Source organism: Equus caballus, chromosome 9 (genome assembly GCF_041296265.1).
Source record: "Equus caballus isolate H_3958 breed thoroughbred chromosome 9, TB-T2T, whole genome shotgun sequence".
Taxonomy (NCBI): Eukaryota; Metazoa; Chordata; class Mammalia; order Perissodactyla; family Equidae; genus Equus; species Equus caballus.
In genome coordinates, this window is record NC_091692.1 from 24,885,723 (window position 1) to 25,462,438 (window position 576,716).

The window sequence follows — 576,716 nt, forward strand, 5'->3', positions numbered from 1 at the left end:
ATACCTCTAGAAAGGGAAGAAATGCAGACTGGGGCCCCATGAGTCTTGTCCAGGCTCAGGGCACCGTGTGGAGAGGGCACTGTGGGACACAGCTCATCCCAAGCAAGGGGACAGGGGCAGGGGGAGGATATAGAAATTGAAGTAAGAGGCTCCAATTTCAGACCTGGGGCAGGGCCCCACTTGCCTCAGTCTAACTGCCCGCTGGTCTGAAACAGGCAAAGAACAACCATAGAAATAAACTCCCAATAAACTCTTCAAGAAATAGTAGAAATAGCCATGAGGGCATTTAAAGTGCCCAAGAGTTTTCCTAAAGTGTTATTCACCAATCATCCTAATGAGTCTTTGAGAAACCGAGATACACCAGCTTGCATGGCCCAGCAAAATCAAATGACATCTTCAAATGAAGCTTCAGCGCACTAACCATACCCATGTGGGGAAAGTCATTCAGTCTTTACGTAGAGAAATTCCTTCTTAGTTTTCTCATGACCACTTCTAGTGACGTTTCTCTTGAATAATCTTGTGCTTTGAAGAGACGTAAACACAGTAACCTAAACAATGCTCCACATTTGTGAAGAAAGAAAAGAAAGAAAGTGCCCAAGGTACAAGGCCCTATGTGTTACTTTCACTGTGGAGTCACACATGCTGAGCAAAACCCCAACCGCAGTATTATAACTTCAAGCTGGAGCATCAGATGTTACTGACTAGAAACCTTAGCTGAAGTTTCGTATATTTCACCCTTAGTAAACCAAAGATATTGTGAGACTCATCTCTCAAACATAAGGCACGACACTCACGCAAAAGGAAAAGTCGACCTGAGACAATTGTCTGTGTAAATAGAAGGGAAGAAAGTGCTAGAGAAAACCAAGTGGAGATTGACTATTTACGCTGTTCAGATTCACCAAATGATTGCTCAGTTCTCAAAAGTGTTGCGAAAAAATACCGTGTTAAGTTAGGTATGGGTAGGGACTGAGGAAATAGCTTTACCAATCTAGCCTCTGCACATATCCTACTGGGCAGACATGACAAAATTGCACGTATTTGGGCCAGAGTTATAATACAGAAAACTAGCTGTTGCCCCAAAATAGATGCTGAGCATGCAGCTGTGTCGCTGTCAGAAACGGAGCGCGGTGTGATGGAGCTGAAAGGCCACTCACGGTGGACTCTGAAAGGAGTCTAGGAGCAACTGGACTCCAGACGTTTTTGTACTTTAATCAAGATCTCTTTACATTCCCTGTTTCTCATAGAAGGTCTTCTGGGAAAATAGTGGAATGCAAGCCCAGAATATTTCATCAGCTATTTTGTGCCAGACCAAATTTCTTCAGTTTATATTTAGAATACTTAGGTTGGCAAGAAGCACTGAAAAACAAGACTGAAGTAGTTCTTGTATAAATTACAGAACATCAGTGTCACACAAATCACCAAAACTAAGAAATTCTAAGAATTTTATTTATAAGTTAGACTTTTAAAAATCGAAAAATGGAAACACTGAGAACACAGAATTTTCATGGACGACATCTCCCCTCTTTAAATTGACAAGAGATTAAAAAGACATGTTTCCATTTTCCTTACTAATTAGAAAAAAATAAAATGGGTCCATCTGTTTTTGCTATATGAATGGATGGCATCATTTTCAGGATTTCTTTCTAGACTAGGAAAAAAAAAAACACCTTTGTTTTCTAAGTAGGAAGGTAGCCTTCTTAAACATATTTTTTTCATCACACACCATGAAAGGGAATATCATAGACTGCCTTATTTATTGGCAAATACTCTTGTATTTCATTTATGCTTTCAAGTGCTTCATTGGCAATCTGTGACAAACTGTAAAATTTGCCACCTCTCCCCAGAACAGCTTATGAAATCTGTCAGCAATCTGTGTAATTTACAAGAACCTTAATTATGAATCAGTGTTACGTTATGAATAGAGGTGCTCGTCGTTAATGCCTTCATTGCTCAGTAAGCAACATCACTGTCGCCGGAAACATTGGACCCAGCCCCCAGCACTTATTTCTGGATGACCACTTCTGCCAGTAGGTGCACACAGACTTTTTACTTGATTTGATGGCCAAGTTATAGGGAAATGATGCATGATCTAGGGACTTTTTACATGGCAAATAAGCAAGGATATTTTTACTGGAAAAATGAAAATCTCCTGAGATTGTTGGTGACTGACACTATATTTTATCTGCACGCTGAAACAACACACTTATCAAATGAAAGAGAAGAAGAAAAATTACAAGAGATTTGATCTCCTTTATAGCTTCTAATAGTAAAATACACTGTATGATTAATGAACCTGTCAGTTGTAATGGGAAGAATATGTAACAAGTAACTGTGCATTACTCGTTTGTGATTTTATCTTTTACAAATTCAGCCATGTGTAGTGTGATAAGATTAACTCTTTACAATTTTAAGGTAATACTATAAAGTCAGTTAAAAACTGAGTCTGTTCTATTTTTGCCTCTCTGCCGATTGTTAATGGGACTTTTAAGAACACATTTCCTGCAATCAATAATTACTCAATTAGCAGCTTATTAAGTTTATACGTCAATAAATTTCATTACCAGGTGTTGGAAGAAGGAAAAAAAATGCTCTGGCACTCTTAGTGTATGCAATATTTCTATGAGAAAATTTATTTTTTAAATGTGTTCTTTGCTGGATTTATTAGCCTATATAATATTCATAGAATTCAGGCCTAGACATGTAACCACCATTACTCAGAAATATATGCAAGGCTTAAGTTAGAAAGCATACATAATGAGAATCTCATTTCAGTATCAGATGTGTTAGAAAGGAAGGAAGAAGGGAAGGAAGGAAAGAAGGAAGGAAGGAAGTGAGAGAGGGAGACAGAGAAAGAGAAAGTAAAGGAGAGAAGGAAGGACCGAGGGGTTGGGGAGGAGAGGGAAAGAGAGGGAATTCGGGCCAGCTCTAAAGACAGCAGCAGAAAGCTCAGAGGAAAGGAGCAAAGAGAGGAACTAGATAAGGACCATGTTATTATTGAAAGCGCTTGCATTTCTGCCCCTTTCTCTAAACTTCCTGATAACGGAGTAAGGGGGGCTCAATTACATTCTTCATGCAAAATACAAAATCTACGTGAGGATCTCCACATTTAAGTCCTAAGGCTATGATACCAGTGGCCAGGGCTATGTGGTTTAATGGGCACCCAAAAATAAAAGAGCCCATGTGGCTTACTTATTATTAGTCTACTCAGGCACTCCCCCGGCCCCCCGAAACTTGCCTGAATTCCCACTGTTTAGTTTCTTTAGTAGACTACAAAGCTTGGTTGCAGAGAAGGAAAGGTCAAATTTAAAATAAATATGTTAAAATGAGGGACGGAGGAGGAGGAGGAGGGGATGGGAGAGAGGGAGGAGGAAGGGAAGAAGAAGAAAGAGAAGAACTCACTGAGCTTACTGTGTTCCAAGTTTTGCATTAATATCTTTACATGTATTGTCTTATTTAATATTTCCATAAAAATTATGTCATTTTATTCTCTTTTCACCCATGAGAAATGAAGCTTAGAACAGATATGTCACTTGTTCAACGTCACGGGACTAACAAGTAACAGTGATTAAAGCCTAGACAGCAAGAGGTCATGGGCCACAGGGAAGATGAAGAGAAAGGCCTGAGGAGAAAGCAGGGGAGGGGCAGCTGCAAGGTGCTGTGAAGAAACCTCACTTACCTCCCCTTCCCCAGGCCCCGCACTCAAGACATCTATACAAAGTCACAGCTTCTGTTCTGCCTCTGCCATAAAGGAGAATCTGTTCCATCTTGTTCCCAGAGTGCAACATACTAGAAAAGAGTTTGGACAGAAAGAAAAGACCTGAGTTGTATCCTGGTGGGGTGTCGAGTACCGTTGTGCAGGTTTTACCTCGCACAATTCTAGGCCACAGCCATTCTGCAAAACCATGTGTGGCAGCATTTAACTCTGGCACAGTTTCAAAGGGCGCTTTGCCAACTTGGGGGAATTTATGTAACTTCTCCGAACCCACTTCCTCAGATGCAAAAAAGGGGATGAAAATTTCTACCTTGTGGGATTTTTATGAAAATCAATGAGTATTACATCTGGCACAGAGTTGGTTACTCAATAAATGTTATCAATATGACTCTGTTGAGAAAGTCTAGTATCTTAGATTCAATTCAGCCATTGTTTTCAAAGATCTTCAAAATAGAGAAGTATAAATTAAGTTTAAAACTATGATATTCCTATATGTGTTGAATGCATTGGAAATGTAATTTGATATATATATGTAACTGACTAATCAATAGGTGTACCCACAATATTAGGAGAATTAGTTCAGGCTATATTTTGGCCAAGTATAAGGAGAAGGAATCTATCTGTGGGGTCAGGCCACATTTCTAGGATAAGACAGAATTTAACTATTGGCATGTTGCCAACTTATGGTAAAGTTAGTAGGAGAAGTTTAAATGAGAGGGTGAACAGATAGATAGGTTATAAAGGCCAAAATCAAACAAAAGAACAACGAATTCATTCAGCAAACACCTACATGAAGTAAGGAGTACCCAAGGGGATAAAAAACAAAAACAGCCTTTGGGGAGCCTCCTTGTAGCCCTAGATGAGACATTTTATGCAAAAAAAGCATGGATAGATCATCATTTGGATTCTGGTCTGAATATGGAGAAAGAAGTGACTCCCCAGCACAATATTTTTATTTAACAAATAATAATAACTTGATTTTTACCAAATTATCTACATTTATAAGTTATGTGTTCTATTTTTAGTACGTATCTTGTAAATCTACCTACTATGGTATCCCAAAACTAAAGAATTCGGCCTGCCAGAAAGAATTCTTTAAGCCAAACCCGTAGATGATGATGATAATAATAATAATGCTCTGTGGGCCATCGATTCATGATCTATCTCTAGTTTAATTTCAGCTGTCTGATTACTACACTATTTTTGATTTTAGTGCCAGAATTTTCTACATTTAAACAATCCATAGATTAAGATTTATTAGAGGTTATTATATGTGGCATATGGCTCCAAACTCAAACACGTCACCTATGACCTTATCATTTCCTACAAGTTTATATGGAGACAGCAGAAAGCATTGCCAGGCATAGTTGGTCAGCAATTATAGAATTCCTATGCCAAACGTATATGAGCGAGTAGGAACTTTGCATCTGCAGATAATTGGTCTACCTGAGATTTATTATTGCACCCTCCGCAGTACCTGGGGATACAGGTGAGGGGGGTACTGTATACATAGAGACCGTAACCTAACGCTCAGGAGAAATCTTGCCTCACAAAGTAACCGTGTTTGGAATCTTTGTTGCAGGCTAATGAGTAACATACGGACTACATGCAGTATCTTTTTCCCTTCAATTATCCCAGAAAAAAATGAAACCATAGTTACACAAAGAGCATCTTTTTATTAAAACCCAATGTTTTCAATTTGAGGTTGAACCTCCCTTTAGGACAATGCTAGAATCAAGTTTCTTTTTGACTCAATTTCCTTCTTTGTTCCCTCCTTGCTCCCCTTACCCCATGGCCAAAGATTCTATTTTATGGTCTTTACTTACCCCAGTTTTGTATATAAATCAAGGTAAGTAGTATGCTTGTTAATATCCATTAGTGGAGTATTGATAGCTATTGCTTTCCCTTATCACCTATATCATTTGATAAGAAAAAAATTATATTGGATGACAGTATCAGTTAATATTTTAATATTTAATATCTCATGATTTCTAGGTAGTTGTACTTTGTTTTAAATGACTAGCTATCTTTTACCCTTTTGAACTTAGGCTACAGGCCTTCAACTTCTACCGCTGGCCTTTCCCCCTTTTGAAAAGTCTTGTATCTTTCTCTTCATGAAAACTCTCTTCAGGTTTAGAAATGATAGTAGTGGTTTTGCAATAAGTGAAGACAATTTCTAAGTTCACTAAGAGATAAAGTATTTGTATGTCCATGGAAACATTCAGTTTCTCAATAATTTTGACTAATCGTTTTCTATTAACTGTAAAGTTGATTTTATGTCTATTTACAATTTGCATCTGTTCTGAACATGATTCACACTTGAATTGAGACAGAATTAAAGAAAATCAGAATCTTAGAATTTTAATATTATATATTAACAAATCCATTTGCATCTACTTGGGAAGCAGTATTTTTCATCATTGAAATCACACAAACTATAGGTTGTAGGTTTCTCTGAATGTACTGAGTTTTCAAAACAAAAGTGGTGAAAATTACTTCAGCTTTCCTCCCACAGAAACCTCCAAGCTCTTTTACACCAGGTGACGGTTAATAAACTCTTCACCTTTGGATCGGATTGACAAGCCCAGATGTAGAAACGAGTGTGCTTTTGTAAATGACAACCAATCCAGGGTTCCTAAAGAAAATTTCCAGAGCCATGAGCAGCAACACACAAGATGTGTTATTGTATGTCCACTTACCTATGATACGGAGTCTGGATGTCTGCCTTCTCTAGGCACTTAATTTGGGCTGATCCTCCTTATGGGAGACTGCTGTTATCAAGTTCCATCGGACTGTATTAACACAAGCTTTTCAGTTAGGACTCAAAATCTAATAGTTGTAGAATGTTTTTTCTTCTCTATTTTCTAAACTGTGTACAGTAACTATATATCTCTTTCGAAATATGTTTTTAAAGTTTCATTTTGTATGTATAAGCCCTATAACTACTTACACATAGATTTAGGAGGAACACTGGTCTCTCTCTGACATCTTTCACCACATATTGTCTATCAAATTAATCCTTCCCCATGACATACAATCAGCCTGATACAAGGGCTTACACTTTTAAATCTTAATTTTAAGATAATTGTTTACAGTCAACTTAAACATTGCTATCATTTTGATTATTATTTTTTGGCCAGCATTTAAATGCCACTTTTACTCAAACTGGATCTGTAGAATTTCTGGAAAAAAAAGCGCTGCAGGACCATCATTCTGCCATGGTTATCTTGATCACGACAGGACATGAAATGCACCTTGGCAGCTGGCACTGATCAAAGCGTGCCAGACGTGGACATAACCTGGTAACTAAAAGCAATCTGATAAAAATAGGAGTGAGAAGGAAAAATAAGGGCCAGGTAGATAGGGAACTACGACAAGTAGTATCCATTTCAAGGGAATACTTCTGTTGCCGAGAGAGAAATCAGACACACGATCAGACGCAGACCTCTTAAAGGCAGACGTTTCGAAACTAGCCTTCTCTTCCCTTCCTTCGGTGTTGCCCAGACCCACCATCCACCTTTCAGTCAGGTCTGACAGCTCTCCTGGCATCCCTCTCCCTTACTCACAGCAGTTAAAATCGTTTGCAATAGAATATGTATTGACCTAAAAAGATGTTCATAATATATTACTAGGTGGATTCCAAAACTTTATATGCACTGAAATATATATCTATAAAAAGCCATATTAACATAGACATATAAACAGAAAAAAATGAAAAAATACAAAAATACGTTTATACATATACATGTATGTATACATATGTACATAAATATACATATGTGCTTTATATTTATTTATATTTATATACACATACCTAGTAGAGGTGGTTAAATCTATGCGATGGAGTTACATTGATTTATATTGTCCCCTTTTTGCTTTTCTATAGCCACCCCAAAAAATATATTCCACTTATAAAATAGGGTGCCGAAGCTTGTAAGGTAGATAGCAGAGTGCCCAGGACATGGCAAGTGTTCACAGATGAGCAGCTCCCATTGTCGTCATCCATGTGCAACGCACTCTTCTCTCCTTTGCTTTGAGTGTTGGGTCTCTGCATTGTTCAACAACCTCCTTCAAGCCCAGCACATCACGATGTTCCACAGACCCAGGAATTCTGCTGAGTGCCCTGCGTATTGGGTCTTATTCTTCTACAGGCACAAGACAATCAGAGCAAGACAGCTGGAGGGCAGGGAAGATCTAAAAAGCTGATGATTAAAAAAAATTCAAAAGATTGAGGACCTGAGACTTTCATAATTGAACCATCAAGAGGCAGAACAAGAAGCAATTTCCTTAAAGCTACTAATTACTAATTAAAATTACTAAAAGTAATTTCCTCCTACCTGGGACTTCTATACCCTTCGTTCAGGAAGCATATTGCTCTTCTGACTACTCTTCCCATTCCTTTTGTCCTTTAAGGATATCTTCAATATTCAGTATGCTTGGGGGGTTGTGTATGCGATTTACATTATGATCCACCTCAGTATCCACTTGTCGTCTTTCAACCTAAGGCTGGGCCCATATAGAGGACCTGAAAATACCTAACAAATACTAACAATAATTACCTATTGAATCGAAAGAAAATTTTATAGGAAAAGTAAAGAGTAAAGATGTTAGAATTCAGCCTGTATAATGAGCTCTCTGCTGGGGAAAATGGAAAGTTGGCTAATGTGAACCCTCAAAAGCTTCTCTCTCTAAGAAAGCCATAGGCGGGGTGGTATTCCTCACTAAAAACCCAGAGATATGGTACCATTAGCATCATTTTGAAATAAGTACTAGCTAACCCATGATTATTTTTTAAAAAATATACTTTTCCAAGATTCTTTCTGTCTGTTGCAAGTCTTAAACTTCCATTTTTAAATATATATTTGCCTTTAGCCTTCCTATTTGCCGCTGACTTTGGTAGCAGTTTATTTGGGCTCAGTCCTAATACAATCCAATTCTTTAAAGTCCCTTATTTTAATATTTTTAGGTATAGGGATATTTTACATTTGTGAAAAGATAGCTTTTCTATAATGATTTTCTTAAAAGTTCACCTGTAATTCCTCTACTTTTATTAATTTAAATTTCATTTCCTTATTTTTTCTGGATCAGTGAGCATTCTGCAATACATACAACAAAAGGAATCTTTTATTTGACTTACCAGTCCACAATATAGAGTCTGAAAAGCAAAAATCTATAGGATATCTTGTATTATTTTTAATAACCCAATTTTAGAAAAAATGGCTTATATTAATCTGGAAAGATCGTCATTACATTCTTTATATGCTGTATCCCAGACATTGTTAGCACCTATGGGTGTTAGTGATTGTTTTATACAATTACTCATTTTGTGAAACTGCCCCATAGCATCACTCTAATTAAGATTCTGACAACACGTCCCTTTGGTTGTTGAAATGCTTATTGAACAATGTCAAGTGGTTGTTTTCCAGGCTAAATTCTAACATCAATAAAAATACCCAAGTCACACATCTGTTAAGCTGAGATTTTAGCTCCAAAAATGACTCTCCAGCTCCTATTAAAGGGCAAGAAAATAAAAGTCATGTGCATATAGAAAAAGGTGCCATCCTTTAGACTGATACACGAGTAGTTGTGTAAACAGGCATAATTTGAGAAGCACTGGACAAGACTCTCTCCTCGGAAATATCTGTACCTGGAATTTCTCTGTTAGAAATCAAATTGTTTATATTTCAGATTGCTTTGGGGTATTTAATGATCCATATTAAACCCTAAAATTATTGGAAAGTGTAGTCCCCACTGACCTCATCAACTACACCATATGGAAATTAACTGACAGATGGCAGAGCAACGGCCTTTCAAAATGGGATGCACATAGGTACCTGGTGGAGGGATCACCAGGAGGAAGGTAAGAATACTGAAAAAGGAGCTAAGAGGGCTCCAAAGCCAGCAGTACCTGCCATTGAAAATTATTTACTCTGAATAGATGGCAACAAAGTATCTTTGAGTCAGCCTGCTGTGCTGTAGGTAGTGGAAATTTACATTTGGAAATTTCGACCTAATCATTGAACACATACAAGGCCATGGTTTTAGAAGTTTTACATATGCTGAAAAATAACAATGCAAATCTATGTTTATGCAAATACATTCAAATATATCAATACCAACCAACCTTACCTTTTTTTTGTTTTTGTTAAAGGAAGAACTCACAGATTCCTGAAAATAGAACTGCAGAGAACAACTTGGAGACATGCTAGATTAAAAATTAATTAAATGTGTTGAACTGAATGATTAAGTAAATGGGTGGCAGCTGGTGGGAGCCAGGTTTCTCACTGTTGTAATGGGAGTTTACAGATAAGCAAGGGGGGAAGGCTAGAATGATCCATGTGGCAATTGATTAAAGTTGAAGACATCAGGATGAATTCATGTTTAGCTTAATATAGATACAGATGGTTACATATACATATGGGTGGAGTTACAGATATATGTATATATACAGGTTAGTATACACACACAATCTACACAGTCAAAGGCTTTACTATAGTCTGTAAAACATAGACTAGCTTCTTCTGAAATTCTTTGGAGCACTCCAGTAGCCAACGAACAACCCCAAGGAGATCTTGTGTGCCTCTTCTTTCAAAATCCAGCTTGGCTATCAGGCATTCTCGCTCCCCATAAGGTAAAAGCCTTTACTGTAGCACCTTGAGCATTTGCATGGGACATTAGAGCAAAGGTCCTATGGTCACTGCGCTCTTTGGCGTCTCCTTTTTTGGGGATTGGGATATATGTTGCACGTTTCCAGTCTATTGGTCATTTTTTTTTGTTTTCCATGTTTGTTGGCATGTTCTTGTTAGGATTTTGACAAATTCAGTCTCTGTGTCTTGAAATAATTCTATCAATATCTAACCTAACACTGGTGACTTTTTTCTTCCCAGTACTTTCAGGGCAGCTTCCACTTCACGATCTAAAATTACAGGTTCTTCCTCATAGGAATCGTCTACAAAGGCATCCATCATCCTTTTGTCTCTTCTGTGTAGATCTTCAGTGCACTGTTTCTACCTTCCCTTTGTCTTCTCCTGATCAGAGAGTGTGCTTCCCTGTTGGTCCTTCAGCATTCCTAATCTAGGTCTAAATTTCCCTTCGATTTCTCGAATCTTCAGGAAGAGACCTCTTGTTCTTCCTTTTTCTTTGTTCTCTTCCATCTCTTTGCATTGGCCATTATAGTAGTTCTCTTTATCTCTGTATGACACCACTGGGAGACTGCGCTCAGGATTCTAACCCTACTTTCATCACCTTTTACTGTTGCTTCTTGCCTGTCCTTAACAATTCTGTGTGTCTCTGCTGTCATCCTTGATTTTTCTTTTCTTTTTACTTCAGGCATTATCTTTTGGCATTCTTCCTTAATAATATTTCTGATTTCAGTCCATAGTTTTACTGGTTCTCAGTCAATTAAATTTAACAATGCAAATAAGTTTTTTATGTGGACTTTGAATTCACGGCAATGTTGTATTTGTCATATTTTGGCACTGTGACTCTTTCAGTGCTCTTCTTCAGCTCTCTCTGATATTTGATATGAACAGTTCATGGTCAGGAGCACAGTCTGCTCCTGCTACTGTTTTGGCAGACAGAATTCAGTCTCTCCATCGTGGATTTCACACGTGGATCATGAAAAGCTCTGGGCTGCTCTCAAAGAAATGGGCGTGCCTCAGAACTTGATTGTCCTGATGCATAAGCTGTATTGTGGACAAGAAGAGAGTGTCAGGACAGAATATGGAGAGACAGAATGGTTTCCTACAGGCAAGGGTGTCAGACAAGGATGTGTTTTATCTACCTATACGTTTAGCCTGTACACAGAACATATCACACAAAAGCTGGGCTAGACTCAGATGAAGGAGGAGTGAAAATGGATGGAAGAAATATTAATAATCTAAGACATGCAGATGACGCCGTCTTACAGAAAGCAGCAATGACTTGAAATAACTTCTGAGGAAAGTGAGAGAAGAAAGTGGCAAAGCAGGACTGCATTTGAAAGTCAAGAAGAGAAAAATCAGGACCACAGAAGCTCTACCCAACTTGAATGAAGACATTGAAATTGTTAAAGATTTCGTTTACCTTGGTTCAGTCACCAATTTAAATGGAAACTACTGCCAATAAGTCGAGAAAAGACTAAGACTTGAGGCGGGGGCAACAATGAAAGAATTAGGAAAGATCATCAAGTGTAAGGAAGTGTCATTAGAGTCTAGGGTCAAGATTATCTACTTCCTTATATTCCCAATTACTAGGTACAGGTGTGAAAGCTGGACAGTGAAGAAGGCTGACAGGAAAAAAAATTGATTGATTTGAAATATGATGCTGGAATAGAGCTCTACAGATACTCTGGACTGCCAGAAAGATGAACAAGTGGGTCCTAGAGCAAATTAAGGCTGAACTGTGACTGGAGGCAAAAATGATAAAACTTAGGCTGTCCTTCTTTGGACACATGATGAAAAGTCAGGATTGTTTGCAAAAGACAATGATGCTGGGAAAAGTAGAAGGCAGCAGGAAAACAGGAAGACCAAATATGAGGTGGATTGTGACACCATAGAGGAAGCCATAGGCATGAGTCTACGGAAGCTGAGTAGGGTCGTTGAGGACATCATTCATTCATTGGGTTGCCAGGAGTTGAAGCCGACTTGACAGCATGTGACGACAACATACACACATATTTTCTTTCTCTGTCAGCTGAGAGGGCCCAGAATCGATGACACCCCAGAAGCAAGGAGCACACCTGGAGCCTAGATCTTGGTTTCTTTTATCTTTGTCAACAAAACACTCCTTGGAGAAATGGCTGAGTCTAGGACTAGAGCAGGAAATACACAAGAAATGATTGGAATATTTCACAGTGCCAGGAAGTAAGGAGGTGCTAAAAAAACAAACAAAAAGCCCCACAAAGGTAGAGATATGTCAAAGGGACATAAGAGTCAACTGAAAGTTACCTGTGGTCAAATCTGGAACAATGTGAGCAACAAATAAATAAAGTAACATTGGATCATAATGAAACTATAAAATAAGTGTTTGCGCATCCATGTCAATGTAAATAAATAACTTAATAAATAAATAATTGAGGGAGAAGGAAGAGAAGATTTCCAAATAATTTATGTAGATACTCTGCTCTCAAGGGGGTGGAGCATAACTCTTCACACCTTAACTGCAGGCTGCACATAGAGATCACCTTCCAAAGAGTATATTCGCAAAAGGGGGGAAAATAGAATAACTTTACAGTAGAGAAAACTGACAAACAGCACCTGCACCTGCCGGTGATTAACGTCAACATCAACAGGGATTAGTCATTTGATAGAAGTTTCCCTTGATACGACGTGATAGAAATGATGCCTTACCTCTGTGATCTTCCTCCCTAGAACATATAACTCCAGTCTAGTCATAGGGAAAACACCAGACAAATCTCAATTGATGAACTTTCTATAAAATACTTGACCAATGCTTTGCAAACCTGTCACAGTCATCAAAAACAAGAAAAGCCTGAGAAACTGTCACAGTCAAGAGGGCCTAAGGAAACACAATGACAAAATGTAATGAGGTAACTGAATGGGTCCTAAAGGAGAAAAAGAACAGGTAAAAACTAAGAAAACCTGAATAAAATATGGGCTTCATAATGTATCGATATTGGCTCACTAATTGTAAAAGATGTACCATGCTGATATATGCTGTTAGTAATAGGGGGAACTGAGTGCAGAGTGTATGGGAGCTCTGCATTATCTTTACAACTTTTATGTAAATCTAAAGCTGTGCTTTAAAAAGTTTATTAAAAATTGAATATAGCTACTCTAAGTTTATCACTTGACGCTAATTTGATCATGAACACATGAGTGTTAAATCACAGTGCTACCCTCTAATACTTGTATTATAGATGATTCAGGATAGGCTATAACTAATGTTTAGATATTTACTGAAAGAGAAGCACAAAATATTTAGAACCCTCATCTTGGACTCTTAGATCACCAAAAAATATTCTATGATCTCCTGAGAACCACATCCTAGTTTCTAAAATTTCATTCAAGGACCTTTATATACTCAGCCCCTAATCACATACTAATGAAGGTAATAACAGTGACTCTGGAGTCTTCTGTTCCATCTTCACTGAGAGCAACTGGCTTTTCTCTTCTTAATCAACATACCAAAACTTATGGGATGCAGCAAAAGCAGTACTAAGAGGAAAGTTTATAGCAATAAATGACTACCTTAAAAAAGAAGAAAAATATTTTGTAACTATGTGTGGTGATGGATGGTAACTAAACTTCTTCTGATAATCATTTCATAATATATCAAATCCTTATATTGTACACCTAAAATTAATACAATGTTACATGTCAATTATATCTCAGTAAAATAAATAAACATTTTTTTAAAAAGAAGAAAAATAGCAAATAAACAGCCTAACTTTAAACCTCAAGAAGCTAGAAAAAGAAGGACAAACTAAGCTCTAAGGTAACAGAAGGAAGGAAATAAAGAATAGAGCAGAAATAAGTGAAATAGAAAATATAAAAACAATAGAAAAAAATCAACAAAACTAAGAGTTGGGTTTTTGAAAAGATACACAAAATTTACAAACCCTTAGCTAGATTAAGAAAAAAAGAGAGAATACTCAAACAAATAAGATCAAAAATGAAAAAAGAAATATTACAACTGATGCCACAGAAATAAAAAGGATTATACAAGATTGTTATGAACAATTATATACCAACAAATTGGGTAACCTAGAAGAAATGGATAAATTCCTAGAAATATACAACTTATCAAGACTAAATCATGAAATAATAGAAAGTCTGAACAGACCTGTAGCTAGTAAAAAGACTGAATTCATAATCAAAAACCTCCCAACAAACAAAGCCCCAGACCAGATGGATTCCTGGTGAATTCTATCAAACATTTAAAGAAAAATTAACACCAATCCTTCTCAAATTTTTCCAAAAAATTTAAGAGGACGATACATTTCCAAACTTGTTTTAGGAGGCCTGGATTACTCTGATACCAAAGCCAGAAAGACAGCACAAGAGAAGAATACCATAGGCCAATATGCCTGATGAATATACATGCAAAAATGGTCAACAAAATATTAGTAAATCAAACCCAACAGCACACTGAAAGGATCATACACCATGATCAAGTGGGATTTGTCCCTGGGATGCAAGGATGCTTCAACATATGCAAGTCAATTAATATGATGCACCACATTAACAGAATAAAGGATAAAAATCACATGATTGTATCAATATATGCAGAAAAAGTATCTGACAAAATTCAGCACCCTTTCATGATAAAAACTCTCAACAAACTAGGAATAAAAGGAAATTGCCTCACCCTAATTAAGGCCATATATGAAAAGCCCACAGCTAACATCACACTCAATGATGAAAAGCTGAAAGCTTTATCTCTAAGATGAGGAACAAGACCGGGACGCACATCTCACCACTTCTATTCAATGTAGTACCAGAAGTCCTAGTCAGAGCGATCAGGTAAGAAAAGAAATCAAAAGCATCCAAGTTGAAAAGAAGAAGTAAAATTTTCTCTGTTTGCAGATGATATACAATGCTATATATAGAAACCCTTAAGACTCCATTAAAAAAAGTTTAATTAATAAACAAATTCAGTACAGTTACAGGATGAAAAATCAATGTAAAAAAAATCAGTTGTGTTTCTATATACTAATACTGAACTACCTAAAAAGGAGATTAGGAAAACAATTCCATTTGCAACAGCACCAAAAATAAAAAAAAATACTTAGGGATAAACTTAACTAAGGAGGTAAAAGACTTGTGTACTGAAAACTACAAAACATTGATGAAAGAAATTAAAGACGACACAAAAACATCAATTATACCTCAATAAAGCTGAAAAAAAGACACAGAAAAATGAAAAAACATCCCACCTTCTTGGATTGGACAATTTCGTATTGTTTAGATGTCATATTACTCAAAGCAATCTACAAATTCAATGCAATCCCTATCAAAACCCCAAACAAATTATGATTGTTATTGACCAGTAGATGTGTTGACCGGTAGATGTGTAACATTTATGTGTATCAGAACTTTAGCGAAGGCCTGTTCTTTACAGATCAGTGATTGTTTGTTTTAATAACCAAGACTCAGCTTCCGTGCTCCAGTGCCTCTCAGATACAGCGAAAAATTGTATAGCCTTTGCAATCAGACAGACCTGAATTCAAATCTCAGCCTTGCGACTTAATAGTGTAAGTTACTTAAATTCCAAACCACATTTCCCCTTCTGTAAAAGGTGCATGATAACATGGCAAGCTTATCTGGTTTTTTATGAGAATCAGGTACACACACACACACACACAGACACACACATATGTATCCATCCATACATAGATAGATAGATTATATGGATGGACGGATGATACATAGATAGATAAATAGATAGATAGATAGATAGACAGATGGCTAGATGATAGATAGATGATAGACAGATAGAATTCAACTAGGACGTTGTAAATACTCAAGAAACAGGTTTTGATGCTGTTATTATTTATGAAATTTTTTCGTAGCTCTATTAATTACCCACTGACATACTTTAGCTCTAATACTTCCGAGGTTCTATCACAGAAGACAAGCCTTGTGGATATACAGAAAGCCAGGTTTTTCGTAAGTATTGTATTCTTCATCCACGCCTCCTATCAGGCAGCAGAGATTAAAATTTCCCAGGCAATTCAATGCACTAGTTTCCTTGATCAAAGTTCTTTGCAATCACTAGTGTAAGGTCACCTCCACTCTGAGGCACAGAACCACCAGCCAACGCCGAGCACCTCAGCTCCTTAGTAGGAAGGTTATACTAACAATAAAATGGTCACCCCAGGAGGGATGCTAGTTCTTAATATCAGGGGTACTTTGGGTACCTTTGGAGCCTGAAAGGCTAACAAATGGTAGGCATGATGTTGTAGGGTATCAGAATAAAACAAATTCTAGTGCATCTGTGCCCGTCATATTTCTTATGGTTGTAGTGGCCACAATTCAAGAAAGGTAAATTGGAACAGGAAAAATGTGCAAAAAACAGGAATTAAATGATCGAGCAAAAACAGAGATTTGAGGCCAGAACTCATTATCTACTGAAGTCAAAATAATTTTATTTTTAAGCATTCATCTCTGAGACATTCCCAGAGAAGAGATTCCAGGGACAATCACTACAGTGAGATGCCATTAGACATTCAAATAATAGAGTATAAATACATTTATTAATGACAGATATGTTAGGCTCTATGTATCAAGTTATTTCCAGATACACAAAAAAGACTTTATGGATTTTGTTATTGCTATGCTTCTTAATTCCAAATTAACTCTGTGGTCACATTGAAGCCACTTAATTAGTATGTTTCCACTTCACACATCTCTATCCCCTAACCCTACAAGTGGTATATTAATAGACTCTTATAAGCAGAATTTCTACTGACTTCCATTAATGTTGAATATTTATTTTCATTGTAACTAAATACTATAAAATATTAAAAGGAACATTGTGTAAGAAATGCAAAGACATTTCTTTCTTTGCAGACATAAGCATATATAACGAGTTGTACAAAAATAACTTCATCTCCAGAGAATTACGTTTGCTGCCTCACCCTTATGGTATGTAGAGAGGACAAAGCTGTGTGCTTTAGGGGAAGATTTCATTTTTCAGTATTATTTCACTCCTATACTCCCTACAGAATGCAAAAAAATACCTGCTTTCAGAGTGTATGATGTCAGCATCACAAATATGGGTACAATATCATTTAGGATTCTTTCTTTCGAAGGGCTTGTAAAATTATTTTAACAATTCTATTCGTGAAGGTCAGTTCTCTAAGGCAGATTTCTTAAATATGGAGCAGTTGAAGGATCCAGCTTTGCTGATGCCTGTTCCATGGTGAGAAGGTAAGGAGTGGAGCATATGGCTTTCCTGAAGAAGCTAAGTCCTGAGAAATAGCCCTTTCCTCTGTGGATCTCATTTCCTTAGAATATACTAGTCCTTTGATGTGGCTGGATATCTGTAGGACATACAATCCTACTAGAAGTGAGTTGCAGACCTGATAACTTAACAAATGTTGTTATCACACAACGGGCATGATCTGCTTGCTGTGAGACGAAAGCCAAGATGGTGGCAGAGAAAGGGCATTTTATTACAGCTTGCTAGCAAGAGGGAAGACAGCCGACTAATGTCCAAAAGAACCATCTTAAGGGGCACAGAATCTTGAAGCAGTTACATAGGCCACAGGGTTATGGGGAGGGGATTAGGAATGTGGACCCTCTGGTGTTACAGACTGGGAGTTGCCGCATCAGACCTTTCAGTTTTCACTGATGATGGCTAACAGCATAGACTTTCTGTTTAGGGGTCATGACATTCCTAAGGAACTCAAAAGAACGAAGTTATTGTCTTATCGCAGCTGGGAGGTATATGCACAAGCTGGGGTCATAAAATCTACAGAGTATGTGGATCTCCTGGAGGGTGAAAATCCAGCTGGGTTAGTTAGTCAGAGGTCATTCAGAGTTACAAACATGGTCTGTTTTCTACAATATGGCTTCCCTTATGTCAACTTTGTATTAGCTGGTTTCAGTGTCTCCCCACTAACAGGGTGCGTGGAAGAAGGGCAGTGGTGGGAAGAAAATACATTTCTATCTTAATGTTTATTCATTCTTGAAAATTTTCTTGAGTGCGTACCCTGCCAAGCACCTTTCTAGGCACTGGAAACACCATAATTTTTATTAGATTAATTTCCCCCACATTAACTATAATGAAATAATATTGACATTCTGCTTTGTAATGTTTAATTATTTTTTTTTGAGGAAGATTAGCCCTGAACTAATATCTGCTGCCAATCCTCCTCCTTTTGCTGAGGAAGACCGGCCTTGAGCTAACACTTGTGCTCATCTTCCTCTATTTTATATTTGGGACGCCTGTCACAGCATGGCTTGATAAATGGTGCATAGGTCCTCCCCTGGTTCCAAACCAGCGAACCCCAGGCCTCGGAACTGGAACGTGCGAACTTAACCATGATGCCACTGGGCCGGCCCCTGTAATGTTTCATTTTTAATTATTGGATTTCCCTACTTTGCGATGAAGACCCATTCTTAACTCTAGTCACCAAACTCACTCACTGTCCATAGACCCAGGGCCAGAGGTGCTCCCGATTCCTTTTCACAAGGCTGTCCTACCAGAGAATCACAACAGGGAGGAGCAGGATGTGAGTCTAAAGATCACTTGGCCTCATTGTACTGGGGACGCTTGTTAAGTGCACCCGCTTTGCAGTGAAATTCACCCTGTTTTGAATCCTGTCTTGGTGCCCATGAGCACCTCAGCTGCCTGATACAGGAAATAGAGGTAATAACAGAAGTTAGCTCTTAAAGTTACTGGGAAAATAAATAGGAGTGTCAGAAAAGTTACAGAGTGTAGCGTATGGTCACCTCATCAATGTTCTCTGGGACTATTATCATCATAGTCTTGTAGTACCACTATTTTTATATTTCTATCATATTATTATCATTATATTATTACTCTTATTGAGGAGCAGAATAAAGTAGAGTTCAAGAGGAGAGATTCTGGAGCCATATTGCCCAAATTATAATCCCAGCTCTGCCACTGTCAAGTTACTTAACCTCTCTGTGCCTCGGTTTCCTCACCATTAATACAGAAGTACAATTAACACCACTTTAGAGTTACATGAGGATTAATCTAATTAAGATTGTAAGAAAAAAAAAAGAATTGGAAGTGTGCGTGGCATAAACAAGCACTACACAGTGTTTGCATCAGGAGTAAATAATAGCTGTGATTGGCTGGAGATGAAGAAACTGAGGCTCAGTTGGGTGAAGTGACTTGGAAGAGCTCATAGAGTTGACACTCAAACCCGGTACTCAATCTTCACTCACTTTGAAGTCTTATTAAGTAATAGAAATGGAACCATTGGAACAAAGTAAGCAGCACCTTTCTATTAGTAATTTTCTGTCAAATTTACATTTCTATTTAAAATGCTTAAAAAAGTGAAGCTCAAAATGAGAAAAAGTCAAGGCACCCGGAGACACGATTTATTAAAAACTACAAAAAAAGACAATAGATGAATTTCACATAGCTCTCTGTTTCTCTGCTTTTACTTCCATCACCACATCAATTGTCTTCTCAAAAAGCCTAGACAGCTCCCTAAGACTTGTGAATAAAGTTTGAAATCCTTAGTATGACATTCAAGGCCTTTCACAGTCTGACACCATCCTAAACTTGCCGAATTCCCTGCCACGTCTCTGGACAGCTCCCGTACGTATGTCAAGCTGTTCTCATTTCCCCGAGCTCCGCATGCATTTTCCAACACCCCTGGCTTTTCACTCTGTGCCTCAGCCTGCTGCCTCCCCACGCAGTCCTGGTTTCTTCCCACAACCTGTGTGTTTATCAGAATCCCACAACTGTCTTGAGGTCAATCGAAATGTTGGTTTATTAAGAATTTTTACACAAAGACAGCAACACTTACTTCACCTCTCTCCCCCAGTAGATGACCTGTGTTCTGCTTTTCTCTGATGGTCACAGCAGAAGCACTCGTCCTGTGATTACAAGCTCTCTAAAACTCCTGGAAGGATGGTTGCATGACATTACATCCCGGCGGCATACTGTCATTTACTCCATTATTTCATTGACGTTGAACCCTCCGTTTTCCATGTTTTTTACTATTATAAGCAATGCTTCAATAACACTATAATCAATTGTCTATTTATGACTTTTGCGAATCTCTGGAAGAGTTTTTGAAAACTAATTTGCGTGCGCTATTTGTTGTATTTGCTGAGTCATTATCCCCGTCGGTGTCGGTGCCTCACCTCTCCAGGTAGCCATTTGTTTGACAGCCTTGTTTTGCCAACACAAAATACTTCATATAAAATAACCACTCTCTCAGTGCCTCAGACTAGCTGCTTCTCTTTCACACACATATGCAGAAAATGCTTTTATTTTGCATTTTTATGTTTTACTTTTTGTAATATCGTGGAATCTAATAAAATAATTGTATCATGCTTTGAAATGGCATAAAGAATTATGCCCCCAAAATGATAATGTTAATCATTGGAGATAGCATAACATTTTAATTCTCTTTCCTTTCTTTTTTTTTCAGTTTATTTCATTTTTAGCTATAGGGAAAGGACCATATGTCCTCCAATTTTTTTTCTCGTTGGCTTCTTAAATGAAACTTTTCTGGAAAAATAGGTCAAATGAATGGGAAACAAAAAGTTTGTCTTAGCAGTTAAGAAAATTATGCCAATTTTTTTAAAAAACTCAGATTTCCAAGTTATCTTTCTTAATATTTACTTAGCAATATTTTACTACTGTCATTTAATTGTAGCTTACAAAGTATCTAATACAAAATGGAAACTATTTGTTTAGGAGTCATTTATTCCTAGTCTTGCTGTTTGTCATGGAGCCTTTGAATCCAGGCCACATAATAGTTTTGTGGAGTAATCGCTTTGTATTTCTTAAGAAAAATGCTTTATTAAAGCCTATTCAGATGTGTTTTCAGAAACTAAATACTAGGAAAGTAAAAATAGTTTTTTCTAAAACTATAGTCTATGCCAGAGGCCAAGCTGCAAACCATCCAGAAAATTCTAGGCTTTTAGTAAATATTGCAGTGACATCTAGATTAATCAAGTTCCCAGAGAAAGGACGATAACAATGAAACGATACTCATATAGGGGGAAAAAGAGAAATAGAAACTAGCTTCTAAGAAACATCTAATAAGAAAAAAAAGTATCAAAAAGGTCAAGAAGCAAAAGAAAGCAGAAAGTCAAGAAACTTAAAGGCAAAAGGGTCTTTCCCTTAGTGGTTATACATAGAAAGTTCTCAGGTTTCTCTTGTTAGAGAGAAAAATAAAGTAAAATAGAAATTTAAAAAATCTTTAACAGAAAAAAAAATCCGAATAAATAGTTCGTGACCTAGACGTGCCAACTGGAAGGTTGGGAGCTTCATCTAAGTCAAGAAAGACATATGGCAAGCTAAGTTCATTCAATTCTTGTGGGAAAACAAACATAAATAAACCAGTATTTACAAGATTTAACCATTACTGAAAAGGGTATCTTATCGTACCTGGGTCCTTTCATTTCTTTATACCAAACTCCAATTTCAGTTTTCTCTCTTTTTTAAATACAATTACTTAGTAATTTTAGCAAAGGTAATGTTGCTATTGTAACAAAATACTATTTTACAGACAATCAACAATGATGAAAAATGCATGCCATAATTTTGACTCAAGTAATTGTGCTTTCTAAATAAGTCTGTCCGTTAGAATTTAATACTTAACCTGGCAGGACCATCCACAGGACGTTAGTTTGCTACATTGCCGACTTAGGAGCAAATATATACCAAATTGTTGGTCATGCCCATTTGAACCAATGAAAGAAATGGCAAATACTAAAAATTCCATAAATTGCTTGCTTCAGTGGGCCTTATTTGTGATCCATCTTCAGAAGAAAAGAAATCAGCTTCTTAAAGAACATGTGTGTATACATCTGCTGAAAGGTCGATCCTGGTCAGAGGGGAATACAACCAGTTCCAGGTTTCCAACCAGGAGATTTAAGAAATCAAGTAGGTGCCATCAGATGGTAATTTGGTAACCACACGAGTAGAATCTCTAGTGCCCACATTCTCTTAGACATATGTCACATGACACCAACTTGGCATTTAAGATATTATTATGCTTATTTATTTGATATGAAATGGGCTGATTTTACTACACCATATCTCTTCATACATGCAGAATTCCCATTGAAGTGAAGAACCCTTCTGTTTACCATTGAAGTTTATCATCATTCTGTTTATCATAATGAAGTCAATGGGAGCTCTGTGCACACAAGGAATGAAGCAGCCAGCAAAATCAAGCCCTAAATACTAGAAATCTGGAGAGAGGCCAATGATGAACTGGCATGAAAACGGAATTACCATCTTGCCTTTACAGCTGGTCTCTTGAAGTGGAATGGGAGAATATTGGAGGATGCACTGCAGAAATGGTAGCTTTGCACGGCATTCGGGCTCTGGGCAAACAGAGGACTAGAGCCATATAGCCATCAGTCTGCTGCTGGGTCCATGGGACCACTTTCATCAACCCTTTATGAAATTAATTAATTGAAGGAAAAATTAAAGTGGAGCAAAGCTGTCTTTGAAGCAAAAAAAAATGTGCATCTCGTAAAGAAATGGTAAGTTCAATAATTCAAAAGGAAATAGTGGCTGAAGTGATGATCTTAGCCACATTACATCATGACGTCCCCTCCAACCCACCCACACCCACCACAAACACTCATTTTCTGAAGGGCAAGATTGTCTCAAGGTCTTATCGGCACTAACTGCATTACCAAAGCACAGAGGATACAATCGGATCTCTCCCCTTCATAAAGTAGATGTTGTCTTTTTAAAGCAAGCTTGATTATATTCTGAATAGGTCAGTCTGTGTGCCTGACATTTCTTCGCAGTTTCCTGTGACCTTTTAATAAGAATGACTCGGTTTTGCACTGCAGAAAATGGAGCTGTCCCTTTTCAATCAGTGAATATGAGAAGCACAGTTTGAACAGATCACATTTTCTGTACTGTATTATTACTCAGATGACAACAAAGTAAATGAAACCCTACCTTCCTTTAAAAACATGTGTCCTATTTGGCTTTAATTTTACCTTCTGCTGCTCATTCACATACATTTGTAAATATTTAAACAAATGTGCAGTCACATTTGCTCAGGGAAAGTAACAAATTAATAAAGTCTCTGTTGAACAAATCTGACTTTTATAATGTATGCTTAAACAGATGTCATCTTTGAAGAGCATTGCAAAGTATTATTAACACGGACCTTCCATGGTTATAGAGAGACAATTATCAACAGTAATCCAATTTCTAAAATTTCAGATATGTTCCTTATTATTAGGTTTCAGTGACAGAGGATTCAACCAGATAGATCATCACTGCCCGCCAGAAGATGAGAATGGTCTCCACCCCACTGGAGAAAGGCTAAATAACTCCAGCTCCACATGGGCAGCCTCCAGGATTCCCACAGGATTACTGATAGGCTGTGAAACTCACAGGGGGCATCCATTATGCACAGCCCAGGAAACACAGGGTCAGATTCTGCACTGAATAAACATGTGCTGGAAGGGAATGGATGCGAGTTTTATTCCCACACCTGGACTGGGTTTCCTGATGTAGAAGTTGCATGGGTCTACTTAGAGGAAGATAAGCCCAGGGCCGATAAGTAACCCAGTGTGGTGTGAGCCATCAACAGGTATGTGCAAAGCTGAACTAGGAAGTGAAAGCTCCTGTCCTCTCAGAGGCAGAGGAAGCAGACGATCAGCAGACACCAGTAAAACTATAATTGAAAATCTGGGTACGTGATATAAAGAACATAACGAGAATAGGCTAGAGGAGAAAAAGGATCTACAGCAGGAGCTGGCAAACTTTTCCTGTAAAGGGCAAGATAGTAAATATTTTGAGCTTTGCAGACCACGTTGGATCTCTCCTGCATATTTTTTTTCATAACCCTTTAAAAACATAAAAACTCTCCCTACCTAGCTCAACGCTCTTACAAAAACGGGACAAAGGCCACAACCAGCCTGTCTGCTATAGTTTGCCAATCTCTGATTGCAAAAGAGGAAGGCAGAAGCTAGAGGACAATTCGAGATCAATGATCAAGGTGGAAAATCAAGGCCAGCAAAGGTGAAGCCATCTCCCAGAGAGAGGCTGGGAGGTGTGCTGGCTCGGCTGTCGAGGTCTCAGTGAGAAGTTGAAACCATAATCTACTGGCAGTAGGAAGGCACCGCCAGAAGAGTTTGGAGCAAGGGAGAAGATATGATCCAATTTACATTTTTAAAAGACCCCTGTGTAGAAAATTTGCATCGGTTTTTGTGGCAGAATGAAACCAGAGCCTGGTAAGAAGGAAAGAGGTGAGGGGAGGGAGGGAGGGAGCAGACAGGATGGGCAGTGATCGTAGAAAAGGTGAGGCAGAGAGAGCTCCTGTTCCTTTGTTCCTTCACGGGGCTCTTTAGGGACCAGAGAGCCTGCCGGCACAGAGGTGAAAGGCATCTTCCATGGGGCTGCTGCCAAGGCTTTGCTGGTCGGGCTGCTGCTCCTGGCCATCATTTTCCATCTTTTTAACATCCGAGAACCCAATTTTGAATTAAAAAATATTCACTCATTCTAATGTGGTATTTCAGCCCTCCATATCTCTTAAAGTATGTACACTTAGGGGTAGATCTGGATGGATATGTAGCCCAAATGAGTCATCGAGAAAGATTTAGGGGATAATTGGTCCTCCTTTTCTCCATCTTTTCCCCTCTTCTCCTTTAAAGGAGAGTAAACCTAATTAGACGTGCCTGGACAGAGAGGAAGCAGAAACCAAGTGTTTACTGTCTCCAGGATGTGACTCACCATTTCCACCCTCGAGGTCCCTGCCTTGCCTGGAGGACTTCTTAGCACGCTTCTGCCAAAGTCTCCTCTCCTATAAAATTGAGCTCAGGACTCACCTTTTCCGTGAAGCCTTTCCAGAAGACACGAAGCACTGGCTGGCTTTAATCAGTGATTGCAGATACGCACACCTGTGTTTTGAACCTTGGTCGTGGATTCAGCCTCTCTTCTCGGCTTCACCTTCTTGTTTGTATTTTCCCATCCCCACTTGCAGCCAGGGGCACTCACCTTTTCCAGGATGATGTTTGCTCTGTGACGTTTCCCCCAAAAGGACTACCCAATTTGACACTGAGGAAAGTATCAGAGATAGGGGCAGCCTTATGAACAGACACTACTAATTTGATACCAACTCAAATATTACAAAGGGAGAACCTTCCCAAAATACGTCACCTACTGACCACTCAAGGGCTGAGGAAATTCCCATCACTTCCTTAGTTTAAATCAACAATGTTCAAAGTGTCTTGCATGGGATACTATTTCCCTTAAAGGCTCTAGAAAAAGAAAAAGCTAGACGGGATCAAGTATGTCTAGGGCATCCTGCATCCTACGTTTCTCCCTTGGAAACTAATAAGGCAGATTACCGCATTAAAGACTCTGACTCTGTTAGACTTTATGTGACCAAGTGTTTCCACAATTCTTTGACCACAAGATCCACTATTGTTCTACAGCATATTCGTTCCTCAGAACACTTTGCGAAGTGAAAATTCAGGCAGGCCTGGGGCTGTCATATAGGGAGTTGGGGGAGAGGAAGCAGGAGTTACCTGGGTGATATGACCCATTAACATTTCATCCCATGTCAGATTAGCTCATAGCACTAAGAAGGTATCTTTTTTTTCTTTTGAGGAAGATTAGCCCTGAGCTAACTGCTGGCAAATCTCCTTTTTGCTGAGGAAGGCTGGCCCTGAGCTAACATCCATGCCCTTCTTCCTCTGCTTTATATGTGGGACGTCTACCACAGCATGGCTTGCCAAGCAGTGACATGTCCGCACCCAAGATCCGATCCAGCGAATCCTGGGCCACCGAAGCGGAACATGCTGCACCACTGGGCTGGTCCCATGAAGGTAACTTTCAGTTGGGCACGGGAGAAGGAAAACAGTATTCCCATCCTTGGGCTACTTCCCAGGAAGAACTGGCGGGGCGGATGGTGACTTGTGGCCCTGTGAGCATACAAGTAACACTTCGTAGATCATCCCTAAATTTAGCCAAAATTACCACTTTTCATCTCAGATTCAATTTTTCCCTAGTGAAAATTTAAATCAAGTATTAATTTCCTTCATTATGTTGTAATCTAAACATACATTTATCCCATTCATCTTATTTTTGTAACAATAGAAAAATATCTAATCACATATAATTCTTCAGAAATAAAAGGCAATTTCTGATGGAATTAAAAAAGATGAACTCCTGGCCCCAATGGTACATGGGTGGATATTGGCTTAAGTTAATTTCAAAATTATGTGTGCATTTCTTAAATATAAAGCTTTCTCACTGGACATATCTTCTATTTAGGCTTGTTTTGTTTTTATGTATTTATTTCATAAGTAGAAAAGGGATGATATTTTTTATATAAAGTTAGACTTAAGATAGAAAGTGACTCAGTTTGGGCAATGAAGAGATGAAATGCCTGGTGGATAGTCATCAGAATTCTGCAGCTGCCCAAAATACTCTGAAAAATCAGCTGTGCTTATACTCTCTAATTCTGATGGTGAAATGTTTTTGGCCCGGATAACATAGTATTTGCTACACAAAAGCAAATCAAAACACATCTCCCATGTAAATGCCACTAAAGAAGGCAAATTATATGGAGGTGTTTTGTTCATGTGTCTAGCTACAGGCAGCTTAAGTTGAAAAGAATCTCATTATCCAAGGTTTTACCATATGTACATGTGCACATAAGTTGAAGGAAAACAAACTCAAAATATGGTCTCAGCTTGTAGGATTGTGAGGGCCAATCTAAGCTCTTTAATTGAGGCACTACATGTTAGCATTAATACTTAAGACACACATAGTCCAAACACAGACCCTCAAGTCAAGAGAGGATGAGGCCACTTAAGTTTTTATGCTCAGAGTTTATTAAAAATTAAATAAAGAAATCTCAAAACAGAGTTATAAAAATTGTTGTAGAATTTAAATGTTTACATTTAACAAATTAACATTCTGACATAAAAATTCAATGCAATATAAATGTGCTTTTCACAGGATAGTCACAAAGTTAATTAAAAATATATCATAACTTACAAAGAGCGTGGCCTAGTAATGGCACAGAAGCATAAAGCTCTATGATTAGCATTTTCTTTCATTTCTGTCAGAGTTTCTCTGCAATCATGTGTTTAACACCACTTGCATTTAACATCAAATACCTAAATTTAAGACCTTAATGAATATGAGGGCCAGGTAAATGCCCCCTCATTATCACCTACCAGTGTTAGGCCAGGCTTTCCACAAAACTCTTGTGTGTATTCATAATGGCCTAAAAAAGAGACATAAATATGTATATCAAATTTCACAGTTGGAATTAATATTAGATATAATCTAATTCAATATAATTTAATAACAGATAAGAAAACTAAGGCTGAGAAAGACTTAATGACCTGCACATAAACATAGAGCTAATGAGAGCTTAAAAGGGCTTGACAAGCATAAAAGGGGCTTGCTAGGTCCCCCCAGGATCCGAACTTGTGAACTCCGGGCCACCAAAGCAGAGCGCAAGAAGTTAACCACTATGTCCCTCAAATATTTTTATTAGACCTAATTTTAAAACATGAATCAATAATTTGGATCTGTTTCAGCATCATGAAGGAAACAAGAAACATATGAATTTGATGATTAATAAATTCCCCAAAGAACTCAACAAATAATTAATATTGAATATAGACTAGCTTACACACATTTAATCATAAAAGAGAACTATATGTGCTACTATAATCAAAGAAACTAGATAAACAAATATAATATGATGAGATAAAAAGATATATCAAAACTTTCTAGTAAATACATGGAAGTCGTGCAAAAAAAGTAGTAATACTTAACTTTTTCTTCTTTCAAAGATTGGCCCCTGAGCTAACATCTGTTGCCAGTCTTTTCTTTTTTTTTTTTTCCTTCTTCTTCTCCCCAAAACCCTCAGTACATAGTTGTATATTCTAGTTGTGAGTACCTCTGGTTGTGCTATGTGGGAGGCCATGTCAGTGTGGCCTGATGAGCAGTGCCATGTCTGCACCCAGGATGTGAACTTGTAGGAACAAGCATAAAAATGTGGACTAAAATAAGAAAAAACAACTAATTATTCACAAACAACCAAAAAGCTACATAAATGTTAGAATTAGAACACAAGTACATTAAAAGTTAGTATAACTAGATTCCAAATATTCAAGAGATTAAGGAGAGACATTAAAGATTTAAAAATTAAAAATGAAAAGAAATTAAATTCCCAGAGAGGAAATAATAAGCTGTACGACAACTTCTAATGGCCTAATATGCATGTAATTGGAGTCCCAATAAAAAAGAGAAAGTGTGAATTACAAAAAGTTACTTGAAAAAAATACAGTCAAGAATTTTCTAAATTTGATGACAGCTATCAACCTGTAGATCTAAGAAGATCAATGAATCCAAGCACAAGAAATAGGAAGAAAACTACACCAAGTCACCTCATAATCAAATTACTCAAAATCATTGATAAAGAGAAAAATCTCAAAATCAGTAAGAAAAAGACAGATTACATACCAAAAAAGAAGAATTACAGCAGATTTCTCATCAGAAATGATGAAAGCAAGAAGACAGTGGGGCAACATCTTTAGAATAATAAAAGAACTTTCAATCTACAATTCTATATCCAGCAAAAACATTTTTCTGACTCAAAGGTAAAATAAAAACTTGTAGAGCAAACCTACATTACCAGAAATATTACAGTCCTTCAAAAAGAAAGAAAATTATATGAGGTGGAAGTATGGATCTACAGAAAAGAATGAAAACAACAGAAATGGTAACTACCTGGATAAATTTGTAAAAAATATTCTAAATAGTTAAACCAAATTTTAAAATAATGAGTTACTTAAACAAAATAATGACAATGTAGTGTGGGGTTTAAACATACAGAAAAGTATAAGATGACAATCATAGTGCAAAGGCTGCAAGGGAGAAATGGAAGTATAATATTGTAATACTCTTGTACTATATGTGATGTGTTAAATAATATTTGAAAGTAGAATGTAAGTTAAATATATGTATTAAACTCTAAAGCAGCTACTAAAATGACACACCAATAGTTATAGCTAAGAAGCCAACAAAAGAATAAAAGTGAAACCATAAAAATCATAAGCATACTTAGTCTAAAAGATAACAAAAATAAGGAAAAAGTGAGCAAAGAATAGATGGGATAAATAGAAAATAACTAACTTAATATTAGACGTGAACCTAACCATATCAATAATCATAGAAATTTAAATGATCTAAACAAGCCAATTCAAAGGCACATATCAGATTGGATAGAAAAAAGGAGACTCAATTATATGCCACCTTAGAAAAGCACATTTTAAATATAAAGATAAATAAATCAAAGAAATAAAAGGATGGACAAGGAAAGCATGGCAACACTAATCAAAAGGAAGCTAGAGGGGCTATATTAATATCAGATGATATTAATTTCATTTCAGAAGAAAGAATATTATCATGGATAAAGTTCATATCATAATAATAAAGGTGTCTACCCATCAAGATTGCATAACAAATCTAAACATTTATGCACCTAATAACAAAGCTTCAAAGTACACGAAGCAAAAAATTGATAGAACTGCAAGAATGAACAGACATATCCAAATTTTAATCACAGATTTCAATATCCCTATTTCAATATCTGATAGAATAAGTAGACAAAAATCTTTAAGATTATAGCAGACTTAACAACATTATCAAGAGATTTGATCTAATTGATACTTATAGAACTCTCCACTAAACAATAGCAGAATATACATTTATTTCAAGTGCATATGAAATATTTACCAAAATAAACAATATTTTGGACCGTAAAAAGTTTTAATATATTTAAAATATTGAAGTTGACGTGTATTCCCCAATCATGGTGTAATTGAATTAGAAATTCCAAACGGAAAGATCTCTGAAAAAATCTTTAAATTTTTGGAAACTAAATAACACTTTTAAATAACACAGCAAAGAAAAAATTAGAAAGAAAAAGAGAAAGTATTTTGACCTGAGTGAAAATGAAAGCACAATATTTCAAAGCACCACTTACAGGGAAACTTATGTTAGAAAAGAAGAAAACTTTCAAACCAATGACTTCAATTTCCTCTTGAAGAAATTTGAAAAAGAAAAGCAAGTTAAAGTAAGCAGAAAAAGGGAAAGAGTAAAGATGAAAACAAAAGTCAATGCAATAAAAAAATACAGAAAAATTCTAGAGAAAGTCAATAAAACCAAAAGCTCAGTTTCTGAGAAGACCAATAGAAGTGATAGATTTATTCAGATTAATCAGAAGATAAAAAGAGAGAAGACCAAAATTACCAATAACAGCAATGAAAGAAGTATCATCAGTATAGATTCTTCAGATATTAAAAGGATAACACGGGGGCATTGTGTGAACCACATTATGCAAGCTAGTTTGAAAACTGAGAGGAAATGGACAAATTCTTTGAAAGACACAAACTACCAAATCTCACTTACAAAATAGATAACCTAAATAGATTTATTTCTATTGAAGAAATTCAGTTTGCACTTAAAAACTATCCCATAAAGAAAACTCTAGATCAAAATGGCTGCACTGGTGAATTCTACCGAACTTTTAAGGAAGAAATAATGCCAATTTTACACAAAGTCTTCCACAAAACTGAAGAGCAGGGAATAATTCCCAGTTCATTCTATGATGCCAGCTTTACCCAAAACCAGACAAAAATGTTTAAAAAGAAGAAGACTATAGGCTAATATTCGTCATGAACATGGATGCAAGTATTCTAAACAAAATTTTAGTGAAATGGTTTCAAGAATACATAAAAAGATAATCATGACCAAGTACGATTAATCCTAGAATGTAAGAATTTATCAGTAAGTGTTTCATACTATTGATGTGGCAATAAAAGGTATGTTTTAAAATTTTTTAATTGTTCCTTTTTCTTTGATTGGGATTGCATTGAATCTATAGAATTTTTCATGAATATTTTTAGTTTTTAATGTACAGATTTGCACGTTCTGTTAAAAATGCAACTGATTTTTGTATATTGATTTTATATCCTGCAACCTTGCTAATCTCGCTCACTAGTTTTAGCAGCTTTTTGCAAATTCCATTGAATCTCAATTTCTACATAAACATCACATCATCTGTGAATAAAGACAGTTTTATTTCTTCTTTTGTAATATGGATGCATTTTATTTCTTTGTCTTTCCTTACTGTATTGACTAGAACCTCTCCTGTAATGTTGAATAATTCATTCTAATCCTAATTCTAATCCTATCTGATCTCAGGGAGAAATCATTCAGCCTTCTGCCAGTAAGTACACACTTAGTTTTATGGTTTTCATAGATGCCATTCATTAGGTTGAGAAATTTCTCTTCTATTTCTACTGTGCTGGGATTTTTATAAGGAATGGATGTTGGATTTTCTCAAATGGTTTTTCAGCATCAACTGATATGATCGTGTCAATAGGTACCAAAAACCCTACCATTTAATATCATATCAAAAATATTAAATATTTAGTGATAAATCTGACAAAATGAGTGTAAGACCTGTGCAGTAAAAACTACAAAACATCAATAAGAAATTAAAGAGGACCTAAGTAAATGGAGATATACTCTGGTCATGTGTCAGAAAAGTCAGTTTTTAAGATGTCACTTATTTCCAAATAGATCTTTGATTTCAATGCAATCCCAGGCAAAATTCCAGCAGGATTTTTTTTGTGGAAATTGGCAAGCTGATTCTACAATTCCTAGGGCAGGTGAAAGGACTTTAAAAGCCAGGAGAAAATACCTTCTAATTGATATAAAATGGTGAGAAAAGATGACATTAATATAAAATTCTTCTGAGCAGAGAGATAATGGAACTGAGAGAGCAAATCATTTGGAAGGCTCTCTTGGAGAAGGGGAGTTCCAGGCAGAGGGAAGTGCAGGAGCAAATGCCCTGAGACACAGTACATGTGCAAGGAACAAAAAAGAAGGTCATTATGATTAGAATGCAATAAGCAGAGGAAGAATTAATGGAGATGAGATTAGAGACTTAGCCAAATGCCAAATCATGTAAAGCTGAAGACGTAGAGTTGGGAACACATTGAGAAGTTATGAACAACGGAGTGTCGTGATCCAGCTTAGATTTTTGCTGCATTAACTGTAGACTGAAAGGAGGCAAAGCAGAAACACAAAGACCATAGAGAGACTATTGCAATAATCCAATGACAGTATGTAGCTCGAACCAGGCTGGTAAAGGTAGAAGGCATGAGAAGTGACTGGGTTTAGAATATATCATGAAACTAAGGTCAATATGATGAGCTGATGGATTGTACTGAGGTATGAAAGGAAGAGAGGAATCAAGGCAGATGCCAAGATTTTTCAGCTAGGCAACCTGGAAGAATGGATTGCCATTTGCCAAAATGAGAAACGTTACAGAAAGACGAAGTTGGAGGGGAGATGAAAACTTTTATGTGGTTCAAGTCAATATGCCTATCAAGAAAGCCAACTGGAAACGCGACTAGAGTGCTCAGAGAAGCAGTCCTAGCCAAAGATGTGAATTCAATATTTAGAGCCATGAGATGAGACGAGGTCCCACAAGAGAGTGAGAGTGGGAGCTGAGCTGTCCTGATGTTTAGATGTGGCAAAGATGAAGAAACAGATACATATTAAAGAGATTGAGCAGTCGAGGCTAGAAGGATGGGAGGAGATCAGAGAATGGAGACCCGGGAGCCAAGTGAAAATGATGTTTCAAGAAGGAAGTAATCAATGAATGTGTCCGTTCTTGCCTGGGGACGGGGCACTGGATTTAGACCCGAGATGTTCATCTGTGACCTGAACAAGAACAGTTCAGAGTGTGGGGTAAACATGATCAGATTGGGCTCATGAGAGAATGGGAATAGAGGATTTAGAAACAGAAAGGACAACTCATTTGAGGACATTTTCTGCAGAGGGAAGCAGAGAAATAGGTCAAGCTGGAGAGGGGATATGAGATAAAAGGAGAATTGAAAATAAATCAAAGCTTGCCTTTGGGCGATGGAATTAAAGGAGGGTTTTTTCTATCTTTGTTTGTATGTGTCTATATTTTCCAAATCCTTATAATGAACATGCGTTGCTTTTATAACCAGAAAACAAAAGAAGTATTAGAAAAAGAAAAATACGTGAGTAATTTCTCCTCCCTCTTATGTATCAGTCTCCTCACTACATATATAGATAGTATCTGTGAGCAAGATAGAGGATTATTAGAAAACAAGACTTTTCTTTTTTTAATATTCCAGGCCACAGAGGCAAGAGACAAGCTATATAGACTCCACAACATGCATTGAAATTCAGGTGTCTTGGCTCAGCCTTGCTGTGCCCTAAGTTATAACCAGAGGTGTGGCTGCCACCCAAGAAGCACTTTCAAAGTCTGGGAAGTCTTTCATTTTTGTATCCATCTGTTATGATGATTCAAGTTGCTCACAGTTATTTTGGAACAGAAAATGGCTTTAATACCAAGGAATTTTGCTTCTTTTTCTATATGTTGAGAACCTGTGGTCTTAGGTTTTTAACTACTTCTCTTATTAATACTACTTAGTTGTTACTAAGTGTCCAAAATCAAATGAATCAAGGGTCCAGGCATGCGTAAATGCATGCACAAACAGTGTCTAAATGATGAACCTTGCCGAGAATACAAACCCTTCAAAAATGAGCCATAACCACTGGATTCAGGCAGTGTCTGTCCTACAGGAATGCAGGCCCTGTGTTGTCATGCTTTCTAATAAACAAACAAAAAAGTAACAGTATTTTGTATTGATAAAACTATTTTTAAAAACTGGCTTAAGTTTAAGCCAGTTTGAACTGAATTTTATGTTGTTTGAACTGAAAGAATCCTAAAGAGTCCTTCATCCATTACCAACCTAATTCAGACTCTTGTCCAAGTGGCAGGTGATTGTAACAACACTAGCCATAGATACTGACAAAGTTGAGAATGGGGACTCAAGGAATTATAGGTCATATGTCCAAGACACAGCTGGATTTCTGTTACTTAGAGAAGAAATCAACACAAAACACCTCAATTTTTCCCAAATCTATAAAATTCAGTAGATTTTGGAGTTGAGTTATGTGAATTCAACAGAAAGAAGCTATTTGACTCATAAATTGTGTGAAGTAAATGAATGTGATAAATTGAAAAATATGGTCACAAATTCTTCCCATCCCAGTGTGCACACCCTTTTGCAATGTAACTTTGCCTTTCTTCCCGGGACACAGAGTCCACCTCTCACTCACCCTTGAATTCAGACTGATGTTCTGACTTGCCTTGACCAAGAGAATGCAAAGGAAATGATGCCAGCACTTTCTGAGGTTGGAAGGAGGCCTTAGGAGGCTAAGCAGCGTCTGGTTTTTCCTTGAGACCATGACACAAGGAAAGCATTTTAGCCTCCTGCAGGATGAGAAGCCATGTGGAGGAGAACGGAGGTACCTCAACCAAGGGTCAGCACTGACTGCCAGATGCATGAATGAAGCTCTTTCGGCCCTTCCTGCACACCCAAGGCCCCAGCTCGATGCAGCCGCATGAGTGAGCCAAGGAAAGCCAAAAAAGGATCAGCTCAGGCAAGCCAGAGAATCCTAACAAATAATAAATCACTGTTGTTTCAGTCCACTAAATTATGGGTTGGTTTGATCTTCAGCAAAATCTGAGTGATCCAAAGAAGTACATTAATAAAGACTCAAAGAATTCTCTAATGCATATCATAACTCCTAAAATCTTTGTCATAAGCTAAGAACTACTTCCCAAAGGGGAAAATAAAGGAATTTGGGCTCAGAGCAGGAAAGAGCACATCAGAAAAATGATAGGGAACAGATTCACATGACAACAGAGACCGAATCTTGCATTACCCGTTCAAGGACCTGTGCACACATTTTTAAAAGTGAGATAGAATATGTGAAAATTTCACTCAAGTGACAGCCACCTCTTTTTCTGAGATTACAAAACATATTTACTTTAAATATTTATAGTATATAGAGAGATTTGCCGAGAGAAGTAGGAAAATATCATTGAAAAGAAAAAACATATGATGTTGAATCAGTCAGCAGAGTAGGAAGATCAAATTCCTGTCTTCAGTTATTCTGAGAGTTTGGTGGTGTTATAGAAAAAAACATCACTGACAATGTAAAAACATTTTTTTCCTGAGCAATTGTTGGTGCTTGAATTTGTAAAGTGATTAATTTAAAAAATAAAGGACAGAGTGGTCAATTTTTCCCCCCAACAAGATTCTTAAGTATCTATTGAATGGTGTAAGTATGAGCATAGACTTGGGCAGACATACTTTCTGGGTCTGATGTGAATGTATTTCTGGGCAGGGAAAAAGTACCCAGGGCTTAGCCGACCTAGAAATGACAAGACACTTGTCTTAGTATATTGGAGCTTAGGATTTTCAGGAGAAAAATCAGTGCAAAATGATGATCCACATAATAAATAAGAGTTGCCTCTCCTTGTCTGCCTACCTGCAATCTGAATGGCCTTCTTGTAGATTACCTGATTCTTTTAAGACAGCTGGGTCACAGGTCCCGCCGACATGCTGGGCACATGGCAATAAACAAGGCCAACAGGAACCCCGCTCCCGTACAGTTTACACCGTGTATGAAGAGACGGACAGGGAAGGAAGCAAAGACCTATCCCATGAGGTATTTAAGCCACAGTAAGGAATGCATTCAATTTTATTCTCTGTGTAATGGGCAGCCGCTGGCTGATTTTAAGCAGGGCACTGGCATGATCTTATCTCCAGGTTTAGAAAACCACTCTGGCCACTGCATGGAGAAAGTAATGTTGACAGGCAGCAGTAGAAACAGCGAGATCAGGCAGGAGACTATGTGAGTCTCTGTGGTGTAGGGGGTTGAGAGCACAGACTCTGGAGCCTGTTTGAATCACGGCTTTTTCATGTATCAGCTCTGTGGCCTGTGGCTAGTAGCTTAACCTCTCTGAGTCTGTCTCATTTCTAAGGTGGAGATAGTGATAATGCTCATTTATAGAGTTACTGGGAGGATGTCTAGGACCTTGCCATGTCGTAAGTGCTCTATTTGTGTTGATTTTGCAGCACTGCAAGCATGGGCTAGAGATGTACTAGTGAAGAGAGAGAAAAAGGGTAGAATCTGGACAGGCTCTAGAGGTCGTGTCACTGGACGTGCTAGCATTTTGATATTAAAAGGATGGAAACTGATGAATCAAATGTATTTGCCTAATGACACCTTCACAGCTTGTTATAATTCTTTTGGGTAAGAGGTGAGTCATAAAAGAACAGGATTCGTCTGCCGTACGATTGCAGAATTTTAAATCTAAAAGAGAACTCAGAGCAAACTCAGTCCAGGGGTTTTCAAGAAGTGCTGCACAGAGTCCAAAGGTTCTGAAAGGCACTCAGCAGTGGAGCTCCCAAGGGGAGGTGCCTTGCCCATGACAAGTCCACCTGGGGATTGCACAATAGTTTCCTCCTAGTAGGCGTTTTTGGTAAGTATTATATCCTTTGGATTGAAAAAGATAGAAAACAGAAAGCCAAAACAAGAAACCAAACCATTGTAATATTTATTTACAGATCATGTAAAAATTCTTAAAATAAGTTAGTAAACTCTCTCCCAAGTGAGCAGTTGAATTCCTTCAAATTTATTTTCTATATTTTGTATATTATAGTAACCAACTTAAAATTTGATACTAGATACCCCTGTTCCTAAAATCCATTTTCCCATTTTTTGGATCACTCCTTTGAGTTAATTTCCAGGCTCCAGCAAAGCTTCTGAACTCTCTCCTCTTCAACCTCCTGCAAAACTTATTTACCCTCACAACTCATTTCTTATGAAAAAGAGTACAGCTCTTTGTCTCTCCTAGTCCGTACATTCAGGCTCTCAGTTTTATCTTTCCACATCTCAAATTTCTCATCAAGATTTTTGTAAACAAAGACATCCTTCTTTTAAGAGAAATTTTGGTTGCCTACATTAAAAAACCTAACATTTTGTACCTACTGTCTATACACGCAAGGGTGGGAACAAAGCTAACCAGATCCTAGGGGTAACTCCTAAAACAAGGATGAGACCTAATTAAGTTATGGCATCCATTATGGTGTGACCACCTCAGGTGCCATCCAGGTTGGCATTGTTATCCTGGATATTCACTCTGATGGGTCACGTTCACAGGCCGAAGGTGGACTCTCAATGTCAGCCACCAGGTGTGCTCCTTGTTGTGGGTGATTCAACCAACTGGTTTGGAACAAGACATTAGCTAGCAGCATGGTGGGTGTGAAAGGCAGATTTGATGCCTATGGAGAGCGTGTTGATGAGGTCCGAGACAAACAGAATTGGATTGCTTGCTGCTCTTGTAAACCTCTGGGAATTAGAAAACCAATTAGAAAATCAGCCCAGAAGGCCCATCCTCTGTGCTCTGCAACACAGCCATGGTCAGAGGAAGAGTTATTGGGATGCAGTCAGGGAGGGAAAAGCATTGTACTCTGCACAAGATTATCAGAATTATGGCAGCAAAATTTCTAGTTCCAGGCCCTGGGAGAACATCCTGAGACACAGTCTTCTTTGGCAATAACTGCTTCTAAATATGAGTCAAGTTGGTCCTGAAGGTTGAAGGTGTCAGCTTCTGTAGTGAGCAATGCTGGGGAAGGCCGAAACTGACACGCTGGAAGACTTTGCTGATACACAAAAAGCGAGGGAACTACTTACTTTATTTAGTGACAGCTTTGGAATTCAACTTAAAAAGTACAAAATAGTGATATGGAATGTCCAAGTTCTTTGCATCCATGAGGAATCTACTATTCCTGAAAGAGAATTTATTACAATTTTTAAATAGGTTCTGAATCCTGATAAGTAAATTATGATTAATTGAGGATTATGTGAGTGTATAGTCTTTATACTCTTGTTCATTTGTTTCATTAACATGCATTATATTTGTGGAGATTGCCTAGGAAATTTTCAACGATGGCAGAAGTTATCTTCGTATTTTCTGTTATGACAAGTCATCCTTATGAATGAGTATGCATGTTGGTCTATGCATATGAATCCATGCATGTAAAATAAACAAATGTGGATTGTACATCTTTGTTTCAGAATGTGACAGAGGCAAAAAAATACACATGTTGGTCTCGGTCCACATCCCCTGTAACCCAAGGCACTTGTGCTCTGCTTTGATGTGGCAAAGTCTAACCTTTGGACACATGCCAAGGCACAGACAAAGCTAAAGAAAGGTGGGCAGGGTGAGAAGAGGGAAGTGCAGAGTGAGGTTTGAATGGCAGGCCTGGAGACTGCCTTCACCATGACGCGCTAAGCACATAATCCTATTTTCAGGTAGAGTTACACCTTCTTCCAAAAGGGAAATAATTACACTACTCATATGAAACATCAGCAAAATTGGATGAGAAAGAAAGGAAAAGAAACAAAAGCAATAAATACTGCTATTTATTTATAGTTCTTCTAATAATAATTAGAATGAGTAGGCTAAACATGCCTCATTCTTAAATAAATTGTTGAATTACTTCCAATTATGTTCTTATATATTTTTATATTTTGCTCTCATACAGCACACATCAATGAAAGATGTAAACTTTCCTACTGTCTGACCAATGATATTGAAACCAACTAAGATGATTTACATTTCTTCCTTTTTCATTTGATCTCAAAAATCTATACCCTGTCTATTTAGGTTAAGCCATCTAGTTGTGCTTACAACAATTGATTGTCATGTTTATTATTACCATTAATATTTACGAATCTATGATTTACATTCACTGTTTTACGTCAACCAAAGTAGCCTATTTCCAGTCATGCTGCTCTTTCTAGAATTGCTCTGAGTCACGTTCACAACTCCTCCAAGTCTTAGTTTCCATGGAAGGTACTGCCTACACTGTGTCATTTGCGAAATGCCAAAAGAATTATCTAACAAATTCACATAAACCGTTATTATTCATGAAAATATTTTCCCCATAGACTTGCACATTGTTTAAAGTTCCTACTGTTAATGTCATTCTATAAGAGCTATCATTTGATACACATTATCTCAGTGGATTTATCTGTTTAATTAACTCATTATTAATTAGCAGAGCCTAAGACAAATAGGATTCAAGTAAAGGATGAATAAATTTTGGTGGAGATACAAAAAGGAAGGCCAAAAGGAGATACCAGATCCCTGAGAGCAGCTCACACATCCTGACCCCCACAGAGACTGGGTACCCCTGGGCAAGGGGAATAATGTGCTGAAAGAAACAGACCAGATGCTGACCTCATGGGACAGCTGAAAATAATTGGGAGATCACCAAGGAAAGGTTCAGAGAGAAATGAAGACAACTTGTTTTTCTTCTAAGCAATTTCATGAAAACCTCTGATCCAGTCTCCTAGAACAGAAGCACTCCTTCATCTGTTAAAGACTACAGTGAAAATTTTCCATCTAAATCAATTGCCTAATAATGATATTGGTCCTTCTAATAAGTAGAAAAAATGCCCTTACCACTAAAACATTACTTTCACTAATGTAACACTTGTCTTAGTACAATAATATGTACTAATGCATCATGTCAGGAGAACAAAATCTCAATTGTATCTCTCACATGGAGGAAAAATGGCATTCCATTGATTGTGCCTGGAAAGAATCAAGGGCTCCCTGTTCTAAATGGTTTTGAGCTTATATAGTAATTTACAGGAAACTAATGTTGTGTACTCAGGTTAGAGCTGAGAGCTAATTCTGTAACACTGAAGTGTTTTGTAAGATATCAGTGAGGTTGACTCATTTTAAGATAAACCACAGTCAAAGCAGCCAGTAGAGCAAATGTTTCTTAAAAGGAAATGTATTCCCAGCATCACATTCAAGCTGCTGCTGCTGAGACCAATTTAGGTAATTTTTTAAAGGCAGGTTCTACTTTGCAGTTCTTCGGCTCACTTTTCTTAGTTTTAAATCTTGCCCAAGCACTCAGAGAAAAGGAGCCCACCGGCTGGAGGCTGTGGAGTCCAGACCTGGAGAGGGGTTTTACAAACCGCTCTCCCATTCTCACTTTTCCCTTTTCATCATTTTCTTTGTTATGGCTGATCAAAAACTGCAACTGGCTGAGATCACAGAGGGCCTCGTGCCCCTGCGCTGAGGATCCTGATTGTTAGTTATCTCCATCCTGTATCCAAAGTCATTCTGATCATAAGAAAAATAAAAAAGGGAGCAAGAAGAAAGAGAAAGAAGAAAGATTACAGCAAACAAAGGCAACAAAATAGACAAAGACAAAGGAAATGAAATTTAAAGATGCCTGTCTTATTTTTCAATCATGTAACTAAGAAGGGGGAGAAATCGGATGTATTAAAAATATTTTCAAATGACGCGTCAAAAACTTCAAGGTAATCAAATTTGAAATTTGCCACTTGCTGATGATTCTAGCTTGGAAAGTACAAAATGGTTTGCATCTGAGTTTCCTTCTTTCAACTGAATAGTTACTTAGAATAATTAACATCAGCCAGGTTCCCTTTTATTTGTAGTACTCCAAGCCGTCTTTTCAGCCTCACCTACCATCCAACTTCTTGGGCAGCCCTCCCTTGCACTTGACTCCTGAACCCCCTCACACTTCATCTCTAGCATGCATTTGCAACTTATCATAGACTGCGTTGGTAGTTCGTGTCTATGTGTGTGTGTTTTTCTCCCCAACTATACTGACGTCTCTTTAACAGAGTACCTAACTTCTTCTGTACCATCCATTATCCTGTAACCATGGTTCCTTGTACAATCATCATCATCATTATAGTAATGAAATAAAGCCAACTGTCTTCATGAGTAATATCAACTCATCTTTGGAACAATCCTGTGAGGAAACTGATAGAGAAGTTAAGCAACTCACGCAAGGTTAAATATTAGTAAATAACATCTACTCCATTATTCAATTATCCACAAGGCAGTGATTCTTAATCTTTACCACAGCATGGCACACATAGAAAATGATATGCTTGGATGGCACACTGGGTAACATGGGCTGCTGGTGGCTGGTAGTAACTGACCCAGGCTGATGGAAAGCCATTTCTCAGTATACCTGTGGCCCATTTATGGCACTCCAGCATAGCATGGCAACTGTTTAGGAAGTTCTGCTGTGAAGAACCCAAATGTCATAAGACAGCAACTTACCTGTAGAAGTGGATACAAGAATTAATGAGACTTGATCCTTGTCATTACAGAGTAGGGATTGGGAGATGGTGGGTAAATAAGCACATAAGTACTTATAACCCAAGTCCAGGAAGGGGGCAATGGCCAGATAAGAACAGAAAAAGCTTACTGCAGAAGGTAGGATTACATTCATAAAGACTCTGAGAAGCACTGGGTACCTATTGTCCACTCGGCCCTGTGTTAGGCCCTGAGGATGCACTTCCAGTCCTCAAGGAACTAATTTGCAGACTAATGGGGAAATTGTACCTATAAAACACATTGTTATAAAAGAGGGAAGTGGTTGCAATAATGGAGGTATACACAGGGTCTTGTGGGAGCACAACTGAGTTAAGCATTAAAGGAGAAATTGAATTTTAATAAGCAGAAATCTGGGATATGAGAAAGTAGTTTGATCTACATGAAAGGCATAGCAGAAATAAATGAAATGGTGAGTCATGATGATTAGATAATGCCTGGAGGAATATAAAGAGAAATGCTTGCAGGAAGCAAAGTGGGAGGTAAGTGTGGTCCCAAGCATAGAGGAAAGCTGAGGCCTAAGCACATTTGTAGGCAGATGGCAATTTGCTGTTTCCTAAAAGCCATCAGAGATGAAAGAAGGAAGGTGATATAAAGCCTGAGATAGGGGAGGGAGTGAGGTCCCAGGTTTAGCAAACAAAACTATAGGATGTGCAATTAAATTTGAATTTGAGATAAAAAATAAATTACTTTTAGTGTATTTCTTACAATATTGGGAACATACTTACGCTCAAAAATTATTTGTTGTCTATCTGAAATTCAAATACAACTAGGTATCCTATCTTTTACCAGAAATTCTAGAGGAAGAGATGAGATTCAGAGGCCAAGAGAAAGTGCACCTTGGCTCTTAGGTAGTATTACTCAGAGCATGTCTGTAGTCCTTCTGCAATAGGGTCTCTTGGAGTGTTCACACAACTTCAGATTCCTGATCCCCACTACAGACCTATTTAATCATTATCCTTAAGGTAAATGCAGGAAACCCACATTTCTAAGTTCTTTAGATGGTTCTGTGATTTACTAAAGTCTGAGAACCACTGCGACAAGGAACTCTTTCTCGAATAGAGGAAATAAAGGAATGGGTGGGAGCAATCACGGAAAAGAGGGTGGAGTAACAGCCCATTAAATGACCCTACATCCTGATTAGTTTAGAAGGCATCTGTCAAGAGCTGAGGACCTGGGAGTCATGTTGGTAACCTGACAAGGGCTCAAAAGAATTGCAGCCTTCACTGCAGATACTGTGATAGAAGTCCCCAAGAAATTATTTTTTTAAAAAAATTCTTAGCAGTAGTGAGAGCCCCAATGAAGTTAAATAGCATATTTGTGTAACACATTTGCTCAACAGCATAACTTTATCAGCTCTTGACAGTTCAGGGGTAATAAGAATCACAACAGAAATTAGAATCTGGAGATTAATTGAAATTAAATTAATTAATCTAATAGAAGGCAGGAATGGCAGGAAGTCAAAGAGATAAAACACTCAACTGTAAGAAAGAGAGGCCATCGTAACCAAGAAAGTGACAACGACATAGAAAATGCAGAAGAACTAAATCAGGATTGGATGACACGAGGGACGTAAGGGATGGTTTCTCTAGAAGACAATGGAAGACACAGAATGATAGGAGAGAAATTTCTGTAACCCTGATATAAAAGTTGGAGCAAGTCGAAGAGATGCAGACAGCAAACGCATGGACAATGTTGGCTCTAGTGGATAGAGAAGTTCCTGGAAACAAGATGAGAAGCCAGAGATTTAAAAAGATTATCAAGATACATGATGAAGTTGCACGAGATGGTTGTTGGAAGTGGGATACAGAAGAAAGCTTAAAGTTACTGAGATTTTGATGGGTTTTTTTTTTTAAGTGGTTATTTATGTATGGGAAGTAAATCATAGATTCTAATGAATAAATGATTAGATTCTCACCTTTTGTGTGAAAATATTCTCCAAATGTCTCTGAGGGTTGTGACAGTTAGCTCAGTCTGCATAGCAACAACCAAAATTTACCCTTCTATTTACAGCTTCCCCATTCTGTTATGATGCAAATATGTTTGTTTCCTATTGAAGGAAAGCAGCATTTTCTTTCCAATGATAAAGAGGCTTAGTTTATGGCAATCTGTAAAATGCATTAGGTGAAATGAGATTTTTTTTTTGCTTTTTCTCGCCTTTTATGAAAAAATTCAATAGCTTCACATTATATGTGAACATCTTCTCACAACTTTCCTATTTAGAAGCTATTATAAAATAGTGAAATGGGAAGTAAATGTTCTCTTTATTTCACAAAGCACTTACAAGAAGGCAAAAATGTACAGATAACAGATTCGAGAAAGTGTGAGAAGAGATTCAGAGCATGCCAAGAACAGAAGAAGCATTAGTAATGAATGGTCTCATCAAGGTTTATACTACAGCATTTAATTCCATTTAAAATGTGGTTTCTAAGCTCACGTGTCCTTAGAAGATTATTATCTAGAGGAGTCACCTTCATTCTTGTATCTGTTGTCATCTGCACAGAAAAATATTGGCAAGCATTAGACCGCCTGGTAGAGTCATTAAAGAATGCAAGTTTTGTTAAGAGAAAGGTTTGAGATATTGCTGGAGAGATAGCTCACGATGAAATCCAGCCTGAAATGGAGTGTACCATTAAGAGACACAGTGATATTGTCGAAGGTATGGTACATATTTTACCACTTTTGGTTCTTGGCTGCTCAATCCAAAGGCTACCCTGCCTGATGAAATTTTATCAAAAGTAAGTTCATTTGTTATGTAACTAGGTGCAATTCAAAATATACACCAATATCCATCCCTCAATTTGCATAAAAATTATATATAATTGTAGTCTTAAATGCCCACCTACATGGAATTGTTGCACTGTGGTACATCCAGACAACTCAATACAATGAGGCTAATAAAAATAAAATCGCATTCTTGAAGCGTATTTGATAACATGAAATTGTTCACATTATATTAAGTAAAAGGAAAGGAGATTAGAAACCGGAATAATTGGTTTGATTCCAACTGATAAATAAAATACATGCATGTGCCTAAGAAATCGGACAGCAAGAGAATTCATAAAAATATTGATGGTTCTCTCAGCTGGTGGAATGAGAGAAGACTTTTATTCTATTTTTCGTGGTTTTCATTGTTTTCTGAATCTTCTTCAGTAAATGTTTATTAATAATCTTTAATAATCAATCCAATATAGTAAAATATTTAATCTCAATTTTAAAATACATTTGCTGAGCTCCGGTCTGGAGCTCAAATGAGTTTGGAAGCTGACAGCCAGGAGTGCGATAGTTGAAGCCACAGCACAGACAAGATTGATTGCATTGGGAACACACATTTCTAAAAATCCACTATTAAATTACGGCATCCAATTATCCTGGGTAAATCCCCATTAAAAATTGAATAAGGACAGCAAAGAAATGAATAATACAGTAAATGTACAACAATTAGATATATGTCAAACTCTGTACACCCCTGATAGGAATTACATCTCCTTGAAAGAAACTAATTTCATAAAAGGGGCATCAGGCTTTGGCATCACACACCCAACTCTTGAGTTCCAGGACCACATACTAAAGATGTGATCAGGGCAAGGCACTTAACTTTAAGTCTATTTTTCCACTGGAAAAGAAGTGTGGGTAATAATTCTTACATCACTGGGTTGTTATAGGGATTAGATGAAATAAATATTGAAAGTATTTCTATGTCACAGTTATTTAAAAATCATTAGCTGTCTCCTCCCCTACTATTCCCATTGTCGTGTCCACATAATACACAAACATTGAAAAATGAATAGATTTAAAGCATCAAAAAATTGTATAGATTTTCTCAAGATCAACACAATAAAATCAAGTACTGTACATGTCATAAAATAGAAGAACTCGTACACGCTTCCCATAATAGTAATTATTCGAAGAAAAATGTACATCACTTTTATAGGATAGTTAGAAATTAATATAGATGAAAACACTACTAATCTGATCATACGAGACATAGGCAGAAGGAATTTTAGAAATATATTTCTACAGAGTATGGTCTGAGTCTAGTAATTTTTTCAGAAGAAAGTCTTCCTAGCTAAAAAAAGCTAAAAAGCTTCTCTGTCCCTTTATATACCAATATTTGTGTGTAGTCGGCCAGAGTGAAGGTCTTTAAAATTTAGAAATTGAGGCTGACCCCTGAAGGATCATAAAATTTTTCGGCAATCTATATTGGGTGAGCACTATTATTTTTAGAAATACTCATGTTTATGTAAGGATAAAATGATTTAAAAGTAGAAAAATAATAAATCAAAGACAAACCTAAAAGCTGATTTTGCCAGTAAACCAGAAATATAAAATTTAAAATTCCTGGCAGATCTAATAATGGAAAAAAGACAAACCAAAATTAAAATAAGAATGCAGAAGGGAATGACATTTTTTAAAAGTGTTATGATATATTGGTTGTGCTTGATTTAATTTACTCAAGCAAACGGCTAAAATCCTATAAAATATTATAAATTATAATAGTTGACACAAGTTAAAATTTCTATACAGACCAATAAATATAGAAGAAATTGTGAAATATTTCTTAAAAACTACTCTCTAAAATACACCAAATATGATAGGTTTACAAATTAATTATTTGAAATATCACAGAATAAATTATTTCCATGTTAGATACTTTATTATGGAACATGAAAAAATAGTGGGAAGCTACTTACTTTATTCAATGAGGAAAATAAACACAAACCTTATGCCTGAAAAAGATATCAAAGAGAGAAATGTAGGCACGAACATTTAAAATTTTTTAATGTTACAGGCAATTTGTTCATAATCTATTTGGTTACTATAATTAATTGTTTGAAAATGAGTATTTCTAACACTTGGTAACTCTGGAGGGCTGGAGGAATTTTTGCATATTATTTTGAGTGTTTATCTTTTCCCCTTTTAAATTTTGGGAAGTTTTAATTTTGTTTCTTGTTTTTCAATTCAAAATGTATTTCATTCTTGTTTACCATCGATTTTTTAAAAAATCATTTTTGCTCTGTGCTGTTTATAATAATGAAAGGTTAGAAACAATGCAAACGTTCAATAATATGACTAAGCAAGTGACGATACAATGAAATACAATATATGAGTTGATTTGCATATAATCATTAATAGTGACCTTGGAGAAATGTACCCATTGCTATAGAAAGATATTCATGAAAACTGAATACATAGGACATATAATATTCATTCCATCTTTGCAATTTTTCTAAAATGTGATTTTATGTGTACTGGAAGAAGGGCGGGAAAAATATGCAAGAAAATATTAACAGTGCTAGGCTCTCAGTGGGTTGTATGATGGGTGTTCTTTTTTGTCCTCTTTTTGATCATAGCTTTTTTCTGCATTGAGAAAACAGATTAAAATCTATGAAAAGAAATCTTTTAAAATGCTACATTATTCCAAGCTCTAATATTTTAAAGCATTTTTAATTCAATTAATTTTTATTGAATTATGCCTCTTCCCCCTTGGAAATGTTTCCACTAATTTGTCAACAATTTCTTTTTAAAATCATTTTCAATGGAACACATGCTAAATATTTCATTACTTTGTGTCAACCAGTGTCATTTTTAAAAAAACAACTGAGTAAAACTGATTCAGAGTTGCCCACTGACAGTAGAGATAAATCTTGCTTAAAACAAGAGTAAGAGGGAATGTTTACTTTAGGGCCAATTTCATATTTATGAAAATTTCATTACAATCAATTTCTTTCTCTTCAAATTACTTTCAGCCAAACCCTCTAGCACATGATGATCAAGAAAGCTTTGGGGGCCAGCCTGTGGCGCAGCAGTTAAGTTTGCACGTTCCACTTCAGTGGCCTGGGGTTCACCCGTTCGTATCCCGGGTGTGGACATGGCACAGCTTGGCAAGCCATGCTGTGGTAGGCGTCCCACATATAAAGTAGAGGAAGATGGGCACAGATGTTAGCTCCGGGCCAGTCTTCCTCAGCAAGAAGAGGAGGATTGGCGGCAAATGTTAGCTCAGGGCTAATCATCCTCAAAAAAAAAGGCTTTATTCTGGGAATGTAAAGATGCTGCAATATTAAGAGAGCTATTAGAATGATTATGATAGGCATAATATAAACCAGAAAATTAACATTCTGATATTTTGATGGTAACTTCAATACATACTCCAAATTTCAAAAATTTTAATTTTTTTCTTAATAAAGAAAATCTATTTTAAACTGAGTTCAGCATTAAAAACTCTAAAGGCATTTTCGCCAAATTCCAAATCAGCAACAAAAAAGGTGCCCACTCTTCACAATGACATACATTATGAACAAATAAGAATTCTTAATTTTGAAAAAGAGACAGTATTAGATTTATTAGCAGATGAATGTATATCAATAGGAGCAATAGGAATTTGTTAATTTGTTAATAAGTTAATTAAGCTTTACACAAAACTACAGAGAGATTCTTATTAAGACAAAGGAGAACATTTCTAAAGTTCATGAGGAAGAACACGCAGGAAATACTATTTAAGAAATTCTTAAAGGAAAAAGGATGAGAGAAGAAATTGGACCATATATGAAATATATTTCAAGACCATAATAATTAAAGTATAATTTTTTAAAAATAAAAATTCACAAAAATTTTGATTGGTACTAGTTTTGCAAGTCTGTCATTAATTCTATGTCTTGTAAAAATTTTTATCCCAAAGAGTGTAGTTTTAAAGGATACCATTCGTCTGAAAATGGTGAGAAAGCTTTGAAGACTCTATCATTCTACTTGGGAATGTTTCCTAATGGATAAGAATAATACTGATCATTTTCCAAATATCCAAAACTAATATCTTTCTAAGCTGTAGATGGTATCACAAGCCATAGATGATATCACAAAGGAAAACATCTTGAAAATTTTTAACATATTAAAGACATTTGTTCGTAAAAACATTTTTAAAAAGTCATTGGAAACAATGGCCACATGGATAGCTGGTCCAAAATGCAATTTTCAGATATTTTTCACCACTGATCCTATTTATACTTTCATATTTGAGTTTTTATGCAGAAAGGAGGAAGGGAGGAAGGGAAAAAGGGAGGGAGAGAGGGAGGAATGGAAAGCCAACAAAGAGAAATCTGGACGTCACAGTCCCAGCAAAAGAAAGAGAACCCAACAAAAGTGATATGAAAGCCAAGAGCAAATGAGGAAGAATAAATCGTTACCTATTGCATGAAGGAGGGAAGTAAGATAGTTTAGCAGGCGTGAGAGCAGAGATAGAGGTATGACTTTATGTAGAAAACTTAGCCCTTGAGTTCTCTATGAACCCAATACAAATCTTAACCTCACTCGAAACTGAAGGGGTTGAAATAATCAGGATGGGTCTACAATCACATTTCATTTTGGTCCTGGACTCATTAATTAAGCTTAATTTACATACGTCTAAATATTCAAATTCTCACTTCATTTCTGGATTCGTTTGGCAATTTACAAATATGTAATGTCATCAAAATACAGAGTTATACAGAAATACATAGATTACCTAGTCAAACTTTTAAATATTACAGATTAGCATGCTAAACCTTTATCACTATTTAGACAGAAGACCCTATTTCAATCTCATCAATGTCTCACGCTTTTATTTGCAGTCTTGTGAGTAGTATTTTGAAACTCTTTTTTAAAAAGATCTGTCAAAATCTCCTGGAGGTAATATTATCTATTTTAATATGCTTCAGATTATTCTTAAGATTCTTAGTATTACAACAATGTGTCAAGTAGCCCTGAGGTGGTAAAATATGTCGAAAAAGTAAAAAATGTCCCCTGAAGTAGGGTCATATTTCCCTGTTTTTCCTCTCTGGTCAGTGTAGCTTATTCCGAACTACCTAATATTTCATCACAATTATGATTTGGAACTGCTTTCTTGGTATACGCAGAAAAACAACCATTGGACTCTGATTTTCTCTATTGTTTGTCTGCTTTCTATTTTACTGATTTTTGCCCTTATTATTGTTATTCCCTTTCTTCTACTTACTTTGGGTTTAATGTGACCTTTTTCTGGACTCTTTAAGTGGAAGCCTATATAACTAATTTATAGACTTCCTTCAATTCTAATACAAGCCTTTAAAGCTATAAATTCCACACTAAACATCGTTTTAGCAGCATCATAAAAACTAGAATATTGTGTGGTTTCATTTTTACTTGGTCAAAATATTTTCTGAACTCCCCTGTAATTCCTTCTTTGACCCATGATTTATTTAGAACTGTGTTGTTCAATTTGCAAATAGGTGGGAATTTTGCAGATATATGTGTTACTTGATTCCCATTTTAATTCCTTTGTGATCACAAAATGTATCTTTATTATTTCAATATTTTGAAATCTATTTAGACTAGTTTCATGGCCAAGAACATGGTCTCTCTGAGAGGGTTTTATGTGCATATTCTCTGCTCTTGCTGGAAGTGGTCTGTAAATATCAATTAGGTCAATTTCCTTAATAGCATTGTTCAAGTCTTCCATATCCTTACTAATGGTCTATCTAATCTATCAGTCGCTGAGAGAGGAGTGTAAAATATCAACTGTCTTTGTAGACTCAGCCATGGCTCTTTAACAACTGTCAATTTTTGCTTGAGACATTTTGGAGCTCTACTACTAAGTACTCACACATTTAAGATTGTTATATTTTATTGAAATGTCCCTATAGCTCTAGTAATATTCTTTGCTCTGAAGTATATTTTACCTGATATGTTATAGCTTACAGTTTTCTTAGAAGAAGTTTGTCGTGATACAGCTTATTCCATCTTTTACCTTTCACCTACTGTTTCCTGTATTAAAATGGATTTTATTTAGACAGCAAATAGTTAGGTCTTGATTTTCTTATCCAGCCTGACAATCTCTTTCTTTTCATTAGAATTTAATTGAACGTAATTTTCAATGTTTGCATTTAACCCTACCCTCTTGCCGTTGATCTCCTATCTGTCACATTTCTTCTTTGTTCTTTTTTCTCTGCCCTCTTTTGGATTAATCATTTGTTTACATTGTATTGTATCTCCATCATTGGCTTATTATCCAGATCTTGTTGTTTTATTTATTTCTTGTGTGGTGGCTCTAGGATTTACAACATGCATCTTCAGTGTACTTTAGTCTACCTTCAAATAATATTATATTTCACACAAAATATAAGAAGCCTAAAACTAGACTTCTATTTCCTTCCTCATTTTCTTTGTGCTTTTTGGTCATACATTTTACTTCTATATTATACATATTTTGTAGACCTCACAAAGTATTGCTACTATTTTTGTTTCAAATGATCATTACATATTTTTTTAAAAACTAAAAACTGAGAAAAATTATTTCAAATTCACCCACATCATTATAACTTCTGACCTTCTGATTCCTTTGTGTAGATACACATGTTCATCTGATAATTTCAGCTTGATGATCTTCATTTAAAATTTCTTGTAGTTCAAGTCTGATGGTAATGAATTTTCTCACTCATGCTTATCTGCAAAAAGTCTTTATTTTGCCTTCATATTTAGAAAGAAATGTTCACAGTCTATAAAATTCTATATTGGTAAATTGGTCTTTGTTGTTACAGCACTTTAAGGACATTGTTGAATGGCTTCTGGTTTGCATAATCTCTGACGGGAAGTCTGTTATTACTCTTTGTATATAAAGTCTATTTCTTCCAGTAATTTTAAGTCTTTGTCTTCATCATTTGCTTGCAATGATTAGTTATGATGTGCTTGGTGTGGAAACTCAAAATCTATTTGCTATTATTTCTTCACATTTTTTTCTTTGAATCCCTCTCATCCGTCTGGAACTCACAAAGCACGTACAGTAGATCACTCAACATTGTCAAACAGTTCACTGAGGATTTATCTATTTTATTAAGTTTTATTTTTCTTCTGTGCTTCATTTTAAGCCATTTCTATCACTATGTCTTCAAGTTCATTTATCTCTTTTTTGGAGTGTCTAATCTGCTATAAATGTCATCCGGTGTATTTTTCATTTCAGATATTATATTTCTTATCTCTAGTTCTATACGTTTCTTTTTAAAAATCTTCCATTTCTTTCCTGCTTATGTTAATATTTTCCTTTAAATCCCTACTTCACATAGAGAATATAATAGCTTTTTTGAAGTTCTTTTCTGCCAACTCTATCATCAATGTCATCTTGGGGACTGTTTCTCTTGGCTGATATTTCTCTTAGTCATAGATTGCATTTCCTGATTCTTGTCAGGTCTGATAATTTCTGATTGGATGATGAGTGTTATGTTGTTACATAGTTGAGTTCTGGATTTGCTTGTCCTTCTTTGAAAGAGCATTAGGCTTTGTTCTGGCAGTTCTGTTACTTGTAATAAGCTTGATCCTCATGAGGCTACTTTTTAGGCTTTCTCAGGACAGGTCTAGAGTAGCCTTTACTCTAATCATTGTTTAGCTCTACCACTAAGGTGAGAACATTTTAGGGTCTCTACTGAATTGCCAGGATGATCAGAAAGAATGCTCCACTCTAGCTGATCAAATCTCAAATATCTCTTTACCCTGTGTAAGCTTTGTGAATTATTCAGCTTACAGCTCTCTGGCATTTCTTCACCAAGCTTCACGTACTTTCACTCCAAAGGCACACTTCTTACAATTAAGCAAGGCCTCTAGGGGACCCTCGTATAGTTTCCCAAAGGTTATCTTTCTTTGTAGCACCCTCCCCTTTGGAACTCTATCCCACAACCTCCAGCCTCTTCAGCTTCCCGAAACTCTAATCTCTCCTCTACTTGGGATCCTTTTCCCTACACCATGAACTGAAATTTGCATCCAAGAAAAAGCTGGAGCAATTCTAAGGCCCATTTCATTTTTTTCCTTCTTCTCAGAGATCACAGTTCTGTGCTATCTCTTGCCTGATGTACAAAAAGTGATGTTACATATGTTTTATCCTGCTTTCTGGTTGTTCATAGTAGTAGGGAAAATCTGTCCCATATTACTCTACTGTCAGAATCCAGAAATATTATGGTGAAAACCCTTTAGAGAGATGTATAAAGAGGATTGGCTCATTAAAAACAAAGTGAAAATTTAGAATTAGGAAATTGCTCTAGCATTCATTAGATATATCAATATATAAATTTATCTGTACTCATTATTACTATTTTATTATTGTAATTTTATGTGTGTTTTGTAAGTGCCCTTTAAAGTACATAGAAACATTTAATAATCAATATTTGAAGTATACTTATATCCACTTTGTATAAATTGGGCTACAACATTTTATATCATTATAATTATTTTAATAATATTTACATTATAATTTAATGGATTTCACATTTCATTTTCTTAGTACACTGATATTTTGTGAATTAGGCTGAGGTGTCTCTCTGCTAAAAGCTAATGTTGATAGCTTGTTTCCAACTAAAAGCATACATGATGATGTGCATGTGTTTGCGTGTGTGTGTGTGTGTATATGTGTGTGTATTCAATAGATTCTCAGTAATAGATTTCTTCCATGTATTTTCCTTATAATTTGTTGCATGCTAGTTCGTCTGTGCATTCTAGCAGGTGACTAAACAGATCAATAAGTGACAGAATATAGATGGAAAAATAGAAATACTGTTTCTAAAAATAGTAATGATATAATATTAATTGAAAGACTATTGTATATAAATGTAATAATATTTTATGTTAATAAAATTACTCTTAGCTCATATGACAGTATTGCATGTTTATTGTAGCATGATTTCCACAGATTTTGTCTCACAAAAAAAGATGAGACTCACTGCTGAAATTGCTGTTAATTCCCTACGACAGGAATAGAGCTTCTGATTTAATAGAGTGTAAAGAGAAAAATGTGATCTTTCTATAACAATTTGGTTTATGATAAGGTTTATAGATAGGTAATGTTAAAGATAGGTAATGTTATTATGTTTAATGACACCTTTCTTTTTTATTTAACAGAAGATGGAAATTTGTTAAATTTAGAAAAAAACAATTTGACATGTTTTAAGTTCTTCCTAATACAAATTTGATCCTCTGCTGAAATATTTCAATGATGAGAATAACTCAAAGCCTATGGGTAATGAAATATCATTGCTGAAAAAGGAAAATGTATGTTTGCTCTTGTTGCAAGTAAAAGTTGGGGATGAAATGTGGAGGACACCCAGGAAAGAGAGACACAGTTATAGTCTCTTCTTCCCTTTTACCCAAGACTGTAAGCTTACAAAAGGCAGGGCTTAGCCATCTGGGTAACCCTGGTCACTTTGCAGAAAGAGTTAACTTTAAAAAAGGAAAAAATGGAGGGAAGATTTCTACTCTTAGAGTGGCATGGTAAGAAAAACCAGGAGATCCTGCAAGAGACTATTCAATAGCTGGACAGAAAAGGTAGAAAATTATTAATAATTGTTTGGGGCACATTATCCATTTGGCACATTGCCATTTGCTCATTTTTCAGGAATGTAAATTTGACATCCCAGGATAAAAGTACACTTCTTGTGGAAAAGCAGTGTGCCCTATTCTATTTTATACCCAGAGCTAGACATGTAACAGGACTTCAAATACTACTTTAATTCATCCTCTTAGCCTGCTGTTCTTTTCATTACAGTTATTTACTCTTGAATTTTGATCTTTTAGACCCTTGTCTTTCTCTCTTCCATTACCTATAGGGGAAAATGCCCAAGAGAACTTGAACAGGCCTCACGACTCAGACCCTTAAGAGAAAAGCTTAGTGAAAAGGTTGGGACTTTGTGCTCCAGGAGAAATATGTTTGTTTCTTTTCACCTTTCATCAGCTGCATATGGGAAAAGGAATGGCAGAACCAGGCGGCTTTCCCTGACAGCAGTGAATCAGGACTCACCCAATTGTTGTTGTTGTTCAGATCAGGAGCTATACCTTTATAATCCAGCCTTTTGAATGACCCTTAACAGCAAGGACAGAGCTGACTATATTTTCTGAGAAAATTAAAAATGAAATCTATTATCAGTAAGAGCAGTCAATCCCACGCAGATTCCCTGTTTCATCAAATGGTTAATAGTCGAGATTTATTACAGATAGAATTAAAACCACCTGCTTCTCCATCTTTTACCATTTTACTACTACTTATAACAACATAGAATTTGAAAGTGAGAATTACTAAAAGCTTCCTTTTGTTGAGAATAAATAGGTCCTACACCACAAATCTTTCAAATTTACCTCAAAAGTATTTCCTTCTTAAATCTTAACCAATTAACCCCAGCCTCCTCTGAAAAGACTTTTTTCTGCTGTATTTCTTCTGTACTTCTTGGGACCTGTTGTTATCAATTGACACTTTTTAATACAATACCTCTAATGTATTTAAGTCTCTTTCACATAAGGGTAATGAAAATCCATTCATTTATTCATATAAAAATATTTATTGAACCTCTCCTGTGAGCCAGGTACTGTTCAAGGTGCTGGGGACAGAGCCTTGACTAAAAACAGACAAGATGTTTTTTCTCATGGAGCTTACAGGAGTAAATGACTAATCAAATAAATAAAACAGATAATTTATATTATAATAAGTGCCACAAAAATAATAAAAGATGATAATATTATAATAATAGGAAGCCACTTTAGACTGAATAGGCAGAAAATGAGTCTTCTAATGAAGATCTGAATGAGATGCAGAAGGTAGCAACAAGAAGAGTTCAGGAGGAAGTGCCAGTAGAAAGGCACCCAATTGAGAACGAACTTGGCCAAAGCCAGGAACAGAACTAAGGCTCATTCTTAGAGGGTGGCAGAGGCCAGCTCACGTAAGAATTAAAGGCAGTGATAAAAAGTTTAGATTTTTTTCCAAATTCAGTGAAAAACAGGAGGTATGTAACCTGATATACATTTCTACAAGATCACTCTGGCTTCTAAATAGACCTCAGACTGTGTAAAAACAGGGATGAAAACTAGGGGAAATGTAAGGAAGTTATTGAATTGAGCTGGTAGGTCTTGTTGAAGCTTTGGACTGAGGTAGTAACAGTAGAGACAGAGAAAAGGGGACAGATATAGGGCATATTTTAGAGATAGAGATGAAGTACTGGATAATATGTTCGATGTGAGGTGTGTGAGTGCAAAAGCAGAACTGGGGATGACTCCCAAGGTTTTGGCTTGAACACCTAAGTGGCTAGCGGTACCATTTAGTTAGACACAGAAAACTTGGGTCAGAAAAGTTCGGGTACGGAATGTTGAGGAAATAGTGGTATCCCCATATGCGGAAATTAAAGACATCTGCATAGATATATACTGAATTCTCTGAAGATGGAAATGAAGCTTTCTCACTTTCGTCTGTACTAATGGTATTATAAAGAGAAGTGTATGGTGAAAGCTAGAGGAAAATCTGGAAATAGATTTCAAAATTTTGTCATTAACAACTTTGAAATCAAATCCCTATTTTATGCTCGTAAAGTGTGAAAAAATCTCTAGTGACAGGACAGTAGCTGTGTGTTTTTATGTTTGGATTCCAAGCATCTCGAAGAGTCCTTGGAACATAGAATTTCCCTACTTATTTACCGAATGGATGATCTGATTCTGCGTTAATCTGCCTAGAGACATCCCCACAAGCCCTCCTCACTCCCATGGCCCGTTTCCTCCAACTCTCTCTAAACAGGAACCAGGGTCCTTCCCTAGATCCCAGAGAAGAAATCATGTGAGTGACCCTACACCATGTCACCACCCAACCTGCCCAATGTAAGCTTGTGAACGCTGACTCCTTCCACCTTCAGAGAACATTAACATGTGGTCCGCGTTGCCCACCTGTCGGAGGAATTGGGCAGGCCAACTTGCACATTCACGCTCTATTTCAGGAAGCAACATGAGCCATCATGTAACCACCAACAGACCAATGGCCATCAGAGAAGCATGGAGTAGTAGGAAGTAAACTCTTCAGGCCTGTTATGGGACATTTTCACAGATATCAGGCTCTTTGTACATATAACCGAAAACAACCGAGTATTTATTTTCTCCAAAATAGCATCCACAGTTCAGAGGCTAATAAAAGAAACTTTTAAAATTACATCTTCCAAGTCTCTGCAGAAGACACCAAATTTGCCATGTGCCTCTAACGTTAAATAAATTCTTTTTACAAAGACAATCCTTTTAAGTGAAAAGTCTCTTGCTAAAAACTATATTGTGAAAAATAAAACAAATGCCAGAAAACTATTCACTGACAATATCTTTGTCTTCTGGGAGTGATTTTGGTGTGTGTGCAGGGGTGACAATGAGTTAGAAAGGAGGGCGATAGGAGAAAGAACGTGGGTAACTCTGCTGTGCTGGTTGAGCGTATTTCAGGCTGCTCTAGGGGGTCTAAAGAGGGAGCTCAACAAAGCAGCTTATTAGACCTGAAAATATCCACAGTCCTTTAATCACGAACTGTTTCTATGTCTGATCTTGACAAAAAATGATTATAAATAGATCTTTTGGAAGTTGAGACAAGAAATAAAATGAATTAAATTTCACCCTGCAAGAACCAGTTCTGAGGCCAGACAGTTAAAAAATTTTAACAGATGAACATCAGACTAGCCTGGTTTTACTACTGAAATTACAAATATTCTTATATGGTAAATGAGTAATTAAAAAATTACTTATTTGCATGTTATTGCAATTATATTCAAGAGACAAGAAATGATTTATTAACTGAATAAGTAGCTATAAAAAATATCATGCATTTAAAAGCAATTATTAGCAGTGGTTGGATTTATGTTGGGGTATAGAAAAGTTCGAAAAAGTAGTGAATGTAGTAAAAGTAAAAGTAACCAAAACTTCAAATGTATTAATGCAGTCTTGAGGAAGAATTATGCAGAGGGAGAATGAGTGCTGGCTGGGAGCAGGGTGGGGAGTTGTGTTGCCTCAGAGACTGGTCCTCATGTCATTTCCTTATGGATTCATTACTGAGTTATAGAAAAAGCTGTCTGCCAAAATAAACAAAAAGTATTTGTGATATTTTGTAAAAGAACAAAAAAAAAAATCAAGGCTCCTTATGTCTAAGCAGTCTTGCCTTTATTTACAAAATCTCCTTAGAGATAATCAAACTGGATTAAATAGAGATGGGGCTAATAGTAACAATCATTAGCAAGAAGCAAGAGCAATGGGAGAAGGTGAGGCGCAATGGTGAAGCCTTTTCATCTAGACATTGGGAAGACCTCTCTAAAGACATCACTACACCAACTGAGGGATGGAAAATGGTGGCTGAGAGAACAAGTATGAAAGCATTTATGATATACTGTCTAGAATTTGCCAGAAATAGTTAACAATGTATAAGTTGTAGAAGGGAGAAACTAAAAGACACAATAGAAGTAGCCAGAAAATTCTAGATTAGTTACTTATTTGTTATGGTAAGAATCTGTCAAAATGGTATCTTTAAGACTTTGCAGAGGTTTGCTTTCAAACAAGTGATTAAAAGTTACAAACCTGGGCCAGAATTTAACCTCAACCTCAATACAAGAAAATACTGCACTCTTAAGTAAATGATAAGCAATTGTTTGCATTAATAATGATTACATTATCTGCGATTTAGAGTTTGCCATAATATTTGCAATAATATCTATTCCAGAGTGGTCACCATGTACATGGAATTTGAAGCACACTAAAAACAACCTGGAAACTTTCCTAAATCATTTTCATTCAATTGTGATGCTGCCCTTTACATCCAAAGAAAAAATGCAAAGAGTAAGGGAAAGAAGTACAAGGTTACTATTTACCTATGAGAATTTGAAATGGGAAGAAAAAGTAGAAAATTATCAGCACAAAAGTTCTCAAGTAGATGAAAGAGGAGATGGGTGAGAGGTGAGTCCAAGAATCACCCAGGGACTTTTTTCAAGTGATACGACTCCTCAGTCCCCTCCGAGAAAGACTCTAATACAGACTGATATGCTCCAGTCCAAAGGTCCAGTCAAGCAAGGGCAAATCACCGTCCTCGACAAATCTGTGTCTAAATGTTATTATGAGCTTCTGGATGGATTTGAGTAGCTTGTGAAACAACAACCCTTCTACCAAGAACATCAAGAAAAAAACCTGAGTATGCTAGCAAATAATTTGTTTAAAGGTGTCGGAGACCTACCCAAGCAACGAGGATTAGCGAGATCAAGAACCAGAGGGGGAGCTATGACTTGCAGCTTCATTTTCCCTGAAGGCATTTGCCGATTCTCTGTGCAGAAGGAGGGGCTGATCATTTGAGCTTTGCTCTAGCAGGAGACCAACTCTGGGAAAAGAGAAATATCTGTGCTTCTGACAGTCTCCTGAGGCTAGAGACAAGCTGGAGACTGGAGAGACATCAAGCATATAGCCATTTTTGCCTTCAAGACATCTGCAAAATTGTGAAGAAGGACAGGGAGGAGACGAAAAAGCTAAGCAAGCTGAGGAATAGAATTCAATATTCGATCATTGAAGTCAATATTCCATCATGGGGGGGATTGTTGACTGCACCACTTTGCCAGTTGAATATCCTGGAGAGACACACTCTAGAGTCACAGGATGAGCCAGAAGTAGCCTGAGCCTTACCAAAACTTCAATCCTGGCCTGAATGGCACAGTCCCTGACTGGATTAAGATAATCATCTGAGCAAAGAAAGAGGTGTTCCACATCATCTGGAGCCTTTATAATTTTATGTCCCAAAAGACAAGGTTAAACTAGCCAAAACCAACAAGAACTATAAAAATGGCAATAGAAACAGACCTACAAGTGATCTAGAGAGTGAAGTTAGCAGACAAGAATGTTAAAATAACCATGTTTGACATAGTAAATAAAATATGGTAAAATGTGGAGAAAATAAATAATAAAGGGAAGAATTTCACCAGAAAATTGGAAGAAAAGAGAAATAAATGGAGATTAAGAAATTAAAATGCATAACATATAAAATGAATTTAATAGCAGGTTGAAGAGATTATGGCAAAGAATTTTTCCAAATTATTAAAGGATGTCAACCCCAGATTCAAGAATGCCTCAAACCTCAGCGGGACAAGTACAAAGAGCGCTACTTGGCATGTTATAATATAACTGCTGAGAGGTTGGTGTTGGAGAGGCAGAGACACAGAGAGAAGAACAGACAGAAAGAAAGAGCTATCTTAAAAGCATCAAGAGAAAAACAATAAACTACTCTCAAAGAAGAAACAATAAGACAGGGAGCTGAGTTCTCAATAGAAATATGGAAAGAAAGATGTTTTCAGATAAATAAAATACGAGAAGTTTTTGCTAAGAAAAAGAAGCAAAACCGTACTAAAAGGCGCAAAGTAATGATTCGGATTTTAAAAAATTTAAATTAAGATACTTTTAATTAAAATAAAAAGGAAATGCTGCTTACATGAGCATTGTATCCTAAATACAAGAAAGAAAATATTTAGAAGTAAAGGGAACAAAATATTTAGAAGTAAAGGGGTGGAAAATATCTACTGTGATAACTCTAACCCAAAGAAATCTACTATTTTACACCAATATGAAAGCATATTTTAATATAGAAAGCATTTCTAGAGATAAAAAAATATTTCATAATGATAAAAGCATCAATCCGCCAGGAAGTTATACAATTAAAAATCAATATACATTCAATAACATAACAAAAATGTATGCAACAAAATTGAAATATTAAAAAAAGAAGACACATTCACAGTGAAGGACAAAACATTCTTAGTATATGATAGAACAGAAAAATAAAAAGACATAAATGGACAAAAAACTTAATTAACAAATTTAGGTTAGTTGAAATATGCAGAACACTGCTTTCACCAACCACAAAATGCATTATTTTTCATCTATATATGGGACATTTACCAAATTAACCACATGCTGCATCATAGAAGAAGTCTCAAAAATTTCAAAGGATTGATTTCACTCATTTTCTGCCAATAGAGGAATTAAACTAGAAATTAATAAGAGAAGTTAACTAGAAAATCACCAACTGTTTGCAATTAAGCTGCTGATTTTCAAATAAGACACAAGTCAAGGAAGACACAGCAAAGTTAGAAAATGCTTTTAACTGAATGATAAGAACAATATCACATATTAACACTTGTGAAACACAGCTAGAGATCTAAGACTAAAATCTATAGCCTTAGATGAATATATCTAGAAAGAAAAAGGCTGAAAATCAATAATCTAAGATTCCATATTAATAAAAGAAAAGAAAAGAAATGCAAAAGAAAATAGAAAGAAGAAAATAATAAAGGGGGCCGGTCAAGTGGTTAAGATCATGCGCTCTGCTTCTGTGCCCCAGGGTTTCGCCAGTTCCATCCTGGGGGCAGACATGGCACGGCTCATTGGGCCATGCTGAGGCGGCGTCCCACATACCACAACTAGAAGGACTCACAACTAAAATATACAACTATGTACTTGGTGGATTTGGGAAGAAAAAGCAGGAAAAAAAAAGAAAAAAATCAATGTAATAGAAAAGCTGAAATATAATAAAAAATCCACAAAGCTAAAAGTTGATCTTTGAAAAGATTAACAAAGTTGATGAGTACTATTATATGTTCATTTAAATTCACATATTGTCAAGGCCCGGGACAATCTGGGTTGACAAGTAAACAACATAACTAATAAAAATTTAGTACAGTTTAGTATGATACAATTTAAAGGATATTTGTGCATGACATTGAAAAATAGTATTTTAGCATCTAGATTTGCACTCAAAATACGTCTTAGGGAAATGCATGTGTCATACCACTATATAAAGGAGCATAAGTTTCTCTTTTCTCGACTTCTTCTTCCTGAGCATCCAAGTACCAGTAGGAAAATTATCAATTATACTGATTGGATTCATTTTTCATCTCCTACTACTTAAATTCAACTGGACCTATGTTATTGCTCAGGAATACTGGCATTCATGTTGAGTAATATCTCAAAAGTACTGAGCTCCCTAATCCCTTATCCACACATTCCTAAAATGTCCTTGAATTCTAATTTCCTAAGATTTACACCATCTAACACTGATGTCTAAAATTTTCTCACTACTTTACGTTTTAAATTTTTGATCTTTGTTGATTACATATTAGCTGCTCGAAAATAGAGATTATTGTCTCATTCATTGCTGTCTCTCCAGCATCTACAACCATGTTGGGAACAAAATAAACACTTAAATATTTACTAAAAGAATATTTTGGGAATTTTTTTTCCTTTATCGTGGACCAGGTTATTCAAGCCATACTTCCCTCTGAAAATAAAGCACAAGATAAAATGCTAAAAATATCTTCTCCAAAACAAGACAGAGCTGACAAAAAAGTAAAGTATTCCCAGGCCCAAACATAAGGAGAGTAGAAAACACAAAGAGGAAAGCAGGTAATCAAAGCACTGAAGGCACTTTTGTTTTGAAGAATTCACTGATCCACGAAAACTTAGGCTTCAGTTTGCCAACCTCATCAGGTGAGACAGATAGAAGATAAGCCTCAGTGGCCACCCAAAATAAGAAGTTTAACAGGAGAACCTCTTTACATTCAGCAGGATTTTCAAAGTACTAAATGCCTAAGATAAAAGGTAAACCAGAAATTAATCTATCCAACTAAAGACACACAATGGATTACAAGGAAGATTATTTTGGTACTAAACAAAGCAGGGTGGAAAAGAAAACAAAATGATAATCTGAGATGTCATGGGTAGATTTGTAGCCTTGGTTCACCTTGTCTTTATGATACAGGCAAACTCAAATCATGAACTGGATAAAAATGTCCCGAAAGTAGTAAAATACATAAATAATCTTCTCTGAATGAAGGCATCTTAATTCTAGTTTTCAACAAATCCCTTCTGACAAATAATTTTTCAAGGACAACAAGCAGTAAGCTGTCGAAAAAACAAACACACAAAGAAATAAAGCATATCAAACAAAACTAGCAGAAACAATAGACAGCAGGAATAGATTCACACAAATATTAGCTATTAAAATTTTCAGAACATGTTATTAAATGAACTGATTTTAATAATAGTATCAATAATTTTGTCAATATCAATAATAATAAGCTTCAATATCCACAAGAAACTAAAAAAAAGAAGCAAAAGGAATTTCTAATAAAAGAAATACTAAAGCCAAAACTAGAAACTAATTGCAAGTTACACAGAGTTGAAGAGAGAATTATTGAATTGGAATGTAGATCATAAAAATTAGCCAGAATGCAACAGAGAAAAGAAAGAGAGAGAGGAAAACATGGAAAAGAGGTAAAGAGACCAAGAACATCTGTGAGAAAGTCTCATGTACTTCTTTTTCACTTTTTATTTTAGAAGAGTTTTAGTTTTGACACACAGACACACAAAATAGAACAGAGTTCCCGTTTAACCCACACTCAATTTCCCCTATTATTAACATCTTATAGTAATACGGTACATCTGTTACCATTAATGAATCAATACTGGTACATTATCATTAACTAACATCCCTATATTATTCAGATTTCCTCAATTTTACCTAATATCCTTTTTCACTTTCAGGATCTCATCTGGGATGCCACATTACATTTAGTAATCATGTCGCCTTAGGTTTCTCTTGGCCGTCACAGTTTCTCAGACTATTCTTGTTTTTGATGACCTTGACAGTTTTGAGGAATACTGGTCATGTATTTTATAGAATGTCCCTCTATGGGGATGTATCTGATGTTTTTACTATGACTGGACTAGGCTTACTTGTTGTGGGAAGAAAGACCACAGAAGTAAAGTGTCATTCATCATATCCTATCAAGGGTACACATTCAACACAACATATCACTGTTGATGCTGACCTTGATCACCCGGCTTGAGGAAGTGTTTTTCAGGTTTCTCCACTGTAAAGTCATCTTTTCCCCCTTCTCCAGATCACACTGTTTGGAAGGAAGTCACACTGCATAGCCCACACTCAGGGAGTGGGAAGTTATATTGAGCCTCCTTAAGAGTGGAGACTCTACATAAACTATTTGGAATTCTTCTACATGGGATATTTGGCTCTTCTTTCCTATTTACTTACTTATTAATTCATTCATTCATTCATCCGTTTATTCAATCAATCACTTCTTGATATCAGTATGGCCTCATGATGCTTGCTTTATACTTGAAGTTGTAAACTGATGCTACTTTATTTTATTCCTCAAGTTGTTCCAGATTTGGCCACTGGGGGCTCTTTCAGTTGGTTCCTTGACATTCTCTCATTGACGTAGGTTTTTAAAATTTTTTTAATACTTCTTTTTTTAGTTTCGTGTACTACAAGATGCTCCAAACTCATCTTGTGTGTTTCCTGATCCAGTCCTAGAATCACCCATTCCTCCAAGGAAATTGGAAAATGATATTAGAAACCAAGATCTGGGTACTAGTTATGCTCATTGCTAGTGGGGTGCCACTGCTTCCAAACTTTCTCAGCTGACAGAACAATGAAATACATGTGTGTAAACTAACCTGTGTATATACACATATCCATAAATATTCCTATATGTAACCATCTGTATCTATACTAACCTTAACATGAATTCATACAATGTCTCCAACTCCAATCCTTTGTCACATGGATATTTCTATCCCCTTCTCCTTCCTTATCTGTAAATTCTCACTCCAACATTGAGAAATCTGGTTCCTAGCATCCATGATCCATTTACTTGTTTAATTCCAGTATACGTGAATAGTGGTATCAGAAATATTAACCTACACCTCCATACAAAACAGCTTTGTCAAATAGAATATAGTGTTTATGTACAGTTTATTTTGCCTTTAGTCTTACAGACTCTGCTTATTTTTTTTCCTTCTTCTCCTTAAAGCCCCCCAGTACATAGTTGTATATTCTAGTTGTAGGTCCTTCTAGTTCTGCTATGCGGGACGCCGCCTCGGCATGGCCTGATGAGCAGTGCCATGTCCATGCCAAGGATCTGAACTGGAGAAACCCCAGGCTGCCGCAGGAACTTAAGCACTCGGCCAGGGGACTGGCCCCAGACTCTGCTTATTTTTTTAAAGTTACTTAGGTCAACACCTTTTGCCCTCAGTCTTTGGTGGCTTGTTTCATACATTTTTAATACAGTTAGATTGTTTTATTTTTGTCACATTCTGTATCCCATCTTGGGGTCCCCTGACTTCCTAAATATTTTTTTTCAATTTGCAGACATTAAGGTTCATTCTTTGTACCATAAAGTTCAACTGGTTTTGCCAAATGTATAGTGTCATTTATCCGACATTAGAGTATCATGCAGAGCAGTTTCCTCACCCTAAAAAATCCCCCGTGTTTCACCTTTTCAACTCTCCCCATCTCACCCAAAGTCCTGGACACTGCTGATCTTTTTATAATTGCTACAGTTTTACCTTTTCTAGAATCTCATGTAATTAAAAATCACACTATATGTAGCCTTTCAGACTGGCTTCTTTCATTTATCAATATGCATTTAAGATTCATCCATGTCTTTTTGTGGCTTGATAGCTCATTTCTTTTTATTTCTAAATAATATTTCATTTTTTGGATGCACAACAGTGTGTTTGCCCATTTACCTATTTGAGGACATGTTGGTTACTCCCAGTTTTTGGAGATTATGAATGAAAGAGAAACATTCACATGCAGATTTTTCGTATGGACATAAGTTTTAAAATTAGTTGGGTAAATAACGAGAAGTGCAATTGCTGGATCATATGCTCAGACTGTGGTTAGCTTTGTAACAACTGCCAAGCCATCTTCCAAAGTGGCTGTATTGTGTTGTAGTCCCAACGGCAATGAATGAGAGTACCTGTTGATTTGCATCCTTGCCAGCAATTGGTTTTGCTTGGGTTTTGGTTTTTTTTTGGAGGGGAGGGATTTTTACCATTCTAATAGGTGTACAGTGATTTCTTGTTTTAATTTGTAATTTCCTCATGACACATGATATTGAGCATCTTTTCATATGCTTAGTTGCAATCTATATATCTTCTTCGGTAAAGTGTCTGTTCAGATCTTTTTTCCATTTTTAAGTGGGTTTCTTATTTTCTTGCTGTGTTTTAAGAGTTCTTCATATATGTTCAATACAAGTCCTTTATCAGATATTTGTCTTGCAAATTCTGTCTTTCTCCCATTCTGTGGCTTATCTTTGAATTCTCTTAATTATGTCTTTAACTGAGATTTTTAAATTTTAATAAAGACCAACTTACCAAATTTAGTTTTCATGGACCATGATTTTGATGTTATATCTGAAAACTCATCACCAAAACTAGGATCACCTGGATTCTCTCCTACCTTTTTTTTCTAGAAGTTTTATAGTTTTCCATTTTACATTTTGATCTATGGTCTATTCTGAGTTAATTCTTGTGAAAGGCATCAGGCCTGTGTCTAGATTCATTGTCTTTGCAAATGGATATCCAATTGTTCCAACATCGTTTATTTAAAATAAAAACAAAATTACGCTTTCTCCATTAAACTGCCTTTGCTCCTTTGTCAAAGATGAGTTGCCCATATTTCTGTGGGTCTTTTTCTGGGCTCTTCATTCTGTTCCATTGATCTGTCTGTTGTTTTTCCAATAGAACCCTGCCTTGATTGCTGCAACTTGATAGTCTTACAATCAGGGTAGAGTAAGTCCTCCAAGTTTTTTATTCTTGAGTATTGTATTAGGTATTCCCAGTCTTCAGTATTTCTATAAAAATTTTAGAATCAATTTGTCAATATTTCAAAGTAACTTGGTATTTTGATTGAGATTGCATTGAATCTATAGATAAATTTGGAAAGAACTGACATTTTAACAATATTGAATCTTTCCATCATGAACATGGAATACTTTTCACTTAACATTGTTTTTTTTTAAAGATTGTCACCTGAGTTAACAACTGTTGCCAATCTTCTTCTTCTTCTTTTAATTCTTCTCCCCAAAGCCCCCCAGTACATAGTTGCAGATTCTAGTTGTGAGTGCCTCTGGTTGTGCTCACTTAACATATTTTTAATTACAATTCCATGAAGAGGTGACAGAAAGAGAGAGAGAGAGAAAAGGGAGAGAGAAAGGTTAAAGTAATATTTTAAGAGGCACGAGATTAGAATTTTTATAATTGATGGAAAATATCAATCCATAGATTCTTATACTAAACAAACCATAGCAAGGTTTAAAAAAAAAAAAAAAAGCTAATTTTAGAAGCATACTAGTAAAATTACCAAACACCACACACCATGCAAAATTCTTTAAACAACCAGATGAGACTTTTTAATTGCATTGAAAGTAGCGATAATTAAACTGATGGATGTCATTTCAAAGAGCACCAATAAAAACCACAAGTGAGTGGAGCCAAATCTTCAATGGAATGAAAGAATTCTAGACCCCCAGTGAAAATATTTTTAAAGAAGATATGTGTGATAAAGGCATTTTCTGATGGAATAAACTGAGATTGTCACTTGAAGAACGTCACTCAGGAAAATTCTAAAGGATGTACTGTAGGCAGAGGAAGGAAGGTGATAGCACATAGGAAGATTGAAATACAAAAAAGAGTAAACAGCAAAAAATTAGTAAATATGTCACTAAATTAGGAAAAAGATAATACTCAGTGTCCCTAATTTTTTATACTAGATTTAATAAAATGCTAAATGCCAAATAAATCTCACAAAGACCTATAAGACATACACAGAGAAAATTACAACACTTTCCTGAGAGTCATTAAAGATGATCTACATATTTAGAGAGATGCTTCATGTTTATGATTGGAAGGCTCAATATTTTTAAAATATCAATTTTCACCAAATTATCAATATCTTAAAACTGTATCAGTTTCCAAAAAGCATTTTTAGGGAACATAAAATTTGCTTCTAAAATGTATGTTAACATGAAGAGGGTCAAAATTACCAAGACATAAACAAATTAAATTAGACTTTTACCTTATTCCAATTACAAAAACAAACAAATTCTAAATGTATTAAACATAAACCTTAAAAAATATCTATAAGGTTATTAAAATCACGTAGGACAGTACCTTTAAGAAATCATTAAGAAATATGGGCATAAACCATTATAGAAAAAAATAATAAATTCTAAAACATTAAATTTAAAAATTTGTTCACCAAAATGACCTTATAGAAAATAAAAGACAAAAGATAGATGGGAAAGAGTTATTTACAATAAATAAAATTGGTGAAAAGAGCATGTCTAGAATATATAAAGAACTTCTATGAATAAATAAGAGGGGGAAAAGAAAATTGTCAAAAGACTTGAATAGGCGCTTCACAAAAGAAGATATCCAAATAGTCAATAAATATTTGAAAAAGTGTTCAATTTCATTAATAATCAGATCAACACAAATTAAAATCAAAGTCTGAAAATGGTCAAACATTGATGATACATGTGTACATCAGCATGATCACCTCAGAAAAGAGATCAGCATTTTCCACAGTTTAAAATTCACACTCCCCATGTCTCCTATTAATTCCTCACCTAGGGAGAGAACTCAAAGGAACAAAGGCAAATATGTGCCAAGAGGCAGGTACAAGAATTTTCATGGCAGTACTGCTTGTAATACCACATATTACAAATAACCCAAATATCAATCAACTATAGAACTCATAAATAAATTTCGGTATATTCAACAAAGGAATATTATGCATCAACGCAAAAAATGAACTACAGCTGCATTCAACAAAATGGATAAATCTCACAAGTACAATGTTGAATGAAAGAAATAAGAAAAAAGTGAAACATATGTTACGGTTCCATTCATACACAGTTCAAAAACAGTCAAAACTAAACCATATTGTTTCGGAATGCTGAAAGAGTTCTTAATAGTATTTTTAAAGGGAAAGAAATTATAATGACAAGAAAGGCAGTGGAAATCCCTGAAGGAATATAAGGATTTATAGTTGGGGAGGGGAACAGGGGGGCCCCTGAAGTGGCAAAGTTCTATTTCCTGAAGTGAATGGAAGTAACATGAGTAGTCAGCCACTTCATAATTATTTGTTAAACTATTCATATGTATTTTTTTATTTTATGTATATTTTGCAATTAAATAAGAGAAAGACTAAAAAGGAATTGGCTGTTCCATCCTTTTAAGTTAAAATATTTTGCTATTTTTCTGCACATCTTATAATGAAAGAAGAGTCTTTGAGGGGGAAGAAAAGTTGTTGACTCTACTTTTGTACTGAACTTTTCAATAGAAACTTCCAGAGCAAATAATTAACTTTCTTTCTTTATACCTTAAAGCTGTTTCCTCCTTTTTTGTATTCCTTTCTCCCAAGTGAACCTTACCTCGTCTAACTTTCCCTTCTTGGCTCTCATTTCCTTGTATACTCTCTTCTCTGGGGACGTCTCGTAACACCTTTCCTTTCTTCCTTTCTCTGATGTTTAAAATATAACCCACAAAGTCCACTTGCATTTCCTCACCATCTGGCCACTCATCAACCTCCATCATCTGGGTTCTGCCACTATCAATCAACTGAAAGTTGACAATTCTTCCAAAAGCCACGTTCAGGATGCTGGACACTCGAGGTTTCCGCTGGATTAGCACGGTTTCATTGTATTTAAAAAACAGAAAACAAACCTTGAAATGCAAACACAGGAAATGGGAGCAAAGAGATTGTGGTAGTGGACAGAAGAGTAATAACGCATGTGAATTAGATGCAAATAAGATTTAAAGTGAGACCAAATATGGAAGGGAAAGAAAGAAAACATGTAAGGAACTAGAGAGGCCCTGAGAAACAGATGGAGGGGAAGGAAAAGAGGGAGAGTCAATATTAAGGAGCAGATGCCAAGGACAGGGGTCTGGACTCGGCCCTTCACATATTTTGCCTCATATAATTCTCACGATAACCTAATGAATCAGTATCATTATTCCTATTCTACATAAAAATGAAACTCAGGCTCAGAGAGGTTAAATATCTTTCCCCAGAGGGATGGAAAAATAGGATGATCACCAAGCCCAGAACCTTACTGCCAGGGCTTCTCTAGAGGTGAGGAACGACAGGTCAGGAGAAAACCCAGAGAGAGCAGAGGGGCCTCCACAGCTTCAAATTTTTCATCTTTGCTTCACCTGAAACACTGAGCATAGTCTCCTTCACGTAATAAGCATCCGATGAAATACGAATATAATTTACCAAAGGTCACATAGATCAAAACATATTATTCATTATTTATTCAATCAGTCATTACTTACCAAACATTTATTAAATACCTACTAAGTGCCAGATTGTTAACTTTTTAAAGGATTTTATTTCGTGTGAAATGTGACTACTAGGAAAATACCACATCCTGTGAAAGGAGAAAATGATAACATTGGTCAAAAATGGGCTTTTGGTAAATACAGGGAGTGCTGATGCAAATTTTGCCACCTACTAGAAGTCCTTCTGAGCAAGTGATGGAAAAAGTTAAAATACTTCATTTTTCTATTTTATTTTATGACTTTAAGTAGTCTTGATTTGTATAACTTTAAACTCTTCTTCCCTATCTCTTAAAACAGCTTCCAGCAGAGTAGGTGAAGTGGGGCCATTAAATCCATAACAAAGGCAACAGGATTTGATGCTCAAGGTAGACAGGGTACAGGTCATTCTCACTTTTCAAAGGAGCTTGCTACACATGGAGTTGTTCACTCTCAGGGAAGAGAAACCATCTCATACTCATAGAAGACTGACAGTGAAAACTCACGAGTAATGAAATTCTTCCGAAGAGCCCACTCATACATGGCAAAGATTTGAGATAGCTGTGAGGAGAAATCTGAGGTAAATGAGAGGTGAGCAAAAGGAGATTATTCATGAGAAAAACATCAGACACATTCCAAAAGAAAGGCATCCTACGGTAGGGGAGGAAGACATTTCCTCTACCTGCTCTGGGTCCTTCTGGCCAGAGAAGGAATTAAATTCATGAGACAGAATAACAGGAGAAAATTAAGCTAAGCTTTATAACATGTGTACATGGGAGAGGCTCAGGCAAACTGAGCAACTCGCCAAAATGGCTGAAGCCCTCACTCTAAAGACAAAGGAGGATGTTGGGGGTCGGGTTACAGGAGGTTACCAGACAAGTACAATAAACAAGAGTAAGATTATTATGCAGATTTAAGTCCTTGCCTTCTGCTTTGATGAAGAGTTTCTAGAGATAAGGTCAACCCCCTTCTTCCTGGTAAAGAGAGAGAGACACCTTTACAGACAGGGATTTCCCTTACAATGTAAATGTCTCTTAACAAAGGATAAATAAATTCTACTTTTCAGAGATTCTTTCCTGTCTGCAGTTTTTTTAAAAGTAACAAGCCCCAGATAATCCTGATGCCAAAGAGACATATCTTGGGGTGGCCAATTCCAGTCCCCCACACTACAAAACCTGACCAGTACACCTCAAAACCATCAGCCTCATCAAAAGTAAGGAAAGTCAGGGGGCTGGCCCCGTGACTGAGTGGTTAAGTTCGTGCACTCCGCTGCAGGCGGCCCAGTGTTTCGTTGGTTGGAATCCTGGGCATGGACATGGCACTGCTCATCAAACCACGCTGAGGCAGCATCCCACATGCCACAACTAGAAGGACCCACAATGAAGAATATACAACTATGTACCGGGGGGCTTTGGGGAGAAAAAGGAAAAAAATCTTTAAAAATAAAAATAAGGAAAGTCAGAGAAACTCTCACAACCAAGAAGAGCTTAAGGAAAGATGATTACTAAGTAGAACGTGGGGTCCTGGATGGGATGTTGAAACAGAAAAAGGTCACTAAGTACAGACCAAGGAAACCTGAATAAATAATGGACTTTAGTTAATAATAGTGTATCACTGGTGGTTCATTAATGGTAACATATGTGCCATATTAATAATAATAAGGGAAGCTGATTACAGGGTACATGGGAACTCTCTGTACTATCTCCTAAATTTTTCTATAAATCTAAACTTGCTCTAAAGATTCAAGTCTTTTTGGAAAAAAAACGCTGTTTGTTTTTTTTTTTTTAAAGTTTATTTGTGCTGAACTTAGGTGAGATTAAGACCATAGAGACCTTCCATAAATCTAAAAGTTAGACCATGGTTAAGATTAACTTGTTTAGGAATGTTAAAAATCAGATAAGAAAAAGGTACCTTGAGGTATCAGAGATGGGTGATTTGGTTTCCTAGTAGTCCTAAAGATGCAAATTTGATTGGGATACCCTTACAAATCATGACTCCGTGAAAAGTAAAGGATAGATTTGAGAAGCAAGAGAGTTATTTACTGTTTAGGATTATATTTGCACCACTAATCTAGTCCATTTATAGGAAAATCAGAAGTATTAAAAATAGAACATTTTTCCACCCAGTCAATTGCTTTCTAAATTATGTGAGTTATTATGTAAAATGGACTTAATCTTTTATCATCCATTTGAGATATTACCATTCATTTGAGACCGCAGGAGTTATTACATATCTAAAGTGACATTTTTATCTTCAATAAATTCTAATTCAGTTCATATATTAACTGGAGAAACACAATTTTAGTGTGCTTAATCAAAACGCTTTACGAATTCTTCATTCCATACCAGTAATAGTATGATGCTTTAACAAAAATAATAATTAAAGTGTTCATTGGAATAACCATAAGTAGGCTTTTCTCTTCAGTCCCTTTAAGGGCAACCTGACAAATGGAGCAAGCTTGTTTGGCAATTTATACTCCCCAAAAGTATCATCATAATTCCATGATTTAATTATTTTCTTAACTTCCCATTTACTTAGGATTTCTCTACAGGTATCATTTGGTAATTTGATGTTAAATAGCTCATAAATAACTTGCAGTCTTGTAACTCATAAACACACCTTTATTGTCACTTCTATGAAAAATATATTTTTGTAACGCAAAGTTCATTTGGTTTTACCATGTGGCAAATTTGTGGGTTATTACAACTGTGGTTAGTTACCACCAACTGTTGAAAAGAAGAATATGCACAATGGCATATTCTGAACATTTTGTGAAATAAAATATCATATTTGATTTATTTATATAAGCTGTTATATGCAGTATTGGTGCATACGATTTATTTCCTTCTTGTGGTATATTTTTGGTTTAAATTCAGGGTTTTTTGTTTGTTTGTTTGTTTGTTTGTTTACTACATGTCCTTTTGTAATAATATTCCTTTATCCAAGATTTAAAACCTTCTCAATATCATTGACTATGAGTTTAATGAACTTACATTTACGGTGTATATTTTTAAATCTAATTTTCTATCTCATTTTTCAATATCTTCACCTCCATGACCATAGGACCACTAAGAGGTTTTTATCTCTGAACAACATGCCCCTTTGATCAAATTTTTAAAGATTTATTTTAAGACAAACCTTTATCCATATTTGTATGCTTATAGTACCCTTAAAATTCTCCGCACACACACACAAAACCAACAGTTTATCTAAATCTCCTCAAAAGTTTGTTATTATTTCTACATTCTTTTCTTGAAAACAGTTGTTCTTTTTTTAAAGGTTGGCACCTGAGCTAACATCTGTTGCCCGTCTTTTTTTTTATTCTTCTTTTTCTTCTCCCCAAAGCCCCTCTAGTACATAGTTGTATATTCCAGTTGTAGGTCCTTCTGGTTGTGCTCTTGAAAACAGTTTTTACTCCATAAATGGAAACTCTATCTAACTCTTCTTCCAGCACCAATAGGAAAGGTGACAACCAGCCAGTCCTTCCATCAGGAGTCCAAATCCTTCAAGAAAGCCTTGAGCCATCTCGCAACCAGAATCAGCGATTACAGTTTTGAACTTTCAAAGAAAAAATTCTTAATTTCTCTCATTTTTTTTCTTCTTTCTCATATAAGCCAAATAAGGCTAAGTTTCATGTTAGTACACAAACATAGTACTAGTTTTGTTTTTTTAACACATAAATGGCATACATCCACTTTCAACTCTGAATCTCTTTTCACTATTATATAATTTAGGGATACAAATTAAACTGCAAAAGGAATAAGCTTTAAATAATTTAGTCCTACCTTAAGGCAATTCTTTCTAGAGTTTTCACAGAGGATTTCAAGTTAAACAGCTGGAATATTTACTTTTAAAATACATTTTGAAGGTCCCTGCCCAGGGCCATAAGCCTGATTTTGACAAATACTAGTTCTCAAGTAAAGTCATTTCAGTGTTCGTGTCTAACCACTTTCCTTCACATTTTTAATGCTCTCAGGATGTCTGGGCCCAATAATCTTTTAAACTTTAAATATGGATTTTAGCTACTCTTCATTGCGTTAATCACTCATTTGAAGTATTTTAACAAGTAAGGAGATAAACCAGCATGAAGTGGGAGAAGCCAAAATCTTACTACAGAGTTAATAGAAACCTGGATGCAATTTGGGGAAAATCTGTACAGACCCGGATTTGTTAATTATAGGAGAAGTTGGAACACAGAAAAAGAACGTTGGTAAGGAAGAGGAAGAAATTTGCAAACAAAATATGTTTTTTATTTCTTTTAGTAACATTTTATGAAACTAAAAGGGCTAAAATGCAATGTTTCAATATAGAAAATACTATGCCCCATCTACCACGTCCAGAAAAGTTATTTCTAAATAGCTTGTAGTATATTTACCTACATGTAGTTAGAATGTAAGCCATCTATTCATTGTGAGTTTGACCAGAATCCCGTCATTAGTCTTCCACCATTGGCACTTTCATTGTTTCATGATCTTGAAAAGGTCTAAAAAGAAACAAATGTTTATAAAACCAATTTCAATCTTATAGAGTACAGTTTTGAGGATTAACGTCCTTTCCTTCCTCACATAACAATACTATCATAAATTCTATTGTCATTTTATAAACTAAAGAGTTTGGAGATGAAATTCATATTTTAATATTGATGAGAAATCATAGTAGAATGTTAACTGAATTATCTCTAAATCTGCATCTGATTTAAAGTGATGGTTTATAAGCTAAATAAATTTTTCTGGGTCAATTACTTCTACGCTCAGTACAACTAAAATTCTAGCCAATGACAAAGTTGAAATTAAGGAATGAGAAAAAGCAAGAAACTGTATGATTAGTTGTCTACTTGGAGATTTCTGAAAGAACAAATTTATGGAGTTAATGTAATGAGCTAGCCTGAGATCTCTTCCAAGAACATAAGTTTGTCTAATTAGGTTTTTGGACAATTTGCCAACCATAAATAAGTTACAGGAAAATTTTCTAGTTTCTATGAGTAATGTATTTTCCTATCACTCTATTTCACAAAATGTGGCCTTTTTTCAATTACTCATTTATTCTTGAATATTTGTAACTGGTGATTACTCTTTTATTGATGAGAGCACCATCCTCTTTTTTCCAAATAAATTGCCTGTTAACTGATACTTTCTGAGGAACTACCTCCTTTAAAGTAGCTCTGCGTTCAGCATATATTTCCCTTTCTGCTTTTCTAGTAGCCGGTAAAATCTAATCAAGTGGTCGCTTTAATGACTCAGTTTCATAAACTCTAAGAACCTGTGTTTGCTTTAATGGTTAACAATTAATCAAAAAATCTGGCAGAAAATGAGTGAATGTTATGTAATGCACCTTATTTAACTCAGCTTACAATCTTCTTGCAGTTTAACTATGCCCTGTATAGTTCCAACATGCTTCCCAAATGGCCGAGTAGCAGTAAACATATGGTGAATTAGAAACCCAAATTTGTCACTTGATTTTGACATTAAGGATATAAAATGTAAGTTATGATGGAAATGAGCATTTGTATGTATTCATGCTGAATAGCAATGGGAGAGATTTGGCTTTTACGGGCCTACTTTTGCTGCATAGGGTCATTTTAGTAGGCACACGTTTGATGAAAGAAAAGCCTTTCAATTTACCTTAATCATAATGGTTAGGTGACATTCAGCTACATGCTACTCAGCAGATCTCTAGGTCCTTTATTTTCAGATGATAAACAAAACCTTTGTGAGGTCATCGTCTCCCCTTTTGACCAAAGGGGCTGATGATGATTAAATATAACGTAGCATCAGTTCTGACCAAATTCTCTATTCCTAGTAGATGAACAGTGGTTTTTTTCTTTTCTTTATTAATTTTTTCTCAGCTTCATTGAAATATAATTGACACATAACATTGTAGTAATTTATAACATAATGATTTAATGTAGGTATATAATGTGAAATGATCACCACAATAAATTTAGTTAACATCTATCACCTCACATAGTTGCAAATTTTTTTTCATTGTCATGAGAACTTGTAACTCTCTTAGCAACTTTCAAATATACAATACAGTATTGTTAACTAGTCATCATGTTGCCCATCACATCCCCAGAACTTACTCATTTTATAACAGGAAATTTGTACCTTTTGACCACCTTCACCCTTTTCGCCCACCCCTCACCTCCCACCTCTCGCAACTGCCAAGCTGCTCTCTGTTTCTGTGAGTCTGGTTAACTTTGGATTTCACATATAAGTGATGTCATACAGTATTTGTCTTTGTCTGTTTAACATATTTCACTAAGCTTAATGTCCTTAAGATCCATTCATGTTGAAAATGGTAGGATTTCCTTCTTTTTTATGGCTGAATAATATTCCATATAACACTTCTATTTTTAATTTTTTAAGGCACATCCATACTGTTTCCATAGTGGTTGCATCAATTTACATTCTCACCAACAATGCACAACCCTTTTCTCCATAACCCTGTCTGAGGTAATTTTAATTTTAACTTTATGAGGTGGTAAAAATGTGGGAAAATAAATCTTTTTTAAGCAGCACTTAAACCACACCCCAGGCCTTTTTCACCTGCCATACCACACAGCAGACAAGGGTGAAAGAAAGGACAGGGGAGGCTTCCCAGACTGTTTGGTCTAAGGAAGAAGGCAAGAAACACTATCCCACAGCAGGCTCCGGGATGTCCAGCTTAGTTTCAGCCGGATCTAAAGAAAACTTGAAAATCTTAATTAATATTTTAAGGTATTGTATTTAGAAATAAACTTAATGTTGGGGTTCTGCAGATTTAATGGATGAATGGCAGTCTAAAGATGGATGACAACAGAGTTACCGTTTGACCATTGGGCATCACCACAGGAGAAAAGGACACTTCCGGGGTAGAATCGCAGACAGCGGTTACATCTTGTTTGGTTTGATGTTCTCTCAGTAATGTGGTAGACACAGGTAAAGGGCAAATAGTAATTCTCTCTCTCTCTCACTTTTTCCCTCTCATCTGTTTATCTGTTTTCTTTGAATTAGGCTTTTTATGATAAAAATAAGTAGACAATGTGATTATTTATGGAAAGAAAAGCCACAGAAGAGGTTGATTTTCTGGAACCTAAAACCCTGTTTTCTGAGCATCTTCCCTGAAGGCCTCTTTCATATATGGCTCCATTGTCTTCTCAGTGTTAAATGAAGAAGTCAAGGCTGTGCATCAATTTCCCCACTCTCCCATCCCCGGCTCTCCCTCGCTCTCTTGCCATGTTAATAGTTCTGAAATCCTATCAGTTTGCTGGAGGATTGATGTAAGTCTCCAGCAATTAACATAATTACAAGCCTGATTATCTTCTAATTGCATTATGAGTATTTGGTTATTCACTACACAAATTAGAGAAAATTAAAGAGGAGCAAGATCCTGTGGTGTGGGCGTTGAGCTTTCTAAAACAGTTATGAGCATTCGAATGCAAAGCAATAACCAAAGGTTAGGACTGTTTTATATTTCTGTTGGCTAACAGTTGATACATTTCATTCTGGAGAAAGGTACTTTCATTTTCTTGGGGTTTTTTTCCTTTCTTTCCTTTTTTTTTTTTTTTTTTTTTTTTTGATTAATGCCACATGAAATTCTCTCTGAATGATTTATAAATTCTCTCCAAAATACTAGAAGCGTAAAATAACCTGCAGCAATTCCACGTTGGTCTGTGTTAGCTCATGTAATAAGATCTGTCATCAAAAATAAATAAATAAGTAAATAAATAAATAACAGGTAAAAGTGCTCCAAGTCAGATAAGGAAGCTGTTACCAAAAACATCAACAATCTGTTAAAAATCATCACCATGATCATCATCTGAGAAGATTCTTGTAATGAAGAAAATAAGGCATTAAACTCCAAAATGTGTGGTCCTTACAGATTGTGCTGCAATACCAGACGCAGAAGATGAAATTTCTCTTTAGATTGAGGGCAGAACTATCTAAGATTGAATAAACTTTGGTGGAAGAAGCAGTTGACTCTCCCTTTACTATTCCACTGCGTCATAGTCTCTCACTTTAATTCTTGATGCCACCTTTATTCTTGACCCCCTAGGGAGCAGACACCCCTTGTAATATTACAACCAGACCAGACAACACACAACGAAACAAACAAAAGACAACGACACTATAAAAGTCATTAAACAAAGAGGCTATTACGTTGGGGTGATTCTAATGTCTTGGCAGCCTACCGAAGCAAACTGAAACTTCAGCCAGAGTCAATTCCTGTAAATGCCTCAAGGCTGAGAAATCGAAACTTAAGAGCAACCAATCACAAACGGTCAATGAGGTTTGCCCAAATTAGGCAGCCGCTTAAGCTGTAGCCAATCAATTGCCTTGCTTTGCTTCCGTGTCTGCTCTACAAAAGCCTCTCCCCAGCCCCTGTTGGTGGAGCCCCCATAACCACTTCCAGTTTGGTGCTGCCTCATTTTAATCAATGTTTGCTCAAATAAATTCTTCAAAAGTTTAATGAACCTCGTTTATCTTTTAACAATACAAAACATCCACTTTTCTTGGCTCCTCATTGCACATTTGGGGCCAGCTGGCATTTTCAAAGAGAATTTCACTATGTCTTAAGAGAAATCAAAACGAAAATAAGTAGAGAAAAAAATAGCCAATATAAAAATAGCCAAGTTTCCAAAATCTAGGTACCCAAGTATACAGGAAGCACCATTCCCCAAGCACTATTCAGGGTCTTCTTTGCCTATGGCTCCTTGCCAACATTTACAAGGTATCTGTTGCATTATTTCCTGTCCCACAAACACATTTTGGATATCTGAGTCTTTTTCAAGGCAGCAATGGCACCCAGGTTTCCCAACTCCTCTTGGGTTCTATCAGGAGAAAAGGTGAGCTATTTCCACAGCCATTCGGCTAGAGTGGGTGATTTAAACAATGGCCTCCATCAGTGCATCCAGGAAAACCCTGTTTGCTATCTTCCTTAGTTCCAATGGGATATGATGTGACCTTATGTGATCAGGGATAGGAACACCAAACATTTGTCCCTAAGTAGCTTTTACTCAAGAATTTCCAAGGTTTTTCTAATATCCAGCCTAGAAGGCTGGTGGTAGAGGTGTGCTATACAGGATTTTTGGTGATAGCAGGGTCCTTGTCAATAGCTGCAATCTCCTTGCCAAATCACAAGAATGGCCTGAGTGGGAGAAATCAAACATTGGTAATTTTAAATGTGCTTTTGATAAGGTTGTAGCTCCCCAAAAACTTTTTCCTGGCCAAATAAGGCATCTTAAGTGCTGAATAAATTATTCCTCATTTGTAACATAGTAACATCCCTCTACTCTGCACTCATACAACGCTTGGCTCATGCATTCACTTGAGGTGCATCCATTCACTCAGTTAAGATCTATTTAGTGAGCACATCTTATTGTGACACAGTGTCCAAGCCAGATGCAAGCCTGTCTTCCTGGAGCATACAGTCAAGTAAGAGACACTCACAGAGCTGTACATGCAAAGGTAGTAGAAGTACAAGGGGCTATAGGAGCTCATAGGAAGGGACAATATTGGAAAGACTTTAGTTTTAGTAAGAAAGAGCAAGCCAGGCAAAATTGGATGGAGAGTGAGGAACAGTCAATAGAGGAAACACAAGTGTGCCAATAGAAGAAAGAGACAAGAGAACAGCAGGTGTAAGGACCACAAGACAAGTGATGGACAGTGTGGTTAGGAAACAAAATAACTTGCTATGGCTGGCTGGAACATAAAGTGTGAACGAGGGAGTGTTTTTATAACTTATATAACACTTAGTTCATCAAAGTTGCCTTTGTTTGTTTAATGCCTGCCCTGCGCTGTAAGCTCCACATGTATGCACAGAATCTATCCTGCTCATCATTCAACCCTCTGCACATAGCACCGCTGGTACACACTGTGTGCTCAGTAGATACTGGTATAGTGAGACTGAATGGAGATGAGGTTGGGTACTGACAAGGAATCAGAGTGTGAGGTGAATTACAGCCACGTTAAGGGGTTTGAACGCTATCCTGACCAAAGTGGAAGGTTATCTGAAGGGTTTAAACAGGAGAAGAATATGATCCCATTTGAATTTTGGAAATGCAGGTTATTTATTTATTTAATAAATAGTGATTGAGTTTCTGGCAATGTGATAGTGTCTGGAAATACAATGGTAAGCAAAACCAGACATCTCCTCAGCTTTTATATGGCTTAGAGTCCATTGAGAGCATAAATGAGACAAATGCTTTGAAGAAAAAAACAGTGCCTGCTCAGATCACGTAGAAAAGGAACCTGAACTGGAACGATGGATCAAGAGAGTTTTTCCTAAGGAAATGACACTTGGGGTGAGGTGCACAGTCCAAGAAGGAGTCATGGGCAGTGTCTATGGGAGGAGGGGCGTCTATGGAGAAGAACATCCTAGACTGGGGGAATGTGGCTGAAAGGAATATGGAAGATGTGAGGAATAGAAAGAGAGCTGGCAGGGTGGAAGCACAGACAGCAAGGTGGAATAGATGAGAACACGGGAAAAGGGTAAGTTTGGGCCAGATCACTTATGGCCCTGAAGCCATGTTAAGAGTTCTATGTTTTAATCTCAGTGCAATGAAGCAACATAATCAGAATTTTTGAAAATATCATGTACTGAGTGTGGAAAACAAGATTGAGTTGCAGGAACAAGAATGGCTATGGAGGGGCTAGTCAGAGACTACTAGAGTTTCCAGACACATTGGGATTATATTCTGGTTTAGGATGGTGGCAGTGGAGATAGAGAGATATGGATGAATTCAAGAGACAGAGCAGGTGGTCTCTGAAGGACTTGGTGGTAGATTAGACATTGAGAAAATACTGAGGGACTAAGACGTGACAAAGATGACTCTGGGGTTTCTGGCTTGGAGCTTGAAAAAGAGAAGAATGGGAGCTCATGATTCGAACTCCTATATATTGATCTTGGGAAGCTTTGAGAGATAGAGACAGTCAAGTAGAAATACTTAGAAAGTGGTTGAATAGATTGGTCTAGATCATATAGAAAAATTTTCACTTAGAGATAAAAATTTAGGAACGATTTGCCTACAGATCCTGAACTACAGAGAGATCATGATATGATTCCCTTGGGAGAAAGGATAAAGTGAGAACAGAATTAAAGAACTCCAAAATTTAATGGTTCAGTGGAGGAAGACGCACACACAAAAGGGAAAAAAAGAGAGTGCCCAGAAGAAACGGCCAAAGGATTAGAGTGGAGCAGATTTTGAGCATGGACGAGCAGAAGACTAATAGCAGGGAGCCAAGTTAGGCCTCAGTGCGGTAAGCCAAGTGAGAGACAAGGGTGACTTGAACCGAGATAATATCCACGGAAGTGTAGGAAAATGGATGGCTGCCAGAGATTCTTAGTAAGCAGAATGTCAAAACTTGGATATAGAATGGATGTAGGAGATGAGGGAAAGACAGAAGCTAATAAGATTCAAAATCTGTGGCTTGGGCAACTGGGTAAATTCAGAGATAGAACAGAGGAATAGGAGGAGGATTTTTGGGGGGAGGGAGAGGAGGAAAAAAATCTGAGTCCACTTTAGAATTTAGCAAAAATAAAATGCTGCTTAAAAACTTATCAAAAGTAGTTTCAGTGAGGTCGTAGGATATTACTCTGTATAAAGAGGGTTAACATTTTAACTAATTTTACAGTTATTTAAATGTATTCTCTTATTGTTCCTACTAGATTTGAAGTCATACAAAGCAGGAAACTGAGGTCAAGATGGCAGATTGGAAAGAGGAAAGAAGATAACGTGAGCTAGTCAGTCACACCCAAGGGGAAATAATTAATAATAAGTAAAATGAAATCTAACTAATAACAAAGAGATGCAAGTTAAACCAATGACATGCTTATTTCTAGCAGAAAACTAAAACAAAAGCAAAGCTATTGAAGCTTGTGCACTTATACCCTACATTACAGTTTATATTTCTTCTTTTTTTTTAAGTATGCTTTTTTGGTGAGGAAGACTGGCCCTGAGCTAACATCTGTTGCCAATCTTCCCCTTTTTTTTTCCTCCAAAAAGCCCCAGACATAGTCGTATATCCTAGTTGTAGGTCATTCTAGTTCTTCTATGTGGGAGCCCACCACAGCATGGCCTGATGTGTGGTACCATGTCCGCACCCAGGATACGAACCAGTGAACCCTGCTGAAGCACAGCGCCTGAACTTAACCACTCAGCCACAGGACCAGCCCCTGCAGTTTATATTTTCAAGTCTACTTTTAGTGCAATAGTACAGAACAAAGATGTTCACAACACCAATATGTATAATATAAATTATAAAATATGAATTAGATGCCTCCTAAATGCCCAGAAGCAGTAAAATGCACAATATCTTCTATAATATAATGCAGTCATTTGAAATAATAATTATAAAATTATTCACAACTTTAAACCTAGTAACCATCTAAAGTCAAGCAAAATAAAAGCAAGAAAAGAAATGACATTTATCCTATGGTTATGGAAATTATAATGCACACAGCTGAGTCTTTGTTCTACTTTAGGCACTCTGGGTGGGCCTTACTTTCCTGGCTACTAGTAAGGTACAAGAAGAGCCATCAAATCAACAGGCTTCTACAGTTTCTCCAGCACCAGTTGCCAACATTCAGCATTCCAAGTTTCCTCCTAGACAGCCATGCTGACAGAGTAGGAGAGAGAGTGTGGATGTGCAACCCCATGCTTTAGAATCAACAGTGACTCCCATCAAAACCAGTGCAAGAGGCCCTGCTGTCCTCAAAAGCTTTCTCCTACCCTTACCTCAAAGCCCATTCTTCACCAGCTCATCCTTCAACTGCGGTACCAACTCTCTTCAAACTTCTCTCCTGACTTTCTCCAAGGCAGAACTCACCAGACACAAGTTACTCCTCCTCATTTTCCCTATTTGCTGCTTTTGTAAGGTAGAGGCTGGTAACAGAGAGCACCAACAAGGGGAAGACCTTCTCTCCAGGGCTGTCAACGTGCGGCATTCAATGTCCAACCTTTCAAGAGGCTTTAACTCTACCTGTCATTTTAACAACTGGGCTCTTAGCTCTCCTCATTCTTGCATCAAAAAAATATAGAAAACCTCTCAGGTCTGCCAGGTTCGTTTTTTTGTTCTTTCTGTTTCTGACAAGATTTTACTGACCACGATACCCTTCCGCAAATTTACTAGTCACATATTTTAATTCTAGTATTTAACTTTGATAACTTTGTCTACTTCAATAAATAATTTCTTAAAATGCTACCTCTAATCCAATAGTGATTATTCTTTAGATATGAACAGTCTAAAAGATAAATTTTTTAAAATTATTTTGTGATGATTGTCCAGTAAAAAGAGAGTGTTTTTATTTTAAAATTTTATTTTGTTTTGTGTTATTTGTGCAGAAATATAAATTTTTTAATTAGTATAAAATTTTTTAATAATAATTTCTCTGGTGAGAGTTTAAGACCTTCTCTGTTGACTACCCAGAGTTGTGAGGAAAAGATGAAAAAATATACGTGTAAATGCTCTGAAAACGGCAAGCCATGTCACAAATGAAGCAGTTATTATTTTAAAATGTCTGCATTTGTTAGAACACTTGGTGTGGTACCTTGAACAATCTAGATTCTAAATTATTGTTTATGGAACAAGCTAATTCTTTAATTAATAATTGGATTAATGCAGTCAAACAGTCCTATAGTTTCATATACCATTCTATGCATTTATTATAAAATGAAACTTCTAATTTCTGGGAAAATAAAAGTAACAAATTTTTCCTCTTAGCGGAAATGATTAAGCTATGATACGAAAGATGGAAAGCAAAAGAGACTTCATTTATTAATTTTCCAGGGGAAGTGGTTTTATTTTATAATGCTTAGTGGAAGATTTACCATGAGGTTACCATTGAGCCTAACTGTTTTTTTAATAGACTATTTTTTAGAGCAGTTTCAGATTCACAACAAAATTGAGCAGGAGATATAAAGATTTCCCATTTACTCCCGCCACCACACACACAACCTCCCCCACTTGCAACATCCCATGGCAGAGTGGTACATTGGTTACAATTGATGAACTTGCATTGACACATCATCACCCAAAGCCTACTGTTTACATTAGGGTTCACTCTTGGTGCTGCACATTCTACGGGTTTTGACAAATGTATAATGGCACGTATCCACCATTGTATTATCATATAGAGCAGTTTCACTGCCCTGAAACTCCTCTGTGCTCTGGTAGTCATCTCTGCTTCCTCCCAACCCCTGGCAGCCACTCCCATTTAGCCAAACTTTTATAATAGTACCACAAGATCTACAAAATGTTTTAAAATGCCTTTTTATACTTGCTCTGTGGCTACAGAAACTTCTTTGTGGCAGCCTCTCTCCCACCATCACCAGCACCTCCGCCTCCTCCTTTTGTTTTTGCAATATCTGTTGTAGAACATTATTTTCTGAAATAAAAACCTATGAGCACTAGTGCAGGAAAGTTCAGTAAAAATTAAAATTTAATTAACGGTGATGTGATCATTCAATGGAAAAATATGCGTTGAAGGCCTACTGAGAGACAAGCTCAAGGGGTAGAGCAAAGAACAAAACAGATACCAGCCAATGCTCTTGAATTACTCATGTTCTAGCAATAATATCTGATACACCAAGTTTCCGGATGTGGAGTGGGTTGGCACCTATTTCCACCTCTTGATCCTGATTCTTGTGCCTACCTCAAACAACAAGTTGGGGTGAGAAATATAAGATGCTTAGTCTAAAAACTTTACCTCACAATCATCTCTGTATGATGTGTTTCATTCATCCTAGAGAATGGAAATAATTATTGCTACTGCTTTGGTTAAGAAAGGTCACAATGAGCACCAGTGACCTAAAGAGGTTAGGGCTAATGTAATTTTTTTTCTTTAAATTATTTATCTATAGATTCTGAGTAGAAATTTCTAAGGTAGGGGACTATAAAAGCAGAGCTAGCCAAGTTTTCTCTTTATTGCTCTCTCCATAGCTGTTGTAATAAAAATAACCATTATCACATACGGAGTATAGGCTAAATGCTTGATATGTATATATATATACTGTCACATCCTTATAAAATAAGTATTATTGCCTACATTTTAACCCCCCTAAAAAACCACACTCAAAGCATTTTTATTTAGTAATAATATTGGCCAAAAATGTGATAAATTCTGAAAGATATAAAAAAAAATATGGGACACTGGTATTTTCAAATCTGACAATGATCAAGACATCAGCAGTAGATACCACAAATACAAATTAGAAGTAGATTTACTGGTCTCTCTCTCTCTTCTTTATTCCATTCTCTTAGCAAAGAAATATCAAATGCCCGCCATGTGCCAAGTCCAATGCTAATTGTAGGAGCTGTCATGCTTAATAAGACATAATTCCTGCCTTCAAAGAGTCCTGTCTAGCGCTCAAAGGCAACAAGTAAATAGGCAATTAAAATGATGTTTACTAATCATTGTGCTTAGGGGTATTTACAGGGTAGTCAGAGAGCTGAAATGAATACTAAATAGATATTTTCTGTATACTCCCCTCAAATCTCCAAACAAATTGTTAAATTCCCCTATGTCCCTCCAAATATGATGTTGAAAGTCATTATGAAAATCTCTGATATCTATTTTTAATTCATCTACTACTGCTGGCTGAATCTAAAGCAAACAGAGGTTACCAAAATCATTAATTTAGTACTTATGAGAGTAAATTTAAATCTTAACATGAGAGCAGATGTCGAGAAGAACATGGGGAAAATAAAAATTGGGGTGGAGAGTGAAGTAGAACATAAGACTTCTTAATTAACACGTATAGATTCTTTGTGGCCACATTGATCATTTTCAAGAAAATACCTGCCAAACACCCAAGGCTGAAAAAAATAGTTTGTCTGTAAGTTGTTATATCAGCTAAAAATTGATGTTCCATGCAAAAAGTGGTTAGTTCTGCTGTAACTAAAACAATCACAAAAATGCTTTTTCCTGGAGGCAACCCTAATGCGTCAGTATGCAGCATAAGGCTTTTGTTAATGCTTACTGCTCCATCATGCAGAAAATAAAAAAGACATGTACTCAAGGATTGAGATTAATAAAAATAATTATTTGTATTCCTTAATCAAGACATTCATAAGTGAAACTAGCTTTTTCTTTTCTTTTGCAAGGGCATGGTGGTAAAGAATACGATAATTTCTAGTGCAAGGTGGTGCCACTGCCTTGATTCAGGCTAAAGTTCGAGCAGTTTTAACCACATTGCTTCTGCGCCCACCATTGCTCTAGGACCATCAGTGCAATTGTGAACAAAGTGCAAAAGGCAGATGATGTCTCGAGCTTCCCAGGATTTGCAGGCTTCACTTTGAGAAACGCTGCCTTACAGCATCCCGCCCCATTCCTTTCCTACTCAATCTTATTCCCCCACATTCTCCACTATGTTCTAATTTCTCTTTATTCTTTAGTTTTTGGACGATAAAATGCAGTAAGCTTTCCTCCCATGTGCTCCTACAGCATATACAATGTGAAAGATATCCAAAAGAAGTATGAGATGCTACTATTTTCAAATCTAACAATGATCAAGATAGCAGCAGCAGATACCAAAACACAAATTAGAAGTAAATGTAATAGTTTCTCTCTCACTTACTTCTTCATTCCATTTTTTCAGCAAAGAACTGTTTGAAACTATGAACCTAGCCCAGTGCTAATTTAGGAGATGTCATAGGTAGTTGGACCTCATCAAACAAACCAATAAACTTTACTCTACGAAGGACACTGTAAAGATGGTGAAAAGACTAGTTAAAGACCGGGAGAAAATATTTGCAAAGCACATACCCAACAAAGGACTAGAATCTAGAATATATAAAGAACTTTCAAAATTCAACAGGTTTTTTTTTAGAAAAAAAGAATACAAATCAAAATGAGACATTTCACCGAAGAGAATAAGAACAGCTGGCAAATAAGTACACGAAAAGATGTTTAACTTCATTAGCTTTAGGAAAATGCAAATTAAAACTACAATGAGATATCGCTACACGTTTATCAGAACGGCTAAAATAAAATGCAGTGACAACACAAATGATAGCGAGGATGCAAAGAAATGGAATCATTCTTACATTACTGTTGAGAATGTAAAATGGTACAAATGATTCTGGAAAAAATTTGACGGTTTCTTATAAATCTAAACATGAAACTACCCTATAACTCCACATTTTCACTCTTGGGCATTTATCCCAGAAAAATGAAAAATGGAGTTCACACAAAAACCTATACACAAATGTTTGTAGAAGCTTTATTTATAATAGCCCAAACTGGAAATAACCCAAATGTTTTTCAATGGGTGAACTGTTAAGCAAACTTTAGTACATTTATATCATGGAATATTACTGAGAAATAAAAAGAAATGAACTACTGATATATACAGGAACTTGGATGAATCTCCAGGGAATTATGCTGAGTGAAAAAAGTCCATCCCAAAAGGTCACATACTATATGATCCCAGTGATACAATATTCTTGAAATAAAATTTCAAAAATGAACATATTAATGGTTGCCAATGTAAGAGAACAAGGAGGTTGGTATGGTTATAAAACAACAACAAGAGGATCCTTGTGGTGAAGGAACTATTCTACATCATTACTGTGGTGGTGGACACATGAAACTACATATGTGATATAACTGTGTAGAATCAAACACACACACACACACACACATACAAGCAAAACAAGTGAAATGTGAACAAGATAGTTGGATTGCAACATGTCAATTTTCTGGTTGTGACATTGTACTCTAGCGTTGCAAGACGTTACCATTAGGGGAAACTGGGTAAGTGACACATGTGAGCTTTCTCCTTATTATTTCTTACAATAGTATGTGAATCTAAAGCTTTCTAAAAATAACAAGTTTAGTTAAAAGAAAACACATTATGCAAAGTTTCAGATTTACAAAATCAACACCCAAAATTAGTTGTGTTTCTGTAATCTAACAATGAACAATCTGAAAAGGAAATTAGGAAAACAATTACATTTACAACAGCATCAAAAAGAATAAAATACTTAGGAATTAACAAGGAGGTGAAAGTTTGGTACTCTGAAGACTATAAAACACTGTTGAAAGAAAGTAAAGAAGACATAAATAAATGGAAATACATTTCACGTTCATGGATTGGCAGACAATACCACGATGTCAATACCACCCTACATGATCCAGAAATTCAGTGTAATTCCTATCAAATTCCCAATACTGGTTTTTGCATAAATAGAAAAATCCATTCTAAAATTCATATGGAATCTCAAAAGATATCAACTAATCAAAACAATCTTAGAAACAGAGGACAAAGTTGGAGGACTCACACTTTCTGATTTCAAAACTTACTACAAGGCTACAGAATCAACAGTGTGGTATTGCCATAAAGACAGATAGCCAAATTAAATAGAATAGAAAGCCCAGAAATAAACCTTCACATATATGTTCAAATGATTTTGGAAAAGGGTGCCTAAACAATTTAAAGGGGAAAAAACAGTCTTTTCAACAAATGGTGCTGGGAAAATTGGATATCCACATGCAAAAGAATGAAGTTAGACCCTTACCTTACACCATATAAAAAAATCAACACCTAAAGACCCAAATGTAAGAGCTAAAATTATTAAAATCTTAGAAGAAAACATAGAAGAAAAGCTTCATGATATTGGACTTGGCAATGATTTCTTGGATATAGTATCAAAAGCACAGGCAACAAAAGAAAAACTAGAATAAATTTGGACTTCATCAAAATTAAAAACTTTTTTGCATCAAAGGACACTCTCAACAGAGTGAAAAGACAGCACACAGAATGGAAGAAAATAATTGCAAATCTTATATCTGATAAAGGATTAATGTCCAGAATATATAAAGAATTCCTACAGTTCAACAACAGCCACAAAAACAAATGATCCAATTTAAAAGTTGGCAAAAAACTTAAATAGGCATCTCTCCAAAGAAGATATACAGATGGCCAAGAAGTACATGAAAAGCTGCTCAACATCGCTCATCTTTAGGAAAACGCAAATCAAAACCACAATGAAATACCACGTTACACTTGTTAGGAGGCTACTACTGAAAAACAACAACACACACACACAGAAAACAAAAGTTAGAGAGAATGAGAGGTTCCTCAAAAAATTAAAAATAGACCTACCATAGGATCCAGTAATTCCACTCTGAGTATGTATCCAAAGGAAATGGAAACAAGATCTCAAAGAGCTATCTGCTCTGCCATGTTCATTGTGGCATTATTCACAATAAGGAAGAAGTGCAAACAAACTCAGTGCCCATCAACAGATGAATGGATAAAGAGGATGTGGTTTATATATACAACAGAATATTATTCAGTCTTAAAAAAAGAAGGAAATCCTGCTATTTGCAACAACACGGATGGACCTTGAGGGCATTATGCTAAGTGATACAAGTCAGACAGAGGAAGACAAATACTGTATAATTTCTCTTATTGGTGGAATCTAAAAAAGCCAAACTCATAGAAACAGAGAGTAGAGTGGCGGTTACCAGGGGGTGGGGGATGGGGGAAACGGGGAGAGGTTGTCAAAGGGTTCAAACTTCTAGTTAGAAGATGAATAAATTCTGAGGTCTAATATACAGCATAGTGATTATAGTTAATATACTGTATTACATACTTGAAAGTTGCTAAGAGAGTAGGTCTTAAAAGCCACAACCATAAAGAAAAGAAATAATAAGGATGTGATGTGTTGGAGGTGTTAGCTAATGCCATGGTGGAAATGATATCGCAATATATAAGTGTATCAAATTAACACATCGTACACTTTAAACTGCACAATGTTACCTGTCAATTTTTTTCCCACCAGTAGTCTTCTCTTGATCAGAAATAAAATCAAAGACAGAAGATAAATAGTTGATCAAAAGAGAGGCAAATAAAGAGATAAATTTCTAATTGTGAATACAACTGTCTAAGGAAAAAAATTTAAAGGCGGGATGCAGAAGGAATTTAGGATGAAAAGATAAATTAAATTCAGTTCCTTGAAGATAAAGGCAGAAAAGAAAGCAAAATGAAGACAGTTCTGTATTATTAACAGACATTGTAAGAAGCAAGAAACAGTCTTAAAGAAAAAACATCAGAATTTTTAAATGGCTTTATAGCTCCCTTAGATGCTGAGTCTGGAGACTAATACCTAACATGGTAAGGATAATGGTTTGTTGCCGGCATCACATTCCTTATCTTCAAAGGGAAAGCTCTGGATTAGATTAGGGGTATCAAATACAATGCTCTCGAGCTGGCCTCCCTCTCTAGCACCCATGGCAAGCACTGATAACAGATCAAGGGATTTCCTTGCTAAAACCAGATGGAGCCCCATGACCCTTCTCTACACAGTCAGGAGGCCACTATCCGTCAACACCTTTATTGTTCAAGATGGAACCAATGTGCTCTTCTCACTTTTGATGTTAAATAACATGCTTTCCAGTAGAGTTCTATGTTTATATAACTAATAGGAGCATTCTATGAATACAATTTGGAGATTTCTTAAATTTTTTTTCAAAAGAAATATAAATACTAGTAAAATCAACTTAAAATTGCAACACAGACAAAGATAAATTCTCAGTTAAATCTTACGGTCAGCATTATCAGTTCAAATTAATTGAAATTCTACCTTCACTATTTGTAAGCTGGTCATGCTATTTGCAATACAGATTATGGAATGATTTATTTCTACGTTATTTTACTTACGTCAGGGTAAAACATTTTTCAACAGTGGACCATTATCAATATCTACAACTGACTAGGATATTCAAATGTATTGGATAATACATATTATACAAACAATTTATTACTCTTAAAATGTAATCATAAACCATGACAAACCATAGTCCCTTGAGTAAACTTTAAGGAACTGCTCACGCATTCAAGTAACTAAGAACATACCTCGACGTTAGTGACCAGATGGTTTTGTTGAGTCATTTTCCTGTTTTCCATAAAGCTGAATTACTACATTCCTAAAAATCTTCTCTATTTCTATTTCTAAATTAGAACATTGCCCATTGCCTTGGTGCTTGATCTTGAAAATGTACTAAAAATGATGGTACTACGCCTTCCTGATGCAGGAAATTTCCATCAGAAAGAAGCAACTGAAAAAAATCGCCTTGTTGAAGAATCCTTTGGTAAGTTTCTTTGTAATCAAAGATGGAAATACATGATTCATGTTAGAGCTAAAGATGTTTTCATTTTTTTCTCTTTCTCAAGGCATCATCACAATCAGAAATTTATAAATTATCTATATATATCTTACTACACTCAATCTGTACAAAGTAGATGAGAGAATCACTCCTCCTTAACACTTACTATAAAACATATACAAAGTTACCACAGCTGAACCAGCATTTATCAGATGTCTACAGTATTCATCTGGTTTTTTTTTTCTACCTTTTGACCCCATTGACCCGTTTCTCCCACACTCCCACCACCCCCACCTCTGACAACCACCAATATGTTATCTATATCTATGAGCTTGGGGTTTTTTCTCTTTTCTTTTCAAAAAGTATTTGTCTTTCTCTGTCTGACTTATTTCACTCAGTATAATGTCCTAAAGATCCATCCATGTTGGCTCAAATGACAAGATTACATTCTTTTTTATAGCTCAGTGATATTCCCTCATATATATATACCACAATTTCTTTATCCATTCATTCATTGATAGACACTTAGGTAGTTTCCATATCTTGGCTATTGTAAATAATACAGCAATGAACATAGGGTGCATATATCTTTTCAAGCTAGTGCTTTCATTTTATTTGATAAATACCCATAAGCGAAATTGCTGGATCATACGGTAGTTCCATTTTTACTTTTTTGAGGAATCTTTATACTGTTTTCCATAGTGGCTGCACCAATTTACATTCCCACCAACAGTACATAAGAGTTTCCTTTGCTCCACATTTTCGCCAACACTTGTTATTTCTTGTCTTTTTTATAATAGACATTATAACAGATGTGAGATGATATCTTATTGTGGATGCGATTTGCATTTTCCTGGTGATGAATGATGTTGGGCATCTTTTCATGTACCTGTTGATCATCTGTATGTCTTTGGAAAAACGTCTATTCAGATCTTCTGTCCATTTTTTAATTGGATTGTTTGTGTTTTTGCTATTGAGTTGTAGGAGTTCTTTATATATTTTGGATATTAATCCCTTATCAGACACATGGTTTGCAAATATTTTCTCCAGTTTAGTAGGCTGCCTTTTCGTTTTGTTGGTTTCCTTTGCTATTCAGAAACTTTTTAGCATGTTGTAGTCACATGTTTATTTTTGCTTTTGTTTCTTTTGTTTTTGGTGTCAGATTCAAAAAATCATCACCAAGACCTATGTCAAGGAGCTTATCACCTATGTTTTCTCCTAGGAGTTTTACAGTTTCAGCTATTACATCCAAGTCTACAATCCATTTTGAGTTGAGTTTTGTGTATGGTGCAAGATAGTGGTCCAATTTCATTCTTTAGCATTTGGCTGTCCAATTTTCCCAAAACCATTTATTGAAGAGACTGTCCTTTCTCCTTTGCATATTCTTGGCTCTTTTCTCATAAATTAATTAATTATGTATGCATGGGTTTATTTCTGGGCTCTCTATTCTGTTATATTGATCTATGTGTCTGTTTGTATGCCAATACACACTGTTTTAATTACTATAGTTTGAAATCCGGGAGCATGATGCCTCCAGCTTTGGCTTTCTTTCTTAAGATTGCTTTGGCTATTTGGGGTTTTTGTGGTTCCATACAAATTTTAGGATTATTTGTTCTATGTCTTTGCAAACAGTATTGAAATTTTGATAGGGATTGCATTTCTGTAGATTGCTTTGGGTAGTATGGACATTTTAACAATATTGATTCTTTAGATCCATGAGCACAGACTATCTTTCCATTTATTTGTGTCTTCCTCAATTTCTCTCATGAATGTCTTATAGTTTTCAGTGTATAGGTCTTTTACATTCTTGGTTAAATTTATTTCTTTATTCAAAAAGAATAATGGCATTTTATTCTTTTTGACGCAATTGTAAACGGGATTGTTTTCTTTATGTCTCTTCCTGGTAGTTTATTATTATATAGAAATAACAGATTTTTGTATGTTGATTTTGTATCTTGCAATTTTACTAAATTTGTTTATTAGTTCTAACAGTTTTTTGGTGGAGTATTTAGGGTTTTCATTATATAATATAATGTCATCTGCAAATAGTGACAGTTTTACTTCTTCCTCTCCAATTTAGATGCTTTTTATTTCTTTTTCTTGCCTAATTGCTCTGGCTAAGACTTCCAATACTATATTTAATAAAAGTGGCAAAAGTGAGCATCCTTGTCTTGTTCCTGACGTTAGAGGAAAAGATTTCAACTTTTTACCATTGAGTATGATGTCACCTGCAGGCTTGTCATATATGGCCTTTATCACGTTGAGGTATGTTCCCTCTATGCCCACCTTGTCACAGGTCTTATCACAAATGGATGCTGAATTTTGTCAAATGCTTTTTCTGTATCTATTGAGATAATCATATGCTTTTTTGTCTTCATTTTGTTAATATGGTGTATCACGTTGACTGATTTGTGGATGTTGAACCATCCTTGTATACCTGGAATAAACCCCACTTGATCATGGTGTATGATCCTTTTAATGTATTGCTGAATTTGGTTTGCTAATATTTTGTGAAGGATTTTTTGCATCCATTTTCATCAGAGATATCTGCCTGTAATTTTCTATACTTGTGGTGTCCTTGTCTGGTTTTGGTATCAGAATAATGTTGGCCTCATAAAGTAAGTTTGGAAGAGTTCCCTCCTATTCTATTTTTTGGAAGAGTTTGAGAAGGATTGATATTAATTCTTTTTTGACTGTTTGTTAGAATTCACCAGTGAAGCCATTTGATTTTGGAGTTTTGCTTCTTGGGAGGTTTTTGATTACTGATTTAATATCTTTACTAGAAATCAGATTTCAGATTTTCTATTTCATCATAATTCAGTCTTGGTAGGTTGTATGTTTCTAGGAATTTATCCATTTCTTCAAAGTTGTCCAATTTGTTGGTGTATAATTGTCTATCGTAGTCTCTTATGATCCTTTGCATCTTTGTGGTATCAGTTGTAACATTTCCACTTTCAGTTCTGATTTTATTTATTTGAGCCCTCTTTTTTCCTTGATGAGTCTAGCTAAAGGTTTGTCAATTTTGTTTATCTTTTCAAAGAATTGGCTCTTAGTTTCATCGATTTTTTTCTATTGTCTTCTTAGTCCCTATTTCAACTATTTCTTCCCTAATCTTTGTTATTTTCTTGCTTCTACTAAGTTTGGGTTTTATTTGTTCTTCCTTTTCTAATTCCTTGAGGTGCAAAGTTAGGTTGTTTGTTTGAGACTTTTCTTGTTTCTTGAGGTAGGTATTTATTGCTATGAACTGTCTTCTCTCTTATGTTATATGCTAATTATTTCTCAATAAAGCTGGAAAAAATTAAGCATAAAATTTTCATATGATCTAGCAATTCCACTTATGGGTATATATTAAAAGAATTGAAAAAAAGGATTCAAATAGATATTTGTACACTCTTGTTCACGGCAGCATTAGTTACAATAGCCAAAAGGTCGAAGCAACCCAAGTGTCACCAACAGATGACTGGATAAACGAATATGGTATACACAAACAATGGAATATTATTAAGCCTTGAAAAGAAAGGAAATTCTCATATGTGCCACAACATGGACAAACCTTGAACTCCATCCATTATGCTAAGTGAAATAAGCCAGTCATGAAAGGAAAAATGTTTTATGATTCCACCTATATGAAGTACCTGGATTAGTCAAATTCATAGAGACAGAGAGTAGAGTGAGGTTGCCAGGGGTTCAGAGGAGAAGGGAATGAGGAGTTACTGTTTAAAGGGTATAAAGTTTCAGTCTGGGAAGATGAAAAAGTTCTGGAGAAGGATGGTAGTGATGGTTGCAAGACAACATGAATGAGCTTAATGCCGCTGAATGCTACACTTAAAAATGGTTTAAATGGTAAATTTTGTTGTGTACATTTTATCACAATGAAAAATATTTTTAAAAACACATTAAATAGGGGCTGGCCCCGTGGCCGAGTGGTTAAGTTGGCGCGCTCCGCTGCAGGCGGCCCAGTGTTTCGTTGGTTCGAATCCTGGGCGCGGACATGGCACTGCTCAAAAAACCACGCTGAGGCAGCGTCCCACCTGCCACAACTAGAAGGACCCACAACGAAGAATATACAACTATGTACCGGGGGGCTTTGGGGAGAAAAAGGAAAAAAATAAAATCTTTAAAAAAAAAAAACAAAAAACTTCTGTTCTAGCCAAAGATGGTAAAAATAATCTTTTAAAAAAAAAAACACACATTAAATAACAACAAAACTGCAGACCGGTATAGCAATGTAAAAAAAAAACAAAGAAAAAAGGTTTTATTTATTTTTAATTGTATCCTTGGACACAATTTAAAAAGAAAACAAAACATGCTAGCCTTGCATAGACACGTATAATGTAAATGTGCTGGGGCTTTAAAGTAACTTATCTTTAGATTCTTAATATTTTGGTCATAAAGCCTTATAATTTGGTCCTAAAGGACTCTTTAAGACAAAGAATATTTAAGTAGGAACTAAAGGAATAGTTGGGGAGTGAATGTATGAATTAAAACACAAGAAATAATACTACGTTTTCTGTGATTCTCGAGTTGAAAGCTGACTTCCCTTGAGATGTGATTCTCCCACACGAAGGGTGAAAAGCAAATAAAGTATTGCTCCGTTCCTTCATCACCTTATTAAGGAAGGTTGACTCTGTGCTTAGCTAGCAGGAAAAATCATTTATTTCTCTGTCACTTTATTTATTCACCTGCAGCAAGGTAAATATAAGGTGTTACTAGTTATTTATTTAGCTTTTATAAGACACCTACCTCATCACAGGAAACATATCCTATTAGTAAAGCAATTCTCTTCTCTCCTTTTGGCAGAAAGTATATCAGAATTATTTATAATAAAAGTTTTCTGCACATAAAAGGAAATGCATGAAACTGTGAAAAAAATCAATAAATTTGCCAAACTATGTTGTTTGAGTCATGTAAGTCATTACATTAAAATCAAATGCAAAAGTCCCCTACATACTGATAACATTTGACTATGTGTCTCAATTTCACATGGTTTTAAAAGAGGCATTAATTGGGGGCCAGCCCAGTTACATAGCAGTTAACTTCATGCATTCCACTTTGCTGGCCCAGGGTTTGCTGGTTCGGATCCCAGGCGTGGACCTATGCACCACATAACAAGCCATGCTGTGGCAGGCATCCCCCCTATAAAGTAGAGGAAGATGGGCACAGATGTTAGCTCATGGCCAATCTTCCTTAGCAAAAAGAGAAAGATTGGTGGTGGACATTAGCTCAGGGCTAATCTTCCTTAAAAAAAAAAAAAAGCATTAATTGTGCTGAGTCAAATTGATTCTTACATGGATAAATATAGATTCAAGTTTGCAACATTTTTGAAAGACTGTTAACCTTAATAGTTAAGGTGTAGTTATAACTGAAATAAAAATAAATTTTAAAACCCTGCATATCTTTATAACTGATGTGGCCTTTGTAAGCTGAGAAGACCTGGTAGCTACCAGGTACCCAATCCTAACAACCTATGGGGGAGTTTTCCAAGCCCTAGTCAACTTCTTTGTGTCATGGGAGCGGGGCTTGAGAGGACACCATCATAAAACTGTCTCAATAGAAATCTTTTAGTCTTATTTCTCATAGAGTATAAAGTGAAAGGGGTTCCAGAAATTGGTTATCAGACCTCTTTTGAGCCTCTTTCCAAGAAATCACGATTATCCGAGCACCCCTAACATAAATTGAAAATGTTACAACGAAAGACCCTTTCAGGGGAAGGCACCTCCCACCAGCTTCTTTCTTGTTTTCCTTCAGACTATTCGTAGAGTTTCATTGTGGTCAGTTACACAGAATAGAGAGCAAGAATTTCAGATCAGGTATTTCTTCACAAAGGGATTGGATGTTTCCATATAGGAAAATGAAGTTATTCTATCAATCAAACTAAGCTGGACTTACCATGACCTTGGAGAGTGGAGGGAGCAATTTTCTCTGTGATTCTCTGGAATTAGATGCTCAGTGGTCCTGTGAATTTTTACTTGATTGCTGTTTTTAAAATATTTAAATTTATCTTAAAAATATGTAAGACCAAAAGCATTCTGGACTGAAGAGAGAGGGAGAAATAAATAGTAAAGAAGATGCCAAGTCTGGAGTGATTAACTCAATTATTCAGCTGGCTCCTCCCCAAAAAAGCGAGTAGCAAAATCACAATGGCTAAAGAAGCATGGCAGTACTCAGGTGCGTATTTACTTATAAAGGGTCTGACCTATAAAGGGCGAACGTCAGCCATTTATAATACTGCCAGTCTGAAGGATGATGATATAACTGTGATGAGAGACCTTTCCAACTTAGAACTAGTGAGACAAAAATAGGCTCCAAACCTCAAGGAGAAGAAGTTAGCAAGAACAAGCAGGTGATCAGGGCCATAGCCAACTAGTCTGGGAATCAATATCAGGGACCAGTCCTAGAGATAAACAGTAAAATATATGTTTCAAGAAGTACAGTGGGGGCCAAGTCCTAGAGATGGAGCACACAGGAGGGTTATTGAGGGTAAAGCTAAAGTTCAAGAGATACGCAGTTTTCAGAGTCCAATCAGGACAGAGATACAATCAATTCTAAGTAACTGATAGGAATAGAGTTCTTAACATATTGCCCAGGCCAAAATCTATATGGAGGAACCAAAAGAGTAGGAAGTGCAACTGCCTTTGAAGAAAGAGGCACAACTTCTCTTGATCATAAAATGCATCTTTCCATTTTATTTATTTATCCATAAATATTTATTTATCCATAAATATTTATCCATAAAATATCTTTCCATTAGGCTGGTTATATCTGATCTTCAATTAAGTTACATGTCCATGTAGAGTTAATAGCTAATGAAAATATTTTTTAAAATCAGGAAACATAACAACTGAGAAAAGTCATAAGATTTGGATGGTTAGTTGTGTAGGAAGCATTTGACTAAAATCAACGCTCATTCATTATAAATACCCTTGGCAAACTAGAAAGAGAAGGTAACTCTAATCTAGCAAAGAATTGTCTAAAAACAAATAAAAAACTCTACAGCAAACAGTATATTCAATGGTGAAAGCTTTCAAACTTTCTCTGAGATTGGGAAGGAGGCAATGAGCACCACTATAGCCGCTTCTTTTTAACTATTTACCAGATACCTTAGTCAATGTAAGGCAAGAAAAACAAATAAAAGGCACAATGAAATGGTCATTATTTGAGACACTGTGTATGTGCATGTAGAAAATCCACATGAATCTATAGACATGCTATTAAAATTAATAAGTAAATTTAGCAAAGTTTCTGGATATAAAGTCAATAGAAAAAGCCAGTTGCATTCCTATATATCATGAAACAATTAAAAAGTACTTTTTAGAAGAAAATCTAGTAGAACACCCTTGTAACCTTGAAGTAATCAAAGATGATTTTAAAAAGACATGAAAAGGCCAACAAGCATATGAAAAGATGCTCAACATCACTAACCATCAGAGAAATGTAAATCAAAACCACAGTGCGATATCACCTCACAGAAATTAGGGTGGCTACTTTGAAAAAAGAAAGAAAGAACAGAAAACAAGGAGTGTGGGAAAGAACATGGAGAAATTGGAACCCTTGTGCTCTGTTGGTGAGATTGTAAAATGGTGCAACTCCTATGGAAAAGAGTATGGAAGTTCTTCAAAAAGTTAAAAATAGAACTTCCAGGGGCCGGCTCCATGGCCGAGTGGTTAAGTTCGCACGCTCCGCTGCAGCGACCCAGGGTTCGGATCCTGGGCGCGGACATGGCACCGCTCGTCAGGCCACGTTGAGGTGGCGTCCCACATCCCACGACTAGAAGGACCTGCAACTAAGATATACAACTATGTACCAGGGGGGTTGGGAAATAAAGCAGAAAAAGAAAAAAATAAAAGATTAGCAACAGTTGTTAGCCCAGGTGCCAATCTTTAAAAAAAAAAAAAAAATAGAACTTCCATATGGTCCAGCAATCCCACCTCTGGGCATGTATTCAAAAGAATTAAAAGTAGAGTCTCAAAGAGATATTTGCACACCTGTACTCACAGCTGCACTATCCACAATAGGCAAGAGGTGGAAGCAACCCAAATGTCTATCAACAAATGAATAAACAAAACGTGATTTATACATACAATGGAATATTATTCAGCCTTAAAAAGGAAGGAAACCCTGTCATCTGTTACAACACGGATGAACTTTGAGGACATTATATTAAGTGAAATAAACCAATCAGTAAAAAGTAAACACTGTATGATTTCACTTATATGAGGTATCTAAAGTACTCAGAGTTATAGAAACAGAAAGTAGAATGGTGGTTACCAGAGGTTGTGGGGGAGGGGAGAAAGAAGATTTTTTTGTTTAATGAGTATCAAGTTTCAGATTTACAAGATAAAAGTTTCTGGAATTCTGCTTCATGATAATGTGAATATACTTAACACTATTGAAATGTACACTTAAAAATGGTTAAGATGATAACAAAAAAGACATGAAAACACCAAATTATACTATATTAAAATTAAGATTATTTTTTCTGCTTTATCTCCCCAAATCCCCCTGGTACATAGTTGTATATTTTAGTCGCAGGTCCTTCTAGCTGTGGCATGTGGGACACCTCCTCAATGTGGCCTGACGAGCGGTGCCATGTCCACACCCAGGATGCAAACCAGCGAAACCCTGGGCACGGCAGCCGAGCACGCAAACTTAACCACTCGGCCACGGGGCCAGCCCCAAAATTAAGATTTTTAAAATCAAGATTCACAATTAAGACCCTGAAAAGGCAATTGATAGAATGAGAGAATATGTTCACAAGTACATACATTAGGAAAGGGATTCCTATCTAGAATGTATTTTCTAAATCTTAGAAGTCAATAAGAAAAAACGGTATAGCTTAGTAGAAAAATGGGCAAAAGATTGAACAGGCACTTGAAAAAAGAAGATATTCAAATGGCAAAAAAAACAGATGAATACTAAACTAAAACTTAAAATAACAAAGTAAAATATCACTATACACCTACAATAATGTCTGGATGAAAAAAACAGATAATACAAAGTGTTGATGTGGGTCAACTGGAAACTCTCCTAGACTCCAAGTGGAAGAGTAAATTGGTACAACTTACTTGGAAAACTCTTAGTCAGTATCTACTAAAGCTAAATATATGAATACCCTAGGATCCAGCTATTCAATTCCAAGGTATATTTCCAACAGAAATGTGTACGCTTGCTCACCAAGAGACAATTACTAGAAATTCATAGCAGACATACTAGACAACTGGTAGCAGTACTGTTGGAAATTAATCAAATGGCCAGCAGAAGTGGAATGGTAAATGCATTGTGCTACGTTCTTGGTAGAAGTCAATTGGTTAGAAGTGATGCTCCTGATCTAAATGTTGGTTACATGAACGTCTTCATTATTTGAAACATCCATCTTGATGAACACTTATATATGCACTTTTCTATATGTAGATTGTAAATTTTAAAAAAAGTTAAATAAATAAATATTTACTGAATTAATAAGAAAGGTGTTCAGAATTTTCCTCTATTCTTTCTCTTCCCTTACCTTCTTCATCCAATTGAGCATAAAGTTCCATGAATACTGACTTCTAAACATTTTCAAAATTTTTGCATTATTTCTGTCCCCAATGACGCATCCTGGTTTCTCTGCCTTCCCACCCACTGCTCTTTATTTGTTTATTCAGCAATACGTATAAAAACCTACGTAATATGCGCCTGGCACCCTCCTTGAATTGAAGGATACAGGATGAGCAGATGAGCAAGAATGGCTTGCTGGTCTCTGACTTCATTGATATGTTGCTCTCCCATATGCATTTGTCATAGCAATGGTTTCACAGTGCCAATCTGACCCAAGCCAGACCAATCAGAATCCTCCCTAGGATTTTAGGGGTGAGGGTATGATTTGTTCCAAACTTTTTGGGAAGTATTCTGGAAATATTTGTTAAGATAAACTACACACATGCTCTTTGATATTTTAATTGGCCTTTTGACATCTATCCTACAGAAAAAAAAGCACAAGTATGTATGCATGTGTTTACTGCAGCATTTTTTATCATGCCAAAACTTCATCCATAAAACCTGAGAAATTCCCAAAAGTCCATGAATACAACAGTTCTTTCCTTTTACGTTATTTCTCTCTCCGTTTCTGGCACTTTTGCATTTCTTTCCTCCTTCTGATCACTCTCCCTTCCCAGAATTCCCACTGCCATTCCCCAATCCCTCCACTTTGCTTCATTGGCTCATACTTATCTGCCAGGGCTCAGCTGACCCATTCCTACATCTAGAAAGTTCCTAGTCCCTCAAGCACTATGGAACATGCTGCTTCTTTTGCTTTAATTATATTTTACGATGTTTACTGTGTATCTTCCAGTAAGTACTATAAAGGATTAATTATGACCTACTTGATTCAGTTCCAAAGTGGTACAATGGTTAAAAGAACACATATATCCAAAACTGATTTCAAAATAAATTAACGTTTTTGTTTCCTTAGACATCTTGAGGAGACTCATAATCTCCCCAGCAATACTTATAAAAATCCCCCTTTCTTTCTATCCCCAAAGTACTGCCCTCATAAACCATAGCTGTGTTCCTCTCATTCCCAAAATTCTCTCTCTCAAAACAAATCTTCTGGTCTTCGTCCCTAGAAGCATTTTCTTGTCCTCTTCTCCTACTTGTTTGCTCACAACCTCTCCTCTCAAAACCATAAGAGCTCATTTAGCTGGCAGTCTCCTCCTCAGAGAGGAGAAAGAGACTGAAGTGGATGAAACCAGAATCCTCTTTAGTACGCACAGGTGGAGAAAGGTTGGGACTATTCTTATATTAATAATTGTTAGCCCATCACACACCTGTCTCAACAATTATGACTCCACTATATAATTGGCATTTGACTGGTTCTCATTAGAATGCAAGCTCCTTGAGTTTGGGAATTTTATCTTCTCCATTCTTTAGAACACTTGTACACTTACATGAATATCTGTTGAATGACTGATAGACTGAACTCTTTATACTTTGAATCTGACTTCATACATTTAAAAGACCTTATAAGTGCCAGGGTATTCGCAGTGAAATTTTTGAGACTGAATTACATATAGTTTGATCAAAACATCCTATTTCATACAATGGGTATCTGTGGAGAAAATTTCAGTGAAGCTCTTTTTTATTTATGGAAAATACATCTTGGACTATACCTATTTTCTTGAGCAGTCAAGAGTGTTAAAAAATTCACTCTTTAAAAAGAGAGCACGGACTATGACTCAACAAGCCAGGTAGCTTATACACAAGAAAGTATATTGCTTTGATCTTAGTACCCCGCAGAATGCAGTTTGATCCTAACTCTGTGATCCAAGTTAAGAATTCTAGGCAAGAAAGATTCTATACGTCAATGAGTTCAGCAGGGTCTTGGACAGTTTCCTGAGGGCTTAACGAAGATGCTAGAGGCAGGATGCTCCACTGAGCAATCTTGAAGCTTTGTGGTACACAGCAGGTCTTTTCAGAGAAATCTCAAGTAGGGACATGAACTGAAAAATATAAATATCAAATCATATTTTTATGACTGAAGTAATCTCTAACGAAATACTTGTGAAGAAGGAATTTCTGAAAGTATAGAAGTTTAATGATTTGCTCTCTTTGCTCCCATCTGTCCTAGATATTTGTTAACTATCTTCCTATTTGAATTGTTTTTTTTTGTTTTTTATTTGGTTTGGTTTCTCATAAAAATTTAAAGATCACATCCTAATGTAGCTAAATTGCCTTATCAGCTTCAACCACTTTCCTAGAAGTTTTGTGCTCAATTAGGGTTTTGAGTTTGTTTATTATGATATTAGACCATCATGGACTTTAAGCAAAAATGGCTACTTGGTTTGATGGCATTTGTAGTGTGACCAATTATTGATTTCATTCTTAATAATAAAAATTTTTAGAAAAAAACATTCACTAGTTTTTTATCACACTATTCTGCCTCATAATTCTAGCACTACCATTATAAACTAGTGTAACATTTGGTAAAAAGATTATGTCAATTTCTGAGTTCACATAAGTAGGTCAAGACTGAAACTCAGGTCACCAAATGCCTAACAAGATCATAGAACTCTATTGCTGGAAAGAATCTGGAGAACATCGAATCCACTCATTTTCCAGATGAGAAAATGAGGTCTTATAAGGTTAATTTCCTTGACCAGTGTTACCTGGCTGCTTGGAGACAGAACCAAGACCAGAACTCTAACCCCTGACTCAAATGCAGATTCTCTTAACCTACCCAGCCCAAATGGTTTTTATCATCATCATTATTATTGTATTGAACCAGTGTAGAAACTCCAAATAGAAATAGGTTTATTTTATGACATGAAATGATAATTGCTTTGTAAAACACTTTTTAAATGTACTCATTCAGGATTTTAATGAAATGAGAAGATATCTCTCCTTTGAAGGTCAACAAGGAATTTTCCACAGCAAAGATCTTAAAAGACAACAAATTCTAGTCATTTATCTTTCTGCCCTACCTAAGATTTAATCCTAACATTTGCATAGAAATATTAGATAGTAAGTAGGGGTTCTAGCTTTGCACATCTTTTTCCCCCCCACAGCCAGTTGACTTCTTTGACTAACACTGAAAATGAACTTTTTGGGTCTCTCTACATCAACACAGAAAGTGCTTCTGAAAGAGACTGGAGTTTAAAGGCAAGACTCCAATCCCCAGTAGACAAACGCACCGTGATCAAATATAGCCAGCAACAACATCAATGTCTACGCAGAGAAATCTAGAAACTTAGCCCCTTATTTGACCCTAGCTTAGAGTCATGATGGGTTCCAGAGTGAGGTGCAGGATTGATACTACAAGCAAATGTTAAAACATTTCTATTAAAGAAGCACGTTGACAATTTAAAAAAATTTCTTATGCATCTGTCAGGGTTAGATACACACTTAGGAAGTTGGTCAAACCATTGAATTATAAAAGAAAAGTATGAAAATACTGTCTTCATTCAGAATAAAACAAGGATAATAATGATAATTGCCATTTATCGAACACCAGCAATTTTAAGGCACAATGCTAAGGACTGTACAAATATATTATCTCATTTATATCATCACAAAAGGAATGACTATTATCTTTATTTAAAAATAAAGGCTTAGAAAAGTTAACTAATTTGCTCAGAGCCATAAAGCCAGTCGACATTCAGACCATAACAGATGCCTCCTTGCTTAGTGGAGGCTCCACTCAAGAAAAGTCAAAATCAAATTAGCCAACAAATAAAACAGACTCATTTAGGCAGTTTTGCAAAAAAAGGAAAGCATGGGGGAAAGGCAGTTTAAACTCATAGCTTGAAAGAACTTAGGGAACAGCTTGTGGGGTCCCATTGATCTGGGCATTCCCTGTTATAATACATCAGGAGTTGGTCACCCATGGCTTAGCTGTCTATGACAAACCAGTCTTTTCCTCCAGTTATTGGTCTCTTCACTTCTTATGACTCTTTCTCTGTACTGAGTGTTTTATGTTACTCTTCACGTGGAACTTGTGAAGAAAGTTGGAAAAAATAGCATCACTTTATAGATTAGGATACTTAGGTGCAGAGAGCTTAGTTGATCATTTTCACATCCCTCAAAATAAAATTGGAAAACCGAGGATGAAAATTTGATGGCTATGGAACTGCCCGTCCTCAATTTATATCTCAACCATAGTGTTCCCGCTAAGTAGAAGAAAATATTCTTGCATAAAGTAACTGTCTAAAATGTGGAGGAGGGCCATCCCCAATGGCCTAGTCATTAAATATGACACACTCAGCTTCAGCGGCCCACGTTTGATTTCCAGGCACAGACCTACACCACTAGTCTGTCAGTGGTCATGCTGTGACAGTACCCAACATACAAAAAGAGGAAGATAGTAGCAATTGTTAGATCAGGGCAAATCCTCCTCAGCAGAAAATAAAAATTAAAAAAATAGGGCCTGGTCCCATGGTGTGCTGGTTAAATCTGGTGCACTCCATTTCAGCAGCCCAGGTTTGTGGTTTGGGATCCTGGGCACAGACCTACACCACTCATCAAGCCATGTTGTGGTGGTGACCCACAAACAAAATAGAGCACAGATGCTAGCTCAGGGCTAATCTTCCTCAAGCCAAAAAAAAAAAGAGAGAGGAAGATTGGCAACAGATGTTAACTCAGAGCGAATCTTCCTCACAAAAAAAAACAAAAAGTAGGGGCCGGCTTGGGTGTTGTAGTGGTTAGGTTCACACACTCCGCTTTGGTCACCCAGGATTCTCAGGTTCAGATCCCAGGCAGGAACTTATATATTGCTCATCAAGCCATGCTGTGGCAGCATCCCACATATTAAGTAGGGGAAGATTGGAACAGATGTTAGCTCAGGGCCAATCTTCCTCACCAAAAAACAAAAATAAAATAAATAATTAAAAATAAGCAAAAAAATAAAATTTTGAGAGGAGAACTAGAGAAGCTAAGAAGTAGAAAGGAAGATCTGAGAGAAATTAGTGCCTTAAAGAAAACCAATCCAGTGGTTCCAAAATTAAAGGAAATGGATTGAAACTTGGATAAATCAAAGTATATTTCTCTGGAAGAATGCTTAACAAATATGACAACTATAAAATGGTGTTGATGCAATACACACAGCGCCCCACAGAGGAGCAGCCTGTCAGGAATCTAGCGCTGAAACTGCATGCCAGCTCTCACTGCTATGACTCTGAGTGTGACCTCGGACAAGGCGCTTGATTTCTCCATACCTCAGTGTCCCCACATGCAAAATGCAGATTCGAACAAATGCATCGCAAGGTTATATAAGTGTGTCTCTAGTTTCAGATGAAAGATTTAGAACAGCCCACAGGGAAACAGAGGAGTCAATGTTGTGCCTTCCTGAAGCTTTCAGCCTACAAGAAAATTGTGAAATTATCTGAATTACAGAAACAGAGGAAAATATACTATCCCACAAGAGACTCTCTGAAACATGAATTTTGGGAGATCTGGAATCAGAGGGAAAACATATACACAGTACTGTACTAGGAAATGTTTTGTCATTACTTACTCAGTAGAGGAAAAAAGTGCAAAACTTAACCAAACTAGGCAAGAATGCTAATAGTCCATCTGAAACACTGTATTTATTATCTAGAATTATGTTATCGGTGTCCCTTGCAATGCTCTAATTATATATATATATATATATGTGTGTGTGTGTGTGTGTGTGTGTATATATATGCATATATTTTTTATGTATTTTATTTATTTTTAGGCGCACACACACACAAATCTCTTTTGGCATCATCTCTAAGAATGCAATTTTTTGTGGAATGCCTCCATTGCTAAGGATTTTGTTTTTGGCAATTCACTGAATTTTGGGCATTCTCTAAAGATGACGCATATTGAGTCTAACTAGACCAGTATATTAAATGAATCTTTATTACTTTGTCTAATACTATCCACATCATGTGCCCAGCAATAACTATGGTGTGTACGAATCCAGCTGTCATTTCAAAGGTGTACATCACCAACAGATTTCAGTGATTAACTGGATCTTATGTTACTAAACAGTAAAATTTCAGTGAAATTGAAAAGATCAGCTCTATTCTTTTCATTTTCAGAATTCATTAACTTTAATAGCATTTAGAAATGCAGAATGACCACAGGATTGGGCCATTAATTTTTCTGAAACACGCGTTTTCAAAATTAACATTTGAGGAGGAAACAATATCACACAGAAACTCTTATTTTGAGCTCTTGGGTTGCTGAAGCAGAATCAGACTTATTTTTACAGTATTATAAAGAGGTGTAGGAAAATTATGCCTAGAAGGATTCATGGCTAATTAAAAATTTCAAATTGTATAATCTGAAAATTAGTGTTTGCAACAAAATCAGCCACTCAAACTTGAACATGGAATTCTGTGTGCGTGGCTACAATGAGCTGCCTTCCTGCAGCTCCTCATTGACTGCGGTGTGCAGTCCTTGACATTTGTCATAATCCTCAGACCACCCAAATATAGCAATCTCCTATCTGGAAAAAGACGCCCTACAAGTTTCTCTTTTCTCTTCTTAAGGCCATATTTTTAAAGAGCCATCAGTTATCCGTAGACTTCACTCATCATGCTAATGGCTTCTATAAATACTCTGACAGATCATTCTGCTCTAAATTGTCTAGCAAAGAAAGGGAAAGAAATGTGTCCTCAGAGGCTGTGAAGAAGGCCATGAGTCGTCTTTCCACCTCTGTGAGCATGTAGAGAAAGCTATTGAAGGGGAGTAGAGAGTGGGGCAGGCGCCCTAGAATATTCTGTGAGCCAGTTAAAAAGAGTATAAAAATATGAGGCCGCAATAATTCTCCTGAATGTTTTTAATCCTTTCACATCATAATGTTTAAATGGTGGGTTATATTTTGTTTATCTTAAGATTCTTCGAGAAGTCTACCGGGACACAAGCTATCTGTTTTATCATCCCCCTGCATAAAGCCAGCTCCTGGAATAGGATAATCAATTTGCACTTTCATCATGAGACAAATTTCATCACCTACACTCTTTCTTATTCACCATAAAACTAGGAGTTGCCATTACCAGCTAAAACCCGAGTTTACCAGACAGAGGTAGAACTACTTATAAATTATACTTAACAGCAATCTCTTCAATCAGAAGCAAGAAAAAAGTGGCACTAATACTTGATCATGATTAGAGTGAACACATAATTTATCATCCTAACTTTTGCGATGGAAGGGTGCTGCTATTACTTATTACTATAATCACTAATACAGTTATAAGTACTAATTAATGTCATTATGAATAATTGTTCCAAGACAACAAGCATAAACCAGGACTGTCCCTCCTGATGACCAGCCAGGCACTATGCTGAGTCTGTGACATTCTTTGCCTTATTTAATTATTTCACACTCACAACCTAGATGGATAGCAAGTATCGTTATCCCTGTTTGACAGATGAAAGACTAAGTCTCAAAAAAATGAACTAATTTAGTCAATCGAGGAACTGGGATTTGAACCCAGCTGGCCACCTGGCTGAAAGCCTGGGCTTTTCCTGCCATGTTGCTGCTGCTATGAATTACAGAAATAATGGCACGCTTTCTCTTAAAAATTGCCTAACAAGGAGTGTGTTCACTCTTGTGTTTATGCTCTCTCTCTTGCTCTATCAGTAAATAAAAGTACACTTACAAAAACCACACATATTGAGTAGGGGTCTAAGAGATGCATGCAGGAAAGAAAATAAATTTGGAATTTCACAAATCCTTCTAAACCAGGTGGCAGTATTGACTTCCAGTTCAATAGAACCATTGTTGGATCCCCTGTGGAAGCATTCCTCCCTTTGGAGCTAAGACCTATAGACCGGCAGGGATGGGAAGCAAAACTTTTACTAGAGGACACCAGGGGTTATAGTGAGTGAAGCCACTTCCATTTCTACCCCTCGATTCCTGGATGTGTGAATCCTAGCTACGGGACAAACAGCATCTTTTATTGGATCTGATTTAGATGACATACTATCTCCTGAAAGACATTTCCCCATCCCCTAAGGTATTGCCACCTACTTGATGCCGTAACTTCAAAGGCTACTCCATCATTTTATCAAGCAAGCTTCTTCAGGACAGTGAGGAACATGGTAAGACCAGCAAAGTCCTTGAACAGGGGCCTATTGCCACCCATTTTTGCTATGAATAAGATCCTTGATGGGAAGTGATAATGGTTGAATGCTACGACAGTGAATAAGACATTCTGTAAGTTTACAAATGGTGGTTTTTGCAGAACCATTGCAGGTAGAGAAAGAAAATCCATATCTAAAGTAAAAATCTATTCCAGCAAGAACAAAATGGTGCCCCTTCCATGATGGGAGTGGTCCGATGTAATCATCCTGCCACCATCTGGCTGATCACCCTGGAGAACAGTGCCATATGGGAGATTCTATGTCGGTCTCTGCTGCTGGCAGATCGGGCACTCAGAGGTGGCTGTAGCCAGGCTGGGCATGGTGAATGGATGTCCATGTTGCTGTTCCCATGTATACCTTCCATCCGTGTTATCATGGCCACTTTGGTCACGAGCCATCAGGGGATGACAGGAGTAGCTGGGGAAAGGTGACTGATTTCAACAAAACAAGTCATATTATCCACTTCTGCTGACGTCACTGATGGTGAGCATTCATGTGGGACACAGCTATCTTCACATTCTGAGACCGTTTGGAGAAATCTATCCACTTACCTTTCCCAGATGCCCTCAATTTTCCAAGTGCATTCCTTCCAAATCACTAGTTCTGAGTTAGGGCAAGTGGATCAGATCCTTATACACCGATGCTTATCAGTCTTTGGAAGGAGATATGTTCTTGGGTGAGGCAATTTTCTTGAGCCAAGGCAACCACAAAGAGGAGTTAATGGCAAAGAGCCATCTTGCAGCAACACTTCCGGTGGATGAGGGAATAAGTTCTTCACTGATGAAGGTGTTCAAGACCAGTGCATCCCTGGCCATTGCAGCATCCACCACATAGATCTTTAACTTCTGTTCTCCACTTGCTGAGCAATTTGACGTCAAAATTGGAATTAGAATAAACAGTTTTTAAAAAATGAAGTATTGAATTACTACTGACATTCTCAATGTTGGCATCAGCAATTAGAATTACAAGTGTTTAAAACTTCAAGTATTAATTCACTACTGAGTCCTTAATCTTCTGTCTTTTTCAGTTTCAGAGAAACCATTTCCCACCAGATCATCACTGGGATGCTGGCCAGAGCGTCATATTTCTCCGCCTGCCTGTGGTACGTTTCTGCAAAATGTAAAGGCCCACTCCTTGTAACCTGGGCTTCCTCCAGATAGTGATGATGAGTTCATTATGAAAACCATTCCTCAGTTTCTTGAATACTCTACAAATTCTCCAACCCTCTTGATATTTTTAAAATATCACATACAATAAATTTTTCTGCAGAGTCTCTGCAGTGTGTGCCAAATCTGTCCGGTAGAATGATTTGTAATGCTATTCTCTTCTTGAAATGATCTACACATCTGAAAGATACCTTTATTAACTAGATTAAATCTTAGTACGAAACTGAAGGATTCTGAAATTCTCTGCCGGCTCAGTTGTGCTCTCCCAAGCTCTGTGTCTGAGAGCAATGCCCTTTCTGCTCTCCACTCTTCATTGCAAAGAAGGTAGGACGGTCCATGAATAGAATACAATGAGTATCCATGCCTGAGCCTCTTCTTTGACGTCCCCTTGGCGTGAATGAACTGCATATTCCTTACCGAGTGAACCCAAGACAGCCTCCTTAAATGCTTTCTGAGAAAGGATTTTGCAAATAAATTGGGCTTCAATATTTGTTACTTTACAAAACAATTTCCAAATGATTGGTCATTCACAAAGGAATCAATTATTTACTTTAAAGTCATTACTTTTTATAGAATTTACCTTACGAAATCAGCTGAAACATGTCACTTCCCTTGTTCCCAAATTTAATTATTGACTCTGTACAAATCATTAAACAGTGAATGTCCTGGGCATTTATGGAGTTGCACCTGCAATTTATTTGGTTTATGGCAACAAGAGGTGACAGAGAAAACCCAGGTCACTGTCTCAGTCCCCAGCATTTTCTCAGGCAGAGGCATATTTTCCGCAGGGCCACTGGGTCGCTACAAATGGCATTCTTTCTGCCAGGCACTTTGTAATGTGCAGTGAACGGTGTCATTTATTTTCATTTCCTCATCCTTAATTGCATGCTTCTTGCTTCCAACATTAAGCCAGAAGGCAGGTGGCAGAAGCAATGAACTAAGCTGGGACTAGCTGTCGTCGTTATAGGCTGTGCTCCTTCGCTTAAAAGCAAGCCGACTGTTTACAACACAGCAGAAGCCACTGGGCTGGAAAAATGCTCCCTTCCATTGCAAGTTCTGACTCTGCAGAAGATACTGTCAAGACTAGTACCCAACGAGGAAAAGGCACCCAACTGACTACATCTCCCAGCAGCATCCACCTAAAAGAGCTGAAGATATTAATCCAGTAATAGATAGCAAAGCTAAGTATACTGCTAAATTACATAAACTAACTACTAGAACATATGATGACAGAGACAATTGGTCAGAGTACATAGGTTTTAGTCAAATGATATGCCTCATTCCTAAGTACTCTCTCTCCATAAATTTTGAGCAAACCTGCTTAAAATTGGTCATCCTAGGGAACAGGGTCAGCTAGTTAAACAAATGTCAAGTGTGTATAATTATTTATAAGTCATTTAACAACATATTTAAAAATAAATAACCTTCTTCAAAAGCTAAGGGATCTCTCAATATGGCGCTGTTTTGTAGCCCAAAAATAAAATTGTTCAATATTGAGCCAAAATAAAATTAAAAATTCATCCTTTTTTTTTTGCCAATACACACAACTAATAGCTGATTGAGATTTATCGACATCTTTCCCCAAATGACAAACTTTCTTTCCCTATTACCATCTTCAAGCAATGTTTCATGACACACAAATTATGCTTTTTCAATGATGTCACATATGTGTTGCTAATTGGATGTCCTTTAGAATCCGAGAACAACACTGTTTCAGTGGTAAAGAGTAACAAATGTCACAAGAATCTGATTTCCTGAGCTATTTGCTCTTTTTTAGGAAAAAAAGTGCAACCATATTGCACAAAATGTGCATTTAGTTTACCCTTGATCATTTTAATACAAATGTAAGAAGAAATCGAGTGAAAAATAGAGCACATGCCCCACCTGTGTTCACTTTCAACAGGATACAAGCTCAGAGGCCTCACAAGGCTTTCTGTTTTGCCCCCAAATCTATCCTCTGACCGCATATCAAGAAATAAAAGCATTCATTTTTTTTTTTTTTTTGTGCTCCAACCCTCTCTTCATTCTTTCCTCAGCCTCCATTCCGTCTCTGCTTACCACTTCCCTTCAAGCCTCATCTGTCACGACACCCCAGGTCCTCTACCTTAGTGTATTATAAACGTTCGACTTTCCACCTGGCTTTTGTTTGTCTTCTACGCGGACATCTGCAAACCTTTCCACTCGTATAGCTGACATTCTACCCAGTGCTGTCACTAAGTAGCTATTTATGAATAAATGAATGACACAATCTGGTACTTGATCATATTTTGACTTGTGCATAGCATCATTTCCCAAAATGTAAGATGGTCCTTGATTAAAAGGTTCTGTGATCAAATAAAGTTGTGACATCCTGCCCACCAAATTTGGAAATTCAAATCTATAATGCAGTCATGTAGTAGAGAAACCTGTTTAATTCGGTATCTTCCAAATTTACCTGAGCCTGGACCCCACATTTTTATGAAATGCCTGTTAACATTTCTTGGAACACATATTGAGAAACATTAGCTTAGAAGCTACAAGGTTAAGCAATTTTTAGATAATAATTTAAAAGCAATCGATAGTTATATTTATGCAACCATAGGTTAATAAAGCAAATCAAGAATACATTCCAAGTATGATTTATGATATTAATATGAATAATGTATTTTAATAACCATTGAAAATAGTCACAAAGACTTGATTTGTTCATATTCTGAATTGCAAAATCTAATTAGACTGGAGTTTTGGCTTCCATTTATGCCTCAGCATCAAAGGCCTTCTGTTGTTGGTAAAGTTCCCCTGATGCAGATTGGAAAAATAGTGCTGGCTGTTTACAAGTTTATTGTTAGTCTACATATTTTAGTGTTTTTGTAAATCTTTCCATGATCTGTTGGATGATAAATGATTTTCTTCTTCATATAAACAAAATCAAAGTCACTAATTTGTAACAATTAGAAATGATCAGTTCTGGTATCACTAGTGATGATTTTGGCTTCTTCAGATGGAAGATTCATTTATTCACTCAGTAGCAAATAGATATTGAGCATGTATTGTGTGCCAGGCATTGTCCCGGGGTCTTGACTTCATCAGTGAACAAAACAGACTAAGATATCTGTCTTGTGGAACTTACATTCTGGTGGAGGTGGGACAGAGTAGAGGCTGCCAGTAAACAATAAGTATACTAAATAGGTAAATTATAAAGTGTATTACAAGATTATAAGTGTAAGGCAAAAAATAGAGCAAGGAAAGGGATTAGGAGAGCTGGAACAGGGGGACAGGTGGCTGCAATTTTAAATAAGGTGGGCAGCATAGGCCTCTTTGGAAAGTTGACTTGTGAATTAATACGTGAAGTTGAATGCATTTGATAACTGAGGGAAGATGTTCTTATCAGAGGGAATAGACAGTGCACAGGCTAGAGAATACTTGGCATGTCCAAGGAGAAGCAAGGAAGATAGAAGTAAGGATAGAATAGAGTGAACAAGAGAGAGAAAAGTAGGAAATGAGACCAAATAGGTACCCAGGAGCTTGAAAATATAAAATCTTATAGGCCGTTACAAGGATGTTGGCCTCAACTCTAATGAAATGGGCAGCCACTGGCAGGATTTTAGGAGAAAAGCAATATGATTAATTTACATTTATAAGAATTAATGTGTCTGTTGTTGAGAATAGGCTTGTAGAGACACAGGAACAGAAGCAGAGAGGCCAGCTAGAAAGCACAGTAACAGTGCAGGTGGGGAAAAGTATTTGGACTCTGAATATATTTCGAAGATAGAGCCAAGGGAATTTTCCTGAAGACTTAGTTGTGGAGTGTGAGAGAAAGAGAATATTCAAGAATAACTCCTAGATTTTTTTTCTGAATAACTGGAAATGTAGAGTTGCTTTCAAATAGGATGAGAAAGATTCTCAGAGAGAATGAAGGGAAACATCAGGAGCTCAGGTGTGGAAAGCTTGTGTTTGAGATGTCTTATCTGTTATTCAACCAAGTAGAGGTGTCCAAAGAGAGTTGGATATATAAATCCGGAATTCAAGAAAGAGTTCTGTGCTGGAGACATCAGTTAGGGAATTATCAGCATTTAGGTGGTTTTAAAGACATGAGACTAGATGAGAACACCAAATATGTGAGTATAAATGGAGAAAAAAAAGAACATGAACTAAGATTAAGGCACAATAATATTAAGACATTGTGGAGAATAGGGGAAACAAACAAGGAGGCTGAGAAGAAGTAGCCAGTGACATAGGAGGAAAATCTAAAGAGAGTGATGTCCTCAAAGCCACATGAAGAAAGTGTACCAATAAGGAGCATGAAATCAAAGGACAGAGTACTGACAATTGAATTTAGTGACATGGAGGTCTTTGGTGATCTTGACAAGAGTCATTCAGTGAGGTGGTGAAAGTAAAAGCCTGACTGGAGAGGGCTTAAGAGAAGATGAGAACAGGAAATGGAAGGAAATCAAATATAAACAACTCTTTGAGAAGTTCTCTTTCAAAAAGGAATTAAGAAATGGGAATATAAATTACTGAGATATGGTGTCAGGAGAATTTTATATAACATGAGAAAAATAACAGCATGTTGGCACAGTGATGGAAAGATCTAGCAGAGTGCAAAAAAATATTAATGATGCAGAAAAGAAAGAAAAGAATTGCCAGAAAGTATCCTTGAATCTGAAAAAGGAAATGGGATCTTTTTTCACAAGACTTCCCTAAAAGATTCAGATTACTTTGCAACATTGGTTCCATGCATCTTTCAGCTCTTCAAAGAAGTTTGGGTAAAATCAACAAACACAGATAGATTTTTATGACATTTTCTCCATTATTTAGAAGGCAAGAATTCTTTACAGAATGCATCCCTCCTACTCGGAATTTGTTAATCCCACATAGAATTAAGAATTAATAAATATTTATGGCTTTGTTCATGCAGAGTTTTAAAAAATATGAGAGAATTGCTGGTCATTCATCATTTTTCAAAACCGTAGGTTATATGCCCAGAAAGATAGTAATTATGAGAGTACTTGGATAAATAATAAAACATATATTAGTCAGAGTCTGCTCATGGCTGAAAATAACAACCGCAGTGTATTTCAGTGTGGATCTGTGAAAAATGGGGCATGGGTAGTCCAATCCACTCTAGTTTGTTTCATGCTGTATCTCTACCATCTTCATCACGTAGTTTAAAGATGATCTCTTATCAGCCAGCCAGAAGGTAGTGGCAGTGGGAAGTGAAGGGGGCAGATATGATATGTGAAGAAGGCATGTTTCCTTCTATCTCCCTCAGACTAGAAGTGACATATATCACTTCTGCTCAAACTCCATTGGTTAGAACTATTCGTGTAGCCCCTCTTAAGTACTAGGAGGCTAGGAAATGCAGTCTAACAGTTAACTGTGTGTTCAAAAAGAAGGAATGGGTTTGGTGAGCATCTATCCAGTCTAACACAAAACATGTACAATTTTGTGCCTTCATATGAATTGTTAGACCTAAATTTCTCCATTTGGATCATACACTAGAATACATGCCATTAGATATTATACTAATATTTGACAGTCTGTTGTAACCATTGTCCTAAGATGACTCTGTATCATAGTATAATATGCCACTGTGGATTAAATTGATGAGTCAGATGCTAAAAGTCATCCAAGAAAGAAGCTTCACTGAGAACACTCAATTTTGATAGTCATGTACTGGCTAGTGAGGAAATTAAACAAAATACAAAGTTAGGTGGATCTTTTTGGAGCCTGAATAAAAATGTGTAGATGCGTATTTCAGGGAAATGCAATAGGACATGAAAAAGAGTCAGGTTAAAGAGGAGTGTGGGAAACACAAATAGTTTCTGAAAGTAGGATGAGTATGAGGGAATGGGAGTGTATGAGGGAGTATAGAGTCTGGAGAGATACTCTCAGGCTGTATTACAAAAGCCTTTGTATACTATTGCAAGGAATAAATGCTTTATCTTGCACTGAGATATCACTTTTCAAAATAAAGCATAAGATTAATGTAGCACAAAAGGTCTACTTTGAAAATAGTGCTAATCTGTAGATAACACAAAACAAAGATGATGTCTTTATATGCAGAACATTCCTGTCTCATCCTTTTTAGTCAAATACGCATTCAAAGGATACTTACCAGCATTATTAGATCTCTGCGTTTCAAATAAGGAAATCATAGCCTGGCAAAATTTCAGATAATGAATTCTCAGACTAGCCCCCTTTCTGGGAATCAATACACTGCCCATAGTGTGGGATCCTTGCAACTGGAATGGGGATATCTGAGAAGAGCCACAACAGTGGGTAAACCCTAACCCTAACTCTAGAGCAAATGTCACTGCTTTCCCCTTCTCGCTGCTCTCCTGACAAAGCAAGGATTGATGACACTTTCCTTAGTAAGAGAAATTTACCTGAAATGGAACTTAGAGTTGAGAGGCTCACTGATAACTCAACACAACCCGCATTCATGACCTGAGATGAAGTCCCTTAAGCAGGAGATAAGTGGGATGGGTCAACCCCAAAGGATGCTGCTCAGACAGAGAAACTCCACAGGAGTGGCCTAGACCAGGCTGCTCAGGTAGGTAGACCGTAGATTGGATTAGCTATATTGGATCACATCAACAATACTTATTAGGTAGAACTTTCAGTCTCAACAAGATGGCATTGAACCATTTTTCCCTGCTCGTTCCTACTAAGCATAAGTATCAAGCCTTGAAATGATGCAAGAGACAACCAAAGGAAAACTCTAAAAGGTGACAAGAAAAAGGTGAGCTAAATTTACTGTCAGAAAAATTTACCCTATGTTTTATTCTAAGAACTTTTGGTTTTAGCTCTTACATTAGGTCTTTGATCTGTTTTGAATTAAATTTTCAGTATAGTGTGAGTTAGGATATCCAAATTCATTTTTTGCATGTGAATATTCAGTTGTCCCAGCACCAAAAACATAAGTGACAAAGGAAAAAAATGGATAAAATGGATTTCATCAAAATCAAATCATTGTACTTCAAAGGACACTATCAAGAAACTGAAAAGATGGGTCTGGCCCTGTGGTGCAGCAGTTAAGTTGGCGCATTCCACTTCAGCAGCCCAGGGTTCACTGGTTCAGATCCTGGGTGTGGACATGGCACCGCTTGGCAAGCCATACTGTGATAGGCATCCCACATATAAAGTGGAGGAAGACGTTAGGTCAGGGCCAGTCTTCCTCAGCAAAAAAAAAGAGGAGGATTGGCAGCAGATGTTAGCTCTAGGGCTAATCTTCCTCCAAAAAAAAGGAACTGAAATGATAAGCTACTGAACAGGAGAAAATATTTGCAAATTATATATCTGACAAAGGACTTGTACCTAGAATATATAAAGAACTCTTCTAACTCAACGATTGACAAATAACTCAACATAAAAATGAGAAAGGGTTGGAATAGACATTTCTCCAAAGATATGTAAATGGCCAGTAAATACATGAAAAGATGCTTAAAATCATAGTCATTAGGGAAGTGCAAGTCAAAACGGCAACTAGATATCACTTCATATTCACTAGGATGGCTAGAATCAAACAGTCAGAGACAATAGCCTGTGTTGGTAAGGAAGTGGAGAAATAGGAACCTTCATATACTGCTGGTGCAATGCAAAATGTTGCAGCCATTTTGGAAAACATTCCAATATTTCCTCAAAAAGTTGAACATAGGGTTACCCTTTGACACAGCAATTCTACTCCTAGGTATATACTCAAGAGAAATGAAAACATATGCTCACATAATAGCTTGTGCATTAACATTCATAGCAGCAAATGGTAGAAACAACCAAATATACTTCAACTGGTAAATGGATAAACAAAACAAGGCATTTCCACATGATGGAATATTATTCAACCATAAAAATGAATGAAGTACTGATAATATGCTATAACAAGGGCAAATCTTGAAAATTTTATGCTAAGTGAGAGAAGTTAGTCACAAAAGACTGTATATTAGATTATGCCATTTTATATGAAATATCCAGAAGGCAAATCTATGAGACAGAAAGTAAATTAGTGGTTGGCTAGGATTGGGGTGGAGGATCCGGGGATGAAGGAATTGAGGGGTGATAGCTAAAGGGTATGGGATTTCCTTTTGGAGCAATGAGAATGTTCTAGAATTGATTGTGGTGATGGTTGCACAACACTATGAATATACTAAAAACTACCGAATTGTACACTTAGTGAATTGTATGACATGTGAATTATCTCAATAAAACTGTTACTGAAAAAAGCAAGAGTAGCTACGTTAATCTCTAATAAAGTGGATTTCAGAACAAAGAGAATTGCTAGATAAAGAGGAGGATTACACAGTGATAGAAAGATCAGTCCACAGGAAAACATAAAGATCCTAAATGTGTACAAGCCAAACAGCAGAGCCTCAAAATACATGAGGCAAAAACAGAGAGAGCTGAAAGGAGAAGTAAACAAACCCACAATTACACTTGGGACTTCTCATCCCCTCTCAGCTACTGGTAAAACCAGCAGGGATATAGAAGATCCGAACAATGCAATCAATCAACAGCATCTAATTGAAATATATAGAACACTGCACCAGACAACAGCAGAATGCATTTTTCTTCAAGAACTCATGGAACATTCACCAAGATAGAACATATCCTGGGCCATAAAACAAACCTCATATTTAAATAAATTGGAGTCATACAGAATATGTTTTCTGATCATAGTAGGATGAAACTAGAAATCAATAACTAGAAAGGCAACAGGAAAATGTCTAAACACGTGGAAATTAAAAGACACACTTCCAAATATTCCATGGTCAAAGAGGAAGTCTCAAAAGAAATTTAAAAATGAATGGAATGGTAGAGGAAGATTGGTACAGATGTTAGCTCAGAGTGAATCTTCCCCAGCAAGGAAAAAAAAATACATGGAATGGAATGAAAATGAAAACAAAATTAATCAAAATATATGGGATGCAACTTACCAAGGCTGAGAGGCAAATTTATAGCAGTGAATATTTACATTGGAGAAGAGGGTAGGCCTCATAACCAAAGATCCAACTGAGAAACTTGAAAAAGAAGAGCAAAATAAGCCCAATAAGCAGAAGGAAAGCATACAGGTAAGAGCAGGAATCAGTGAAATTGAAAGTAGGAATATAATAGAGAAGATCACTGAAGTAAAAATATGATTCTCCAAAAGGCAATAAAAACCAAATAGAGAAGACACAAATCCCCAGTATTGGGAATTGAATAGGAGCTATCACTACAGATCTCTCAGCGTTTAAAAGGCTAATAAGGGAATACTCTGTTACTGTACTTACAGAGCTCATACTCTAGTATGTGTGTTACAGAAGCAAAAATAAATCAGGTAGCAATATGGCTATGACCTAAATATCTCAGGGTGATGTGAGGAGTGACCAGGTAGTGACTTGAGATGGAGTGGCCAGGGAAAACCTCTGCAGCTTTGATATTTAAACTGAGAGCTAAATTGTGAGAAAGAGGCAGCCACGAGAAGCTCTGGGCAAAAGCAGACTCTTCCAAGCAGAGATGACAACTAGTGCAAAGGCCCCGAGGCATGAAAGAGCTTGGTGTGTTTGAGGATGAGCAAAAGTGAAGTGTGGCTGGTGTCTAGTGAGCAGAAAAGACAGTGGTAGAGAGTGAGAAAGGTCAGCAGGGGTCAGATCAGATGGGACCTCCTAGGCCAGCCTCAAGGATTTGTCTCTCAGGTGAAGGGACATTTTGGGGAGTTTCAAGCAGGAAAGTGACTTGTTCTGAACCATGTTTCAAAAAGATTACTAATGTTGCTATTCGAGAATGAACGGGAGGGACAAGAGTGGAGGAAGAGACAAGTTTGAAGGCTGTTGCCGTAGAGATGGTAGTGGCTTGGACAAGGCTTGTGCTGTGGAAATAGAGACAATTAGACAAACTCAGATATATTTTGACAGGCGATAATTTTTTACCCCAACATTAAAATTTAGAATAAATAATTCCACTACTAAATTGCTGTCCCAGTATAGACTTGCTAAGAGTAGTGAGTGCTTCTGTTTTCTCGTCTGCAGTTCCTTTGTATTTTCTTGACTTTATCATGATTCATATTGAGACAGTGCCAACAGAGAAGGAAAGTAATAGGTACCACATTTATTATTACAAAAGAAGAGGTTCTAAAATGCTTCAAAGAACATTGCACTTCTATACCAATTTCAGCACTCAATTTAAGTTGAATTTTTTTGTTTTTACTGAGCATACAAGTTTTTCAAAACCTCTGCTTTTTCACAATTGGATTGTTTGATTTTCATCTTAGTTGTCAGATAGTACTTATATGATAAGACTGGCATCACAATCATTCAAGTGTTTTTCATAGCCAAAAATTGTTTGGTTTTCCCGTTACCATTGTCAACTAAGATTTATTTACTGTCCACTGGTATGACATGACCATCTATATAAATAAAAAGAATAAATAGAAATTACTTGAAGAGTATCAAAACTATGAGATTTTCTAAGTAGACTTACAGTTAATACTGGTTGTGCTGAAAATAACACTGTAAACTTTTTAAGTGAAAGTCATTAAAGTAATATTTTTGGTTTTGACAGCATATGATTTTGTAAGTGATCTGGCCAAAGGCAGAAATGCTAAAAATCCTCTAAAGCAATCTGGCTGAAAAATAATGTGTTTCTTAATGGTTTGGACACATAAGTCTTCTTAGATCAAGGATAGAGATTATCTTCACTTCCGTCTATGTCACATGCAGGAATATACTAAGACAACAGAGAGCTGAGTATTTATAGCTACTTTTAAAATCATCATCTCCTAACTCCTAAAGGTACTAGAAATTGGATGAAGCAACTGGCCTTCCCCAAAGCATGACACAGACTTGTCATGCTCATGAATTCTGTCAGTTTCAGTCCCATCATCCGTGAAGACAGAGAATGGCTTCTCTGCGCTGTACATCAGAACCAAAAGCTTAATAAACTACCCGGTGACATTCTTATTATGTTTTAAGTGCTTTCCTTACATTTCCTAATGCAATCATGCTTAACAGGGGAAAAATTACTTCCTCAGTTGGAAGTGTTAATTAATAATTATACCGAAGCAAAACTTAGACTTTGATACATTTTAACAAAGAGAAGTCTTGAAGTTGACAGAATTCTTGTTTTCGGATTTTCACTATCGCTAAAAAAATTCTCTTGAAAACTGTCTCAACAATGATGCTTTGTGTTCGAATGATGCTGATAAGATATGACTAGATAGAAAGAAACATTTGGCTCTGTTTTATACACATCTTGGCAATCTGAAAACATGTAGCTAAATTAATTATCTCTATTTCAAAAATGACATTAACTCTTTTATTCCCAGTCCACATCAGCAATAGGGAAAATCAAGAATCCCTGCTACTATTATTTTCTTATTCATTAATTTGACACATATTTGTTTGTTGAAATATTATGTGCTAGGCACTGTTCTGGGCACTGGGCATACAGCTACTAATGAAGGAAAGTCCTACCTCCTTAGAATTTATATTCTAGGGAGTCCACCAATAAGGAGGGGAAAAGGTCATATGCTATGTTAGATGATGAGCCCACAAAGGACTTTGACTCCAGTCTGACCCTGGCTGGGCTCCGCTGAGTATCTGCTTGGAACTCTTCTCTTCTGGTGGACACGCACAACAGGAGGCTGGAAGCTCCTGGTGTCTCCCTTCCCCAGTAGAACTTGATGACTGACTGCTGCCACCCCATCATCTCGGCTGCCCTTGAACCTGTCTCCCTGGACTACTGTAGGCTCCTACTGCACTCTTAACAGCTGTTGATGGAGCAGGCCCATGCTGCTGCAGCTAGGCCTGCTCCTTCCCAGGGGCTTAAATGTTCTAGGAATTCTAGCTCCATCCACCTATGCGACCCCATCTCTGAATATTCTCCCACCCACACAACCAGCTCCAGCGCACTGCTTCCTTGCATTTCTTTAAACTTCCCTAGCTCTCACCCAAATCCTGGTCTTTGCTTTGACCCCCTTCTCTCAGATCTTCACATGGCTGATTCCTTTTCATGACCCAAACCTCAGCTCAAATATCACCTCTTCACAGAGGGTTTCATTGATCACAATTATTAAATTTGTGTCCTCTTTCACATAAGTTCTATTTTCTTTCCTTATCACTGTCTGAAATTACTGTATGTCATTGTCGCTTGATTACTGTATGCCTCCCAGACTAGCTGCAAGTGCCATAACAGAAGGGGCCCTGTCTGTCTTGTTCAGCATAGCATCCCCACTCCTGGAGCAGTGTCTGGGACACAGCATACACTCAGCACATAATTGTCAAATGAGTGAAATGAATGTTGCTGCTACTGCACATTTCCTTTTCTTAGCTTGGCCACTTGGATAGCTCGTTCTCATTCATGATGAGTGTGAATCTTGTATCATTCCAGAAAAACAAAGTTGGACAGGATCATACACATTGAAAAGGAAAGATTTTCATTGTTTGGATCAAGTTCTCGAATAAGATGAAGATCCTTTCTACCTCTCCTCCCAAACTTTATCCACATGGCCAAATATTTTGTCCTTAAAATTTAATCAAGTGTTATGATACAGGGAAGTCTTCATTCTCCTCGGAAGAATAGTGAATTTCTTGTTTGACGTCCCAAAGTATATTGTACATATCTGCAGTGCAAAGCCTCAGTGATAGTGACAATGAAGTGAGAAAATAGTAGTTTCTAATTTACTGTTTTGCAGCGCCTATAAAATGTGTTAAGCAGAAGGAGTCATTAAACTATACAGTGGGACACCTGTTTTCAGATTCGTCACCAATAGTGACTGTTTCCATGAAAGAGAATCAGAAATTCCATTACCTTTAACACAAAGTACAGATCACTTAGTCCAAAGAGGAAATGCTTTCAGAGTATTTAAGTTAAAGAGACAGAGTCATGGCATCATTTCTAGCATTTAAAAAATGAGACAGGCTGGATATGACAACAAAAGAATGAGCAAAAAGAGAAAAAATTAGATAAAGTGGACTTCATCAAAATTAAAATCTTTGTGTATCAAAGGACATTACCAAAAAGTCAAAGTCAACCTACAGAATGGGAGAAAATACTCATGAATCATATCTGATAAGGGGCTGGTATCCAGAATATATAAAGAATTCTTAGAACTCAATAACAAAAAGTCAAACAACCTAATTAAAAATTCAGGCAAATGACCCAAATAGACAGTTCTCCAAAGAAGACATGCAAATGGCCAAAAAGCACATGAAAAGATGCTCAGTATCATCACTAGGAAAATGCAAATCAAAACCACAATGAGGTATCACTTCACATCTACATCCAGTAGGGTGTCTATAATTTTTTAATAGAAAATAATAAATGTTGGCAAGGATGTGGAGAAACTGGAACCCTTATGCTTTGCTGGTAAATGTAAAATATTGCAATCACTGTGGAAAACTGTTTGGTAGTTCCTTAAAAGTTAAACAAAGAATTAATGTATGATCCCCAACTTCTCTCCTAGCTATATATTCAAAAGAATTGAAAATAGAGACTCAAACAAGTACATCACACTCATGTTCATAGCAGCACTATTCATAGTAGCCAAAGGGTAGAAACAGCCCAAATGTCCATCAATGGATGAATGGATTACAATCTATGACATAAACATATAATGGAATATTGCTCATCCATAGAAAGGAATAAAGTTTTGATACATGCTAAAATGTGGATGAACCTTGAAAACATTATGCTAAGTGAAAGAAGCCAGACACCAAAGGTCACATATTGTATGATTCCATTTATATGAAATATCAAAAACAAAATAACCCATAGATCCAAATGCAGATGGATAATTGCCAGGACCTTGGAGAAGAGAAGAATGGAGAAAACTGCTTAACAGGGAAGGGTTTTAGTTTGGTTTAACGAAAATGCTTTGGAACTAAATTGAGGTGGAGATTGCAAAAATAATATGAGGGTACTAAATGCCTCTGAAATGTTCACCTTAAAATGATTAATTTTGTGTTACGGAAATTTCATCTCATTATGTTTTAAAAAATGAAGCAAACAACCAGCATTAAGCAGAATACATAAGAGGAGGAGTAAATAGAAATCAGTTGGTTCAAACTCATTACTTAAAACCTGTACATCAAGACCTTGATGTTGACACGGTTCCTCTCTCAGTAGCACAGCGACCAATGTCCAAGCCAAACCCAAAATTAGGCAAAGAAAACATTGTTCTTATATTCCTTACCAATACTACCTCCACCACCTCCAGGTCTCTGATTTGATCAGATCACAGGGAAGAGGAAACATTTCAGGAATATTGAGGCAGAAAGAACCTAGACTGGAAGTATTGCACCATCTTGGAGGGAGCGCCTTCTCAAGTGAAGAGCTACAGTCTGAGGCAGGGAAAAAAGGAGCCCTGGTGATGGAGGTCTCCTACTTCACGGGGTCAGAAAGTCAGACAGCCAAAAAGAAGCAGGCTGAGAAGTTTCCTTTATAGTATACATATACATATATATATAAAGTTTAAATATAGTATATAGAAACATTTCTTTATAGGACAGATGTGAGAATTAGGCTAGGAGCTATTCACATCACCCAGGTGAATACCAGTCTTGGGACTGCCTCTTTGGCCATTGGTCACCTCTCTGACTATGTGCCCGTGAACTTTGGTCTCCAAACAGAGGAGTGCAATATCTATAACTTGGTTTGTCTATAACTCAATTTCATTTCTATTTCTTGTTTCATTCCCCCAAGATGTCAGAAACTCAAGTTCAGTGAACTTGACATCTACCTCTACTGGTCCTGCAGGTTTTGGATGAGTTTGCAAGTACTGTGATAACAGTGTGAGGGAGAAGGAATTAGTCTTCAGGGTATCTGACCTGTTGAAATGTCCATCACTGCTTCTAGTCCTCAGGAACTGTGGTTAAGCACCCTGTTTCCAGAATGCATAGCAGTGTTAGGGCTGGTAACTTTCTCCTGATATCTGCTTCATGCCTAAAGACCTAGGAATTTATCTGCTGCCTTGGCACAGTTATTGGACAAAGGAAACCCTGTGCACCTGTCTGGCCCACCTGCATGGACACTTCACTTAGCCATTTCCTCCCTGGGATCTTGTCAACTTTATAAGATGCTAACCAAGGATGCATGCTTTCCCTTCCTTTCCTCTCTTTTTATTCTCATTCTAGGAAGATCTTTTTCAATTTTCTGGAACAAATCTTCCCATCTCTGATCTTATTTTTCCCCTCAAAAGCGCCTGTCTACTCTGATGTTTTTGCCTCCAGCATAATTATCTTTAACTTGTTTAGGTTATGGAAACCAAATGCCAGAGAATTTCCTTCTCTCTTATCTCAATCCTGACAATATATCCACACAATTCAACAAAGCCAATCAGCTAGACTTGGGGTTTGGAAAAAGGTAGCATGGAAATAAGAGGAGAAAAATAGTAACAACTCAGAAGTAGTAACCTGTCACATAGGTATCAATCTTATTATTAATATTATGGAAAAATACTTTTAGCAGTAGCATACATTCCAGGATTTAAATAAACAATACACATATGAAATGTGGAGCATATCGTCTGGTACATTACAAGCCTTTTAAATAACAGGCTTAGAAGAAACACAAGCAATAGAAGCATGTGGTAGGAATAGATGTAGTAGCAGGTGTGGAAACTCCCCTTTAGCTAAGGATCTGAGAATAGGATTCAACATCCCCGTGGAAAAGTATTAAGCCAAAAAATATTTGAATTGTCTAACGATAATTCATTAAAAGAGGAAAATTAAAAGATGTTTTTTCAGGAATGAGAAAGATGAAAAAAATGAGCATATTTAAAATATGATGACATAAAGGAAAGAAAATGTAGTTCTATAAACTTAGGAGGAGCACATGTGTATTTATTTATTAAAGAAGTCAGGAGAACAATTTAGAAAAAGTGTGACCTGCTCAATATGAGGCAAGAAGCAGGAGCTTGTCTGAAATAGAAGCAAAAATCTATTGCTGCCTAGGTTGAATGAACATAACTCGGAGTGCAAAGGCAACCAAATGAAATGAAAGGGGTAGGAAAACAAAGGACTAAAAGAAAACTAAAATTTTAAGAACAGAAGAAAAATCTTCAGGTGGACCATAGACACTAGAATTAACACTGCAGAAAATCATTGATGTGCAATACACGCTTTTGAATCTCTCTAAGAATCCAGGGAGGGGAAATGATGAGATGAAGGAAAATGAAAGTGAGTGCATAAATTTTTAGTTGTATTTTAAAAGAAATTCAAATAAGAACAAAAAAGCAAACTATTATACAGTAGATGCAGAAGCTATAACTAAAGATATAATTGAAGAAAATGCACTGACAAAAATATGCAGACTACAATGGCAAATTTTCAAACAAATTTTATCCAACGTCCTCCTCCCCTGGCCCCATACAGATTACTTATTTTTAATTCCAAGGATTAAAAAAGATCATCTATTAATCATGAAAAAAAAGATGAAAAAATGGAGAACAAAAGTATCCTTATATTTCTCAGTGCAACACTAAATGCCAGATCATAGCACAATGTTTATAGAATTTTCAGAAAACTTCTTGAGAACTAAGAATTTTAGATAACCAATTAATTTTTTATTAATTAAAAAAAGAAAAAAATTCTCTGATGAGCAAATGCTCAAAATGTGTGCCATCTATACAACATTCTTGAAAAAAGAACTTGAATACATGTTCGATGTTATCATCAGAATGAAAATCTCAAGAAAGAAGTCTTTGGTATAATTGGACTAGCAGTGAACATCAAAATAATTGTAATATGCATGTTTACAAAATTGAAAGTAAATATCAAAGCTACTTTCCAGAGAAAATAAGTGTATTGTAAAACAACCTAATTGATTTACAATTATATGGTCCCAAATCCCACTATATAAACAAATGCTGGGAAGTGACAAAACGGGAGTATAAATGAGTAAGGTTTGCAAACCTCATCAAGTTTCACAGGAAAGCCAAAAGATTTTTTTCACCATTAATTTCAGCAAAATAAAATTTAAGAAATACATTTTGAGAAACATAAAGGTAACTACAAGCAGAATTAAAAATAGAGCATGAAACTTCTACGTCACAAAGCTGATAAAAATTAAACAAAGCAAAATTATACACCAAAACAGAAAACATAGGACATATTTTTAGAGCACAAAATCAGAAAATATGAGGCAACATGAGATAATATCCAACATCATGTAAAATGTCTTTATCAAAAGATAAAAAATTAGTTTATGGTGTCTATCAGAGATATCCTTAGACAAATGACACAAAATCAAAAGGCATATGTAAACAGAAAAGGAGGGTAATGACATTATTAATTGCAGGTAAATTGTAATTCATGTTTAAAGGTATGAAAGCAAAGAGCAGTATATAAGCAATCAAAGAACATACAAAGAACCTATAACAGAGAGAGAGAATTTGGCCTTATATTTCATGTCTGCATTGAATTTTGTACTCTGCAAATATTATATTTTGCTTTCAAAAGTCCATGGACCATTTACAAAAATTTAGGAAGCAAACAAAATTTCTATGAATTCCAAAATTATTTGAATGAACAGTAAAACTGTGAATTGAGAGACAATTGTAAATCTAGAGAAAAAGAAAGTCCTTTAAAAAATTCCTTTGGAAATGTTAAAGTAGAAATAAGAATTACAATTATAAATTATTTTCTATTATTTTGGAATCTCTGTAGAAAATTATACTATGTGTGAGTAATGACAGCTTTAGCTCTTTCTTAACAATCTCTATGCATTTTATTTATTTTTTTCTCGTCTCATGGCACTTTTAAGATCTCTTATAAAATGTGGAATATAAATGATGATAGGATCTTAGTCTTGTCTCATTTCTAAAAGAACAATTGCAATTTAGCCATTGAATATGATGTTCACTGCTCCTCTTTTAAATAAGCTTAAGGAAATTTGCTTGCTTCAAATTTATCAAGAACTTTTATTATGAATGGATGTGGAATTTTATATTTCTTTGCATCAGTTGCATCTATGGAGGTTATCATATGGTCATTATCCTTTGATCTGGGGGTTGGAAAACTATCCATGTGGGACAAATCTGACCTATTTTATAAATAAAGTATTATTGGAACTCAGCCGTGTTCCTCCATTTTCATATTGTCTATGGATGCTCTCATATTGCAACACAGAATTGAGAAGCTGGGGCAAAGACTGGACAGCCCACAAAGCTGAATTATTTACCGTCTGACCCTTTACAGAAGAGTTTGCTAAGCCCTGCTTTAATCAATTAAGATGGTGCTTATATAACTAGATTTTCTTACGTTAAGGAAACTTTATATATCTGAAATATGTTTGGAATAAGTCCAATTTAGTCATTGTATATGATCTTCTTTTTTTACATGTCTAAGTATAACTTGTCTTTGGTATTTTTTAATTCCCATATTTGGAAAGGAAGTTTTTATACTGTCTTTTTCTACTTGCAAATTCAGGGTATATAATTTTTATTTATTTAACAAATGTTTGTGTGATGGTTAATCCATGATAGACACAAGTCCCAGCACCACACATATGTTAACAGACTAACTTCATAAAACGAGCTAGGGAGCATTCATTTTTTTTTCTTGTCTTGAATTTGTGTAAGATTTCAATTTCCTGATTCATGAATGGTTGGTTGAATTTATCTATAAAACAATCTGAGTTTCTTTCAGGGGGAAAGATTTAAATATACTAGTTCAGCTTATTTAATTATTATAAGACTATCTAGGTTTTCCATCTACTTTTAAGTCATTTTGGGAAATTTGTGTTTTCCAAATATATTAATTTCACCTTAAGTTTTCAAAATTCTTGTTCTCAGTATACCATAATATCTCATTATGATCTAATATATCTATAGTTAGGTCCCCTTCTTTATTTCTGACATTTTTTATTTTTTTCTTCTTTTTGTTCCCTCTGTTCAGTCTTTCTAGAGACTGATGTCTTTTAAAACAACTAACTTTTGGTTTTATTAATATAATCTATTTTTACCTTTGTTGTCTCTTCTCAGTTTTCTGTTTTTATCAATATTTCCATCCTTCCTCTTTCTTTGGGTTTCTCTTTTTCCAGCTTCTCAAAGGTGTGCTTTTTTGGTGAGAAAGTTGGGCCCTGAGCTAACGTCTGTTGCCAGTCTTCTTCTTTTTGTTGTCCTCCCCAGAGGCCCAGTACATGGTCGTTTATCCTAGTTGTATGTCCCTCTAGTTCTTCTACGTGGGACGCCACCACAGCACGGCCTGATGAGCCCTGTGTAGGTCCACACCCAGGATCCAAACCAGCGAACCCTGGGCTGCCAAAGCAGAATGCGCAAACTTAACCACTGTGCCAGCAGCCGGCCCCTCTTTGTCTAACTTCTAACTGCCTGACTCATTAAATTTTAAGTCTTCTACTTTTCTAACACTGGCAATTAACACTGAAAATTCTTATTTAAGCATGGCTTTAATTACATCCCACAAGCTTTAAAATAGACTATTTTGATTATGATTTACTTCTATATGTTTTCTAATTTCCATTGTGATTTTTTTCTTTGATCCAAGGATTATTTAAAATGTATTTTCTTAATTTCCAAATATATGTAATAGTGAGTCAAAAAATTTGCAAAATTTATGAAATTTACAAAGACCTGTTTTATAGCATAAGATATACTCAAATTTTATAATTGTTCTCTGTGGTTCAGTCTATAAATGTTCATTCCTACAGCCTTGTTAGTTATGTTGTTTAAATCTTCTATATTCTAATTTTTTGTTTTGGCCAATTTTGAAAGAAGAGTGGTAAAATTTCCCACTATGATAAGTGATTGCAAATTTTTCCTTGAAGTTTTGCTAATTTTTATTTTATTTTATGCTATTTTATTAAGTGCATACAAATATAATTTATTTCCATCAAGTATTGTATCTATTACTAGTAATCATTTCTGGCCTTAAAGTCTTTTCTTTCCTCTGATATTAATATAGCTATTCTAACATCTTTTTTTTTTTTTTAAGATTGGCACCTGAGCCAACAACTGTTGCCAATATTTTTTTTTTTTCCTTCTTCTTCTCCCTGAAGCCCCCTGGTACATAGTTGTATATTTTAGTTGTAGGTACCTCTGGTTGCGCCATGTGGGACGTCGCCTCAGCGTGGCCTGATGAGCCATGCCATGTCTGCACCCAGGATCCAAACCGGTGAAACCCTGGGCTGCCAAAGTGGAGTGTGTGAACTTAACCACTCGGCCACAGGGCTGGCCCGGTCTAACATCTTTTTTAAGAACAAAGAAAACCAGTCTTGCTATTTCAACCAAAGGAGATTTAATACAAGAATTGGTTACTTAGATGATTAAAGAACTGAGAGGCCAAGAGGGAAGAGTGAGGCATCCCAGAGGTTAGCAGCAGCAGGAAGATGCTACCATCCCTGTGGCTGGAAGGACAATGAGAGGTGGTGATGCTCCAGAGCACAGAAGCAGATTCTATCAGGTAGGAACTAGGATCTAGGCAGGAACTGCCCATCAGGAGCTGAAAACACAGGGGGACGCATTTTCCAAAGGAACTAGAGCCGCAGAGAAGAGAAGCTGCTAGAACACCTATCAGAAATAACTCTTCTCCCTTCCTTCTGCCCTTTTGTCTTCTGTCAGAGCTTCTTATTGACCAAAAGAATGCAAAGCCAGAGGGCAAACGAACCTGGGAATAGTGGTCCCGTGTGATCAACAGCAGAGCAAGGGGAGGAGTGAGGAACAAATCGGAAAGCAGAGGGTTTCCTTGCACTGCTAGACTGGCCTGTGTGTATTTTTCCATCCTTTAATCTTCCTGTGTCCTTCTGTTTTAGATGTTGACATTTATTGCAATTTACTTTATTGCCTATCATTTTGTTTTTGTTTACAGCCTAATAATCTCTGGATGAATACTTGTATCTTTAAAATTTTTTCATGTGGTTATTTTCAATTTATTGAGTTTTTGTGGCTTCTGCCCTCATCCCATGTTTTTCCTTGGCTAATTTAGAAAAGTGCCTTCTTTCATCTCACCAGCCTTGATCCTTCTACTTGAAGTATATGATGTTTTGCTTTTTGGGAGGTTTTTCTTTTGGTGTTTTGGGGAGTTTTTTTGGTGTGTGCCTTTTAGTAACAAACTCTTCATTTTTATTGACCTGATATGTTTTTATTTTACCTCACTCTTGCAAGAATATTCAAGATTGGTACTTATTTTTTTCCAAGCATTTTTGTTTTAGCTTCTCTTACCATTGAGAAGCCAGCTATCTGTTTGTCTTTCCTTTGTAGCTTATTTATCTTTTCTCTCTGACTGCTTTCAAGATCCCATTGCCTTTGGCGTTTTACCATTGCATGAAGATGTACCTACCGGAGCGTGTCTTCAAGAGGCAGTATCATATAGTGGTTAAGAACAGAACTCAGGGGCCAATTGCCCCTATAATTTGCTGTCTGTGAAACTTTGAGCATGTTATTTAAGTTTTCTGTGCCTCAATTACCTCGCACGCTGTGAGGATAAAGGAGTTAATATATGTAAATTGCTCAGAATTCTGTCTGGCTTGTGGTAAGCACTTTGTGTTGTTTTTTTTCAATCCTTTATTTTTTTTCTTGTTGTCATTCATTGGACTTCCTGAATCTAAGATTTGTCTTTCAACATTTATGCTTTTAAATAGTTCTGCTCCCTCATTCTGTTATATCTGAAACACTGACTAGGTCCTTCTTGGAGTATCTCGCTAGATCGCACAAGTCTCCTAATCTCTCATTTTTTCAGGTAGTTCTTCCAGTTTGCTAATTCTTTCTACAACTGTTTCTAATTTACTGTTTAATCAGTTCATTCAGTTTCTCATTTTATTTCCAGAATCTCTATTTATTTTATTTATCAAATCTCCCTGGTCAAGTTTGCTCATCTCTTTTTCATTTGTCATAATTTTGTATTACCTTTTTTTGAAGACATCTTAAACATAGTTGTTTTGTATTTTTATCAGACAATTCTAACTTCTAGTGATTAAAGATCTGATTCTATGGTTATTTGTTTAGTATGACTCTCATTCAGCTTGGGTTCTCCTGTGTCTAGAGATACTTCCTGGAGAGTTAGCTGTGGGAATTCTCTGAGGCTGGTCTTTAAGTTCATTTCTCCAAAGATGATTTGCTTTTGCTTCTTCTCAGTGTGGTTAAGGCCTAAAATCAAGATTCAATATTATGTGCTGCCTTGACATTGGAAACCTGGAGGACCTCAAATGGGCTAACTACAACTCATCCTCCCCACTCTACTCCTTTGGATAAGGTCTGCTAGCCAAGCAACGGTACATATCATGGAGATTGAGCACAATGCCTGCTTATCCCTGGACAGCAGCTTTCAGTTCCCTACCAGCCTGCAGAATTATTCAAAGAAACCAGTCCTATCCTCCCAAGGAACCAGGGGTCACCCCAGCCTCTTAACACTCCAGAGACTACCTCTCACAGCCCCTGGGTGTTCACTCTGTCTGCAAGTGCAACCCATGTGACCCTGCATGACTCAGTGCCCTCCTCTTCCTGGCTGTGCATTTATGTGACGAATAAATTGTTATCCATCTCACTGTCCAATGTTGAGTGTCCTCTGTTCAATCATCCTCATATCCTTCACATCATTCAATAGGATAAAGAGGAGGCAAATAAAACATTGGAACTTGAGGACGTTACCAACTTATAACAATTCAACTAAGTTGCTATCTTGGGAGTTTTGGAGACTCATCTTGCAACATAAATTCAGGCCTCAACCCAAGCTAAGTGTAAGCAAAATTTATTCCCTCTCTCAAGGAAATTTTCTTTTCTCCCATTCTTTTTGTTCTTCACCCAGAATCACAGACAAGATAGACTTACATCCCTACCATCTCTCTAGGGAGTGTGTATTCTATCCACTACTGAGGGCGCTGTCAGTGTCGCCCCTTAGCAATTCCCCTCTTTATGTGAGCTTCTCCAATTTGACTTTTAGCTCTGCTCAGCCCCATGGTTTATTTCCTGTCCCCTTCACACAGGACCTATTAACCCACTGAAGGCTACTCCCAGGTGAAACACTGATGATTGTGCTTTCTTACCACATAATTTCTCCCTTTCTGTAAAATTCAATTCTTGAATTCTGTAAAAGAATGCTTTATCTTATTTCTTTTTTTGGTGAGGAAGACAGGCCCTGAGCTAACATCTATTGCCAATCTCCCTCTTTTTGCTTGAGGAAGATTGTGCCTGAGCTAACATCTGTGCCCATTTTCCTCTATTTTCTTTGTGGGATGCTGCCACAGCACAGCTTGACAGGCAGTGCATAGGTCTGTGCCCAGGATCCAAACCCATGAACCCTGGGCCACCAAAGTGGAGGGCACAAATTTAACCACTACGCCACCAGGATGGCCCAGAATCCTTTATCTTTTGCAGAAGCTCCATCATGCATTAAAAATATTTCTGTTTGTGTATATTATACAGCTGTCCTCTTTTTTTCTTTTTTGCCTCTACTAGGAGAAGTTTTCTAAACGTCTTTCTCTCTCTTTCTCTTTCACACACACACACACCCAGAACACAAAACTTAACTTGAACTTTTCTGCACGTCATTAAATGTTCTTCAAGCATGTGATTATTATTGTTTCCACAGCATTCAATCATAGAAATGTAGCATAATTTAGCTAACTGCTGTTTTCAGACATTAAGATCTCAGAAATCTTAATACTTTTCAGTTATAAATTGTGCTACAACTAATATCCTTGTATAAAACTCTTTGTATCTCTGTTTATTTCCTTAGAATAGATTCTTGGATGTGTTATTATCCTGACAAAGGGTATGAACTCTTTTAGGGCTCTTGATGCATTTTGCGAAATTGCTTTCTGGAAAGGTTGTAGCAATTTACAATTCACTGCAGTGTGTGATAGGTGAAAAGCGATGTCTCATCGATGATTTAACATGCATTTCCTGATTACTCGGGAGGTTAAACATTAATTGAGAGTGCTCTGTATTTAACCAATTCCCTTGTAAGAATATCAGGTGATTTTAATTATCTGGTTTGCAGCTTTGTTCATTTCTTCACTCAAAATATTTGTGAACCTTACTCCAAGCATAGCACTGTGTTAGAACTAAGGATTAGCTCAACAGCCCAGCATATTTCCATACTCATGGAGTAACTGGCATGTAAGGGAACAATTACAAAACGATGCAAGGAAATGTAGCGACAAATGAAGGCTTCTGCTCAGTAAACCCAGTGCTGTACAAAAGAAAAGATCTTGATTTCACCGTTTTGAATAACCAGAATGAGCCTTTTTATAATCTCATGCTTTCTATTAAAAAGGAAAATACTGTATTGAAATTGGACTTTAAATGATTTTTAATCTGGGTCTTTTACAGTTAATGCTTTTCTTCCACTCCAGGGCTGTTTTGAAACCATTCAGCACTTACTATTTTCTGCACCAACATCCTGCTCAACTCCATTGCTTGCTGCCATTATCTCTGGGAAGGGATCTGCTAATTGCCACCTAAAGGAATTCTGAGATATTATTTAGCGAACTATTACAATTTAATACAATGATGGTAAAATCATCAGCTTTTCTCTTAGTTTTATTCATCACATTCTTATGAAATTAACCTTTTCCTTCTAAAAAAATTTTCTTTCCAAGCGACCCATCCCTTTGAACAGTCGTTCATTTGTCTTCATCTTGTATTATTTCTCATAACAATTTCTCATCCTAGTGAGGGCCACTCATGTGAAAAGGTGGCCATCTCAATGAAATTGTGTGATATCCCCACCAGGATGTTCCTTCAAACCCCAGATAAAAAGCTTTACACCTCTCCATTCCCTTTACATCCAGAAACAGAGGGTCAGTTGAGCATGTATGCTGCAGGCAAGAACACAAACATGTGCACACATCTCATTTGTCTGTGACCACTACTAGAGGACAAAAGGGAAATAGATATATTTCCACTTCAAATGGTAGAATCAGGTGAAATTTAAAGCAGGAAAAATGTAGACTGTGTACCAAGAAGCTTGTTTATTTAGAGAATAATTTGTGTTTTGTTATGATAATTTCTACACTGCTTTCCCCAGTGCACTGACTGCATGGAGAGTCCATTTGCTTTGTAGGTTGCCAGAACTAAGTGTCTTTCTTAATCTCAATCGCTACAGGTCTAGTTGCGGTAGATGTGATGAGCTATCAGAGTACCCAACACCATTCAGGACAATTTTAAATAAAATCTTACATTTATTGAGAAACAGAAGAATAAAGGGAAGAAGAGAGGGCGAGAAGGATGGAGAGAGAGAGGGAAGAATCTGTAGGGTGGCTAGCCATCCCTCTGGTCTCAGCTGGGCTGGCTTGTCCAGTTCTAGCCGGCTTTCTTGGTCTTGGCTGTTCTATTCCAGCATGCTAGCCTGAGCTTGCTCTCCTGGTGGTGGCACAGCTCAAAAAGGAGAAGAGATGTATGCAAGGTGTCTTAAGTCCTTGGCTTGAAACTAGCATGCTGTAGTCTCCACCATTTTCTATTGTCCAAAGCAAATTCCAGTACCAATCCAGACTTAAGGAATAGGGAAATGGACTCCACCTCCTGATAAGAGAAACTGCAAAGTTGTATTGCAATGGGTATGGAAAAGAGAGAGATGAAGAATTAGGGCTATGTTTTAAATCTACCTAACAGATAACAATTGTTTACAATAAAGCTGTGTATATTATTCTTCCTAATTTCTCCTTAAGTTTACCACATCCTTAATTGTAACTTTAATAAAAACAAATCATGCTATATTTATCTCCAAGTTCGTTATGTAGATAACTTTATGTGATGTGTCTTTCCAGGTCAGTACTTATAGCTAGATCATTCCTTTAATGCCTGTATTTGTTGTTGTTAGTGCTAGCGAGTCAATTCTGACTCCTAATGACCCTGTGTACAGCAGAGTGGAACACTGCCTGGTCTTTTTGCTCCATCCTCTCACCTTCCAGCACTGTATCACACAATGCTCCACTGCTATTAATAGGGTTTTCATGGCCAACATTTTTGGAATTGGGTGGCCAGGCCTTATTCCTAGTCTGTCTAGTGTGGAAGCTCCACTGAAAGCCGTCCACCAGGGATGACTCTGCTGGTATTTGAAATCCCCGTGGCATAGCTTTCAGCATCACAACAACACACAGCCACTGATTTATGAAATACAGTATGACAACCATCAAATGGGCGGTGTGGTTCCCTAACTGGGAAAGGAACCCAGGCCTGGGCAGTAGAGCGTTGAATCTTAACCATTAGACCACCAGGGCTAGTATGTCTGTATACTTTATAGAAAGAAGCTAGTATTGGTGAAATCTCTGTCAGAATGATTAATGCCAGTTGCTGGAACAAATAAGCCTGAAACACAGTGACTCAACACAAAGAAAGTCAGATGGCGTCAGGCAGCCATCTTGAATAGCTCTCCTCCACACACTTACTCAGGAACCCCAGTTCCTTCCACCATGTGATTCTGCCACCTCAGAGAGTGGCCTCACTCAATCCTTTGCATTCAACAAGCTGCCAAGAGCAGAGTTAAGGTAAGGAGATAATGGGAGGTATTTCAAGGCCAAGTCTTTGAGTGGCTTATTTTCTTCCACCCATATTCTTTTCTCCAAAACTCAGTCACATAGCCCCAGTGCAACTGCAAGAGAAGCTAGGAAGCATAGTTTTTCTTCTGTGTCCAGGACTAGGAACAATACCAATGGACATCTGGCCAGTGTGTCTCTGATAATGATATGTTTTCTGTATGTGATATTTCTAGCGTTTTATTATTTTTATTTGAAAAGCCTGGAAAACTCAAAAAGTAACAAGTCATGCCTAATTCTAGACCTTTTTTCTTTCTTTTTCAAAGATTGGCACCTGAGCTAACATCTGTTGTCAATCTTCCTTTTTTTCTTCTTCTTCTCGCCAAAGCCCCCCAATACATAGTTGTATATTCTAGCTGTAGGTCCCCCTGGTTGTGCTATGTGGGACGCCGCCACAGCATGGCCTGATGAGTGTTGCTATGTCCGCACCCAGGATCCAAACTGGCAAAACCCTGGGCTGCTGAAGTGGAGTGCATGAACTTAATGACTCTGCCATGGGGCTGGCCCCTCCAGACCTTTTAAATTTGTAAAAAGAAACAAATACTCACTATCCATCCCATCCCAACCCTAAAAGTAAACATTGCTAATAATTTGGAGTTTATCCTGCTTGGTTTGGATTTGTTTATCTATCCACATTTATTATATATCTGTATGTTATGGGGTGAATTGTGTCTCCCCAAATTCATATGTTAAAGTCATAACCCCTAGTTTCAAAATGTGACTGGATTTGGAGCTAAAGTCTTTAAAGGAATAATTAAGTTAAAATGAGGTCATTAGAGTGGGCCTTAATACAGTATGGCTGGTGTCCTTATAAGAAGAGGTTAGGATACAGACATGGACACAGGGAAGGCCACATGCAGACACAGGGAGAAGGTGCCATCTGCAAGCCAAGGAGAGAGGCCTCGGAAGAAACCGTTCCTGACAACATCTTCAGTTCAGACTTCCAGTCTCCAGAATTGTGAGAAAATCAATTTCTGTTGTCTAAACCACCAAGTCTGTGGCACTTTGTTATGGCAGCCCGAGCGAACTAATACATACTATGTAATTACGCATGAAATATATGATTCAAACGCCTTTACACTCCGTCACACTACTCATTGTACATAAGCCCTGTCCCCCACTTTTTGGCTAGAAGTAAGTCTTTTTAGTTTTTTCCCTATATCTTTAAAAAACATTGGGGGAATGATTTTCATTCACATTTTCTGTTTCTAGTGAAGATTAGAATTTTTTTCACAATTTATTGACTATTCACTTCTTTGACTTTACTCTTCTGTAAACTGACTATTTGTGCCAGTTATCTATTTGTTATTTTTTAAAGATCGGCACCTGAGCTAACAACTGTTGCCAATCTTTTTTTTTTCTGCTTTTTCCTTCCCCAAACCCCCTAGTACAGAGTTGTATATTTCAGTTGTGGGTCCTTCTAGTTGTGGCATGTGGGACGCCACCTCAACATGGCCTGATGAGCAGTGCCATGTCTGCACCCAGGATCCGAACCGGCGAAACCCTGGGCTGCCGAAGCAGAGCGTGCGAACTTAACCACTCAGCCACGGGACCGGCCCCTATCTATTTTTTAAATAATTGTTGCTCATTTTATTTTTAATTTGAAGAAATTGTATGTTACGGATAATAACACTTTGTTGTGTAAGTTGCAAAGATTTTTCTCCCAATCTGTCATTTGTATTTTGACATCGTTTGGGAGACGGTTTGATTTACAGACGCTGTAGATTCTTCTATTTCTTCATGAGCTTCTATTTGTTAAACACTGTGCTAGGTGCTGCAGAAGATAACATGATAAATAAGCAAGTCAGGGTCCCTGTCCTCAAGAAGATTAGAGTCTCTTTCTTGGTTGAGAAGGGTACTCACGTGACTAATATGGAAGACATCGTAAAAGGGGAACAAACTCTCAAGCTGGCAGAGGAAGTGAGGAAAGACTTCACAAATACGGCAATATTTGTGGAGCATCTTGAAACACAAGATGAGCCAAAAAAACACATCTAACTGATACATGAGATGTTTATTTATTTATGATACATGAGAGCCTTCCTGCCCACAGGGTCTTAAATAGCAGCCTCAGGAACATTCCTTTATTTGTTTGGCTGATGATGTTTAAGGATAGTGTAGTGGGAGGGTGATATAAAGAAATATTAGGCAAGAAAAAGAGGGAAAGAAAATTGATCCCCACTTAGGCTTCCAGGAAAAGCTGAGAGCAGAGCAGGCTCAGCAAGGTGACAGGGGCCTATCTCTGGCCTCTGGGCTCCACGTTCTCCCAAACGACCCAACCCAGGACCTGCACAGGGAGGTGTTGAACTACAGGCCCTTGCCAATCCTGGATGACTTCCTGGGCCTTGCAGCTCAGCTCAGGAGCACTCTGTGTATTGAGTGTGCATGTATCCATGTGCTCTGAAGGCACCGTGAGTCGCCTTGGCCATGCCTTTGAAAAACAGTTTTGCGTGTTGGAGAAGCACGCACCTGCAGAGCTGGAATCCCGGCCTGCGCTCTCCTACTGTGGGACTTCCCTCCTTGGCTGCTATACCTCTCTGTGCCTCAAGGTCTTCTCTGATGAATTGGTATTAACAATCAAGCCCACCTCATGGGGTAAGAAGTTAAGCAGGAATATACAATAAGGAGTTTAAACCAGTGCCTACTCTTAGTGTTCAGTGAAGATCAGAATGACTATTTTACAGCTTTTGTGAGTCTCCCTACCATAAGGTATGTGTTGTACTCTTATTAGCATCCTTGTCATATAGATGCACAAAGTGAGCATCAAAAGATGAATTCACTCCCCAAAGTCTGGCAAATAGCGGAACTTGTGTTTCCACCCAGGTTGGTGGATCCCAGAGCCTGGGCTCCTAATTCCCACACCATCCTCATCACCAGAAAGCATGCACTAGCCAAGAGTATAGAAGCAGGTTTTCTTCCCCCTTGACAGAAATTGTTGTTTGCCGTGGGGTAGTTCTAAGGTAAGGAGAGCAAAGCCAAATAGTGTCATCCAGAAAGGAGAGGAAAAAAAGGAAATTTTCCTCAATATATTCTTCCTACCTTATTTAATTATCCAGATAAATGAAGCCTTAGACCTACCTTTATTTGCAAGTGCCCAAAGACCACATATAAGGGCAAACTTGCTTGCTGAAGTTGTGTTGGTGCGATCTTTCTCGGCCTGGAACAGGAGGCCAACATTCCTCCAACCAGCCATGGAGCTAGCGCTCACCGCCATTGGAACTGGACCACTTAGTAGACAGCCAACAAAGCACAGACCACAGAGCAGCGGCCAACATGGTCGACAGTTTTTATTTCTGCACAATTCTTTTTCTGTCTGATCACTTGGCAATGGGTGTTATTTAATCTGATTTGTAGTTTCTATATCCTGCCAGAACCTCACATTCTCAAAATATTTTAGAAAGGAAACTGTACACTGGTTTGTAAAGTAGAAAGCCCACTTAAGATATTTTTAACAGAGGGCTGCTGAGCTGAAAGGGAGCTCTCGATCAAGAAGATGGTGGTGAACGGCACATTGACTTGAAACATCAAATAGTAAAAATAAAGTAAACTTGACTGCAAATAAGGAAGAAGTGCAGGCAATTCAGGAGAATTTTGACACAGCTATGAAAGGGCATTGTAAAAGAGAATTTCTGATGTTTTTGTCCCCCAGAAAAAGCCTAGATGCTAAGGAAAACTAGGTTCAAATGTCTGCCCAAAGGCAGAAGGGACACTCAGGGTGGCCTCATAGCTTCTGTCAGTTCTTTCTCATGTTCTGCAAATGAATACTATAATGCTTTCCATTGGAACAAGTGATTACTTTATGTGGGGATAGATTAAGATAGTGTTACTTTTTAGATTCCCTTTTTGAATTCTCAAGTCCCAACGCTGAGATTAAAAAGATGTTTTGTGGCTCCCTTACTTCTTCCAGCTTACTGAAGCCAAAAGACCCAGAATAAACCCCTGGGCTCTAAGTTAGGCTTATTACAAATCCCACATTCCTGGCCCTAAATACACCTTTGCCACCTTGGAGCCATTGAACAGTGCCCAATCGTCCAGGTCCCCAAATCAGGGATGTTCAATCCTACGTAGTTTGTTGCTGTTAGTGCTGGTGAGTCTATTCCGACACCTAGCGCCCCCGTGTACACAGAGCAGAACCATGCTAGGTCTTTCTCCACCATCCTCTCACCTTCCAGCACTGTATCAGACAATGCTCCACTGCTAGTCATACTTCATGGTCAATTTTTTCAGAAGTGAGTGGCCGGGTCCTGCTTCCTAATCTGTCTTAGTCTGGAAGCTCTGTTGAAAACTGTCCACCATGGGTGACCCTGCTGGCATTTGAAATCCCCGTGGCATAACTTTTAGCATCACAGCAACGCACAGCCATCACAGTATGACAACTGACAGATGGGTTGCGTGGTTCCCTAACCGGGAAACGAACCTGGGCTATGGCGATGAGAGCATCGAATCTTAACCACTAGACCACCAGGGCTGGCAATAGTATATTGTAAATGTGATTATATCTCTATGTCTATATATATTTATCTATAGATTCTGAAAGAATTCAGATAGATAACAGACGATGAGGTCATAATAAACTTATTAAAGGAATGTTCTTAAATAGGTATATGTTCCCACTCTTTGAAACTAATGTCAAGGAAGGAACAAAAGCATTTTTTTCCATACAGTCAGGGAGGAAATGTTCAGTCTTATTAGGACAATTTTTGTGATTTAGCGATTAGAGCCAATTATACAGCTGGACCCACAACTTTGGAATACATATTCTGTCTATTGTAGAGGCAACAAGGTCCAGGGGTTTAGGGTGCAGTAAACTACCCTTGTTCAAATCCTAGTTCTACTACTTACTGTGATTATGAACTTGTTATAATTATTTTGTCAACACATGGAGAAGAGAAAGCTGTTTGAATTGATTTGAATTCAATTCGATTAAACAAATTGAGTACTTGCTATGTTCAAGAAATTGTGCTTGGCATTGCAGTGGCCTCAGAGATGAAGCGGCATGGTAATACTGCCCCAAAAACTTATTGGGGAGGGAGATAGCATAAAATACATATGACTGTAACACAAGGGGAAATCTGAGAAGTGCCATGAAAGAACCATCAATAATTGCTCCGGGAATGAGAGCAGGGACAGACCTGGTCCAGTTGGAAGGACCAGGGGGAGTTTCAGGACAGGAGTGGCAGTTAGGCTGAGAATGGAAGCAAGAGGGTAATGACAATGACAGGAGGAAGTGGAGGGCGGGGCAGGGCATTGCCTAGGAACAAACACACATAAGCCAGAAAAAGTTAGGGAACGTTAAAAGAATACGAAGTGATCTGCTCTGGCAGAAATACAAACATTGAGAGAAACAAGACCAGAAATGTAAGCTGGGGTCTGGAATGACAGGTGTGGAGTCCTTACTTAACTCCAAAAGCAATAAAAATGGGCAACATTCACTGATATATACCAAGCACCTCTGGAAGCTTCTAGAAAGAGATTAAATACTGGCTTAAACTCTAGATGCAAAGATACTAAATCAATAGGAAGCAACTTTATGAGTTTTCTTATGTGAAAATAGAAGATTAAACTTTGAATAGAAATTTATAAATTAACTTACAATTTTTAAGAATGTGTTGGAACTTTATCACCTTTTACCAAGCGGCAGCCTCTCTGAAAGACCTTTTTTGCAGGAATTGAAATAATTAAATTGAAGATTCAGTGTACTTTTTCAATCATTTTATTAAAAAACTCATTCTGGTTTTCTCTGAGGCAGAGATAAACCACTGCTAAGGAAGTGCCTAAATCTTCTTTAAAATACTGTATTCACCATAAAAAATATGACACTATTCCCAAATAACACCTAATAGAAGCTGGTCACATCAAAATCAGAAAAAACTTGCCCTTTCATAACCAGCTTTTTGTACTTGTTTCTATACCAGATGTTAGAAGTAGAATGATGATTGAGATATTATCTAGAACAGAAGAAGAAAAGCTTATAAACAAATCACTACAATACAGTAATGAAGGAATGCACAGCGTGCCTGTGGAGGGAAGCAGGGCTTAACCGGCCTTTGCTGAAGTAATATTTGATTTGAGTCTTGAAGGCAATGGGGCTCTCATGTGAATATGTGGTACTGAGGATGTTCTTCCTAGATGGAGGGAACAGTAGGTGCAAATGTTTGAAAATAAGACAAGCACATTTGGCTATTTGCAAGAGAGCGAATGATTGGTGTGTTTGGGTATCAGAAAGCTGTCGGGGGTGTTTAAGCAGGGCAATGGTGTGCTTGAAGTGTCTTTTAGATTGATAGTTATGGTGAGTCTATTGATGCCGGATTGTAGTTAAGGAGACCCAGTGGGAGGCTACAGCATAGTCCAGATGAGAAATGAGAAACGATGAGCGCCATGGTTAACCATGGGTATTGAGTATAACTATTAAATGAGATATGTATTCCAGGAGGAAATGATTTATATATGTATTATATTTATCAAGATTTATGTGTACATGCTGAGTTTGAGTGAGTGAAGAAATATAGGCAGATATAGCTGGTAGACAGTTGGAAATAGGCACCTGCGACTCAAAAAACAGGAAAGGGGCATAGACTTGAGAGGGATTGAAAGATAAGCTGTAGTGGGAGCTATGGAAGCAGATGACCATCCAGGAAAGTGTGTAGAAAGGCTTTTGTGGATTTGGAGTCTCGCACTGTGCCTGGCATATAGTGAGCATTCAAGTGGTGTTCGTTAAAAGGATGATCAACCGAGTGAGAGAATAAATGAATGTCCACCATTCCTTCCTGGAATGCTCTCTTCCTTGGAATCTATGACTCCATGTTCCCTCCATTTCTCTGCTTATTGTCATGCTGCATTCTCTACCTGTTTGTTCCCTCCATGTGGGTGCTCCCTGGCTGTCTATCCACAAAGACAAACAAGGCAGAATTCCTTAACTCAAAGGTTTCGAAATCCAATGGAGAACCATTTTTCAAGGTTCCAAGAAAATCAAATAAGGTGAAGAATAAAGAGTGCCCAGTGAAATGGACAGGTATAAATTCAGTGAAAATCTTAGAAGTTTCAATAAAAAATACTTCAGGAGCAGAAGCCCAGATTTCTGTGGGTTGAAGAATAAATGGGTAGGGTAAAGAAGAAGAGAAAGAGAATTAATTGAAGAAGTTTAGTAACAATGGGGTAGAAGGAGATGGAGCCATATTTGGAAGGGGAGGCAAAATCAAAGTTGATTTTGTTGAGGGAGATGGGTTGGGGGTATAGAAAAGGTGAGTGTTCTTTAGACCAAGAACCCAACAAAATGTAAAAAAACACTGTCTTTGACCTCAAGGAGCTAAATGGTTATTATAGAAAACAGAGATGTAAATTGACCGGGAAGGTAGAATGTGCTAGATCTTATGATCAGTCTGGAATGTGAGAGTTGGAGGATGTGCAAAGCCTTCCTAATGAAAATGATGACCTGATGCCTGACTTGAGTCTAAAGAGAAATAGGAGCTCTCCATGGGAGGACCAAGGCAAAGGGGATGCTGGGCAGAGGAAACAGCTGGAACAAGGGCAGAGAAGTATTACAAACGAGAGGGTTACAAGTCACTTGCCATTTTTCTCCCAGCCTGTGGAATGTATTTTCATTTTATTAAGTTTCTCCTGGAAAGCAAGTTTTAAATTTTTCTAAAATTCAATTTATCATATTGCATTTTCTGTCCTAAGGAAGAGCGTCTAATCCAAGTCACAATTTTACCCTATACTTTCTTGTATCATTTTTATAGTTTTAGCTCTGAGATTTAAGTCTGTGCTGTATTTAGAGTTAACTTTTGTATATGGTATAAAGTAAGAGTTTATTTTTGCACATATGTATCAAATTGTTCCACCAGAATTTGTTGAAAAACTATCATTTTCCCATTGAATCACCCAAGTACTTTTGTTGGAAATCAATTAACCACATATTTATGAGTCTATTTCCAGACTTCTGTTTTGCTCAGTTGATCTACATGTCTATCCTCATGTCAATATCATGTGGTCTTCATTACTGTAACTTTAGAGTATGTCTTAAAATCAAGTACCTGTAGTGTAATTCTTGTAACTTTATTCTTTTTCAAAATTGTTTTGGTTCTTTGCATTTCCATAAAAATCTTAAAGTAAGCTTCTATTTTCAACAAAATCCTAGGATTTTTTATTGGGATTTCATTTCAGGCAGAACGGTATCTTAACTATATTAAGGCCCTCCTCCTATGAACACGGTGTAGCTCTCCACCTATTGAGGTCTGCGTTCTCTCAGCATTCTTCTGCAATTTTTAGTGTACAGGTCTTGTATAAATTTTGCGGAGTCTCTACCCAAGTGTTTCATATTTTTGATGCTATTATAAATAATGTTTTTTTGAATTTCCAAATGTTTGATGCTAGTTTATAGAAACAGCATTATTTTTTCACACTGAGCTTGTATCCTACAACCTAGCTAAACTCACCTATTAGTTTTAGTCGCTTTTTTTGTTGAGTCTGATAAAGGACGTGCATTCAGAATATATAAAGAATTCATACAACCCAGTAATAAGTGGACAAACAAGTCAAACTTACAAAGGCAAAAGCTTTAGCAGACTCTGCATCAAAGAAGATATACTAGTTCCAAACATGTGGAAATATGTTCAACATTGTTAGTCATTAGCAAAACCCACTAGAATAGCCAAACTTTAAAAGACTGACAATGTCAACTGTTGGCAATGATTTGGGGCAATCAAATCTCTCATGCCTTCCTGAAATCAGTTTGACAGTTTCTTATAAATTTAAACATGCATTTACTGGGGCTGGCCCCGTGGCCGAGTGGTTAAGTTCGGGCGCTCCGCTGCAGGCGGCCCAGTGTTTCCTTGGTTCGAATCCTGGGCGCAGACATGGCACTGCTGAGGCAGCGTCCCACATGCCACAACTAGAAGTACCCACAACGAAGAATATACAACTATGTACTGGGGGGCTTTAGGGAGAAAAAGGAAAACAAAAATAAAATCTTTAAATATGCATTTACTATACATTCTAGCAGTCACATTTCCAGATATTTACCCAAAGGAAATGAAAACATTGTCCAAATAAGTACTTGTATTTGGATTTTCATAGCATCTTTATGCATAGTACAGTCATGCATCACATAATGACATCTCAGTCAACAATGGGCCGCATATACGACGGTGGTCCCATAAGATTAGTACCATATAGCCTAGGTGTGTAGTAAGCTATACTATCTAGGTTTGTGTAAGTACACTCTATGTTCATACAATGACAAAATTGCCTAATGATGCATTTCTCAGAACATATCCTTGTCATTAAGCAATGCATGACTGTAGTTAAAACTGGAAGGTAACCACGTCAGCCAGTGAGTGGATAAATAAAATTGTGTTATATTCATAATGAAAATATTACCCTGCAATGAAAAGGAGCAGGCTTGGGGCTGGTCCAGTGGCGCAGAGGTTTCTGGGGACTGGAGCTGGAGGAGAAGATTGACTACAAAGGGGCCCAAAGGAAATTTTGGAACTGATAGAGATGTTCTGTATATGATTGCAGTGGTGGTTCACAAATATATACATTTCTCAAAACTCATCAAGTTGAACCTTTAAAATTAATGAGTTATTGTAGGTAAATTTTTCCTCAATGGATTTGCTTCAAAAGAAATCATCTTGAGCCTGTTACTACGAGTGCAAGTCCAGAATCTCTTATCTGAGACCCCATAGGCCAAATGGGTTTCGGAATTCACAATTTTCGAATTTTTGAAATCTTATACAGTGTATTACATAAAAGCCCCTTGATGCAGGCTTCGGGGTAGCACCCCATAATCAAACACAGCACCATTTTTGCAGCAAAACATATAGAATATTCACTAAGTAGGATCAATAAATTCCATCTAGAGCCTCTTGTCAGTTCAGATTAGACGTTGCCTGCTATTGTTCTGCCAAATGTGTCATGAAACAACTTCAACTTTTCAGAGCTTTTTGAAGTTCAGAATGGAGAGTAAGGGACTGTGGTCCCGTCCCCATCCCCGGAGTTTGCTATTTGCTGTAATTTGAGATGCTGAGGTTGGAGCTGAGGGGAGGGGGATTGTGAGGGTGGCAAAAGACAAGACTGGAGAGATGAGTAGACCACAGAGGGTCGCATGGTGCAGTTGAGTATTTTTCTGGGTACAGTTATTTACCACAGCTACTAAAATGGCAGATTAACAAAATCTCAGAGAAAAGAGTACCTGGTCTTTTCTTTAGTGATGAATTCTTGCAATTGCTCATGAAATCCTTACTGTAATAGAAATAGTACATGAAAATCCAATTGTCCATAAAACTTTATAATACAAATATATCCGAGTCAGGTCCAACATTAAAGTCCTTCAAGACCCCCCACCCTCCTCAGGATAAAGTTGCAGCTCCCAGTTAGTCACAACAAGTTTCAGTGCTCCAGACTCCCTCTCTGTGCCTCCTCTCGCTGCTTCTCTCCCTCCCTCCTTCCGCTGCCCCCACTTCAGCACCTTCAAAACTACAGCAAATACCCCATTGCTTGTTCTGGTTGTTCTCAAACTTTTCTTTGTCTTTGAAGCCTTTTTGACTTTGTTCATGTTCTTCCATCTGCTTAACTGCTATTTTCTTCATTCACTCTCTGGCTAATTTCTATTCTAAAAGGCGATAAATGCTTATAGAGGCTAAACAGAAAACATAAATGGGTAAAGCAGCCAAGGGTGGGGGGATAACGACTAACACATATTGTTACATGAAACACCTAACATATAGAGCTTTAATGATGGCTTCCTTAATTAAAAGTGATATTAGAGGGGCCAGTCCTGTGGCCGAGTGGTTAAGTTCCCACGCTCTGCTTCTGTAGCATTCATAGGTTTGGATCCTGGGCACGGACCTAGCACTGCTTGTCAAGCCATGCTGTGGTGACATCACACATACAATAGAGGAAGATTGGCACAGATGTTAGCTCAGTGACAATCTTCTTCAAGCAAAATGAGGAAGATTGGCAACAGATGTTAGCCCAGGCCCAATCTTTCTAAAAATAAATAAATAAATAAAGTGATATTAGGCCACAATAAAACAGACGAGGTAACATCGAGAATATAATACTATTATAACTCTTCCCCACTTATCTTAATGAAGTGGAGGTGTTTACACATTATGACATCTTGAATCTTTACCAGTAGCTTCCTACATTAACTCTTTCTGAGACCAAGGGAAAGTATGCTAAGTTGTCATCTTGCAAACAGCACATTTTAAGAAATTTATGCTACATGGGGGCCATCAGTCCTATTCAAAGAGATTCTGTCCCTTCCCTCTAGGAGGTTAGAATCAGCATCAAACACATTACTACAGATAGACGTATTGGAACGCCATTAGGAAGGAAATGGAAACATTAAAACAATACATGGATAAACAGGTAATTGTGGGGCCCGCCTGGTGGCGCAGAGGTTATGTTTGCATGTTCCCCTTCAGCGGCCCGGGGTTCGCTGATTCGGATCCCAGGTGCGGATGTGGCACCACTTGGCACGCCATGCTGTGGTAGACATCCCACTTATAAAGCAGAGGAAGATCAGCTTAGAAGTTAGCTCAGGGCCAGTCTTCCTCAGCGAGAAGAGGAGGATTGGCAGCAGTTAGCTCAGGGCTACTCGTCCTCAAGAAAAAAAAACAACAGGTAATTGTATTATGCCAAGATCAAGCATAAGTGGATTTCTAGTGGCAGGAAGCAGTGAGTACCTAATCAGGGCAGAGATCAGGGACTACATGGGGAAAGTGGGCAGGGTGAGGGTAGAGTCGCTTACGTAGTCTTACCCTGGAAGATTTGACTGGAGGAGTACGAATTCAGCAGCTACTACCAGCTTGAATGGGAGCTGAAGAGTCTCTTGCTGTCTTAAAAATGTGTGACTTTTGAATTAGTGAATTGAAGGCTGCACATTAAAATATACTATGATAAATCAGGACGATTCCTTCCCTTTCATCTTTGGCTCTGAGATCATCCTAAAAGAACATTCCTATTGCGTGAGGTATGCTTTTTACTGAAGTAACATCTAAACATGTATTAAATATTTTAATTCCTACTTTCATGTCATATCTTAAATTTTGCCTGCAAAATCAGATGTTTGCTATTTTACCTTGTAACCAAAGTCCTTGAAAATACTCAGGAACAAGATCTAATATAAAAGAAAGCAGTTTTAGACTTCCAAGAATTACAAGAGATCCTTGCTTCATTGGCCAGATGAACTTCACTTTATGTTAGCCAAAATTTATGAGCACAGAAACCCTTTAGATAATTAGAGCTAAGTTGGAGCCCTCTGCCTATTGGATCTTATATAAGGAAGGCATATTTCAAGAAAAGGAGGGGTGCCAGTGGGTGGATGGGTGACTTGACAAACTTCCATTGGGTTGAAGAGATTTTAAATTCAGTCCCGTGGACAGCCCACCCTCTCCTCCGGCAATACATTCAAGGTCACTGGGGAACATCTTTTTCGTGTGTGACTAAATCCACAATATCTAGTATTGCACCCAATTCCTCACGTCGTATCTTCAGCGGAGATGCTCTCTCCTTGTTTGTGAAAGAACTCTTGAGACACGTGATTTGGAGATATTACATTGCCTCCAAGGATTGCCCTCTCTAGACAGGTCCTTTAATCTTTCTTAAAGGTCTTATTTTCCAATCCTTTAATCATCTCTGTGGTAAAAAACTAAGTTGCCATCCTGCTCTGTCTCACTCTGGATGTAGGCGCTGACTAGTATAAGTCCTACGAGTTATATTTATATTTTTCCAGCCAAGTGTTACCTTTCCTGTTTAAATTGAAGTGTTGCTGTTGACTCATCATATCTCTTTGAAAAACAACAATAACACAACATAGCTTTGAACATAGTTCAAAATAAGACACAGAGCGTACAAGTCAACCAGAATTATCTTTTCTTTGTGTTGCTCTGGTTCCCTTTTGGAACGCACTTCACTGGAAAGATGAGCCTTGATTATCCATTTTCACCAAAATAGCATTTACCAAGGCAGGAGTATTGAGTCCAGGTAAGCAAAATGATTGTTCCTTTCATCTCAGCAATTCCACACCTACTCACCTTCCAATTGACTTTTTATAGAATATTAGTTTGCATTAAAAAAAATCCATTTAATTGCATTGGAAAAACACTTCCCTGCCACGCTCCGGGCCGATACCATGTTGCAGCTGCTCCTATTTAACGGATAATTGTAGCCTCACTCTCCTACAAGGAACTAATTCTGATTTTGAAAGGATTTGTCCTCACAGTTTATCCTGATGGAGAGGACTGGATTATTGCTGTGTAAAATAGCTGAATAGTCCTATTATAGCTATTATGCCCCAAATGTTGTATATTGTTGAAGATCAAAGTACTGTACCACACTCAATGGTGAGACGCACAAGTATGGCATACTTCCCATATTATGTAAAAAATACTGCATTTTATGAGTCATTTAGTACCATGTGAGGTATCTGTGGACCTTATATCACTTCCTTCAAACTTTCCTCATCATTCTAAAATCCTTTATTTTCTAGTTGAAAGCCTTACAATCTAGTCATTTCTCACCAGTCTTCCCCAGGAAAGAAACTTCAGTCCTCTGTGTTCTCCTGGTGCGTTATATTACATATTACACATTATTCTAGTTTACATTTAAATTACTTTAGAAAAATATTAAACAACTCTGGACAACAGTAAATTCCAACTGGTAAATTGAGAAAATGTAAACATTTCCCATCAAAACTTTCATTAAGATGTTTTTCAAACCTCCAAAATGTGTAGAACTCAGTGTTGGTTAGGTTCTAAGGAAACAGCTATTTCACCCCAAAACCTCGCTAGGAAGGTAAACCCGGATACATATGCATAACAAGTCACCTTTAATATAAGGCGGCCCATATGAGGTATCAGATAAATAGCATTTAACTAGAATGAGACTTTCTTCTACACGAGAGACTGGGGCATCGGCTTTACTGCAAAGCTCACCCTTAACGAAGAGGCCAGTGAAAGACTGAATACCAATTTAGCTATAAAAGATGGCAAGCTTTGATTTTAGTTTGAACATTTGGCATTTCAAAATAAATCCCTCTCTAAGATGTTTCATTCTCATAGTCAATATACAGAGGGCTTCTACCGTTAGAGAAAAACTAACTCCAAAATCTAACAAAAGATGCCCCGCAGGAAGTGCCATTTTTTTGTTGAATGATTTTTATAAGACTCCCATAAATCATGGATAGGATTAACTGTCTAGAGGATATTTTTCCTAAAGTAACATATTCTGTCTGTAATTTGGAGACATTACTACAAGATTAGGACTTACCTACATAGTGCAAACGATCAGTAAACATAAAATGTGGTCAATGAAAACAACCACAAATTTGAAACACAATAATTTATGAAACTATAATTAAAATGAAGATGGGTAATGTTTAGGGAACAAAATCAAATGGTAAGCGTGGTTTGTAATTACTGGTTAAGGTTTCCAAAGTAATTTGTAAAATGAAATGAGACAGTGAAATTTAATGTAAAGAAATTAGGAACAGGTCTAGGACCTAGTAGGCATTTTATACATTGTAGTTATTGATATTATTACATCAATATTAGTAAGGAGATGTTTTGTTCATAGTCACATATTTTCTGGTAATAAGAGTATATAATGTTCCTGGTTCAGATGACCAAATTGTAATTTAAACTTACACAACAATTCATTCATGTTTAGTCAGAGTAACTGGTGAATCCATCTAAAAGGGCAGTGCAGGTGATGGGGTCCTGCGAGCGGTGAGCTTCAGTGTCCCCTTGTGAGATCCACTACAAAATAGCAATCCAGCCAGTAAAGTTTATTGAGGAAAATTTCGTGCTTTTAATATTCCCTTTGTGCCCATCTTATCTTTCCTTCTAGATCAGTGGTTCTTAACCTTTCCTGAAATTTAAAACCTCTGGAGAGGTTTGGAAAATTGCTACATCCAGATCCTACTCTAAATGAATGGGATCAGAATGTACGGGGGCGGGGTCCAGGCATGAGTCTTTCTCCAAGCTTCGAAGGTGACTCCACTGACCAGACAAGGTTGGAAATAACTGCTCTAGAAGACTATAAACACATCTAACTCAGAATCTGTTGCAAGTAATTTGTTTTTATACGTCAGTTTATACGCAATGCATATAATAGTGCTTTGTCCTGCTCATAGGCCTTTGTTGAATAATGTACAAAGGAAGGAATGAATGCACCGCGATAACTGGCGACACTTACCCATGATATGGAGTTGAATGTCCCAGCAATTGAAAAGTAGTACAATGCCTCTCTACTATTTTATTTTCTAAATTAATAAGATTTACTCAAAGGTTAGCTATTCAACTTTCCCCTAGTTTTTCTTGGTAGAAGTACACCCATTCAGTATATGACAGGCCTTGGGTGGAGCATTTTCGAGTATTTTTTCAGATCCCACTGAGATGATCTTCATGGTTTACTCTATGTATGAGTGGAGTTGAGAGCTTTTTGTTTTTATCAACAGCTCACATTTCCACCTAAGTTGGGAAAAACCCAGTCCTCCTCCTGTGTTTCTCTTCTCTTCTCACACTATTACCACACTCACAACACTTCTGACACCAGATGTGTGGTGGTTTTTCCCACACCAAGCAATTCTGTGACATCAGCTGGGTGCCCTACAATTTAATGCAATTCTGACCCTACCTACCTGGAGATGGTATCAGATCCCAGAGGTTAAGGGCTCAGTGGCACAAGACTGTCCCCAAACCCCCATTTCAGATGCCAATCACAAGTCCAGGTTGTTAGCTGCACTTCTGACCCATTAGCTATAAATCAGAGGTTACACAACCCCTTTCTCAGGTTCAACTAATTTGCCAGAGCAGCTCACAGAACTCAAGAAAACTGTTTCCTTACTATTTACCAGATTATTATAAAAAGATACGATAAAGGATACAGATGAACATCCAGATGGAAGAGATGTGTAGGACAAGGTATGCGGGAAGGGGCAGGGAGCTTCCATGCCCTGTCAGGGCTCACGGCTCAGCCAGCACCTCCATGTGTTCGGAAGCTCTCCGAACCCTGTGCTTTTGGGATTTTTATGGAGACCGCATCACGTAGGCATGATGGATCATTAACTCCATTTTCATTCCCACCCGCTGTTGACCTTCATGGTCTACTCTCCATGTATGAATGATTATAGAGTTAAGAGCGTTTCTTCTTTTTTTGTTTTTAAATAGACAAGTTTTTTTTTTATTTTAAAGATTAGCCATTGAGCTAACAACTGTTGCCAATCTTCTTTTTTCCTTAAAGATTGGCACCTGAGCTAACAACTGTTGCCAATCTTTTTTCTTTCTTTTTTTTTTCTTTCTGCTTTTTCTCCCCGAATCCCCCCAGTACATAGTTGTATATTTTAGTTATGGGTCCTTCTAGTTGTGACACGTGGGATGCCACCTCAACGTGGCCTGATGAGTGGTGCCATGTCCGTGCCCAGGATCCGAACCAGCGAAACCCGGGCCGCCGTAGTGGAGCATTTGAACTTAACCACTGGGCCACAGGGCCGGCCCCAAGAGCGTTTCTTCTTAACAGCTCACATTCCCCCATCACACCACGCCATACACAAACGTATCACTTCGACTCTACACACAGCTCATGGAAGAAACCAGGCCCTTGATTAAGTAGAGGGACACACAGATACCATGCTTTTGGGTTCTTCCTCAAGACAGAGGAAAGTGGTAGGTAGGTGGAGCAAAGTGGAGACATCATTTTCTTCCCTCAGGTCTCAAGATGTTGATAACAATATTGTTCCCGCCCTAAACCATTTCATGTTCCTGATGTTTACAGGGCCATCACATAGAAATCAATTATGGACTCTAATGAAGGTATTACAAATTGAATTTTGAACTATGTAATATGTTGTAATAAATGCTGGATTGACGACAGAAATTTAAGTTTAGGAATGTTTAACCCTAAAAGGGTTATTTTTTTTTTAATTGTGGAAGGAAATACATAAGGCACATTTTAGCATCCACAATTTAATTTTGAACTCTGATGTTACAAACCACAAAACTTCATTTAAATTTTATTATAAAGAACTTTATTACGAGAAAGAACATATTTTCTATTTCTTACTTTTATTTTGTGGCTTGACGGACCTATGACTATGGAGGCTTTTCTGAATCCAGTGGAGAGGAATTCTTTTTTCTCACTGCTCCCTCTCCCTACACCAATCTCCACCATGTCAAATCTTGGGGTAGGGAGGAAGCTGGATTTTTGCTACTTAGAAAAATGATGAAAGGAAGAAAGAAAACAGCAGCTTAAGAGAAAAAGGATGTAAGGAGTACAAAGCATCTTAACGAAATGTTCCTAAAGGAGCCATGTACGGACACCCAATGATGTCAATTTTATCCTTTCTTATGTTGTCTTCTTAGATCTTTTCCCCGATCTCTCTGCTTGTATGGGACTTGTGCTCTCAACCGCAGAGGAGGCAACATAGCTGTGGGAAAGTTGCATAGAGCAGTCGACAATCAACCTGCACTAGAAGGTTGTGTGGAGTGGCAAAATGTTATTAGTATCCTCCTTGGCCCCAGAAACAAGTGGAACAGATGAAGTACTTCCAGCCTCCTTTGCAGGGTCTTGGGCCCTAGCGTGCGGGGCTGCTCCTTCCCAGGATGGTAAATATCACCCACTCCCGCTCGGTCTTCCCTCCAAAGACAGAGGCCCTGGGGATAAATCTGTTGGACAGTGGGCAAGATACACTAAACTTTCCCAACCACCGGGGGCAAGAAGTTGCAAATTTCAGGGGTTGAGAGATAAAGTGGGAAGACATGACTGGAGGTCTCCTGACCCCACTTACCGAACAGAGAAATGGGGAGGCTCGTTCCAGGTCTTCCGTGGACCGCCAAGAGCATACTGGGCTTCCAACTATAAAAAAACTAGAGTCCCATAAGGGGAAACTAGCAAGCTCACGTGTTTGCCCGATTGTGTGTGATGAAAATTGTTTTCTTATTTACCCTTTGAATTACCCCAGGGGTCTTTTGCGAGTCCTTAAGGCAGCCCAGGCCTTCGCAAACCCTTCAGTGGGCACGGATCACGGGCACATGAGGACTGGAAACAGGAGCCAGCAACAGGAGGGAAGCGACTCTTAGGACCCATTCACATGCTGCAGTCCGCTCCCGGCCCTGGGATAGTAGCCCACTCAGAGTACACGGAGGGTTCGCGCTCCCTGCTGGTTCCCAGCCCCCAGGAGCCGCACTGCGTGCAACAGTCACCTGCAGCAGGGGTTGGAAGTAGGGGTGGCAGGACAGGCGCCGAGGGAGCCGTGGGGGATACAGACAGGGGTGGGGAGCGCCGCGAAGGGGGCGGCAGGAGCGGGGTGGGGCCGGGGCGGGCCCGGGGGCGGGGCTGCGGGGCGGGGTGCGCCACAGCGCCCCCTGGCCGCGCGCTCCCCGCCGTGCCCCGCAGCGGCCGGTGGTTCAGGCTCACCAGCCCCTTTGTGTGCGACGCGCTGGCCCGGAGGAGTGCGGCTCCGGCACAGCTGAGGCTCCCCGGGGTCCCGCCGCCTCGGCCCGGGCCCGGACGCGCTTTCCTTCTCCTTCTCCGCTCCTCCCTCCTCCCGCCCCCGGCCCCGAGCCGCAGCCATTGGGCTGCGAGCAGCCCGCGTCCTGCCGCGCACCCTACCCCGCCCGGCCCGGCCCGGGACGCTCACCCCCTACTCTCGCCCTGTCCCCTTCTTCATTCCTCCCCCCATCCCAGGCCTCCAAGGTGGAGAAAATAAACTAAAAGCAGAGCAACTCAGATACTCCAATAAAACGCCCAGGACCTAGAGCCCGAGCGCGAGCGCGTGTGCCGGGCGGCGAGGGGCGCGGGAGGCGGGGATGGGGGGGCGGGCGGGGGGACAATGAGCGCATGAAGTTACCTGCCCGGCGGCAGCGGCGGCGGTGGCGGCGGGGCCGGGAGGCGGCGGCGGAGCAGGCTGCGCGCTCGGCGCCGACGGGTGCGCGCCGCGGCTTGGGGGAGAGTTGAGCGCTTTTCCCCCCTCTTTTTTTTTTTTTTTTTCTTTTTTTTTTCTCCTCTTCTTCTTAAACAAACCACAAACGGATGTGAGGGAAGGAAGGTGTTTCTTTTACTCCTGAGTCCAGACACCTCTCTCTGTTCCGTGTAAGCTTGTTTTGCCGAGCACTTTTTTAAAAAAGGAAAAGAAAAGGAGTTGCTTGATGTGAGAGTGAAATGGACGTAAGATTTTATCCACCTCCAGCCCAGCCCGCCGCTGCGCCCGACGCTCCCTGTCTGGGACCTTCTCCCTGCCTGGACCCCTACTATTGCAACAAGGTGAACGCTCTGCTTTTGTTTCCACCGTGTTCTCGCTGCTTGATCCTGGGAGGGGGGCGGCGGCGGCCGGGCCAGCTCGGCGGCCGGGGCCGGTCGGCGGAGGCCGGTCCCGGGCGCGCTCGGCTCGCAGCCCGCTAAGCCCTGCGTGCGCTTCGGTAGTAAATATTGTGCAGCAGCTCCGGGGGTTTGCCAAACACCGCGGTTGTGCGGAAAGTGACACGATTTGCTCGGATTCTTTCCTTCCTGCTGTTCGCGACTAAGGAGCCCTGCCTAGGTTTGCCGGGGGGCGTTTAAAAAAATTAAGAGAAAACCAGGGAATACTTTGGGGGTGTGTCTGGGGTCCGGGAACGGAGGCAGAGAGTAAGAGAATTCAGTTGATTTTCCAGTTTCCCCTTCTCCCTCCCTCCTTCTCGCGGGCAGAGGGGGCTCGTGGCACCGCTTCCCTGCCCGGATTAGTTGCCAGGGGAGCAGTCGGGAGTCGGGGTGCAGGGACCCGGGAGACGCCTCCGCCCCCCACCAGGAAAATTACTCCACAACTCTTTTGTTTGCCCAAACGCGTTCGGGCGCCCGGGCCCGGTGTTCGGACGCCGGTCTGCCGGCCAGGGTGTAGCGGGGCGGCCGGGGCTGGGGGACAGCTCCCGCTTGGGGGGTGCGCGCGGAAATCACAAGTTTGTTAGGAGCTGGGCGAGCGCGCCGCAGTCACGTCCAAAGCTCCCGCACGCGGCCGGGGGCTGGAGCAGGGTCCCAGGCTGGGCTGTACCCACAGTCGGGTGACCCCCGGTGCCAAGGCCGCGGGGAACTGGGGCGAGGCTGACCATGCCGGTGGCCCTCGGTGTGGGCGCCGGCCGGGGCTCCGGAGCTCCTCTCCTGCCAAGGCTAGAACTGTCGGGGTGCGCAGGGAGGGGGTTACTGGCGGGGATTCTCGAACTCTCAGCCTAGAGAGGGAGGACGCGCGGGGACCGGCATCGGAGAGCAGCCGCAGGGCCACGGCCGTCCCCACCTCGGGCTTATTGGACGCGTCTAAGCAGTCCCCCCTGGTCAACGTCGGCAGGGAGAATTGAGTTCTCTGAAACGCGGGGCGAGCCGTTTAGACGCCTAGCTCCTGCTTCGTGGTCAACCTGCCTGATTCTCACTACCCCCTGCAAGCAATTCCGTGTTGGCCCCTTGGTGAATTCCACTGGATAAATCGTTGGAACTCCTAACATTTGCCCGGTGGCGAGTCATCATCAAACAGCTTTTTTACGTGATACAGAGGTATTTAGCGCGCTGCATCCTCAGCCCCGGGGCTCCCCACCACGCAACCGACTCGCAGCACCGAGTCTTGGTCAGTCGGGACACACTCACACACACACACACAAACACACAAACACACACACAGCTATGAGTTAAGTGAACCACAGATATAACCCTGTGGAGAAGATCCTGGGTGCTGTGTACAGTGTAAGACCCAGTAAAAGGGATGTGCTGTGTGTCGATGATGTTGAGGCAAGTTTGAAATGAGGGAAATCTAGGCTTGTACAAGGCAGAATGGCTTTTCATTGTACAGGGAGCCCTTTGCTAGGGCTAAGTTGGCAGGCACGGGTAACTTTGACGAGGGAAGTTTGTGTGATGAAGTTTCATTATTTGTTGGTAACATAGTTCTTTTATTTTAAAATCTGTTTTGCCTTTATAAGCAGCTATTTTGTGTTGGTCACATTTTATTTTGCTTTTAACACTATTACTAATACTAATAAAAATGATGATAAAGTCGCAGTCCTGTCTTGGATAGTAAAGACATATTCCACAGTAGTAACTGGAACCAAAAGGTCAGAACCATTTTGACGGTGAAACTGGACAAATCTTATTAAATTTATCAGTGATTTTCGGCTCCAAAAAGAAGGTAATGACTTGGATACACATTTCACTCGTCATTCTTGTGGTAGGAGGGTCAGATTTAATTTAAAAGTTAAATGCTTTGGAAAATCAAAAATTACTTCAATATATTAAATCATTTTCCAATTAAGTGCTTTAAATAATTTTAGTGGGTTGTGCTGTGAATTGAATAAATTAATTTAGAAAGTCTTCAGAATTTCTTTACTAGCTCATTGAAGTTCCTTTTAAGTCACCCGGTGTATGAGGACAAACTGTTCTTTTTAAATGCAAATTAGCCACCCTTTCTATAGACTAGTTGCAAGTCTTCTGTTTAAGTTATCCAGGGAATAATGGATTTTTAAAGATGCAAAGTCATAAGATATACTTCTAATAGTAGGAAAAGACTTCATGGAAATGTTTCTCCCAGGATGCCTTCTCCTGCTCTTCTCTGTGTAGCAGTCTATCAAATATATTTGTCACTAATCCCTGCTTATATTAAATGTACTGAGTAGGTTTGCTAGGCCTCAGACAGCCTAGGCACTGTTTTTTTCCACTCCATCGCGATTAGCTTTGATACACAATTTCTGTCCAGCTCCACAGTTTTACTTGCTTAGAATGTAGTCAACTAGCGTCCATTTTTGCAGGGCCTCAAGTGGATTTGCAGGGGTATGGAAGATGGGCAGAAGTTTCAAAGAGGTGAAATAACAAATCTGTGTCTACATTTAGTAAAAACAAGTTGGATCAGACTTCCCCAGAAGAGGCAGGACTGCAAAGTAAACCTTGTCTCTTTCAGAGGGGTAATGAATATGTAGTTTATTATAAGAAACAGTGGCTTTGTCAGGTTATTTGTTTTTAATAGGATGATAAGATCATAAATTACTAATTATCTTTATTTTAAATCTGTCAACACTTTCCTAAAGTTGGTGTGCTACATCCTAGCAGAACCAGTATCTTTCTGTGCTTCAGGATCAGGCAGTTGTAACTAGAGTTTCCCCTTTGACGTTTTTTCAATGTCAGAAGAGACCCTAATTGAGAAAATGAACACACTCTTCCTGAAGCTTTTCTAAACTAAAATGTGGTTGTTTTACTCTGCTGACATTTTCCAGCGCTGCTGCTCTATAGATTGCCAAAACACTTCTTACATTTTTCAGTTAATAAACTCTATAGGAAGAATTTTTTGGAAACAGTCTAATCTAGTGTTGCTTTCTTCTAAGAGCGCATTACCTTATGAACACATCACTGTGCAAACTGCCCTCCATTTTCACGTAGCCCATTGCAGGAGAAAAGTGAGAACAATGCGAATGATGTTGGTTATGGCAACTGCGTGAGGCATCTCTTATTCAAACAGCCAGAATGGATGGCGTGTTGCTGTATATAGGTCAGCCTTTCACATAGCACCATAGCTCATAGACTGGACAGAAACATGTAGGCTCGAAGTAACAGTGTTCACCACTTGCAACTTAAAGCACGGCTATATTTCAGACATTGAGAGATGGGGACCATAATCGAGTTTCATCTAATTAAGACTTTTAAGTAACATTGCATCCCTTCAGTGAACTGAATATTACCCAAAGAAATTAGATTGCAGGAGCTCACAATTGGAGTTCAGTAGTAAAATAGAGTCCTATTTTTTGTTTTAGTTGAAGATGTCAGCATCAGTTTAAATATATACCTACAGAGTAATAACAGTTCCTTTCAGTTTCTTAGTGCAGTGTCATTTCTAAAGATTGTTTTCACTGATTTTATGCTAAATTGGGACAAAGAAGTGGCACTTTTTCATTTTTACAATGATGTGATGTGTTCAGTTATTGCTCAGTATCTGCTCACATAAGGAGTAGTAATACAATTATGTTATGACATGGCTAATGACAGGGATGCTGACCTCTGCCAGCAGTGGGAGAGGAAATAATGATCTTTACTGTTCTCAGTGGCTGCTTTTGTGGAATCAAGCCCTGAATCTTTTCTCTGGTTGATTTAGACACAGGAAAGTCCAGAACACGAACCCATGCTTAATACCAGCTATATACAGAGGAAAGAATTATGGATGTTTGGAGTATTGTGCTTTTGTCATTGAGATAAGGAAGGACAGCGTATAATCTCTTCATATAAACATAGGAGGAGGGACCTGTTTGAGATGAACTCTGTGTTAAAATGTCAGGGCTGACATTGGACGTCTGATAACTTTTGAGAGAAACAAGACTCATTATTGTCTCTGCAAAATCACCTTTGAGCTTATTTTCCTATTTAGAGTATTATGTATTGTGCTTTAGTGTGGCAAAACTCATTACATCTAAAATAAAGGATTTGCAAGCACACTAAGGTGGAGTCATTATTCCTACTTTAATTAATAAGTGTAAGAAAAAGGACGAGGATGGGAGAAGGAGGAGGAAGGGAGGGTTATAAGCCATTTAGAGCATCATGCTTGATTAGTTCTCTATCCACCTCCTTAACTTCTAGGATTTGGGGAAATTCATAGTTGATAATTTGGGGCCTCATTAGTGTAATTAAAACTGCCCTGGGAGTTTTATTGGCTGACATCTTTCCTAAGTTTTGAGGTCTTTAAATATGTTTTAAATAAATTTGTAGGTAAGAAAGAGCAATCATGTGGTTTTGGCCACTAAATCAGATATCATACAAAACCCTCAAATATAGCTATCTTGACTTTGTGGGATATTTCAGTGTCACAAATTCCAATTTTAAACGTCTATGCAAAAATTATAGTTGTGAACTTTGGAGAGATTTAATGTTATTTTTAACATAACTTACATAGTTTAGTATTCTCACAGTTTATCATATATTTTTAAAGTTACTGAATGATGATATTAAGGAGCATTTTGATGTTTTGCTTTGTTAGAAAAACTAAACTGAAATTTACATATTATCGAATTGACTGCTTATTGTAGGTTTTTTTCTTTAGGGATGTGATTGCAAGCAGCTTACGGATAGAGGATAGAAGTAAAGCCCTTGAACCTGGAGGAAGGAGGGAAAGTTCCAAGTTTAACAATGGCTTCCTTGGTACCCAAACTGGGTCTTAAGTATTGGTTTTAGTGTGTAGGACTGTTCCTCTTGGTCGTACTTTTTTTGATGGGCTCAGTTCAAGAGAGGAATAGCTTAGAGAATTGGGGGGGAAAGTCTTACTTAGCTATGAAGGATGATTTACTTTAGTACTTTCTGACCTTTTGCTAGGATACTAGAGAGTTGACAAGACCCTGGGGATATTTCTCAGTTGCTGGCGACCACTCCCATCCTGACTGAAGGGTGCCCTCAGCGCAAGTCGTGTGTGTGCCTGGTGCCTCTTCCCTCCTCTTCACCCACTTCCCAAACACCCCCAATCCTGGAGCAGCCTTCACCCTGGCTTTGCTCCTCTTCCATCTTAATCTGAACCTACTTTCTAATCAGCACTCTCCTCCCACTCCTCAGGTCGTTGACTCACCGTTGTGCTTATCTCGGGTCCCATGCTCCCTTTGCTGGTCACCGTCGTTGTTATCATAGTCATGTCAACATATCCACTCTTCTCCAGTACCTGACTTTATTTGCTGGTTACAGAAAATAGAATCTGCCAGTCCTCAAGCCCATATCCACTTTTTAAATCCTAAAGTAGGCTGTTCTTTTCTCCGTTCTCCCATCTGAATGAATGGCATCAGGTCACACTGTAATAAACTAAGAAAACATAGATAGGGTGCTGAGAGGAAAAATAGCTATGGCCGATATTTCTAAGCAATCACGGTTTCTACCTCAGCCCCCCACATTTTGTGCACAGTGTATTTAGAGCTGGGAAACAGCTCCTTGAACATCCCTTATCAGTGAGAAATCTTTATTTAGACTCTGAAGTAGAATGAAAGTGGAACTGTGATCTCCTGATCTTTAGTTGGCATACAGTAAGGTAGGTGAGTTCTGCTTACAGGAAGTAATGGGTTAGCATACTTATGAGTTATCAGAATATGCTTAGATTACTAAACTGGGAATAGCTAGACACGCAGAACTCATTTAACTAGTCATCCTACATTTCAGCTATCTGAATGTGAATCCCAAGGTGTCCAGGAAGTCGTAAGGTAGAATATTTATTTTATATCTCAATAGAAATGAAATGTAATTAGCATGATTTGATTAAATGCTGTTAAACAATTACATTTAAGAAATTTTATCGGAGCCAGCCCGGTGGCGCAACGGTTAAGCGCGCACGTTCTGCTTTGGTGGCCCAGGGTTCGCTGGTTCGGATCCCGGGTGTGGACCCATGCACTGCTTAGCAAGCCATGCTGTGGCGGGCGTCCCACATATAAAGTGGAGGAAGATGGGCACGGATGTTAGCTCAGTGCCCGTCTTCCTCAGCAGAAGGAGGAGGATCGGCAGCAGATGTTGGCTCAGGGCTAATCTTCCTCAAAAAAAAAAAGAGGAAAAAAAGTTTTATCAATTGTTTAAGATAAAATTTATATTGTATGCAACCAAATCCAAGATTCTAAAATGCGTACCTTTAGAAGAAAACCAAATCGTCGTAAACCGTAGTAAATAAATACCGTGGCCCCAAGAACCCTAACTATAGTGTTTGCCTGCAAGAGGCTTCTGTGTGAAGCATCTAAATACTTGAATGCTGCCTTGTTTGTTTAAATTGAATTGAAAACAAAATTTAAAGAGGGGAATGTTTGCTTTTACCTATTTTAAGGATACTTTCTTTCCTTTCATTTACTTCCACTTTGGTGTTATCGATATATTTTCAATTGATCTTCTTTGAAGGTACACTTTTCAGAGCCAGATGGCCTGTGATCTCCACTGGTTGATAGGACCAGCAGTAGATAGTGACTTGTGTTAAATGGACTGTCCACCAGGAAGCTGCAGCTTACATCTGCCCTAATGAATTTGAGAATTTTTTGTTTAAGCTGTGCATGCCAAGTTTTGTCCTGAAGAGCAATTTCTCATTAAAAACAGTTGAGTTATAAACTGCTTAGAAATGTGGTTTGTAATGGAAGTGCCAACAGACTGTTAATGACAGCATCTCTTCCATAATGCTTTGAGACATGGAATTCACATTAACCTGAATGAGCTTCTCTTGGTGATAACGTTTCGCCCTATAGCATTCATTTTGAAAGTGGGAACATTGCATTGCTCTGTGCTTGGATGGTGATGGTGCTGCGGAAAAGACCAGAGGGAGGATGATGCCCGGAAGAACCCCCTGCTCTTTCATGACAGGAGGGACTCATCTATGGCAAGTTTGCCCTACTTGGTTAAAAATTTTAAAGTTACCTTTTAAAAGCTATCTTCAGATTTCCATTTTAATCATGAAAAATCATCGTTGATCTATATTTGGAATACCAAAGGTCATGAAACCAGTGTCACAATTAATGCTTTTCTGTTTGTCCATTTTTCACTTTGGAGTTTTACATAGTTCTGCTTTAGCCAAGTATTTACTATTTTTCATCCCTGAGTTATGTGCTTTTATGAAACTGTCTTGAAAGGACTCCTAATTAAACAAAGGCCATGGTGGGTTGATAAGAAGCTTTGCTAATGGCCAAGAAAATATAAAATATTTTGAGTTACTACATGGACTTACAAGTTACATGTATCTGATCCACAATAGTGACAGTGTCAGCTTCTGCATAAAATGCCTTTTAGTTAAAGTCTTTGAGCCCCTTTCTGAGGCTCTGACCTAGTCAGAAAAATTGGTGTGTGTGTGTTTGGGTGGGTGTGTATTTTTATGTTTTTCATGGATATATTTCTGGCCATAAATGCTTGAAAATTCATCCTAAGTGGCAGAATCCATCAATGTGTACAACAACAAAGGAAATCATACTGGCTAGTAGGAATGCCTCATTACCACTCCTTTTTAAGAAACTTAGCCATATTTCACAGGAGAAGATGCTTTTCATAGTGCTAAGGCTTTAATTTGGCATACTATAAAGTAATAAGAACTAAAGAACTAGATGTTTCTGAGGAAAACCATTGGCCTTTCTGGAGAAAAAAACTGGTTTTTGTTGAAGATTTGTGATAAAAACTGGGGGCCCTTAAACCGTGTTGACTTACCCCTCGGCAACATAAATATAACCATGAAAAGATATGATTCCCTCCTCCTTCCTTTCCCATTCTTTATGGAAGCCTGACTTCATTCTATGTCTGGAAAAAGTTCTGACCCTAAAACCATTAATCTACCTGTTTCCCAGTCTTCCATGTATCCACTAGAGAAAATATAATTTACATTTGTGTCAAGGAAGCTTTATGAGAATTAAGGAGTCAACAAGAGTAGATTAGTCTGAAATCCTATGGTGAAAGATGTTCAGAAATTCAAACAATGGTAGATCTTAGAAAAAATACTGTATTCTCATCCCATTTCTTCTATTTCCGCTACCCTAGTGGAATAAATGTGTTTTCCAAAATTGTAGACTAGTGATTCTTTCAGGAAAGGAGTGAAAGGGATAACCTTTCTAGAGGGTCAAAGGTGAATTTGGGAAAATGGGCTATGTGTAGGTACAGTCTGTAATCTCCCTCCCTCAGATATTGATAAGGCCCCCAGGGGACCTCTTTTTCCCTCTCCACATTGAGAGAGTCACTGCACCTAATGAGAGATGCTACTGACGGGAGCTGTGGCCTGTTTGCAGTGGAAGAAGATAAAATAAAAGTTGAGAATAACTGCGGCAGAGGCAAATGTCCTCTTGGAGTTTCCGACTTCAGGGAAGCACGCTTTCCCCTCTGTACCTTCCTCTGATATATGGGTCAGAGATGGGAAATATAATGTGCAAGACTAATTAACGAATGGACCAGCGGGGTCTAAAGATAGTCCAATTACATTGAAAGCATATCTGTGTACTACCTGATTTTCTTAAGTCTTTTAACTCAATTAAATATTTAATTTAAGAAATGATGGGTAAAGTGTTATATGCATCGGCGTCTTCATACCATTGTAGAAACCAGTTCTTCCTTTCTGTGCCAATATGCCTCAGCCTAAAATGCCAGTAACAATTGTATAAAGAGAAATGTTAATAATAAAGAGGCAGGATAACCTTTCAACAAAAAGTATCTTCTATCATTTGGCAGATGCAGTCATGAACATTAATCATAGAAACCTGCAGATAGTAGAAGCTTACTATCAAAGCTAATGATTTATTTTATGTTAATGACTTTCTGCCAGGGCATAAAAGACTGTTCCTAATGGACTCTCCGAACTGTGTTCAGTTACTAAGGCTAATGGGATAATCTTTTCTCTCCCAAAATTAAGCTTTTTGAAATAAATTATGCTGTTATTTTTCAAGGTAACTCTCAAAAATTTATTGCAAAACTAATCTTTTAAGAACTGCTTAAAGAAATAAAGAGGAAGAAAAATCCCAAAGCAGCTTTTCTAGTTCGTGAACAGTTCTACTTTAATTAGAGAGAGAAAGTTTGCATGTATGCTAATAGCCCTGAACTTGTAATGCCAAATAATTTCAAAGTCAGCCTTCAGTGACGTCGTCTGCCTTTTGAGATTCAGCTCCCGTGAGTATGGCCCACAATAGAACATGTTTTCATCCATTACCAGCCCATAATGAGCTGAACGATAGTAAAACATTGAGTTGTTCATTGGGAAGTTTTAAAAATCATGTTTACAATTAGTTATAACCAACATTATATTTCAATAAGAGATAATTTGCCTACTAAAGTTCACATAATGTGCTAATCATGTCTAGTGGTTAATAAAGGCCTCCTACCTCACTCCCCTGATGGCTGTAAAAGGCTATTATATTCATGGCAGCAGTTCAGGTACAGCTGCTGCGTGTTAATAATGCACCATTGTCCCGCTAATCAACACACCAAAGGTCAGCACCCATAAGCACCTAAACCACCTATTCTCTTTCCAAAATATTTATTAACACCTTAAAAGCGTATCTGTTCATTTTCCTTAGCCTCGAGTCACCTAATTCCACTCCTCGCTACTTGTGTGATACAGTTTTGTAACCTAACCTAGGTCATACAGGAGATGAATATATATTCATGCTAATCTTCTCCCATAAACGTGTTTCCATTTCCACAGTGATTGACTGAATTAGTGGAGGGTTGTTTAGCCCCGAACCCCTTTATAATTAAGTAGGTGTGTTCCAAAGCGAGAATGCTTTCAGATTTTACATGTTATTTAAGGAGGCATTTGGAAGAAAAACAACTTTTCAATAACCAGAATCATTACAAGTAAACAGCGAATCTGGAAATGGGAAGGGATGTTTAAAATCTAAACAGACAGGAATCCAGGAGTCCGTGTTAGTTTATGGACTTCATACAGTAGTGAAATATTATTTGCTTAATTGTTCTTTTGGCATAGGAAAGCAATAATAGTAAAAGCTTCTTAAACCATATTTTCTGCACACAACATGTTCACGTGGGATTTTCGTTTTGCTAGAAAATCGTGCAAATCAATAAGCCAGCACCTATCTGCATTAAAATTAGGTAGACAACAATTTATAGGCATAGTGATAGTGTAGTTCTCTTGATACCCTTGGTTGGTGTTTAAGATAATCCTTGCTTTTGTGTCCTCAGAGAGAAGCTCAAATGTTAACTGAACAAGATCTCATTTTCTCATCTTGTATTATTGTCTTCTGTTTTCTGTGACTCCTTTTGATAACCTTATGTGTCTGTCCGTGTCTTTTTCCTTCATAATTTGAGAACCTGAAATGTTTGAAAAGAAGAGAAAGAAATGAAACTCAACTGTGTTTCCATCATCAAGAGAAATGCAAAAGCCGAAGTAGTGGGAGGAGCTTCTGTTTGTGCAGCACATAATGTACAATGGTACATTTGTCATGCTTTAAATATATAATGCCTACACTAAAATATGTACAGGCGCAGTTGTGATCTATGAAGTCCCTGGCTCCACTGCCATTGTTTGTAGTCTCTCCGGTTGTCATATATTGTTCTTTGCACATCGTACCCTTACAGCAGAATTTGACACAATTTCTAGCTTTCAGCCCTGCACCATTTTCATTGCACAATATACATGAGTTTGACAGGGTGTGTTGAGGAAAACTCTGGCAAGCAATTGATATTTTGAAGTGGCAAGCGTTTCAGCAGCTGCCTGCTTGTGAAAAAGGAATGATAAGATATACTGTATTGTTAGTTTCAGGGAAAGCATTAAGATTTAAGCTCTGTAAAAATGTACACATTATTCGTCAGTGGTGAAGCAAGTCCTTTATGTTTTTTAGAGCTTAGCTCGCTGGCTGATGTGAACTAGAGTGACATTGGTCAGTAAATGAATAGGAGTACTTTGAATTTGAACTGCTGCCAATTTTGCACCCACAAAGGAACTGACAAAAGAAAGATTTTATGTGAAATGCAAAGCACACGCAATGTTTTGGGGGCGGGGAAAGGGAAGAAGAGAGAGAGAGAGAAAAACCCACACCAGAGAATATTCTTTATCTCATACTTGCAAGGGTATCAAACAGTTAAAACGCATCCATTTTTCATGGCTCATCAGCTACAACCTAAGCGGTCTTATCTAATGTTCTTTAAAAACCTGTTGTATACACATAGGCTTTTAGAATATGTTCATATGGAATTTAGAGTGTTTTTCTAACCATCACACTGTGCCCTGAAGGCCTGTTGGCAGAATATCAGAGTTGCCCACTGCTGGAGTCCCCAACTCTCTCTCTAGCTGGTAGTGGGAAATTGTAGTTTAATCAGTTATGGCACTTTGAGTGTGTAACGTTCATTAGCAAGGCAATTTGTCATGACTGCTAATGGTCAGGATGCATCTGCTCTCTCAGTTACAGAGCAGAGTAAGTAAGAAGACAAATATTTCAATATCTGATAATATTAACTTGTTTCAAATTTGTAATCCAAGGTTAGTTGTTCAAAACAGACACAGCAGCAGATTAACAAGCATCCTATATTCAATTTTACTGGGCCCTGTTTTTATGGATTTATGGCTTTAAGGCACACTAATGTGCTATTATGAAGGGCACAGGCTTGATTAGATGTTCAACAGAAACTAAGTTATGAGCAGAGTACCTCCTGGGTTCATCTGGAAAGAATTTATGTGCATAATATTTTCTATGGAGCTCCATAAATTGAAAGGTTTGATGCATGCAGTATTTCTGACATGCTAAATATTCTTCTTATGATTAAAAAAAAGTCACTCTCCCATTGGTTTATCAACTGGTCAGTCACTTTTCGAGTGAGATTAGAGTCCCGATCTGTTTTAAAAGTTTTAAAATTCTAGTGGAAAACTTAAAATTTCAGAATGAATTAGAAATATCACGTCCCCCACCCCACTCCCCCCACCCCGCGCCCCGGTAAACTGCTTTATAACATCATTGTTCATTGTTCTAAACGGGAAAAGTTAGAAAGATTCCCCCAGTTAAAAAGCCTAGACTTTTTTATACATCTGATATTTTCTAGATATTACATCACAGAGCTTGCCATACAAAATCTTTTTGACACATTTTCCTTTTTAATGAAAAGCCCTAAAATTCAGAGCAGAGTGATTTCTTAGAAACTGAACCCAATCTTGGTAAAAAATTTGTTCTTGCTAGTAACAAAAGCTGTTACTGTTTAAGTTCCTGTTGAGCGGTTACTTGGTACGCTTCGCTGAATGTTGTCAAAAAGGCTTTCCTCATGATTGACAAGCCGGTAGGAATGTGAATGGAGATTTTAATTGCGTATCATGTGTGCATATCAGAGTGAGTGAATTCATGACTCTGCTTAGCTCCATATCTCGGCAGGTCAGCCATGCCAAAAAATGCTCTTTTATGTGCAATTTTTCCAAAAAGAGAAAGGTGTGTGTGTCCTGAAGTCATTCGTTATTCCTCACTGAAGTGAAACACTTGTGTTCCCTCAGCCTTGGAGTTTGAAAGTGGAACAGAAATCCATTTTGAGATTTCTTTCTTTTACTCTTTGCGCTTACACTTGGATGATGTAAATTCTTTTCAGTTGCAAGTTGGGAAAAGCCTGCCAGAACATATTTTTCTTATGGCACTTGTTCTATGAAGTGTGTTTATCTTTCTTTCTTTCTTTTTTTTTTTCCCTAAAGAGTACTTTGAAAAGAAAGAAAAAATGTAAGCCAGCGGAAAAATTTACCGAGGTCAATTGCCTTTCTGTAACTTGCAGTCTTTCAAAAGGGTCTGGAGGGTGGGTGGAGAAGAAAGGATATATTTCTGAGAGGTGGAAGGTTCATAAAATTGGATCTGAATTTGGGTTAAAAATAGTAAGAATACAGCGCTTATGGTAAAATGACATTAATAAATATATGAATGTTCATTTCTTAGAAAAATAACTCTTCAGCTGAAAACTTAAAGGTCAAAGATTCATTTCTGTTGTCACTTCTTGGCCAAGATGCAGTGGGGGTGTATACCATTCATTTTATGGAGATGTCTAAACCTAGCACACATGAGATTTTCAAAGTGGAGTAAAACTTCCTTTGTGAGGTAACTTTGACTATAATAACCCCAGACTGATCAAGAACTTAATGTAAAAGCAAAAGAATTCATAATGAATATGCTATATATAATTTTTCATTTGATGTGATGTGAAAATTTGGCACTTGGGTTGTAAATTTAGCACATAGCTACTTTTCTGTGTCATTTTGAATAGGTGAGAAAAAGATTAGTGCCAGGGTCATTTTAAATATAACCGCAGTAATAAGTAGGGTAATGTTCAAAAGATGGTGAGTTTATAGCCTTAGGATATCCCATGGGGACTCAACTTCCTTCGGGGCTCTAGTATGTTACCTCAACACATTTTAGAAGGTACCAAATTGCAGGCTGGTGATTCAGGCCTTAATATGGTATTCCGTACAGGGTGAGTGCTGTATGAGGGCGTTACTGTACCTTTAAAATGCTAAAGGAGAAAAATCTATTTTATTTAAAAAATTTTGCTTTATGTACCGGGTGACATTTTCTAATGTTATGGAAGACTATTTTGTGCTTTATACTGAGAGCTCAGGCAAGGAAAAATCTATTTACAAAATGAAAAAAAGTGGTCAGCTGAATGCATTTCACTTTTAAAGATGATATCCTGGTAATGAACTTTATCAAGCAGAGAACATCTCAGTAAAAGTATTAAAGTAGTTGCTATTTCGGTTGCCTCACTTAAGCCTGTGTCGCTGGAAACGTTATACTTTCTTATTTTCATGTAGCTCTCATGCGGTCCCCATACAAATATTTGCAGAGGGATGAAATGAGAATAGTTCGGCCTAAGAAGTAGACTTTTTTATTTGAAATGCCCTTCTGAAGAAGCTTTTGGCTTTGTAATAAGGCACATTTAATTCATTTTTAGAAATTGAAAAGCATTTACTGAACACCAACTGTGTGCAAAGCCTCATGCTGATGTGAAGGGGAGGCAGGGGGAGCCTCTCTGTGGCTAATCAAGAGATGAGTACAAATAACTGTAACACAGCTGTGATGTAAGTGATGTGATATGAAGTCTGTAGTGGATGTGCTGGCTGGTACAGAGGAGGATTGATGAATTGAAGTTCTGGGGAATCCAGGTTGCTTCCTGGAGGAAATGGCATTTCAGTTGGCCTTAAAAATTGGGCGGTGGGGCTGGCCTGGTGGCATAGTGGTTAAGTTCACGCACTTCACTTTGGCAGCCCAGGGTTCGCAGGTTCGGATCCTGGGTGCAGACCTACTCACTCAGCAAACCATGCTGTGGTGGCATCCCACATACAAAATAGAGGAAGACTGGCAACAGATGTTAGCTCAGAGCCAATCTTCCCCACCAAAACAAAACAAAAATTAGGCAGTGAGGATGAAGAAAGTTACTCCTATTTTTTGAATTATTTTTTAGACTTCTACCTCTTTTCAAAATGACTTGAGGCAACTTAAAAAAGCAACAGGTACAATAAGGCTATTAGTATTAATGCAGAACTTTGTAGCTGGGAAATAGAAATACAGGAGTACCTCTCAGGCTTAGGTGTTATCACTATAATTAAACCTTAAATTTGGCTCTTGCTCTCTCACAGTCAGAGCAAAAATGGAAACACATTGAGTGACAGAATTCTGATTATCTGAGAGACAGATGAACACTAATTATTCATGAATAAAAAGTTTTCCTCTAGTAAAAGACTGCAGAAGACATAAAATGAGGAAATCGTGGAGGTGAGATATCCCGGGCTATCTGAGGATAATTTGATGTGGTGCCTGGGTTGAGACTGAGGTATCTGTAGTGAGAAATAGGGCATAGTGAAGGTGGAGGAGCTCATGGGAATGAGGAAACAGAGAACCAGGAACAGCTTAGGAACGAGAAAATGGAAACGTCAGTCCTGTGTTTCAGGAAGGTGGTAACTTGACATAGAGAATGGGTTGGAAGAAGCTGGGGTGGAATTCAAATTGCTTATTGTAAGTGGGCTAATGTCAGCCTTAATAAGAATGTACCAGAGCCAGCCCTGATGGTCTAGTGGTTAAAATTCAGCACTCTCACCGCTTCGACAGCCTGGGTTCATTTCCCAGTCGCAGAACCACACCACCTGTCTGTCAGTTGCCATGCTGTGGTGGTGGCTCACTTAGGAGAACTGGAAGGACTTAACAACTAAGATATACAGCCATGTACTGGGGCTTTGGGGAGGGAAAAAAAAAAGAATGTACCAGAAAAGACTCCCTGGGGGAATGATATGATAAAGTGAATAATCGGGTATTGACCTGTTTTTTGATGACTTTTCAGATTATAGATGAATAATAAGCTTTTAGAGGTTTTATACTTCAGCCAAAAGGTTGGTTTATATTGAAATCAAATTTCTTAAAGCACACTAGAATGTTGTAGTCTACCTGCAAATTCTTTTTTTAATTGATAAGACTAATCATTAGCAATTAATCTTGATGTTTTGTGTGTCATCTTAGACATATATACACATACTGACTTAAATTCCAAAGTTATTAGTAATCACTTTGCTGAAATTTCTTGTTCGGTGATAAATACACATACAATTATTAGTAAATTTGCAAAGTATATTAAAGTGTCCAAATATATTCAGAATGTCTATCAGCAGTTTTAAAGGTATCTCACTATCTTCAAGTATCCGCGTAGCAAAGTCCTCAGATTTTTCTGCAGAAGCGCCCTAATGGATTTATACCCCTAAGGGCCGGAGGAGGACGCTGGCAGTGCCTCTGCAGTCAGCATAGGTTTTAAAAGGCTGATGTCTCATCTTTAAGAAATATGTGGATTTTATATTATATTCCATAATGCATCCATGTCTGTTTTAATGTGAATATGGTACTTTAAATCACTGACAATTGAGTCAACACTAAGTTCCAGGAAGATAGTTCTACTCTCTTGACATATCACTTGGCTTCTAGGGGTGTGACTTTGAGAAGCATGAACTAACATAATGGTCTTTTGTCCTTATTGTTAAGAAAGAGATTGGAGGCCTTGCAGAAGTTTATTTTGTTAGGTCATCTCTCCCACAGAGAATGGAACACTTTGTTCACCCTGATTCTTTCCCAGACTTTCACTTATTCTCTATTTTTGATAAGAAAGCTTAACTAAGTACTAGATCTTAGACTAAAATGGAATACTTTAGCTAAGGCTCAATAATTGCTGGTGCCATGGGCGTAGTGGCAGTATGCTTAAAGGGAGACAATGGTGATGCAAGAAGGAGTCAGATAGCCAATGTGTAGATGGAAGAAAAAAATCTCATAGTTGCAGGCAAAAATATTGATGCTTAGTGATGGGAGAAGGTAGTCAAGAGTGGTGTTATATCGTTAGGCATTAGTATATAACCTAAACTGCAAAGAATTTGGAAAATCCGAGAAAAGGAAAGGGTCATGAAGAAATCAAAGGAGTGTGGTGGTGGTTTGGAGGTGGAGTAGGGGCAGATACAGGACAGACTGAAACCTACAACATAACAAATGGCTGAAGCTTGGATTCCTATCTCCCTCCTTCCCTCTCTCCCACCTTCTCTTCCTGCCTCCCTCCCTTCCTTCTACCACACGCTCATGTAATTTATATGATGATTGACTTTATTTTCAAGATTCCTTTAAACTTATTTTCTTAGATTCCCTTTTACTGGTGCTCTCCTACCTACATCCTCCCCTGCCTACAATGGGCTCTGTTCTGGGCAGCCATCCTTTCTCCATCATCATCAGGACATACGTCAGTGGACTGAACTGTCTTGGTAAAACAGTACTTCTGGTTATATGGGCCGGCAGGGGTAGATTTTAGATGTGTGTATGCAAGGTTGCCTAACAAATGCCAATCTACTTGATGTTCATAACACGCCATTAAATCAGAGTTTGTTTGCTTGTTTTTTCCTTTACTTCATTGAAGTCTTAACCTGATTTTGAAATGAATTCTTTGTAAACAGTCAAGACATGTAAATAATGGATATTCTCTTTAATGACAAAAAGATGAGTTTTCTTCTAGAAGCTCCACTTAGGCTGATGAGCATTTTAGATTTTTCCTTTACCCAAATCAGGGAGCTTTTCCAATTCTTAACATCTTTTGAAGTTTCATCCGAACTGGCAGGCCAGGGGAAAGAACAACGTGTATGTCTGCAATTTAAATACATTTATTCACAAGGTCCCATAAAAATGGAACAAAAAGTGAATGAAAACGAGAAGCAAATTCCTTCTCTTTGATCCCGTAGCCTGTGTCTCCACGGGTTTGGGAGCCCATGCCACAGAGTTGTTATAGACCCAGCTTCCAGCGGCGTGACATTTGCAAATGTTGGTTAATTTATTCACTAAATATTTTCTGAGTGGTTACTATGCACCAGGAACTGTGCTAAATCGTAGGGATGGAGAAAGAAAAAAACATTGTGCACTTCCAGAGCTTATAATCTTAGATGTGATATAAATAATCTTGTTAATAGAACATGAGTAAACTCAGAATCAAATGAACAACTTTAATATTTGACCTAAATACTATTAATATTAAGCTCTGACTATCCCTCTCGTCATCATGCATTTTCCTTTTCCGTTTTTTTAGTCTAGATGACGTGGCTGAGAGAGGAACCTGCGTTCCTTGCCCTTTCCCAAGTCTTGCTATGAGAGCGACTGATGGCCCATGGGATACGATGACTTAGTAACTTAAGCCAATAGTGATTGTTTATGAAGTAGCCAAAGGAATGAATTTTTTAAAATTGAAATTCTAATCTTGCAAATATTTAAGTCTTTGGAAATTTGAACTAGGCATCATTTAGAAATAAAGAATGGGGTTTATGCTCAATCCTTCTTTAAAAATGCTTTTATGGGCAGAAAGCAGTTGCTTAACATTATTCAGTATTTTTATATTTGAAGTTATTCATAAGTTAAGGAGATTTTTTAAATGGGAAAATAATTAACATTCATTTTGTTCAGGTACGTCATAATGGATTTCCAAAGGTAAACACGACAGTGCATTTAAAAATTATTTTTCTGGCAAATACTGCATATTCTGGGAGACGGTCTTTGCAGAATTGCTTACAAAATAATTCAGTGAATCTCATATTTTCTTACCATCTCATTCCTTACCCTAATATGGTATGGACCCAGACTGCAATTACCCTGCACAATTACTTTATTATATGGGTTGAAATATACTCCTGAAGCTCTTATTACCTTTTCCATACACCATTTGCACAGACCTGCTGATGGCTGTCAGCGGTGCTTCCTCGGGACAATCAGCCATTCTTAGCGGGTTGTGTTTAAATTCAGAACACCACAAATAGAAAGCTCCTCTCTCTCCTTGCTGATGAATTTTTAATGTTCAAGCATTTATAATAATTCAAAGGACTTCATTATAACAGCTTGCAGAATTAGGCATGTGTGTTTTAGGATGTTGGATATTTATTTGTGATCTTTGTCAAAGAGAAAGAAATGAAAACAACACAATATTAATAGTGTGTGTTGGTGCCTGTAGCAACCTGAGCATTATGTCACCCAATATTAGAGCTCCTTTTCTGAAAGAGGTTGTTTAAGATTTCCTACTTCAAATAATTCACTCAAAAGCTCTTTTCTCCATAATTGCATTTTAGGGGAAAAAAAGATGCAACTCCACTCCATGTCTTTAAATGGAAACTGGAATGCCATACATTCAAATATGGAATACATTTACATTTAATAACAAAATCAAGAACCTTTCTTTTACATTACAAAGAGAAATATTCTCCTTTAAAAGAAAGCCAGTTCTTAGGGTCTTTGAGGGTCTTCCAAGGAGAGATTTGGTTGACTTTGAGAGCCATATGGTACAGTCTGTTACCCTCTTTAATGAATCTTTTCTACCATTTTATTTCACTCCCAAATTGTACTTACATTCGAACAACTACATATTAAGCCATCTCTTATAAAGTTATGACATTTAAAATATATATAATGGGAAATAGTTAAAATATAATCCCCTTATGTGTTTCCTGCTGTCAAATGCCAACATGGAGTGATTGCTTCCCCCTTTGAAAAAGTAAACTGATTTGAGCCAAATGCTAATACCCTATGGGTATGTGTATTCATATAAGTCTATAATGTCAAATGTTCAGAAATATTCAGATAATTGATTGCATACCTCAATTTTATTCAGTGCTTAAATTTGCCAGTATACTTTTTGAAACAACATAATTGTTAATTTGTTTGGTACTAAACCATTTGGTGTCTGTCTTCCAGGTAACCTCTTACCTGGAATTAGATGTGGCAGTGAAATCAATTCATTAAATGGTCCCATTTGTAGCTTCATGTGGTAGAAAGCAGATGGAGATGGAATCCCAGGATTTAGATGCCAATTATAGAACTAACTATATGATGTGGGACAAGTGACTTATTTCTCATCTTTTCTCTAAAACAAGAGTCTTGATCACTTCTAAGATTTTTTCCTGCCCAAAGAATCAGGGGCATCCATTGATTTGTTAAATAGTAAATTCCATAATATCAAGAGGTCCTGAGACTAAAAGCAACCAGAGTCATCTCTATTATAAGCACCAAATTTCAAAACCTAATGGTGTTGTCATTTATTATGTACCACTAGGATCCATCATAACTCAATTTAATGACGAGAAAGCACAGCAAAGTAGGCTTCCAAAGAGAAAAACTTAGGGCGGACATTGTACCTGGTTTTAACCAATTCCATCTTACCAGAAAATGTCTCCTTTTTAAATTGAGGTATATCTGAACCATTTTGGCTAGATGGCAACTTAAGTTTATTAAAGTAGCAAATGCTAAAATGTTTCATTGTACTAGGAGGGCAAGTCCTGGATCTTAAGTTAGGAAAGCAGTTTGAGAATCAGAAGTCAAGGAGGATGCTCCAGGAGGATGGGCAGCCAAGATCCCAGGGCATTGGGAAGAACCCAGGAATGTAGCTCAGCCTGAAAGAGTGAGCCAGACATCCATGTCCAGGTATTTTGATGAACTGAAATAGTTTCCTGCCCCACTCACAGGTTTATTGTCATCATTATCAGGATTCTTACATTGCTGTGACAAATCCTAGCATTGCTGTTTCAGGCAACATGAAAGGCCCATTTTTAAGCGGAGAGTGTGCAGGCTTTCAAAGTGGGCCTGCCTTCTCTCAGCGTGCTCTGTCTTTCACAAATAGAGCATCTGCAGGATTCAAGGAGGCAGAATTCCTGACTTCAAGAAGTTTTTGGTTTGGGGGAGAAAAAGAGTGTATGCTTGAAAAATAAAAATTTAGAATAGTATGAAAGAGAAAACATATTCTTACTTTTAGATTTTCAGGCAATCTCTCTTAACCTTTCTGGTTCACATGTACAAGCAAATATTCTAGAATTTCTGAGACTGTATTCAGAGGAATTAAGAGGGTCAATGCCTTAAAAACAAAGTTTTCGAAAATTGAAAAAAGAACTTTCCACAGCTGTCTCACTGTTTCTTAGCTCGTCTTCCATGCTGTTGAACTTGGCTGCCAGTGCTCTCTCAGGTACCCATGAGGTCACATTTTGGGATGTCCCAAGAGCTGCCCTTTTTCTTTGACTTTGGCCTATTGTCGCTCTTACACCTTCTACCTTAGCTGCAATGAGATGGACTGCCTTTGTGCTGGCTCCTTCACATTACATCAATGTTCCCCCTGACCACAGAAAGCCATAAGTAATTGATCTCAGTTAAGTAATTGATCTCAGTTAAGGCAAAGATGAATTTTACACGCTGATCAAAATTTAGATGCCCATGATGAAGGACACTGAGACAACATGCATTGACAAACTGGTTTGACAAGCACTAGTTGGAGTAGCACCAAAGATAACCTTTATGTTTAGAAGACACATGGAAGCACAATATTAAAATCATATGTTCATGACACATAATGTTTATACATTCTAAAACTTTTTAAATTAGTTTATTTTTAATTCCTCAGGAAAACACTGAAGCCTTTCTTTACCACCCCATCCAGCTTTTGGAAAGCCACAGCAGAAATTGAGTACTATCTGTCGAGTTATTTGAATGATATAGATGGATTTTTCTAGCAGCTCTGGTGGAGAATGTGCCCGAATAAGAGAGAATCCTAGGTGTGAAGCTTCATAGAGGCATCAGAGAACACTTGGGGCAAGTTTCTTTTCTTCTCTGTGCCTCAATTTTCTCATTTGCAAAATGGAAACAATAATACTATTTCCTTTGTAGGGTTGGTGGTGAGGATTAAATGATAGAAATTGTGTAAAACACCAGCCAGGCTGCCTAGAACCAAACTGTTCAGTAAACGTTAGCTGCTGTTGCTGCTGTTGCTGCTGCAAAACTCACTGTGACTGCATAAACACAGCCGGAGGACCTCCTGCTATTTATAAGCTGCAACACTTCACAAACTCATTAACTGGTCTTCCTTGGTGTCCTTCACCTGATGTTGAAGCTGGTGGCATTGTAGTAAGATTACACCAGTGCAGTCACAAACTTGTTGAGGTTATCATCTTGGTCCTGTGGTCAGAACCTTCCCAGAGATGGCATAACTTTAGGGACACCTGACCTGAAGGTGCCAGCAGCCCTCCTGAGCCTCAGGGGCTGTCCGTCATGTGGCTCTGGGCACCTTCTGTCAAGGATGATTCCCAAAACGAAAGCTGATACATTGGCTACAGTTGGCCCCAGTAAAGTGTGCATCTCTTTCCTGAATAGCCCTCTAGCCTCATTCCCTTAATACACTTGCTTAGATTAATTTATCACGTTAATAAACCGACACTTTAGGCTTAGGAGATGTCAGATAAAGAAGTTGCAACCCAAGATGTCTCTAGACTTGCACACAAGACATACCATTTGGGCACAAGATGAAGAGAACGGGAGGCCTTTCACGGAAAAAACTGATGCAAGGACACCAGTAATGCACGTCACTTAGTTCTTGACCATGCTTGCCCTGTGATTGCTCCTAGAGGTGTACACAACTCCACAGACTCAACAGAAAGTCTCTCCTCCTAGGAAACTGTGCCTCTAGCGATCTTTTGTTTTCTATAATAATTACTGGAAACTATATTATGAACATTGTGAAGCAGGAGCCAAGTTATCTTTCTTGTGGATTTCTGTGTGGAGTTTTAATCTTTTAACTAAAATATGGGCTCATAGCTTGTGTCTGTGTGTCACAGTTTGGAGAACTGCTTATAAGATAGTATAGGACAATCTGGATTCATTGTACACGGTTTCACTAGTACACGTTCTATAGAAGGGGAGAGAAACTCACTTATAAATTGCAAGTATGCACTCTCTGTGTTTGTTAATGGCTTTTGGCATTGGTTTGAAGATAGTAAAAAGTGAATCAACAAACTGCAAAGAAGTTAAGATGGGTTAGTAATTACCTGCGTATTAGGATTGAACAAAAGCTCTTCATATCACTAATATTAGGAGTGCTAATGGGTGTTCGAAAATTAAACTAATTAAAGTCATTTTTAAAACCATGTGAGTCCGTTTCACCAGGTGATAATAAGGTGTGAAAGAGACATTACCATTCCATTTATACTTTTATAGTAATTTGATAATGAGCAATTATCCTTTAGTCGGGATTGCCCCTTATCATTTTCAGGGCATTTGTACATACAGTTGAAATGTGTAACAACACCTTTGGGTGGGAGGAGTGGGATATTTGGATCTCCATTTTACAGTAAAGGAAACTGAGATTCAGAGAGTTTAAGTGAATTATTTAAAATATGTGGCTGGGAAATAACAGAATAGGGATGTGCTAAATGAATGAGCTGATAGAAATACATCTGCATGTATCTATTCCTCAATCCATCAGTTCTGCTGGATTCGTGAAGCAAGGAGATAACCAGCATGCCTGCCTAAACAGTCAAATCATTGACTCCATGAGAACACCCAAGGAAATGCTGGTTTATTTCACCTATAGAAGTCTTGTTTTTAGAAAATGTGCAAGAATCTGCTTCCCTTTTTTTAGTCATATATTTAATATGACTTTTCTTGCAGGGTATTCTCGAGAGAATTAAAAGCACATAAAGCCAATACTGACAATGCAAGAAAGCTCCTTGAAGTGAATATTAGAAATCTTAAGTGGAATTTTTTTAATGTATTGGAATATGGGCAGAACATATCTCTGAAATTTCTACAGAAAGCCAAAAAAATATGACTCTTAAAGCAAATGTTTTCTTTATGTATCTAATTGCAAGGTCAAATTATGTCCTAAAATGAGTGACCGCAGTTACTTAATTTAACAAAAATTAACAAAACCATTGAAAATACAAATATGATCAGATATAATTCCTAGCCGTAGGCACCTAGAACATTATGGGCTGTATAAGACATTGTATAATGGTGATATAAATTATCGATGGTGCTGTAAAAGAAATACAAACTTGCATAAATTTTGAATAATAGTATCCAAATGTAGGAAAAGAACTCATAATCTAGTCTTCACTTGTACCGTTATTTCGGGATACAGTGTAGCAATTGGCTTTTTCGTGCTACCTAATAGAGTGATCTCAGTATGACAAAAAAGCTCTTCGAGTGTGCTTTCTTTAAAATCAGGATGAAAGGTCGCTAAAATATGTGTTTCTCTTAGAGAGTTGTCCATGAAAATGTATACCTCCCTGGGGCCTTAGATAACTTTGAGAAATAGTGCTCATTCTTTGGAAATGTCAAACTTGTTAGAAGTGTAGTCTCTGTATTTACTTCCAGATTCTGCACGACTTCAGAAATCCATCTACACTGTGACTCCTGTCAATTATTGGTTTATTTAAAAATAATTTTAATTACAAGTCTTTCAAACCTAATTATTATTATCGCTTATAATAATTAAAAACCCAACTCTTATTATAAATCTGTCAAACCCAATAATTATGTATAATTACTATACTTATTGCATTTATATTTTGTTATACATAAGTAAACAAAATAAAAAGTCAAAATGTTTTCACTTTCCTCTCCAATTTCATCTCTAGAAATAACATCTGCTAATAGTTTAGTGTTCATCTTTCCATTGTTTTTACTATTTTTATTTAAGCATAAATACTTGCATTATTAGAGATACATTTAGTATATATTGAATATTACAGAATGTATAAAACATGTACTTTTTAACCAAATTGGAATCATGCTCTGGTGTATTATGTTTTATTTTACTTACCATCACTGTTTTGATATTTTGATATTATAAGTGAATATTTGTCTTGTTTAGTGTGACAGGGCAATAAGTAAATGCAAATGATGTGACCTTCTCTGCAGGAAACTTTGTTACTGGCACTTACCAATAGACCAATAAAAGTTGATCAAGTCTGTAATCGATTCCTCCTGAGTTACTTTAAATAGGTTGAATTATTAGGGGGAAAAATAAGATTTGTAGCTAAGAAGCTCAAGTTACCAAGTAACTCTATTAAACAGTAGAGTTACTGTTTAACCTTATATACAGAAGACCATATACACATAAGACCGTATATACAGAAGCAAGAATGTATTTTCAAGCAAACAAGTTCTAGATACAAGTGAAACTGAGCAGAAAAGTTTATACCTCACAGCAGAAAGAAAAGACTTCATGTGCATTTTCTAGACAGGTGGTCCCTCATTATGAAGGTGGAGAGATAGCTGTAAATATTTAATTATTTTACCAGGCTCAGAGGAACGTTTACTGAGTAACAACATTCACAAGAGTTGGCTCAAGAGCATTTCTAGCAACTGAAACATTTAAAATAGAAGTAATGCCCTCAGCACTTAGGCTCTGACTCCATGCAACAGAATACATCGTGATCATTCAACGGATGTTAACTGAGCACTTATCACCTTTGCGTGATTCTATTGGGAATTGAAATAAGAATAAGACACAGTTTGCTCAAGGACTTTACAGTTCTCTAAATGCTTTCACCTACATTATTTCTTACCAACTGTGATGGAGAGTGGACACTTACAGAGAGATGAAACTCAGGCATAATAAAAAACTAGCAGCCAGGAAGTCATAGAACCAGAATCAGGAGGCCATCACCTCAGAGCCTACGTACGAAGGACAGAAAGGTCTCAATTTCAGAAGTTCTGCCATGACCCATCCTGTGCACACCTTCTGACTTTTCTTGCTCAGCTCCAAAATAGCCTCAGATTCCACTTCTGGATGCAGTGCTTGCTCTTGGTTTTGGTATCCAACTCATTGCCTGTTTGCCAATCCTGTCCAATGCTCTTCCCACTGTGCCTTGTTCCTGCTCAAGAACACACTTTGTATCAGAGCAACAAATATTTCTAGTGCACTCCCTCTGTTCTAGGCTTGGAGAGTTAAATAAGCTACAGTCACTATCCCCAAAAGCCCGCAGTCTAGTAAGGCAGAGAGACACATAAATAGGTGATTACAATTTATTGTGGAAGGTGCTAAAGTAGAACAATGCACAGGGAGGACAGAGAGGCCCTGATCCAGCCTGGACTTCACAGAAGACTTCCTCGAGGAGATGAAGGGAAATGAAGAATCAGGAAAAACAGCCAGGTGAAAGGTGGGAATTATTTCCAGATGAAGAGACCAGCATAAGCCAAGGTGGAGGTGTGAATCACCCTGAGCCTTTGGGGAGCTGCTTCCAGTTGGTTTTGCTGGAACAAGAAGGATGGGGCCTGGGGTTAGACTCTGGCCTCATGGGTTATGTTAAAGAGCTTGGCGATTATTTGTTGATGTTTATAAGGAGCCATTGAAAGGCTTTATTGAGGAAGTGACCTATCAGATGTAGATTTTAGAGAGATTACGCTGGCTTCAGTGTAGTGAATGGATTTGTAAGGACGGAATGGAAAGCAGGAATACCAATTAGGAATTCATCATGTTGATAGTTTTTCAACTTTTTTATAGCAACAAAAGTTTTTTTAAAAAAAACTTACAATGAAATTTAATGAATACAGGAGATAGAAAAAGAGGAATGCTAGGGGCTTCTTGGAACAAATTTTGAAAACCATTGATCTAGATGAAGATGAAGGGAGAATGAAGTGACAGTATTATCTATCATGGCAGAGATCAATGGAAAGATTTGTGGTGTGTACAAGAGGGAAAGTCAGATATGGCTGATTGGCTGGATGTCAGTCACTGAGAAAGAAAACTATTTCCAATATGATAACAACAGTTATTGATACCATGTACCAAGTACGTATGAAGCCCTGTGCTGAGTACTCTAAATGAATTCTGTAATTCTTATAACAACCTTATTAGAGAGATACTCTCATTAACCCCAATTTACAGATGAGGAAACAGGCTTAGGCAGCAAAGCACAAAACTGAGCTAAGACTAAAACCCAGATTTGTCTGTTGGTATCATCCAAGAAGAGCTTATTGGGAGTGAATAATAATTGACCAAGAATGGATACACAGGGCACCCCAAGTTTCCAGTGATGAACAGAGGAGGAGATTTCCAAAAAGAAAGAAGGAGGAATTATCAGAGAGAACCGGGGTAGAGCAGCGTCATGGAAGCCAAGAGAATGGAGAGTTCTAGGGAGGGTGTCATCAATAGTGAATTTTACGATAAGATGAAGACTGAGAAATGGCCACAAAATTTGCCAATGTGGACGTCATCAGGAACTTTATGAAAGTAGCTTTAATGGAATGCTGAGTCTTAAAGTCAGACAATGATGGAGCTGCCGTGGGGCTGCCTCCAGTAGAAGAACGTTAGGGAAGCAAATAAGGACAAATACAGAAGGTGGTTGATTTATATAATGGGTCTTGAACTTGAGGAAGCTCCCACCCATGTCCCTGTTTACTCAGTGAACTAGGAGATGTAATCCTCCTCTCAGAATGATGAGATGGAGTTGATTAGCAGCCTTGAAGAGGTGAGTGAGGGTTTCGAACCAGTGCTGTGAGATGAAGGAGAAGGAGCCAACCAAGACTAGAACAAGGATTTGTGAGCAACATTGTGGACCCAGCTGACAGCAGGGGCTGGGGATACTTGAATTTCTCTCCAAGGAGCTCATGACCTTAGGAAAGCTATACCTAAGTTTCTCCAGCATCTTGGACTCCTCTGTTTGGAGATGCTTCTGTTAATATCAGGTGCTATTGACATTCTCTGGTTTGCCTTTTCATTCTAAGTTTCATTAGAAATACCCAAAGGATAGAAAACATCCATCTCTTAACATTAGATGATGGCTGGTCATGTCCTGTGATGGAAACACATGATGGGTACTACCAAAGAACTCTTAGATCTAGGCAAGACTTAAAGAATTACAGAGTGCTAGTAATAATTTTACTTCTGTTACCTACGGCAGGATTTTCCAGATTATTTGCTAGGAATATGAGTGTGTTGTGTAATTTTCAGTAGGCGCTCCTTGAGAGCAAAGTTTTTCTAGGTCAAAAAAATTAAAACATTATTCTGTACCATCTCGTCTTAGAGACTCATTACATGCTAGCTTATAAAAGGCTCTGAGAAGTCCTTCTAGATTGTCATTTGTTTAACTTTGTGTAACCCGGTAGAACACACTTGGGAAAAAAATGATTTCGTATTTGGCCACAGTGCACTGAGAACACCTGACCACATCAGTGGCCAGCAAATAGAGTCTGGTGAGGACTTCAGTCTGATGGGCCGTCACTGGAGAATGCTTGTCGTAAAGCCTTACATTTCCAGAGTGGATGGCAGTATTCACCCCCAAGATTTACAATTAATGCTTTGAATTAAGTAAGGCTGGTCTTGCGTCCCTGAAGCTCTTATGTGCCACCAAAGAGTGAATGGAATCCCATGGTAGTCACTGAATCTGAGAAGTCACTTCCAACAGGCATCACTATTAAATAAAATAGGGGCTCCTTGAAGGACTTAGAGGAACTCTAACTCAATGTAGCCCCAGATTATTGAAGAGCCCAAAGAGGTCACTATGATGGTCCTACAACCAACTGAGCTCAAGACATGACCCGAAAGTGAGAAAACACACAACAGGAAGGGTCTCAAAGATGGTGGCTATATCATACAACCCTCACCACGTATGCTATGTCCTGAGTGCGCATGCTATGTCTACTGTCGGTATTAGATTCTCTCAGCAGACTTTGTGCACAGTGAGTTCAGAGAGGTTAAGCTTTATTAAGATCTTGATTTCCAATTTGTCATGGAATTCTATGAGATCTTTTTAGGTCTGTACTTTATCTCAAATAGACTTGAGTGCCGACACATTTTGCAGTTCATTTAGGTTTAAGTAGTCCACTTGACTAGCTGTTAACAATATGAAAATCAGTATTGTTTTTAGTTAATAGGACGCTGTTGGTGTGATCTATAACTTGTGGCTAATAAGTACCTGCTGAAAACTGTAGTCATGTCACTGGGCGAGGGTACCCACATGTCATCGGTTTGTTTTGATTTGCAAGCAGTGATGCATTGTCTGTGAATGTTCCAGCTTTCCTTACACCACAGCTACCTCATTTGCCAAATATGGGAATGATCCTTTGTTCACGTTAATTGAAAATGACATCCTTATTCATCATATGCAATTTTTTTAGTCATTAAAATTCTGTCCAAAGCCTATCCAACTGAGGGGAGCGGCTGAGTCATACCCCAGGCTTGTTAATCTATTGTTATCAGCCTTCTGTTTCATCCTCCTGACATGAACAGAAACAGGGACTCCGATGTCCAAACTTCGCCTTTGATTCTGCACCCAGAATGTAATGCTGGAGCAATTATACTCATGATCTGGAAACATATTTTTAGCCTAACTCATTCAGAAAATGACTACAGTCTTTCATTTCACTTGAAGGTTCAAAGATTTAGGCCTGATTATATTCCCATTGGAAATATAAATTCCTACAACAAATTTTCCTTTACATTGTTCCCTGTACCTCATAAGTATACAATGAGCAACGATCGAGTGCAATTGATCAAGAGAGTGAGCTGAAATGAACTTTAGAAAGTTAAAAAAAATAACCTTTAAACATAATTCTGGGTCTAAATTATACTGCTAATCGTCACCTGAATTAAGATATAGCCACAGGCTGTATCTTTAATGTCTTCTTTCTTTGTGACCTTCTGAAAAGAAGTGAGAAGCACATTAAAATAATTTATATTAGATGTCAAAAATGTGTTTTATTTTTTTTGTAATAAAGGTTTCCATCCCTTTGATTAAATTTATGTTTATATTTGACACTTTCTTGAGGTACATAAATTCGCATGACAGTGAAAGTCCACACACTCACGGTACCCAGGGCCAGGTTGAGTTGAATTTGGACACAGGACATAAATAAAAGTGGTTTTATGTTTCACCTTCATCTGGTAGGTGAGCACTCCACCTTTTCTTGTGAAACATAATCGGTTGTGACATGGCAAAATTAGATCCTGGCTATTTATTATCTTCTGAAATCAAACCCCATAACTGGGAAAGCATGTGGTGGGTCTGCTGAGGCAGCTTGCATGCAGAGAGGAAGGGGGGCGCTTTCTAGTTTTATAAGCTCAAGGTGATTTCCTCCAACATCTCCAGCATTTTAATTAATTACCCTGAAAGATTGAGTAAATTATTATTTGAATACTTTATGGCATTACATGTTAACATTTCAAGGACAAAGTGCTCTACTTTGGTTTTCAACAATGCCTCATCTGTCAGAATATATCTTCGAAATTTATGTAGTTTGCTGCCGAGTAAAGGGGGGACAGACCTGGAGTCCTATGAATTATTAGGAGACACCAGAGTGAAATGTGATCTATCCCACAACAAAAGGAATATTTATCAATATCTGATTTCAGGTTAGAAATTAACAAAATTAACGGTGAAATTGATTAGCTGTATTGTCTCAGAACATGTCAAGTAAAATTGGCTTTCTTTGGTGAAGATCTGATTTTATTTGTAACCCTTGGCAAAGCTGAAAGGCCAAGCAACCGGCTCCCAATCAATGGTTTTGGGCGTGCCAGCTTCATTCTGGGTGCCATACTTCACGAAGTATGTCATGAGAGGTGTCCTCTTCTGTTTATGCTTATAGATAAAAAGTGCTTCAGCTTAGATAGCAAAATCTTTAAATATATATGTGAAAAAAGCATCCTTCAGCCTGCAGAAAGCCTTCCATGCTGAGTTTGACAAAGTCTGTTTAAATGTAGAAAGTGCATAATATGTCATAGGCTGTTCGGTTGATCCTTGTAACCAATAACAAGCTTCTCTCTGCAGATATAATCTTTCTTTCTCCGTGAGGGCACTCAACCTTTTACTAACTTCATCCTACCATCAGTAGATTAGATTAAATCCCCATTTACTGCATCATATTAATATTTTCAATGGCACACTAATCCAAGAAATAAATGTGTCAGTTTCTATGGCTACATTGTAATGGGCACAGCCATCAGAGAGTGCCTTAAGGCCACGTAAAAGAGTTAATGTACAGATTGAATAGAGCACATTATTTATTACGAAGCTATCAAGCCGAGAAATTTAGCAATCTCGTTTTTTAGATTTGCTCATTTGACCTGGCCAATTTGCCTGACTGATAATATTGAATATTTAGTATCACAATGTTTTTGCAATTTTAAGGCTAAAGTGTTTTCGGACTAATTTGATTCAGAGCAGTTTGCTGAATTGAATGATTTTATGTCCCTGAGATGTTTATCGATGCTTTTTTTTTAGTTTTAGTGACTTAAAATTTAAGTGGGACTAAGGTATAGGCCCTTTTATAATACTGATGAGGGGAGTCTATTTAGCAAAAACGATGACAGAGACAGTTGGAAATAAACCTATTTGGCCTGATTCTTTCACCTGGGCATGAATAGGTGGGGAGAGTGGAACAGGGATGGAGTTGGAAAGTGGGAGAATGTGCTCCCCATGGCTCCCCGCACCCCAGGAGTCAAATAAGGTTTTATTCTCTATGACCTCTGGTGGAATGGTTTGATTCACTCTGAAAATCTGTAATGGGAGACTCAGAAGAAGGAAGATTTGTAAAGAAAAACCTCTCTCATTCTTTCTCCCAAACCCCACACCCTCCCTTTCCTTTCAACAATAATAAGAGAAATGCTAGGATCATTTCGCTAAACAGAAGAGATGCTCTCCCAACAGAAGCCTGGTGACTCCCTTCACTGTGTTTACATTTGAACCAAAAACGAAATTGAAAATGACAATTTCAAGTTGGTTATCTGGCATCATAGGATTAAAAAAAAAAAGTCAAACGTTTAACTGGATTCAGTTTTTCTTAAAAGTGAACGTAGACAAATTAATTTAGATGTTGAATGCAGCATTTGGTTGCTGGTAGTTAAAAATTATAGTATTGGAATATGACTAATTCTTATTGATTGATTCATTCATTGAAGTGTGTGCATAAAAATTGAGGGGTTTGCTTTTCCTAAAGTTTCTTAGTAGAATATCTCTCAAATCAAAGCCTCTTTTGGTCACTGCTATGGTGCATTATCTGGAGGATTCTGAAATTTTCAGGCACTTGTGTAAAGCCCGCTTCTGATTATCCATTTTTTATATTTCTTTGCTTTCTTTGTTTCCATATTATGTGGCATGATTTATCGTTTAAAGAGACGTAAAATCTGGAGTTACTATTGCAGTATTCATTGGCATATTGATTGCATTTATACTTGGCATTACATCTGGAAAATTATATTTCAGTTTGGGATTTGGGTAGAAATTGTTTAAAATTTGTGGATATTGTATTCTGTTCTAAAAATCTGTTGAAAGGCAAAATTATTTTTTCTAATATTCCCTTATACTTTCTAAGAGAGCTACTAATAACAGTGTAGACTGAACTGTTGACAAAAGCTAAGATTTCTAGAATTTCGAATGTCAATAAAACAGTGTAAGGAGCCACTGGGAAGACAAGAGAGACTTAGAGTATATTAGTGGCTTTAACAGAGCCCTCCCAATCTATTGAAGTCTTAAACTTTATGTTCTGGAAAAGTCTATTTCCAGTAAGTCAAAATAACCCTCATGACAACATTTCATCAGCATCCTTGCTACAGAGAAGTCGAAGATATTACTCATAGGTAGCTGAAAGTTGAGAATGGACAGAGTGTTTTTACATACGAATTATTTTGAAATGAAATGTCTGCATGAGTTGGTATATTTTTATTTTATTAGAGAATGTTACCTGTCCTTCCATTAAACAGTAGCTAATATAGACTTTTATGGCTGTTTTCCAGCACAGTATTAATACAATCATCCTCTCATTTTTCTAAGAAGTGAATAAGGGCTCTTTGTTCTTAAAGAAACATATATCTCTACCTTTTTCTTTGTCTCTATAGCATTTGGTTTATATTTTGATAATAAAAATGTAGTATTTTAAGACTTTTTTCAGAATTCACGTACAAAGTACCTGAAAGGCTCAATTTAAAATAAATATATACTTTTATAAACCTAGTGAATGGAATGAGTGTTTTAGTAAGAGCATTCTGTGGCCTAGCTATATCAAAAGTTATTTCAGGCTGTGAGTAAAAGAATTGTTTTCTATCATAAAATTTCTTTATAGCCTGAGCTTTAAAAGGATTATATATATTGTATACCTAAAACATTGAGTATAGTATTGTTGTCATAAAAATCTTCGTAAAGCAACAAGTGTCTTCTGTATAAACAGTATTTTTCAATTGAAGTTAAAAACATGAGGTTTTTTTTTTTTTCCACTTCTGCTACTGAGGCTTTGTTGTGAATTTAGAGGGGATAAATGCAAATATTCTTCCAGCAGAAAACGTGAAAGGAAATTTCCATAGCGTTTTACGCTCTTGGTTCCTAAAAGAGTGAGTTATTGTTTCTCTCTCCCATGGTCATTAATAATGACAGATGTACATGGTGCAGAGTTCACCTACATTATTGTCAGTAACAGGGCTGGCAAGAGAATATTTATTACAAGAGGAGGAGGGACGGAGAGACATCATGTTGAAACAGAAGACAAGAGCAGAGTTCAATTGTTTTTTTCTTTTGAAATAAACTATAATCACTCTCTAAGCTTTCTTAATAGCATTTGTTTCAAAGCACTCTTATTGCAAATATATTTTATCTCCATAAATGTTCCTTATAGTGTTGACTCAAAAACCGAAATGATCAGGCACTCATTTTTATTTTATTTTTCCAGTAAACCTGTCTAATAACTAAATATGGAATGACTCTTAAAATATTATTTGAATTGTTGACAGGAGGACTGTTTGATTGTTAAAGTTCCTTCTATGATAGACAGAACTGAAGAGAATTTAAAATAGACGCTGCTAGCATTTAAATAGTGATTTGAAATTTTGCTTAAATAAATATGATAATAATATGTAGGTTCCAAGAGGAAGAATTTACAAAGCACATTTATGTAGCCTCTCCTTGTTTCTCTCCCTCCCTTTTTGTTCCTTCTTTCCTCTGTCTTCCCCCCCCCCCCCCCCCCCCCCCCCCCCCCCCCCCCCCCCGCTTCTAATTTTAGCCTGTTAAGACCACTATACTTGGAATTCCTTTCCTGAGTTAGTCTGTTGATTGTCCATGGAGGTACAAAGGAAAGCCTGTCCTTGGAGTCAGGTTTTCTCTGCCCACCCACACTCCCCACCCCCATCTACAGCAAAAGAACTCCAGAAATAGCCTCTTCAGTGGAAATCTCTGCCTGACTGTGAATTCTTTAAAAAAGAAAAAATGATGAAGGGGCTGAGGTAGGGAGACATAAAATTGGATAAATGTAAGGTTCTTTTCCTCCCTAATTTCAGAATGAAGGAAGGGAAGTGATGAGGGTTAAAGCTTCCTTCTCTCATTAGTTTATAGAGAAATCACACAAATTCACAAGTGTGAAGATACACAAATGAAGATATATTAAAAGAAAACTTAAAAGCCATTTTATCACTTAGCTGACAAAAGTCATATGTCTTCTCAACATTATTCCTGAGAATGATTGTAGTAATAATAAAGATATTGTCTAGGGTATGGCACATGGTAGATGTCCTATAAATTTTAGCTTCCTTTTCCCTTCAGAGCAAAATCCATATCTTGTTTATTTTTCTGTTCCCTTAATCATGATTGTGCCCACACCTAGAAAGCATTAAACGAATATGTATTTAATGCATGTATGAAGGGTAGAGATGTACAGGATACAGGCATTAATTAATTAAAATTCATGTCCAGACATGTATTTTAAGATAGTTCTAGTAGTGCAGTCGTAACGCCCAGTGTTGCTTGTAAGTAAATTTCAACAGTGCTTTTTGATTGGAGGAAACCTTCCATCCCATGGCCTCAAGGCCGCGTTGGTGGGGCTTGGTCAGACTGGCCCATCGAGGAGTGGTGCTTTCCATTCTCTGATTCTCTGTGGAAGATTTTCTTTAAAAGCAGACTTTGAAGGCATTAGTGGTACTCCTCTAATCTCAAAAAAATAAGAAAGAAAGAATGTAAGACTTTTCCAAATTAAAACCAAGCCAAATAAATAAAAAATGATGTGAAATAACATTGAACTGATATCCAAAAATCACTAGTTCTGGGACTATCAAATGGTGTTAACAAGAGTAGGGCAAGATTAGAACTCAACTAAACTGATGTTTCTGTTTCAAATAGCTTTTCTCAGAGAAAATGAATTAAATCACTGCTTTGGTTGACTGGAAACATTCAGATCAGAGAACCAAATTAAAAGAGAACTCTCTGATGATTATGACTCAAGGTAAAACAATTTTATTTTTTTTCATCTTTATAACTATTCAGTGATTCAATTTAAATTATGGGAAAATGGAAAGAAATACATAAACAATTTTTGGTAAACGTATAGCATTACAATCGCCATGGAAAGCCTGCCATGCAGTGTTTGCTTTTTGCAAATAACTCCCATTGTCAGTCTCCATGGCTTTTTCAAACAGGATGGAGTTACCTGTTATTTCTTTGCCTCGATTTTATTCACTCGTTCACTGTTACTTTGAACAAGATGCCAGAGGAAGCTAGTGCTTCCCTCTGCCTGACAAGTCACAGTTATTAGAGCTTTCCCAGGTAACATGATCAATACTTGCAGAGGCGTTTTATTCTACTTTTCTTAGACGTCATGTAAAGACTCTTTTTCAAGCTCTACTTTTCGGCGATACTGAATGATGCTCTGAAAATGCAATCAAAATGTGAAACTTAAAGCCACCTAGAGACATCAAGTCCCTCTTCTGTTGCACAATAACGAAAATATAAAAACCCTTGAGCAAATGAGTTTGTATTGCTTAAGGAGTTGCAGGAGTCTTGAGTAGAGCCATACCTAAATTTTTCCTCTCTCTCAACTCATTTGTGCTGTGATCCTGAATTAATTTGAAAACTCCCTTTCTATACAAGAGTCAAATTCCTCCCTCTTCAAACCCCTCCACATGCGCTGTCAGATCCAGCATGTAAAAGTTTATAATTTCCATCAACCCTCAGGTGAACTCCCACCAGTGGGTAGGGACTGCTGTCCCAGGCTGTGAGGAAGACAGATGACTGGCAGAGGTTCCTGTAAGACTGCAGAGGTGGTGGCTGCTCAAGCCACTTGCTTGCCATCTCTCCTCTGTCCCAAGGTTCATCAACTGGCCCATGAAACTCTACCTGTCCCCAAGCTTGAGATATAGCATAAGTTGAATTAGGCTTTATGATTCTTGGTGATAGTACTAATATATTTTTTTTAAAGATTTTATTTTTTTCCTTTTTGTCCCCAAAGCCCCCGGTACATAGTTGTATATTCTTCATTGTGGGTCCTTCTAGTTGTGGCATGTGGGACGCCGCCTCAGCGTGGTTTGATGAGCAGTGCCATGTCTGCGCCCAGGATTCGAACCAACGAAACACTGGGCCACCTGCAGCGGAGTGTGCGAACTTAACCACTCGCCCACGGGGCCAGTCCCTAGAACTAAGATTTTTCATAATTTAGCTGTTTGTGTGGATAAAACTTTTTGCTCCATTTGCCTTTTGTTCATTTTTTCCCTCCTACGTTGATTCATCATCTCCCTGTAGCAGTGCATGTATTCCCAAATGTAACCGAGGCTGAGGCTGCACCGGAAGCAACGAGTTGCCACTTAGTACGTTTAACATTTGTCTTACCATTAAGGGGCCAAAATGATTGTTCCACCTATAGAATTGCCACCCTTTCAATTGCCTCTATTCTTTATAGTCCAATAAATAAATTCTCCTTTTTTAATAGCACGTTTTCTACATCATAGCCCTTAGCACACGAGCAAGAATCAATAAGTATCGAACTTCATTCACCATCAACCATGTAAATAAAATGTCAATTGTTCAGGCTCTTAGTCTGGAAAAGTCTTAGTCTTTCATCAAGGCTATCTGGAACCTTCTGAGTCCCACCAGGAGGGAATTGGCACAGGAGCTGTTTTCTGTGCCACAATAATAGCAAGTCTCTGCGTGCATATATCCTATATGTTTCGGGGAGTTCTATAAGAGGGATGTCAGAGACCCAGGGACAAGAGCAATGAGACATACGTTCTTGGGTACCAAGCATTGCGCCTCTCCTGGTCGTGTCCCATTTGAGAAGTGAATGCCCTCACTCCTACAGAGACTTTATGATGAAGAATTGAAGGAGAGACTTTAAACCTACATGCATTCTCAAGAAGAGGTGAAATGTTTCTGTAGAATCTTATGAGGGAAAGAGGGGAGTGGAGTCACAGCATAGACAGTGGGCATCTGAAAGCATGTTAGGAAACGGTGTGCTCATTGGCAGAACAAAGAACACTTACTCCCATGGTTATAGACTTTAAATTACAGGGGGAACACTTATAATTTCAGGAAAACTGGTCATCTATGACTGCAGTAGGATTTCTCAGAGATATTCATCACACACCAGAGCTCCCTTGTGCAGTCAGTGGGGTTCTGACAGCATAGGCAGAACTCTGCCAGGAACACGGATCCTACAGAAGATCTGTGACCCTGACCCATTCTGACTCTCTCTGCCTTCAATCTGCTTGGTAAAATGAGAAAATACTACTGAATTTTTGGATTGTTGTGAGGGTTAAAATTATGAGATAACGTGAAATTGCTTTGTAAAGTGCAATATAAATGATATTCTGGTATTGCTATTGATAGTGTCATAGTTGTTTTTGTTATTAGACCATGTTTTCCCTGAATTTAAGTTTCTAGAGAGACCATAGATGACACACCTAGAAGAAAGTATGAAGTGGAATATAATTAAATGGAGGGCTACCATTTTGGGTGCTAAAATTATGTGACCTATGATACCTAATGGAAATAATATCTGTTTGAATAGAAATATTGTTTTCACTGAAAACATACGTAAGAGGTGATTTATTTATAAAAACAATTAACTACCTTAATAGCAAAAGATTGTCAACCTGAAAAATAACCATTATATTCATCACATTGTATATTTTTACTCCTCTAAAGAATAGAGATTTCCAAGTAGGAAGAGGCCAAAATGTTTAGTTTAATGTGGTTTTCAAAGTTATCTATTTGACATTATTAAGAATTCTTTTTAAAAGGCTAAGTAGTTATGTTTGATTTGACTCCCATTTCACCAGTGTGAAAACTCATGTTCAGCATTATAGGTGAAGCCAGAGTTAAGAAGCATCATTCAGACAGACTCATCCACGTTCTCTTCCTTGTCTCTCTGATATTTTCCCATAGTGAGAAGTTCCTGTATCATTGCGTAGTTGAACTTAGTTTGCTTTGCCGAATAACTGCAATTTTCACTCCTTCAGTAGCTTTTCCTAATCAGCCCCTTTCAGTGTGAATTTCACTTCAGCCCTCTTACTTGTGTGCTTTCTCGGAGACAAACATTGAATTCCCCCAGCTAAGTCATTTTTACCCTTACTGGCTTCTCTCGGATGTGTATTGGACGGTGGATGTCCCTCTCCTTGAAAGATTCTCCTCACTCGCTTTACAGTACCTTGTTCTCTCTTGGCCCTCCTTAGCTCTTCAGCCTTCTTCTCTCTCTCCTCCACGGCCCCTTAATGATGGGTAAGCCGTTTGACTTGACCCTTGTTAAAGAAAAAATTATTCTGAAACTTTTCAAAATGTTAAGGAAGACTTTATTTAAGACTATGGCAATAGTGGTGTCAAGACTATTGCAGTAGGGGAGAGAGATCTGGTTCAACTCCGAACACAATGAGAATAAGTGGGGATTTATAGTGAGGGAGCTATTTAGAAGGGACAGACTGGGGGATGGGAAATTATTAAAGGTAATTACTAAGGGTAAGAAGATTCTTGCTAAACTGACCTAACAGGATTCTTGCTGAAGGCAGGCCTGGGTGATCAGGTATTAAGGGTGAAATGATAGGGAATGAGGAATTTGATCAGACATGCTAGGTCAGAGAATTCTGTCTAAATTGGCTTAGCAGGATTCTTGCTAAAACCAGACACTGCAAGGATGGTCCCTGAAGCCCAAGGTTGAGGCCTACTTGAGAAGAGGGCTCAGAGGAGCCTGACTAAAGTTGGGTCAAGGAGAGTCTTTGTCACCCTTCAACAGCTGCCTTTCTCTCTGCCCTCACTACTCTGGCAGGCACATGGGTTGTCACGGTTTTAGCTATGACTCTACTGACTAAAAAACTGACATCACTAGACCTGAAATCCTGTGATTCTTTAGTTTTATATTTATGATGTTTTCAGGCCAGCGTATCCAAAATCAAACTTATCAACTGTCTCACCATTTTTGCCATTATCGTCTTTGTTCTTCTGGTCCTTCAAGCTAAAAATGTGGAAGTCTTTGCACTCTTTTCATCATTGTATTAATAAATTTTGTCAATTTGTCGTCTTGGATTGTGCTCAAATTCCTATTGTCAGCAGTGCCATCTTACTGTGTCACCACGAAAGCCTCTATCTGCTGTCCCTGCCTTTAGTTCTGCCTACCTGTAACACACCAACCGGTAGTATGACCTTCCTTAGTCTTAAACCTTGTGTGGACTTCCCAGGATGCTAGCCCTCTGTTTCCAAAGGCTGGGATCTCATGCTCTCTCTGAGCGTTGGACACACTTGGGTCTCTGTCTTTTCCGTGTCACTCTCCCACCTTGAATGCTCATGCTTGACCCAACTTCTTTGCTTCCTTTGAAGCATAGAGTCAAGGGCCACATCTTCCCTCTAAACTTTTCCTGATCCAAGTTTACATTGATTTTTCTCTAATTTCAATCCCTATCTTTAACATTCAGAAGCAGTCTACTATATTTTAGTACTTAATATTACACTATTTTTTACCCTGTATTTCATTGTCACGTCATCATTTTTTTGTTCATAAATAATGTTTCAACAATTAGGTTCAGCTCTTAGGGGCCAGGAATTTTTCATTTAGATCCATCTTCATTTCTTACAGGTTACGTGGTAGATAAACATTAATTCAATACTCATTGCTTGATTAGTGATCAGTTTTCTTACCAGGAAGGTGTTTCACTCTTGCTGCTTTTTCTCTGCTCAACAAATATTCAATATTTTGTTAAGAAGTACATTTACTAGCTGGTTATCAATATATTTCTTTTTTACCCATCCTATGATCACTTGGGTAGCAGCTTTATCAGAGAACATAAGTTCTTTGCTGCTCTTCAATTGAAGTTTGATACATATTTGTTCAGAGAACTGACATGTGTCATGTTTGCAGAAAGATTTCTTGTCAGATAAATTAGAAATTGGGAGGTAAAGTGACTTGCCCAAGGTTACTCATTTCTCTGGCAGTGTTTATTGCCATGGATTGAAGTGGAGAATTAAAATTATTATCCAAACAATGCAAGCTTAAAAAAAAACAGCAAAATATATAAATTATCAAGAGCATTGGGGAAATAGGAGAATGTTTTATGAATTTTGAAGATTGATGCTTTATCTCTACATAATATCTATAAGCCGCTCTGGACCCATGTTATTTAGGTGAAAGGTCTTGAAGAGAGTGGCTGGTCACAACTCAGGGGCATATTTTGGGGTCCTCCAGAGGGCAGAGGTGGGAACAGAGCATATTATGTTATGTCATTTCTAGATGGAACACTTAATATTGTTTAAGTCAGGTCTTCCAAATGTGTCCAAGGGAAGATTCAATTTTCATTAAATAGATTTATGGAGACCATGAACGTTCTTTCCTGGCTCAGGGATTTGTGTTTCATTCTCTGGGAGCCTGTCCAATGATAGTGTCTTGAGGACTCGAATTCTGTGATAGAAAAACTGAGATAAAAACTATTCTACTATCTGTGCTGGCCTCAATATAAAATTGACCGACTCCTACAGCCATGATCACCACCACTCTCCCAAAGCCAATAGCTATTTGGTTTCAGAAAACGTATTTAGTGTGGTTTTGCTCAATGGATATTTTGCTCAATGGATATTTGTCTTTGCTGTTGTTTTCATCCATTTATTGAGCTTTTCCTGCTGGTCTCTAGAACTTTGCAAAGGGATATTTGACAAAATGCAGAGGCTATAATGGTTATGGAATCTAACAAAATTCATAGAATGCTGAGATGTTTCTAATTCCTTCTAAGATGAGAAGCAAAAGCGTAGATAGAGGTTTGCATGTTCCCAGGTAGGAACAATATATGGGTTTTTTGTTAGTATTTGAATTCTTAGTTTAGAAATTCAACTCCATTTTGTCATTGTGTAGGTAGAATAAACCCATAGAAAAGTGCATGTATTGCGCCTGAACTTTCCATTTAAACTTAAACTTTTAACCATTCAGAAGAGAGTCAAAATGTGGGAGAATCATTTATTTGTAAAATTATTTGTAAATAACCATCCTGTCATATATTTGGTGTAAATTAGTTTAATTACTTTTAGTCAGTATCAAAAATACAAATATTTGAGTTTGACAACAATTATAAATAATGCCAAACAATATAAAAAAAATTTCTGAAATTTTAGTGAAAATATGAAAAGAAAATGAAATTATTACTGTCTCTTATGTATTGTAAATAATAGATTTTGCTCTATTTAAAAATATTATTAAACTTAGGGTACTTGAAGTAGCTGTAATATAATAATGGAAGAGTTAGAAATACTATAACTGATAAATGACATGTGTACCCAGTCAGGTTTCCCGATGTAAGACACTACAGCTAGAAAAGATAGCCTCCTAGTCAACAAAGATCTCTGTAGTTTCAGATTTTCTGTGCTTTGCAGCTATGTGGCTGTGTTCAGAGCAAGATACCAAACAACTAATTCTTTAATTCATTAGTATGTAACTCCCCGATTATTAGCATAACTTATGTATTTCCCTAAAAAATATTAAAAAAGAAAATGTCCTTTACATAAGGCAGTTTCCTCAGTGCTTATTCTTGAGCAAGGACCCTTCCTGCGTCTTTCCGATACGGTGCCGTCACTGATCTCCTGCAGTCCGGCAGTGCCAAACCACCAGTGATGGGAAAAGAAAAAGAAAATCAGCAACGTTTCTACCCACAGGGCAATACACTTATGGGCATTATTGCAAAAAGATCTTTCTTCCTTTTCTTTTTTTTTGATGTCTATGTCAGAATGCCTTGATGATCAAGGAACGATACAATCAAAACTGGTATTCTTGCATTGATTAGAAATACAGAAGTTTTATTTCCTTTTTGGTTAGTGCGTTGACCTATTCGTTTATACAGTTACAAATTAAAAAAAAGAAAATGTATTCTCAAACTACAGCAGATTTCAACTCATTCAATATTTACCTGAACATCTAAGATAATGAAATCTGCTGGTCCCTGGGGAGGTTGAGGGAGCGGGAAGGAGAATACAAGAACATTAGAGGACGCTCAGGCCTTTAAACAACTTAAAGCGTGATCTCCTTGATATAATTTTAACTTTAAATTTATTTCTTTGTATTCATGTTTTGGTCAACTGATAAAATTATGAGTACTGTACAATACTCTCTCCAAAGGAAAAACATGAAGACTTCAGAAAATAGAACAGAGAATTTAGGGGCCGGCCCCATGGCTGAGAGGTTAAGTTCACACGCACTCTGCTTCCGCTGCCCAGGGTTTCACCAGTTCGGATCCTGGGCGCGAACATGGCACCGCTTATCAGGCCATGCTGAGGCGGCGTCCCACATGCCACAACTAGAAGGACTCACAACTAAAAAAATACACAACTATGTACCGGGAGGCTTTGGGGAGAAAAAGGAAAAAAAAAGAAATAGAACAGAAAATTTAGAACAAATTGGAATCTCTTTTAAATTCCTAATTTGTCTAGGTTTAAATTCTTTGGCCATAGCTCTAAGCAGCTGGATGGCAGTGTGACAGAGCCAATAATTTGGACTGCTCAATGAGTGCATGTAGATCAACATCCAACTGAATGTCCATGCCATGAATCCTCATAGCCACCTGTGATCAAAACCTAAATTAAGGTCACAGGTAATTGTTAGGTTTCCTTTCAGTTTTGTCTTTTTGGGCACAACTATAGTGTAACACTTCAGGGCATTGTAACCAAAACAAGTATATGGAAGTTTGGCTATCTCATAACTCTAAATGAATGTGTTTTAATGTTTTCGCAATTCCTTCCCCAGAAATTCTCTTTATGTTTTAAATGTGCTCCTCCTAAAATAAAAACATAACTACGGCAAACTGTGGTAAGGATTTGATAATTGGACAGTTAATTAAGAACAGAGCATTTTCTATTCTGGGGATTAATATCCAAGGGGGAAAAGCTACCCCGAGTGGAAAGCATTGCATATGAAGCTTCATAAACTTGTCCAGTTCCTAAGACCCAAGCAGTCAGCTGGTGCTTTGTGGCATGTGAAAAGGATGGAGAGTGTGTCAACACAAGTGTGAACTGAATTTTGGTACTCTGAGACTTTCCTTCTGCTCCAGAGCCACTCCCCTGCTTCAAAGCCTGCTCTTCCTCATGCCTTCTGTCCTCTTAAATGGAATCTCAGTGAATTAGACACTAAACTTGCCTTGCCCTTGACACCTTCCCTATGTCTGTGGACTTTTCATGACTATTGTAGAAAAAGGAGCAAAAGAGAAAAAAAATATTTCCATCAAATTGTAATTTTTAGTGTAGCTGGTAAGCATTCTCTTCTGTAGATACAATCCCTAGCCGAAAAATCAGAAACATTCTATTTTCTTATTTTGAAAGCTATTTCTAGCTTTATCTGTGATTAGTATTTTCTATTTTACAAGAATTTTTTGAAAAATTACTTTTGTTTAGGATACAATCATGTTAGGATAACATCAGTCCTCTCTCATCCCCTTCAGAGGTAACTGCACATTTTCACATGTTTTTCAAACTTGCCATCCCACTTACCTCATCATTTTCAGAAGATAACCTTGAAACATACTTCAGAAGAACATAGAGGTCATTAAATGAATATTTAGGTGTTCTAGCCCCAACATTTAAAAACCTATCTCCACCCACTATTCATCCTTTCTTGATGCTCCTCCATCTTACTAGAGACAGCATCCCTCTTTCCACACAACATGGAGACCTCTACCTGCGCTCTCTACGCATTTTCCTCATCGCTCAGGAACTTTGATCCATCAAGCATCTTCTTTCTCATGTCTTCAGTCTTGAGCATCCCTGTGTTCTGAGAATGCTCCTGTCTCTTCCATCTTGAAAATACAAATGCTCAAACCCAAATTGCTCTTAAGCTTTTGCTCTTATCTTCTTCTATTTACAATCAAACTTTTTGAAGGCTCAGTCTATGCATGTTATGCACTGTCTCCATCTGCTCTCTCTCTTCATTGCCCTACATCTTTCTCAGGCCCTTATCACGCTGAAAGGTCAATAATGCGCTCCGTGTTGCCAGATCTTCTGGACACTTTTCGTTGTGAAATTTCTCCTCTCAGTATCTGACTCACTATACAATATATCCTATTTTTTCTTGTTTGTTTCTGACTGTTTCTTCCCATGTTCGTCTTCCGTGGACATCCTAGATGAATGACCCAGTGCTTTTTAATGCACTGAAAATCATGGTCAGTTTTGGAGATGTCTTGGGCTGGAGTGTGCTGAGCTTGTGAATGGTGTGGTTAAGAACCTGTGTCGTAACTGCTGGCATTTCCCAGTGCTTGTCTTTGGACATTTTTTCTGTAAACATACAGTTTTCCAGGGTGATTGATCCCAAACAAATGGCTTCCACCACTACTCATAAACCAGTGTCTCTAAAATTTTATCTTCAATGGACTTCTCTCCTCATTTCTAAACCTCTATATTCAATTGTCATTTAGGCCTCTGTAATTAAATATCTCCTGTCTCAAAATCAAGAGGTTCAAACATAACACCTTCCCTCCCAATCCCGCACTTCCTTGCTGTAATCTCTGTTGTGCAGAATTGTACCAATTAGCTGGTCACCCAAGCTGACACCCTGGGAGGGATTCTAGATTGTTCTCGCTTTATAATCCTCTACATCCAGTGGATTGCTAATACCTCTCTGTTCTTCAGATAAATCTCTCTCCTTCTCACCACCCCCCTTTCCTTTGATACTTCTTCTCTCTGAAGTCAGCCATCATCACTTCTCAGTGGATCTCATGAATATCCATCCTTCTTGGCTGTCAACTCCTTTGCATGGCACACGGGCCCTCCTGGTTGGACTCCTGGCTTCCTGCCAGGTGTCTGCTCTCAACACTCCCTCATGTGCATTATGCACTTGAACCTGCATGGGCCTTGCTGTTTCAGCCACTATGAATTCACAGGGGCTACTTTCCCTGCCTCAAATGCCCCTTTTCTGCTTCTGCAGGCTGACTCCTGCAAACTCTTCTCCACATCACTCCTTCCAGGAAACCGCTCCAGCCTCATCAGACTCAGGTGGAGTTGGATGCACTTCCTCTGGGCCCATGGCTGCCTCTGTGTACCTTATCTTAGCCTTAGGACAGTAGGCAATATTGCCATTCTTGCTGAAGTGGTTACAAACGTAGGCCTCACAATCAGGCTGACTGGGAATGTGGCTAGGCTCCAGCACTCACATCATCATGGTGGCAAGTTAACCTCACCTGTCTATGCCTCAGTTTCCTTATCTTTAAACTGGAGATAATATTACCAAGCATATTGGGTTGTTGTAAAGATTAAATGAACAAAAACGTGTAAAACACTTAGAATACCTGATACACAAGCATAAGTCTTAATAAAAGTTGGGTTTATTCTTTCACTTTCTTCTTCCTCTTCTTTCCCTTTTCCTCCTTACCCCTCCTCCTTTTCCTCCTCTTCCTTCTCTTCTTCTTCCTCTTTTTCCTCCTTTTCTTCTCCTCCTCTCCCCACTCCTTATTTTCTTCTTCATTCTCTCACTCCTCCTCCTTTATAACGATCTCCCCACTAGGTCTCCGTGAAGCTGTCAGTACCAAGACTGTATTATATTCAATTTTGTGCCCCATAACCTGTCATAGAGAGTGTTATTTCTTATTGGACTTTGGGAAAAATATCATGTTTTTTGTCTACCTTTAAAAAATTATTATTTTCACAGTTCGGAATTAGTGACTATATTTCATTAAATTAATGATAAAATACTGAGGTGTCCAGGAAACCTGTGTGAATGCTAAATATGCAAGAATGAAGTCCTATGTAAATGCATGATAAGCACAAAATAATGTCAACCATTTATATATCACTGTCTGTGTGTCAGGCATGGTTAAAAGAGCTGTGCGTATATGAACCAACTCTGTTATTGTCCCTATTTATACGGTCTAATATTCACATGTTATTTTTTCAGTTCACACAGGTAGATTATTTTATCTATAATAATTGTTTATAATAATTATTATAATTACATCTTTTGGTTCTAGAAAAGAAATGACAGATAGGATTTTATATCTTGGAAAGTCAAGGAGAGAAATAGCATTTTCCATCAGAGAAGGATGTATGAAAAATTTTTAGTGTGTCAGATATGCAAATTAAATAGGTAAAATAAAGTCTTCATTTTTTATACTTGTGCCCACAATTCTAATCAGGAGTGGAGTTTTTTATTTTTTTAAGGGTTTTTTTTTATTGCTTTTTCTCTCCAAATCCCCCCAGTACATAGTTGTATATTTTAGTTGTGGCTCCTTCTAGCTGTGGCATGTGGGACGCAGCCTCAACATGGTCTGACGAGTGGCGCCGTGTCCGCGCCCAGGATCTGAACAAGTGAAACCCTGGGCCACTGAGGCGGAACGCGCGAACCCAACCACTCGGCCAATCGGCCACGGGGCTGGCCCCAGGGATGGAGTTTTTAATAGGAGAAAAGCTTCTCTGTTTTTTGTAGTTGAAGGAGCCTGATCCTTGGAGAGAAGTCCTGTCTCCACCACTTACTAAGTGTGGCTGTGGGTGAGCCAGGCTTCCAGAAACTATAAGCTTCAGTTCTCCACAGCGTACTTGGAAGGAGGGAATGTGTTTAGAAATAATAACGTGTTATGTTTGTTATTATTGTAGTTTTAAATTGCAATGTTAGCTAAGCTATATTTGTTTGTTTTCTTTTCCACAAATGAAGAGGGATTCTAAGAAATTTGGTTTTCTGTGCTTAAATAAGTTTGGAAAATGATTGCCTACCAAACCCCCATTCTTCTGGATTTGCAGTGAGATTAAGAGGCACTAAGAGGGTCTGCAGAAATGGCACTTGTTCAGTTTGGTTTATCTCTGTTTCTTGAAACTCTGTCCTCTTCCACAGTGCAGCACAGCACAGCATCTCTGAATATCTCCAGGCACGTTAGTGATCTGTGAAGCACAGTTTGCATAACACTGGTCTGTTTCACCAGTTTGGGTTCAATCCTATGTGATGTAGTGCATTATTTTTACTAACCTTAAGTTTTGTTGCATTTTAGTCATAATGAGCTTTTTGGTCATAATGAGTTTGACCTACAAGCTTGTAGATTGAAAATAACTGACAGTGAACAAGGAAACTAGTTTGCAAATTAGACTTTTAAGGAGAATTTTTGTTTGTTTTTTTCTTAAGGTACCTGGGTCCTCTGAGTTTAAATGGCCTTCATACTATGGTTCAATTCAACATTACACAGAGCAGGAAAAATAAGAGATTGTTACTGAAAGAATTTGGGGGAAGTTTTGCAATGCAAAGAATTTGTGGGATCTATTTAATTGAACTGTGACACATAATTTGAAAAAGGATGACAGACAATCCGTAATTAGTAAAGAACAGGGGCTCTTTTTTGTTAGTCATTGTGACAAATATTTAGTATAATAGGATTTAACTTGTCTTTGTTACTTGATTTTTGTGTTGCAACTAGTTAAGATTGTAAGCATTAAAGACGTTATTAATTTGTTCTCAAAAAGCAACAGCTGTGTGGTGTTTCACTCATTTGTACTCTGATGTGACCCTAATAATGGAGAGGGTGCTAATGAAAGGTCACCTTTTGAACAAGTGTATCAAACTTTGTACTTGTCTAGGCTTCAACCATGACATATTTGCTCATAAATTATGCAGCAGTACAGGTATGAAACTATTGTAAGTCCTTTTCAGAACGGTAGAAACTTTATTTGGCATAGCTATGCCATTTAATGCTTTGGGAGTTTTTTTCCAGAAGATTCAGCCTCAGCTAACATATGTTGCCAATCTTCCTCTGCTTTCTTCGTCTTTCCCCCAAGTCCCAGTGCATGGTGGTGTATGATAGCTGTAGATTCTTCTACTTCTTCGATGTGAGCCGCTGCCACAGCATGGCTACTGACACAGACCAGTGGTGTAGTTCCATGCCCAGGAACCAAACGCAGGTCACCAAAGTGGAGTGTGCTGAACTTTAACCACTAGGCCATCAGGGCTGGCTCTGTTTAATGCTCTTTACTCTTCACAAGACTGGCATTCAGCAATAGCCATGAAGAAAGAGGATGGTTCTATGTTCTCCATGGTTTGGTATACTTTCCCTCCTCATTTAAATGTTCCTCCTTTTGTCCTATGTAGCTTCCGTGACTGAAGTTGATCATTTGACCCATTTGGCCATCTTTTGTCTCTTTAGAGGAATTCAGCATTTAGAATTGGTTTTGTTCTGTTTTGTTTTTTCATAGAAAACTTTTTGCTCTCACTCCAGCTGTCGTTGGTAAATCATGGAAACATATTATTCAGTCATTGGTTTTGTCAACTCATGAGATTTAACCTGATTATTTGACAATTTTTGCTCCCTCGAGAATATGAACTTTGGTTTTCATGTGAACTTTTAGAAGGAGGGATCCAAGAATGAAAGCAACTGATCCTTAGCTTGCAATGGGATTTTTGTTTCGACCATGATCCACATAGATGGCACACCATTTGCTCTCTCTTTTCCTTTTTTCATCTATGAAGCTGTAAGTATTTCAGCTCTGTGACAAGAGCTGTGCAGTGGAAAGCCCCTGAATTCCAGAACCAGTCCTTCTAACTAGTTAAATGGTTAAGAACAAGTCATTTAAGTTTTCTAGACTCAGTTTCCTCTTTTGTGAAGTAAGAGGTCAGATTAGAATATCTTTAATCTGATCAATAATATTCTAGGATTCTAATAAGCAAGTTTTAAATATAAGACCTGAAACTTGTGCTAAGTTACTTCCTCTAAAAAATCATTAATAACAAAACTTGCTATCTACTTTGTGTTCACTTTACATGGCAACAGAGGATAATAATGGCTTCTGAATCACTGAAAACCACCGAACTAATGCACAACTGTGATCCGAATTAGACACATTTGTTCTAACAATCACATTTCTCCTCTGCCCATTTTAAGTTGCTGTGATTGTTTCTTCACTAGCTCTTTGGGAGAAATGGGTTATTTTTTTTAATTATGAAAATGTTATTTCAGTAAATGTAATTTAATTAAAATGAGAATTTCTGCCAACTGTTTTAAATAAATACAGTATTCTTTTACTAGTATGAAAGGAGTTACTATTTGCTGTCTCATTTCCTCACTAATATGCTGGCGTGTTTAGCTTGAACCTGAGCTTGAGGAAGTTTATTCTTAACCAAAGCAGTTCCTTCTTCATGTAAGTAGGTTAAATGTGAATTGGGCCGCCTCAGGGTGCGTTTTTGTTCTCTTTTAAAAAGCCCCCTCCAGAGGGCCCCTTTTAGAAACCTAGAATCATGTTTGCAAGATTGATCCAAATTAACATTAGAATGGTCCTTTTATTTTTAAAAATTATACAGACTATTTAAAATATGCTAAATTGACAGAGATTGAAATAAAACTGAATAAGGGAAGTAACATTTCTTGTTTTATTCTACCTTTGCCATGAAAGAACTGAAATCAGAGAAAAAATGTCGAGTACAGTTAAGGTACAATTTCTGCCCCTAAATACAGGAGGAAATGTATTTGCAAAAAAAGGTGCAAATTAATGTCGTTCATTTTCTTGTGACTTTATATGCCTTAGAATGGTGTAAGCAGATCAAGAGCTTATATGTGTTTTGACTTCTGAGAGCTTGTTTGTTTATTTTTAAAGAAATGTTACATAAGTACATTTGTAGAATTACGTTTTTAAATCATCTTGTTGAGAGAAATGCCGGCCCTCAATGAAGTATATTAATGTGTCTTCTCTTTTGTAAATTGTATAGCAGTTTTTTTCCAGAGTTAAGACAATGCAAACATTTCAATTTGTTGGAAAAGACTGAGCCATTAAATATGAGTAAGATCGCTTAAACTGATATTTTAAAATATGCTGGAAAACTAGAGGACTACAAATTATGCTTTGGCGATAATTCAGGACTATACAATAACCCGGGTCCCCAAAGGTCTCAAAAGAATGACAGAGAAGCCGTGATTTTCAGACATGTACATTATAGATGCTAATAGCTTTGCAGTGAGAAAGGTTTATATCCTTGTAATAGAGGAAACATTCATTTTTAGCATTTCAGACCATGGGGAACATAGTAATTACAACAGGCACTAATATCTGTCTCCTTTCTATCCTTGCTTTCACTCCCTCCCCTTCCAAGCACTTGAATAATCCCAGTGGAATTAGTCAAAGGACTTTAAACCTATGTCATTTCCAAAGTCTTTTTTTCTCTCTATAGTACATTGTACATACAACAGAACAATATATACTGTTGTACAACTATATACAATAGTACAGTATACACAACATTGGTCCTCAAGGAATGTATAGCAGAGCTCACATATATATATCATCACAGCAAAAGGAATTAAGAATGTTTTTCTTTACTTGAATATGTCTATAGACATTTCCATTTATTTGACTTACAGTGATGATTTTCAGAAGCACAAAACTGAAATACTCTTTGGTAGTTGAGGTTAAGTCTATCTAAAGCTGTGCTCTCAGGAAAAATCTGTATCCTCAGTCAAGTAATCCCTCATTAGCCAGACCAAACTGACCCCTGTTCGATCTTTTGCAACAAAATAAATTTGCAAATATTTTTTTGCCAGGTGAAAAATGGAAAACTAAGCAATTATTAGTACTTGACTTGTAGCATTTAAGATATTTCCCTCCATAGGTTCGGTTAGCAAGCGCATCCCTCTGTCATAGCCCACATCCGATACCGAGGGTTGGTAGTTGTAATGTTTCATAAAGATCCTCACATTCTTTTTTTTTTTTTTAAAGATTTTATTTTTTTCCTTCTTCTCCCCAAAGTCCTCCGGTACATAGTTGTATATTCTTTGTTGTGGGTCCTTCTAGTTGCGGCATGTGGGACGCTGCCTCAGCATAGCTTGATGAGCAGTGCCATGTCTGTGCCCAGGATTCGAACCAATGCAACACTGGGCTGCCTGCAGCAGAGCGCGAGAACTTAACCACTCAGCCACGGGGCCAGCCCCAAGATCCTCACATTCTTAATCTTTAATTTTTAAGTATTTCTACTGAGGAAGGCATAGGATTTCAGTGGTTAGGACTCTGTAATTAATATCAGCTAAAAACGTGTATTTTAAGGCCAGAAAATGTCTGTTCTGAAGAATTTTTGCAATCCTATTTTTACCCAAAACAGGCAAAAAGAAAAATATAAAATAAATTCATAAGCTTTTTTCCCCTTCACTATGAGGGATTCATATGGTTTTATTTCCTTGTGTAAAGGAATTAAATTAAATCATTTAGAGAAGTTTATCAGGAAAAAACCTAATTTATCACCATAGACTTGAAGCTTGATGATAGATCTGATTTCCTTTTACTCTGTAATTTTAACTCTCTCCACCTCTGTCTCGCTGTCTCTTTCTTTCACACACACGGATACATGCACATACATATCCTTTGTCTTTTGCAAATACTCATCATAGATTGTGTAATTGTTAAGGAAACAAGAAGGTATACAGGTGGGCTAGTAAGGACTAAAGGTTTGAGGAACTTTAGGGTTGTTTCAACCTCTGTCAGTAAAAACCACAACACCTGTTCCTGAATTCCTCTTTTAAGTGGAGAAGATGACCTGTCTGCAAGATCCTTTTTAAGCTGTCTACTTAGAACAGGTAATGATTGTCATCCCAAAGAGCTGTTCTGGTAAACGTACTGATATACAAGCTTTCAGTAGAAACTGCCTCCTCCCTTTGTCCCATGCTGCCTCCAAACTCAATCATATTTAATTCTCCAGTCACATTTTCCATATTTATAGAATTATTATGCTTTCTTCAGTAATCACCCTGCTCCCTCTTGTGTTGGTATTTCTCTAAAAGCTAAGTTATTTGGACGTGTTCTCCCAGGGTCTACTAGTGTACTCAATCTTTCAGTCTTCTTTAAGAATTTCCTTCCCAGGAAGGCTTCCCCACCTCCAGGAGTCTGGACTTCCTGCTTTTTCAATTCCCACCAGCCTTTCCTCCCCCACGTCCAGCTCCATTACAGGTTTATCGCATTGCTTTGTAGCTATTTGTCAATTTGTGGGTCTCATCTTCTTGACTGGAATCTTAAGGTTAGGCATATTTGTCCTATTCATCCTAAGTTCCACAGTTCTAGCAAGGTGCTTGGTGAGTGCTAAGTATGAAAGAAATATTTATGGAAGCCCAAAGACAGGATCTGTGGTGGTGTGAGCTGAGACAGAGAGAGAAGAAAAGAGGGAGAGAGGGAGAATGAATGGACAAGAAGGAAGAAAAGGGGCACTGCTATGAGGGTAATACGTATTATTTCTACATGGTTTTAGGTCCTTTCTACTTTACTTTTAGGTTTGGGTTTTAACAAAAACTCTCTGGTTCAGTTAACGAAGGATCACGTGGGCAGGTTTTTCTAAGGATGGAGACACAGTGGAGACCCCATAAATGCTGTACTGGAGGCCTTTGCCAGATGTGTTTAGTTTAGGAAAAGTAAATATTTCTCAAAATAAAATTTTAAATTTGTAAAATCTGAATGAAAATAAATTAATAAAATTTTAAAAGTAAAAAAAAATCTGAGTGTCAGGCCGGCGCCGTGGTGTAGTGATTAAGTTCGTGCCCTCTGCTTCGGTGGCCTGGGGTTTGCAGGTTTGGATCTCAGGCGAGCATCAAGCCATGCTGTGTTGGCATCCCACATAAAATAGAGAAAGATTGGCACAGATGTTAGCTCGGTGACAATATTCCTCAAGCAAAATGAGGAAGATTGGCAACAGATGCTAGTTCAGGCGAGTCTTCCTCACAGACACTCAAAAAATCTGGGCCTAAACAAGAGAAGAGCTGAGAAGGATGATGGAGAGGTGATGATAATTTGCTCTGCTGTTGCCGCTATGGCCCCTGGCTTGGGCAGAGGATTAGAGTCTGCTTTTCTCTAGCTCTGCATTCCTCCTTCATGGTGATATCCAAGAGCATGTAATTCCCGACCTTCTGCCTTCCTTGTTATCCAGATGGCTTTACTTAGGAAGGTGTTAAGTAGTGCAATGATCAAAAGTAAAGGAACGAGCTTTATTCAAGGAGTTGCTGTCCTCTTATCAGATCACTTGGCCACTAACTATGAAACTAGTTAAGAATCTTAAAGACCAGGTGGGAGTTTTGCGAGTAGTGAGGGACTATGGGGTAGGGGAAGAGAGGGGATTTTTAGCAGATAAACATTTTTAAAAGTTTATTTAAAAATTGTGGTAGAGGAAATTACAGAAGATGGAGACCATCAAAGAGAGGAAATGCCAGGTAATTACTAAACCTGTACTGCACATTATCTTCCAGAGGTATTAGGCTGTGCCTCTATTCACAGGGGGTGAACTGGTTTATAGTCTTGCTATTCATCAATTTTTTTTTCTTTTTTATCAAATACCTTTTCTCAAAGCAATCAGTACAAATTGCTTTGGTTGCATTCGTTGCTGATGATCCACACTGATAATTTAGAAGCTGAAGCATTGCCGTTCATAATACCTTGATCCAGTCATTTAATAACATATTTTTATGCACACGAGCCTGCACATACACACAGTCAAACACAGATTTGGTTTGCAATTCTGAAAAAAACTTTTGTTTTCATCTTCTATTTTGCATTGTCTTACATTCTGTCAGTTTTACTGTACAATCTCTTGGTAATCTCCTGTAATCCTTGCTGACTCATTTCTCAGTAAATCGAAAAAGATGGAGTGTTACGGTAGATTTTGAGTAGGGAGTGACAAAGGGAAGGGCATTCGGCATGAAAGATTCCATTGCGTTTTCAATTAGGTTTTCCTCCCAACAATAGAGCTCTTCTCCAGCCAGCTTTGGTTGGTTAGGAGTGATTTAATTTCTCAGCTTTCGTATAAAATATAAAGGGCACTAACAACAAGGGGCAGTTTGCCTTCACAGAGGATCAGTCAGCATTGTGCATCAGAAGTAAATATCCTTTATCTACCCCTGAAGGGTGTTGGGACATTGGCATGTTATAGCTGAGTCCCAGCTTCCTCCTTTGTAGCACGGACAATGGTATTATGTAATTGACAATGTTGTTGAAAGAATTGAATGGCATAACATGCAAAGATTGCTTCAGAAAAATTACTGGCCCTCAACAAATATTTGCTATCATTATTATTATGTTATCGTTATCTGATAAATTGATAATACCAAGAAAAGTAGTGAGGTTGGGAGCCAGAAGGATAAGGACAGAGGGAAGATTGGGATATGGAAATCTGCTGGGAGAGATTTGAGTAATCCATAGACAAAGACAGAGAGACCTATGAGTACGCAAAATTTTGCCTTGATAAAATTAACACTCTATTCTAAGTTATTATACAAAGAGTGGTCATACCACTTGAAACAAAGCTGAAGGATAAGGTAATAGCATCTTAACAAAATGGGAAGTAGTTACACGATTTTAGAATTTTATCAGAGTGAATACTTATTTTTATCTGTCTCTGATTATGGGAAAAAAGGACGATAGTCCATCAGGGGAAAAAGATTAAATGTACATTAAGCCAGTACTTATTTACGACGAAAATCTGGATGATTTTTCTTCTAGAAGGTTTTTTACTACATAACATAAAGGGTGGAAACAAGAATTCAATCACTTCCCAGCACTGTAATGTGAACTATTTTCTAGATGTTCCCTACTCATTTCTGGCTACAATAATGAGAGTTCTTTTGAAACAATGCCACACAGCAGCACTAAATGTGTGCCCTCCCACACACCACATATAAGGGAAATCAAGTAGAGAACAATTTCACTGACTGTTTGCCAAGGTCAACTTTTCTGTTTTTCAAAGAGTAATGTGTTTTCCTTGACAAATAATGTAATCCTTTCTGCATTGAAATATGGGCCTCCTGATATGGAATTCTTTCTCGAATAATAATATAAATCATGTTATCTAATTTGACAGTAGACTCCTGTATGGACATTTAAGAAACACCATTGCTATTAATTTGTTCAGAGGTGGTCCATTTATTGCTAGTCCTTCTTTTTTCATTTTCCATTCTGTATCTTTACTAACTAGGTAATATTCCTTCAGAAAATAATTTTTAAAACAGTAAAAGGTTTGCTTCTTCCTTTTACCTTCCATTTAAGTTGTTTTCTCCCCATACCTGGAATGAGGAGTCAGTGGGCACTTACCTGATCTTTAGTTGAACATCAAAGATAGCCCCACCTTCTCAGCCTCTTAGAAAGGAAACCTGTGTGTGCACTTATTTAATTTAATTTTAATTTTGGTGACATGGGGGAGGGGGAGTAAGAAGATAGCATGGTTTGAAGGTCTCTTCTTTTTATGCTCCACAAAACAGTTATATATAGCAAACTGGCCCTTCGCTAGTACTCATTTTCTATTTAAAATGCCTTTACCTCCTCCCATTTACAAACTAATGGAAAAGCTGCCAATGCACCAGAGCCAAGATGAATTCAGACCCTCTTGCTACTCTTAAGAGAGCTTTACCTTCTTATCTCCTGTGTTCTAGAAAGGCCCAGGCTTCTCACCTGGCTCAGAAGTTGGCCATCAGGGTGTGCTTGTTGGACCAGACTGAAGACCTGAGCTGGATGTCTGCCTCCATATCCTGAGCTCTCTGTTAAATTTCTGTATCAAGGGAAACTGATCCTTTAAACTGACATGTAAAGAAATGGCCTGTTTATTTTTTCATTGTAAGATTGGTAGCCGAGCTAACAACTGTTGCCAATCTTCTTTTTTATCTTTTGCTTTTACTCCCCAAATCCCCCCAGTACGTAGTTGTATATTTTAGTTGTAGGTTCTTCTAGTTGTGGCATGTGTGACGCCGCCTCAGCGTCGCCCGGTGAGTGGTGCCATGTCCGTGCTCAGCATCCCAACCACGAAATCCTGGGTCAGCGAAGCCGGGCGCGGGAACTTGACCGCTCACCGACCGGCCGGCTGAAATGGCCTGTCTCTTACTTGTTAGTTGCAAACAAACAGACGAAAGGCTGTGGGTAGAGGCTCTTGCTAGACAGTGGCTATGAGGGACAGAGTTACAGGTGGGGGATGGCCGCATGGAGCTCGCTGACCTCCTTCTGGACCCTGGGCTTTCTGACTTGGAGCAGTCAGCCATCACCCCCAGCAAGGTTGCTAACATGGATTTTAAGGATTAATAGCCGTGGTCTCGCACTCAGGCTGGTGCGGGGTGAGCTGGGGCCTACCCACGTGATTATGAGAGGGAAGCTGTCTTCCCTTCTCAACTTAGTATCTCCAAAAAGGAATGGGGAGAAAGGAGTTTACCAACATGCCTCCTTCCAACGGCTGAGGGTGTGGATCCAGCTACTCCTGCTCAGTTGCGAGTTCTGACCTCAGCCTCCTCTCAGCCTCTCCCTTGGGGCCCACTTGCTCATTCGGGGCCACTAGCAGTAACCCGCTCACGCCATTTTCCTTCCCACCCCTATGTGAGAGCGCATTCCTGGAAAATGTACTCAGTTCTTTCCCCCTAAAGCCAAACCCTTTCCCAAACTCAGCTCTCCCACCAGAAAGCCGCTGTCGATTGATGGGGGCAGACAAGCTGCTCCTGCTCCCAAATGCAAGCGCCGCTCTCTGCCGCGCCTGCGAATCCTGATCCGTCTCAGCAAATTCAGGTGGGTGAACTCGGCTGAAATGAGATGATATGCTTAGTTGCTCAATTAATTTTTCTTCAAGCCTCCAAATAATATGTAAATCAGTGTCTAAAGGAAGAAGTTTTAAAACAAGACCGTGGTATTTATCTTACATCTACAGAGCTTGATCCTCCCCCACCCCACAAGCCCCGACGGCAACTGATCTGTCTGTGGTCCAAGTTCTAAGGCCCTCTGGCTGTTTCCAAATAATTTTCAAAGCCTCCTTCTGTTGTTGACCCTTAAGGAATTAGCGTTTGAAGGGCTGCGACACGAACCGTTTGTATCTACTAGGACGCCTTTTGCTCTAATAACCATTGTTACTAAAAAGAATCTGCTGATGTTGATGGTAGATAGTATGATTCACTTAAGACTTCATAAAGTTTTCATGATTTAAGTTTTTGAAGATCTTTATAAAATAGCTCATTATTAAAGGAATACGTTACTTGGAGGAAACATGAAAAATGAAGCTATAAAAATGTGTAATTGCATCATTCCGCGTGCATTTTCTTCCAGCCTGTATATATGTTATATATAAATATGTGTCATTCATGTTGTTCTGTTTACGTAGACTGTATGGCGGGAGAAAGCGAGTGAGGAGAGAATATGCTATTTATTTATATTCAGGGAGAGTGCAGTTACAAGCACGGTCACAGTCACAAGACGAGGTCATTTTAGACAAGTTATTCACTCTCTCTAAGCCTCAGGTGTTTGTCGTGAGGATTAAATGAGATACTAGGAACTAATATTTATTGACTGTTTCTGATGTCCCAGACACTGTTCCAAACATTTTTCACATAGCTTTTTAATTCTCACAAGCCAATGAGGTGTGTATTAGGCCACGTTGCCTTTCTTTGTGTATAAATCATACAAAAAAGGCTTAGTGTAGTGTCAGACGGAGAGTAAATGCTAGCTATTTGTATGTAACTTTTTTTTACATGTTGTGCATAGTAGCAATAGGAAGTTTTATAACAAACTTTTAATTTTATGTTTAAACATTTTCCCTGAATGAAATTTTTATTTTAATATGAATTTACTAGTTAATACCTTCAAATATAAATCAAAGGAAATTATTCATGCTCTTTTATCCAGGGATAAAATTCAGATTCTTAGATTAGTAAAAACTAGGACCAATGTTTTGTATGTTATCTGTCATTCAAAATCAGCTTACAGTTTTTCTAGACGTGTCACGACCTTATCAACTCTTTCCAAGTGGTTAGTTAAAATGCGGTGGTTTAACTTGTTGCAAATAAAGACTCGTTGCTTTGCTTTTTCCTCGTTGTTCCTCACATGGGGTTCTAGAGCATGCCCAGTTGATTTCTTTATCAGATGCTTTGCAAACAGGTGCAATGTGGCTTTGTACTTAAAATAACATATAGTGGGAATTTCTACATTGATATGCGTATCTTTCATATAGCGAATGACACGTGACAGCAAACATCTTTTCTTGGGTTTCCATAAGATAAAATTCAGTCCTTTAGGCACGCAATAATACCAGGGTTCACAGATTCTGTTTTTCACATCAGAGGTTGGAGTTGAGGATGACTAACAACAGTCCTAGGGACGTTGTAAAGAGCGCCTAACGATGTTAGTCTGGAGCATTTTACTAAGGGGCTGTCTTATCAGTTTCATTGTCATGGTATCAGTACAACTCTTGGGGCTCATGGTTTGGAAAAACTTCCAATGGCAGTTTCAGAAATTATTCATTTTTAGTCATTTTTCTAGGATGTTTAGCAAAATGCTTTGATTTTGCTTTGTTTTAGCAAAATGATTTCTTTCGCAAAAGAAATGTTTATGAACGGTATCCTGTATCATGGTGTCACTTGGCAGTTACTTTAAGTAAAATTATTTCCGTACTTCTAAGGGGTAACTTAAACTTTTGTATTTTGTTGCCAGTGCCTTTCTAGAACAGCGTCTGGGACACTGATCTCATATCCTGAGATGTCTTTCCGTGTAGTCTGGTTAAAATTGCAGGATGGGACAAACTGGACTTGGAAATTAGTCCTGATAAAGTGTGGAAGGACTAGGAATGTAGACCCACTTGCTGAGACTGGGAAAGAAATGTAGACCTTTAGAGCGAGTTTTGTGTTATACTTAGAAAGGCCTTCCCCACTTTGAAATTAAAGTACTTTCTACTTTATTTTTTACTTTAAAATATTTGACCCTCCAATGATTTTTTTTGATTAAGGAGTGAGGCAGAAATCTAATGGTACCCTTTATCCCTAATTTTTCCCTAATGGCACCTTTATCACGTATTCTGTTTCCTGTATGTAGTGGGATCCGCTTCTGGCTTTTTTTCTTTGGTTTAGTCCATTTAGGCTCAGATGTGTACTGTCTGTGATGACTGCGCCTGAATCCTCATTTCCCAGCCCTGACCTTTCTCATAACCCGGAACTCTGTAGTGGACTAATGCTGACAGGTTAAACAGAGGGGCAGGACATATTTGGGCCCTTGTTCTTGATTCACAAGCTCAGACATGAGAAAATGGCACTGGTGAGGGGAACAGGTCGAGAAAGCCCTCCTGGGTCGGCCTCAAGCAGAGATGTAAGCTCATCTGGGCCCTGGGTGCTGCTGTTGATCCGCGGGTAGGGCTCCTATTGGTTTACTACAGTGCTGGTCCCCTGGGGCCTCTTTGCAGCTGATCTGAGGAGGGCTCCCTCTTTGAGATCACAGCAAGCCTAGCGTTTGAATCACCTCCAGCGTTTGAATCATCTCCAGGAGTATACAAAGTCAGTCAGCAAACTGCTCGTCACCTCAGCTCGGTGGGCGTGGGTGGTACAGTCCAAGAAATGCCCCTGGAAAACTGTAAGCTCTTACTGTGAAGCCAGTTAGAGTTTTTTGCTTTCTCCGTTTTTTTTTCTTGCTGTCTATGAGCTTGTGGTGGCTCGTGGTACATGGGAGAGAGCATCTCTATAATTTATGAGAGAGCGTACATTTAGAGGAATGTATTTGGTTTGTGGTGAGGAAACTTCCTTTTTCAAAGTTATAACGGGCTAGTCTTTAATATAATTCTGAGAACTCTGTTGGGTTTTTTCTGTTTATTGTTGTTGTTCCTGGAAAAGTTACTAAACATATTTCTGAAACAATATATTTGTCTCTGTTAGAGTTTTACCCCAAACTTTCTTCCCTTTTAATTACTGAATCTTGACAATTTTCAATTACATGATGCGAATCATAGAAGCCATTTCCAGTGAACACAGCCCTGGCGGGGTAGATTGGCAGGATAAGAGAAAGCAGTTTCTGATCTCTGACATTTGGGAACCCTGGACACGGCTTTAAAATTGTCATGTTGTTAAAAATGCTTTCTGGTTGTCTTTCTGCCAGCGGAAAGAGAGAGTACACACAGAGAGGAACGGTTTCTATATGCTAATGACCTCTATACTCATGCCTATTCATGAACTGTTTATAATAGAGTTAATTATAGTTTAAATCATTTATAGGTATTATAATGTAACTATTTGATTAATAATTAAAGTAAATTGCTATTGGGCATGTATACCTTTAAAATGCTGGAGAGTTCTGTTGGGTCATTTCGGTCATTCATTTTTACGCATTGAACCAGGAACATGGAACAAGTTAGTTCAAGTGGTTGGATTAACTGCTTCTTCACTATCCTCTAATATTTTTTCTAATATGGTTAAAATTGATCCTAGACTCCAGTTGCAAAGTTGGAAAACAAATTTAATAAAAATACGTGTGAATGTTTTGGAAAACACATATCCTTCTTTGGACTTGAGAACAGTTTTTTTACTTTACATTAAGTAGGCAAGAGTACTGCTTGGTCCTGAATTACTATCATTCTAAGAAAAGTGACCTTAAAAGAGCATTAGAGAATCATCTTTTTATTTTCCTTTTAAATGGGAATGGATTAGGTATTTGAATATCTCCAGACCAATGATCAGGTCCAGACCCTTCCACAGGGTCCATGTGTTCTCAATACCACTTACGCATTGATCCAAATTCTCTGGATTCCATAAAGGGCAATAAGTCTTACTCTAAAGCTGTTTGAAATATATGACACTTAAAGAAAAATGGTATAAAAATGTCAGTACAGAACAGAACATGTTATAAAGACTACGTCTCTGGATAGAAGACAACTGAATTATTAGTCTTATAAAAGGAATGAAACAAGAGTCAAGATTATGTTTTATGTTTTTTCTAGTTGAGGCAGACCAATATATCTCCCAGACAAGCCTGCTGAGGTCCTAGAGGCAATGCAGGGGAGAACGATTGCTGTCGAGTGTAGGCAAACGCGAACCATGTGTTGTGTTGATCTGTTCCCTGGGGAGTTTAACTCATTATTGTTTGATGGGAGATAACATTTTTTCATTGGAACATATTAAAAGATAGAAAGCGGGAGGGGATTTCTGCATTTTTTTTGGTCAAAATAGTACTAGGGTGTTTTTATTTTGATGCTGAATGGCTTAGGCAACGAGAATATATGTGTGTGCATCAAGCAAAACATTTTTGAACCAAATCTTTAGTCTGGAACCAAACAGTCGTTTGTTTGATGGTATATATGATTTCTCTTCATCCAAGAAATGTCCAAGATATCCTCTGAAAGTGATAATCATTAGTTTTATTGTCATGAATTTCAAAGAATTATTTAGACTTATGTAAGTCTTGAACTATTTGTAACTATATTCTTTTTTATTCAAGCTCAGACTTTGGTCCTATATAAGTGATATAAAAGTAGGGCACACTTTAAAAGTTTTATTTCTAGAACTTCTATATGTCAGGCCTTTTTCTAAGAACTTGGCAAATATTAACTCATTTAAACCTCGTAGCACCTTTGTGAGGTGCATTACTAATATTCTGAGGAACGTTATGTTATGTCAACCCTATGAGGTGCATACTAATATTATTAGAAGAGACTGAGGAACAGAGATGTTAAGTAACTTGCCCAGCATCACCCAGCTGGTGAGTGGCAGAACTGGGGTTCGAATCTAGGTGGAAAATGTTGCCTCTAGTAAAAACATAACAGCATATATGAATATTCAATCTGAATAAGACTATTGCTGGTGAAGCACCTTACACCCTTCTGGTAAGTGGGAAATTGGGGATTTTTGTTTTAAGAATAGTCAACTAAGGGGCTGGCCCAGTGGTGTAGTGGTTAAGTTTGTGTGCTCTGCTTCGGTGGCCCAGGGTTCCAGGGTTTGGATCTCAGGTGCGGACCTACACACTGCTCATCAAGCCATGCTGTGGCAACATCCCACATACAAAAAATTGAGGAAGATTGGCAACAGATGTTCACTCAGGGCCAGTCTTCCTCACCAGAAAAAAAAAAAAGAAGAAGAATCAACTAAAATCCATGCTTGAATTAAATCTCTGACTTATTTGATGCTATACCATTTCAGGTGCAGGTTATCATAAAATTCAGTAGCGAAGGTAAATGCCTATTTATTCTTTAAAATAATAAGCAGGAATAATATGATTTATCTCTACATTAGACATGACATTTGGTTTTATTAAAACTAAATATTTATGAATTGTTTATTAAAATGATCTTATTCTATATTCTAGAATCTTACTGCATGCTTTGCAATACACTAAATATTCATCAAAGAATGAATTTAGTAGATTGCAAGCCAATATGTGAGAATACACTCTTGGCATGATTCTAAGTTTAATTGTAAGACAACATTTATACATGTAAAATGTTATAATGATACTTCTGTGTGTTTCCACTACATATTTAAAATATAGCATCCTCTCATCTATATAAAAATATGTAACGTGAAAGTGTTATGAGGGGGCTGGCCCCGTGGCTGAGTGGTTAAGTTCACGCGCTCAACTTTGGTGGCCCAGGGTTCACTGGTTTGGATCCTGGACGTGGACCTATGCACGGCTCATCAAACCATTCTGTGGCGGCATCCCACATAGAGGAACTGGAATGACCTACAATTAGGATAGACAACTATGTACTGGGGCTTTGGGGAGAAAAAAAAAAAGAGGAAGATTGGCAATAGTTGTTGACTCAGGGCCAATCTTCCTCACCAAAAGAGCATAAAAAAAAATTTTATGAGATGATTCATTATATGTTTGGATTTCACCCCAAATAGTTTTCTTTGTAGGCTTAATATTAGGTCAGATTAATATCCTTTAGTTATATTTTTTCTTCACATATAAATTTTAACAGGGTTATGATTCTAAAGGAAAGACAAAATAGCAAAACAAAAGTTTTGGCAAACACACCTGCTGGTAAGAAAATAGGTCTAGCATTGTTCACATATGCTCATTGTAGTGACTCACTAAATAGGGCTGATCAACTTCTCTGTTTAACTTTGCAATGGAGACAAACCTGAAGGCAGTGTCACGTTGGGAGTTTAAATATCAGTTAAACTTCTTCCATCTTCTGTATAATTTTATGACTTCAATGAGAAATCTAAACATTCAGTTTCACCCAACAAGTATTTTTAAAGCATCAAGTGGAGGCCCAGATTGTTTACAGAAGTTTAAAAAATTCAAAATAAATTCTTTCTTTCTTTCTTTGCTCCGACTCAGGTTGAATAGACACTTACGATTTACAAGGAAAAGTGGTACAATTTTGAACTAGAATTCAGATTATGTTTATTTTCAAGTTATCTGTTCTATTTGTTTCCTGAAGATACTGCGACCTCCGCCATAGCTATTTGAGATATCTGACCTGATGCCAAAGTTTTTTATGGATTGTTTTAGTTATTCATTGTCCTCCGTATTTTCTTAAACTCTTCTACTTCTTTCTCACACATCAACTAAAGGAAATGCCATCCTCATCAGACAGTGGGAAATCTGTTCCTTTGCAAAAGGAACCAAATCTGTCCCCTTCTCTTCAGTATATCACCCCCAGTAAGTGTATGAAGGGTTATTTTGTGGGTTATAAATGCTGTCTACATTTTGGTGTCAAACTTTAAGGCTATACCGTCAACACCCCTTCTTTCCTTCTTGAAGTCGTCTAAAACCATCCTGACTGCTGATAATTTTATGCCGCAAACCAATAAGAACATATATATTCTTCTTAATCTTTGTATGTCCAGTTTCTAGTATGGCGCCTCTCCTCTAATAGACTCCCATGAATATTTGATGGTGAATGATTGATCTTTAAGGCAAAGAATGATTTGGTACCTTTATCAGGAATAATGTAAAGATTCCACATTGGTCAAATACTGCAGAATGCAACACACAGAATGCATCTGAGCTTTCCCAGTTTTGTTCTTACAGATGTTTCACAGCAAAAACAGAAACTGTTCAAGCTGTCAAAATGAAGGTATAAAAGAAAAAAATACTTATCGTGCACCAAACATTAGGTGATGCGAATGTGGAATCCAGAAGGTCAACTTGAGCTTCTTGCTAGATACAAGGCGGTTTAGGACATATTCAAGTTTTTATATTAAGACATGGAAGTAGGCTGAAGTGAGAGCATAGGCTTTTCCTCTTTATGTTAGTGCTTTCAAATTTACAGTAGAGTTAAATTAAACTAGCACTAACATGATGGTAGGGAAAAATCGCCTCTCAAGATTATGGAAATCTGATTTTACTTAATTTTTAATCTGATGGCTCTGTAAGAACTGGATCAAGGAAATAAAGTGTTCGGTATTGAGAGGATGGCATAAGAGATATTTTACTCTCTTGGTTAATAGTTTCTAACATTTGGGTAGTCTTATATTGTTCGTGTGACACTTTCACAAACACTGTGTTCATCGTGACGATGATCCTGGAAGGGGACCTAAAACCTAGCCTAGCCTTCCATGTCCAAGTCCGATTCTGTCATCAACTCTGAGACGTTGCTTCATTAGATCTGCTTTCCTCATGCACTCCCATTAATCTGACTGTATATAAACTTTACAATAGGACATAAGTTACAAGAAATTGTCGCAAAACATGAAATTCCAAGCTCTCCTATATTTAGCGCAAGGCTTAGTAGAGTGCAGTGATAGGAAATGCACAAGGGAACGGGTTCCGGCCAAGCAGCCTCCCTTGAAAAGAATCTGGGGATCGATCGATACCGGGCTTATGAAATTGTTCATGTCAAGCATCCCTGGATGTGTTTTATTGCTTTTATTGCTGTAACTATATAATACAAGAACATATACGTCTTTGCTTTTAGTTTTCAAAGCCTGCTTAGTATAGAAACGCCTGGCACTCCAGTCTGCTCTCTTCTTTCACTACATTCCAAAAGAGAGGCGAACTTTCTAAATACTCATATTTCAAACAGATTCACTTTCTTTTGGGAAACTATAAAGCACGCTGTGATCCACAGAAGTGGTTCTACTCAGGAGTCCATAAAGGTATCACTAGCCAGCAGAAATGTTCTTCTCCCTGAGTGTTTGAAAACCATTGTTTGAAATCCTATTGAAATCTTTTTACAAGGGATTTAAAATAATTTATAGATTAGAAAAACAGAGAGCTGGCCAATTTTACCACACTGCTGTTTTCAGTCGGCTGAATAATTGCTTAGCTATTGGTCTGCGTTGGTTATCTTATTCAGTGAAGGGATTTTTTTTTTCCCCTAAATCTAGTTTCTAATAGTACTCGGTTCTATTGTAGATATGATCATTAACTCATTGGATTTAATCTATATTAAAAAGTTGAAAAAGATATTGAAATTTCAAGTCTTTGCAAGCCTTAGAGGCTGATAGAAATGTATATTTTCTCTAGTTTATTTAGAAGAACAAGAGATAAAATTGGGAGTCTTTGTTATCCATTGAAGAGGAGAGCTCATTGATCAGCTACTTAATTGCCTTTGATTCTCTGAGTGACCACATAATTGCCAAGTGAAGCCTGAGTAACATTTGTTAGAGTTGAGTGATTAATTAACTGTTCTCTGGTCCCTAAGTTGAAGGAGCCTCCTGACTTATGTTAAGGATTTAAATACAGTTAAGATGCTTAAATCATGTCTGTTCTCTCACACCAGCGGCTGCGTTTTAAATTTTCATTACCTGATCAAGTAATAATTGATAGCTAAATTAATTTGCTTATAGCGTTGTTGAAAATGAATCAATGGACTAGGTTCCCAATTAGCTAAAAAGAGCTTATTTATAATTTTGTTTATGTTCTTGAGTGAATTAAAACATTTTTGAAAATAAGTTTTTAGTTCTTTGAAATAACTATATTCCATCTATTAATCTCTATTATGCTTATGCATACTTGTATAAACATAAATAGTAGTATGTTCCATGATATAAATACAAATTATTTTTAATAGAAGATGTTATTTAAAATGTTTAAATAATGTCTCTGGGGAGTAGTCAGCAATAGGTTCCATTTTTTTTTCTTCTTTTGGCTCAATTCATTCATGATAGTATTAAAAATGAGGATACTTCCAAGAAAAATACTTCTTTTTTACCTACCCTTTGGGGGAGGGTGTATTAACTTGAAATCAAAAGACCAGAGGGGCTGGCCCGGTGGCGCAGCGGTTAAGTTCGCATGTTCTGCTTCTCAGCGTCCCGGGGTTCGCCGGCCCGGATCCCGGGTGCGGACATGGCACCGCTTGGCACGCCATGCTGTGGTAGACGTCCCACGTATAAAGTAGAGAAAGATGGGCACGATGTTAGCTCAGGGCCAGGCTTCCTCAGCAAAAAGAAGAGGACTGGCAGTAGTTAGCTCAGGGTTAAGCTTCCTCAAAAAAAAAAAAAAAAAAAAAAAAGACCAGAAATTGCGCTCTACTATTTATAAGTCTATGTTTTTGGACGAATTCCTTAACTTCGCAGTGTTTTAGTGTTTCCATTAATAAAATGGGAAGATATCTCCAGTGTTCAAACGGTGAGCTTGTGTGGTGCTGTCTGCGGGGGCGGGGCCTCAGGAGGGAACTTGAAGATACAGACAGGAAGGGGTTGCTCATGGCAGTCCGACAGGTTGGTGAGTTCCCCTGCTTCCTGGTTATGGCTGCTGATAATGGCCAAGAACACTTTGCCAGTTACCTAGAACGGTAACCTGCCAGCGTATAAAGATACTTTCGTGGGGGTAAAAGACAAGACTTTATAATGCAGGCTGATTTTGAGAACTCTTTCTTACTCTGAGGTGCTGAGCAGCTGTGACACAGCCTTTGGGACAACGTTCATTTGACCTTGTGGACAGGAGGGAGTAGAATTCATTTCCTCTGAGGAAAATAGTGATTATTTTCCGTAACGATTTACTTCAGATTTTATCCTGAAGTTTCATTACTATAATAACAATGGATATTAGCAATTATACACTATTGAATTCATTTCTATTCTGAGTATTATTCCAAATTAGGGCTGGAAAAACTCTGTATTAGATAGTACTCTCTTTTTATTCATAATGCAAAGATGGAAATTCTGAATAAAACTTTGTCATTCGATTACTACAGTGACTTTTGTGATAATTTAATTCGCATTGTTTAGCATTTTATTCCGTGATGTTTTGAAATTAGTTTAGATGGTGTTTTTTAGGCCCCTTCTTTCTTTAAAATTCTCTGAACTGTGTCAGGGGTTTTGTTTGCAACACAATTCTCAGTTTTATCTTAGGTTAATTGTGAAATTATTCAATATAAACTAACCAGTTGTTGCTGTTGAAAGACCGCATTTAATTAATTTTCTCGGTGAGTGTGTGGATGTCCTGTTGCTGGCAGTGAGCAGAAGTACATGAAAGCTGGAACCTCTTTTCTTCCTCTCTTGCTCTATGCACACATTTCTCCTCCAGCCTGGCCTTCACCATGGGGCAGAGAATTACTATCAGTGAGTAGCCACAAGGTATGTACCGTGCCATGTGCAATTTTAAAAACACGACGCTGAGGTATGGACGATGATTCAGTTTCACTTAGACTCAGGCTCCCATATTATTTTCCGGCAGGAAGAAGTCGTTTGTTTATTCGGTGCCTCAATTGCTCCCTGTTTGTAAATTATGAACCTTTGGCAATCCTCAGTTTCATTAACACCTAGGTTATTATTTAGTTCTCTGAAATTGCAGCTCACCCAGTAAGACCCTCAGGACTGAAAGTGTTGATGCAGCTTGAGTGCTAAGAGAGTTTGATTGTCTACAAATAAATAATGAATAGCAGAGTTTTTTAAAAAACCTCCATTAAATATTTAATTTATAAGAAGCTTCTGCAGTGCCGTTATGAATTCTTAGTTGAGTATTTAAAATTTTTCATATTGTATGTATATTGAATGTAAAATGGCCTCACACGTGGGAGGCGCTCCATAAATATGGGATTTATGTTATTATAGTTTGTGTTCTTATTGTCACATGAAAGATTGGATGAAATCATGCAACTCAGAGAGTAAAAGTCAAGCAAGTTTCCATAACTGCTATAGTTTTCTAAAAGTCAGTGTCCACAGACTGTATAGAGAGGCCCTTAAACGCATGTAATGGCGGTCACTCTTGGATGCAAACATCGGCATGCGTTGTGATTGCCAAGGAGGGGCAAGATGCAGCAATTTAGCCCAGGACACATTGAGTGACTTTGTTGGTACTACAGCTGGAGCCCTGTTTTACTTCTAACTTTCTGGTAAAAATCTCTCTGAAGTCAAGGGCAAAAGTAGCCCTTCAAATATTTTGGCCTCATTCCATGATAGCCGCAAGTATTCTGCCAGCACATATTTCGTTGAGTCCTGTAAAAGTCAGCTTCTACTAAATCATCATTTAATCCTTTCCTAAGTTAGAAGAGCCCAGAGGTTTTTTCCAGGTAGGAGAGGGGCAGAATGGAGCCCAGGATGCCAGAATTTTGCTTATCTGATTTGGGTGTCTTTTGAGCACTCGTGTCTTGCCTCACATGGGAAAACGGATGGGACTCATTTTAACTTGAGTGGCTGTTGGAGGGACCAAAAGCTCTCTAGAATTCATAGTGACCTTGCTATATTCTACAGACTTAACTACTGTGCATCTAGACTGTGTCATTATTCAAATAGCAGGCACGAGTAGGAAATAGAATCTTGGCTATTAAACATCAAACATGATTCCTTTGCGTCTGAGCAGCAGAATTATTTTAGCATCAGTAACAAGCCTTGCCTATGAATTATTTAAAAAATAAAATCTTGAGCTCTGAGGCATTTTTTTGAAAAATCTTTTATTATCACCGTCACATAAATATAGAAATGAACAGATGTGGACTATCAAAGGTGAAACTCTCTTCCATATTTTAAAAGAAACACAGTGCGTTTGCTTCTAAATATAGCTCATTTAAATAATAACTAAGAAAAACAGTGCTGTGTCTGCAGGTAACTAAGGAAGTAAATTTAAGAAAGGAGAATCGTGAAAGTAACAGAAAATATAAATAGTTGAGAAAAGAATAAAACTGTAGGAAAAAAAATGAGCCTGATTTTCTTGCACAGCAAAAGCTGGAAAATAATAAAATTCCATCATTTCATTGTTTTAAAACAATTCTGTACAAAGATGAGTATGTCCCATTTTGCCTTAGAGGAATGATATGTATATATAAGATTAAATGGACTGATGACCTAAGTTTTGTAAGTCATTCTACTACTAAAAGTTTAATTGAAAATGAATTTTTGAAGGCAGCAAAACGTGTTGCTAGCCAATTATTCATATATACTATTAATCTGTTAGTTTTCATTTTATGCTTTCTTATGTTTGATAAGGAGTCAGTATATAATATTTTTTTCCCTAAAGAAGGCATTTAAGTGAGTGACACTGCTCATTCTTAAAATAAGTACTTCAGCTTTTGTCCAGTCCGTATGCATGGATGAGGAAGAAACGTGTTGCGTTTTGAAAAGAGTCCCCATGTAGAATTTTAAAACACTCTATTATAATACAGTGAAAAGAGAAATTTAGCTGTTTTTTTAATCATCTATTCTAGGTGAAAGAGGAATACATATCTGGAGAAATAAGCTTATTTTAAATTAAAAAAAAGTCTTATACAGAAAACTATCTGAAAGGCCCTGATTATGGAATGTTATAAATATCCTGTTGTCTCCTCTGGGGGTTCAGATGCACCCACGTCGCCTGTGGAAATCTAGACAGGGAGTTACCGCAGCCAGTGAAGGACAGGTGGGAAGCCATGTTTTTGAAGAGTGCGCGTGTAGTAGCAATTTACCACAGTCAACTTTCACCCTTGCCAAATGTGTGATTGGCTTAAGCTACTTATATTTTCAAATCCATTAATTATTCACAGTTTGGGCAGGGCTGTTGCTTCACACAGTGTTGGTGGCTGTCGTCCACCTTTTTTTTTTCCTTTTTTTTGATGAGTTTCATGAAAGGGAAATGGGACTCATTCTTTTTTTTCCTTTTGAAGCTCTTAATGATGCCACCATGCTTTTCTGAGTTTGAAACAATTTCACAGTTTTATTATGGAATGAGTGATAACCTCCCAGCATAATTCTGTGGTTTTTCAATGTTACACCAAAACTGGCTCGATATAGCTATGTATGGAGGCTTTGATGGGTTCCAAAAGAGAAAAGAGAACAGAAAAAAGGAAGAGTAGATTTTGTGGTTGCAAGACTTATGATTTAGGGCACCTCTTGGGATTCACTGCCGCTCAAAGACAGGAAGTATCCATTCATAAGTCTTGGTCCCTTTCTACTGTATTTGGCATCATAATTTAAATGAATTCAGGGCTGAATGCCAGCATCAATCAGTTCCACATGTTTGATCAAATCTCCATTCTTGCCCACATAGTCCTTTCGAAAAGCGTACTTCAGTAGAGGCATGATAGAACTGCTGAAGGAGTACACATCCATCTAGCATTCCTGGCTAGTGGAGGGGAGTCACAAAGTTGACCCCATGCCCTGTAATGACTATAATCACAGGAATGTATAGATCCACATAAGTGATATCTCCATTAACACTACACGATTAATCCAAAAGCATTGCCATTGTTTGAAGCACATTGGGAATGCCTCTTCTGTAATTTTATATAGAAAAAGAATTTATAAACTATGATATATATGTGTATCATAGATATATAGGAAAGCTAATTTATATGTGTAAATATATATCATATATCATAGATATAGGAATTACTTTGAGTCATTTACTTAACATTATTTTGTATGGTCAGTCTATTACCAAGAGAGCACCCATTTTATTTATTAAGTTTAACTCTGATGGGTTTTTTCTTATAACTCATTACAAAAATATTCAAACATATGGCAAAGTTGAAAGATTTTAAAACAAAGCCAGATTCTACACAATCTTTGGCTATACTTGCTCTAATACATAGCTGATTGACATTTTGGTAGTTTCTTGAAATTTAATTCAGCCTAAAAATGAGATTTTTCTGCTAACACCTACACACAAGAGAAGGTAGATAATTCCAAAACAGGAGTTTTGAGATAAAGGTAGACCCAATAGAATATTATCAAGGTAACTTTAGTACTTTAAAAAGGACTAGTTAATATTTGTTGTTAGGTTCTAGTATATTTGCTTAAAAATTAGTCATAGTACTTTGGAGTCACACGTCATTTATGGCTTCAGCCATATAATGACTTTACTGTAAAACTGGATCAAGTCATCTACAAGCATATGGAAATACATTAAAAGCCACGTAATAAAAACTACGTATATGGACTTGGCGATCAGTACAGATGAATTTATAAATACCCCGTAATGTGATCCTTTTGATTCCCCATACCTTCTATAATAATAAAAATGCAAATAGTTCTTATAGGGAAGTAAATTGTTCTTAGTTGTTTTTCCCTTGTTACATTATTGTTTATTATTTAAAGGGGGCGTATGATATAAACAGAGAATATTTACCTTAAAAATGCTAAAGTTTCCTCTGGCTTTAAAATTCTTTGATTCAGTAAGCTCCAAAATGTCTTTCTTTCTTTTTTTTTTAAGATTGGCACCTGGGCTAACAACTGTTGCCAATCTTTTTTTCTTTTTCCTGCTTTATTTCCCAACCCCCACCCCCACCCCCCCGTACATAGTTGTATATCTTAGTTGCAGGTCCTTCTAGTTGTGGGATGTGGGACGCCGCCTCAACGTGGCCTGATGAGCGGTGCCATGTCCCCGCCCAGGATCTGAACCCTGGGCTGCTGCAGCAGAGCACGCAAACTTAACCACTCGGCCACGGAGCCGGCCCCTCCAAAATGTCTTTATGACATTAGTATCAAGTATTCCTATTTGAAGGACTTTAATATAGATGTGAATGATAGGAAATGAAGTTTGGTTGACCAACTTCCAATCTTGGCAGGTAATACGTTGGGCTCCTTAACATGTAAAAAGAAAAAATCCATAAATATCAAATTCCTGTAATCTTGGATTTGTTGGGCTCCTAACCCTTTATTATGATCAGAATCCTTTAATACTTGGACACAATTTGGATTTTATTGGAAAGCCCTTTGGCTGTAGTACAAGAGTTCCCATCCGAAGGAAGGACGCTGTGTAGAGTTGAAAACTAGGGAGAATTTTCATTTGAGGAGAACTTTGATCTGGCAATGTGTTAAGGAATTCTATGACCGCATTAATGCAAGAAGAACTTACGCAAATAGCTCTGAAGATTATAAACAGATCAAGAGAAAATTTTAAAACTGTAAAGGTAGAAGAGACCTCAGAGAGAGTATTCAGTTCAGTCCCCTCATTTTACCCGCAAGGTGATGGTGGATCACTCAGTAAGGTCAACAGTTAGTATTAACTTTATCAACTTGCCTAAATTCACTCATGTAATATGGGGCAGAACCAAGACACGAAGCCAAGATTCTAACCTTTCACATTTATTGTCTTCCTACAATATATCAAATATTCCTAAAATAGGGTTTTTAACTGTGTTTTACAGCCAAAGACACTGGGCCACAGAGATTAAGTAACTTCTTCAAGTTTGCACACTGAGTGAGTGAGGGGCCGAGCTGGGATTGGATTCAGGCTGATTGGTTCTAGAGTCCTGGCTTCTCACCACAAAGTAGAATTGCTGTGAGTAAGTGAGTGAGTGAGTGAGTAACGGAATTTGCTGTAGAGGCAGAAAGGAGCGGTGACTCACTGGAGTTTGGAAAGACATGTGAGGTGAGTATTAAATAATGAGTACACACTTTCAAGGGGAGAAAGGGTAAAGGGCCTCCTAGGCACGTGACGGGGACTCCTGGAAGTGCCTGGTGAGTTTGGGAGCACTAAGGTCTCGAAAGTGGGGGCGTGGGTGGGGGGAGTGAAGAAAGTACTGGAGGCGCACAATTTGGTTCAGATGGTGAAGGCTGACTACGCCATATTATGAAATTTAAAATCAACCTAGTCGGGGCTGGCCCCGTGGCCGAGTGGTTAAGTTCGCGCGCTCCGCTACAGGCGGTCCAGTGTTTCGTTGGTTCGAATCCTGGGCACGGACATGGCACTGCTCATCAAACCACGCTGAGGCAGCGTCCCATATGCCACAACTAGAAGGACCCACAACAAAGAATATACAACTATGTACTGGGGGGCTTTGGGGAGAAAAAGGAAAACATAAAATCTTTAAAATCAACCTAGCAATCAAGAAGAAAGGGAGGCATATAATGTACTTTTAATGCTTACTAAGTACCAAGTGCTTTTAATGCTTTACACGCACACTCACACAGACCCTTTGATAAGGGGCTCCCTACCCATGACCGAAGTTCTCACTGCCAGCGAGTGATTACAACATAGGATTGTGACCCATCCCATCTGATGCTAAAGCTTGTTTTGACCTCAGCTGGTTGCAAGGGGACAAAGAAAGTTTTGAAGCAAGGGCGTGGCCTGCCCGCATTTCTTTGGTTTTCGACAATAACAGAAGAGCCAGGGAGGGTGGACCAGTGAGGGAAGAGGTCCGGGCCAGGGAGATGAGCAAGGTCTATCCCAGACCCAGAGGCAGCAAAAACGTTTCCTAAGGTGGTGGCAGTGGGACTCCAAAGGCAGTTCTGGTTTGAGATTCTTTCCAAACTACCTTCAGACCTTACGGTCAAGGAATGCTTTGTCTGTGCTGTGCTAACATGGCCCTGCGACTTAAAAGCAGCAGATAATTGGGTCTTCGGCATTCCAACAGTTGGCCAGGGCATGATGTTGATCCCTGTGTGAGCAGATTTTGGTCATGTTGACAGTTGTACACTCAAATGGTTTGTTTATTTAACTACTGATTAGTGCCTTTCTCACAAGAATATTAACACTCAAATTAGTAAATTAGTGTTTGTTGAACTTGACAGATGCCCATCCTTGGAAGGTGAGTTACTGCTGGACCTCCTATGAGAGGTCTCCAGCCTCGCTTGCTGCTGATGGCCTAAGATGGCAGAGGACCTTGGAATTTTCTGATAGAAGGAACTGATGCTTCTCAGAAGCGAATTGTGACTAAATTATTTTTCACATGTGAATTTCTAAGTTAAAGAACGTTAGAATTATTATAATTTTACGAGTTTTTTTCATTTTCCCTTTAATGGGTTTAAAACCGTGTGAGTAAATCACAGCGAAGTGTTAATTATAAAGTGTCAATTCAATAAATAATGTGTTGTTTCTTCTTTGAGAGTACAGTTTCTTTAAATGTATTTAGATCAGCTTGCCTCTGTCCAAAACCAGAAGGTAAATACATAAAGACTTTATAAGTTCTTGCTGAATATTTTTCTGAAGAAGAAAATAAGCCCTTTTCAGAAATTTACAGAAATGCTTTAGATTCTTCAATTTTTAGCACAAAGGGAAAATTAGTGAGATGCCAGAATGAGGTAGTTAGGATAATGATAAGAGAGAAAAATGGACAATGGAGAGACGTTATCTTGTTAGAAGGATAATGAGAGGGAACAAAAAATAAAGAAAGGAGGGTAGCATTAATGAAAATGAGCAAGGACATAATGAGGATATAAACAAAAATCTTAAAATCCTTTCTCCTTCAGTTCTATGGTTCATCTTTACTATATAGGGACGTTCAGAGCACTATTGAGGTAAGCAACCCAAAGCTACTGTGGTAAGGAAAAAGGAAAGAGAAAAAAGGATAACAGTGTTTTTTCAACTATATAAACAGCCTTCTAGAGTCATTAGAAGACACTTTGGAAAATGTTTGGTAATTGTTGCTTTCAGTCATAACAGGTATTTGAACAATACACTTTCTATTCCTATCAAATCCGTTTGATTAAGGTTGGTTGAGTTTGACGTTCTTTGCTTAATCAAGCTTGCTCCTACTTTTTTAGACGTGTCCCACTAAAGAATGATTGATGTGAATTGACATAATGTAGACTTCAGTTCTTGAGTGACTTCAGTGTATTTGGGGAATATGGTTTTAATTCTAAAGCAGGGAAGGCAAGTCAGAGGTCATTTAGCCCAACTGTCCTATCATAAATGAGAGAGAGAAAATCCTAGAGAAGCTAAGTGCCTTTGCCTAAGGCCCGAAGCTGGTTAGGAGCAGCCTAAGAATGACTCACACCCCGGTCCAGTGAGAGGTCCTCGCACCACGCTGCTCCAGGACCTCAGGGCAATAGTGGAGAAATACCTGAGGATTCGGAAAAGACTCTTTCCCTTTTTGCTGCCATTTTACCAGTCAGCTTGATACTGGCTTCAAAATGGAGCAACCCTATGTGAAAATAAGTAAAAATTTTTAAAAAGAACAAATCAAAACTGGTCATGAAGGGAGGGGGGTGTGGGGTGAGAGAATTAGCATCAGCGTAGGAGCCGGGAGTCCTGTCTCGAGGGTCTCTGCAAAATAGTGATTTTGGGCAGACAGCAAATATTCTCACTTTGGGGGGAGCAGGATCTTCAGGTTATGAGGCAGAGGCTGAATCTGATGAAATCAAAAGTTTCTTCCAGCTTAAAACTCTAATGTAATATTATGAGTGCCCCTGATAATCTTAACTTTTAAGGACACTTGTGGTTTATGCCTTATCAAAATGAGGAAAAATAAGTAGTGTAATCTCTCTGAAATAGCTACTATTGTTGTTGAAAAATGATGCTATTGGCCGAATATCTCAGATGGAATGTGAGAAAAATGTTGATAACTCAGCCCTACAAAAAGGAGGAGATAGCACAAGCAAAGAACAAACTTTTGATTGTAAAGAGCAAAACAAAAACAATCTGACCTTGTCACTATTTAATTGTAATCTACCTTTCTGGTCTTGCATAGACAATTACCTGAGTCACAGGAAAATTTAGAACACTCCCACCTCAAATTTGTATTCAGACAGCCATAGATTGTGAAAGGAACTTAAATACCGTAGTTCTCTTTCTTTTTTTTGAGGAAGATTAGCCCTGAGTTAACATCTGCTGCCAATCCTCCTCTTTTTTGCTGAGGAAGACTGGCCTTGAACTAACATCCGTGCCCATCTTCCTCTACTTTATACGTGGGATGCCTGCCACGGCATGGCTTGCCAAGCGGTGCCTTATCCGCACCCGGGATCCGAACTGGTGAACCCTGGCCACCGAAGCAGAACGTGCAAACTTAACTGCTGCGCCACCGGACCAGCACCCCGTAGTTCTCTTTCTTTATAGCAAAAAGTGTTAACCATTGTGCCAGAATAAATCTTGATATTTTAAAGGCTTTTGTTAAATTGCCTGAGTTTATCATTCTAACTATGGTATATTCTTAAAGCAGATAACACATAAGAAATGCCAGGCAAATCAGGGGCTGGCCTGGTGGCACAGCAGTTAAGTTTGCGTGCTCCGCTCCCACAGCCCGAGGTTCACCGGCGGATCCCAGGTGCAGACCTACCACTGCTTATCAAGCCGTGCTGTGGCGAGCACCCCATATGTAAAATAGAGGAAGGTGTTATCTCGGGGCTAATCTTCCTAAAAAAAAAATTAATAAAACGAACAGGCAATTCATGTTGAGTACCTAATTCAGGATTTAATTGGTGTCACTGTAAGCAATTTCTTCCACAGAGAAGTCTTGCATCTCAAAAGTCATAGATCACTAGGTGCTCCCTAAAACTGTCCCGGAGCCTTTATATTTTATGATTGTCCTATGGAATGTTTCTATTTTATTATCCTTTTTCAATATTAAGTCAGAATAGATGAACACACAAATTTGATGTCTTCAGAATCTTAAGAAAGGAAAAGTGACATGTTAAGACAGTACTCAAAGGGGCCGGCCGGTGGCGTAGGTGTAGTGGTTAAGTTGGTACGCTCCGCTTCGGTGGCCTGGGGTTTGTGGGTTCAGATCTTTGGTGCAAATCTATGCACTGCTCATCAAGCCATGCTGTGGCAGCATCCCACATACAAAAAATAGAGGAAGATTGGCACAGATGTTAGCTCAGCAGCATCTTCCTCAAGCAGAAAAGAGGAAGATTGGCAGGAGATCAGATGTTAGCTCAGGGCCAGTCTTCTTTACCAAAAAAAAAAAAGACAAAGGAAATGAGAAATCTGTAATCTGCCTCTTTAACTTTCAAAATAGTCTCCAATTTTGGAGGGGCCAGGGGCTCTGGAGTTGTGTTGGAGGTTGGTTTTAGCTACATAAAAACTTAAAAATTAAAAATTAAAAAAAAGATAGTACAGGGCCTGCCTGGTAGTGCAGCAGTTAAGTTTGCATGTTCTACTTCAGCAGCCTGGGGTTCGCTGGTTCGGATCCCAAGTGCGGACATACGCACTGCCTGTCCAGCCATGCTGTGGCAGGCGTCCCACATATGAAGTAGAGGAAGATGGGCACGGATGTTAGCTCAGGACCAGTCTTCCTCAGCAAAAAGAGAAGGGTTGGTGGCAGATGTTAGCTCAGGACTAATCTTTCTCAAAAAAAAAAAAAGTACGCAAAGAAGAAAAGAATTTAACAGAAACTTCTTAACAAAGAGCATGAAGAAATTTTTAGAGCCAAAGAGGGGGAAAACAACTTTATTTTTATTGTTGTAAGCACAGAATTATGAGTCTAGTAACACAAGCTATAAAAATTTGTAGGAAGAAAGTGAGAGTAAGTAGATCGACAATCTGAGTCTACACTGAACTTTACCAAGACCTTAAAATGAACAAAGCTGGGAAGGGAACAGTTTTTTTGGAAATGAAATTAAAAACAGTGTAAGAAATAGTATACATTCATGACAAATAGACAAAGGAACGTGTGAACATTCAATAACGTGTGAACAAACATGTACTGATGTAATCGAACAGCGAAGGCCAAGATGTGGCAGGAAAAGTGAACTGAGTGTGAAAGCGTTGGAGCTCCTGGTGGAAGGGTCTGCACTGTTGAGTGCAGAGGTTGTCTGTGCTCACAGAACCCTACTGCGGGATAGTTCTGAAGGCAAGAAAGGACTGGATGAGATCTCAGCCTGCATGGCCTAGCCATGGGCACCTGTTGACATCTGCCAGACATTATTTTAGAAGGATCGTTGTTTGTTTGTTTTTTGAGCACAATTAGCCCGAGCTAACATCTGCTGCCAATCCTCCTCTTTTTGCTGAGGAAGACTGGCCCTGAACTAACGTCTGTGCCCATCTGCCTCTACTTTATATGTGGGACGCTACCACAGCATGGCTTGCTGAGCAGTGCCATGTCTGCACCCGGGCTCTGAACCAGTGAACCCCAGGCCACCCAAGTGGAACGTGTGCACTTAACTGCTGCGCCACTGGGCCGGCCCCAGCATCAGTTTTTTTGAGGCCTCTTCATAAAGAGGAGAAACACATGAAGGCTCAGAAAGTACACGCAAAGGGCCTCTGTGTTTTAAAGGATAGACAGATGCTCCATGCAAAATAAAGCAATCAGCTTCACTTGGACCTTATCAGGACAAATAACGTTACACATCTTCTGTCACACCCACACACACACGTGCACACACACACGTGCACACACACGTGCACACACACGAGATTTATGAAGAATAAATTATACCAGTTTTAATACCAGTAATGAATACAGCAATTTCATCCTATAAATATTGATAGCCAGCATCGAAAAGAAGGGGGAATTACCTAATACATCTGAATGTCAGTTGGTTTTATTGATCGATTGATGATATTTTCATTAATAGTTTACTACGCACAGAGGATCCGCTGGGTAGAGGGTTTGGACATGAGGTTCTTTTAGGATTTCCAAAAGTTGTGTTCTTGTACACTGTGGGCCTGAAAATTAAAAATTCAAATGACAGTTTTCCATAAGATGCCGGGTGAGGGGAGTTCTGGTAAAGCCTCCCAGGGCTGGGCAGGCCGAGGGCCTGGGCCTGGGGAGAGGCCTCCCTCTGGGCGTCTCTTTCTGCTCGTTGGAATGCAGCCTCAGTCCACCTCTGTCAAACGATGTTGTTTCCAGGAGGGAACAGCTCTTTCTGGACTTGGTCTCTCTCGAGACTGCTTTCCTTTTCCTACCCCACATCCCTCTCATCGAATTGCCTTACTCAGACTTCAGAATGCAGCTCAAAGAGCACCTCCTCCTGGAAGCTTTGCTAATACCCTTCTGCCACCACCTAAGTCTGACTTGCGTTTCTTTTCCTGAGTTTCCAGAACACCCTGAACAGGACTGCGGTGCGCACAATGTCGTGTGATGGTTGGGTCAAAGACTAGAGTGAGTGCCTGGGCCGGAAGGCCAGTTTGCCCTCCTGCTGGCTGTGTGACCAAGGGCAGGTGTGTGACTGAGTTTCCACCTCTCTGAGCCATTTCTTCCTCTCTAAAATGAGGGTCATAGTAAGGGCCTCATAGGGTTGTTCTAATGCTGAAGTGAGTTCACACGTGTAAAGCAATTAGCCCAGCATTGCTGGTGACACACAGTAAACCCTGTAAGTGTGAGCGGTCATCAGCATCCTTATTTGCGTCATCTTTATTTTGTCATCATTGTTGTTATTATGATTACTTGTCACTCACACGGTGCCATATCACTGATCTCAGAAAAGAGATCTCTTGTCATGACATTTTAGGCTTTGTGACCTCAGGATCAAGCACCCTGGGCACACAATATTTCTCATTAGATGTTTTATCAAGTAAGTGAGTAAATGATAGAAAAGAGAGTGGCTATTTGTCAGGTCTGAGAGATCATATGTCAGCCATGAATGCATGGCTTCTGTTTGCTTGCTTAAGCAAGTAAAATATAGGAATGGAAGTTAGACTTCATCTGGGAATTGCTGTTTTACTGTCGTCACCATAACTGTTCTTAAATTATTGGTTCTAATTCTCAACTATGCACGCATTTATGTTGCTTAGCAATAGAAATCTACTGTTTTATTAAATTGAGTATATGGGCTCGTATTTTTCTGGAGAGTACTAACCTGTTAGTTTCTATGGAGGATGGAGCAAGGAGAAATGGGCTTGGAGAGCAACAAGTAGGGAGTGTTTAATGACTGCGCAGGAATGTGAGCTGGAGGATCCACAAAAAGATGACCACAGCGGTCGCCTGTCCAGGAGGCCTGGGGTGGGAGGAATGTGTTTTTTACTGTATGTCTTTTAGTACTATTTGACAGGTTGAACGTACTCATCTATTTTTTTTTCAATTCAAATCTAGTTAAATAAATATTTAATTATTCAGTCCTAGAGCGGGCTAATAAGGAGTACGGCAGCGTCTATGAAACGGGTATTTATGACAAGCTTGAGTGATTGGAGGGCACGGTGAGTCGTGAGGGCGTGCCCCAGTTTTCCTTCTGTCTGCTGGAATTCCTCCCCCTGGGCCCGTCTCCTTCTTCTCTTCGCTCTTCCCTTCCACTTACTAATTGTGAGGCTTTGAGCTGTTCGTAACTTCTGTATGTCTAAAAGTGTTCATCTGTAAAATGGGGCTAATAATCGTTCCTACCTGGTAGAGTGGTGCAGATAAAATGAGCTCATCTTTGAACGGGGTCTGGCACATACCGAGCGCTATATATGGATTTGTTGTTCTGACTATTGCTGCCTTTTCTTTCTCTAACTTGCTGTTTTCTTCTCCTGCTCTAAAACTCCAAATGCAAAATGGGACGATGGTGAACTGGTGGAGTGGAGGCGGGACTCTGGTTAGAAAGTCATCTTTTGATTTGCTTAGGTTGAGGGGACAGGGGACTCTTCATTTGCCCTTCACGTTCCACATTCAATAGTGGGCCTGTCGTCTTAGATGACAGTGTCACACTGACCAACAGAACCAAGCCATTGTGTTCGTTTTTAATGGAATGGGAGACTGTATAAAGTGTCCGTTTCATTTTTAATGTACATTTTAAGCAGTACGTATTGCTTGTCGTGGGGGTTCAGGGGTGGGGCCAGCGAAGGGCACCTGCATAAGGCTGTCGCACGTGTAGAGCAGAGCAGACGTATAACCTCATCGCCTCGCTCCCACGTCAGAGTTTGCGTCCTGGCGGCAGTTTGTGTACTAATTATAGTAGAGATTACTTTAAAATAGGACTGGCATAGATTTCAATCTTATCTGGTAACAGTTAACTTATTAATGATCATTGTGGCCTGCTGGCAGCCAATCTGCCTTTAAACTGTGAGACAGATACTATCTCTCAAGCTGCGAGGGAGAAGTAATTGGATGGGAGACCATGAGGAACTCCTGAGCATCTAGGGGGTGGGAGTGGAGAGTGTTTTCAAGACTTAACCTCTGTCCGTACGACTGGAACCGCAGTTCTCACAGAAGGCTCTCAGGTCCCTTTGTGGATGGTACATGTGCAGATCAAAATCTTGGCTACTTTGAGATTTTTATTTGGGTACATTTTCATTCAGGTTGTGTCCCTGAGGATTCCGAGGACCTTCAGTCTGAAAGGGCAGAGCAGCTAAGAAATTCCTATAGAAATCTCTATTGGGTAGCCTCATCTGCAGAGGTCATGGGAGGAACTTCGCCCTGTTCTCCTTGCACCCAGGGAATGTATATTCTATACATTCTATACAGTAGATACATCAAGAGGCTGGATAACCTGCTTTGAATACAATCTCTACATATATCCCAGTGCTGGCCCTTCCCTCAATGGTTTTCTTTCACTGACATGGTGGAGAAATTGGGCATATACTTATGACTTGCCCCAATTCTGTATTACCGTTTTTCTCTACAATAGATTCTCCTTCTAACTCATAGTTCAGAAAACGTTTACATTCACGTCTGGGAAAATTCCACCTGGTCCCTCCCTTCTTGCAGTAGTGGTGACTGAGCATAGATGCTTCGTTTTCTTAATTATGGTAAAATATGCATAACATAAAATTTACCGTATGAACCATTTTTAAGTGTACAGTTCAGTGGCGTTAAGTATATTCACATTGTTGTGCAACCATCACTACCATCCATCTCCAGAACATTTCCATCATCCCAAAGTAAAATTCTGTACCCATTAAATAAAAACTCCCCACTCTCCCCCTACCAGCCCCTTGTAACCACCATGGATAGTTCATTTTTAGCAAGTGTTTTTTACTGAGCTTTACTGAGTGCCTACTATGTGATAGGAATGCCACCCTGGTGATAGAAGGATAAGTCAGATGCGGTCTCTGCCCTCACGGATCTCATCGGAGAAGAGTCCAACAATTGGGGACCATGTTTCAAATCCTCTACACACTTGCGGTGGGACACGCCCAGCAAACTTAGAGAAAAAGGGCCTGGCCAAGTGTTGGTGATCAGCAGAGGCTTCTCAGAAGAGACATGCAACCTGAATCTTCACTTCTCTTAGCCTTGGTTTCTTTTCCTCCCCAAAGCGCCAATACGTCGTCGTATTTGCTAATTCTAAGTCGTTCTAGTTCTTCTATGTGAGCTGCCACCACAACATGGCAACTGATAGACAGGTGGTGTGGTTCCGTGACCCAGAAGTGACCCCAGGCCACTGAAGTGGTGAGCACTGAACTGCAACCACTGGCCTGTCGGGGCCGGCTCATAGCCTTGGTTTCTTCTATAAAATTGGGATACTATTTACCTCATAGGGTTTTTGTGGATTTTAAATGAAGAAATGTCATTTAAGCATCTAGCACAGTGCCTGGCACTCTCTAAGCCATCAAAACTATTAGCTTTTATGGTTATTAAAGAAAGTGTGGAAATTAGCTGGAGGGATAGACATAAGTGAGAGCAGTGCAATTGGAGGTGACGGCGTAAGCAAAGGTTCAGAGGCATCAGACTGCAGGCTCTGCTGGTGAAACTAAAAGGAAACAACCATTGCAAATGCTGAAAAGAATAACTGTAGAGTCACTAATAATAGTAAATGATTTAAATATCCTTTTGATGATTTGATTTTACTGTATTATAGCTCCACTTATAAAATTAAAGTGACTGTAAGAGGACTCTAGATTTTTCCCTTAAACTGTTCCTTCCCTAGTGTTTCCATCTCAGAGACACCCAATTGCTAAGGCAACATCCTCGAGGTCTCCTCCGATCCCACACCTTCTCTCCTTCACTCCCATGTTTGCAACTGTTTCTCTCCATCACTGATATTCCCACTCTCGACAAACCAGGAGAGCAGTTCACCTGGATTGCTACAGAAGCCTCCGAACTCGTCTCCTAGATCTTCTGTTGACGCCCCTACCATCCCTGCTCCACACAGAAGATGAGAGAGAGGAAGCATAAGTCAGATTCTGTCACTGTTTTGCATACAACCTGCCAGTTTCTTCCTATTGCGCTCAGTGAAAAAACCCAATTTCTTTTCACAAAATGCAAGGCCATGCCTTTTCCAGCCCCTGTCCATCTCTCCAACCTCATTTTATATTTTTCTCTGGTGTATGTATATAATTGTATTTATTTATTTTAAGTGTTCCTCACACTAGCCAAGCTTATTCCTGCCTCATGGCTGCCGCCACCCTGCCCTCTCAGCCCGTGTTCCTTGAGGCTGGCTTGTCGTTCAGTTCTTAACCTAAATGTTACCTCTCAGAGAGGCCTTCCTTGACTACCCAATCCAAAATGCTGCACCGTTCAATCTCTAGCCTTAACACCCCGCTCTGCGTTTTTCAGAGATTTGCATGATTGGAAGTTACCCCATTTGTTTGCACACCTTTTGAATTGTCTCTCCACACTAGACCTTAAACTCCATGAGAGCGGGGACATGCCTTGCTTTTTGATCACTAATTTACACCCAGTGATTAGAACAGCGCCTGCAACATGGTATGTGCTCAGCAAGTATTGGCCAGATGAGCACATGAATCTTATTAAAATCAACAAGCAGTTGACTTGTGCCAGTCTGTGTAGATCACGGCATGGCAGTGGGCACTGGAATGAGAAGTTTGTAGATTTCATCCCAGAAGTTTTCAAACTCAACAAAGTAACAAACACTTAAACTATTTCAATGTGCTTTTAATTTAGACTAATGAAATATCAGAACTTCAGCCATGGGTTTTATTTTCCATAATGCCTCAACCTGATCTCCTCTTTCCAATCTAGTTAATCTCTCCATTGTTTTTTTACACCACAGTGGCCTCCCTTGCTCCTCTGTCATGCCTAACTGGAATGTGTTTCCCACCTGTGCGTTGCCCGTAAGTGGAGAATTGTTTGTCCTTCTTTGTACCCCCAATAGTTTCTTCTTTGCCTATGGTAAACCCATGTTAGCACGCACTTGATACTTTCATTGATGAACTGATACTGAATATGAACGTGATATTTCACATCAAATGTTTGGTTTTGACTTTACAGTGAAATTCTGACCTATGTTGCTGCTGATATAATAACCCAATGTGTGGGTTGCTTTATGAAGAAAACAAGGGGGAGAATCTGATTCTTATTTCAAACCTACATAGATAATGCCTACTTTTTCAAAAGTTAACAGAGGAAATCCTGGTGGCCACAGTGTAAGCATTGTAAATAAGCAATCTGCTATCAATCATGTTTTATGACCATTGGAACATGTTGAGTGCTTTGATAATGACCTTGGGAGCCAATAGCCTCCGCAACTTAGGTGTAACCAAGGAACTCTAGAACTGCTCAGAGCCTAAAACATTGACCTTCAACCTGCCTGGAAGCAGATGGAACACTGCGCACACCTGGCCGTGTGTAAATATTAACCTGTTTACTCTGTGACGTCAAAAGCAGCAAGCCAACAGCGTCTGCTTTGGTTTTTCCATTTCATAGAGCTCCAGTGGCTTCTGTTAAGAAAAGTCTTTTAAATATTACACGAAGGCTGTGAAATATTAGATTCATTAGAAATGTAAAACTTACTACCAGTGCTGTAGTGGCAACTGCACAGCGTGCTTAAAAAAAGTAACATTGACAAACATTACTTATTTCTGTGGTTGTCAACATTTAATTAAAAAGGGCCCCTACATCTTCAGATGTCGCTGTTTTGTATATGTGCAAGAAAAGGTTCAAATTAAAATACTGTACAATTAGTTTGCAGAGAAAAATGACTTTTGCAGACCTCTACAATAGACAGTTTAGAGAAATAAGCGTTTTCTGTTTAAATTGTGCTCCTTAGTATTTTAAACAGATGGCAGTGGCTTTCCTCTTGATTATAACTTTGAGGCATGCTTTACTAAATGGAATCAGCGGGGTTCATTAAGGTCCCATTTGATGTATCAGTATTATAAAAATACCATGTTAATTATCCTCAAACGTTGCAAGTTACCTCCATTTTCCTGCAATCAGAAGATGAGAGAAACCCTGTGAAGCAAATTAGTCCTAATTGAAAGAGGACTGATTAATATTTAAATAAGGCATTGTGTGAGGGATTCTGCCATGAGAAAAATAGGCTGAACATCTGAATTAATTGCATAGCAGGTTAAATTAAATTTCATATAATGGGTTGGAAGATGAGTTGGCACAGTGCTTTAGCAGTGAGCACAATGGCTGAAATACCCGTCTTTTCTTTCACTCTTGGCTGAATTCCATCGAGGTCCTTGTAGCCATTACCTCTTTGTTGTCTCTCTTTCAATGCAAACAAAGGTACTAACAGAAAATTGCTACCACATTTTAAAAAATGTTAATCCTTTTTGGGAGACAGCACCTGTCTACATTTTCTCCATTTCTCTTCCACCTTGGCTGTAAAATTGGGAAACATTAGTATCTTTTTCCTTGCCAGGTTTAATGAGGATTGATGTCATAAAATGCTAATGGCTGGAATATAGTTAGAATTGTGCTATTAGTGGGTTATCACTGTCTGACATTTTCACTGCACTGGAGCATGCATGTGGAGCCTGTTTAAAGTGATTGGGTTACTTAAGGGTCCCTGTTAGGGATATTTAATCCAACATAAATTACTTATGCACTTTGTTAGTGTTCAAAGGAAGAGTGTCACGTTGTACATGCTGGCAGTTTTCCAGTCAAGAGCTGTTAATTACTGTACAGCAAGTGAATACATTTTGCGGCTATGCAAGTCATAGGGGTGGGGGGTGGGGACTGTATCTATATTCCATCTAACTACAAAAATGAAGAGATGAGAGTGTATAGGAAAAGAAATAGACCGAAGGCATTTTTCCCGTTAGGAATTATAGCGCCATTTGTTTTCATTTTGAAAATAAAAACAAATGACAGTATGATTCCCTCGGGAGGAAAGTATTTTAGTTATAAAGCATTCCTGCCCCAAAATGAGCAATTATCTATTTGTATGCTCTTAACAACCAAATCAATTTTCCAAAGCCTCAATTCAGAGTTTTACAACTTTGTGAACCTCAAGGTTTGTGACCATAGTATTTGCTAATCAAGCCAAAAAGCTACAACAATGATAAAAACAATTTAAAAAATTTAATGGTTAGCATAATGTTCCTCAAGTTATCTTTTTACAAGCTTTGGTAGATCAGGAACTGTCTTTCTCATGTAACTTTGAAGGATCAAGCAGACTTTGTTTATATCAATAGCACTGATGAAATCTGCTATTGTTTGAAAACCTAAGTGTGAAAAAGAAATGTTCTTTCAAAAGATCTAATTTTTTGCATTGACTGCCATTGAGGCCAAGCAAAAGAGCCAACCTAATCCACGTTTCTGGATTCATACCTCTGGTGTTATTTAGAAAAGTGTTCATAGGTAATATATATATTAAATGCCCCCAATGCTATCCATTTGCTGAAACAGCCAGAAGCATATATCATCATATTCTTTTTGCAAACAATCCATTTTCTATGTCTAAGAAGATAGAAAAATATATAGTTCCTAAGCTTTTGTGAAATAGCCCTTCTTTCTGAATTATGGCTCTGAAAAAAAGAACATTTCATTCTTGTAGTTCTTATTATAGCCATCGGTTTTAAATTAAGAGTTGGAAATATGTGCCTAGCATATTTATAAACTTCTTTTTAAAAAGAAAAAAATCCTCATTTTCTTACTGAAGAATTATGTTAGGCACAACCCATCAAACATGTGCCGTTGCTTTAATAACAGAGTTAAAAATATTTTGATTAGCAATATTAAAAGGAATTTTTTATTAAGGGGAGCCCATTGCTATTTTGTACCAATTTGTGGTAACAGATAAAAATCCATATGGTTAATTCTAATACTTAGTATATCATCTATTAATGAAGTCATGCTTCGAAAGATTTCAAAGATGTTTCTGCTTTGAACAGAGTTGTAAGATCTGATGTTGGGGAGTTGATGCCTAATAATTCATATGGGATAGCAGTGAAATATGAAGCCCTCCTAAATTCAACTGGCTAGCAAGCACGTGAACAAAGAGCAGTAGGTCACATTTACACAAGAAGGGATCTATTACCATGTTCAAAGATGTAGGAGTCTGTATCCATCTCTTGATGAGGATCATATGTATATGGGTAACTCCTCGTAAGGCTAATGGGAGTTCACCAGAAATATCCTTTGTGCACTTCTGGGCAATGGACCAATCTCCTGAGTGTATTGTGAGTGATGAGACTATTTCAATGAAGTCCATAAAAACTCAGATTGAGCAAAGGTAATAATTCCATCATAATTGGCTTAATGATGAGAGGGAACATGAAAAGATATAAATCTGTGCAACAAATCAAGAATGTTTTAGAAAGGTACTTAGACTCAAACCAATTGATGCTCTCAAACAGAAAGGGTGATTTTAAAAAGAAACCGTTTCCATATTTCGAATCAGCTTTAAGTCATTGAAAAATTAAATCAAACCTGTTCGTATTATGTAAAGACGCGTTTCATAGGGCTAACAGAAACAAAGACAATACTGCGAAAATGTCTGCAAATCTCGAAGATCTCATTTTTTGATCTGAAGTGCAATAGAAGGATGATTTCATGGTCTGTAATTCTAATATCTCTTAGATACATAGCTATATCTGCATACTGGGGATAAGATATAAATTATTATGTGTATATAAACACATTGGTGTATATATATATGTGTATATAAATTGAAGCCTTCTCAGGTACCTAGTGTTTTATTAACTGGTAATGTCTCAGGGCCTAGGTCTAGACAAGCTGGATTCAACTTTAACATTGAACCAAAAACCTGAAGCATTTTCTTTGTAGATTGCACCCAGTTTGTTTCTTTAACAGGTTGTAGCTTTCATGGTGAAACCACAAATGAAGAGGTACAAAGATGCAAAGAGGGAATTAGCCAATGGAATTGCGGCAATCATGGAAGCAGTCCACCCCTGTTCCCATGTCTTCTGGACTGATCACAGGGGCATCGATTTTTGTTTGTTTGTTTTGTTTTGTTTTTATAGCAATTCTGTAGCTGTATTAAATTGCCCTGTGTTCTCATGGAAATTTTGCATCCAAATATTTTGTGCTCTTAGAAGAAGGGAGGCAGAAAACGAACATTTGTTAAATATTGGAACTTAAGTGAAACATATTTTTTCTGGCAACTTGAAACTTTGAGAAGTGAAATGATAGAATCACTCTATCCAGTACATGGTGTCTGAATGTCACTCAAATGGCAAGTGCTGTTAATCGCATTTCTCAGTATCCAAGGGTTACAGGCTTATAGGACTGACAATAATAGTGGATTCTAGATCTCGTAAGCTTTCTTATCCAAACCTAGATTGCTGAAGGAAAATAGCTCATTTATCAGATTGAAAGAGGACCTGGCAGAATCTATAGCATGATGCTGTGCAGTGCATACGCATGTAGGCTGGAAAAGTGACCAGTTGACTTTCCATCCCTTTCCTTATTTTGTTGCTGTTGAAAAAAGTGAGGTACTTGCATTCATGGCTTGCTAAATTACTTTCTTCTATTGCTTTTCTTACACATGCCTTGTAGGCTTTTCTGTTGGTCCATGACTCTTCTGTTCACTAAAACCATACCCTCTAAGATGCCAGCAGCACTTGGAAGTAAGCCATCACAATGACGTAGAACCATGGACCATGCTGGAAAAAGGACGGATCAAAAGTATCTGCAGATGTTGTGCAGTTTCAATATTGATTCATGTGGGGTAGTTTAGCCTGTTGAATGAATGAATGAATAAGTAAAATTAAATGAAACAAATCTAAAACTCATCAGTGGCCTTGAATGAGTGAGGATCATGTACATAACCTTATGTCTCATATTTTTCACTGTTGAAACTTAGTCCTAGAGGTGAAATTAGAGTAAGACAAAGACCCTGTCCCGGAAGGGCCCACCTGCTGGGGTAGGCAGTTGTATGAACATAAGATGCTACTCCAGCTCCGTAGGTGCAGTAGTAATGATGACTATGAAGGGTGAGGGGACCACAGATAGTCCTGCCTGGGGGAAGGAGGGCTGGACTGCTGCTGAAAGGATGCTTCTGAGCTGGGCCTTGAAGAAGGAGATCACCAGGCACATTGAGAGACGTGGGGAAGAGGGCAGAAGGACAGCACGAGCAAAGGCGTGGGAAAGCGTATTGGATATTCGCTGGCAAGAGCAATGAAATGGGTGTTTAAAATGTTGCAGCATTTGCGGGGTTAGAATAGCTGTAGAGGCGCCTAGAAAGGTAGGCTGGAATTGAGTCATGAAGGTCTGTGTGCCTGGCTAAGAAATATAAACTTTGGTACCTTATTTGTGTGTGAGTGTTACCTCCTCTATTGGATAATTGTGAGCCTCTGGGGAGCAGGGATTGGGCCTCAGTCTCATAGTGGGTATACAGTAGGTGCTTAATGAATGTGTAGTGAATTAAACTAAATAAATAGCTGGAGAATTTATTGACTTGATAAACTCACCATTTCTTTTCCTTTTTCTTGGATAACCACCCCTCCCACACATACACATATTGTAATGAAGTCTCACTTAAGACATGGCACAGAACCAGTAGAATTAGGTCCATTCATCCTAGGAGGGACTTTTAAGATCCTCTCTCCAGAATTCAAATCTTACAGATAGGTACTGAGTGACTTGCCCAAGGAAGCAATATGAGGGACCCTTAGGGCTGGGTCCTGGGTCTTCAGAGTCCAAGTCAATTGTATTTTCCACCCTGTCATGTACCTATTAAAAGTTTTTGAAATATTGCTAAAAATCACGTTGCTTAAGCTTTTTTTCACCAAGGATATATTTTTATATCAAAGAATATGAAGATAAGGGCTGGCCCGGTGGCACAGTGGTTAAGTTCACACATTCTACTTCAGTGACCTGGGGTTCCCTGGTTCGGATCCTGGTTGTGGACCTACGCACTGCACTGCTTGTCAAGCCATGCTGTGGTAGGCGTCCCACATGTAACAGAGAAGAAGATGGACATGGATGTTAGCTCAAGGCCTATCTCCCTCAGCAAAAAGAGGAGGATTGGCAGCAGATGTTAGCTCAGGATAATCTTCCTCACACACACAAAAAAAAAGAATATGAAGATAAAATACAATCTTTGTTTCTGTACAATTTCAGAATGGTGGAAGTCTGCTGATAGAACTTCCTTAAAATATAAAGGAATTTCAACAGCAACTATCATTTCCTGCTAGTAGTGGCTCTTAAAAAACACTTTAATATTATCTTTGGTAGCTCCATTAATTGAAAACTTTGTCAAATTTCACTCGTTTTGGAATTTGGACGCACTTTAATATTTTTACTTTGAAAACAAAATGGATCTTGGGACATGTCAGTCTAAATTACATGGGTTTATAGCACGCCCAGTTTTCTAGAGTGTACGCACTTTTTTCTTTTTTTTTGTGGGGGAGGAATATAGCCAAACATACAGAAGATAGTTTTTAAAAAGTAGCAGCCAGAAGAGAGAGAATCCACTCACGCTCTGTACTCCGTCTAGCTGGGTTAGTGACAAGGTTTCCCAGACCACTGCGTTTGGAAGCAGCAGTTTATGAAGAGGACTGTTGGTTACCAGCGTCAGTCCTACAGCTGACCACAGAAGCCTGACACCCTGATCGGTATGTAAGGATCCAGAAAAACTCTTTCAAAAATACCCACTCCTGAGAACTTAACAAGCATAAGGGGCTGTGGCCATTTATACAACACCAAACACATACTTGGTGGCCCCTGAGAATATCATCTTTTTATAACAGATTATAGTAATTTGTGTTCCAATAAACATTCTGATTTATCAAAGAAAAAATGTGATAAGTAAGCTTTTTAATCAAGTGGTGATTACATAATTCATTTTAGAAATATTTACATCCCAAATGGTTAAAATTCTTTGAAAGATAGGTTCTTTCTGGGCTAGCCCCGTGACCTAGTGGTTCAATTCAACGCACTCTGCTTCGTTGGCTCGGGTTTGGAGGATCCCAGGTGTGGACCTACACCGTTCATCTGTTGGCAGCCACCCTGTGGCATTGGCCCGCATAAAAAAGAAGGAAAAAAAGAGGAAGACTGGCAATGGATGTTAGCTCAGGGTGAATCTTTCTCAGCAAAAAAAAAAAAAGGTTCTTTCTGAGCTATAAGGGAAAGACAACTATTTAGACAGTTTCTCTCTTAATATCAACAAGTGGTTAGTAAATGCTTCTCATATGTCAGAACCCGTAAACTACTGGGAAATTACAAAGATTAAGATTAAGAGGATGAGGCTTGCCCTCAGGAAGTTTGTAATCTAACGGGAGAGACCTCAGGTGTGAGGTAAGCACAATGGCAGGGAGAAAGACCACTGCCCAGCGATTCAGAGGGCCCGCCCCAGAAAGTTGTTTCTTTTCCTCTTCTTTTCTTTTTTCATTATTATTGCTTATCCTTTTCGTTAGCTGTAATGATCTTAAATGGACTCTTGCTTAGAGCAGAAACTATAAACTCTTTTCTTTCCTATGCACAATTTGGAATCTCCTCTCTAATTTTCTTTGTAACTTAGCTGAAAGTAAGAATTTTGGTGATTTCGAATGCTCCATTAATTTTTTTTCGAGCCCAACCTCTTGTGACCAACAGAATGACTATCATCACTTTGGGATGTGACACTTTATTGCACGGAGAGCAACCCATTTATTTGGCGCAACATGGTCCATGTTAGATTGAATATTATTATTTCCATAGAATAGATGAGGAAAACAGGATTCAGAGAAGCTAATAAATTTAGGTGGTATTTAGTAATAGTCTCTAAACCGAGAAAATAAATCTTAGTACCCTTACATGGCATTATGACAATCAAAACGTCACGACCATGGGAAAATAATAGGGTCCTATATTTGGAATATGGTGGACTGAAGCTGCTAGCCTCTGTTACTAAGTGGCGATGGGACTTTGAGCAAATCCCTTAACCTCCGTTGGTGGGTTTCTCCAGCTGTAAAATTAAAAGGATTGACTAGATGAAACACACAAGTATTTTTTTATCTGTTACGTGGTTCTCAAATATTGAAAACCAGAGTCATAGAGCACCTTTAGAATGGTTTTTAATAAAAGCAGTCAATTCAGGTAGTTTCACAGTTCATGAGAGTCTGAAGGATCCGTGCAACAGTGTTATTAAGATTATGGATTATCATAGTAACCGGAATAGGTAGGACATTAACTGTGTACTAAACCAGGTTCATAAATTATTCTCAAAATGGTATAAAATGCATTGAACACATAGAAGCTAAGCCATGGGCTCAAAGGTGTTCTCAGAGGCCTTCCATTTCTTAGCAAGATGGGATCTCAAGGCAGGTTTGCGAACATCGTCGGTATGAGCTTCAAAAATTGCTTAGAGGATCTCATACGCTGTGGAGGTTTTCGTAATTTAAACATAACTGTCAGTGACAAGAGTTTGAGCTCATAATAGTAACCAGTTTCCAGCCATTTGGGAATAGTGTGCGTGCTTTTCATAGATGCCTCTCACCTTTCCGCTCTGACTAGAATAGTCAAGGTCTCAATTCCAAACCCCGCGATAAGCTGGCTTTGCTGTCCTGCCTCAAGGCGATGCCCCTCTAGGCAAAGTGAATCGACAGTCCTGGCAGACAGTTTGCAGGTCGGCCAGCCCTCCACGCCTAACCCTGACTGCTCACCTGTTTATTTCTACTTTGTGAATCGTCATCTCATCATTCTTAAATCCCATGCTGGTGATCTGCTCCCACCTGGACGTCTTAGATGATGCCTTCACTCACTGTGAGTTTGCCAGTTGCTGTATTTTAAGAAGCAGAAATAATTTAAGAAAAAGCATATCAATCACCACGCACACTAACAAATAATATCATACCATTTGGAAACAGGTATAATTGCGCGTGTATTGAGGTAGAGTGATGTATAGAGAAAAGCGAGGAATGTGGAGCTGGATGCGCATGGATTTGAATCCTGACTGCTGTTACTGGTTGTGTGAAATTAGGGAAGTTCCATAACTTCTCTCATTTATTCATTTGTAAATGGAGTCCAGAAAGCCAACCTCTTGTAGTTGTCGTGTGGGTTAAATGACTGTGTGTAAAGCGCTGGTAGCACGTGTGTGGCGTAGGGTCTTTCCCTACCCTGATTTCCTACCTGATCCTCCTCCTTCATTAGTGAGATAATTGTGGGTCACTGAAATGAAAATGGATAAGTTTAAGAGCTGGGAACAGAGCAATGAAATTCACAAAACTTACTAAACTTAAGTTTATCTCTGTTTCACTGTATGGTTAGAGTTTCTAGGTCATAGTTAAAATATTCAGTCAAATTCAGAAAATTTAAATTGATATAATGATGGCTCATAAACACCTTCTTCATTTAATCTGGGTGCAACTTAAATTTCCTAATTAAAAATGGTGAAACTTTGGAAGGTGGATAAGTGACAAATAGCTTCTGTAAGGATCCGTCCTTAGGAGAGTGAATCACTTTGTAACAGAAAATAACATTTTACATATAGACTTTTAAAACCCCTTGCATACAGACTGACTAGATGATAATTTTGGTGATTTTTCTCCCTTCTCTTCTGTTATGGACCCACAGGGAATATTGTAGCATTTATCACCTAATAAAATTTAATGGAAAGTTGTAGGAAAAGTTAAGAAAAAGATAGCATTCACCCAGGTGTGATGGCTGGAATTTCAATCATGATTTCTTCCCTGCATATATTTGAAAGAAAATGAAAATAATATAGATCAGTATATGGTAATTAGTAAGAGCTGCCTGTGACAGAGTCACCTTGTTTTCCAGAACTATTTCACTATTTCAGAAAACCAGTCTATTTTTGTGCTTTGGACAACTTCCAAATTGTAGTTCCATAGAGACCCTTCTCTCCTGTAAGATGATCTGATTGGTTAAGAAACAGCCTCAGATATTTTTTCCTTCACTTGTAGAAAACCTCTTGCCTGGCAAAATTTCAGAAGTGACCTTTCTATTCTGACAACAGATGGCAGTGTTTTCAGGGACAATGGCCGTATATTTATTAGCTACCAAGGAATCTTACACTGCATTTCTCTCTCAAACCGCCTGCCCTCTAGCAGGAGCTGGTACACACAGGAGCACTTTGATTTCACAGGATATTTTTTTAACAGACCAAAAAAAGATTGAAATGAATTGTTCTTTTGTTAGAACTTTTTAGATGCGTTTTCTGCTGTTATAGTTGTTTAGAGAAATTAAATTTTATAAATTTGCTCTTTTAATAAGAAGAAAAACTTCCTTTGTACATACGAATAATTAATATAACCTAAACTGTATCCTACAGATACATCTTTAAGTAAAGTGTAACACGTTAAGTAAAGTAGATAATTATCAAAAGTTTATAGTTTACAGTTTACTGTGAACTTTACTATGCTTGTATTGCAAAGGGCCTGGTAACACTTTGAGATGAAACTTCAAGGGAAATCTTTAGATGTCTGATGGAATAATAGTTGATGCCTTTTCATGTGACTGCTTGGCATTTCAGGTCTCTTACAGGAACGATATCTTAAATGCTCTAGTGTACTCGTTTAACACGTATTTGTGCCCTGTAGCTGGGGGCATGGCTTGGAAGCTCTGGAGAAATATTGACTCAGAGCCGAGCCTAGACAGTAGAATAAGTTTTAGACAGGCAGGGAGGAGAAAGAAAAGCGTTCTGTGCAGCTTCCTGTACAAAGTCCATGAGGGTGGGGGGAAATCATGCAAGTGACAAATAGTTGAGTTTGTCCCAAGTGAAAGATAAGAAAAAAACATTGGAAAATGGGGTGGTACCAAATTGTGAAGATTCTTGACCGACAACAGGGGCCAGCAGTTCTCACATTAAAAACAAAAACCGTGCGTCGTTTCCTATAAATGAAATTTTGAGTGGAAGCCCAGTGTGGTTTATGAAACGAATGAAGTAGTTCTTCTGAAGGCTAGTCCTTGAAGCACCTCTACAAAATTCTTAGCACTATCCTCCGAGCAACCGATGAAAACTACCACTGTAGAAATGACTCATAGGCGCAGATGCATTCATTCATTTATTCAATCAGTCATTTTACAGAGTACCTATTATGTGCCATACAGGTATTTGATAAGTGTATTTTGTTTAATATTTAAACTTAGAGAGACGATGCATGGCAGAGATGCAGCGAAGTTTCATTAGGAGAAGAATATTTTGCATAGCAAGTATTATGTAGCCAAATTGTAGGACATTAAATACACTGTCATTTAGTAAAATAATAATCTATAATGATTCCAAAGCAGAAAACCACGCATATTATGCATACTGTCGTTCCCTTTTATGCAGTTAAATATGTACCTATATACACAGGCACAGATATGTATATGAGAGTATGCATCTGTGGAGCTAAACACTTATGTATCTCTATGAAAAGACAAGAGTAACCCAATTAAATTACAGTTTATTTTTAATTTTACTTAGAAACACGTTTTTAATATTTTTTTCAATTGAAACACAAATTAAAATTCATTTCTGTTTTCTCTTCAACTTTCGACAGTAGTTTACATCTGCTGTGTTAAGAGTAGAATGACTGTCCTACTTCTGTCTGTTTTCATTATGCCACTCTTTCTCTGCTGCATTCTTCTTCTCTCTGTGCCTAGTGGGACGTTAAAGCCTTTATAATTATTTCGATAAGATCAGGGTTTTAGATTTTTTTGGTTCCACTTAGTTGTTTGCTAATAATCTGGCTTTAGTGCTGAAGGCTAAAAAATAATCTTATTTAACAATGCACATTTAAAATGTGATACCCTGAAGAATACTGTGGTTGAATCTATTGTATGTCTTTTTTCTAGATTATGTAATTATCTCTCAATTTTAGGAAACATACTATAATGTTTAAATTTTGAATATTAAAGAAAGCAAATGATATTATGCTTGTGGGAAAATTAATCAGGACCTACCTAAGAAAAAATTCTATAAAATAAGGATTATAGATCAATACAAAGTCCCGTTTTAAAAAGTTAAAACCAAAAACAATATGATTACCTGGACCACAAAGTTAACCAATATAAGCAGAATTCTCAGAAGTCTACAGAACTGTCTTGGCAAGTTAAAGCATTTAGCATCAACTGTGAGCCAGGCTAGCCATAATCATCTCTACTTTTTTAAAAATGTTAATTATTCTCTTCTCAGTCCTGGGTAGTCATTGTGGAATTGTTGGAGGCACTCTGAAATTCGATATTTTTTTTTTCAGCAAGAAAGGCATTAACTATGAACATATTATTAAAATAAGGGGGGAAAGCCAGAACTTTCTGGTCCAGAGCTGCTAAACTCACCCTGGGGAATCCACAGTAAACCTCAATTCACTCTCCACTCTGGAGCCCCTCAGCAGGAGTGAAGTAATTCAGGGACGCCTTGGAAACTGAAGAGGTGGGAAAGGCACATGGCATATATGGGTTTAGAATCCTTCTGCATGACTCAGAACCCTTGGGAAATCTTGCAATAAAGGAGCTCATTGACCTTTGTTTAACCTGGCATGTCCCAACTTATTTAACCTATTTAAGTATAGCCTACCGTCATACTGTGGAACCCTCTTTGGGAAATGAATTCTAGAATCTAGAATTCTGGAATCTTCCTGATCCTAAAATTAAACAGGAGGGCTCTTCTGAATCACCAAACTCAATTGCTAGGGCAAAGAGTGTGGAGAGAAATTCCCCAGAACCTTCCTATTTCCCTGTTCCCACTGGCATATCCACTTCTGCCATAGGATATTTTCTTTCTCCCCTGGGCCCTTGTCCACAGAAACATTGTCTGCTTCTCTGAGAAGCTGCTGTGAAACTACCATAATATGACATCAGATATAAAATAACACTGTTGATTTCTTTAAAAGTTTACCATTTTAGTGGTTGAAAATGTTTTGTTGAACAGTGTGACATTATGAATCCTGAGTCTTTGCGTGAAATGTATGGTCCTAAATTAAAATAGAATTAAATTTTTCGTAAGATTTAGAACATAAAGACTTTATGCCAACAAGGGAGTACAAAACAGAGCTTTGTATTTATCGTTTGCCATTGTGGTTGTTGGTCTAATGGAGAACACACACTCTCTCTTTCTCTTTTTGACTTGAACACATCAAGGTAAGCAGTTGAGGGAGACGGAACCCAACTGTTTTTCCATTCACCTTATTATTGAGCTGTGGTTATAGAACTTCCGTTTTGTTATCAAAAGATCTTAGCTAAAGCTTCAGTTAAGCAAGGAGAAAGAGTTAACATTTAAAAGCGTAGGAAAATAGCTCTAGCCACCTGTTCCGAGTTTGTAATATAATATTCAGAATAATGTTACCTGGTAAATTACAGTTGAAAACTGGCATAAGAAACATGTCTTATTATATTGCTTATCATGTATTTAATATCATTGTTCCTGTTTATTCATTTTTCTTAGTTTAAAGAACATGTTTCTTTCTTCTGAGAGATCCAGCACCTAACAGGTGTCTAATAATGGAATGTCGATGACAATCATCTGGAAAGCGTCCTCGGCAAAGGACAAGCAGTCATTAACTACTAGTTTAAAACAGACCTCCAAGCTTTGCAATTAACCAGCGAGGCGCACTTATGATACTGCCTCTGTCCGGGGGTGATACGGTGCCTCAGGTAGCATTTTGAAAGATACTGGAGAAAGCTGAAAGAGTTAGTGAAAAATCTCTCTGACGCCCAACACTATTTTAAAAAACAAGAGAGAGGGAGAGAAAAAGAAAATGAAGACACAATTTAGATAGGCATGGCCTCTCCAAATTTTATTTAAACGTGGAATTCCTAAGCAATATGACAATGCCCAACAGCATGTTTATTACAGCCGACTAAGGCTTTTCTCGCAGGATGTAATAATACCAGCCTCCTAATTGTGTGGAGAGAGTGAGGCACTCCGTCGATAGCAGCCTGGTGGAGGCATCATGCCTCCCAGAGGTGAAATGTGGACTCTTCAAGGAGGAAGGATGCCTCCCTGGCCGTGAGAGTGTCCATGGCTGTGAACAGTAAAGAAGCGATATAGACATCTTCAGCCAAGAGTTATTAACCTTCATGCTGGAGGAGCTGATAGGTAATATTTGGATTGGGAGAATGAACTCAAAGCCCTGCCAGACTCGCCCTCTACAATGCCATAAAAGTCATAAGTAGAAATACTTTATTGAAAACTCAGAATCTTAGACAGGTAAAGCAAATGGAAAGGAATCACACAGTACAAAATAATTTATTCATATATACATAGCTTATTTTGCCACATAAGCTTAAATGGCCTTTTGCTCTGCAGCGGAGTTTGGATCCAATTGAATACAATAAATGTGTTGTGACAGTACTTACATTTTTGCTTTGTGGTTGTGAGCAAATGCAGAAAGCTAACCCATGCACTCCTAGTTTAGAAACATGATCTCTCTTGATTGAATCGACGTGATAAATAGCAATTTTACATGTTAATGTTTATGTAAAGATGCTTTTGCATCTATTAAGAGCATAAGTGCTTATAGAACCATTTACTAACATTCATTTTTCAGTTGAGCCGTAGTTATCAGTGGTCTTTCTGTAAATAGACATTTGACACTCGAATATATTTAAAACAACATATACTAATTGTGTTTGCCTGTGTCTATGATTCGAAATTTTAAACAGGGAAAATTAAATTGATACCTTTAAAAAATGGATCACTCTACTTTGGGGGGAAAGTGAGTTATGTAAATAAAGTTATTGCATAAAATAAACTGTTTATTTTGCCCTAGTTATTACAAAAAACCCTGACTTTATGATTTTTCGCCAGCAATAATTGAACAGAGCAATACTTGTCTCCGATTTCTTGTGTATACACTGGCATCCATTACAGTTCTTTGCACACAGTAGGCACCTAGATATTGATTATGAGAAGCAATGTCTCTCAAGAAGAGGAGACCAATTTAGTGACTAAATTCCACTAAAAAGTGAAGTCTTATAAATATGTATTTCTTTAAACTAATTTGTTATTTAGGTCATCAATATTAAACAGTCTGAAAATGGCCTGCTAGAGATTATCTTTTAAGAGCATAAAATTGAAAGCTAAAAAAAAAAAAAAAGATTAGTAGTAGCCAAGTATTTTCTGTATTATCTTTAATACTAACATTTAAAGAATGGCAGCAATAGAGAAATCTCAAATGACTAAACCATTAAAGCTTAGCCTCACCATGAAAACATTTGCATGTCCTGATACTTCTCTGAGCCACATAATCACTGTATGTGTTATGTTAAAAGAGTTGATTTTTTATTGTCTTCCTAGCTTCCATTTCACATTTTTGCAATCATATTTAGACTGTTTGTTTTTATTTCAGGGTTACTCAGCTATTTATTTCATTAGTATCAAGCAAAGCAAACCCATAGATAAAGAACTGTCTTTTTTTATCTATGTCTTTTATAATCATTTCTTTTTTAAGTAATAAATTTACATTTTATAATCGTAATCATGAAATTGCAAATGAAATCAGTTCTAGAAAGATTAATTCAGTCGTGCTCACAGCTGTGAAGATTGTGGAAATAAATATCATTTTGCAATAATGTATTCTTGACAAAGGGCATAACAAAAGAATGATTTCTATTCAGAGATAGTGGGTATATTTATTTTGCATGTTGGGGGAGGGGCACTCAGCTCCAGCTTTTCGACCCTGACCTAGTTTTGTAGCTGCTTATTATTCAGCTATATGTTTGAGAAATCTCTGTAATTTAATTTGGCATCCTCTTCTGCATGTCTGCACCTAGCAGTAGGAGCTCATGATATTAGCAGTGTCCCATGCTGAATCGTATTTATTTTAAAATATCCTAGCACACTCATAACTCAGAAAGAAAGTGTTAATTGTTACCAGGGAACTGCCTGATTACAGACTTGCTGTCCCGTCCAGGGCCCTGCCATAATTAGTAACCACTGTTGACATTTAGATTTAAATTGAATTTTCTTCTAATTAAACCCAGAGGGGGTTGATCCTCTCAGATGTACAGGTTAATAAAATTAGTCAGAAACTGTTAAACAGTAAGCTGAATTCTCTAAGAGAGCTGTCCCAATGTATTGTTAAGAATTCTGTAATTAATATTAAAGGCATTCATTAAATTTGAATTGTCTTTTTCTGGTTTGAGTTGCATATGGTTTTGTAGCAGTTATTTCTTTAATTAGGCCTGTTTCCTTTGATAACTATAGTATTACTAATTTCTCTTGTGTTTGTAAATTTAGAATTATGAATAACATTCCCCCATTCCATTCTGCTATGCATAATTCACACCACCGTTATTCTAGGAGTACCCGATGAATAATAATAAATGCTAAAAATAAATACAGTAGTGGAATGAAATTTTAGTTCTCCAGATGACTCTTAACTGCTCTTATTTGTCACTGTCCTGGCAACAAAGATATTAAAGCTTTGAGCAGGTCATCAGCGTTTCCCTCGGTAGATTTTACCATCTTCTCCTCACAGGTTTTGACGTAACAGTAGTTTGATTTTGGATTGCTTTGTCTGGTGACGGGAAGTGTTTCCAGTTCTAGCTACAGTGTAGATGCTGCAGCATAGATTCTTGAGCATAGGCTTTGATTCCTCCTTTCTTCCAGAGACTTGGGGAAGATTTCAAAGCTCAACACTCAGTGTGAAAATAGACGACGGGAAAATTTCAAAGGAGCAGTGATGAGAGAGAAAGTGAATTTGGCAATTTAACGAGAGGCAGCCGATATTAACCTTCTGATAGCATCTGGACATAAAGGAATTTCTGTGAAGGAAAGCTTTAGGTACTCTTATCATTGTTTTATTTCTGAACTCACATTTATTAATTTGTTATGTGCCCCACAGAATAATAACATATGCCAACTTTACCATTGTACAAAAGTCTTGTTTTCAATAGACCAATAATTTATACGCTAATACTTAATAAATAGCACTCTGTAAACATGCTGGATGATTGGTTTCTATTTTACATTATTCGTTTCTAAAATAATGGCTGTTTCCTTCTTCTCCCTGCCACCCCCTGTAATAATACCATAAAGTAGACAGTACTAGTCACTTTGGGATAATGGATTCTAGAAAAAGATTGCTACGGGATTTGGCAAGATGCTTTCATGTTATACTTACTCCTCAAAAGACAGACACAGTTATTTTGTAAAATGCTTCTTAGTTTTCTAATGAAAGTAAACAGAAGGAAACAACGTGACTTCATTTTTCTTGCTCAGTCTCTTAACTAAATTGAATTAAATAAGAATGTTTCTAGTCACAGTTAAGTTCAGATGGGGAAAATTCGGGGCAGAGTATGCTCAGCCTCACACAAGACTATCTGAGAGTCAGAACTTAAAACCGCTGGAATTTTAAATTATGGAATGACTTCTTTAACATAATCTGAAACCTCATGCTTATGACTTTATGGCTGGAGTACATTATAGATTTGATGGTAACTCTGTGTGACAAAATCCAAACTAGGATGTTGTTTAACGGTTCTATTAGACTCCAAAATCCAGGATGGGAGTGAGGTCCTGGGAGCAAAGGATGTAACATCCAGATAAACAGAAGCGAGTCTATGGTATGGAATAATCTCCCCCCAGGCCTACCGGAAATCCTAGAATTGAGACGATACTGCTCTGCCTGCAGGTGCATGAAGGGATCTGTACACACAAGCTGATAGTCGTAAGCTACGAACACCAACAGGAATAGAACTGCCGGCATTTTATAAAGGACTGCATATCACAGTATTAACCACAAGTGTAATTTACTCGTCACCAGTGTTTCCTGACTTGGTTTATTTTAGGGTACTTTTTGACCGATGGGAACAGTTGTGGGTGCAGCAAGAGTACCCTGCCTGGGAACGAGAGGTTTCTGCCGGTTTCTGCCGGCCAGCTGAGCGTGCTTGCACCAGTCATTTCACTCTCTGTGTCTCAGTTTCCTCCTGGGTAAAGTTGAGAGACAGTAAGCTCCCTTACCTCCCTATGATTCTATATTTTCTGAAGTCAAAGAGAAAGTGAGATGCTTGCAAAAAGATGGTTCCTTTAAAAATGTGGTACGCTCATGATCGCTGTTTTATTAAGGAAGGATACAATTATGAAGATTAATATGGATTAATTTACTAATTTTTATTCCATTAGTTATAATTCCAGAAGCCTTTTCTAGAGTGAAAACAATATGCTGATTCTGACTTTTAGATTGAGTATTCTTTAGGTTTTTTCCAAGAAAAAGTGTGATTTCATGTGAGGTCTGTGGTTGCGATTTGAAGCCTCTGCCAGTGCGGGTTGAGTTCTCTGTGGGCACCTGCCCATTCCATGGGGAGGCGACGTCTCTTCAATTGCAGTCCCCAAATATCCGCTGCCTTGGGCCTCCTTTGCCCAGTTTCTCCTCCCTCACGTCCCCAATATTCCCAATGTGCCCCAAATTTACTGCAGAAATGTCCATTCCTTGAGTTCCCCTATCTCTTTCCCAAATATGGAATCAGACACTGGTTCTAAATTAATAATCAAAGGTCCGCCAATTGCTGTTAATCCAAATAGCAGACTTTTATTTGTTTACTTCACCATTAAATTCTTAATCCTTGGATTAATGCGCATTTCCTCTAGTCACACTGAGGAAACAAAAGGTTGATCACATTTTGTTGAGAGGAGGCAAGAGTGACAGAGAGGTGGGTGCAATGGCCCCCCTGGTGGCCTTGCTCCACCCAGGCATGATTCAAACACAGTCAGATCAGGCCACACTGGAATTGAGTTCCTTCCCCCTTAAATTTGTGTGTCAGCCTCACCTTGACTTTTAATGCATTCCTCTCTGTAGGATTTCTGTCTCACTGTGTGCAGAGAATGGATTTCTTTAAGGAGTGGTATCAGGGTCACACGTTGAATCACTGTTTCCAAGAGAAAGTGGGTAATGTAGGCCCAGAGCAGAGGTGGCAGGAGAGAAGCTAAGATGTTTGGGTTATTGTTATACCAGGAAATAGGATCAGAGCTTTCATATATGATCTCACTTAATCTTCAAATAAACCCCAAAGAGAGGTGGTATTACTGTTATTTATTATTATGACTATTACTATTATTCTCATCTTATCAATTAGGAAACTTATGGGAAGAGAGGGGAGAGGTTAAATACCTTGGGCAAAGTGCGAGACGTGAAGTGACAGACTACTTACCCTGTAGCCCGAAGTCAACCTAGTTGGAAAGAAAGATGATGAACAAATGCAGATATTAGTAAGGAGATTTCAAGACACTTGAGAAAGGATTGGCTGAATGTTGCCAGCCCAGATTGCCACGTCCAGAAAGCTTAGGCTCTCTTAAAAACAAAGCGAAAACAAAAATCCTCTCGTCCCCCTTCCCAGAGCTTTCTGGTCAGAGAGAGAGACAGAGCTGGGCGGGCAGGTTGTGCTGAGTGAGGGGAGGCAGTTCTCGGCAGCCTTTCCTGGGGGGGGGGGGGGGGGGCTGCTTCTTGGGGGCAGGAATTCTACACGGAAAGCTGCTCATTGTGCTTAGGAGATAGAGTAGAAATAAATAGGATTTTCCTGCAAGAGAAAGAGTTTTTGATGGATTGAAATCACATTGGCGGCAGGCTAATCCTTGGTCTCTTTGTTACCTTGGCTTTTGTTAAATAATGTCCAGTTACTACCTATATCTTTATGTCCTTTAGATAAATTATGTATAATTGTCAATCCTGAGATGTTCCATGAGCCAAGTGAAAAGGGATCTAAAATACAATATATCTGAAATTAGCTTCATGGTTTTTCCATGACTTGTTTCTTTATCCAGGCAAACTTCTTTTCCCAAAGGCACTGGCTTTATTTCATTTTGGAAAGCAATAATGAGAAACACCCTTTCTTATTATCACAACTGTTATGATGTGATTCAGGTATGCAAATGGCACATATGCAAGGAGGCCAATGGAAGGGACATGCACCATGATTTATTATTATTATTATTATTATTTTGGTGAGGAAGATTGGCCCTGAGCTAACATCTGTGCCAGTCCTCCTCTATTTTGTATGTGAGATGCCACCACAGCGTGGCTTGATGAGCAGGGTGTAGGTCTGTGCCTGGGATCCAAACCCATGAACTCCAGGCAGCTGAAGCAGAGGGCACAAACTTAACCACTATGCCACCAGGCCAGCCCCAACAATGACTTTTTTGTCAAAAACCCTGCCGGTCCTTTTATTTAACTCCCATTTGTTTTTAAAAGGAGTTGTGTTTTTAAAAGGAGAAGAAATATACTTGTGTCCCCTAAGTGCAGCGACTGGGGTTGATAGCATATGACTCATTATAAAGCGCTGTCAATACATTATTAGCATTGATCTGCAGAGTAACACTATATGGTAGATGTCCGTATCCCAGTTTTGTTGGAGAGGGCTGCGAGGACCGAGATTCAGAAAGGTTAAATGACTTTCATAATCTCGTACAGCAACCAGGTAATACAGCTGAGATCAGAATCCCATCAAAACCCATTGCACTGTGGGGAAATCCAGGAAGCCTGTGGCAGGCGGAGAGGTAACTGCAAATCGAACCTTTGCAAATTTCACGCTTCAATTTTGGTTGGTCTCTTCATTCTTAAAATTATATGCAAAATTTTAATATTGCCTTCTCAGCAACTCCCCATCTAAAGTAGTTCAACTGTCTTTTGCAATTTTCAGATTCTTCCATGATGGTCTTTCTGAAATATAGTCACAATAATGGTCATGCTCATTGCCAACATATTTATGACCTACTTTTTCAGTGTAAGGCAACTTACTAAGCATTTTGTTTGCACCGTATCATTTAATACTTGCAATAATCCTTTCATTAAGTACTCTTTGTATCCTAACTTTATTTATGAGAAAACTCAGGCTTCCAGATTTTCAGTAACCAGCCCAAGATAGCATAACTAGTTAAGCGGGAGAACTAGAATGTGAACCCAGGCTCTAGAACCGATGTTCATAAAATCTATGCTATTTTGTATCTTAGACATGATCTTTGAAGATCATTTTTAAAGTCAATAGTATAATTCTGATAGAAACTCTATAGCTCCCCAATTTTCCAAATCAAATAAAAAACTTCAAATGTAAAGAAGACATAGTATTCTCTCATGTTTATTCCAAATTTGTATTACAAATTGCTTACAACTGGTCAGATTTTAAGTATATTTTTCACTTGCATATTTCTTGCTTATTTCATATCTCCCTTTGCTGGTGCAATGCTGCAGGTGAGATGAAATGGCAACAGAAGGTGCAAAACTGGGAGTCGCTCACTTTTCATTTCATTATTTCTGAAATAGTGACCTGAGCTTGTGGTTGAAAAGGAAGGGAACTAAAAGAGAATGCTCTAACTCGTGGAGAAGTACAGAAAAAAAAAAAGGTAGAATGTGGAAGAGAGAAGAGGGGTGGAAAGGAAAAGGGGAGATAGAAGAATCAGGAGAGGACAAGGTGGAAGATAAGGATGGATGCTCCTGGGAGGCTATACTCATTAAGAAAGAGGAAACGAAGGAAGGCAAGAATGAACACAGAAAGGAAGGAGGGAGGGAAGGAGGAAGCTTGAAGGAAAGGAAGGAATGGAGATAGGGCTGGAAGGAGGGAGGAAAGAAAAACTAAACAAAATTTAAGCCAAAAGAAAGAACTGGAGTGAGTGTACTATGTACTGAAATCTTCCTGGCCCCACTCTTTCCTTCGTGCTCCCTCAGAAAAAGCCTGTTTATAGCTGTAAAGCAAACTAACTGAATATTTGTAATGTGCCATTCCATTAAGAAATTAACTTATTGATGACCATATTTGAGGCCATCTTTATAGGCTGACACTGTGATTTGCCAATAAGTTTGCCAGGGAAAATGTCACAAGACGCCACCATGAGAAATTTTGCTGCCATTGAGGAGGCCACCACATTGAAAGACTTCTCTGGGAATGTGTCATTCCCATTGAACTCTGCCGGACTTATGATGGGTCATTAAATCTCATGCGACTTCTAGAGCAGTGACTCTTAGTCAAGGGAAATATGTTTCTGTGTAGAAGGATCTGCCTTCAGATGAAAGAGCAGCAATCTAGACATGGCTTCCCCATGGGCTGCCTGTCCTTCAAGGCTCAGGGCAGGCCTGACAGATAAGAACAGGTAAGCAGTCCCCCAGACCCTGTGACATGACAGGGTTTGAGTGAGCACAGATTTTTTTCTTTTATTGAAAGGTAGGTACATTCAAGAGAACTCCCACTGTTTCTTATTTATCTGCTAATAATCTTGTCACACAGGCAGCAATTTAAACCTGTACAATTTCTTTAAGATATTTCATTCTACCGCTAAATTAGTTTCAAAATGTGGGTAATTAAGATAACTTGTAAATCTGGCTACAGCATTGTCCTCTCATTCAAACAAAAGCACAGATAGTTTAACCAGCTTCTTTACCAATTGACCTGAGGAAAATGGAAATCACTCCAATTAAAGCTGTTTTCATTTGTTGAAAGAAACTGATGAGAGTAAAAAGAAATAATTTTAATGTATAAAAATGAAAAAAATGTGTAATATACTTTCTGTATTTTGAAAGTTTAAACAGTCGTTGAGTTCAAATTTAAATGGACTGGAAATAAAGCAGGTAAAAGATAAGTGCATGGAAACATAGTCATGCCAAATTTGAAAGTAGCTAGGGTCTTCTTAAGAAGGAAATCTTTTCCTCAATTAGGTTATCAGTGCCATAGCTGAGAACCTTCCACTTCTTAGACAAACTTCCCAAAACTCAATTATCCCATACGTCAGCATGATTATAACCTATGTAGTTTAATATCTTCAGAAAATATTTAAATAACGTCAGCATATGATATAATTTCGTGGAAAGAATGATTAATCAAGTTTCCCCCAAAATACCAAGGCTACTTTTATTTATTTACTTATTTGTTTTTTGATATTACCCCACAGTCTTCCAGAAAGAATTGGAGGAGGTTCTATTGTTCATTCAACAATAGATTTCCTTCCTTCTGCAACTGTGGTTTGGTAGTTAACAAGGCACATTAATCAGATATCATTATTTAAATTCTGTTCATTGATTTCTATCCCCAACTGAACATTTCAGATCCCTTCATGTTTTCTCTGAACATAGGTCCTCAGTTTACACTTTTAAGTGTACTGTCCTTAAACCCTGAGAACCGGTGTACAGCTGCCATGCCCTGCGTACAAGGTTACACATATTGTCTTCTACTGAAAAGTTCAGCTACTGCTGTTTATAAGTGCCATTTCTCTTCTTTCTACCAATTTTAGACATATTCCCAGCAGATTAATTTTTCAAGAAAGAAGAATTTCCTTGAACTGTGTCAAATGACAATATAATAAAAAAGGTTGCATAATTGAAAAAAAAATTATGACAATTCCATACTTTCCAGCAGAGCAGTGGCGATTACTGACAGCTCTGAGGACATCTGAGAAGTAGTGGTTTGTTTTGTGGGCACTGGGAGAATGCCAGGGGCTGGCAGAGGCCCTACTGTCGGGCTCAGGCTGGTGTGCTAAGGGACTCCTAGCGTCTCTGAACCTTTGTAGCCCAGGATTTTGCTGTCCGAATCCAACGTGATTCAATCCATCAGTAAGTATGTACTACGTCCATGCCTATCTGTACTCAGCGTTATTCCCAATGGAAGTTAAGAAAAGAAAGAAATCTGTGCATTCTAGAGTTGGGAAGGAGGCTTCATCGGGGAACTGGAACTTCAGCATTAGAAGACACAACTAAAATACCTGCATTTAACTGCAATTTTCTTTTCTCCAAGAGTTATTTTTTGGGGTCTGGAGATTTGTGCACAAAGAGATCACATTTATTTTCAAGAATTAAAGGCCGGTACTGTACATAAGGCCAAAGTTAAATATTATGTTTAAAGGAGGGTTTGTTGGCATTAAGTCAATATTTAATGAATGTTACTAGAGGGTGAAATATATAGTGTAGGTCCTTTGGGAGAAATGTAAAGTACAGAAAGGAAGTGACACCTGTCCTTGGTAAGCTTACAATCTAGTTTATCTAGACAATGAGGATGGAATTACAGGACTCAGATCAAAAAGATATAAGCATATACCTAATTACAACTTATTCTCCCCCCACCCCATCTTCCTTCTTCCAATGAAAACATCTGTCACCGTAGCACAGCAGTTATTTCCAAAAGAGAAAGTAAATCCATCAGGGCGTAAGATTACTTTAAAAGCCAGTGGTGGGACCTAGAGAGTTAGTGAGCAACATCACAGCTTTTCGGAAACCATGTCTTTTGTTCTTTCTCAGGAATCTCACAGCGTATGTTCCCTCACATGTGTGCAAAGACCAGGGGCTTAGATGTTAAATGTAAAATGCTTTCTTTTACTAAATAAAAGGAGCACAGAGACAATGAATCCAAAACATGAATGTTCAGAGAACATTTGTCTTCTGACAAATGAAAGTGAAATGCGTTGCTGTGTTCATTCGAACATGAGAAGATCTGGAATCCATGCAAAATGTCTCTGTAAGCGAGCACATGACAGGGAGTGCCTTAGACGAAGACTCAATGCACAATTGGCAGACTGAGGCATGGAGGGTAGCCAAAGGCTGTGCCTGTACTGGTCTGATGAGTGCAGACCCTGCAGTGTGCTGCTTTATTAATAAAGAGATTTGAGAAAGAAAATGCATCAGAACTTCTAGAAGAATGGCTTTAAATTTGCTCGGGGCAGCAGTTCTCTTTCAACACCAGCCAAGGGGCTGTGGGTACCGGGAGGTTGGGCTTTGAGCTTCATGGCAGAACCACGGAGAAAAATAAAAGACGCTGCGTCTCAATTCCAAGAAGGTTGTTAGTGAACAGGTCTCTGTCATACCAGAAACCAACTTGATTAGCAGGCCTTACCTCATTGTTTTATGCTCATTAAAGCAAAAAAAAAAGAGTAGAAATTTGATGACTAGTGGCTATTTATATAGCGAATTCTACTGGAAAATATTTTATTGTGATAATTCTAACTTTTCTATGATGCTAATATGTAATTATTTAACAAATGGAAAAAATATGTTAAAAATCCCCATTAACATGTCTAGGATCCCATTTGCCAGCAATTGTTATTAATTTATAGAAAGTATTACTTGACCTTTTTACCTCTATTCAATATGTTTAAACAAATGAGACCTCAGTTTTAATACTTGCTGTAATCATTTTCATTGTAGAATTTTTAAAAACCATGTTGATAATGATATTTTCACATTAAGATTACACAAAATGAATTTCCAAAAATATTTAAATATTAGCATTATTTGCAAAACATAATCACACATATTCCAGCTGTAGCCTACTATGTTGGGTTTATTTCCATGCTGGAATAAGTGAACAAATATTTCTACTTACTCCAAAAAAAGTTCTATTTTATTATGCCAACAATGATAATAATAAAAAATAACCTAACATTAACAATAATAGTCACTATTTAAAATGTTGTCTAGAGTCAAGCACTGTATTAGGTATTTACGTTGTCTCACTTAATCTTTAAAACTACCCTTAAAAGATAGGAATTTTTATCCCATTTTTCAGATAAGTTATCTGATTACCATACAGGTTAAATAATTTGCTTGAATTTTCATAGTTCATAAGTGGTGGAACCAGGAATCTTACACAAAGACCATGCTCTTTCTGGTCTTATTTTAAGTCTAATGAAAACTTCTTTTTCTAGTGGAATATAGGTCTTTAGTTATTATAATGCTTACAAGTGTAAATGTCTCTACTTTATTTAAAATATATTTCATGTATGGATTAGTGCCATATGTTAGCCCTTAAAATGATGGCTAGAAGCTTGATATACTTAAGCAACCACAAAGATTGAGATGGTGTGTTGTGGGCATTACTAAAAGTCACCTCAGTGGGGCAAAAGATAAAGCTATAGAAAATTGCAGTTGACTGGAATCAAACTACACTAGTTGCTTACAATTGATTATGTGTTATTCAACCACAAAGATAAATTAGAACATGGACTACTGCGATAGAAAAGTGGTTTAGATGTCACAGAGACAGTATGACTATTTTTATCTCTCAGTTGTAAACCATAGCTTACAGTGGCTGAAATGACATTGAACTGTTTTTCTCTTTGATGATTTACAGCCTGTATAGTACATTTGTAAGAGCAGATGTCACATTTTATGTATTTGAAAGTGTCAACTCTGCTGACTTATGTCTGAAGATTCTGTTCTTGAATCAATAGAATGTAGTGATTTCCATTTCTTAAAAGTGACTTCCCCAACATAATAAAAAACACATAGTGACTATTGGTCATTATAATGCTTCAGTTAAACTCTTATTTTGGTCTTGTATTTTATATACATCATTCTGTTGATCATTATTTTGTGAGATCTGACTTGAATGAACAAGGAAGCTTCTAGTGAGCTGACCATGTTTGTGCTTAAACAAATTAAAAATGTTTGCATTTCATCCTGGGCATAGCTGTCCAAAGTCTAAGATGGATTGAGCAAAGGAAAATGCATCAGGGTTTTCATAATAAAAAATTATTCCCAGAAAGTCCACATATACTTTATTCATCCCATATTTCAAATTGATTTTCATTTTACCATTTAGGGTACAGTTACTGGTAGTCCCATCTTTTAAAAAGTCAAATTTGCATTTAAATAGAAACTGTTTCAATCATTTAACATCCGAAAACCCGAACATTTTATTCATTCTTTTTATTCTATCTCTTTTCTGGCTTTCACTATTGAAAAAAATATTGTGTTGTACTTTTCCATAATCGTCATGGATTCTGAACTTCCGTAGAGACGGAAAGCCCCCGCTTCCTTATGTCACTCATTAAAATCCCCTAGCTAATAGGTCTTTGGAAATAGACCAGGCTTCAGGTGAGAGCAGAGTGCAGCAGGATGTAAAGAACTTCAGAGTTGGCAAGTCATGATGGCACACTATTTTCTTGAACTAGATCTTAGAAAGAAAACATTTCAATGAATATCACTTATAAATACATATAGTAACCAAATTGAAAAAAAGGGCACTGAAAATAATAAACATGCAAGTTGTTATTTGTAAAAAATATTGAAATAATAGAATAATTTTTTGTTACCTAGTAACTAGCAGCGCAACTATTTTTGTGAAGAAGTGTAATTGTATAAAAATATTTTGAAGATTGGTTTGATTTTGGTTTATTTAAAATGAATCAAAACCATTGATTTTTGAAAGAGGATGAAACCAAAGGTCAGTTTTATCAAAATATAATTAGCTCAGAAACCTCAAGCTAAACATTTGGAAATATGGGCTTAAATGTAAGGAAATGAAATTTTCCTTGCCAGTGTTTATAGACATCTATGTATCATTATAGACATGTATATATCCCTTTTCATTCATCGGAGACACATTTTCTGACAATTTAAGAACATCGAGAAATGGCCTTACTTGACTTGAATTTATAGTGCATTCATTTTGCCACAAAACTGCTTAATGTTAATGATTGATTTATTCCTAGTAAGAAAGACTATTTCATAATATTTATGTTATTGCCCATTTATTGTCTTTTTACTTATAAAACAAAAGAAAAGCACTATAATTTTTATTCACCTGGTACTATCATATGCATATTAAATGGTTAAAGTATATTTTAAAATATTGGTGTTTCATTTTATTATATGTCTGCATTTTTAAGTAAAATATTTCAGTATTTTAAGTTGTACCATTGACAGGGTTCATCTTGACAATGGAGAGATATTTTCATTGAGAAACGGAAAGTTGCCATAGCCCACTTATTCATAAGACATAATTCTGCTATGAGTATTTTCTCACTTATTTTTCCTGGTCTCTTAGTTAGGGATCTGTGTGTGTATGTGTTTACAACTAACAATGCAATCTGTATCATTTTGTCATCTGACTGACCTTGTATCTCTTTCCTACTTCTTGAACATGATAAAAATTTCATGAAAAACAGACCAAAGTTACTCAGAAGAATGGTACCTTTTAGTTTTTCTTTGCTTTGTTCTGCTAACAGACCTGTATCTCTAGAGGTCCTTATTTTTGTCTTCAAACTCAAGTCATTAAAACTCACAATTGCAACTTATTTGCATCCTTATATGCTCACATAACTGATAAGGCACAAAGTATCGTGGTGGCAATTTTGTTCTGTCCTGTCGATTCAGGTCCCATCAGAACTGATGAGTGACTGCAGTGAGTTGTAGAGTAACTTTTCCCATCATTGGCTATTTGCCTGTTTCTGAGTGCAATTTTTCAAGATGGAGGTGGGAAGTACGCATTAGGTAGAAGTAAGGGCAATTGAACCACAACTATTTAGCATTATTTAAGTCAAGAAAACTATTGGTATAGAATTAAAAGAGCAAAGACAGGTACTGTCAGGTAGCTCTTGCTGCTTCTTTGATGTGTGAGCATCATAGTCTACATCTGAAAGGCTGTAACCTTGATATACTCAGTCTAAACACAAGGAACCTGGGCAAGTACTTTATGTCACGTGGGAGGTGAATGAATTGAGGCAGATAAAGAGTGATTTAAATTCTTGCAGATGTTTAGTTGACTCACTTCTGCCTGGAGACTGTGATAGAGATTGCTATTGTGGCAGGGACTACAATAATTACCAGTTGTGCTAAGCTTGCTCTCATAATTCTATTACAAGTCCATATTCTCCTTCTAGTTTAAAGAATCTAGATAGATTAGTGGGAAGACAGATAAAGGCACACCCAAATAAGATAAGAAAGCACTTTTAAATTTCACAATTGAATTGCCTGGTTGGAATTTAATTTCTTGAATTCTTTCAGTATTTTCCTCAGTGTCCTGAATTTTTACTATGACACAAAAAAAATTTCCTTTGCAGTGGAGTTTTGGCTTCTTCAATGTGTGTGTGTGTGTGTGTGTGTACTTCTGATTACTGATGTCATATCACTATATAACTGTCAAATTTTAAAGAAGTTTTTAACTTTCAATTTCTATATACAGCTATACTGAGAGTCGAGGCAATATTGATTTCGGGCAAGTTACCTACTACGTAACAATGCTAAATAATTAGAATTAAGTTAATTATACAGACCATAGTAGAATTAGCATTCCACTAATAAGCACTCCAGCTGAACTGAGTGCTATATCTAAACAAGTAAATTCTGTTACTATTTGGTTGGTCTAAAAGATATTTATAATGAAAAACTCTGGCTCAGTTATAAATCCAGCAGATAGGACAATATCTAATTGCATTTTTCTATAGCATCCAGCTCATTTTTTCCAATGAACTTTAAATAATATTCATGTAGCCTCTAGCATCTCCTTTGTACATGCTGGGTATTCCCATAGTGTCTTCACTATAATTACTTTATTATTTCTAGAGTGTATCACCATAGACATGAGTTTCCTCTCTTATCACTTTCTCTTTAATATCACTTTTCCCTTGCTGCCAATCAATTTGATTTAGCTTTATTTTATAACCCTCTCAGCTATTATCTGTAAGAACTGAGTATACACATACATTCTTTTCATTTTTTTCCAAAGGATTTCCTACTCTTTTACGCCGTATATGGTAGATCTTTTCAGATCAAATTCTTCCTCTTGTAAAGACATGACATATTTTGAAAGGGTAGGAAATTGTGTTAAAATTGTTTATAAACAATTTAGTACTTTAACTAAATATCCAGATTCTTAATTTCCCTTGGTCTTCTTATCTTGATTTCTGTGCTTGCAGAATTCCAAAGACAAATACCTTCACATTATTTTAAGTTTTAAATCTGAATTTTAATAACCAAATCCAGCCCCTCTTGTGTCTACTATGTAAGTTCCTACATGCATCTTACAAAATGGCTTGGCTATCTCTTCTTTCACTCATGACGTGATAGAAACTCATTCAAGTTAATACATCTAATTTTCTCTAGAAATCCTCCAGAGTCACACTGTGAATCTGACTTGATAGCTCCCCATACCTCTTTCTAAAAAAATATATCACCACACCATTATGTCTATGATGCGCCAGCCTTCAGTGATTTGCTCTGCCTTTCTTTGCCCCCCATAGACAGATAGTCCTGCTGTAGAAACCCATGAATCTTTTTTTCAAAGGTGTCCCCTCTTCCTGCATTCTTAAAGTGATCAAATCTGAACATGTTTATTTTTTAATTTGTCTAAAAATATGTCCTAGATAGTCACAGATCCCACAATTCCACATCATTTTTTCTTTCCTCTTCAGGGTCTACAGTATTTCTACAATACTCTCGACAGCGCTTTCAACTCCTGTTTTTTAGTTTTCGGAAATTTTGTTGACTTTATCTTTTAGTTTCTTTGTTTTTTTCCTCTTCTGACTTTCTGTACATGCGGGAACTTCACTTCCTATTTCTGGTCATAGTGCTTTAATTTCTTACCCCTTCCTGAAATTATTTACTGATGTTCCAAAGAGCGGAGAATTCAGCTTTCATTGGTTTATTGACTTCTTCACCGGGTTCATGTTTAATGAACTGTCCACTTGTATTGTCTTTAAATCAGTTATTTTCGATCATGACTCTAGATTCTCAAAAGTAAGAATATTTTGTTCTCCCTTTATGCTAATGATTACCAGTGAGATGCAGAAATTTATACCAATTTGAATTTAGTTCTGTTTCACTTATTGAGAAGGTTCAGCTGCTCTCGGAAACACATGTCACCAAAACTATTTTAATTTTAAAGCAAACATTTTGATTATAAACATGATGCCAAAGAAAACATTTGGTAGCTCCAGGAAGCAGCAGATTGAACTGAATTAATAAAATGAATTAGTAACTGGCGATTTTGGAGTGCACTCTGCTGGAAGGATGCAGAGAATTTAGGAAAATCACCAAATTTTTTGCATTCAGACTATCCTGCTGTTTGAGATCAAGTTCAAACTTTCACCTTTCATGTTCAAAATAGGACAACTTTCTGAACTGACTATTCAGTTAGAATCTTTGTAGGCAGTGAATTTTGATGATATGCTCCTAATTATTGTTTGGGAACCAGATACGCCTGTTAGGCTGCTGCTGATTAATAACTAAAACATTTTTCAAATCTTACCATATATTTTTATTGAGTCAAGTCTAATTCTCTTCCTCATATTAAATTAATTATTTTGTATATGTTCACCATTGATTATCTGATATTATGACCAAAATATATCTGATATTAAAGTCTGAGCATTTATATAATACTAATGACCTAAGAATAAGTGATTTCCAAATTTATAATACTGTTATAAATAATTTGTGTATTTTAAATATATACTTTATGCAGGGTCAAAAGTAAGAAGTTACTAGTAAACTATTAGTTTGATTATCTGTTGGCTGTGACTCCAAACCTTTAGTTTTAAAATACTCTACATGCTCTGTAAGATCTTGCCAAATAATGATCTGCAAACACAATTCTTGAGCGGAACAGGGGAATAAGTAATTCATCGACCCTGATGTCCTTCAGTGCTTGGCAGGCTGGTGAATATAGTTGTTCCAGTTGGATGGCATGGGGATCTGTGGCTCTGGAGCCTTGAGGCCTAGCAGAAGTCTTCAGAAGTGGAAGACTTCATCAAAGTCCTAGTCCCCAGGCAAAAACATACTTAAATTTGGTCCAAAGGTTGTTCAACCAAACTATTGATTCATGTCTTAATCCACTGGTCTCTATCCTGGCTTTAGTCTTGCTTGTTTCTACTCTCTGAGCTGCTCACATCTCGACAATAACTTTCAAAGCAGCCATCTACTTGTTATAATTCTCATCAAGTCTGCTTATAAAGACCTACCTTTTCTCATGGATTCCTGCAGCTCTCAGCTATCTACTGTGAACGTTTGGGGGTGAAGGCTGTGTCTCCTTCAGGCTTATTTTGCATTGGAGATAGTCTTACCTTTGTATTTTTATAAGGCTTCTTTCAGAGGGTGCTGACAGAGGGGTCAGTCTGTCTGGTCTGGTTACTGGACTGAAGATGTGTGTTTCATATAGCGGTGCGTTTCTAAAAATACTTCGGCAGGAATTCGCCACCACAGCTATGCGAGTCTGAAAGACCACTCTAGAGTCAGGTCTCTGTTGAGGAGGCTCAAGGAGGGGACCATAGGGACAGTCACTGCCTAACTGGCTAAGCCTTCAGCTAATTGCAGCAAACCCAAACACCTCATCAACTGAAACTCAACTGTCAGGGTCTTTTCAAAAGAACTTGGTATGACTATTTCATTGTGGTTGTTTTTATTAAACAAAGAATAGTTTTCTAATGGGGATAAGTGTAACTGTAATCTGCTTATAAAAATAAGTATTTTTCATATCGTGTTTTTCTCAAGTAGGGCTCAGTGATATAGTTCAATACAAGAAGTATCCAAAATATCAAGGTACAGGAAAACGAGACTGTCCAGTATTCAAGGACACCAAGAAGTGGATTAAAGTCAGAGGAAAGGGGCATTGACCTAATTTGTTTTTTCCTTCATTATTAAATTACTTGGCTACTTATTTGCTTCTTTGTAATAACCTGTCTTTTTCCAGAAAGGACTTAAAGAAAAGCAAATGGTTATAATCTAATCTGTGTGCAGGACTGGAACCTTGATGATTCTGAGACAGGGTTTGATGCTCCTCAGAAATGAGACCCTTGAAATTGGACTTGGCCCCAGCCGGACCAGGCCCAGTCACTCCATACTCTGAATCTCTGCCTTAGCTTCCTTGCGTGGGAGAACATTGTGAGGCCTTTGTGGTAAATACTAATTAAACAACACGTGTAGGAAATTTGAATCCTGAAATACGTTTTACAAATGCAAAGCATTTTCAGGAAAGAGTGCATTTCTTCACATTCTCCGGGACCGAAAGGAGAGTGGAAATATGCTTGTCAGAAAGAGTAAAACTGCTATAAAAATTACAATGTTCAAACTGGACGAGAAATAGATTTCCATATTTATTGAGTAAGGGGAGAACAGACCCAGGAACGGAGGGAATACCAACTAGATGAAATGTGGCATCTGGGACAAGTAAATTAAAATGATTCCCAGCCCAGGAAAAACCCACTAAAAACAACTGCTTTTTACTCTATCTCATTACTGAGTGAGTCACCTCGGTTTTGAAATGGCACAAAGTAATCGAAATGATATTTTACCTGTTGGTAAGGATTCATTCAAGCAAGCTCATCAGTCACTGAGGTACAAAATGCTGAAGTGTATTTTTCATGATGGAAAAGATGACCGGTATAGGAAGAGATGGGTCTAATTTCTCTCCTCCAATTCACCATATTTTTACAACATAAAATGAGCACATTTATTTTCCTATTTTGGAGGTAATCACTTTTGAGTGTATTTCCAGCTATTTTGTTCAAATCATGCATTTTCAGTTGTACGTGTTATCCAGAGGAGTGGAGAGATCTTGGTAAACAGTACCTGTTTACACTATGTATTAGCTCAGTTTGATATAAATAATAATATTCATTGTGACCTTAAAATGAAGCAGGCTGATTTTTTTTGCCGTCTTTATTTTGGTTTTTAGAGCACTGTACTTCATTGAGTGTGTGCAAGTCACTCTCTTAAGAGTAAACTCAGAAGAAATTTGCAAGCCATCCACAGAAATTCATAAAAGTCATTTTGTCTTTGGAAATTCTGCCTTTGGGAAATAAATCCTTAGCCTCTATGTTGTGAAGGAACTACTTGTTGATATTTAGCTTATGAAATAAAAAAAAAAATCTCATTAGGGGATAAACTGGGATTTGTAATAAAGGTTATACTCTTAGATCTGTATGTCCATTATCATAGCTATTGTTCCTCAAGTGAAGTTTAAATAAAGTTAGTGGCGGCTGACATTGATGGTGATGATGTTGGTGATGAAAGATTTAAAAATTGAAGTAAGCTTTGTTTATTAAGTTGAATATATTTAAATAAGGACTTGTTCTCTGCTACCAAGGAGCTCATAGTAGGACAGACAGTTGTGTAAGTAATTTATTGAGTCTTACTGTGATGTGCACAAGGAAGTAAGGGTGTACAATACATGGAAGAAATAGTGATATGGAAGAGGGCAGAACTGTAGAAAGAAGCTGACTGAAGTGACCAGAAGGTAATAAAGAGCTGTCAGCTCTTACACTCTTCCGGGCAGTGGGCGCAAACCACGCTTGGACAGGCTGGCTGTTCCTCCAGAGCCATGTGTCACCTGTATAGGAATGAAAGTCAGATCAAGATGGGAGAGAAGCCTACAGCTTTCTCTAAAACAACTGAGTTTCAGGTCCTCTGTAAAAGATTAGGAAGTATTTTCAAACTTACGTTTGATTTAAAGTATACGTTTTAAATTGTATGGCCTTACTTTACATGTATCCTCTTAGCTCTGTAACACAGTTCTACCTTCGAACTTCTGCCCCAGGTGTACTTGGAGGTTAGCTGTAGGGAATTAGCAGTCATGACATGAAAATAAGTCAGCATTCCAGACAACAGGACTTTTCTACCAGAGGTACTTAGAGTTCCCAAGAGGTCTGGGGGATTTAGTCTTTTCTAAAATTAAAAAAAAAAAAAAAAAAAAGGAAAAAGAATCTCGGTACTTTGAAAGCTATAGTCGAAGTATAGATATATGACTTCACTGGTTTTTTTTTTTAATGGAAGTGTGTGTGTGTGGGTGTGTGTTTGTCTGTCCTGTTCATTCCCTCATTATGCAGATTTGAATGGATTCATCTCACAACAGTAAGTGATTATTTCGGAGTCCTTCTCTTCTCAGGCTCCACCATACCCCTCAATTGAACTTCCACCAGAAATGGAGACTTTTCTATACTAAATTCTATACGTTAGTGAAAATTATAAGTTCGCATGAGTCTTCATGGAAAGACTGACAAAGAAAGGCCATTTCCGGTTATCCACCTTTTCTTTCTGGCTATTCTAGACGTGGCTCAGGTCTCTAGAAACCCCTGATAAAACTGACAAGAAAATGTTTCGGATCTAGTTTACAATAGGCTGTGTTCTATTTTTGAAAACTTTTTCCATAGGTAGAACATTACACAAAGTCTATACTTAGACGATGTATTACGCTACCATGGTAACTGGTCACCCAGCCAAGTGGGGAATGTGGATCTCTGTATTCTCAAATGTGGTAAGATGTTTTTCCCTTTAGGTCATCATAGAAGATTCTAGAATTTCCCAGAAGTACTACTACAAGTAAATTGAGGATGCAAATTGTGTGAAAGTACAAAATTAATGACTCAAGCGTAAAGGTCTGTGATCTTAGATTTAGAGGAACATATTCAGGTTAGCCTTCCTTCCGTCCCCTTAACCCCATCCAGTGGCTTTAACATTAAATGGTAAGACTGAAATGAAATGCTCAGTCAGCTCCAGCACCCCATCTTGGTCTTACCTCTGGGTGTTATCACTATTTTCATTTCCTCTCCGAAGAAACTCTGTCTTAACTCATTCATTATCTTTCCACAGAAAGCTTTCATGTTCCTGCACCTGTGGATGAGAAAGACATTGTCTCATCTGGCCCAACGATTCCTAGCCTGAGCTTTGGAACATCCTGTGCTTATCTGACAGGTTCCTCTTTCTGCCATTCCTGGGGAACTTTATTAGTACTCATCAAAGTCAGTGGGCCTCTTGAAGAGGCTGTAGCCATAAATCTCCTGGCCATGCACTCCTATCTCCCCTGAATGAAATCCATCCTCAAATAGAGCAGCATATTTGCTATGAAAATGTAGGTTCAAGACAAGACTCTAGACCCCACATGTATAGAAATTCTGGAGTCCTCCTTGCTAGGAGTCCCTCACTTTTCTGTCGACCCCTAGAGCAAGACAGATGACTCTTCTGGTTTAGGTCCCAGGCTGTCACCGGAGGTCCTGCTGTCTTGGTTGCATCTCTATTCTCCAACCATCTGCAGAACAGAGGTGCCAGGTTTTATCGAGCCCAGTGACTGACTGAGCCTCCCCTCCAAGGATCTCAGGTCGTCCCACTCTCCCTGTTCTTGGACTTCTTTTTTTACTTGGGTGTCCACGGAGAGCCCATTCTAGCTTCCGTTGTTGGAATCTTACAAAATGAAAGTATCTTGACATATGCAACAATAAAGTTAGCACATAAACAGTCACAGTTAGAGAAGGATAATTTCTTGACATTTGTATCAAGTCTCTGTCTTCAAACTTTAATTTTTAAGAATTGAGGTGAGAACTGTTGAGCCAGTTTAACAGTGACAAGAGTTCTATTTAGTTGGCTTCAAAAAAGTTGAGTAATGTTTACTTCTAAAAATGCAGCTTTTGCTTAGCAGAGAGTCGTTTGTAACTTCAATAAGTAGGATCAGTTGGGATGTGGATGTTTTCCTTCATGAGAGGAAGTGACCCCTGTTCTCTACAGAAGGCTAGTGCTAACGGTTCTTAGAGTAAGTTCAAAGATGACAGAGTACAATTGACCATGAATCCACGCACGAGCAGGAAGGAGTTTGTTATCCAAAAATAATGTCGGGCGCCTAAAATGTGCCCGTGATTTTAAAAGCAAAAATTCATTCTGAAATATCTGGATATAAATAGTTTGTATACTGCTGAAGTGACAGACGTCCTGTGCCGATATAAGGAAGAGAAAAATCTGTATAGTATTATGATATTCCCATTTTTTAAAACACTGATCTGTTTGCACCTGTGGTGAACATTCGTGTACATTGACTGACCAAGACAGAAAGGAAAAATGCTGTGGCTGCCTCCTGCCTGCCAGTCAACCACTAAGCAACTCACTCATCAGAATTCTTTTAGATTTGAGCCTCTGTGTTTTAACTTCTCTCTCAGTTGCCATCTAGGCTTGCCAGTCTTCGCTTTGCTTTCATTCAATTTCAGAAAACAACTGTTTTTACATAAACTACAAAGTCACAGCCAGCAGCATGCACAGCAGAGACAGATAGCCTGCGGTTGCTTGGGGCCTTCTCATTTTATCTTTGCACAGACCCAGCATGGCCTGCCAGGTACAACTAGTATAACAAGGACTCCAGCGTCTGCATCCTGCCGGCAGCCCTGCCAACGCCGAGATCCAGGCATTGATAGCTGGGGCCGCTTGACAGCGCAGGGAGATTCTGTAAATCATGCTGCTCCCACTGATGACTGTCTGAAAGAGCATTAACCCTCCCTGTGGCCCCAAGATACCCTTTCTCCACAAGTGTGTGTTTGTAACATCAACGTGTTATGGGCACTTTTGGAAGATTAATTCATTGCTGGAGATAAAACTCACAAAACAAGGAAATTCAGAGCAAGTCTGTGTATTGTGGAGCATGTGTCTTTGAAATAATTTTTAAAATCATAGATCTCGTTTATGTTTGATGTTGATAATGCAGAGAGTAAATGCCTGTTGGAGAAGATTGACTTTTTAAGGACAAGATAGGCTTTTTACCTAGTCATCCATGGTCCAGAAAAAGTGTCAAGGACTGAAGTGATCTGGTGCTGAGAAGGGATCAGGATGATAACCTGAGTAGCAATTTCCTCCCCTAAAACGTACTGTCATTTTTCCTTTTAGGATGATACATTTTGGGTTTGTGTAGGCCCTGCTGGTTTTCCTATATAGCTCTGTCACTTTGGAAAAATCAGACTATTCACTCTCTTTTCTAGCTTGAAGGCCAATACTTAATTTTCTTGTTAATTGTATCCTAAATGAGCAATTTGCTTCAGCTTCATTAAATAGGATAATTTGGATTGCATGATTATAAACCATTCTTATCAGAATCGCAATTTCTGTTTGTTGGCACATTTTCCTGGTCGTCTTCACCCACTGTGGTATGGGACAGCAGGGTTGTGTCTTCTTACACAACCAGCGTGACCATGTCAGCTCTGGGAGCCACTGCCTGAGGTTGATCCTGCATGTTTCCTTTCTGCCTCAGTTTTCCTCATCTGTAAAATTTCAAAGGATTCGTTTGGAGCTTACAAGAGTTAATACAGGGAAAGCACTTAGAAAAATGCTCAATGTTGTAAGTACACAGAAACAGTTAAATTAAAAACAAAATAAAAGTCTCTAGACCAAGGAATTGTCTTTGAGGGGCTGGGGGGGAAGTACCTTTTGCTCTGTAGGATATTGCTAAAGGATGCATTTAGTTTAATTGTGGTCTACTCTTGAGGAGGGATGGGCGGAAGATGGGAAGATGCTGCCTAGTGCCCAGGCAAGTGAGCACTGCCCTCACCGGGCATGGTTCACCTACTCAACAATACAGAGATGCTTTTGACAAGGGAGCTGTGAAAAGGCGTACTTTTAGCGATTGGCAGCAAGTGCTTGCAAGTCTGCATCCTTCTTCTGCAGCGCTCCCTTGTCCCAGCCCTCCTGCCCCATCTCTGCTGTTTGACATTACTTCTGCCATATAGAATTGTGGCATTGGTGGTGGAAACGGATGGTGACTTCAGTATCCTTCAAATATGGTTTGTAGAGGAAATGTCATTGAGAAAAGAGAAGAGTGCTTTCTCCTCTTAAGTTTATTTTGGTTGCAAGTAGCAGAAACCAACTCTGGCTCACTTAAGCCAAAACAAAAATTTAGTAGGCTCCTGGAGTATTTCATGGAATCCAGGAAATAGGAAAACCAAGTTTCAGAAGGACAGCAGAACCTTGAGCCCATCACAGTGTGGTTAAAAGGAAGAACCCTAGAGCCGAACCTGGTCTGAGTTTACACCCCAGCTCTTCAGCTTGCTAGCTGTGTGATCGTAGGCCAGTTCTTTACCTGCTCTGTGCCTCAGTTTCCCCATTTAAAAAATGGAGATAATAATAATCCCCACCTCACAGCATGGTTATGTGGATTAAAAGAGGGAGTATCTGAAAGAGCTTGGGGCAGTGGGACACAGTAAGCATTGCATGAGGGCTGGTTAGTTAGAACCACGGGCACTTAGGGATCCTCCAGTGGAACACTGCCACTGCTGGGACTCAGCTCTGAGGACTTGGTGTCTCTGGAGGGAATCTGATTGGTCTAGCCTGTGTCTGGCCTCAATTCTGGATCAAAATGGTGTGGTTGTCATGAGGTGTAGAAAGGGCTCCTGTGGGCTGACCCATCTCCTTGGGTTAGGGTCAAAGGGGGTGGTGTCCTGAGTAGGGGCTTTGGTTATGAGCCTGCTGGCCATGACGTGCTTGCACCCTTCTGAGTTCAAAAGGAGGAGTCGTCATAGGACATTTCATTTAAAAATAATTTATATTAATAACTAACACATTGTCAAATACAGCCAATGGGAATATGCTTAGTTTTTTTCTGTAGAAATACCAAGTCTTTGCAACTCTAATATTTGAAGAGCTTAATTAGATGCAAGTGAAATAGCATATGTTCTTTTGTTAACACCAAAGGAGAAACAATTACTCAAGCTGACATTTAGCTCATATTTAATGGGAACAAAACACTAGAGGCAAAATGTGTAAAGCTGCTAAAAAAAAATTACAAATACTGGGCACATTGCTGCACAGAGGGATGCTCCCTTCTCTCACCCGGCATCTCAGTCCTCATTTGGTCTCTCAGGAGACATGGGTTTATGCTGAGAAGGACACTTTATTACACCAGGCACTAAGCTTAGCTAAAAGAGTTTATATTTTCTGAGGCTTTAGTAGCAAGGTGATTTCTGCTACACTCTCAGAGGAGAACAATTTGATTATTTTTATCTTACATATAAAGAATCTGGTGAGCCATTAAGGAAATAACTTACTTCCTCCCAGACTTGGCAGTTTTGCCCTCCTTTGCTTCTTCCTGTTGGCCTCACAGTGGGAGTGGAGGACCAACCAGATGATCGTGAGACCACTGGCTCAACTCTAGGTATGTACACCACCCATCAATGAGTTTGGGAAGTACTGTACGAAATAACACCCCTCACCTCAACCTGGAGCGTACTGGCATACTGAAGACTGAGAAATCCTGGAGCAAGCTTTTATTTTTTTAATCATTTTCCCATCCTTTCCGCAACTTGTTGGTCCATTGAACCCATTTTTACAGAATAAGTCTTAACATCCAAAAAACATAGCTTTGTGAGACGCAGTTTGAGAATTGCCCATATGGATTAACAAATATGACTATTTAATAATATCTTTAAATGTGTCCTAGTTTCATCATGACTTAACTCAGGGGTTCGCATGCTTTTCCTGTAAAGGGCCAGATGTAAATACTTTGGGCTTCGCAGGCCAGGCAGTCACTGTCATAATTATTCGACTGTTTGCCGTAGAAAAGCAGCCATAGCGATACATAAATAAAGGAACATGGCTGTGTTCCCGTAGACTTTATTTATAAAAACAAGTGGCAGGCCAGGTTTGGTCCATGGCCATAGTTTATGGACCCCTGACTTAGATGAATAAATCTGTTATTCAAAACCTACTTTTATTCACAAAAACCTGTATTTCTTTGGTAGCCTTTGACTCATTCTTTTCAGTTTTTATAGCTGTCTCATTTCTTTATAATTGCCTCATTTCAGGCTTCGCAATGATGAAACTGACACTTTAGTCCATCATTTGAAGTTCCAGATCATATTCATCGAATGTATGCCTTTTAGATAGTGTCTCGGCATCTAAACTTTGCACTTACCTGGTGTTATTAATCCAACTACACAGTGGTAATGAACTACCTAAGCACTGGGCCTTCGGAGACCTGGCTTGGGATTCTGCGTTACTTCTAACTAGTTGTGCGATTTGGGCCAAGTTCTTTGCTCTGAGCCTTAATTCCCATATCTTTAAAAGGAAGAGTTTCAATTCCAGAGCAGAAGTCTCCATAGGACTTTGGGGTGGGGGACTCACCCACAGTGTGCAGGACTTAAGGGATGCGGATTTGCCGCCCTTTCTGCCAACCTCCACTCTGGTGCCTCTGACAATGTGAACCTGGCTCTGAGGTGACCAAGATCCTGCTGGTTAAAAATACTTGCCAAAGTACCCCACAGCTGTTAAACACAAGCCAACTGCTTCACTGGGCACCAACTTGGAGGCTGAGCTGTCAGGGGTAATTCTGACTCTACATTTCATTTATCTTAAAACTGATTTAGAATTGAATACCAATGCCCCACCCCCTCAGATTTTCAAGGACCCTTCTAGCTCTAACCAGAATTAGTGCATCAGTTAATTTTATTAGTTTTTTTCACTTTTTCCCACTAATTTTTCTACTTTTTCACATCTCAGTAGTTTGTAATGCAATCTCAAAATTGGTACTTGTGCAATCCACAGTATAGAGGAGGCAAAACATGGGCATTTAATGAGTGTGGATTCAACTCTGAGTCTTAACTAAAATTCAGGAAGATGGAGAGGCTTCACCCCCTTGCTCACCTTCCTCCTCTGAGGGAGTAGAATCTGTTGTAGGCATTTGCCCCGTCCTCTGACTGTCCCCTCCCCGGTGCCCAGACAAGGTTGGTGTGTGACTGTTGGCATTCCACTGCCCATGGCCCTCAGTGCTAGCGCCCGTCTTGCTCTGGTCCTTGGATGACACGGGCGTCTGGAACACTCGGGGAAGGGCTGAGTTACCTACCTGCGTGAACATTGTGGCTCACAAACCTGAGGGCAACATTAGGAATTTTCTAGCGTCACTTGAGTCTCCCTGATGCTTCAGGCACTCACTTCAGAACCTAACCCCCACAGACAGCGAAACTCTTCTGGACTCCCAGCCTATCCGCACTTTCTCCAAAACATGGCAAACACATTGAAGTCAAACTCTAGGCTGCTTAAAGAGGCAATGAAATTCAGAATTGTGGCTCCTAGTTTACACTTCATTCACCTTTACGTGATAACACTCAGGCCTGCCTTCACTGCAGGCTGACATAGGAAGGAAGCAGAAGGCTGTGGGGAGGTTAGGCCGTGCCAGGCGGCTGCTCTCTCTTTCGTTCAGCCCTTTTCTGTCTTAATATGTCTTTTCTTTCTGTACTCAAGGCAGCGAGTGAGTGTATCATTTATCGGCTAATAAGCCATCTGACAAGAGAGCCACTTTGTCCCTAATTGTTCAGTTTATTTATGGATTATTGATGAGCCCGGACTTGAACTCTGCTCCCCGTGGAGGCTGCTTGATAAATCTCTTGACTAATCCTAAAACACTGAATTACCTACTGGAGCATATTATGTGGCGTTGCTTTTACATTGTATACCTAAAAGGCCCTGGATATACATTTCAATGTCTGTGTTTAACACTAAGAAATAAAATAGGATACATAATTCAGATTGCTCTTGGAGCTTTTTTTTTTTTTTAAAAAAGGTATAGAACACATTCATCAAATCACTTTCTGACTCTTGAGGCTTCTACCATCCTCATTGCTTAAAGTTATTTTGAATTGCATGAACTAAATGCCAAATTATAATCTCACTTGCCTTTCTGTGGTTTCAGTTGTAACCAGTGGAAGTGTGTACCAGGAACTGAGACTGAGGACTGGGAATCTATATTCTATTTCTAAATGCTGTGATAGTTTTCACTAGATGCCATGGTGGAGGCGCCAGAGCCCAGCGCTGAACACCGTGAAGATTTTCCTGCTCTTTCTCAATGCGTCCCCTGATTAGCAGAACCATGGATACTTCCGTTAAGTGTCCTCTCTGTCCTTTGTTTTTCCATCAGAAAATTTAAGTGATGACACTTAAGTACTATCTTTAAGAAGAGTAGTGAGGATTTTTAAATGAGCTTATTGAAGTGCACTGAGACGAGACCATGCTGTTTATCGTTATAAGAATTAGTATTTGAACCATAATCACAGCACTTAAATTCTAGATTAACAGTGAAAATTTTCTGTTCCTTACAAGATTTATAACTATTGATGAATCATTAGACGGCCCTGTAAGCTTTCAGAGCCCTTTACTGTCACAAGCAGAACAAATGAAAGTGTTAAAAATGTGAAGACTCCTTGCAAATTTCAAACATGTCCATTCCTGATAAAGCACAAAACGTGGGGAATCATTTCACAAGGTGTTGGGATGCCATTCACCAATTCGCAGACAACGACAACAGAAGATCTGTATGTTCAGTTGATCTGTTAACTACAGAAACAGACAACTTCTCAAAAATTATACTGATCCGCCCTTTGTTAAATATTTTGATACTTTGTTCATCAAGATATTTTTTGCTATTTTTTAAAAATTGTGGTAATAGACACAACAAAATTTACCATCTTGATCACTTTTAAGTGTACAGCTGAGTGATTTTAAGTACATTCACATTGTTGTCCAACAAATCTTCAGAACTTTTTCATCTTTCTGAATTGAAACTGTAAGCATTAGACAAGTACTTCTCGGGTCCCCGTCGCCTCAGCCCCTGGCAGCCACCATTCTACTTTCTGTTTCTGAATTTGATTACTTTCGGTACTGCGCGTAAGTGCAATCATGCAATATTTGTCTTTTTTGTGACTGGCATGTTTCACTTAGTGTAATGTCCTCAAGGTTCATCCATGCTGTAGCGTGTGTCAGAATTTCTTTCCTTTTTAAGGTTGAATAATGATCTGTTGTGTGTATGGACCACATTTTGTTTATCCATTCATCCGTTAATGACAGTTGGGTTGCTTCCATCTCTTGGCTATTATGAATAATGCTGCTATGAACATGGGTGTACAAATACCTATTTGAGTCCCTGATTTCACTTCTTTGGGGTATGTACTCCAAAGTGTAATTGTTAGATCATATGGTAATTTTATGTTTAACTTTTTGAGGGAACTGCCATACTGTTTTCCATAGAATCTGCACCATTTTATTTTCCCACCAGCAGTGCACAAGAATTCGAATTTCTCCACATCCTTGCTAACACTTGTTGTTTTCTGTTTTTGGTTTTTTGGTTTTTTTTAAAATATAATAGCCATCCTAATGGGTGTGAAGTAGTATCTCGTTGTGGTTTTGATTTGCATGTCTGCGATGATTAGTGATGTTCAGCATCGTTTTCTTGTGTGTAATGGTCATTTGTATATCTCCTTTGGAAAAATGTCTACTGAAGTCCTTTGCCCATTTTCTAACAGGGCTGTTTGTTTTCTCTTGTTGAGTTGGAGTAGTTCTTTATATAGTCTACACATTAACCCCTTATCAGATATTTCTCCCATTCTGTGAGTTGTCTTTTCACTCTGTTGATTGTGTCCTTTAATTCACAGAAGTTTTTAATTCTGATGCAGTCCAATTTATCTATTTTTTCTTTTGTTGCCTGTGCTTTTGGTGTCATACCCAGGAAGTCATTGCTGAATCCAATGTCATGAAGCTTTTCCCCATCATCATGGATTTTTGGCATTAATGTTTATTTTTTAAAAATATCACATTAGAGTATCATTTATCCTGACTACTCAGTTCTTTAGCACTCCCCTAAGTATTTCCTCTGAGGCAAACTGGCCTCACCCTAGTACCAGCCCTGAGTTTCAGGGACATATATGGAATGAACCAAGTCATTCATTTCCAGGGAACGGAATTTTTCAACTGATGGGCCAGATTGCTTCCATGTGCACCTTGCAAGCAGACCCAAGTGGAGAATTTCTGAAATATATTCACTGCATCTGATCATGAATGTAGTGCTGGGCTTATTCAGGACTTTTTACAGATGAACCTCTACAGGAGAAAAGGGAGGTGATTATTTCATTGGAGAATAAACTCAGAAGCATGCACTGAAGTAAGAAGAAAGGGGCACTGAGAAAAATATCACCAAAAAGATTTTGGCTTTCCGAGGTGGATGGCTTTTAACTATTTTTTTTCATTTGACGTTTATTTATATAACATTCTACATATTTTTAGTGATTGATTTTTAACAACGATCCTTGATATATAGAAGTAGTGGTATCATGATTTCATTTTTACACATGAAGTACTTGGGGCTCAGGAAGTTGGCTTACTTATTCAAAGTTGTGTGGCATTTAAGAGGTAGAAAATACAACTGAGCCTGGAAGCTTACACTCTTTCTGGGCCAGCGGTTCTCAAATTGTGCTTCCTGGACCGGCAGCCTCAGCATCACCTGAGAACTTGCTAGACATGCAAATTCTCAGGCTCTCTTCCTGACCTACCGACTCAAAAACTTGAAGGGGTTGGTCCAGTAGTCTGTGTTTTAACAAGCCGTATAAGGAATTTGGCTGCACAATATGTATGGGAACCACCTCTCTATGTGATGGTGTGTGTACAGGCACTGAACTAGACTCAAGTCCACAGCCTCTGCTCTCAGTGAGCTTACCAGGTAGTGGATAAAGTAAGACACATGCACAAATGTTTCAGGCAGGCTGTGACCTTGGTGTAAGAGAAATACCAATGGAGAGCTTTCTGATTCAGAAGAGGGATAAATATTACTCTGGTTAGAGGATCAAGGAAGGCTATAAAAGAAGGATGGTTGAATCTGGATATTTAGAGATGAAGTATGACATTCCAAACAGAGGAACCACATGAATAAATGCAGCTAGGAGGGGAACGGTGAGCTCAGAGGGCATGTGGAGCAGCTCAGTTTGGCAGTGGTTCCGGCTTCACCGAGTTGAGAGCAGATGGTAGAAAGCTTTGGATATCAGAATAAGGAGACTTTATTTTATTCAATTGGCACTGAGAAGCCAGGGCATATTTTGAGCAGGGGAGAACCATATTCAAAGCTGTAATTTAAGAAATTATTCTCAGAATTATATTGGATGGATTGCATTAAGAGAAGCCTGGGTGATAGAGGACCAGCTAGAATCTGGACAAGAGGCGATAAGGGCGTTTATTAGGATTGAAGCAATGGGAATGGATATTTCAGATGTACAATCCACAGGACTTGCTAGGCAAGAGAGAAAGAAGTATCCTCAAGATATTTAAATTAAGAGATTCGATGACTAAAGAGCATGGGATGTGCCATTAATAAAATAGAGGAACACTTTTAGAATGAAGGAGAGTTGAGCCTTGAACACACTCAATTTGGGATTCTGACAGGTTTCTTTGATGAAGATGGCCACGAGGGAGTGAAAATGAAAAGATGGATTTAGACAGAGGGATCATTCCTGAAAGGATATTTGAGAATCAGTAGATTCTCTGAAGAAGTGAGCTCATTCCTGAGAAGAGGATTCAGGGAGCCATTCCCTTGGGTGGCACTTGGGGGTAAGGAAAGGAGAGTCGGAGCAGGGAAGAGGCGTTTGGGGAGATCAGCGTGAAAATCAAAGAGTGAGAGATCCAAGAGGCGAGGGCTGGCTGTCAGTTCTGAATGATGGAAAGAGAATGAGAAACAGAGTGTAAAGAGTGAAGACACCAGCATAAGACTTCAAGGGGTCAAGAGACAAGCGAGTAAATGGTTAGAAAAGGCATGCAGCAAGCATACCAAGTTATTTTGAGTAATTTTGTGATAATGGAAAGAGATAAATTAGTAACTTGAGGGAGTAGTTGAATATGGGGAAGAATCATTGGTTGTTTGGGTTTGGCTTGGTTTGGTTTGGTTGTAAGAATAAAGAAGAATCTGAGCTTTTTTCAGACCGAAGTGTGATAAAAGATGAGAAATAACTTATTGAACAAGTTACCAAAGGCAGATAGAGTTGAGAGTGCAAGGGGAGGACTATTCTTGAGAAGAGGAAAAAATGTATCTCTGAAACCAAAAGGAAAGAAGAAAGAAAGACTTTGGTTTCAAACAAAAGTTTGGAGATGGAGAGGAGGAGAATTGAGGCAGCTTCTTCAGGTAGATTTTTCTGTACAGTAAGAGGCAAGGTCATTGCTGGGGAAGGTCATCAGGGATTGATTATTCAAGGATCAAGAAAAAGCTTGGAGCAGGAAAAGTGGGGAATGTGACGGAAACTCAATGAGAGCTACCACCTACATCTATCTTTTCATTTTTACTCCCTGCTGGCCAGCTTCATCAAAGAAACTTGTCAGAATCCCAAACTGACTGTGTTCAAGCCTCAGCTCTTCTTCCTTCTAGAACTGTTCCTCTTGTTTCTGTTAATGGCGGATCTCATGCTCCTTAATCAACAAATCTCATAATTTAAATATCTTGTGGATACTTCTGTCTCCCTTGCTTACCAAATCCTGCAGATTTTAGAACTGAAACACCCATGCCCACTGCTTTAATCCTGATCTACACCCTTATCTTGTCTAAACTGTCGCCGTAGTCTTCTAACTGGTCTTCTATCTCCAGGCTTCTCTTAATGCAATCTATCCAATATAATTCTTAGAATAATTTCTTAAATTGCAGCTTTGAATATTGTTCTCTCCTGCTCAAAAAAGGCTGAGCTAATTAGCCCCTAGCTAAGATTGCAAAACACTATCACATGGTGGAATTAATCAATTCAATTTCATGGTTTTCTCTAGCAACATCATGTGGCCTTGAAACATGGACTAAGAAAGCAAGATAGTGGGATTTCTCTAGGATTGGGAAAGTGTAAGACAGTACAAGGAAAAAAAAGACAAAGAATTGAAAAGAAAGAGGATAATAGAAAGAACTTCTTTGAAATGACCAACTCTGAAATCTAGTCTCCATCTCATTGGAGTCAATGGAACAAAGACTAGAGAGAGAGGGGGAGTTGTTACTGGTAATTGGAAGAGCAGATAGAAGACTCAGAAGTTTAAAAATGGAAGAAGTGAAAGGGGAGGAAGTTCTAGTCAGAGCAAGGAATTTTATAACTTGATATCCATAGAGGTCAGTTCCGTGTGATAGCAAGTCCACATTACTACCGGTGCCTACCGGAAGTTGAAATGCAGTCATTACTTAAAACTGAAATAGCAACAATAGCAAAAAAGTGAAGGCAATCTTGAAAAGATCAGCAACAGGGATGTTGGAATCAGGAAAGGTAATGAATAGGAAGGTAAGGAAGGTAGGAGGGTGTCCTAGAAAATGGTGGGTAACAACAACTAGGACAAAGAAAATGGAGAATAAGCAGATGATGTGGACTCCAAAAGAGGAGAAGCTGAAAGTGGCAGTGGAGTGATGCTCTAGAAGAAACCAAGTTTAATCTCTACTTCTTGACCTGCGAGATGTGGGAGTGGGAAGGATTACCTGTATTGGAAAGGTGGAAGGAGCTTCAAAGAAGGTTCAAGATTTTTTTTTTTAATTAGGAAACAGTGAGTAGATTTAAAGAGGGCAGATCCAGATTGATGGAGCCACATTAGCAGCTGTGAGACCCTTGAAGGCAGGGACCACATTGTCTTGGTCTTTTTTCCCCTGTGTTTTCTAGGAATATGCGTGGAGCATAGGGCACATTCCTAGAAATAATAAATGCTGAATTAATGAGTGAATCAATGAATAAATTTTTTAAATCATCAGTCAGTGAGGCAGAGAGACAAGAAAGTAATACTTAGAGTATTCATTTGTACTTGATTTTAAGGAACAGGGTTGCAGGAAACACAAGATTTAGGAGTAGGCTCAAGGCACATTCTAAACAGAAGAATAATTCTTAGGCTTTTTCACCTCCTAGTGCTGGACAGATCATTAGTAGCAACTTGTGGGCTCTGGGAGGACAGGCTAAGCAACAATCCAAAGGAGACAGCTGCTGAGATGCCCTATTCCTGTAAGACGCCCTACTCCTGTATTAAGAAACAGGTCATCCACCAGGAGAGAAGAAAGGGACAGGCTCTAGCTCCATCTGATTTCTCTCTTCCCTCGTGCTTCTCAGTTCTTACTCTCAGGCTTTATAGAGCAGGAGCCTAATGCTGTTGATTTAATAAGGCTGGGCAATCTTTTCTTTTTGTTTTCGTTTTCAACAGCTTTATTAAGGTGTCATCTACTTACCATGAAATTCCCCTGTGCTAAATGCACAATTCAATGATTTTTGTTAAATTTACAGAGTTGCACAGCCATCCATAAAATCCAGTTTTAGGACATTTTCATTATCCCTAAAAGATCTTTCATGGGTTTGCTCAGTCTTTTTTTTTTTTTAAGATTTTATTTTTCCTTTTTCTCCCAAAGCCCCCCGGAACATAGTTGTATATTTTTAGTTGTGAGTCCTTCCACTTGTGGCATGTGGGACACCGCCTCAGCATGGCTTGATGAGTGATGCCACGTCTGCGCCCAGGATCCAAACCGGAGAAACCCTGGGCTGCCGAAGCAGAGCGTGCAAACTTAACCACTCGGCCACGGGGCCGGCCCCTTGCTCAGTCTTAATGATGACTTTAATATAAGGATAACAGCTACGTTGATTCATTGCTTACTATGATCTAAGCTCTATTTGAAGCAGTTTATATGTACTGACATTTAATCCTCACAATGACCCATGAGATAGGCCCTATTGTTTCCCCATTTTACAGATAGAAAAACTGAGGCATTGGTCACATATATAGTAAGAGGCAGAGCCAGCATTTGAACTCTAGCGTGCTGGCTCCAAAGCTTTTAGCCATCATGCCATATTGCCTTTTAATATATGCTGACCATTGAGAAGCAGGACAAAAATAGCTGTAACTCCCTATGTTCTTTCTCTGCTTTACTCTACATCATCAATATGGAGTGAGAAATACAGCTTTAATGCAAAAATATCCATACATTTGCATATATTTCCCTTAAGTAGCTGATACTGGAAATACTGAAAAATTATGAATAATTTTATATGGAACGGAATGAAGTTGGAGTCTTGGCAGTTATCTGGTTAACAAATTAGATCACCGAGACAAAAAAAAAATCTATTTGGTATTTTGAAATATCTGGTATGGCTGTCCACATTCATCAAATTAACAAGATAATTACCAATTCTCTACTCTACTTTGTTCTGTATCAACATAGCCTGTAACACAAATGGAAGGTTTTGCCCAAATGATATAAATCTAGTCACTTGCAAACATCCCTGGTCACTAACCTAGAAAGACTGTTAGGGATAGTTGGAAATGTTCCCAGAAATTCAGTTTGAGTACGGAACAGCGCAAGAAGTGTAATTGTGGAATTGCCTCTTTATGAAATCAACTACTGACATTTTAATCCTTGTAGAATCCTATATCTACTTACAGATATTTCTGGGAAGATAACATGTCAAATGAGCAGAGTGTTAAATAGGCATATTATTTCCCATAACCCTCCTCTAATGTTAATTTAAGAAAAATCCAATTAATAGTGTGGTAAGGACTATAAGGAAAAGCTTAGGCTAGAGGCTTTATTTTTAGCAACAGTTCTTTTTGGAGGTAAATAGAGGCAGTACTGGCTGAAAAGAACCCTCTTAACTAATTGTCTAGACAAAAAAAATACTAAAAAAATCCACCAATATAGCTCTTTTCCGTATGATGCTGTCGTGGTGGATACATGTCATCATGCATTTGTCCAATACTATAGAATGTACAACACCAAGAGTGAACCACGATGTAAGCTATGGACTTTGAGTGATGATAACGTGTCAATGTCAGTTCATTGATTGTAACAAAAGTAGCACCTTGGTGCAGGATGTCAATAGTAGGTGAGGTTGTGTGCATGTGGGGACCGGGGATATAGGACAACTCGCTGTGAACTTAAAACTGCTCTAAAAAATAAAGTTTATTAATCTTTGAAAAAGCTAAGCAATAAGCTATTTTAAAAAGCAAATATGTTAATGTATACTTTTCTATCTAGGGACGAATAGTGTTTGAATACTTCAAACATTAGGTAATTTCTTTCCTCTAAGATTATCCAAGTACTTTGTGTGCATATTCCTTGTCTTATGCATTATAACCAGTGTGAAAGGTGGACCCCGGCTGCACCACAGATGCTGTCCACCATTTCAAGGCGTGGAGAACCCAGACCGAGTCCTCCCAGAGTTCCGTCTTAGGGAGATTTTTTTCTCTGAACACTTCTAATTTGCTATGTCATCTGATTCCACTCAAACTGAGGGGACCCGAGGCTCCCCTTTCCCACTTCCAGTTACCATTGGGAAGATCATCTACTTTATGAATCACATGGGGCCACCAAAATCCCAGGCAGACTTCCCTTAGCTGCTCCCTACGCTCCTGAGACAGTTTCCTCAATGCCCAGCCACCACACGCTAAGAGAATGAAACTCACAATGTTATTAACCAATGAAGTCACAACTGGGGAGATAAACACGCTGCCTAAAAAATATGGAATACATTCCAAATTCAAAGGACTTACAAATTAATTTTACATTAGTTTCTCTTGAGCTTTTAGAAGGTAACTTATTTATGGACTCTTCTTTAGAAAAACTGAGAAGACTTTATGTTGTTTGAAAATATAACAATATTTCTGGGAGATAGGGGTTGGTAAATAGTGTCTAGCCCCTCCCCTCTGATATCATATATACATATTACAAATATCTCTCTCAAAGAATAATATACATGCCTGCTTGATATCCAGGAAGACTGCTCAAAAAATAGTGGATACTGTGAATTAAATATAATTGCTTTTTGTTACTATAAGGAATTATCCTCTTTAGAGAGATAATATTGTGTGGAAATATTTATTGTCTTAAGAACTGCGTGAAACACAGTGGAGAAATTCCAATTCCATTTATAAAATTAATACTGCTATCTACTCAGAATACTAATGGTTTTAATGAAGATGCAGCATCTTGCAAACAAATAATTAGCTTTGCGCATGAAAGGATAAATAGAATCCTAATTAACAAATCACTAATTTTTCTTAGAGCTTTTAGGTTTTAACCGTGACAAGTGGCAGTTTTTATGTGTAGTTTGAAGAGTTTATTTTGTTCTTCTGTAGTTACCCAGAGTAATTGTAACTCCAAAGTTTATGTAAAACGGTGTGTGTTTATTTTGAATTAATGGAGTTGTAATTGTGGAATGATGAGGGCTCTTTAATTCTTATTTTGAACATCATACCCAAAGCACCTGGAATGGTACTATCGTCCCTATAAGAGTTGGATAATTACATTGCATTGTACAAACTATTTAGGCCATATCTACATGGTTTTTTTTTTAAACAGACAATAATTGATTTAGATTTGAGCTGCCTTTGTTACTTAAGTGAATCATTTCATAGTTGATGTCATCTTTCATCTCACCTTTTGTCATGAGAATGACCAAATCCTCAAACTCAACTCATTCCATAGACCAGGGTTTCCAGCAGCAGCACTGTTGATATTGGGGTCGGATAATTCTTTTCTTTAGGGGCTGAGGCTGTACAGAGGCATCTCTGGCCTCTACCCACTAGATGCCAGTAGCACTCCTCAGTCCTAACAATCGTTGTGGGGGGAGAATCACCCCCAGTTGAGAACCACTTCCCTAGAAGATGTGGTTGCATTGTAATACCAGTCATGATATTATTAAATGGAATGATCAAAGCTAGGACCAAGCAACTGAAGAAACTAAATCAAACAAAACTTTGAATCCAGAAAGATCCAAGGAAGTTCTAGTAACCTTCTAAATAATGAAATGGCTTAAACTGTATGGTTGATGTGGTTGGCATTACAGAAACCCTTCATTCGGTCAGCTTCACACCTTAAAGGGTTTTTCACTGAAAACAGTGTTCAAGAACTGCTAATGGAGAAAATGCAGATACAAGAAGCCTCATAGACTTTCCTGAAAACCCATATCCACAGGGCCTTTCCTTTTCAACGATCTGCCAGTGTGAAAATCCACTGTTTTAAAAAAGTACAGTTTACAATCTACATAACGGTTAGAATGTACATGTTTTGAGAAACTACAAATAGCTTTTGGAACCACTAATGCAAATGCATTATTACAAATGCAGTTTTGTTGTCTGAAAATGGGATGCGCTGGGGGTCTTGTAAAATATAGATTTTAAATATTAGATGTAGGATGTTTTCCTGTCATGTGAACAAAGAGGTTTTTTTGCCTAAATTATGTAGAATGGGTAATAGGCACTATAATAAAACTTTTTGAGGAAAGTCATATTAACTCTGAAGAAAAGGCAACATCATTCTGCTTTTAAAATAAAAATCCATCTTGGATAATTTGATCTTACTCTAATGTTTAGTTTCCATCCTATTCTTACTTCAATATATATTTAAATTATTTGTTTCAAGTTTAATGTCTCAAGTAACATTGAAGGATTTCTTGGAGACAAGACTCATTAGATATATTTAAAATATGTACATTCTGCTCAGAGCTATTCGGAAGGCATTTCAAACAAAAAAATCCTAAAACCGCTTAAACTGACATTAATATTAATTTACTTAATGGTTATAAAAATATGTTATGCCAGAATTTTTCATAGAAAATATGAAATGTGCAAAAGATATTAATAATGTAATGTTTCTTACAGAAGATGAAATAATAGGTTACAGAGTGTAGAGATTACGTAATTTCTTTGATGTGAACATTATAAGGAACATTAACTGATTACTGAAATAGCTTAAGTATCTAACTAGATTATGCAATTGTTGAACTAGAATAAAAATTGTTATATAGTTCCATAAAAAACAATGAGCGATTGTTATCTTATGGATAATTTAATGCATAAAGCTAATAGGCTAAGAGAAATAAAATGCTATAGGAGATGTATATCATCCTACTATACAATTAAGTATAACATTGCATTTTTCATGCCCAAACTCTCTGAAATCTGCATTTTATGACAGTAAATATTTATGACAGTAACTTTGCCTGAAGCAAGTATAGTGAATGTGATATGATGTTGTTGCCTATAACTGGGAATATTTTCTCCATGAATTAAGAGAAGGGTTCAATAGTGCTTTGCATTTTCAGACAACTTCTCCTGCAGTTTTGTGTGGCATTTTTAATATTATTCCATAAGAGCCGCTCCCCTTTGTTGTCAGAACCATGGTGTTGATTCCAACTCCTAGAGCCCCTGTGTACACAGAGCGGAACCCTGCCCGGTCTTTTTGCACCATCCTCTCACCTTCCAGTGCTGTATCAGACAAGCCTCCGTTGCTATTCATTAGAGTTTTCATCACCGGTTTTTCTCAGAAGTGGGTGGCCAGGTCCTTCTTCCTGGTCTGTCTAGTCTGGAAGCTCTGCTGAAACCTGTCCACCATGGGTGACCTTCCTGGTATTTGAAATACTGGTGGCATAGCTTTTGGCATCACAGCAACACACCCCCACCACAGGATGACAACTGACAGACAGGTGGTGTGGTTCCCCAACTGGTTAAGGAACCTGGGCTAGGGCGGTGAGAGCGCCACATCTTAACCACGAGACCACCAGGGCTGGTCAGCTGCCTCCCTATGTAATCTAAAATAACTTAAATAAAAGCCAAATTAAAAACATTTCAGGAGAAAAATATTTTGTACGCACATGTAGTAAATCAATATGTACATATGTAAAGAACATGTGCACACATATTTACATGCACATACATATGCACACGATCCTTTATAAAGTTTTCCTGTATTTAGTGATTACACTACTATTTTCTTTTGTCCACTGCATTGCTTTTCTCTTCTCTAATATTTAAGGTAGGGCTGTGCCCTTACGTATGTAGTGATTAAAAAATAATGTCTACACATTTCCCATATTAAACACCTTTTCATAGGCTAATTTACAACATATTGAGCCTAATTCTACACTACTTTCTGCCTATCAATCTTTCCAACTAATCATGGAAACAGTCAAATAATCTTGCCATGAGGGGGAAGTACCATAGTTTCCAGAATGTAGCACAGCGTTTATATGTTTAGAACTTTACAATTTACAAGTGCTTTTGCATGTCTCATTTGAATCTGAAATAATTGCATGAAGAAAGTGTAATTCTTACCCTCGTTCGCAAGACTAGTCTGCTAGGAAGCGTCAGAACTGGGACTCCTATCTGGGTCTCCTTATTTCAAAGATTCCATGATGGAATCTCTCCTAAATTCTGTCCTGTTCTGCCATACCTACAAGGGAGTAAGGGGCCCTGATTCCTACAAACCACACGGGGAAAAGGGGGGCATGAATCACGCTCTGTGTGCCAATCCATTCGGCTTTTTATTAGCATGCCGGTATAGATTTGGAGATGATTCAGAGAGCAAAATGTTCACCAGCAGCTTGACGTCAGCGTGAAAAAATAAACCAGCTTGATCTGGAGCAGCATGGGCACAATCTGCTTCCTGAACTGGACTTGCCTGTGTGGTACCATGAAGCTTTTAGCTATTATCTAAGCTCTCATAAAATGAACTTCTTTTCAAATTATTCAAGCTAGAGTGACTGAAGAAAATTCAGTCCCTGTAGAACAGGAAGAAATGGAAAACCAGAGTGTGATCTGGTTTACAGAAGCTTTTGTCCACTGCCCCTTGAGGGTCAGTTATTTTCATGGATGGAAATTGATTTGGAAATGAAAGCACATGGAATAAATGTTACTGCAGAATAACAGAATGATGAGCTATCTGAAATGCTTTTAGTTCTCACAATATTGCACTGAATTTATTTGATCATTCATTTAATGTTATTTAGTAAATACTATGTGCTTGGCATATGCTAAGTGCTGGAGATAGAAAAATAAATAAGAAAGTCTGTGCCCTCAAAGCATTCATAGTCCAATGTAGGAGAGATGGAGAGAATGGTGGTACAATGAGATCTAGGCTCTAATAAGCAACAGATGCTGTGGAGAACCCAGGGAGGCACAGAGAAGGGCCCCTAAATCATCAGTGATGTCAGGGAAGGCTTACCTCCTTGTCTAGGAGCGTCCAAATTTATGCCTGTTGTTCAATCATAATTAGTAATAGTACCTCCTTTCACTCTCTGAAGTATTCCAGGCTGGTTGATCTATGATCGTGTTGTAACTAGGAAATAGACAGGCAAATAACAGCGAGCAGGAGGTGGAAAGGTGTTCCAAGCTGAGGAGATGATGGGAAGGAACAGAGGCAGGGATTTGTGGGCCACATGTAAATCATCAGGCAAGGATGAAATATAAAGTGACATGAACCACAGACGGGAGTGATGTTAAAAATATTTAACCCTTGTTGTGGCACTGGCACTGGCCATTTGGAGTGGACACCAGTCATAAACAAGTGGTACAGCTCTTCATATCATGAAGGCCCTTGTGCTCTAAACTAAGGAGGTGGGAATAACCTTGCAAACCTTGGGGAGTGTTGAAGGATTTTAAGCAGTGGAGGAGGTGAAGCAAGGCTAGTTTAGCGTACTCACACTGCTAGTCCAGATCATCAAGCAGCAAACAGAAAGGTAATGGACGTCCTTTGAGTAACTGTGAGACCTGTGCATTGTGCTGGTGCTTCCCCAAGCAGCTCTGGTCCTCATGCCAATCCTGTGGCAGAGTCACTGAGGCTCACAGAGGCCTTATCTTCCCAAGTTCGCAGCTACTTCGTGGCAGAGATAGGGCTCAAACCCCACCCGGGATCACTGGACTCTACGGTCTTCCTAACATACCTTCTGCCTCTGCTGGCTGCTCTGGTCCAGACAGAGTTGACTATGGAATATGGTATGGAATTACAGGAAATACCCATTGTCGTTAAGTGGGCGTTGTCACTAGAATAATCGAATGAAGTCCGCTGTCCTGGTAGTCATTGAATTTGTTATGATGTTTGTTAATTCTGCAGTCACTTTGGGATACCTAAAACTTGCTTGTTGATTGATCCTCCTATTTTCCAAGGGTCTTGTTTCCCTTTAGCAGGTCTTCTCCTATAAGGTAATTTTCTGCCATCAGAAAGACCTGGAATTTAGGTTCTCCTCTGCCCCTTCCAAATGACTTAGTTCTTTAAGGCTCAGTTTCCTTATTGGTAAAAGGACAAGAATACTGCTTGCCTCGCAGGGTTGCGATAAGGACTAAATGAGTGAATGCATGTGTTCATCTGGCACACAATAAGCATAAAATAATGCAAACTGCTATCACTGAGAAAGGGGCTTGGCACACAGTAGGTGTAAAACGATCATTTGTTGAGTGAATAAATGAATGATTACCACATTTTTATCGGGGAAGGTGTCGATTACCATTGAATTTTAATGTACCAGCAAGACCATGCTCAATGGTTCACTCCTGATAGTATCATGTGGTAATATTTTCTTCTCTCCATTTTTCGGCAAAAGAGCATCATATGGTGCCATTCCAGAAAGTTAAACAAAGGAAACCAATCACTCCTCACCATGCGGTATAAATAAGGCTTTGACTGGAAGCAGACACGCTGTTTCCAGAACAAGACTTCCAGTTTCGGCTCCGACATGTTTCTGGCAACATATCATATTATAAAAAGGATGTTGTAAAAAGGGAGGATGAAGTATTTAGGAGAATGCTACCAAAAAAAAGAATGTCAAATGGGAGTGGGAGAATGATCTGTGGGAGTTGTTAGAACCATTATAGACAAGAAGACAATAAAAAGCAACTTTGGAATTGAAACTCTATAAATATGTGTAATGAATGTGCCTTGGGAAGGGAACATCTTACGCATGAAACCTTAAGGTGAAGCAAGGGAAATTATGTGATAATTGTCAAAAATATGGATAAGTCAGCAGGGAAAGTCCCATGAAATCATGGTTAAATATCAAAGGAGACTAGGCAAAAATAGATATAACTGTACAGTATTTGAAGCTGTTAAAGAAAATTCAAACATTACACTCCTTTTGATATAATAAATGGATGGAGCGACTTCTTGATTTCCTTAAAATGAAAGATAGACACCAACGGAGCTTAGCTTCCTTTCACGATGGACAAACCCATACTCAGTGACTTGAAGGATTTTTTTTTTCTTGGTATTTAATCCAGTTCTTTAAAATGTCATTATGTTTTCAGTTAGAAAACAGAAACTCTCTGGAACCTGAAAAAAGTAAATGTCAAATATGATCTCAGAAAGGAAATGGAGTGGATGTAGACCTGAACATCTCGTATTTCCAACTGGTCAGTTTCACCCTGAACAAACCAAATATGTTTCAACACCTGTCCTACCATTAGGAGATTTTAATTACCAAAAGTCTATTCCTGTAACATCATTGTTATATTTAGTCTCAATGTTATTTTATGAGTAATAATGATAGGGAAGTGAGAATCTCTGTCTTAATAACTCTGTACCTTCCTATTTGTATTTTTATTTGGTATTACCGCTTTTAATCTCAAAATCATTCAATAATTGTTTGTCCTCAGATCTTTTTAAGAAGTTTTGGTCCCACTTAATTGGGTCCTAACCGGTCTAAATATAACTTCTCTGTTAATCTTTTTTCTACATCTGTCATTCTAGTCTCATAACCTTTTCAATGCTCTGAACTTCTGCTAGTCTCTTCCATTTTTCTTGTTTTGAGGTTCCCAGAACAGAGCATGCTCTTCCAGACCAGACATGTGGAGGAAAATAGTCTCACCTTTTTCTCTATATGTCATACACTGAAAAATGTTCACTGTGCTTAAAAAGGAGAACTAGCAAGAAAAGAGCCAAACCCCACCCCCCACCCCACCCAGTAATGACTTTCATACTTTTCATTGCACATCTATGCAGGATTTAGGTACTGTGGTAAATGAGGTGAGAGCTGACATGATGTGGAAATAACTGAGCTTAGGTACGGATTGCCAGCAAATCTGAATGTACTTCTCAAATTGTTCCCTAACTAGATGGATTCAGAAAAATTTGTCTAAAACATGGCAAGTCCGAGGAACGTTCTGAACCAATCCTTTGAAACTACACTGAGTTTCAACTATACACTACAGTTTTACAGCTTTACACTTTATAGAAATTCAGAAATTACTTGGGAATTCATTTCCAAAACAAGGCTCCTATGTGGAGTCAGAAATCATTGCTCTTCATTTTCCAATATGAGACACCTTGTGGAGGCTTTTTAGTAAAAACCAGAGGCATAGGTCATGCATGTTTTGATTCGGTTAAACTTACTTCTATTAACTTCACCAGCATGGATTTGGAGTGATAGCTAAGCTTTTATCCACACGTTCTTTTCTTTCTTAAATAATGCAAAATAAAATAATGCATAAAGTAGATTGCTTTGTGTTGGAAGTTTGGGATTAATGAAGGTTTCTAGAAACTTGCATTTTTTTCTTTCAAATAGAGTGATGTTTTCCTTATAAAGGAAAATCTTAGTTCTGCTTATTACTATTTCATGAGCTGGTTTCTGTCTTTGCACAGGAATTTAAAATGAAATTAATGATTCTTAAAAATAATATAATGAAAGCAGAACAAGGATGGGACGAGATTAGTGTAGCATTGAGGTTAAGAGCACTGTCCCTTATTACCTGTGTGCTATTGGGCACTGTCTTAGTCCAAGTTCCCCAGAAAGCAGAGCCTGCAGTGCAAGCTCACATGTTAACACTGGGAGTGCAAGCCCAGGGAAACAAGAGTGAGGGAGAAAGGAAGCGAGACAGGGAGGCAGGAATAGCATCTTCCAAGCTGCCATAGTTCCAAGAAATCATAGCTGGTTGGTGGCCATGCGGGAGTTCTCTAAAGAAGACACAGGGCACGCTGTGGGCTGGGCCTCTCCGTTGGGCCGTATTTCCTGTGCACTCTCAGGATGTGTTGCCTCAGCATGACTCTGGGGAAGGCAGAACCACCTCGACTCCAGCCCAGGTGCGGAGCATCTTGATGTAAGTTGGTGCCGGGCTTGGGGCATCTTAGACTATAGCTGTGGTGGCAGCAGAAACGGTGTGTCTGGGGGTTTGGGGGCTTCGTGACCATGGGATAGTGTCAGCCATTTCTGAAAGCAAAGGCCAGTGGCCAAGGCCTGAGGGTCAGGCAGGCTGAGCAGACCTGGGGAACATGTGCTTGGATCCATCACAGACAAGTTCTTTAACTCCTTTTTGTCTCAGTTTTGTCATCTGTGAAATGAGAGTCATAATAGTCACCAATTACAAGATTGTTACAAAAATTAAATGCCTTAATATAGTTAATGTGATTGGAAGTGCCTGCAAGGGATAAAACTGATTCAAAGCATCACGGCCTCATCTCAAGTGTGGAGCCCCTAAGGTGACTACTTAAAAGAATACAGTGTTCATTTGAGTTCATAAGTTTACTGTGTTTGTTTAAACAAACAAGCATTGCATTGTAGCCACACCGGTAGCAGCAGAGGGAAATTGCTGTTACGTGCTGAGATTCGTGCCACTGAGTCTCGGTGTAGGACAGTACTTAACGAGTCTAAGTTCAAAATACACGCCTAGCCTTATTATTGAAAATTTCAGTGATCGAAGTTAACAAAGTTAACATGATATACGATTCTTCCCCAAGTAGATATATCCCTAGGATAAAAATAAGAATATAAATCCGTTTCCAAAACAGAGTCCAGATTCTAAGTTGGGGGTATAGTACTCTCTCTCCCCCCTCCCCCCGCAGTGGCCGGGTCTTCCCAGCAGCCAGGCTACGCCCAGATCATATTCCCTCTCCATGCCATTCAGATCTGCACCAGAGTGTCTACCACTCCATTCAAGTGACAGGAGCCCAGCCAAGAGGGATTTCTCTTTCCCTGCTCAGCTCTGTGTGCTCCCAGGTAGTAACCACATCCGTTCAAACACTAATAGAGGAACTCCACTTCCTTTTCCTGGGGTGCTGATAGCCCAAGCTCAGCTGGTCTCCTTTCCTTTCAGTGTGAGCCACTTTTCGTGGCCCGCTGTGCTCAGTACCACTTTCATTCAGCCTGGCTGGGCCTGGAGGCCGACCACCTTCGACTCTTGTGCATCAACACATTCAGCCTTGAAGCTGCCAGATAAATAAACACATATTCCCTCTCCAGTGTCTCCTGACCTTTGTCCTTGAGAAAGAAAGGGTGGGTGGTCAGTGCAGGCGTTCTCCTTGCTCTGTTTTTATTGGATACTTGTTACCATGCGCATGAACAGCCGTGAGAGCTGTGTTCGTGTGCCCATCATTGCCCTTCTGACGATGCTCGTAGCTTTCAAAATGCTTTGCTCTACATGAAACAACAGAAGTCTTTGACTTCATTGACCGAACTTAAGTTGTTTCTTCCATTACGTAAAAAAAAAATGACTTGTGGTCCTATATTGAGCCAAGCAATGCAAAAATGGATGTTCTATTTTGAGGATATTACCCTCTCTTATAATGACTTATTATAATGCATCTTCTAAGAAATGTCAAATTAACTCCCTGTTGGAAACATTTCCATTTTTAACTCAAAAAAAAAGTCCAAGTATCAAATATTCCTTCAGAAAACACCCAGAAATGTAAGGTTTTCCCTTTTCTAGGCAGTACAATGTGGTACTGTTTCATGAATTCCATGAGGTTCCCCCCACTTCCCTAGCAGCAGTTTTCTGCTTTTCTTCTAATGGTTTCCCTGAAAAGATCCCATTTCCTGTACCAATGCCAATCGTTGATTTATACTTCTCATGCTGTCTTTGATTTTCCTCGTTTTAGTGGTTTTGGTAGCCTAATGTTGCCCATTTTTGCTCATCATTCACCATGTTCAAACCATGTTGGATGCCTGCTTTCAGTTTTTAAATAGAAGAAATAATAACTACCTAGTTTGAAAAGCTCTTTGGGATTATGGGTTTGGTTAATATCCTCTAAAAACAATTTCAAAAAACTGTAGTAGAAGATTATAAATGGCTTTTTATGGGATTGCATCCCCTGGTGCTTTGAAATAGAAACACAATAAAGAGTATGAAAGCACTTGGTCAGAAAGGCTAATCCTGACTTGATGCCATTTACATTTAGATTTAAACACCTCAGCCTATTTCTTCTTTCAAGCTTTGCTTCAGGTTTTAAATTGAGAATACACAGGAATGAAAAGTCCTCGTGTGCTTAGGTATATTTTGAAAAGCTATAATGCCTAAGTTCCATTGACTTCTAAGAATAATAACTGTGATAAATGTAAGGAGTAAGGGAATGTGTTAGTTTTTTTCATTTTGTTTTGTTTTTTGGTGAGGAAGATTGGCCCTGAGCTAACCTCTGTGCCAATCTTCCTTTTTTTGCTTGAGAAAGACTGTCCCTGAGCTACCATCTGTGCCAGTCTTCCTTTATTTTGCATGTGGGATGCTGCCACAGTATGGCTTGACAAACAGCGTGTAGGTCCATGCCTGGGATCCAAACCATTGAACCTCAGGCTGCTGAAGCAGAGCACGGGAACTTAAGCACTGTGTTAGTTATGTTTAATAAAACAGTGTTATCACAACAGTTATTAGTAAGGTTCACCTAACATGTGGTCTAGATTAAGTGAAGTTAGATCATTAGTGTAATAATGCAAATTCTGTGTGTTCAAGACTGCAGGGTGTGCAAACAAGCCGTGTACAAACAGTCGCAGAGTCTGATCTCTCACTTATTATGAGAGATGGAGTATAAGACGGTAGCTGTAGAATCCGATCCTCTACTTTTTATGGGCGATGGAATATAAAGCAGTAGGTCATCATGGAAAACTCTTCTACTGGAAATCCAGACCTCGATTCTATTCTCAGATGGACTGTGCGTTTCTTCAATATATAAAACAGTCTGTTTCTTCAATCATAACATGAGGGGTTCAGATAGGATGCTTTCAGGGCCCTTTCCAAGACCAAAATTCTAGGAGTCTCTGCACTGTAATTCTGCTTTAAGTGATGGCTGGACATACGCCCATGCCACAGGAGTCAGTCTAAGAATGTTGCATCAACACGAAATCTTTTGAGATCCCCGGTACCAGCTCCTGGACAGGGTGTGGTTGGTGGAGCCATGACAAATACAGTGATGACATTAACCTGATGAGTATATTTGCGGAGTCGGGGAGCCCACTGGGATCTTGGCTTATTTTTCTCCCTGGGCCCAAGAGTTTTTCCAACTACAAGGAGAATGACTAGGCCTGTTCTGACACACATATGTATTTTTATTTGGGAACTCAAAATTCTTCAGAAAGAGGGCATACACTCATTTATAGCCTGCTCTTTTGATTCTTGGACAATCTATATGTTTTTTAATTAAATAAAAATCTTGAGGAAGAACTGGATCCAGAATTTGTGTAGTGGTGTCCTGGCTATTTCTGTACATTTCTTAAATGTTTTTTTTTTTAACTCTTTTATTTTTTTTGGTGAGTAAAATTGGCCCTGAGTTAACATCTGTTGCCAATCTCCCTCTTTTTGCTTGAGGAGGACTGTCCCTGAGCTACCACCTGTGCCAATCTCCCTCTATTTTGTACGTGGGATGCCACCACAGCATGGCTTGATGAGCAATGTGTAGGTCTGCACCCGGGATCTGAACCCTAGGTCTGCACCCGGGATCTGAACCCGTGAACCCCGGGCTGCCAAAGCAGAGTGTGTGAACTAAACCAATATGCCACTGGGCTAGCCTCCATTTTTTTTTTTTTAATTTTTATTTTTGAGGGCTTCTGCTCCTATAGTAACAAATTTTGATGCGCTGTAAGACTTTGAGTTGACCCCTTTCAAAAGCCTTCAAACCATTCTTTAAAAGCTGAATCTTCTTTCTCTTCTCAAGTCACCACCTTCTCTAGGAAGGTAATCTATTTAATGAAGCAAATATTATTTAATTTTTGCTAATTAGACATTTCCAGAGGACTTATTATGTGCTGGCCCCAAGCTGTGGAGGCACTAAAGATAACTAGCATGTACACTGTGTCCTCTGGTAGCTCACAGCCCAGTGGAGTTAGTCCCCTGGAAACAAACCCTGCCTGGAACCAGAGGGCTGCCAGGGGAGCCCAGAGGCTGGAGACAGCCCAGCCCTGACTAAGGGGACCTGAGGAGCCTAAGAAACATTTCAACAACTAAAAGGGAAGGAAGCCATTCTGGACAAAGAGGTATGAATGTCCGTGGGATGTTCTGGGCACAGAGAGTGGGCACAGTGAGGCCAGAGACTCTCGCAGTAAAGTCAGCATGGCTTCTGCTTCCCTAAAAGCAAGCAATAGCATGAAATAGATTTCATCTCTTTGTGTGTTTCTACATTGAGTTCCTCCAGAAATCAACTTTTGGAAGTGTTGTGATTATCTTGATAGTAATAGAAGAAGCCACCTGTTTTAGAGTTCACCAGAGAAACAGAACCAACAGGACGTATACATACATAAAAAGAGATTTATTATGAGGAATTGTCTCACATGATTCTGGAGGCTGAGAAGTCCCAAGATTTGTAATTGGGAAGCTGGCAACCCAGGAGAGCCAATGGGATAGTTCCAGTCCAAAAGCTGGCAGGCTTGATGCCCAAGAAGAGCTGATGTTTCAGTTTGAGTCTGAAGGCAGGAAAAGACTGATGTTCCAGATCAAACAGTCAGGCAGGAGTTGTTCCCTCTTACTCTCAGGAGTGTCAGCTTTCTGTTCTATTAAAGTCTTCAACTGATTGGATGAGGCCCACCCAAAAAAAGGGGAAGAAGTAATCTGCTTTACTTGGTCTGCCAATTCAAATGTTAATTTTATCAAAAAATACTCTTATAGACACACTCAGAATAATATTTGACCAAATACCTGGGCATCCTGTGGCCCAGTCAAGTTGACAACATAAAATCAACCATCACACCACCTCTCACTCTTTTAAAGCTTAATTCGAAAACATCAAGGAATATTCCGTCAGCTTGATTACTAACTTGACAGCTCACCATGACTCTTGTTTTTTCTGAAAGTGTCACAATACCACCGAAATTCTAGATAAGATCTCAACGTCACTGAGATATTACCAACAATCTGCTTTGATAATTATTAACAGTATTTTCAGAATCGATAGTTAACTCATCATATGATTCAGAATATATTTATATCTTCTAGTGGTTAAGTGCATGGGCCAGAAAACCGGGCTTTGAATTCCAGCCCCACCTCTTAAGAGCTGTGTAACCTTCAGCATCAAGTTTTAGTGGTCTGTGCCCTTTCATCTTCATTTGTAAGATGTAGGTAATAATAATACCCAACTCTTGGTTGTTGTGAAGATTAAATCAGTCGATACATATCAGTTAATACATGTAAAGATACTGGTAGGCAATGGGGACATAGAATGTACTCAATAAAATAGTTAGCTTTACAGCCACATAGCTCTTATTGTAAAATGCTATTTCAGCCTTGGCGCAATATTACTTAAGCGTTGGTGCTTGCGGAGGAAAGAGTCCTTATCAAGAGCAGTAACATTGAATATACTCAGTTAGCATACAGTTTGGATCGACTAAAACCAAAACTTCAAAGCGTTAGTTGGCTTGAGAATGACACAAGATTTAGAAAATGAGTTAGAGAAGATGAAATAGAAAGTAACACATTTATAGAATATGCATAGGCAGAGGAGAATCTGATTCACTTCGCTACTTCTGTTCAGTTCGGTTTGTTATAGTCAGAGAAACTGTCCATATTTTAAATGGTTCTTTGGCATCTTAACATTAAAAACATTTGCAAACAAACCAACAGTGAGTGGGGGTGGAGAAATGCTAACTGATGCTCTCTGTCAGCTTTTGAGTCGTCGGGCGGGTTGATTGGGGCTGGACTATCTTTGGGTTGAAGGCGTTCACCTGCCTGATGGAAAAGCAAGCTTGGGTAAGTCGCTTGGACTCAGGGCTGCTGAGCCAGATGACAAAGCAACCCAGATGTCCAGCTAGACTTTTCTAAGTGTGCTGTTTCTGATTTGTCCTAACAACCAGAGCCTTCAGCAAGTGATTTCCTTATCTCTTTAGATAAGGTTGTTCACATAACATGAAATATATCCGCAGGGGCTGGGTGAGGAAATCCTCTGGGTCTTTGAACTTAACCTCATGAGTGCTTTAAGGTCCTTAGGGAGGTCTTTACTTGTGCAGCTCACGTAAACGTGAACAGCCAGGGCACCCACTGCTGCTGGCTACAGCCAGATGCTTCAGGGTGTGCCTAGCGTTGTTCAACCCTCTTATGCTGGCAGCTCAGAGGTGGTGGAATGCGATGTCTGTGACACAATTTTTTTCTTTTTTCTGGGTATATAAAGCATGTCCATAATTACCATGTATTTGCACCTCCATCAATACCACTGTTCTGTCTTGAGAAGTAATTTTCAGATCTTCAAGTTCCCATGTCTGAAATTAGTCTGCCAATGGAAGTATATTCAGACTCAGCTCTTTGAAGCTGGCTGTATTAGTCCATTTGATTATTCCCTTGGGAAAATTCTTCCTCTAACTAAAAAAGGAATGCTTTGCTCATTTATCAAGTGATAAACATAGCTGAGGCTTAAGTCTGAATGGAGTGATTATTGCTTTCAAAAACCCAAATGGTGAAAAGTATGTTGTTGTTGTTGTTGCTTGAACGATTTGATAGGCCTGCAGTCGCACTGCCCAGTGAATTTCCTCGTCCCGTTTTGTTCTTCGCTTGTAAACTTGCGTATGAGTTTCTATGCGTTTGGAATACATTAGTTCTGTGTCTTCAAAAAATGTCAGAGAGGAAAATTTAATCGTTGAGCCCATATCTTTTTATTGTTATTCATTGTTATTATCATTCTTAGCCCCGGTTGTACGGGTACTTGCTCTTTTCAAATATTATTATAAAGTTAAAAATTTTAATCATAAGGCTATTGTGATGAAGCCAGTTTTAGTCTATTATGAAAATGCTGCACTTTTTCACCTTTTAGAGCTAAACTCAGAATGCATTGAGCTGTGCCTTCGTATATTTTCCATTATCCTTTTCTTTCAGAAACCGTGCCATTCATTTGATACTTATTACAACCGAACTGCAGTGTGTACATGGGACGCAAAATGAGCCATTTTGTTTTAAAACAGATTGCAGATGAAAGGAAACCATTCATTTCTTGCTTGCTTGCTGTAATTACTAGAGCACTAATTACCCCAGATCACTGACATCCAGGGTCAGGAAGGATGACAACAGAAGCATCAAAGAAAAGATGGGGCTCACTTGCTAGGACAGTTTTTCCGTATCCCAACCACAGTATTTTTTTTATGGCTACCGTTTTCCAGCTTGGTGGTGAAAAAAAAAAAAAAGAAGCAACAACAAACATGCACACAGTCGAGATTGCTGAATGTTTACTATTATTTCATTCGCAGTTTGACGGTGAGAACATGTATATGAGCATGACAGAGCCGAGCCAGGACTATGTGCCAGCCAGCCAGGTGGGTTAATTAATCTTCTCTGCCTTGTTTCAAATTGTAATTAAACAAATTCAAAGAGTTGCATTGCAAATGAGTAGCACTATCAGTAACTGCCGCAATCAGGAATAATCATAATTTATAAACAAAGCATTTAAGCCTTGTTTCCAGTTAATGAGATAGAGCTGATAAAACACCCGCGTTGGCATTTGTTGAAAGATACTACCTTGTTTCTTCTCCAGAACGGCAAGCAGCTGTTTTGCCAGCATGAGCTTTCCTAAACAGTTGTTTTACCTTTAGGAAATAAAGTCTTTACAGGTGCAGGTTATTTGTGCTTCTGACTGTAGACAAGTTAATCATTATAAGCTGCACATGTCCCAAATCACTTTCATTATCAACTATTGGGGCAGTTTTCAATAAAATGTTCTGTTTATACCCCAAATCACGTGGCCGGTGCGCGCTCTGTGGCTGCTTCAGCATCTACTGGGTGGGTACTTTTCAAGCCAAAACGCATGATATGATTGAAACCTTTCAAGGGCACATTTGTATCCATTTCACTGGGAGTGGGTGACAAAGTATTTAATCATGAGAAGTGACAGCAAAAGTCCAATGAAAATGTAAACGGTTACATTTATAAAAGTGAGTGCTGGGCTGTTTATTTTTAGATACTTAAGACCAGGCCCTTTAATCCAGCCAAGGCTTTTAAAACAAAATTATAACTTCCCTAGGGTGCCAGTATAACATAATATATAAGAACATTGTAAGCAAAAATAAATAAATGAAAGTGAGGGAGAATTCATAGGAGCGTTTGTGTGCTTGAACGTATTTTTTTCTGGAATAGTAAAATCGTGGTCACTGGGAGTTTCATCTCTCAGTAACTATGGCGTAAACTCTAACGTACTAGATTTCAATGCCCACATATCGGCCCAAATAGACTTGAGAACTGGATGGGGTGGGGGAACAGGGAACAAAAATCAAACTTCCATTTTCCTTTACGGTGGTTGTCAGTGAATTAAGTCTAATGTATATGTTAGGGGTGCACTTTGTGAAGCTTTGAAATTTCTCTAAGAGCAAAATGTCTCGTGCTTAACTCAAAACAGAGGCAGGCCCGCCTCTCCGTGAACTTTGCATTTAGAAGTCATTATGATCACTGTCTTCTCTGGCAGACATTCTGGAAACGACACTATATTGTTCAGACGAGAAGGTCATCATTGGGTTCAAAGATCCGGACCACATTTCCTTCTATACCGCTGAGTTGATCAGTCTCAGAATGCCTTTGGAAGGCTGAGCTTTGCATTTAGAATTCTTACTTAACTAAATTCATTCAGCTAAGTAGCCTCCAAGATCCATAGGTAGTTCTGAATAGGACTGTTTGATTAAAAAATGAAAAATGTTACTATTAATTTTCTTCTAACCATCAATCCCAAAACTGTACTGACAAGTTTAGTATTACTATTAGATTAAGGCACCCCGGTATTATCTCTTTGGTGCCTTTAGGGTTTTGAAGTGTAAGGGCTAATTGAATTTGTTTGAAACAGTAGAAATACAAACTCAATAAATGATTGCTGTTATAAAGCAGCTGCTCCCTTTCAGAGAATCATTATGCCCATCTTAAAGACTTTTGGATAAAGGACTGGAAATTCAAAGCATATACATCATAACAACTTGGCTCCTTAGATTTTAAAATTCAAGTAGAATGGATAATATTAAGCCCTGGCTCAAATCAAACAACTAACATTATTGTTCTTAATATTTCAGTCAGGAGTTACTAAGAATGTTTTAAATACCAGTGATAATTTCTGAAGGAGTCAAGAACTCCGTTACCTCGTGTGCTTTGTAAAGATATGGCAGGTTTGTGTGCCAGAAGCAAAGTACTTTTTAATAATGTAGCACATATGGAAATGTTTTTAGAATATGCTATTTAAAAAATTAGACTAATGCAAGATAATAAGGGGGGGGATAAACTTCACAAATTACCTAAGTTGAATGGCCTTAGCTAAATTTTACATTTAATGTTCCTTTTGTTTACTATAGTATAGTGTGTTCTAGAATTCCTTACCTGGTATTCTTTTGGGGAATTTTAATCAATTTACCCCTTTCGGCAACCATAAATAAGGTTTTAGTCATCCTATAGGGAAAAAAAAATAGTTTTGTTCCTTTTCCTACATAACATCAAACATCTGCATAGTTTAGTAATCCAAGACAACTTGCCTCATAGCATCACTCAACAATTATAATTCCTGTTCAATTTTCAAATCAGTACATGCTTTGGGACTTATACACTAAGTTGCTAAGTAGCAACATATGGTGCACTACTGCTCCTGTGATGTTGCTGCAAGCAAATAGCATAATTCTAAACTTGAAATGATTTTTATAGAAAGCCAATGCTGGAATGGCTCCAGAAATGAAAGTACACTGTAAAAATTAATGGTATTCTTTCAGACAGTCCCAAAGGGCTCTTTGGCTCTATCTACTGCGTACATTCTATACCTCTTAAGCTAGTGTATACAAATCCTTAAATTTTTTTGCATATAACTATGTAATTGATAGGCAGCTTTTAAATTGAATATACCACCCCATAATAAGCCTGACAAGTATGTAATAAAAACCCATGACATTTCCACTTCTCCCTGCCTCCATTCTTGGAATATTGACTATTTTCTCTTATAATAGCTATAAGTGTGCTGGCCACTCAGTGCTTTAATTTAAACATCATTTAACTGTTTTTTTGACTCTGGATAAAATTTGAACCATGCAGTGCAAGATTTCTTCGTGTTTCCAGGCCCTGGTTAAGGGGGCCCACATTGCTTGATATCTTATGAACTTGCAGGTTCTCTCCTGCATGGTTTGTGGGAAACTGTGAGTGGGCTAATTAAAGGAAAGCCAGACATGAAGAGTAGCCAACACTCCATCGTAAAATCATTCCTTTCTTATTCTTAACTTGCCATGTTTCATTGACCAGTATACCAGAGCACACAATAATAAGGTAGATGGGGAGTGGGCTTCCCCCCCGAGCTCTGACTCCTCTCCGGAATCTCCCAGACCCACACAGGTTCATATGCTAGGTGATCCTTCTCTTTCCCTAAAAAACTAAGCCCCTTTCTCCAGCCCCTAGAATTATGGCACCTTCTGTAGTTCCTTATAGGTGATTTTGCTCAAGATATACATGTATGTTTGGATTAAACACATCAAAGGAAACAGAAGAGGAGCCTGATTCTCTTGAGCAGAACTTTCTATGGCACGAAGGTTATTTCTTTACTTTTAGCTTTGCATATGTGCCATTACTTTTTCTCATTTTCTCTTCTTCTATGGCACTTTCCAGAATATCATTTTCCATGCTACCTGTTCATTCCAGGCTTTCCACTCACACTGGCAACATTTTTTACCAGTGCTCTGGACGTAGGAACTCTTTACTTCTCGCGCATGCCTCAGTTTGGGTACTGTGTGAAAAAGGTGGAGAAGGACTGTTTTTTTTTATACAATAAATTATTATTACTTGTTAGGGGGAATCAGAAGATTTTCTAGTGTTGGGTCATGGAGAAGCTTCGATTTCTTGATTGGACCATATTTTCAATAAATCACTTTCTTCCTGGCCTTGGCCTTTACCCCCTAACCCGTGTCCTTCTGGTTGGTTTCCATCCCTACTCCCTTGCTTCCTTCTCTCCTTCCCTTCCTCCTTTCTTTTTTCCTTCCTTCTTCCCAGGAACATTTATCCTTTAAGCTTGAACTAATTTTTGTCATCAATTCTAAGCATCATGGTAAACCCTAAATATTAAATGTCCTGACCTGAGATCCTATTTTAGGTTATTTTCTGGTTGTGGTCATATTTCTCTCTGCTTCTTTTCTCTTCTCCCACTGGAATTCTGTCTTACCTGGCCCCTCAAATCTCAAGATGAAAAAGTAACAGCGATAAAATAGAACAATAATATTTTTTCCTAGAATCGTACAACTAAGCATTTGACATACATTTCATACCATACATTTTGAATCTAAAAGATGAAGAGCATCTGTACATCTAGGGTAGCTCTCTCATGTGAGTTTCAGGTTTGATTTCTAACTCCACTGGGCACCTGTCCCTGACAGCGGCTCAGACTTAACCAGTCAATTCAACAAATTGAAATTCATCACCTCCCACCTATTCCCTCAGTCCTCAAATATCCTTTTTTTCCTTTATTGCCTGTAGTCATAAGAGTTAACACCACCTACCCAGTCACCCAACACAGAGACTTGGAGAATCTCCCTTCTCCCTCAGCTCTGAGTTAATTTCAGATAGTGTTGATTCTACTTTGTTCATAACTTTTGAATCTGTCTCCTTTTTTCCTTCTACATAATTACTGCCTGAGTTCTGGGCCTCACAGTTTCTCATTAGCTTGTCTTGTCTTATCTCACTTCCACCTTTTCATTTCTCCTCTCACTGTTGCTGAATGATCCATCTTTCCCCCCTTACTTACGCACCTCTGTGCCTCTCCAGTGTCCAACTGGAGTTACTGAGGTGCATATTTGCCCTTCTGTGGCTTGTAGCGTACTAGAACTGGTACCAATTTCCTTGTCTTGTTCTGACTGTGAGCTCTTGATGGTAGGATTCGCTCTTATTTCTCTCTGGATCCCCTGTGTCTTGAATAATTTCTGATACATCAGAATTATGCAATATTATTTGTTAAAAGATGAGTAAATGCATTAAAATATTTTGTGTACCTTTTTTTTATCACATTAATTCTTTGAGTCTTCTACTTGCAATGATTTTTCAGCCCTGCACTGCAGACTTTTGGCAAATCTGGCCCTGCCCATTCCATTCCAGTAGCATCCTTCCATCTGGGTGTCAATGCCTCAATACATTAAGAAAAGTCCCCAGCACTCTCTTCTCCTCAGAGAATAATTTCAAGTACAAGATTCAAAGAATTAATGTGATAATAAAGTAGATAATAATAGGCAGTTATTCTTACAATGGTATCATATTGCTATTTGTCATGAGCAATACGATGGCAGTGGAACCAATAGGACTCTCCAAGATCCTTTGTACAATATTCTCTCTTAAATCTGCTGTTAGAATTATAATGTTTCGCGATTTGCAAACACAGTAATGACTAATCTATATTTTTAATTACGTGTTTTCCTAATGAGAAAATTCTCTAGGTTAGAGAGTAAATGAGTATGACAAAAGGTCCTAGAAAGTATAATATTTAAGAGCATTTTTGGAAAAAATCTCTTATGGGCCATAACATTTCCATGATCCTGACATAAATTTGAACTATAAATTAGACCAATTACTTTTAGATTGGTTTCCTTTTGGCAGAAATTTCAAGAGTAAAGTCAACTTGACTTTTTGACCATTGACCCAATAAAATGGCAAAGCTGCCATGCTTTGAGTAATCTAGTTAGTCCAACAAAGTCTGGCATCTTAACAGGCCCAAACTAGTTACTCAAACCAGTCTTCAGCATAACATTCAAATGATTATTCTGCGCAGTCCCGGAGGTATTCATTACAGACAAAATTGCTCTTGTTGCCTTGCATAGAGGCTGAGTTTTCAATGGGAAATGAAAGGATGCCTGGAAAAATAGGCCACCTAATTAAGTTAAACTACTCTAGCATTTGGCTTGACATCTTCATTACTCAAAATTAAAAAGATGCTTCACTTGAGCACACAAGTTACTATTGTTTATGTTGTTTTCTTCCTAAATTGGCTTCTTACATGGAAGTCTGTTTTTCAGAATTATATCTTGAAATAGCTCACATGTTTCTTACAGTTTATAAAAATGTCTTAATAGCTATATGGATACTAAATAGAGGCATCATACAAATATATATCTTAGGGCTCCTCATAGTCAAACACATCAGTCTTTCTGCGTATTTTCTTGATTATTTTACGCTTTGATATGGTTGAATTTTAGAAGATTTTTTATCCCGTATTATTTATCATTATTATTTTTAGTTGGGTATTGATTCTGTTAGCTATAAATGATTAGGTACATGAGACATATGAATTCCTTACAAAAATTTAAAGTAGACCCTAAAATTTAAACTGAAATTCATTCGTCCAGTAGAGGTGTTTTATATCAACCTCTCTAAGAGAGCTATTTTAGGAACACTTTAAGACATCAACATGTATAGAACACACCGTCTACTGATTTCCAGTTCCTACTCATTGACACTAATGAGCCTGCTGACATGCTAAATGTTGTGTATCATATACATTTCCAAGCTGTGGGATTTGTGAATATAAGACTCATTTTTTATTTCAGAAAATGAATGTTTGTTGCTGAGTATGCTCAAGAATTTTATTATCATTGTCTAAGAGTATGTTTTTTCAAGCATCAGGGAAATGAATTTCAGTGATAAAAATTATGAAAACATCTGAATGGAACAGCATTAGTGGTAAAAACAGATTTCCAAAAAGCGTCAAGCTCCACTTGGAGGATGGTTTGCTCAATGGGCAACTGTCAAATGACACCAAGACGTGTAGGCACTGGGAAAAGGTGTTGCTATTCCAGTACTCAGCCTGACCCATTATGGAGTTGCATTTGAAACATTTAGAAAGCAGCCCTTTGGCTTGTTCAAAATTGTATTTTGAAGAGTTTTTGCTTTAGGACGTGAACAGTTCTGAAAAGCTAACTGATCCTTCCTGTTAAATTTTGCAATTTATAACATGCTAGATTTTCTTTTCTGGCCCTTGTTATAATAAACCTGTTGCTAAAGAATGTCTAAAAAATAGATATAGTGTTTCAAGTTAAGAATAGTAATATGTTGAATGATGTCATCTGTCTATGCCAACTCCATATCCAAGACACTTAAAGATTGTTCTAAGCAAACGCTAAACTTAAATATGCCAATATATCAAATGAAAGCCATCTTGCCCATTTTTAGTATAAGAATATTGAGGCTTGGAAAAGCTGAGGTATTTTCCACCCACCCATATCTCTTCTGAGACCTCCTTCTTCATATCCTCATCTGCTACCCCAGACACCTTTAAAAAAGTGTCAAGTTTCCTTTTGCACTTTCAGTTCCTCGGTTTTGGAGCAGACTTAGCTAGACTTCCCAGAAATACAAAGAGGGTTTCGGTTTAATCTTTATCTATATCCCTTTTTTTTTTTTTTCTCCTTTCTCGCTTTCTCCTGTGTTTTTTTCTGATCTATGTTATTTCGCAGTTTGGATATAAAAATTTGCAACTATAACCCTAATGGTTTGAAATTAATTGGGGGTTGTCTTGGAAAATGCTCTCCACCCATTCTTTGCTATTTATAAATTATGATCATTGATCCTGTTGCTAGCAGAGTTCAACAAGTGACTTCTTAGTCCTAGCATCAGGTTTTTCACATGGAATAGCCTAGTCTGAAACTCGCAAGAGGTCTGATGGTCACCATTGGAGACCAATAATGAAGGCTTCTCTTCATGTCACTGGGCCTCCTAGCAGTTCAGAAAAAGGCCCTCCTTCAAGAAGAACTAAGCCTACTGTGAGATGTTATTTTCCCAACACACAAAGCAGAGTGGCTTTGGAGGAATGGGAGTTGGGGCCTGTCATAGGATTGCAGGGATGGGGCAGGACCAGCAGCCCAGTATACAAGTTGCCCTCAGGGAAGCCTGGATTCATCTGTACTGAGGATGAAGCCGTTTATTCCTTCTGCTCTGACTTCAGTTAAACTCCTTGCTGGTCAAGATGATGCTAAGCTCTAGTAGGAAGCTTCTGCTTGGCTGGAAGTTGAGGTTAGCGCTCTCCTACCCACAAGGTAATGAATGAATTAGATCCATCATCATAATACTAGCTATCTGTTGGCAGCTACTCATGTCAGACAAGGAATTAAGCAAAGGTTTGCGTACATTATCTCCTTTAATCCTTAGAACAGTTCAGGAGGATGAGAGAGGTAGAGTGACTGGTGGAACATCAAAAAGGTAGCAACTATTGGAGCTAAGATCCTGACCTGGAAAGGCCTAATGCCCGAATCACACTCCATCCTTGGTCAGCTAGGCTTCATCTTATTTTAGACCTTTAAGGTCAAACTGTGAACATGCTAACCTCAATCCTCGTTAGTACTGAGATAACCGTAGTGTACGTGTGTAGGAATTCTCTGAAAAATGTTGGGTTGAACCAAATGAAATTGCAGATATTTGACCATCGTTTACCTACCAAAGCAGCAATTTCACACTTGATTTCATCTTTCATATTTGTTCAGACCCACATAAAAGCTGCATCAAGGCGAAGTGTTTGTTTGCTGTCCCTACCTGCGTTCCTCCAGAGCTGAGCTCCTTCTTTCCCCTCTTTTCCAGCATCTTCTGTGCCTTTGCCACCACTGCTACCCCATTTCCTCCATATTCCTACTGCTTTTCTTGTCCTGGCCCAGGACTCTTTGCCCATCCTCGGGACGTTTCTTTTTCTCTCCCAGAAAGTAAACGAAGTCCAGGAGGTCTTTCTGCAGAAGACGTCTCACCCCTCCCCCTGATCCTCCCCAGGGATCCCACTTCTGAGGAACTGAAGGATGAGGGGTTCCATCTTCATTAAACTGAGGAAATTGTCTCCAGTTGTTCAACTTGTTTTCCTTCCATGTCCCTGTCTTCAGCATCAGCTTCCTTTCTAGCAAAGAGTTTAACAAGTGAGACAATCCTCAAATATCTAGGGATCCTCTTGCAATTGTTTTCTGGTAAAAGATCCAAAGAGCACGAGTTGCCTATCAGAGTGCGATGAGTAGAAACAGGAGCCTTTCTTTCCTTTTTCTGGCCCCCTTGACTGCGGGGGGAGCCAAACTGAGAGCATAGGCCATCTGCTTAGCTCTCCGCCTCTGCTGATCTGGCTTCTCTGTGAAGAATTTGAGCTTACATCCCCAATATTTACTGACTTCTGCACAACAGACAAAAATGGAAGGAATGGCCATAAACACATAGAACATGTATTTTTAAGTTTATATGTAAAATATGTACATCTAAAAAGAGGCCAACACTGAATGCTCAACTTCGTGCTTGCTGCCTGCATATGATTTAGCAAACAGAATCTGACCGTAAGCAAAAATCAATTTAACACAGGTTTTTAAAAAAAGACAATTTATTAAAGCTCAAAGGCTGAATATGTTTTAAAATAGTCTATTAAAACCCAATGCATTTTATTCAATTATTAAATGTAAAAAAATCTATATAATGATGCCATGGCTTTCTCCTCTGCCCAACTAGTTCTCTAAGTATGAGCAAATCATTGACCCTCTTTGGGCCTCAGTGTTCCTTGTTTGCGGAGAAGGGGGCATCGTCTCTGAGGTCTTCTCTCCAGCGAGCGAGCATTCTGTAATTCCATTTGAGCATTAGTATAGAACTCTAGAACATTGTCCTAAGGAAAAAAGTGCGTGAGGTTATTCATCACAGTGTGGTTCATAACATAAAAATCTGAAACACCCTAAATGTCGGGAAGCAATGGAATAAATTGTAGAAAATGCACACAGTGATATAATATGTAGCCATTTAAACTATAATGTGGATGATATTTATTGGCATGGAAAATTATTCACTATCCATTTTAAGTGATCAGATCAAATTATATGATGATATAATAATGATGACAATACTGTTGCTAAAATTTATTGATTGCTTTTGTGAGCCAGTATGTTACTCTAATTATTTATGTTATCTCATGTAATCCTGCTATACCCTTACTACATTGAATGCTATTATCATCCTTATTTTACAGATTTGGAAACTGAGGTTTGGAGGAATTGAGTAACCATATCTACTTAGAGATGAGCTGAGATTTGCATGTAGCATTTTTAGCTCCAAAATCAGAGCTCTGTGATTGGGGTTTTATTATTAAAAACAAAACCAAAATAGCAAATGTAGACTAAAAAGAATCTTGAATGATACACATTTTAATAGTGGGTTGGTTTTTTTTTTTCCTGAGCGGTTGGATTGAGTGAGTTTTTTTCATGTACATATTTTTTTCCAGTTAACATGGATTATTTATAAAATAAAGCAAAAAAAATGTAGAACTGAATCTCACAATATATGAACTCAATGTGAAAACTGAAAACATCTGGAAAACTGAAAAAAGTATAGCCTGCATCTGTACATATAATTGTATGCTAAACAAAGAAATTTAAATGTGTTCATTCTCCCCTTTAAACACTGAAAATGGACTGATGACCTATTACAAGAAGAGCATCCTTGGGCCCCCACTAGGGTTTCAGAAGTAGCTCCTCCACTTCGATCTGCTCTCTCTGGGCATCTGAGTGTGGGTTGTGGGTTGTAGGGGGAGTACATTATTTGTTTCCCAGAAAGTTGGGTTTTTTTTAGCCAAAGGGGAGGCCCTTATGACAACCACACACAACACCTGGTTTTAAAATGTCCCCTAAAAATACAGCTCGAAGGTTCATGTAGGCCCCAAACAATACTGAAGGGAAACAGATCTCTTCTCCATTCCAGTACCATAAATGAATTACAACAGGAGAAATGCCTATATGTAAGTGCTAAAGACTTTTCTGGAAGTCCGAGGAGAGATGGCTCTAGCACCAGCCGTGATTCCCAGGAGAGGATTGGGCTACCCTGCCCCACACACCACTGATCTGGGAGAGCTTGCCTCACTGCCCCGGTGCCCCGCAATCCTCAAAGCTTCAGCCTATCGGTGGGGTCAAATCTCGCCCGATCCTGGCCCTCCGGAAGAGCCAGTGTCAGGCATTTTCTGCGGCAGCCTCGAGTCAACTCTGCTTTCTAGTCTCACTCAGGTTTTGCACACTGGTTTTTCAATTATGAAAGCCCATAATCCAATAGAAACCAGTTCCAACAGTGGCTTGCATTGGGCCCAGTACCCCAAAGTTTGTTTTGATCGGTGAGACCAATCTTGCTTTTGAAGTTTTCTTGGAGATTGAAGCCCTCGCCTTGCTGTATTGTCTGGACTCGCTCATTTGTTGGTTTTGTGATCCTCTCTTGATCACTTACTGCATCTCAGCAGAAGTGTCTGATCTTCAGGCCCTGTTATCAGGTTAAATCTGCTTATAACAATCCCTTCATCATCCCAGCTTTGAATAATTCCTCTTTTGTTTACACTCTGATATCACTTAGCTCGACACTGCAACATGGTCTTTATTGGGAGCCTAAGTTCTTATATCTCCTCTAATTTACTTCCTTTATAGAAAACTGTGTTTTATAGTTCTTTGCTTCTCAAATCTCACTTTGCAGGATGCCTTGCTCTTAGTAGGTACACAACAAAAGCTTCCGTGGCGAATGAGACGCTCTTGCCTTTTACTTAACACAGGTTAAAATCAACGAGCACAAACAAAATTAATGTTGTACTTTCTACCAGAAATTGCATTTTGATAACTGTTGCTTGAAAAATTAGTACATTGTGTGTTTTTAAATGAAGATGATTTATTGCTATTGTCTAGCATGTGAAGAAAGACAGAAAAATTGTTTGCAGGATCATTGGCTGGAGCACATGAATGGCACTGTTGGACAATTCTTGCTGAGTGTTAAGATGATTTATGTAACAGACCAAAGCTTTTCACAGTAATACATTATAGTCTCAAGCTATCAACCCTTGTTCATGCAGAGACAAAAGAATCTGAAAAATACTTACTTCTGAAAGTCTTCTCAAAAGAAATTGGAAATAATGTTGATGCTGTTTAAACTCTTTTGAAAGAAACCACCATTACATGCAATATCTTAACTTCTGAAAACATATAGAAGTCGTTTATCATTTTTCTAATGAACTCCTCAGTTTGCTTTCTATTCAGTTATTTAAATCATGCAACAAGAATTTTCAATAATAGAAGATGAAACATCTTTAAACATTGGCATTTTTCTATCCTAAACTTTTAGGAATTATGTTACAGATTAAAAATTAAGGCATTCTGTATACATTCGATGGCAGAGCTATTCATCCTTCAAATAAAGAGCTATATGAGAAACATATTTTACAATGTTATAACCATAGCCATATTTTTAGTGTATGCATGATTGCATGAAGCCATCACATAATTTAGAGATATGTACAAGATGATATCTTTTGAATTCTTCTGAGTTATGGGACTTCTTTCCACCAAAGATTGAGTGCTCTGTATAATGATTGCAATATGTGGACAGAGACCCACAAACACAAGGCCTGTTTATGGGAGAAACTAGATTTTAAGAAGGAAAGAATAGGCAAAGTCTAGAGGAGATTTGCCATTATTTGTTCCTGGTCACATGTATTAACACTCTATCTAGACAGTATGAAACCTGAATTTTCTGCAGTCAAAAGAAAAATCCCACTTCCAGATGTAATAATGTAGAATAAGAATAAAAAAATAAGAGCAGGTTCTAGCAAAAGGAAATGTGGATTGCAGGAGGAGAAAATAATGTAAACAGGATACCCAGGTCATGGAATATGGAAAGCAATATGATTAAAAAGGAATGTGAGTATGTAATTAAACAGACAGGGGGAATGAGATCTTCCAGAAATCAAGTGAGAAGTTTCCATTCCTTTTTCACTGAAATGGGGATGCTGGAGAAGGTTGGACCTGGCGAAGGACAATGGCTTCAGTCAGATGGCTGGAAAAGCTTCCAAATAGATCAATCAAAACAGATCGGAAGCATCCTCTGTTACTGTCCTAACTTAGTCTCTTGTCTCAAAAACAATCCACCTGATTAGCAATTTGATCTCCCTGCCAAGAATCTCCCAGGAAAGGCAGCCTTTCTAGGACACAAGAGAGTATGTTAGAAAGTATAGCTTTTGTTGCAAACTCAGATGCTGAAATTCTGGTTGCCAAATTCATTCTTATTTTACTTGGTCACTGGGAGTGGAACAGTCAGGAACTGATGAGCCTGGGTTGCAGGCCTGCCGGCGGAGTTCTCTGAAAAAGCAGAATTGTGGCACTATGCACTGTCATTATCATCTGAGCTCTTCAGCATCCTTCACCTGTTCACCATTTCCCACTATCTTTTTATTCTTTAATTTCAAAAGTACAATTTAATCCCATTAGCATAAAGGTTAAACTTTCTCTTAGCTGTTAATGGGGAACAATTAAATGACTACATTATGTATGAATGCGGCTACACTTGGCAGGTGTGATCAATGGCAAATATACTGAAATTCGTTTATAATGATGTCTCAGTCCTCTCCCATACTGTTTATTGTTGTTTGTTTTCTTGGACATGACCCAATCCATGGCATATATAAACCCAGTTAACAATAACCATAGCTATGCTGAAGCTGCCATTTATCAAGAACTTTCTACATGGCAGACATTTACCTATGTTACATTTTTGTTTTCAATGCTCGTAAGAACCCCATGAAGAAGGTTCTGAAACTGAGGCTCACAGGAGTGAGAAGCTTGCCCCAGAGTCCACACTAATAAATGCTTCAGAGAACCTGGCTACAGTCCCCGTCTCTGGGGCACGGTCTCTGGACTCCAGAGCCTCGATTCTTTCCAGCACGTTCTGTGGCCGTTCTTACCAGTCACTGAAGGAATCATTACGAGTCCTCTCAACTGGACCAAAACCTCTCTCCTGTCATCAGAGAAAGGTGTAGCACTTTATAAGCTAAATATGCAAAATACCACTGGTAAGACTTTAAGAAAATGACTTGAAATAGTCACTGAATCTAATATTTAGAACCATAGAAATACTCTCTTGAGGATGATGATATTTTGAAATTACTATTTTAATGCTTCCAACAGTGCCCTGGTGGCCTTGAAAAGTTCATATGTATTCCAGAATTAGCCAAGCCTCGTGACAGTACAGCCCCCTCTGACCCACATTCCATGACACTTGGCTCCTGCTCCCTGCACGCACAGGGATGCACAGAGCCTCCCGCACTAAGATAGAGCAGCCCTCTGGCATACCCCAGCACCAGCAATATGATGAGACTCTCCTGTGTCTGGGACCAGTGAGTAGCTGAACATCAGGGAGAATCTGGTTGAGTAGCAGTAATATAATTTTGAGTTCTTTGGATCATGCAGACTGGCTCTGGTTTATAGCAGACCACTTTGCATGCTTCCTTGTTTCTTATGAACCTTTCTTTCACATGGTGAAGATCCAAGATAAAATTTAAAATATTGGCTTGAATTTCGTACCACTATCCCTGAATACGTCCTTTCCATTTGTGTAGATGGTGACCGTTGACTTTTATCATTCCTTGGGGAGGAGGGAAGCTGTATGGCTTAGACTGCTGATCAGATTCTGATCTCTAGACTAGGAAGGGTAAAAGGCACTATAAAAGGTGATAAGGAAGATGATGCCACCTTGGAAGGCCCCACCTCCAGCATTTTACACTGGAACCCAGCTTCACAGATCCTCAGAGAACATGGGATTGACTCCTTGGTGGTCTCTAACTCAGGCTAAAAAAATCGTAGCCCTGTGTCTCATGAAGATATGCAGGGGTCTTGAAAGGATCAAATGATCTTTTGTCTCAAGGGAGTTGGAGAATGAAAAACCCTTTAAACTCCTGGCTTCACCAGGACTTGAAGGAGGAAAATAAACCCAAGTCAGAAAAGGACTCTGAGTCACTAGACAAGTACAGCAGGTCCACTGCACTGTGTCGCCCAGGGATGGCCTTAACTGAAGCCTTCCCTGACTACTCTGCACCATGTCTCATCACCTGTGTCCCTGTTTCGGTGATCAGTGTCCTGTCTTGCCCTCTCTGCCCACTTGTCTAAAAGGCCCTTGCTGCTGGCCTGGCATCAGACCTGATGTTCCCAAGGGATCCTGATGTGGAACCCAGGCTTCCACCGGGTCCTTAGCTGATGTTCCACCTGCAGTGGGCATTAGGTTCCAACAACTTCTGAGAGTTAAGGGGCCCCAAACTCACCCTTATAAATCCTGTGGGACCTCGGCGTCACTATGGGATGGTACAGGCAAGCCACTTCAGGGGGACAGATCAACAGCCAGAGAGGGACACCAAACTAGCCTGCCCCAGCCTTTCTCAGGCTACTTAAGCCTTTACATCTCTAACGGGCTATTTTTGGCTTCCTGGCATGCTGAGAGATTAATGTTACATACCATGTTGTTGACTGGCCAGTGCAAGGTTTTGAGAACACAGGATATTTATTCAAGCCTATGGAATAATAGTGGTATGTTCACAAACTTCATGCCTTTAAAGAGTCGTTTTAGCGTCCATTCATTCACATATGCATTCGTTTAGTGATTAATTTGTTAATTCGTTCAACAAACCCTGAACACCGATTCTAACCAGGCAGCTATGTGGGGAATAGGGAAAATATTGAATCATATCCTATTGTAATACATCCCCCCCAAAACTGAAAATTGTCCTAATATATAACTTATTATTTTTAAGTCAAACTTATTCCTATTAAATTTTTAAAAATCAGAATAAAGATGTCATGTCATAGATATCAATGTTGAGGAATTAGCTAATTCATTTCCACATAAAAAAATATTAGTAATTAGTCTGACATTGAAGTTTTTTTAAGATCTGTGACATTTTGACATTTATACAATTACCACGATACTTTTATATGGCATCAATTACACCGTAATAGGGTCATGGCAAATAACCATATCATGACTTCTAATGCAGAGAACAGAAATGACTAAATAACCTTATGTTGTTAAAATTGTTGATCCGCATTACTCCCCATTACGGGCTAAGTTGTAGTATCTGTGGTTTGGGGATATAAGTGCATGGATTAAATAACGTTAATGTGTAATTACATGAAAATAAACCATGTAGCTTAGTTAAATTGCCCTACAATTGTTATCACTGAATGTAAAGTGATACCAATTAGACTTTCCTTTAAACCATCACAAATTAAGATTTAACTACTGAAGAAACTCTAGAATGTAAAGTAATGGTATACCATAAGTAGACTATCCCTGAGTATTTCAGAGGTTTAATTGGCGTTTATAAAATTAAAAACATCTTTCTCCTTTATCACTGTCATTACTTGTACCTTATTCAGGAGAGTTTCAAATAGACACCAATTAATTTCTTAAAAGATATGTATCAACATGTTCAGCCTTTGAAATGTTGACAAAAAGACAAATTATGAATTCTTGTGCTCACGTAAATACTTGGTTTTAGTGGGGTGGGCATTGGGGTGGAATTTGGGACAAGGAGACACCTAATACTAATGCTAATACTAATTCTTAAATTATGATATTCTGTTGATCAAAAACAGTTGGATATTGGCAACTTTGTATCATTCAACCTAATAAAATAGTAGCAATTAAACTACTTATGTAAGTCTCACGGGAATAAAAATGCCTTCCTCCTTCGCATATCCATCCTTCGTATGTACTGAGTTGACTGTTTACCAGCGAAGTGAAAGTTTTTTAGTTTCTGAGTCTCAATTTTCTCTTCAGGAAAACAGGGTAATAATAGCGACACAAAAGGTTATTGTAGAGATTAAATGAAGACAACGTAGTCAAAGGACTCAAGCCAGTGTTTCTGTGAAATCAGCATTAATAAACGTGCTTGCCCTCTCTCTCACCTCCCCATTTCGCATCTTTTATGCTTCTTCTTATGTGAATGCTTGTACCAGGAACTGATGGTTTAGATCTGTAGACTCATCTAAAATACATCAGGCAAGTGAGAATTTAATCAAACTTGTAATTTTGACTCAAAGCACTAATAAATTTTTCAGATAAGAGATACTTACTGTAAACGGGAAAATTTGGTAACTGATGATTGAACTTTTAGAGCTGGTGATCTTTTTTATAGCAGAACGTTAGATATTTAAGGAAAATTATCTGCGGAGATGAGACACATCTTTCCTTCATGTACCCCAGTGTCTAATCTGCACATGCCTCTATGTGACCAGGTCTCCATTCCAGATGTTCCAGGGAGCTTTTCATTTAATCATGTCTTCTGACAGTGCCTAAACGAATACATCGGAACTTGTACAACATTTAGCAAGCGCAACTTGAAGATTTTCTTTCTGTTAGACAAATAGACGCCATCTGGAAAAAATAACCCCAGGCACTTGGACGCAGGAGCTTGAAGCTTATTGGCTGAACAGCCAGTGAATACCTTACACTACTTTCTTTGGCTCCAACCCTCTGCCTGCTCATTTCCAATCCTGCACACTTCAGCAGGCGCTGTGCTGTTAGACAAACGAGTCCTTGTTATCCACTGCCTTAAACGCTATGAAGACTCACTTAATTTGAAAGATAGGCTTGCAAGAATTATCCGGACCCAAATTGTTTCCTTCGTATTATAACACCTGCTCTATAAAGGACTGCTAAATGTCGCTGTGTCTTGATATTAATTGGTAACAATATTTTATTCATTCCTCATTTTTTCAATGTTTGCCACATTCCATTTTTAAACAGGAATGTCCTCATATAATCTTTCTTTCCTTCTTTGCTCCCTCCCTTCCTGTTTTATCTAAAGCCACTTTCTAAACGGAAAAGCCCCATGTGTGTTGGTATTTATTTTACTGATTGACTTCTATTCCTAAATTACAATAATATTGATATTATAAATTTTTTGAATATTAAAATGTTTCAGTATTTTGAGAGGCAAAATACCTTTCAAAATTGGCTGAACTGAATTTAAATGACTACCATATTAGTTGTTAGCTTTTAGGGGAAAGTCAAATAAATGTGAACAGTCAAAAATCAAGAAAGCAATGTGCATTTTTATTTTGATGATATCATCTTCATGATAAAAGTAGCTTTTTTCTTTTGGTGAGGAAGATTGGCCCTGAGCTAACATCTATTGCCAAACTTCCTCTTTTTTTTTTTTTCCCCTTCCCCAAAGCCCCAGTACATAGTTGTATATCCTAGTTCTATCTAAGTCCTTCTGGTTCTTCTATGTGGGATGCTGCCACAGCATGGCTTGATGAGTGCTGAGTAGGTCCACACCCAGGATCTAAACTGGGAACCCGGGGCCGCTGAAGCAGAGCACATGGACTTAACGGCTACACCACTGGGCCAGCCCCAAAAATAGCTTTTAGCAATATTTTTTTCATGTATCAAACTATCCGTGCAACCACACTTATGCAACATGCTTAAGTTACTTCTTTTCTAATTATTTTTCTTTTGTCAGTTGTGAGCATGTAGCTTTTCAAAACCCAAAGCAATTGCCCCAGAACTTCTGGAATTCGTTTTGTTACATCTCGTGATCTGAACAGTAGAGAAGCCTATGAAACATGTTTGATCGAACATTAATTTTATAAATTGCCTTCCTTCTCCACAATTTCCATGAAAAAGGTATTCAGCTAGATTAAAACTCTGGAAAATTTTAATGGGACCTTAGAAATCTGTTTGAGTTCAGCTTCTTGGAAAAATACAACTGCCTAATGGAAGCACTCTTTATACGAGAAGCAGATATGCCTTTGAGGCAATTTTCTTCCATGCCTAATAGTGAAATCACAGCAGGATAATCTGCCTGTTTGAAACGTCTTTGCCAAATCCATAATGCTGCCTGTGACAATATCTGAAGGGGGCATGTGTATTTGTTCACGATGAGAAAGAAGTTGGGGATGATCATTTGCAAACTGTCACTGTTGTCTTTTCAGTCCTACCCTGGTCCAAGCCTGGAAAGTGAAGACTTTAACATTCCGCCCATCACTCCTCCTTCCCTCCCCGACCACTCGCTGGTGCATCTGAATGAAGTCGAACCTGGTTACCACTCTCTGTGTCACCCAATGAACCATAATGGCCTGCTACCATTTCATCCACAAAATATGGACCTACCTGAAATCACCATCTCCAACATGCTGGGCCAGGACGGAGCACTGCTTACCAACTCCATTTCTGTGGTAAGAATCTGCTTACCGATTTGTGGTGGGGAGCGAGGGGCACAGGGAGCGCAAGTTCTAATTTAATGCCAAAAGTTTTAAATTGTAATAACAGACATTCTGAAACTAGGAATAAGTTTTTAGCTATGGAAAATGTTCTCCATAAGTCCTGTAAAATCCTAATCGATCAATTACGTGTTTGATCACTCATATTTATAACCCAAAGTCCTAAATGCTATTTGAGACTGAATGCCCTGTCACAAAGCCAAACTGTCTCACTAGCTTCCAGATAAAAATATATCTGAAAAGGTGCCACCTCTCATCGAGGGCGGGATCTCTCACACAAGCAAGATCCCACATCTTCTGAATAGGAACTGCTATTAAATTTGGCTTCTCCCCTATATTCCCCTCTCAAATTCTAAAAAATTTGTCTAATAGGAAAGCAAGAAGAAAATTTTTATTTTTATTTGGAAATATAATCTGGCGATCAAAATTTATCTTCATTAAAGTTTGAAATTAGACTTGTCACTCTGAATCTTCTAATGTTCTATCTACACTTCTCAAATTTAGCGGGAATATTTTATCTACACTTCCGAAATTTAGTGAAAAAGTAGCAAAAATTTAATTCCCAGCCCCTACCCAGGTAGTCCAGGGGTCTGTTATTTTTTTTTATTTTTTATTTTTTTGAGAAAGATTAGCTCTGAACTAACATCTTTTTGCTGAGGAAGACTGGCCCTGAGCTAACATCCTCGCCCATCTTCCTCTGCTTTATATGTGGGATGTCTGGCACAGCATGGCTTGACAAGCTGTGTGCAGGCCCACACCAGGGATCCGAACCGTCGAACCCCCAGCCAAATCGGAAAGTGTGAACTTAATCGCTGCGCCACTGGGACAGACCCCAGGGGTCTGTTATTTTTAACAAGCATTCCATGCTTGAGACACACTGACTTATAAAATCTTTTCCTTCTGATTTTTGTGTCATCTAAAAACTTAATAATTTGTCTATAGCTCAAGTAGTGAAAAATATTTTCAATAGTATGTGGCCAAGGACAGAGCTTTTTACCCTGACATAACACTCTCTCCCAGGTTAACAGTGACTTTTAATTAGCACTCTTTGGTTTCCGTTGTTCAATCAATTAACAGTCCAGCTCAGTCTACTGTCATTTTCGTAAGTCACTGAACAGTGCTATCGTGTTCAAAATGAACAAACTGATTAGCTTGCTCATTATATTGTTTCTGATAGGAAAGTGTTCCGTATTATCACTTATCTAAATCATTTGGGGATGTATCTCTAACTTGAGTGACTTCACAGGAAGGTTTTGCTGTTAATCGTGAACATCAAGGGGGAAAAAAGGGAGAGTCTAAAGAAACCCCACAGGAGTTTTTGGAGAATGAAGCCCAGAGCCTAATGCCATGGTCCTGTATAGAGTTCTAAGAACTGGCAGCCAGCTGGGTGGCCAAGAGGGGAGAACTGGTTCGCAGCATTAGCAGTGGCAGGAAAGTCAGCACTGTTGCCCCTGTTTTTCAGATTTCATTCCCCTGTGTCATTATCCTATTAACTACGACTTCATAAAATAGAATATGGCTTTTCTAACAAAAATACTAAATGTGTAAATCTGAATAGTGACGTGTACTTCAAAGTAGTCACCTTGAAAAACCATATGCCAGTTCCGCTTTGGGGCTAAGCCTTCCCCAGACCCAGTTCATAAATCAATATGGCATCCAGGTCATGCCTTTATAGGCAACCCCTCTTCACAAAGAAGGAGTGGAAGAGCAGGTACAGTAGATAAACTACCAGTGTTGTTCTCTGTGCTTCCTCACAGTGTGAATGGAGTTGGGTTATAGGAGGAATAATGAGATATTTAATTATATAGTTTAAGTCTCAAAACCCTTTCCCCCCTTAGAATTTGCCATCTTAGGATTCCTAGGATGCTGTCAATACGCCATTCACTCTTTAAAAAAAATGCTTGTGCAACTTCAATATATATGTGTCTGGGGTTTTCCCAGATTTGCCATCCATGGCAGTCACTCCATCCTCAAATGACATGCTCAGGGTTGGACCTAGTCACAGATGTGAAATATACCACTTTCTAGGCCCTTCCTCCACTGTGCTTTCCTCTTTCCCTACCAGGAGTTTCGGCTCATCCAAAGTCCTTTCTGCTCTCCGCACCAAACAAAACTGTCAAAACTGGACTTAGGTGTTTTCCTTTCAACACAGTATTTCCCTTGGAACTTTTAACACTTTGGAGGGGTCCTGTGTGGCCTGAATGAAGCTCTAATTTGCCGTTCTAGCTCTTGGCAAGGAGAGTCTAACAGGGTTTTTCACAGGATGGTGGCCCTTCGCATTACCTCTCAGACCACTTTCTGAGGTGGACATCTTCTTTCCTTACTCACAGTCTTTGTCCTAGCATTTTGTGCTTTAAGTAAAAAGCTACTCCAACAAATAACGCATCTTGGTGCAGCTTTGACTAGCCTTCAACACCGTCCAAGAGATCTTTCTGTGGTGATGGCTTTTCTGATATCCATGCTGTCCAATAACCGTAGTCATTGGCTATTGAGCACTTTAAATGTGGTTCGTATGATTGAAGGACTAATTTTTATTTTATTACATTTTAATTACTTTACACTTAAAGGAGCCACAGGTACCTAGTGGCTACTATATTGGACAGCATAGGTCTAGTTGATGTTGATTCTGACACTAAAGCTATATTAAATTCATTTTTTTAAGTCAGTGTGGTCTTGAAAAAGTAGATTTGGAGATTAAATTTGTTTTAAGAACTCTGTTTCAATGCTTGGATCTCTGGCGGGATTCCAGGAGCCAGAGTTTGATGTACTATAGAGTCCCAATAGAAGTCTAATAAAGTTGGAAAAGGCATCTTTATTGGGATCTATTAATTTCTTTGAGCAACAAGGAAGCTCTTCAATTCTTATTTTGAGCTATCATGTGTCTAGAATGCCATTCATCACAGAGTACCTTTTAAATGCTCACCATTGTCTAAATGTTTGAAAGGGCTCAAATGACGATGACATGTAATCACTGCCCTTCAGGAGCTTATAAACTACAGAAAAAAACATAAATAGGTATGAAACGATTAGACTGAGACACGAAGCAATTAGAGACCAAGAGAAGTGCTAAACTCAGTTCCACTGGCCATGGAGCCCGTAGGAATTCTTAGCTGGAAAAGCTTAGAGTAATCTGTTTTGGGTAGTTTATAAAACTTAGTGGCAAAGGTAGGACTGCACTCAAGGCTTGAAAGATGGTTTTGATTTGGTTGAATAGTGAGGAACGAAAGGCATATTGAAGAGCGTTTGAAAAGCAAGTTGGATATTTTTAGTTGGGGGATTTGACCAAAGGCTTCAAAAACCAATCAAAGTGCTATGGGCTTGACATGATGGATTCTAAGAAACCATTGGCTGTTTTCACTTAGGCCAAAGCATTATGAAAGCAGTGTCACAGGAAAATCCTTCTGGCATCTCCCTGGGTGAACAGTAGTGGTAAAAAACTAGAGGTGTGGGAGTCTGACGAGCTCGTAACTCAGGCAACGAGTGTTGAGGAGACACACGAGGTGGTGACAGTGAGAACAGAAAGATGAGCCCCTAAGCTGTTTTCACATCATTGCGAAATATATATGGATCTAAAGATGAACAGTTTTTCATATTGCCATATTTTTCATTTCAAAAGCACTAAGGGATTATTTTCTTGGAAAGAAATTTTAAGACTATGAAGGCTTCTTTATAAAAACTGACTGAAACCCTTTCCAAGCAACTTTGTGCATCTCTAATGTGATGACAAAATTTAACAACGAAACTATTGATTGGTTTGCCAATTGTTAAAATACATTTTTGAATAGTGCAGAATGTAAGTCATCAAAGCTCGTATAGACAAGGAAAATAATGGCAAGAGAAATCAGGGTGTAAAAGCTGCCCACCTAGAATTACAGTGTTCTTCCTGAGCTCTTCTTTCAAGGTCATTTACAATAGGGGGCAACTAATAAAGCTGAAAACTAACAAAAGCTTTAGAAAAAAGCTGTACATTTTAAAATCCTATGTGTTTAAGCCACCTCAAGCAGATTTATGTATAAGATCAACTGTCTCCAATTGTATTTTCCCGAAGCTCTTCAACGTGATTAAAACTGAGCCGTTTGCTGTTAGAATGGCACTCACATCTTTGCATTAGTATTTGCACATGATGGAATTTTAGAATTTGAATGGATCAAGGAGGTGAAAATATCTTAGTTCTCATTTAGGTATTGTGTATATTTTAGAGGTTATTGTAATGTTTAATATATATGCATTATTATGTGTTATATATGTTACTGTTTTATATAAACTATTATACAATATTTACTCTTTTCTGAGATTTTATTTTAAAGATAAATTTTTTTTATATCTACCTTTCTTTCTTATCCCCACTGGCAACATACGTGATACAATTTCACTGATTATAAGCATTTCCTACAGATGTCTAATATATTAGACATAAAAAATTTAGTCCATAATTAGAAATCAATATCTGAATATTATTAGCCCAATTTTACAAATGGCAAGTGGAGGTTCAGAGTGGTTAAGTGACTCGTTCAGTGGCTCGGCCAGGAAATACCCCAGCTTCCTTCCTTATCTGAAAAACAAGGATAATAGTAGTCCTTACCTCATGGGAAGCGTTATGTAATTTTATTAAATAAAATATGAAAAGCAAGCCTGTCTGTGTATAGCTCTTTTGGAGAAGTTAAAATGCATGAGAGAGAAGATTTTCCAAAAGTTATTTATACTTTAATCCTTAATCTTCTTCACAGCTGTCAAAAGGAAAAAAAAAAAAAAAAAGACAGCAATAAGCCTGCTATTAACCAAAGAAGTCTTTACCTTTTACTGAGTGTCCTTATGGACCATTGTGATTAAAACTGACATCATTGGGCTGGTCTGCCTCAGTTCAAATCCTGGCACTGGCACTTACCAGCTGTGTGACATTGAGCAACTTATATAATCATTCTGTGCCTGAGTTTCCTTATCTATAAAGTGAGTATAATGAGATATTTAATCTCCTAATATTATGAGCATTAAAATAGTTAATATCTGTAAAGTTGTGCCTGTCACTACTGTAGCAGGTGCTGGATGTGTTCAACAGGAATCTCTTTCTGATAAAAACCCCAGCAGGGTACAATATCTAGATGGCCTTCTAAAATTTACCATAAACATAGATGGGCTGAAGCATTCATAAGGTGAAATTTCTTCCTTCCCAAATTTCCCACCACTTCCTTTTAGTCCGTTCTTACCTGTACCCTTTTATGTTAGTAGTCAGTTGGGACTCCTACAAAAAGTTACTTTTCTGGCACTTTAAAAAAGATTCTATTTTCTTTAAGCCCCTATTTTCCAAAACCAGGCTATAAAACAGGGTCGAATTTCTATTAGTATATGCTGTCGAATAAGTGCCAATTAACTCTGATTCTCTAGGTCCAAGGTAAACAGCCGTTCATGACCCAATGTGCAAGAGTTCCATTTTTCTCAAAAGTTCCCTGAGTTATTTTGATAAGGGGTAGTTGATTAGCCTGCACTTCTCAGACAGTGGGGTCTGGTTAGAAGAACCCTGGAATGAGAGTCTGGAGGGCCAGGCCCTGCCTTGGATCAGCTTGTTAACCATGGGCAATTCACTGCGCTCCGTGTGTAACCTGCGGTGGGAGATCAGGGGGTCCAAACTGAGCTTGTTGCAGCCACGGGAAGCCAGGAATGAGCCAGAGTGACATTGCTCTTATGCCATCTCACTTGTTCATTTCTTGTAAAAGTCCCCTTGAACAAAGGAGTCTGCCCCCCAAGAAGATGGAAAACCACAAGACTAACTGATCTCTGAGATTCTTTCCGGGGTAGCATTTTCCTATGATTCATTCTCTATCGACCACGCACCTCGGATCCAGAATCACAACTTACTCAACCTGTCGCTTTAGTTACTTAGTGATTTTTCCTACCATTGCTTTGGCTTTCTCAATGTTTTATCTGTGCCCGCAAAGCCTAATCAGCTATTACGATATTTGAATCCATTGAACAGAACATTTCTTTAGAGTGGAAAATGTTATTCTGCTATTAAGAAGACAGTGACGTCGCTTCATGAGAACGAACAGTGTTTTCATGTTGTTAAAAAGAAACTACAGAACTATTTTGGGAGAAAGGTAGAATAAGAAAATGTTCGTATTAAGTATTCATGGTTTAGAAAAATCCTTTCATTCCTACAAACTGAAATCAAGAGCCTCTCCTTTTCTCTCCTCTCTGGTACATTCACTGCTGGGTTTAATCATGGATGGGTGGAAGGGAAAATACAACCCTGTGTAAAGTCATCCAGCCTCGCTGCCTGGCCTGTATGTGGCGATTGCTTGTTCTTTGTGCAGTCAACAGAAGCTCTTTCATACAAAGAAAAACCGTGCAAAGTTTTAGAATGGCCTCGCAGAAAGGATTCATTTAGAACCTGGGCCTTTCGTAGAGTGTGGTTCCTAATGACACATTATAGAAAATTTACAATGAAAAAAGCAACAAAGGAGATTTCAATTTATTTGAATGCTTCAAATTTCTAGTTCTGGAGTTTAAAATGGAAAAAGATGTTAAAAGGCAATAAAATTGGGGGGTTTATTTCCCAAATGCCTTATTTTTCCAGGCAACAAAAGCAAACATAATGTATATACTCAGATTTATTGTCATTTTTAGCATTCAGTGGTGGCACACTTTGCTTTCAAAGGCAAGCGTACAACTGTTTTGACAACCATCACTTCGGTAGGTCCTGTGCAGGACACTCAAAACTGAAGCAGGAGTGTCACCCTGCGTCTATAAGGAGTGCCGCGAATCCAGTAAGTCAGATATATTAGATCAGCATGAATTTCTAATATGTTGCCATTATGGTAAGGACCACCAGCATATTGAATAATGCAGCTTGGAAAGCCAGCAGAAAATGTGATTACAGACAATTTGATTGCTGTTTTTGAAATAAATATTTTCAAAATCTTGAGATATTTTATTTCATGTAATGCATCAAGTATGCAACAGTGGACCAGAGGGAGATATCTTTCAGGACACGAAGGAGCTGATGATGTCAGCCCCATTTAGATATGAAATAATGGAAGCATCAGTTTAAAATGAAGTGGATGCCACAGTGGTTTGTTTCTTTCTTTAAAAAACAGGGGGGAAAGGCAATAAAAAGAAATGACTTGGCCCACTTTGACAGAAGAGAAAAAAAGGCGAAGAATAATTATTTAACATTATGCCACAATTCATCAAATGTTTAGCAACTACAGCCATTTTTTTTTCACAAATTATCCTTTTTTGAATATTGCAGCACATGAGAGCAATGCATTAAACCACTTTAATACTGTGAGAAATGGGCTGGCTTTTTGTTCTTATTGTTGACCATATATAATAAAAGTGTGTGGTTTGGGTTTTTTTTTTTAATGTCAAATTCCTAATAAGGCCAAAAATAAGCGTTGCTTGTGGTTAGATGTTAAGCTCTCTGCTTAAGCTCTTACTTTGCTCAAAAAGACGACTTTGAATGTGGTATCAATGATTAGTTCAATGGGCTCAGTATGTTAACGATTTAGGACTATCTTTGAGTGCTGTAATTGTGTTATCCCAAACTAGAGTTCTCCTTAATAGTGTGCAGGAAAAGAGCCAATTTAAAAATAATGCTTTTCCTCTCTTATGCCAAGTAAGAAAACTCGAGTCACTTTGTACGTAGGGTTTGTTGTACTTTTTCTTCAACTCGAGAGTTCCTATGGATGTGTGCCTCGCCCATGCACAGAGGAAGTCAAAAAGCTATAAAACCAGTTGTATAATAGACTGCCAGCAAACTCTGGGAGTTATTCGATCCAGTCTCTTAATTCCAAGCAGAGGTAAACCCAAACCATTTAAGATACGTGGTTTTCTATCTAAGAGCCAAGATTCCACAACTTTCCTTGGTAGCCTGTTTGTGTTTAATTAACCTTGTAACATTAAGTTAAATTGCAGTAGAGGTTTAGATTCCTTCCAGGAAGTTCCTTATTAAAGTTAAACTCAAATCTCTTGCTGCAGTTTCAGCCTACTCTTTGTGCTTCAGACGTCTGAATGCTTGGAGAACAGTTGATTTCTAGTATTTGACATTTATTAAGTCAATTCTGCAGTTGTGTTTTCCCTGGCCCCAATAACCCCAATTCCTTTAACCTTTCCTCAAAGGTCATATTTTTCAACTTTTAAATCAAATGAACTTCCTTTTTCTTTTTTTTTTTAAATTTGCGACCTTAAGGAATGCCGACCACAATGGAAGGCAGAACTCCAGACAGAACCTGTGACTGCAGATTAATTTCCGAATTTTGCAAATAGTTCTCTGCCCCCACATGGACGTTATATGATAGGTCTTTAATAACATCATTGATTGCCGACGTACTTACTTTGTGACCTGTCGATCACTCTTGCGGTGTGTCCCTTGTTGCGTTGGCATCTAGCCAGTAACTCCCCATCTTGTTTCTGTGTCACTCATTTCACGTCCTGAAGGCAAACATCTGGGAAGGCGATCATGGTGTCACTCTTCAAGTCATCTTTTCTCTGGCTGGATATCCATTATGTAAATATTCCTTAGCAAACAAAAAGAGGGAATAAAATTATAGTTATGTACTCATAATTGTCCTTGGACAAACAGATTCTAAGTAGGCCATAGGTTAGACGCCCCAGGCCCTGGCAGGGAGGTTTCAGTCACTAGCTGTAACCTCCAAATTGTTAATAAAGTGTTTCTTAAGTGTTGCGAGGGAGTTTGGGAAAAGCAGCACAGAACCTGGATGCAAAAGAGGTGAGAGTGGGAGGAATAAACAGCAAGTCAAAGCAGAAGCCTGTTCGGTATGGAAATGGTTGCCTGAGGCTCCGCGTGACCGTGTGCTGCCTGTCTGTGGCCCTCCTCCTGCCCCTTCTCCAGCTCCATGCTCATCATTTGCTTCCCTTCCTCACTTCAGGTCCAATGAATGTTCCATCCTTACCCCCCTACCCTAAGTAATAATGATAACTCTTCAAATATCAGGTCTTGACTATCAATCAGGCCCTGAGTGGAGCGCTTCACACGTCACTCTTCTTGCTCTCTTTCTCCCGCCCTTGCCATACCCCGTTCACACTCAGGACAGGCCCTCCCCCAGGGAGAGGAAAGTTTCTTGTTCCCTCTCACTCTGCCTGGCAAGCTCTTCACAGAAAAGAGCACCTAGGCACCCTGAGAGCCTACTTGGTTTCACTGTCAAGAGTTTCTTGTGGAAATTACTGCTAACAATGTTACAAGTAGTACACAGCACGGAGAGAGACCTCCATAACTCTTCCTGATTGAATGACGAACTCATCTGTCCCCACTGGAACCTTCAGTATTTTCCCCAGACGGGCACAGGGTCATTATTGCTTCTAAGCAGTTGCTTAGTCTTTTAAAATGATACAAATATTCCAGTTTTTTAAAAACTATAATGTCGTGTGTCGTGGAATCTAAATGCATTTAACTTGCTATAATACTTTCAATACAGCTAAATGAATTTGAGCCCTAAGTTTACCTCTAATTTTGTAGTCTTAATACTTAATCAACTTACTACCAATTATTCCTAACCCATACCATTATTAAATTGATAGATTTGACATTAATTACAATGTATAGTTGGTCTTTTTTAGATGAGTACTTTTATTTTCTAAGTAGAGCTATTTTTATGGAGAAAATGATCAGTAACATTACAAGACTTCTAAAGGAACATATTTCTGCCTACTCCCCCAAAATCTTGGGGGCAAAAGGAGCAATGTGGAGAATTAGTGTCTATTAAAGATGGGCCCCATGACCAGTGTTGATTTTTTTTAATTATAAAATGATTCAATATTTGCCATTTGCTTGATTTGTGCAAGTAGATTATTAACATTAAAATGTTGCATTATGAACCCATTTAGTCATGAAGTCATAGGAGAATTAGTCTAAACTGCTTTACAGGAGAACAATAAACCAGTCTCATTTCACAGCACCACTTCCTTCATTATTCATTAACTAGTCTTATCTAGAGCATACGAGAACGCTTTAAGAGCAGCGTTTGGTTTTTTTTTTTCATTCAGTTTTTTCCAGTTTGAAATTTCTGGGTTCTCTTATGTTGATAAGCATTACCTACAGGAACGTAATATTTGTCTTTTTATATTAGCCATTTATATACTTTTCTGTGCCAGAAGCAACACACTCTACTGGAGAAAAGATAGGAGGTACTGCGGGGTCTTTGACCATTTGAGACAGTCGTTAAAATATTAGGTTCATCTTTCCTTTTTTGGATCATTTGAAATGTCACAAATGCTATAATCCTCCTGAGAACAGGGTTTTTTTTCCTTCACCTAATAAATATATTTAGCGTTTTGATAAATATATAATAATAAAATTGATAGTTGAACTTCTCTGAATTTAATGGAATATACAAATTCCCCAGGGTGATCTATATACTCTTTGGCAGAAGGAGGATGAAATTCCTTTTTGTAATTCAGGATAGAAATTCTATTTTTGATAGGTGAGAAACCTTCTCAAGATTTGTTCCATTTGAAAATATTATTCTCGAAAATTTGTTTTGATTTTTAAGCAAAATCTTGATTATCTTTAATAAAGAATTATTCAAACCCCAAAACATGTTACACTGTTAAAGCTTTTTATGTTTTTATACGCTTTGCATATTTGATCACATTCTTTACTAATCAGCAGACATAAATAATGGTTTACCAAATGCAGATAGGACCATACTTCATGCATTGTGAAACTTGAAAATGCTCTGTATGAAAAATAAGTCCGTCTTCAATTCTTTTTATATATATATATATATATATATATATATATATATATAAGTTTCAGGTGTATAGCGTTATAATTTGATATCTGTCTACACAACAAAGTAATCACCCCTAAAAGTCTAGTTGTCATCCATCACACTACAATTGACCTCCTTCACCCCTTTATCCACGCCCTAACCTCCTTCCCTCTGGTAACCACCAATCCATCTGTTCTCTGTATCTATGAGTTGTTTTTGATTTATTGTGTTGGTTCATTTATTATGTTTTGTTTGTTTTTTTTATCTTCCATACATAAGTGAAATCATACAACATTTGCCTTTCTCCTTCTGACTTATTTCTCTTAGCATAATACCCTCAAGTTTCATCCATGTTGTCACAAATGGCAAGATTTCATTCTTTTTCGTGGCTAAGTAGTGTTCCATTACACACATGTGCGCGCGTGCACGCACACACACACACACCCCCACACCACATCTTTATCCATTCGTCCGTTGATGGACATTTAGGTTATTTCCATATCTTGGCTATTGTCAATAATGCTGCAGTGAACATAGCAGTGCATATATATTTCCAAATTAGTGATTTTGTAGTCTTTGGATAAATACCCAGTAGTGGAATAGCTGGATCATGTGATAATCCTATTCATTTTTTAAGGAACCTCCATACTGTTTCCCATAGTGGCTGTACCAATTCACATTGCCACCAACAGTGTACAAGGGTTCCCTTTTCTCCACATCCTCTCCAACACTTGTTTCTTGTCTTTTTGATAGTAGCCATTCTAACAGGTATGAAATGATATTTCATTGTGGTTTTGATTTGCATTTCCCTAATGATTAGTGATGTTGAACATCTTTTCATGTGCCTGTTGGCTGTCTGTATGTCTCCTTTGGAAAAAATGTCTATTCAGATTCTCTGCTCATTTTTTAATGGGGTTATTGGTTTTTTTTAATTGTTGAGACAGTAGATTCGTAAAGGTTATTGCTAAAAACATTATATTGGGGCCGGCCCAGTGGCACAATGGTTAAGTTTGCATGTTCCACTTCAGTGGCCTGGGGTTCGCTGGTTCGGATCCCCGGAGCGGACACGGCACCACTTGGCAAGCCATGCTGTGGCAGGTGTCCCACATATAAATTAGAGAAAGATGGGCACGGATGTTAGCTCAGGGCCAGGCTTCCTCAGCAAAAAGAGGAGTATTGGCAGCAGATGTTAGTTCAGGGCTAATCTTCCTCAAAAAAAAAAAAAAAGAAAAAAAATTATATCATTAAAACTATCAAAAGACAAACATAACTATTAGCATTTTAAAGCATTTTCTTTCTATTGTGAAGTATATATGTCTTATAGTGCTTGAACAATTAAGAAGAGAAGCATAGTCAGGCTCGACCGTGTAACTATTATTCACAGAGACAACATAAAAGGCTGCTATTCCATCTGTATTTATGTATCGCTCTGTCTCTCTTTCTGCATAATATATTCAGCTACACATTCATGCACTGACTGTGTTTGTGTGACTGGGACTAATCCCCTTGTGAGAGTATCAGTGGCCAACAGAGGCCGTTCTCCCACTGCTCAGATGCAAATTGGGACCTTTGGTCAATGCTACTGCGTTACCTGGGCTATTTTGTTATTTATGTGGTTGTTTTTGCTTTCCCCAAAGCAGCCTCATTTCTAATTATAGCAGCACATGAGGCTAGCCCGTGTTTTCCAGCAAAGAGCAGACGCTCTGAATTCTCTGAAGCTGCACCTCACGGTAGCATTTCACTTCACTCACCATACATTTTTGGAGTGTATTTATTGTGCGTCACATCTGCAGGGTGCCGTGTGTAGTGAATGTTAGAATCTAGGAGCTGACAGTTCACTGGGGAAGATGAGGGTTACATATACGAAACATGTGGAAAATGGGAGATCATGTAAGATCAAATTCTCAAATATGGTACACTCCTTAAATTGTCCAGGGAGTGCGGTGGACACCTGCAGAACCCACCAATGGTTGTGATCTTGAGAAGCAGTGTGAGTGGTGGGTGTGCTGGCTGGTTCTGGAGTGAGGCAGCCTGGTCTTGAACCCTGCCTGCTCCTCAGTGGCTGCATGTGACCACGGGCGGGTGACTTCACCTCTCTCTGCTGCCTCACCGCCTTCGAGCAGTGCCAGGCAGACAGTGAGCTTCTTGCCAGCTGCTGTGTTAGTCACCTCCTCTGAAGGCCCACAGCTGGGTGTCTGGGTTTTCTTACACTCTCTGTCGTTCCTCCTCTGGTTACTGGTGTCCATGCTCCACGGGACGTTCTAAGACCTACTGTGCCAGCATTTATTGAGCACCTCCTCTTGCCAGGTCCTGAGCAAGCTGTTTTATCCAGTTTCCTCCTTAATCCCCACGATCTCACCAGGAAAAGGTGTGTAATCCTTATCTCACCCTGGAGGGACTGAGGGCACAGAGGCAGGTCGTACAGCTGGACAGCTGGTGGGCGGTGAAGCAGGCAGGCTGAGATGCTTGCAGCCTCTACATTTCTGGTGAGTCACGAGCCATGCCTCTCCATGGTGGGGGCTCAGTAACTTTGCACTGAAAACCTGAATTGAGCATTTTGTCACCTCCCTCTCCCCCACGGGGTGTGCTCAGAGGGGCTCGGTGCCGTCGCTGCTCACGCTGGCTGTGTCAGCCCAGACAACATTGGCAATTCTGCCTTCTTTTTTTGTTTTTAAACAAAGTAAACTCACTTGATTTTTACATTTCTGAAATAATAATCATCAGAGAGAGTGAGTAGAGGAGAAGAGAGATCATATATTCCAGTGAAAAAAGGACAGGCTTAGAATTCTGGCTGGGTGACTTTGACAAATCACTTGATCTCTCTGAGTCTCAGTTTCCTTCACTGTAAAAGACAAAAAACCCCATATGACAGCAATAATATTTAATCACTACGTGGTTGTGGGGATTAAGTGAGATACAAGATTAGCATTTCTAGTACCTAAGAGTTTAACTAGATTCTAGATTCTCTAGTCATCATGTTGAATAAATTAGCATTCTAGATAATAAAAATGTGAGCTATTTGCAAAAAACCAAGTAATTTAACTTATTAACTCTTCCAAGGAAGATGGTGTTACCTCCTTAGGTAGCAACAGGCCATACTCAGAGACAAGGATGTGTGCAGCTCTGCCAAGAGTTGCGTTATCTACCATTTGCCATGAATCCGTTATCAGCCAACCTCAAGATATTCTTTCCCTTCCATCATTAGTACAACAAAAATTACTTTTAAAGTACAAAGATAATTAAATTATTTTATAAATAAAAGGAGGAAAAATTCTGGGCAGCTTGCCAAGAATAGCAGATGTGAAATTAGCTAGAAATGTTTTCTTCTCTTTATTAAATTCCTGCTACTTTTTCTGATGTGTTCATATCAATTTGCCTCTTCTTCAAATTTGAATATCCTGTATGACAGGGAATTTATAAAAGCTGAAGAAGTAGACAGTGACTTGTGAATAAGCTTCAACCAAATTTTCTTCATTTCTGTCCAATAATGAGAAATTAATGTGGTCAGGGTCACAAAAGCATCTTGACAAGCCGAGTCCCAAGTGAGCAGCAGGCTCAGATCCCCCCATGGGCTCAGGGCCTTTCCCGTATACCCCAGAGTGTGAATGAGAACAGAGGTCCATGAAGGATGATGGGGCCAGAGTGTGAATTTCAAAGCTCTCTGTGTCAATGGCCTCCTTCTTCTCACCTAGCCTAGGGAATGCCCCAGTCCCTGAGAGCAGGGCCATGGAGATCCCCTCATGTGGCCAGAAACTGGCTGGAAAGTTACTCTGCACGCAAAGGCCGTGCTTACTTATCTCAGAGGTGGAACCATAGGGTTTGAACATGTCAGCACTCAGTGAGATTTTCAGTGTTTCACAATGTGAATGAACCCAGGCACTCAACTGCCTGCATAGGGTCTCCCAAAGAGGATCCAGTCTAGGATGGGTCTAGCAGGGTAGTTAAATGGACCAAGGACCTTTTAGTCATGGTACAACCAGTCTTCACAGCAATGAGGAAGGAACACATCACCTTTGCCAATTTGTAATAATCAATGCACGGTAAGATAGCAGCTCCGGGTTAGATGGCGTAAAGTTGTGGAGAAACAGTCCCTTGAGGGTGGTAGAAGAGAAGAGCGTGGTGTATCAAAGAGCTACTTCTTGGAGCACAAAGTAATGAAAAAGATATAATTAGAATGCTGGTGTGTTGAAAATTCAGGGATATTTTATTGGTACAATGGAAAGAATGTTGAAATCAGGGGTGTCTCAGGGCAGAGAATCCCAAACATGACCTCACTGAGTCTGAAGTTCCCATTATCATGCAGTGATTAGAAAGATGGGCTCTTCCCAGCTACAGGGTCCTTCAGCTGTCTCTCCGTTTATGAAATAGAGGTAACGGTTAGGGTATATGTTTTGTCTTGTTGTAGTGAGGATTAAATGAGATAGTACAAGGAAGGCAATCATCATAGGTTCTTATAGATAGTAAATTATAATGAGGTGATAGGAATAAATGCCTATTTCTCTTGACTGCACCGTAGTATTGTAATTTCTTTATTCTCATGCGAGGTTTTATGCAACCAAATTTTTATACTGTATGTTACTGATACAATTTTCAACATAATGCTTTCTTATCAGTATTCACTTAATATTTTGCCCCTTTTAAATTAAAAAGATAATAGATTCTAATTCTCTGAGGCTTAAAAGTGTGGTTACTAAAAGGAGGATTCGGGTTATTCTTGAGTTCTCATCTAACTTACCATTGAAAGCTTCACACAGCTGGGCCACATGACATGGGCTGTGGCTATGGAAGAGCCACCTCCACATGTGAAATCTAGAGGATGCTTCTTGCCAGTAAAGAGCTCTGCATCTGGAAGGGGAGGAGCGCCACTGTGCCTCACATGTTCTCCCATCTTTCTGTAATGATCATATGATGTGAAATGAAAAACTGAAATTATTCCAAAAAACACAAGCAGAGTAAGCAGAAATGACTACAACACACAGCTTCCTTCAGAGACCAGAAAAAGAAGAGATTAGGAATTAAATATCCCTAGGCAATCTATCAAAATACTGAGAAAAATATATTAGTAATGAGAAAATGTCAAGCATCTATTGGGCAACAAATGCACATGACTGTGAACTGTGGATCACAAAAGGGTTTCCCCAGGCACCTTCATAACAACACTGCATAAAGCAATGGATTCTCCTTATTACAGTTTATTGGATAAACACCTCCATGAATACAACTCTGCACTCTGCCTGGGAAGAAAGAATCTTGCCCAAGGGGCTCTTGGTCCAGGTGTGAAGAAGATGCCACTCAGGTATAAAATGTTTGAGATGAGAAAGTGATTAGGGTTTTGTCCATGAGAGAGCAAACAAATGTTTTGACAAGGAATAAGCCTGGTCATGGGTCCTTTACCTTGAGAGCGTTTGAACAAGTGTTCAAGACAGGAATGCGTTGACAGTTACCAGGGTGTTTCATTTCAAACCGCTCCCTACTTCTACTTAGAATAAAAATATAGAGGTTGGAACAACTCTAGAACGTACTGTACAATTTGGAAATCCCTCCTTCTTACAGCTTTGGCAACTTCCTATGTCAGTGGAAAAAAGTCACAGAATTACGATACCAAAAATGCATGTTTGCCTAAAATAGCAAGATGTTTGGGGCACAAAGTTCTTCAGATATCTGCAACTCATCATTCTGCACGCCATTTCCTATTTGTAGGCAGAGCTCAAATTTCTGCAGTACTAAGTATCTTCACTTTTTGGTTGGATTCTTCATCAGAATTTTCTTACCTTAGATCATCATGGAATCTAGCAGATTTCAAAATTGAGCCCCAATCTTTCCTCTTTGTGTTGCGTTCATATATTGAGTCTTAGAATAATTAGGCAGTATTGGGCATCTACTATACGTAGGATTACCATGTAACTTATCATTCAAACCAAGTCAGTTTTGAGAGTGAAGCTGGTGACTAGTAATGATTAGGCTTAAAACCAGGACTGTCCTGAGGAAACTGGAGCTTAGGTTCCAGTAACTATATGTGAGATGCTGTGCATGTTGATGGTGAGGATGCAAAAATTATATGGGAACTGTCCCTGCCCTCAAGTGTCTAGTAAAATGAATGAAGTATGTAATTAAAAAGTCGTGCAACATTTCAAAAGCATGGTACTTACTCTAACAGAGTTATAAAATGGTATGAGGATTCTGGGAAAGCTACCTAATAGAGGTAGTGTTTGAACAGGATCTCAAGAAATGATTGATTAGTGACAGGGAGAAGTGGGGAAGACGTTTTTGAAGTGAGGGAGTTTCATTGAGTGTGTACTATGTGAACTGAATCATTGCCCACCTCAGATGCTCAACCCAAAAGCCTGGGACTCATCCTTCGTTCATCTTTTCTCCTCACCCCAAACATCCAGTTTATGAGCAAGGCTTGACTGCATTTCCTCCAGAATATATTTGTAATCTACCCACATAGTTTCCTTCTTCACTGCTCCCACCATAGTCCAAAGTGCTGCCTTCTATTTGGATTATAGTAATGGTATCCTAACTAGCTTCCTCTCCCAACTCTTGTCTTCCATAATACATTCTCCCCATAAGAGTCAATGGGATCTTTTTAGCATACATTGGATCGGCCACCCTTCAGTGACTCCCAGTCACTGGATAAAAGAGAAAAAAAAAAATTCCGTATTTCTTAATATAATACCCAGGGCCCTTCTGGGATTGCTGACCTTTTTTCATACTATTCCGCCCCTAACTGAGGTATAGTCACACTGGTTTTCTGTCACCCACTGCCCACCCAGCCTTTCCACTGTTGGGGATATTCTTGCCTCAGATCTTCACATTCAGTTCTCAGCTCAAATGTCACTTCTTTGAAATTCTGGTCTAAACTGGCAGTGCCCTCAGCACTCAGTCCTCATCACATTACCATGTTTTGTCAAATAAGTTAACGCTGTAAAGGGCACGTGGTGAAAGGTCAGTGAATATTAGCATTGTTACTCTCTGAATTATCTAGTTTCTTTAACTAGTTGACTATTTGCCTCCCACTGCCTCTCACTCTGTGAGAGGTGCACATGTTGGCTGGCTGATCCCTGCTCTATCCCGCGCATCTAGAAGAGATGTCACTCACTTGGTAGCTGTCGAATAAATGCATATGTATTCACTATTGTATCCGATACATTAAAGAAATCCCTAAGAATTTGAAGACTCCAGGAAAGTTCACATTTCCTATGTTATTATAACGGGGATTCCACAAAAGCAGGTGGAAGAATTGGGTATACACATGTGCACAGACACATACCACACATACACACTAACTGTGGAAGTATGCTAATTTATAATGATTAAAATATATTTTATATCTTATCTTTGCCTTCTTCTCTTGCCCCTGCCTCCTAAACTTCAATCCTGAGGACTTCAAATTGGTAAAACAGTGAGTCAGGACAATCCCAAGAGAGCATACAGAAATGATTGAGACACCAGGGAGACTGAAGTATAAGCCACGTGAATTATCCCATTGTTAATTTACATTTACATAGCTCCTTCATTTAAGAAGATCCTAAAGTAAGAACAGCTATTGTTCCCAGCTCGAATGCCTTAGATGGTGTCAGGCCACAGCATTCTTTAATCCGGCAGAGAGGGGAAATTAGGGACAAAGAGGGGGACACAGAATTCTTCTTCCTACCTCAAGTCTTCCAAAATGACAAAATCTAGAGGTGTATAGAGAATGTAACATCATAATTATGAAAGCTACATGGTTGATTGGACTTACAATGCACTCTTGAAGCGTAAACAATAAGATAAAAATGTATCCAGCAAAATGGCTTTGAAAAGTGAAAACACACCTTCTTTTAGAGATTTAAAGAATCCAAGAGGTGTTTGGGAAGTACTTCAGTCACCTAATTTTGAAAAACAGTTATAAAAATTTCAAGTTGAAAAGTTTTGATGAGATCTGGTAGACTAGCAAATAATTTCATAAGTATTTACAAAAAGTATTGAGAAGGTCAAAAAAGAATTTGGAAACTTTTCTTTTTCTTTCCCCTTTCTGCCTCCAGGAATCTAGTTAGGAAAAGAACGCTCGTCATGTCATGAAATTAGCACTCCTTTTGGAGTAATTAGAGATATGGAGAGTGGAACTGAAAGAGCCTGGCAAGTCACTTAACTTATCTGGGCCTTAACAGCAAATGATTTTAATGTTCTTTTTGGTTGTAATATTCTATAACTGAAGAACAATTTGGGCTTTGGAAAACTGTCATATAGATTTATGTCTTTATGAGTTGTTTATGAAATTTGGACCCTATCTATTCCTACCTAGGTTGAGTCTATCAACTGGGTATTCTGTTTGAAGTTGTGTATGGACTTGTAGGTGACTTGGTTCTTATTTCATTCTTAGTGGCAAGAGATTAGTAATTAAATTTCAAAAATAATCATTTTATATCACTTAATGTAGCAATAATGTTTTAAAAATTAAATATAGTGTGCACATCTTCAGGAAATGGTGGGAAATCTTCAGCTCCCAGGCAGAATTTGCTTTTGACATTCTGCGTGGTATGACTCTAGTGAATGCTCATCATGGTTCTTCTTTCCTTTCTTGACTCCTTGTCTCCACATGAGGCTGGATATGTCCTAATAAATGGCTGGACACTTAATGTAATAAATCAGTCCGTGTGTCACTCATCGTGAGTCACAGATGCATTCTTAGAGACATTTTCACAATCTTATCTCAAAGGAATGATTAATGAACTAGGAATATCAGATACTTAAAAAATAAATAAATTTGTTTTAGTTCTAACAAGCATGTATTCAGCTCTTGCTTTGTGCTCAGAACTATTATAGATGCCAAGAAAATAACTTCTCACAGAGAAGATATTATCTAGCTGACTATCTAGAGCAGGGGTTCTTAACCTCGGCACTATTGACATTTCGGGCTGAATGATTCTTTGTTGGTGAGGGGATGCTGTCCTTTGCATGGCGGAATGTGAGCAGCAGCCCTGACCTCTACTCACTACATGCCAGTAGCACCCCAAACCCCCTAGTCGTGTCAACTGAAAAATCTCCACACGTTGCTGAATGGCTTCTGAGAGGAAAAATGCTCCTGAACAAGAGCCACACTCTAAGCAGATAATTTCTGTCGATGTGGAATGGCGGTAATTAGAGATCTGCAGAGGCCTTCTCTTTAAAGGACGCTGCAAGAACAAATGGGGATTCTACCTATTTGGACTGTTAATCTTGCAGGGACAATCATAGAATTGGAGATTTGAGCTGGCAATTACGTGGATCACTGGGAAAAATCCTTCGTTTGACAACTCACTAAAGTCAATTTCCAGAGATGTTCAGGATTGCCTAAGTTTATACAGCTTTCAGAGGCAGGACTAGACTAACATCTCCTAACTCTGTCTTCAGGTTCTTCCCATGATACTTCGTTGCTTCTGGATAAAGGAGGCATTGATATTGACAGCACGGTGCTTAGAACTATGACCTTCACCGTTTTCCTTGGGTAACCATTTTGACAAATGCCACTTACACCAGTTTCCATGATTTAGTCAACTGCAGAATGAGGCCAGGTGGACTGCCTGTCACATACAGTTCTCTCCACTCCATTGAGCACATTTTCAGCTCGCTCTCCATTTGTTGTCATTCCAATAACCAGGACATGATTTATATAGTTCTTGAAAAATGGCTAAGTGAAAGCTAACTTGGAGCAAAATTCAGTGATAGTTAAACTCTAACTTAAATAAATCCAAATTGCCCTCTTTGGTCAAGCATCAAAAAATCCAGCAATAAGTATTTTTCACACTTTTGAGTAGATCTTTGTAAAACATCTTCCTACTTTTAAGTATCGGAAATAAAAACACAGTCAACATTTTTATTAAGCATCTACTAGCTTGAAGGCAGAATGCTACCCTTGTAAAAAATATAGAAATCAATGAGACACATACTAAGGAAGCAATGTATAGATAAATCAAACTAAAGCAATAGTTAGAAGATGACTTCACCATGACACTATTGGTAAAGCACTAAGGATGTGAAGAAAAGGAGAAAAGAAAACGGAAAATAAGCATTAACCAAGAGCACACTCTATGCCAGACACCATGCCAGATGCTGTACAAACACTATCATGTAGTCCTATCATTTAAAACCTATATTATTTCCTACATTTACAAAAAATTGTAGTGGGAACAATGGAAGCAAAGGCACATATGAACAAAAGCAGAAGCAAACAAACAAAAACGTTCAATTGCATTACATCATAAAATGGGTGAAGGGGAGAAATGACATATGAAGTGGGAGCATTTGGGACAATTCCTGGCAAAGAGCCAAATGTCACCAAACATCAGATGAAAGGATGTAGAAGAAAGAATGAATATTAAGTTGGGGCCGGTTCATAGAGACCCTTGAATAGGAAGCCAAGGCATTTGAATTTCATTTGTTAGTCAGGACAGATGGAGGATTTCTCATCAAAGGAGATATGACTGGAGTTGAACAGTTTACCATTCTTTTCCTTAGTCACTCTGTGGATTTCATATATATGAAATTCATATATATATGTGTGGATAGAAAGTTCTGCCATAATATCAGAGCATGACTGAAGTATATTGGGAAGGCCCAAGGTTAGCATAATCCTCATGCTCATGGAGAGAAAAGAGAGGATGTGTTTATTTGGTACAAATAGGATCATGGTGATAAGGAAAAAGACGCTGTGTGTTCTTGCGCAATGTGCCCCAACAGGTCTAGAAAGTAAGTTCAGTCTTGAGCCAGGGGCTTCTCCAAGCGTCGTTCACACCCAGGCAGTACCAGCAGCACCTGGGAACATATTAAAAAGGTCAATTCTTGGCCCCAGCCCAGACCTTCTGACTCAGAAGCGCTGGTTGGTGGGTGCAGTTGTCTGGTTTTTAATAAGACTTCCAGGTGAATCCGTTGCATGCTCAAGTTTGAGAACTATTGTTCTAGAGTAACTTGATGTGAAACAAAGAAATACTGCTCTTTCTTCCCAGATGGAAGAAAAGAAAGTCCAGGCATCCTGCCCCTGAAAAAAGAGGGGTAACCGTTGTCTCAAAAACATATACAAAGAGTCATAGACAGAGGTTGCACTAATCTTCTTTAAGACATAAGCTAATCATAACTAGTAAAATGAATTAAATGCAATCTTCAGTTACCTTAGCATATTTCCCTAGGCCTGTGAGAGGGCAAAACAGTCTATTTGAAAACCCATTTACGTCAATAAAAGGAATAAATTAAAGTAGATTGTATTTTCTTTGATTTCAAAATATGAATTCATTCAATTTCAGAAAAATTATGATAGGACCTGTGGAGACAAACAGTCAGGATAAAGTTCTGTAACCAGAAGGAATTATAACAAAACCAAGGTCCATTTCAAAGATACTTTCTGGAACACCAAAATTCCATTATCATTTGAGCTCAAGCCTCTGACTTTAGCTGGAGTGGTAGCAGGGGAGTTAAATTGAAAAGTAATTGAACTTGAGTATTATGTATTCTTTTTTTTTTCTGCTCAGAGATGACTTGATCATCTTCCACTGCAGTTCAAAATGATCAGATTCAGTTCAGCCATGTCAGCATTTCATCAATGCTGAACAATACATAACTCTCAATGAAGGCCTATCTATGGTATAATACTTTATATAATTGTGCATTTTATGAATTTAACCCTTAACTTATTAAAACAGTAAATTTAGTAAGAAAAAATACACATATTCTCAATATAGATGTATATCTAGAATAAGTAAAGGAAATAGTATAGAATTAAGATAAAATAGAGGGTTGAACTAGATGTTTCTGGTTTTATTTATATATTGCTGTTCTGCTTCAAGTCTTGCCATTGAAGTGTATGGACATTTCTAATGATCTCTCCAGCTACATGTCCAAGATATTAAATTAAATAACTACCCTTGTCCCAAACTGAGAGTGACTCATTTAAAACAGACCCCATTCAATACTTTCAAAGGGAACTGTTTAAAATCGGCCATCTCGTATTAAACCGTGAAATAAACTCCCAAGGGAATTTGGAAGCCATCCAAGAGGTTGTGTAATTTGACAGTGAAAAGGGAAAGGACTACAAAATACGTTATAGGGAATAATGCTTCTCTGAAGAAAAAAATGAGGAGAACTGGGAAATATTTTACCAAGGAATTAATTGTAGAAATATTTTTAGGAAAAGAAGTGTCTTTAGTTGTCCAAGATGCATACTCTGCTGATTCTCAGATCTCTGACATCATTGGACTTCGATTGTGTTTATTTGCAACAGTTCTTTGGATCTCCTTGATAAACACCAGGGATGGCTTTAGACTAGAGCTGGGACCCAGGGTAGGGACACTGAGAGCCAACGGAGAGGAATACAAATAAGTCTCCTACAAGGTCTGTTTCTTTGTGCCCTGGGGAGAATTTACAGGACTATGCTACTAGGGAAAGGGTCCTTTAAAAGGTGTTTGTAAAACACATTTTGATAAATCAAATCATGCTCTTCAATGAATTTACCTTATAATTACAAAATTGTATTCCAGGAGAAAGAAATAAGTTCCCAAATAATTTAAGTCATAATTATCACAACATCCTCCAACAACATGTGGGCCACCTGCTAGACACAAGAAAGCATCCACTACATAGAGAGTCGATTGGACTTTGCAACCTCATGTCACTTCTTTTCACGCAGGGTCCAGTAAACATCTACCCCCTTCTTTGACATGTTGCCCTTGAAATTTTAATTCTACTAGTTTTCAAACTTTTTATATTCTAATTTTAAAAATGTATCAAATTCCTCCGATCTTACAATAGTTGAAATTTCAAGATTTATTGATTTAAAAAGTACGTAATGTCTGAAGGATTCTGTAATGCTACTAAATTAATTTGTATTTTATGAGTCTCAATAGCACTGTATAGAGTTGGGAAAAATTTGTCAAAGACGTCTCTATATTTACACAGTTTGTGTTTGGATTTCTAGACTATGCCAATAACTCCAAAGGGCCTTGATTCAAATTTGGGTATTATTGTATCAATGTGTGGGACAATTAGGGCAATTTAACATGGTCTCTGGGGCTGGGGTCAATTTTTTCCACCTCATCTACCAGAAACAATTACCCGCCATTAATATGATCTGCTGCCTGATGGACATTGTGGAAACTTGAGATCCAAAAGAGATTTAGAGACATAGTCAGTGTTTCTCAAACATTAATGTATGTGCAAATTATTGAGATCTTGTTAAATTGCAGATTCTGATTCAGCAAGTCTGGGGTAGGGCCTGCAAGGTGAGGCCTGTGCTGCTAGTCAGGGTCCACAGATTGAGCAGAGGAAGTATCGTTGTCAGGCCTAAGTGCTCATCAGAAGGCAAAATGCATTGGGCCCCACCCCAAAACCATTTGATCTAATTGTTCTGGGGTGGAATCCAAAGATTAGTACTTTTTCAAAACTCCCCAGGTGATTGTAATGTGCAGCCAGCGTTGAAAACCACAAAGCTACAGTTTTTCTGTGTTCCCTGAAACTCGCTAATCTTCAAACCTGCCAGTTCTTAAAAAGGGAAGATAACCAACGTCATCCTGTTCATGCAAAACCCTAGAGGACAAAATGATGAAAAGAGACTGAAAGCTACAGGCAATTTTCAACTTTGTACACAAAAAACACTTTGTATGAAACAGAACTGGCTATGCCCGGAGCAGGCTGTTTTAGGCTGAAGTAAGTTTTTATCTCTAAGAGACAGTTTGAGGCAAGAGGACTCTCCATCAGAAAAGGAGGAAGACACTCGGATTAATTCATTCAGCAAATATATGTTGAGGTCTTCTGTGTTCCAGGCACTGTACTAGGCAGAGGCCTTGCAGTGATTCCATGGCTCTTGCCTCTAGTATTCAAAAAAGAGACTTACAAATATATAGCACATTATGATCGTTGCTTTGGAGGAAATATCAGCAAAATGCATAACGAACATGGGAGATGTTGCTCGTGAATCTGCCGGCAGTATTCAGGAATGGCTTTCAAGAGACTTTGAAAGCTGAGGTTTGCAGTGTTTGGAGGAGTGAAACCCAGATGAACAAGCAGGGCAGGCTTTCAAGGCAAGGGAACAGCATGATCAAAGAAAGGCATAGAGGTTAGAGTGGCATGTTTGGGAAACAAGAGACAGGTATAGAAGTGTAAGGCGCATCAGGGGAGAAGAGGCCTACTTGCCGTGTTTTGATATGTGTGTGAGTCATGTGTAAAGGGTTGGAAATGATAACCCAACAATATGATTACTGTACAGTTCTATCAGGTTTTTTTAGATCAAGTAGTTGTCTCATGTTTAACAAATTACACTTTCTATTCTCAATTTATAAGTTCATATCTTTCTATATATTTGAAGACACCGAGTGTCTTTGAGACCCAAGAATTTAATTCATATTACTTACCTCATATAAGCTTTCCATATTAAAAACTGGGCATCTAGTTTGTGTCCTCCAGAAATTGCCCTGATTTTATTCTAAGTTGTTATTGATTATATTAACCTGAAACAGTCCAATGGTCTATTCGAGAACATCATCGAAGTTGGACTAGGTGGTAGGACGCAAGGAAGGTCCAGTTCAGCCCCTTGTCCTAAACTATCCTATGTGCTCCTGTCGTGCCTGAAAACCACATTCTTGGCACGCCTTTAAATGAATTCACTGACTCTTTTGTTAGATTTCAGTCGAATCCCATAATTATGATTCCCAGAATGTGCAGATTATTAAGCATTATCACCCATAGACGTCTCAGCATAATAAGTTGATTAAATTAGCAAGTCCTTCACCTAAATGGGCCCTCAAAGGACAGGAAGTAAAAGATGTATAATTTGATGTATATTCAGTGTTTGGGACATTTCCATGGGGTGCCTGGCAAAGTGGACAATCCCAAGAAGAATGAAGCCACTGAGTGCCTGGGACGTAGGTGGGACAGAGGAGTAAGTTGAGGGGACCTCAGAGGAAAGACATCCCAGTTGACCAGTCTCTTCCCTTGTGGATCCCAGCAGCTTGTTCCTATTTGTATCTGTAGGGGATCCCTAAGCCTTGAACGTCAGAAGATAATTTTGAAAAGAGACTGAGGTTTTCATTGCCGCAGACTGAAGGAATTTCATGATATCCAAGACAATTGCAAACAGTGTTGCCAGAACAGCCAAAAACTGTTGGGTTTTCTTCATAATCTCATGCCAGGAGAGAGAGGGGCATAAGCAAATATTTTTATATTTTGAAAAGGATGTTTTATTTTATAACATCTTGAAGGAAAGAAAGCAAACAAGCCTGGCTAATGCCTTTTAAAAAGAGAGAATATGTTTTTCCTAGTTAACGACAAAGATTTCACTGAGATGGAGAAAAAAATGTAGCGTTTATAAAAATGTTGATGTAGATATAATTAGATCCATTTTAGGACCAAAAGTTTTATGCAGAAACTGACAGAAGGATACACAATAATTATAGTTTCCTGACAAGCTGAATAGAGTTTTCTTTTTTTATCTTATGGTTTTAGAAAACCAAACTGTAAATAAATATGCAGTTTGACAGCTTGTAATTGCGATCAGCAAGGCGTCTTTTCATTTAATCAGATGGTGTTATTAAAATGGGGTTACAATTAAACATTTTATAATGTGACGTAGAACGCCATTAAAATTCTTCAGCAAACAGCAATTTACATGTGATGTTTCAGCATGCCTTTTTCTATTTGCAGAAATGTTATTGGCTGTGACCTTCCACTGGCTGGGTCTCTGTTTTTATTTTTTATTTTTTGTGCTTACTTTGATAAATGATATTGAGCAGCCACTTTCTTTTGTTATTTGCACAACTAAGATATTAGTTTTGCATTCTTCTTGAATTACTGTGACCCTTACAGTACATGTACTGGACCAAACAGAAGGTCTGAAAAAGCCTGTCTACTTGACAGGAAATTCACTTTCGCTGTTTACATAGTAGTCATCCCCATCAACTTCAAATTAATATTGAACTTACAGTTAAATTTGTTTCAGGGAAAGATTAATAGGAAGCTTTTGCAAACTGTAAATATCAGTTAATATTTTATGTTCCCTGGAAAAGTACATCCTTAAACAAAGAATGAAAAGGTGTGAAATTGAATTTGACAGTAATTAAAAGGAAAAAGGCCTCAAAATGCTGGCAGGGCAACATTATGAGATGCTTTACTTTTCTTGCTCAGAGTCTTTGGCATGATTGTGACAAAACATCACCGGATCTTCATAAAGAGCATTCCGAAATGTGACTAAACATTGCCATAGGATCAAAATCGGATGATTGGATAATGGAATATAATAGAAAAGGGAATCCAAAATGTGACTCTACACTTTTGACAGTACAAAAGAATAATGCGAGCCATGGTACACATTGTGAACTTGCACTGAGCAATCACTGAAAATCTGTCCCACACAAAGCGTGGGGAAAACTGGGACTGATTTATAGAACAAGAAGCAAATTCAACAAAGCCCCTAGGAGGCCTTCTCAGCCTAGTGTGACCAAAAAATCCCCACCTATACATCTTCTTCAGCCATAGAGACAGAGTTTACGGATAATGATCTTGGTCACCCTCCCACAGCACAGGTATTGGAGGTATTTCCCATTTTCAAGACAAAGCAAAACATGTCTAGTAAACTGTAATTAAAGATTTTTTCCAAAGGACACCTTTTAAATTAGCAAATTTCAATTGGGAAACTTTGCCTGTGTATGTAAATGAGATCATTCAAGGAGAAAACTTTTTAGAAAAGTAGTCATTTGACTAATAAATGTAACGGTTCCCTGTGGTCGTGAAATAAAATAATTTCAAATTATTCAGTGACCAATTATCTACTTTTGTGTAATATAAACATTTTATTTCTCGTTCATCTGCTGCCTGACTTCTAGCCACTTGGTTGTCTTCTTGCTGTCACTAGGCAATATTTTAACAGGGGGAAAAGGACGTGAAAGTCAAACTTGTCAGTTGTTTTGGAGCTGTGAAGTGACTTGATGTTTAGTCGGCTCCCTCCCCATTTTACAGATGGGGGAGACTCAATTCTGGGAAGTTCAATGGTTATACAGCTAATTCATGGAAAAACGGGAATGAGGACCAGATGCTGACTCTGAGCCTTGTTCTATTGCCTTTATAATGTGCTCTCTCCATTCATTCAGACTTGGCTCTTTTATCTTTATTCACGCATCAAAAAATATTTTTTGAGCTCCTACTACATGGCAGTCATGATGAAATCATAGCGAGCTTATGTATGTCATTCATTATCAGCCAGTGCATGCAATGTGGGAAAAGAAAAAGTTGACAATAGGGTCATTACCATGGCTGGCCTCTGCCGCCACTGCTAAAAAGTTAATAAAAAGAGAAGTGATTGTTGGAGTATAGCTATTATCTATGAGCCTGCCAGGAGTCTGGTGGTAGAGCTTGTCATTTCGTTTCAATAGAATGCCAGCAAATGTCATTTTCCAGGGACTGCCAGAGCTCAACCACAGGTGGAAATGGTTCTCCAGTCCTCAATGAGCTGTTGAAGTCAAGTGAAATAATAAATGTAAATGGGCTTCTTTGTAACCAGGAAAACCCCAAAATAACCTAACAGCAAATATTTATTGTGCCCCCTACGTGGAACTAGGCTCTATGCTTTAGCAGCACAAATAGCAGTAAACAAAAAATATATAGTCCCTACAATCGTGGTGTTTACAGTCTAGCGAGAAGGACAAATATTAAATACATATACAAAAAAATCACACATTTAACAATGTAAAAGTATTTTGTATATTGTTATTGTATGGTATTTTTGTGGATCCAGAATTTTAGTATCTTTCTTGACAAAACCATTCAAATTAATGTACTTGAATATTTTTCTCATTGAGATACACCATACATCTCTTTATAAAACATGACCTGAGCTCTGTTTCCTGAACATATAATCTTATCTAAATTGCTAAAATAAGGTTGTAGTATTACTCTTATGGCTCATTGTTATACTGCTTGCTCATCCAGCCTCTATAACCAAGAACAAGAGAATCAATTTTATTCAAAATATATGTAAAACACAATAGCATAGTGAAAAGAGCCCTGGGTGATCAGGCCAGGGTCCGGGGTTAAGAGCTCTGGATCTGAGACCATATATTTGTGTAACTTTAGGCCGTCCATTAATTAAATATCTCTAAGTCCTCATAATAGGCCCTGGATATACATTAACTCATCAGCAATTCAGCGATTCCTTCTCCCGTGAAGGGAGGATGCAAGGCTAGATCCCTGAGGTCACTTTCTGTTGAAAAGTTCTCTATTTACCATGTACCCCAATTTAGTGAGACTTTTAGTAATGTAAATATTAGCCAATATTCAAAAAGGTCCTTTATTAAACTTGGAAAGCGAAGATGAATATTCCTAGAATTGATGGAAAACCCATCTGAGCCCAATTCTAAATACCATTGGGGGTAAAAATGCAGCAGCTGTTTAGCAGTGCAGAGGAAAGCTCTATCTGAATTTTGGATTAGAAGTGAAAAATACCTTATCCAGTGGAAACTACACAGGGAATTTAGATAGGATGTAATTACACAGTTGGAATTTGTCCAGAAGCTTTTGACTAACCCGCCTCCTTCTACAAGAAGTACATTTACCATGGGATCTTTAATGATGGCATATGATCAAGACCCTCAATTTTAACACCCCATCTAAAACAAGAGTCCACTACACATTGTAATATAGTAAATTCCCTTAACACTCATCTTGGAACATTTGTTTAATGCTGCGTTTCAACGGCACCAATTCTTACAAAATCGTATCTTCCCTCCAGGGTCTCTAGTCTCACTCTGACTTAATTCTGCAATTCTTAATTTCTGTGATCAGTGCCTGGATGGCCCATATGAATCCTATTTGCTCAGTTAGTGCTTTTCATAAAAGGTTAAGCTTCATTCAAAGACATATTTTTTTAAAGGTAAGCAGTATTTTTTTTATTTAGGACAGCTCCTTTCATTTTCGTGCTTCAGGCTGGGCCTTCAGCCAGCAGTTAGCAGGAGCAGAATGTAGTACAAAGTCATTTTAAAGCTTTGTAACGGGAATGGCACTTACCAAGAACTGGAAGACCTGGCGTTATCCTAAGCAAGAGGATACCAAGTAGGGCTCACAGGAAGGAATTCATGAAAAGATTGCTGGATTTTCAAACACTCACCATGGGTATTCAGCTTTATTTTTAAGCATAAAGATGGAATGAGTAAGAAACAAAGACCCACATTTTACTGTGAAGTAATAGATGTAATTCATGCAGCTATCCAAAGAAAATGAATTTAAATAATCCAAATGACCAGAGGACAGAAAGATTTATATCCTCTTTTTGACAAAGTAACGTGATCAACTAGCTTGTCTTTCCAGACAACATGTAAGATGTATCTGTATAATAATCAAGTATAATAATAAAAGTTCCCTGATGCCAAATGCAACCTCAGACAATACTCAAATTCTGGATTTGGTGAAACCTGCAGATTTGACATTGTTTTCTTACCCTGGGTTTGAGTCCCGAATTAGGTGCTCCTCCCACCAACACCCATTTTCTAGAGACTCTGATTCAGTATGTCTGGGTGAGCCAGCTGATTATTTTGTAGGAACCCCCTACAAATGCTACCAATTAGGAACCACTGGTTTGGATCAATGTGTAGATGCTGGATTGAATTGTTCATTTCCCATTCATGCACAAAGGTAGAGGCATGGTGGTTCTTTTTTAGTCCAGAAATTGATGGTGACCAGTCAGTAAATGCAATAAGGAAGAGTTAAAGGTAGTGTCTATCAGAAAAAGGCTGTTATTTTTGCATTTAAAGAAATATATATCCCACGTTAAGGAGAAACGAGGAAAAAAAAGCACACTCATTCTAATGATGATGGCCCTGTTGAAACCCTAGATTCATTTTTAATGCGATATGATGAAAGTATATATAAAAATATAGAGATGTTACTAGTATTAAAAAATTAAAATAATGTTTAGAATTAAACCAAAAATAGTATGCTGTACAATAAATATAACTACATTAATATATAATACCTTTTTCATTTGACAATGTAAAAAGTATACATGGTGCATCCCCAATGCTATTCAATAAAACTTGGACACATGAGTATCGCCAGCGTATGTACACCTGTTTATGAAGTTAGCCTGGATTGTTTTCAAGCTTGCAGTGTATTCTATCTATTGTTGCATTTGTGCATTTCAACTTGTATGTACTACGTATTTATAAACCATCCTGATCAAGCTGGAACCAGCTTGATTACTTTTGATTTGTGCTGTAAGATTTCTTCATTCTTACTGGAAACTTCAAGACGTTTTACTATAAGCCTATTCTTTATTTCTTTAGATTTATTTACTACCTTTAGAAGTAGAAAAGTCCAATTTCAATCATGTTTGAAATAACTCATTTTAGACAAGTACGTGCTGCTCTGCTTACAAAACATATATGAGTGGAATATGCAATTACTACAACTCAGTTTCCTGCCACAGAAACATTTCAGCATTATAGCATTACAGAAATAGAATGACATGCATAATGAAAGATTTCAAGATTCACCCAAGGCATTTATTCTCTTCACCTTAATGTTCTCAGCAGTAGCAGAGTATCCATTAAAAGGTACTATGAATTATGGTTGCCTAGCAACTGGAAGGAGCTTGTAACAGCACCAAAGAATGAAATGGCTGGTTGATAAAATGAATTTTCTCTGAGCATTAGCCTGTTGAAACTGCCTTTTCTTGTGGAACATAAAGTGCATTTATTTGTCTCATGCATTTTTTATTAGAAAATTATTTGAGTTCCAGGGACTTGAATCGTTTTGCTACAGGAGATATTTGATTTTAATGTGTTGTACTAAAATAAGTAATAAAAGACACTTTCTTCAAAGCAAAGTCACCAAACAATCCTATGTGGATTTTAGAAGGAAGAAATAAAATATTTGATAAGCTATTCCATTACTGGTTTCTAATTAAGAATAACCTTAGATAGAACTCAAAATTCTACTGATGCTGTAAAAGGTATAAAGTCAAAATAGTGGATTCTTCTTGGTTATATGAGCCGTAGAAATATTGTTGACAATGAAGTGCAAAAGAATGGATTTTTTAAATCTTACTCTTTGCTGTTTCTTTGTAACAATTCATTTGAACAGAGGTTAAAACATTTACCAAAAACTGTACCAATAATACATTATCTTCAATTTAATTTATTTAATTTTATTGTTTTAAGCATCTTCATCTCAGTCTGCTGTTCACTTGGAGAAATACATATATTTCACTGTCATTCCTAGGCTTTCCTTATTGCGATGATTAATTTATGGTCTGTATAGTATTGCCTTGCAGGTCTTTTGCCCCAAGAAATACACTCAGATGACATCAATAGATAGCGTCAGCAGCTACTAAAAGTACATATTTGAAATTGTTATATTGTGTGAGCATTTCTTCAATATCAAGTAAATCAGATCTTCTGCTTTGGTTCACAGAAACTGTAAACAACCAAAAATTGAGAAAACAGTTGAAAACAGCTTCAAGCAGAAACTATTAAAACGGGAGCTCAGATACTTGTTTATGATTTTTTTTTGGCTACTCATTTTCTACATTTCTATATTATTATTCTGTATACATCTAGAATATTTCTTATACTATATTTCTCTTGCTGTGCAAAATATAGTATCATATGTATTCATCTACTCATGTATGTATGGAAATTGTATTACTTAAATCCCAAGCATTACATTTTTAATAGCTATTTTGTATAATATATTGCTTCTGACTGTTCGGTCCATGACTCATTTTTATGATAACATAATCTCTGGTTGAAAAAAGAGTTATGTTGGGCCAATGTTTATTCCACTGGGTGAATAGCAGCTACTTCTTTGTCCTTAAGTATCTATTCAATTCAAGCCTGGCCCAGAGCAAGACAGTTATAAGAGGGAGGGCCAAATGGAAATGTTATTGATCACTGTAAATGGAAAGAATTTTATACAGAATAATTACCCATATAGACTGCAACGAAAGGACCAACTCTTAAAATGACCATCTTGGCACAGTCTTTATAGTCCAACTGAAAAAGAGCATTGAAACTCTTATTTGTTGAAACAGATCAATGTAGGCAAACAGGTTTGGGATTTCAGCCAATAACACTCATTGATAATGGTTACTCTGGAGGCTGAATTTTCCAACTGATGGCCTCAGATCTTCACTTCAGTATGAGTGTTTAGCTTATCTTATATTATTGCTTTAACTACAATTAAGATAGTGGTATTTCCCTCTTTGTGATTTCCACAATTGACCCAGTTTTCTCAATTTCAAGGTGGCAAAGTTCGCATTTGAACTCTATCACAATTGTCTGTGAGACTCAGATATCGTTTTGCTTGAGCAAGTCTCAAAGGACTTATCAAAAGAGATAGAATTTATATCTTCTTAAAAGACTAGTGTCTAAAGCCCAGATTCTGGCCAAAAATTGAAAAATGAGAGTGTCTACTATAATGATCATTAGTGTTTTTCCTAAAGTGATTGTCTGCAAGGGCTGGTTTTCCCTGGTAGAGAATAAGAAGCTTATGCTTGTGTTAACCAGTTAGTGACAGGTAGGAAAGTAAAGGTGAGAAATTATGTGTTAGCCTGTACCATACAGCTCTTCTCAGCTTACAAAGAACTTTCCTTTACATGATGTCATTAGATTTTTACAACCACCTTGTGATATAAGTAGGACAGAAACTATCCTTAGAAAAGGCAGAGTTTACTGCGAAGAGCACCAGGCTTGAGTGACAGGACCAGTGTCCAAGTCAGGGTCACCCCTTGACTCTGTCTCCTTGCCCAAGTCACCGGACTTTTCAGAGCTTCAGTTTGCCTTAAAGAGAATAATATTGCCTTTCCTCAGAGAGTTAACCTCGAAATTAAATGTGTGAAAGCAACTAGCATATAATAAACACTAAATAAATGAGAATGGGATCTGAATCTAAATAATCAATTTGAAAGATAGTGATTTAGAGGACGCAACGGCCTTTCCAAGGTCAAACAGCTACAAAGGCACAGATGGGGTTGAATGCCTCTAGATCCTGCTTGGTGTGCTAGCAGATTCCATCCTTTACAGTATCCATTGCAGAGGAATCATGTGATGAAACTGGATTGGAAGGTAAAAGGACAATTTGGCCTCAAGCAAAAACGTGAGCACAAATGATTCTGTTACTCACTGCGTGAGTCCAAATCTGCCTTCATCCCCACGTTCTAGAAACTTTTCTCTTGGGCCCACTGCTTGCGTCTCCTGAAACTTTTTGGCATGACACTCCGCTACTACATGACAAAGTCTTCCCACTTAGAAACAAGAGGAGTTGCTTTTTGAAATCAGAAGTTTTGTAAAATAAATTTTGCTTTGACTTTTACTGCACAAACAGTTACATTACCAGAGTTATTTATAACCTATTGGAACTAAAATGGATGTTTTTCAGCATAAGTAAAGATACAGGAATACAGCATTGAGAGGTGAGAGGCTTCTTTTTAAAGATGTGTATGAATAATCAAACATATGAATAAATCAAACAATAATCACTGCTAATATTCGGCAAAGATGTAAATTGAAATTCCAGAGAGCTTGACTGATTTGGTTAACAATGAGTTTAATACAGCAGAATCCCACTTGAACATAAAACTATTACACTCATAATAATCCTATGTAGTTATTGAGAGAGCCAAATTGAAACTCTTTCTGATATTTGCATAGAATTATGAGATACATACTGTATGTGTTTACCATGTGCTTACTAGCTGAAGGATTTTAAATGGAGAAAGGTGCCAGAAAATATTTTTGTGTTTGTATCAAATTTATTCTCAAAAGCTTAAGATACTGCTCAAGTTTAGGACCTTATTATTAGTTTATCTTGCGATTATGCGAAATCAGTACTAAATTCAAAATAAATATTTTAACATAAAAATCTTTAATTTAAAAATGTTTTCTCCACAGAAGCAGTCAGGAGCTAGCCAATTTTTTGACGGATTGCCAAACCACTAGTAGAATAAAAAAAATTTTGTAGAAATATCCAGGATAAGAGGGCAAACAGGATTTATCATTCATGAAAATTACATTCATGGTTCAACCACAATTGTTACGGACTCATGTATGTAGGATGTGTTAAAAAAAAAAAAAAGACTTTTATTTAAATGAAATCCCACTTCTACAGCCATCTATGAAAAAGTGGCAGAATCTAACATTTTAGTCTTGGAATGACTATAGCCTCATGAATATTCCATCACTGACGGTTGCCAGGATCTTCAAATAAGCAACAACGGAAGGTTAGAAAGAAGCAGAGAACACATTACTGAGTTTTCGTTGATGTTACAGTTTGATTTTGAGCGATAAATTTTTTCATACAGTGGGTTCCTATCATACCTGGGGTTGACATGCATTTGGGATATATAGCTTAGACCCTCCCGAATGTGTCCCAAAGCCGCTGTCTACACAGGGTATTGTCTTTCTGACGTGTTAATTAATCCTATAGTATCCAGGAATTCTACATCCAAATTCCTAAATTCCACCATCTACATAGAAAAGTCATAGCAAGAATTAAATTGAGTATTAATGTAAAATAAAATACACATGTATATAGAGTAAGATATAATTGATAATTAGTAAAAATGGTTATCATAATCTAGAAAAAGCAGGACAAATTTCATGTAGATGGATTTAGCTTCTAGAACTTTCTATCTCTAGAAGGATATTTTATAACCTTTGTTATAAATGCCCTGATTCTTCAATCCATCAGTGGTGATACTAGAAGGTTGGTAACAATTATCAGAGATATGTTTTATAAAGATCTCCAGAGTACAAGAATTGAAAAAATTCAGAGCTATAATCTAGGAAAAGAAATGTAACAATATGACAAATAAAAGACCAAATGTCTTATTTGCCCTTCTGCTACTTAAGAGAGAATACATGTCTCATCCCTAATTCAAGAACGTGTTGCAGTAATAAATCTCAGCATTTCTTTATGTATGATGCAGAAGAGTGAGTGAGTACATAATGATTTCTTACCTGTTCTTATGCAAGTTGGCGTGTGGTCCATGCTGGGTAATAGTACTAAGCTCAGCCTGTTACATATAAAAAAGCACTGAAATGGCAGTATTTAAGGTAAAAAAGGATTTAAAAAAATGTTGGGGTGGGCCAGCCCCAGTGGCCTAGTGATTAAGTTCTGTGTGCTCCCCTTTGGCAGCCCAGGTTCAGTTCCCAGGTGTGGACCCACACCACTTATCTGTCAGTAGCCATGCTGTGGCAGTGGCTCACATAAAAAATAGAGGAAGATTGGCACAGATGTTAGCTCAGGGTGAATCTTCCTCAGCAGAGAAGAAAGAAAGAGAAAAATTGTTGGGATAAGATGGTATTCTGAAGGCCAGCTCAAGGAATGTGACACCCACCACCAGAGGCTCAATAGCAGAGCCACCTTCCCTGTGTTTGGGTGTGACATCTCTTACCATGTGTTTGCATCCCGCTGCACCCAGGGCTCTGTCACCTGAGCCCTCATGTGAGCAGGACTTGGCCTGACTAGTCCATGTGTATCATGCCAGGAAGGTTCTGTCCCAGGTTTTGACATAGTCAAATACTGGAAGCAATGACATTTAGTGAATCAAAGTAACATAAACATTAGAATCTTACTAATATTGCTCCCACCCAGAAAAATACGAATAAAAAAGAAGCAATCAAAAGTCTAAGTAACATTTATTGAGTGCTCCTTCAAATTCCTTTTGAGGATAATCTAGATGTATAACAAGTCACTCTTTAATAACTTATAAGTCACCTACTATGGGTCAAGCTGTGTGCTGGAAGCTTTATAGATGCATCATGGTATTTAACCTTCACAGCATCCCTCTGAGATAGGTACTGTAATCCTTATTTCTGGAGGCAGAGAAACTAAGGCTCAGAGGAATTAAATACAGCAAAAATGAACACTCGGTCTGCCTCTCCATTGGTCTTTCCAGAGCAGTCCCAACCATAACAATTTGCTGTGTTAGGAAGAAAAAGTGAAATGCTGACGTCTTCCTGCATAGGATAATTGCTGAATAGAAGCCTGTGGCTATGACACACAGAGTGAAGCAGATTCTTATAATTTTCAAGTCAGGCGAAATTCAGTCAAATCAGATTTTGGTTTAAAGGAGACACACAAAGAACCAAACGCTTTAACTGCTCGGCTTCGTACCCAGCATCGTTAGGAACTGAGTGGTTCAAACTGCCTCACCAAATCGCTAGTGTACTATGGAACTTATGCCTCTCCCAAGTACTTTCCTGTTCTTCTGTATGGCTTTTTATGTGTTTCATTTTTATATTCTTTCTTAATATATTTATACAAAAAATATACAGTATAATAAATGTTTTATTTATATATATTTATGCATAATCTTTTTGTTTATGGAGATAGACTCTCCAAGTCTTTTTTTTAATTTTCCAAAGATCAATCATGTTTTAAAAATAGAAGGAAGATTGCTTACCCAGAATCTAAAAAGATTGCAAGTAATCAGACACTAAAATAACTGGAATTGGGAATAATGCACATATTAGGAAAGACAAACGATTAGTAAGTAAGCCAATATCAGTTATTCTTTTTAGAAAGCATCAGTATATCAAAACTGATAGTAATTTAGCTCATTCTTCTACTCTTTTTAAAACAATATCAAAAAAGAAAAAAGAGACGAGCCCAGATGCGAAGCCAGAACACCTATGCTTAAAGGTCAGCTCAACTTATTCACCTTAGATGACACTTAACTTCAAAGAGCCTTTATTAATTAATCTACCGAGTTGGGAACAATAGAAGCGCCCTCACTGAGCTGTTTTGAGAACTAAATGCCACAATGTATCTAAGTACCTGCAGAGATCACTGCAGCGCTGGAGCAAGCTTGGCAATCCACAAAGATCCACCAGCTCCAGATCTGACCCACGGCTGGTGGCATGGCAAGGTTTTCAGCTTTCAAAGAAACTTTGAATTATGACCATCGTGCTATTATTTCAAAGCATGAGTGCAATTTAGTAAGGTTTTTAACACAATTGAAAACAAAGGAGGCGTTCTCGCAAATCATTTTCAATAAGCCAAAGAGCAACCCCTTTTACTTTAGTAAAGACGATTTATATTCAGTTAAAAAGTGATCCTTAGTCTTATCTTACATAAAAATACTGCATCTAGTTTGTACAGGGAAAGGGAAAGTCTTCCAACCTGCGAACTAGGCTAGCACTCGTTTTAACCTATTGACCAAGAAGCAGGACATATCTTGAATTCGCAACTTCGTACATTTATACTGAAAATTTTTAGTATTCCTGTGGCTTTCTCATTTGCACCTTGAACAATTTTAAGCTAGAGCCCAATGCTCAGTCTTCTCTTGAAGTAAAATGTTTGAAAGCTTTTATTACTTTCTGCCAAGTAAAACAGACCTAGTCTTATGAAGATAATAATTACACTGAAAGTGTGGCAAATGAAGGCAACAATTTACATAAACATTCACTAACTAGTTATGGGTTATAGATTTTAAAACTATATTTTCTGTTTTGAGAAGACTTTGAAAATGCTGTTTTTAGGAAGTATGATGCATATTACTTAGATACCATTGCAATAGTGAATGTCATCTGAAAATGGGCAATATTGGGAATGGGCATTAATTTCAGAAAATAGCTAAAGATAGATAATGTCTTTGGGGGAAAAAAAGAAATATTTTCTTCTAGCCAGCCGAAGATGAAATGAAATTGTTGAGAACTCACTTTTTTCAGGATTTATAACTGTGTGTGTGTATGTGTGTGTGTGTTAAACAATTTGGGGCAATTTGAAGGGTAAGTCATGATTCCCATCCAAAATTATAACTTTACATAATTACTGTAGACACAAAACAGTTCGATTTCTGGGTTAAATGGCAGTTGGAACAAATAAATAAGGCAATATAATAAAGTAATGTAAACACAATTTATTTGTACTTATACTTTTATTTGACCTGAAGCATATGGTGTTGGACCAACAAATTCATCTGCTTCTAGTTATTCCTAAAGCTAGGTAATTACATAGTTCTGTAACGTTCTGTATTATTGTTGCTTACATCTTTGCTATCCTAATGTTTAGTTGCCACAATTGCTCCAACTTTCCTGAGCAACAGGGAGCCCCACTTTATAGTTAAGCAAACTGGGGAGCTGAGAAATGAAGTGACTTGCCCAATGTCGTACAGAATTAATGTAGAAATGAGTCTAAAAACAGTGAGAATGTGATTCCCAATATAGTACGTCTCCAAAGACCACCTTGTGGGAGCAATACGAGCCATACATTTAACCAAGAGCTGACATGTGCAGGCTGCATCTGAATCAGATTGAATCGGTATGTGTGGTTTTACGCATCTCTCCGTTAACTCAGTACTTTAAATCCTGCACAAGCAGAGTTCTTGTGGCCATGTGACACTTTTTAGGGAGCCCAAAGCCATATCCATTCCTTTTTCATCTGTTTTAGATGAGGAATAGGTAACATCTTTTGTGCAACTATAATCCAAATGGGTTTCCATCTAATATCAGGGCAGTTCAACTTCATGTTCATTCAGTTTAATAAATAGTGCCCACTACAAAAATGAAACAAACTTAAAGCCACTAGGAAAGGCAGTTTTGTTGTAGATTAAGACTAAAATGTCTCATCTCCCTTTCTCTCTCTCCATCTTTCTCTCTCTCTTTGTGTCAATCTCCTTACATTTGCCTCATTCAGATCTTTGTACATCCTAGAATTGAATCCATCATTGTGTGGATCCCTTACTTTGCACTAAGGCAGGACGTAAAACGAAGAAACCCTGAGCGCCAAAATGTTAGACTATATAATGGCTTCCAGCATAGTGTGTCTCTGATTGTTAGGAAGTGGAGCAAAGCAATTATAACAAGAGTAAACTGTTGAAACTTCTGAAAAGCCTGATGAGTAAGCTCGTTAGAAATAGTTCCCACCCAGGAATGGTGCTTTCTTTTTCCTTCTCACACAATTCCCGTCTCATCATCTAATTCCATCTACCGTATGCCGTGGATACGAATGGTTTAGAAAGTATTCTGTGTGGTAGAAACTGGATGAGAGCACGAGAGGATCAACAAGTGTAAATAAAAACGATAGCTAGCCATAGCTCTCAGTGGAACCCTATCTGCCAAAAACGCAGAGCCCACACCCTTCCCACAGCAAAATCTGCTAACGCAGAAGAACAGCACTGCATACCTCACCATGCAGAAAGCAGAGCTGCTCGTGTGTTCAAAATCATGTTCAGACTCAAGCCCTACAGTCTCCGAAGGCCCCGGCTTCTCACTTCAGCAACGGAGCTTAACTTCCGCTTCATGAGGAAATCATAGTTATCTAACAAAAACTTTTTCAACTTCCCATCCTAAGTGTACTCTGTTTTTACCTATCTTTTCCCTGTGTAGGCAGAGGGGTGGAGCGATCAGGAGTGTAGAGGGCAGAAGACGGGTGGGAACCCCCCTCACCGTTCACCACTGTGCGAGGCGGGCAACTTTCCACAACTCTCCTTGCCTTGGCTTTCTCAAAATTACATATTATATAGGGCTGAATATATAAAGCACAGAGCATGACATCCTATTATTTCTTCTCTTTGGCTTCTGAGGGAGAAGCCTCTCCCTCTTCTTTTATTTATTTTTTTTAAGATTAACGTGTCTAAATGGTTATAGGTCAATTATATCCCAAGAAAGCTGGGGGAAAACCCAAGATGTCTAAATGTGTGCTTGACGCTCCAGTACTCCTCTTATTTTTAAATATCGAGTCTCTCACTTTGGGCTGACCTCCTTCTACCTACAAATGTGGTTAGGTCTCATATTTTTCTTAAAAGGCTATTAACAACTGCTCCAAAAGATTGCTATTTACTCAAGTATTTGCCCCATGTCTGCTCTCGTCTTCACCACCCTAAATGTCAAAAGTGGCCTGTACCGCTGTGAATCGCCGGAGACCATAGGTCTTGCTTTTCTCCCATCACGACTTCAGTTTGCTCACCTGTAAAATGCGAAAAAGGGAAAAAGAGAGAGAGGATCTCAGAGATCAATGTGCTTGAGGGAATGAATACGTTGATTTCTTAAGTCCTTTCCTGCTTGGATGTGACTCTGTGACTTTCTGATTTGTCACCGGCCCTCTCCTGCCAGCCTTAGATGTGAACACTGCCCAAGGTTTTACTTGTCTGTGTCTGCATTCCTGTGATCTCAACCAACCCCATAGTTTCCACCACAACCTCATTCAGGAGATTGACACATCTATGTCTCCCACGCTACTCTCATTTTCAACCTCTAATTCCATGACTTCAGATGGCTCGTGAACACCCCTCCAGGGTTTTCTGCTAACACCTCAAATTTAACAATTTCCTCACTCACCTATTTCCACCTCCTAACTTGACCCATGCTACTTCTATTCTCCTGGTTACCAAGATCTGAAACCTTAGCATCATCGTTTTCCACTCACTGGTCCCCAAAGCCTGTTTCTGTCTCTGCAGTATCTCTCACGGTATTACTTCCTGTCCATTCCAAGCACTCGCACCCCAAAGTAGGAGATTTATAACTATTCCAAGCAAGAGAATGTGTGAGAGATTATCTCTTGTTTGGAGTAATGTCATTAAAGTCCCAAAGTATTCTTCTCCTTCTATTCCTTTATGCACAAACTGCCAGAATAATTCGTTTAAGACATAGTTTTATTGTATCATTCACAGTGCTCAAAAATCTTTGATGGATTCCCCATTGCCCATTGAATAAAAGACACAGTCCTTGGGCAGATTGGACATTATGTGTTATGTACGCCTGGAGTCATGCAGTATGGTGGCCCTGTCCTTCCTCGAGTTATGTGACATGGTAGCCCTGTCTTCCGTATAGTCTTATATCAACTATTGTTCATCTCCTATTACAGCCTTATTTCTCACCTTGTTCCCTATATATCCAAAATATTAAACACTGCCATTTTATGAACATCTCCTATACTTTCCTGCCCACCTGAAATTAATTCTACTTGGAATCTTCTGCTTTCCTGATCTCTGCTTACTGAAATTCTACCCACTCTTCAAAATTCAGTTCAAAATACTCTCAAGCAAATGCAGTCTATCTCCTATCACTGTGCTTTTGTGACATTGTGGACCCCTCCAATGACTTTCTGCACATTCTGACCTTAGTCCTTGATGTGTGTCTTAGGTCTTCTACCATATTGTAAGCTCTCTGAATATAGCAGCTACATTATATTCCTCTTTGAATTCTCCCCAATGTAGAGCGTCAACCATATTTTGTACATAGTAACTCTCATGTTTACTGCATGAATTGATGTCTTACCAAATATATCTTATTCTTTTGTAGATTACATTTTTATTTATTTATCCTGAAGCTTAGGACAGACTCACCAAAATTGGCAGGGTGAGGATACAATCTGGGTTGGTTTGAAGCAAGAGTTTAATCATATCTATTTTGTCCCTCAAACAAATATAATCACAGCAAATAAAGACAGTGCACCTGCATCATGTCGTTACATATACTCTTGCCACAAATAATCTTTGTAACTAAGAGCCACAAAAACTGGTGCAGCAATTACAGTGGAAGAGAAAAGAGTGAATAGTCAACTGTGGAGGAAACATCATGCAAACCAGGTGTCTCATGCTCTCCAGTCACCACAGCATACACATACGTTACCAGCGCAATACTCCCATATCCCACCTCTAGTGGATGTGGGTGTTTCTCTAAGGTTTCCTTCTGAGAAGTCACAAGCAGTGTGCAATATTTGACACTGTTTATGCAGATATTGAAATAAATCCTATTTTTAACGAGTCCCCAAAAAGATGATTATTAAAATTATGGACATAAAATGTTTTATAAAATGTTCAAGATTATGATAACTCACTTCTCTGATTTTCTACGAACATAATTTTTTAAAATATTTTTCTATTTTTACACCTAACCTTTGGTGAATAATACATATCCATCTGGGAAAGTGTGAGTCATATGTCATAACATATATAGCCTCCAAGCTTTTTAAATTGGGAGCCTTGTTTTCACAATGTTGTAAAGAGATCACTTTACTCATAGTTTGAATTTTGAACTCTTGGCAACTAATAACCTACCTTTAGTTGAGTTTGAAATCCACATTGAGCAATATTAATTAAAGTGAACATAAGACATCAGGGCATTGAAATTTGGCTGTGACAGTTCTTTTGGATACAACAATTCACTTCTTAAACCATGACTTCCATTGGATAAGCTCCCTCCCTCTTAAGAGGTAAAATCTTATTTCAAAATATCTGCAAAAGATCCATCTATTGAAATTGTCATTTTTATTGCTGTTAACCTTTCCTTTAAAGTTTGTTTGAATTAGTAATACATTCACATGCTTAAATACCAGCAAGTGTCCCCTTCTTCTCCCCATCTTTGCCCTTCCGCCCCCACCACCAAAATAGGTCACCACTGACTTTGTTTCTTTTGTGTCTTTCCAGAGTTTATAGAGTCTTACTCTCTCCCCTATTTTTTTTTTTCCAAAAGATGACATACTGCTCCACTCCTTTCTTTTTTCACTTGGAGATCTTCCACATGGATACATAGCTGCTTCATTCTTTTTTAGCTTTGCATAGTATTCCATTATGCAGATGCTTCATCATTTAAGTAACTAACCCCCTAATGCAAGGCATTTTGTTGTCAGTTTCTTGCTCTTGCAAACAATGCTGCAATAAACAGCCTTGTGCAAATATTTTGTATGAGTGCAAGCACAGTGGAATCTCTGGATAAAAAAGTCTCTGGATAAAAAATCTCATTTCAATAAATATGCCAAATTGCACTCTATATGTGTTGTACCAATTTACGTTGTCATTAACTAGATCTGGGAGTGTCTGCTTTCCCTTAGCTTTATCAAACTTTTGGATTTTGGCCCATCTGAGAAATGAAAAGGATCTAAGTATATTTTTTCATATAATTAAAAGTCATTCTTTTTCTTTTTTCCATTGGAGTCTGTTAGAACTTCTCCTGACGTGAGGTAGGAGGTGTGCATACAGTTTCATTTTCTTCATTTGGCTCACCAGTCTTCTGGGTAGCGTGTATTAAATTAACAATCCATCTTCAATTCACTGGTTTGAGATGCTCCTTCTATTAAGGGTAAATTCATGTATGTAGTTGAGTCTATTTCTACATTTTCTATTTTATGGTCTTTCTATTCCCATGCTAATATCCTATTGTGATTTGTCCAGTGTTTCAATATGTTTTAGTATCTATGACTGTTAATTCTCCTTCGTTGTTCTTCCTAGCTATTTCTATTAAATTTTCTACTTATATTTTAGGATAACTTACCCAACCCCATAAAATAAGAAATTCCTAATAGTCCTTTATTAGTATCACACTATATTTCTAAACTCATAGAAAATCTACATCTAAATGGCATTGAGTCTTTTTCTTCAAGAACGTGATATGTATTTCCATTTCTTCAAGTCTGTTTTGTGACCTTCAGTAGTGTTTTAAGGTTTTCTTCTTATATCTTGCACATTTCTTATTAATTATTACTAGGTATATTTTATGCTGCTACTATAAATGGGATCTTTTCTTCCATTATATTTTCTTTCTGATTGGACACTTTTTATAACAAATAAAAATGAAATATGGCATATCAGAACCTATAAAAAACAGCTAATGCTATATTCATAGGAAAATTCCTAGCCTTAAAACTTACATCAATAAGTACATAAAATGTATTAAAATGAAATAAATAAGTTAGATTTAAGAGAGAGGTAAGTTAGACAAGTTACAACAAAATAAATTTAAGGAAAGCAAAAGAAAGGTATTAATAAAGAAAAGAAAATAGCAACTCAAGATGCAGAAAACCAGTAGAATTGAGAAATAAAATCAAAATCCGTTTTTTTGAAGACAGTAAAATAGATTGGTTGAAGAAAAGAGTAAAGGGACCGGCCCAGTGGCACAGCAGTTAAGTTCGCATGTTCCACTTCTCGGTGGCCTGGGGTTCGCCGGTTCGAATCCTGGGTGCAAACATGGGACCGCTTGGCGGGCCATGCTGTGGCAGGCATCCCATATATAAAGTAGAGGAAGATAAGCACAGATGTTAGCTCAGGGCCAGGCTTCCTCAGCAAAAAGAGGAGGACTGGCAGTAGTTAGCTCAGGGTTAATCTTCCTCAAAAAAAAAAAATAATAATAAAAAATTTAAAAAAAAAAAGAAAAGAGTAAAGCACAAAATATATAAAATGAACAGAGAATCATATAGAGGACTAAGAGAATCGCAAGAGACTACTCTGTTCAATTCTTTGTAAATAGGTTTGAAAAATGTGGAAAAATATAATTTATAAAAAACTGATCACAGAAAAGATAGGAAATCAAAATAGACTTATCAAGAGAAGAATATAAGCACATTGTTGCCCCTCCCAATAAAAATAGCAACATGTCTAAATAGCTTTAGAGAGGAATTCTGACAAATATTTAAACCTCTTAAGTTTGGTTCCAAAGTATCGGGGAGAAAGGAAAATTGCAGCTTGTTTTGTATGAAGTGAGTGCAATATTTCTATCAAAACTTGACAGGAATTGCACAAAAAAATAAAACCAGAGACCAATCTCATCAGTGAATGTCAACACAAAACCTAACTAAAATATTAACAACCAGACATCAGGAGTAAGACTACATCTTGACCAAGTAAGGTTCATTCCAGAGGTGCAAGAGTGTCTCAATATTAGGAAATGCATTAATTTCACATAAATTACATGATAAATCCACAGCAGTATTTGACAAAATTCAACACCCATTCTTGATTTTTAAAACTTAATAAAATAGGACTCAATGGGTACTTCCTTAATGTGGTGGGGTGCATGTCTCTCAGCATAAAAGTCAGGCTTATGTGTACAAGGGAGACACTGGAATCAGTCCCATTATGGTAAAAAATGAGATGAAGATGCCCCTTATAACTACCCTTACTATCAGAAAGCCCTTCCTATTTTCTGAAAAAGATTAATATTCTTTTAACTTGAATGTATTCCTCCTCTTTCTCTGGAGGACAAATACTACCTGGAAATACATCTAGCTGTTTTGAAAGCATCAGAGGAATATTAAAGACACATTGTTACACAGGTTTTGAAATGAACATTTCAGCCTATGTTCAGCTTTGAATCTCCTCATTACTGTTTTAGTTCGTAATGTTGAATGCTTGAGAGTGTATTTACTGAGCATATTATTATGCAAGCAGATAATCTTAAGGGAGTAATTGCAAATAGAAATGCTCTAAGCATTATTTGGTAAACTTAAAAGAAATTTAATTAGCAAGGGTCACAATGAAGCTTTATAGAATAAGTGAGGAAAAAAATTTTTACAGCCTTCGTAAAACAGCTACAGTTCAAGACAAGACTAAGGCTGTGCTGAATTAAAACTTTGTTTTTAAACAAACAAGAAACAACTGTAGTTGTAGTGGGTTTTGTAGTGTTGGTTTTGGTGTTGGTGTCTAATTATTCTAAGCCGCCACAATTTTGGAAGAAGCGCCAGAGAGCCTTCTTATGCATATGAAGCTCTTTGCCAGTCTATTGCAATGCATTTCAACCAACTTATAAATCATTTTGCAGAGACTAATGATTTATTACTGCTGTAATGAAGTTCACAGGCATCAATACATTAGTATCCACTTTGAAAAGAAACTTGTCACGTCCCATTGGAATGATGATCAGTTTACTATTGTTATTAATGACCCTGATCAGCTCTTTGGATCCATGAATAACCTTTTTAGATGACAGAGGTCTTCCATTTGGGGGGAAAATCAATGCATATGTAAAATATAAGTGTATGCTGTTCTTTTTCCAATCCCTTTATCAACGCCAGGGATTGTTGTCAGCTGTCAAAACTTAAGGCTTCAAAATTATTTTAAAATCTTCCTAATTCAACCTTATTAAAATGCTGGTGAATACATCGTAAAAGGACATTGTCATTCCAATTGCTTGTCTCTGTGTTACTAAATTATGGTGTTTTCTTTTCTTTCTGCTTGAAGCCTCAGCTGGCCCCTGGTGGTTTGACTAAAATAGAAATTACCACGTTAGGGCTTTTCTTTTTTTTTTTTTTTAATGATCAGTGATGTCAGACATTTGACCTGTGAGGCTTTTAAAACTGACCTTGTTGCTTCTTTCCATTCATTAAACTTCAACCTTTGCTCTCTTGTCATAAAAGATAAATGAAGATTCACACAATCTTTGTTTAAGAGAAGATTTATTGTTTACATTAATGTAGATTAAGTAGAAAGATACCAATTATTTTTCAAGTCAATCAGATGTCTTCTTTGAGGTTCCAATTTATAGCCAGTTCTCATTATTATAATTTCTGTGTACTCAGTGGAACTTTTTCAAAAAGTAACATACAAATGAACAGTTTTCATGGAAATCCTACATTCCATACTTTTTCTACTTAACCAGATAAACAAGTTCTCAAATGTGATGTTTTGTGATAAGTGATTAAAATTGGGTTTTAAAGTGGTAGTTTTCATTCTACAAGGTTGTCACAATGATTAATTTCCATATAGAATTAAAGCTTTGGAGAAAAATTTTGGAAGCAGGGTGATTATGTATACATTTAGAAAATGGTTTTAAGAAGAGAAGCAATAGGAAGTTTCATGACAGTAAAACTTCCTAAGCTAAACATTTTAATCGTTAGCCATGCAAAAGATAAACTAGTGAAATGTCATTTTTAATGTAAAGTTTTTTAAGTTTTAGTAGGCCATACAGAAAGAATAGAAAGAAATAAAATAGAATTTTAAAAAATGTTTGCTCTGAAAGGAAACAAAGAGATCCTGTAATCAAAGTCCTTTATTTCACTGATGAGAAAACTGAGGCCAGACAGAAGGTTTAAAGCATGACTTCCTGTCAGAGGGTCAGACTTCCTGTCAGAGGGTCAGACTTCCTGTCGCTGGTGCCATGGAGCTTGGAGCTGGGTGTTCTTGCGTTGACCAGCCTGTGGGGACTCCAGATGGGAACCTTAAACTCTGCTGTTGTGACCCTGGAGCCCAGCACCATGCCTGGCTCAGGGCAGGTGCCTAATAACTGCTGAGGAAGCCATTAGCGCACAGATCGCTGAGAAGATGAAATAAAAGAAAGAAAAGCACAGACTAGGTGGTTCCTATGGGTGACCTTAGAGCCTCTTCTGCTTCTTTGTCTCCCATTTAAACACTTTCACCTTTATCTAATGGTTTACCTTTATTATGATTTTATTCAGAAATGGATATTTGCAATGAGACATTGTTTTTCTGTACCTTTTAAGAGCAGAATTTCCAATTTGGATATTTCTCTCATGAATTCTAGATCCTGTCAGTAAATAAAGCTTGTAGGGGACACTTTGAAGAATCTTAGAGTTGAGACAGCCTCCAGTTCACCTCTCCCTGTTGCAGCAAAACATCCTACAATGTCCCCCTCCTGTATTTGTCGAGCTTGCACATTAACACTTTCAGTGCCCAGGAGCTCACTTCTTTGCATGGCCGTCCATTCCAATAGCAGAGTGTCTTATTAAAAGGGCTTTTTTATATTGAGTTTGAACTGGCCTTTTAAAAATTTTTTCAAAAGTATAGTGACGTTGGCTGAATGTCCTTAGAGAAAATGGGTCAGTTTCTACTGAAATCAGTCTGACTGCGTAGACACAGGTACCCTCAAAGACCCAGAGGATTGCAGAGCAAAGCCGGGGCCAGCCTCAGGGGAACTCTCTTTGTCAAGTTCTCTTCAGTAAGTTAGGGCTACTTTGAGATCAGAGTCACTGCTAAGGAAGTTTTGACTCCAAGAAATGATTCTCAAACACTATTGGAAATTGTTTATTTTCCTATCGTTGTCCAGTATGACAGCAGCTGCATGTGCAATGGGAGATAAAGGCAATGCAGGGCAAGGCATAGAACGGGTCAGCAAGTTCAAGAAACTAAGATTTCAAACAAGGGGTATGAGTTATAACAATCTTCTTATCCCATACTTATACCATATTAATGACTTTGTACAATGGCACTGTGTAGCTGGAAATCAAGAGGGGTTATTTTCCCTTCCAGTCATGGTCCACCACATGTGCACTGTGGCGTCGTGGAATGGCCCCTGGCGTGGGAAAGCTGAGTTCTCGTCACAGTTTCTCAATTACATGAACCTCAAGAAAATTACTGCGCCTCTCCTAGTATTAGCTTCTGCCTCTGGAAAAAAGTGAATATCATGCCTTCCCTATCCACCTCACAGGGTAGTTTAAGGATGGAGATGGTGCATAATCAAATCGTATGATAATGACCATGGATCTCTTAGCTAGTCCCGATATTGTGGCTTGATGCACATGTCATTTTTCCTGAACTAGACTGTAAGATTTTAGCCTCCAAGTCAACAGTTCTCATGCAAGGATGGGTGTTAGTTAATCCTCAAATTCTTACTGCTCCTCACAAAAATAAGGAAAATCTATGAAATATTTTTTATAAAGCAAAATTTATTCTCTTTAGAGGACAGTTCTTTATTCAGAGATGTCCTTCTAATTTCGTTAGTGTTAAAATGTCCTTTCGTGGGGGCCGGCCCGGTGGCTCAGCAGTTAAGTGTGCACGTTCCACTTTGACAGCCCGGAGTTCACCAGTTCAGATCCCAGGTGCAGACATGGCACCACTTGTCAAGCCATGCTCTGGTAGGCGTCCCACATAGAAAGTAGAGGAAGATGGGCGCGGATGTTAGCTCAGGGCCAGTCTTCCTCAGCAAAAAAAGGAGGATTGGCAGCAGTTAGCTCAGGGCTAATCTTCCTCAAAAGAAAAAAAAAAGGCCTTGCTTTTATGAAATGGTGATAATGAGACAGTATTTGCAAGGTACTCATTTAACAACATTGAGTTGGTAAATATTTGTGATTCCTATCACTTTGAAAACACTTTGTTGGGGGTGAAATCCCAAAGTTTGGGTATCTGTTCTACATCTTTAGAGCTCCACTGCCCCTGCCCCCACCACCCAGCACACCCCAGCCCTGCCCTCAGGCTCCAGCAAAACGCCTCCTGTATAAGAGGCCCACAGTAATTATTTGTTGAATATATTAATCAACTGGTGATGCGTTTCCTTGAGGCTTGCTGGTATATTAGTCACATTTCAGGGTAGCTGCTCACAGACACCTTCAATATGTGCAACTGAATTGATAAAAAGTAAGGCTCTCAATGTGCCCCATAAATCCAGTTGCTTCTTCTCAAGTACTGCTACATTAAAGCAAAATAACTTAGATGAATAGCATGGAAATTTTATTTGTAAAGAGATTCAAAGACAACCTCAGGTACACTGAAGTACTTTTCCAGCTCCTTGTTTTGCTATGAGCTCCTTCACCATCCCAGGCACGTTCATTGCCCTATTCCTCTCATTTTGCTTTGGCATGTTTATCTTCTAGAGTCCTATTCCAGCAGAAAGAGAGAGAATGCCTGCATTTCCTAATATTCAATAACTCATCCAGTATCTTCTAAGAGGATATTCCGCTGTCACCATTCTGGTCTGTTCCCATGATTATTCCCTCCGGATACAAAAATCAAGTTTTAAGTGTATTAAAACTCTCTCCAGCCAATGGCTATAATAATAGTAGTTACCTTTGTTAAGATCTAATAGATGCCAGATCTTTCACACATACTGTTTAATTCTCACCGCTCTGTGAGATTGGGTTTTATTATCCTCTATTTTATATTTTAAGCACTCCAGCTCACAGACATTAAGTAACCTGCCCATATCTTTTCCTTTTAGTCATTGCCTCCCTCTGCGGTGCCGTCATTGGCCTTGCTCCCCCAGGACTCTGACTTCCAGGCAGACAGACACAACTTGCATACTTCTGTCTTTCCCTCTATCTTTCCCTCTATCTTGTATCTGACTTTACACGCCTCCCAGGCCCCAGAGATAATCTCTCATTTTAGACCAATAGCTGTGTAAGCTGCTCTAGTTCTCTTCAGAAATGAGTTTCCTGAAGAACCAGTCTTTCTTGTTGGATGTTTCAAGATAAATCGGAACTGTTCAAAAGGACGCTGAAGATAATGGTTTTAATATAACCATTTATTCAGTGCTGTTTCTTACAAGAAAGAGAGTAAAAAAAGAGAAGTGTCAAAAATAGGTTGCCCCAGTGCCTAGATGACATACAGTGTGTAAGTGGGACTATAGAAAATATTTTTTTAATTCTTAGGGATCAGATAACTAAAATACGTCTCCTGAGATGTGTCATAGAAAGTTGATGCAATAGAGCCTAATTTACTTTGCAGTTTGGTCAACTACAAACCTAAAGTTTTATTTTGTTTCATTTTGCTTTTAAGAAATACTTTGATCAAACACATAGATATGGAGAACAGATTGGTAGTTACCAGAGGTGAAGGGGTGGGGGCAGGGGAAAGGGGTACGGAGTACATGTGTACGGCAATGGATAGCAACTAGACTTTTGGCAGTGAACACCATCTATACAGAAGTCAAAATTTAATCATGTACACATGACATTTATATAATGTGATAAGCCAGTGTGACCTCAATAAATAAATAAAGAGAAGGTGGGATGACTTCTTGACAGCCCCAAAGGAAATAAAACTTGTTGGGAAACTATAAAAAGCAACAAAACGAAAAAACAAAACTGGGGAAATCTGAATAAGACCAGTAGGTTTGGTCACTGTACATATCCTGGTTGATATTTAACTATAGTTTTGCTGAGATAACGTTTGTAAGATGTTATTATTGGGGGAAACTAGGTAAAGAAGTGTACATGGGAATTCTCTGTGTTGTTTCTTACAATTGCATGTGAATATACAATATCTCAAAATAAAACTTTTAGAAATTTCTTTAAAAAAGAAAAAAATGCTTCGTTTGTTACAGCCAGTCCCTTGAATTTTGCAGGGAATGTAATGTGGCATTTCCCAAAGGACTAGTCAACCACAATGAAGAATTTATTAGACAGCTAGATTACATGGTTGGTCACTCTTGGGGCATATATTTTTTTCATTTGTAATAAAATGTATTTGTATGATGTAACAACCAGGGCTAAAAATATGTTTCCTCACATACTCTCCAATTCACCACATTAGGTGATTTTTTTTTTTTTTTTTTTTTTTGGTCTTTAAGTAGGAATTAGAGAAGTTTTCTTGAAATGTGGTAATGCTCGTTTGGAGAAAATTAATTTTAATTCTGTTGGGAGAACTTCTGACTTTTACTTAAAATTCTGGAAGACTTGAGTGTAACTTCTAAATTATATGCACTAATTGACATTTCATTTTAGCCATGATGGCAAAACTACCTAAAATAAATTACCATAGAAACATAGAAATTCTAAGCTATCATGCCAACAGTCTAGTATGATTTCTGTACCAAATATCAAAGCATCATCGATTCTATAGAATTCTAACTGGATGCCTTTGCACATGAATGTAGCTCTTAATGGAAATGAGATTTTATTCATTTTCCTTCTGTTGCATTTACCCAAAGACAAGTCTTATGTGAGGATCTGTCTACTGGCAAAGAGTATAATATTCTCAACAAATGCCTTTACTAAGGTTTATTTTCTTTTCAGCCATAAGAGAGCTGGAAGCTACAGAAAGGCACTGGGAATGTTACAGGACTTAAAAAGGGACAGAAAAATAGAATTCTTATCAAAGACAAACCAAACTGACTGTGTTAGGCCAAGAATACATTGCTTGGATGTCGCTGTAAAATAGAATTTGATTGATGCTTTCTCTATTTTGAAACGACATGGTTTAGCCCAACATTCATCTAAGGATTAAGTAATTATTTCAGAGAAAATTAAAAAAGAAAAATGGGTAACTCCCACTCATTTTAAGGATGATTGAGAAGAAAAATGATAGAGCTTAAACATCTAAAATTTCTTTGACTCACAAAAGATTTCATTTGGGATTTTAAGAAAGGATGTTATAGAAGCATATTCTTTAAAGAATGTTGTTTTGTCTTGGCCATCTGCACAACTTCCTATTTTTTTGATGATAGTAGGAACCTAGAGAGGGCAAAGGAAATTCTAGATTTTCTCTTTTCCTCTAAGAACCACCTGACTTTGACTCATTGCCTGTTTCCACCTTCCTATAAAGAAAGGGAAAGAACTGTTAGTTGAGATGGGATAAACTGAAAGTTGATCGACCTGCTGGTGGTGAGTTTCAGACCTGAAGTCTGAACTCTAAGAGCGAGTCTGTATGCCCTGTGGTTGTTGGGAAGCCATAGCTGGCCATCAGTATTTGATTCTCTCATCCTGCTCCCCACTTGGAAATAGAGTCAGAATCACCTAAAGCAGGACCTTGGTCATCCCCATTACCCTGAGCAATCAGAACAAAATATTTAGAGCAGGCAGAATCAATTGGAGAGTTTTCCTGCAGCCTTTTTTTTTTTTTTTTTAACATGTAGGCTTTCCCCAAATATTCTTCTACTTCTGCCATGAAACGGAGGCTATTGCTAGGATTAAAAGGTGTTTGCTAGGCCTGCGCATTTTAGTACGCTGCACGACTTCATATTTGCTTTGGATGACAGACATATATTTTCTTTCTGCCTGAAAAGACTGTTTGTTTTGTGAAGTACAAGTTAAAAGAGATTGAATTTAACCCGGAGGATGTCCTTTCAGATCTTTGATTACACACATCTTTGGGGGTGCGAGCTTTATTGGATTATGTGCAGCCCTGTGATTCCACTAACCGTGTGTGCAAACAGCAGGCGAGCTCGGAGGGTTATTAAAGAGGCTCGCTGGTTCTCTATTTCACATGATTGGGAAGGTGAACACATTTCCTATAATCAGGGTGTACCAACGCAGAATTAATAAAGTTTAGCGAAAGTTGTGCTGGACCACTCATTACCCCCAGCACTGCTATAACTGGCAGCATTTGTGCTTTTATTTTCATTTCTTGTTTGATGCCTTTTTTCTATTAAACTGTATGTCACTGTTCAATCACTGTTTTTAGTGTATAAAGACTATATGAAGATCTTCTACACGTTTATGGGGGAATTATTTGAAAATAACATATAGTACTGCTATATACCATCTAGACACATCAGTGCAATAATTAAAAGGAAGACAGATGGAAAATCCTTTCATAGTGAAAAACACAATTGTGAAATTTGATTCTAGCTCCTTCTGAAAAACTCAGATCTCAGAAACTAGGACATAAATCAGTCTATAAATGCAGTCCTTTAGTCAAAATACAGTCTCCATAAATATTTTAGCACCATTTGTGATGCTTTTAATTCTGCATCATTTCACTTTAGTTCACTTCAAAGTTAAATTATTAATGTGTCTCTTCCTCAAAGTTCAAAATACGGTATACTTAAGAGACTTTACTAATTGGAATTCAGAACATTCTCTGAATGTCTGAAAGTGTATTGTTCATGTGTATTTGCATTTCTGGGAGAAAAACAGAACTGGCTAGGCAAAATTGTACCCAGCCTCCACCCAGCAGAGTGCTGGGCGTGGAGTCCACACTGCGTGAAAGTTGTGGAAAGAAAATTCTCGAACATGAGTTTTTATTCCAACCTTTGAAGTATCCTTCTTTTCTGCTCCTTAAACGCCCAGGCCCTTCATGCTACCCACTAGCTGCAAATATAGCTGGGCATTCGTATCTTTTCTACCTCCCCGGAAATGTCCCCATGTCCTCTTCTACTCTCCTTCAAAACTGGATTTGCTCGGTGAAACTGATCACGTAAACTCTAAGAGGAAAGCAATCAGATTAAAGTAATTCAAACAGAGATGTGAATGATTATGGCTGGCCTAGTATATTTACTGTTGCCCTTTTTCCCCCCATTTTAAAAGAGAAAAATGTTAATCCAAATTAGTGATTGCCTAAAGGTGCATTTTATCTGAGGTACTTTGAGTCCAGGCCTGCTTATGTGGGCCACTTCAAATCATAATACATTCGGTTTTGCCCAATACCCAAGATTGGCCTGATTTCTCATGATGGAATTGAGGTCAATAAAAAAAATATAGGTATACAATTTCTATCATACATTGTTAAGTAAATATCAGCATTTTCCCTTGGAGGTACTTGGCTCCCCCTTTATACATCAGCAGCAGAATCTTCTTTAAAAGCAAAGAAGACAAACTCTACATTAATATGTGTATTTGTCTGCGGAAATGTTTATGTTTATGAACTATCTATTTCTTTAGCTAGTTTGTTAATCAAATATTATCACCTGACAGAAAAATGAGGCATTCTTGGATGCTTTGTTAAATATTTGGGGCTAAGTATACAAAGAAAAGATAATCTAGAAGACTTTGAGAGCCAGTTCTGTCTGTCTTAAGCATCAGTGACAACCTTGATGATACTGACTTAAAGTTCTTTATTCATTCTTTTGTGATTCATACAATGTACATATGCTGAACTACCCTCCACAAACAGGAAAAACTCAGGAATCATCTGGTCACACCCCTGTATTTTAGAGAAAATAACTGAAGCTTGGAGACAATTTGCGATTGCCAGCTGTGGCTAACCTAGAGTTGAATCCAGCTCTTCTCACCCTTCCAGAGCTTCTGCCAGGAGCCACGCCCTCTGCTCACTTCTTTTTTCTCTCATTGCCTAGAAAGGCAATTGCCAAAGAATATTACCAAAAATATTAAAGATATTTAACCAGAACAACTTTGGTTTAAATTGTTTAACGCACAGCGACGAGATTGTAAATTGTCGCCTTTTTGATTTATGAATGCCCTATTTTAGTTTGTCTTACTATTTTAAGAGGGAAAAATCACTTTTATGAGTCAATGCTATCATAGAGCCTACCCTGGAAAAAAAAATTGCTGAACTCAGAACATCATCTTTGAGAAACTTAATGGCAGAGAGAAAATGCAAAATATTAATGAGTTACTCCATGCCTGTGCGTTCCTGTTGTGGTGGGCAATCCATGTAATAACACCTTCGTCCTTGAGATCTTTAAGTGACTTAAGAAGAGTTTCTAAGGAAGATAAATTCTTGACTCAGCAGAATCCATAAAGTGCATGCTTGCTCCCCATGTGAGGAGCCACTATCTCTATTTTGATACAAAAATTTTAGAAAAAGATTTTAGTAGGCTTCCCACCTGTGACGCAGAAGCTATGACAGAAGTCACCGCCAGAAAGGTCTTGTACGTAGTCTCAAACACTACAAAGTACTGTTGAAAGGCACTATGAACTGTGATGTGTCCTCAAAGGCCTTCTGTGTGCTCACGGACTCCTAGAACAAACGGAATTCAGGAATCCTCCTCTTGAGAGTGTAGATAGAGCCTTCAGGGTGAGAAAGATAAAGATACAACCTGCGAAGGTCTCAGTGGTAACGGGGATTCCAGCCTTCTAGAGTTGGACACCCTACATGTTTTTGCGTCCTTCACAACATTCTTTTCTACTCCTAAACAGTTTTCATGGCGTACTATCTGTGTTTTAAATTAAAGTGGATTACAATTAATTTTGCCTTCAACATTTTGCAATATCTTTTGCAACTTTTAGAGATCTTTCTTTGGGAATTGAGTCTAATACAAATAGACTTTCTTCTCTGAATAAATAGTATATGATTCTCATCCTTGGCTCCGATTTTCTAATCGTGGCTCAGAAATGCCTCAAGTAGTCAAATCCAGAAGCCAGCATTACCTTAGTGCTCACAAAATCTTAGGAAGCCAAAACGTTTTTGGGAACACACATTCCTACCACTGTCTACCCTCACACTTTTCCTTCTCCAAAACAAAATAAAAATTCCATCATTCTGAAAAGGCACTCCTGTATTTCTATGGAAACTGAAAAATTTCCCTCAAGAAAATTTTAATACCAAAGTTTGAAAATCCACTGTGGAAAACAAAAGTATGGATGGACTCGTTAACACACTTCCAGCATTTAAAAAACTGGTAGCATGGATGCCAGGCACAGACAGATGAAGTCGCTTACAATAAACTCACAGCCAGGTAAAAGGAATACTCTGCAAGTTTGTTTGCCTTCAGTATGATTAATAACAGGGCCAGCTCCTGTCACACTTGGCCAACAATAGGCTGTCATCTATCATGGTGAGAAAAACTTCCTGGCGTTCAAGTTGGGTACTCCTTTCTAGGGACTGGTCATTCAGGAAATATCTGGTCTCTGCCCTTAAACAGATTAGGGAGGAGAAATAGCCAATATTCATGGAATCTCTAACAACTAGACAGCTAAATAGAGTCTCCTCATGAGCAAAGAACAAGGGTAGTCAGATATTCTACTAGTATACAAGTATGAAACTTACTACTAGTATCTTTCACACAGGATTAGCAGAAGTTCAGCACCTTCTTTTTGAATGCTTCCATCTAATGCCAGCACAGTGAGCACTTGGTGGGGTGGTGTGTGTGCAACAATCCAGTGCTAACATTCTAAGCCTCACTCTGATGCATGCATGTGAGATTGTAATGTGCATAAAACTTCGCTCTATGTACAATTAAAAATTTTAGAATGTAGTAGAAAGATCAGGACACAGAGGTTACTTGGTTACAAAAGCAGTTAAGCATATAAATTTCCAGTCATTTTAGGGTAGGACCAATTCTCTGTCGTAGTGTTTGGGTCTATGATTGCAGCCCTGTGTGGACTTAGTAGTATAACCAACAGCCATAAAACTTTGTCCATGAATATTTTCTCTTGAAACTTCTTTAAAATGGTGCTCAAAGTTAAAGATTCTTATGAGGCAATCTGAAATAAGATTCGTAATGGATTTTTATAATATTTTTAATAATCTTTTACAGTATCATTGTCATAATTAGGCAGCAAGACTTTGAATAGCCTATCTTTATTCAGTCTTTTCAAAGCATCAAATTTAATTTATATAAAAACAATTCTCTTTGCATGCAGATTTAATCAGTTTATATGCTGTTTGAATAAATGTTGCAATCACACTACTAAGTACGATGGATACAAACAGGTTTGGGAACTAATACCTGATTCTGGGTTAGCTTATATCTCAAGTACTGAAGGTAAAACCCCAGGTTTTTTTTCTTTTTTTTCTTTTTAGCTTTTTATTTCAGAAAAGGTTTAGACTTTCAAAATTATGATGAAGATAGTTCAGAGAGTTCCTACATACCCCAGACCTGGTTTTCTCTATTATTAACGCCTTTCATTAGTATGGTACACTTGTCACAGTTAATGAACTGACATTGATACATTCTTCTTATCTGAAGTCCACACTTTATTTACATATCCTCAGCTTTTCCCTAATGTCCCTTTACTGTTCCAGAATTCCACCCAGGATAGCACATTGTTACCTTCAGTCCTCATGTCTCCTTAGGCTCTTCTTGGGCTGTTGCAATTTCTCAGACTTTTCTTATTTTTGATAACCTTGATAATTTTAAGGAGTACTGTCAGGTATTTCATAGAATGCCCCTTGATCGGGAATCGCCTGATGTTTTTCTCACGATTAGATTGGACTAATGTAGTTTGGGGAGGAAAACCATGGAGATAAAGTGCCATTCTCAACAGATCGTATCAAGGGTTCATATTATCAATGTGATTGATCACTGTTGATGTTAACCTTGATCACTTGTCTGAAGTAGTGTTTGTCAGGTTTCTCCTCTGTAAAGTTACTCTTTTTTTTATTCTCCCTTTCTGTACTGTACTCTTTGGAAGAAAGTCATTATGTGCAGCCCACATTTAAGGAGTGGGGAGTTATGCTCCCCATCCTTGAAGGTAACTATCTACATAAATTATTTGAAATTCTTCTGCATTGGAGACTTGTCTATTCTCTCTCATTTGTTTGTTTATTCAATTGTTTACTTTTTTCAGTATGGACGTGGGTATTTATTTTTATACTTTGGATTATAATCCAATACTATTTTGTTTGTCTATCTATCTATCTATTTATCTATCTATCTATCTATCGACCTATCTCAGGTTGTTCCAGCTTTGGCCATTGGGAGCTCTTTCAGTTGGCTCTTGTATCCTTCTGGCAAACACCTATCACTGTTTGTGTGTCTGTATGTGTTTTTCGTTTGTTTTGTATTTTGAACACTTTCTTACTTATTGCTGCTGCAAGGCACTCCAGGCTCATCTTGTTTGTTTTCTGCTCCTGTCCTACAACCAGCCATGTCTCTGAGGAGCCCTCATTCCTTTTATTGGAGAATGGTAGTGTGCTCATTGCTACTGGCGTTCCATTGCTTGTAGGACCTCTCAGCTGACACAGCAGGTGGATATAGGCACAAATACTAACCAGTATGTATACACGTATCTATAAAGACTTCTATATGTAACCATTTGTATCTATATTGAACTAAGATTAATTCATACTGATGTCTTCAACTCTAAGCCTTTGCCACATAGCAAATTGACACAGCTTATATCTTCCTTTCCAAGTTGTGCAACCTTTTATTTTCTTTTCTTGTCTTATTGCATTAGCTAGGACTTCCAATGCAACATTGAATAGGAGTGGTGAGAGAGCACATCCTTGCCTTGTTTCCAGTTTTGGGGAGAAAACATCCAGTTTTTCGCCATTGAGTATGATGTTAACTGTAGGGCTTTTGTAGATTTTTTTAGTGAAGTTCAAGAAATTCCTTTCTATATCTAGTTTGCTAAGGCTTTTTTTTTTTTTTATCATAAATGGGTTTAGATATGTCACATGCTTTTTCTGCATCTATTGATATGATCATATGATTTTTCTTCTTATAACCTGTTTTTGTTTTTTGTTGAATATATTTGACATAAAACGTTGTGCAAATTCAAGATGAACAATGTGTTACTTTTTTTTGTTTTAAAGACTTTATTTTTCCTTTTTCTCTCCAAAGCCCCCTGGTACATAGTTGTATATTTTTAGTTGTGGGTCCTTCTAGTTGTGGCATGTGGGATGCCGCTTCAGCATGGCTTGATGAGCAGTGCCATATCCGCACCCGGGATCCAAACCAGCGAAACCCTGGGCTGCCGAAGCAGAGCATACAAACTTAATCACTCGGCCACAGGGCTGCCTCCACATTGTGTTACTTTGATACATTTATATAGTAATATGATTGCCGTTGCAGCAATACTTATCACATTACATCCTTATTGTACAATATTGTTATCTATATTCATTATACTGTGCGTTAGGTCACTATGGTTTATTTACTACTTGTTACAAGTTTGTACCCTTAATATCAATTTTTATTCCCCCACCTCCCTCTTCTTTAACCTGTTGATGTGATGGATTACATTAATAGATTTCTAATGTTGAGCTAGCCTTGCATTCCTAGAATAAATTCTACTTGTTTGTGATATATAATTCTTTTTATGCATTGTTAGATTCAATTTGCGAATATTTTGCTGAGGATTTTTGCATTTATGTTCATGAGAGTTATTGGCCTGTAGTTTTCTTGCAGTGTTTTTATCTGGTTTTGGTATTAGGGAAATTTGGGTCTTAGAGCATGAGTCAGGGAATATTTCCTCTGCTTCTGTTTCTGGAGACATGGTGGAGAATTGGTATGATTTCTTCCTTAAGTGTTTAGTAGAAACCATCTGGGCCTGATGATTTCCTTTTGGAAGGTTGTCAATTATTGGTTAATTTATTTAATAGATATGGTATTGTTTAGGTTATCTATTTTTCTTTGTATGAGTTTTGGCAGTTTTTGGTAGTTCCATTTCATCTAAATTGTTACATTTGTGGGCATAGAGTTTTTCATATTACTCCTTTACTATCCTTTTAATGCGCTTGGGATCAGCAGTGATGACTCCTCTTTCATTTCTGATATTGGTAATTTGTGCCCTCTCTTTTGTTTTTTTTAGTTAGCCTGTCTAGCTGTTTATCAGTTTTATTGATTGCTGAAGGAACCAGCTTTTGGTTTTGTTGACTTTTTTCCTGTTGTTCTTCTGTTGTCAATTTCATTGATTTCTCCTTTAATTTTTATTATTTCTATTCTTCTGCTAGGTTTAGACTTAGATTGCTCTTCCTTCTCTCATTTCCTAAGATAAAATCTTAAGTTATTGATTTTAGATCTTTCTTCTTTTCTAATATATGCATTTCATGGTATAAATTTCCCTCTAAGTGCTGCTTTTGCTGCATCCCACAAATTTTATTAAGTTGTACTTTTACTTTCATTTAGTTCTTTCTTAAGTTTTTAATATGTCAAGAAATTCTATATAACTAAATTTTTAAGTACCTTAATAAGATTTTCCCTAGACGTTGACAATTTTCAATTTCCCCTTTTGTTCTTCCAATTCCCCTACCTCCCACTGTCCTACTTCCCCCGCCCCAAACCCCCACCAAATCCAGGCTGTCACCTGCATTTGTGTCACACGTAGTGAGCATCCAATGAAAGTTTTGGGGGAGAAAGTCAAAGAACCTAAGCCCAAAAAAGCTATCTCCCTAACTAACCAAGAGTCGTGGCTTATTCCCACATTAGCCAATGAGCTCTGTCATGTTTGGTGGGTGGAGGCCCCTCTATTCCTGATACCCTATTAATTAATAGTAACCTGGGACCTGCAAGAAATAACTTTCTCATCAGTACACTCCACAGAAAAGCCGTGTCAAAATGTCTCCCTGTCAGTTGGTAATTCTGTACCATAATCTCCTGGCACGAAAACCAGCAAAAGAATCCACAAACAATAGACAAAACTATCTTGGGGGAGCTTGGAGTTTTACCAAATGGTTCTGAAATTCAGTGACTACTGCGTAATTCTCCTCTTGGAGCCCAATACTTTAGTGTGCCTGAGTTTGGCACTAAGAACAGAGTAGTAAACAAGGCAAGCAAGGGACCCTGCCCTCAGAATTTAGATTCTGGTCAGAGGAGATGAACAATCCAGAAACCCCTGATTAGTGCCTTGCCACCTAAACTTGGGTTCGTGTATCAGCCACATTGGCACCACCTGGGAACTTGTTTGAAATGGTGAATCTCAGGCCCCTCCCAAGACTCCCTGAATCAGAATCACATTTTAAGAAGATCCCCACGGGATTCATGTGCATGTTATAGTTTGCAGAGCCCTGCCCTAGAGAATATGATTATCTGTGATTATGCTGTGAAAAAGATGTATGGGCTGGGAAGGATGGCTCTGCTTTTATAGGCTTGTCAGGGCAAGTCTCTCTGAGGAGGTTGCCCTTGAGAGACAGAAGAGTAGACCCTTGTTCACCTTGACCCCTCCCTTTTAGTTCCTCCAATCCCGCTACCTCCCCCTCACCCTGCCCTCGACCCCCCACCAAATCCAGGCCATCACTTGCATTTGTGTCACACATAGTCAGCATCCAAAGAAAGTTTTTTGGGGGGGGGAAGTCCAGGCACATAAGCCCCCCCAAAAGCTATCTCCCTAACTGTTTCATTTAAAAAGGAAAACATGGGGGCTAGCCCCATGACTGAGTGGTTAAATTTCTGTCCTCTGCTTTGGCAGCCCAGGGTTTCGTTGGTTCGAATCCTTGGTGTGGATATGGCACCACTCATCAAGCCATGCTGAGGCCTCATCCCACATGCCACAAATAGAAGGTCCCACAACTAAAAAATACACAACTATGTACTGGGGGGCTTTGGGAGAAAAAGGAAAAAAAATTTTTAAAAATCTTTAAAAAGGAAAATATTCAAATATAAATATTTATAGTCTTCAACTAAAATACCCCTGGCCTGTGAAAGGAAAAATAAAATATAATATGCGTTTTTAAAAGGTTCTGACTTCTCTCTTTTCTGAGAGCATTTTTTTCTTCGGAAAATAAATTGTAACTGGAAAATTCTATTAGCTTTTATAAATGTAGATGCAGAAAAATGATCAGATGGTTTTAAATTTAAAAACTGCTAGGTAGATATTCTTTCTTGTTCCCTGATAATAGGCTCTAAACTTTAATGGTGCGAGTTTTTCTCTTTTCCTTCAGTTGATCAATGTAATTGAGATTTTTCCCATTTATTGGAGTTGTCATCTTGTGGTCATATAATTATGCTAGAGATATTAAATGTGTTTTAGACACAAAATTGTAAATATAATACAGAGGCACTGTGAACTTATTTCCATATCATTAAACTACATTTTACCCATGAGCAAAGTGCATTTTTCATCACTTGCAAGAAATATCTTGCCTTGCAGTAGCACGCATATTTAACATTCTTTTAAAAGCCACTCGATTTGACATTGCTATGTGAAATACTTTATTATCAGGGAATAAGGGGACAGCAGATTTGCAAGTATCAATATATAAGACTGACCAATTAGTAAGATTCTAATTCTATTCTAAATGGCCATTCTGCCAATTAACATTTTTTTCAGGGTGCAGGGTGTTATTTTGGAAAAATGTACTGAAGTTAAGATTCTCTCATGGCACTGCTTAAGAAAAGAATGAAGGGGTTGGCCCCGTGGCTGAGTCGTTAAAGTTCACACACTCCACTTCTGCGCCCCAGGGTTTCGCCGGTTCAGATCCTGGGCACAGACATGGCACTACTCATCAGGCCATGTTCAGGCGGTGTCCCACATAGCACAAGTAGAAGGACCCCCAACTAAAATATACAACTATGTGCTGGGGGGATTTGGGGAGAAAAAGCAGAAGAAGAAAAAAAGGATTGGCAACAGTTGTTAGCTCAGGTGCCAATCTTTAGGAAAAAAAAGAAAAGAAAAGAAAAGAATGGAAAGCGTAAAAAGTTCCTGTGTCCAAAAGTAAATTCTAATACAACAGCTGTTCATATCAGTTATTGTGTTGTAATTAAATTTTCATAATAAATAAAGCTCATATTTTTATTTCAGTGGTATTGAAATGTTTGGAGTTTATCTGCTTAGTAATTATGCAAATCCTAAAATAATTCATCCTTTCCAATGTCCAGAAGTCTCCTCCTGTTGGGCTTCCCTTTCAAACCAGTGCTTGATGACTGTGTCAGTCAGTGAAGCTTCTCATAGAACAATCTCTGTATGACTAAATGCTAGTAAATTCTTTTACAATATGGGATTTTGATGTTTAAATGGTCATTTTGGTACATGGATTTAGCCTCAAAATAGTCTTATAGGTTATATTTAAGGTGACAGTGGCTTTTTATTATTAAAAATATGTCAATGCTCTTACTAAAATTTAGGGAGAAATAAGAAAATAATAAATTAAGTATTCTAATTTAAAAACAATTCTGACCCAGCCCTGATGGCCTAGTGGTTAAAGTTTGGTGTGTTCCACTTTGGTGGCCCAGGTTCAGTTCCTGGGCGCAGAACCCCACCACTCGTCTGTTAGTAGCCATGCTGTGGCAGCAGCTCACACAGAAGAAAGAGAAGGACCTACAACTATGTACTAGGTCTTTGGGGAGGAAAAAAAAAGAGAGAGGAAGATTGACAACAGATGTTGACTCAGGGCAAATCTTTCCCAACAAAAATAAATAAATAAATACTAACACACCAACCATTTAAAAAAAAAATTCCTCCAGCAGATTAAAGTCTCTTTTATAGTAAGAGTCCAACCGAGCAAACTTCTCAACTATTACTTTATTTTATTTTACTTTTCTATTCTTTTTGCCACACAGCACTTTAGAGATCAGAAGTGCATTTACTAGGCAGGGTGTGTCCACAGATCAGCAAACAATTAGTTCACGTCCCACAGCCACAAAGCTGCAAAGTGATTACTGAGAGAAAAATTCATTCTCTTGAATCCTTCAAGATGATAACGAGTATATATTACCTTTCATTAACTGGGGCAGAAAAGTGGGCAAAGTCATTCTAGAACAATTTTCAACAAGAATCAAAACACCAAGACAGTTAATTAAACTTAAAAAGACGCTTGCTTTCCTGAGAATTTTTAGACATTTTACTGAAATCATGTCACCCAGATTATGGGCGTCAGTGTTCAGAGCTACTGCTAATTTAATTGAATTCTTGTTCTAAGACAGTCTCTCTGTCAGGGCAGGGGCCAGGTCAGAATCATTATAATCAACACATGTATTCATCACTCTCCTGTGGACGAACCATTTGTAGGCCATTTTAAAAGCTTACAATGGCCTAAAAAGAGTCCTCCTTTACTGTGCTTCAAGGTGAACAGCTCCCCTGTCCCAGCCATTCACCACATCTTCAGGAGGACAGGGGAGAGATGCCACTCAGTGATTAAGCAGGTGGAAAAAGTTGTCTTCATCAAAAATTAAATGTAATGTGTAGAAAGCTCTCCTTTTTCTGTTAAAAGTTCCTGAGACCAGCTCTTGTAAACCAACCAAGCATCCATTTAGTCTTTTACCGTTAAAGAGAAAGGAACTTATTTTTTTAAGCAAACGATGTCCACTCAATGCTCATTCCCCACGAGTCTGTTTTATGCCCCTTGTATTTTTTCCTTTTTGTCTCGAAGAGTAGGTATGAAGGTTTCACATAATTCATCCATGAGCCCAGCCAAGGTCCAGAGGAAGATTTGTGCCCTCTCATCTCCTCTCACACAGGCTTTTGTCTTTCTTTTTTCTTTCTGGATAACTTACTTCACTAACAATGGCACTGATTGACAAGCGGGGCAATATAAAGAACGACTTTGATCAAAATGTTTGAGTCGGTTGTTCTGTGAAAAAATAATTTGTGACAACATTTTTAGCTAATGAAATGAATGTTGTAAAGATCCAGATAGAAATGGCTACTGCTGGTGTGCCCATAAATGTTTTTTAGGACCCAATGTGAAAACCTAAGCTATGTTTGAATCCTTAGGCCCCTATTTGAGGACAGATAAAATGGTCTCTCTGCTGATGTAGCATCAAATGTTATTGTATGTTTTTGGCTTTTTCCAGTTGGAACAACTTGATGCTTCAGAATATATTCTGACATATAGTCTTGAAACTACAGACTAAGTCTCTAGCCATCCTAAGACTTAGAAGATAAAACACTGGACAATCAAATGCTGATTCCCAAACAGAAATCAAACTATCAGACTGCTCTTAATCACCTTTTAAAAAATATAGTTTGATTGTATATTGAATTTTTAAGGTTTAAAATCATCTTTTACTTTAGTAGAAGAGCCACATAATTATTTTATTGTTGTCCACCTTTATTTCACATTATCCTAGACAAATCATGACTTTTATGGAAATATAGTAGGTATAATGACTGTCCAACAATCAGATGGTGTGTCTGGTGTCAATAATATTGCCTCCAGAGTTAAATTCTACTTATTTCTATTTTTCAAATGTCTTTCTATGTTAAAAAGCATTCTTAGTTCTCAGTGATGTTCACCACAATTTCAATGCAATGCAGACTCCCGGTTGCAGCATCATTTGCACATTTCGGTCCCATCTGTCGGCCATTAGTCTCTTCTCGGAAGTCACACTCCTTCCTCTGCAGTTCTATAGTCGTGTATATTCAGTTACAGCAATTAATCCTCTCTACCTTGTATTATTGTTTGTCTCCCTCCACTGTGAACTCTTCACGCATAGGAACGATCTTACCTGTCTTTATTTTCCCTGGCACCTCTTGTAGTTCAAGGCACAGAATAAGTGTTCAGTAAAATATTTCTAACTGAATTTCCTACCCAAGGAATCGGTGCATTAAATTCAGTCTTTCTAGGTTCTAGCTGTGTCTTCCCCAGCAAGCTCTTCCAACCATCCTTTGTTAAAAGAACATCTGAAAACATCAGCTCACACATGGGGTCAGTAGCAGAGGTGTCATGGTTATGATATAGGATTTGAGGCCAGGCAGCCTGCAACAAATTCCAGCTGGTCCGCTTATTAAATAACTGAAGAATACCCTCTCTGGGCCTTTGGTCCCTCATGAGTGTGGTGGTCTCACCTGGTTATTGTGAGGATTAAATAGGGCACTGCGCTTGGTATACAAGGTGGGACCAATAAGCATTAGATATTGTTAAGAGAACTTAAGACCACAATTACCAAAAGCTGGCACTGAGCAGTTGAAATGACTGATCTGTGTTCAGTTACCTGCTGGTCAGGTATAGCCCAGCTCAAATTGGTTGTGCTAAGTGTAGTTTCCTGGAGAAATAGATTTAAAATGTGAAAGGTATATTTGCTACTTTTTATAATTGATACTCAGATGTATTTTATGCCATCATCACACGGGGTCATAATCATGCAGGATTATGATCTTTTTTAATTCTTTTTTTTTTTTTTTTTTTAACGATTTTATTTTTTCCTTTTTCTCCCCAAAGCCCCCCAGTACATAGTTGTGTATTCTTCGTTGTGGGTTCTTCTAGTTGTGACATGTGGGACGCTGCCTCAGCGTGGTCTGATGAGCAGTGCCATGTCCGCGCCCAGGATTCGAACCAACGAAACACTGGGCCGCCTGCAGCGGAGCGCGCGAACTTAACCACTCGGCCACGGGGCCAGCCCCTCTTTTTTAATTCTTTATACCATAATTATCTAATTTCCACATATATTCGGTAGATGTTAAACCTGTAAATGATAGATAATTCAAATTCTTGACATCAGTGCTTTAAAATTAGTCTCTGTTAAAACTTAATTGTTGGTTGAGTGGGTCTGTGTTAGTGGACGTTGAAAGATCAAAAAAAAACAAAGATGTTTGTCCAAATTAAAATTATAACATGTAGCTCATATATTCTGAATGAACATGTGTGCTTCTTATTAATAATTTTATTATCACCAAGTTACAGGATAGAGTTTTAATTATGACCTTTATATCAGTAAAAGCCATGTATTCGGGATTAAAAACCTATTGCTTTAACTAGTCTAGTTAAAGACTATGGCTTGATACATTCTGGGCTCCAACTTTTATAAAAACCAGAGAACACTTCTAATAACACTTTTCTAATTTCATGGTTCAATGCACAGTCAGTAAAGATTTAAATAATTCAGAAAGAAAGCCTATTCTCTTTCTTTATTAGAAGTTTGAGTCAGGCAAATTCTTTGACATTTAATAGGTTTTTAACCCTTTTAATAACTTTTTATAATGAAATTTATTGGCAATTGTTTTAAAGAAAGGGTTATTATATTAATATGAATAGGAGTCAGTAGTTTTTATGATTAGTTTTGAGACCTTGACCTTATGTGACTCAAAGTGTATAAAAGCATAAATGAGTGAGTAATGTTAATATTAACTAAATTAGGTATACTCAGAAATATAGAGACTGTGTATAACTACATTCATCCAATTATCTAACATGCTGTAAAATTTTGGCACACAAATATTTGAATTTTTTAATTGTTTTAAAGGAGCTTAAGGTCACTTACAGAGTCAGACACTTTAAAGGAACCGAAAGACATTGTAATTTTCCTAGACTGATTTTACCAAATTATTAATACTATACTCAATAGGAAAGGATTTCTGGCCTTTTCCTATCTTATTCCTTCATGCTATTTTAATGTTTTATAATATATTATTAAAAGGATTATTGGAAGATTTCCATAAGAAAATACTAATTTAAAATGGTACTTTTCTCCAAGTCCCCAATAATTTGGGAGCATACCAATATTCTGTGTAGGGAAGTTATCTGGCCCAAGCAGAATATAAGGTTTTAATTTTACTTCTTGAGATGTACTTTTAAGTGAATGTCATGTGTATCTAATGATTTAAGAGCTTCTAAATGAACTCAAGTATCACTTTTCTGAACTGATGTTAAGAAGTCAATATTCCACTTGACATCTCCATTTTTACTAGCATCCCATTAACATTCCAGTGGAAAGTATGAAATTCAGTTAAATTTTCACGTTTAAATATAGTATAAAGAGCCCTTTCAGCTGACTTGTGACACTATAAATATACAGAGCTAGTTCTGGTAGGCAAGCCACGACTCCCGTAGGGCATATCTCGTAGCATTTCCCCATTTTCTTATCATCAATTCTTCCAATCCATTCTTTTTGTTTCAATGCACACAATCTTTTGAAAGTGTTCTGAAAATAAGGCATGTTATTCGGTCCCTTCTCTGGGCACATCAAAACAGAGATGTGAACAGACATCAGCATGTTGGAATACACTTAATATGAGCTGATAGCCCCGTGAACAAAGCCCTGCTTACACTTTGTAGTGCAGATGCAAAAGGCATGACTTATACAAATAAAGGGCTTCATTGACTGTAATCACAGGTAACCCAGAGCTGACTCACAGACTCCTTACCAGAGATGTACAGTTTTGTAGGAAATGCTAATTCAGCTGTTTTGAGAACCAGAGGGTAGACCAGATGGTCCCTCAAACCTTTTTAGATAAGACAGAGCTTTTAGTTATGAGTCCTCGTGTCTTGCCATTAATTGGAATTATGAGAGATGCTCCTCGTCAGTTAAGAGTCGATCTTGCCTGTTGTACACTTGCATGTTTTCTTTATTCGAGCTGGGCAGAGGCGCCCTTTCAAGGGCACGAGGAAACTCAGTGTCAAGCTTGGTAATACTGATGTTGATAGTTAATAACACCAGGAGACAAATGGTATCAGCATGAAGCAATCAGAGAAGTGGGGGGGGGGCCTCAATTTGAGTAAAAAAACATCCTTCCTACTGTGTGGTTAAAAGACGTCACTATACCCCATAACCTTCTGGCCATCAGCGTGATCCAAAGGAGGGATTATCTGTACAGAGTTTATGGGAGAGAACCGTATACTCTGAACTGGAATACCTTTTTATGCATCAAACTTTTTTGAACTTTGTATCCACCAGTTACCCTATTAGCCTTGATCAAGGACCTATTAAAATCCGGGTTATGAGTTCAATCCTTATCTGGGCTATTTACTTTTGTCACAGTGAAACCTGCGCTCTGTGATGTAAGCTGCCCAGCTCATCCCAGGGAGGGTCTGCACAGATACAAGCTTTTGGCTACCAGAATGCTTGGTCACAATTATGTCGGTGGCTCCCCGAGAACTCGAGCCAGTCAGGGAAAGTGACTCAGGGATGATAACAAAAGATGAACATCCTCATCTTCCAGAAAAGGTCGTGTATGTGAGCAAGAACCACACAAATAAGTTTACATTTGACAAAACATCGTCATAGTCTTTATCCTAGTTAATCCTCGCAATGGCACTTTACAGCAAGCATTTAAGATCAGCACATTTTTCTCATATTTGTCTCTTTAAAACTTATCATTATCAAACAAACTACATCAAATACTTACTCATCGTATCGTCTGTTTCACATCAGGGCAGGGATTTCTGTGTGCTTGCTCACTGTCGTTTCCATGGTACCTAGACCAGCGCCTGGCACAGAGTAGGACTCAATAAAAATATTTATTGTTGGAAAACTGTTATCCCTATTTTACAGAGGTGGAAAATGAGGGTCAAATAATTTAAAAAGAAGACAACTCATTTGAATCAGAGCCACCTTGAGGATGTCATGAGCACGGTTCCCTCCACTATAGCACACTCCCTTTCATCTAGAGAAAGGAAGAAACAAGTCAAATAAAATTACTTTTTTGACTTTTTATAAAAATGAATCCAGATGCATACACTAGGGCAGCTAAGATGCTTCCTTCTGGATCTAAGGGTTGTGACAGAAATAGAAGTCGAGTTCCATCAAGAAGGGCAGGACATGGCAAGGACACTGAGGACATTGAGAGGCTGGGGTTCCTCCCTCCTTCTGAGGCTTTCTGCTCTTCAGCATCTGATCTTTGGTTCACCCCGGGAGAGTATACAGAAATTTAATTAATGAAATTAAAAATTGGTGAAATTATCTTTAGCCAGTGTGATTTTTAGCCATGACTTTTAAAATTTTCAACAATATTTTCCTCTAACACATCAAATCTCTTTAGTAATAAGGGTCCCCTTCATGAGAGAGGCCACGTTTGAGGGAGGAGGATGGTCAGGCATTATGGGGGTGCATGTGGGCATGAACGTTGGTTTTTACGGGTGACTTTGATCTTCTCCAAGGACGGTAGTTCTAGAGACTGCTGTCTGTCCATTTGGCTAATGTCTAACGAATTGTGCTCCAGAGTTCCTGCGTTGTGATAATTAGTTTTATAATGACTATCCTAACTAAACTACAAATATTCCATTTTAGTGTATTGTAAAGAAATCTGAACCTTATTTGTTCATATTGTCTTTTGGAAGGAAAATAGATTCCAAATGTTGAATTCAAAAACAATTTTGTGTTTGGAACTTTAGAGTTGAAATCAAGTTATTCTCACCAAATTCTGAGGATAAAAATACGTTTTCATGAAAATCTTCACCCTTTCTTTTGAAACCCATTTTACCTAATCTTTAAAAGTATAACATTGTGCTATGCAAATGCATTTTCCAGGTTTCCCGTCTTTTAACATTAATTATCAGTATTCAAAATCAGATATCTAATAGCAAAAATGTTAAAGTTTATTTGAAGTACACATTTTTAAATAATAAATAGATCACACAAGGAGATCACATAGAAACAATTTATTTAATTTGTTTGGACAGCAAATAATTTAGCTCTCTCTTGAAAACGCATTTAGGAAAATAATAAATAAAATTTGATTATTAAATTTGCCCACGCATTTGTTCTGGTGTATACATTTACATATTAATTGAATCCCTGGCAAAAATATGTAATCAAATTGGGGACTTAAGTAATATCAACATTTACATTCTTCTCATAGCCTCGTGGAGTGTGCTATTCCTAAGAAAAATGGAACTGCTTAGCCGTCCTGGCCTGATTAATCATGCAAGGCTGGATGGACTTCCAAGAGCCAGGCTCAGAAGTTTTTGTCTAGATGCTAAGGATGGTAAGTGTTTGATAGTGTGGATAAAAGGGACTGAGAGTAAGCACTTGTCACAGCCTCAGCCAGCAGGGTCTCCTCATAGCCCTGGGGAAAGCACTCAACAGCAAAGGGTGTCAAATGCTGACAGACAGGGGTAAATGGAAGGGCTTCAGAGATTCCTCACGTTCTCTTGTTCCTGCTGGAACTGGCAGACTTCCAGGCCTCGCCTGCAAAGACCACAGAAAGCAGCAGCTGGTGAGCCACATTAGCGAAGAAGGCCTCGGGGCTCCCAGTGTTCCAGGCTCTGTTCACCAACTGCTGTTCACTCAAACAGCTGGATCAGAGCGCAGAGAGCCAAGACGTCGTTAGGGTTTTATGTGTACAACTGTTTTGATATGGATTGTCTGCTAGAGGCAGAGATAATGATAGCTTTCAAGGCTAGCATGTTGGACTGGGAAGGATCGGATTTTGAAAGAGGAACACAGACTCTGGAAGGATTGTGAAACACAAACAGCTTTTAACACTGAAACACAGCTCTTCATTTGTCCTGGTGCCATTCGAGTGCTCAGTTTTAACACCATTTAGTCACTAATACAACTAATGTTGTTCTAAGGATTTTTCTTTTAAGGGGATATTACAGTTATGCCAAAATGTTACTCATTTTTTAAAATAATAATTTGAGATGACCGACCTGGATTTTTTTTTCTTTTCCTTTTCAAAGAAGATCCAAGGAAAATAAAGTGCAAACACGTGCTGAAATATGTGTGGAATAGCGTGCCTGAGGTTTGCTACTTGAGTGCTGTCCTCAATCTGAAGGGCACACACTATAGGCAATTGGGCAAAGGGAGTGAGGAGCGTGGTATTGGCGTCAAGGCATGGATTACAAGGCAGGTCACAAGGGAGAATATATGGCACCTGCTTTGTTTCTTAATTGACCTTACCTGAGCTTTTGCTTTCCATTAATTGGAAAAAGGTTTTGAAGGAACTCAGTTGAAATCTTCTCTTCATCATTGTAATCCTCCTCCATGATTTTAATTGACAGTTTTGGGCTCCCATAATTAGAACAATATTAGTCCTCAATGGCAATCTGCAACATTTAAGGAAATTGTTCTGATTTTCAAAAAAGTGAAATCAAGCACCCATTTTCAATGGATTGAGTTTGAATCATTCAAAGCTAAAATGCCAACAACATGCAGGACTTTAAGCCAAGAAAAAATGAAGTTCACTCAGCTTAAAGTGAACAAAGTGAGACTACACACCTTAGAAAGTACCTTTGAGGGGCTGGCCCCGTGGCCAAGTGGTTAAGTTCGTGTACTCTGCTTCAGTGGCCCAGGGTTTCACCGGTTCAGATACTGGGCACAGACATGGCACCGTTCATCTGGCCATGCCAAGGTGGCGTCCCACATAGCATGACCAGAAGGATCTACAACTAGAATTACAACTATGTGTTGGGGGCTTTAGGGAGAAGAAGAAGAAGGGAAAAAAGATTGGCAACAGATGTTAGCTCAGGTGCCAACCTTTAAGAAAAAAAAGTACCTTTGAGACATTTGAGTCCTGAGAATTTGGCAAATGTAATTCCCAAAAGATCACGGATTTGTAATACTATTTATGTGAAGCCAGCATCATCAGTCCTAATGTACTAAATGCCTCTCAGTATAATTCAGGAAATATGTATTTAGTAGCTACTACGTGCCAAGATCTGTGCTAGATACTAGGGTTACAGTGGTAAACAAAATCGATTATATCCCTGCTTTTTTGAATTTATAATCTATTAAGGTGTGTCTGTTAAGATAAAGTTCAGCTGCATATAACAGGAAACTCAAAGTGACAGCGACCCTAAAAAAGATAGACATGTGGACGTTCCTTCCTTTTCACATTAAAGACTCTCACAGTAAGTAGATTGTCCAGGGTCTGGTGGCTCCATGGTAAGGACATGACAAGGAACTGAAGGAAGGACACTTCAGCTCCTTCTTTCTTGTGCCTCCAACATCTTAAGGGTGCTGCCTCTTGCTCCAAGACATTTTCCTTAGCTCTAATCATCACACACACATTTTCGCCAGCAGAAAAGAGCAAAGGAGGGTGAGCCCTTCCCTTTAAGGAGATTTCCTAGGAGTACCACACAGCACTTTCGTTTACATTCCACTAGCCAAAACATGGTCACTTGGCCATACATAGCTGCAAAGGAAGCAAGAAAATGGCCTCTGTTAGGTAGCTTCTTGGCTGGACAGTTAAATATGAGAGGCCTGTCCCCCAGGACAAAAGTGTAATGAGTCTCCAAGGGTGCAGGTTGAGGATTCTGCCACAAGGGGAAATAGACATTATTCAAATTTTCTTTTCACCTTGTGACTATTGTTAGATGTCATAGGAAAAAAGAAAACTCCTCAAACTGGTTAAAGTCAGTTAATATTTGTAATATTCATTTCTTCACTTATATACTGACTCAGCCAATATTTTTTGAATGCTTGGAATACCTAGTTTAGCTAAAAGAGATCTCAGGAGGGATTGAAAAATGCATTAGTCATTTACTAATCAAGATTACTGTCTAGAAGAGAAGTACACATTAGACTAAGGAATTTAAAATTGTTGTCCCATAAAGAAAGTACAAAGTGCTTTGGCAGTTCCGAATAAGAAGGTTCTGGAAGCTTAACAGATGAGCTGACTTTTGAACTTGACCCTAATGTATTTAGAATTTGGATATGTGAATATGGAAATGACATCCTGGAATTGTAAGGAGAATACAAGTATGTAAAATAAGCATATTTCATTTCTACATTAATCTTTGTTGGTAGAGAGATCTGAGATCATTTAACTGCTTCCATTCTCGATAAACTTGTGCAAAACAGCCGTTCCTCCAGGGCTGCCTCAAAGGGAATTACAAGGCTCACTAGGTAAAAGTCCTGTGCAAACGACAAATCACTGAGCAAAGAATGGTTGTTTTAACTGTTCTTTAAAATTTCAGACAGCAAATGCTCAGAAAATGAACACTGAAAGAGCAGCATAAACAAAGACACATGTTGGAGGGAGAGAGACGTAGGTAACGACCAGCAATTATCCGGGTTTGCCTGAACAATGAAGTGTGTGAAGGACAGTTATGGGGAATAAGGTTTATGTGGAACTCTTAATGGCATGCTGAAGAGCTCGGGTTTAATTTGGTGGGCAGATATCATCGGGAAGTTTTTGAGTCTGTGGCTCATGAAGATTAATTTTGCAGTTCTCTTCAGGGTGGATGTGAAAAGATTCTTTTTTGCTGTTGCAAGTGAAGAGGTAATGAAGGCTTGAAATACAGGAGTGGATGTGGGAATGAAAGGAGGGGAGGTGGAAAGGGTATGTGGAGCAGACTCAGTGGAACTCACGGCAGTTTGATAGAAAAGGAAATAATCAAAAATTACCAGAACATTTTGAGTAGAGGTGACAGGGTGAATGAACATGTCATCAACAGAAATGGGACACATAGGACAAAATAGGTTTCAGAAAGAGAACTTTCTTCATGTTTCTAGCAGAGGTGATGCCCGGGTGGTGAGTCTGGCAAGCAGCTGCTGACTTAGATCTGGGGTTTGGGTCAAAACTGTACATTTTAACTTAGAACATTCCCGATTAACAAAACTGTGATAAATCTTAGCAGGGTGGAAGAAATGTGACTCAGAAACAGAATGTTAGGGAACCACTTAGGAATGGGAAATTGTAGGAAAAAGAGAAGTCATGAAGGAGTAGAGAAGAATCAGAGAAAACACCAGTTGTTGTTAAGCATGACTTAGGTGAATTATTCAGACTAGGTTAAAAATACTGAGATTAACAGGAAATAGTATTTTGCAAGTTGAGGTTTTGTGTTCGACATTAAGACCTGTAGTCAATCAATATCCTTCTAGAAGGAAACCAGCAATCAAAACATTTGCTCACTTTCATGAGCTAAGTAATTATTCCTATTTTTCAGTAATCAGACTCCATCCAGTTTAATTTTCCCCATATTACACACAAGGCAGCGATTAATACTGAATTGCCTCCTATGAAAGCAAGGTAAAATGAAAATACTCCTCCTGATTCAGAAATGTCACCATGGGTGTTAAGATCTGACGATTTCTAAGTGCACTGAGGGCTAAAGATATGAGTATGCTCTCTAATTTGTGCTTGCCACCCTCCGCACAGGGAAAATTGTTCTCTGATTCGGTGTTAAAGCTGCTGTCTGCCTGGCCTAACACCATTGGTGACACAATATTTTGAACTAATAATGAGCATGTTGAAAGAGAGGTACCCTGTTGAGTACTTCATTATCCCTACCGAAATTGATTCTTCACTCCTCTTTAGCCATGCCTCCCTCCTTCTACTAAAGGTGCAAAGGTGGGAATACAAATTTTAGCACTCAGAGATCTATCCCCAACACTAATTAACATGGGAAAACAATCAAAAAGATTACAAAATGGTGGGAGAGAGGAGCTATAAAGTGACATAGCTTTAGGCCTTTGAAGACCCTTGGGTGTAGTCATAAATCTAGAAACTCTGTATATAAGTGAATTTAAAAATCATCATCTGCAATATCATGTTAAAACTGTAATATTTCTAAAAGAATAACAAGGGAAGTGGGCCCCAAACAGATAGGTTACAAACTGTTCGTGCTTTGCAACTTGGGATTTACGTGAAGGAGAAATAAAGATATCAATAGATAAATACTTTTGGAAAGATAGTTTATTCAAGTATGATTTTGCTAGTAAACATTTCTAACTTACAGAGCTATAACAGTGTGTCTTCCTATAAACATACGTGTTTGAACATGTGCGTGAGCGCTTTCTTTGGTGCAGGGTTGGGAGAGAGGGCTGCCCTGTGTAGGACAGTGCCCATTATGGGCATTCATATCTCTTTGCCCACAGTGAGAGAGCTTTTCCAAATGATAAGTCTAAGAACAAACACAGTAGGACTTCAGGACGTTACAGCAGAAGACTGAAAAGAGACATAGTATTTACTGCATCTTCTGTGTATTTTCAAACGTTGGTTCTGGTTTTTATGTCAATGCACAACTTTAAGGATATCTGTGAAGGCTAATATTATTTCAGAAGGAAGATCAGATTATAGAAGTTATGTGAACACCTAAGAAGGAACAAAAACTATTTTAGTAAATGTGAGTGGAGGCAACATGAACGGACTAGATAAAAACAATTGATTTGGGTAGACGACGTTTGACAAGGTGTTTTCGATTATCTTTAATTAACTATAACTCTCTCTACAAGATATATAACATATTGAATCAGCTGCTTAATACAATAGGAAGTATACAAGACAGGAGCTGAGAGATGCAGATTTTAACTCCAACTCTGTGGTTTGGGAAAGTCATTTAACCTCTCTGGGCTTTATTCGTTCATTTATTCATTTATATTGATTTATATATTTATTCAACAAATTTGTACTGTAGCCCGCCCCTGAGTTACCTCTTCTGTAGACTAACAAAGTGTCACTAAGGGCCTTTGCAGCTCTAACATGTTTCATTGAATAGTAGGAACTCCTTAATGAGGAATTTCATTAAAAGGAGAAGTACGAGCTACTTTTGAAGGATTGGAGGAATGCAGGTTAAATTATGGGAAGAAAACGTTGATTCAGACCAGGAAAGCAGCAGGTAGAAAACCGTGGGGCCAGCCTAAGCCTTCACCAAGAAGAGCCAGAGTCTAGGATACATAGAACTGAGCCTGAAGATGAAGCTGCAGCAGGAGGCCGGGAGGTCTGCAGGGGTGATATTGACTAATAAGAGCCCTCCTGGTGGAGACGGTCAACCTAATACAGAGAACACAGGCAGACCCCCCCTTCAGTTTCAACTGGATCTGACCAGGTTGGTGAAATGGCTAGAGAGCATTGGTGGAAAATGATTTTATTACTGAAAGAAAAAAAAAAAAAAACCTATGACTTAATTGACCTTCACAGTTATTTCCATGTTATGATAACATTTGCCGACAGGTAATTACTAGGTATTCTGACATCATGTGGGATTTTTTTTGAATGAAACAGAGAAAGACAACATTATGAACTTTATTTTTCAGTTCCGAAATGTAACTAACCATATATCCCTTCACTGTGCTTCTTTTTTCCTTTTTTCCCTTTGTTCCGTCTTGTTTTATAAAGCCTCTACCTGCATGAATTCCTCAAACTGCTCAGAGTGAAAAAACTGAGCTGCTTCTATAAGCACCACAAAATATTCCCCATTATTTTAAGTTTGAAAGTGCCGGGGAAACATTAAGTGAAATCCACCATACTCCTCTTATACAACACATTTGACCTCTAGATACGTTAAGAGCTTCATCCTCCAATGCTTTTAATTCTAATCCTTGCAGAGACGAAATTCATTGCTTGAATTACAAGAGTGAGTCTCATTAAGGCTAAAAAGCAGTGACCCAGATAGCATAATGGATTAATATGGTGACCTTGCAACTTTAGAGCTTTACTTTCAAATCTGACTGTGCAGACAAATCATTTCAGTAGTCAATTAATCAATTGGTTAACACTAGCCTGTAAGTGTTCTGAGTCTGGAAGTTAGTAGATCATTTTGGCCAATACTAGCCTATATAGAACTAAACTGAGAACCATGGTACACTTAACTCCCAAAACCTTTCTTAAATGATCAGAATAAGTGAAATAGGGTTCCATGAATTGCTGTGATAATAACTAGTAACTGCAAAATTTTGACACTCTAATAAGTATCAATGTTTTGAAACTTACACCATATAAATCTACTAATGATATATGTTTGCATTTCATTAGTATGGAAGAACTATAAATATAATTAATCAGGTCTTGAGTAGTGAAATGTGATGCTGACTGAATTCTCAAATTCTGTTCTTTTGGTAACAGCACCTTTAGGGTGACAGATACTATTAGGATTATTCTACTCTGGGCAGGCAGTGTAGGGTGGAAATGTGTGTAATTCAGCAGGACATCCTACAGAATTTTGTAAAAATTTTTCCTGAAACATGTTTGTGAAAATTATTCTTTTCCATTTTCCTTTTTTTTTTTTCCTATAGATGCAAGATATACGGAACCCAGAAGGAGCTCAGTATAGCTCCCATCCTCAGATGGCAGCCATGCGACCAAGGGGTCAGCCTGCAGACATCAGGCAGCAGCCGGGAATGCTGCAGCATGGCCAGCTGACCACCATCAACCAGTCACAGCTAAGTGCTCAACTTGGATTGAATATGGGGGGAAGCAGTGTCCCCCACAACTCACCATCTCCACCCGGAAGCAAGTCTGCAACCCCTTCACCATCCAGTTCAGTGCATGAAGATGAAGGCGATGATACCTCTAAGGTATGAATAGTTACTTTTAGGGCCAATAGGAAATGCATGTTGCCTAAAAAAAGTCTTCTTCAGCACCTTCCTTGACCTCTGGCGAGTGCAAGTTTGTACCATCCAAATGAGAAACTGTGGTGGGGGACATACTTTTTAACAAAGTATGAGGTTACAAATTGAATGCATTAAACCACTTGCTTGTCCTATTACACTTTTAAGTCTCTAATAAATCCTTTAAATACAGATGTATTAAGCATAAAAGTAGGTTGCATCCACAAAATATAGGGTCTGCATAGTAAGTAAGGGAGAATAATTCTTCTAGAACTCAACATCCAAAATCAAGCTTAATTCACTGGTTGTTCAAAGCAATAATTTCAGTTTCACCATTTTCTTTTAAGAAGGCAACATCCCAGGGATACGATGACGGCTATGTGTGCATGTAGGTAATGGTTCGATGAAACCTTTGAGATCATCTGACCAACCATTTCACATTGACGATGAGGAAAGCAAGGGCCCAGGGGTACTAGCTGACTCCCTTCCGGAAGCGGAAGCCTGGGTGTTTCATTGCTTTCCTTTTATTAGCCCCATGCCAATATGGCTGCCTGTCTGTCTGTCTGTGTCACCAGTAGTGCTGTCGTTTTAAGTTATCTATACGGCAAGGTGGGTCTTGACTGTCCTTAGATTGGAAAATTAGCTGCAGACGTTGTTAGTTCTTTAAAGTATTCAAGGCTTTTTTAGATGACAGCACCAAAGCCAAGTGCGCTCTCACTTGAAAACACCAAAATAATCTTTTTTTGCCTCGTTTACCAGTCAAGCATCTTCCAAATTTGTCCTGGTGAGAAGGACTCTTGTGCCCAGTTATTGGGAAAATACTCGTGTGAGTTACTGAGTACGTGATACTTAATATATATAATATAAAGTTACATGAGTACTTTATATTCCTCTTCCTTTCTTCTAATTCTTACTAATGAATTGCACTTGTGTCAACCCTTTGTTTTCTTTTCACTTTTGCCGGAATTTTGTTTTTGAGAAATTAAACCGTCAACATGCTCCCAACAATAACACAGTGAGATTCTGATCTATATGGTTAACTTTCCAATAGCTACACTAATTTTTTAAACATCCAGGTGATCGTGACTCATAGATCTATTTGGCCTGATGACAAAAACAAGGCTGTTGTATTGACTCTATTTTTATTATTTTCAGTATTCTTTTTTTTTAAAAGATTTTATTTTTTCCTTTTTCTCCCCAAACCTCCCCCCCCGCCCCCGTGCATAGTTGTATATTCTTTGTTGTGGGTCCTTCTAGTTGTGGCATGTGGGACGCCAAGATTCGAACCAACGAAACACTGGGCCGCCTGCAGCGTAGCGCGCGAACTTAACCACTCGGCCACGGAGCCAGCCCCAATTTTCAGTATTCTTGATGCTCTGGCATTTGGAGTCTTAATCCTGAAAAGACTACCCCTCCAGGGCAATCTAATTCCTAAAGATAGCAAGTGACTCCCCTCTGAGCACATCTTTAATACACAAACCAGCCAATCCAGAGCCCACGTCCCCAGCCATCTCCCTTATCAAACTCACACACCAAGCCAATATTCCCCTTGCCCAAAATCACTCCAGGACCAGGTAACAGATAACTAGGAAGCCTCCCTATAGCCTGGAGCCCACTGAAATTATTCAAACTCTCCAATCCTAAGCTTACTCAGCATATCTTCCCTGCCTCACCCATTCGTTCCCATGAAAACCGATGAAGGCTCTGGGCCACGCTCTGCCCTCTCCCCCTCTCTGCCTCCTGACCGACCCCACATGGCATGCCACGCCTCTTGTTTCTGTGAGTATAAACTTCCTTCTTCATGACAATCACTTCCATGTCTGCTGTCTTACCATCCCTGATTAAAACTAATTCTGGGTACGGTTTAGAACAGCTGCATAACTAAACATCATCGCCCATGCTGATCCCCGCCGCCCTCACAGGCTCTCCCTGTTGTCAGTGAGCCAGTTTCTCATGAGATAAGGCAAAGAGGCAGGAGGAATCTAGTTGATATTACATAAATAATTTATTGGGCTGGTGAAAGCCCAACCTTTAGCTGACCATTTAGAGGGCAAAGTAATTTTTTTTTTTAGAAAATGTATGTTATTTTAATGGTATCAAACAGCCAATGAGTTCCTCGACCTAAATGTGAACACCAAGAATTTGTTTGTGGCCTGTGATTTAGATATTGGATTATGCATGGATAATTCAAGCTGATTTCCTAAACACAGATGATATGTACTATCTTGCAAGGGAAAAAATTAATGTTCTGCTTATAGTAAAGATCAATTTGAGCATCCATATTATATCTTTATCACTGTTCATTGCTGACATTTCAGGAAATTTGTGCAAAATTAGTAGCATCTTCTGACCGTAAATTTTATGCAGGATTATTCTTACTTACAATAACATTCTCCATACTCTTCAACTTATGTGAGTGGAAGACTGAGTAGAAACCAGAAATTCATAGAATTAACATTCACAGATTCTGCCATTTCCTATTGACCCATAGGTCCATTTCTTATCATTTTGCTGAGACGTGAATTTGTATATTATAAGCTTTTAGGCTGGTGTGAAACTTTCCCAGTGGGTATCTTATCCAATCAATCAATATCCACATCTCAAAATAATTTATAACTCATTATTAGTGATTGTCTAAGCATCATATCGTAGAACTTATATTCTGTAGAGGTTTATTCTTTACTTAGCTCTGTGTGAAGGCTTAGAAATGGATTTCTCAAGAATGTCTTCATTAAAATGGCTTCTTGTTTATACAAATATTCTCAAGTTCATGTTTAGTTTAAGTGCATTTTCCATCGCGAGAAAATCCCCCTCCCATTCCATCTCTACACACTATTCTTCACCTTCTCTCCAGTTCAAAATCCTCCTACCCATCTATTCAACTTATATTTATTAAATGACTAAAAAATCCTCTGATGACAGTGTTCAGGCGTTATTCATCACTGAGAAACTGGAATTTTTCCTTTATATGAGAGCAGGATTTATGTGGAAAATGCTGTACTGCAACAGCTCCAGTTAAATACGAAATAGCGTTAAGGCAAAAAGATCATTTAAATCATTTCTAAAAAGAGAACTGAAAAAGAATATTTAGTCTCACACCAGAAAAAGAAGCTTTTAAAGCTTCCCTCTCAACATTTTGTGCTCTCTTAAGCAATTACGTATTAATTCCAGTTTATCTAATTGAACAATTAAATGGAATGTTTGTTTTGACAGACAGAAATATTGTAAAGACATCAGTGAAGTAAATTATCACCTTATAAACACTACCCACGGTTCTGATTCCTATGGAGCTGTGTTGACAGCCTAAAGTCATAAACTAGACATACAGTAAAACATCAAAGAAATATAAACTTGGGTAGCTTGTGGTTCTAAGCCTGTAATCCCACACTTGTAATACAACAGACACTCTAAGACACTCGAAGTATCTGGCATCACAAGTGTTATTTTTAGCACAATTTTCCCTTTAAGGAAATTATGGGCTAGGAATCACAGTATATATTTTTCCATCCTTTACTTTCAACTTTTCTGCTTAAAGTATCCTTAAGTTCTACAAGTATCTTTTGTAAATGGCATATAGTTAGATAATCTTTTACTTTTAAGTGAAACGGTCTTCATTCATATTAATATAAGTAATATTTGAGTTTATTTCTCCATTGAAGTATGTTGCTATCTATTTGTCCCACATACAGTCTATGTTTTTTTTTCTCTCTCTTACCTTCTTTAAGATGGCTCTTATTTTTTCTCATTCCATAATTTCCCATTTTAAGAATGGTAATTTTATACTCTTTCTGTTCACTTAGTAGCTACCCCTGACACACTAATGCACAAAAGTCTAACATTGATCGATATCTTACCATCCTTAGATTACTTTAACTCCAAACACCCTCCTCCCAATTTATACCAGAGGGCTTATTGCTGTTGTTTATTTTAATTACAATTTGATCAAATTCTGTAATTTAATAAACTCTGTGAAACACTATTTTTACAGTCTTTTTTTCTTTAGACTTATTCACATATTTAATATTTTTCTCATCTGACATCATTTCCCTATCCTTTAAAATTATTTTTCATGAGGATCTGTTGGGAACATAATTACCTTAAAAAGTACTTTTATGAGGCATAGAAGTGTAGATTGACAGTGATTATCATTTTAAAGATATTATATTACTCTATTGAATCCTGACTTTCATTATTGCTTTTGAGAATTCTTCTGCCTCACTGTCTTTCCCTTGAAAGTAATCTGCCTTTATTTCTGACTGAGGTTAAGATCTTCTCTTGCCTTTGGTGTCCTGCGGCTTCACTGTGAGGTGTGTGGGTTTCTTTAAATTTGTCCTGAATTTAAATATTTCTGTGTTTCATCAGTTCCAGGAAGTTTTCGGCCATTGTTGTTTTCCAGATATTTTCTCTACCCCATTCTTGTTCCCTTCTCATTCTGTAATTTTGATAAAATATATGCTAGACTTTATTCCATCCTCCATGACACTTTTCTTTCTTAATTTCAATTTCCTTGCCCTCTGTATTACATTCTGATTAATTTATTTATATCAGTTTCCCAGTTCATAATTCTCTTTTCAGCTACATCTAATCTAAAATTAAAGCTGATCAATTGAGGTTTTAATTTTTTATTATTTTATGTTTCTAGTTTTATTTGGTTCTTTCTCACATCTGTTTGGACTTTTTTTAGTTGCTTGATCCTTATCCATATATTTAATCTCTTTTTTTTTCCTTTAAGCATTTGCTAATTCCAACACACAAAGTCTTTTTGGGTCTGATTCTATTGTCTGTTGTTGCTGCTGGCTCTTGGTTTTAGCACCTTGTTTCATTTTTCTTTTGTTCTTTTGGAATGAGAGCTGATGTTTATTAGAACTTTATGAGAATTCTGTTAGACCTGAATGTGGATTTGAAAGTGGATTCTTCTAAAGATGATTTGTGTTTGCTTCTGCCAAGCATCTTAGACCATTACAATCTAGAACCACTCTTGGCTTGAAGCTTTTCTGCCCACTTGAGTAGTATGCATTCAGGGTATAAACTCTTACAAATGCTGGCTTCTGTTTGTGAATTTTCACAGAAGATATTTTCCCCCTCTCCACTGAGTATCATCCTTGCAGATGCTGGGAGGGCACGTAGAAGAGATATCATTTTATTCCACTCTTGCACTGAGAGTCTAATTCTTTTCTGTCCTGACATTAATAGGAATCTTCCTATTAAACATCCCACTTTTAGTCAGCCATGGGCTTTGTCTTCTATCTACTGTGCCTTTGACTCAGTTTCCCCAGGTTCAACAACTATCTTCAAGGTAAAAGCTGGCCTCAGTACTCTGCATACTGCTTTGGGTTCCTGCTTTCACTTACTTTTTGCTTTTAAGAGTTTCTCACTAATTTGCTAGTTATCAGTGCATGTGCTTTGCCATACTAGACAGAAAGAGAAGTTTTTTCTCAAGGCAAATAGGATAAGTCATTAGAGCAACAATTCAATAAACCTTTAGAAAAGCACTTTTTATTTACCACTGCTCTGAAGGCAAGAAGATTCCTGGAATAAAGTAAAAATGATAAGCAGCCTTCTATAAACATTAGGTGAAATCAAGCAGTGTTAGAACCAAATGCCAACTCACATTATCTAGCAACAGGATAGAATATTTAAAATTGGGACTTCAAAGTCTGGTATTTTCCACATTGAACTATATTTATTATGCAATTGTTAACACTTCACATGATATAATATGTATGATACTTTTAAGGAATTCTTTAGATCCTAGCAATTGAAAAATATATATTCCTCATTTATCACAGCTAAAGTATCCCATTGGTTAAGGCTGAGCCTAACAAACTAGTTCTGGGAAAAATAATAAAATTCAGTCAAACAGCCAGTTACTGCTTGATTCCAAATAATTGTTCCTAAAATCCATTCAAGTAATTAAATTGTACTAGGTTATAGTATTTTCAAGGTGTGTATGTTCCTAGATGATTCATACCCTGTGATCGAGCATACTTGATTAATTCGTGGAATAAAAATAAAGTGAGGCTGAACATAGGCACCAGGCATTGTATTCAGCTGGACCCTATCTCAACAGCTTGTGCATTGTTTGTAAGGCAGGAGAAACCCTCAATCCAAAATAGTAAGAAGGAAACATATGCCCTAGACAGGCAAATCTAGAAAAGACCAAGTGGCTCCAATAAAATTGGTAAATATAACTAATAGATGATTATTATCACAATCAACTCTTTTCCTGACTTTGAAGTGATTTTTCTGGACTGTGGCCCAAATTTCTTGTCTTACATAAGGCCACTGAGTGTCTTTGCTAAACTCATCCTAAAACAATACTCAGCTATGTTTGGCAGAATCAAAGATCCTTAAAAATGAATTGGCTTTACAAACTATGATACAAATCCAAAGCCCCACACTTGTGAATCATTTCAAAAGTATTGCATTTCACGTACGTTTTTCTATCCTTGATGTTTTGAGTCATGAAATGTACTGTTTTTATTAGTGATAATAATAAACCCGATTGTAAAATGAAAGAGGTATTATCAGCCTTGCTGATTTCACAGTAACTAGATGACTTACTTTCCATGCTTATTTGAATTTATTCTCATAGGGGATTTTAGATGGCAGGGTTTAGAAAGAAAAGAGAGAATGAGTTTAAGTAGCAAAATTTTTCACTTACAGAAACAGTCCTATCACAAAAAGTGCTATGATATGCCCTGTTTCTATGGTGAGGATTTTATAATATTTACTTTATAGGATAAGAGTTATAAGTGGAGTTCTGTGTTGTTTGTTCAGCTTATTATGCAGATGGTGCTTGATTAAAATCTATTTTAAACTACAGCGATTACTGCAAGATAGTGTGCATTAAACAGCTCTTCCAACTCCATTAAAGGCTCTGGGACCGCGGCAGTTTATTTTAAATATGCTTATAGACGTTTCTAACTTCTCCAGGGACATTTCAGTATCAGTGTTTCTCTTTCCTTGAGAGTCTCACCTCCTGTACTCTCTATTCTTAAGAAGTATTATCCTAAGCAACACCATTAACACATGCTTTTTTAAAGTGAAAGATTATTGTTTTCTTGTGATAAATAAGTTAAATACATCACTATAATTAAGCAATAAGACATGACAGGAGGTGGATTACCAGAAGCCTAAGGACACCTCTGGGGATTTTAGAAATAAATCTGTGTCTACAAGTGAGTTACATGAAGCACATGCATCTCTGTAAAGCTTATGTGAGAGTAATATTTATTTATGTATTTGTGTGTGTATTTATTTATTCATTAGTGCTTTAATTGAATGTGTAATAAGTCTGTGGGTGAGCAGGATTACAGTTAGGGCCTCAACCCAGCCATGCTTTTAGTTGTTAGGATTTTCATGCAACTTTATATGTGTCTCCGATTTCCTTTGCCTTGTAATTCAGAGCTTTTGCCCAGTGCTGTAGAATACAGGAGTAGAAATGGGGGATGATCCCCTGCATGTAAGATACCACACAGATGCTGGGAGGATGGAAAGACGAACGGGACCTGGTCCTTGCTTGTCGTCATGGAGAATTTCTATTTTTGCATTATATGGTTTCTTCTCTATTCTAAAGATTATGATGTCAGAAGGAAATTTAACTCTCCAGTCTTAGAACCCTAGTAACTTTAGAAACACTGTACTCTAGAACAATGCCCAGTACACAATGCAATACCGTCCAGCACAGTAGATACTTATCATGTATGACTGGGGACATTTAAACTTAACTAATTAAAATTAAACAAATAAAATACTCAGCTCCTCATTTGCAGTAGCCAAATGTGGTCTATAGCCCCATGTGGCTAGTGACTACTCTTTTGGACAGCACAGAGAACATTTCCATCTTTCCAGAAAATTCTATGAGACAGTGCTGCTCTAGACTTTAGAAGGCAGAGCCTCTTAGAAAATTAGGACATAAAATTATAAGCTTTCATCCATCTAAGTAAGAATTCGGGATCCAGACAATAGTCAAAATTAAGGTCCAGGGACATATTACAAATCCATTTAGCTGATTTTTGCACCACAATCATATTCCCCATCATTGTGTTCATTCCAAATAGTTGGTGGTCAAAAGAGCTAGGTATCTTTCAAAGTGCAGTCTGTTACTGGCAAGTAAGTGGATCCAAATTATAGCAACAGTTCTCTTCAGGGAAGCTTTGCAAATGAGCAATGGCCATGTGTTTTTCAAATATGTGATGAAACTACCTCCAGAAAGCAGGCCCTACAAATTCCCAGTTCTTTATACAGAATCTACAATAGCGGCTCATTTCTGTATCCTCCTCAAAACAGGAAAAATTCAGAATAAAAAATAAGACTCCCACAGATAAGGAGGTAATGCCCACTGTTCCTGTAGCAGACAGCCTTACACTTCGCATAGCACTGCCCATGTGCTCGGATATGTTAGATGTCAAACTGCAACAGGGAATTTTCACTCCATTATATTGCATCCCAAAAGCCAAGATATTGTGCACACCCATTAAGTCTTTATACAAGTGACGCTGAGCAATATCATACATGATTCCCTTCAAATCATGTTATTTTTAAAAAGTAGAGATCTTTCATACATAGTTTTTATTTTTTATTTTTCCTCTTCTAACAGCCTTTGGTGAAAGTCAGGGCATTATCTTAAGTCATAGTTCGGTTCTATGAGGGCAATTCTGCAAGTGGTCAGAATATTGTGATCCAAGAATTTAGTTTTAGTGTCTTAGTTTAATTACTGAGAGAAAGGCAGGGACTCTTAAGAAATGAATATTTTATATATATCCTTTAGATTGGTCCTCTCAGAGGCCAGTTTTATTGCATGGTACATAATTCAAACCGAGGTCAACATGAGTATTTAAAAGGAAGGCCTGTCAGTCTGCTCTTGCTTTTAGGCGTGGCAAAGACAAAGTGGATGTAATGTTATGAGACTGGCTGGTAGTCTGTCATAATGGGAGACGACACCCCCCCTTCACAGCTTAGTGCCTCTCAGGTACTCGATCAGATGCACAGTCGAAGCCCCAGAGTTATGCTCCATTAACACAGAAATGATATCTTCTGAGCCTTGAAAATGGGAGGCAGAAGTCGTGAAATGCTTGCTTCTGCTAAATGAAACTTTGAGACTGAGCAAGACTCCATGTGGCTAACCCTACAGGACAAGCCAGGAAAATAGAGAAAGCCTCCATACAATGAATCCAATTGATTGGTTTCATGGAACTCTTTAGAATTTCCTATGGGGTTGCCATATATTGCCTCAAAAAGATAGTTTGTGGTTTTGATACACTTCCTAGAGCTTCTTACTGGCAGTGACGGGTTCTCCTGCTTCCTCAGGTCATCCCTAGAAAGTAGGGCCCTGTTGTCAAATACAAGAGTATAATTAGGGCGGGACATCACACATCTTGTAGACCTAAAACCTGCCCCATACTGTCCAACTGCCAATTTAAAAAGAAAAAACGCCTGACGATCAGTGATTCAAAGACAATTTTGGACAATGGATAAGGGAAATTATTTAAATAATTTGAAAAATCTTTAAGAAGTACCTTTACGTTGCATTGTAGGAAATTGATCTCTATGATTCACATTTGATTATTTTCCAGAAAGATTGTTAATAAGCTGCAATCATGGAGATTTCAACATGTCAGATCTTTAATTTTTTAATTAAAATTTAGAATGAGTCCAGCTAATATTCCACATGGATAAGCATTCATTTTCCTACACTTTGTTCTCTACTTCTAAATATTCCCAAGCCTTGATGAAATATGACCTCCAATATCATGATCACTCCATTTTTAATATTCTTCATTGTGGTCTTTTTTAACTTTTTCTTCTTAATAAATATTTTATTAGTATGAATATAGGAATGGTCATGTTTATAAAATTTGGAAATCAGAAGAAATATGAAGAAAATTATAAAGAGTCAGCCTATAACCCAGAGAAATAACTATTAACATATCAAACGTTTTAAAAATCTATCCATGTTTTCTGTCTTACCACATACTTGCTTATTGTGCTCAAGTACTCAAGTAAACTAGTGGGGTTTGATTTCCCATAACAGAAACCAGTTGTGCTTTGACTTGTCCATTGTTTGAACTGTATGATTATTTTATGTTAGTATTTTTGTTACTATTATAACAAATAGTAAGCTCTTACTGTGTGTCAGGAACCATGATAAGTGCTAGTGAGCAAAACCAGATGCGGACCTGCCCTCGTGATGCTTACACTCAGGGACGGGAGAAGACCTAACACATAAATTATTGTGTAATTGTAAGTTTGACGTGTGCTGTGAAGGGAAATATGCAGAACTACACAAGTGAATAACAGGGGCCTGACTGAGTTTAAGGTATCTTTAAGACTTGCAAATAGAGACATCAAATGGCAGTTGTTTCAATGCATTCAAAATTCAGGGGAAATGAACTTGACAGTCATCCACCCACAAATGGTAACGGAAACCCTGCGTACTTAGGAGAACACCTAAGTACAAATGCAAAAAAGAAGACGGTTTACAATAAAAAACTATCAGGAAGGCTACTATTTAATGGTCAGGCGGTGGAGGATGAGCTTAAAAATGATTTTGGAAACAGAGAGGACAGCAAGGTGGAAGTAAAACCCAGAGGCTATCATGTCCTGGAACCCTTGGAAGACAGGGCACTCACAGTGAGAAATCAAGTCAGGGAAGACTAAAAAGTCCACTGGATTTAGCAGTGTGGCTGTTGGTGACCCTATTGAGAGCTAAGTGATGGGAAGGCCTCCTGATGTGAGTTGCAGAGGTTGCATACAGCTGGCACAGACAACCACTTGGAGGAGTTTGGTCGTGAAGAGAAGAAAGATACAACTGTATGTAGCTTGGGGTAAAGAGAAAGTTCACTTGTTTCTTTGTTCTGTCTTTTAAGCATTTAAATATCAGTTGGAGGAGTAGAGTTACAGTACAACTGAGGCCCAGCGTCTCCTAGTCCTAGGCATTCTGATTTAATCATTGTAGAGGAAAGCCTGGGCATGAGAGTGTTATTTACAAGTTTCCCAGGTGATACTAATGTACAACCATATTTGAGAATCACTGTTCTAGGTCATATTTGCCTATGTATCTAGTTTGCAGCTATGACACCAGTTTGCCCAGTATCAGCTCAGTCCCAGCATGCTAGTCCTCTGACAGATTTACATGGGGACCAGCCATTTCACAGGATCACATCTCAGATCCATCTTGGAAAGTTATCTTCTAGTGTTAATCTATGTTAGCCTGTCAGCTCGGTTCAGAGCATTCTGGCCCCATGGGATTGTTTAATTTGCTTCAGAAAACAATCTCGAAATGATAATCTTTTAAATATCTTTCTCACTAAGACAAAGCCAAAGAATTCACTTTGCTTCATTCCTGTCTTTTTTTGGTTCTTGGGGTGTATCTTTTAAACCATGATCTTATGGCATCACAAATTAGTATCAAGCTCATTTCTTTCCATTCATTTAGTACATTTTTTTTTTCTGAAGAAGATTCACCCTGAGCCAACATCCACTGCCAGTCTTTCTCTTTTTTTTTATGTGAGCTGCCACGACAGCATGGTCACTGACAGATGAGTGGTGTAGGTCCACACCCGGGAACTGAACTCAGGCCACCAAAGTGGAGTGCGTCAAACTAAACCACTATGCCACTAGGGCTGGCCTTCAGTAAATTTCTTTTTAAAGTTTCTACCATGTCATAATTAACATTTGAATATCATTTTAAAGTTTTAAATATATATAAATATATATCATCTCAGTAATCACAAAATGACACTGCAACTGATTTGTAGTAGAGGAAATGGAAGCCCAGAGAAATTATGCAATTTGCCCAAGATTGCACAGCTAGAAACAGTAAAGGAGAGCATGAGTCTAGATCTGCTGAGGTCATATCCCCTGGCCTTCTCTGGATATCATGTTTCCTCTCCAATGGTGGCAGTTATTTTACATGAATTACTCTGCCTTGCAATTTATCTGAATAAGATACATATTATATTAAGTTTGCAGTGAGCAAAAAAAGGAAAGCAACAACCACAGTAGTAGAAGGTGAGTGTGCAGAACCTCCTGTGATAATCATGCTCTATTAGGAGATGGTGCGCGTGGGCCTGTATGGTGGTGGGAGAGGCCCGGGAAAGACTATTCCTTCAGAGACAGCACAACTTGGTATTCATGAAGATTCATATAATTTTAGAGCTAGAAAGAAATCCTAGCAATATCTCTCATTCTATAGAGGTGGATGACGTGACTTCAGTTAGAATTAGTTAATATCAAAGGTAGTATTCAGACGCAGATGTCTAAAATACATTCAGTGTGTTTTTTTCCACTTGCATCAGAATAACAATTAAAATTATCCAAATACTCATACTTGAGGACAATGGGAGAAAATAGAATTTATTTTTAAACTGAGTATACTCAGTTTAAAACTGAGTTAAAACTGTTCTAGAAATGTCTAGATTCTACGTCTAGTTTCTAGAAATTCACTCCAATATGGTAGCTACTAGCCACATGTAGCTATTTAGGTTTAAAGCAATTAAAATTAAATAAAATTTAAAGTTTCATTTCTTATTCATGCTAGCCACATTTCAAGTGCTCATTAGTTACATGTGGCTGGTGGCTACCATATTGTAAAGGGCAGATGATAGAACTTTACCCTCACTGCAGAAATTTCTATTGGACAGCACTGATATAGGGTTAAGATTATTCCCAGCTGCATTCCACAGACCTAAGTACAGCATCAAAAGCCATTCAACTTTATCTGCTGGATATGTGGCCCACTATGGTTTTAAAATCATAATTACGAAGAAAAGGATGAACTTCCCAAAAGAAAACAAGTTAGACTGTTCATACAATAAAGTTATTACAAGAAGAATTTGCTGCTATCACAGTTACAACCCTGCTTGTCATTCAGCTTTCTGAATGAGAAAAAAGAAAAGTTAAGTGAGTTAAGGGGTAATATTTAATAGTGTAAATTATGGAAGATTATGTAAATTAGTCTGGAAGAAGGATAAATGTGAAAACTACATGAAATATAGTTTTATCTGAAAAACAACAGAACCAAGTGTCCCTTAGGAATGTGTGTGGGTGAGTGTGTCTGTGTAAGTCAGTCTCGAAGGAGAACAATATGATTTGTCCCCAAATTTTCTTAGTTCCTCTATAATTCTAAATTGGTTTTTATTTCAGATCAACGGCGGAGAGAAGCGACCTGCCTCTGACATGGGGAAAAAACCAAAAACTCCCAAAAAGAAGAAGAAGAAGGACCCTAACGAGCCCCAGAAGCCTGTGTCTGCCTATGCGTTGTTCTTTCGTGATACTCAGGCTGCCATCAAGGGCCAGAATCCAAATGCTACCTTTGGTGAAGTCTCTAAAATTGTGGCTTCAATGTGGGATGGATTAGGAGAAGAGCAAAAACAGGTAAGAAAGGATGCAAAATGGAGTGGGAATCAACGTGGTTTGAAAACGTGTATGTACTCTAAAGAAATGGCTTCTGAGAACTTTGGGTGCGTTCTTCAGATTCGAGAACTAAGGCCTTGGATGCGCCCCATCAGAGCCAGACTTCAGGAGACATACACATAATTACATACTTCTTTATTACTCCTCCCTAAATAGCATGTTACTTCCTTTGTTTCAAAGTTTATATAGTGTAGTTACTTTTGGAAGGACTTTTACATATCCCAGCCAGGATTACATCATTCTTAATGTTGCCAATGTGATCATAAAGGCTAAAAAAATACTAAAAGTATTTTGAAAACTGTCCACACCTCTTTTCAGCACTAACTGTTTACCCTTTGTCATCAAAACCCTCTTTCCTCTTTGCTAAACGAACCTCAAATTTAAGGGTTTCTACTCTTAGCCTTTCCCTAAAGACCACCAGGGTATGTTATTCTATCCCACATATACCATATTTCTAGGCTGTGTTAAATGGGACCAGATGCCTGGTTATTTTTTCTCCTGCGGATTGCCATGGCGTGACTGAGGACCATGCTTAGGGAACGCCACGTGAGACACTGCATCTCAGCCTTAGCATAAGTAGCCCAAAAGGTCTTAAGGAGGATGAGTATCATGGAGAGAGAGCAAGACTTCAGTGCATAGATTAGATGTAGCCCACCTCAACAAGGAAGCGAGACTGATCCCATATTTCTACACCTGGGACTAGATTGCCATTGTTGCTACCTATGAGATCATTGTCACAAAGACAATAGTGGACAAACATTATCATTAAATTACAGTCATTGAAATGATACATAGATGCAGCTTTAGCTGTTGCAGAATCTTATATTGCCATGATGTATTTAATGGTGTATTAGTCTCATATTTGATTCTTGACAGAAACCTTTACTTCTCCTCATCAGGTCCAGGGAAGTATGTAAGAAACAGAAACTTTCCAACCTATATACATTTAGAGGTACCTATATATTGTGAATATATATCAACATCTATAATGTATATAATGTGTTACACTTTTAAGAACCCTTTCACATGATTTATCTCATTTGTTCCGCTCAATATGAATAGATATTTTTTTGATCCATATTGTGTGGATTGTGAAATGGGGCCAGATAGTTAAATTTATTCATTTATCCATTCAACAAATATTTGTTGGGAGTTTACTGTGCCCCAGGCACTGGGGAGATAGCAGAGAACAAGACAGAGTGCCCCGTTCTGTTGAATGATTTGTCTAAGGTTACATGGCTGCTGCACAGAGTAACTGTGACTAGAACTTACCTCTCAACCTACAGCTCTCCTCTAACAAACTGGATGAAATCAATTACTGTTGTAATGGTAAAACCAGTTGCTAAGGAAACATAGAACCTGCCCCTCCTCCTCCACCCCCCTCCCCCCCCACTTCTCTCCAACCCCTTTTCTGTAAGGCAAAGCTGTCTTACAATCCACATGTCTACAAATTTTCTTTTCTCCTTTTCAAGACTGCCAGCCCCAAAGAATGGCCTCATCAGAAAGCACAGGCCTACCATGTGGAATACTGCATTATAAGTCATCTTCAAGGACGGAAAACACTCCACTGAAACATTCTCTGTGCCCTCAATTAAAATACCCATGTCGCTATTAAGAGGGTAGTTGATACTGTATTTTGTGACTCTGTTGAAAACCTAGTATAGTTGCTTCAGGATTTTAGAGCTGGTTTTTATCCTGAGATCAATTTTCTCTCGCTCTCCCAAAGCGGAGGTGTGGTTCCCAGTTGATGTTGGACATTCGCGGTGGAATTGTACAGTGACTTCATTCCTCCGCTCAGTAGAGCATCACTGAATGAGAAATTAGGTGCACATCAACCAGGAATCCCAACCCCATCCCTGCTCTCTGGATTTTGTAACCGTAATGCCTCCCTGCTCCATTCATGATGCCACACACCAGGACATACCTCTCTCTGCTATGAAAACCCCTCGGTGTATTCTTGGGTAGGCCTCTGGCTTCAGTGCTCTAGACTCTTCTGCTTTGTGAGATACTTTCCTCGAGGAGACATCCAGAAAGTGATTGCCCTCCCTAGAGACTGCACGTGGCAACTCTTTTTCATTATAGGACATACATGATCCCCTTCGGAAGACGCAGCCCCTCTCCCCTACCCAACACTCAGTAAAACTGGGAGTGTTGTTCCTGGGCTCATCTGTGCTCCTTTAGCTTCTACTTTGTCAAGTTTTATTTCAAGAAATGTCAGTTGCCTGTGCAAACACCCATCTGATTCCTCTTGTCTATCTCCCTGACCCCAGAGACCTTCTCCTAATTGTTCCCACATTCACCAGAGGAACTCATGTGGTTTTTTTTTTTATAGATTTTATTTTTTCCTTTTTCTCCCCAAAGCCCCCCAGTACATAGTTGTATATTCTTCGTTGTGGGTCCTTCTAGTTGTAGCATGTGGGACGCAGCCTCAGCGTGGTTTGATGAGCAGTGCCATGTCCGTGCCCAGGATTCGAACCAACGAAACGCTGGGCCGCCTGCAGCGGAGCGCACAGACTTAACCACTCGGCCACGGGGCCAGCCCAACTCATGTGGTTTTAAGACCAGTGATTTTAAAAGGGGGAGATCTACAAAGGCCTTCCCTCACCCACGATTGGTGCTTTACATTATGAATATTAAAACTCAGTGCCTGTACCTATGTTTCTGGTGGAAAAGAATCATGTTCTTATGATGAAAATCGAGTAGTTCCTCAGGCAGCAAATATAAAGCTGCAGGTTTCCCCCACAATTCGATTATAATAAGGCCTTTTATTTTTATTATAGCAAGAGGGGAACATTAAGATAATAGTCCACGTTCTTTCTGTCTGCCCATGTAAGGTATTTACAGACCCAAAGAATATGAGCTTGACTATTCTCAGCTGTCACCTTAAAAAGGGCAGTGACTCCCATTCTTGCATTCCACTTTTCAAACTTGAAAGGAGCAATGATCACAATTATGATGTAATACTAAAGCTTTTTAATTGTATATGTGTGATGACAAAACGTTTTCCTCTTTCTCTTTTGCATTTATTTCTGACTTAGTAAGTAACTTGTAATGAATCTACCTTTGGGTTCTCTCTTAATGGAAATGGTTCGGAGTTTTTTTGGAGAATTCGTTTCATAAATAAAGGGTGAAATTATGTAATAGTTGACCCTATATAACTCACTGGGTATTATAAAGCAATTTCATAATCAAAATTCAGTTGTTAAAAAAGTTATGCCAAGATTATTTAGGAAAATGCCTTAATAAAAATAACCACCTTTTTCTCTTATTAAAAAAAGTTGATATTTTAGCACTTAAGCAGCATTACCGAAACGACGAATTGGCAGCAGTTTTGGTCACTCCAAAATGGTTTGTCCCTTACCTTATGATTCTTTGAGTTAACAGAGGTTCAGCATAGCTCATCCTTGCCTCTTAAAAGATGATCTTCCTTAATAGACATAGTGAGACTCCAGCGCATGCTAAAAAGTGTGGTTTATGACACATAGAATGCAGGCCGATCCCAGGGACGGGCAGAAGAGGGTCAAATGAATGAAATCAGACGCTGTGCTTACAAAGGGAGCATATTGCACTGGATGGGCCACTGCTCTGCTGCTCCGTGGCAGCCCTTCTGACAGTTTGCAGGAATTGCCAGCGAAGTGAACACGCCTGCTTAGAATGCATATTTGGGCATCAAGAGAATTTCAGCAAAATAGCCAAGTGTTATTACGGTGTATTACCACCTGTTCTTTCCCTTTATGTTGACTCATTGTGCCAACAGAATATAATATCTCTGTTTCAAACTTCAATTAATTGTACTTTACTCTCATTTAATATTCAAATTGGGGAGCACACATACTGTTATGTATTTTTAAAGGAATGTTGCTGGAGTAGATTAGAGGCAGATCATTAAACTTCAAAATTTAGGACAAATGTGCATGTTACAGAACAGCCCCACGTGATGCTGTTGGCATTGTGTAGGCAGCTGGTTCGAGTAGAAGGCTAGGATTTCATGCGCCACAATTGTTCAAAAATCCTGTTATAATAGCCCACAATTATGAGCAGCTACAAATATAAACACAAACTGGGAAAAATGGACAAAATTATTGATGACTTATTAGGGGCTCAGAAAATTACAATATTTAAGGAAAAACAGCTATTAGAGAGATTACAATTGACTGTTTTCTTGACAGCCAGAGGGAACATGACTAATAGCGCTGCTTATGTTTATATCACATGCTTCCTCATTGTGGAGTGTAGGCGGGAGTAAGAAGCCACTGCGAAGGGCAAGCTTTATTTTCAGAATCCATGGTGAGTGAGAAACTCTACATACTTTGGTTTCTGTGAAGAATCTCTCAGAGAGAAGAAAAATCAAAAGGAAGCTGAAGGAAGTGATAAAAATCCTCCAGGAACACAAAACTCCCTTATGAATCAGTCCTGCCAAAGCCACTGTGCAAACTTCACGTATCAGAGATCTCTCCATTTTAATACTTTGGAAGATGGTGCTGAATCTGGAATGGGAGCGGAATTGTGTTTGGGATTCCAACTGGAGGTTTTAAATGCTAATGAATCGTAAGACAATGGAGAGCCCATTTCAGAAGCGTACTAAGTTGTTTAAAAGGCACCAGATGGAGAAAGGGAAATAAAACATAAGTGTTGCTGTGATGTTGGTCTTTGCCACTTATCTTTCATTGGTTGGAACCTACAGAGAAAGAAAAATAATAACATAACAATATCACGCCCTTTATATTAGGCTCCTTGGAGTGTCAGCAGCCTTCATCATCTTTTTTATGAGGTTCCAGCTGCATTTTCTGCCTATTCCCATTATTTCTGAATTCTCTGATTCTGGTCATCGAAGTAGAGGATCTGGGTTCACAGTGACAATAGAAAACAAATCAAGCCCTACTAAATTAAAGAGTCTGTCCCGCTTTGAAGCAGAAGGGATTGGTCCAGAGAGCTAAAAGGGTTCTTGGGTCCTTTTTAGCCACAGAAAGTCAGCTCTTCAGTGGAAAAGGAAAGTCACCTTAAATCAGAACCAGATGTAAATTACTAAATGAACCTTAAGTTCCTAATTGGAGACACAGTTGGGCTGTAATACATTTAGCAAATTACAAACAAAATGTTCTTGTTTACATTACATTAAATGGCTTTAAAGCTTCAGCCAAAGAGCTAAATAAACACGCTGTTATGCTAAAAACGGAGTGGAAGGCCTGTTCGGAGTTTGGTGTATTCGGGAGAAACCACAGCCCACGGTGCCCAGAGAGTGTATTTTCGTAAATGCTGGCCCTGGCGTGGGAGAGGAGAGGGAGTTTACCTCGAGATCATAGCCTAATGAGCACATATCACTTGCAGGGAAACTGTTCGAATATCGTAACATATGCCTTCTTTCAGGATGCATAATTCATATCCAAAGATATTAGCCATAGCAGTTCAGCTCAATAGCAACACCTCATTATTTTATCCCTCAGTATTTATTCCTATGTTTGACGCCTCATGAAATTACTGTTAATGTGTTTATATAAGGACAGATCTGACACAAGTGGGAAGAATGTAATTTCCTCCTCATTCTTTCCTGCTGCTGTGTCCTCTTCCCCTGGTAGAAGTGGCAAGTGTAAATAGTTAATTTGCTTCAATTATGAGCCTGTCCTGCTAAATTAGAAGCAGCAGGGGTATGAAGAGCCAGAATTATACTTATGAGGCAGCTGACAAATCCTCTGAGCCCACGGAATCAAATCATTTACTCCTCATTGGTGCTCAAACACCCACTACATAAACGCTGCTGGGGTTTTTTCCCCCCTTATCTTATGATAAAAATTCGAATTTTATGCCAACAGTACTTAAGGTTAACTAAAATCCTGTTGTACCATAACATTCACACGTGTTTATCTTGGCCATTTCCTTGTAAACATTATGCATTTCCCCGATTCTTTTTTAAACTAGGAGTAAAAGATATGGGAGACAATTGTTCATCTATAAACTGTAAAATGTAAGAAAAGTTTATGTTCATAAAAATGTGAAACTGAGCAATTAAAATTATTACATGAAATGGTGAGCATATTTTACTTACACAATGAAGGTATGTATATACACATAGAATTATTCATACATAAATGGAATTATTGCATGCCTTCTTGGTGTCAACATAAGTAGTACACATATAGAAATAGCCTATGCTCATGTCCAGTGGGAGCAGGCATTTCACTTGGAAGTTTCCGTGGCATTGGTAGGAAGAGAATTTAAACAAAATACTCACCAAGTCCCATGTGCTTTATGTATTATTGGTAACAATGTCTCCGGGGGGGGTGGGAGGGGTGGGTTGTATATCTGTATATCAAATCCTCTCTTTCCATTGGTGTCCATTTTAATTTAGAAGATGTAAATCAGTATTTTATCACGAGCACTCATACTTAGTCTGACTCACAGAAGGAGAAAACTGACACTAGAGATTGTACACTCCATCGCAAATATTTCCTGAGCACCTGCTGTGTACCAACACTGCCCTGTGTGCTGGGGCTTCAGCTGTAGACAAGAGGGAGCAGGCCCCCGAAGCTGGGTGCCTGAGAGAGGCATCCGGGGAGTTCTCGCACAGCTAGGAGGAGCTACTGAGTAAAAGAAGATGGATCTTTGATATCAGATCAGTTTCATTCACACCGTGATTCTGCCATACCTCCTGTAAGATACTGAGTAAAATAACTACCCATTCTAGTCTGTGTTTTCTTATCTGTAAAATGGGGATAATACCATTGCAACATGTTTGTTGAAAGAATTAAACACTATATATATATATATATATGCATGTATATGTGTATATATGCATGTAGATGTGTATACATATGTATGTATATGTGTATATATATATATATGTGTGTGTCTGACACAAAACATGTACTCAATAGAAGCATATTTTTAATGCTTTTCTTGGTTCTGTAACTTCAATACCTCACACCACGGCAGGCACATATTGGACACTCAATATGTTGTTAAGTGTAATTGAATGACATCATACTTGCCCCAGTCATCCTTATTTAATGAATCAACAGATATTTTTGTGTGTGTGTATGAGGAAGATTGGCCCTAAGCTAACATGTGTTGCCAATCTTCCTCTTTTTGCTTGAGGAAGATTGTTACTGAGCTAACGTCTATGCCAGTCTTCCTCTATTTTATGTGGGATGCTGCCACAGCATGGCGTGATGAGCAGTGCTACGTCCGCACCCATGATCCGAACCTGGGAACCCTGGGCCGCTGAAGCAGAGCACGTGAACTTAACCACTACACCACCAGGCTGGCCCCTCAACAGATGTATTTTATAACGACTTTTCAAGACAGGGAGCTTGCTTCTGAAATCTACCATTTCAGAAACAGGTCACACCATTATTGTGGAGGCCATTTAGATGGATAAGATGGTCCCTGAAAAGAATCAATAGCAAGATTTTTGTCACACTGTATAATATTTTCAACCCTCTGAATACTACTTTGTGAAGTTCTTTGAGTTCTGGAATGCTTAAGAAAACACTGAGCAAGTTGCACAAGATGGAAATTTAACCACATTCTAGAACCAAGTTCCATATAAAATGCTCTTGCTCTAACTGTCCTAAATAATAACAACATTGACAAAAGCTGCAAACATTAATTTCTAAAGGATATGGCAAGGAAGTGCGATTAAATTATTCTTTCTTGTACACAGCTGTATTTCTAAGCATTTTCTATAAATATGAACTTGTACTGGGGAAAAAAGAAAAACTACATTTGAAGTTAACTAAAAAGAAAAATGCCTTTTAGGTTTTTTTATAGAGGTTGAATAAAAGCCAGAATTGGAAGAATTATAAATTTTTCTCTTATTATTACTGTAAAGACTTGGTTGAAATAAACTATGACTAGAGATTAACTTAGGGCCAGAGCAGAAAAGAAGGAAGGAAGAAGGAATTAAGTGGTATTTATAAGATTTTGCTTTTTTGTGTGAGTTGGATGGATTATTTGTTTGGGGAAGGAACAAGAAAGTAAAAGAGTAAAATGACAGATTGTGCTAGAGTTTTTTTCTCTTTGGGTGTATCATATTCATTGATATCGAACTGCTGACTCTAATTATGGATTATTAGCCTATAAAAACATATGTACGTGCCGGTATTTAGAGCATTTCAAATATGATTCAGTGAATCACTAGATTACATGAACAAGATTGGGATTCTGTAGAATTGCTGTTTGATGTCTGTCTACGTATGTTTTAGGTTAGCTGTTATATATGTTTTAGTTTAACCACTGAGATGCAATCCTTAGATAGGATATGGTAGTTTTCTTAGAATAACAAACCACAGCATATAACTAAGTTAGGACAGGATGAATTCAAAAGTGTTTGGATGAACTGGGGAAAATGATAAATGATGTATTATGATTTTTAAATCCTCATCTGGCCAACTTTGCACTTTATTTCAAACAGCTGTAGACCATTTGGAAGCCATTTTGTAGCTCAACTGAGTACTAATATTTACTGTATGAATCACATATCTTTAAAATATTTGTCTTTCCCTGAGAGAGAGACCGTTTCTTTCCCAAACTTCACTTTGACATAAATCAGACCCATCCTCCTAGGTTAGAAGATCTGATCAGTGCAGTGGGGAGTTCGTTGCCAAATGCAGTCAGCAACGTCTTTACTTTCTGTGAGAAGAAGACTTTCTCTATCCATGAATAGAGGCTTTGAAACATTTTTGAGGAACTTTTTACTGATGATTTTTAAATATCTATTCGAAAGTAACAATTTCCCCCACTCGTATATGAAATTCTTACATATTTTTATCATTCTCTAATACACTTAAGGTCTTTCTTCAGACATTTCCATCAAATACAGAATTCTGAAAGGATCCCTGTGCAACCTTAGAAGGTAACAAGAGAAAGACCTACAGAACACGTAATATAGGAGGCATTAGGTAGTTCTCAAAGGTGGAGATTCTAAATTACTGTCCGGGAAACCACTTCAGATTGTAATTCTCATCTGGGTTACTCCCCTTTAAACACAATTGCAGAAATATACCTCCTGAAATTACTGCCCTTTGAATCCTCCTTCTGAACATCTGCAGCTATTCAGGAAAGAGCGAATCCATCAATCCACGTAATGTGACGTGATGAGTTTACTCTTTTCTAAAGTGGTATTTAGGCACTTGTGTGATGATCCCACATAGCCAATCATCAATAGCCTATAGGGAGCCATTTGTAGAAAACAGGGCGCTCCGAATGCTAGTCAGGTATCTCATAACAACATCGATCCCAGAGTGAAACCAGGGGGCACATATCCAGCCTGAAACACACTGAGTTAGCCACCTTTCTCCGCTGATTGTTAATCAACAAATTTCAGGAAAGTTAACACTTTGTGCAGGCTTAACTACTAGGAGCCCAACAAAGGGAGAGATCATAGTAACACTGCTGCTGTTTTGGTAGAAACCAAATGCAAGAAAGATGGTAGATGCTATAATCAGGCCATCCGGCAACACCGTCTTATCTGCTGCTACTTAGAAAATGATGCTTTGGGCAATGCTATGGACCAAAGTGTGTCATATTTGCTTTTGGAAGTTAAACAAACCCTGGTTAGCTCCCTGGGGGGGTCACTCGGAGTAGCATATTAAAAACATGATAGAAATGCTTCAAGTATGCAAATGCATACAAAGATATATTTACTAAATATTTGCTTGAAAGTCCTGAATAGGATTTCTATCTATATCTGAGAAAAACCCTCTTGAAACAGTTTTAAGGTATCAAAAGTAAGTGTAAACATTGTCAGTTTAAGATCATTAGTTATAAATTATGTCTTGGAGGAGAGGTTGAAGGAAAAACTACAAACATATCTGTCTCTCAAGAAAGAAAATAAATCAGTAAAAAGCAGGAGAGCTCTGTGTTTCTGATTATGGCTGAACTGAAGCATATAACATACATGGATTGTATTATTCAAAGGCATTTGCTATACGCTAGCATTTTTTGTTTTCACATGCAAATTTCCAAAACAGAATCTGAATTTGGTTCTAATAATTAGCTCAGTAAATTTGGAATATTCTTGTACTTGAACCAAAGGATTCACTGGCTTTTTACTGAAATACTTATTTTAAGTTTCTTTAGTTTCATATTTAGGAAAGACGGCACAATATCGTATGAATTCTTAATTGCCTCATTATAATTGCCTTTTATTATACCAAAATGCTAAATATAAAATTCTAGGCTGAGGACCTCCCTAAAGGAAGAGAACAATTAGCACATTCATTTCATAGGGACCTTTATAATTCTGTTGACAAGGTTAGTCATTTGTTTACCTTAAGTAAAATGTTCTGCTTTAATTAAAATATTCATGAGTAAATAATATTTCTTACATCTTGAATTTCACAGTTGGGGTCTGGGCTCAGCAAACCATCTTAGAAACCATAAAATGACCTCTGCTGCCGACTTTGGCAGATATTTGGTCTTTAGACATAGTTTATATTTAACTCTGACTAATTCTAAAGCCACTTTTCAACACTGATCTGTGTCTGTTTTTGAGCTCAGCATCACAAAATATTAAGCAAGCCTCATTCCCTGCTATAAACTTTAAGATGTGGGAAATTTAAAATAGCTGTATTGATGAAAACATATTTTCCTTTACACAGCAAATGGTGAAAACTATTTTTTTCTTTGGGGATGTTTTCAAAAGATCGCCAAAACAGACTCTAAACCCTTGAAAGAATCAACGTCGGGGTGGCAGGCGACCATGTGTATTCACTTTGCTAATCTTTCACTTTAAACTCTGATGACTGCTTTCTGTCTAACTTAGTGATATGAACTTTAGCACAGCAGCAGGTCATTTTTCAGTACTTTTGTTCAACTTAGGATGATTTTACTTTCAAGATGATTCCCCTGAAAAATGAAAAGCTTCTGTAAACTGAAATTCATTTCAGGACATTCTTACCTTTTCACAATGAGGTGTCCACAGATCCATGTCATGCAATGTTTTCATTGGAGAGAGCATGACCAGAGCGGGCTGCGTGGCATGGCATGCGTGCAGTCCTTGGCCGCTCAGTGTCCCCATTCCACTCCTAATGTGCCTCTGACTGCCATTGCCAATTCCTGAATCTTTGAAAACAGAACTTCAAGGCCCCAAATTTTAAAATAGTGACGAAACTGCGAACTCCATAACCGTTCCTTTGATTTACTTATTGAACATAATTGGTCATCTTTGAATTCTGTCCTTGTTTGTATATTTAGCGTGGAACATATGTATCAGGATTTGAATGCGCTATAGAATTATCTGCCATTATATAAATATGAATGGCTTCTCTATTCACATATGTTTTCCCTGGGAACCTTCGTCAATAGTATCTTTCTAAACCAAATACCTCCGCTCTCAGAGTAACCCAGATAAATCCTTTCATATGCTTACTGTAAAATGGAAAATTTTATTATGGTTAATCTTCTTTTTATCTAGTCTATTGCCATACTTCTTAAAAATCTGTTTCAGTACGAAAACATAATCTTTAGGGAGATATATGTTATTATATTATATAATTGTGTATATGCATGTGTGTGTGTGTGCACGCGCGAAATTATCATTCTGCATTGTACTTCTCTGGAAACAAAAGCAGATTCACTTTCTAATTTAAGACTCTTTGTTGTTGTTACAGGTCTATAAAAAGAAAACCGAGGCTGCAAAGAAGGAGTACCTGAAGCAGCTAGCAGCATACAGAGCCAGCCTTGTATCCAAGGTAACGTGCAGTTGCGTGGTATTGTGACGGATTGCGGCCATCTTGCTGCAGACTATGATGGTCATTTAAAAGCATTAAAGATTACGTTAGCATTTCTGCACAGTCTTCTTTGTTGAAAAAGAAAAAGTTAATCCCAAACAAAGCTATATGTTATGGAAATATTTGTTCATACCTAAAAGACCAGAGCAGTCTCCTCTGGGCCTTTTGTGAAATATTGTCCACCTGTGGATTGTTGATTTTGTGGATTAGTCACAATGCATTCTTAATCCTGAGCCAACTTTCTATTTCTCCATATCCCACTCTCAAATTGCCTCCTCCTCCACACCCCGTCCTGTTGGCCTTTGCTGAGAAGATGCCAACTGTCTTAAATTCTAGCCTCATTACTGCATCATTAGGATATAAGCCTGCCAAAAAAAGAAAATACCCACATAATTTTATCTGAACATGAAAACATCGCTTAAAATATTTTATGCTTTGGAATATCTTAAAACTCGTCTTTTCTGTTCTAAATACTCAGGAGTTGACTCTGTTTGGTCTCAAGGTATTAAAGGTTTACTTCTTGTCATAGATTCTCAGGGAGATAACCTCAGAGAGACAGGGCTGCATCTATAAGCACTTGACACTATGTCATCTCAAGTCCAAATCTGGCTAGTACTTGGCTCAGTGTGGCTTGGGGCTCCGGACTTCATTCCCTTCACCCACAAAAAATGCTTTCTCTTTTATCCAAAAATATCCATTCCTCTTCCAACAACTCTACGGTAATTATATAAATTACTTTTTAATGGATGAAAATATATACTGAATGTACTGACACAGAGAAGAAAAGAGAGCACAAAATACAAACACATAAATTTTGGTACACTATTGGTCTAATGCAACTTTATGTTCCACCTCTAAGGTATGACATTGTGGGAAAACTTTTGTTTAAATTTACTATAACATTTCTAGCTCTCCAATACTATCTCACTATGGATCTCACACTTTCTAATTCATCTAACTCCTTTTGAAGCTATTTATATTTTCTGCTGATACCATCTCACTTCCCTGTGTATTTATAGAATTCACAGAATGTGTGTAAAATTGTAGCAAAAAAATAAGGTGCAAAATATTTGATCCATCCATCCATAGGATTAAATAGTCACATTGATATTATTCAAATTAATATACTTAGAATGTAAGGGGGACTTCTAAAAAATACATTCTCCTTATTTCATCCAAGATAGTTTCTCTGAGCATTGTAAACAGAGTTTTAGTCAGAGCATTTTACATACTAGAAAATCAATACATAAAGTCTCAATGCCAATACAAAGTTCTCGGATGAATGCTATGCAGATTGCCAGAATGCTCTAACACAGACTAAGCCTTTACTCTCCAAACAAGTGTCCTCAGATTTGCTCTTAGCTGCAACTTTTCTCACTATTCATCTTCAGAGTTGCAACCCTTAGTATATGGCAATTTGTATAAATGCTACAAATTGCCATTTCTACGTTTAAAAAACCAAGCGCTTTTTTACAGCTTACTCTGACGTTTTTCTTCTCTTTGGCAATTTTGCTGGAACTGATGAATGTCTATTCATGTACAGGTATCCTGTGTGTATACAAACTGAAGGAAAGTTACAGACAACCAGGTTAGAAAGATGGCCCTCTGAGGTAGTATGTGAGTGGATGTTGGCAGTATAACCCTTGCAGGCACGTCCAGAAAGTTCACCAGCCTACTCTCTCATTGCATATGGAAACATATGTAAAAATCCATTTCTTTTCCATTTTAAATTATGATAAGGAAAATAAGAGCCATTCATATTTACACATATATTTTTTCTACGTTATAATTTTTTAGTATGTTATTAAGTATTTCCCTATTCTGAAAGATTTAAAAGTGCAACCATAAAATGCTACATGATAAATAATAGTTATAGTTCTAGGTAACCACATGGCACCAGCCAGCTCTATTTTTTTCCCATCCACTCATTCGTGTATCCATTTCGCAAATTTCCTTGAGCATGTGATCTGTGCCCAGCGTTGTGCCAGGCTCAGAGGACACAGTGAACAGGCAGAGGCGTCCCCTGCATTTAAGGAGCTTTCCCCTTCGTCCAGGAGACCAATAGTGAAAATGTAAACTAATAAATGACCAAGATCTTTGAGACTAAGTATTCAGAGGAAACTAAAGCTAGAGATTTGATAGGGCAGTCGGCAAAGTCCTCTGTGGAGAGGTGATGTTGGAGCTGAGTCAAAGGAAGACAAGGCACTTGCAGGACACAGAGGGAGCCTGAGGACAGAGGCTACCAGGCTGCACTGCAAGTGCAAGACTCGGGGACAAAAATGTCTCCCTGAATTGAGAGAGCTCAGTGCGGATGGAGCAGAGTGAATGGAGGGAGCGTGGTTTGAGGTGAAGCTGGGAAGATGGGGAGACGCCAAGTCATGAGGGCCTTGCAGGACACTGGAAGGGGCTGGGTTTTATCATGGGTACAAAGGGAAGCCACTGGATGCGTTTCAGTAAAGGTTGGCATGACTGGATTTCTATTTTTAAAAGATCACTTCATGTGAATGAGTTCCCTCAGTCCCCACGCCTTATCTGTCAAAGTAGAATTGATTATCAACATTTCACTAAAGAGGAAAAATATCACATAAGTAACAAGTGCCCAAGCCCAGAGTTGACCCACAGCACCCTCGATCCTTGTGCTGGGTGTGCTGCTCAGGGGTCCTAACAGTCCATTTGACTTGCTTCCTTAAAACACCTCCCACCCCACGAGTCATGGCGGAGCATTGTTCTCTTCCAAGGTCACTTTTGTCAGCAAGATACTGTATTAACCAAAGCGCCATGTTGATTTTCCTAAGATCTTGATGGCAACTTTGATTTCCTCCTCTACAGCCGCATATTTGGGTACCTATTTTCGATGCAATGTATTCATGTCACCAAACGAGGTTTTGCAGCCCTAGGCCAGTGGCTCTTCTCCTCGCTAATTCGCAGCCATGTCCAGTCTGCTCCTTCTCTCTGCTTCCAGTCAAGCCAGACTGTGCACCTGTTCCACATCAGGCACAGGGCTGGGTGCTGAGAGCACAAAGACGAATACGAATGATCAAAGCAAAATGTTTCATGATGCTTGAAAGGCTTGAGACGATGCTCTAAAATTAGCTGCTTCTTACGGAACATAATCAAAAATAGAAACAACCAGTGAACATTGGCTCCACCTGTGAAACTGAGTCACAGGATTAACAAGGCTTCTCTCCTTCCACTGATTACATTTTAGCTTAAACGTACTACATACCATCTAATCCAGCATATTCGTTAACGTGACTCCAGACCTCAATAAAATTGAAATCTACCAAAAATAAAAAAGCTCAGTCATAGTAAATGAATATTCTGACCTTTATACTTCAAAATGACAATACTGACACATTCTTGGCAGGACACTGAGTTTTTTCCAATATTGACACAAATACATACAGCATCTTGCTATCGAGCGGCTTCTCTGTGTGTGCCACACACTGTGCTAGGTGTTGAACATATATTCCTAGCCACCATCACAACAGCCCTGCAAAGTAAGACTTAGCCCCATTCTCTAGGCAGTCTCTAGGCAGAGAGATTAAATGACTTGCCCACAGTAAGGAGAGCCTGGCAGTGGCAGAGCAAAGACTCAAACTCCTTGCTGTCTTGTTCTAAAGCTTATAGGCTTTTCTCTACCCTGAGTGATTGTCAAATATTCATATCTTTAGAACTACCACCTCTTGTTATCCCCCCAAAAAAATTCCGTGCCAACTCTTACATATTAGACAACTAAGAATAAAGCTGCCCTGGCTTAAATGAGGCTGGGAGTAAAAGGCTGCCCACTGTCACCCACCCACCCTCCACCACCAGAGGCCGGCCAGACACCCTCCGAGGAATCTTGGGCCGGGAGAATCCTTGGAAAGCGCTGCTCTGTGACTCGCTTTTCCAGCTGTACAGGTGCTTCATCTGGTCATGTGAAGCCAGTGACAGACCCACCCAGCACAGGCCCCTCTGCCTGCAAACACATCGGAATTGAAGGAGGCATGAATAGGAGCTTAGAATGTTGCGAACACAGCAATGGTCAGACCCTGAAATAATTTATTCAGTTGTAGGCTCTGTAATTTAAAGGGGGAGTTGGAGAGATTTCAGAGGAAGAAGTGATAAAAGCGAGTGAAAGGCAAAGGGCAGAGGTAGTAGCAGAGAAGAGAGAATTTGAAATGATCACACCTGCAAAACGAAGACTTCAGCACGCTGAGGCGCATGATAGGCATTAGGCCTAGGACGGCGGTTACTTGCCCTCCGTTTTCTCTGACTCTAGAACAAGAAAAGAGACGCCATTTCAAACTAGAGGAATTTAGTCTGAACGGGGCGCCTTACTAGCTCTTGAATTGTTTGGGTAAACAGTTTCTTTCCATAGAGAAATTTAAAAGCAGGAAGCAAAGATTTGTAAATACGGATTAGAGAAGATCTTGAAGGTATCTTCAACCTCGGGGCTTCCCCAGGACATCAAGGGAGACACGTTAGGGGACCTCTAAAGAGCTGCAGGGTCGCACGGAGAGAGTCCTCGGAGGCAGAAAAATCCACCGCACTGGGGGCAGGCGGATCTGGGTTCAAACTCCAGCTTTCCCACTTCCTAACCATTCTCTTCGTGCAAGTTAGCTCCTCAAAGTGTCAGTTTACTCATGTGTTAAGTCGAGAAGACAGTAAGACCTACATCGCAGGGTTTCCATGAGGCTAAAATAAGAAACTCCGTGTAAACTGCATGATTCAGAATTTTGAGCACAGGAACCACTTAATAAATACCAGCAATTATGATAATTATTAATTTTATTTTAATATTCTTGATAGGTGTGCAAAGGACTATGCAAAGTGTGTGTATGATTGAAAGTTTAGCTGGATCATATTTTCAGTTTGTCTGCAAGTCTGCTTGGATATAAAGAAATTTTAAAAATGGCATTAAAATAAGAAAAATTTGTTGTCTCATGGATACATCCTTTTATAAAGATAAGAAATGATCAGTCATTTTAAAAAATCAGCTACACAGTCTTCTTAATTGAAATGATCTCTATGAGCCTTTAGTTGGGGGAAACTATGAATAGTCTGCAAGCCAAGAATATATGCTATTAGGAACGCTAGACCTTCTGGGCTTGGGCATTTTTACATGCTATTTAGGGTCATTTTGGGTTGGGTTATTAAGTAAAGCTTAAGGAAATACAGTTTTTCCATAGACTCAGGAATGCCGAGACATGGGTCTGAATTATTATGTTGAAGACAGTGTATAACTTTAAAGCCATTGGAACTAGTTTCATTTTACCATATAGGCCAGAATTTATATTCCCAAAATGAGTGTTGCATTCAAAGTAGTCACCTTGGGGGGCTACAAACTTATTTTGTTATTACTCCCAGAGTTCTAAAGATTTCTGAACCTCCTCTTTTAGAAGTGCAGTCAGAAAGAGTTTACGAGCCACCTTAGAAAATCAATCTTGTTACATTGTTTTCACACCTCATTCTTTTCCCCAAACATCACCAGATATAACCCACAGACTTGGCTTCAAGTGACTATTAGCTGTTTCTAAAAATCAAATTCACCATCAAAAGACAAAGAGTTGTCTGAGGATATGTAAAACAGTGTCCCACAGGCTCCAGGAGAATTCCAGTAGGGAAGTTCCCAAATATCCCCAATAAAAGCAGCATTATTGCAAGAAGCGTACAGCTTCTCAGAAGTGCCAGCCTGGAGGAGAGAATATTTGGATGAATATATTCTGGTATGTCAAATAAAAATAATTAGATTCATGACTTTAAGGTCACACATCCAATATGAGATTTTGTCTCTACCTTGAGCTGGGGTGCCAAAACTTATAGAGGACAATGGAAGGGGTTTTTTTGTCCTAATGTGCAGTGGAGGACAATATTGAATTAAATTACAAAAGTTCTCACCTGCCATGACCAATAGAAAAGAAGCACAATTCTCAGTACAATTAAAGGATAATGAATTCGAAATAAAAGAAAAGATTTCTTTTTCAGGATGAAGTAACTTAGAGAATTCATGCCTTGGAGAGCTAGTGAGACAAACACTGAGTCTGAATTTGAAAATAAGATGCATCGTTTGATGACCGTTAACATAAAATTTGCGGCTCTGGAAGCCCAGATTGCGATTTAAAGATAATAAAATCTCATGCTGCAGGGTGGAAGTTAATCACCTGCAAGGACTAGGAAAGATTTTCCTTCCTGAAGTAACAATGCACAATTGAGTAGGCGCAGAAATTTTGTTTCATTTCCAATGCATCAAGTATTGGTCAGTGCTGGAAAAATCAAATTAGATGGACTATTAATCTGATTTGGTTCAACAACTCATATATTGTTGCTTCCACTGAGTTTTATGTCTTGTGTTTATACTTTGCTATTTTAAATAACAATTGCTTTGTCAATCTTTCATTTTTATAGCGCTTATCATCCAGAATGGGGGCATTATACACTAAGCAGTATTATCTTCATTATACAAAGTAAATAGAATTGAAACTATCTCGGATAATCAAGAACTTGGTTAATAAGAAGTATCTGAAGGTTTATAGAGTTGTGTCCTTTGCGGAAAACCACTGAGAAGGCCCCAAAGATCTCTGTTACCACACGCACACCCCATTTTGCTTATAGACAGCATCTTTCAGAATCGGTGGTCCAAAAGTAAACAGGAAATAGAACTTAGGCAGAAACTAATAGCAAGAACACACTCATCCCACGAAAATGTCAGACTCAAGGGTTGACTTTCGGTTGTGTATACACTGGTAAAATCACCTTTGTCAGGTGACTAACAGAAAACACCCTGCTAAATAAAAGTGGGTAATGTGTTTGAAAATAGAAACAAATTGTTTAGTGTGTATGAGAAAATTGTTCTAATTTCTGAATGGGAGGTATAGAAACCTTCATATACAATATAATTATTTGCAAAATCATAGCCTTATCATAGTTTAATTGGAAGAAAATGACAGTGTATATTAAATTTATGATTTCTTCATATCCCATTTAATCAGATTATGAATTCCTGCACTTTGCTATGGAAAATGAATTTATTCTACCTATCTTCCAAAACAATAAAATAGCTCTGTAATTAATAGATGGCCTGTTGTTTTAGTCTGATTAAGAATTAATCAGAAGTGAGGCTAGAAGCACTTTTTTTTCCCTGTCTAAATGAATGGACCTTTACAGAAGATACAGATTCTCGAAATATGAGTGGAAGGCACTAAGCTTTCCTGCCACCTGACATCCACCCAAGATCCCATGGGGAATAAAGGGCAGGGTCCCTAACCAAAGGACGGAGCTAAGGGTCATAATTTCTCATCACTTCTCATGTTGACAGCAGAGAAGAGAGTGAAGATCAATCTGATATTCTGTAGGTTTTCAAAGATTTCAGATCTTTCCCCACTCCTTGGGAAGAATGGCATGTCTTGTCAGGAGTCTCAGCAAGAGCAACAGTGACTGTGTGGAGTATTGTTCAAGAATAGTCATTCAGTCATTCAACAAACACGTTTGTGTTCTCTGTGTACTTTGCATTGGATCACATGCATGGGTCAGAGAAATTCAAGTCCCTACCATAAAAAATAGATCCTTTCCTTGATAATGCAGGACATCACTGTGAAGAGAGAATACAGGAGGAGAACATCTGTTGGAGTGCCTGCCGTGGTTAAGCATGTGGCTAGACACGTTATTTATCTTGTCACATTCAACACAATTTAGAAAGTAAAGAGAAAACACGTAACTTACCAAAATTCTCCCTCCCTCTGTGTTAAAAGTTGTTTCAAATGTCGTCTAAATCATTATGTTTGGAAATCTATTTAATTTGTTTGCCTATAGTCCTAGAGATTAAAAGTTACTACCATTTCAAAATAGGTTTAGCATTACTGATGTTTACATGCTTTAGTATGGAGAAGATAAATGACAAATAAATGGCTGGATAGACAAGTTGTGTTGTGTTTAATTACCATGTGAAAAAATATTTCACAACTTGGCAATAAAGTATCCCAAATTAGGTTGCTATCTACGTCTGTGTGTCTATACGTCTATATCTCTATGTCTGCATCTATCTATACAGTGGACCATATGCTATTGTTTAAAAGGTGGAATTCAGGAGAATTTGCTTCGTTGTTTATCTTTAATTCAACATTGAGGAAAACCATTAACATGTCCATGCCTCAGCTCTTCTAGGCTATAACTGGGAAACTCCCAACTTGCTAATTCCTTTAGGAAATTGTGTCTCTCCATCCTTAGCCCAGAATATGAAATTCACCATGCAGCTAGTATTCCAGGAAACAGGAACCAGTGGATTATTTTCATGTTACATCTAGATATATAAAATTTAAATATGCATTTTAACGCAATAAAAATTAGTTTATCTGAGGGAGGAATTATAACTATTTAAATTGAAATGTATGTTCCATTTACCACCCTAAATATGTATGTGTAATTTATTAGTTCTTCTGAATGAGTTTTCCGTTGGAGACTATTCCATGAAATGACCCATTGAGAAAAGTTTTCTGTGGCTCTCTCTTGGAGATTTGCAACATACATCAGCATATTGAAGGCTCTGAGAAGTCCTGCTGTAAAGGCACCCACGTAACCTTATGTAGCCCAGTGCTATTCCCGCACGTACGTTATCACAGAAGTTTGTATTTTCTAAGACATTTATTTTCTCACAAACCCCGTCTAATACAACTTGGAAACTGTGCGTGTCAGGGAGCAAACAGGGTGTTATACCTCGACCTGCTTGCCAGGACTGGCCACTGGCCCATGAAGCCAGCCCTGCTGCTCACTAAGTGTCTGTCACTAGGATCAGTCATTTCCATTCTAAGTGTAGCATAGGTATATTTCTTTAAGTTTGTTTAATTTAAACAAATATATTTGTTTAACTACATTGTTGTAACTCCCGGGATGATTGTATGATTATGTCTGAACAACATGTCATATGTGCCTATGTGCGTTGTATTTACACACCCACACATGTGTGTAAGTTCAGGCTGCATGTCTACTATGCTATATATACCGTATCATTAGCTAATGAGGTGATTATTGGCTCCAGAAATGAAAAACGAAAACATTTTACAGCTGTATATATTTCCTAGTTTTGGTAGCATGGAAAATGTGAGTGGTTTTTCTTCTTTTTAAAAATATCTATAAAGCAAAGAAATAGATGCACTAACATGCGCTAATTTTTATAGATCTCTGGTCACTGTAATCATTGCTTTGCTGGACGCAGTTGACACAGGATGTGGCTAAATTTGAACTTAGCCCGCCTGCGGGATGCTAGAGAAGAGAGACTGCATGCGCTTTCCCGGGCAGTTTAAACAGACACACACACAACAAACGCATAACCTTCTCGGCATGGATGGAGTGAGATTTGAGGCGCATCACTGCAGTACGTGTTATTCGAGTATAGACCGAGTCACTGTTTACACAGCCCGAACTAACCCATGTAACCTTTTCCTTGAATTGTTCACCACTCTGCACATCAACGATAAGAATTTTTAAATGGAAGCAAAAGAAAAACCTACTTAAGTTGTTTTTTTTTTTTAGTTGAAAGCACCTTTTAGGTACTACATTTAATAAAGCTTCCCATTGAAAATTTTTGTGAACAATTTTTGACACTTTTGATGTTAATACAGAAGACAGGGAGTCTGAATGTCTGTTCTTATTTCAGAAGGCCGCTTTGACGTTGACACAGAGAAAAATATAGGAAGAGGATTCTTGAGGGGCTTGCATTCTTTGGCACACCTTACTATATACTATGCATGGAGTATTCGGCCTCACGGGAGCCCAGATTTCCTTTACAGATGTCAGTTGTGTTCTTTCTACAGAGAGAGTATGTGGGGCTAGTGGTCCATCCACCCCAGCCTGCCCGCTCGAGTCGGCACACATAGGCAACATTGTTCTCATTGTGGTTTTCATTTAATTTTCCTACATTACTGGGTTGTGTCGCTAGCACCGTTGCAGGCTGACTTGTGAAGCGTAGTTCCCATGTAAAGTTCCACGTCGTCAGGCGTGATGAGCCAGGTTCCCTAACGTGCCTGTCAGTCGATGGTGCCGCACAGGCGGGAGGGGCTCACAAAGACCCTGCAGTGCTGAGAGTAACAAGAAATTCGTTTCGACTTATAAACTGAATAAGCGTACATCGAGGTCGCAGAATAAGGGCATATATGCATCTTCAAGACCTGGTTTCGACAAAGTGACTTTTTTCTGCAGAAGGACATTTTAGCATTTTCTTGCTCCAGCCGGTTTCACCTTTCACCATTTGTTTCATCAGCCTCTTCCCCTCAGCAAAAGTAGGAGGTTCGTGCCCAAGAAGAAATGCCTCAGGGTTGATTCTCCATTCTTTTTGGCTTCCACTGATCTGTCTAGCTTTTAAGTCAATTAAAAGATTATTAGGAAATGGCCACATGAAGGTACGAAAAAATAGGGCAAAATTATATTAATTTATGATGGAGTCTAAAATTTCTGAGAGAGATTATTTTTATCTGGTTCATTATGAGGAACAATTCATCACCAACTTCTTTAAAAAATTCAAGATGAGTTCTTCGGTTGCTCTGAAGATATATTAATGCGGTCTTATACAACTTCAGAAAGGTATTTTAGAACTCTTTTCTCCCATATCCATTTCCATCCACCAGCTTGTTTTCTTTGAGCAAATATCTAGGCCAAGGCTCTTTGAGAATATAAAAAGGAAAAATAAAAAACTGAACACATAATCAATAGAAGAACTCCAAAATCAAATTACTTTCTAAGTGATCTACACTTGTATTTCCTATTAGGACAGTGATGGCATCCATCCCACCCCACATCTTTGTATCTTTGTTTGGATAATGAGAAAAGTCACCAGGTTAGAGCTTAGCATTTAGGCAAAGGAAAGAAAAATGTCTTCGTAGATTGTCTTAGATTTTATAAAAGAAACAGGATAAGCTCAGTCTTGCATAAGTCGTGTTACAAATGATGGTGGAGGAGTTCTTCGAAAAGAGAGTCAAGGAGATTAATGTATTGATTCACGTGAAAGTTCACGCGTAAGGTGACAGAGCGTCTTGCTAATGGAAATCAACACCACGTGTGTCAGTCTCTTAACTCCGCTCTTGTTTGTTTCCTCAACAGAGCTACAGTGAACCTGTTGATGTGAAGACATCTCAACCTCCTCAGCTGATCAATTCAAAGCCGTCAGTGTTCCATGGGCCCAGCCAGGCCCACTCAGCTCTGTACCTAAGTTCCCACTATCACCAACAACCAGGAATGAACCCTCACCTTACTGCCATGCACCCCAGTCTCCCCAGGAGCATAGCCCCCAAGCCGAATAACCAAATGCCAGTGACTGTCTCTATAGCAAACATGGCCGTGTCCCCCCCTCCTCCCCTCCAGATCAGTCCGCCTCTTCACCAGCATCTCAACATGCAGCAGCACCAGCCACTCAGCATGCAGCAGCCCCTTGGGAACCAGCTCCCCATGCAGGTCCAGTCTGCCTTACATTCACCCACCATGCAGCAGGTGAGTGCCCATGCTCCGCACACCTCTGCGGAAGGGCCGGGGGTCTGCTCATCCAGCAAAGGAGCGGGGAGTATGTGTGCTCTGTTCTTCTGTTTAATTAGAGAGAATTGAAGATATTCAACAAAGGTCTACTTTCTGAAAAATATAATTTACGGGTGGTGAGTTAGGCAGCATTATATGATCACAACAGTTGATGGCTGCTGCTTTTCATAATCACTGTTTCTTTCCATGATAATCTGTTCTGCTTCTCCTTTTAATCACCCTTCTTGTTTTCTGCTTCTTGAGGAAAGTGCATTTATTATTTTGAGATGCCAACTGCTGCTAAAGATCTCTTGAGATTGAGAATTCTACATTTTTTTAAAAAAAATACTGGTTGGAAATGAGAAAGTCCTGATTGGTATGCCTATTGAGTCCTATAAATCCTGTAAATTGAAATCAGGCCCACTGTTTCTGGTCAGAAATATCAAATTGGTACAACCTTAAAAGTCCTAAGAAATGAAAATTTTAACCAGGGTTTTATTTAAAAATAGATATCTGGCTTCTGCATAAATTGGAAAACACAGGCAGTTAGGAAGCCACCCTGCCCGCTCCCCAATTACTGAAACCGTTTGTGTGTAGTCTTCACTAAACTTTTCTTTGAAATCAAGTTTTCCTTTTGGATTTTGGTGTTAGTTTAAAATTTGAAATTGAAGAACAAATGGTATAAACTAAATTGAGCACGAACCATTCAAAAATCCTAAAAACTTGTTTTAGGAGCCAGCCCTGTGGCATAGTGGTTAGGTTCATGCACTCCACTTAGGTCACTCAGGGTTCACAGGTTCGAATCCCAGGCGCAGACCTGTACAACTCATCAGGCCCTGCTGTGGCTGCATCCCGCATACAAAACAGGGGAAGATTGCCACAGATGTTTGCTCAGAGCCAATCTTCCTCATCAAAAAAAAAAAAAAAAAAAAAAAAAAAAAAATCCTAAAAGCTTGTTTTAAAAAATAGATCAAGGTAGGTGCTGGTGCCATGGCCTAGTGGTTAAGTTCAGCATGCTCTGCATCGGCAGCCAGGTTTGTTTCCCAGGCACAGACCTACACCACTTGTTGGCAGCCATGCTGTGGCAGCAACCCACATACAAAATAGAGGAAGACTGGCATAGATATTAGCTCAGGGAGAATCTTTCTGAAGCAAAAAGAGGAAGATTGGCACAGATGTTAGGTCAGGGCCAATCTTCCTCAGTAAAAAAAAAAACAAGGCAAAAACTACAAATCACATCAAATTCATCTGTCACTTTTATAATCCAATCATCATTCCCAGAGCTATAATTAAATATGCCAACATAGCCTTCATATAGAATTGACATCCAGCCCTCTGTGGAATTTGAGTCTACAGTTGGCAAGGCAGGGTGGAGGGGAGGCAGAAAGAGAAATCAAATATACATTGTCCCAAATTCATTTTTATTATTATAATTACAGATAGGATTTCTGAGAGCTGACAATAGCAACCTCAATATATTACCTTACCTCATCTTTAATTTTAGAAAATTCGTAGTGCTTTTACCGGCATCATCTTCATTTTCAGGTGAGGAAACTGAGGCTTGGCAGAGTGAGGTAATGTGCCTATAACATCAGAGGTGGAATTCAAACCCACATCTGTACAGAAATCAGAGCCTGGGTTCTTAAATGGTAGGCCTGCCGCCTCTCTTAACCATTCTTGCAGAGTATTAGCGGTTTCATATTAGAAAACCTGTCTCTCCTAAGAATTTGGTGGTCTTTCCATGCTAGTTAGTTAGTTCTAAGATTCCAATGGTCCTGAAGAGCGAAGGGACTCGTCTCCTCACTGAAGCCTTCCTTAGTCCCTAAGCCAAGGATACTGATAAAGCTCTGATGACTGACCGACCTATGTCCCACAGACCAGCTGTTGACTCACCAGGGAAGAAGACTGGGGAAAAGCTCCCTTCCACCATCTTGCCTCGTCTCCAGCAGTGTTTGTGACCAACGAGTGATAGTGATAGGGTCAAATTTCCGCTGCTGTTTCCATCAGACATCACTCACGATCAAAGGGACACTCTTGGGTGTACTTGCATTTTAACGAACCACTAGTGTTTTCGGAAAGAATTGATGGTTTGAGGGACACAACCTTCACTGTGTGGGTTGACTCCCACCTACAGGTGCCTCCTGGCTGAGGGCCCGCGTTCTGCCCGCCGTGATGTAGTGCAGGCCTGTTTCTTCTCGGGAGGAAGAATATGGAAGACACAGTCCCCTCGCCGGGTTGAGGGCTAGAGCTCTGTCCAGGAAGGACACCTTTTTTCTAACTATCCACTCAGAGATGGTTCCTTTTTCTATTTATATGACCACCTTGGAGGAGCCGGCTGTGACCCTGAGTTGTCTTCAAACATTTCAGAATTACATAAGGCCACATGTGAAAACTCAAGAGATTTGTCTTTCCATATAGAATCTGAACTGAATAGCAAGAAATAGAACAGATTACATTGGACAAGTGATTCATCAATCTTTAAGTCAGTTCTATTAGTGTATCTCAAAAAGTGTTCTTACCGAGATGGTAGGACCTGATTTCAATTTACGTTAATAATTGGAAGACAAAATGACAGGAACCCAAAATGGAGAGTCAATAGCTGAAAGACTGCATGTGGTGACGAAAATCACTTTTAAAAATGCCTCAACCATGGTGGGGAGTGAATAAAATAATTCTTGAATGGACAAATGAACAAAGGAGCAAATAAAAAAATGAGTAGTAAAAGTCTTTAAAGATTAGAAGAAATTATAGGGTAGTTTGTAGAATCTCAATTCGTTGGAAGTGTTTTAAAATTTCATTTATTCAAAAAAATAAAGATTTATTGAACCCCTAACATGTGCCAGGCACTGTCCAGGCTCTGGAAATTGAATGATCAGTGAGAACGGGTAATGAACTCTCTGCCCCATGGAGCTTCCATCAGAGTTGGGGGGTAGCAGGTGGTAATAAGATAAACAAATTATTAAGATCCCATGGAAAGAAAAAGAAACAGAAGGAAAAACTGCAGAGTGTGTGGAGGAATAGCAGAGCCTTAGGTTGGAATACACAAGGAAGGCCCCCACCTAGGGCTGGCACATACTCCTGAAGCATGAGAAGAGGAGGCAGCCTTTAAAAATCAGAAGGTGGGAAGGGTATGTGGGGAATACAGCAGAGCAGCAAGGAAAAGAGGCTCTGGGCTGAAAAGACCAAGCTGGGGAGGATTGGGGCTTGGCCAGGACATGGAAAGGAAGCCAGTGGGGAGCATGGTGGCTAAGGCGAGTATGATGGGGGATGAGGTCAGATTCATGGGTAGGTCACTGGAGTAGGATCCTCCAGCTTAAGAGACTGGCAGCCCCAACAAGTTGATAATCCTAAAATCAGCATCAAAAGAGTCCACCACCCCTGTTGTCACTGAATATACTCCAATCACAACAGTCTATGGGGGCCAATGTTCAAGTCCTCAAAGTTGGTCTTCAGCTGGTGATGGCAGAGCCGGTTTGTGGATGAACCTGTCTGGTTCATCCTGCAAAGCACCTTTGTCCTGAAGATGTTTGCTTCCTGGGTATGGGGGCCACGTTCACGTAGTCAAACACCAAAAGCAAGAAAAAGAGAGAAAGACAAAGAGTTAATGGCTATCATATTTTCAAAATAACGTCTCATCTTTCAGTATTACTTTAGATATTTTATTATCCTTATGAAAATGAATGTATCCTACAAAAATGATTGCATAGTCCACCAGGAATAATAGTTTCATTTTTTTCTGGAATAATATTTTATGCACTAAACCCCCAGACCTGATCTTTTTGCTCCAGGTTTCTTCCCTTTTTTTCTGTTCACTAGATTGTCGAATGAGGTCAAGAGAAAAAAAATCATTAATATCTGTCAACTTCCTTTATAACCTTAAGAAAAAATCTTTCTATGATATCACACAGACAGATTTTCAATTTCCTTGTGTAATAAACAGCTGCTTTAGGATTTGGGTGTAATTTAAAGGTTTAAAAAAATCACATTGAGATTGATGAATAAATCAGTTGTGAAGACAAAAACATTGATGCCTGTTGAAAATACCTCTCCGGACAGGCAGGAAATGAAATTAGTTCCCAGTAAAGTGTGGCTATGAGGGTCACTGTTGCAGGCTTCCTAGGACTTGCTATGGTGGCACAACAGAACTGCTAAGGCTACAGAAATCTAATTAAAGAGCAAATGTCCCTTCTGACATCAAATTAATCTTTATCACGTTTCCTATTTTTATTTCAATCTGGCACCAGAAAATGAAATTTAAAATTCCAGGCATGCTGCAAAACAGTTGGTGATTTTTCTCTTGAGCATTAAAATGCAAAATATTCAGTCTTGTTTCATCAGACTGCTAAGCCAATATTTTTTAAAAATGTATATCGTCATTATTGTTTCACATTTACATCAATAAAAATGTACTTGGCTCTAGGTTTGACCTTGACCTCTCTTTAGATAGTATTCAGAAGAATGTTTCATTTTCTAAATTGAAAGCAAGCAAAATAAGGTGCGCTCAGGCTTTGTTTATATTTTTCTTTGCCCTTCATTATTTTAATATTAATGATCTTAAATTTAGGCATTGAAGTTGGCTGAATTTTAAATCTTTGATCTTTGTAGATCACACCTAATTTTGGTTTTTTAAACTGAAGTTACCCTTTTAATCTTAAACTAATAACTTAAAAATTAATATTCTCCTGATATCCTCTCACCCCCCCGTGAAGGAACTATTTTCATTGGATGGAAAAAAATTGATGATGGTTTCTGTTGTTGATTGGGTGGGGTTGGGTGGAAGCGGTTGGTTTGTTTTATTTATTTTTTGCTTTCTCACATGTTTCCATACCTTCAACTAACTCAAGATTTTTTCTCCTACTCTATTTTGAGACTTGTTACATTAGGTTCTGTTTTGTCGATTGTGCAAAAATCCAATATGGAGAACTTTACCTTAAAAAGATAGGAAAGGCCTGGCATTTACACATTTACACTCCCTGTGCCTTTCCAACAGTAGCATCAGAGAGTCTGTGTTAAACTTTATTTATTGGAAAACATGATTTATTGAGCCACTACTATGGGCTAGGCCCTGAGACTACCCAATAAGCAGTGCAAACACTCTGATCTCAGGTCCACATGGCAGCCCTGTGACAGGGGCGCAAGGGGGAGGCAACACCAGGCTCCTCTCTGGAGAAACTTGTTCTTGCTGTTTGCCCAGCATCACACTAGACAGTAGGGAAAGAATTCAAGACAGCTGGACAGCAAGCCCCCTACAGACAATATTGTAGGACCATAATGAAATGGATACAGGTCCAAATGGATACAGGACGGAGATAGCGGATGGTCTGGAGAACCAAACAGCCCGCATACCTCTTACTTTCACCTTCCTGTTTCGGAAAATGTTAACAATAGGTGTTTTTAAGTCTTTACCCAAGGGACACTCAAATGTGAATAAAAGTCTAAAGAAATATCCTTAATTAAAAACCAATCTTCTGATCATTCCGCTAAGTTGAAAAAAAAAAGCTAACAACTCAACTATTATTACGCCTTCAAAGCTCCCTACAGGTAGAGAATGGTTCGTTATCAAATCTCTCGATTTTTCAGTGGTTAAAAACCACGTATGGAATCTGCTGAAGAAACAGACAACTGCCAGATTAATTAAGTTGCTTTTTTGGTCATTTTCAGCAAAGCTTGCCTATGCAGTTCTTGAATTCACTAGATAAGCTAAAAATAAATCTTAGTGTACAATGTTTTTTGTTTACCAGATCTAACTATATACTTCAGAGATTCCATCCTTGAATTTTTAATAACTTTACAGGGATTAAAAGTCAACACTTCACCATGCCACTGTATTAAAAGAATCTTCCTGAAGGCTGATTATTATTTGCCAGTTAATTCACTTTTCAATTAAAAAATATTTGCTCTATCTTACACTTTTCCTTCTGTGTTTTCCAATGGCAGGTTGTTTTGAATCGCTTTCCTTGTATTAGTCCAACAACTGTTTAAAAGCTTTGGCTGAAATTTTTTAGCTGAGAAAGAAGTACAAATAAAGGAAGAAGCAGATGGTCCTTTTGTGATTGAATGAAGAAAAAGGGTTTTGAGAACAATATGTGAATAGGTGTAGTCTAATAAAACACTCAGCCACCTGCTGCCTGAATCCTTCAAAAAAGATTCTGTTGCATATTCTGGGGATTAACTATTAATGTATCCTTAGATTTGATAGAAAACATAAACTTTGAGGGGTTTAAGTCCTTTTCTCTTTGTTTTGGTTGAGTTGGCTTCTCTATATTTTAAATTGTTTCTCAATTCAATTTATCTGCTCAAGGGTATAATGAAAGGTTTTCTAATCATGGATGAATGAAGGAAAGGTAGGGAATGGGGTTGTGGGCACTTTGTTTTAAGTTTTCTGGGCTCTTCCCTTGAACTTGTCCTTGCAGACACAAGCAAGAAGGCAGTAGTGTGTTTGCAAACAATGGATAAATATTTAGGTCCTTTTCTTCTTAAAAAGGCAATTTGATCCTTATTTGTGGACTCGCTTTCCCTTTCAGGGATTTACTCTTCAACCTGAATATCAGACTATAATCAATCCTACATCTACAGCTGCACAAGCGGTCACCCAAGCAATGGAGTATGTGCGTTCCGGGTGCAGAAATCCTCCCGCCCAGCCCGTGGACTGGAATAACGACTACTGCAGTAGTGGGTAAGCGGCCGCTGACCGCCACCTGGTGGTGGACAGCTCTCATAGCATGCATGTCGTGCCCTGCTTTCTAGCCGTTGGAAACGATCCGTCTTTTCTTTCTGCTTTCTAAAAGATGATCTGGAAAGGTTCCACGTTTGTGGAAGCAGAAGCCACCGCTCCAAGAAATTTTTAAGCAGTCTTCTAGCCGTCCCAAGAATAAATGCCTTTAGACCCCTGTTCGCTTTCATTGTGCACTTCCCCAGTGCATACCTCCACCCCTCAAGCTGGAGCAGATAAACGTGCGTCCGCGGGGTCACCTGTAGCATGCGTCTTATAACAAGGCGTTGTCTGTTTTCTCTTTTCACAGGGGCATGCAGAGGGACAAAGCACTGTACCTTACCTGAAAATCTGAACACCTCCTCTTTCCACTGAGGAATTCAGGGAAGTCTTTTCACCGTGGATTGCTTTGTGCAGACAAGGCAGTTCTCCATTTTATTAGAAAATACAAGTTGCTAAGCACTTAGGACCATTTGAGCTTGTGGGTTACCCACTCTGGAAGAAATAGTCATGCTTCTTTATTATTTTTTTAATCCTTTATGGACGTTGTTTTTCTTCTTCCCTGAAGGAAATTTGGACCATTCAGATTTTATGTTGGTTTTTTGCTGTGAAGTGCTGCGCTATAGTACCTGCCTTAGCAACTGTAGATGTCTCGGATAAAAGTCCTGGATTTTCCATTGGTTTTCATAATGGGTGTTTATATGAAACTACTAAAGACTTTTTAAATGGCTTGATGTAGCAGTCATAGCAAGTTTGTAAATAGCATCTATGTCACACTCTCCTAGAGTATAAAATGTGAATGTTTTTGTAGCTAAATTGTAATTTGAAACTGGCTCATTCCAGTTTATTGATTTCACAATAGGGGTTCAATTGGCAAACATTCATATTTTTACTTCATTTTTAAAACAACTGATTAATAGTTCTATATTTTCAAAATGTTTGGAAAAAAAAGTATTCCCAAATGATTTTAATTTAAAAACAAATTGGCTTTGTCTCATTGATCAGACAAAAAGGAACTAGTGGAAGGGAAGCGCAAACACATTTATTTTGTACTGCAGAAAAATTGCTTTTTTGTATCACTTTTTTGTGTAATGGTTAGTAAATGTCATTCAAGTCCTTTTATGTATAAAACTGCCAAATGCTTACCTGATATTTTATTAGATGCAGAAACAGATTGGGAACAGCTAAATTATAACCTTTACATATGGCTCTGTATTATTGTTTCTTCATACTGTGTCTGTATTTAATCTTTTTTTATGGAACCTGTTGCGCCTATTTATGAAATAATAAATATAGGTGTTTGTAAGTAAATTTGTTAGTATTTGAAAGAGATTTCTTTGATGTTTTAACTTTTGCTGGCAAAAAAAAAAGTTCACGCTTGGTGTGAAGACTTTATTATTTAGTTTTTACAGTGACATGAATAAAGCCAAACCTACTTTTCACTTAGCAGCAAATTAAAGTAACCAATCCTTATTTCTACATGTTTTTGGTTGATGCAAACAAAAAACTATGATATTTAAGAATTTTCTTTCTTCATCCAATATAACAGAGAATTGCCCTAAAAATCACACGAGCTCCAAGACTAAACAAACAGATGGGTTCTTTATCTGAAAAGGGTTGCTTCTTGGTTTTCAGCTGGCTTTAGTCAATTCTGTGAACGCCCCTCCTCCAAAAAAAGCAAAATTGAAGTCTAATCCACCAAATTTCCTCAAGGTGCATGCTTTTCAAAAAATCCAGAAAACATTTAGAAATTAAACCAGAGGTGGGGGAAGGAAAGGGGAAGATAATGTCAAGAATCTGTCTAAAAATGAAAGGTGAGTAAGCAGACAGCAACAAAGAAAGAGAAGCCACTCCAACCGTGAAAGCTGTTGCTAGACATGCAGATCTTGCTGTCTTTGTGCCTCTGCAAGCTCCTTCTCTTTCCAGAATTCCTGGGTCTTCCAAGAGTATTCTGAGGGTACTAGAGATTTGCTAGGGAACCAAAAGCATTGAGAATCTGGCCGAAGGGTTGCATAGCTTTTATGTCAGAAAGAGCTGGCAAATTACTCCCCTACAGGGGATTGTATCAGGAAAGCTAGTCTGGTTGGAAATCAAGAGAATGGCTGATGTCTCTTCCACGGAATGTGTGAAATAAACGGAGATTTAACTAAATACAAATATATGCCTTGTGTAATCCGGTCAGAATTAAAAAGACAAAAGGTATGCTTGCTTTGGAATGATTTTAGGCATTGTACAACCTCAGATCACTTGAGCATGTAATAACTAATAAATAATGCAGATCCAGTGTGATTATTAAAATGACTGTAGCTGAGAGCTCTAATTTTCCTGTCTTGAACTGTATAAGAACTCATGTGATTAAGTTCACAGTTTATTGTTTGTCTGTTTAGTATTTTAGAAATATACCAGCACTACTAATTACCTAATGTCTTTTATTTATTATATTATGATAAAGTAAAATCTTCACTTGCATGAAGTCTAAACTGAGAGGGTAATTACCGGGTGAGGACAGCCAGCTGTGACTTTGACGGGCGGTTTGTACAGGAAAGTACAGTGTTGTTTACAGCTTTTCTAGAGCAGGTGTGCAGCCAGGATAGAGAGGGTGTTGAAACTTGATACCAAAAAACAGTCAAAAACAAATGTAAATAAAAGAAAATACATCTTAACTAAAACTTCGTGCCGTGCATGACCATATTCTATTTGGATATCCATCAGTCTCTAAAGGACAGAGCCGGTCAGAGGAGAAAGCCCAGATTTCATGGCAGAAGCGATGGGGCCCAGTGCAGATTAATGGCTGCCACGGCCACAGACGTTCTTTCCTGAAACGCTGAGAAGGCCCCCTCCTCAGCCTGAGCTCTAGTATGGTGAAGTGTTGCCTGAGGAATCCTCTTCCTTTAAGGAAGCTAGAATCCGGCCTGGGCACAGCACCTTGTAGCTTGTAACTGGAAGAAACAGTAATGATGTACATGCAGTCCCCTGCCGTAGCACTCCACAGGATCCCTGGACCTCGAATAAAGACATACTGGGAGATTCAGCAGTAATTCTGGACATAAAATATCTTTACCAACACGCCAAAGTCAAAATTAGAACTAATCAGAAAAGGCGAAACGTGTGACAGCAGGTAGAGGGTTGAGTTGCGTCTTGAGTACACAAGAAAGAATAAGCCAAAATCCCAATTCCCATTCAAATGTAAATGAGTTGACAATGGAAAATTAGTCAAGTAATGACTTCCAGTTAATCAAATTAGTGGACATAGCTCAGGATGAAAGTTCGTCTCTGTGGCTGTCCTCATTTTGTTGCCTTAAAGAGGAAGACCCCCATCCGAATGGGACGTGAGTGGTCCATGGAGGGCCAGGACTACAAAGTGTAACAGTGTGTCCTGGCTCAGATTCATTACCAAGAAATTTTTTAAATTTACGAATTCAAAATATAAAATAAGCATGTCAACAGCCAGTTTCCTTTTTTCGTGACCTTTTGCAAAAGAGATGCCCACTCATTTGAAAGGTAATTAGATTGAGCTATACAAAATTGCCAATATTTGACCTTTTTGCTTACAAAAATGGCAATTTCATATGGTCCCACCTAAAATGTTTGGGAACTACAGATAGTGGGGTATGGGCTACAACTTTACACATAATTTCAAATGGAGTTAGAAGTTCTTTACAAAGTCCCAGGAGAAAATACTCAAAGAAGTAATCAGTTATGTTTGTTTATAAGGTGCCCCATTCTTCAAATCAGTCCCAGTTAGCTTCATTGAATTAAAGAATGTTTTAAGTTACCAGATTCCAGTAAATTTCAATAAACATCCTTACTTCTTTGTTATAGTAAACTGTTTTATGTGGGAATTTGTAATAAATAAGTTGTCTGCTGGAACATGAAAGTTTTTGTTACACACAGATGTTCTCTTAATGTTTATTTGTTGAAAGGGGGCTTGATCTGCGTTTTCTTATTCCATTCATAAGTCTCATTTTCATGTAATGATAGAAACACAGAGAAATTCATCTCTTGCTGATGATTGAACATTGAAATAGTGGCAAAGCAAGGTATAGAATTCACATCATAAGTTTAACCCCCAAATATTTATTACACTGAGTCATCTAATGTGTGAATTCATGTGTCACACAACAGCAAAGCTCTCTTTGTTTCCCTAAATTAGAATAATTTCTTTACCTCCAAAGCAACTTGGAATGTCACAGCACATAGTAGGTGCACAATAAATGCAATCATGTTTGGAAAGATCAGTGAAACATCACAAATTATTCTCAACAGGAGTTGTATGATGTTTTCTTTTTATATATATTTTTTTATTTCCTGAGGAAGATTCACCTGAGCTAACATCTTTTGCCAATCTTCCTCTTTTTTTTTTTTATGTTAGCTGCCACCACAGCATGGCCACTGACAGAGAAGTACTGTGGGTCCACACCCGGGAACTGAACCCAGGCTGCCGAAGCAGAGCACACCAAACTTAACCACTAGGCCACTGGGGCTGGCTCAGTATGATGTTTTCTTGATGATTTAAAAGCTCTTTAAACATAGAAGGGAATTAAATAGTGCAGGCAAGCATTAGGAGGTGAAGAAGAATGGAAATTTCTCATTAAGAAATCTAAGGTTACTAAAAGATTGAAAGAAAGAATTTCAAAATGACTTGTGCCGTACTTTTCTGGTCTACATAATTGAACAAGAGTTTCTAGTTACAAAAGTAAAAAATATAATACACCACTAGTCACATCAAGAAAATAAGAAGCAAGGGAGAAAAAAGGTGCTAGACGAGTAGGAGTGTTGAGCGCAAGAAAGAAATTTCAGGAGACAAGTGTATGGAATGCTAAATTAAAACATTGACGACCAGGATGCTGAAATTTTTTTTTTTCTAATTACCAAGTGTTAGTATGACTTGATGAAATAAATAAAAGACCATATTTCCTGGACTTTACCTAAACTACACCAGGATAAGAGGAAATGGTCCTATTTTTTAAGATTCTCAAAGGAAATTTCCCTAGGTTTATTTGGAACCAGGTTCCAGGCTGGAAGAGCCTTCCCTTATAGACAAGTTTCCAGATCCTTACACAAGACTATTGCTTGGAGAAAGGGCATGTGGAGCTTCCTGACATCACCACTCATGAAGGAGGAAGGCTGGAACTGCGGGAGGAAGGGGTGACTTCCCAACCAACACACACACACTTGGCAATACACGTGTATACAGAGACATTAGACTTTGCTATCTCTTTTCTTACTCAGTCAACGTCTTGTCATTTGTATCCAGAACCAGCTTACGTTGTAGTAGGTAAGTGAAGACTGAGTTCTTGTTCCAGGACCAGGAGACAACTGAGCACGACGATGCGTTATATTTCAGCCCTGGTCAGAATGGTGCCTCATTAAAGGTGCCCACCAGCACTAATCCTACAACTGTCATCATTTCACATTTTATTAACAGCTTGCTAGCAAGGACATCTGAAAGCGAAATTTCATTCACACTGACATGAGGACAGAAAAAAAGATAGCGACTGGAAAATAGAATGGAAAGACTTACAATTCTACAGAAAAACAATCATTCTAAAGAAAGAGCATGAACTAAACTACAGTGTTTTAAAGGCTGCAGCATCCCTGTTTGACAATTGTGTGTTTACAATAAGCCTAAACATAATTGCCCTGATGGGCTGTCAGGGAAAAGATTAATTTGGCAAAGATTAGTATTGACTTGCTGTTTATTAAGGCTTTTAAACAGCTGTATCTGGCAGCATTCCTGTAAGTGCCTGTCATATCTGAAAATCAGCCTCACACCCTGGTGCTCGCCAGCTGTTACTAAACAATCTTCTACCACTTTGAACGTCTTTCTCCAGGCCAAACAGCAAGAGCAAACTATTGCCAAATGAGCCTTTTTCTCCTCCTGTCACTTTTTTTTTTTGGAGTGGGGGTGGGGAGCTTCTGAGTGCTGAAATGTCAGCTCGCGGCCGATGGCTTAGCTGATAAGAGGTGCCGGAAGTCAGGAGGTGGTTTGGGTGCTAGATGAATGCATTCCCCACATAGAGAGTGGTAACGCTGTTAGTCACCTCACACAGACAAAAAACCACAGCTTGCAACTGTTGTCGGCAAAAGGTTTTAAAGACAGTTAGAAAGTGGCGATCAAAGGCTTAGAGCCATCAGATTTCCAAAATTCATGTCTTGTTTCCTCCGACTGGCACATGCCCTATCAGCCATGCCACTGGGAAAAGACCCCACCGTGGGATGCTGAGGGAAATTCAGTAGTGGCCATTAATCCTTCTCTCATGAACTGAGGTTTCTTCCTAGGACTCTGAAAGAGGACAAGCCGCCTGGTAAAGCAGGCACCTCGCATTCTGATTCAGTAGAAACTGTAGAATAAGGCAGGTTTGGATGTTTTGAAGTCTCTGAGAGAGAGGGCAGATTGAGTTCTGTACTGGAATAAGACCCAGGAGTTTCAAAGCCAAGTACAGTCGTAAAGGAAATGGAAAGAACAACATTCCAATGTAGTTAAACATCAGGCTATAAAGGGCCCAGTGTTACGGTGAAGGTCACATTGGTCTTACCAATATGACTGCGTTTTGAGGATTAACCTCAACCTTTTCAAGTTGCATCAGGCTGGAATAGGTTGTCAGAGCAGATGCAAAAGGACATGGTCATCTCTTAACCCTTTCACTGCTGGCACTTTCCATTATGCTCCTGGGGGGGAGGGGGGGAAGACCTGGGAGCTAAGCTTTCTGGATGGACATTTAAAGTAGGTGTTTGTCAATGTTTAACCTCCAAATAACTTTGTTTTGAAGTCTTTGTTATTGATGCAGTCTGATATCTGACATTTGAATTGGGATCAAATCCCATTGAATTCCGAGGCATAGCCAAAGGAACCATACTACTCAGCCCTGAGAGTATGCCACTCCTCCACGGACATCCAGGAACTCTATCCCTAATCGTTTCCACAGTCCATGATGGTGGGTGAAAGGTAGATGAGAAATAATACTAATTCAGCACTTACAATTAAAGAAATGAAGTGACTCGCTATTAAGAAGAGAAGGCACAATGTGAGTTTCACTGAGCTCCACTGAACCCCACTGAGCTGGCCTCACTGCTCAGAGCTTTAATTCTTGGTCTTGCCAAAGCCTGGGCTATGGACAAAGGAGAATCTAGAAGGCAGAATTCACTTAAAAATTAATCTAGGACCGTAAGACACAGAATGTTCTAAGTCCTAAAATAGCCCTAGACTTATGGGTACTGTGGCCATTTTCTAGTGCAAAAGCTACCACCGTATGGACCTGCCCACTCGGAGAAATTAGGCCAAGTGCTGGACTGTGCAAGAATGTACCCTCTCTACTTGATCCAATGGATAGTACCTTAGACCTCACTCAAAAGGGACTGTTGCATCGCTGGAGTCAAAGCATATCTGTTGCTAATCAAATTAAATTCAGAGCATATAGCCTCAACTTTTTGTCCCTCCAAAAGTTAATATGATTTTCAATAGAATCCAAGAAAGGCCAGGGTGGGGGCACAGGGATTCCTTAGGTGTATTCTTATCATGCTCTGCAGGAGAACGTTCGGTAAACTTTGTCTTCTTGGCTTTATAAGTTTGGTTGCCTCTCATTGGCTTATAATTCTTTGATTACTGAAATGAGTAAACTGAGTGTGGGAGGTGAAGGAATATACTATTTCCAAGATTAAATCTGAAAAAGCCAATGAACTAAGTGAGGTGTCCCAATGATTTGTTGAGGATCCCACTGTGGTTACTCAAGAACCAAAGAGACTAATGAATGAAAGGGAGCTATTCCCATGGTGCGTGGTCTGTGGATCAAGTCCCTCCAGAAACCTAACATTATTGGTGTGATGCTCAAATATGTGGAAAGTGCACCATAAAAAAGTAGCTTGCACCAATCATCACTGCTAGATTTATCTTTGATCTGGTTTTATCCAGTTTCCCAGGCCCGAGGAAACCCTTTAGAATTCACCTCTTTGTAAACTGCAACCAAGTCTATGGAGCATTTTGTATTTTGTCTTGTTTTTGTTTTTTTATCAAAGTAGACCCACAGAAACTTAAATCTGGTCTTGGCAGGAGTTTCATACAAGAAGAAAGGAAGAACGATATATCTAAATGAAACTGTAATTTCCGGGTAATATTACAAAATATGTGTATCTACAAAGCCATTCTCACTGCTGAGTTGGGTCATTTTTAACACCTGGTTTCCAGATGTGGTTTTAGCAGACCAACACAACAGAAGTGACAGTCCTTTACTACACTAAGTCCCTGGGGGTGGTTTTAGAGTGGATTTTTCTTCTCTCTCTCTCTCATTCTCCTTCTCTCTCCTTTCTTACAAAGGAAAGAATCTGCTACTTTATATAACCTATCAGTTTCTTGAAATGATTCTGGTCTTGCGTTCCCAGAACATTCACCTTCAGCACATGGACAGCTGGGGGAGCCAGATTGCCTGCAGCCAGCACGAGTTGGCCTCCACTGTCACTTTGCTGATCACTTTGTTAATTCTCAGATAAACGGAGAGAAACCCCTTTTCTCTCTCTCCCCCTCTCCTTTCTAATGTAGAGCAATCAGAAGTCTCTAAGGACTTTTCCATATGACTTCCCATTTCACACCACAGATGGTTTAGATAAAAACTATTAGTTGCATTTATTCAAACAGCTTCATTTCACCAAAATGAGCCTATTTTTAGCGTTTTGCCTAAAGGTCTGTTTTCCCATTTTTTGTGGATGCAAAAGTTTTACTGATGTCTCAGGCTATAATCATCATCATTTCTGCCACCCAACAAGCTTTTGGACTAGGATGAAGTCGATGAGTCCTCTAAGAGGGAATTTACTTTTTTCAAAAGTGGCATTAGAATTGCTTTATAAATTTGATTTATTTGCTTTATAAATTTGATTTGTATGACTTTTCTTACAACCTTTGGGTGCTTGCATTTTTCCATGAGGTTAGTTTTGATCATTTCAATTTCAGCATAAGTACTGTATATGCCTGTCAAGTATAATGATGCCAGCTCTTTATCTTGGTTTGATCTTGATGTCATTATTTTGGAGAATTTTCATTTGGACAACACAGCATACTGAAAAAAAAAAAACTCTTCAGAATACATATTCAAAGAGAGAAACTGCCAGTAAAAAGTTCAAAACCTTACCCACTTTTGGTTGTCGTGCAGAGTCGATGCAAACTGCTTGCTAGATGTTACCGTTTGTTCCTGGGAATTAAAAAAAATTGTCTGCTCTTATTTAAGGGTTAAAATGGCAGGCAAAACTATGTAATAATCTACTCCAGTGACTCACAACAAGAGCTATATAGTGGTGTGAAAGTGTCACTATCTCAAAAAATAGCTGGTGTAGACTAACCAACTTGGCTTCCAGCTCCAATGTCCCCCCCGCCTCCCCCACTGATTCAGTAGCCCTCAAGACCTCCCATTCCTTCAGAGATTTCAAAGGCACCGACTACTGATGTTTCATAGGATCAAATTAGAGCATGTCAACATGCAAGCCTGACTTTCCTGACACTAGGTTTCCAATTAACCCTTTAAATATTTCTTCAACCCATCCAGATGTAGACATAACCATCCACCCCTAATGTGTGGACACAAGGTTACTTTCACTGGCTGCCCATAGTTGGAGACTAGAAGCCTATATGCATGAATCTTAAAGTGGTATAGAGGAATCATAAACTAATGCTGTATTTCTCAAACCCTAGTGTATTAAAAGTAGATTCCCAGGGTCCATTCCCAGATCATCTGATTTAGTTAATCTAGAGTGAGGTTCTAGTGTCTGCATTTTTATAGCTGTTCAAGAGATTTCGATGCAGGAATCCACAGACTAATCATACAAGGGGAGGTCAAGTCAATCTTGCCATCAAGGTTGAAGACTCAGATTCTCTGTTGCCAGTGCCTGGAGTTAATACTGACCTGGGGAGTCAGCTTCTGATAATGAAAACACATCCCACTAATATAACTCTAAATAATCTAACTGAAGCTCTTAAACAGTCTTACACAACAAGAACTCTAGGGGCAGGGAGACCGGGGCTGTACAGTGCTCACCAATGCCATCTTTCCCACCATCCTGAACCTGCAGGCTTTCATCCTCATCTTTGCGGCCTTATTTAGTATTCTAGGAAGGAAGAAAGAGGAAGAGCAAAGAGAAAAAGTGAAAAGAATCAATGCCTATCAGGAAACTTAAAACTTCCCGAGAAATCCCCACCAGATTTCCACTTATGTCTCATTGGCCAGAACTGTCCCACATGGTCATCCCTAGATGCTCACTGCCCCTTAAATAAAACCAGGGTTTTATTGGTAAAGAAGGCTGGAAAAATAGATAATTGTGATCAAATTAGCAGTGTCCACCACATCAACTTCCGTTCACTCAGCTGAAGCCTTTTCTGCTGAAACACTACTGATTTTGCTCCATATGCTTTATGTTCGGCATTCATCTTCCTTGACTTCTCTGCTGCTTTTAACAGTATTGAAACCCTCCCCCAACTCTCCCCCTTTGGTCTTACCTCTCCTGAATACTAAACCATAGTTCCCCTGGCCACAGACAGACAACTCTTTCCTGTTTCTCACAAGCACTTGACATTAAAAATTACCTAGACCAAATTCATGGCTTTCCAATAAAGACTTGTCCCTCTTCCCAAACTCCTTTTCTTGGAGAATGGCATCCTGACCTGATTAGCCTGCCAAACTAGGATTCTTCTTATCTTTTGCTCTTCCTTCCTTTCATTCCCTCACAAAGCCCGGACCATCTTTGTGTTTGACAACGGTAAATCCTGAAATTTCCTGACTGACTTTTCATCATTCTTCCCCAACTACTTTTGTTCAATCCCTCTACATTCGCCCCTGGAACGCCACCCGAACAACCTAAGTGGTCACCAAATTGACAGATAGCTGTTAGTTTCTTTTTCATAGCCCAGATTTAGTATTATAACACCTTCATTTTTTAAACTCTCATGCCTCCCCCATTGATTATAGATTACGATTCCGACAGCTGAGCCTGGCACACGCAACCACGCAAAATCTGGCACTGCTCTACCTCGCTACTGCTTCTCGATTTTCCTTCCAAGATTTTGAAATCTGGCCACCAAATTCCTTGCCTATTCCAACCCCACTAGACTACTAAGCTTTGCACTTGGCAATTATTCTTTCTGTTGTGGTCTCCTTTCTGGAGTCTTCTCAATAAAGCTAACATCCCTTTCCCAATATTTCCACAGCACTCTCTTCTACTTGTGGAAGAAAGTTTTTTAAAGTATTTGTTTAAGTGTTTATTTCCCTGAATAGATTGGGAGTTCTTTAGATCTGATTCTTTTTTTTTTTTTTGAGGAAGATTAGCCCTGATCCAACTACTGCCAGTCCTCCTCTTTTTGCTGAGGAAGCCTGGCCCTGAGCTAACATCCGTGCCCATCTTCCTCTACTTTATATGTGGGACACCCACCACAGCATGGCGTGCCAAGTGTGGCCACGTCCGCGCCCAGAATCTGAACCGGCGAACCCCAGGCCGCTGAGAAGCGGAACACGCGAACTTAAGCGCTGCGCCACTGGGCAGGCCCCAGGATCTGATTCATTTTTGTGATCATTCCAGCCCCTAGTACAGTGCCAGGTAAACATGTGCAATAAATGATTGTTGAATGAATGAATAGTGTATTTTATTCTTGAAGACAAAATCTCACAAGCACGTGCTGATTCCCTAGTCTAAGAGATATAGCAAACCATTATTCTATGGGAGTCCTTTCCCAAAAGCACTAGAGAAATCAAATTCCTTTTACAATCACAATCTCCTTCTAATGAGGCTGGGTCCTGTTAAAGGAGGGATATGTTTGGTTGGTTCTGTCCTACAGAATGCCATAATAGGATTGCATACGCAAGACGAATCAAGAACTGAGTTTAGGTGCAAGGGCTAGAAAGAGCTGAACTGCTTAACCCAAAACAGAATCTAGATAATTTTGAGTGACAGAGGATATTTTACACAAAAAAGAATGAGGAAGAGGAATTAAAAAGGAGGAAGTATTGGAATCAGCAGGTAACATGAGCCTATGGGCTCTGAGTGGGTGAAGCAGGCAGCGAATCCCCTTGTAGGCATAGCCCCTGAGGAAACTCTCACACGTGCGTTCAAGGAAAAATGAAAAGAATGTTCATTGCAACACTGTGAATGTGACAGCTAGGGCTGAAAACAACCTAAAGGTTCATTAGTAGGAAAATGGATAAATTGTGGAATATTCACACAATGGAACACCATGCAGCTCCTAAGACATGACATAGAGCTGCACGCATCAGGGTTGAATGAAAAAACAAGTGGAAGAATGTTATGTACAGTTTGATGTCAATTACGTAAAGTTAAAAACATTAACTACAATAATCTATACTGATTGAGGCTACGTACATAAGAAAAAGAAGTATAAAACTGGGCACGAGAATAATAAACACTCAGGTGATGGGAAAAGCTATCTACCAGAGGAGGGAAAGGAAAACGATCAGGGAGGGTCACACAAGACCCCTGACATTGTCCATAATGTTGTATTTCATTAAAAAGAAGTGTCAGAGGGGCCAGCCCGGTAGTGCAGCGGTTAAGTTCGTGCATTCCGCTTTGGAGGCCCGGGGTTCACTGGTTTGGATCCCGGGCAGGGACCTATGCACCGCTCATCAAACCATGCTGTGGCAGCCATCCCACATATAAAATAGAGGAAGACTGGCACAGATGCTAGCTCAGGGCTAATGTTCCTCAAAAAAAAAGTATCAGAAAAAGTATGGTGTAATGTTAAGATTCACTAAGTCTGGGTGGTGGGGACATTGGCCTTCATTATACTATTAGCTGTTCTGCCTCTATATTTAAATATTTCAAATTTTGAATTTTCTCACTTTTAATCCCAAATACTGGATAACTTAAGGACATTTTTAAGTCTAGGAACATTAAGTCTGAAATACTTAGCATTTTGAAATTAAACACTTTGCTCTTTCCCAATGCCTACCCCCACTAACATTCCCCTACAATTTTACAAAAATCTCCTACACACACAAGAATTTGTATGCATAATCTTTGTGGAATCAGGGAAAGGAGCTGAGTTCCACATCTATGTCAGCGCAATGGGAAAGAATGACAACCTGCATGAAGTGACAAGACCATCAAAAACCTCCCCAAATTCGGCAGATGCCAGAGCCTGCAGGTTGAGGTGCCCGTGAGCTGTGAGAACCATCCTCCGATCCACTGCCCGAGAGTCAAGGGGCACGGAAAGAGCTCCAGATCTCCACAGGACATGGGAAGGGGGCTTTGGGCAGATCCGACCAGGACTTCGGAACAAGAAAGTTTCAGACAATATATACATAGGCTATTGATATTACCATAATTAGATTCCCAAAATCTAAAGAGAGATTTAACAAATCTTTGGACAAATGTCTAAATATGGCTTTAACAATCAGAGCTTCCTTTTTTCCTTCTGTTTATTTCAATACAATATTACATATTTTTCCTCTCACATATTGTGGCTGAACTGAAGAATAAAGTGATAGGAAATTTTCCAGGTTATTATTTTCTATCCCAAGAAAAGTTGTACTGTGACTCCCATAGTCCTGGCTACATGCTTCCCAGCACATCTCGAGTGGGATAAAGGTTTATCTTCAAAATAACGTAAAAGAAGTATGTTAAGAAAGAAACCCATTACCAAAAGATGGGGCAGCCTCTAATAACCGGTTCAGAACTCTTTATACCATGATTACTTGGATATATTACTCTTTTTTCTCTGAGATGGCTTGTTCCAAAGCAAAGCACTTTGGGAAAGATAATTTGAAGTAATCATATCAAAACAGGTCAGTGAAATGTAAAGGCAATTTTGATTGCAACTAAGGTGCCCTACAGACAAACTCAGCCCATTGCTGGGTCTTTCCTAGAGCCCAAGGTTGGGAACAGAGAACGGGATGAGTGCAGAAGGAAGTCAACACGAATAAGATGAGAATGTCTATTTCACATACTATCTAGCACTTTGTTAAGAGCTGGAGGTTTTACAGTTTGTTTTTAAGCCTTGTCCAAACGTCTCTCTTCAAAATGGCCTCATGAGACTGAATGCATCCAAAAGAACGCATCGGAATGGGGAGCACCCACATTTCCCGGGTGCCTGGAAGGATAGTGAGGGGAGAAAGAAAAGGGAAGAAAAGTCCTGAATGAACCATCGAAGACAGAAAATTAGTAAATTGACAAAAAGTTGGATCAGGGAATGGTAGCGACTGAAATATTTTAGATCGCCACAGGCCTGAGTGATCCCACTAAGAAATCTCCCAGAGATTTTTTTTCTGTATCAATGTCAAACTTAACCTGAGGCGCCTCCACTGTCTTCAAAGCTGCCAGGTAAGTAATCTAGGGGGAGAAGAGCAACAGTCAATTGATTCTCTTTCTTTTCTTCTTCTTTTTTTTTTCCTTTGGCGTTGTCCAATGCTTTCAATTCTTAAGTGAGCCGTTTATTTAATTGAAAACTCTATCTTCTGCAGCTGTACAGGAAAATGTTACATGGAAACCAAAATGATATCAAGTGTTTTTATCGAAGAGAAGCATTTTCTGCTCATTTCTGACCTCAGCCAAGAGGGTTACTAGCTGGCATTTGGGGAGGGTCTTCCTGGCCTTTGGCTTTTCTTGTGGTGTATTTGTTAGTTTTTAAATTGGGAACTTTTTGATTCTCTAATTTGCCTGTGTATTTTGATAAAAAGTGAAAGCTCAAAGGAGACTTTGCTGTTTTCACACACATAAAAGAGACCTCAGCTTCTCTCTCCATCTCTCTGCCTCTCTCACCCCGGTAAGTAAAAAAGTCACTTAGAAAAATAAATCTTTCTTTCCTCCTTCAACTGTGTGATGGCTAATCTCCTGAAAAGCGGGATTTCAAGCGTTTTTTTTTTTTTAATTAACGTCATTTTGACTCCTCAAATTATTCCGAACTAATTCTAACCAGAAAACTTCTTTGTGTATATTATTAATGGAAGGTGGGGGAATGCCATTTTTAATAAAAACAGAAATCGGTGCTTACTGCTAAGACAAGCCTGATCCCTTTTAGGTGACGTCTAAGGCAGGGTGTCATAATTCTTCCTATGAATAGATTTCTAAATGTTGGGTCAATCAACTAGTTGCTTTGAAGGATGAGTCATATTAAACTAATATTATGAAATTTTTTTTCTGAAGTCATACTCCATCATTGCTCTTAGAACTATCAAACCTAACGGGTTTGATAACACTTGGGGTTATTTGAGGGTGGGGGAATTTTTGAGATGTTTGTCTATGGCTTTAGTGTTATGACCTGTCTCGCCATGGGGCTGCCCAGCGCAGGACGCGGCTGACGCTAACTCATTTCTCACTCTTCAGACACTCTCCAAATGCCAGCCTCACACCTAAAGCTGCCGTCAAGAAAGTGCCAACAGCCTTGAACCGGAAGAGCAATATAGGGTCTTCTCACTGGGAGCTGTGTTCACCGTGCTATTTCCTGGGAAAATACCAAGTATCTCAGCTGACAGAGGGTCGAACGTGAGTTTCAGAATCTAGACTACTAATCCACTCATCAGACGATATAGCTCAGTCATAAAAATCAGCACAGGGCCAAGAGCCCTGAGTCTAAAAAAGAACACAAGGGAGCCCCATTAACTGAATAAAAACTTACATCTCTCAGCCTTACGTCAGTGTTTCTATTGGGTCAGATTTTTGTGATCCTACGTGTTTGAGGAAAAACTTTTAGTGAAAAATATAGTCAGTGCTGGTTGCTCCTGGTCTGTGTTGTGGAGGAAGATAGAAGACTGTGGGCAGAGCCAAAGACACTGCTCAGTGGGACAGGACCATTCCAGGTTGTAGAGGCCACACGCAGTTGACAAGCTAGAACTTTCTAAGAGTATTTGCAAGGCATTGAAGGAAGCTTGTGAGATTTGGTGTCAAGAGGCTTGGACTCAAGAGCCAGATCACATATCATCTGAGTCAAGAAATTTGAGTGAGTGTAAAGGGAGTACTACTAACAATTCCACAAGAACAGAATGAACGGGGACACTTGGAGCAAACCGGCATGCGGGAGCACCTCACTTCTAAAGCACATAGACCATGGGCAAGTTGGTCTACCTCATAGAGCCTCTATTTCCTCATCCATAAACTCAAATTGAAAGAATTCCAACATCTCAGGGGTTGATAGCAAGCCCTATACCGACTTAAGCACCGCATATGTGAATTACATTCGGAAATGTGTCACTCAATAGCAGGATCTAGCCAACCATGGAACAGTTTGCAGACCTCTAGTTGTTACTTCACAGAACAACATGACAGCCCTCTAGAACTTGGTGGTTCTCGGCAGCCAAGGTCTCAGAGCCAAGGTTCCTCAGTGAGGTGTGTGTTTCCCTCGTCTAAAAACACATTTCACTCTCCAAGCTCCACAGAGTGATCACAAACGGCTCTTGGAGGGAAAGTACTTTTTTGTCATCATATGGCTACAAACACTCAGGCAGCCAGAGGCTGAGGACTCTTTGATCCTTAAGGCCGCACCCAGCCCTGGCAGAAGATTTTAAATCAAGGAAAATTTTTAAAAACTCATTTCAAAAGCGCCTCCTCTCACTAGCCTTTGGTCTGCCTCGGCGCACCTAGAAAGACCCATAAAATCCTGAGCATACCAGCACAGCACACCTGGGCAGATACAGATATTGATCATGTATATGTAGTAATAGATAGATGTACGATATAGGATGTGTATGTATATATACACACTACACAAAGGAACTCTAACTCCCAAACTGAGCAAATACATTGGTAGGAAACAGAGACTCGCATGGGAAAGAGAGGCATCAGGTTTTCCAAACATTTAAGAACAAAGTCACATAAGGAGCATGTAGTGGATTCCACAGTGTACCACCCAGATCTCTCCCTTCACGACTGAGGCACTCATCCTCCAGCCGCTGAGAGTGCTAAGTACTAGGCTCTCAATGAGTCCTTCTCTGGGGATTGCTCTCAGCCCAAGAATGCTGCCTTGCCCAAGCTCTTGGCTCCTCCCCAGGGGTAGCACACATCCACTGGCTGGCACACGTGGTTGTCTCACGCCTGGGCAACTCTGAAGGACCATCCAGCCCTACAGGCCCCAGGGGATCAGGACCAGCTGCAGTCTTTGTGGTGACTATGTCACAGTCCTCCCTCTGTCCAATCCTCCTTCCTTCATCTACCATAGGCGTCTATCCCCAGAGCCCTCCCCAACCATATGCTTGTACACAAAGCCCCATTCCAGGGTCTGTTTCCTAGGAAACCCAACCTAAGACAATGCACCGTTCCTTTTTTTGGTTTCTTGCAGGAAAGAGGAAGTATCAATAAATAAAAAGAAACTGTGTTAAAGATAATCCCTGAGATAAGCAAGGCAGGTCTCTCTCAGAAGTGAGCTGATGAGAAAGACACATTGCAGCCAATCTTCACCCGTGAGAGGCTCAAAGACACAGGCACAAGCAGCCGGCAGGATAAGGATTTGTATCTGAAAGGCCTTATCCTATCAACAGGCACAGAGTCATTTAATGGTTGTTTTAATAAAGACATTTTTTATAACCGCTTTTATATGTATAAACGCATATTTTTTTTAAAATCGCCTATTATTCCAATTATTTGACATTGCATTAATCACGTCTGAGAAAAACCTATCCAGTTATTATCACTCACCTGCTCAGCTGGGGGGACCTACCTGAACCTCAGGTAGTTCCAAGGAGAAAAGGTCCCTCTATGGAGGTCTGGGAGGAAAATAGGAAGATTTCATCGTATTTTGATAACGCAAACATCAGAGAACTATTTCTGTATTCCTGGAACCTAATTTCTGACGCATCTCTACCCTGCAGAGTTTCCTCCCAGCTCATTTCTTTGGCTGAGTGCTGCTGGGAAGGAAAATCCCTCTCATATTTGACCTTTCGTCTTTCTACACAGATCTGTATAAAGAGTCGTGCTGGAGGGTTTTCCCTCAGGCTTCTGATTGGACAAAAGTTTCACAGTTTGACAATAGGAATTCTCTAAAGCTGATCAGTCAGAAAGGTAGCCCTCTGGACAAGTCAAAAAGTACCCTTCAAGATATAGTTTCTTATCATCTACAAAGCCCTGTGAGCTCAAGGGCAGAAAGACACTGTAGAATAATGGATCCTGAGTCCACCTTTGAAATTGCTATATGCACATAAATCCTTCCTTTTAAATTATGAACTGTAATACGTTAGTAGTGAAATTGAAACTAGGTGAGTGAAATTCAAGGAACCAGAAATTATTACACAGGATTTGCAACACAGGATCCTGGTCTATCTTGAATATCTAAAGGGACTGTGATCAAGACCTAAACAGGAGAGGCGTTAGCACTGACCCCATGGATCTTGTTGCTGGCAGATGTCAAACCCTCCCTCACTCTCACAGGCCTGTACTGAGAATTCAACGGGAGCTGCGAAACCAATGTGTTCAAAAGCTGACCCCCTCGCCTCTCCCTAGCTGTTCAGAATGGCTGAGGATTTCTAGCTGCCCTCTAAGAGTAGTTTAGGAATTGACATCACTTGCTCCTGTGGTATTTAATCTTTTATTTGATTAATGGTATGAACACAAACTAACGGCTAAGAGAAGCAAAATGGAGGCCTCTCATCTTCATGGTTTGGCATATCCCTCAATCCATAGCTTTTATGTACCTAATGGAGGTTATAATGTACAGGTGTTTTCAGGAACAGCTCTCAGAAATGATATGCCAAAGAAATCTGAAATTCTAGAAACAGAAAAATCAAAGTGGCCACTCACAGCAAGCCTTCTCCTGCGTATCTGGCTTTCTCTCTCCAAACATACATATTGTTTCCTAAATTTCGCCACACTACAAATGGAGATCTTGAGTCCTAAACTAACTGAAAGACTGTCGAAGGGACAGATGACTTTTGAGGAACAAATTCACCAAAATGGCCCAGAAGCTCCTGAGCAGTCTCAGTCAATGTTAGAGTCGCTGGAATTTGCCTCCTGCCTCCCCTCAGACAATGTGACACATCCTCAGACAGGTTTCTGTCACCAAAAATCAGGTGGATTCTTGGCGTGTCCGTCAAGAATAGAAGGCTCTGATCAGGTTCCGCCTGGCCTGGCAAGCTGATAGAAACAGGGAGAATGTCCTCCACAGAGAGGTCAATGCAACAGGAACTGGGTGTAATGCTCTGGTCCGTTATGGGACAGTAAGACAATTCCTGGAATACAAGCCAACAGAAATTGAGACTCCTATTCTTATCTGCCTTTGGTTATATTAAAACTTGCTATTTCCATAACAATTTGAACTTTTTCAGAGTATTCCCATCTATCATTTCATTTCACTATAAGACAAATAGCACCAAAAGTGCGACATGACAAAGGATATAAATCAAAATATCCATATGTGCATGCTGCTGAGAGAGGACCACTGGTGACCATGGGATGCTCACAGACCCTGTACACCCAGACCACAGTGCCAGTCACCTAACAGATCAAGACCTCTCCATCTCTCAGCAATGCCTGGTCCAAGCAGCTCATTTTCAGGTGACTTTTTAGTTTTGTGGGGCCAGATTATACTCCTGCTTTTGAAGGATTGTCAGGCTTCTGGTTTAAAGTCTCCAGAATTTTGTTAGATATCCCTTTCTTTTGCTGTTTGACTTCCACTTGAACCCTAGTCTCAAAGATAAACCAAAAATAAGGAAGGCAGAGGGATGAAACAAAAATTTTAAAAGAACTGCATGAATTTTTCCTGATTACTCCCCCGACATTCTGTGGATTCCAGTAGCATCCCATTGCAAGCACAACTGATTTATTTTTTCAGTCACTTGACAGGTAGACACCATTTCACAAATTGCAGAAAGGAAATGCCTACAGATTGGTTCACATTGGCTTTGCATTCAAGTCAGAGTTTCTTAGTTCGTCGTGTCACACGGCCAAGATGGTAGCTCATGAAAGATTGACTATGACACTGTAATATAACCAGTGCTAATCTCATGGAAGAGGTAAAGTAAAAAAGCTAGATGCCATCAAGGAAAACAAAGCTGATAGAGGAGTGATTTGAAAGGCATAGATGCTCTACTCTGGAAAGTCGTCTTTGTACAAACTTATCACCTTCAGCAGCAAGACTTTCAACAACGTTGAGTTATCACATTAGAAGGACTCCATCCCATATTCTGAAAAGGACTGTTTTTGAAATCTCTGATCAGCATTAACTGAGTGGTTCGCAAGTAATTTCTAATTTATCATTTATTTTATCCTATGACTTTGAGTTAAAGTGATATCTTGATCTCAACATACTCACAATTTTAGCTTTGCAAATAGAAAGAGAGAGAGGGAAAAAGAAATGAGGACAAGGGGAGAGGGTTTCTTTGAGTAGTAAACTTGCTATGCCAGACGGGAGCTCTATACCTCAGGAGTGACATCACAGAAGCCATGGTGGGTAATGACGGGATGGGGGAAGAAGCCTCATGCTAAGTCATAATCCTGTCATCATGAAAGGAGTCAGCAAGAAAAGCATGAGAGCTCCTTGGGAACCCTGAGCATGTCATTTCAGAAACAAGGAAAACCCAAATATTCTCTGTCTTTCTTTTTCCTTCCTAAACCTGGAGAAATGATAGGTTTCCGAAGCTGATGGGGCTCAGTCCGTATGTCTCTCAACAGGTTGAGCACAGCAAGATTCTGGTTACTCTCGGGGTCCGCACTGTCTCAGAGCTGCCTAAAATGTATGGCCAGAAATTAGAGGTAGAACAAAGAAAATTCCAGCAGGAGGTAGTTTTGTGTTCTAATGGTGAAAGCTCAAATGCCATTCAGTTGTACTTGCTCATACAAAATACACATCTCCTAAAGTGTGCCAGGGCAATCGAAAGCCAACAGATCCCTTGACTGGCCAAGGAAGAGAACCCCAGGAGTCACAGGAGAAAAATGTTTATGTAGAAAAACTCCAAATAGCGGGAATCTGTGGCTTCAACCATTTTTCAACTATCCTGCATAAAAAAGGAGAGTGATCTGAACAGCAGTAAAAGTAAAAGGAATGGTCCATTACGTTCCTAATTCAAGAATGACAAGGACTGGTGAGAGTGCCAGTCAGAAGGAAGAGGAGTGTGTTGACATCTTTTTTCCAACCTTCAGCCAGTGTTCATGAGGTGGTTTATTTTGAATTACTGAGAGACGAAAACGAGGACTGCCTCAGCAGCAGGTTAAACCAACAAACGATAGTCTAGAAGGTGCCAGATGGGATTTCTGTCAGTGCAGGTAACTCACATGCGGCCATTCACTACAAGGTGCTGCCAAGGTGACAGCAAACTGTGCCTGGATATAGTCAAGTCCAAGTGTCATTCTGGGAAAGAGCAGCTGCCTAAAGGAAGCATGTGTTCATGATCACTCATGGGCTTGATTGTGCGGTTCTTATCACCCAGAAGTGTTTGTCTACAGACCACATGCCCTTCCTTATGTCCAACATCAAAGAAATACCCAAACCAACACAAAAGCACCCCGAAGTGCTGATTAGTTCTTTGACTCATAGCCTGGTACTTTCAACCAACTCAATTAGCTCCTTGATAAGGAGGACAAATACAGAAAGATGGACTTTGGAATTTGAAAGGATTGCTTTGAATTTTTTTTTTTTAAAGGCAGTTTCAATCAGTCAGGAGCTTGAGAAAAAAAAAAAGGAAGCCTATTTTCTTGTTCTTGTTCCCTACTGGGAGTTTATTCCTAGACGTATCTACAAGTCCCCACTATAGAAAGAGTGCTGATGGGAACATCTACGAGGTCATCCCAATACTATCAAAGTGCTTTACCAAAAGCCAGAGTGAGGCAGAATAGAGCTGTAAGCCATAAATCTCCTTCCAGAGACTTCCCCTCCCTTTGGTATTCTGCTCCCACTTCCTTGCTGTACTGGGCACTGAGGATTCAAATGGAAGGCAGAATTCCTGCTTTCATTGGCCTTACATTCTAATTAGAGACACACAAAGGTAACAGCACATGTCTTTCTTTAGTTTTTCCTGTTATCCTGTCTATTCAGTAGGAATCCCTTGCCCAAGAGACGCACAGCAAATCACTAGAGACATAGGGAAAAGGCTCCGCAATTCCTACTTCCTGTTGTCTTTTGCTATTTGAACCCAGATAACCTTTGTCCTGCCCTCTAAAGCCTGTCCCTACCTCCTACAATTTCAAATATTTCAAATATCTATCTGGAAACTCTTTGGTTAACCCAACAGAATAAAAATATTCACTGACTTTATTTATTTTTTCTTGAAAGAATTAAGTAGCCACGTCTGTCTGGGATAGTATCTGGTGAGATTAATGTAGGCAAAATAATCCCAGGGAAGCCTAAAGAAGTTTCCATCAAAAAAAAGTGTGTTAACTCCACCACAGCAGATGAGGTTTTATATGCCTATCTTCTCTAGGGTTTCTGTTATGTAAATATAACGCAGTTGAAATGGGTACTTCCGGGTGTTTTGGCCAGATTTTCAAATCATTCTGCATTCATACTCTCCCTCAGATAAAACCCCTGCCATGGAGAATAAGAGGTAGTTTTGCCGGGATACAAAAATCTTTCATTAGAACATCTGCTCCTCACAGAGGGTTTTTTTCAATCCTAGAAATTATTCCAGGAACAAATACAAGTATGACTGAGCCTGGAGAATTGAGTTATTTCTACATTAGAATGAAGGCCAACTTCTAAGCATGTATCAGTTCAAAGACACAGTCATTCACAAGTGGCTTGTCGTGGGCTCTCAGACAATGAATCTATCAACCCTTCACTTATGAAACAACAGCAACATTATCCACTGTGTTGTTTAATACTAGCATAGGGCCAAAATAATGGCCAGATGTTCATTCTTTTAGATGTCCAAATTCCAATTAGGTGATCTCATTTCTCTAGAGTAACTTTTAAAAGATTATACCATAGTGGCTCTGTGGATATTTGTGTGTGTGTGTGTGTGAGGAAGATTGACCCTGAGCTGTGCCAATCTTCCTCTATTTTATGTGGGATGCTGCCACAGCGTGGCTTGACGAGCGATGCTAGGTCTGAGCTGAGGATCTGAACCTGAGAACCCCAGGCCACCAAAGCAGAGCACACAAATTTAACCACTACACCACCGGGCCAGCCCCATCTGTGGATTTTTTTTAAGTTGTATGAAATTTTGGCAAATATTTCTGGTAGAATTGAGCCCACTTCCTAATAGAGTTTTAACCCTTTCTTTTTCTCAATTCAATTCAAGATTTATACAATACATACAATGAGGAAGAAGTGCTGGAAAACTGCAATAAGTGACAGAAAAATTCAATAAACTAGAGACAGTCCCAGAGTTTCCCTCTCAGAGTTTCTGGTTTATTCTCTTTTTCTCTTCTCCCAGTGCCTCTCTATTTTTCTCAGACTCTTTCTGTCGCTCCATCTTTGTCTCTCTCATCACCAATGGACTTTCCAATCAACAAATCCAATGGTAATATTTTTGTTACATATACAACATTGAACTCATTATGTCAATCCTTCCTAAATCGACCAGTTTCTCATAGCCCTCAACTCAACTAATGACACTGCCATCATCCTACACTCTCTTCTCATTGATCCAAACCAAAACATGGAAGTCACCCTCACTTTCTCTTATCTCTTTCATCTCCTCTATGAAATAGTCCCAAAAATCACTTGTAAGCTTCCAAAGACTTTCTTGATCTGTCCTTTCTCTCCATCCTACTGTCATTGCCTCAGTTCTAGTTCTCATTTCTTCTCATTTAGACCTTTGCAGAAGGCAAATAGTCTTCACGCTAGCTATTCCTTCATTCTGATCCATCCTTTTGTGTCACTTAAGAGATCTTCCTGAAATAGGAAACTAGCTGTTCAAATTCCTGCTTAAAAATCTTTCAATGGCACCTTACTCCCTGCAGATGGAATGCAAACTCTTTCATGGTTTACATGTGTGGGTGACCCTTTGTGATCTGCATTCTGTTGGCTTTTTCAGCTGCGTGAACCTCATATTCTTGAGCCAAGTTTAACTGTCCTTTCCCAAGCACCACAGTCTCCCACCTTCTCTCCTTTACCCATGTTCTTCATCAGTCTGTAACACCTACATCTTCCTTTTCCACATGAACGTTCCTCATCAAGACAGCCCAATATCACTTTCTCCAAGAAACCATTTATGATTCCTGCTCTCCCTCTTCTCTTCTTCTCGTCTACCACAGCACATAATTTTAATGTGACATTTGTCTCTTTGCATTTAAATTATTTTCACATCTCTCTTCCATATCATGTTGTAAGTTATGTGAAGGTAAGTTATGTTTTATATTTCCTCTGTATTCCGAGAATCTAGCCCTGTATCTGACAAATAACGTGCTCTCATCAAACAACGTCTCAGTGAACGCCAATCTTAGTCTTCCTCTCAGTTCTGCAGCATCCAGCAGAGTGGGCTGCTTTGTCTTATTCCTATTCTTTCTCTCATTCCTGTAATATTGGACATTTTTGTGATTTCTACTTCCATTCTTTCCTTTTCTCCCCTGCATCTTTTCCATCAATGGTATATTGAGACCTTTGCCTGAGAACGTAGACTGTGGTGTAACCAGCACTACCATCAGCCAAGAGCAACCATCTCTGAAATGCTACTTTTCTGATGTTTCCTCCTATTCTTAGATGTGTTTCTCTAGCAGTGAGGTAAATTTTTGGTATTTCTTGGCCCAATGAATATCTATTTTTTACACACATTCTAGATCCAATCAAATGATTATCTTTTTGTCATTTATGACGAATCGATAACTCAAAGGTCCAAAGAGATTTCAAGACATAATAACCATGAAAATAAATAAAATCTGTGTACATCAGAACGAAAAATATCAGTGTGGACCTAAGGGAATTCAGATAGAAACCTAATCTAGGTCACCTCTATTTTCTATTTAGGAGCCCATTCATGGCAACTCATTGTGATTGCACAACTCTTAGAATGATAACTCCATTCCAAAATGTAAATCCCATTGCCTTGGCCTCCCCTGACAATCTGTGAGGGATTTTTATTGAAGTCCAGAGTCCAGATGTGAGACAACTGCTTATTCTGGTGGAGATACAGCCTGCCCAAGGCTGCCCTTAGGAGACGCCCTACTGGGAAGGCGGGAGCAAGTGGGGATTCTCCTTTTCCTGGAAGCACAGGCTTGACTGTCTCAGTGGTCGGATTTTTTTACAGCTGATCTTTCACCAGCTTCCCTATTTGTCTTTGTGGGATTAGGGGGGGCGAGAATCGTGTCCACTCATCCATCAATTCACAGCCCATCATCGGCAGTTTATTTAGCTTTGGCATTGTGTTCAGGCCTTGACTTTAACAGGGAAAATTTTTGGATCTGAACGGACAGAGATTATCTTACAATTCAGTTTATTTCCTCTGATGGAGAGAACACAACTTACCAAAAGTGCTAATATTTTATTGTGTGTGTGTGTGTGTGTGTTTTAAAGCAACTGCTTCCCCATAACTACACAGCTTGAAGATTAAAGAAAATCACTGATTCCCTCTTTGACTCCCCATAAATTGTGCCTGGCCCCAGCCATATAGCTCTCAGCAGGGCTGATTTAGTGCCATGATGAGGTCCTTGAATGTTCACTTCAAATGACCCATCTTCTCTTCCTGGATGTCCAGTGTCCTCAACTTTGCCCTGGAGCATGATACTTGAATTCTGATATTATAATTCATGCTCTACAGAGCTGTAAAAAACATAATTCCCCATAATAACTCCCTAGCACTGATATTCTAACTCTGTTTCTCTTAAGCTGTCCAGTCAAAGGTGTGACAGGCATTTTTGGCCACCTACATAACATTCATTCCCCCGACTTCCTCCTTTCCATCAGAACCCCAATTTGGGAGAAATCCTGCCAGTCCTCCACATAGCCATGCCTCTCCTCTCCCCCTACTAATGATTGGGTTAGAAACACGTAACACAATTCCCGCCAAGAAAAGTCTGCTGGAGGCGGCAGTGGTTTCTCAGAAAAGTCTCTTCACTAATAAAAAGACACATACATAGATACCTTCTTATTTCCGTGGGTGCTTCATGTGACATGACATTTATTTTGCAATGTATTAACAAGATAACAGACATCAATAGACATGAATGTTATAATCCTTTGGTAATAGTAATTTGAAGAAACAAGAATTTATGTGAAATATATATATATTTATATTTAATATTTTAATTTAATATTCACTAGTAATGGCTTTGATTAGGACTAGCCATTATGATGTTTAGAAATTAATGCAAACTAAAAATTTAATTTAAATTTACAGAATAATAATGGGTCGAATTGTGTCCTCAGGATTAAAGGAAGTAGCCGTGGAACGGAGCACTAAAAGATCTTCCACTCTTAATATCCTGATTTATGGTGTTGAGTATAGGGAGGAACAAGGTCCAGTTTCCCAACTCAGAACAGATCCACTTCTCTGGCTCTACCATATGGGTAAAAATCACTCACCAGGATAGGAAGAGCACTGGCATGCGAGAAGGAGGCCAAGACAGCGCACCAGCACCATGGTGGACCAGCTATGACTGTGGAGCTCCCTTTTCTCCCTCTTAGGCAAAGAGCTGAGCTCACTGGTCCAGAAGTCCCTTCGGTTATAGAACCCTTCAACTCGATGGTGTTGCCTGGGGGCCCACATCCCAGGAAAAAGTTTCCCAGGGAAGACGTTCAGGAGTACAGGATCTGTGAGGAAGGGGCTTCTCAGTTGTTGGGACAACTCTGGGACATTTCATTCTTTCACTTCTGAGGGGCTAAAAAGTTTATGAAATGTGCTCCTCCTCACACCCTGCTCTCCCCTACACTTCTATCCACTTTCCATATCCTGCTGCTTCTCGGCCAGCCTTTCTCTCTGCTCCCCAAACAGTAACCCACAGGGGAGACAGACCAGACCTGTGCCCAGGCTAAGGACAGGGAGCAGCCCAGGTGTACCCTCTGCCCAAATCCTGCTCAAAGCCACTGACTCCCCCTGAGCGTGCTGTATGCCTACAGAGGCTAACCCTGAAGACACCAGACCCTTTCCCCTTTTACTCAGTGACAGTCCTGCTTGAAGGAAAACTACGACTCTTGCGATGATTGATTTCATGTGTCAACTTGGCTAGGCCATGATACCCAGTTTTTGGTTAAACACCCATCTGGATATTGCTGTGAAGGTCTTTTTTAGATAGGATTAACATTTAGATCAGTAGACACTGAGTAAAGCAGATTATCTTCCATACCTTGTGTGGACCTCATCCAATCAGTGGAAGGCCCTAAGAGAAAAAGACTGTGGCCCCCAGAGGAAGGAGGAATTCTGCCCTCACACTGCTTTCAGCCTTGGGCAGCAACATCAATTCTTCCTTGAGTCTCCAGCTTGTCAGCCTACACTGCAGGTTTTGGACCTGCCAGGCTCTACAATTACATGAGCCAATTCCGTAAAAGAAATCTTCCTCTCTCTTTTGGTCTGTCTGTCTGTCTCTCTCTATATATACACACACATATACATATACGCACATACATACACACAGACATACATACACACAGACACATACCACGCACATCCTATTGCTTCTGTTTCTTTGAAGATCTCTGTCTAATATACCCCTAAAAGCACAAATCTAAGGCTTCCTGAAACCAAAGGGGAGAATCTGTGGAACCAACATATTTTCTGGCTCATTAGTACCTCACCTGTCTTTTTATGCTCCACCGATTACATTCAGCACTTTGTAAATGATTATCCAGAGGAAGTTTAAGATCTCCCTGGAGTAACCAGATGATTACAATGAGACTGAAGTAGGAAATTTGATTTTATGTCCAAATTAATTTTTCAGATATGTTGGTTTACTGAAACTGCTTCCTCTCTCTGGATTGTTTCTTTGGTGGTATTGTCCAAAACTTGCATTTTGTTTCTCTGTTCTGTTGTAAGGAACAATTCCTCTCTGTTTTCTGTAGGATCTTCCTAGTTGGCCTTCATGCTTTGCCTGGTGTCTGGAACTCCTTTTCATTTTTAAACTTGGTATAATGTCTGGCACATTATATGTTCTCAGTATATATATCAAGACTTGAGAACCTTTAAGATAGATAGATAAATCTTCTTACAACTGAAACATCTAGGATTTTATAGGAGAAAAATGCCTAGGACTTTTTTCCTCCATTTTAAAATTTATTCTAATGCTCAAGCAAATTATTGCAAGTCATCTGTATTTGCTCTGTCTTAATATAGTGTTTTAATTCTTCCATGATGTCTGGGGACTTTTAGGAACTGAAATACCAAGTAAAAGTCAATATTAGGAACTGACTTCATTTCATGTTCTATGCTTAATAGGATTTGGAATATTTTCATTGCTGTAATCTCAGACTTGCTCACCAAATCATGGGCTAGATAATATAGGAGGATGCTGCCCTCCCCTGCCCCCGTGAGGGAGACTTCTCCTGTCTGTTTGCATTGGACCCACCCTACTCGCCATCACTGAAGGCTTTCCTCACTTCCTTCTGAGGCACAGCATTAATTTTCCAACTCTGGCCCTGTTTCAGCTCCTCTGCAAAGCCATAGTCAGATACTTCAGTAAGAAACTACCTCTGTATGAGCTCTTCTCCTCGGAGATTGACTGAAAACTACATACGGATGGGAATTATATTTTATGTTTCTGTTGTACGTTCTCAGAGCACCTGGCCCAGGTACTAAGCCGTATTCTGAAGTAAAGCACGAGAAAAGGTGGACAAAAGAAGGCCACACTTGCTCAGCCATGGCCACTCGCCCAGGGCTAAGCCTCTGGCAGTGGCCCCTGAAGATTTTGAGACTGTTGGCACTCTGGTTTGAAGGTTTCATGTTTAAGGCCCTTACACGTCCTTTGCTTAAAAATTTCTGAGTAGAATTGACATGTCTTCTCTAAAATTATCTAAATCTTCCTTCAACCTATTTCTACTTTTCTTTCCTACCTTCTTGGTGGGTATTTCATGTGTATCCTTCAACTCACATTGTACAGGCATTAATTGTCATTAGACCTGAAGCAATGTTTTCCAGGTTTCGTGGATTGGCATTCTGGGGTTGAGTTCAACAGTCACTATTTACCGGATCCATACCCCTCAGGATGGTGAAGACTCTCCTCTTTATCCTAAAGCACCAGAAGACACACAGAGACAGGGACAAAGGCCCTGCTCCAGTGGAGCTTACTTCTGGCAGAAGGAGACAGATAATAAACAAACAATCAAATAAACATATAATATGGTGTTGACAAGGCTGGGCAGAATCAAACGGAGTCAGGCAGCACCAGCACCAAGGGCCTGTGACCTGTGCAGTTGTACAGGGCCTTGTGCTCAGAAAGGCCCCACACTTGGGGTTTAATGCCCTGTGGTCACTGTCTTGAAATTCTTAACAATTTTGTCTTTGAATTTGAGTTTTACGAGTGAAGTCTGATGGGACAATGCAGCATGCAGAGAGCAGCTGAAGATTCAGCCTGATCCTGCCTCCTGCCCCCTCATCAGACAAGCGCTCAGATGCCTCTTCCCACCTTCTGGCACTCCAGGCCCTGCTTAGCCTTCCCATCTATGCCCCATCCCATCACCACTGCCACCCTGTTGCCCCAGTGAGGACCTTGACATAGACATGGGAAGGGTCAGGGTTGGGCACACACGCCCTGTGGCATCTCAGGGTGGGGCATAGTATTTGTCCTCATCGCAGGGTTTGCAGCACCATGGTCATTGGGTGGGTGACTCAATGGGGCTGAGCCTCTCTCCCATCCCCAATCCATGTACCTAGTGCGTCATGGCACTGACCTTGTAATCTCCACTCCGAGACTTAGTGCCTGCATGCAGCGCACTGGCTGCCAGATGCCCCCTCCCCCTGGCTGCCAGACTGACGTGCTGTGCCCAGATGGAGGAAGGGAAGTTGAGCCAGACATGTCCCCTTCTTCCAGGCCCACCATCACAACCCAAGGTGGACAGGCAAGCCCAGGTGTTTCTGAAGGTCTGCTCTTAGTCTCCAAGCATTCCTGTGTCTTAGGGAGCATAACATTAAATAGGAAATAAACAAGATCACATGTTGACAGAGAAGTCATGGAAAAAAGGAAAAAGTTCCCTGTTTTAGTACCTTTAACATCACGTATTTTTTCCCTTGCTTTTTGAACCAAGGATCTCACATTTCCATTTTGCACTGGGCCCCTCAAAGCATGTAGCTGGTCCTTGGGTCAGGGGAGAGAAAGTGATGGATGAAGCACCTCTGGTTCATTTAGTGTTATCTATGAGGGCTTCTCTGATGACATTTGAGCAGAGTCCAAGGAAGGTGAGAATGAGCCATGCAGATACCTGGGGTAAGAAGGTTTTAGGCGGCAGGAAGAGTAAGTGCAAAGTCCCTGTGGCAGGAACAAGCTAGGCATGTGTCAGGACCTGCTGGGAGACCACTGTGACTTGAACAAAGGGAATGTGAGTGGAGTCGTAGATGAGGTCATGGCAGCAGTGGGAGTGGGAGCCAGTTATGTGTGACATGGCAGGCTATTGTAAGGACTTTGGATTTTACTCTGAATGAAACGGGAAGCCACTGGGACTATTTTAATATTTTAAGCCACTGAAGGTCATATCAAGAAATGACTTGGTAAGACTTATGCTTTAGGAGGATTAGATATGAGTTCTTACTGACATTTATACAGAGGATCTCCTCCCTCTTTCCTTTCCAGCAACATTCTCCATCCCTTTACCCGGCTCAGTCCTTGTTCATAGTACTTATCATCCCCTGGTATATTAGACGCATATTTTTATGTGTTTATCTCCCAGACTAGAATATAAACTCAGTGAGAGAAGGGACTTGTTCACTGTGTCCCTGGAGCCTAGATCAGCATCTGACACATAGGGGGTTCTCAGTGATTGTGTGATGAGTGAAGGAATGGACGGATCTTTTTAGACAGAATATAGAGCATCTTGAGAGGCTGATAATCTAATGCTCTCCTTCTCAATTGCGTCGACAGATGGTCATCCAGACCATCAAAGCAATCCAAACCACTCCACTCATGGAAATTTTTCATTGTTAGATGTTTCCTCCCGATACTGACCTAAATTTAACTGCCTTAAACTCCATGCATTGTCCTCGCCTCTGCCTCTTTGCCCTTCTGCTTACTGGTATCCTTTTAAAAAGATGTTTTCCTTAGATATATGTGTAAGGTTTTGTTTACTAGAGAGTATTTAGAAAGAACAGAGGGGCAATAAAGTGTAACAGCCAAGAGCAGGGACTCTAAAGTCTCACAGAACTGGTTCAAACCTGTCCCTTCACCTACTAGCTGCGTGACCTTGGAAAAGCTACTTATCCTCCCTGGCCCTCAGTTTCTCCATCAATAATATGGGAACAAGACTATTTTCTCACCAGATTTTTCTAAAGAATAAGATGAGTGACGTTTTGTGAGGTTCTTGACACAGTGACTGGTGGCATTGTAAGCAGTCTAAATAGGGTAGATATTTTTAAACTAAATGAAAGAGGAAAATAAAACTATTATATAATCTTACCACCTAGATACAACCATTTTATGACAACTTTTTTTTAATGCTTTTTTGGTGAGGAAGATTGACCCTGAGCTAACATCTATCACCAATGTTTCTCTTTTTCTATTTTCTCCCCAAAGCCCCAGCTATATCCTATTTGTAAATCATTCTAGTTCTGCTATGTGAGACGCCGCCACAGCATGGCTTGATGAGCAGTGTGTAGGTCCACGCCCAGGATCCAAACCAACAAACCCCGGGCTGCTGAAGCGGAGCCTCCTCCTGAACTTAACCACTCAGCCATGGGGCCAGCCCCTACAACTTTTCTTATAGTTGGAGACAGTTTCTTATTCTCTCCCAGAATCTCTAAGTTAACTCTCCCCAGGCTGCTGAGCCAATATTGCATAGAACCATACCAATTGAATTGAAATAAGCTCTGAGCCATCCAGGTCATCCTCCTGGGTCTTTTCCAGTTTATCAATGACCCTCTCCCTTTAATATGTCTCCTAGAACCAGACACAATATGGTCTGATTAGCAAAAAGTGTCATGGGACCATTACCTTGATATGAACACTAGACTTCTGGGAGTACACCCTAGGGTGCAGTGACTTATTTGCCAAAGATTCTCTCCAACCATCATCTTTTCTTACAGAATTTCTTTATCTTCATTAAAGTACCGTGCATTTACCTGCTGGATGACATTTCATTGGTTGAGCCCATAAATCTAGCCCCTTGAAATCATTTTGAATCTTGATTTTATCATCCAGTGTACGAGCTGCACATTCAACAAGCATATTTTCTATGTTTATACCTAAGTTCTTGATAAAAATGTTAACCTCCAGAACCTAGGGCATGCCAACAAAGACCTCTCTCAAGTTTGACAATTATTCATTAATCCACATATTTTGACTTCAAAAACATTTGCATTCACCTAAATTTACCATTTTCTAGGATATGTCTTTAATTCGTCTATAGTGATCAAAAATATTTTTGTCAGATCCTTTGTTAAAATCAATTTCACCATTGTTGCAGACTGAATTGTGACCCCCTCTCAAATTCATAACCCCCAATGTGACTATATTTGGAGGGAAGGCTTTTAGGAGGTAAGGAAGATTAAATTAGGTCATAAAGATGGGGTCCTAATCCACTAGGATTGGTGGCCTTAGAAGAAAAAGAAGAGAGAGAGATTTCTGATCTCCACATGATGCACACACCAGGGAAAGGCCATGCGAGGACTCAGTGAGAAAGCAGCCACCTGCAAGGCGTGAGGATGGTTCTCACCAGGAGAACGGAATTGGCTGACATCTTGATGTTATACTTCTGGCCTCTAGAATTGGGAGAAAAAGAAAATTTCTCTTGTTTAAGACACCCATCTATGGTATTTTGTTATGGCAGCCAGAGCAAACTAAGACATCCATCTTTGTGATCTTCTCCATAGCTTACAGAGTAACGACCCTATCCAAAAGAGGGGTACATTAGCTTCAGCAAGGTTTTTCTCTTAGTGAACTGATTCTCATTTCCAGGAACAATCCCCTCTTTTCTAAGTGCTCACAGAACTTTGGTGAAATAATGATTTTTAAACTTTTTCATGATATCAACAGTAAATACACTGTTTTGCAATTTGAAGAAACCACCTTACTTGCCTTTTGAAAATCCAAACTTTTGTCCATGTTTTATCTTCTGGTATTATTCTAGATCACCACAGTTTCTTAAAGATTGTTCTTGGTAGTTCCATAATCCTATCTGCCATTTCTTTTAGTAGCCTGTGACTTGGCAAATGTATGATTATGTAAGTAAAAGCTTTCCAAGTTTCAAATTCCTCACGTCTCGTCTTTGCGTCTCCTGGGCCCAGCGCAATGCCTGATTTGTGGTAGGCACTCAACAACTATTTATTTAAGTGAAATTGATCTTACTGAAAAATGGATGATGCTGTCTAGTTTGCCAATAACTCATAGAGTTATTGAAAGGTTCAAAGGATAATGAATGTGCGTGTGCCTAGTAAACCATAAAGCACCATATAAAAGTCTCAAATTGTAATACGTAAGGGAGCCTAGCAGGAAATATAAACAGGTAACATATTAGAGGTACCAGGGAGTGGATCATGCCAGACTAGTGATTTTATGATCCTTACTACAGAGCATATTAGCTAAGGTCCTCTAACTGCTGAACCAGATAGACCTCAACATACCTAAGGGCTCAAACCTAACGTAAATTGATCTCTTGCTCACACAATCTTGTTCCAGGTCGGGGCAGGGTCATGGAGAGGAGGAAGAGTGGGTAAGGAGGCTCTGCTCCACACTGTCACTCAGGGAAACATACTAGGTGTCTATCATCTTTAACAAGTTGCCCTGTATATTTACCTACAGCCAAGGGAAGAGCCTGGGAGGGTCGCTCATGGTTGGTTTTTACAGGCTGGACCTGGAGGAGGTGCCCATAACTTTCATTCACACTTCATTGGCTAAAACTCTATCACATGGACATACACGTCTGCAATGAAGGCTGGGAAGTGACTCAAGCTGGGTGCCAGGAATACGCAGAAGTAGTTTGGTGAACAGCCAGCCTGTGTGTGATTTTAAATTTGCAGAACTACTAAAAAATTTTACAACACTATCTGGCCAACGCTGCATGGGCCAAACCAAATATATTTGAAGGCTGAATGTAACCCAGGGGCCTAAGTTTGTGACTCTGCACTGCACAAATGTTAAGCACCATTATTATTAGAGAGGGTGTGATTCTTTGGAATATTGAGATCTGTACTCATTTAAAGTGGCATATGATTTCTTTAGAATGCAGTGGGGTTTTTCAACTTTTCATGTGGAAAACTCTCTAAGTCTTTTACTATCTTCTACATCGTTTTCTGGACTACTGTCATTCGGCGGGCAGCACATAAGACAGCATTTATGCCTGCACCTCATCTTCTCACGTCACGCTCCAAACCCTCCGATGGTAATCGCCAGCCACCTGCTCTCACTTTGGACCCAGACGATTTTCTTCTGGGAACCACACTTGCAAAAGTCTTTGCCGATGCGCTGACTGGGCAGAGGGTTTCTATGTCCGGGTGGTGGGAGACAGTGAGAGGAAATGGGGACAAGGATAGGGTGACAACACACTGGAAGTCACCTCTGTGCTTGTCTGGCAGACTCTCCCTCCTCATCCCATCTCTGTCCCTTTCTTTAGCTGTGGGTGCAGCACTCAGCTCCTCTAAATCCATTGTACTATGGAGATACCTACGGGGAATAAAAGAGTTAAGATCGAAAGGAAAGGAAATTCTCAATGTAAAGTTTAATTTCTAATCACTTGAAACCATCTCCCCCACTTAGCCACTCTTTGACAAATAAATAGGTGACTTTGTGTAAGGCCTGGATCTGCTTTAAAGCATCAAAGACTCACTGAGAAAGGAGAAGTGTTTGTTCTAGATCCAATGAAATGGACCACTGATTAGTGGACATCACCAAAATGAATGAAGGTTGTTTTCCTCAGGAAGCCCACAGCCCAGAGGTAATAAAAACACATGCATAAGGAACAAAAAGCTTCTATTACTAGGGATATATTAATGGGTTAGAAAAGATAGATGAAAAAATAAATCTTAACAAAGATATAAAGGCTTAATCAAAGCCTAGTGTTGGCAAAGATGTCTGAAACAGGGATAGTCCCCACTGGTGGCAGTAATGAAAGGCACAACCAGCCAGGCGGGCAGACTGCTAGGATGCATAAATCTGTAAGCATATTTCTTTTATCGAAGCAATGTTACTTCTAATCATTTATCTAAAGAAACAATAAGATAGAGTGGAAACGTGTGTATGTAAGTCATCTGATCATAATGTGCTGCATAATCGGAAAAATTGGAAACACTTGAATATTCATTTATAAGGGACTGATTAAATAAATTATGGTACACACATACAAAGAAGAACTATACATAGTCATATATAGAGACATCTACTATTTAGTAAATGATAAAACAAGATTAATTAAACATAGTATAATCCTAATTAGAAAAAATGATGTTTATAAAGTCATTAGAATGTCCAAAAGGATACTTACCAAATTATGTACCATAGTAAGTCGAGGGGGTTGTAGGAATTGTCAGAGTTATAATTGGATCATCATCATTATGCTCATGATCATCATCATTACCATCATCATCATTCAGGGGGCATATACTATGTATCAGACACTAAGCCAGACAATTTACAAACATTACCTCATTAAATCCCTATAACAACTCTGTGTGTTAGGTATTATTCAGAAGTTAAGTATAAAAAAATAAGATACAGAAGGTTAACTTGCCCACAGTCTAACAATTAACGAAATGCAGGGGGGGACTCAAACATCTCTGCCTGACTTAAAAGTTCACACTCTTTCCAAAATATCACAAATATATGAGATACATTGCCTGCTCCAAAAAATCAAGTTTATAATCTAATGGGGGACAAGAAAGGAGGGAAAAACATATACAACTAAGAATGCTGGTGGTGATAATAATGATAATAATCACTAAAGCTTACTTAGTGTCTACCGTTTACCAAACTCTGTTTTCTATTAATAACAGGTTTGAACTTTACAGCAACTATATGATACATACTATACTATCCCCACTTTACAGAAAAGAAAACTGAGGCCCAAAGAAGATCAGAAACTTTCTGAAGGTCACACAATTTCAGGCCCTCAGTGTTTAGCTATTCCACTTACACTGCCTGTAAAAGTAGCATAAGAAATGAACCAATGAATTTTCATGAGACATCAAGGGACAAGAGTATTTCCAAATAGGGATGTGTAAGCTCTCCAAGGATGAGGACTTTGTCTTCCTGTCTCCACTGTGTTTCCAGGGCCTAGAAACAGAACCTGACAAGCCCTGCCAGAAACATTTGTTGAATGAATGAATGAGCATCCTAGAGGAAGTATTTCATCAGGACCTTAGAGAACTGTGGGATTTGGGCTGGGGTAGGGGATGGAGGGGGACCGGAAAGGCCAGTGAGGACATACATTTCAGACAGAAGAAACTCTTGAGAGTTTGTCCGCTGAGGCTGTGAAAGATGAGTCCTAGAGAAGGAACATAGAAGAGGGGTATTTGGCTGAACGTTAAAGCACATGAAAGGTGCTATGGGACATAAGTCTGGAAAGCTAGATCAGCATCAGGTGATAAAGGGTTTTGAAGGGCAGGCAAAGGAATTTGGGTTTTAGTTAGTAAATAAAAGGGATTTGTTATGAAGTTTTTTTCACAAAAGCTCAATAGACACAGAGTGGGTCCTGAGTTAGCAACCAGTAATGTAAAATGAAGGCAAGAGGAACTAGGAATAGATCAATTCAGAGTATCACCTAAGGGTAAAGATGAGAGATTGTGAGAATCCAAGCTAATGAAATCACACGAAAGATGGAAAGGAGGAGACGAATACAAAAGATACTGAGAAAGAAAAATTGGCAAAAATCTCTTTGGATCTGGCCTACATGTAGGACATTGTGGTTTTTTAAAAATGTCTGCAAATTTTTGACACTTCAACTGGAGATGGGGTTTATATCCCCTCCTCTTGAACAGGAGCAGAGTGAGGCACAAGAGACACTATGTGACTTCCAAGGCGAGGTCAGAAAAGTCCATGAGCTTCCACCAGACCAGCGACCACATAAGAGGTCCAACTACCCTGAGACTACCATCTGGAGAGGCCACACGGAGGTGCCCCAGTCAACAGCCCCAGCTGACCCCAGTCTTCCAGCTGTCCCCATCAAAGCACCAGAATCTCTGAGTCGAGCTGTCTTGAGCCCTCCAGACCAGCTCATCTGCCAGTGGAGTACCACCAAGTGGCTGCATTCAAGGCCACTAGGGGTAGAAGAATCGCCCAGCTGGGGCCCACATAAATTCCTGACCCACAATATTGTGAACGATGTTAAAATTATTGTTTTTTTAAGCCACTAAGTTTTGGGGATGATTTGTTACATGGTGATAAATAACTGGAACATAGGACCATAGTGTAATTTATCACCCAAATCAGGACATTCTGGAGAACGCAAGTAGTAGTTAATAATTCTGGTAAAACAAGGGCTTAACTAGGATATGGTTAACCTATCTATAAGCTTCTTGAGATTTTGTTCATTACTCATCACCTGTTCATTATTGCAGCACTGTGCATAAGCAAACCTTCATTGATTAAATAAATGTTTCTTTTTCTTTCTTATTACTGTATAACTTCAGTAAAGTTTACAAATCTCAAGGGTACAGCTCGATGAAATTTTAAATATACCTCGACCCATGTAACCACTACCCAGATCAAGATATAGAACATTTCCATCTCTCCTAAGGTTTCCCTTAAGCCCCTTCCCAGCCTATAATCCACCCAAAGTCAGCATTATTTTAATCTCTAACACCGTAAATCAGTTTCGTCTGTTGATGAACTTCATAAAAATAGAATCACAGAGTGTGGACTTGCTGAAATTGTGTCTGTGAAAGTCAACCATGTTATTGTACGTCGTGATAGTCTATTCCTTTTCATTGCTATGTAGGATCCATTGTATGACTCTATCACAATTTATTTATCCATTCTACCATTGATGGAGATTTGGGTTAATTACTCTTAGGGCTATTATGAATAATGTTACTATAAACATTTTTATACACCTCTTTTGATCTATCAGCTGGCAACTCAATAAGATCCTCCTTTTTTTTTAACAATGTTTGGGAAATCACTAGCTCCTTGGATTCATTCACTATATGAATATCTTGGAAGAATACCTTAAAAAGTTTACTGACATTTAGCAAGTGATTATTAATTTACCTGGTACTCTTCCACTAAGAGGGACCTTTTTTAACTCAGTATACTCAGAAAGAGAGAGGGCAATTGTGCTAGTGTTATCTTCAAACACCTTCGTCAATATTATGTTGCCCCAAGTTAATTCTCTATAGAGCCTACTTTCACTCTCAGAAATGCTCCTGGTATGGGTAGGTTTTATACTCACCTGAGTTTCTCCACTCCAGGCAACACACCAGAGTGAGATCCTTACTGAGTGAGAAGCATACTTTCTCTTGCAAAGTGGGAGAAAGATGATAATGACAGTGGAGGTGGTTTGCATGTCTGTTCTCAAAAAAATTAACTTTAGGAAAGAGTATATGTGGAAATTGAAGATCTGAAAGTTGATCCCCTTAAATGCTTTTTAAATGTTTTTTAAAACATTTTTATCTACGGACCACCTAGAAAATCTTTTCCATTCCCAGAAGTACTTAAATCCCAGTTAGAAGACAGTGGGCTCAGGTCATCTAAAGCGGAACTCCCCTGGAGATCAGACAATTGAATTTATGATTAAAAAAAAAATTGACTAATTGGTTGTTAACTTTGACTAATTTCTTTTCTCATTAATTACAGGAAAAGAAGTCTTAACACAAGACTTTTATTCATTCATTTATTGTTATACTTTTCAATAAGTCATTCATTCATTTATTCAACAATATTTCTTGAGCGCCAAGTACGGACCAGGCATGGAACTAGATAGGCACTAAGAACACAGTGGTGAACACGGCCAACACGTCCCCATGTGCTAGGAGTTTACAGTCAATGGAAAATGCTAAAGACATAAATACGGAGGATTGACGGGGCCAGTCGAAGAGGCCCAGAAGCAACTCTAAAAAGAGACCTTTCAGTAAATCTCAAAGGACATTTTCACTGCTTTGGTTTACAACTTAAGGAAAAGACGTATCATATTCAAGTGTATATAAATGTATGTTTAAATGTATGTTGCTAATTAAAGCAATCAGCCTTATAACAGACAGAACATAACTGACCAATGTGGACCCCAGATCCCTGCAACGCTATCGCTTAGAGTCCTGTTTGCATTTCTATTGGAGTCTCTCTGTGCAATGCCTGTCAGTGAACTTGATAGACACTTTCAAATTTTATACATTCTACTTTTAAAGTTAGGAAGAGAGTAATATTTCACATATTAACACTTAAAGCCAAAGCCATGGTGTTTTATTTAAATTTACACATTATGATCCTTCACAGAGCTATAAACAGAACTCTGGTTCATTACATTGGTAATGAGTCTTCCCTGCTGAGAACATTTATTTCTATTTAGTTGTAAGCCACAGTTCATTCCTCCTCATAAGCAAAGGGACCTCGCATGAGTTGTTCTCTGAGGTTTGCCAAAAGGTTTGTCCCCAAATTACTGTCCCCTTTAGCCTGTTGAGCTCTATGAAGTAAACAACATTGCAGCCAGTGTGTTTTCAAGAGCCAGTGATTCTGAAATCACCTAACACACGTCTAGCACATAAATGTTTATAAAATCTAAATGGGGAAAAGAAGATCCTTTAATATTGCAAATTTATTAGCCAGAAGATCAATATATTAAGCTCCTATCAATCTAAGTGAGGTTGTATTATCATTTTAGCTGTCCAGTTGCCTAATAAGGACTCAAGAGAAGGGGAGAGAATAGCTCTTATCCTAAAACCTCTCTTCCTTAATGCCACAACACTGATTAGAAAGTTTATGAGGAAACCGGGACTGTTCAGGGGCATTGAAAAAAAAAATCACTGATTATAAATGTTCCATAGACCCAGAGCTACACGGTGAACTCCCTTCCTCTAGCCCTTCAAGTGCTAGAGGACTAAAGAAAGATTTGCTCTCGCTAGAAGTTCTACGCCAGTCCTTCGGTAATGGCTGCCTGTTGACTCTGCTGAAATGGATTTCTGACCACATCCGGGCTACGTGGGTGCTGCGATCTATTGGTACTGTCTGCCACAGGCATAGCCTGAAGAACAGGTAAGACAGGTGGTATGTGTTTGACCTTGCTGTGTTCCACAGCGACATTTCTGGCAATGAGACTCCGAGTTGGGTAAATTTCAATGTTCAGGAAATTAGAAGCATTATCTTCCTAGTAAATGAGATTAGATTATCAGATAGATCATTTGATGCCCCACCATTCTCTCTTTTGATGAGTCATCCAACAGACCGTTCAGTATAACTGCTCTGGATAATTTCTTCCTTAAATAAGGCTGCAAAATATATTTTTAAAGAAAAAAGTCTTGAAAATTGATTGAAGTGTCTTGTTTTCTAAGTAAAGTCTGTAGGTCCAAAGTCATACAATTCCATGATTCAGAACGTTTAATTAAACCACCAGTTCATACAATGTACACCATCAATTAAACAGTTAATTGATGAATTAGCTGATTATATTCAGTAAATATTAGCTATCATTATCATGGTTTAGAAACACCTGGGAGATTTATTTTTTACCTTGTTCAATAGCCAAATGAAAATATGATTAATTTGGTGTTACAAATTATTTCACATTTTTACACCTTTTCTTCATCACCAACAACTAACTTCTGTTTTGAAGGCTTTAAATATATTTAAATTTAAGAATGTTCTACATGTGTAAGGTCCTGTAATATCCAGATAATTAAAGACAAAAGGAGGTAGGAATTAAATTATATTGTAATTTCTTTAAGTCCCTTTTGAGTGGAAACATGGCCTCAAAATACATGAGCACCAAACACATTATCAGAGACTATAATGTTTGGAAAGATTCCACAGATGTGTGGAATTTCTCATAGAAATTCTAAGATTCCAGGGGCATTCACAGAGGAAGGCAGAAGAATCAGAGATACAGTATAATTACTCAAGAGGGAATAACTATATTTAAAAGGTACCTATCCAGTTCTCTGGTAGCTCCCACTTCGGCCTTTCAGCACAGTTTATCTTACTCTCCCCATAGCTATGAACTGGTCTGATGATGGATTAACCTATTTATTGTCTTGGAATATCTCTGCATAACTCTTCTTCTTTCAGACTCGTTGATCACTGTCCACATTTACAATGTGGGAGGACGCTCCTGGGAGAAGCATACAAATATTAATGTCTGATCATACCTGCCTTGTATAAAATAGGTGTACCTGAATTACAAATACTGTGACTTTTACAGAGCAAAAGTTTCTATTCATCTTGTGGCATAATTTTAATGTTAGTTTTGTTCTTGTGTGTGTGTGTGTTTCTTAATCAGAAAAGGCTTTAATTTGCCTATTCAGAACTCTAACTTGTTTGATTTTTCAACTGTAAGCTCCTTCCTTCATCATTTCACTAAGTAACTTAAAATTAGTTCCCTCATCATGGTTACACTAATCTTGATAGTATCTTGACCTGTGTTGCAAGTTAAGTTTTCCAGAATCAAATGCTGAGACGGAGTTTGGGTGCAAAATTTTTGTTAGGAATCCATCCCTGTGAAAGGGAGGAAGTGGAAGTAGATTTGGGCAGAGAAAGAAGTAGAATGGCAATGCAGGCCCATCGAAGCCTCGGCCACTCTGGGGGAAAGTCTGAAATGAGGGCTGGCAGTCAGAGGTCCCACATGAGGCCAAAAGGGCCAGGTTTTCATCCCTTGTCGCGCTTAGTCACCAGTTCGGGCTGCCCCGGGAAGGAAGTCACCTCAGTGAGGTGGCTCTCTGTAGCTAGGTGGGTCTCTGATTGGCTGACAGCTGGACCCTCTGCTGAGCCCACTCGCTGCAGCTGGGCCGTGCGTCCTTCCTTGAAGGGAGAGCCGGGGGCGCAGATCTGTGCCCATCACCGTCTGCCTGTTGACACACTTTAAAACCAATGGTCTCCAGAATGACGTAAGTAAAAATGATCCACTGGAAGCAGGAAAAAAACACCAAGAACTCACAGTAATCTTTCACGTCATCTTTTTTTGATTATGTGAAAATGCACATTAACATAAAATTTACCATCTTACCATTTTTAAATGTATAGTTCAGTAGTGTTATGTATATTCATGCTGTGGTGCGACCAGTCTCCAAAACTTTTTCATCCTAGAAAACTGAAACTGTACCTTTTAAACAACAATTCCCCCCTTTCCTCTTCCCCCCAGCTCTTGGCAACCACCCATTTACTTTCTGTTTCTATGAATTTGGTACCTCATATAAGTAGAATCATATGGTATTTGTCTTTTTGTGACTGGCTTATTTCATTTAACATATTGTCTCCCAGGTTCATGTATGCTGTAGCTCTTAAAGGCTGGATGATATTCCATTGTGTGTGTTCCACATTTTGTTTATCCATTCATCCATTGATGGACACTTGGGTGCTTTTGCCTCTTGGCTATGGTGAATAATGCTGCTATGAATATGGGTGTAGAAATATCTGAGTCTCTGTTTTCAATTCTTTTGAATATATGCCCAGAAGTGGAGTTGCTCTATCATATGATAATGCTATTTTTAATTTTTTGAGGAACCTCCGTACTGTTCTCCATACCAGCTGCTCTATTTTATTCCCACCAACAGTGCCCAAAGGTTCCAATTTCTCCACATCCTCGCCAACGCTGGTTATTTTCTAGTTTTTTGATAGTAGCATCCTGGTGGGTATGAGGTGGTATCTCATTGTGGTTACTTCATCTATTTAATTTTTGTCTGTGATTTATAATGCAAAAGCTCTAATACTACAGTGGCAGACTATGAATTCACTCACTCAACAAGGAGGTCAGAACAGGAAGAGCGGCCAAAGCACATACAGCCTCGCAGCCCTGGGAATTTCAGCATCTCTGAGCCAACAAGGAAACTGTTAGATGATAAGTATGTCAACATATAATGGGGTGGTGATTAAATATTTTATCAATAAAGTTATAAGATCAAAAATCTTCCAGACAACTGTTTTAAGAGGAGTACTTTGGGGTTCCAGAAAACAGAGTCTAGAATCCTTAGACAGCATCTGTTTCCTAGTTCTCAGCCAAAACACATGTAAAATTGCTATCATTTGGCTTGTACAAAACACGTACACCCACATACACACACACACACATTAAAACTTAATTAAAATGTGAAGACTCATTTTTTGGCTGAGAAGTGAAAATTGAATAAAAAACAATAAAATTAAATAAAACACAAAGATATTTAACTGAACATTTAGGAATAAGACTAAAGAGAACCTAAAGAAGTATAAACTACTGATCAGAAGAAAGGCACCTCTTCTTAACTTGCCAGTTGTTCTCAAAGGCAAAAACCCAAATTAGTGCATAGAAAATCTCAATGTTTAGGTGTTCAAGTCAAACTTGAAATGATCTGCGCAGGATTACCCAGTATTTTGGAGGCTGGCAACTAAAGGAACTGCATGCCAGAAACAGCCCTCCAAGATGATAAAAAAATAAATAGAATCCGACAGTCCTATTAGACACGGCTCTCGTCCGTGTAAGTTCACCTACTGAGTGAGTGTCAAAGGATACAAGTGCCCAAATGAGCTTCCTGAAGGCTCTCTAGCGGCTTTCGTACTACAAGCCAAGGCATCTTTTTCCATCCAATTCCTTTCAAACAATACAGCGCCTGGGTGAAACTGAAAGTAGATAGATTTCTAAGAGATACTTACAGAACATTGATTTGGACTAGTCAGTTTATACATTAAGTTCTACAGAAGGGTTATGTTTACCCCACCAGAAATCAAGAAGGTGACTTGAGACCAACAGAAAGTGAGCCAGTGATGTGCTCCAAAGGGAAGTCTTGGCTTGTCATGGCAGCCAGCACAAGCGCCCATGATTTGACTTGTTTCTTAAGAGTAGCAACAGTGAAAGAAAGTACTAACAAACTTGGTTTCTAAGATTTTACCTGCATTTATTTGCCATATGCTTTTAGAAATCCAACTAGCTCCAATGATCTCTAACGTCTAAGAGTTGAGTGAATAAAATGCTATCAGTGAGGTCTGAACCATCTACGAAGATCCAGGTGCCTGAAAAGTGCCTAGAGTTGTTGAAACCATTGAAATAATAAAGTAATCTGGATTCTCCTCGGGTGCAGAGCTGGATGTGTTATTTTCCACACTACCAGATGCAGAGCCAAATGTTCCATGTTTATAAAAAATGCATTGAGCTGCCCCATATTCGCAAGCAGTGTTTGCATGCATGAATTTCCCATTTCTTGTAATAGTAGAGCTTTGATAAAGTAGCGAAACTACTCTCCTAAACCATGATTAAAAGAAGATAAACCTTTACAATTAGCATCTGCTAGTTCCCTGACGTAAGGGAGGTTTTGTGGGGGTTTTTCATGATTAACTTGACACAGTGTGGGAAAAGCAACTGGAAGCCCAAAATCTGAGGTCAGTTCAGTTCCCTAGGGCCGTCATATCATGCATAAAAAGATAGGCTATTTAGCACTAATGATTTTATGATAACCAAATTGTTCCAATCTGTTCTATAATAGTGGATAAAGTTATTTAAAAAGTAAAGTCAAAATAAAAGATTTTAAAACTAGCCTAAGAGCATCCATATATGAATACCAAAAAGGATGCCCTAGACTTGTCATATAAAATTCAGCTAACTCATGTGCTTTGGGGCCCCAGCCAAGGGATGTGAGCTACCAGAAGAATCACAATGGACACAGCCTTGAACTGAAGAGTTCAGAAGCCTAGATCTTAAAGGCAAGGGGGACACCAGGGTATAATTACTCTATGTTTAGAGACCAGATCTCATTTACTGAAGGGATCAAGATATATCCATTTTTTAATGATCACAATATAAGTACCTTTAATGATGTCTTTATTTATTATGTATTTTTTTACTATATGCTAAGCAATAAGGCAATGTGCTAAGCACCTTTGCAAATGGATTATTTTACTTAATTCTAAAAAGAAAACAGGTACTGTTATTGTTCCCATTTTACAGATATAGAATCTGAAACTTAGAAAAGGTGAGCAACTAGGAAGTAATACTTGTTATTTGTTTGATCTTTGTAAATTTCTATTTTGTACCTAGAAAAGAGACACCAGGATCTAAACCCTGGCGGAAGGACCATCAGAGCCCCAAGTTTCAAAACGCTCCCTAGGGAATGGAACTGTGTGGACATTTAAAAAAAATTTTTTTAATGTGTATACTTTTTTTTTTCCCTGAAATGTGTTGTCATAAGTAGGAGTTCCCTTTGGAAAGAACTGCTAGAGTATCTCAGGTTAATGTGGGTGATCCTTTCATTTTGAAGTCCTACTGACTATCCCAACTTACTCTTTCCTTTTGACATCAATCTCTCTAATTGCTCGCGTCCAAGTTGTCCTAAACTCTTTCTCCAAGGTATCAAAGTACCTTTGACCATTTGAAACACAACAGTATTTCCAGGAGCTCTGAGTTTGCAGAGCCCTGTGACTGACAGAGGACTTGTAGGGCGATGCAGAGGGCCATGGACATAAGGCACAGCCAACCAAAAGGATTGCATCTTTCGCTCACTTGCAATTCTTAATACATACAGGCACTCTCTCTCTTATTAGAGAAATTGGAGACGTTCTTTCAGATTGTCCTGTTTGTCTGCAGGCCACATCTTGAAATGAGCTTTACTTACATCCAATGGAAAAGTCCAACAGATGAGAAGGCGGGGCTCTGGCAGAAGAAAAAGTCCAGGGTTTTCTTTCCGAAACCCTGAGTAAGCTGTTCGATGTTCTAGTCTGATAGCAAGAACACAAGGAGAATATCGACAGTTAGAGTCAATCTGCCAGATATTTCATCCACACACCACCACAGGCTTCATACAGCCCTGAAACGCTCATGTTTGCACAGCAGAAGGATGCACTGGAGGGAATCTGAACCCCAGGGTCTCAGTGCTGACCTGGGGGCAGCCACTGTGTCATTGTGAGTCCCCCCAGACCGCATTTGGGGACTAAGCTGTTAACAGCAGAGGGGCAATGAAGCAGAAAGCCTGGGTTCAAGTCTGTGCTCTTTCATTACACATGTAATTTGGGGAAAACAACCTTCCAACACCTCACTTTTCTCACCTGCTCAATAAGTATACAAAGGTCTTTCTCACAGAATTTTTGTGAATATTAAAGTAGAGAACGCATGAAAAATTAACAGAAATCCTGGCATGTGGGAAGTACTTTATAAATGTTACCTTTCCTTTTTTTTAATGCTGTAACTCTAGCCTTGGCCTATTGCCCCCTCAGTGAATCACATTGATTGAATGCTTTGCCATCATTACAACACAAACTTTATCTTCCTTCCACACAACTGTTAAGTTTCTCTTATTTATGTTTAAAATAAAGGAGAGATCAGGTTTGAATATGTTTTTAATAAGTATAGTCCCAGTGGTAGTAATTACTTTGGTCCTCACTGTTGAATAACTTCATACATACTAAGGAAGATTAAAACAATATTCGACAGCAATTATATTTTTTAAAACCCAAATATTTAAAATTTTTAATAGTTCTATGCATTTTTGAAAATTCTGCAGAAAAGATTTTCCTTTCTAAAATTGATAAGATCCTGTAGGTTACTTTTAGCTTTTCAGAAATAGTACTGCATGAATAAAAGATGTTCGTCTGAAACATTTTTGTCCTTGAGGGCAAAAAAAGAGAAGCCACATCAGAGCCTTCCTGGCACCCTCCTCCAGGACCCAACGCCTGGTACTGAGTTCCGCCTGTAGATGGCGCTGGGCAGTGTTCTCTACGCATGACTCCCTGCCATTCCTGCAAGCACCCTGCCTGGCATTTCTATCTCCCTAAATCCTGCTCACTTTCCAAGACACTCTCTGATAAGCCTTTCCCTACTGAACTCACCCCTCCTCAACCTCTACAGTTTTTACAATCGATTTACAGTCCCTTCCCTATATTCTGCCTCAACATGGAATCCAAAGATATAAAAACTAGAGCAACGTCCCATCTTGATGGCCCCTTTGCTGGAGTCCCAGGGGTGAAGAACTTCTCAAAGTGCAAAGCCAAAGCTTTAGACATAGGCTGCTGACCTTGAATATCATTTCCCAGATACTATTGTCCAAGGTAATTTGACTTTTTTTTTTTTTTTTTTGAGGAAGATTAGCCCTGAGCTAACATCTGCTGCCAATCCTTCTCCTTTTGCTGAGGAAGACTGGCCCTGAGCTAACATCCATGCCCATCTTCCTCTACTTTATATGTGGGATGCCTGCCACAGCATGGCTTGCCAAGCGGTGCGTAGGTCCACACCTGGGATCCATACCGGCGAACCCTGGGCCACCAAAGTGGAGTGTGTGAACTTAACCACTGCCCCATTGGGCCGGCCCTTGACTCTTTTTTTTCCATCCCATTTACCAAGAAGGAAATGTTGCCAAGACTGACATAGAAAGTCTTCCGTTTTTTCAAGCCTGTGGATTTACAATAATGCATTTATCTACTAACCATCTATGAATGAATATTTTTGTTGCTTCAAAAATTTTATTATAAACAGCCTTTTACATATAAATTTGCATATGTGTCATTTATTTCCTTTGAATATGTTTATGAAAGTGGAATTACAGAGTCAAATATATTGTCATTTTATAGGGCTTTTGATATATTTGGTATATATAGTCCTTCAGAAAGCTTGTAGCAGTTCAGAATCCCATCGGAGTACACATGAGTCATAGAATGCTAAGGCTAATAGGAAACTTGGGAATCACCTACTTAACCTTTTACTTTGAAGGTGAGGACACTAAGACCAGAGATGTTAAGCCATTTACCTAAAGATGGAAATCAAAGTGTAATTTTTGACCTACGCATTTTTAATGACAATTTTCCCTGTCTTCTAGCATACTGCTTTCATTCCAGACTAAGCAACCTGAATTGTGAATTTAAGGATTTAAATGTGGACAACCAATTCTGTGTTCCCACCATTGCTCCTGTTTCTAAATTGGAATATTCCAAATCATATCATAAACTCATGAAATGGAATTTTGATATTCAGAGAATATCTCAAGCTTCAAATTACCAAGGAGGAAATTCGACTTGGAAAAATGCCTGTGGCTTAATCCATGGTCCTGCCTTCTGGTCTCTCTTTCAAAACCATCTGTTTTATTGACGGACAGGGTTAGGCTGAGGAACCAGATGTGTTCTCCAAAGAAGTTGCTGTTATTTTAGAGGACAGAAGGTCTGACACATGACAAAAGGCAGAAATTTTCTTATTTATATTAGTTGTTAAATGTGGAACAAATCAACAATATGTCTGTTCTTAAAAATATTTTGGCAGGCTTTAGCTCTTTTCTATTTACAAATTTTTGCTAACATAATTACAGGATTACTTTCCTTAAATATCTCACTCTGAAGTTAGCTAGCCTGGAGCTCTCAGAGTAGAGCCCAGAATCCTGTGTACCCCTGTAGAAATTTTCACAAATAAGGCACTAATAGCAAACAAATGTGCCTTTTCAGTTTTGCTCTCAAATAATAGGGCTCAAGGACAGAAGGATTGAGTGGAGGCAGCAAGTTTCTGATGATCACAAAAACATTTTGATGTGTAAAGCAAAAAAGAAAAGTGTCAAGTAGGTCGATTGTTCCATACATTAACTCAACAAATATTTATTGAGTCCTGACTACATATCAAGTACCATGCCAGACAATAGGGCTACAATACAAAGGTGAAAATAACTTACAGTGATAGAGTTTTTTTCTTTTGGGGTTTTCAGTTGCTTTGCTTAAGTCTAATTTATAAAGAACTTTATCAGTTTAGCTTTGGTTTCTTTGTACTGCCAAATATAACATCATAAGCCTTTAATAAACCCTTAGTGAGATCTGTGGCGGAGTTCTCTCTCTCCTGAAGCCAGAAAGCGTGAGAGTGTCATGCAGGTTCTTCTCTACCAGCTAGAAAGTACACAGAGCTCTAGAAAAATCCCCTCCAGGGCAGCTGGCACAGTTCTATTTTCCCTCAAGTCTATTCCAATAAGACCAACAAGATCCCATTCGTTGATGCCTGCCTTGATTTGCACAAAAGAATGGAGAACACATTCCAAGTTAAGAAGGAATCTTGGGATAAAGATTTGCCTTATTATATACTGCCTAGAATCTGGAATTCCCAAATATATTCAGTAAGTCTTGGCTGATTCATACTTTTTTAAGTTCTAAAATTTCTTATAAGAGATCTCTCTGTGTATCGCTGTCATAAGCTGTTTTGTTCCACATAACGTCCCTGTAAAGGGTGTTTACAGTCAGGCCAATCGGCAAATGTCCTGTGGGCTCAGGCTAAAGCACATCCTGCCAAATCATTCCTTGACTTAAATCCAGACAATTTCATTTTGGTACACATTTTTTTTTAAAAAAAACTAACAATCCCCTTCTCTCTACCTCCCCCTAAATCCGTGCAAGACCAGCTCACAAACAGATAGGGTTATAGGTCTAAAGAGTTCCAGAAGCCTCCTGATCCTCTTATCTCCCTTTCGGCCAACCCCGATTCCTGGAAATCCACCATGAAAGACTCAGTCTTCGATGTTTTGTTTCTCTTAATGTCTTCCGGTGAGTTTAATGTGACTATAGGAAGAATAATTCCCCATTCATGCATTTGTCCATTTACTCTCATTGGTTTATCCATTTATTCAACAAATGCTGGAGGGAACGTTGCTATATGCCAGACACTGTACCTCCTTTGTAGTGTTCAGAGTGGCTTAAGAATTGAAGAGTTGACAAAGTTCATCTTGCTACACAACAGCACACAGGATCAAATTGTCAGTGAAGATGCCCATTGAATCAGAGATCTCACCCAGTATGAAGTTTTACTAATAATTTCAAGGATACAGGTCAACTTGAGAACAGGCAAAGCAGGGAGAGGTCTGTCACCCTTGTGCAACTCTCTGGGGTCTTTCCTGCCATAGAGGGTGTGCTCTGGCCACATTAATGTGTGCTATCTCTAAGCTATGTGTGTGGTTCTCGTCACTAACACAGAAGAGAGCCACCTCGGGCATCAAGTTTTTCCATCTTATGCTCAGAGAGTTACATAGCTTCTGTGAGGGATTCCAGGGCGCCATGCCCCATACAACCATAGAGTCCAGATTTGTCTGCCGCAAGCAATCCTACACAGACGATACATCCTGAAAACCATTTAGCTTGTTTCCCAGGTCTGCCATTACCATGTTTACATGAAGATTACAAAGAGGTCCCATAGGAAGAGAATGGTTTGCAAACCTACTGCTTTATCAATTAACTTCCCCTTACCCAATGTGAGACAAACTCTAAAAAGGGACGTAAGAGGCCACCAGAGAGCTATGGGGTGGGCTGATGATTTTTGTCCAGCATTGGACTTGACAAATCAGGTTGAATCATAGTGTACATGCATGAAAGTTGAGAGAGAAGAAACAAAGTAATGTTTCATGGGTATTTTGCCAAACATTTCCATAGCCAAACTCCAAAAATGTCAAGCATTCCCCCCATATCTCGGAACAGACGCTGCTACCATGGATGTTGCCAACACTACTAATTGCCACTATTTATTGAGCACTTTCTATAAGACAGGCACTGTGCTGAGCATTTGCATGTAAAATCTCATTTAATTCTCACAGCCCTGTGAGGTGGGTCCTGTTACTCTGATACCACTTATGAGGAACTGAGGCTTAGAGAAGTTACACACGCCAGTTACATGAAGAAGTCAGCATTCCAGGAAGTCAGGTTGAGTCACAGTCTGGGATCTAGGTCACCACCCTGTCCTAGTACATGTGTCAGACCGTAGAATGAGGTGGCTCAGAAGATTTAGGAGCCCTTGACTCTCTTGAGGATCTAGAAGCTTCAGGAGAGACTCCTCCCCAAAAAGCAAGCTCCCTTTCTAGACCATTCTCTGGGTGGGATAGCACCCCACTTACCAGTCTGCTTTTCTAGGGAAAATTCAAGTCAAAGAGTTCTAGAGAGCACAGTGCCTATGTGGGCCTGGATCGGAGCAGGCAAATATAGGTCTTAGAACAAGATATTTTGCTTTATGACCATCAGGAACCTTTATTAACCTCCAGAAGTTCCCCAGGTATCTTTCATTACTTCCTCTATTCAGGTGTCTTCTAAACTGTAAATTTGTCAAGGGGCATCAGTATTTGAGGAAACAGACATTCTAGGGGGTACTAGCAGTACTGACGATCTTCTGAAAGACATTCTTGTCCTCTAGTGGACACAACACGTTATGATGGCCTCATTCTGCAAATGCACAACAATAGAAGGCCCTCTGTATCCATTCCCAGGGTTAGTGGTGTTTCAGATCATTTTCTTGAATTCAGAACTCTAGCTAGTGAATAAATGCATATTACACCTCAAAAGGCCCTTCTGGCATTGTTCTTAAGTTTTAAAGAACAGTATAATAAAGGATTTTTTGAGGTAAATGGTAATACTTTTCCAGGACGAATAAGGAAAAAGAAGATTTTAATCATATAAATTTCATAACTGAATTTGGGTAACCGGTTTTTCTCCTGCTGGAATAGAGACAATTTTTAGAAAGAAATTGGATGTATGCAACCAAGACAAAGAACGTTTTGAGACAATACACATCTGTGGCTACTGAGTGCCTGTTTTGAATTACATTTAAATTGCCTGAAGAGCATTTGGCAAATGGAAAATTTTAAGTTGGTTTAAGCTTTTCCATGGACAATTTAGGTTTTGTACTGTTATTGTTATATCTGTGCTTTTGCATTCAAATCTTTTCAACCAGCATGGAGAACAGAAAAACATTGCGTTAAAGGCTTTTTAATGACATAGTAACTCCTCTTGACAAACAGTGGATCTGTTCCATTATCTTATCTGCCAAAAAAGAAATATCTTCCAGGAGAATAATATGTGCTTAATCATGAAAGGCTTCAGCTTTGAAAGCTTCAAATGATAGAATCAGCAACAGAAATAAGTACTCTACATGCCCAAATTAGATGTGCTCTTTTGATTATCTTGCAGTAACATCTGTGGTAACGATAGTTTCTGGAAACCACTGCTGATATACTCAAATAGCTTTACTAAGTTGGCCTGGTTTGTCAAGTAAAAAAGTCGGTGACTTAACCAAATGTGGGACTGCCCCTCCCCTCGCCATTTGCCCTTTGGCCCTTCCAGAAACTCCGGGAGGGAGACTGCCCTGAGCTCTGATTGCAGCACACAGAGTCCTCTAAGTCCCTCTCCATGGAGGGGACCACCATCTCATGTGCAATGAGGCCCAGCAACTCCAGTGAAGTCGTCTTTACTTTTGTTGCTTTGAGGATTACATAATTATAATCAAAAGACGATTTATAGATTTAGAAAATGTACCCACTCAGAATAGAAGTATGATCCTGCTTCAAGACAGTTCTTAGCAGAGCTATTCTTATCCCCAAGGCCAGGCTACTTTGCAGGTGAAAACTCAGGTTAGAGAGTTCTGAAGCCCTGTGCGGGCCCGGGTCAGAGGCAGTATGAATACACGGCACTCTGGCAATCTCTGATTGTGAACAAGAAAGTCTCTGATTTGACCTCATTAAGAAATAGAGCCTTGGGGCTGGCCCTGTGGCCGAGTGGTTAAGTTTACACACTCAGCTTCAGTGGCCCAGGGTTCACCAGTCTGGATCCTGGGCGCAGATCTACACACTGCTCCTCAAGCCATGCTGTGGCAGCATCCCACATAGAGGAACTAGAATGACTTACAACTAGGATATACAACTACGTACTGGGGCTTTGGGGAGGGAAGAAAAAACGAGACAGATTGGCGACAGATGTTAGGTCAGGGCCAACCCACCTCACAAAAAAAAAGAAAGCAAAAAGAGGAAGATTGGCAACAGATGTTAGCTCAAGGCCAATCTTCCTAACCAAAGAAAATAATAAAAAGAAAGAAATAGAGCCTATTTTCCCTCTGCATTTGTGGAGTTTTGTGCTACAGGTTTGTGAATTTATTAAGACAACATCAATTTTATGGCGATGATAGAGAATACAGAATTCATTTAGACTGGCATCAGGGTTGGTGTGTTTGTGGAGGTTGGTTTGCTTATTTGGGGAGGGGGTGCGTTGAGGATCTGAAGAGAATCTGATGAGAGGAATATTAAAATATTAAAGGTTTGGATTCAAATGTGTTCTTGGTTGTCAAAATGCTGACAGATACTAAATATCTGAGAAATGTTGAGTTTGTGGGATACTAAAGAAGAGAATGCTGGGAATTTTCCATGTCACTGCTTTAAAACTTTTCATTCTTTACCCTATTTCACCTCTCCACAAGAGAGAGAATCTCCATTGTATAGCAGAACTAGAAAGAAGCATTTATCCTTCCAGAACCACTAAGTAGTTTATTATTCATGGTCCACAGCATCCCCGAGAGACAGAAAAAGCTGTCTATATCTTTGATGAAATATTATCAGTGCTGGAACAGAATCAGGGAATTTGGTTCTCACAATGTTATACTTCATATGAAAAGTATGGAAATAGAAATAGAAAAATAAAATCCTGAACAAATGATATAATCTGAAAATGAGATTTCATATACCCTCCTTCCTCCAAAAAAGAAAAAACCCACGATCAAAATATGGCCAAACTTAATATTATACATAAGAAAGATTATGATATTCTTACCCATGCCTCATTGGTAAGATTAACTATAGCTAGTTTTGGAGTAAAGAACTTTAATATGGAATCAGTCTGATAGTATATTAGGTTTTTAAATTGCTTACAAAATTTAGGTTTTGAGTAAGCTTATACATGTTAAAAATAAGCTCCCTTGACTCAGGAATTTTTTATTCTTGTGTAATGCATGCTAAAGAGTTGACGATGGTGATGGTGGTAGTGGTGTTTTGATGGTGGTAGTTAGTGTATAAATATAGCTGTGCACTATATTTATACACTAATTTTATTGGGTCTGTGTTATAATCCAGATGCACAAGGATTCCACCCAAACTTAGGGGAAAATGTGTGGCCATTTAAAATGAACTGACATATATTTTTTAAAAGGATATTAATGATGGAAATGGCTTTTACATCTGATTTTTGAAGATCAGTATAAAAATGAAACCCATTAGAAAGTATCTGTGGGAAATTTAGATGTTGAAAACCTAACAGTTGACAGAAAAACAAAGAAAGAGAGCCAAAGTGAATATGATTTGACAAAATGATTACAGATTACAGTTCTTCCTCGACTTACGATGGGGTTGCATCCTGATAAATTCATTATAAGTTGAAAATATAAGTAAAAAATGCATTTAATACACCTAACCTAAATCATTTAATACACGTAACCTACCGAACATCGTAGCTTAGCCTAGCCTACCTGAAATGTGCTCAGAACACTTACATTAACCTACAGGTGGGCAAAATCATCTAACACGGAGCCTATTTTATAATAAAGTGTTGAATGTCTCATGTAATTTATTGAATACTGTGCTGAAAGTGAAAACCAGGATGGCCGTGTGGGCACAGAATGGTTGCCAGTGTATTTGTTGTTCACCCTCGTGATCGCAGGGCTGGCTGGGAGCTGCGGCTCGCTGCCGCTGTCCAGCATCATGAGACCGTGTTGTACCACATATCGCTAGCGTGGGAAAAGAGCAAAATTCAAAATCTAAAATACGATTTCTGCTGAAAGTGTATGTCCTTCCCACCATCGTAAGTCAAAAAAATCTTAAGTAGAATCGTCATAAGTCAGGAACCATGTGTATTTTAATTAAGAAACAGCAGTCCTAATGATTTTGAAGGAATTACGTAATTTCTCTGCCCTTGAGCAGGGCTAATACGGACAACTGCCAACATGTGTGCGTTTCTGCATGCGGGCATTTTTAGCAGCAATTCAGCACAATGCTTATGAGGCTCAACTGATTCTATCGGTTTGGTTGTATTTTTCTTGGTTGCCATAGAAGCTGATCACAGAGTCCTCAAATCACTAGCTAAAGGTCAATTTGATATGAATGCTAAAATTATCTGGGCTAACCATATTGTGGCCCAATTAATTTGGTAATTGGAATTGGGTGAATTATGTGTTGGTATAAACAACTGTGCTATGATTACCCTGAAAGTGATTGATTTCAGAAGCTGTATAGACATGTCCATTCTCATCCTACAAATCACACTAAGGAATCAGGGGCACTGATGAGTCATGGACTGTCAGCTCCAAGGTTCTAACTGATACGAATTGTCTTTTGCTCCACATTCCAAACTTTTAGTAGGAAAATCGATTAAACATATTTCCTAGAAATATTTTTGATTAAAGTTAGTCCTTCTTAATGACTAGTTCCCTGCTTATAGGCCTGACTTGGAAAAATACCTTAGGGCTGAATGTAACACTGCTCCCTATTTTTCTATCATTCCCCACTACCGAAAGATTGCATTGTCTTAGGGTCACGTCAAAATGCCCACACGTATTTACGGCCACTACTGGGTGTGGCGGAGGAATGAGAGAACTCACCGCAAAGCAAATGCTTATTGCTGCTCACAATGTCCCTGAGGCAAATGGACCAGCAGAGCAGTCTAGTTAATCTGGAGAAGGCCAAGTAAGAACAAGAAATTAAAGGTAACATACCAGCAACTCTTCTTTCCTTGGCCCAAAAAGATTTTTAGGCAACAACTCAATGACTTCTTCTCCCACTGCTATGTAATTTTCTTGTCCCTGATAAACTAACTCAACTGTGGACACAGGGTGAGATCAGGTTTATCCTCCTTGTTACATTACGCTCACACAGAGAAGCCATCAGAGTTGAAAGTGACGTTCTACGGTTGCTCCAAAAGTCATAGTAAAAAGTGAACCTTGGAATTCGTGATAAAGAAGGAGCATATCTTTAGAAGAGGGAAATCTAATAGCATCTTCCCTCCACAGGACAGGCAGTCAATCAAACAGTATCTGAACCCGGTAAGGAAAGAGAGTGCAGAGGCGCTCTCTAATCCCACCGCTGAGATTGAATTCCACGGCCTATCCCATTTTGTTAGATAGGCTCTTGAGGAAAGAATGAGTTAAGCCTCAAGACAGGTGCTCCAAATTATTCTTTGTTTTTTTGTACTTTCTTAGGAGATATATATATTCATCTTCTGTTTTATCTTACCATTGTGAATGTTTGGCTTAGATAAAATTAACACATAAATTGGATAAGTCAGCTATCTTTTATTCTCCCTTAATTATGCGATGCTTAATCAATATGAAAGAGGATCAGGAAATTTCTCTTCAGTGCTGAATAACTTCAGAATTAACCAGAGTGAGAGGTGGCTGTCTAATCTGGTATAATAACCCACTTAAGCGCTGCCTTATTACAGAGAGACTCTGTTATTGTTCTCAGGGAAACATCTGAAACAGTGAACGATTTAGAAGGGGAAAGAGCACAATACGAGGGAAGGCTTGCTCTTGAGATTGTTCAGTCACTGCGGAAAAAGAGGACAGCGACTCACATTTATTGTCCCTAAGATATAGAAAGCCGTTCTGAGTACTGAGATCAACTCAATAATCAGCCAAGAATTGAACATGCTCTAATGTCCTGATTTCAAATTCTCGTTATTTACCAATCATAGGGAAGAAGAAGCAGAAAAGATGAGGGGACAGAAAAAGTGCTGCAAAGGAGTTTTCACCCATTCCCGAGGGGATGGATGTAGGGAATGGAACTGGATCTGATGCTGTGCTTTGCCCTGGCCATGTGCTGGGTAAGTCCTGGCTGTTTGGCCCAAAGTGCACCTAGCACAGTAGAAAAGGGTGCTTGAAATCAGAATTTACCTCTAGGAGGGAGAATTGTTCTGAAAAAGAAATTCATCTGGAAGGAAGAATGTGGTTATTTATCTCCCAGGTGGTCAAACATCAAAGGGGATGTCTTCCTCTTGGCTCATATCTGAAGTGGTCAGAGATATGAAGACATGCAAGAGACGACTCTAAAACTGCCCCAGGAAGGAGTGTTTCCTGTGATCTCAAGGAGACAGGTCTGAAATAGAATTGTCTTTGCAGAAGCCGTCTGGTTGTGGAAATCCAAGTCTAATTATCCTCAATAAGTGTTCAGAAACTAAACCAACCATTGTCTTCTTTGGGAACTAAGCAAAGTCGCACCATGGACAAGCAGCCTCTACTATCGCAAACTTTTTACTAAATTGCATGCTTCACAGAGAAAGAGACCCCTACGGACTGTCTCGCTGAAGCTCCCTTGACCTCCAATGGATTTCGCCAACAGGAGACATCAGCAGGAGGTTAGCAGGCAGGAGCAAAGAGAGGTCAGGATGTTTCTCTCCCTGTTCTCACTGTTTTGGTGCCCCAGTGCTGGCAGGGGTTGTTACATGTATAACTTCATCTCCTGCTAGACTGCCCATCCTCCACGGCTCCAGCCCTTCTCCGCTCTGGTGAAGCTGTTTCTTCCCTTTGCCCCTTCAGGCCTAGGAGTACTAACAGCTGTCTCTTCAGCTTGGCTCCCTTCACCCTGCCCACACCTTTGTAAAAGATTAAATTATCTTCAGTTAAGTCCATTTGCTCCTTGCTCTCATCCTAACTGATAGGAAAAGCTTCATTTGCTACCTGCTTGCTGACTTTCAAAGCTTCATATCCACTTGGGCCCCTTTCTTGTGTTCAGGCCCATATATTTATTCAACAAATAATAATTGATCACCTATTATTTGTTGGATGTTTTCGTACATTTGACATTTACAACAGTTAACAAGACAGCCAGCTCTCAAAGAGTGTATAGTCTCATTCAGAATATGCATAAGAAAAGAGCCCATTAAAAATCGTGAGTGTATGGTACCTTAGGATACCAGTGTGTGCCAGGTATTTACTCCTGGATATCCCACTGGATCTCCACACCGAATGTTTATAAATACGAACTCACTCCCTCCCCCCACCAAGTCTACACCCCATCCTATTTTGCCAGTCTTTGTTGACAGCATCAACACACCATTGAACCACTTGTCCGAGTTAGACCCCTTGGAGTCATCGTAGCTTCTTCTCCCTCTCTTTTACTCACCAATTAAATACTCAGTCCAGAAATTACAGCCTAAATAGCTCTCAAATAAGCCACATTCTCCCCATCCTTAATGCAATTGCCCTAGTTCAGATATCCACGGCATTTCTCTCCCATCTTCAGTCTTCCTCTTTCTAATTCATCCTCCACTCTTCCACTGCCAGTTCTTGACAACATATAAATATCATCATAATTCTATGCGAATCACAGTTTTTTATTTGACTCCTTCACAGATGAGCTTAGAGTGTAATATTTACAGGAAGTATTCAGAGTAGTCTAAATCATTAGAGACGAAAAGTAGATTGGTGGTTGCCAGGAGTTGAAGGAAGGGGGAAAGGGGAGTTATTGTTTAATCTGTACAGGATTTCAGATTTGCATGATGAAAAGAGTTCGGGAGATGGATGGTGGTGATGATAACACAACATTATGAATGCTGTGTACTGAACAATACGCTTAAAAATGGCTAAGATGGTAAATTTTATGTGCATTTTACCACAATAAAATTTTTTTTTTTAATATACACTCCTTTGTGTATCTTCTAAGGCCTTTTATGATCTGGCCCCTACATGCCTATCTAGCCTTATTTCACTCCAGACTCCTGCCAACTACTGCCTGACTCCCAGAAATGCTAAACTAATTATGTTTTCTCATATGAAAGCCATACTCTCTCTTGGCACATCCTCTGACAATATTTTATTTCTCTTGCAAGTCTTGCTTAGATGGTGACATCTCTATAAAGTCCTTCCTCTCTTCTACAGGCACCTGTAATCTCCCATTATGCTTAATACACATCTCCCATAGCAATGCTCTTATTGTAACGGTTGATTCACACGTCCGTCTCCTCCTAGGACTAACTAACCCTTTCCTTGCAGGAACTATGCCTTTTCTTCTGCGCATCTATAACACAGGCATTCAGCAAATAATATTTGAGAAACAAATAAGGAACGCATGCTTTACAATTGTCAAATCACACTGGCAGCCCTTGTGTCATTTACTCCTCCCCGGGAGTGGAAGTTATTACTGATTAATTAGTAGTTCACTGGAGCCGATTTGGTTTTGGGGTGGGTTTTTTTTTCAGCTTTATTGGGGAATAGTAGACAAATATAATTGCATATATTTAAAGTGTACAACGTGGTGATTTGATACATACATTCATTGTGGAATGATTGCCAAGAACACATCCATCACCTCACATAGTTAATTCTGTGGGAGTGTTGTGATGAGAACACATGAGATCTGCTCTCAGCAACTTGCAAGTATGTGATGCTGTACTATTGATGTTAGTCACCCGGCTACACATTAGATCCTCAGAATCTATTTTTCTTACAACTGAAAGTGCTACCCTTTGACTTACATGTCCCCATATTGCCCCTCCCCCCCATTCCCTGGCAATCACCATTCTATTCCCCATTTCTATGAAATCGGCAATTTTTTAGATTCCACATACAAGTTATATCATAAACTCTCTGTCTTTCTCTGTCTGACACTTCATTTTAGCATAATGCTCTCAAGGTCCATCCATGTTGTTGCAAATGGGAGGATTTTCTTCAATTGTAAGGCTCTACAGTGTTTCACTGGTTATATATATACCACATTTTCTTTATCTGTTCATTTTCTTTATCCATTCATCTATTGAAGGGCATTTAGGTTGTTTCCACATCTTGGCTATTGAGAACAGTGCTGCAATGAGTATGGGTGTGAAGATATCTCTTTGAGATATTGATTTCATTTCCTTCTAATCTATATGCAAGAGTGAGATTGACGGATCATATTTTTTTATTCTATTTTTAATTTTTTATATTAAGTGATGAACCACTATACTATTTTCTGTAATGGGTGTACCAATTTACGTTCCCACAAACAGTGTAAAAGGGTTCCGTTTACTCCACGTCCTCACCAACATTTGTTCTCTCTTATCTTTTTGATGTCAGCCATCCTAACAAGTGTGAGGTGATATCTTATTGTGGTTTTGATTTGCATTTCCCTGATGAATAGTAATGTTGACCATCTTTTCATGGATCTTTGGCCATTTGAATGTCTTCTTTGGAAAACGTTTATTTAGGTCCTTTACCTGTTTTTAAAACAGATTATTTTCTTTTTTTCTACTGAGCTGTATGAATATTAACCCCTCATCAGATTTATGGTTTGCAAATATTTTTTCACATTCTGTAGTTTGCTTTTTCAATTTGTTGATTGTTTCCTTTGCTGTGCAGAAGCTCTTTAGTGTGATGTAGTCTCACTTATTTATTTTAGCCTTTGTTGCCTGTGCTTTTTCTGTCTTATCCAAGAAGTAATTGCCAAGACCCAATGTCAGAGAGCTTTTTTCCTATGTTTTCTTCTAGGAGTTTTACAATTTTAGGTCTTCCACTTAAGTCTTCAATCCACTTCAAGTTAATTTTTATGAGTGGTATAAGATAGGAGCCAAGTTTTATTTTTTTTCTATGGCTGTCCAGTTTTCCCAACACCATTTATTGAAGAGGTTATCCTTTCCCCGTTGCGTATTTTTGGCACCCTTGTCAAAAATTAGTTGACTGTATACACATGGGTGTATTTCTGAGCTTTCTATGCTGTTTTACTGGCTTATGTGCCTGTGTTTATACCAGTACCATACTGTTTTGATTACTATAACTTTGTAATATAGTTTGAAATCAGAAAGTGTGATGCCTCCAGTCTTGTTCTTTTTCTCAAGATTGCTTTGGCTATTTGGGGTCTTTTGTGATTCTGCACAAATTTTAGGATTGTTTTTTCTATTTCTGTGAAAAATGACATTGGAGTTTTGATAGGGATTGCACTGAATCTGTAGATTACATTGAGTAGTATGGACATTTTCACAGGATTAATTCTTCTAATTCAAGAACATGGGATATCTTTCCATTTATTTGTGTCTTCAATTTCTTTTATCAATGTCTCTTAGTTGTCAATGTACAAGTCTTTCACCTCCTTGGTTAATTTTTTCCCTATGTATTTTATTGTTTTTGATGCTATTGTAAATGGGATTGCAATCTCTATTTCTTTTTCAGATAGTTTATTGTTAGTGTATAGGAATGCAGCTGATTTTTGTATGCTGATTTTGTATCCTGCAACTTTACTGAACCCATTTGGAGCCAATTCATTAGTAAGCCTCAGCATAGTGAGTATAGCTCTGTGGCAAAGAGCACAGATGCAGAGACTCACAACTCTGGAGCCCTCCTGTCTAATTTTATGATCTCAGTCAAGTCACTAAATCCTTGAATTCATGGATTCTTCATATATAAAATAATATTGATGACAGTAACTACCTCAGAAGCTGTTGTGAAAATTTAATGAGAAAATGTGCACTTAGCACAGTGCCTGAGCTAGGGTGAGTTTCAATGTGTGTTAGCTATTCCAAGCCTTTCCTTCACAACCCCACCACTACTAAAAATGTTCCTTGTGGCAAAGGTCAGAAGACACAGAGACTTGTAGTTAATTTATGCACCCATAATGATATTGCCTTGACTTCTCATATTTTCATATGTATGTGACTATTAGAGTGTCAGCAGTGTTCCTGACCCACCCTGAGCAAGAGTCATACTTCATTCTTTATGCATGAATCTCATACATGGAGGAGGGGAAAAAAGAGGAAGCAGTAGAAAGTGCAGAAGCCAAAATCATAAAAGGGAAGGAGAAAGTCAATTGCTATTCTTCCTAATCTGCCTTTTAATAGAAAAGTCTCGGTTAAGTAAATAAAATGTTTACCTTCCAGCTAAAAAGCATCTCTCTGCAATCCCTATTGTCAAAATAGGTAAATGTGGTTAGTTGGCAGACACCAAATTGGCCTGCTGAATTTGGATTGCGCGGGCTGGCGTATTCTCTTTTTATGTACCTCACATCTTTTTCCTATTGTCAACATTTATTATAGCTATCTTTAGCACCTCCAGCAATCGTAGGAAAAGCATTTAATATTTCTTTGTTGAAGAAGCAAAACACAATATGAAAAATTGAGCCATTTTTTCTTGAAGATTTGCATTAGATAGCATGCAATTAGAAACTTTATTACCACAGTTTTTGTGTATCCTCATCAAACATACATTAAGAAGTTGCTTGAACTTTTAGAACAACTTTTCATTTTTCTTTGTCAATATAAATGTTTCCATTACACTTATGGAGCCACAAAATGATCTCTAAGAAGGTAGTGGAGGAAGTGATAGTAATGCTTGATGTACTTCTCATTTAGCTGATGGGTTTCCATTAAACATGCTATTAAAGTGAGAAAAGGTGGTTGAAAGGGTGAGTAATGGGCCACAAAGCTTTTCACCTATGTATCAGTGGTTCAAGCATCTCTGTTAGGAAGCTCTGACCAAATGACAATGTTTCAGCAACACAAAGGCATCATTCCAGTAGGGTTCCCTGTAGAATAGCGCATTCTCCAAATGGTCACTTAGAGGAAAGAGCACTAGATTGGCAGTTATAAGACCTCAATTCTAGTCTCGATGAGCCCCTATTTTACTTCTGTCTCATCTAACTTCCCAGGGGCCTCAATTTCTTCATCTGTCAAAAGAACACACAATAAAAGCCCTGTAAATGTCACAGAGGTCCTATAAACTTCACAAAAGTGATGTGCTTTAAAAGTGCTGTGGAAAATGCTAATTGTTATACAAATTATAATCCTGCAGTCCCAGAGCAAAATGATTCTGATCTGTTCCACTAGTCCCTAAGGTCTTTGAGCTCCAGAGCTGTGTCTCACATGCTGTATCAGCCAGGGTTCCTAAATGAAGACACGGAACCCACTTTAGCTAGTGTATACAAAGAGAATTGAATAAGGACTACACATAACCAAAAAGCTGTTGGGAGGACTGAAGAAACAGACTCCAGGCTGAGGTTCCAAGAATAACTCCCAATACAACATCACCAACGTGGGCCACCAAGGTGACTGCTGCCTCTCCTACAATTTGGGACACTCTGGAGTAGCCAGATCTGTGCCCACACCACCTCTGCCACATTCACCCACACAACACGGATGCCTTACGTTCTGCTTCTCTCTTCACTGGGATGCCCTTTCAAGTCAAAGTCCTGAGTGATTATATTTAATTGATGCAAAATAAATCATAACCCTCTCAAAAGGGTCTGGGAAATGTAGTTTTTAGTTTTTAACATTGTAGAAGGGAATTGGGAAGGGTACTACCACAGACAAGACTCACATTTTACCACACGTGCTTGTAAAATCCCTGACACATCAATAGGCATTCTTGGACTGAATTTAGTATAATAAAAGAAAATTTTCTAAAAGCAATCAGACAGCAAGTAGTGCTTGGATACCTACTATGTGCAAAAGACGTTCTACCCAAGTGAGAAAACCTGAATTGCCAGAAGAACAATCTAGTACAGAACTGCTTGCACTTTCTCAAACACTCCATATTGCTTTGTGTTTCTAAGCTTTTGCATAAGCTCTCCTCTCAGCCTAGTGTGGCCTTCTCTCACTCCCCTCCATCCAGTTAACTCCCAAGGATGTGTATCCTTGCTCCTTTAAGGCATTACCCAAGCTTCACTTCCTTGGGAAGCCTCCCACTTCAGTTAGCATACTTTTGACTGCATGTAATGGAATAACTAAAAGTGGCTAAAATAATAAGGATTTTTTTATTTTATAACTTTGAAAAATGATAGATAAAGATAGAAGGTTCCAGGTCTGTAATTCAGCAACGCTATGATTTCAACAAGGACCCAACAACTTTTCCTATTTCTGCTTTTCTTTCCTCAACCTGTTTGAGCTAATTTTCAGGCTGTCCTTTCATGAGCACAACATAGATGTCTCAGCTCAGATATCATATTGTCACACAGCTGTGATGGAAGCCAGGAAAGAAGTCTCTCCTTGCCTGTCTCCTTCTATGAGGAGAAAACCCTGTCCAGAGTCCCATCTGTAGAATTACTTTTACGTGTCCCTTCCCAGGGTGGTGTCACATGCCCATACCCAAAAAAATCATTGAAAGTGAGCATAGAAGTACAGTGATTGACAACGATTGACTTAGATTTGTGAACATTCACTTCCAAGCCCCACACAGGAGGAGGAAAGTGAATACTATCACTAAATCAGGGCTCTTCCAGCAAGGAAGGAGAAGAGCAGTTAGCCCATGGCATCAGCTGCATCTCCTCAACCACAACCATCACACCCTCCTGAGCTGTGTGAGGTGCCCCACCTCTGCTCTCCCAATAATCAATAATTACTAGTGTAATTGCAGCACTTATCACATTGTCAACTCACTTATCAGTTCTGCCTCCCTGTGAGCTCCTCTAGGGCAGAGGCTATTTATTATTCATCCGTATCTCTAGACTTAGCTTAGAGTCTGCACAGAATGTATTTGGTAAACATTGGTTGCACTCAAATAAGTCGAATTGCATAGGTCATTATTCTATCCATGTAAGCAGATATTAGCCATTCAGAAGAATAATTATTTTGTTACCTAACTAGATCACACTTGGACAGATCATCTAAATTGTTTTTGCACAATTAAATGGAGTCATTTCAAAGATACTCCATGCAAATGAAAATGAAAAGAAAGCTGGGGTAACAATATTTATATCAGACAAAATAGACTAAAACAAAAACTGTAGCAAGAGACAAAGAAGGGCATTACATAATGATAAAGGAAACAGTTTAACAAGAGGATATAACATTTGTAAATATCTATGCACCCAACATAGGAGCACCTAAATATATAAAGCAATTATTAACAGACATAAAAGAAGAAATAGACAGTAACACAATAATAGTAGCAAACATTAACACTTCCCTTACGTCAATGGATAGGTCATCCAAACAGAAGATCAATAAGGACACATTGGCCTTAAGTGACACATTAGACCAGATGGACTTAGTAGATATATACAGAACATTCCACCCCAAAACTACAGAATACACATTCTTTTCATATGCACATGGAACATTACCCAGGATAGACTACACATTAGGTCACAAAACAAGTCTCAATAAATTTAGGATGATTGAAATAAAACCAAGTATCTTTTCTGACCACAATGGTATGAAACCACAAGTCAACTACAGGAAGAAAACTGGAAAAACCACAAGTAAGTGGAGATTAAACAAAATGCTACTAAACAACTTTTGAGTCAATGAAGAAATCAAAGGAGAAATCAAAAAATACCTGGAGACAAATGAAAATGAAAATACAACATGCCAAATTTATGGGATGCAGCAAAAGCGGTTCTAAGAGGGAAGTTTATAGTAATACAGGTCTACCTCAACAAACAGGAAAATCTCAAATAAACAATCTGACAGTGCACATAAAGGAATTGGAAAAATAAGGACAAACAAAGCTCCAAATCAGTAAACAGAAGGAAATAATAAAAATCAGAGCAGAAATAAATGAAATAGAGACCAAAAAAAAGAAAAAATCAATGAAACTAAGAGCTGGTTCTTTGAAAAGATAAACAAAACTGACAAAGTTTTAGCTAGACTCACCAAGAAAAAAAGAGAGATGGCTCAAGTAAATACAATCAGAAACAAAAGAGGGGAAATTACAATGGATACCTAAGAAATGCAAAGTATTATAAGAGAATTTTATGAAAAGTTATATGCCAACAAATTGGATAATCTAGAAGAAATGATAAATTCTTAGAATCCTACAAGCTTCCAAAACTGAATCAAGAAGAAACAGAGAATTTGAATAGACCAATCACCAGTAAGGAGGTTGAAACAGTAATCAAAAACCTCCCAAAAAATTAAAGTCCAGGACCAGACAGCTTCCCTGCTGAATTCTAACAAACGTTCAGAGAAGACTTAATATCTATCCTTCTCAAACTTTTCCAAAAAATTGAAGGAGGTGACATTTCCTAACTCATTCTATGAGGCCAACATTATCCTGATACCAATACCAGACAAGGACAACACAAAAAAAGAAATTACAGGCCAATATCGCTGACGAACATCAATGCAAAAATCCGTAACAAGATACTAGTAAATCAAATTCAACAATACATTAAATAGATCATACACCATGATCAAGTGGGGTTTATTCTAGAGATGCAGGGATTGTTCAACATCTACAAATCAGCCAATGTGATACACCACATTAAAAAAATGAAGAATAAAAATCACAAGATCATCTCAGTTGATGCTGAGAAAGCATTTGACAAGATATAGCATCCATGTACGATAAAAACTCTGAATAAAATGGGTATAGGAGGAAACTACCTCAACATAGTAAAAGCCATAAATGACAAACCCACAGCTGATATCATACTCAACAATGAAAAACCGAAAGCTATCCTTTTAAAAACAGGAACCAGACAAGGATGACCCCTTTTGCCACTATTATTTAGCGTAATACTGGAAGTCCTAGCCAGAGCAATCAGGAAAGAAAGAAACAAAAGGGATCCAAATTGGAAGGAAGAAGTGAAACTGTCACTATTTGCAGATGACATGGTTTCATATATAGAAAACCCCAAAGAATCCACCCAAAAACTGTTAGAAATAATAAATGAGCACAGTAAAGTTGCAGGATAAAAAATCAACATACAAAAATCAGTTGTGTTTCTATAGACTAACAACAAAGTAGCAAAAAGAGAAATTAGGAATACAATCCCATTTACAATCCCAACAAAAAGAATAAGATACCTAGGAATAAACTTAACCAAAGAGGTGAAAGACCTGTACACTGAAATTAATAAAACATTGTTGAAAGAAATTGAAGAAAACGCAAAGAAATGGAAAGATATTCCATGAACTTGGACTGGAAGAATTAACATAGTGACAATGTCTTTGCTTCCTAAAGCAATCTACAGATTCAATGCTAACCCAATCAAAGTCTCAATGACATTTTTCACAGAAATGGGACAAAGAATCCTAAAATTTATACAGAAAAGCAAAAGACCCCAAACAGCCAAAGCAGTCCTGAGAAAAAAAGAACAAAGCTGGAAGCATCACACTCACTGATTTCAAAATATAATACAAACCTATAGTAATCAAAACAGCATGGTACTGGCACAAAAACAGACAAACAGATCAACAGAATAGAGTTGAGAGCCCAGAAATAAACACACCATCTACAGATAGTTAATTTTCGACAACAGAGTCAAGAACATACAATGAAGAAAGGAAAGTCTCTTCAATAAATAGTGTTGGGAAAACTGGACAGCCACATGCAAAAGAATGAAAGTAGATTACTGTCTTACACCATGCACAAAAACTAACTAAAAATGGATTAAAGACAACAAAAAAAAACAATTAAAAAATGGGCAAAAGATCTGAATGGATATTTTTCCAGAGAAGATATACAGATGGCCAACAGGCACATGAAAAGATATTCAACATGACCAATTATTAGGGAAATGCAAATCAAAACCACAATGAGATATTATCTCATTCCCATGAGAATGGCTATAATTAACAAGACAAGAAATAACTGTGTTGGAGAGGATGTGGAGAAAATGGAACTCTCCTACACTGCTAGTGGGAATGCAAACTGGTGCGCCCACTATGGAAAACAGTATGGAGATGCCTTGAAAAATTAAGAATAAAGCTACCATATAACACAGCTATTCCACTGCTGGGTATTTATTCAAAGAACATGAAAACATGAATGCATTAAAGATACATGCACCCCTCTGTTCATTGCAGGGTTATTCACAAAGCCAAGACTTGGAAACAACCTAAGTGCCTATCAAGGGATGAAGGGATAAAGATGATGTGGTATATACACAATGGAATACTACTAAGCTATTAAAAAAGAAGACGAGATCCTGCATTAGCAACAACATGGATGGACCTCGAGGGTATTATGCTAAGTGCAATAAGTCAGAGGGAGAAAGTCAAATACTATATGATCTCACTTATAAATAGAAGATAAAAACAATGACAAACAAACACATGGAGACAGAGATTAGATTGGTGGTTACCAGAGGGGAAGCAGGGAGGGAGGAGAGTGAACGGGGTGACTGAGCACATACATGTGCATGGCGATGGATGGTAATCAGTCTTTGGGTAGTGAACATGATGTGGTACACACAGCAATCGAAATGTAATGATGTTCACCTGAAATTTATATGATGCTATAAAGCAATGTTACCTCAATAAGAAAGAAATAAAAATAAAAAATAAAATAATAATAAATGTAATTTGTTATAAAAAATAAATAAATTGAATAAATGTAGTTATTTCAAAATGCTAGTGAAGCAATTGGTAAAATGACCATAAATAAGCAAACCGAGAACTATCTTGCTTATCTTGATCCCAAGTATTTAATCTTTGTAGTTAATTGTTTCATTTTCAGTCTTTTCATTTACATCACATAAATATAAACAATATTTATCTCTGTTGAATTGATTAGCATAGAAAATAGATTTTTCTATTATTTAAATCTCTTTTAAGAATAAGTGATTGTTTAAACAAAAATGTCAGCAATAGTATAGGGCTTACAGTATATGGAGAAGTAAAATGTATGATAAAATAGCATGAAAGTTGGGAGGGGAGAAATCCAAGTATACTATTGTAAAGTTCTTATACTTTATGTAGGGTAACCAACTATCTCAGTTTACCTGGGACAGAGGGGTTTCCTATCATATCAGACTTTCACTGCTAAACTAAGACAGTTCCAGAAAAGTGGGATTTTAGTCCCCCTAGTACACCAGGTGGTGTCATATCAGTGACAGGTAGACTGAGATAGCCACGCTGACTTTGGCTTAGCCACTAAACCTCTCTGTGCCTTGGCTTACTCATCTCTAAAATCAAGAACAACCATGTTTTCTTCTTACTGCTACTGTAAGAATGTAATTACGTGATGCATGTCAAGCGTTTGGCACATACTAGGGACTAATATATGTTAGCTATTATTATGATCTAATTTCGCTTTGGAAAAAAATCAAAGATATACGTAGAGAATGAAAAGAAAACATGACAGTAACCAGAGAGACAATTAAGTGGGCTAGTGCAGTAAATAGACCAAAGATGATGAGGACCAGAACCAAGACAGTGACACTGGTACAGAGGTAAGTGGAAGGATTCCAGAGAAAGTAGAATCCACGGCATCCAGTGGTCCTTTCTTTCAGTAAGTGTTCATTGAGCACCTACTGTGTCCCAGGCACTACACGCAGGCACTGAGGACACACGTTCAAATCTGGAAACTTCTGTCTGTACTAAATCTGGTGCCTCGAGTGTATTTCATATTTCAGTTTTCACCCAGATATTTGTTAGTTTATAGACTCAGCCAATGAGTAACTTTTCTCCTCTGTGTATTAACATTTAAAAAAAAATGTAGACAGAGAGAAATAACATTTGGAGTAAAAATATGAAAAAATTTTTTGACCCAGTCAGAAAGATCCATATGAACCATTAAGTCTTAGCTGTTCTTCTCTTTTCTTATATAATAAAATTATTTTAAATTTTAAATATTCATAAAAGCATATGATAGCAGCATTTGATATTGCCTGTGAAGACTTTTTTCTATATCAAGAGAGACTGCCATTAAAGATGGGAGGCTTTTTATGTACAGCTTTTAAATTGTATTTTGTTAAATTTTAGGAAATGTACACTGTGATGCTTTCCTACTGTTGTAAGATTTCAGAAAATTTGTGTGAGCTCTAGGAAATACAAATTTGGCTCAGAGAGCTTCTTCCTGGCTGAATTAAGGTTAAAATTAATATCCCTCCTGTGTAGAATACTGTTTTTGGCATTTTGACAAATGGCTGATGGTTCAAGAAACATAAAGATGAGATGAGTCCTACATTGTAAAAATGGATCCGATTTTACATGTGTCTTTTTAGCCTATGTGGGTTTTTTGGGGTTTTTAAAAGTTCAGAAGATCTGTCTATTTATATTTTAATTCCTATTATTGTAATGGGTAACATTTATTTTTTGGTTTTTGTTTCTTACGAATAACATTTAAAAACTTAACAGACAACTAAAATTGCTTAATATTGTCAACTGATGCTGAAGGAGCGTGCACTTTTTCTATTCTTGAGGGAAATAAACATTGTCTGAAGTACTATGGACAAAACTGCTGGTCCTTTGCAGCAAAGGAGGAAGGAAGTGGTAAGGAAGGCACAGAGTGGTGCTTTATTTTAAAAGTACGGCATTTAGATTTAAAACCAGGCACACAGTGTATTTCATTTTCTATCAAATTTTCCACCTTTAAGATGTGACGACCTTAATTCATATTTGGACATACTAAACAACCAAATCTTAATAGAAAAGAAGGAAAGAGCAGGTCTTAGATGGAACAGAACGACAATTCGGTTATCATACGTTTATTGAGGATCCATCTCTCTGAGTCATTGGGCTCTCTGCTGTAAGGAATAGAGATGAAAGTAAGACACAGTCCCTTCTCGCAAGAAGTTTCCCATCTCCCCAGGGTCACAGAGCCCGCCACCCTCAGAGGCCGGTGACAGGCAAACAGCACTCTGATAGTCCTCACAGAAGAAAGCCCTTGCAGGATTCTTAAAAAAGAATTTAGATGACATATCTTACTTTATTACATATTAAGAAAAGGGCCTGTTAGGGTTCATGTAAGATGAGAGATCCTCTTAGCTTTCTTTTATGATCATTATTGGTACTCCATGTGGTACTATAGATTTGTCTACAGTTTTGCAATTCCAAATTTTGATATGAGTAAAGCAAAACTGTTTCACTCAGAGAACACGTAGGACAATTTCTTCTTTATAGCCATATGTAATGGGAAACTAGAAGTCAAGACTATTTAATTTACCCCATTTTCACTAAATGCACCCAAGAGGAACGGGAGCTTCTCCCATTTCTTCTGTCTACCAATTCTCTTCACCAGCCAAGAATCACTTCCCATTACTTACAGATGAGGAGTCATAGCAAAGAAGCCTTATTCTGCTTTAAACTCTAAAGTAAAGATGTTCTTCCCAGAAGGAACGCCACATCCCTCCTTGAACGGCAGAACCCAAGCCTGTTAACTACCTCCGCTGCCAGCAGGCAAAGCCTCTGCCCATTCAAGTACCTACCGCGCAGCGCAGGAACCCTGGTACTATGGACTGAAGGTTCGCATCCCCCCAAAACTCCTATGTTGAAATTCTAATCCTCAGTGCGATAATGTTAGGAGGTGGGGCCTTTGGGAGGTAAATAGGTCATGAGGATGGAGCCCTTGTGAGTGGCATTAGTGCCCTTATATAGCAGAGGCTGGAGAGCTTGCTGCTTTTCTCTGCTCCCTGCTGTGTGAGGATAGAAGAAAAAGACATTCGTCTGCAAACCAGGAAGTGGACCCTCACGAGACGCTAGATCTCCTGGCGTCTTGATCTCAGACTTCTCAGCCTCCAGAACTGGGAGAAATAAATGTTCATCGTTTAAGCTGCCCTGTGTATGGTAGTCAGCCCAAGCTGACTGGGTGAGACACATGGGCAAAGTCTTCTCCATTTCATTCTCCCCACAAAAGAACTGAGTTTAAAATCTTGCAATACATATGCATCTATCAAGCCTGACCTTCTAAAATCTTAGAGCCAAAATTATTTATTTTCCTAGCATTCATCATTTGGAGATGTGGAAGAGAGGCAAGAGGACGTGAAAAGCTCTATTTATCTGTCCTAGTTTCAATACGTCTCTCTTTAATTCTCAAAACCAGCTTTAATTCTCCAAGAATTTTTAATCCATTTTTTTCCTACTGAATATATCCAAAACTCTAAGCCAAAAAGGACCTTTAGAATTCGCAAGGTCTAAGATTATAAAAACACATTAATGCATCAAACGGCTATGGAAGATTAGGCTCCATTCGACGTTAGTTTAGTGCCATCAAGTGGACTACTCGAAGAAGTATCATTTCTGAATGTTTTTAATACAATCTGACTTGTAGACACTTCAGCCCCCTCTTATGCCTGGAGGCATTTACTGAAAATGGAGTAAATTAAGAAAAATCTTGACTTTTAGTTTCACATTACATATGGTTATAATAAAAGAAATTGGCCCACATTTTCCGTAAAATTTGATTAAACAGATTGTCATTGTCAACAAATTTTGTTAAGAATCTTTCTGTCTGCAACACTTATGATAAAAATACGTGACTCTGTCAAAGTTCAGAAAAGTCTAAATATTCCATGATTGTAAAAATTAAGTACGTAAGCACACTACATCATTTATTAAATATTTCTGTGGCACTAGGAGATTGTGATTTGACCAACAAGATGAATGGATATCATATCCTTTCTTTTTTGCATAAATAAATGTCCAATTTAACAATTTACTCTAAAATAGTTGTGTAACCTCTACCTAAATTATGAAATAGAACATTCTCAGGACCCCAAATGACCACTAGTTGCCCCTTCCCTTTTGTTTATAATTTAGCCTCAAACTAAGTACCTCTAAATAAACTATTTTAGTTTGACCTAAATTGAATCGCAGAGTAAGGGGCTGGCCCCTTGGCCAAGAGGTTTGCATGCTCCACTTTGGTAGCCTGGGGTTTGCAGGTTTGGATCCTGAGCTGGACCTACACACTGCTCATCAAGCCATGCTGTGGCGGTGTCCCACATAGAAGAATTAGAATAACGTACAACTAGGATATACAGCTATGTCCTGGGGCTTTGGGGAGGAAAAAGAAAGAGGAAGATTGGCAACAGATGTTAGCCCAGGCCCAATCTTCCTCACCAAAAAAAGCAAAATAAAGGAAAAAAAAGAATCACAGACTATGTGGGATGTGTGTGTGTGTGTGTGTGTCTGTAGTTGACTGGCTTCTTCCACTTAACCATAGATTTTTAAGTTTTATCCACATTGAAGGGTGTATAATGAGCTCACTTTCGTTGCTATGTAATATTCTATTACATGAATTATTTATCCGTTCAGCTGTAGGTGGACATTTGGGTGGTTCCAATTTGAGGATGTTGTGAATAACTCTGGTATGAACATGTTGCTACGTGTGTTTTGGTGCCTCTTAGCACACAGTTCTGAAGGTGTATCTGAAGGGTGTAAACTTAAGAGTAGAATTGCTTGGTCCTGGAGGATCTTCAATTTTCCTAGCTAATGCCAGCAGGTTTTCTGGAGCAGTTGTATAAACTCACACTTCCGCCAGTAACATGACAACTCCTAATGGTCCATATAGTGGCCAAAATTGTTATTGTTGATCTCTTTTTCATTTTTTTAAACAATCTGCTGTGTTGTAGAGGCACTCCACTTAAGTTTTAGTTGGCATTTCCCTGATTATCAATGTGGTTAAGACTATTTCCTTACGCTCCATGTCCATTGTAACTTCTCTTTTTTGAAGAGCCCGTTCAAGTGTTTTACCTGTTTTTAAGTGGGCTGTCTTTTTAGTATTGTTTTTTTTTAATCAAGCTCATAATGGTTTACAATATTGTAAAATTTCAGATTTACATTACTATTTATCAGTATTCTGTATAGACTGCATCATGCTCAACACCAATAGTCTAACTTTTATCCATCACCATATATATGTGCCCCTTTACCCCTTTTGCCCTAACCCCCTTCCCCTCTGATAACCACTAATCTGTTCTCTTTGTCCATGTGTTTCTCTTCCACATGTGAGTGAAATCATGCAGTGTTTGTCTTTCTCTGTCTGGCTTATTTCACTTAACATAATAGCCTCAAAGTTCATTCTTCTTGTTGCAAATGGGACAATTTTGTCTTTTTTATGCCTGAGTGGTTCCATTTTATACGTATATATATACCACATCTTCTTTGCCCATTCAGTTGATGAGCCTTGGGTTGCTTCCACGTCTTGACTCTTGTGAACAGTGTTGCAATGAACATAGGGTTGCATGGGTCTCTCTGAATTGGTGATTTCAAGTTCTTTGGATAAATACCCCATAGTGGGATAGCAGGATCATATAGTATTTATATTTTTAATTTTTTGAGAAATCTCCATGTTGTTTTCCATAGTGGCTGCATCGGTTTACATTCCCACTGGCAGTGTATGAGGGTTCCCTTTTCTTCACATCCTATCCAACATTTGTCATTTTTTGTCTTGGTAATTATTGCCATTCTAACAGGTGTAAGGTGATATCTCCTTGTAGTTTCGATTTGCATTTCCCTATTAATTAGTGATGTTGAACATCTTTTCTTGTGCCTTTTGGCCATCAGTATATCTTTGGAGAAATGTCTGTTCACATCCTCTGTCCATTTTTTCATCAGGTTATTTGTTTTGTTGTTGTTCTGTTGTATGAGTTCTTTATATATTTTGAAGATTAAACTCTTGTTGGATATATGATATTCAAATATTTTCTCCCAGTTGGTGGGTTGTCTTTTCATTTTGTTCATGGTTTCCTTTGCCTTGCAGAAGCTCTTTAGTCTGATAAAGTCCCACTGTTTTATTTTTTTCTTTTATTTTCTACACTTGGGTAGACATGGTATTCGAAAAGATGCTGCTAAGACGGAGGTCAAATAGTTTACTGCCTATGTTTTTTTGCAGGAGTTTTACGGTTTCCATTCTTACGTTCAAGTCTTTAATTCATTTTGAGTTAATTTTTGTGTATGGTGTAAGATAATGGTCTACATTCATTCTTTTGCATGTGGTTGCCCACTTTTCCCAACACCACGTATCAAAGAGACTTTCATTTCTCCTTTGTCGAAGATTAGTTGTCAATAGATGTGTGGTTTTATTTCTAGGCTTTCACTTCATCTGCATGTCTGTTTTTGTGCCAGCAGCATGCTGTTTTGATTACTAAAGCTTTGTAGAATACATGTGTATATTTGTGTCTGTGTGAGAAGAAGATTGGCGCTGACCTAACATCTGTGACAATCTTCCTCTATTTTGTGTGGGATGCTGCCACAGCATGGCTTGATGAGCAGTGCTAGGTCCATGTCCAGGATCCAAACCTGCAAACCCCGGCCACCCAAGAAGACTATGCAAACCTAATCGTTACTCCACAGGGCCGGCCCTGCTTTCTAGTATATTTTGAAGTCAGCCATTGTGATACCTCGTGCTTTGTTCTTTTTTCTCAGGATTGCGTTCACTATTCAGGGTCTTTTGAGGTTCCATATAAATTTTAGGATTCTTTGTTCTGTTTCCATGAAGGATGTCACTGGGATTCTGACTGGGATTGCATTGAATCTGCAGATTGCTTTAGGTAATATGGACATTTTAGCTATGTTTATTCTTCCAATCCATGTGCATGGATGTCTTTCCATTTCTTTATGTCGTCTTTGATTTCTTTCAATAGTGTCATAGTTTTCAGTGTATGGGTCTTTCACCTCTTTGGTTAAATTTATTCCTAGATGTTTTATTCTTTTTGCTGCAATTGTAAATGGAATGTATTCTTGAGTTCTTTTTCTGCTAGCTTGTTATTAGAGCATAGAAGTGCAACAGATTTTTCTAAGTTGATTTTGTACCCTGCAGCTTTGCTGTAGTTGTTATTTCTAATAGTTTTCTGGTGGATTCTTTAGGGTTTTCTATATATAAAATCATGTCATCCACAAATAGTAAGAGTTTCACTTCCTCCTCTCCAATTTGGATAGCTTTTATTTCTTTTTCTTGCCTATTTGCTCTGGCCAAAACCTCCAGTACTGTGCTAAGTAAGAGTGGTGAGAGTGGGTATCCGTGTCTTATTTCTGTTCACAAAGGGATGGCTTTTAGTTTTTCACTAATGAGTATGATGTTGGCTGTGGGTTTTTCATATATACTGTTTATTACGTTGAGGTAATTTCCTTCTATACTCACTTTATTCAGAGTTTTTATCATAAATGGATGCTGTATCTTGTCAAATACATTCTCTGCATTTATTGAGATGATCATGTGGTTTTTATTCCTCATTTTGTTAATGTGGTGTATCACATCGATTGATTTGCAGATGTTGAACCATCTCTGCATGCCTGGTATAAATCCCACTTGATCACGGTGTATGATCCTTTTAATATATTGCTGTATTTGATTTGCCAATATTTTGTTGAGGATTTTTGCATCTATGTTCATCAGTGATATTGGTCTGTAATTTTCCTTATTTGGATTATCCTTGTCTAGCTCTGGATCAGGGTGATGTTGGCCTCGTAGAATGAGGTAAGAAGTGTTCTTCCTTCTTCAATTTTTTGAAATAGTTTGAGGAGAGGTATTAAATCTTCTTTGAATGTTTGGTAGAACTCTCCAGAGAAGCCACCTAGTCCTGGACTTCTGCTTTTGGGAGGTTTTTGATTACTGTTTCAATCTCTTTACTTGTGGTTGGTCTATTCAGATTCTCTTTTTCTTTCTCGCTCTCTTTTTTTTTTATTTTTTTTTGAGGAAGATTAGCCCTGAGCTAACATCTGCTGCCAATCTTCCTCTTTTTGCTGAGGAATATTGGCCCTGAGCTAACAGCTGTGCCCATCTGCCTCTATTTTATATGTGGGACGCCTGCTACAGCATGACTTCACAAGTGGTATGTAGGTCCACACCCAGGATCCGAAACAGGGAACCCCAGGCCGCTAAAGCAGAACATGCAAACTTAACCCCTGTGCCACCAGACTGGCCCCTCTCTATTTCTTCTTGATTCAGTTTTGGGAGGCTGTACAAGTCTAAGAATTTATCCATTTCTTCTAGGTTATCCTATTTGTTGGCATGTTGCTTTTCATAGTATTCGCTTATAATCCTTTGTGTTTCTCTGGTATCTGTTGTAGTTTCTTCTCTTTGATTTCTAATTTTATCTATTTGGGCCTCCTCTATTTTTTTCTTCGTGAGTCTGGCTAACAGTTTGTCAATTTTGTTTATCTTCTCAAAGAACCAGTTCTTAGTTTTATTGATCCTTTCTACTGTTTTTTTGTTTGTTGTTTTCTATTTCATTTATTTCTGTTCTAATTTTTATTATTTCCCTCCTTCTGTTGACTTTGGGCTTTGTTTGTTCTATTTCTAGTTCTGTTAGGTGTAATTTAAGATTACTTACTTGAGATTTTTCTTATTTCTTGAGGTGGGCCTGTATTGCAATGAATTTCCCTTTAGAACTGCTTTTACTGCATCCCATAAAAGTTGGTATGACGTATTTTCATTTTCATTTGTCTCCAGATGTTTTTTGATTTCTCCTTTGACTTATTCAATGATCCAATGTTTGTTCAGTAACATGTTATTTAGTCTCCAGATATTTTTCACTTTCCCAGCTTTTTTCCTGTAGTTGATTTCTAGTTTCATAGCATTATTGTTCAAAAATATGCTTGATATGATTTCAATCTGCTTAAATTTATTGAAGCTTGCCTTGTTTCCCAACATATGGCCTATCTTTGAGAATGTTCCATGTGCACTTGAGAAAAATGTATATTCTGTTGGTTTTGGATGGAATGATCTATATATATCTATAAAGTCCATCTGGTCTAGTTTTTCATTTAATTCCACTATTTCCTCATTGACTTTATGTCTGAATGATCTTTCCATTGATGCAAGTGGGGTGTTGAGGTCCGCTACTATTATTATGTTGCTGTTAATGTCTCCCTTTAGGTCTGTTAATAGTTGCTTTATGTAGTTTGCCTTTCCTGTGTTAGGCACATACATGTTCATAAGCATTATGTCCTCTTGGTGAAATGTTCCTTTTATCATTATATACTTCTCCTCTTTGTCTGTCATTGTCTTTTTCATCTTGAAATCTACTTTGTCTGATATAAGTATGGTAACATCTGCTTTCTTTTGTTTGCCATTAGCTTGGAGCATTGTCTTCCATCCTTCACTCTGAGTCTATGTTTGTCATTGGGCCTGAGATGTGTTTCCTGGAGGCAGTATATCACTGGGTCTTGTTTTTTAATCCATCTAGCCACTCTGTATCTTTTGATTGGAGAATTCAATCCAGTTGCATTTAGAGGGATTATTGATACATGAAGGCTTACTACTGTCATTTTATCTCTTGTTTTCTGGCTGTTCTATATTTCCCTTATTTCTCTTCCTGTGCATTTCTGACTGCCATTTCACTTTAGTGGTTTTCTATGATGATTTGCTCTTTATTTATCATTTGTGTCTCTGTTATGATTTTTTTGTTTAGTGGTTACCATGAGGTTTGTATAAAAGATCTCATAGATGAGATAGTCCATTTTCTGATAGCGTCTTATCTCTATTAGCCTAAGTAGGTTCCACCTCTTTTCTCTTCCCCGTCTAAGTTATTGTTGCCCCAAATTATTCCATTTTCTGTTGTGCTTTTGTTATTAAAATGAAATGTTTATGGTTCTTTTTGATTCTTTCCTTCCCTTTATCTTTAATGTTATAATTAAGTGTTTGCTAAACTTTTCTGATAGAGAGCTGTAATTTTCTGATTATGTCTGTCTATTTCTCCTTGCTCAAGCCTTTGTAAACTTTTTCCTTTTCATTTCGGGTATGAGGTCATTCTTGTCATTTCTTGTAGGGCGAGTCTTGTGGTGATGAACTCCCTCAGCTTTTGTTTATCTGTGAAAGTTTCTTTCTCCATCATATGTGGAGGATAGTTTCCCTGGATAGAGTATTCTTGGCTGAAAGTTTTTGTCTTTCCATATTTTGAATATATCATTCTACTCTCTCCTGGCCCATAAGGTGGCTGCTGAGAAGTCTGCTGAAAGCCTGATAGGGGTTCCTTTGTAGATTATTCCCTTCTGCCTTGCTGCCCTTAATATTGTTTCTTTGTCATTGACATTTGCCAGTTTTACTAATATAGTAAATATACTATATATATATAGTATATAGTAATATTATATTTATATTATTTTATATTTATAATATAATATTTATATTTATAATAAATATTATATTATATTTATATATAGTATACAGTAATATACTAATAATATAGTATAAAAAGACCTTGGGAAAGGTCTTTTGGTGTTGATGTAATTAGGAGTTCTATTGGCTTCATTTACTATTAATTCCAGTTCCTTCCCCAGATTTGGGAAGTTCTCAGCTCTTATTTCTTTGAACAATCTCTCTGCTCCTTTCTCCTGTTCTTCTCCCTCTTGAATTCCTATAATCCTCATGTTGCATTTCCTAATTTAATTGGATATTTTTGGAGAATTTTTTCCTCTTTTTTAGTCTTAGTTCTCTCTCCTCCTCCACCTGAAGCATTTCTATGTTTCATTCCTCTAAATTACTAATTCTAACCTCTATAATGTTAGCTCTATTTTTTAAGGTTTCTAGATTGCTTTTTATCTCAATCATTGTGTTCTTCATCTCCAGCATTTCTGGTTTTTTTTTTTTCTAGAGTTTCAACCTCTTTTGTGAAGAATTCCTTCTGTTGGTTAATTTTATTCCTGTGTTCATTGAACTGTGTTCTTGAGTTTTCTTGTAACTCATTGTTTGTTTATTATAACTATTTTGAATTCTCTGTCATTTAGATTGTAAATTTCTGTGACTTCAGAGTTGGTTTCTGTCTTGTCATTTTCCTTCTGACCTGGAGTGTTAAAGTGTTTCTTCATGGCATTTGATGAAGTGGACCTTTGCTGGTGCATAGTGGTAGTATCTGGTTGCAGATTCCACCTGCCACCACTATAAGGGGCAGGAACTGTGTTTCTGAATCCACTGTGTCTGCTGGAAGTTGTACCTGTCCAGTGGAAGCTGTGCCAATTGAGCTTATCTGCATCTGCCCGCTGGCCACCGCTCCCTGGCAGGTCACACACAGTGGCATAGGCACTCTTGTGTGGATCCACTGTCCTGGCTGACAGGCCAAGCTGGTTCACCAGGTGGGAGGGGATGGGAGGTGCACTTTCTTTGGCATGCATGAGCCCACTCTGCACTCACTGGTGGCCCACCTGGGCTGCTGGGCTTGATGGGGGTGCCCACAGGGTGGCTGAGCTGCCTGAGTGTGGAGCTTTCCTGCGGGCTGTGATGCAACTCCAAAAGCAAAAGCATTCCCACAGATGCCTTCCTATTCCCCCATCTCCTCTTAGATTCTTGTGCTGGCTGCTGCATGATGTCCCACATGCTAGATCATTGCCACTGGTAGGAGGAGGAGGAGATCTGCTTATCTCCTTCCACTGCTTCCCAGGGATCCAGTACCCCACCTTCAGACTTTTGGCTGCATGGATCTCTCAGACATCTTTTTTTTTTTTTTTTTTTTTATTAATGTTATGATAGATTACAAGCTTGTGAGATTTCAGTTGTACATTTTTGTTAGTCATGTTGTGGGTACACCACTTCCCCCTTCGTACCCTCCCCCCACCCCCCCTTTTCCCTGGTAACCACCGATCAGATCTCCTTCTCAATATACTAATTTCCACCTATGAGTGGAGTCATATAGAGATCGTCTTTCTCTGACTGACTTATTTAGCTTAACATAATGCCCTCGAGGTCCATCCACGTTGTTGTGAATGGGCCAATTTCGTCTTTTTTTATGGCTGAGTAGTATTCCATTGTGTAGATATACCACATCTTCTTTATCCAGTCATCAGTTTCTGGGCATGTAGGCTGGTTCCACGTCTTGGCTATTGTAAATAATGCTGCGATGAACATAGGGGTGCAACGGACTCTTGAGATATCTGTTATCAGGTTCTTAGGATAGATACCCAGTAATGGGATGGCTGGGTCATAGGGTATTTCTATTTTTAACTTTTTGAGAAATCTCCATACTGTTTTCCATAGTGGCTGTACCAGTTTGCATTCCCACCAACAGTGTATGAGGGTTCCTCTTTCTCCACAACCTCTCCAACATTTGTCGTTCTTGGTTTTGGATGTTTTTGCCAATCTAACGGGTGTAAGGTGATATCTTAGTGTAGTTTTGATTTGCATTTCCCTGATGATTAGCGATGATGAACATCTTTTCATGTGTCTATTGGCCATATTCATATCTTCTTTTGAGAAATGTCTGTTCATGTCCTCTGCCCATTTTTTGATCGGGTTGTTTGTTTTTTTGTTGTTAAGCAGTGTGAGTTCTTTGTATATTATGGAGATTAACCCTTTGTCGGATAAGTGGCTTGTAAATATTTTTTCCCAATTAGTGAGCTGTTTTTTTGTTTCAATTCTGTTTTCCCTTGCCTTGAAGAAGCTCTTTAGTCTGATGAAGTCCCATTTGTTTATTCTTTCTATTGTTTCCCTCAACTGAGGAGTTACAGTGTCCGAAAAGATTCTTTTGAAACTGATGTCAAAGAGTGTCCTGCCTATATTCTCTTCCAAAAGACTTATTGTCTCAGGCATAATCTTTAGGTCTTTGATCCATTTTGAGTTTATTTTGGTGTGTGGTGAAAAAGAATGGTCAATTTTCAATCTTTTGCATGTGGCTGTCCAGTTTTCCCAGCACCATTTGTTGAAGAGACTTTCTTTTCTCCATTGTAGGCCCTCTGCTCCTTTGTCGAAGATTAGCTGTCCATAGATGTGTGGTTTTATCTCTGGGCTTTCAATTCTGTTCCATTGATCTGTGGACCTGTTTTTGTACCAGTACCATGCTGTTTTGATCACTGTAGCTTTGTAGTATGTTTTGAAATCGGGGATTGTGATTCCGCCGGCTTTGTTTTTCTTGCTCAGGATTGCTTTAGCAATTCGCGGTCTTTTGTTCCCCCATATGAATTTTAGGATTGTTTGTTCAATTTCTGTGAAGAATGTTCTTGGGATTCTGATTGGGATAGCATTGAATCTGTATATTGCTTTAGGTAGTATGGACATTTTAACTATGTTTATTCTTCCAATCCATGTACAAGGAATGTTTTTCCATCTCTTTATGTCATCGCCTATTTCTTTCAAGAAAGTCTTGTAGTTTTCATTGTATAGATCCTTCACTTCCTTGGTTAAGTTTATCCCAAGGTATTTTATTCTTTTCGTTGCGATTGTGAATGGGATTGAGTTCTTGAGTTCTTTTTCTGTTAGTTCATTGTTAGTGTATAGAAATGCTACTGATTTATGCACGTTAATTTTATACCCTGCTACTTTGCTGTAGTTGTTGATTATTTCTAATAGTTTTTCTGTGGATTCTTTGGGGTTTTCTATGTATAAGATCATGTCGTCTGCAAACAACGAGAGTTTTACTTCTTCGTTACCTATTTGGATTCCTTTTATTTCTTTTTCCTGCCGAATTGCTCTGGCCAGCACCTCCAGTACTATGTTGAATAGGAGTGGCGAAAGTGGGCACCCTTGTCTTGTTCCTGTCCTCAGAGGGATGGCTTTCAGCTTTTGTCCATTGAGTATGATGTTGGCTGTGGGTCTATCATATATGGCCTTTATTATGTTGAGGTACTTTCCTTCTATACCCATTTTACTGAGGGTTTTTATCATAAATGGGTGTTGGATCTTGTCGAATGCTTTCTCTGCATCTATTGAGATGATCATGTGGTTTTTGTTTTTCATTTTGTTGATGTAGTGTATCACGTTGATTGACTTGCGGATGTTGAACCATCCCTGTGTCCCTGGTATAAATCCCACTTGATCATGGTGTATAATCTTTTTGATGTATTGCTGTAATCGGTTTGCCAAAATTTTGTTGAGGATTTTTGCATCTATGTTCATCAGTGATATCGGCCTGTAGTTCTCCTTCTTTGTGTTGTCCTTGTCAGGTTTGGGGATCAGAGTGATGTTGGCTTCATAGAATGTGTTAGGGAGTTCTCCATCTTTCTCAATTTTCTGGAACAGTTTGAGGAGAATAGGTATTAAGTCTTCTTTGAATGTTTGGTAGAATTCTCCAGAGAAGCCGTCTGGTCCTGGACTCTTGTTTTTGGGGAGGTTTTTGATTACCGTTTCTATTTCCTTACTTGTGATTGGTCTATTCAGATTCTCCATTTCTTCCTGATTCAGTTTGGGGAGATTGTAGGAGTCTAGGAAATTGTCCATTTCTTCCAGGTTGTTCAATTTGTTGGCATATAGTTTTTCATAGTATTCTCTTATGATCTCTTGTATTTCATTGGTATCTGTTGTGATTTCTCCTCTGTCATTCCTGATTTTATTAATTTGCGATTTCTCTCTTCTTTTCTTGGTGAGTCTGGCTAGGGGTTTGTCAATTTTGTTAATTCTTTCGAAGAACCAACTCTTTGTTTCATTGATCCTTTCTATTGTCTTTTTTGTTTCAATATCGTTTATTTCTGCTCTTATTTTTATTATTTCCCTCCTTCTACTGACTCTGGGCTTTGTTTGTTCTTCTTTTTCTAGTTCTGTTAGGTGTCGTTTGAGGTTGCTTACGTGAGCTTTTTCTTGTTTAGTGAGGTGAGCCTGTATTGCGATGAATTTCCCTCTTAGGACTGCTTTTGCTGCATCCCAAATGATTTGGTATGTCGTGTTCTCATTTTCATTTGTCTCCAGATAATATTTGATTTCTTCTTTAATTTCCTCAATGATCCATTGTTTGTTGAGAAGCGTGTTGTTTAGTCTCCACATTTTTGCACCTTTCTCTGCTTTTTTCTTGTAGTTGATTTCTAGTTTAATAGCGTTATGATCAGAAAAGATGCTTGATATTATTTCAACTCTCTTGTATTTATTGATGTTTGCTTTGGTTCCCAAAATATGGTCAATCCTTGAGAATGTTCCATGTGCACTTGAGAAGAATGTGTAACCTGCTGTTTTTGGATGAAGTGTTCTATATATATCTATTAAGTCCATCTGGTCTAATTTTTCATTTAATTCTATTATTTCCTTGTTGATTTTCTGTCTGGATGTTCTGTCCATTGGTGTTAATGGTGTGTTGAGGTCCCCTACTATTATTGTATTGTTGTTGATGTCTTCTTTTAGTTCTATTAAGAGTTGCTTTACAAATTTTGGTGCTCCTGTGTTGGGTGCGTATATATTTATAAGTGTTATGTCTTCTTGGTGGAGAGTCCCTTTTATCATTATATACTGTCCCTCTTTATCTTTCTTTATCTGTTTTGTTTTGAAATCTACCTTGTCTGATATTAGTATAGCGACACCTGCTTTCTTTTGTTCATTGTTAGCTTGGAGTATTGTTCTCCATCCCTTCACTCTGAGTCTGTGTTTGTCTTTGGGGCTGAGGTGTGTTTCCTGGAGGCAGCATATTGTTGGATCTTGTTCTTTGATCCATCCTGCCACTCTGTGTCTTTTGATTGGGGAGTTCAATCCATTTACATTTAGAGTGATTATTGAGACGTGGGGGCCTACCACTACCATTTTGTGTCTTGTTTTCCGGTTTTCTTCAGTTTCCTTTGTTTCTCGTCCCATGGTTTAATCTGTTCTGATGTAGAGCTGCTACTCTCTGTTGTTGTCCTTCTACTTATCTCCTCTGCTCTTGGTTTTGTAGCCCCTTTCCTTTTTTGGATTTTTCAGGAATGAGGGTTTTCCTGAGGATTTCCTGAAGAGGAGGTTTTGTGGCAATGAACTCCCTTAATTTTTGTTTATCTGGGAAAGTTTTTATTTCTCCATCGTATTTGAAGGATATTTTCGCTGGGTAGAGAATTCTCGGCTGTAGATTTTTGTCCTTCAGATTTTTGAATATATCATTCCACTCTCTTCTAGCCTGTAAAGTTTCTGCTGAGAAATCTGCTGATAGCCTGATGGGGGTTCCTTTGTAGGTTAGTTTCTTTAGCCTGGCTGTCCTTAATATTTTCTCCTTGTCGTTGACTTTTGCTAGCTTCACTACTATATGCCGTGGAGTTGGTCTTCTTGCATTGATAAAGTTTGGAGATCTATTGGCTTCTGTCACCTGAAGATCCATCTCCCTCACCAGATTTGGGAAGTTCTCAGCCATTATTTCTTTGAATAGATTTTCTGCCCCTTTCTCCTTCTCTTCTCCCTCTGGTATACCTATAATCCTTACGTTGCATCTCCTAATTGTGTCTGATAATTCTCGGAGAGTTTCTTCATTTCTTTTAAGTCTTGCTTCTCTCTCCTCCTCTGCCTGCAACAATTCTATATTGCCATCTTCCAAATTGCTAATTCTTTCCTCCATATTATCGGCCCTACTGTTCAGAGCATCTAGATTTTTCTTAATCTCCTCTATTGTGTTCTTCATTTCCAATATTTCTGTTTGGTTCTTCTTTATCGTATCAAACTCTTTTGTGACATAGCTCCTGAACTCATTGAGTTGTCGGTCAGAATTCTCTCTTAACTCATTGAGAATCCTAATGATGGCTGTTTTGAAGTCATCATCATTTAGGTTATATATCTCATTTTCTTTGGGATTGTTTTCTGTGTATTTGTTACTTTCTTTCTGTTCTGGAGATTTAATGTATTTTTTCATATTGCTTGATGATGTTGATTTGTGCCTCCGCATGGAGATAGAGTTTAGTTGCTCCTTTCACTTGTTTCAGCTGCTGCGGTGGGGGGAGCAGCTGTTTATACTTCACCAACCAGGAACCCTGTCCGTAGTTGCTAACTGGGCCTGGGCCCCTCTTCGTAGCCACAGTGGCCCTTTGGATTCCCTCCTCTGCCGTGGGGGCCGTCACAGGGGGGCTTCAGGCTGCAGGTGCCTACTGTTGTTGCCCACTTAGATGCGCTCTTTCCTTGGGGTCTGCAACGGTGTTATGGGCTTTTCCAGCGGCCAAGGGTGGGATCACTTATATTTGTCGCTCCGTTGCTGTCGGCACCCACCAAATCTCACTTGTCCTCTATGGGTCGCAGGAGAGCTATTGGCATCTTCTACAGTCTGTGGTTAGTACACCTAGCTATGCTGCTTTTGCCCTGGGGTCTTCCAGCCTTGTGGCTGGCGGCTGGGTGCCTTCTACTGGTGCTGTGCAGAGGCTTTCCCTAAGGCTGCTGTGAGCCTGTAGGGTTTCCCCCTAGGCTACTAAGCTGGGTCTCTGGAACTCTCTCCAGCCCCAGCCCTCTCCGAGATCTCCGGCAATCCCTAGCCTCACGGGGTGGGCAACGGCAGCTGGGGGTCGCCCCTCCCTCTGGGATTCTCTCCGGGCCTCTCCCGGAGCCGTGACTGCTCAGCGTGGCCCCTCTGCTAACGGCACACAGAGAGTTTTGTCTGCTGCCCGGGCAGAGCTCCAGCGCTTCCCCTCCGGGTCGCCGAACCGGCCTTTGAAAGTTCCCCCGCCCCGGTCCTCTCCGAGATCTCCGGCAATCCCTAGCCCCACGGGGCGGGCAACGGCAGCTGGGGGTCGCCCCGCCCTCTGGGATTCTCTCCGGGCCTCTCCCGGAGCCGTGACTGCTCAGCGTCACCCCTCTGCTAACGGCACACAGAGAGTTTTGTCTGCTGCCCGGGCGGAGCTCCGGCACTTCCCCTCTGGGTCACCGAACCGGCCTTTGAAAGTTCCCCCGCCCCGGTCCTCTCCGAGATCTCTGGCAATCCCTAGCCCCACGGGGCAGGCAACGGCAGCTGGGGGTCGCTCCGCCCTCTGGGATTCTCTCCGGGCCTCTGCCGGAGCCGTGAATGCTCAGCGTGGCCCCTCTGCTAACGGCAGACAGAGAGTTTTGTCTGCTGCCCGGGCGGAGCTCCGGCGCTTCCCCTCCGGGTCGCCGAACCAGCCTTTGAAAGTTCCCCCGCCCCGGTCCTCTCCGAGATCTCCGGCAATCCCTAGTCCCACGGGGCGGGCAACGGCAGCTGGGAGACCTCCGTGCCCTCCGTGTTTCTCTCTGGGACCCTCCGGGCGCCCCGAGCACCAGGCTGGGTCTCCCCGCCAATGGCGGGGAGAGACTCTCCCCGCGGGCTCAGGTGTGCAACTCCAAAGTTTCCCTCTGCGTTTAGGAGTAATTGCGGGGGGTTTAGGTAGGGTTCTGGTCACCTGTTTCCACCGTCGCTCCTCTGTTGTGTTCTCGCTCCTGCCCTAGATGTGCGTGGATCCTCTGGGGTCACCCGTTGGAAGAAAGCTGCTTGCGGGTACTAGGCTGCCCGTCGGGGTCGGAGAGTTTTCACCTATTTCCACATCCTCCCGGAGGAAAGTCCATCCGCCTTCCGATGTATAGTCGCGTGGGTGTCTCAGACGTCCTGAGATGCTGTCTGGATTCTCTCAGACATCTTATTGTGCTCTGTGGGTGTCCTCTGTTGGTTAATGAATGTCCTTTCAGTCATATCTTAGCAGGAGAGACTAAGAGAACAGCTCATTCCACCATGATGCTGACATCTCTTCTTATTCATTTTCCAAGTGCTTTATATAGTCCAGATATGATCTATGCCATTTATATATGATGCATATGTCTTTTCCTACTCTGTCTTGCCTTTTCACTCTCTTTTTCAGGTGTCTTGATGGATAAACAGTCTTAATTTTATTGTAGTCTTTTTTTAGTGATTTGTATTTCATATATTGTTTTTAAAATTCCAAAACAATGTTTTATTACTGGTTATGTTTGCCTTGAGTACGTGGTTAGGTTGGTGTCTGCTGTGTCTCTCCGCTGTACTTACTCTCTTTCTCACTGAAATAGATAAATATCTTTGGGTGAGATAACTTGAGACTAGGCAAATCCTAGTCTAATTGCTATTAAAAAGCAAAAAGAAATGATTTGGATAAATTATTTCAAAGTCAATGTTGTGCTTTTTATAAATATTGTTTAGTATTTAATGAGCTTAAACCTTTCCGCATCTATTCAGTAAACTACCCCATTTATCAGGATATACGTTTCCCAGCCGGTAAACTTTGAAGGGTAGAGTAGGTTACATCATTCAAAAATACAGATTCTTTGAGTATTTTACTGAGATTATTTCTTTATGAAAAGGTAGATGCTTACTTAAAATTTCTTTAAGAATTTTTCAAGACAAAGTGCTGTAGCAACATTCTCTGGGATTTTGATTGCATTATAGTAGACATAAAATAATTTAAAAATATTTTCCCAATACAAAGTTGATAGATGATAGATAGACAGATAGATAGATATAGACATATTCACTGCAGATAGTAGTGATATACAGAAAGAGAAAAATTTAAATATCTATTATCCCACCAACAAGGATAACCACTTTTAACACTTATCTTTACATATACCTTCCTAGTTATAGAAAAGTACTTTTTAAATAGCATCATGCACATTGTTTTATAGACTGCCTTTTTTACTCAACAAGATATCAAAAACATCATCTGGTGTCAATAAATATTCATCTACAAAACTATTTGTATTAACTAAAGAGTAATTCATAGTATGTCATAATGGATCACTTTTTATTTCAGCTCTGATATGCAAAGAGCTTAGAAGTCATCCCTCTCATTCTTTTCAAAATAGCTTTATTGAGATATACTTCATATACCACATAATCTATTTAAAGTGTACAATTCAATGATTTTTAGTATATTCACAGATATGTGCAACTGTCACCATAGTTGATTTTAGAATATTTTCATCATTCAAAAGAGAAAGAAAACTTTAACTATCACACCTCAAGTTTTTAGGCTTCCCAACACCAATACCAACACCAGCTCTAGGCAATCACTAATCTACTTTTTGTCTCTACAGATTTCTCTGTTCTGGACATTTCACATGAATGGAATCCTATACTATATGATCTTTGGTTAGGGACTTTCAGTTTTCAGTGTTCATTCATGTTGTAGCATATATCAATACTTCATTCCTTTCTATGGCCAAATAATATTCTATTGTATGGATATACCACATTTTGTTTATCATTCATCTGTTGATGGACATTTGGGTTGTTTTCACTTAGGGCTATTATAAATAATGTTACTATAAACATTCACGTACAAGTTTTAGTGTGGCTATGTTTTCATTTCTGTTGAGTAAATACCTAGGAGCTAAGTTGCTGAGTCATATGGTATTTCTATATATAATCATTGAGGGAACTGTCAGAATGTTTTTCAAAGTGGCTACATCGTTTTACATTCTCACCAGCAGTGTATGAGGGTTCTGATTTCTCCACATCCTTGTTAACTCTTGTTATTATCTGGCTTTTTTTATTCTAGATATCCTAGTGGGTAAGAAGTGGCATGTCATGTGTTTGATTTACATTTCCCTGATGACTAATGCCGTCAAGCATCTTTTCATGTGTTTATTGGCTATTTGTATATCTTCTTTGGAGAAATACCTACTAATCTCCTTCGTCTACTTTTTCTTTGAGTTATTTTTTTATTATCAAGTTAAAAGAGTTTTTCATATATTCTGAATACGAGACCCTTATTAGATATACAATTTACAAATATTTTCTCCATTTTGTGGGTTTTCTTTCCACTTACTTAATGATGTCCTTTGAAGCACAAATATTTTTAATTTTGACGAAGTCCAATTTATCTAATTTTTTTGTTGTTGCTTGTGCTTTTGGTGTCATATCTAAGAATCCTTTGCCAAATCCAAGATCATAAAAGTTTACCCTTACATTTTCATGTAAGAGCTGTATAGTTTTAGCTCTTACATTTAGGACTTTGATCTATTTTGAGTTAATTTTGTATATGTTGTGAAGTAGAGGCCCAACTTTATTCTTTTGTATGTTGTGTTGCCCCAGCACCATTTGTTTAAAAGACTATTCTTTTCCTATTGAATGGTCTTGGCACCCTTATAGAAAATCATTTGACCATAGATGTATAGGTTTATTTCTGAACCCTTAGTTCTATTTTGACCTATAGTTCTATCCTTATGTCAGTACCACACTGTCGTGATTGTCATTGCTTTGTAGTTAGTTTTGAAATTGGGAAATTTGAATCCTCCTACTTCATTCCTGTTTTTGAAGATTGTTTTTGGTTAGTCTGGGTCCAATTCCGTATGAATTTTAGAAGCAATCTGTCAACTTCTGCAAAGATAGAGATTGCATTGAATCTGTAGATTAGTTTAAAGAGTATTGCCATCTTAACAATATTTCGTTTTCCAGTCCATGAATACAGGATGTTTTTCCAATTATTTAGATCCTCGTTAATTTCTTTCAACAATGTTTTGTAGTTTTCAGAAAATAAGTCTTATACTTCTTTTGTTAAATTTATTCTGTAGTATGTTATTTCTTATGCTATTATAAATGGAATTGTTTTCTTAACTTCATTTTATTGTTCATTGCAAGTATATAGAAATACAATTGATTTCTCATGTTGACCTCATAACCTGCCATCTTGCTGAATTTGTCTAGTCATTCTAACAGTGTTTTACTCCTAAAAGTTCCTTGGGGTTTTCTACACACGAGATCATGTCATTTGTGAATAGAGAGAGTCTTACTTCTGCCTTTACAATTTTATTGTTTTCTCTTCTTATCTAATTGCACTGGCTAAAACCTCCAGGACAATGTTAAATAGAAGTGGTGAGAGCACATCCTTGCCTTAGTTAGTCCTGGTCTTAGAGGGAAGGTATACAGTTTTTCACTGTTAATGTAATGTTAGCTGTGGATTATTCCTAGATGCCCTTTATTAGGTTGAAGAAGTTCCCTTCTATTTCTAGTTTGTTGAGTTTTTTTTAATCATGATAGGGTGTTAGATTTTATTAAACACTTTTTCTGCATCTATTGAGATGATAACGTATTTTTTGTTTTTCATTCTATTTATATGGTGTATTACATTAATTGATTTCAAATATTAATCCAATATTACATTCCTGGGATAAATCTCACTTGTTCATGCTCTATAATTCTTTTTATATATTGCTGTATTGAGTTTGCTAGTATTATGTTGAGGATTTTTATGTCTATATTCATAAGAGATAGTGATCTGTAGTTTTCTTTTCTTCTGATGTCTTCTCCTGGATGAATTAGGAAGCGTCCTATCCTCTTTGATTTTTTTGGAAGAGTTTGTGAAGAATTAGCATTAATTATTTAACTTTTTAGTAGAATTCAGCATTAAAGCCACCTGAGTCTTTCTTGTGGGTTTAGTTTTGAAAAAATTATTATCACTAATTTATTTTCACTATTATAGATCTATTCTGATTGTCTATTTCTTCTTGAGTCCATTTTGGGAGTTTGTGTCTTCCTAGGAATTTGACCCTTTTGTCTAGGCTAACCCATTTGTTGGCATATAGCTGTCAGGAGTATTCCTTTATAATCCTTTTTATTTCTGTAAGGTCAGTAGTAAGGTCTCCTCTTTCATTTCTAATTTTAGAAATCTGAGTCTTCTCTCTTTCTTCTTGGTCAAACTACCTAAAGTTTGTCAATTTTGTTGATGTTTTCAAAGAATCAGTTTTTTATTTTATGTCTTCAGTTTCATTCATCTCAAAATATTTTCTGATTTCTGCTTTGATTTTGTCTTTGATCAATTGGTTATTTAAGCTTATGTTGTTTAATTTCCATGTATCTGTGAGTTTTCCAAATTTTTGCTGCTATTGATTTTTATTTCATTCCATTCTGTTCAGAGAACATACTTTGTATTGTTTCTATCCTCTGAAATTTATTAAGATTTGTTTTAAGGCCTAGCATAAGGTCTACCCTGAAGAATGTTCCATGCGTATATTCTGTGGGTGTTGAGTGGAGTGTTCTATAGATGTCTGTTAGGCACAGTTGGTTTCTAATGTTGCGCAAGTCTCTATTTCTTTGTTGGTTTTCTGTCTATTTGTTCTATCCATTACTGAAAGTGGGATATTGAAGACTCCAGCTATTATTCTTGAATTATCTATATCTCTCTTCATTTCTGTTAGTTTTTGCTTCAGTGTTTTGATATCTGTCATTAGGTAAATATAAGTTTATAATTTTTATATCTTCTAGATTCGCTGAAATTTTTATTATTTTCCACACTTTTATTTTCAATCTATTTGCATTTTTGAATCTAAAGTGTGTCTCCTATAGGCAACATATAGTGGATAACGTCTTTTTAATCCAGTCTGACAATCACTGTCTCTTGACTGAATTATTTAATCCCTTCACATTTAATCTTATTATTAATACAATTGGATTACATATGTCTGCCCATTTACTTTTTTTTCTATATCTCTCATGTCTCTTTTGTTCCTCTATTCCTCCTTTACTGCTTTCATTTTCATTAAGTAAATATTTTTTAACGTAGCATTTTAGTATCATTTCTGATTTGTTTCAGGCTTAATTCCAATAATATATAGAAATGTTACTCTACTCTCTTTTTCACTTTTGTGTAGTATTATTGTTATGCATGTTACACTTAATAATGTTTCAACCCAAAGATACATTGTTAATTACTTTACTGTCTGTAATCATTTCCTTAGCCCAACACACATTTGCTCCCATCCACCTCCTTTGTGCTGTTATTGGAAAATATATTTCACATTTGTTGCATTTATATATTTTATAGGCTCAACAATATATTATACACATATTATTTTATACAATTGCTTTTAAAATCAGTTAACAGAAGAAAGAACGAAAAATATGTATTTATGCTATCTTTTATAGTAACATAATTACCTTTACCAGTGCTCCTTCTTTTTGGGACTGGATTTGAATTACCGTCTGGAGTCATTTGCTTTCATTCTGAAGAATTCGCTAATATTAATTATAAGGCAGGTCTACTAACAACAAATCTGAGTTTTTGTTTACTTGTAAATCTTTCTTTCACCTTCATTTTTGAAAAATAGCTTTGCTGGATATAGGATTCTTGGTTGATAGTTGTTTTTCTCATTTGGCACTTTGAATATGTTATCCCACTGTCTTCTGTCCCCAGTGTTCCTGGGGAGACATCAACTGCTAATCTTATTGGGATCGCTTGTAAATAATGAGTCATGTTTCTCTTGTTGATTTCAAGATTTTTGACTTGTATTTAACTTTCAGCATTTTTATTATAATATGTTTCTTGGTAGATCACTTTGCATTCCTTCCTTGGAGTTTCTCGAGCTTCTTGCATATGTAGGTTATTGGTTTCAATTAAATTTAGGAAGTTTTCAGCCAATATTTCTTTGAAGAATTTTCTGCTCCTTTCCCTCTCTCCTCTCCTTTCCAATTTTTCATAAATTGGTGTTGTTGATGGTGTCTCACATTTCTCTGGGGCTCTTTTCATTTTTCCTCAATCCTTATTCTCTCTGTTTCTTTAGCTTGAATAATCTCTATCAGTCTATCTTCAAATTTACTTATTCTTCCTTCTGCCAGTTCAAATGTACTAGTGAGCCCCTCTTATGAATACTTTTTAATTAATAGACTTTTTTTATGGAACATTTTTAGGTTTACAGAAAAATTGAACAGAAAGTTCCCATATATGCTTCCTCCCTCAGCACAGTTTCCTTTGTTATATTATGTTGAATTAGTGTGGCACATTTGCTACAATTGATGAGTCAATATTAATACATTATTATTAATTAAAGTTGATAGTTTGCATTGCTTCACTCTTTGTGTTGTATAGTTCTACAGCTTTTGACAAATGTGTAATGTCATGTTTCCACCATTATGGTATATACAGAATAGTTTAACTATCATAAAAATCCTCTACACCCCGCCTATTGCTTCCTTCTTCTGTCCTGCTGAACCCTTAGCAATCACTCATCTTTTACCATCTTGGAGTTTTATCTTTTGAAAAATATCAAATAGTTGTAATCATGCAGGAGGTAGCCTTTTCAAATTGGCTTCTTTCACTTAGCAATGTGCATTTAAGGTCTTCTATGTCTTTATGTGGCTGGATAGCTCATTTCTTTTTATTGCTGAATAGTATTCCATTGTATGGAGTTCCACAATTTGCTTTTTGTGAACCAATCACCTACTGAAGGACATCATGGTTACTTCCAAGTTCTAAATTGTGAATAAAATTTTGAATAATTATGAACCAAGCTGCTATCAACATTTATGGGCAGGACTTTTTGTGGATATAAGTTTTTGACTCATTTGGGTAAATACGAAATAGCATCACTGCTTGAGCATATGGCTTCTAGTGATTTTTTATTTTAGTTATTTTATTTTTTAACCTCATAATTTGGGTAAATACGAAATAGCATCACTGCTTGAGCATATGGCTTCTAGTGATTTTTTATTTTAGTCATTTTATTTTTTAACCTCATAATTTCCATTTGGTTCTTTTTTATAATTTCTATTTCTTTGTTACTATTCTCTATTTGATGTGACATTGTCATCACATCTTCTTTTACTTCTTTAATCATGATGTCCTTTACTTCTATGAACATGTTTATGAGGGCTAGTTTGAAATCTTACTTTGACAAATCCAACATCTAGTTACTCTCACAGGAAGTTTCAATTTCCTGCTTTTTTTCATAGTATGTGGGTCATGCTTTTCTGTTGCTTTTTTTTTTGCTGGGAAAGATTCGCCTTCAGTTTAACGTCTATTGACAATCTTCCTCTTTTTTTTTTCTCCCTAAAGCCCTAAAATATATTGCATATTCTAGTTGTAGGTCCTTTCATTTCTTGTATGTGAGCTGCCGCTACAGCATGGCTACTGACAGATGAGTGGTGTAGGTCTGCACCTGGGAACCAAACCTGGGCCACTGAAGTAGGGTGCACCAAACCTTGACCACTAGGCCATCAGGACTGGTTCTTCTGTTTCTTTTTATACCTTGTAAATTTTTGTTGCAAACTGGATCTCTTAGATAACATATTATAGCAACTCTGTGTACTGGCCACTTCCCTTTGAGGTGTGTTATTGTTATTTGCTTGTTTATTTGTTTTGTGACTGGTTCAATTGTTTTAGAGAAGTCTATTTCCCCTCCCACAGTATAAGCTTCTGATGTTTCTCCTCAGGGAGGCACAGACTTGGGTATGTCTACAGACAGCCTGGAATAACAATGGTCCAGGTAGGGCTCTCTTTCTCTGACCACGTGAAGATTGTGGGTCCTCAGAATAGTTTTTGAGGTCAGTGTTTGATATTCGTTCTGACCTCAGGAGGAGTCTTAGTTGGCTTAGGCTGCTATAAAAAAATATCATAAATTGAGTGTCTTAAACAACAGATATTTATTTCTGACAGTTCTGGAGTCTGGAAAGTCCAAGATCAAGGTGCTGAAAGATTCATCTCCTGGTGAAGGCCTTATTCCTGGCTTATAGGCAGCCACCTTCTTACCATATCCTACCATGGCAGACAGAGGAAGAGAAGGCAAGTGCTCTGGTGTCTCTTTTTATAAGGGAACTAAGTCCATCATGGGAGCTCCACCTTCATGACTTGAGCTAAACTAAATTCCCTCCCAAAGGCCCCAGCTCCTAATACATCACATGGGAGTTAGGGCTTCAACATGAATTTTGGTGGAACACAAACATTCAGTCCATACTACTGGCTTCTTCCAGCTAACTTATTCCCTGATTCCCTTCTGCAAACTATCCAATCTGCAATTTAGCCTGTATTTGGAATCTCCTCCAATTGCAACCTTCACTATTCAGGTTAACCCTAGACCTGACTTTCCCCTTACTCTATTGCAAATGGAGTCAGTTCCTTTGGCAAAAGATTAGAAGCTATCTGTTTTATAGCCTGCTTCTTCATACCAGGTAAAATCTCTGAGTCAGGGTTCTAGAGCCGAGGGTGGGGACAATGTCAAGCTTCTCTCTGAGAGACACATCCACCGTAAGAGCTGACCACTAGGTTGGGGGAAGGGCTGTCTGAGGTCTTTTTGGCTTGCCTTTACTGATGTGTCACCACTACCTCACAAGCTGGGGTAAAGATGATCAATGTACCAGACTTCAGAGTGTGTTGCACCAAAGGTAAAGCCTACACTCCATGAGTAGAAGATGGACAACAGAAGGGAACCCGTACCTCTCAATCACACTGGCTCAGGACTTAGCCTCAGCAACAGGTAGCTGTGAGCATAAGGAGAAATGCTTGCATCTTGCTCTTCCTTGAAAAAAGCCCTCTTTGCTAGAGCCATACCCCAACTCCAGTCCCGTCCAGCCTTCTTGTTCACCTAAAGGGAAAGAATAGTCAACAGGGGCCGCAGCTTCAAAGAAGTAGATGGGAATGCTGCAGCAGTGAAGGAAACAGGGAGCAGGGTACAACCATGGAGAGACACCTGTGGAGGTCATAGCCCCAAGACCTGGGCCTATTATAAAATTGAGATTATAGAATGCTACCCCACCCCTCGCACCTTACACCACACCGACACAGCTCTAGTATAATAACAATGGATTGCATCTAAAAGAACTGAAAGACACAGAGTCTCCAAGGAGGAGTACATATGAAAGCCCAAAGTCAAGAGAGAAGACAAAAATTAAGTTGCTAGAGGAATTTGAAACCTCTGGCACACATTCCTACACAGCCCAACTTATAACCAGATTAACATGAATCCTCACACTAAAGCCCATTTACCTCAGTTCCTTTTATCCAGTATATCATGTTTGGCTTTTGACAAAAAATGACAAAGCACGCTAAATGGCAAAAAACAATCTGAAGAGAGAGGGTAAGCAGAACCAAATTCAGATATGGTAGAAATTTTGGAATTATCAGACTGGGAATTTTAAGTAACGAACAATATGCTGAGTTCTAATGGAAAATGTGGACAACATGCAAGAACAGATGAATAATGTAAGCAGAGACATGGAAACTCTAAGAAAGGAACAAAAGGAAATGCTAGAAAGCAAACACACTGTAACAGAAATGAAAAATGCTTTTGGAGGACTCATCAGTAGACACAACATGGCTGAAGAGAGAGTCAGTGAGCTTGAAGACATGTCACTGGAAACTTCCCAAGCTGAAATTAAAAAAAAACAGAACACCTGAGAACTGTAAGAAACTGCAAGAGCTGTAACACACAAATAGTGGGAATACTAGGAGAAAGCAGAGAGAAGGAAGAAACATTTAAAGCAAAAATGGCTGAAAATTTTCCAAAATTATTGACCAACACCAAACCACAAATCTAGGAAGCACATAAAACACCAAGCAGAATAAAGACCAAAACAGAAAACAAAAGCACCTCAGCACATCATATTCAAACTACGAAAAAATAGAGAAAATTTTGAAAGAAAGCAGAAAAAACAAAAAACAGCTTATATATAGAGGAGCAAAGTGAAAACAATGCTTGTATAATTTTTATATTTTAAATTTGTTGACGTGTGTTTTATGGCCAGAATGTTTCTATCTTGCTGAATGTCCCATGTGACCTTGAGAAGAATGTGTATCTTGCAGTTGTTGGATGGAGTATCCTGTAAATGTCAACTAGAACAATTTCATTGATAGTACTGTTCAGATTATCTATATCGTTACTGATTTTTACTTGCTTGATCTCCAGGTAGATAGTGTCAGAATTGAGTTGAATTGTAGAACACCCAGCTGGTGTCTGAGAATTGCTTGGTGCTGTGCAAGAAAAACACACATGGTAATTGTTGTCAGAATCTCATCTCCCCAAAAGATATCAAGTCCTAATTCCTAGAACCTATGATTGTTATGCTATATGGCAAAGTCTTTGCCAATGAGATTTAGTTAAGGACCTTGAGATATGGAAATTATTCTCCACATTCCACATTCCATATGATGACATTACTAAGTGCCATCACAAGTGTCCAAGTAAGGGAGTGGCAGAGTGATTTTTCACAGAGGAGAAGGTAATGTAAATATGGAGCAGAGAGGGATTTGAAGATGTGGCCACAAGCCAAAGGACTCCAGGAACCAGGAAGAGGCAAGGAATAGATTTTCCCCTAGAGCCTGCAAGGAGCATAGCTCTGCCAACACCTTGATTTTGGCCCAGTGATCTACTTCAGACTTCTGGCCTCCAGAACTGTGAACAAGCACATTTCTGTTATTTTAAGCCACCAAGTTTGTGGTATTTTTTTATAACAGCCACAGGAAACTAACACAGCCATCTTAGGAGCTGGCTACCACACATTCTATATCTTCAACCATTTCCTAAAAGATACTTTAAGCAACTGTTGTGCAATTTGCATTTCAACATCCAGAGTGATGCTGTATCTGATTTTTTGCGTAGTTCAACACTATAACTTGCATATGCTTTTCAGCCGTTATAAAAAGTATTTTCAAACATAAAATTAATACCTTAGAGGCCAGGCAATAAAAATGACATTTAGCATAATATATTTACATTGGCACAGCACTCGCCAGTTTAGAGTGCGCCATAGTATGCCAAAGCTCATGGCTCAGAGTACGTGATCCATTCTGCTTCCAGCTTTTATTAGCTGAAAGTGAACCATAGACAATGGCTGTTTTACATATGCAAATCTAGTGAGGAATAATTCCAAGACAAGTGGCAATATGATCAGTTTTGTTTCAGGCAGTATTATTTGGGGTACAAGTATACTAAACTAGCTATACTTTTTAAATCTACTTTTGGACGTTTGTATTTCTTCTTTTGTGAGTTGCTTGCTCTTATCTTTTGTCCAGTTTTCTATTATGGTATTTATCTTTTTTGTTTTTTTTAAAAAAATCTTTAACTAGTAAACATTGAGCCCATGTCTCTTAAATGTATTGGCTAGATATTTTCCCCAGCTTTTCACCTCTTAAGTTTGCTTAAGGCAGTTTTCTTCTGTATAGAACTTTTACCTTTCTTTGTGGTTATGTTGATCGCTTTTCTCCATTATGGATCTTGCCTTTAGTATAATCTTTAGAAAAGCCTTCCCATTACTAATACATACATATATATGTATATATGTCTATATATATTCACTTACAGCCCAAGATAATTCTTAAGAAATGTCTGGAGGCAGCCTTGGGAATTTCCTCAGTCTTCTGCCATGTAGAAATATAACTGCCTTCTCTTCCACAAAGCATCCTTCTTAGACTCCTCACTTTCTTGGCAGTGTGTCAGCTGCAATAATAAGCCCAGCTTACCAGACTATCTATACTATGGGTACTTTTCTTGGAGCATGTATTAGTCAACTCAGGCTGCTGTAACAAAATACCATTGACTGCATGGCTTAAACAGAAATTTATGGCTCACAGGGTTTTCTTTCTGCTTTTTCTCCCCAAATCCCCTCAGTACACAGTTGTATATTTTAGTTGTGGGTCCTTCAAGTTGTGGTATGTTGGGCGCTGCCTCAGTGTGGCCTGATGAGTGGTGCCATGTCCACCCCCAAGATCCTAACTGGTGAAACCCAGGGCTGCCAAAGTGGAGCACGCAAACTTAACCACTCGGCTGTGAGGCCGGCCCCGCATGGCTCATAGTTTTGAAGGTGAGAAGTCCAAGATCAAGGTGTTGGCAGCATTGGTTTCTTCTGAGGCCTGTCTCCTTGGATTATAGATAGGCTTCTCATTGTATTCTCACAGGGTCTTTTCTCTGTGCATATGCATTCCTGATATCTCATCCTATTCTTATAAGAACATAAGTCCTATTGGATTAGGGCCCCATCCTTATGGCCTTATTTAACCTTAATTACTTCCTTAAAAGCCCTATCTCCTAGTATACTCTCAGTTGGGACTAGGTTTTCAACCTATGAATTTTGCGGGAACATCATTGAGTCCATAACAGTGCATAATCTGAAACTGACTGCCATTGAGCACTTATGAAAAGAAACTGAGCATATATCCCTTATATTCCTCCTGTGATACCGAACCTGAAGTGAGTTCGCTCATCCGTTGCACAGCAAGCCAATCTCTGACACCGGGTGTGGTAGAAGAAAGTAGGAATTTTATTTTTGCACAGCACTGAGCAAGGAGAGAGGGCAGCTAACGCTGAAACCCCAAAGTTCCAGAGAAGCTAAAAGGAAGGGTTTTTATTTGGGGTTTTAGGTAGGGGAGGGGGAGCATATGGCCTTGCTGGTCAGAGCTTTCCCACCAGCCTATCTTTGGCCTTGAGACACTTGCAGAGAGGAGGAAGCCTGTGACCTTGCTGGTCAGCAGCTTTCCCACCAGCGTGTATCTCTTTGCGGGAGGAGATAATCCAGGTGTTTGTCCTTGACAGTGTCTGTCCCCATGGAGGATAGTGGATTCTGGAGCCAGGAAGCCAGAGAGTAAGAAGGGAATAAGTGTTTTGGTTTTAACCCCATATATGCTGGGTTTAATGTGGGGAAACTGATATCAGGGTCGGTATCACCTGGAACTCAATGAAATAAAATCAGAGAAATAAAAAAAAGAATATTCTATAATATCAGCAACCATGAGAAGTATCAACAGCATATGAGAGATGGCAACCAATTCGTGACCCGTGTAAAGCGGATGGAATTGTGTTATCAGATGAAACACAGCAAAGGGAACAGCCATCAGGAATATGCTCAAGGATGCTGCAAGAGAGAAGGGAAAGAATCTGCCTTTGGGAAAATGGGTGATTCTCCAGGCTCAGAAGCAGAAAATCTGACAGAGAAGAAGAGTAAGAAGTGACAGAGACTTTATTAAAGGTCTGAGTACACAAAGGATATACCATTCAGTGCTCCAGCCTGCCTAACCACTCAAAGTATTCAGGAAATCTAGTATCTCACTTTGGGAAATATCCAGAGGACTATTTACTAAAGATATGAATGCTCTCTGGAGAGTTTTGAAGTTTCTAGTGTGGGTTTGGCTGCCTATAATAAATATCTGATCTCATTTTAGCATTTGGGGAGCCCTAAGCCTTCTCTTAAATAAAAAAGTCAATCATGGGTCACTAGGAATAGGAAGAAACCCAGCAGCATAAAAGTAGAATTTGAAGGAAGAGAAAGCAGAACATTCATGATGCGGGGTCGGTGAGCCGAGGAGTTGAAAGAAAGATTTGTTAGACTCTTAAGATCTGGCAGTAGTGCTCTTTTATTTAGAGAATAGTATAGAACAGCATGGGGACAGGGCCCATGGGCAGGCAGAGCTGGTGCGTGGGGACAGGACCCACGGGCAGTCAGAGCTCCTGCTGCTGCTTCTGCTGCCGCTTCTGCTGCCCCTGCTGGCATGGGGACAGGACCCATGGGCAGGCAGAGCTGCTGCTGCTGCCGCTTCTGCTGCCCCCGCTGGCATGGGGACAGGGCCCCTGGGCAGGCAGAGCTGGTGCGTGGGGACAGGACCCACCGGCAGTCAGAGCTCCTGCTGCTGCCCTGAGTTGAGGGTTAGGGCTAATTTTATAAGGCATGGGTATGTGAGTCATCTCTTTACAAGACACAGGAAAGAACATGAAAAAAAGTTAAAATGGTATCAGTGCACGTGGGGTCTGGTCATTGGGTGATCCCATGACTTTTAGACAAGAATCAAATCGGATTAAGTAAAGGTTAGAAAGGTTAGAAGCCACCCCCCTAAATCAGTTACATGAGATTGCCAGACAGCAACCAACTTAAGTTCTTGCCTTCCCCATTAAGAGTTTCTAGGGACAAGGTCATCTCTCTTCTTCTTCCTGGTACAGAGAGGGAGGCACCTTTTACAGATAGAGATTTACCTTACAAATGTAAATGTGTCCCAACAAGGGCAAGTTCCATTCCTTAGAGCCTCCTTCCCTGTCCCAGTTTATCAAAAGCAAACAGCCCCAAACAATCCGATGCCAAAGAGACATATCCTGGGGTGGCCAATTTCAGGTCCCTACAAGGTCATCCCGCCTTCCTTCACAAATGCAAATGTCTCTCAAAAGGGCAAGCAAATTCCAGTCCTCGGAGCTTGCTTCTCATGTGCAGTTTTAAAAGTAACCAGCCTAAAATCCTCATCAATTCAGAGAACAGAAAGATTTTTAAATGCATTTTTAGTATACTCAGGAAGAACTGAGACATTAAAACCGCACACAAATACACAAAAGAACAGTATGCCACGACAGAGAATAATCAGAAAGCAAAGAAAGAAAGAGCTTTTGGGACAGAAAATCTTGACTCTTAATAGTTAAAGCAGAGTTTATAAAACAATAGATGGGTAAAGAAATCCTCTCAAAAATACAGAATGAGAGAAAAGAGGCATGAAGGATCAATCCAATATAGAAAATTGGAAGATAAAGTTGAGTGAATATCCCAGGAAGTAGAACAAAGAAAACTAGAAAATAGGAGAGAAAATATAAGAAAATTAAAGAATCATTTCTTTGGGCTGGACATCTGAACAATAAGTCCAGAAGAAGGACAGGAGCTACCAGTTGAACAGGACCATGGAATGAGAGGGGAAAACATTTATGCACATTGCTGTGAAATTTAGATCATCAAAGATAAAGGCAAATTCCTGAAAGCTCACAACAAGAATAAACAAGTTACCTCCAAAAACTCAAGAATCAGACTGATGCCAGACATTTCATCTAGCACTGGATATGAGAGGACAGTGGAGCAAGGCCTTCAATGTTTTGATGTAAAATGAGTTTTAAACTAAAATTCTGTATCCAGCCAAATTACCAATCACTGCTCAGGGCAGAACAAAGACACATTGAGACATGTGAGGACTTAGAAAATTTAACCCATTCATACCCTTTGTTAGGAAGTTACTTGAAGATTGAAGAAAATACAAGAAAAAGAAGGACATGGGGTTTGGTTAACCATTGAGAGGTTGAGCAGTGAAGATAAATCCACAGGTGACACAGTTCAGCAGCTCCAGAGAACACATGGGCTAGTTGGGGGCAGAGGACAAAGGGTACCCGGAGGACTCCCCACTGAGAGAAGGGACCCTAAGGAACAGTTGACACAATTGCAAAGATGTGAAAATGTAAGATATCCAATGCTACTGTTTTGAAAACAAGGTATAAAAGTTTATTAGAGACTTTAGGCAAAATCAGAAGCTGTAAAAGAAAATCGTGGTCTATTTTAGCAAGTTCAAATGTAGTATGATTTTAAGTGCTTAGAAAGATGAAATCAAGTTGACCATGATATTAAGAGCATTTACCTTCAACTAGCTCATGAACTGTGACCCACCTGGAAGGAAATATAATCCTAGCATACCACTTGGTCTAAAAGGGAATAACAATTTAATCACCATAATAAGATAACTGCTTATTGACTTTCAAGTAAGTCAGCGTATGAAAAAAAGCAAGGTTACCAAATACAATGCAATGGTAGCAACCTTTCGCAATATTTACAATGTACAAGTAAAAGTAAAATTTACAAAAGAAGGGAGGTAAAGGTGAGGAAATTTAGAGGTGCAAATACCTTTGCCGTATACAGAGGGGAGTCGCATACTCGTGGAATAACAAATAGAGTTTCACTAGTCTAAGTTTTTAAGGGAACTAAAAATAGTCACCAGTCAGAGATGAGTAGTATAACTCAGCTAAATCTAAAATTAAAATTTAGATATTATCTAAAATTAATAAATCAAGAAAGAGCATTTTACTTAAATAGTAGGAAAGTAACCACTAGAAGCACTAAGCTTAGTGCTAAGTTCTAAGCTTAGAAGCACTAAGCATAGTGTAATAATTGCCTCTGAGGAATGCACCTAGAGGGTGGGGAGGATGAGGGAAGAATTGTTTGTGTGGACGCTGTTATCTACTATTTGATACTTTACCATATGCAAGTATTCTGATAGAACTTTTAAAATTTTTAGCAAAAGTCATTGAGAAAAGCTATCTTTGTGGAAGATTGCCAAAGGACAGGCAAGCTAACCCTTCCTCTGTACATATTCTTGGACTGGAACCAGAGCCTCCTAATGCTGGGCACATGGGCCATGTTGTTTACCCTCCCACCCAGGAAGTTGCTTACTGAACTGTGGTTGAACATTAGAGTATGGATCTCTGCTGAGATCTTCTCTGTAAGAAGCAGCCCTGGGTAACTCATTGCTGTCTTTACTGTATGGATAGACTTCATGGACCTCATTCAGTCCACTGCTCCTGCCCTCTTGATGAGAACCCTGAGAAAAACATTTTATCTGGACTTAGTGCCAAAAATAAATGTGCCTCTCCTAAACATTGATTAGCTCTTATCTTATGATCGCTGACTCAGCTAATACGCCAGATTTCCTTCTCTGTGTCATCTCAGAGTCCAATAGATAGTCTTCTTGTAGTCCCATAAAACAGGGTCAAATGTTATTTCAATTCATTTTGCCTACCTTGAGGCTCTCTTTGCCCAAGTCTACCCACTTAATTATCTTTACATTTGCCTTGTTTTATCCAGTCCTTGTCTGTAAACTGCCTTAAATCCTTTCTGGAAGGAGATGGAGGGAAGGGAGGCAGGGAGGGGAAAAGGGAGGAAATTTAATACATAGATTGAATAAGGTTCTTAAGAAGACCTTAACACGTTCAGGAAATTATTTAAAGAGATGATAAAAAATAATCTCTTTATGCTAATACAGAAATAGTTTCTGTATTCATAGAGAAGCCTTATTAATTTAACTTCACCAATTAAGATGTTGTTTTAATTCCAATACATGAAAATATAAACTTCTAGAGTTGAAAAAGAGCCTCAGAAAAAAAAAAGAGGAATAGGTAATATATGGCCTATGGATGGTGTTTAGTCAGCCCACAAATTCTACGAAAGTATAGGAAAAATTTTGAGATCATATACATTTTCCTGGTGATAGAATTCACAATTTTCGTTAGAATGTCAATGGGTTTTTTTAAAAAAATAGATAGAAGATCACTGAAAAAGTCCAACCCCACCGTATATGTTTTTATTCAGTGAGTTTAGAATAATTTCTTCCTATATATACTTTCAAGAACTTATCCATAGTTAGCAAAATCCTTTGGCACTCTTCAATCAAAAGCTCAATTCTAATATTCTATAATGTCTTTAACGAAACTACAAATTCAGGGAAATGCAAATTAAAACAACAATGAGATACCACTGTACACCTATTAGAACAGCCAAAATCTGGAACACTGACAATATCAAATGCTAGTGAAGATGTGGAGCAACAGGAACTCTCATTCATTGCTGGTAGGAATGCAAAATGGTGTAACCACTTTGGAAGACAGTTTGGCTATTTCTTACGAGACTAAACATAATTTTACCATATGATCCAACAATCACACTTCCTGGTATTTAACCAAGGGAGTTGAAAACTTATGTCCACAGAAAAATCTGCACACAGATGTTTGTAGCAGCTGTATTTATAAATGGCAAAACTTGGAAGCAACCAAGATGTCCTTTGGTAGGTAATGGATGAATAAATTGTGGTACATCAAAACAATAGAATATTACTCAGGACTGAAAAGAAATGAGCTGTCAAGCCATGAAAAGACATGGAGGAAACTCAAATGAATATTACTAAGTGAAAGAAGCCAACCTGAAAAGGCCACATACTGTATGATTCCAACTATACAACATTCTGGAAAAAATAAAACTATGGAGACAGTAAAAGATGAGTGGTTTCCAAGGGTGGCAGGGAGGGAGATGAACAGGCAGAGCACAGATGGTTTGGGGGACAGTAAAAATACTCTGTATGAAATTATAATGATGAATACTTGTCATTATACATTTGTCCAAACCCATAGAATGCGCAACACTAAGAGTGAACTGTAATGTGATCTATGGAGTTGGGGTAATTATGACGAGTCAATGTAGGATCTTCAATTGTAACAAATATACCACTGTGGTGCAGGATATTGATAATGGGGGGCTATACATGTATTGGGGGCAGGAGGTATATGGGAAATCTCTGTACCTTCCCCTCAATTTTGCTGTGAAAAATAAATCTTTTTGCTTAAAAAAATAAAATCTTAGTAAAAAACAAACTACAAATTGTGTACTCAGCAATTTACAGAACTCAGTTCTTTTAAAGTTGATTTTGCAAATAATGCCTTTTTCTGATCATCAATATATACATGTTCATTATTTCAAGAAGAAAATAAAATCCTGTTACCATTTAACTGTTAAATTTTGGAGATACATTCTTCTAGTCTTTCTTCCCATTCACCAGATAGTTTTTGAATGTTAGAAGATTTATACATTTATGATGAAGTATCTGATTCTTTTATAAAACAAAAATACCATAAACTATATCTCAAAAACTGTGCCCTGAACAGCTAGGCACTGAAGGGTTGTGTGCAGCTGAAAGATAAGAGGACTTATCACTCCCGCATTGAACAGCTACAGCACCTTGAACAAGACAGTTTACTTCTCCAAGTCTCCATTTTCTCATCTTCATGTTGCAGACAACAATAATTAATACTAATACCTCCTTCGTCAACTTTTCTGCTTCGTTATGGTCAGATGAGAAAATATAAACTGAAATGCTTTGTAACCTCTACAAAGCTTGCACACATTTTTCTCTTTATTCAAAAAATGCTGCTATTTCCCAAGATTTTTTTTCCTGAGGAAGATTAGCCCTGACCTAACATCTGTGCCAATCTTCCTCTATTTTGTATGTGGGTCGCTGCCACAGCATGGCCACCAACGAGTGGTGTAGGTCCATGCCCAGGAACAAACCCAGGCCACTGAAGTGGAGCACGCCAAACTTAGCCACTAGGCCATGGGACCACCCCACCACCATATTTTTTAATTTCCTCTTTTGGAATTGTCTGGAAAATCCATCTACAAGATATATAGGAAAAATATTTCATTAATTAATAGTCATTTTATTTTTGACCTAAGTATGTATTACTCAGCTTACCTATTTTATCAACCATATCTTTTCTGTCAGTCTCCAAAAGTCAAACCTACTTCTGAGGATGCATTATTTTTCAACAACGAGAATATAACTAACATTCTATATTCTCTGAAGTAAAACCACAATTTTAGATCAAATCGTTCTAATAAGTGCTTAACTTTCCCGTGTTGTGACTTTGAAAACACTCATTTTGATATACATCTAAATTTGCTTTTTGCTTTTTTTGAAGTTTTCTCATGGTTTTCTGGTCACATCATAATGTAGGCCAATTTATCATTGTAATTTTATTTCAGTATCAGTACTTCGGTTTTACTTCATAATTTGTGCAAAATGACAAAGAGAAGGGCTTGGTAGGACAGGCAGAAAAAGATGCAAAGTCAGAAAGGCATAGAAACTGCGCACCTAAAAATGGGTTAAGAGAGTAAGCTTTATATGTTTTTACCACAATGAAAGACAAATAAATTTTAAAAAAAGGCACTGAGACTTAGATCATAAGACAAGAGCAGTGAACTCAAGTCACTGAGCTCCTCTACTAACGTTTCATCACCAAGTAATAAAAAGAAGGAGCTAATGGTTACTCATATTGCCCCACTCTAATGCAGCTATTCGCAAAAAGGACATTAACGTGCAAAAAAAAACATGACACAAAACCAAAGTCCTTTTTCCAACTTCACACCATATCAAAAATTTAGCCAAATTCAGCAGACAGTAGGAATATAAAATGCATCCTTTAGAATACGTTTTCCAGTGACAGGAGGAAGGAAGGCTATTTGCTAGAATGGTTGTAACCTGCCTCCCCAAAACTCTCCTGTCCTTTTTCTGACAGTCACAAGGTGAGTAATTATTCTTAACTTGTAAAGCTGAACGTCATTCTGTTGCATTCCGTTGCAAACAAGCTTCTGTTATTTTGTTCTGATGATCAGGTCCTAGCAATCACCGTGAGACTGAATGGATGCAGATGCTACAGATGGATGTGTCATAATAGCTCTAAACCACCAGAAGGAGCTCTAAAACAGACTACTGGGAAATATTAGACCTGCTGGCAGAGGGGGAAATAATACATTGTCTACAGATGGAGAGTTTAAACCGCATTAAAACTTAATAAAGAGTTATAAAGTGGCTGAGGGAATTATAACACTAAAAAGTGTTCAGAAGACAAAATACAAATGCCTAAAGGCATTAGGTTAGTACTGTATTTTTGTGGGGGTTTTTTTAAGAGAAAAAAAATACACAAGAAATATTGATTTAATTAGTGAAAGCAAACAAGCCATGAGATTGTAAATGAGAGTAAATTTACACGGAGCTTCTCGACCCCTCCATCTGCCAAAATGTTCCTTTCAGTGGAGTCAGCCTTACAGAGTTCTGGAGGATGATTCGAAAGATGCCGAATTTTCCCTTAATCAGAAATCTCTCTTTTGATTAACCCCTGAAATTCTTAAGACTTACCTCCCACCTTAAGACTTACCTCCCACCTTAAGAACTTTGACTATGTCTTAACAGTCTTATCTTTGAGTTAAGGCTTTGCCTCAACTTAGATGCTAATATTGATCATTGGCAGGATTTAGTTTAAACGGTGTAATCGTTTACTGTACATCATCGTATGACAGGAAGGCGAGCCTTTGAAGATTAACTTGATGATGATTTTTAATTGTAGGAGAAGGCCAGGTGTACAAAGTACTGTCTGTAGCCAATGGAATATTGTATTGGGAAATCTGCCAGGACGGTGAGCATCTGTGAAGAGAGAACGATATCAACTACGAAGGAGCAGGAAAGAAGCACAAAGAAGGTAACAAAGTCCTTGTATGCGTCTGCTAGGGCTGCCATAACAAAGTGCTGCAGACTGGGTGGCTTAACCAACACACGTTTATTTCTCACAATTCTGGAGGCCAGAAGTCCAAGATCAAGGTGTCAGCAGGGTTGGTTTCTTCTGAGGCGTCTCTCCTACCTTGTACATGGCCATCTTCTCCCTGTGTCTTCACATGTACACGTCTGCGTCCAAATTTCCTCTTCCTATGACATAAAGTCATAATAATCCAGTCATACTGGATCAGAGCCCACCCTAAAGACCTCATTTTAACTTACTTAGCTCTGTGAAGACCCCATCTCCAAATATGGCCGCATTCTCAAGTACCAAGGTTAGAATTTCAACCTATGAATTTCAGGGGGACACAGTTGAGCCCATGACACTCCCTTTCTTCCCAGTGTTGCTCATACTCCTTAAACGTCTGCAATGGGGTACAGTGGGGTGGCTATGTGGCAGTGGAGAGGGCCTGAGTTTGGGAGGTAGGCCTGTATTAAAATGCCAGTGTACCCATTTCCTAGCAGTGTGACATGGGGAAATTATTTAGCCTCTTAGCCTTGATTTCCCCATTTGTAAAATAAAGCTAGAAATATCTTCCTCACCAGGCAGTGGTGAAAGTGGAAGGACGTGATGGATGTGAAAAAATGGGCAGAGCGTTTCTCCAGTATGGACTGCAGCCCTTCTAAGGCTTCCACCGCCCTGGAGAAGAGAATTCAAACCCTTGGCACAACAAGACCCTGTGTGACCTGACTCTCCTCTCTCACCAGCAGAGCCTTTCTGAGACGGGAGGGGCCTGAGCCGCGTACAATGTTCAATGCCTCTGACAGGAAAGAAACCAAAAACATGATAAAACAGGGAATCGAAAACTATGGTATGTTTTTAACTGTTAATTTGATAAACCAATGCTTTAAACATTCACCTATACTATGACTGTGTATACGACCTCAGCTGGAGATAAGATCAAGAGTCTGAATCTGAGGCTCTTAGGAGCTCGAGGCCAGAGCCTTTTGCCACCCACCTAAGCTAAGCACCTCACAGAGTCTGTGCCCCTGCGACTCCCACTTCTTTCACTTCATTTGGCCAGACTCCTTCCTGCCCCAGCCTCTTTCCTCACCACGCTGGACAATTCATCTTTCAGGCTGGGACTCCAGCAGCGTTTCCCTGGGGAAGGATTCCTCCAACCCTCCAGCTGTTTCCCCTGCACGTGAGTGTGTCACATACCTACACACAAACGATTTCAGTCAGGCCACATGGTCTCACAGGGCTCTGTACTTAACCTTTTTAGCAGTGACCACAATTGTAAGGAAGTAATTCACTACATAATTGATTGTTTAATCTCTGCCTCTCCTGCTAGAATGTAGGTTCCTTGCAAATAGGAAGCTCATGGGTCTCACTCAGCCCTCTGTCCCCAGAGTCCAGCAGATGGCCTTGCCCATGCACACGCTCACTAATTATACTTGAGTCCATCAATAAGTGAACTTTGGGTGAATGTGGCTGTTCAGGACTTGGTCCTCCGTGCATAGACTTTTGATGCCTTCCTCTATGAATGTCAAGATATCTACTTCCATTTACTCAAAAAGTAATGGCTGCAAAACTCCAAAGTTTGAAATCTCCTCACTACATACATTTACCTACATAGATCCTTTACTGTAAGAACAGGCAGTCATGATGAATGGAGTGAGGGATAAAACACCACCACCAATACAGGTGGTGGGACTTTTTAGTCACTAATGATAAAACCTTCCGGAAATTATATCATTCAAAGAATGTCATCTTCTAGCATCTGTTGGATGATGAAATCTGTTGATGAAATAAAAAAACGTTTTCCTGATTCTGTACTCTTTTGATGGTTTAATTTTCACAGTGGTAGGCTTGAGCAGCAGGAAGATGCATATTTGTCCATTTTTCATGAAAAAATCTGTTTATGAATAAAGAAACAAAGACCAAGCTGCTGGAGACACAATTGCCACAAAACAGTGTTTTATGCTGCTTCCCAGAACCCTTCATTCAGTCTGTAGGTGGAATGTGCCCTCCACATTTTATTTTAAATCTGAGGAAGATTTGCCCTGAGCTAACATCTGTTGCCAATCTTCCTCTTTTTGTGTGTGAGCCGCCACCACAGCGTGACCACTGACAGATGAGTGGAGTAGGTCCACACTCGGGAACCAAACCCAGTTGCCAAGGTAGGGTGTGCCAAACTTAACCACTAGGAACCACTGGGGCCAGCCCCACACTTTTTTTTACCCAGATAGCTTACACAGATGAACTAGGAGCCCAGTAGGGTCCAAGTAGCTGCTCATCCCTATTCTGTACGAGTTGTTGTGTTAATGAGTATCAATTAAAAACTATAATGGAAGCAAAATGCAGGTAATTACATAATTCTCAATTGCTTAAGTTTAACTCTACTAAAATTTAAAATCTAGAAACTGCGATATTGCCAACATAAGTAAAATAGGCAGTCTGGCTCCTGTGGCCCACATAAATTAGAATTATCTGCAGCTAGCCAAAGGAGAGAGGGAAAGAGGGAAGGATTTGAGACCCGGGCAACTTATTCATTCAACAAATGCTCACTGGGTGCCTACAACATGCTGGGCACCATCCTAGGCGTGACAGTGAAAATATGGCCCTGCTGCCACAGACCACACACCACATTGGAGACAGGCAAGAGTCTCTGGAGCAATCTCGGCGCTCTCTGTCTCCTAGCTGCCACCCAGGAGAATAGGGTCACCCTAACTCTCTCCTCTCCTCTGCTTGCAGTCCAGGTAGCTCAGAAGTTTGCTGCGGCTAGTAATATTTTCTTGTCCTAAACAGAATCGTTACCTCCTTCCTCCAAACTTGCACATCATCCCGTATTTTTTATCTTAATTAGTGGTTTCACTTTCTACTCTAGTACATTCTGTAGTGATTTTGTCTCCTTTGTTTCTAGTCTCCACTTTCCAGGAGTTACCTTCTTAAAATATAGGCTAGATCATCTCTCAACTGCCTTTCCAATCCAAAACTGTGTGCAAGCTCTCCACAGCCAATTGCATAAAACCTAAACTCATCATCATCTTGCATCAATGCCCACAAGCTCGCCCTCACCTCCTGGACTCACCTTCACGCCTACTGTATTCTGCATTCTAACCACTGTGAACTTCTCCCGTTCCCCACATAGGCCACCATCCGTCACGATCTGTCTTTTTAAACTCTCTCTGTGTTCCCTCTACCTCAGAGGCCTTCCTCCTGCTCTCTAGCTGGAGAAATTCAATTTATTTTAAGGCCTATCTCCTTCTTGAGCTACTTGGCAGAAGAAAATTGCTGCTTCTTCCAGGCTGCCGCAGTCCTTTGTTCACACCTCCGTTGTAGCACTTATCATGTTGGTCTGTTTAATTGGGGATGTGTCTGTTTACTCTGCTAGATTGTAAGTTCTTTGAATACAAGCAATTATTTTATTCTTTTTTAAAAAAATTTTTGTTAATGTCACAATGGTTTATGATATTATATAAATTCCAGGTGTACATCATTATATTTTCAATTTCTGTGTAGACTACATTGTGTTTACCACTCAAAGTCTAATTGTTATCCGTCACCACACACATGTGCCCTTTCACCCCTTTTGCCCTACCTCCTCCCCCCTTCCTCTTTGATAACCACCAATCTATTCTTTGTGTTTGTTTATTTTTGTTGTTGTTTTTATCTTCCACATATGAGTGAAATCATACAGTATCTGGCTTTCACTTTCTTATTATACTTATTATAATGCCCTCAAGGTCCATCCATGTTGTCTCAAATAGAAAGACTTCATCTTTTTATGGCTGAATAGTATTCCATTGTGTATATATATCACATCTTCTTTATCCATTTATCCATTAATGGCCACTTGGGTTGCTTCCAAGTCTTGGCTCTTGTGAATAATACTGCCATGAAGAGAGGGGTGCATTTATATTTTCATATTAGTGTTTTTACGCTTCTTAGATAAATACTCAGAAGTGGAATAGCTGGATCACATGGTAGTCTTAATTTTCTATGGCATCTCCCTGTTGTTTTCCATAGTGGCTGCACCAGTTTACATTCCGACCAGCAGAGTATGAAGGTTCCTTTTTCTCCGCATCCTCTCCAACACTTGTTATTTCTTGTCTTTTTAATAACAGCCATTCTGACGAGTGTGATTTGATATCTCATTGTAGTTTTGATTTGCATTTCCCCAATAGTGATATGAACATCTTTTCACGTGCCTGTTGACTATCTGTATATCCTCTTTGGATAAATGTCTGTTCAGATCCTCTGCGCATTTCTTAATTGGGTTGTTTGTTTTTCTGTTGTTGAGTTGTATGAGTTCTTTATATATTTTGGATATTAATCCCTTATCAGATGTAAGATTTGCAAATATCTTCTCCCAGTTGTAAGGTTGTGTTTTCATATTGTTAATGTTTCCTTTCCTATGCAGAAGTTTTTAGTTTGATGTAGTCCCATTGGTTTATTTTTTCCTTTGTTTCACTTGTCTGAGGAGATGTGTTATTCAAAAAGAAACCACTAAGACCAATGGGGAAGAGAGTACTGCCTATATTTTCTTCTAGAAGTTTTAAGGTTTCAGCTCTTACTTTCAAGTCTTTAATCCCTTTTGAGTTAATTTTTGTGTCTGGTGTAAGAAAATGGTCTACTTTCATTTCTTTGAATGTGGCTGTCCAGTTTGTCCACGCTATTGAAGGGACTTTCCTTTCTCCATTTTATGTGCTTGGCTCCTTTGTTGAAAACTAGCTGTCCATAGGTGTGTGGGTTTATTTCTGGGCTCTCAATTCTATTGCATTGATCCGTGTGTCTATTTTTGTGCCAGTACCATGCTGTTTTGATTACTATAGCTTTGTAGTATAATTTGACATCAAGGAGTGTGATGCCTCCAGCTTTGCTCTCTTTTGTCAGGATTCCTTTGGCTATTTGGAGTTTTCCTTTGTTCCATATAAATTTTAGAATTCTTTGTTCTATTTCTGATAGGGATTGCATTGAATCTGTAGATTGCTTTAAGAAGTATGAACATTTTAACTATGTTAATTCTTCCAATCCAAGAGCATAGAGTATCTTTCCATTTCTTTGTGTCTTCTTCAATGTCTTTCAACAATGTTTTATAGTTTTCAATGTACAGATTTTCACCTCTTGGGTTAAATTTATTCCTAGGTATTTTATTCTTTTTGTTGCAATTGTAAATGAGATTGTATTCTTGAATTCTCTTTCTGCTATTTCGTTGTTAGTGTATAGAAATGCAACTGGTTTCTGTATGTTGATTTTGCAAATTTACTGTATTCATTTATTATTTCTAACAGTTTTTTTGGTGAATTCTTTAGAGTTTTATATATAAAATCGTGTCATCTGCAAATAGTGACAGTTTCACTTCTTCCTTTCCAATTTGGATCCCTTTTATTTCTGTTTCTTGCCTGCTTGCTCTGGCTAGGACTTCCAATTCTATGTTAAATACAAGTGGTGAAAGTGGGTATCCTTGTCTTATTCCTGTTCTTAGAAGGATAGCTTTCAGTTTGTCATTGTTGAATATGATTTCAGGTGTGTATTTGTCATATATGGCCTTTATTATGTGAGGTACTTTCCTTATATACCCATTTTATTCAGAGTTTTTGTCATAAATGGATTCTGTATCTTGTCAAATGCTTTCTCTGCATCTATTGAGATGATCATGTGGTTTTTATTCTTCATTTTGTTAATGTGATGTATCACATTGATTGATTTGCAGATGTTGAACCATCCCTGCATCTCTGGAATAAATCCCACTTGATCATGGTGTATGATCTTTTTAATGTATTGTTGTATTTGATTTGCTAGTATTTTGTTGAGGATTTTTGCATTGATGTTCACCAGTGATTTTAGCCTGTAATTTTCTTTTTTTGTGTTGTCCTTGTCTGGTTTTGGTATCAGGGTAAGGTTGGCCTCTTAGGATGAGTTAGGAAGCTTCCTCTCCTCTTCAATTTTTTGGAAGAGTTTGAGAAGGATGCATATTAAGTCTTCTTTGAATGTTTGGTAGAATTCACCAGGGAAGTCAAATGGTCCTGGACTTTAGTTTTTGGGGAGGTTTTTGATTACTGTTTTGATCTCCTTACTGGTGATTGGCCTATTCAAATCCTCTATTTCTTCTTGATTCAGTTTTGGAAGGTTGTATGATTCTAAGAATTTATCCACTTCTTCTAGAGTCTCCAATTTGTTGGCGTATAGCTTTTTGTTGTATTCTTTTATAATCCTCTGTATTTCTGAGATGTCTGCTGTAATTTCTCCTCTTTCATTTCTGAGTTTATTTATCTGAGCCTTCTCTTTTTCTTGGTGAGTCTAGCTAAAGGCTTGTCAATTTTGTTTATCTTTCAAAGACCCAGCTCTTAGTTTCATTGTTTCTTTCTTTCTTTCTTTTTTTTTTTAGTCTTTATTTCATTTATTACTGCTCTGATTTTTATTATGTCCTTCCTTCTACTTACTTCGACATTTGCTTGCACTTTTGCTTCTAGTTCTTTTAGGTGTAGTGTAAGACTGTTTATTTGAGATTTTTCTTGTTTGTTGAGGTAGACCTGTATTGCTATAAATTTCCCTCCTAGTACTGCTTTTGCTGTATCCCATAAATTTTGGCATGTTGTATTTTCATTTTCATTTGTCTCTAGGTATTTTTTTATTTCTCCTTTGATTTCTTCATTGGCCCAATAGTTGTTCAATAGCATTTTGTTCATAATCTCCACCTATTTGTGGCTTTTCCAGTTTTCTTCTCATAGTTGATTTCTAGTTTCATACCATTGTAGTTGGAAAAGATGATTGGTTTTATTTCAATCTTCTTAAACTTATTGAGACTTGTCTTGTGGCCCAATATGTGATCTATCCTGGAGAAATGATCCATGTGCATTTGAAAAGAATATGTATTCTGCAGTTTTTGGGTGGAATGGCCTATATATATCTACTTAGTCCATCTGGTCTACTGTGTCATTTAAGGCCAATATTTCCTTATTGATCTTCTGTTTGGATCATCTATCCACTGATGTAAGTCGAGTGTTTAAAGTCCCCTACTATTACTGCATTACTGTCAATTTCTCCTTTTATGTCTGTTGATAATTGCTTTATATATTTAGGTGCTCCTATTTTGGATGCAGAGGTATTTACAAGTGTTATACCTTCTCGTTCAATTGTTCCCTTTATCAGTATGTAGTGCCCTTCTTTGTCTCATGTTACAGTTTTTGTTTTAAAGTCTATTTTGTCTAAGTATTGCTATCCCAGCTTTCTTTTCTTTTCCATTTGCATGGATTATCTTTTTCTATCCCGTCACTTTCAGTATCTGAGTGCTTTAGGTCTGAAGTGTGTCTCTTTTACATAGCGTATATACGGGGCTTGTTTTTTTATCCATTCAGCCACTCTATACATTTTTTTTTCTCTTGATGAGGAAGATTGGCCATGAGCTAACTTCTGTTGCCAATCTTCCTCTTTTTGCTTCAGGAAGATGGTCACTGAGCTAACATCTGTGCCAATCTTCCTCTATTTTGTATGTGTGATGCCCCTACAGCATGGCTTGATGAATGGTGTGTAGGTCCATGCCCAGGATCCGAACTTGCAAATCCTGGGCCACTGAAGCAGAATGCCTGAACTTAACCACTGCATGATTGGGCTGGCCCCCACTCTATATCTTTTGATTGGAGCATTTAGTCCATTGGCATTTAAGATAGCTATTGATAAGTACGTACTCATTGTTACTTTTTGTCTTGATGTTTTAGTAGTTCTTCTTTGTTCCTTTCTTCTTCTTTTGCTCTCTTCCCTCGTGATTTGATGGCTTTCTTTAGTGTTATGTTTGGGTTCCTTTCTCTTATTTTTTTCTTTTTGTATTTATTATATGTTTCTGGTTTGTGATTACCATTAGGTTCATATATAATTACCTATGTAAATCTCAATCTTTATTAAGTTGATGTTCTCTTAAGTTTGACCTCTTACTAAAAGCTCTACATTTTTACACCCTTCCCCTCATATTTATATTTTTGATATCATATTTGGCCTCTTTCTTGTGTGTGTATCCCTTAACCTCTTATCAGAGAAGTAGATAATTTTTGTACTTTTGTCTTTTGACCTTCATATTAGCTTTATAGTTGGTTGATCTGCTACCTTTACTGTATGTTTGCCTTTACCAGTGATTTTTTCTTTAATAATTTTCTTATTCCTATTTGTGATCTTTTCTGTTCCACTAGCTCTCTTTACCATTTCTTGTGAGACTGGTTTATAAACTCCTTTAGTTTTTGCTTGTCTGGAAAACTCTTTATGTCTCCTTCCATTCTGAATGGTAACCTTGCTGGGTAGAGGAATATTCTTGGCTGTAGGTTTTTACTTTTTAGCACTTTGAATATATTTTGTTATTCTCTTCTAACCTGTAAGGTTTCTGCTGAGAAGTCAGCTGATAGCATAAGGGGTTTCCTTTGTACGTACATAACTTGTTGCCTTTCTCTTGTGGCTTTTATGATTCTCTTTATCTTTAATTCTTGAGATTTTAAACATAATGTGTGTTGGTGTAGGCCTCTTTGGATTCACCTTGTTCAATGCTCTCTGTGCTTCCTATACCTGGATGTCGGTTTCCTTCCTTAGGTTAGGAAAATTTTCAGCTATTATTTCTTCAAATAGATTCTCTGTCTCTTTGTCTCTCTCTTCTCCTTCTTGAACACCTATAATATGGATGTTAGTACACTTTATGTTGCCCCAGATGCCCCTTAGACTGTCCTGTTCTTTTTAATTCTCTCTTCTTTTTTCTGTTCAGTTTGGGTGATTTCCTCTACTCTTTCATCCAGCCTGCTTCACTCCTTGTCCAGTAGAGGGCAAGCTGTCATCTACTGTGCTGTTGAATCCTTCTAGTGAATTTTTCATTTCTGTTATTGTATTCTTCAGTTCTGATTGGTTCTTTTTTATATTTTCCAATTCTCTGTTGAAGTTTTCACTGTACTCATCTATTATTCTCCTAATATCAGTAGCATCTTTATGACTATTAGTTTGTACTCTTTATCAGGTAGATTGTTTATCCCTGTTTTATTTAGTTCTGTTTCTGAGAATTTGTCCTGTTACCTTATTTGGAACATATTCCTTTGTCTCCTCATTTTGCTTACTTCTCTGTGCTTATTTTTATATATTAGGTAGATCAGCTGTGTCTCCTGATCTTGGAAATGTGGCCTTATGTAAGAAATGCCTTGTGAGGCCCAGTATCATGCTCCCCTCTCATCACCCATTCCAAATGCTCCAGAGGTGTTCCCCATATGGGCTGCACGTGCCCTTTTGTTGCAGTGGGCTGCTATTGACTTGGGCACATGGGTAGGCTGGGCTGGCCCCCATGCCGGCTGGTTGTAAGGCTCAGCCGCATGAAGCTGCTATGGCACTTTATTGGGCAGAGCATGCCCTTGGCACGGGTGACTGGAAGATTTAATAGCACACAACTACTACAATTTTGTTGGTAAGCAAGTCAGGTTCCCAATGTGGCTGGTTGCTAGGTTCAGGGGCACACAATTGCTGTAGGTCCCTGGTGTGGCTGCCTGCAATGTTGAGCTACCTCTGTGTTGGTAAGTGGGGCAAGCTTCGGGTGAAGCTAGCTGCACAGTTGTTGTCTGCTCTCTTTCGGGTGGGCCAGGCCTCTGGCAAGAACTGGCTATGCTGCCCTGTGGTACACAGCTGCCTCAGGAGTGCTGATGGGCAGGGCAGGCCCCAAGCATGGCAGTGCACAATTGTTTCAGGTGTTGGTAAGTGGGGCAGATCCCTGTGTGACTGTTTGTGATGGCCAGCAGCACAAATCTGCTGTGGGCCCACAAGTCCACAGCAGGCTCACTGATGGGTGGGGCCAGCCCCTGGGTGAGCTGCCTGCTGCCTAGATGTGCTTGGTTGCCTCAGGTGCTCCAGTGGGTGGGTCAGACCGCTGCACTAACAGGCTAGATGAAGGAGTCCAACAGAACCTACTTGAACTAGGTCACAATAATGGCTGGTGCCAGTGTCTCAGTCCCTAGGGATGGACCCAGTCTCCTCCTGTCTCTCCAGGATGTGTTCTGAGCTTAGTAAGTGAGTCTCTTTTATCAATGGATTATGTACTTTTCTATCTGATGTTTTTGTGCTGGTTTTGGGTCAAGTGAGTCTGTGTGGGGAGCCCTTTAAAAGCATGTCTTCTTTTCTCTGAAGTTCTATAGTTTTCCTGGACATATTCCCCATTGGTTTTCAAAGCCAGCAAAACCAAGTATTATGGGATCTCATCTCTCTTGTGCTGGGTCTAAGGGCTGGGGTGCCTAATGTGGAGCTCAGATCCCCCATTCCTCTGGGTAAACCTCTATACCTTTGAGATCATGCCCAACCATGAAGCACCATGGTTGGGATGTGGTGTTCTCCTCAGTGGGGTTGTGTCTCTGCCTCTTCCACCTCTGTCTGTGTTGTCCATTGTCCTGGAGGTTCTTTTTATCCAGTTTCCAGATCTCTCTCAGAGGGAATTGTTCCACAGGTAGCTGTAGGTTTGTTGTGTTTGTGGAAGGAGGTGAGTTCAGGGTTCTCCTACACTGCCATCTTTCAAACACCCCCTGCAACTCTTTTATTCTTATCTTCATATTTCCACTGTCTGGCCTATGGTTAGCACAATGCGTGGTGCAGAGTAAGTACTCTACAAGGATTTTTGAATCAAGTCCTTTGTTCTCATGGATACTTGAGGTATTTGAATTGACAGAAGTTTGGGGTATTTATGCCAGCACTCTCTTTGACACGGCTAAGGCTAATGCTCTTTACTTAGCATGAAATTACAAATTCTTTTAGCAGATTTAAATATAATAACATATTTATGGACACTTGTTTACATTGGGGTTCTTTTGGTTGCAAGCCAAAAACTGGATGTTTAGGCTCTGGTTACCTTAAGAAAAAAGAAAATTTTCTAGAAAGATATCAGGAGTACAGAGAATTAATGGGGAGGCTGGAGAAACAGGGTTTTTATGGGCTGGAACCCAAGTAGCCCCAGGGACTAGTGAACAAGAGCAGCAAGAATGAATTGGCAGCAAGAACAGCTTTTCCTCATCAGTGCCATTAGAATAAACCAATTCAGCCATATTCAGTCTCTGTCACTCAAAATTTAAATTTCATGTAAGGTGCATCAAGCTTGGGTTGTGTGTCCAGTCATTAGCTTGTTGAGGCAGGAACATGTGAATAACAAAAAGTTCCACCAGATTAAATTCGGGGGCATGTCCTGTGGCATAGTGGTTGAATTCACACACTCTGCTTTGGCAGCCCAGGGTTTGCGGGTTCAGAGCCCAGGTGTGGACCTACACTTTGCTCATCAAGCCGTGCTATGGCGGCAACCCACATATAAAGTAGTGGAGGACTGGCACAGATGTTAGCTCAAGGACAATCTTCCTCAAGCGAAAAGGGGAAGATTAGCAAAAGATGTTAGCTCAGGGCCAATGTTCCTCACACACACACACACACACACACAAATTCCACCAAATTAAATTTGACAGGAGATAGGATAGTCCTCAAATGGAAATTAGTCTTCTGTGAGAAAGGGGCAAGGGATGCTGGTTGCCAAAAAACCACAAACATCTTCTACACTTGTGTCCTAAAATTAATTATAACTCAGCACTAGCACAATTATTACAATGCAATCATTATTAAATCATATTATTTTTCATCTCTAGCTTCTCACTCAGAGAGAATAGACCCTTAATCCAATAAGAAACACTTTTATATTTTTTCTAAACTACTAACTTACGAGACAGTAGATGTGCTGTGACAGGACCTAAGTGAACGAGTAGCAGAACAAATGGCCAGCGGTACTGTGACATCAATAAGTTCTAGTCATCATCATCCATCTGGATCATCATCAAATCATTATCGTTGTGGCAGATCAGCATGTGGCTGTGGGTGCTTCTGCGGTGCTTTCAGGCCAATGCTGTGTTACAGCCCATTTAGCTCCTGCATGTAGCTAGTGGAGCCTGAGTGTTGAGAGAATCGTCGGCTCAATTAACTAGGATTAAAATACTGTACCTCTAGAACCATAATTGAGAGAACATGATCATTTACTCTGGAAAATATCTGAGATATTTTCCCAGCTGGGTAGAGAGGGAAATTAAATTACATAAAACAAATTCCCAGTTCTCCGTATGTGAGTCCTCCACGTTACAGATGGTCAGTTCAAGAGCTGTTATTTGTTACCATGACCATGACCATGACCCAGCTGGTCTGCAATGTGGCAACTGAGAAATTATGTGGATAAAAATTATGTTTGCTCTAGTTATTTACATTGAGAGTATACTTTATAAAATTTACAGGAATAAAGAATGCTTTTTAAACTTAAGGTTTTATTTTAGCTGACATATTACTGTTCTTATTTCAACAGTTCTTTTAGCCAAGTTAGAAATTCCAGTCTTTCCATGGTCTGTAATCCTGTTTATCATCAAGTTTCTTAGTGGCCATTTTCTCTAGAATAGCTTCAAAGCTCTTACTTTCCCTTTTTTTTTTTTTTTTTTTGGTGAGAAAGATTGGCCCTGAGCTAACATCTGTTGCCAATCCTCCTCTTTTTGCTTGAGTAAGACTGTTGCTGAGCTAATACTTGTGCCATTCTTCCTCTGTTTTGTATGTGGGATGCCACCAGAGCATAGCTTGATGAGCAGTGTGCAGGTCCACACCTGGCATCCACACCTGCTAACCCCGGGCTGCCAAAACGGAGCACATGAACTTAACCACTACACCACTGGGCCAGCCCAAGACTCTCACTTTATTGTATCAGTTTCCATTCACTCTTCTTCTCCTTATTTTTAATAAAATTACCATTTTCTCTTGTAGCAAAGGACCAAAATGTCTTTCACACTTTTGTTTCTTTTATTACTTAAAGGAAAGAAAATCTTTTTTATATTAAAGTAATTCTTTTACAATTCAGTTTATCACAACAACCAGAAATCTTAGCAATCATGTGAGTAACTGGAACTATTCTTAGAACAGTGATATTTTTAACCCTTCCTGAAATGACAAGTGTATCAAAAGAGCAAGACATCTCAGGCTAACAATTTTTGTAATCGGTGTTAGAGGCTGCTGGATTCTAGAACTTCCTCACGGCTTTGTTTATTTAGCAGTTCTCAAACTTATTGGTCTCTCCAACTCATTACACTTTAAAAGTTATCGAGAACTTTTGTTTATGTGTGTTATATCTATTGATATTTACCATATTAGAAATTAATAGTAAGAAGTCTTAAAATATGTAAAATGACAATAGTAAGCCCATTACCTGTTAAAATAAATAATACGTTTGCATAAAAACATGTTTTTTTAAAATAAAATTAATTAGAAAAATGGCATTGCTTTATATTTTGGCTATTTCTTTAATGTCTGCCTTAATAGAAGAAAACTGGATCCTCATAATCTGTTTGTGCATTTAATCCATTGTGATATGTTGTTTTGGCTGAAGTGTATGAAGAAAATCTGATGTCAGAGGGACATACAGTTAGAAAAAGGAGGAGTATTTAGTAGCCTTCTCGTGTAATTGGATATTCCTCTTTGGGTCTGCATTGGAACTAGTAGCAGCTTTTTAAAGGATGGTTGAATGGGGAAACCAAAACTATGTCAGGGAACTTTTCTTCCTCTGTCACATGAAAACACATCAGTCCTTCTCCCACTCTGAATGGATCTTTCACCCATGTGTGGTTTTGTAACTTCCAAATGTTGACAAATTTCATTATTACAATGTCAAAAAAATCCCGCTTGCCAATATCCTCACTGAACATTCTTTTGAATGTTAGAAAAGTATCAAGCCCATGGTGGCATTTGAAAGTTTTGAAAAATTCTGATTTTTGCTTCAAAGATGTGTGTGTGTGTGTGTGTGTGTGTGTGTGGCTACCTCTGAGTACTTAGAAGGAGAATTTCTTACTGGTTGGAAAACTTGTTTATGGGTCATGAATGGCTTTTGAACCAGATCTTTGTGCAGATAAATCATTTTTGTTTCTGCCTACCTCTGTTTTTTTGCCAAATATTCTGTTAATATACAAAGATACATATAAAGTCATTGTAGAAAAATCAAAAAGTCAAGCAAATAGATTAGATAAGAAAATAAATTAAAGAAAGAACAAATCCATAATCCACTAACAAAAGATATCACTGTTAATGTTTTGGTGTATATCACGTTCTCTATTTTGTTTTAAGTAGTCATTAGACCTATCTATAAAAAGAATAATCAAAGATAATCCATGCTCTGAAGTTATTTCTTTCATTTCCATCTAAATCAGATACTACTCACCCAGGTTTTCTTTTTTTTTTTTTTTTCTGGAAAGTAATTCTATTACCTTTTCAATACTGTCATGTGTTAGGCTTCTATGGCTGCTGTATGAAACTGCCGTAAATTTAGTGGTTTGAGACAACACAATCTGTCATTTTACTGTGAAGAGTCTCACTGAGCTCACATCAGTGTCAGCAGGGCTGTGTTCCTTTCTGGAGGTTCTAGGGGAGAATTTCTTTCTTTGCCTTTTCCAGTGTATAGAGACCACCTGTGTTCCTTGGCTCATGGCCCCCTTCCTCTGTCTTCAAAGCCAGCAAGGGTGGCTTGAGCCCTCACCTCTCTGGTTCTCTCTTCCATGGCCACCTCTCCCCCTGACCACAGCTAGGAGAGAACCCTGTGTGATTAGATTGGGCACACCCAGATAACCCAGGATAATCTTGCTGTCTCAAGCATCTTCAAAATCTCTTTTTCTGTGCAAGGTAAATATTTATAGGTTTTGAGAACTCAGGTGTGGATGTCTTTAGGGAGCTGTTATTTTGCCTTCCACAGTTATTGGCAGTGTTCTGAGGAAGTTTCATTTTTTTCAAAGGAATTTATATCATTTAAAAAGTAATATGCTATATCTTCACTGGATATCTTATTTGTGAATCTGTCCTGAAGTAGATTTGTATGTCTTATTTTGTCCTATGACTATTTTAAGGCTTATGTTCTAATTTCCACACTCTTTATGTGTCAAGAAGCAGATAATACCTCCCTTGTCTTCATCTTACACCTGTCATTTGCCAATACCCTTTACATAAATTATTACATTAAATGTGGCAAGCAACACAATCCTCATGAAAAAAAAAAAAATCTAGTCTATTTGGTAATTAAAATCTCTTGAATGTTAAGGCCATATGTAATGATATTCTCCCTCTCATTCACACAGCGCCAACCAGGCCTGTTTTCAGTTCTCTTTCTAAGTTGATCTTAAGCCCTAGTGAAGAGGTTAAGAAATAAAGGTAGGATGAAGCAAGGTCTACTTTCTGAACAGTCAAACAAAGGGAATCTATACTCAATTGTATGGAGAAGGGCTACTGAAATGACTGAAACAATGGGAGAGAGAAACTGCATGGAAAGGACAAGCCACAAAGTGTGGACTGTTCAGTTTGTCAGGATACAGACTAGAAAGATAGACACACACAGCACACACAATTCTAAACCACGTGCCTAAGATAAAATAGATTTGTTAGCTAAGCTCAAAATCCTAGTGTAAGGAGAGCTCTCTGAAACTTGAACAACACAAGTGCAATAAATAAGAGGAAATACGACCTCACAAAGCAGGTAATAGACCAGTGGAGCTGAATCTCTTATTTTTCAATCAACTTTCACTGATGAGATGTGCATGAGACAGACGCTCTACTGATTGCTGGGAATCAGAAATGAATAACATAATCTCCACCCTTAAAGAGCTGTTATAAGAGTTAAGTAAACAGGCATGTAAACAAATGATGACATAAGGGTAAGATCTAAAGTTAGACTATGAACAGGAAACTGACAATGCTGGGTATTCAGTATCTACTCTGTTTTATTTAGGGTGTGGGTAGGTAAAAATGGTGATTGGGGATGGCTCAAGGAGGAAGTGAAATTTGACTTGAATTGTGAATGAGAAGTTGGAGGACAGGGAAATGAGAGTCCAAAACAGCTTTGCAAAGTCTTGGGTGTGTGGACAAGCATGCTCATCCTCCCAGTAAAGGCATCCCTCCCAGGCTTCTGAATCTTGGAGAGATGCAGAAGTGAGTAGTAGCCAGAAGCCATTGAACTACATATTTGGAACCAAAGACTACACATTTTTCCACCCATCCTCCCATTTTTCATCTATTTATTTCTGTTATCACTGGAAGCCCAAATTTCTCAAGCCATTGACTGACACAGGACACTCACTCCAAATCTGATTCCCCTTCCCATTCTCCCCTTTCTTCCCAAACTCTTAGGCCTTTGTCCTCTGTAATCCTGAGTTCTTATACCCCAAGTACCTTAGGACCAAAAGATAGGTGTCTTCCTTGCTCCATTTTGCCACATCCAAACACTTTCTTTTCCTTCCTCCTTCAAAAACCAGAATTCTTTAGAAGTTAACAACATCAGACTTTATCATCTAATATCCATATTTGTTGTTATCATAACTGACATCTTGGGAGATCCACCTGATTCACGAAAGGCTTTGACTCTGGGCTCAGTAAGTTCCTTTCTTTCCTATCCCAACATTGTTCTTGATGACCTCTACACCATATAGCCAGCCAACTTCTAAGCCTATTGGTTCTTTGATCTTCTCACCTCCAACCATGTTTTCCTCTACCCTATGGTAACTAGCTAATGTAATTTCATCTCTTGTGTTTTTTTGTAGCACTCACGATCTGCAATCATTTTGTTTGTTTATAATTAATTTTACTCACTAGATAATCTGTAAGGACTGGGAGCTTATCTGCTTTGTTCATGCTTACTCATAGCTCTTAGCATTGGTAGGGTGCACAGATGTTGGATTAATGAAGGAATGGACTAAAAACTTTCTGGAGAAAAATATTTAAAGATACAGTGGGAAAGATAGGCAGAGGAAAGCTCTTAAAAGGCAACAGATGCCACGCTAAGAGTTAGGATTTACCCTGGGGACACATAAGAACCTCCAGGCCCCCAAGAGATAGAGACAAAATATATATTCCAACAAAGACTTGCACTCAAATGTTAATAGCAGTTTTATTCATAATAGCCAAAACCACTGAACACATCCCACATATCTATTACCTGTGCAAGAGATGAACAAATCGTGGTGTATCCATACAATGATTTACTGCTTAGCAGCAAAAATAAATGTAGATTCTACAACATGAATGAATCTCAAAAGCACTATGCTAAGTGAAGGAAGTCAGACACAAATTACTATACGCTGTATAATCCCATTTATATGAAATTGTAGTAAAGGGAAATCTATAGTGACAGAAAGCAGATTAGTGGTTGCCAGGGACCAGGGAAGGAGGCAGAGATTCCTTATAACAGGGCATAAGGAAACATTTTCGAGTGACAGGAATGTCTATATCCTAATCATGGTGGGAGTCACATGACTCTATAATTTTGTCAAAACTCATTCAATGACAGAGTTAAAATGGATAAATTGCATGTAGATTTTACCGCAATAAATCTGACTGAAAGTGGATTTACAAATTTACGCATATTATAAATGATTACTAAGAGAAACTGAGAAGAAGTAAACTTTTAAGATTGATGTCAGAAACCTTAAGCTTGCCTTTTCCCCTTGCAAACTCCTCCTTTTGAGGCCACTGCTGTCAAGGAAGACTTTTGAGATAAGACTGCTCAGGAGCAGCTCTTACGCAAGGTGTATGGAGAGGCATGGAAAATTTTGTTTTCTTCTCATGAGGTCCCTTAGAGCTTTATTACAGGTAATAGGGACTTCTGATTCTATCAGTTTCTTTTGAAAGCTCCAGAATTGCCACTAGAAATGTGTAATTGCAAAAAAAGTAGGATCGGGCAGACATGAGATCAAATCCTGTCACTGTCACTTACTAATTGAGTGATATTGGACATGTTATTAAATTGCATAGGACCTCAGTTGTTCTTGTCCACAGAGTGGAAATAATAGAGCAATCTTGGAGATTTGCCAAGAAGTCAAGCAGATCCTAAGGAATGGCAGGTGACAGCTGCTAGATTGGCTTGCCTAATGTCCCTAGATTTGGCAGGAATGGAGACAATGAGCCCAAGTGGATTTAGAAAGTTTATTACTTGTGGCAGAGCAGCATGAGCTTTGCATTAGCATCAGTTTCCCTTTCCCCTCAAGTCCCAAGGGAGCAATGAAGAAGGGCCCAGGTGGATTTTGCACACATGGTGGGTCTGTGTCACAGCTGAAGGATGCCGAGCTTAGGCAACCCCCAACCTTATATAGGGGCTGCTGGCAAACCTGCCTACTCTGTTCTCTGGAGAGAAATATTGTATTTATTATCCTGAGATGTTAGCAAATCTTCCCTGGGAGGGGAGGGCCAGGTCTTTATTGTTACTATCCTGAATGTCTCTAGGAAGAAAGATGCTCTCTATCTTTTCTATCCTGGAATGTAATAAATCTGATTGCAAATTCACTGATGAGGGAGAAATGTGAAAGATTCATGGAGATATGTGAGGGATTCATGGAGAATTTTCTCCCAACAAGACTGAAAAGTGAAATGAATGCAAAGTACTGAGCTTAGCGTTTGCTACGGAGTAATAACATAATAAATACAGAGAGCAATAATATTGACAATTATGAAAATGAGGTAACACAGTGAAAAAAATAGCATATTTTCTTTAAACCTGGCACCATCATTTCTTTTAGAAAGGGAAACGTATTCTTTGGGGAAACATGTCAATGAATGCTTGCAATAAAATGTGAACCCTCAAGGGTCTGTGCATTTGCTGTTACCAAGGCTGAAGAGAAGGGACAGAACTGCTCTCTTTGAGACTTGGAAAGGAATTTGTTGTCCTAAAGCAGTATTTCTTAAAGTGTGGTCTCCAGACCAGCATCAGTATTACCCAGGAGCTTAATAGAAATGCAGATTCTCAGGTCCCACCTCAGACTACTAAATCAGAAACTCTGTGGGTGGGGCCCAGCAATCTGTGTTTTTAACAAGCCCTCCAGAGGACTTCGATGCACATGCAAGTTTGAGAACTAGTGCCCTAAGAAGTCAGAGTCGGGGGTGGTTGGGAGAGAGGGAAAGAAATGGGAATGTGAGACTGGACTCTTTCATGGAGGAACAACGTGAGGAACCCTCTGTGGTGGACTTCAAATGACTGAGCAAATATTCATACGGATTTTTGAACAGCGGTTTGCACCGATGTTACTCTTCCCAGGACTCATGACCCTTCCCTAAGACTAATACCGTGGGATGGGGGCAGCAGTGGGGAGGCAGACAGGTAAAGGGCCCTCATGTGGTGAGAACGAAGACCCATGTAAAGAAGCAGGATCTCAGGAGGCAGAGGAAGCCAGGAGAATAGAAGCCCTCAGAGAGATGAAGGACATTTTGGAAAGGGCTTTGAATTGCATGAACTTAGAGCCAATTTTATCTACAAGTCAACAGGCTGGAGCAGAGAGATCCGACTTACATGTGGGCCGCAATAATAATATTACAATAATAATATGAACTCCAACAGAGGTCTCGAGTGGTTGTAAGGAAACACCAAGAAAGGGTAAGGATTATTCTGCTATAAGAGTGAAGCCTGATGAATGTGACATCACCCTGTTTAAAAGTTCTCAGAGATACAGGTTTTCCGCTTGACCTACAGGGGTCTGGTTGTTCTCATTTGCTCAGCTTATTGGTGTCTTTATGTTGTGAGGAAGGACTGCAAGGAATGACAACATCTATGCGGCCTTTACTAAAGGTAGAATCAGAAGAGGGATGGGAAAAGGATTTTATATTTCTGACCCCAAGAAGATGAAAGCAGAAAGTGAAAGCCTACTTGGCTTCATTCCCTGTTTTTAGGAGGCAATATAATCTAGTGGCTAAGTGACTGGGCTTTGGGTCCAAACCGTAGATTCAGTCCCAACTTTTCCATTTAATAGAGGGGATCTTGTGCTTCAGTTTCTTCATCTATAAAATGGGGATAAAAGCACCTGCCTCATATAATTGTTATGAGGACTAAAAGAATCAGTACACACAAAGAACTTGAAATAGTACTTAATAAATGATAGTCAGCAGTGGGGGTGGCATTGGCAGTAGTGTCCCCGGACCAGTATTGTAAGAAAACAACCCTTGAAAGAAAAAAAGACATACGGCAATGTGTTCAGGGGAAATAAGTAAAGAAGAGAGCTGAGAGCTGGTTTTCTAGTGTGGCCAAGCTTAAGGAAAAACAAACCTCAGGGGATAAAATGTGTGCTGGGATGCATAAAAGAGAGAAAAGCAGCCTGAATTCCCAAGGCCAGAGCAAAAAAGAAACTGGAGAGCCAGGATGCAGACCTGGGCTGGGGGAAAGATCCTTGGTCAATAGTGGCTCTTTGACAGCGATTCACCTGGAATATTAAGGAGAAGCAGAAAATTTAAATAAACACATTCAGTGTTTTCCTAGTCCAGAAATTGGCCAGAGAAAAATGGAAAAAGAGGATTTGTTAAGATGTACCCCCAAAATGCTGTTTATGTACACTTTCTGCTTAAAAATGAGTAAGAAATGCTGTTTACCTCCCATTTACAAAAATAATATATATTCTTTGGAAAATATTTAGAAGTATAAAGACGACAAAAATTATCCATAGTCTCTCCACTCAGACACAGCTACTAAGAACACTTGCTGTATTTTTTTCTAGTACACTTAAAATATACAGGGGTTATAGAAACTATATTATTTCCTGACTTTTTTACTAACATATTGTCATTCCTCTGGGTAGTTAAATCTTACTTAGAAACAGGATTTTAAATGACCGCATAGTATTCTATTGAGTACTCAACAATTTACTTAACCATTGACCTCTTAATAGACATTTAGATTATTGTTAACTTTTCACCAATTAAAAATAAAACTGTAGAGCCAGCCCTGACAGCCCAGCAGTTAAAGTTCAGTGCTCTCACTGCTTCGGTGGCCTGGGTTCACATCTGGTCAGGGAAACACGCCACCCGTCAGTAGCCATGCTGTGGCAGCGGCTCATGAAAAAGAAATAGAACAACCTACAACTAGTATGTACAACTATGTATTGAGGCTTTGGGGAGGGGGAAAAAAAGGACGAAGGTTGGCGACAGGTCTTAGCTCATGGCAAGGCTTTCACTGCAAAATAAATAAATAAATAAATAAATTTTAAAAACTCTAATAAATATTCTCATACATAAATCTTTGTGCAGTTAAATATTTTCTTAGGAATAAATTCCTAGACATGAATTTAGTGGGTCTTTCCATCTACTAAATTGACCTCCAGAAGATTTTACCTACCTGTGCATGTATCTTCCCAACTCTGCATTCAGTGACATCATGTTGGTAGCTTGGAACTGGCTATGATAGGAATATTTATAGCACAGAAAGCAGCGAACATGCCAAATCAGCCTGATTTCTCCAAGCTTGCTAGTTACTAAGGTTTTACCAGTACACACTGGAAAAATGTACCAAATTTTACTTCTATCAGCAGTGTTTAGGAATGTCTTCTGACATGAGCACTGGATGCCACCATTAACAGCCCTGATTATTTGCTAATTTGATATCCAAAAATGATCTCTCATTTTGTTTTAATTTTCATTTATTTATTAGTGAAGTTGACATTTCTGTATTCTAAAGGATATAATGTATATCTTAAAATCATTGTTTTATTTGTTTCCTGCTTACCGTCTAAGCTAATCTATGCTAATCTCTGATGGGCAATGTGCCTGGTAAAAAGTTCCTGGATTTATAAAGCATAAGGGAGAAGATCCTAAATGAGGGATGACTCTAGCAATTACAGTGATCTTTACTCATGCAGGGAAGATAACAGATGACAGACAACAGGTGCCCTGAGACAACTCTATACTATCTGAGGAGGGAAAAATGGAAGGAAACATGGGCATATGCAGTTCCTGAAGGACACTGTGATTTTGCAAGTGTACTTAAAAAATCAGAATTTCAGAAACAATATTAACTATGTGGGAGAAATCATTTAAAAAAATTTAAAATCTGGTTTATAAGAATTGCCTTCATAAGAGAAAAATTGCTAATTTATAAGAAAAAATGTGAGCTCTTTTTCCTCCACTAACCTCAACATAACACAAAAGCCTGGATAGGCACGAAAGGGAGAAGAGGGACACAGCCACATTGCCAAAGTGAGAAACACCAGTGGTCACACGTAGTGTCTACCGTGAGTGGCCACCTTGCTGCCCGATGGCCTGGGCCTTCTCACACACATAGTTTCACTTGTCTTTCCTCCCCTGCTTCACTCAGCCTTCTTTCTTAGTGTGCTTTGGAGAAAGTTGACGCCCACCTTCAGTTTTAGACATGGCCCTGGTCTAAATCCCATAGAATATTCCATTTCCCTTACCCAAGTTCTTCATTTGGGGTAGTCATGTGACCTAACAGGTCCAATCAAGGCGAGTCTCTGGACTCTTGCTAGGAATGCTGGGCTAGATGTGGACTCTCACCCTGAAGAAAGAAACACACAGATGGTTTGCTACCAGCAACCACCTGTCAGCCCTGTGGGAAGGGGAACCAGATTTATAATACAGCTAATGATGCTAAAGGCCTAACAGAGACGGAGGGAAACTGTGTCTTTGATGAAACTGTCGAGCCACTGGCTCGATGAACCCTGAAGCCCCTCTAATTTCCAGATACCTAAGCTGAAAATTCTCATTGTTATTTCAGCAACAAGTGAAAGGGAGAAAGAGTGGGTAACTATTACTATCTAACTTTGAAGCTGTCCTTGTAGGTTCTGACCTTCTTTCAGACTAGTTGCATAGTAGTCAAATTTAAAAATTGAGATTAGATCATGTCACTCCCCGGCTCTTAATCCTCCAGTGGCTTCTGTCACACATTGTTAGCAATGACAGTAATAATAATAATGAATAGTCAGCACTCTCCCTGGACTCATATACTACGGCCCCTGCTGCCTCAGCACCCCACCCTGCTGAGTGTCCTCTAGCTACTATAGCTCAGGTCTCAGTGCTGTTGCGCTTACTATTCCTTCTGTCTGGAATGCCTTTTCCCAAGATCTTCACATTCCAGTCTCTGAATCCATTCATTTACCAGCTCAAAGATCAATCATCAGAGGGGGCTGCAATGACCCCCTTATCTAAAGCAGAGCTGACCCCCTTCACACTCTATCCCTTACTCTGCTCTATTTTTTTTCATGGTACTTATCACTGCCTGAGTTCATATTATTTGTTTCTTAAATCTGTGAGTCCTACCAGAATGTAAGTTCCAGAATATAAGGACCTTATTTTATTCACAACTGTGTGTCTAGCACCTAGAACATTTCTGGGTATACAGTAAACAGTCAACAAATATTTATTGAAAAAAATAAAAAAGAAAGTAATACTCTCAAAGAGTGATCTTCCTTAAGAAGAGCTGTTAATGTATAGTCCTTGGCTATTTTCTATTTCAGTAATAGGGTGCACACTGCTGGTGGGGTGAACCCAGAACCACTCCCTGCTGCCTCCTGTTTGGCTGCATTCCACTTTTCTGCCCACAAGATTTAAACACTTGCTTTCTTAGCCTCCACTGCTGCTATGGGCTTGCCTGCATGACAGCTCTGGCTGATGAGACATAAGCAGGAGTCTGGAGTGTGTTTCTGGGAGTGCTCTGATTGCCTGGTAAAAGGGACAAACAAGGCTAATTCTTATCTTTCCTTATATTTTTGCTCAGAAGGCAGGTATGACCATGGTGATGAAGCAGTGATCCTGTGACTGTAGGGACTAGAGCTTCCTACTCCGAAATGTATCTCTTTGGCTTGATTATTTTTAAGAACAAAAGACTCAGAAAGAAACTTTGACCTCCCCCTAACTGCCAAAAAGAATATAAGATAGAAGGCCTGTTTGAAGAAGGAGCTATCACCATAGATAACTATAATGTAAAATAAACTAGGTGTGATAGACAGGGAGGAACCTAGCAAGACCCATTTGATCAAAGTCTTCTCCATGTATCATTGTCTTTGTAAGGCATGGCAAACATTTGCTTTTCCATCTCCATGTGAATTTCTTTCCTCTCCTTTGAAGTCCAAAACCACTACCCCCAACATCCTCCTTTGTCTTTAGCTGAAGATGGTATTTAAGGTGATGGCTTTGGCCATTTTGGTGAGTTACTCAGTTGTCCTGGGTTTCTGCCATTTATACATGTAATTAAACTTATCTGACTTTCTCTTGTTATTCTGTCTTATGTCAATCTAATTCTTAGACTAGCTAGAAGAACCTAGAAGGGTAGAGAAATATTTCTTCCTCTCCTACATGACTATAACATTATAAGCCTAAGAAAAAAGTCATATCATACTACTGAGCTGTACGAAGAATGCCAATAATGAGAAAATGAACTCCAACTGTTGACTGAGTTTTCTATTACTTACAGTGCAACAAATCATAACAGACACAGTGGTGACAAAAGAAAGTGCAATATTCAAAAT

General features: G+C 38.4%; 1 protein-coding gene and 3 long non-coding RNA genes across 7 annotated transcripts; 1 reads left to right on the forward strand and 3 right to left on the reverse strand.

The window, feature by feature from the left end:
* Positions 1-134,538: 134,538 nt before the first annotated feature.
* On the reverse strand, positions 134,539-154,608 carry LOC138915389 (uncharacterized). The gene is made up of 3 exons (XR_011421276.1): positions 154,527-154,608; positions 145,866-145,915; positions 134,539-134,673 (listed from the first exon to the last, which is right to left on the reverse strand). It is a non-coding gene; the product is annotated as an uncharacterized lncRNA (long non-coding RNA).
* Positions 152,974-153,729, reverse strand: LOC138915390 (uncharacterized). Its single transcript, XR_011421277.1, has 3 exons — positions 153,634-153,729; positions 153,465-153,532; positions 152,974-153,104 (listed from the first exon to the last, which is right to left on the reverse strand). It is a non-coding gene; the product is annotated as an uncharacterized lncRNA (long non-coding RNA).
* TOX (thymocyte selection associated high mobility group box) lies at positions 154,508-446,267 on the forward strand. 4 transcript variants are annotated; one of them, XM_023648557.2, is made up of 9 exons: positions 154,508-154,939; positions 304,544-304,609; positions 323,009-323,251; positions 401,301-401,582; positions 414,765-414,995; positions 426,644-426,724; positions 437,837-438,223; positions 444,769-444,920; positions 445,267-446,267. In XM_023648557.2, the coding sequence occupies exons 1-9, from the start codon at positions 154,838-154,840 to the stop codon at positions 445,301-445,303; spliced, it is 1,581 nt and encodes a 526-aa protein (XP_023504325.1). In that variant the 5' UTR covers positions 154,508-154,837; the 3' UTR covers positions 445,304-446,267. The 4 variants fall into 4 exon arrangements, with proteins under 4 accessions (XP_023504325.1, XP_023504326.1, XP_070077618.1 ...); XM_070221517.1 differs by lacking the exon at positions 154,508-154,939 and adding an exon at positions 155,875-156,193; XM_005613105.4 differs by lacking the exon at positions 154,508-154,939 and adding an exon at positions 302,696-303,059.
* Positions 446,268-453,786: 7,519 nt separating this feature from the next.
* LOC111775082 (uncharacterized) lies at positions 453,787-462,709 on the reverse strand. The gene is made up of 4 exons (XR_002810580.2): positions 462,573-462,709; positions 454,979-455,048; positions 454,083-454,138; positions 453,787-454,006 (listed from the first exon to the last, which is right to left on the reverse strand). It is a non-coding gene; the product is annotated as an uncharacterized lncRNA (long non-coding RNA).
* Between the last annotated feature and the right edge of the window lie 114,007 nt (positions 462,710-576,716).

Excerpts from the sequence above, each read along its gene's own strand:
- TOX (XM_023648557.2), top strand. The coding sequence starts at position 154,838 with ATGGACGTAAGATTTTATCCACCTCCAGCCCAGCCCGCCGCTGCGCCC. Across the intron at positions 154,940-304,543 it reads ACCCCTACTATTGCAACAAG|TTTGACGGTGAGAACATGTA; the intron begins GTGAACGCTCTG and ends TTTCATTCGCAG. Across the intron at positions 401,583-414,764 it reads AAGGCGATGATACCTCTAAG|ATCAACGGCGGAGAGAAGCG; the intron begins GTATGAATAGTT and ends TTTTTATTTCAG.